The following is a 576,716-nucleotide window of genomic DNA, read 5'->3' as shown; positions in this document are numbered from 1 at the left end:
CAAGCTGCCCTCAGAAAGGGCACAGAGATTAGCACAAGTAGGAAGGTATGTGATAGAATTTAAACAGATTGAAATGGCAGTACTGAAATTTCACATAGGTAGGTCATTGCTAGGTATAAATGTTTGGTCATTCTCATACCACTGAACAGCACTCTCAGGAAGATTAGCACAATGCAGGGAAGCTAGAAGTCATTCCTAGCATATTATGCTCCTCAGATAAGAAAGAGGCACAGCTGCAGACTGTGGGCTCAGCCAACAGCACAGTCTGCTTTCAAGGTTGCCTGGCACCTCTGCATGCCAGACCTAAGCAGTAAATGCTAATAGCTGTACTGGGTTCTTGCTGAAATTTTCTGCAGGTTTTTTCTTTGGTTGGTTGGGGGGTTTTTTGTTTGATTTTCTTTGGGTTTTTTGGTTGGTTTTATTTGTTTGGTTGTTGTTGTTGCCGTTGTTTTATATTACAATGAACATTACTAAAATATCTAGCCCTGCTTAAAAATTCTGGTGATATTTATTCAGAGCAGCACTAGCTTACCTCTGATTTGAATTTCTTTTTTTCCAAAATCAGCAAAAAGCCTGTTGAATCCTAAGACTCTACTGGAGAAAACAGAACAACCCATGGGGTTCATATATGTTCTTTAGATACCTTTTAGTTTTTCAACTATCTGCCATCCCATTTTAGCTGATCATGCCTGAACATTTCTTGTGGCTTCTAACAGCTTCTTGGAGCATCTGAACTTGCTCTTAAGCCCTGCAGTGGCCTCTGCTGATTGCTTTAGGGTAGAGAGGAGTGGAACTGGGAGGGGGATGTCTCTTCTGAGGCTGAAGCAGAGTCCTGTGACATTGGGCCACTTCCTTTGAGTACAATACAGGTGACTCAAATTTGGTGGTGGTGGGCTGGCAAAGTGGGAGGAGTGGGGGGACACTCCACCGCCCACAGGCTACAGGAAAGTCCAAATGACTCCTCCTGTATCTTTCCATCCAGCTGAAACCTCACACGCATTTCTCATTTCTAAGTTCAGCCTTTTCAAACATATGGAACAGGACAGTAAATCAGGCAAGAAGGAATGTTGCCAAACAAACAGTGTACAGAAAAGGACATAGGAGAAAAAAAAAACAGAAAGGAAAAGCATAAGAAAATGCAGCAAAAAAAAAAAAAAAAAAAAGCCCAAAACCCTGATAAGAATCTCAGAGAAGAATTGAAATCATGTAGTCAGTAATGAGGCCAGATTAGAATAGGAGCCCAGGAACGAAATTAAAAGTGCAGGTGTTCTAACTCTGCTGTGAAAACATCCTTGAAACCCAAGCAGTCTCGTCCCTCCTGTAAGTTTCTGTAGAAGCTGGCATGCCTGTAGCAGTGGAGTTTGTGTAAATGGAGCCCTGCCTCCAAGTCAGCTAACAGATGACATGGCTGTCACGATTCCACGAGACAGCATTTCTGATTTATTGGCTGGGTTTACTTCTTTTCTAAATTCCACCCACACATAGTAGCTATCCTAAAACACACAACTGAAGCTGCAAAGTCCAGCTTACAGCTCCAGAGCAGTTGGTTCTGCAGCCATATTGCAGAATGTCTCATACTGACCCTGCAGTGCCTGACCCATTTCTGCTTTCTGACTCAGTCAGTGCATAAAACTGAACTGCTCTGGGAAAATGCCTTGTGAAAAAAGAGACCCAGGAGTAGAAGTTCAAGTTACAAGATTACCAGAGTAAAATCCATTGTGCACATGAGCCATAGAGCAGCAGGCCACTATCTCTGCCTGCAGGTTATCTTTGTTTTGCCAAAGATAGTTGGTGATAATTTCATCATGTCCTTATGGCATGACTGAGCAACAGCCCCAGAGCCTCCGTGCCTTCCTTCTCAAAGGCTGTCACCACGTGTCTGTGCAGTGGGACTGTCCCAGCTGGGACCACTGAGTGCTGCCACTCAATGGAGCACCATCCCCAGTTTGTGTCAGAGCTGTGTCACTTGGGCTGCCACCTCCTTCTGCTGCGTGCAGCTCCTGCAGCAAAGCAGGGAGATGCACAGTGACTGTGCTTGTGTAGCCCAGCTCCCCTGCAACAACTTCCCAGCCACACAGCTTGGCTTTAATTTTTACTTAGCAACTGCCTCCCACCCGGAGAAACCACCTTCTCCTGCTCTCAAATCAATGCTCTGAACATACTTCTTCATTTTGGTAAAGTAAATGATGCTGCTGCTAAAGAATATTTTCGTAAATCATGGAATGGGGCTCAAAGTTGCTGCACTCTCTGGCTGTGATGCCACAGCCCAGTTCAGCGAAACACTGCTGTAAATGACTTTTTTAAAAATAACCCAGTCAAACAAAATAAGAAACTCTGTGGGTGGCCTGAGTCACAAGGGTTGCTATATACAACATGCCTCAAAATGAAATATGGTCACTTTATTGTAAATAAAGTGCTTCTGCAATACCAAAATGAAGCAAAATCAAATTGTTCAATGTAAAAATTTGTGCCCTACCTACAGTTTCACTGAACTAATGGAAAACAGATTTGTCATTTTTTTGACAGGTTCTAGCTGCAACTGTATAATGTTGTTTTTTTCCAATTAAAGCTAAAACAGAATTTTCAGTAAAGAAATTAAATCACCAGCAGAGAAACTGCCTGGATTGCAGCTGGGCCCCAACATCCCTCCTCTTGCTGAAAAATGTGGTTTGTGTTTTTTACCAGAAGTGGTTATATTTTCATAATTTTTTTTTTCAGATTTCCCTGAAATAAACAAATTCTGTTTCCTAACATCATGACTGACCCCTGATTTAGCAATGACTCAGGAAGAAGAGTTCCCACTACTGACTCTCTGAATAAAGTCCTGCAACCCTGCATTGCAGTTGCCTATAAGCCTCCAGCCCTAACTCATCCTCACATTATTACAGTCCTGAGAGCTGAAATAAACCTGTCAGAAGGCAGCTGGGCACTGAATAAGTTTGCTGCCAATGCTGCTATTACAAACCAACATAATCTACATCTAAGCTCATAATCTTAGGAAATGTGTTTCTCTTTTAGGTCACTGATTGACAAGAGCTTTAAGAAATAAAGCTGCAAACATGATTTAGCTGTCTCTTAGCTAGAAATGCAGAGTATTTACCTCTGTATCTGATTCTTGGTGGTTATCCATTGACCTCTGAACAACTGTTTCAACTATCTGTGGGTATACAACTGAGACATTTTCTTGCTTTACCTTGTGTTTCCAGAGCTCTGCGGGGACAGAGAGAGAAAACAAAACAAGCAAACAAAAAAATCCGGAATAAAACCACACATCAGTGGGTATCACTGTCACAAGATATCGATCCTTCAGTAATCCCTGGGATTTGACACTGGGTATGCTTTATAGCTTAGTGCTTCTCAGCTTTCCTAAAACGTTTACAGCAAAAAGTAAATGTCATTGCAAACAGATTGCTAAGCCTGTGTTCAGCAGCAATATCAAATTCATTCTGGTTTCAAAGCCAAAATGCAATTTCATTACAGACCAGTTCTGTCAATAATGACCTGGCCCACAGTTGTATATTGGAGTTCTCTGTAAATATTGAGAAAAGAATATGGCTTTTGTTTGGAACTGAGCATTTATGTACACTAATGATTGCCTCCTGCAACCACAAGGAGTGACAGTAGGTCACATTTTTCATACCTTTTATTTCCTCTTTTTCTTTGTTTTACTATTTGTGTCCATGAATACTCAAATTGCCCACATGTGTGCAGTAATTGTACTAACATGACATACTTAAAATACTAAAAATTCTGACATTTAAATTGCTCTGCTAGGCCTAAAATATTAACACTCCAACACAAAGGAGGAGAGAAGTAATTTCCTATCAGTCCAATTCAGCCTGCCTGCAAACTCCAGTGGGGAGCTGAGAGCAAATGCATTGACAAACATGACAAGGCTTTGCTGCCTTTATGCAGCAAGGCTACTTTTCCCAAGAAAATTTATTGAGCTCCCATATTCTCCAGACAGGGCATCCTAATTTTCCTGACCAGAGGGGAGAGCTACTCTGGCTCTTTCAGATGCCACTAGAGTCATCTCCTCATTAATTTTCTTCTGCACATCATGGATCATGTGGAATTTGGGGCTTTCCAGAAGCTTTTGAAGCTAGAATCAAGTTTAATACTTAGCTTTTACTTTATCTCTATGCATTTTATACAGCAACTTGCTAGCAAAAAGTAGCAGACTAAGCCAAAGTAATTATCTTGCCATGCTTCTCTAAAATACAGAATTTTCCTGGAGAATATCAAGGTTGATGTTGTTTGTGGGTGACTGTATGCCTAGGGCTGTGCTACAAACTCTCTGGGCAGAGCCAGGTTTCACTGTCTGGGCTCTCCCAGGACACACACCTGGGGCCACATGACAGAGGTGACATTGCAGAGCCTCCAGAGTCACTCACATCTGCCAGACCTCCCCTCCTGACAGCCCCCAAGGGCCCCTGCTGAACTTCACTTTTCAAAACCTCCTCTTCATGCCTGTCTGACTGTGGCTTTCACGGCTGGGCACAGCACACCTGCACTAGAATCACTGAGACAGGGATATTTCACACATTCTCTCTCAAAATTACTTTGTTTGCATTTGCTGACCAAGGACTTTGACTTTCCTTTGTCTTCCCCTGCTCCTGTCCCCCATCCATGCAGAATGTGGTTAAAGTCTCAGCTCATTGCCTGAGCCCCACTCGACCTACAAGTGGGTCAGGATCGTCTGTCTCTTCTTTGCTGGTCCTGCCTTACCACACAGTTCAGTCTCTCCAAGTTTATAGTAACACAAAACTAAAAGCGAGGGGAAGAAACTAAGGGGTCAAGCACATAAAACATTTGGTCAGTGGTAAGGACATGTCTACCACTGCTCATCAAATAGACCAAGAAGCTCTGTCCAGCTCCCAACCCTGCTCTCCTTGGTATGTGATGGTGGCTTTGCTAAGAGCTTCTGAGTGCCAAGGCAGACAATCATTGTGCTCTTGGAAATGGAGGAGGCACTAGCAAGCCATATCCCTTGCTGCAGTTTATTGCTTTAATCAAGCAGCATTTTAAACACTTGGTGGCATGACACAAAGGTCAGCACAGAGCACAGAGAGGGAATTAGAGAGCTCTTATCTGTGAAAGGAGATGGGTGGGGATTTGGAGGAGGGAAACAGCTGGATTTTTGGATCCGGTACATTTAGCAGATTGCCTGCTGTGAAAGAGCATAACACTGCCCCAACATTGTTCCCTCTACACCTTGTGCTGGCACTCCTTGGCACCAGCCACGTAATGACCACCTCAGCCTCAGCAAAAGGCTGCTTTTGCTGCTTCACTTAGGGTTAGGGTTACGCTTAGGGGAAGGGTTGAAAAAAACCACAAAACTTAGAGCTCCAGGGACACTAGAACTACAAAAGGCATGCCAAGGTCAGCATGGCACTGCCCCAGTGTTTTTCCCTTCACACCTTGCTCCGTGGAACCACCCAGCTGCCGAGCACCTCGGCCTTTAGCAAAGGGCTCCACTTAGGGCTAGAGTTTAAAAATCCATAAAGCTTAGACCTTCAGGGAGACTGGAACTATAAGAGGCACACCAAGGGTAGCATGGCGCTACCCCAACATTTCTCTCTCCTGTCTTGGTTTAAAAGACAGGTGTCTGCCAAGGAAAGTGGGAACAGTCCTGAAATGGACCATATGGCCCCCTTTCCTCCAAATTATTACAATTACGAATTTCAGCCGAACATATAGGAGAAGGAATACCAGTCCTTTCCTAGTGTGTGTGTGTATAAGAAGGGAACAAGCAGCAGCAGCACACACAGAGTCACAGAGCCAGCCCCAGCGGCCGCGGGCGCGTCCCCGCCGCTGCAGTTCCGCTCGCGGCCAGCAGGGGCGCTGCTGGCTCCCGGCCGGGCAGCACGGCTGCAATGATTCCCCCGGGCCTGCAGGGGGCGCCGTGGGCCGAGCGCCGCCGCCTCACGCCAGGCGGTAATGGCGGCTCAGTCACAGGGGAGAAAGAGAACGAGCCGCCCTTCGCAAACTCCTGGGGAGCAGCCGGGTTCAGTGCCACTCCACGGGGTTAAAGAGACTGTAGCAGGAACTTCAGAGTGGCAGCTGGAGCAGCAGAGGTGAGCAGACCCCGGGGGGCTGCAGATTGGGTTGTAGCACTAACCCCGGATCAGAAGTAGCTGGGGGTCCTGGTGGACACAAGGCGTCAGGCTAAAGTACAAAAACCCCAAAGCAGTGTCACAGAACAGCGGGGCTGGGCAGGGAGCTGCTGCTTTGCACAGCTCACTGGCCATGGCTGGTCCCAGTGATGCTGTTTGGGTTTTTTTTCTTTTTTTCCTCTTGTATTTCCTCTGTATTCTTTGCACATATATTTATAGCTTTGTAGCCTATTGTATTAGTGGTTCGTTTCCCCAGTAATTTTCCATGGCCTTTCCCGAGGCAGAAAGACAAAATACATTCCAGAACTCCAAGTGCCACAGGGTACAAGGCCCCAGTGCTGTCTTGGCTCCTCCTGGGAGCCAAGGCTGAGAACAACTCTTCAAGATACATTTCATGGACAAAGGACGGCTGGTGCCAAAGGGGGGACTCCAGAGAAGGGGCTTGACCTGGGGGGGAATTACACCAGCACTTATCCTTCTAATTGGTACTTTTTATCTATTGTGTTAATTTCATGCAACCTGTAAAAATGTGCCCATCCCTGCAGGAGGGGCTTTTGTGGAACCTCTCTTCATAACTGCCCCTGAAGGCATTAAAATAAAGATCCGCTCTTACATTGCCTCCTTACTAAAAGCATCTTGAGTTTCATTTCCAGGTTGGGAAAAAGGCAATATCAGGGTCAGGCTGCCATGCAGAGGGAACAAAGGGAGGGACAAAGCTTTGGTCCTCTTGATTTTTAGGTAGAAATGAAAGTAAATGGAAACTAAGGGTCTTTTAGGTTAAATGTCACGTGTAATTAACCAAACCCAAGCCAGATATTTCTGAGTTTCTAAATTTTTTCCAGCCTACCAGATTGTATAGTATTTTCTCTGTCCCTGTGCACACTGAAAATTTTGGCTAGGCCCTTTTTGACCTCTTGACTTATCTCTGCAGAAATATGTAAGGCAGGGAACAGGAGGGATGTGGTACCTGCTTGGCCCTGGCATGTGGGAGCTGGGGGAAAGGACTATGGGGGAAGGCTGGCTGTGTCTGTTTGAGTAAATGTAAACACTGAAGAAAGTAGCTGTAAGACAAGCTGTTTCTTAACCAGAAGCAGTTTCTTAACCAGAAGCTGTGACACTAGATGGAATGGTGAACAGCTGGGAGCGATACCCAGAGCCTCAACAAAACCCCATGGCTGAATTTGCCCTGGAATCCCCAGTGCCATCCCAGCAAGGTTTTTATTTGGTCTCTGGGGGCAGCTGTGGCCCAAGGAGCAAAAATATTTGCTATTTTAGTGGGTGTACTTAGGGACAGTCATCTGAAAGGTTTTATTTGTGCCTTTATCTTGTCTTCAGGCTGCTCTCAGGGTTCCCCACCTAAGCCTAGAAATGGTGGATGCATTTTACCATGTGGTTTCATATATCCTGGCTTTTGCTCAATTAGGAAATTACCCAAACTGCTTTTGTGTCTTAAATCCAGAGCCTCTGACCCCAGCCTGGGGCATGACCAAGAGGACTGAAAAGTGACCCATACTGAGTGCTTAATCAGATGGTTCCAGGTGCAAAAGAGTGCAAAATGCTGATAGTGAGAAAGGGGAAAAAGGAGGACATTGATGTCAAGTGAAGAATAAAGTTAAGATGAAATTTCATCCTTTTTATTTTCTTTATCCTTCTGCGTTTACGTTGGAAGGCTGTTTTGTTTCCAGAGCATGCCCACAGCATCACAGATCTGCCATGATCTCACAGAAAAGCAATGCACCCGCCAGGCCTGGGGGGTCTGCTCCTGCAGGGAATAGAAAACATGGTCCAAAAATTGTTCTTCCACCTTTAGCAAGCACCTGTTAAACCATCTGATCAGCCTATGACGACTTTCTCTTCACCAGAAGATTTGAAATGGCAGGCTGGGGTTGCTATAGTAAATGTGTCATTTCCTTTCCTTTCCAAAGGGTGAAACAGCTGAGGTGTGTGTCATCCTGCATGGAGACAGATAGGACTGGTTTCCCTAAGAGCTTTGGCTTGCTATTCAAGTCAAACAACTGCAGGGCTGGGATTTGCCTGCCTTTCCTTTAGCAGTTAGCAGGGAGCTGGTGTGTAACTACCACACCTCACCACTGGTTTGGTACCTCTGCTGTCACTGGACACCTCTGCAGGACACTCTGATGAAGCAAGACACCTTCAGCCAAAATGTGTTCATTGTGAGTGAGATGAAAGTCCCTTTGGAGGTGCCTGAGATTGCAGGAGCCCAATTAAACTTGATGTATGATAATTAGGAAACCAAGGTCACGTCAGATAATCCTGTCCCAAGTACTGAAGTGCTCTTTTGGCATTTTGCTTTTCAGCCCCTGAAGTATTCTCACAGTATAATGAGCTGGAATTTCAAAACATGGCATTTTATGCACACCATCTTCTCTGTGGGTGTGAGTGCTGCGTGTCTGGACTGTTTTCCTGTCACTAGGAAATGCCCCTCTTCATATAGCTGTACATTTGGTGCTGCTCACAGGAGTAAAAAGTTTCTCTGCACAGCTTTCGTTTTGTCCTGGCATCTGTTACAAAATGAAAAATTTATCACAAGAATTTGATAAAAACAATTAATTCCTCAATAATTGCTTAAAATATATAAAAGACCAGCTTGGTCTTTTAATATCTCCAGATTTTATCCTTTATGTGTTTTTCTTTTTTACGTGAGTAAGATTTTTATTTTGAGTTCTGAATTTATCTTCCTGAATTTTCATTTTGGAAGGAAGAAAGGAGTCAGTGAATCATAAATACTTGTTACAGCTTTTATTTTACTACTGTGCTTATGAATGTTTGATGTTTGAAGTGGGTTTATGTTCTCTGACAAAAAGCCCTTCCTGTTCTGTGGTGTGTGCTCATTGTGCAATCAAGTGCATATCAGTAACTTCATTTGTATGTGACTGAGAAAGCTCACGTAAATTAGCATGTGTAATGAGCTTTGAAACAATCAAAAAGGCTGAGCTCAATGATCTGTGAGAAACCACATAACCAGATGTAGGAGGAATACATCTAATGTGTGCCTAGCTACTACACTTTTAAAACAGAAAATATGGGCAGTGCTCTGCTGTCTCTGTAACACATTTTGTACAGAGTTTTACTCCATTGCTCATAACCAAGAGATCGTTCTGGTTGCTGCTGCTGAGAAATAATTTCCCTCTCCTCCAAATCAGAGCATTTAAGTTCCCTGAATGATGGCAGGCCCTTCAGTCTGACAGAGAGAACATTGGGTTTCTGTAACAGGTAGTTCTGAGTTAAATCACTTCTGCCAGGGCTGTCTTGGGAGGCCGTCAAGCCCTGTGCGCGCACTTCCTGCGAGCACCAAGTAAGAGCAGGTGCTCTTCTAAGGATAATGACTTGCAGAGACCCATTGCTTTGAGAAGTTTTTCCTAAGCTTACAGGGAATAAAAAACTTCAGAGCCTCAGTAGGAAAATATTCTGCAGCTTGCAGGATTGAGCTGCAATAGTATTTAATTAAAAAACTGTTGGAAATGTTGTCCCTCTCATCCCTAATCAAGCAGTATCTAGTTTAGGTCTTTGGAGTAAGCAAAATGCCATCTCTGGACATGATTCTGCTTGTGTCTGACAAACCTAATCTTAACATGATAGTCAGGAGAATTTACCACTATCCTTGCTTGGATTTTATATTTAACTTTTTAATGGGAAAGGCCAATGAAAGAACCATTCTTTTGAGTTGTGTGCAACTTTCCATTACTATGCCTTTTCCTCCCTGACTTTACTGCATCTGCATAATTCTCTACCTGCCACAACCTCTATTCTTAAAACCTGTTTTTCTAATGTTGAGAGGGTTCTAAACAGATTCTTCTGCATCACAGAGGAGAATGAAAAATTGAGAAAGTCCTGAAGTACAAAACCGCTGGAGGGAAAATGAGTTTACAAAACTGACATATTTTTATGTGCAGTTTCTGACACCTTACCTGATAAATTTACTCTTCTTGAGATTGCAGGGACTGAACTGCAAGACGCACAGAAAATTCTTACAGCTTCCAGAATCCACTGGATCTCAGCAGAGTATCCCAGCTGTTAGCCATTTACAGAGAAGTGGTCTTTCTACAGTTTGATGCAGCAATCAGGAATCAGTTATGGTAGGAATTACGACTTGTTGGGGATGGGACTGGCACCTTTTTTGATAAAGAGGTGCTTTTTTCAGATGTTCACAAAGAAAGAAAAAATGTAGGAAAGCTGAATTTAAATTTTGTCCATGGTGTTTGTTCCAAGATCATGATATGTGCCTTGTAAGTGTAGACATATTTCTTTCACTTAAAAGCATTAATTTTATTAATTTAATTAATTAATTAATTAAAAGTGCTGAAGATCCTTACATGCCTCACTGAGGGAAATCTACACATCCTGTTGAGTACGGGTGTCCTATTACCTGAGCATTATATCACCTTTATGTTTAGATTCATAGTTTATTACATCAGGGATGTTGGTGGCTGCCACAGAGGTTTATTTATGAGTTAATATTTTTGTTTTTCTGTGGGATCTGTGTCCAATTTTATAATCTTCTCTATCAAAGTATGCTTCATAAGCAGGTAGAGAACTTATCTGCTTATACCAACTTCAAAATAAGAGACTACATAAAAAGGAGAATACTTGCTCAAAAAAATCAGAAGGCTTAGCTGGGGGAATTCAGTCCTTGCAGATGGCTTGGAGAACCTTTGGGGACATACGGGAAGCATTCAAGAAATGCATACCACATGTGAAGAAAGCCTTAAGAAAGGGTGAGAGGATGCTGGCATTGCTTAACAGCAGGATTAAACAGATTATTAAAACAAGAAGGCATACTTCAAAAAGTTGAAGTTTCTTTCAAAGGAAGAGTTCAGTGTGTTGGTAAAATGATGCCCCGGGGGGATAGAAACCAATCCCAATATATAAAATTACAGCCTCTGACTTGATCATTACGTGTCAATGCATTCACCGTGCAATACCAAAATCTCAGAATTACAACAGATAATTCTGTCAAAACTTCAGCTTAGTGGTGATAGAAAGAAAATAATTTGATAGAAAGAAAATCAATTAATTCCCTTTAGGTAAAAACAAAAAAAAATAGGAACACTGCCACTCTATAAATCTGTGTTGACAAGCCTACACAGTTCTGGTCCCACCTGAGGAAGGAGAGAGAGCTCTGAAAGGTTCCCAAAGGAGCCACATGGATGGTGAAAGGTTGCTGGGTGGAACAAGAGGTAGAACTGGGAGCCTTGTAAAATTGTCAGTCAAGGTGAGGGGATAAACAAGGAGTGTTTGCTCACAGCCTTTTCCAGTCTAAGGTGCAGAGGTGAAGAGCAGATAACCAGCTCTCAACAACAACAACAACAACAACAATAACAATAGCAAGGTGTTTCTTGAACATAGCCTGTAATTAGGCTGTGGGATTTCTTGCTGCGTTGTGTGGCAGGTGGTAAAAGTTCATAGGACTCGGAGGGAGCCTGCACAGGCTAGTGGAAGACAAATCTACCAAGATTAAACATTCAGCAATCGTGTCTGGCTGAGGAAATGCCTGAGGAGGCCGTGAGAACATCAGTGGGAAATGCCATCATATGCTTGTTCTGGAGATTTTTGTAATCTTCTCACGAGTCTGCTTTTGATCACTGTGGGAGGCAGGACTCTGAGCTGATGGACCTTTGCTCTGACCCAGTATGATCACGCTTGTGCTATCCAGTGGTGTTGCATGTAATTGTAGACTGAGGATTTTTCTGCAGATTTGCATGGAGATAAAACTGCCTAGTGCTTTTATTTCTATTTTTCCCTGCTGAAAGTACTACAAAGGCAATTAGTGAGGGAAGTGTTTTCCTCAAATAAGGAGTTGTGTGCTCACAGGAAGTAAGAAAGAATGCAAATATCGGATAACTCAGCTTTCTTCTTCCTTGTTGCCAGTGCAGTTTCCATTTTCTTCACACCAGGCTTAGTGAGACATTAAATCACATTTAACCTCATTTGAACTTCTCTGCCACGTTCAATCCCAGAAGCTGTTATTTGCCCCTGTAATTTTCTTGCTAGTCCTGAAACTGATATAAGCTCAAGGTCACTTTTAAAAGCACTTGTGTGTGTTTGACAAAAACAAAGAACAAGATCCTTGCCTCAGAATTGCCTTTCAAAGTAGGATGTGCAGCTACAGAAAACGTTGCAGTGTAGATTGCTTTTTATATTGCAAGAACTGATCAAACAGGGATTCTTTTTAAAAAAAGTGTGAGAATGAAGTACAGAAGGATTGAGAGTGACAAAGAGGCTGCAATGAAATGACAAAGTCATTTGATGACAAAGTCATGTCTAAGCTTGGTTGAGTAATATATTTACAAGATGCATATAGAGTGCAATAAAAGCTTTATGTGATTGCACAGCACAGTGCAATCCAAGCATGAGGAATCAGCTGGATCTTGGAAGTGCTTGTACAAATGTATTGGAAGAGCAGTTTAGATGGTTTAGGTGGGTACTGATGTCTCCTGCATTTTTGTGTGAGTCCAGGTCTCATGAAAATCAGTGTGGAGTGCCTCCTGCTGAACCTGGCTCTGGACTCCAACTCCAAGAATCCTGTCATTTAGTTTCCAAAGTTTCACAAGCACTTCTGAAAACTTTGGGAAGCTTTTGTGCCTCTCCCACTACATATAGGAAATTATCTTAATATCAGGAATAGGAGGCAGTAGGACTTCTGAATTATTATCCACTTAATTAGCTACAGTAACATTCCTCTCTGTGAGCATTCCTCTCAGACATATGTTTTTCTGTAAATGTCCCCAGTCAGAGGCACATTCAGATATGTATTTAGGTCACTAATATTTGTGCCTATTTGTTTTAATCAAGTGTGCCACTATCCCTTTTAGTTGCCACCACATTGGGTTAAAATGAAGTGCGGGTAATTTTGCTGTAGACCATTTGAGAATTTTGAAGTCACCTTACTTCTTTTAATACAAATATTTTGATTCCTTTTCTGAGAGAGATTTTAGTCCTCAGGGTATGTTTCAGCCTACCAGAGTGTTACAGACAGGGTGCAGCATGCACTGCCTCTATTGAGTAACTCTGTGATTCAGAGAGCATTTGCTTCACAGCTATGACTCCTACAGCTCTTGGATCCTCAAAGCTGCAGGGTGAGTAGAGCCTACCCTCAGAGGCACTCTTCCTTCCTCCATTTGCCTTGAGTTCCTCAGAGAACAATGTCCTCTGCACTGCTGACTCCTTCCCTAACATGGGGCACAGAACCTAACAACTAACAGCTAATTAAAAAAATTCCCATGATCACAGCTTATTAACTTGATTCTCCATCAGAAGTTCTAGAAAGTATTCTCTACAGAAGCTTATATAGAGAATAATAAAAATCTGAGACAGAATGTAATCACACTGATGCCACCAAAATGGAATTATTCTGCAAGACAGATATTGGTGTTTCTACTAACTTCCAATTTTGGTTAATTACCCTTCTGAGCTCTCTTACCACCTGGCAGCAGCTTTGATTGATCAACATGTCTGTCATGGTTGTGTACAAGACATTTAAGTGGAGTGGTTTTCTCAGATATAGCATCAAATGCAGTTATATAATGCCAAAATACACACCTATGTGCTTGAAGGCACCTTGAGTGACACTGGCAAAAAACCTGGTGTCTTGTTAGGGAAAGTAAAGATGAGTCTTGCTGACAATACTATATGTTCCAAGCTAATAGGCAGCTTTAAATAATCATTATCACTTCATGTTTCTTCATTTTAGTGCCATTCTGCTAAGTATCCAATGCTAGATACTATGATTTCACCTTTAATAATGCTTTTCCCAAACAGTGATTTATAGGAATACAATTTTCTGCCTTGATTTAGGTCAAATGACACATAGTACCTACTTAGCATAACTGAGAAACAGGATTTATACTGGCATGCAAAATCTGGACAGCTTTGATGAATAAGATGTCCTGATGCCTCTGAGGTAGGACCAACAATAAATAACTGACATCAGCTAGGTAAAGACATGGGAGCTATTCCATGGAAGCCGAAGTTGTCCAGCATCTTGGTAGGACAAATATTCTGGAATTAATTTTATTGGGATTTTTTTCCCAAGGATTGATAACAGATGCTTCTTTCTTTTCTCATATCTGGCCTACTTTTAAAGTCAGAGCATGGTGTACCACATGTCAAATATCAATGTGGCCTCTGAGTTGCCTTTTCCTCATCATATTCAATGGGAATCTCATAACTAATTGAATGTTATTCTTATTTACAAAAGTCCTCTCTATTTTTTTAGGCACACGTGCATTTTCCTTGGAGGATATTTCTAATGGTTGGAGGATTTTTTCCAACCACTATCAACAATGCAATTAATTTAAATTACAATATACAAGTATAGTGAGACAATTGCCTTGTACTTATGCCCAAAGACAAAAAGACAAGATGATTCTATCACACAGAAGGAAAGTAAGCTAGGACTATCTTTTTTTCCTGTCTTTGTTTTTTAAAGAACAGAAGTGAAAAAATCTCCCCCCTTTCTGTCCAAAAACCCTTTTTACCATTTGCATCACATCTGATCTTTCTTCAGGCAGAAAAGAGCATTTTTATTAGTAGTAAACCTACACCTAGCATTTTTCTAGTGTGTTAGAGCTAGACAATTTAATGCATGTGCATATGTGTTTTAGAACCATGGTGCTAAAAACTTGAAACTCATTTGTGTTTGTAACACAAAAGCCCATGTGCTGACCATCATGAGATTTGCTATTACTGGTGAAGCTCTGACAGCAGACCTTCAGAGACCCTGCCTTCCTCCCCAGCTGTGTCTGTGCAGCCTGAAGAGTTGCTCGTGCAGGGCTGGTGGTGATGTACTTTCTCCTGGAGGACGTCCTGCAGCCATGGCCATGCTGTGGAGGAGCACACTGACTGTCAGGCCTTGTTAGCTCCGAGCAGGCTGGTGTCTCTGACAGCTCAGTTTGTATGGGACTGTACAAATTCTGTGTGGGACTCCTCTTAATATTTGCAACCAAATCTCTGTGAACATAAGTGACCTAGATCTGAGTTGTGCCCTCACTTACTCCTGGCCAGCTGGTAAGAAGCAAAGGGAGCAGTGTTGTCTCATAAACCCTGAGTGGTCTCAAGAGAAGCCCCAGTGGCAGATGCCATTTGAGGACCTGCTGGTATCTCCAGACTTCTGGAGAAAGCAGAGACCCTGTACTCCACCAAAGGACCAGCTCTTCCTTGTCAAGAGCTACTTGGTACAAAGGGAAGAGGAACAGGCTGGTCACTGTCTAAAACCAAGTGAAGGAGTGGAAAGGTACTTCCAGGCTGTAGTTCACCAAGTACTTCCAGTCTGGATCTGTTTGTTAGGAATGGCTCCTAGGGGCACCTAATTCTACCAGAAACTACATAAAGATTTGGTTCAAGGAATGGGGAGAGATTCAAACTGTTTGTGATGGAAAACAAATGCTAGGATCAGTCTTTAAAGTAAAATGAGTGGCAAATTTCTGTAACAGCACTTTTCACAGCGACCAAGCAGAGACGCTGTTGATGCAATCCACTTGAGGAAAGCAGCAATAAAACAAAAGATTTAACTTCTGTTCAGTTTTGTCCCCATCTCTGCTGTGTGTGAGCTCTCACTGCAGTCAAAAAATAGGCTTTTTTCCTGTGCTGTGCCCTGAATAATCCTGGTGTAAGGCTGCAATTGCACAATAGCCTGTCGCATGTCTTGTCTCATTGCACATCTCATGAGATGATATTAAGCAAAGAAAACATTTCCTTGTGATTCCCAGCAGAATGTGGCAAAAATGCTTGACTCAAGTACTAGCTGGTTGCAGGATGGCTAAAAGGCATGCAAACATTTGCTGAGGGTTCATGATCTGGTTGTATCACTCAGCTTGCTGAGATCTTTTCTGATACTGTGGAAGCAACATTAAAGGCAGAATAGGGCTGACTGAAGCTGAGAACTGAGAGTATCAATACAGTTCTTGTCTACAAAGAATTTTGTGAGCAACAAGGATGCAAGAATATTCTAGAGTGACTGAAAAGATGAAAAATAAGAAAACCCTCTGCCTTGTCCATGCATTTTCCTCCTGTCCTCCTCTTTTACTTTCCTTTTAAAAAATATATTTCTGCCTTTCTTTATTTTTGCTTATTATTGGGTAAGTACTTTTGCTTTTCTCTAAAGGCTTGAGGGCTACCTTCTGCTTCAGTACAGTTGTTTTTTCCCCTCTTTCAATATCTGTTCAGCCTGTTTGCTGATGCTGTATTCCAAGTGCATTTTTCTCAGTCATGTGACCTGCCCCTGTAATTCAGGTTCCATAAACAATGTTAAATACAGTACTTTAATAAATGGAAAGTTGGGAAGCCCATTAGATGAATTGTAGCAGAATTCTTCTTAACCGTCCCACTTGGCTCAACTTTGAGCAGTCAAAAATAGACATTTGAAAGATTGCCATCAGAGAGGTCCTTCTGAAAGCAAAAAATGGAGCATTGCCTTTTAAAAAGCCTTGTCCCCAGAAACCATGAGAAAGGAAGTGAAAGTGCAAGATGACACAGTGAGGGTGAAATCTGTGCACGTAGGCACTGAAAAACACTGTTGTCATGCAGTGGGTCAGGGAAGAAAAAATGGCCAGTGGATATGTCCCTATCAAGCCAAGGCATTTTAAATTGACTTGTCTGAATCTGTCACAGAAAATGTGTGTGTTTGTGTAAAGAGCTCATATCAGATTTGTTCCATTCTGGTCTCCAGGTATCTGTATCCCAGCACTACCTCCCAGGATTACTACCAGAGTGGAAGACACCCAGTCCAATTCTGGGAGCCCATGGTCTTTCCCTCTAACTAAGTTATGAACTCTGTTGAGGGAACAGCTCCAGGACAGAGCAGGACTGGATTGCTGGAGGGCTGGAAGTCAGGAATGCAGTGGAATGAACAACAGCTTGTGTATCATCCTGGAACTGGACAGCTGTGGGAGAGCCCCGGCCTCAGAATGTCCCAATCCTACACACAAGAGATTTCTTGTGGTGATTCCTGACATTCAGCACAGCAGTTATTGCCTCCTGAGAGAAGTGAGGTCTGTGCCCCTGCCTTACCTTGCGCTGGCCATTGAGCATGATGAGTACCTGTAGAGGCAACTTCTGCTTTTAAAATTCCGGTATTCCTGGAGCTCTAGACTTTGTGGTTTTCTTAAAGCATAAATCAAACCCTAAAACCAAACCTAAGCATAACACTAACCCTAAGTGGAACAATAAAAGGAGCATGAGCTGAGGCTGAGGTGGCCAGCACATGGCTGATGCCAAGGAGAAAGGTGTGGAGGGAGCAATGTTGGGGCAGTGCCGTGCTGCTCTTGGCATGCATTTTGAAGTTCCAGTGTCCCTGGAGCTCTAGGCTTTGTGGGTTTCTTAGCCCTAAACCTAAGCATAACCCTAATCCTAATACAAGCAGTAAAAGCAGCCTTTGGTTGAGGCAGGTTCCAAACAGAAAGATGTAGAGGAAACAATGTTTGGGCAGTGCCGTGCTTCCCTTGGCATGGGGGTTGCAGTGTCTCTGGAGCTCTAGGTTTTTTTGGGTTTCTTAGCCCTAACCCTTAGTAGAGCAGTAAAAGCATCCTTTTACTGTGCCTGGTTCCAAGCAGAAAGGTGTGGAGGGAACAATGAGGGGCAGTGCCGTGCTTCTCTTGGCATGCCTATTGTGGTTCCAATGTCCCTGGAGTTCTAGGCTTTGTGGGTTTCTTAACCCTAACCCTAACCATAACCATAACCCTAAGCAGAGCAGTAAATGCAGCCTTGTTTCAGGCTGAGGTGGCCATGACCTGGCTGGTGCCACGGAGAAAGGTGTGGAGGGAGCTGTGTTAGAGCAGTGCTGTGCTTCCTTTGGCATGCCTTTCATAGCTGCATCAAAACCCTTCATCTGTGGCTCACGCTGACTGCATTCAGATTGTCACTGTAATTGTTTTTTCCCCATGTCCAGTTGCAAGCCATATTGTAATGCATGTGAAAAGCTGTGGATGGCTTAGTGCCTAGAACAAATTCTCTGTTAGCATTGACAAATACTGACCTTCTCTTGAAGTGTTTTGTACATGACCAGCACTTTCTTAGCGTGAGTCATTATCCACAAGTTAAGGAATGCGTGCCCATACTTAGACAGCAGAGCGTGTTTGAGGTTAGAAGGAGTTACTGCAAGGAGTTAGAATTGTATAGTGTTTTGAGGCTTCTTTGTGCCTGTCACTTCACAGAAGTTCTGTTTTTTTGGTTTTATTTTATTTAAACTTTTACTTGAACATAAGATTTGAAGCAAGTGTATTTTAGGCATAACATCATTTAGCTATGATGTGTAGAGTACAAGGTAAAGGTTAGATCTTCAAAACCTGCTGAATTTGAATGACATTTGGAAGAAACTTTCTTAAAGCATCCGATTTATAAAGCAAGTATGTGAGCTGCTGCACTGAGGGCATTCAGGGTCTCTTCCTTCAGGAATGTGCTTTTGCTGGCTGGGACTTGGGACAGGCAGGACAATGAAACTGACACACATTAAAAATCTGCATCATTATTTTAAAATATGATGCACAATTACTAGTAGGCAGCCCACTGTTTTGCCAGAAGAGGTGAAGAAAAACATTTATTACATGAAAAATGCATTGTCCTGTTTTTATATACAATATTCCATTGCTTGTCTTCATATAGATGTAGATGAAACACAGTATGCAGTTAGTACATTCTGAAATAAGAGACATCACTTAACCTGAGAGATTAAGTTCAGGTCTTTTTGAAGTGAGTTTTCCAGGGTTTTAATGTCTTCCTTTTTCTTTTACGCTGAAAAAAGAACAAAGTAAAATTGAATGCAAAAAATTAGACCTTTGATTTGGGTGGAAAGGAGTAATGAAAGGTTAAGTACTCTGTGTTGTAAGCACGGAAATTATGATTAGGCAGGGTTTGTTTAACCAGCTGTGACCTACTAACTTTTGCACAAGAATGATAAGCACAAACTGTACCTGAGGAAACCAGATCCTCTTCAGGGTGAGATTGGTATTCACACTCCCCATTTCCTCTGCTTTACATCACAACCCGTAAATGATACCAGCAGAGTGAGAGCAAGCAGGGCAAGCAGGGTTTCCTCCCAGGGCAGAAGCACATACAGTGTCCAGATATGTGTCATCTTCACTGATTTTGGTGGTCAAGGACTGTCACAGATGCTGTTCTTCTCCACCTCACTGCAGGACACTAAGGGTGACTTCTCTGTAGCCATGTTTGCAGAGGATTCCCAACACTTTGTCACTTTCCTATGATGCAGCACCTGACTTCTTCAGAAAGAAAAGAACGTCCCACTGCATCTAGATCAGCCCAGAAACGGATGAAAGACTCACAGTGCCATTTCCCAAGAAACAGCTAAAACACAGTTTAATCCCAAATAGAATGGATTTTCCACATTATGTGAAGAAAAAACCCCAAATCCTAGCCGCCCCCCGCCCCGCCCCCGCAACATGCTTTGTCATGCTCACAGAGTAACTAGTACTTCTAAAACATGTATGGCTAAGAGCTTTGACCTAGTTTCATATGCCAAATCTTGGAACAAAGGAAAAGTCTAGGGGAATGGAAGAACAGGATGTCACCACCACACTAAACTCACAGTTCTACATTGTCCTCTTTCATCCTGCTTCCAGCATCTACTTCTGAGACAGCAGTTGCTGTGGGAGTCCTTTCCTTCTTCTGTAAGGTAACATTTCTGCTGCACCCAGTGCTTCTGCCTTTCACTCAGAGACACTCAGGGCCTAGGTAAGCCAGTAAGGGTGGATGCAGACTACTATTCACAGTCTTTCCTTCATCCCGCTGCAGCTCAACTCTACGTAACATGAAGACAGCAAAGTCAGGAAAGTAAGAGGACTCACTTGACCAGATGCAGATCCCCTGAGTCCCTGGGGAGAGAAAGAGGTTCTTCCAGGACACAAAACAAGTCATCCCCATCTAGCACCTCTTGATGATCAGGGCAATCTTCTCAGATACAGGTGACTAGAGTGAGATGGGCTGTTCTCAAACAGTTCCCATTAACATTAATTAATTTTAGTCTTATGGAAATGCATATATGTATTTCCAGAAAGATCTACATTATAACTATATTTTGCTTCTCCCCCAGAAATAGTAGTCAGTAGCTCATTTGTTCATTCATTCACTCATTCATTTCATTTCATCCATCCATCCATCCATCCATCCATCCATCCATCCATCCATCCATCCATCCATCCACCTAGCTGCAGGTCCTTATCAGAGGGAAGAAGGGAGAGAGAGACAGGAAAGGCAGGGCGTGCTCACCCCAGAAGCACCTGGCAACCAGAAATGCACGTAGCAAGAATAGTTCAGAAGATAAGAAAGGAATTGAATTAACTCCTGCTCTAGCCCTCCAAATGCAGCCAGGCTGGAAGCTAAATTTCTGCTTTCATTATAACTAATTGGCAGTTGCTGTCTACAAGGTGCTTCCTGGCTTCAGTTAAACAAAACCAGAAAATGAAACATTAACTGGTAATAACTGATAAAGCAGGGATGAAAAAAGACCAGAGTAGTGGAAAGGGCAGGAGCAATTCTTAATGAAAGCCTTTTCTCCAGCAACTTGCAGCTGCGTTTCTGGCATGAATGCCAGTTTCTGTGGCAGCCTGTACAGGGCAGGTTGATGCAAGTGTGAAAGGTGTGCTGCTGTGGTCCCCATGCTGCAGTGATCCCCAGGCTGCAAGGGCCACTGAAACCCATATTGAAGCCATCCCCAATTCCCATACTGCAGCTGTCCCCACATTCACTGCTCCCTGGACACCCTCACATCTGCCTTCCTTCAGTAGGTGAGGTTTTGATCTCGGCTTCCTTTGTATCTGAAGCACAGAAAAGCAGCATATCCAGTGATAGGAAAATGAGTGTGGCTGGGCCACAAGCTGATGGAAAGACACAGGCAGGTTGTGAGAGCACAGGAGAAGAACAGGCAACTTAAAAGCAAAAAAAGTCAGTGCTATTAAAGAAATACAAGAGCATTCATATGTATACACACATTTTCTAGGATGTGTCCCTTTCTTGGATGTTTCATTTTAAAGTGTAAAAAGACAATGTGTAACATCTTTAAGTTACACATTAACTTCCTTGAAGAAGTGTAAGAGTAGAAATATACACAGTATTATAGGGTACTGAAATATTTTCTTGCTGCCAACAAGTTACAGGTTCAAGAGGCACAAACCAGTATCTGATCAGGGTGCACAGCATTAGGACTTGCAGATCTCTGTCTTGATCATCCCAGCAGATGAAGATGCCTTCTCTGCCACAAGATGGATGCTCCTGAAATGCACCATGGCTTTATTCTTTACTTGATGTCCTTGTGACTCCAAGAGTAGCTGGAAGTGCATGGCATGAACTGCAGGTGGATAGGTTTTACAGCTGAACTCAGTTCCTTGGTACAAATAAATCATGTTTGATTCAGTCCTTACTGATAAATCAGGATGGCTATCAAGAGTTACTATGGCAAGCCACTACTCTTGGTCCTAACTCACAAATGAGTTCAGGGTAGGAGAACACTGAGACTCTTGAAGCCACAGACTGAAACAATATGGGGTGAGGGCAGCAGGACCTTGAAACTTAAGTCTACTAAAATAATCTTCTCTAGGATTACTATTTTCTCTTATTGTGTCCAGAGAAAACTCTTTCTAAATCTAAGAGTAAATGTGCTATGAAGGGCCTGCATGCAACTTTTTTGTAATACGTAAAATACTATAAAGCTTAAAAGCTTCTCAGGGCAGTCTGAGACAAAATACAGCTGCTTAGACAACACCAACAAAACTAGGCAGATAAAGGAAGGAAAATAGCCTGTACAATAAGCCTATGATGGGTCTAATTTCCAGCAACTACCAGCCAGATAAGAGCTATCCCAAACTGGTGTAGCTCCACATGCCTGCAAGTGGTGTGCAGTTAAACAGCAGGGGAGGGCTGACGAGCACCTTCTCAACTTTCATAGCTTGCTGGGCTTGTAACTACAGCTTCCAGCCTTAACATAAACTTCTACCTAAACCTTACCACGTGTTTTCCTGTGTTTCCTGCTGAGCCCTTCTATTCCTGGGGAACAAGATGACCCAAAGCAGAACCAGTGTGCTGGGGTGCTGTTTCTAAGCCCATCTGCTAACAGAGTCACACAGGGAGTTGGCAGAAGGGCACGCCCTGCTAGACACAAGGTTTGAGGAAGGAGATCCTTGTGACACAGTAAAAAATTGTGCTTTGTCAAAGGAGCAGTTGATACAGGGTCATCTCCTAAGCTGCTGTGTGCTCTTTTTCTCTCCTTTCCTAACTTCCAACAAGTCACATGTCTGCAGCTTATTAACAGGTTTAATTTAAATCTTAAATAAATAAAATTTAAAGAGTAAACAAGCCCTACCACCTAAGATTAATCATTAAAGTGGATTTGCATCCTGAACATGAGATTATCTGTTTGCTTTTCCCTTACACATAGTGCAGGGATTAGAAGCAAGAACATTTTCAACATTTTCTTTCTCTGTGTGCTGGCTTTTGCAGGAGAATCTGTGCACATTCTCCATCCACCAAAAATTGCCTGAAGACTGGCAGAACACACAGCTCAAGGCACTTTCAGACTATCACTCCCTTTCCAGACATGTATTTACCTTTACTTAGCAACATGCACTGCCTGAGGACTCTGGCCCCAAGAACACTTTTGCAAATGTAATGCAAACCTGGCATTAGCTGCAGGGTTTTTCTCTGATGACAGGGATGTCATCTAAGAGGCTTCTGAGGCTAGTAGTGCCCAGTGAGCTGACCTCTCAGGGCATGCTGGGACATGATGCAGCCTAAGAAAAGTAGAATTTAAATATGCAATTTTGTGCAGAGCGTCAGATAAACCCAGATAAGCTCTACCTTTGTTGAATTTCTTTCTGTACGGACATTCTTGGCATCTTCCACAGCCAAATTTAAAAGCTGTGCTTCCTCTGTACTGTGATGACCAGCATGATAAAAATCGTGAAGGTGGCATTTAAGAACTAAAACAAATTTTAGATGTAATGCTTTTCATCTTGCATGTGTCTTTACAATGCTTTAGGAAAACCCACAGATTACCACAGTAGCCACTTAGTGGTAGCTGCTGAAACTGAAGTTACAATAAGGCAGCAGAGGCAGGAAGGAGCTAAGTGAGATGGTGAGTTAATTGCAGAACTGGGGATTCGACAGTGTGACCCTGAGTCAGATTTCATTGCATCATCAGCTGAAACTCTACTCCAACCCCAGGCTGAAGCTGCCTGGGGTCCCCTCGGTGTGTCCTTACCCACCCACTGTTAGCTGGGTTACAGGCAGGCTGTACCTGCAGCGTGACACAAACCCACACCTTTTGCAAACACAGCTCCCTGGAGCAGCTGTCCTGCTCACAGCGCTCTCCTTGCCGAGGTGTTTCCCAAGGCTGCTCAGATGCACCTTTCCATACCTGGGCATATGAAATGGCACCTGGAGGCTGCCCACATGCCGTGTTCTCTTGCCCAGCCTTTTGGCAAAGTGGAACATACACTTCTAGGTGGCTTCACAACAGGCTACACACCCAGCAGAAAGGACACACATAAACAAGGCTATGGGGTTATGCCAAGTGTGGTCTGTTTCTCAGTGAAAATAGACTAGAGAAAGTCCATTTCTGTTTTTAATTTCTTCTTTATTGCCATTTGTGCTCAATCTCAAGATGTTGTGTGCAAGAGAAAGGTCTTAGAAACATAAACTTATCTGGGAATAAAAACAATAAATACTGAACATTTACATATGAATAGAGTTAAAAAATTTAAATCAAGTCCAACTCTGTTTGAACTTATGCTTTCTCACAAATTGTTTTACAAGCTATATTGAATTCACAAGATAGCACATCCCACTCATTCATTCTCTGATCTAGTGCACATTATTTCCACTACAATTTATCACTCATATCAATGATATTTATCTGGTATTTCTGCTGAAGTACCAAAAAAGTGTTGGTGCCGTTGCTTAGCATCCCATCATCAATCCTTTCTCCTCATAAAGAAACCAAGGGACATATTTCCTACTCTTCATCATGGCTTGTACTACGTGTATGTTATACCACTAAACCACTGAAAATGTTCTTTTCCTCACCTTGCAAGATAGCTTACAGGCGTATTCACAATATTCTGAATAAAGAGTCTGTAAGTTCATACTATCCACATGAAAATGGTAACCTCAGAACAAGAGTTAGGTTTAAATTGTGGTGCATTTGTATGGAAATGGCTGTACTAGGTCTATATTAAACATTTATTAGACCTACAGTAAACATCTGTATCAGATATACTTACTTATGGCAATATTCAACAATAATTCTTCTTTTGATTTTCAGAACTTTACCCTATAAAGAAACAATATTTTCTTCTTACCAACATGTAGGACTTACATGCACTCTGAATCTAGCAAAGCCAAAACACTCGCAACATTCTCTATTCACATCATTTTAAAAACCCCTCTATGTACAGTATTACAAACATCTGAACTATGAAACTCCAAAATCTTAAGGAGGTTAAACATTAAAAAACGTTTCAACCAGTATGTCAGGAACTGTAGACAGCTAAAATTATTTTATTGAAGTCTGGTTCGTACAGTTTTGTTCACAAATTCTGTAGTACTTCTCCAAAAGAGCCTGCGGCTTGCAGATATTTCCTTGTACCCTCTCAAAGCTTACTGAGATGGCAAGAACCTTAGGAGTACATTAAACTTAATAATTCATGCTGGCTATTTTAAAAACAGAATAAGCATTAGGGAGTTGTGCAAAAGTTTGATTTCACTACCTGATAAATTCTTAAATCCTGTGCCTAACCTGTAATGCAGTCAGCCCAAGATTCAGAATCACAAGCAGTTTAATACAGGATCTATGTTCTCACCTTTAGACACTGGATAAATAAGAATTTGCAAAAGATAAAATCTATAGTCATAATTGTATGTTTACATTTATTATTTTAAAATAACTATCACATCTTCTTCTAAAATTAAAATATTTATAGAAATATTTATTAGAGGAACCTTTCTCACAAAGTGTCCCTCTCTAGCTAGGACCACTGTTGGACACTTCATATGCAACAGCCCAGAGCAGTTATGCACCCATCAGCAGAGCTACAGCCAGAATTTATGTCCACACCTAGGCTGAAATAGTTTAGGGGCAATGTTCTTTAGCATTCACAGCCTTAGACTGCCCTGTGCCTGTGGACTGCTGCTGTTTCCCATGCCCCTCTCCATCCATCATGAGCCTTGCAGTTGTGCCCATGGGAGACCAAGGGGAGACTGTGCAGCAGAAGAAGGAGCCAGGCCACTGTCTGGACACCTGGCCACATCCCAGCCTCCTCTCCTCTGCTGGAGTTTCCACTCCTGCCACTGGCTTACTCTTTCCCTTAAATAACCACTGAGAAAGTACAAATGCTAACTCAAAGCTGTCACTTCACTATGTGCCAAAACCCAACAGTCCCTCTCAAAGTAACTTGGGAGCATTGGGCTTTGCAGCCTGCTGCCCACTGCTTCTCTCTTTTGAGTGAAAGCATTCAGCATCCTGTCTCGGGGTCCCTGTTTGTCCAGCTAAGGGTAAATGAAAGCCTCTGGAAGCCTAAAGAGGGAAGAAAAGCATGAGAGCTGAGAAGAGTCACCTTTTGAAAGGTGAGCTGATAATCGTCTATTGAACCACTCAACTTCTTTAGGTAACTTCTCCAAAAGCATGCATTTTACTGATTCCTTATATATCACAGGTATAAATACACAGGGCCTTGTGGATCAGCTATCAGAGATGAGATGAATTCTGGAAAAGGTCACTCAGTTTATGTGTTTTTAATTTCAGTGCAAGCATAATGTACGGTAAAAGAAGTAATGACAAACCAAAAAAAAAATCAAAAATCAAAAACCTCTTCATACTGACATTAAAGTAGTAATAGGAACCATGAGTCTGCCTGGGCTAAACTAGACACATTGAATGCCCTTTTATTTATATCTTCAAACCAGGTGGTTCAATTAGCACACAGTGGTCTGTGGTCAATTTCCAGCTAATCAGCACTGAATAATATTTAAAAATATATCTATGTCTTGGCAGTACCTTGTTAGTACACAGTACCCCACATAAAAGCCAGGCAGTAGTAAGTGGGCATAAAATTATTGAGACCAAGCTCTGTTCTACAGGAGGAGAAAAATCATACTTAATGGTCTTATTCTGGCTCACTGATTGTTTGTCAAAATTTTGCAGTAGTTTCAGTTGTAAACTTGATGATGCTTAGAAACTCCTGAGAGGTATCTGGATTTTGTCCTTTAGTTAATGAAAGGTTTTCTCCAGGGATTTTAATGTGAAAACAGAGTCATATAGAACCATAGAATGGCTTTGGTTGGAAGGGCCCTTAGAGATTACACAGCCCTGCCATGCACAGGGACACTGTCCACTAAACAAGGTTGCCCAAAGCCCATAAACCTGGTCTTGAATGCCAATCCTCTATTTCACTCCCGGTATTTCCAAATTTCTTTCATCTGCTGAACTGCTCTGACTTGTTAGGCTTAACATGTCATTCCTAAAATATTGTGAACATCAATTCTGTGCTTGCTGTCATAAAGACTGGCGGCTCTTCCTACTAAACCATTGCAGATTTGAAATTCTGTGTATTTTCGTTTACTCTGGTTTTATGCTGTAATAATTCACTGGGGTTAGTGAAAGTCACTGAAGAAAAATATTTCTCATTGAGCACAGACATAATGAAACTGTAGCAGCAGCCAAATTAGAGGCAGCACCCTATTTATAAATCAAATTACATTCTCAACATTCAATCAACTGCAAATAAAATATTAATATTTACAGATAGTCACATTTTTCAAATACGTACAATAATTGTTTTTCTAGATTACTTGTCTGGAAAATCAGCTTGCCTCCCCACAAACACAAAAAACTGCACTTATCCCCTCACAACTCCTATGTAAGTCCCATTGGGTCTTGGTATGAAGGAGCCTCAGAAAGTTTTGCATATTTATACAAAAATAATCCTAATTTTCAAATAGGAACATGTGGTAGTTTTCCAAATAGTTTAAGTCATATTTTAAAAGTGTCACAGGCACTCTGAAGTCCAGGAGTGCTAAAAAAGCACACTAATTCCACTGCAGATCAAGGAGAATTATTGTTGCATGTATAGCAGGAAAGGGAAGGATCAAAGAGGGAAAAAAAGCCATGTTTTTGAGGATTAACTTCCTTATCTTAACTAAGTACTAACTTAACTTGGGTTGGTGGCAACTTGCACATAGATGTATCAAAGAACACTTTTGCTCTATTGTGGAAAATTGATTTATTGCCTAGAGAACAATTCTTCTGAGCACAAGGAATATAAAACATTAAAAATCAATGGTCTGCAATTGCCTTAGAAGTAAATGGGCAGACATGAGCAGTGTCTTCCTGAGAAATAGTTCAGCCTATAAACAGAGGCACTGAGGTTTCAAATACAGGGAATTTCATCATTCTGAGGTCCTAGACCACCATCAAACAGACTGGTCTGCACAAGGACTTATTGCACAGTGAGTTTGGCCAGGTTAAGCCTGTGCCCTTCATGGCACAGTCCATGGGTCTTGGCTATCAACCAGCCAGGCCATGGCAGGTGCTGCAGAGCACACAGCTCCCTTGGCGTTCTACAAACAGCTTTCCTTCACACAAGCTGAAGGGAATCACCACGAACCTTGCCCTATCTTGGGTGGGCAACCACACCACTCACAGCACCCGTGGGTCCCTCAGCGCAGACACAGCATGTGACATCCTGAATCCATCTCCTTTTCCTATGTAAGAAAGTTTTACAAGATTTGTTCCATTTTTACATATTACTCTGGAACAACAGATGCATGGACACCTTATCACTGCCTCTGTTGGTTGTATTGATTGTATCTTGTGTGTGAGTTTGATAAGTTAGCTAATACCTAGTGACAGTAAATCAGCAAAAACTGATTCAGAATGGATGCAGCAGCAGCTAAATGATTGACAGAGGAAAATGAAAAAGAGAGTTGTGGCCAGTCTGTGGCAAAGAAACTAATCCTCATTTAGATAGTAAACTAGCTCCAAATGTTTGGAAGATCAATTCTTTTCAACCAGTTACTCAGTTCCCCTTGAAGATTTTAGTGCTGCAGAATCTGATTAGAAATGGAGACATGTCTGTGACAGAGAATGGAAACCAGTCTGTTGGATGAAGCAGGCCCTGGCTGGCCCAAGGAGGCTGCACAGTGGGTCTCAATGCCTGGGTGCCCACCAAGTGGCTGCAGAGTGCAGCACCCTACAGGGACATGGGCTGTGTGCTGCCAAGTTGCATTTCAGTGCTGTGAAGGTTCCTGCTCAGCAGCGAGCAGGCAGCTCTGACCACACAGCACTAGGCTTTTTTTTTCTGGGGGATCATCAGTGTATCAATTTGTTTGGGCCAGTGGATCTCATCCATATCGTGCAGAATCACTGTCCTGGGACAGGATGCAAACCATGTAGTGGTGGAACAAATCTGTTCTGGTACAGTTGACAGTCTCTGGTGGCAATACTGACCCTAGAATTTCCTTTACAATCATCTCCAATTTAAGGAAAGATAGTGTGTAGGACACTGCTCTAGAAACAGCAGTTCATGCTCAGAAGCTTGCAAGTCACAGCTGCAGTGCATGTGGAGTCTTTCCCTCCCCTCCTTACACTACCCAAATGAGAATGACCCAAAATGAGACAATGGAGTGTCACGATAACATCTATTTTTCATTTTTAAACTCAGAAAAAAATTAGTGGTGTGTCACACAGGAAATAGTTTAGCCTCATTCCCTTAGCTGGTTCATTCTCCAACAACTTTTGAACCCTTTGACTAATTTTAAATACATTTGACGTAAGAACAGAGGTATCGAGGGTAAAAAGTTCCTTCCAGTTTTGCAAAATCAGCATTCAGCTAGTGAGGAGAACTCTCTGCTCAGGGAAAAGGCAAGGAGGGTTTGATCCCTGGCTGTTTTGTTTGGCTTGCTCAGCTCTCAGGAGGCAGCAGCCAGCTGGGTTCCCAGCATCACAGCCAGGCAGTGAGCGCGTGCACAGCCACAGAGCTGCTGCAAAACACAGTGTTTCTTGCCTGGCTAGACAGCAAACCACGGGCACTTCCTACACTCAGGAATGGGCTGAGGATACTCCCTGCTGGTGAGGGATTGAGCACAGGGTGCATCAGGGATGCAAGAGGGACGTGAGGGGAGATGGAAGAAGTGTACGAAGGAACATAGAAAGGGATGTCAATATAAGCACAGAGAAGGCACAACGAGCCCCAAAGAATCTCTCTTTGCTTGTGAATTCTATATTGCACATGAGATCACTTAGCTCACCACTGTAAGCTAAGATCACTTAGCTCACCAGCTGTCTCTGGAAGAGACACAACAGCTGTGTAAGATAATGCTGCATAGAGCCCTGCAAAAACTTAGCATGTATAAGTAAGGGCAGGTCCTGAACACCATTTATTAAATGCAGGATGTTTAAAAAAAAAAAGGAAAACCATATAAGAGGAAGAATAATGTTGGTAACCCTAGAAGGTATGAATGAACCAACATTATGGCATCAAGCTGGCATGGAGATTTCCCGTTGCAAATAGCATTGATCATACTTCTCGTTTGGGAAAACAGGAGAAATGAAAGTAGTGGGAATTCATGGTTTCAACACACCAGAAGAATGCATATTTCAAGGTCAGGTTGTGATTGCTAGCCTTTTGCATGCCACAGGCTTTAAGATTTCACTGTGCCTTTTGAACACAAATCATCTCCAACCTCCATCAGTTCTCTCTTGTGTATTTTTAGCTATGCTTCATCGCTAACCCAACTCATAGACTTTGAATAAATCACTGATGTGACACCATTTATTTTTATGTGATGTGCTAATACACACCTACTACAGTTCCTGCAGCCATCAGTGATGCTGTTCCAAGTATTGTGCTGGACTTCCACCCAACTGATTATAAACAGAATTAACAGATACACTCTGAGGGCTAAGTCTGACAAAGCCCATTATTACCAGGGCAGTGTGAGGAAGAAAATGTTGCTAACCTTTCTGTCCAGGATATGGGGAGGCTGGATCCAACAACACAAGGAGGCTTGCTGAATGTCAGCCAAATAGCATTTTTCTGAATGACCTGACAGGCCAGGATAAATTACATCTTCCTTATTCCAGATAGACACAAGAGCTAAGGAAAGGGAAAACAATGTGTTAGGCATTTCCTCTGCTGCTCACTTTACATAAATTGCTCTCTGTTTTGTAGTACTTCAGCAGCTTAATTAAAGAAAGGAGGAGTAAGGGAGGGCATTCTGTTATATTTGTATGCATTGTCATCATTGAAACATGACTAAATGTAGAGACTGAGAAAACATTTGATTCATTTGTGTTTAGTGAGTTTTATGCTCAGTTCTACTCGGTAGAGCAGAGTGTTAGAGACTGCAGCCAAGTGCATACAGGCTGGGAAAGGAATAGATACCAAATAAAGCCTATTTCTTTTTGCTTGGTAAATTTTTAATTGCATGCCACCATGCTGCAAAGTACAGGTCATAACTGAATTGGTGGCAAGAAAGAGACACTGTGGAAAGCTTTAAAGAAGAAAGGTCCATGGCATTTAAAGAAGAAATGTCCAATGTACAAAGAGGAAAGGATTAAGTATGTAAAAATAAATTGAAGACTAAAGTAATTTTCTTTCATAATACACATTTTTTTCTTATTCTGAAAATTAAATCATTCTCCAGCCTTATGATCACTTGTAGTGACACTAAACTTTCCAATATGATTGTCAATTTCTTGAATGCTTATTGGTAAGCTACATGGAAAATATCTGCAATGAAGCAAAACTATTTATCAACATGGAGTATGACAGAAAGAAGCCAAACTGAGAATAGAAGGAAAATTGTAATAAATTCAGAAACACTTTTTATTTCTTTCCCTCTTCAGATTTAGAACCATAATGGAATTGATCACTCCATTCCTTAATTTAGTGATCTTAGGATGATTCTTTAGTTTTCAAGGGAGTTTTGTAAGAAAAGTAATATGTTCTCTTGTTTTCTGGTTGACTTTAGAATGATTCATTAATGGACAAATGGAACTCCCCCAAACCTGCTTCCACTGCAAGTGCCTTATATAACCTAAAACCAAAACCACATGGATGCATTTGAAAAACTAACTTTCCTTCTGCTGTCAACAATCCACGTCTAGAAATCTGCCTCCATCATATTCACTTCAGTGAGATCCCTGCATTCAACTTAAAATATTTCTTGGCATCTGAAATGGTGCAATGGATCCAAAGCAAACAAGTGTTGTACCCAGATAGCTGATGGTGGCTCAGGATTGCCCGTTCAGTTGACACAGACAGCACTCACAAAGGGCAGCCAGCTGAAAGCCTGTAATGTCATAAGGGAAAACAAAGGGAAATAGGCTAACTGTTCTTATTTAGAAGGGATAGCCTTCAGCAGAGAGATTAATAACATTGTTTTAGACTAAAAATGGGCAGAGGACTGACTGCCAGAGAGGAAGCTTAAACACACAAGTAGAGCTCATACACGTTATTACCATTAAAACAGGGATTTCACAACTTAAGAAATATTTATTCTAGATAGCTGCAGTGTGACACAACCCTAACACAACCTCCCCCATCTAATGAATTATGAGAGGAGTCCATCAGCAGACAGTAAACACATAGTCTGGATGCAACCACTAGCTCAGGAAACTTCTAAAGCACCAAGTGTCAGAAGCTGGGCGCTGTTCTGCTTTTAGTATTCCCTCCCTAGAGATCCATCACTGCACTCCTTCAGACTCAAGACCACAGAAATATTGATCTGGTCTGTGATGCTTCATTTCAGTGTAAGAAGATGTCAGAAAAAAAGGCTTTGACTTTTTGGTACAGAGTACAAAGGAGTAAGATACTCCCTTGCTTCCACCTAACATCACATCAGGTGTTTTATCAGTCAAACAATCTGGTCACAGAGAATCTATGCTGTGAAAATGTGATAAAAACACAAAGAGGACCTAGAAAACATAGCTCTTAATCTTTTAAAATCAGTCATTCCCTGCTTATGAAGAAAGGAAAGAAAAGGGGAGGAGACAAAATAATACATGAAAGACACCAGGTGCATTAATAAAGAATCATATGGGACACAGCCAAAATCAACTCTGGGCTCTTAAAACAAAGAGCTCTGTGTTATTATTATAAATGTTACTCTCAATTAACCAGTACAGACATATAAAGAGCTTGTACAGAGCAGCCATTAGCACACATATCAGCTTTTGTTGTAATGTAAAGGAGAAAAATAGAGAATAATAAGATATATTAAAAAGGTGACTGTGTCGAACAAAACCAAAAAGAGGCAAAATTCAGACTAAAGCTGCACTGTCCAGCTCTAGTTTTCTGCCAATGGATGTCCCTTGTCATCAAATGGTAGAAGAGAAATACTGAGAAACTGAGAACTGGGGAAACACTGATGAACAAAGAGAAGCTATGGGGGTGAAAGGAACAGTACATATAATATAAATGTGTACTTTTAACTGTAAATGACCTTCCACTCCAGGAATGGAGAGACAATCAAATAATGGGAGTAATTCTGACAGGTCTGACAAAAGCTATTTTATGACATGGAGGAATCCATAAATTAGCTACATTTAAGACTGCATAACAGGAAAAGAGATCACTAACCTTTCTGATGTTTCAGTCTGAATCTGAGCCTCTACCAGTTCATGCTGTAATGAACTGTGAATTTCATCACATCAAAAGAAGATGTAAAAACCTCACCTCCAAGTACCACATTAAATAAGCTCTATAGGTTTATATTAATATTTAGACTGGCTTAACCATCTTCTCTAAAATGAAGATAATGTTATGCTTACTGGTCTTATATATGCAGTAAGATGTGAGATCTTACTTCATGCCATAACTTTCCACTCTGTTCTCATACTGGAAAATGACAATTTACTGCTATTTCTCAGGGATTTGTAAGTAAGCCTCTTAGATAAGTATGTCCTCTTAGTCCTCTCCCAAAAGAAATCAGCCAGGCAGTGATCTGGACTGCCCATCTGTCTGCTCTAGATGACTTCTGTAGCAATTGTGAGTATTAATGATGTCTGATACAGAGACAGAACTTTCAAGATACTAAGTTCTTATGGGTTTAATGAAAAAAAAAGGTAAGTGAAAAGTTTCAGTGTAACCTTACTCTCTATTAATTACCAGAAAATATTTGTGTTTGTATGTATGCATGTAAAAAATAGAAGGAAAAGCTCAACCAGCTGTAGCTTAACTAGAATTTCTATTTTATTAGAAAGCTGAGTATCTAAACAAGAAACAAGAACAGCCAAGACCTCCTTGCTTCATAGAATTTTTTGGCTGAAGTAGATTAACCTGTTTGTTAGTTTGGTCAAGAAAGTTCCACATGTCAGATTATAGTTCAAGAAGTTTTTATTTCATTGAAAAAGAGTTGTGACAGAAAATTAGATTTTCTACCAAACTAGGTTGAGTGATCGTGGCTCACATATCTTAAAGATGTCTAGGTTTTCAACTGCTGAAAATAAATGCTGCTGACTTTTTGATACAGACTCTGAATTTTTAAGAGGAAAGTTGGAGAAAGGGTTAAGACAAAAAAATTGCGACTGAAATGTCATCTATCCTACACACCTAACTTTGCTATTGTAAGCAATCACATCCCACAAATCCTTTCCATAAATGAATGAAGCTCTACTTTAAAACTGTTAGTTTTCTACTGTTTGCTCTTTCCCTTCCAGAATTTTGTTGTCTGATTCTTAGAAATCCCCTATTAATTTCAAGATTAAATTTATTCACAGTGATTAGATCCATTTGTTCTGCTGCCAAAATTGGCCTTTAGTTTAATAGCTTCCTTCCATTCTCGGTGCTTATCTTTCTGGTGTATTTATGGAGAAAAATCTTATCTTCTCTCAGCCTTCATTTTTGCTAGGATAAACAAGCCAATCTGTTTCATTTGCTTCTGCAAAAAGTGTCCTGTATTTTGCCCCAGCACGCTAGTATATCATCTTTGCCCCCATTCCAGGCTGAATTGATCTTACCTGAACACAAATCTCCAAATTATACATAATAATGCAGGTAAAGCCTTACCAGAACCACATACAGGCATCAATTTCCCCTCTATCTATAAACTCATTGCCTGACTCACAGTAAGGAACAATGGCTTTCCTGCCCATCACAGTTGTGATTTGTTGGCAGTTTACTATCTTCCCATGGTAAGCTCTACACCCAGTTCTTTCTCCTCCTCTGTTGTTTCCAAGTAATAAGCTCAAAGCCCACAGGAGAATTTTCTATTATTATTCATAACCTTAAGATTTGTGTTATTGATGCTTATCTCCTCTCTACTGCTCTAATCCTTAGAACTGTGAGTTCTTCCTGCAAGGTATTCCATTTATTTTCCATATCAGTTTTATCTGCCAGTGCTGCAATGTCCTGGATTTAATAACACTTCCTTATGTTTTCTACTGACATCATTAATAAAAGTGTCCAGCAGTATGGAGCTGAACAAGAAGAATTTTCACCAATAACCTGCCTCCAAGACAGCAGTTCAACATTTCCCTTTGTAGTCTCCCCATTACCTCAGTCTTTATCTTCTTTGTCTTCCTGTACAAATTGTCATCTCCTCCAGCTGATAACCCCATACATGACACTGACTTCCCTTGCCTAGCTTATTTCACTATCACTGTGAAGATCAGCAGAGCTAGAGCAACTTTGATGTTTTCCTACCTCTGGTGGTGAACAAAACTTGCACTTCCTGTGTCCCTTTTCTTATATTGCACTACCTTTCATTAAAAGGCTGTTAAAATATTTAAGTGTGTAAAACCTAGCAGAAGGATGTGTCTTCATATTTTTGATTAGTGAATTCCACCTGCTCCTTTTGACAAAATTTTGGTATTTTCATTGGAGAGAGTTTCTCCTGTCAAGGAGCTCCTCTTTGAGGAGCAGCATGGCCTTAACTTTTGGAACTAAACCTATTTCCCCATCTCCACATGTGGGCAAACATCTCCCACAATAAAAATGCAGGCACTCTCCTTCTCTCTGCATTTTTTTCCAACTATAGTAGGTGGCCTATTTAAAAGAAGCAATTTTTTTCCCTTACAAACCACATCACTCTGAAAGCACCTCAGCTAAAAGAGCACTAACCTAACTAACCATGCCTTCGTTGTTGCCACCTTCATCAGTCATTGGCAGAGTGTGACAAGTTCCAAGAGAGTGGAGAAGAAATCCAGGATAATGAACTGTTTTCCTCTGCCTGACTTTTTCTTTGTCTGCTTCCATCTCTAATAGTGACAAAGCAATTTCTTGCACCAACACAAGGTCTTCTATCAATACTTCAGCAAATAACTGCTAACAAAGGGATAATAAAAAGGAAACAGAAATAATTTGCATACAGATAACAAAGGCCTTTAAATACTTTAGAGAATAATTCAAAATTCAATCATAAATTGTGACTGGATTTGTTTCTGACTTGCCAGCTATGCACAGCCAGAATTGTGCTCACTCTGACCTATTCTGGCCCCTAGAAATATGCTGACATTTTGTCTTTTGCTTTGAAGGTAAAAGACACTGAATCTATAAACTTGGCTTTGCTCAAAGCTTATTTTATCCATAACAAATGTTATTTTATCTATTTTTATATCTAATGCAAGATATTTACCTTTTGAATCAAAATTCAGTAGGCTTTCCTCTGTATATACCTCTCTAAAGTATAAATACCTTTGTATCCTGGTTCACTTATTACCAGCTGAGGCCATTCCTCCTCCAAAGCCTGTGCAGATCCCAGCACATGCACCAGTCTACCTATCATGCTCTCAAAATGGGGACAATAAACACCTATGGTCTGCAGAGCTGGAGCCCTTTTTTACTGATAATACAAGCCTCCAAAAGAACAGAAACCCCAGAAAATAAAAATTTTCAAAATCTGCAGATTGGTCATGTGGAAGCTGAAAAGACTACGGTCCATCATCTGTTGTGCTGTGGAAGTGGTGTCAGGAATCCTGACTCTGTGCATAGAAAGATGCTCCTTCTCCCTGTCTGTCCCAGCCTGTACAACTGGGCCACCTGGCTCACAGCAGATGACAGATGTGGCCACTGCTATGGCTGAGTGGCTTCACACTTTGCAACTTGTGATCAGTGAATCACAGATCATAAGCAAATGTGAACACAGCCACGCAGTTATTAGTAAGAAATGTTTCAATTTCAACACCAGCCATTCCCCACATATTCCCCATTCACAGCTATACTGAAAAAAAGAGTTTGGAAAGACAGCACCCCAAAGTTCAGTGTCAGAAGCTGTGCAATTTTATTCTGTCCCCTCTACCCAGTCCTTTACAATGTGCTTTTGTAACTCTGTGACTCTGGATGGGTGGGACAGGAAACTCATCTTTACACACTTCTTCACAGAGCTGCTACAAGCAGAACAGCATCTTTCCTGTTTCCAGTGAGGACGAGAGAAGTAGCAAGCAACAACTAAGCTGAGTAATTAAAAAACCCCCAACCTGCTAGAGACATCCAACGTCTGTAATTTCATTCACAATAATTAGCATTTATCAAAATTATACCCAACCAAATTTGGAGTCCTACACCAGGAAATGGTAGATATTATAGTAATAATTTGCTTCAACTATAACAATATTTGCTTTAACGTCAAGTCTTTTTTTTTCTTTGCAGACTTTACACACACACAGAAAATCTGCAGACTAAATCATGACCTCACATCAGTATAAAACGTGTATTTTTCTTCTCATTAAGCTGATTGTTTCTACTTCCTGCCACAATGAGGTCAAGAGTTCTACCTTTCTGTGGTCATTTGCAGGAAAAAAAAAAACCCTTGTTTTAAGGGTGGATAGAATGTATATTCACCAATCTTAAGCAACAGATAAAAAAATTAAGGATCACATAGCTAGAATTTAACCAGGAAGTGTAATTGAACTAGCAAGATCACACTGGGGCGTTAGACTTGAAAGAGTTATTACTAACATAAGCAAAACGGAACTTATGTCCTTTGGAATCCAAGAACTCTAGAAAGTTTCTGGGTTTTCCATAGTTAGCCACTTACCAAATATTTGCTGCAGTACTTATTTTTTTAGATTACTTCCTTTGTGGTCTGTTTTTGGTCTGTAGGTGCTGTGGAGGTGTGTGGGTAGACACACTCAAGAGCTTTGGGGAATGAGTGCACCAAACTAAGAGAAGGGTGAAACACCAGCTAAAGAAATATTCTTCGAAGTAGAACTTAAACCCAACAAAAACAAAGAAAGAGCAAATAGGTCTCAAATAAGGCTGTTACAAATTTTCTATATAAGAAACCTTGCATCAGGTTAATTTGCAAGAATAAACTGCAATGCTTTAGTACACATCAGATATCAAACATCAAGTATGAAAATAGAACTGAAGCCGTAATAAACATAATTATATTGGAACACATCTAAGCAGTCTCATTTGCTAATGAAAACAGAAAATATTTAAAATTCTCTTTTGTTAGCTGTCATGGTTTATTACCCACATTGCACATCTACTATGATTATGCCTGCCCGTTAAAACTGCCTGCACTTGGAAATAAACCCTCAGATAACCAACACAAAATCACAAGGTCTGCGGACAGAGGAATATGGCAAGGGGTTCAAGAGAGAGGCAGGAATCCAGAAGGGACCTGAGGCTAGGAGCTCTTGGCTTTGGGTGTGTATCAGCTGCTCTGAGGCTGCTCTGCATAACCCACAGTGTTGCACAGCTGTGGGATCAGGAGCAAGAGGCAGGCCTGTACTGCAGGTGGTGTGTGGGTCCATATGTGAAATCACAGTGCACACACATCCAGCTGGGCAGCTGTACTCAGGAGGGTAAGGGGCTGTGGCCAAAGGACAGGGAAAGTTGTACCATCAGGTCAAAATACTGATGCAGTGATCCTGAGGCCAGGCAATCCTCAGTGATTACTTCCATCATTACTGTTTAATATTCTGTACCCATAGGAATACTAATGCCCCAGTGTACTGCAAGATGCAATTACCAAATCCATTGTCATGAAAGGACAGTATAAAGCTGGTGGGGGAGGAGTCACTTTTTCTCTTTTTTTTTTTTCTGGGTATCTAAACAGCATGAGACTTTTATCTATTTCTTGATTCACCATACGACTGCAATTTTTTCGAACAGTCTTACTTTTGGGTGTTGGATCCTAAATTTTTCACAATCAATGTGGTGGCTGGATGCCAAGTGCCCATGAAGCTGCTCTATCACTTCACTCCTCAGCAAGGCAGGAGAGAGACGATACAACACCATTCTCATAGGGAGAATGAGGCATAGGCACCAGGAGAGATCTCACCAGTTACTGTCATAGGCAAAACAGACCTGACTTGGGGAAAATTAATATATTGACATTAAAAATCAGAGTAGGGTAACGAAAAAACCACCAAATTTTAAAGCTGCTTCCTCCCACCCCTTCCTTTTTCCTAGGTTCTACTCCACTCCTACCTCCCCCTACAAGAGCTGCAATGAGTTCATCACATGTTGTCTTTGCCACTCCTTCCTCTTCAGTGACAGGACTCCCCATGCTCTTCACCTGCATGGGGTCCCTCCCACGGTAGACAGTCCTCCACAAATTTCTCCAAGGCAAGTCCTTTTCCCATGCTGCAGTTCTCTCAAACTGCTCCAGCATGGGTCCCCCCACAGTGTCACAAGTCCTGCCAGCAGACGCATTTCAGTGTGATCTCCTCTCTCCATGAGGTCATGGGTCTTGCCAGGAGCCTGCTGCAGCACAGGCTTCCAGCCTCTTTCAGGCATCAGCCTGCTCTGGTGTGTGGGATCCTGCAGGGGCTGCAGGTGGATCTGTGCTCCACCATGGACCTCCATGGGCTGCAGGGGCACAGCTGCCTTCCCATGGTCTGCACCAGGGGCTGTGGGGGAATCTCTGCTCTGGCACCTGGAGCACCTCCTGCCCCTCCTTCTCCACTCACCTTGGTGTCTGCAGGGCTGTTTCTTCTCGCTTCTTTCTCTGGCTGTAATTGCTGTTGCACAGGTTTTTTCCTCTCTTCCTAAATCTGTTATCCCAGAGGTGCTACCATTGTTACTGAGGGATTCAGCACTGACCAGCAATGTGTCCATCCTGGAGCTGCTTGACATTGGCTCTGTCAGACGTGTGGGAAGCTTCTAGAAGCAAACAAGTCCTGTGGATATGTTCCCTCTGGGCCTCTGCGTAAAACTTACCAATAAACACAGTGACAGTAGACCACAAAATTCGCATATAGCTAGAAATCAAGGCAAAAATCAACTATTCTTTATTTAAATGGAGGTTAGAAAAATTTCTATTTTAAATACATACACATTTATATATATATATATATATATACATATGTATATATAAGATTTCAAGTCAATTATCTGTGTACCCACTCTAGATGAATCATTCATACTAAAATTATTTTGAGTCTTTCATATTGTTTCAGAACAAAATTTGAGATCCAGTCATGCTGGCAACATTTCATTTTTATTGCTAGTAATGTGGAAGAACTGGTGGCAACAGCAGCACAACAGGTGCCTCTTGTACCAAACTTCTGTCTGTGGACTAAAAGCCATGTTACAAAAGTTAGCTAGTTAAGCTTCCCAACCTGCAGCCTCTGAAATCAAAGCCCAGAGAAAGGAAATACCTGTGACAGGATACAGCAGAAAGCTGAGGCAGATTTTTAGACCCAAATAAAACCAGGAGGATTTGAAATGCTGTGCTTTAATTATTAGCACAGGAATCCCCAGCTATCTGAAATTTTTCAAAGTGCACTACAAAGTACAGGCTTTGTTTATATTCTCTTTAAAGTCTCTTCTCTCTTACTCTAAACATGACTAGTTCCTTATCCACTGCATTACAGAAAAATATTAGATTATAATTTTATTTACCTTTCATGCCTCTCAAATACTATTTCTAGTTGTCTCAAACAGTAGCAGATGGGACTTTAACATGACATATGAAGCTCAGCAATCTTTCCAATGTTTTGTTTTTATGATGAGGAAATGATAGCTTACTGTTCTTGAGCTTCAGGCCTTCTATTTACAAAACGTCCATGGACTTCATTTTTAACTTAGTACTGACTCACCTCAACACTGTAAATCCATGCAGGCTTTAAACAAAGTTTCCCATTATGGATTTAATCTACTTGACCAAGATGGCTACTTTGTAAATTCAACCTAGTTGTTGGTTTGCTACTTCCCTCAGCTGGGGGACGTTGAAAACAAATGCATTCATCTTTGTAGGCATTAATGTACATCGAAGCTCAAGCTCAAACCCTGGATGTTTATGCATGATGTTAGTCATTGCTCAGGCCAAAGTGAATCTTTCCTCTGGGTCCGAAGCATTCTGATAAAACATCAAAGTAAACATTAAAAAGCTGAAGAGATACTCAGAAGCACGTTTTTAAATGTTTGTTTGCCCAAGTATTCATTCTTTTTTGGGAAGATATTTCTGAGCATGGAGGTTGCTGCCTGTATCAAACCACCAGTAACTTGGTGTAACATCACATTTATGGTATGGGATATTATTGAAGGCTTCATCAGAAGGCTCAAGACCAGAACATAGAATAAATGACTCATGGGAGAAATTTCTTCCAAATCTTGCAAAGTTAAATTTTGGGTTTTTTTCTACTGAAACATGAAGATTTTTATGATACACATTTTTCTTTTTAAAAAGTAACAGGCGGTGTACTGCTTTAAAAACACCTGCTTCTTTTGACAACTGCTTTAAAAACATCTGCTTCTTTTGACAACTAATCAATTTTCATATATTTGAAGAGCTTCATTTTCCTCAGCCTGAAACATGTTGACTCTTCCAAGACTTTCCATTACCACATTCGGCAATGACTGTCACTGTTACTTTCTATTTTTGGAGAAACTCCAAATTAAATGAAGGTGTAATTAAAGATGCACAAAGACTCAAGTCCTCTTTAGACTCCTCTACCAAGAATAGCTATTAAGTTCTTTTTAAATAAAAATTTTAATTACAAATGCCCACAGCTTAGGTCAGAAAAAGGAATGTTCCAAGAACAGCAGCATGTGCGAGCTCTTGAGATGACATTGTAATACTTTTTGGTGAAATGGTAATTAGGAGGTTGAAAAGATGAACTAGTGCTCTTCCTTCTGGACATGCCAGTAATGTCACTATGTAATGATCTACATCTGACTCTTTTGCATTAACACTTAAGTAGAAAAGCATTCACATTCCATACTGAGACCAAAGGATTCTGGAAAAGGAAGATGCAGAAAGGTAACCTGGAGGTAACCTTAGGAGGTAACCTGGTTGCTGAGAATGCAGATTTCAACACCCAGTTTCTCTGATTTAGACCTGCCTGACCTGAACTGTTTTGAGGAAGCTAAGAGAGTGCTTGAGCAATATACTGATAACAAGTTTTGTATTGGCTAAGCTAAGCTGCTGGACAAAGTGCTTTTGTTTCCTTATTCTTCTGCATGAACTCTGTCCCAGATGGAAAGAAAGCTAGCTAAAATTTCAGCTAAAAGCAAGACCTCCAGCAACAACCTATCTGTGAATTTAATCCTGCCTAGATAGCTGGGTTGTGGGAGCAATTCTGGAATATACCCTTTGATGCTTTTGGAAGAGAATTACTGTATTGTTGCTGTAGAGATTTCATTCTCTAGATGGAGTTTTTTCTTTATAAAATAAATAAAGTTTCCTTGCACAGAAGACCGATGATTAAATGAAAGGTAGATTCACAGAGGTAGCATGATCATACAGCAATGGAAAGTGAAGTCTGTTGGGATGAGGACAGAAGCTTAGTGAACTAGTCAATTAGACAGTCTTTTATACTTTTATATAGCTCTGTAGCACCCATGTAAATGGGATAGTGGACTTAGGAGATTTCCTAAACTACATACTTTTAGTTTTGAAAGGTTTTCTATTTAAAGGTTATTTCTATTTAAGCCTCCTCAAGGGTACCCAGGAGATTCCATAACACCCTCTACTATTCCTATTTTGAGAGCTGCCCTGTGTTGTTCCAGGACTGAGAACAAAACAGTTCAAGTGTGTGAAGATGACCTCAATTAGTGCCATTTCTCCCTGCTTCTGAAGTGGTTTATCTGCCCCTTTCCATGTCCTGACACTCACATCATTGTCCTTGAGACTGCTGTGCCCCGTAGGCAGAAATACTCTTGAAAGCTTCTCTAGGTCCATTCCTCTCAACTTGTCCAATCTTCACCTTTCAACACTGAAGTCTTTGGGCAGAAACCCTTTATGCTTCTGTGGGCCGTGGTAAAATACATCACATCTCTGGATTTACAGAGAGGAAGGGGAGAGCCCTCAGGATATGCAGCAGCCCTTGTGAATAACATTGCTTAATAAACATTTTAGTGTCAGTTTGTTCATTGTTTTTTGTAACTACATAATAAAGCATGGCACTTTTTTCTCAGATGAAATAACAATGAAAAAGATAAATTTATAGTAAATATAGAGTGATATTTATAGAATATATATAGTTGATGGCTCTAGCATCCATATGTATGCACAACAGGAAACACTGAAAGGGAATCTTCTGCAACCCAAAGCAAACTGATTGCAAATCACTGTTTTCAGACCAAAAATCATCTGTACCTGACTCTTTTTCCAGGAGAGCAGTTTCACAGGTCCAGAGGTCAAGCAGCAGAGCACATTGATCCACAGAGGCGTGTGCCCAGACAAGGATTGGCTTGATGCCACTGAATTGCTCCCAAATTACATTGCCTAAGACAAACCAAAAAAGGAGAAAACAAGCAGATGTCAGTATCACAGGGATTTCCACATGCCTACGGTCCCAGGGCTTGTGGTACTTTGGTTTATTTATAGCACAGGGTTGTGGTTTTTGCTTGCAGGGAACCCCAGACCAAGAAAAGATTTCAAGTTCCATAAGCTTTGGCGCACCCCAGAGTATTCTACAAGGAAAGGAGCAAGAGCACCAGCCATTTGGTGTAAACATATCTCTTCCATCATTGTTTCACAAATATTCTTTGTGAGGTTCAGCTTCAAAAGACACACATCAAGAAACACAAAGCCAGAGAAAACACAAGAAAACTAGGAGAGGAAAATGAAGAGAAGCTTAATTGTTCACAGACCAAATTCTGTTGGTATTATCTTCATCCCTTCACCTTCTCACTCAGATCAATGAAGAGCAGCACCAACTGCTCAAAGATAAATTTTACTAAGAGGTATAGTGACAGAGAGTGAATCAAGGGGGTAAACTTTCTTTCAAATAGCTTAGTATCAGAAAAGTCAGTCTTCATAATTTGAAAATTACTGTGAAAGGAGGAAAAAACAACACTACAAATGTTTCAATGCTATCAGTCCATGAGAAATCCTTGAAGAAGCGATGGTTTTGTTTTCTTGGTTGTATTGCTATCTAAATTAGAGCTATTTTTGACAATAAATTATAAATCAAGTAGAGTGTGTCTGAAAAGTTTAGAGCTGCAGAGTTAAAAATCAGCCACGGGGTTTCCAAGCTTCTTCCTCCTCACCTCTCTAGAAGTACAGCTGGTCTTATTTAGAAATCTGTAATAGTCTGACTTTACTCAGATCTTACTGTTTAAGAAAAAGGAAGTCTGGAACATCAAATAATTTGTGGATTTTAATTTTCAACTGAGAAAATTTTAAATGGTAGAAAGTTAAATATAGTTCTGTGGAAAAAGAAATTCAGTACATAAAGTAAAAGATATTCAGAAAAAATTAACATTTTTCTTTTCCAACTCACTGTGCCTAGAAGATGTGCTTGCTCATTATATTACTGAGCTACATCAGTAAATATCTCTTCTCTGTTATTATTTCCTCCAGGGTGACTTTGTTGTCTATGACCCTGAAAAAGTGCAAAACTGTGACATTAACAATATGTGATAACCAATTCCACATGTTCACTTAGGTCTTTGTGGAACATTCATCACCTAACTAACTAGAAGGATAAAGAAAGGTCCCAGAAATACAGTCAGCACATAGTCTTGCAGAAGTACAGCAACAATTCAAATCATGGGCTTGGCCTACTTTGAAAAGAGCAAACCTAACATAGGTCTTTTGGACCTGTGGATATCTTACACTTATCTTTTTTAATATACTGGCGGGTCACAAGCAGCAGCTGTTCCCAATCTCCTTTTGGTCCTCTATATTCACATAATATATTATGTAAAACCCTCACTGGTCCTGTGTGTGAATATATCCATCCTAACTAGTGCAAGAGTTGTCATGGTTTTCCACCTCTGCAAACTCCATGAACTGAGTGCTGTGGACCTGTGCCATGAAAAAAGAACTGAGTGCTGTGGACCTGTGCCATGAAAAAGAGACACCCAGGAAACAGCAGCCAGCTCTGCACAGACTTCACTTCTGTATAATCGACCTAAGAGTGGATCTGGCCTCAGAACATGGTGTTTTGTCACTAGCAGAAAACAACCAAATAAAATATCACCAAAATATAATTTTTTTACAGATAAGACCTACACCTGGGTTAATTTGTATTGCCACAGAGTAAGACATACTGTACAAATTTTTTATTGTGCCTAGTTTTTCCTTCAGTCATACAAATTCACAAAAAGCACCAAGAAGGCATTAAAAAGCAGGTAGAAGGTAGAATTTCTCTTCTTTTTTCTCATTTAGCTAAAGTTCGAGAAAAAAGTCTTAAATTCTGATATTCAGTGTCAACATATTTTAAAGCCTTCCTGGCTAAGTTTCACTTACAAGATTTGAAGATAAGCTCACACAACACAAGGACTTTAGCACTAATTAAAAGGAACACTCCTTGACTGGTGTCCCAAATTGCTGTGACATCAGAACTTGTTCAGTAGATTAGTTTAACAATGACTTTTTTTTTCTAAAAAATCCATCAGCATGTTTAAGAGAGAATTGTCTACCTTGGGAGTGAGTCATTAGTTAGGTTGGTAACACCCCAGGCAAGAATCCAGTACTGCAGTCAGCAGAAATGGTGTTCATTTTCAAGAGATTCTGTTTCTTGACCAGGAGTGTCACAAAGAGAATTACATACATACATCACTGGTGTATAATTACTGAAGTTAATCTTCCAGTGTAAACAAGCACTTGGTATAAGGGTATAACCATGGAAATTCTTTTAATGGTTCTCCATGTAAGAATCTAGCAAGCAAATGCAATGTCCTGGTTTTCCTCTGATTTTGCTATTTCCTGGTGTGTAATGCACCTTTATTCTCCCTTCAGTGCCAAATAATAATGCACAATGTACTGCAGACTTCTTTCCACTGCCTGTCCCAACATCTGCCTTGGCAGGATCTCCACTGCTTCCCAGATGTCTCCAATTCTATTCAAAGAAAGGATGGAGAAAAGGAAGAGCTATTTACCTTAGTACCTTAGTCATTGAAATCTTAATCAAATTTAAACGTGCTGGGAAGAACAGCTTGCCAGCATCACAGGCCTAGGCTGAATCAAAATTCATTTTTTACTACAAAGTTTATGAGGCACCCCTGAAAAATGTTCACCTCATTTGAACATCATGTTGGATAAGCCTGGTCAGATTCCCTTCCTTTTTCTGATGCAATTCTCTACGCTCTGTTCTTTCCTTATTCTTCTGAACACACTATCTCTTTCACTGCTCTTAATGATGGGGTGCAGAGTTTGCTAAAGGTTAAATCAAACCCCTTTATAGAAGAACTAAATGCACTTGACTGAGGTAAATAACTGAGCAAATTCTGGGCTGACTTTACCATAGCAGATAGAAGAGGGTTTTTGATTGTATTTTAAAACAACCTGATGGAGAACATTATTGAAATATCTCCATTTTCAAGATTCTTTCTCTTTTTTTTTTTTTTTCTGGAAACTCCTTCTCTTAGTCCAAAACATCTCAGTCAAGACTACTGCACTTTGGAAAAGGGGTATGTGACTACAAAACTAGAGACATTTTACTAAAAAAACAAAAGAAGAAATGAAAACTTCTCCCTGTTGTGCTTGTTTTGAGAGTCATATTTTAAAGAGACTACCCAAGCTTTTTAAGTACTATTTATGCCTATAAAAATGTTAATACCCAGTTATGTATCTTAGCAGCAAAGCAAGTAACTGGATATTTTTGTGATGGTTTTTTGCTGCAGGTTTTGGGTTTTCTCCTCTCGTTCTTCTCAGGCTTACTGGGCCATAATAAATATTTTTTGGGTTATAAAGCAACACTTACCCACCAACATATTTCTTATCTACTTTCTTTAAGCTGAATTTCAAAGTGGAACAGAAAATGGTTTAAACATAATGTTAAATTTATCAAGCGTAATTCCTTGGTTTGCAGGGCCTTTTTGCCAGTGTAACCCACACCTCTGATCATCCCAGCAGTCTAGGGAGGCTGCAATGCTGACTCAGTCTCAGTTTCAGACAGAATGTGTGCTGAGCTGTCACACTGGCTCACAGCTTACAGTGTGGAGGGATTCATAACACAGGTACTCCAATTGTGAGCACTGATTAAATGATAATGTATTTAAGAAACAATGCCATACATTTTGTGTACCTACACGCTAGGTAGGTCTCAGGTAGGTTGCCAGTAAATTGACTTTCTTGTTGTTCCAGTTCTTGAAAGACAGTCTGTGCAGTGTATTAAAAAAAACCCAAACAAACAAAACACTTTAGAAACTGTTGTTAAGGAAATACTGCTGCCTCTGCTTCTAAATTCACTGCCAAATAAACTGTAATCAGATTGGTAAATATTTATCTAGGCTTTAGTTAAAGTTCAAGAGCATATATCCATATCCATGTATTAGTCCAGGGGAAAGACAGGCCCCTGTGCAATAATGTCTCTCTCATTGCGAGGGCTCTCTGAAGTATTTCACATCTAATCTCCAGATCAGAGATTGCCTAATGGAAGGTCAGAACTGATCTTTGCATCATTTCTTCTGCCACTGGAAAAAAAGAGGAATGAAAACAAACTTATATTATCTAGAATTCAGGATATTTTTGTCCCAGTGCCTGCTCCCTGGAAAGCTGACACCTCCCATTGGAAAGAAAAAGTTTTCCAATTATTTTTTCTGACTTGAAAATTTGAAGATAGAGCACACTGTTCAACATTTCTTTAGTGGAAAAATACAATTTTCTAGTTCCAAGTAGCTTTCATTTAGGAATTTTACTGATTATATTTTTAAAGGATACATATAATCATATTAGAAATAAAAATAAACATGCTTTTAAACTATCACAAATTCCATGTCTGTTCCCTGCATTTTGTTTATTTTCAAAGAAGTTTAAGATTTTTCATGTTTCCAGATGAAGGTGGTGTGAAGTTTTTTGTGTTTGGTTAGTTTGATTTTGTTGTTGTTGTTGTTTTTTATTTGGGTTGTTGTTTGTTTTGTTTCATTTGTTTGTTTTGTTGGAGTTTTGTTTGTTTTGGGGGGATTGTTTTGTTTTGTTATTTTCTGGGGGGGTGGATGGAATGTTTGAAGTCTTACACAAGCAAAAAATGGGGGCTGGAAGCCTACTTCCTTTTGGGTTACAGCCACAGTTCTTCTGCATTTGTGTTTACTTCTATATGTTTCTGTGGAGAAAAACACACAAACAAGTTTCCAGTAAATAAGAAATAAATATGAGTTCAAAATGAGGAAAAAACTCCTTGTAGAATACTATTATGCTTCTTCAGGCTTTCTACATGAGAGTTTTGGGATGAGTGTTAAGTAGCAGAAATTCTACAGCTCAAAAGACAAAATACTATATATCTCACATCAAAGCACTAATATCCAGATGAGATACCAATTCTGTTTGGCATATTCCACAAAAAAATTTGGAAACTTTTTTGATAAGCCTTAGGAATTGTTTGTAGTTATTTTTTCAAATCTGTCAAGTAAATGTACAAATTATCTCACTTCAGCCACATGCCCTCACTCAAGATTAAAAACCAGTTAGTCTTAAGGTCCACCTAAATCTAATAACACATTTTAGAAGTCATTAGGAGTTACTTAAACAAGCATTTCAATAAATTGCAGAATGCCTTGGATTTTTCAGGAACATCTAGACTGTATGATAGTCCCACACTTAGAGAGGTTGTAGTTTAAGCACAGCCAGCAGCACCTACGTAAGTGAATGTTTATCTGGCACTCATTAGTGACATTGTACTTCTACATGCCTGAAGTTTCTCAGGTTTGTTACAGACCACTGGTAAATACAAGTTTTTGTTGATAAGGGGAAGACGTAGGTTCTGAGGAATGGGTTACCCTGAATCCCTCAGATCATTCAGCAATTGATCGGATCACAGCTGGCATGGAGGGATCCAGAGCATTGGATAGGGTACTCCTGGTGAAGAACAGCTTTGGAGGACTCAGGTGGTACATTACCTTGGTGTGTGCTGAACATGTTGCTGAGAACTCAGCCAAAAACCCCAGTGCCTCCTTTGGCAGCATCTTCCGTGCTGTGATTTAGGCAACCGGCCTTTAAGGAATGGCCAGCAGCACTGGTCCACTCCATGGACCTGAAATACTTAATGATCCTCAGGCACGTTTCCTGGAACGAGTGAAAAGGTGCATTTTCAGTTGGATGACCCTCTTGGAAAAATTAAGTCTGATCTCTGCAGATTTTATGTCAATTTTTAAAGCATTAGCTCACAGACTCCTCAGGAGACATAAGAAAAGATGGGACAAGTAGACTCTTCTCCTGACCACATGCTCCCTGTGGGCAGTAGCTGTGTCATCTTCTAGCCCAAGCAGCTGCAAGCTGCCTGTATAGCCATACCTTTTTCCTGACAGGAAAAATGTAATTGCATTTTTTACTATTCAAGGAGATTTCTGAACCTCTGCAAAGCAAATAGTTTGGCTATGTTTGTTGTCTAAAAGAAGACTGGTGCTGCCTACAGGACTAAAAGTCATGGAAATCTGCAATATGAATAATGAAAAAGGATGGCACTACTGCTTCTCTTAATATGTTGATATAATTGTTTTTCCTTCTTGTGGGCTTTATTAAGTATATATATACATAAACATTTTTATGCATAGACTTTATAATAATAAAAATAAAAGGGAAGGAAGTTCCATACTGGATGGAATTCATAATCCAGCTGGTAGTGAAATTATCACAGCATATAATTTTACAATTGATTCCTTTTTAGTCCTTAATGGTTTGTCCTTGGGCTGTATGAAAATGCTGTCCCTGTTTCAAAGACAAGACTGTGGCAAGGGACAGAAGAAGGGAATTTTCCAAAGAAATTCAGAACATCTGTTTCACTAAAACCTCAGCACAGCTATGGCTAGTGACATGTCTGACCTCCTCGTTCATCCTCTTTCCTCCAGACATAAAAGCAAAACGAATTTCTTGGCTCCAGCAGGCCACAGGAGCAGCATGGGGTAAAATCATAGTGTGGAACAAAGAAATAACATCCAACTAGGCTGTAGGAAAGTTTTGCTGTGACATTACACAACACCCCCTAAACAAGCTCATATTACATGTTCTATCAAACATTCTGTCAAATGAAATTAAATACTTGATTTGAGATTTTTTTCCTCACTTCTTTTGAGCACACTCAACACTGTAGTAAAAGAATAGCAGAAGAACAGCAAGCAAGAAAACAGCTACACCTGCCTTGGTATCAATTCCAAGGCCTTCTCACAAATATCAGGAATTACTCCACCAGTACCAGTGGAATTAAACTGGCATTAGTATCAGTGTATTCACTGTGAGTCATGCAGTATTTATTAATTGTGGGTCATTATGGACAGTGATTTACTTGACATTATCCATTTCATTGTCTCAGACAATCAAATACATAAAATAATTCTTATATCTTCTCTAGCCAGACTTATTTGAATACAATAAATTGGAATTCTTTTCAGTGTGCTAAAGGTTTAGCATTATTCTTGGCCTTGTTTTTTTTCTGATTCCAGAAAATCCTGTTAATGTATCTTTACAAATGGGTGCTTGTCAAATTTATCCTGCTCAACATGAGACATTCTAAGGAAGCTTCTAATAGAAGTGGCACAGATAAACTTAGGACTACGTTGGCAGTTCTGTAAATTTGCAAGTAGACATCTTGAGTGTATTGTCTCCAAGCATTCCTTCAAGCCAAGCAAGTCTTGATGACAAACTGTCAAACAATGAATTCTTTACATAATCCTTGCAATGACAGATTATCTGTGAACCAATTTTTCTATCTTACTTAGTGTGATCATCCTCACCCATCCTGTTCTCATTGACTCTAAAGGTCTAATTTCTTAAATCTGATAAACTCTAGGTCCTTCTATCTCTGTTATATAAAATAGCATGAGGTTAAATAGTATTAAAATATGTTTTCCCGAATCAATAGCATTGATTTTGTATCTCTGTTAAATACCATGGTAAGTATATGGACTAAGCATGGGATAAAGCATTTAAAATTTCCAATCCAAAACAGCAGACAATGCTGTCTGAAAAATGTGAGTGACATGAGGAAAAAAGTGATGGCACATTTTTGGCTAGCAGCTGAAGTTTTATTTTAAAAGAGAGAAACCTGGACAGCACCTTTTTTTTTTCTTTGTGGAGGATCTAATTCTAGTTCTTCAATAACCTTGATGACTAGACTGTTTTAACATTGAAATCAGTCACATTCCTTGCATTGCCTTCAATCAGCTACTCTTTCCCAACCCAGTTGTGGATTTAGTGACAAATGATGCACTGGACAAACCTGTTTTCTTTCCTTTTTTTATCTTTTTTTTTTCATCATTAATTTCATGGTGCTTACATGAGTCAACCCAATGTTTGGAGGTTCTTTTTTTTCTGAAGTTTTCATTTAGGAATTTAATATTTCCTGGTCTAGGTCAGCCTGAGGTAGGAAGACCTTCAATATATTTTGCAGGTGGGAAATTTTCCTGACAAAAAAATGTGGTTGTATTTTTTAACACAGAGTTGGTATCAAGCTTGGAACAGCAGGAAAGAGGGAATGTGTGAGACTAAATGCTCTCTCTCTTTCTCTGTTCCCTTTCCCTTGCTCCTGTATTACTGCCATGCTTGATGCTGGCCAAGCACATGGGCTCAAGACCTTCTCATTAATATTAGGGCTGCCTCAGCTCTGGGCAGAATGGAGCTTTCCTCTTCAAAAAACAGCAGCAAAGTGAGGAGATTTTTCATTTTTTTTCTTACCTTGCCACCAAGGCCCACTGGTGCAGGCATGCATAGAGTGAGCCAAATTGAACATTGGGCTGTAGATACAAAAACTTCTGGGATGTAACCCTTCTGTGCAAAATGCAGCAGCTGAGAAGGGCTTCTGAGTCCAAAGAACTATAAAGAAAGAAGGAATCAAAGCATCAAAGGCATAGCTTCACATCCAGAGGATTAGTCATAGAGCTTGCCACATACTGTAACTTCCCCAGATACCAAAGAAGTAGGACCTACTTTTCGTTCACAGTGAGGCCATTTGGGCTTTTTCTCCCCCTCCACAAAATGTGGAGATTTCTTGCAGCTTCTGAGCCTCTGTGAGTCAATGTCCACAGATGCCACTTCCTCCTTTAGAAGAGGAACTTGCTCCCACACCTGCCTCTGCACAAAGCAGGCGTTTGCTCTCAGGTCCCCAGGTGCTCAGCTGCTGGATGGCTTTTAGCAACCAGGTCATGCTGCCGTCCTTCCTCCCCTCCCCGCCATACACACACACTAACCCATTCCCTAAGACCATTACCCTTCAGTAAATACCAGGGCATGCTTGTCCTGGCCAAATCCACTCCTGAGCGCTGCTACAGGCACATCCTCATGTTGTTTTTACAGAGGTGCAGTTTCATGCTGCTTGTGCTGTATGCTGTACTGGAGCTGGTGAGCACAAGGAGCAGAGGACACCTTGGCACACCACCCTACACTGCAGCTGGGCAGCTCCTGCTTAGCAGCAGGAGCAGGAGACTGAGTTTTGAAAAAGGGGAAGGCTGGTGTCCAAAGAGAAATCTGTTACAGAAGCCCTCTATCAGAGCTGACAAATGCCTGCTAGGTGTGTTAATTGTCCATTATCCATATTTTCTATCCTTCTAAGTATCTGGTGGAACTTCTCCCAGACATGATCGTAGCTCTGCTGTCCAGTGGCATGAAAAGAAGTGGTAGAATTTGACCACACAGGATGTGTTTCAAACACTGCTGCTGTATGTTGCTGGGGATCGTCCTTCAGTCTCACACCAAATACAGACAAAAGATCCACAAGACCAATGAGTCAGCACACCAGACCCCATCCCGCAGTGAGTCAAGATCAATTTAGAGCATCTGGCCTCTGCAGCACTGCTCCTGACTGCTTCTCCTTTATTTGAGGAAGTTCTCTGCTGCCCCCTCTCCAAGGTGAAAATGTAGAATGGATTTGCCTGTTATAGCATACAGAGGAAGTACACCAGATTGCAAAGAATGCAAAAGTGGTTTTTTTCTAATATTTGTGGAGGAGAGGGATTACCTCTCTCATTTCCTGTTACCCCTCATCCTTAAGGAGCGATGATCAAAATCGAATATACCTATTTAGTGAGCAAATCACTGTAGAAAAAACAAAGAGAAAGATTTTTTTCATTGTCTCAGTGAGCAGCAAATCCAGTTTTACTTCTGTTAGTGATGATGGCTTGTACCCAAGCTTTCCAGAAAAACTACCTGCTGCAGCAAGATTTGAAAGAATGGTTTCTTTGTGAAGTATCTGGCATTGGAAAAAGAAAAGAGGGATCATAAAAGAAAGCTTATTTTTGTCCTAATTTTTTTAAAAGGCTGTAAACATGTAATCTTTCTAATAGTATCATCAAAATCATCCCATTAATTAGTTAAAATATTGTAAAGCCAAATTCAGCTGTAAAGTCTATATATCCAGTTTCTGAATTCTGCAATTTAAGACAAGTCCTCTCTCAAATGCTTTGTGAGACCCACAAAAGGAATAATGAATTTTAAATACGAACCAGTGAGAATATTAATATACACAGTACTGCCAAACCCTAGGTTAAATAAAATTAATAATAGTACAAAAGTAATTTTAAAAATACTCATCTCACAGGAGTTTTTTTAATTGCCACTTCCATCAGAAGTATAATATGAAGAACCTAGTCATGTTTTAGCAGTTATTAATATCCATACAATTTTCTTGATACAACTTCTAGCAAAGCATTATAGGAATTCCAAGGATATTAAGAACAGGAGTTTCATAAGACTCTTTGTCATCTGTTTTGAATGAGTGGAACCTTGCTTAACACAGGACGGAAAAAAATAAAAAGGAGAGGGCAGGGGACCTAGAAGCCTTTAATAAAAATGCAAATTAAATATCGAACTCTATGGAAATTACATTTCCATTAATTTCCCAACTATTTACTTTATTCACTTTCTTACTGGTTGGGAGTCAGCAATTTCTGATCCTTTACTGCTTCTCTACTAAACAGTTACCAGCCAACAAAGATCCCAAAGGAAAGCTTGCCCACAACTTGAACACAACCACAGCATCATCTGCTGCTCTTTGACTGGCCCACTACCCCCTTTCTAGACAGCAGGGATCTTCAAGCCTGAGCACAGAGATATTTGGATGGACTGCAGCAGTGGTTCTTTGGGAATAGAAAACTTAGGAGCTCAGCAACATTTCTAGGTTGAAACAGCCTCACATGAGCTGGAGACACCACAGGAGTAATAAAAGAAGAAAGAGTACACCAAGGACTTTCCATTTGTCAGGAATGTGTTTATTGATAGAAAGGGGCACATAGGGGCACAACTCCTCCACAGCTTCAGAGAAGGCATCTATTTTATGTAGAACTGGGAGATGGGCACAAGGTGTTTGTGCTTTCATAGTGCTTCAGGCTCACCCAGGGGATGAGAGGCAGTAACCTCATGCTCTGTCTGACACCGTATCAGTGTCACTGGATGAGATATTGATTCAGATCCAGTCTATAGTAGCAATTCACCATCTTAACTTAATTAGTTTTCCTCTTGTTTTGGAGGCAGAACGCTCCTGTTTTACCAGTTTTACAGATGGGGATACCAGACCTGCTCCAGTTTCACTGGGATAATGTGGCAAAACCCCAGCACAGCACACTTGACCAGCCTGTCATACCCCACATCTCCTTCAAGCATCCACAGCAGTGGAGAATGAAAAGCTCCTGCTGGCAGGTGCAGGTCAGCCCTGAAGGGTACACACAGTGAATAACATGCAATCAGGGCAAGTGAATGAGAGGTGTTAGAGGTGCCTCCTGCTCCCTGCAGATACAAAAGACACCTGATATCTGAAGACACATTGCCATTTTTCCAAGGAGGCTGGGTGGCAGGTAGCACATCCTCCAAATGTCCCAAAATGGCATTGTACCACCACAGTCAAGAGAACCAGGGAAGCCAGAACTAAAATAGAGACACTCAGTAGCCACTCCCTGGAACACATTGTGCCCCACCAACTTGTACCTTATTACTAGAGCATCTCTCCTTGTCTTTTGATCACAGGTCTGAACCTTGGTCACATAACAAAAAGAGCTGTTCTGAGCCTTTGACACCAATTCCAGGGCTGATTTTGACTTGGCTTGGGTGAACTTCAGAGCTTTTGAATATTTATGCAAGTGTTTGAGCTGCCTTTTGAAACTCCTGAACTCGGAAAGAGGCAGGGAAAAATACCTCTATAGCACCTTAGTAATAGATCTTTATGAATTCAAGCACATGATACATAAACCTGAGGCAACCTTTCTCTAGAGATTTCGATTTCCCTGGAACTGTCCAATAAATAAATTAAAATAGCTTCAAATGAAATCACTTTAATCACTTATATTGCCTCTATAGATTTAGAAGGAAGATCCATCAGTTTATCTCCTTTTTTCTACTGTTGCAGTTCCATCAAAAGCTTTTGCTGCCAGAGATCTACTTTAGGATTAATCTGTTGACATAAAAGTAACCACGAAACTTATGAATATTGCTACATGTTTTTATATAGGAGGCAATATATAGTAAAGCAAGAGCAACACAGTCTGTATTTTAAGCAGATATGAATAGGGCTTCTTGACTGCACAGAAGTATTGTAGTTTGATAAGGCCTGAATTATTCAAAAAATCATCCTTCCATTTGTCAAAATAAACATTTTAGACTTTAATCACTGAAATGTATCTTGGTGCATCCTGAAGACTAGTTAGGACTAACACAACTGAAAAAGGGAAGTTCCTCATTATTACCTCTAAGTAAGGAATCCTGTAGTTTCTCTTTTCCAAAGTCTTGGCAGCATCTAGCATGCCCCAGCTCTCTGACTGAGAAACCTCTGCATCATAAACTAGAAATGTTCTCATTGTCTGCTGTTTGCAGAAGATGCTTCTAAAGTTTTGCAGAACCTAAAGCACAAAAGGACATGGTACTGATATAAATTTCCTCAGCTGGATATGAAATCCTAGAGTAAAGCAATACTGCAAATTATCAGCCCAAAAAAAGAGAGATGAAAATAAGTTGAATGGTAAAGGGACAAAGGGGACATTCTGGTTCTGTGTTTCTTTTCTTTTCCAGCAGACACAATGAAACTCCCTGCTGTTAATTCTTGGACTTCTAGATAAAAAACCAGGATTTTCAAAACCACTGTCTTTCAACCAAAGTTAATAGCAAATTTCTTATCAATGGCTTTGGTAAGAATAGCATTGCCCCAGAACGTATACTTTGAAAGTCCTGTTCAAAACCTAAAACCACAAACTAAGCCAGTTGACAATGAAGGCGTACATCATTGTCTAGTTGGGTAAATGTGTCTGCCTGTGCTTATCTCTGATAGCTCAAATGCTAATTTGAGGAAAGTGTTACAGATCAGTTTATGCAATCAAACCTTTGTCCTTTTCAGCTGATCATCTGTGCTCATTCAAGGTGCAGTTTGTAAGGCAAGTCATGCATTTAAAAGCAGTCTGTTTTTTCTGTTTAACAACTACACAACTCTTTTGGACTCTGGGCACACGGTGGAGATTTTCTTTTGATTTTGTCTTTTGGATGACAATAAAAATGAAACTCATTCCTGCTGGTATTCCGAGAACTGTGGAGGCCGGCGAGTTTCTGGGTGATGGTGTGCTGCAGCCGACCTCTAGTGGAAGGACCACAGCTCAGGGAGACACCAAACAAAGGCAGGAAAACTCGAGAAAAAGCACAGAAAACGCTAGTGAGACCTGAGAGAACAAAGGCACAGCCTCAGAACCAAGATACTGAACATATTAATGTGAGCAGTTATTAAGCTTAGTGGGTGTGAGTTGAACCTTTCTGGTGCTTCCTGTCAAGAGAAAAAATAACACAAACTTATTTTCCATTATTCAAAACACTGACTCATAATAAAATTGAGCTTTCTTCCATGCTTTTAAAGACCTTTTAAACTTTTTTTTCTTTACAATTGGGAAGTATGTTTCAGTGTACCAGGGAAAGGAGGTCCAATCTCATCAGTGAGTTATTGAGATTCTTAAGGTTATAGTCAATATCAGAGTGAGAAAGCAGAAGCTGGAACTGAGGTTTCAGTTCCTTGGTTTCAGTCCTGTGCCAGGGCAGAATGAAACCATTTTCCTTGTGGTAAGACTCTGCAAAAAAACCCCATAATCAGACCAGTTGGAGAACATCAGCACTTCAGGCAACATGAGTGCAAGATGTCTGAAAGCAATGTTGTCCCTAAAGTGCCCTTTACTCTTCATCCACACCATGACTTAATTCCCTGGGTTTTTTATCCTGAAGCAGAAGTATGTCAGAGAATGGAATATTATGGCAGGGGAAACCCATGTGTGTGGATTTTTATTATTTTCATATTTCTTTAAAGAAAGGGCCTTCTGTCAGATCCCAAAAGACAAACAGTTGTTGGAGGTCAAGGCACCTCCACAGTCCTTGGAGAAGTGCCTATCCTCTAGGAAAGGACATCAGCTAACAAATCCTTCTGCTTGAACACAGTCCTGCTCAGGCGTGTACAACATTCTTCTCACACACACACCTCCCAAATCTTCACATGCCATGAGAACTTCAAGTATGTTACTATTTCAGAGTTATCACTCCTCTGGTATCTGATTCTGGCACCATGCTGCTATCGCCAGCTTCTGAAACAAGGGTGTCCAGGGCATGGCTGAGTCCAGCCTGGTATTAGTGTTGAAGAGTCTGTTGGCATCATAACAACCATATTTAGAAGAAAACACTTTTCTCCTTCTTTATATCATCTCAGGCTTGCTCGAGACTTTGAAGAATACCAGTATTAGTTTGTCCTTGAAGAGCCAAAACTACTGTGTTACTGTAAGTTTTGTCATATTTTCTTCCCTTTTCTCAGCTCTTTGATGGGTATATTTAACACTGGGAGTTTGGTTGGTTGGTTGGTTGCTTTTTGTCTTAGGCCAAACCATAATAAACAACAGCACTTCTTCTGTTACTAATTTTCCAGAGACCTTTGAAAGTCTACATAAGTATCAGCTGATTCTTCTTTATCCAGCATTGGTGAGTATTGCTTATGTGTGCAATGATCCCAACAGGTAAGATAGAATTTGCTAAAATTCAGCATAACTCTTGGAGTTTACTGGAACTACATGTAATATAATTTTTATCTCATTGTTTAATCAATACAGGACCATCTGTTTTTCTGTTCCATGCTTTATTTCAGATTTGTTTTTAATGTCTTGTCTAATCATTCTGTTGTTTCATCTATGATGCTCAGATCTAGATAGCAGATGAATGACACTTATGATGGTAAGATGAAACTGTTCCTCAAATATTAGATAACCAGATACTGGAGATCAAAATGATCCAGAGCACATCTGAGTTGCTTTTAATACTAATAAGGGGCTATTCCACAGAGTGGCTCAAGTGAACTTTGTGATGTTGTAGGTCTTACTCCCTTCTCTGTACATTATTAGCCCATTGTATCCAAGATCATGGATCATCTCTCCTTCTATCCTGCTCATACAAAAGAAATGTGGCAGTTTCAAGAGGCTGCATTTGGGACAAAGGGTTTAACCCTGCTCTTCCTGCCATACTCCTGGGGCAGTGCAGCTGTGTCTCCTCGTCATGGAACCCCTTTGGGTTAAGGAGTGAAAAATGGCTGCACCACCACCACCAGTTAAACCAGTCAGAGCCACTAACTAAATGCTACAGGCCCCTTCTCTGCCCCAGGTAAAGCTGTACTTTCCTTAACACTGTCCCAGTCAATTGTCACTGGTTGGACAGTCCCACTCGGGCCAAGGGCTGTGCCTTCCTCTCCTGTGCCAATGCACAGGTACATCCACTAGAGAATTTTGGTGGAGAAAGGAGACAGGGAGGACAAGTCCCAGCACCTTTTCCTTTTTTATCCTCCACCCTGGACAGCCCACTCCTCACCTGCAAGGATGAGGCACAGACCTGCCTAGCTCCCAGAAGGGAGGGGTTGTAATTTTCCAGAGACAATGCTCTGAACTGCTGCAGTTCCACAGTGTTCCTGCTCTGTAACAGCATGGGTTACATCCTAGGTTTTAAACACTCTGCTTTGCTTGCTAAGTACCACTCATTTGAGTAATTCTATGTAAACAATTCCCTCCCTTCCTTCAAAAGGAAAGAGAACTTTAGAATAACCACAAATAGATACCCTAGGTACCCAGTCCCGTAGTGAATCTTGCTGAGCAGCTAATTCTGATCATAAGCAGACAGTTTAGAGTGAAAATCTGGAGACACCTAGAGATACTTCAGCATAAGTCTTTAAACAAGAGCCTTCTTCTCTTAGTTTATCCAGAAACAGGCCACCCACAGAAATATTTTAAATAATATCACTGCAGAAGATTGGAGGGATGAGTTTCAGGGTTTGGCATAATTGAGACAATATCTTGGCTTCTCCATCAAGTTGATCCCACAACTATCCTTGTGAACTGCCCGTTTCTGCAGTCCAAGATACAATAAGTCCAGAAGAGCAACCACTGTGAATTTAGGGCTCCAGACTCTGGAATGTGAGCACCAGATTTCCAGGATTCCTGCTGACTTTAAAAGCCACACTCCAGATTTCTCAAGCATACAAACCAAGCATGGCAACGTTTGCAGTATTGACTTTTCTCAGAAAATACATATAAACAAATGCATTATATGTAGGACTGTGGTTTAAAGGAAAGCTGATAATTCTTCACAATTTCTTCTTAAAACTCTTGCACAGGGAAGCACATCAGGAAGTATTAAAAATATCTGAATTCCTCTCTGAAGCACTTCTTATTTTTTCCCAATTATTCTGAACCACATCAGGATATTTCTCTTCAATCACATTCATTCTATGAGAAATAGGCAAATTCTGGAGAATTGGAGTTACAAACATACCAATTATTTTTCTTAGTCATTTAGAAAGCATATAAACTGTTCAGTAGCAAATTTAGTAACAAAATGAAACACTAAAGAGAAAAACAAAACTCTAGCTGTCAATTATACATAATTCCAGAAGTTTATTCACTGTCAATGACACGTAGCACTGATAAAATAATATTATTGAAGAAATTGGATAAATAAGGAAGTATTCAAAACTATTTTCAAGAGGTGATGGTTAAACAAATACTCCCCAAGTCTGCAGGCCTCATTGAGATGTCTCAGTCCCCAACAGTGTCCTGCTCTATCTAAACATCATCACAGTGATAACATAGAAAAAAGTCTCTCCAAGCTTTCTCCTTCTCATCCCAGATCTCCTCAAATCCAAGCAGCTCAACACTACTTACATTGCATGCAGGGAGCTCATTAATTACCTAAATAATTTTTATCACTGCAACATTTCCTTTCCAGTAAAATCAATCTACTAAAAGAAATTGAAAGTCACATATACACAGCCTAGCTCACTATTTATAAACCTATAGATTTCTCACATTGAATTTGATCTTCCTCTGTTTACTTTTTTAAATGCTTCATAATTACACTTCACTGTTCCAAAGATGCTGATCTTACCTGGAGAAAACTACTTTCAGAGAGTGTAGGTGACATGTTATAACTGCTAGATGCAAATCTTCCTCCATCACTACATTCACTGGATTTTTCTTTCCTGTCAGGCACTTTTCATTGCCACTGAAATCCTTGCAGCCCTCTGAACTGCATTGCTGTGTTCCTCCTTGATGTGACTGAATTGCTTCTGCTTACATATATAAAAGAGAGACTGTTACTTTCACATTTCTGAATCTTCTTCCTGTGTTAGCTAGGAGGCCATTGCATTCCCATTGCAGGAACAATCCTAGCCTGAGAGTAATCTCAAAGGTTTATTTTCTTCCTAAGTGCTTACAAATGTTATTTCCAACCAAATGAAGAAAAGAGAATTTCAGTCCCAATAGTGAATCTTGCTGAGCAGCTAATTCTGATCATAAGTAGACAGCTGAGAATGAAAGTCTAGTGACAAATTATCCTCAATGTTAATAGCTTTTTATTTGGGTGGGAAAAAAGCCATTGCTGACACACTGTTTTTCATGAACAGCTGCTGTGCTAGATGCATGCATGATAGATCCTAGGTTTGGTTCCCTCCTGATAAAGGGGATAAAACTGTCCAAAAACACTTCCAGCCGTACAAAATCTCTTCCATCTTAGGATGTGCAAATATTTACTCTGGACTAGCTGAGTAATTCTGTCTGCAAGAAACTGGAATAAAATCAGAAATAACCAGCAACTCACACATTAAAAAACAATAGCATCTTGACATAATAAGAAACTTAAAGAGCATATATATCATCATTAGCATCAGTGAGTAACACCAAAACAACAGCTCATCAGCCATCAAAGACCACTGTGCTATTAGACTTAGTCATGAAGTGTACTTCCCTTAAGCTGACCCAGTGGAAGTATTACAGGTATTAAAAAACCAAAACAGTTCATACCAGGAAAATGGCAGAATTTAGATTACTGAATCTAGAGATTTCAAACCTACTTAAAAACTGAAAACAAAACTAACCTGCAACAGAGATGTCCTAGAACAGCACAAAAACTTCAGAGAATTAAGAGAACCCTGGCCCAGCCCATTTGGTCTGGCATAGATTCCCATCTTTTCAAGAAACAGAAGAAGAGAAAATTTACATCTCGTGCAATGGAACTGCAAATACTGGCATGTTCCTGCCTGTTTTCAGGAAGGAGTTTCATATTGGTTTTATTTTCAAATATGCACAGTGCAACCTGCAGGGCCAGGGAAAGCTCCTGGGTCCTTGTAGCCAGCGGAAGCCCGGCCTGGAGCAGCAGCAGCACTATCGTGTGCTCCCTTCTCCGGGCTATTTCCAGCTCTCTAACTCCCTCTGCATGACAGCAGCCTGAATAACAAGGACATTTGCTTCTGGAACATGCAAAAGGAGCGTACGTTGAGTTAAAAAAAAAAAAATATCTAAAGTGGTAAATACAGAAAGAGTTATTAGGCATTGAATTTAACTGGGAGTAGTCACATAAATAAATGCTGCAGAACCAGGTGCACAGTACTACTCAGATGAAAGAAGGGTTATGCTGTGTTACTATAGTGAAAACGGCATTATGACCCCTCCTATTCTGCCTTTACAGGCCCAGATTTCAAAAATCATATTGCTTTCTCTAGTTTTAATTTTCAGTTACTTCTTGGCAGATCTAAGAGGTATTTTTTAAACCACTGCACATCTACCTGCCTGTAAGCCTTTCTTCATTATTACCTCTCTTTCTTTTCTGAAACAAGAGGCATCCTTTGGAATTCCAACAAAACAATAGGGGAAAAAATGTTTAACAGGATGCTACACACAAGCTGACATAATCCAAACATTCATCAGGCTCAACACAGCTCAGATGGTGAATTTATGAGTAAGAAAGTTTAATGATATGAAAAGACTGTATTAAAACAGCAGAATTTATTTAATTAGAAGATTTTTGGCAAATTCTTGTCTTCCACCTCTTTTTTTTTTTTTTTTTGTGCAAGCCTTTAAAAAGTCCATCTGGATACTTGTCAATCCTATAAATACATATTACAATGTGCAGCTGTGCAGTAGAGTTCCTAGTTCCTTGACAAGCATCCTTCACAACTCTGTCACATTCCTAGTATGCCTGTGTCACAGAAGGGGGAGCTGAGAAAACTTTTGGAGGAGAACTGGTTTTTAATTCTCATGTATCGACTCTGGTCACTAGGAAAAGACTCTTCAGCCAGAGGGTGGTCTGTCCTTGGACCGAGCTCCCAGGGAAATGGTCATGGTGGCAAATCTGCCTGAGTTCAAGGAGCATCTGGATGACATTCTTGGCCATTTGGTTTAGCTTTAGGTAGTCCTGCAAGGAGCAGGGAATTAGAATGTTTGGTTCCTATGGTTCACTTCCATCCTGAGATATTCTATGATAAATATATTCACAAGAAGCATACACTACATAATTTTTATCTATTTGAGAAAAATGAATGCATGAAATTTAAAAGCACAGGTGAAAAACTGGACCATTAAAAAAGGCCCCCTAGATCTCACCCAAAGATTTCTGCAACATTTCCTTTCCAGTAAAATCAATCTACTAAAAGAAATTGAAAGTCACATATACACAGCCTAGCTCACTATTTATAAACCTATAGATTTCTCACATTGAATTTGATCTTCCTCTGTTTACTTTTTTAAATGCTTCATAATTACACTTCACTGTTCAAAGGATGCTGATCTTACCTGGAGAAAATGGCAAACTGCTGGAACACTTCAGAGCCCTAAAGAGGTAGGATTAGAATGGGTTTTATGATCCATCTAGTACTTTTCACCGCTCTTGGGCAGGAAAAAGTAAATCTCTTCCTTAAAGGTATTTGTTTATCCTGTTTTTGAAAATGGATGACCATTACAGATGGTCAACAACCTCCTAGCCTGCTGGTCAGTGTTGAGCTTACACTATCTTTGGAAAGCTTGATTTTTAGCCCACTATTATGTGTCCTATGCATAAATGCGAACAGAACTTTATTCCTTCCACCTTTACAGCAATGTCCCATGTTTCTTAAGATTTATAACCTAGAGAAAATAGAGTGGAGGCATAAATCCAGTTCCTTTCTTTTTTGTCTCAAGTGTCTTAGTCAAGTGTTCTTCACCTCTGTTTCAACTCCACATATTCTCCAAGTAGTCTACAGCTTCATTGAAGTGTAGTGCCAAACTTGGACACATCATCTTAGCTTTCATCTCATCATTGCCAAGGAAAGACTCCTAGGTAACCACTCTGTTTATACATTGCAGCATTCTGTTTGAAGCTGCTTCCTCTTCATTCTAAGAAGGACACCCTTGACCTGCCTGGGAGATAAAGAGTTTTGCTTACAATATACAACATGAAATTAATTCAGTTAATGTTTTGACATTCCATTCAATTTCAACCATAATTCTGTGGTAAACACACAATGAAAAAGCCAGTATTCCTGGCTCCCTTGCATGTATTCAGACCTCAAAATTGAGCAGTTGACACAATCATGACCCCCAAAAAAAAGCACTGGTGCAGGTAAAGTCGGGGCTGGGAAGCCCAAAATAAAGCAAGAAACACCAGCTAAATTAAAAATTGCTAAGGAAAATAAAGAGAAGGCAATTCTTCAGCTGTATAAATAAAAAGGAACCAAGAGAAAAGAAATTATGCCACTATGTGGGGTTCAGATAAAAATAACACAGATAATGGCTGTAAAACTAATGACCAGGCATTTGGAATAAGATTAATCTGACCTGTTTCAGCTGTTCCCTCAGAGTAACACTTTCAGAAGTCTCCTTCTCCTCTCATTAAGACAGATTGTAGCACTCACATGGGAGCCCATGGAGACTTTCAGGCAAGCACCAGAGCCACAACCCAAGCAACTTGCAGAAGCTTCAACAGGCCCCAGCAGGGGACACAGTAGAGGCATTTCAGTACAGGCAAGCAGAGGGAAACAGAACATGCTTCATCAAAAATAAGAGTGCTTGTTTTATTATCATAATTTCCTTGGCTTTTTTTTTCCTGCTATAAAATCATAATGTGTTTGTACAATATTCTTATTCTGGGAATGTATTTCAGTCCACATAAACATCTGCACTTAGTTATGTTAGCCAGTATCCAAATCCCAGCAAGATCCTGCCCTGATTATTTAGCTCTTGAGTGTTTTTGCCAGCTTCTATTCCCAGAACACATTGGATTTATAGCTATGTCCAATCTCCAGCTTTGCTAGTTAGAAAATTGTAACACACATGCTCAAAGTGAACATCTTTTGTACTAGGACAAAGTCTTTCCAGCAGGCTCAAGTAACGAGCCATTAAATTGTGCTAGCATACATTAGCAGCAGGAAAGTGAACTATTGTTGGATGAAATATGTTGGTCTGTATTTTTAATCACACTCTTTGACCTAAATCTTTTGTTTGCTTTCCTTGATATCTGACCATAAAATACAACCCTTGATTCAAATGCCAATAAAACCTGTTGTTGCAATTTTGCATAACTCAGTGCAAAAGAACCCAGAACTCAAGTAAATAACTGCTAAGTCTTTTTTTGGGATCACTGTGTGCTTTTGTCTGCTGCCTTGAAGAGCTAGATCCAAGCCATTAATAAAACAGAGATATATACAGTTTCATCTGAGAAGACAAACAAAAACATGCAGGATATAAATCAAAACAGAGATTTGAAAAAGAATAGAGTAAGCACTTACTAAGCCAAAAACATATTGTTCTTGTGAAGAAGCCTGCTCTGACCACTGTGCTTTCTCCAAATGTATGTTTATGGAGTTCTAGGCCAGAACATTTTTTGGAGCATAAAGACGTGAAGCATTCCATCCCAGCAAAATTCACTGTGATCTGCCTAATTCCCATGGAGCTGAAGTTCACCACAGTTGGCACAAGCTTACCTTCCCAATGCAGCTTCTAGACAATTATTCTCTGACAGATATTTCTTTGTAGACTTATTTTATATGACTGACAACTGCCTCAAACTGTGAATGTGCTAATAGATAAATACATAACCCGACCTCCTACCCTACCCCTCCCTCTCAAGATACAACCTGGAAACAAATTTTATGCCTTTCTTCAAGCAAGAAAACTGGTTTGGGATACAGTTTCTTTGTATCTGGTTTGGATCCCTCAGCTGATGCTGAAATGCATCTACTTTGCTTTGGTGTGTGAAAACACACACATTACAGAAATAAAAGCTTCAGAAAGAAAAAGCAGAAAAAAATTATTAACATGTATTTAAATCTTTTGAGTTGAAATACAAGTGATGTAACCAGTCAGACAATGTAAGATCAAGTATTATCCATTCCTATTTTCCCCTCTCAAATCCCAGCTCCTGGCTCTGAGCAAGACAGCTTTTTCAGCTCCTGGTCCCTCTCCAAAGCAGGCAGAGATGAAAAATGCCCAGTTGCCAGGTTCAACTGTTTGCCTTTCCCTCCAGCCACTCACCTCACAGAAGGGCAAACACAAATTTTTTTCTGTGACTGGACAGCCCCTGTCAGCACACACATTTTGAAGACTGACTATTCAATGCTGCCATTGTTTAAAGACTGCCTCATCCAGTACTTGGTTGACAGAACCAAGGCTGCAGCCCTCCATCACAGCTTCTGCCCAAGAGGGGAACCAGAGCCCTGCTTCTCCAGCTCCAAAATAACACCCTTTCCCCAGGATTCTGTAGTCAACAAAAATACCAGGTCAAGGTACAGGCGGAGCCAGAGAGATTTATATACCCTATTGGTACCAGCATCCAGACTCCAGCATGTAGAAGTGCATAAAACCATCTCAGAAATGCTATCTGCACCCTTAAAAAATACCATGCTTCGAATTTTGTCTAAGCAGCTTTAAGCATACAATATGCTTTTCTAAGCTAGAAATAATCCATAAATAAGAAGATTGGTAACAGGTACACAGCTGAAGGTCTCCTCTATGACAGTCTTTTCCTCAGTGACTGTATACTGTTCTAGGAGCAGGTTCTGTTAAAGAGAAGACAAGCACTCAAGTGTTTGGCAGTGGCCCCTTCCATGCACATATCAAGAACACTCCCATGCTCTCGTGGCTATACCAGGTCATGGGTTGTGCTTCTAGACCCCAGCTGTCCCTAATACTAAGACTGTCAATAGAGGTTCTAAAGTAATAATATTAATAATAATGAAAACATATATAAATAAAGAGACATTCTGCCTCATTCATAGTGATCTGAATCTTCAGTTATTAGAAAAAGGAACACCTCTGGTTTTATTTGTACAGAAGCACTAGCACAAGTCATTCTGGAAAAGCAAGCTCCAAATATCTCCTTGGCAGCTGGGGAAATAGGACATAAAAGATCACATGCTATCTTAAGTGTAAAAAAAGTATAAAATTTTATTTGACAAGTTAACAAATAATAATGTTTCATTAGTCCATGAAAACACTTTATTACAAGGAAATGCAGTTGAGTTATAGCTACACTACGTGAAAGTTAATTCTAAGGTGAAAAAACTGACCTACTGGAGAGTAGGCAGTTTAGAATGTACATGTCTACTGTACCCAGTTTATTTTTAAAAGATATTTTGTACCTGAAAATTTACTAGATGTCAGACAACTTCAAAAACTTCTAACACAACAAACTTCAGAACTATTATTCTCAGATGAGATCATCTTTTTTCAGAGAGAGCTGAAGTTGCCTCACAGCTTTTAGCAGCTGAAGAGAACTTCTGCTCTTCTGCCCAGGACAAGGTTTAGACATATTTTCCTTTACAGTGACTGCAATCTCATTTGCTTCCTTTTGTTCACCACACTTTAGTTTGACATAAGTTGCCCCTTGCTTCAATTTCTGAGTTTTTCTCTTTAATTTCTGCACCTGGGGAAAAAAAAATTACTAATCAGCATGTTACATACTCCAAGGACCCACAGCTGTAGAGGTGACTGTACTTCTACTGAACTCTAAACTACAGGTGACTAAGAGACATTAAAAAAAAAAAAGAAAAGTTTAAACTTAGTAACCTTGCTCAGTTGTCTCACTGTTACAGAAAACTGACCTTGCCCATAAAGAAACCACCACAGAAAACTGACCTCACCCACACTCAATTGGTTGTTGAATCCCATCGCTCCCTAACATGAAAATGTTTGCTTGAGACAGCTGGAAGATAATGTCTTAATAATCTACATTTACAACAATTTCTTTTCATTTCAGATTGTACTACTTTAATAAAAAAAACCAAACAACCAATAAACTTCTAAAATGTATACTGTTAATTATCAGTTACTGGATCTAAGCAGCTTATTTTGAAGCCTCCTTAACAAAAGTGGAAAACAGAATAAATAGGGTTAATTGCTAAAGAATGTCTTTTAAAATGTCAAATAATGAGTCTTGACTTGCACTTGGCATGAAAAGGTCACTTCCCAAAGATAAAATTAGGCTGGAAGCATTCCAAATGCCAATTTAGGCTTTAAGTCCAGTTCTAAAAATAATTAACTTTAATTGCATTCTAGAGCATATTATTAACTATGAAACACAGAGCTGAGCATGGCACTTTTAGTATGGCAGGTTCTAGAAAAATAAATATGCATTAGAAATATTAAGATTGGTCTGTGCAAAATATAAATGGAAATGTCTGTGTGCAAAAACATGGAAAAAAAATATATAGACCAAGGAGTTAGAGGAATGGCCTGTATTGATAACCAGGGCATGATGGACAGTAAGCATACAGACACTACTATTTACAGCAGGACCCTAAGGAGTGTGCTCTGACCAGGCTGTACCAGAGCACAGAGGACTTGCCAGAAGATCTGCACACTGGTAAGAGGCAAAGATGACAACAAGGTTGCACCACATTGTATGTGCTACTATTCATCATCCCAAAACAAAGGCAAACTGTGGCCATAAAGATATGCAAAAGAAAGAAACCAAGGTGCAGTTGTTGAACCTGTCTTAGGTTCCTGAGGACAAAGCAAAATTTTGAGGCAAGGAGTAACATCATATTTGTTGGGTCTTCAAGAATATGAGTTTTATCAAAAAACCAGCTGACATTGCCAAGAGAGGCAGTGAGGACTCAGCAGTCAATGCCCTTTGTCCATATTGCTGACATGCAAGTCTGACACATCTGCTATGATGTAAAGCACCTCTATGCTTACAATTACATGGACAATAAAAAGTTTAAGTGAGTAAAATCCATCAAAAATGAATACGAATAAAACTGGTCAGACTTAAATTAACTATATCCTCCTCTTTCCATAAGGTCTCATGCTGAGTTTTGTTTTGTTTCCTGTATAAGCAAAGTTCTCAGGTGAGTATTTATCTTGAAACATAAGATGAAAAAACAGAAACATTCAGACAGAGCTATGGATTGAATGTTTAATCATATGCCCAAACCAAATTGCTAAAAAAGAGTTAGGCTGTTCAACTACAGAAGAGGGATTTTATATGGGCATGTACGAAAAGTTGCTATCTATGGCTCTAAACTAAATACTGACAGAATGAGGGCAGTTTAAAGGTTAAACAAAACTGAAAGGCTTGCCCAGCTATGATTTTGGAGAAGCTTTTGTTAACAGACTAGTTAACAAAAAAAATCTTCAATGTTTCTGTAATATAAAAGACATTTAATCCAGTCTGTACAGGAATTACAGCTTCTATTTTCTTATTCCCCTGAGGGACAGGATATAAAGAAATGAAATTTCAACAGTTTGTCTTAACACAGTGAGCAGAAGTGACAGACAGTGCAACCCAGCTCTGTACTGCAGAACTGCCACAGGGCAGGAAGCTTTCCCACCAGCATACATTCCTAACTGCCAGTTTTAAGCACTTTTTCTTGATCCAATGAAGAAATTGGAGGTACTAAAATATGAGCCAGCAGTCTAATTATAATCACCCATACTGGAACATCTTGGCTGAAAACATTCCAGTGACATTCTAGCTGATGACAACAGGAGGCAGAGTTGTGGCAGCCTTTCAACAAAAGTGTTAGTAGCTAGAGAGTTTACATTTCATTCTTACAGTAGCCTGATGCTTTTTCAGCTTGGATATTTGTTTTCCTTTCATCTCCATTTGTTTTATGAGGCAATCCAGCTCCTGTTCCAGGTTTTCATGAGCCTGGGAGTCTTGAGTCTCCTGTATTTGCTTCAGAAGTTCTTGATGCTCACTATTAAAGACAAGAATGGCAATCTAAGTATTCATGATACAGTCTCTAGGATTTCTTCCTGCAGGAGTTCCTAGCCATTTTGTGTAGAGTACAGAAATTTAGCATTATTTTCACTCTCACACAATCCAGATTAATCTGGAATATATTAACAGGAGAAAGAGAAAAGGTTTTCCCATGAGTCTGATTTTCTCATTCCAAATTTTTAGCTGATGTCCACCTTACTTCTCCTTCTTCCCACAGGCATAGCAACTACATGTGTAATACTGTGCAAAATGAGATTTTTGAAAGTGAGCATCAGCTATGCAGTACAACATTTTCACTTCCTGCCAATTTAGCGCAGACTTTGAAGGCTTAGTGTAATACATGAAAGTATTTTTTAAACTAGTACATTCAAGTTACAATTTTTCTGACAAATTATTCAAAATAAAATATTACACTCTGAAAGACTTACAGCAAAGTGGGCTGCTTAATTAAAATAAGCAGATTAAGTAAAAGAAATCATGTAGATCTTGATACAGGTTGAAGATCTGAACAGGTTGAAGCCAGAGACCTCCTCTTAGGTAAATAATCCCTTTACAAAGGTCAGAGTTTTTCTGACTTCTGAGTAACTGCTTCTCCTTGACAGTTTAATTGAAGCAACTGGTTGTTGCTATTTAAAGAAAAGCCTGTCTCTGAACTGCCATGAGTAAGCTAGACATTGCTTTTTGAACATTAGATTGCTTGCCAGTTTAAATTGTACCACATCAAGGATTTCAAATCAGTGTCAACATCCTAACTGGTTTAATCAGCACACCCTCCCCTGTTCAAACCACAGCTCATCGTGTTGACGTGTCTGCTGTGACCAGCTACAGAGCTTTGGCCCACAGTCCCACAAGCCTGCATTAATAGGAAGATGCCTAAGAACACAACAGGCAGTAATCCACCTTTACTTGCATGGCTAGAAAGATACATACACTCCCATCTGAAGTGTTAGCTTCTTCCACACCCTGCCCGTTTTCTGGCAGGAGACCATCCCTCTTTCACAACCCCCTTACAGGACCAGCAAGTTCTCCTGCTATCAACAAGCAAAGGGTATGAGCACCAGACTGACTCAGCACAAGGACCCAGCAGGAACACGGGCAAGGAAAGAGCACGGAGTGAGTACAAAGGAACAGGAGAGATGTTGTGACAGGACTGTTCATGCCAGAGCTGTACTCATCCATTCCACCACCCAGACTGACTGCATCCTGCAGGCCTACTCAATATCAGCACCACCTTTGCAGCCTTCTCCAGGAGAAAAAATTTGGTTTGCTCTGTATATCTCAGAATATGTTTAAAATGTCTAAAAAGCACAGGTATGAAAGACTTTTCAATTGCTGCTTTTTTAAATACAGGATGTGGAAGCAGAAAAACAGGACCAGTGAAACACCAGGACAGAAATAATTTTTTGAATGAGAAAAATCCTACTAGTCAAGCCTGCTCAGGTCATTCTGTCAATAAGCAGTCCTGCAGCTAGAACAGGCTAGGCTTGAGTAAAGCACCCTGTTGCTTCTCAGGGCCACTGCTGAAGTCACGTTTACTGACAACGCCAGCGATGGGTACTCACGAGCTCATTTGGCCCAGCTCATCTTGAAAGGCCAACAGAAGGTCTGAGAAGCTCCTGGTGGCAGTGGGTGATGTGGAGCAAGAGGAAACAGATTTTGAAAGTGCACTGTGCCCTGAAATCCCAGCTGTAGCTCCTCCTTGTCCTCGCGATGAGATACATGGATTGCGGTGCTTCATAATGTGCAACACACTTTGTACGTTTGCACTGACAGAATGGCTGGAGCTGACAGACTTAAAGAAGAATGATCAGTGGCTTACAGAAGTAATCAACAACTACACAGCCTTACTCAAAATGTAGGTGTCACTTTAGTGACAACAGTGGTTTTCACCTACCTTCCCAGCCACAAAAGGTAGTTCACCAGCCTTTACATGTAACTGTGAAAGCTGCATTTTCTTCATTGTAGGATTTCTCTGGCATAAGAAAATATAAGAGAAGAAATTCCAATCTGCTGACTCAAGAGTACAATCTTAAACTCTTTTTAGTAAGTAAAACTCAAGTAAATACACAGAAATGCATCACCTCCATTTTCTTCTGGTTTAAAAAAAAATTTCCCTCCTATATGTGTAACAAATAAGACTTTCCAATAGCTGACACAAGTAAATTTTATTCCATATGCATGTAGGAGATTGTTTAACAATTAGGCTAACATTAAAGGAATTGAACCTTTTTTTACTTATGTTTTCAAAACCACAATTGAAAAATTTTGACTGATCTGTAACGTGTGTTGCAAAATAAATTCTCTTGATTTCAGTAATCCCCCCAAAACACACCACCTTAAGATGCTGAGCTAAAACTCCTTTGGAAACTAATTTTGCCAGATAAACTGAAAGGCAGCTAAGACAGAACATGGGAGATGGCAGCAAGACTTTAACAGAGATAATTGTCAAGCTGATAAAGGTTTTCCAGTGATGTCCTACCAGCCCCAGTACCATTTTAATTAATGAAGGAAAGAAAAAAAGAGGGAAAAAAAGAGTTATTTAGCACTGTTTGTCACTTTACAAGTGGAGTAAAGTGCAGCAGATTAATCAAGTGCCTCTTATATGACCATTTTTCACAAATTCCAGGCTCTGTGCGAGTCAGATGTTATCAGCAACAGTATGCTAATAAAAATTTCCACGTTACCTTCCTAGGTTTTTTGTTCTTCCCATTTTCCTTTTCAGGTTCATGTTGAGATGTTACAGAAGACACCAAAATTCTGTTCATATCAAATCCTGTTTGAAGCTGTGGCAATAAGCAAAAAAGAAAACAGACATTTAGTGTAATATTAGAAGCATGAAATAGCAAGTTTTAATTAATTCTCTTGTTCATTCATGGATAAGAACCAATTAAGGGCACTATTAATTGCCCTCCTTGGAAGGTATAAGTTACTCTTAAAACCTGAACAGATTACTAGGAAGGCAGGGTATCAGGCAGATCTTGCAGCTCTGTCTTAGTATTCCTCACTTTCATATTCAGTTGCAGCAGCAGCTGTATTTTTCCACTGTGACAGCCAGAAACTGAGATAAGCCAATCCTGCCACATGCTGAGGATGTGATCATAAAATCCAAATTATATGAACATTTGGCTCCTACAATCTGGGGACAGAGAGAACTAAGCCTGGTCTGTGTTACATTGAGGTCAAACCTGCTGGACAATCCTCATACTGCCTGGTGGTTCAAAGTTGCTATGAAGGCCCATGATAAACAGGATGATAATCATCCCCAATTAAACACAGGACAAGGGCTTTGGTTTGGCATGTGTTACAGCTCCAGCTGAACAACGCTGGAGGTCCACCACTAAAGTGAGAATATTCTGGCTTTTCTGTCATCAGGAGGAAGTGAACCACACCACACCCTGAGCTTCCCAGCTCAGACCCAACAGACCTAAATCCATCCTGCAGTATATTAAGATGGTACTAACAGTACTTTAGGACTCAGTTTACTGCATCTAAGTCCTTTCTTGACCAAATGTTTAGACTATCTGCTCTGGGAGAGTCATTCTTACCATGTTTCTCAGAAGATAAAATCTCTGTACTAGGCCTTTTGCTCTGCAGCAGCATGCAGTCTAAGCAAGAAACCAAAAAACCTACAAGTTTTCAACTTGTCATTCTGCTGGATTCTGGAGGTGGTCAGACATCTGGGCTACAAATTTGCATGTTATTTAAAGCTTCCTGGGTTGATGAAAACCTATCATCCTTGAATGAGGTATAAGAGCTGACAGCAGTGATGAATTAAATTAAGGCATCAGCTTTGCTTACATTATTCCAATATTACTCTTCATCACTGCAGCCCCCACTTCACCCCAGGGGAATTCCCCCACAATTGGTCTCTCTTTCAAGCTGGCTACTACTTAGGCACAAAGTGAGGTTTGGAATATGACTACCTTGCCCCTTTAACAAAAGGTTTCATAATTTTGCTCTCTTTGGCAAACACTCCTCTCTAGATGGATGCTGGCCCAACAAACTGATTATGGCTTCACAGAATAATGAATTATACAAGATCTCATTTGAATGAACAACATATCACTGAATAAGTGTTTTCCAAGCACAGCCCTATGTATTAAATTTCTACAGATCTTAACAAAGGGAGGAAAATAAACATAATAAGCAATCTCACTTGGTATATATGGTTTCCTATGTGACCACTTTTGAGTTACTGAAAATTAAGTTAACCTGATTCAGTTACAGATTTTCTAGAAATTAATTTTCTACCTGGGTCACTCAGTGCAGTGTTGAGGCTGATGAACTGTATCACTAATACAAACCAAGTAGAATCTTCATTGAAATATACAACACACCTGGCAAGCTTTCTAATATGTAGCTTATAACTGATCTAGGTAGTATTTCAGGAGTTCTGCCTGGGTAATAAACACAAGGAATTAAAACATAATAAAACAAGAAGGGCATTTTAAACAGAGGGAATAGCTTTCTTCAGTACTAAAAAAGAAGACAAAATAAAATCTTTTCAGTCTACCTGAGCAGTTTTATCTTGTATTAGCTTATGCTGATGCTCTTCTTTACACAGCTTTTCTTCTAAGTGTTTGATCTTCTCCTGAATTTGAAGGCAAGAATGATTAATCGCGCCTCAATTTGTCATGCTGAATCAGAAGTCTGGAGGAGCTCACAACTGTAATGTGGGGATAAAACTGGATTGTAGGAAATTCTAAAGCCCAGACTGAAAAAAGACTCATGCACACAAAGGTGAGGTGGCATTCGGTCAGGTATGCTTTAACAGAGGTAATTTTTGCAAAACTTAGTACTATTAATAGTATGCCTTCAAATTATACCAAATAACTTTCAGACTGTCATTCCATGCATGCTTACTTCAGCAATTCTCTGAGTAGCAGTAAGTTTAAGACACTCTTTTTCTAGCATTTCAAGCTTTTCAAGTTTTGCATGCAGTTCCAACCGGTTCTGATCTTCCTCTTTCTGAAGCTGAGCCTGGAAAAAATAAGCAAGAATGGAGTTGGCAACTGACTGAAATTGTTTCAGACAGCAAAAAAAACACCAAACCACCCCACACTAGAATAAAGGTATTTAATTAGTTTCAATTCCATATTTTTTAAATTGCAAAGTGATGAAAAATACCAGGCAGACAAAGACAACTTAAGCTTCCAGCAGCTTTTTTGTCTACCAAGTGTGCAAGTATTAGCATGGCTTTGCTCATTAGGAGTTCCACCCAGGGAGCTTTTCATGCACTTCATTGAATGGTTGTCATCAGCCATACACTAAATTGCTTCTGTTTGCTAGCAGCCTGAGCAGAGCTGAGGAAAAATACTGACCACAAAAAACTTCATGTCCTGCACATTTCTATACTTTTGAACTATGTCATACTTTGTTATTATGCTAAAGGGTGTTACCTGTTGTTCTAAAATAATTTTCTTTTCCAGTTCTGCACTGGAAACCATCTTTCTCATGTAATCCAGCTGTTTCTCCAGCAGGGAGCAGCGGGATTGTACTGCATTTGAATCTACAGAGAGAAACAAGACATTCAGTACAGCAAAGGGAGCTACACATTTAGCCGGACTGTCACATCATTGAGGAATTCTCTGTCTTCAAAACAGGCAAGAACAGTTTTGTTAGTCTGAACAAGTAATGAGGTTAAAATGTATTTTATTTAGAAGATGTGAGAATCAAAATGTTTTTTCAAAGCTAGTCTCTAATTTGAATTCCAAAGGCATGAGCACTGAAGTTATTTTGATTTGTATCAGCAGATACTTAACCAGAATCTGAGAGGGAAGAATCTTCTCTTCTCCTATCTTTTCTCAAGTTAGCAGTGTTATGTAAGCAGCTGCTTGCTTATAGTAGGAGTTAAACATACCACCTGAAACATGCTTAGTCTTTAAAATTGCTTTATGGCTTATGCAATACTGTGTTGATATATGTAAAAAATATCTCAACTTTATCCACAATTATCAAGCTCCTGTCCCTCCTCAGTTCTGAAGCAAAAAACAAAAAGGGGCAGCACTAATTAGCAGTTTTTCAAAACAAAACACTCCCTGGATTATACAATCTTAGTGTTGCTGTGGCTACACCTTATCACTCCAAAGAAATACCTTTCCTGTGTTGCATCAGCTCTCGATGTGCTGCGTCCTTCTCATAGGATTTGTGCTCTAAGACCTTCTTGTACTGAGCAGCTGCTCTGGAGAGGCTGCACAGTTTATCTTCAGCCTGTGACTTCTCCAGCTCTAGGTGCCGGATCTTTTCTTGCAGAGCTCTCAGGGCTGCCACTACAGCTAGCAAACAACACAACAGCTACACCTTAAGTAACAGTTCCTATTTTGATGATGATTATCATTATTAGAAAACACTTCACATTAAAATATACTACCTAAATTTTCTTCCTAGTATCACTCCCAAAATTAATTATATTTCCCAGCTGTACACTAACATATGCAGAACATATATGGGAAAAAATGGATGTGTTTCCTGCATAACTGGGGTATCAAGCTTTGGCCCTACAAGCAAAACTATTTTCACTCCAAATGGCAGCAAGCACAAAGAAATCATGGCAAATAGAATATAATAAACCCAGGGCCTTCTCTTTAAATAGAACCAGAGAACACAGGTATCCATGTGAGGTCATAAGTTTTGGTGTAAGGCAACTGGTCTGGAAAGATTAAAAAGAGGAAACATGCTCAGAACAGGGGGAATTAGATACAAAGGACAATTTATAAAAGGATACATTGTGAAATACTTTATTGTTTCAAAAGGTAATGTTTCAACATCTAATATCTTGTTTTTGATTATTCTTTAATCCGTGGAAACAAGTCTGGAAAATTTTGCTTTCAGCCTCAAATCAGTATGTGTCAAATTATACCAAAAATAAAAGCTGCAATTTCAGCTACAAGAAAAAGTCTGCTAGCTCTCCATAAAGCATACACACCTGTGGAAGCTTAAGACATGTCCTGCAACAAGTCAAGCTTATTTTCTGACATTTTATAATTGACAGTTTCTCTATTCCAAACTCTTTCATCAAAAGAATACCATCAGATATTGCTACCTCTATAACAACTTTCACCATATTATCACAGATCCATTTAAAAAACAAACAAACAAATAAAAACCAAACCAAACAAAACCACAAAACAGCAAAAACCAAAAAACATCAAACAAAAACTCAAACCAAAAAGCAAATACCAGAAAGCAGAAGGATGAAGTGGGACCACCCTTTCCATCTTTCTGTTGCTATGCCAAACATTTCCTTAACCACTTAGCTACATAGCACTAAACTGATCACTGTAATCCAAAAAAGCCCAAACTCTGTATGAAATAAGATTACTACAGAAATCACAGATTTTTCAGGTGAAGAACAATGATCACATGCACACTCATAGGTTATGTCTGTGCAAGTTAGCGAAGTTGTCCATGATAGTTAGTCCAAGTATGGGTATCCCTAATATTCCCCAGGCTCTCCAGATATGTTAAGCCACTGAGCATTTGCCTTGTGAGCTCCAGGGAGTAGTGACCCATTAAGGCACATGACAACCATATTTCATAGGGACTAACTTTGATGCTGCTGCTAACTTTCCTGGGAAGCTGAATTGTTCAAAAGTTCTCCTAAGGAAAAATACCACGCAATAAAAAAACAAAACAAAACAAAACAAAATCAAACAAACAACAACAAACCCCCCCCCAAAAAAAAAAAAAAAAACAAAACCAACAACAACTAAAAAAAAGAGACAAAAAACCCAAAACAAAACCAACAAAAAACCTAACAAAAACCCACAAACAAACAAACTAAACCTCCCCCCCAAAAAAACAAACAAAAAAACCCCCCTTAGAAGTGATTTAAACTGTAAGGAGTGAAATAGCACCATGCAAAGCCAATTTCAGGTCACTGTACCATGCTAATGATCTTTTTTTTTACTGTATTTGAAGTCATGAACTACTTCTACTGAGTTTGAAGCATTCTCCTTTGCTTTCAGAGGAAGTCTGACAATTTTAAGTTAAACAAATTTCAAAGCCAAAGTTTACAAGGATGTTAGAAGATTTGCAGAGGTTTCCATTCTAGACGTATGACTTCAGGGAGACTACTCCCTCAGGACACATATACATCCTGTCTTAATGTCAGACTGATAACTGCAGCAAGTCATTGAACTCAGTCAAATAGGATGGGGACTTTGCTCAAGAGATTTCACATGGAACAATTAAAAAGACTGTTTAAGGACATATTTTGGCTATACCTTGGTTATTTGGGAGAGAAGGCCTGTCACCAGCAGCAGCTGCCAACTTCTTTGATTCTATACAAACAAAGGCTGCAGGAAGCCTCCAATCTGGTGGCTGAAGAAAGCTTCCTATGAAACTGTTCTTTGATTCAGAATCCATAGCCTGTAGAAAGAGAGACATTTAATGACATTATTTCTTTAAAAGACTCTTTTTTCAGAAGTATGTCACTGGGCTGTTCCTGGCTCTGTTTATATCAACCAGATCATGTACACCAAAATAATAATAATAATAATAATAATAATAATAATAATAATAATAATAATAATAATAATAATAACAACAACAACAACGACAACAACAACAACACCCACACCCCACCAGAGGAATCCTGTCTTTTAATGCAATTCCAAAACAATGTCTTTCATAACACTAAAAAACATAGCTTCCTTTGACCGACCAAAATTTTCCAAGATTTTTCTAGGTGCTTTCTAAAAACTTATGCTGATTTTTGTCCTTTAAAAACCCGAGTATCAAGAGCATTTTCTACTAACTGTTTTACAGACTTCAATGTTTTGACTCTAAGTGCTCCCTGCAGAGCAAACATTCCAGGTTTTACAGCCTATTTCCATTTGCAGCCTCCTTAGTGCTCCTCTTCCCATCTTTTTGGATGTAAAACCAAATTACATATAGTAAATAATGTACCATTTTTCCATAATAAAGACACAGTTCTCCACATTTAGTGTTGAGATAACAGGATTTAATATGCAATTTCCCCACTATTATCTCCACTAGCAGGTGCATGTATTAAGTCCTGTTTCTTCACTCCCTTTCTGTTCCACCCTTTCACATTCTTTGTTTTATGAGAAGAACATTTGAAGACAGTTCACACCCTGTCAAACAGAAATTTTTCTTGATACTCAAGACATGAACAGTGAAATGTGCAAAAAGTGCTTTAGGCTAATATAACCTCTAGGAAATTAAAGCAAGTTTGAAATCACCCTAGAGTGACCTGTCAAAGTAGTATCAAGCATTTCTCTTGATACAGGGTAAGAAGAGAAGAGTCTATACAGGTTCAGCTAATAGAAAAACAGCTTATTTGAAGGTTCAGTGATAGAACAATTATGATTGTTGTATCACTTTTGTTTCAAATACAAGGCACACAACTGGAGCAGTCATCCTCCTTGGGTAAGGCTATTTACAGATGTTAGTCCCCAAGAAAATCACCCAAAGGAGGTATCTAGTAACAAGAGGAAGAAAGAGACCAAGACTAGGGCCTGCGGATGAAGCACACCCCAGGAGAAGCCTTTCATACTGGGTGGCAAACAAAGGAAAATTTTTCAATAACAAAAAATTTTCTAGGAGCACTTGCAGCTCTTACAGCCTGTTTCAAAGGCTGTATAAAAAAACAAACAAAAAAATAAATAAAAATCTCTCAGCTGCACTGCCACTTCAAGGTATGCACTAAACTGAAGGCAAGCAGAAATCCTTCTTTCTCTTCCTCATCACAAAGATGTCAACATGAGCACCTCTTCATCAGGGCTTGCTTGACCAGGGGCCTCCCAGCCAGCACCACTTTTGTGTGCTGACACCCCCGAGGTCACACCATTCAGGGCAGCCCCCCTGGTCCCAAAGAGGGAGTCTATCCAGGCTACCCTCATGCCACAGGTCTTTTCCAAATACTTCTCCATGGGGCCCTGCAGCCATCCTACTCAAGGCCAGGCCACCAACACTTGGCACTGGGTAGGCAGCAGCAGACAGCCAGGCACTCCACCATCACCTGGAAGAGGTTCCATCTGGTGATCCCACCACATTTATGGTCACAATAACTGTTTACAGGCCTCCCTACCTCTGTCCCGAAGGACTGGGAAAGATCATCCTGGGATACCTGGCCAGCTGGCCAGGTCTATCAACCAAGTCCAACAGCACAAGGGGGCAAAGGCACAAAGCAGGGAGCAGCAGAAACCTCAAAAGGTGGATGAGAAAGTCCTGTGGCCACAGAGGTGGTCAGGGCCAAGACAAGAGAGGAGATGGTCCTGGCATGGCACAGTGCATCAGCATGGAGTTCCAGAAAATAAGAGAGCAGCAAAACTTAAACATTTTCCTGCTGCTATTCAACCCCTTCACACTGGTGATAAAAAAGACCAGCAAAAAAAGTCCATAAAAATGAGCATATGGACAGGCAAGAAGTTTCCTTCCATTGCTGTGAATAAAAGGCAACTTTGGAAACAGCAGAGGAAGAAGGTGGTTTTTGCTTACACCATCCAACCTTCTGGCAGTCAGCATAAGTGGAGACTTGCTTTTCCAACATCCTCCAGTGGAACATGGCTCCCCTGCATGCCTGCACAGCTACACATCAATTACTTCCCTTATTACTTTCACATAAACAAGTTCTGCTGTTTCCAAGGAGATGGGTCTTTGGACAGTTGTAAGGAGGGCAGTGATCCGAAGCAAATAATGAAAAAGGGAGGGAATAAAGAAGCAGAATATTTGAGAGTTTGTGGACAAGCTCAGTAATACAAAGGTTGGGGTGGGGGGGCATGGAGAACACCTATTTGGCAGAAAGGGAAATAAAACCCCTTTAGTTCTGCAAGTGAAACCAAAGGGAAGTGAAAGAGAAGAGGCCAGCTCACCTGCCTGGTGGTGGTGATTCAGCTAATCCACTGTGGGCTTCAGCACAAAAACCCCAGAACTTAAATGTGAAAATAAACACCCTCCAGCTGGAGGGGGGAGCTCCCCAAGCTGCTCCTAAAAGCACAGGCTCAGCAAAGGGTGTGAAAGAAAACACCAGAGGACCGAGACACCTGTGTTTGCAGAAACTCTGCTGCAGCCACAGTTAGGGACGCCTTGCTTTACCACAGCTTCCTCAGATACAGAGCCTGTGTGGAGCAGCTGAGGACACGGTTGCTATAGTGCTTTGAGGCTGTGTCAGCATAATTACTCTGGTAGAGGTGCTCTGGTGTAGACAAGTCCTAATATCTCAGCAGGTAAATAGAGTTTATAGCAACCAAACTGAACAGGAGGAACTACAACATTGCAGACCTCAGGCAAGGAGATGAAGGCCAGGAAAAGGACCTGCTCAATCTACACCAGCAAGACATCACTAAACATCCTGGCCACTTCCAGCCCACTGCAACAAGAAAGAAACATATCAGGAAATAATTAAGTAGTTTGACGTCTGCTTGAACGTCAACTGTCCTACCACAACTTTTTCCCCCCCAAGTATTTAAGCTTCTATAAAACCATCACAACCAGCTTTGCTTTCTAAAAAGTCTTATACAGCAAGCTTAAACCACTCTCTTATTTCATGGTGCTGCTGCCATGGACACCTGGTACACAGCCCTAGAGAGGTGCTTTAAAGCAGATATTGCTTCCCAAACAGCAATGTTTGTACTAATGTAACTCCACAAGGCTTAGGGGGATTTAGCACTTGAACAACACTTGTTAAAGCAGCCAGAATATCGTTGTTTAGACAAGCCCTTGGTTGAGGAAAGCAGTGCACTCCTTTGAGTTTGGGCCAGAGCCAAGAGAGAAGTATGCATACTAAACAGAGGCTGACAAAATACCCCAGTTACATGCAGAGGGGAGGGGAAGAAGGAAGAAATGCCTCACTCCCACCTCAGCAGCCTACACTGCTGTGGTGAGCAGGGTGAAGCACTCGTGTTGCGCAGGTTATACCTGGAGTCAACAGTGGCCCTTTGGGTTTTTCAACAGGAAATGGCAGGGCCTGTGTTGGTGGATGCAGTAGTGATGCTCAGACACCCGGTGTTATTTTACCCAGAAAAACAGAGTAACTGGTTCCAACACTGCCTGCATCAAGCACGGGGTAACTTAGTTGCGCTCATGGGCTTACCATGGGTCCCTTCCAACTCAGAATATTCTGTGATTAAATATCAGCCTGGGCAAGCCAGCTATGTTTTTCTCCATTTCTGAGCTAGGAGGCTCACGGAGCTCTGTGCCACACAGTTGCAACCCTGTGCATGGAGCATGATGCCAGGCACAGCACATTAACTCTGTAACAGCACTGCATTAATGCAAATACTCTGCCCAGCTCTTGCTTTGCTGCAGCTGGAGTGCTCAGCCCTGGGGTTGTGAGCATGAGAAGGGCTGGTCCCTTCAGTGGGACCACTTCTGCCTCTTGGCTCAGCACCACATGCAGGCTGAGAGTGAGCTTGCACAAAGTACACTGGGGAGCAATCCCACCATCAGGTCCATCTCTGTATGTGTGACATTCATGCCTCAGAAAAGAGCAAGCAAACTGGAGTTTGGTACCTTAAACAGAGAGCTCCCCATTTCATCAGAGTCATCTAAGTACTAATACCATTTACCTTTATACCATTTATATTTACTTTTGCTGAATAGGGCCTGCAGTGAATGCCAGAGTACTGCATTGGGTTGCTGTAAAAATCAATTGACATTTTACTTACTGCTGTCTGGCCCAAGCAATTATACTAACAGTGGAGAATCATTGAATACAACTCACATCCCAAGTGTTACAGAAAGACCACTTATGATTTCTTCATCATCCTCCTCCCCTCCCCTCTGTTTCTCCCCTCCAATGCAAGCCACAGCATTACAAAGTTTCAAAAAAATGTCTCCTCAAGTGAAAAGTCCAGAAACATTTTTCCACACATGTCTCATGCTGTAAAGCAGCATATGGAAAAGCTTTTTCCACATGCAAACAATAGCAGACTTAGGTAATAATGCTGGCTTAAGAGTCTCCCAAAAGACACACTAAATGAATAATGTGATAATGGAAGGGAAACTTCCACTAAATTCTCTGATATTTGCTATCTCACAGGGACACTGGTTCATTCAAATTGCTGTGAGGGCAACCTTCTACAACCAAAGAAAGAGATGCTGTCAGAACACCTTCAAAGAGGAAAAAGAAAAAGCAGATCAAAGCATTTTTCAGAAAGAAATACAAAGATACCTATCTTCTGGCCTGACTTACCGGGCATGCACAATTTATAGTGGCTTTTTTGATAACTGAAAACAAAGTCTAACATGAGCCAAAGACTGATTCAGTCTTTATCTAACATAAGTTCTAAAGAACTGCCCCAACACAGGCAATACTGAGAAGCTCCCAAAATTCTGGCTGCTGCCTTGTCTACTTGAGCCAAGTTTTGCTAGCTAATGGTTATGTGAGAAGCCATTTTTGTGACACAATCCAAACTGGTGTATTTTTTCCCCTTTCACTTTCCTTTGAGAACTGGGAGAAAAGCTTGGTCAGCTGTACTAGCTATGCTGCAACACTCAGCCTTATTCCCAGCAGACAAAGAACAGCCCTTCCACAGAGGAAAAAAAAGAAATAAATAATGTTGTGGGCAAACGGCATTGTTGTTTTGGGAACACCCAGTCTCTAGCATCCTGACACAACCACTTTAATCAGCCTGAAACACATGACAATGCTCAGGACATATCTTAGCAGCTGATACTCCCATGTCTCTTCTAATATAAGTGGGTTAGACATGAAATGGTGGCAGCTGCAAAACTAATAAGAAGTGAAACCTCACTGAATCAATAAAGCATGTCAAAGTGTTTTTTAAGTTTTGTCAACTTCCACTTTAAGTAAGTTCAGAGCAAATGGCAAAAATTTATTAGAGAAATTAAGGAACCTGGGAGTGTTTTGAAAAACTGGCACAGCCAAATCCACTGGAGGCAGTTTGTTGTACAAACTGTGAGATACACACTGGCAGGCTCAGAACTGGATACATAAAGGTTAAATTTCCAGTCTCTTCTTTGATACTTTTGTAGCAAAGCCCATCCATTCCTGAGTATCAAGTCTTACGCAGAACTTTCATACAATCATTGTTTTTCATTCTTGGAAGAAAAGGAAAAGGCATTCTGTTTTCTCATGACACCATATGTACTGTCAAGTAGGATAAAACCTGGCATTTTAATAAAAACAACCCCAAACCACAAGCAACCCAACAAATGCCCAAAACTCCTAAGACTTTTCACTGTGTCAGCATTTCACTTCTAAGCATTCACACTAATATTTCTCTAGTTCCTGTTTGCTACAGAGAAAAGACAGAACAAAAAAACAAACAAAAAAAAAAAAGAGGAAGAAAGAAAGTGGAATGAGTTACACAAGTACTTTGTGAGCAAGGCAAAGAAACAAACTAGTGGAAAAAAAAGTGATTTTTAAACAATTTTTTAGGGAATAGATTCTAACCTGGCAGTGTATCAAGCATGCAAACTTGAGTCAAAATATTATTAAGAGTTTTGCTGTTTTCTTCAATGAATACAGCAGACCAAATTCCTCATCCAACTGGGCCTTCATCCAAAAGCACATGATACACTCACAATCAACCCTTGGTGGGGAAATCAACTTGGTGTAAATTGCTTTAACCTCTACGTGCAGATGATAACTGAACTTTAGAGGAGCAAGACTGCAAATTCCTACCTAGAAATAATTACTATCTTAGCATGAAAACATTTAGCCTGTAATATGGTGCTATCAAAATAATTACATTTCTATATCTTTAATCAGTTCAAAGTAATTAAACATAATCTTTTTGTAATGAGCATCAAACAAAACCCAAATACTATAAATGATCACTAATACACTTCCTCACTTCACCCATGTTCTGTTCCTCTTCTTTCATTTACCTTCTGTTACATTTGGGGTTTGTCCCTCATCTCCTCTCTCTTTATTGTATTACATGATCCTATAGCTTTGTTCCTTGCCCTTTGCCATTTGGGATTCTTTTTACCCTACTCCCTCTTCTAGCACAAAAAGCTAGGATTTTTTCAAAGTAAAAATACCCACTTCCCCCCCACCCCCCACCCAAGATTAACAATCAAGTTTATTCCTTTTATACTTAAAATCCAGAGATGCTTCTTGCCCTTGGTATACTGACTGATGTGGAAATTGAAGGTGCTCTCCTCATACTCTACATGAATGTAAAAGGCTGCTTTTTCTGTCCTCTGTTATTTCCTGCTGATGCCATCACAGTCTTCCATATGGAGTTTCTTTAGTTTGGTGTGTCTTGATAGATTGGAAGGCAGGAAGAAATTACTGGCTTTGGCTATATACCCTTGCAAAAAAAAAAAAAAAAGGAAGGTTTGCTGTTGTGTAAAGGGAAGGTTTTGAATGGTAACTGACTCCAGTATAAAAGACTGTATCTGTGCACAGGCAGATTAATTAGATATTAGAAAGGCAAATGCAAAAAGGAAAAGGCACATTAGGGTAGGGCAGGGCAAATATAAGGGTGGGTTGAAATGACAATCATAGTGAAGAAATATAAGAAGGTAGGGGATGATTATTGCAGGTGTTGACTCATTCACAGTAAACACTTTTACTGCATGATAATTTTCACCTTTTATGTCTCAAATATTTAATGGTATCACTGAAAGATGGTTTTGAACGTTGCAACTTGCCCTCTAGGCAGATGAAACACACAGATTGTGCCCCCACTGTTGCTTTGGAATTTATTTTTAAAGTAAACTTCTGTTTTTACCAATACTTTCTCAGGGAAAGTGTCAGTCTCTTCATCCACTATCCTTTAACCTAGCCTGAAGATGGAATGGGAGGTAGATTTTAGACAGATAACCACAAAAGCTTGACATGGATGAGCAGAGAAACACAAAGAGGGTGATTATTCATAGGATTTGTCTCTTTTTACCAACTACCACGCCTACATTTTTTTCATGTATTCCTGTGCTGCCGATAGCTAGGCACCTGGCAAGGAACAAAAACTCCATTCTGCATTTGTACGTCATGAAGCCTAAGAAACAGAATGAGGAAAAAAAAAAGTTAGCAAGGAAAAGAAAAAATTAGTTTCACTCCAGGCAAGAAATGATTCCCAAAATCCTATTTTGTCTGAAATAGTTGCCTTTTAATATACAGAAAAAATGGAAGCAACTCCTCGAGTAATTCTTCAATCTTATTTTGGAGACCTATTTTGCTGAAGAATGGTTTTTAAAAATATCACCTGTTTACATGACCCAGAATAATCACAGCAGTTCTAACATTCACGTTGCACATCCTGAACAGGCACAATATTCTAGGTATTAATGCCAAATAGTTTGTATTTCATATGGTATAATCAGTATTAAAAAATGTAGAAATAGTTTTATCACTACTTCTGCCCTGAGTTGTCTGGGGAAAGTTAAAACTGTCAAAGGCATTACTTGTTTCATATAATCTGTATATTTAAACTTGCATGGCTTTGGAGATACAGAAAAAGCAAATCTGAATAAGATGCTACAAAATCCTGTGCAACATTGCAGGCAGAAAACTAACTTCAATTGATTATAAAGTTTTTAATAGGCATTTCTTCCCTATTTATTATATTCAGTTTCTGAATGCAAATAGTTATGCATATATGAAGGAAATTTAGTGGGTCTCTAGGTTCTTGACTCCATTTCTTGTCATTCTGTGTGATTTTAATAAATCAGAGGGTTGGGACTAATAAGGGACTGATGTTTCAGGATACAAAAGCCTTTCAGCCTTGGGGCTGAGCGTGCTAACGACAGGCTTAGTTCCCTGCATGAAAAGAAATGCAGGTATAGATCCAAAACAAGCAGCACACTCAGTGAGGAGCTAACAAGAGCTTTGTTTCAGGGTGAGGAAACTCTATGAACATAGACGTGGGTGAAGTCCCACCCTGGTGCTTGGCACCTTTATCTTCTTTGGACTCAGAATTTGGAGTCCTCTTCTGGCAGGGAGTGCCAAAATCTGTTCTTTAAAACAATGAATAAAGAGTCCCTGTAGCTTTTCTGGTCTGTGACTTCAGTTCATGTGGCTGCTGGTCACAGCATTTTTCTTTGTGTTATTGCTGGAAAACAGCAAGGTCGGTGTTAACAGCCTGCCAAAGGCGCTTAAAGGGCCTTTTGGGCTGTCAGCAGATATGAAATTCCCAATAAGCAACATTCCTTTTCTTTTAAAGTGCAGCTGGAGGAAACAGTGTCCACCTTCTCTATGCTGCTACCCAGTGGTCAGAGCATTGGCCAGGAAGTGGGAGTTCCTGGGGAGCATTCATGCCTCATCCCTGACCACCATGCTAGACTGGGAGGAGGAAGAGCAGGAAGGAAACAGGGAGTCACCACCTTTTCGTTTGAAGTTATGACCCTGCTCCAAAAAGCATGTGAGCTCAAACAAGGACAAGCCAGCTGAGGCCAAAGAGCAAAATAAGGAGGTGTCTCTCTCGTCTAGTTCAATCATCAAAACAGGGTCCTGGGGTTAATTTATGCATTTCTGCAGTAACACTGGTCTGGGAAAAGTTATCAGAAGCCAGGAAAAAGTGCCTACAGATCCCTATGTCTCCTTCCTTTTAGCTCACACTAGTGCCACACATTTGCCATCCTTTCCAGTAGGGCACAAACTCACCTAGTGAGGTGATGAATGGTTCCCTTTCGTTTTGCAATCCTCCTGAGCAGCTGGGAGACTCTCCTGGTAGTTAGGAGGTGTTGATGTAAATGCCTTCGAGTTAAAAGGCAATTCTTCAATCCCTGGGTCACAGTACTGAAGGTAAGCACTCTACCAAATTCTGCTGTGCCTACAGCAGAAGACCCTGACTTGTTGGCTTGGAGAGGTTCCACTCAGCAGGACCTCTCTTAGAGCTGCTCCATCTACTTCCTAGACCACAAAGAGGACACAGGTTCCCAGGTGCCCAGTTTGGGGCAATTCTGAACACTTCTCTCCAGAAACAGATTAACAAGAGTTCAGGTGGCTGCTCAGAGGAGTTTTTCAGAACTGCATTTTTAGTTTACCCACACTATTTTCCTGGTTCTCAGTGTTTCAGGTTACATTTATACAGTTAAGTGTAGTTACAGAGTTGGCAACATCCAGCAGGACTTTAAGTGGCCATGGACTTTAAGTAGTTCTGGCCTAGTTCTAGTTCATAGCCCAGCTCTTCTCAAAGCAACCCACTCCCCAGCATAAACTATTCCACAGACTTTCTGCATGGAAGATTTGGTCTCCTAAGGAGAAGCTGGTGTATAATTTACCCATCCCTGCTGTATTTGTGACCTCTAAGGAGGGAGGGTGGTAGGGTTTGGTGCAAATGTATGCCTGCAGCACATAATAGAACAGAACACATTAGGTGTGCAAACACATGCTTAGAAGCAAATAAAGGCCACATCTCCTCCCAAACAGAATGGTTTGGACTTGACACCAAACTTGCTCCTGGGTTCAAAGGCAGTAGAGGAGCAGCCTCTGACTTTTTGGTGTCTCTTTGCAAAACAGGAGTCACAGAACTTTGTTTTCTCAGAGGGCAGCCGTGAAGAAAAATGCATTTTAATCCAGAGTGCCATTTATTGTGGCAACATGCCAAAACACAGATCTAAAAAGGGAGGGTGAACTTTTTGAAGAGTCATCCCATCCTAGGTATTTAGCAATTGGAATGAAGTAAGCCTTAAGAAAACCAGGTGTAAAGGAAAACAGTCAAAGGAATTTAATTTAAAAAGCAGTTCCTTCTAGACTGCACAAGCTTTAGTGTGTTCTTATTAGTGCTCCAGTATTTGACTAAATGCATTCTCTAGTAAAGTGCTCTTTTGTGACATAGAGAAACTGGAAACTTTTAAAAGTAAATATAATATATTTTAGATCTTATATACTAGAAAGAACATGAATACAATTACTAGATATTGTATTTTCAAAAATAATTCTGCTGGAGGATGTCATCTGCATATGGCTATAGAAGTCCTTATCTGGTTTAAAAAAAAAAAGGAAGTTGATAAATCATGAAGGAAGGAAATACTGAGGTTTAAAACAGCCACAAATTTGTTTTTCTTCAGCTTATCATTTTGAAAACTCAACTGCTGTAATTCTGGATGAGTTGCCAGATTGTTTCCTTCATAATTCTGCCTCTCTCTTATCCATTCTTTAGGGATCAAAAACAAGCATATTAACTTCGGGCTGTGAACACGCAAATCAAACAAACACATTCCCCTAACTTTGGGCTCTGATTAATTCCACTGGTAGCCTTTGACCTTGATTTCCACAATGTCTTGCAGTGCATAAAGAAGCCTGACCTGGTATCAGAAAACTGCAGAGATTTGGTTTGGAAAAAAAATAAAGCCATCCTCATCGCTATTCCCTAAGTACTACATTAAAATCTATAAAACAAAGGGCTGAAATCTGAAGTTTAGGCCTTGGAGCCAGTTTCACAATCTGTTTCCTGTAGCCAGAGTTCATTTGGAGCCAGTGGAAAAAACAGCTTCTAAAAGATAAAAGGCAGTGCTGTGACTTTCAATCAATCTTGGCATTCAGTGTGTGAACATAGCTGTACCAAAGTCTAAAACACCAAAGCTCCAGCTCTGATTCTGGTTCATTCTTCTGATCTTGGATGTATGTTGTCATTGTCAGAGACACCCTACAACTCATGATGGGAAAAATAAGATCTAGCCGACTTCAGGAGATCAAAATCTGGATAGAAATAAAGCAAACAGATGTGACATGCCCATTCATGGAAAAGTGGGAGACCATAACGAGTGACAACAGAATGGGATGGGAAGCTGAAGTGGCACCTAATGTAAAAAACAGAAGAAACAAACAACATAAAAAGCACAGACAGAACTATTTTCTTTGAACCCATCAGTTGTGGTGGGCGGAGGCCTGGAGTGCTTAGAGAAGTCAGGACTCCTGTTTATTACAGGTAGTGCTGATTTCAGCAGATGCATTGTTCACCAGGGTGCCAAAGGCCTGGAGGAAGCAGCTGCGCGAAGCAGCCCAGGCCTGTCCACCCCGCTGAACAATGGCAACGCAGCCTCCTTGCAGAAAGGGTTTTATGGGGAAAAACAGCCTGGTCTTCCTTCAAAGGTACAGGTAAATGCAAGTTTAAAGAAACTGTTCCAGAAAACAAAGGGATGGCAGATTTCTGTAAAGAAATCAGATTCTTTACAAAGAAGAGAGCTGGCGATGGATGGTGTTGGTGAGCCAGCCCAGGCTCTGTTCCTGGACTCAGAAGTGCTTTCTGTGCCTTTCTGGGGCGTAAGAGTAGCTCATTCTGCATTTACATTCAGTTCTGACATCTGAATTTTAGAGTGGGAAATGTGTTTGTGAGAAGCAAAAAATAATTATGCGAGACCTTATGTAGGCTCAATGTCCTGTTTCTAATTTACTCCCAAGTATTCTTTTGCCTTTCTGTGTACTCAAAATTTTAGTTTCATGATTGTTTCAATGTGACAGCTGCAAACACTTGTTTTCTTCTCCTCTTCTCTGCCAAGAGGTGAACTGGATCAAGGAACTGACTTGGCTGAAAATGAAAATTTATCGTTAAAAGCACCTTTTTTTTTTTCTTTTTTTTTTTTTCCTCACAGTAACAAATGTGCTTGCTGATGTTCAGCCCTCTAGGCACATATAAATGTCCGGATTTATGCGCGGGTAAGATTCCCCCCGAGTCTTCTCCAGCTTCATCAGCCCCTGCACAACTGGGATTAAAAAAAAAATCCCCTGGGATTAATCTGGATAAAAACACCGCGGAACTGCTGCTCAGTGTGAATATTCCGGGGATTTCCCCGCCCTCGCCCCCATCCCTCCTTTATCCCAAGTGATGACGAGACTGTGTTTCCTTAGCACCAACAGATCTTCCGCTCCCGCCGACGCCCTTACTTAGGATACACCCCAGGACTGCATCACCCCCGGCTGCCGCCAGCTGCCGGTGCTCCATAAAACCCCCCAAACTGCTATCAAACAGGATGACGGGAACACCGTGCGCCATCCCTGCCAGCGCTCCCCCTTCCCCGGCGGCATCCCGGCCGCGCGCCGCGCTGCCTGCCGGGACACGTAGTCTTCCCGCGGGAGGGCCGCAGGACCGCCCGTTGGCCGGACTACATATCCCAGCAGCCCCTCCCGGAACCGCCGCTCCCCGCCGCGATTGGGCCCCCCGGCTGCGGGCGCTGCAAGGCGATTGGCTGAGCGGCGCGTCTGTCGTGCGGGTCCCCGTGCTGGGCGGGGCTCTGTGCCCCCGACCCGGGTGCGGGCACTGCCGGGGGTCGGTGGCGGCCCCGGCGGGGAGGGCTGAGGGGCCGCCCCGGGAGAGGCAGGGCCGGGGCCGCCCCTTCCCTCCATGCCCGGGGCAGGGAGGAGGAGCCGCCGGCGCCGCGGGGTGGTGGCCGCCCCTCTCCCCGCCGGGAAAGGCGAAGCCGCAGCGGCGCCGCTCGCTCGGCAGCCCCGGCGCGGGAGGGCGGCGGCGGCTCTCGGGGGCACCGGCCCGCGCTGCCCCCCATGCGGCGCGGGCAGCGGTCTCTGCGCTCGCCGCGGCCGCGCTCGTCGTCGTCTGTGTGGGCGGGCTGGCGGCTGCCGGGAGCCCGCCATGGGGCGGCCGCGCCGGGGCTGCTGAGGAGGAGGAGGCGGCGGCGGGGGAGCAGCGGCCGGGCGGCCCCATGGAGGAGCGGGAGGGCGAGGTGCGCTGGGACGGGCTGTGCAGCCGGGACGCCGCCGCCCGCGCCGCCGCCCTGGACACCATCGGGCAAGCCGTGCTCCGCCGCGCGGAGAGCGTCGCCTCCGGGGCGGCCGCCGACGGGCTGCCGGTGCCCGCCGCCCGGGACGGGCTGGGCGAGGCGCTGGCCCGCCTGCTCATGCTGTCCAGGAGGTGCCCCTTCCCCGACGTGAGGGAGAAGAGCGAGGCGATCCTCGGCGGGGTGCAGGTGAGCGCGGCACGCGGCCATGCCTTGCCTTGGGACCGGGGGCTCTCCCGGCCCCGTCCCACGCAGGGCGCCTTCGGCTTTCGTCTGTGCGACGAGGCGGGCGTCTGAGCCACCCTGTCAGATTTATTCCTGCAATTAATACGTGTTAAGTGCTCCCCACCTCCATGGCTCTCTCCCTGAATAAACATTTGGAAAAGCGTGATTGAAAGACGGCGGGGGGCGGGTGGTTGAATATCTCACTGAAGACACTCAAAAAACACCTGGATGTGTTCCTGTGTCACCTGCTCTAGGTGACCCTGCCTTGGCAGTGAGGTTGGACTGGATGATCTCCAGAGGTCCCTTCCAACCCTAAGTATTCTGTAAAAAAGCACGAAGTCTTTCAGTGGAATCCACCAGAGAGGATTTGGCAATGAATGGCTGGAAAGTTGGGGCATCCCCAAGGAAGCACTAAAATGACAACTTTAACGCTCTAGTTTCAGTCTGTATGATCGGTGCTGTGGTATTACCCGGTTAACTTTAACAGAAACGCAGGAAGGATTTGGGTATTGATATTAGTGTTGCCAATTGAAAATATAAATGGCAAGTCTTGGAGCTTTTAAAAGCCGTGTGAGCTTGTTGTTAAGGCAGAGCCTGTCAGAATGCCCTTCTTCTTGTTTATTGGTAAATAGTTTTTCCACTGGCATCGATAGGATCCAAACTATTTTTTTTTTCATAGCTCATAGGCAGCCTAGCCAATAGAGGATTGCATTTACTGACCTAATGCTAACAAAAATAAATGTTACTTTGTACTCTTCCACTCTTACAGTCTAATTATAGTTACTTGCATTGCGATTGTCTTGCTCACCTCAGGTTTTTGCGCGGATCTTGGAATTCTTGTATCAACGGGTCCATCTTTAGCTACTAAAAGTAGCTAAAAATGCTACTTTTAGCTGCAGAGTGGGAAAAGGAAATTCGGGTGTTTCTTTTAATCACAAGTGAATACAGAGAGCTGTGCTTGGAGATAGCTGCCTGATTCTCACTACTGTGCTTGTTCTCCCTGAACTTTAACAGGTTGAATATAGGGAAATCCAGGGAAACATAATAATATATGAAAGTGCTAAAACATAATAATAATATGTGAAAGTAGATAAAATAATTTATACATTATATGCATAAATATGTATAAACATAAAAACATTATATGTTATCATATATATATAGAAACACATTTTTAATTTGGGTTATTGGAGCTGAAAGAGTCTCTGTTTATTTTGTCTAACTTCTCAGTAGTGTGCAATGTAATAAATACAGTGTGACTTATTTTACCCAGTTTAGGCTGTGTGTGGAGTTTTTCTCAAAGCTCATGGTTCAAGTGAATAGTTTGACAGCTCTTTAAAAACCGAAGCCAGTGAAACAAACAATCACCCCAAACTTGAATATTGAGTTGAAAACTTAATCTGGCTTTTTCCCTGTTAAAGGTTCATAAGGGAAGTGAGTCTGTTACCAGAGAGAATGATGAGTTACTGCAACAGATTGCTAAGGGAAGACTTGTTTTTGCCAGGTTCAAGATATCAGAGTCTATTCAAAGGCCAGACAGATGGTGATCTCTCACCTAAATTTTGGGGTGAGGTCAGAATACAGGAGTGGATGACTCCCTTTTAGTTTTTATGTATTTGTAGTTAGTGGCATGTTCAACTATTAGTGTGGTTTAGAAACTTTGTTACTAGCTTTTTTTTTTTTTTTTTTTTTTTTTTTTTTTTTTTTTTTTTTTTTTTTAACTAGACCAAAAATTCTGGCAGAAAATGTCCACCTTAATACAGCAAATGCGAGTTCAAATGCTGTGGTCCTTGCTGGTTTGATTAATAAACATAGGTGTGAAAGGTTTACTAACTGTGAAACCAGTTGTATACACACAAGGTGCAGTAAGTTTTCCAGCAAGTTAAGCAAAATAAAATAAAATAGAACATTATTTTAAGAAAAATTTTGAAAGCTGCTTTTGTAAATTTTCATTTTCAGAAGCAGAGATCTAAGAGAGAAGTATTCTCTATTTTATGAATTGAGAGTGGCAAATCTTAGTTCTTGTGTCTGTACTCATAAATGAAAATTTTCATTGGAATCTTTGGAGAATTGTTGGAAAAATAATCCAGTGCAAGTGTTCTGTTTTGGGTGCTGAGGACTATTGTCAGCCATGAAATGGTCTTCTGTTGATTAATGACCAAGAATAATATTATTCAGATCTTTGCAGTGAAGATGGCAGATAGAGCAAACTGTTAAATATTATCACCCCACAGAAGCTGTGGCTTTCAGCAGTGCTTCCAAAGGTTAGTAACATAAAAATGTGCAATCCCATTCAGGACAACATCAGCACTTGTATTACTTTATCTCCCTGTTTTGGGATCTGAAGCAATACTGAAGTCCACAGCAATATGTACAATTATGCTGTCCAAAGTTATTAAATGACACGGAACCCAAGGCAGGAGAGGCAACTTTGAACCCAGAAGTTCTTCTGTGAACTGGGGCTCCTCTCATTCTCTCTCCTGTGGAATAATCCATCCCAGACTAGAACTCTGAGCCTGGACTCATATTTCTTTTTATTCCTGCCCACCCCAGCTGCCTCAATATGGAGAGCTGCAAAATGTGCTTTATCCATCTTTCAGATTTGCTTCCAGCATAAATCAGCGAGGAAATCAAAGATTAGAATTTTCCATGTGGTCTGACTGGGATTTCTTTCTTTGAGTTAGTGCCCTCTTGCCTGTTGGGGCAGTCAGCAAATATTTAGGCGTGAGCAACTGGTGCTCCTGGTGATTTTGCAGCTTTGTGTCTGGAGCAGGTTGGTAGGATGCATTATATGGCTGGTGTAAGCTGCAGGCTTGAAGCAGTCTGTGTCAGCCTGGCGTCCCTCTAAGCCTGCCTTTATGTTTTGGGGTTTTTTTCCCCCTGGATAAAAAAATCCTCTGATATATGGTGGACTGCTAAGTATACAGCTTTCTTCTTTGCTATTAATAAGTAGCATTAATAATGAGATTATTAATAAATTATATTGCTTGTATCAGAATCTATAGAATTAATTACTGCTTAACATAAATTCCCATTGATTTGACTTATGTTCAGGATAATGAGTTTTCTCATTGTAGGCTATATTTCAGTATATGTATAATAACATATATTTTTTATCTGAGAGAATACATCTAGTTTCCCATTTAGAATGAGTTGTTTTTGTAAGGATTATTATAAAGATAATGTCAGCAAATGAGTCCCCTTTTTTCTAATTTTTGCTTTTATTAATAAAAGTAAGTTCCTAAAGCCACTTTGACCTCAATAAATAATTTAATAAATGTTTTAAGGATATTTCAATTGCAGTGCTTTAACCAAGTGAAAACAATTTCAATGTTTGCGTTTGAAAATGTTTGATGAACAGTTTTTGAGGTAAACCCCCGGTATGCATCATCATAGGTTCTTGGTAAACTCTTGCTCGTGGGGTGTTTTGGATGTATTTATAGCAGAGTGCCTATGACCTTGCAGAGCGGTGCGTCATCGCTCCCGGTGTGCTGGGTGTCCGCACACCAACACAAATATATTGGGAAAGAACAGCACTGGAATGTCTAAACACATGCTTGGTAAAAGTCTTCTGCCAGCCTCTGTTGGATCAATCAGTAATGTATGAGTGGAATATAAATGCAAGGTGGCTGTCCGTAGATGGAGAAGAATCACTGAAAGGATGAGATTTGATAATTAAAATCTCTTCTAACCATTCAGTGGAGAAAACTCAGCAGAACATACTGCTCGCCATGGGTGTGTAAATTCATTCTCTTCATAAACAAAGAGAATACAGAGATGGAGGGCAGGTTCTGCAGGTGCAACAGGATGCTAGCCTACATAGGATAAAAGATGACAGCAGAATAAAACCCATAAGTGTCAAAAAGCAGAGAATATGGCACGCAGCACTTGATTGGAGGCAAATATAAGGTAGAAAGAAACAATCTCTACCCCTTTGAGAAGTAGTCTAATGATATCAAACACTTGCATTGAAGGGGAAAATTAGTAATGAAAAAATAGCTCCGCTCTCTGTTGATCTTTTCATTGATGTAAGCAAAGGAAACATACAGAAAGCAAACAAAGATGTATGCGTAAAGCTAGGATGGTCAAAAACATAAGGAGGCATAGCTAAAACTAATATTGGAAGAAAGCAAGAAATAAAAGATCCACAGATCAGTGGATTAACAGGTAATGCTGAGGTGATGGAAATGTTTTCTGAAATGGTTAATCTGGCCTGTAGTCAATACCCATGATAAAAGCATAAGTAGTACCTTCCTAGGCTGGAGGGTGGAGGGAAAACCTGTAGGTTACTTGGATAAACAACAGATTTTAAATCTGGTAGGGCCTGGTGAAATTAATTCCAGGGTGCTTAAAAAAGCAACTAGCTGAAGTCATCTTGTGTAGTGGATTGCAATTTCAAGATAGTGGAGGGAAGTAGCTGGCTCAGATTAATTGGTGGATACCTCTTCAGTGTGGGCTAAATGGGATGGGATGGAGAGGAAGCTGACAGGTTTTAACTGTAGCTCAAAGAAAAAATGCTGGACCAGTGTTGGAACACATTTTTAGTGCCTAGGAAAAGAAGTTGAGCAACAGCCAAAGCAGACTTAGCCAGGATAAATTCTTTTAAATCCAGCATTGCTACTGCTTCTGTGATGGAGTAACAGGCCTTGTGGTGCAGAGAGATTCTGTTATATTAATGGATTGATAAACTGGAGTCTTCAGTGTTCACATGATAGCTTTATTAACCAGCTGGAAAATTGTGATCTATAAATTGCACTTTAGTGAGTAAAATTGGCTGGAAAACCATCCCCAGAAGGCAAGCGAGGTCAGGTAACAAGTACTTGGTACAGGCTCTACAGGGTCCTGTCCAGCAAAGTCTTGATTAACAAATTTTTATGCTTTGTTGAATAGATTACGAGCTGGGAGGGAGAGTAAGAATACTAGAGAGCAATCATATAATTTAAAATTACTTTAATATTTAATGTGAGCTTGTATCATACCTTCTCGTTCTTTGGAGTTCTTTTGTGAAGAAAGTTTGAAGTACTTTGTCATGGTGTGGTTGGCTAAAAGGAGGCTTAAGATAATATGTTTCCAAAGAAATGGGATGAAAAGGGATGAAAATCCTGCTGCAAAAACAGAGAAAACATGAGCTAGAGTAAATAAACAATGGATTTAAATTCCAGAATGACTTAGCTTGGGCATTTAGGGAAAATTTCAATATTAGGATAGACTTATCCAGACATGTTCATCTCCAGATCTGAACTGTTGTTAAACATCAGGCAGGAGTGAGGTGCTTATTTGATATCTCTATGGGAAAGTCAGAGCATTGCTAACTGGATGATTTTTCCTTCCAGCTTCTTTTTCTGTGTTTTGTATTGGTAACTGCTTAGAGGGACTTCAAGAACCATCTAAGTCGTTTCCCTTTGATCTTCAAGACTGTATTTACCTGACAAACAGTGCTCAAACCTGTGGTCTGAAACCTGTCTCATACATAAAAGCCTCAGGTGGGCTTGAAGGGGCAGTCATGACTACCTCTCTGTTTTCTCAGGCCTGCTGCTTTAGTGGATAAATGTGTCAGAATTCCAGTTTGGCAAGGGCTGTTGTGGCACAGAAGAGAGGAATTGTGTGGGCAGCCAAATACATCTTATTGTCTTAAAACCTTGAGGGACTGATTGGGATCTAGGCTTGCTTGGCAGAGGACATGGAAGGGAATATCCTTTCTTTCCAAATCCTGGCAAAATACTTGTATCATTTACATTAAATGAGCATCCAGAAAGGATGGGAAGACTTCTGGTCATAACCAAAGCAGACATTGTGTCCTCTGCCACTGTGGTAGGACAAATAAAGCCTCTGCCAGGAGAGGAGGTAGTAATCCCCCTGTGTGCATCCATAAAGGATAAAATAGGAGTTACTTTTCTGTTCCATTGCTGTATTTGTTCTATCAATGTGAATTCACAAGAGAATTCACTGTTTGCTTTGTGTTTGAGCTCTGTGGTGCACACTGGTTAAGAGTAATAAGGGTGAAAATTACACTCATTGCTCCCAAATGGTTTATCCTGATGAGTGGTGTTATGGAAGACTGCCTGACTTTCCAAATCTTTAATCTTCTTGCAGTTAATCTTTGAAAAATTACTTCATAACTTTGTCTAAAGTCTTCTTTAGCCTTCCTGTACAACACTAATAGTTTTCTTCAGTGAACTTTGAGATCTCTAGCTAGGCAGATCTGTTAGGTTTAGGATTTTTGTCCAAGTTAATTTGACTGTCCTGCTGTATGATAGGGATGTTCCCCTGTGATGCTTACTGTTAGTCAGACACCATAGAAAGGTGTCTCAATTGAAATTTATAGCCTATTCAAGCTTAAGAATTTAAATATGGTATCCTCACTGGTGGTGGTGAATCTGATCCATCTGGATGCTGACTAGTCCCTCTGCACAATGCCAATACCCAAATCAGTTCCTGTTTCTCATGGTGCTCTTATATACGGTGAATTAAAACATCCTTTTTTGTCAGTTCACTTCGCAGCAAGAGCATGTTCTGTCTCTTTCAGCCATTGGATGGAATGGATTTAATGATTCATTGTAGGGTGCTCCCTTCAAAATCCACAGGATGCTTTACCAGATCACTACTTTAGCAAACATCTGTCTGTTATGGGCTTTTTTGGTTGTGTTTAATACTCTTGCTTTTCTCAAACTGAGAGAGAATACTGAAGTAGTGACATGATGCTTTAAAATGATCAGTCTTATTTATGGCATCTGCTGCCTCTGCAGTATTTATTGTAAACATGTTCTGAAGATGGGTCTGTATCAAATGTATGGGGTGAGGCTGATGTTAATGGAGAAGAATTAATCTTGACGTGTCAAGGAATATTCTGAGCAGGTGTGTGAACATATTTCTTAAAGACTTAAATGCTCAGTAAAACTCAGATGGCCTTGTCTGACTCTTCCCTCCTTCGGCCTACTTGCCTTCTTTCTTAAGGCTTCGGCCTGTTGAGAGAGATGAAGGAAAATTTTCTCTTGCTGAGCTTGTCAACTCCAGAATTGCCTGACCTTGGGAATGTCTTTGGCTGGAATAAGGAGTTGCTTGAAGACAGTGGAGGTTCTCAAAGTGATGTGAAGTAGGGCACCTGGGGCACTTCTAATGCTGTTTCCGTGTTCGGAGCCTTCCCATAATTTTCCATGCTAATGGTATTCTGCTCTTCATGTATGGAAATGAGCTTTGCTTAGTCAACTTTTCCTTATAATTGTTGGAAATTACTTGATCTGTAAATTTATAAATATATGTGATTCTGCTGAATTCATTTTCAGGACATCATAACTAGAATTTTTATTTTCAAAATAAGTGTAGCATGATGCACACTTCTGGTAATGTCTTGGTTGATATTTATTTTTTTACTTCATTGAAGTGCTTTAAAACTGAAGAAATCAAACACAAACGTTTCCTTATCTCTTGCTGTTTGGTATTGAGGTAAGCAATTATAGGATATACATTGGTGACTTAGTTAAAAAATATTTGTTTCCTGTCTTTTTTGGTTTTTTATGATAGGAGCTAATACCTAGAGATCTGTAGGAGCCGGAGATGCTTCAGCTTGAATGCATTTTGTAAATAGCAGCATCTGTTCTCCTGATCTAGCACTCACTAAGTCACATGAATGCTTTTTTAGATTTTTTTTAAACTTTCTTTTGATTCTGCTTCTCTTTCTAGAGGTAAATTTAGAAGTTGGCTGTTCATTTCAGCTCCTAAATGGATATGATCCTTTCCAATCTACACTCACGTTCTAGTGTCCACTTAGGTCTCTATCTGAAATTGTTTTTCTTGCTCTCACTCTAATAGTGTATGGGTAGCAGTGATCCTTCCCTTCTCTGCATTGATTTTCCTAGAAGTTCTGCTCTACGTTTCCAAAAAGCCAATTTATTATTATTTGGGGGTTTTTAATAATGTAATTTGTTTGTGCTGTTTATTAGTAGGTAACTGTCTTCATTTTGGGCTCTTGGCATACATTTGGGTACTTTTTGCTCACAAATGGGGAAATTTTTTGTATCTTCAGGAGATGTTCAAGCAAAGGGAAAAGCTCTAAGATTTTGCAATGTTTTGTAAATTAGTGTACAATATTGAGTAAAAATAATAAGTATGGACTTCTAGCTTATGTAAAATAATGTATCTTCTGTTAGCCTGACCAAAGCATACTACTTTAAAGAAAATTACATTATCTTACTGTGACAAGTGCAAAGTGAGCACTGAAGAAATACTTGCTGTTTTGTCATCTTACTCTTGACTTTTTCTTCAGGTCAGGGTTTCTCCTTTTAAAATAAACACAGTGGAAAAGTACTGAATATACCATTGTGGGCCAGAAAAAAAGGTTTTGAAAGCTTGATTATATTTTCCTGTGGATACCGAGTGTTTAAATTTCCAAAAATATGGTTTGCTGTCAGTATGGTTTTCTATTCCAGTAAATTGTTTACAGTTTAAGAGGGATTGGAGGGTGGGAAAAACTTAGGTTTCTTTCCAGAAATCAGTGGAAGCATGGAAATCTTCACTTGAAGCTACATAAATTAATAAAACCCAAAAAGTTAAGTGTTGGCATTTTTTCCTGTTTACTGCCTTTCTGATGTTTTCAATGACTTTGACTTTTTTTCTTTCCCTTTGTCTTTTTTTTTCTTTTTTTTTTTTTTTCTGGAAAGCTTAAGTTAAATTGCTGCCAAAAGTTGGTTTGGGAAGGTGAGCTGGTTTAGTTCTATTTAAACCTGGTAAACAATTTACCATTTTTCTTTCTTCAGCTTTATGTAGAAACCAAGTTTGTTCTTTCATGTAATTTTGGGTTAAAAGTATCACCCAGTGCTGTGTTCTAGTGCAAGAATATTACCCAAAAATATACTGGGCTGGTATTTTAAAAATAGAGGTGATGCTACTTATGTAATCTGATAATGTGTCCCTTCTCTGCAACTGCGAGAAATTGTTTTCAATTCAGGCACTGTACTGTAGAAAAGCACTGAAAACTGCTTCTGAAAACACGTGAGGTTTTTTCCCCCCTGTAAATTAGTTTAAAATGGTTACATTTTTTTCACTGTCCTATGCCTTCTGGAGTCAGTAATGAAGTTTTCTTACTTGCAGGTCTTTGCTGGCAAATCCTTTGTCTGCCTAAATAGCTGACTGGCTTTTGTGGGCCTTAGCTTTGAGACTCAAGATGTAATCACCTCTTCACCAAATTTCTCTCCTTGGGATATTGTTGATTGCTATTGAATTGTTTTTAAATGGTTTTCTTCTGAGGAAAATATTTTTGTCAAGGATTTCTTAACTCCTAGAGAGTAAACATAGAGTAACATGACATTTATTCAAAGGAGGAACAAACTCGAAAATGCAAACTTATTTCAAGTTCTAAAGCCTTTCCTGTGTGCATTTGTGAGGGTTTTTTCCCTTTTTTTTTTTTTTTTGAGGGGAGAGGGGATGGGAGGAGGAGAATCTCTTTTCTGAAAGATTTTTTTCCATTGCAGCTTGTTGCTGAGCCTGTTGCTGGTGATCTGGTGCTACAAAACTTTTAGCTTTAAATGCAGCCTGTTTGCCAACAGCACATTCCACTCAGATTAAACTGTTTGTTTGGACTTTCCATTTATTTAAATTTTAGTTCTAAACTAGTTTCACACTGATACCCATGTAGAATAAAGACCGAGGAAAGGAAAAAGTTTAAGAAAAACTTTCTATTTCTGTGAATTTCAAGTCAGTGCTGAGTGCAAGCTTATGTGCCTTTAACAGTACTAAATATTTGGCAACTGTGGTGCACAAAACGTTTTCTGGAGCTCACCATGTTACGAGATAAGGCCTTACCAGGATATGCTTTTGCTATTTGCTGTAACTTCCTTTGTGTCCATTCTGTCCTTCCTACTTGTGTTACAGAAAAGGTTTTGGAAATCTTCTAACTTCACCTAGGTTACATTTTGTTTTTAAGAGTTATGTTTGTAATGGCTGCTTATATTTACCTAGAAATTGATCTGTAAATAGTATTCTGTAAGAGAAGCTTAATTCTGACATTTTTATTGCTGCTGTTCTGTTGCACGAGGCAGGAAAATAAGCCAAATGGAAATGTTTTTGTCTGGCTTTTAAAAGGCATATCGGTATCTTGGCTTGTAGTGTTCTGCTTTTCTAGCTATTCAGAACATGGCAGCTCTGCTTGTCTGATATTGTCTATAATCTGTCAGTATGTGTAAATTGGAAATGTCAAATGTTGCTGCTTTTTCTTTCATTATTTGGTGTCAGGCCTTTCTGTTAAAGGATTTAAGGTTTTGAGCAAAGTTTCACTAGGAATGAAAGCTGCTTTTTAATGCAGAAGATGCCATTTGTAGTGCACAATGTAAAAATCTTAATTTTAGGTTCTGAAAATAATAAAGGTAGTAGTTAACTCTTTGCAAGCTTATGCATTAAATGAATGCCTGAGATTGAAGCATAGACTGTTGTGTGTTCTTTGTGGAGTTTTCTGTATGTTTGTGTATAGTGATAGAAGACTTGGGAAAAGTGTTGGTTTTATACACTCTGAATTCTGTGTGCAGAACATTACTCCTAAGGACAGTGGAAAATGTTGCTGCTTCATGATTCAAAAATTAATTTTGTACTAGTAAGCTGTGGTGTGCTTCCCCATGTATGTGGCTTCCACCTGTGTTCCTCCTCCCAGAGCCCAGGGTCTGTGGTGCAGTGTCACACATCTGCCTGTTTTGGGGGGAGGTACAGTTCTTGGCTATCAGGTCTCTGGGGTAGGGTAGCCACGTGGCTCAAAAGTCATTTCCAGTAGCAATAAATCTTCATGCATGTGCATAACAACATGCTAAGGCGATTGCAAAGTTCTGATGGAAATCTCACATGGAAGCTAAATTAATTGCTGCCTGTTTCCTCAAAGAAACAGTTGCTAAAAAATACTTGGGGCGATGTCCTGAGGTCAAAAAAACTAATGCATTTTACGGAGAATAAAATGAGATTTTAATACTATCATCTAAACCTCTTCTTGGTTGTTTTGGAAAACTGAAAATTTCTCAGTTGCACACTCACTCAGACTTATAAATTCTCTGTTTAATGATGACTTCATGAATAAAAATGCCTTTTGAGGAATAAAATGTCTTCAAAGATATAATCTCAGAGTTTGTGTCAGGGATGCTGGTGTGGGAGGGCCAAAGCTTGAAGTTTTGTTTGAAGTCTGTGCCTTTAGTGCAAACTTATCCCAGGTTATCCTTTGCTAATATAACCTGTCTGGTTCTGTCCTGTGTGATGATCTGGTGTGAAATTTTTCTTTTTGTATGTAGCTGTTTTAGACAGCTGTAAGGTGACACCTTCTTGATTCTGTAACAGAAACAAATATACAAGTCTGTCATCATGTATTTTCAAAACTTCAGCAGAAAAATGAATACTAATCTTCTAAACATTTGCTCTATGTACTTGTGGAGGGTGCAGTGACAAGTCCTGAACCACGAGGTGCTGAAAGGAACCCCTTGCTTTCTAAACTCCTTCTCAGAGAGAGGTCCAGGTGTGGCTGGATCCAATCTTAGCCCTAGATTTCTTTCCTGCACAGTGTAAAAGCTAGAACTGCTAGCACTGTATATATAGGATGGTACAGTGCACTATTGCAAAGCAATTATACTAAAGCTCACAAGAAGGAATAGTTAAGTAGACATGGATGTAACTCACCCTACCAATCTGCTCGTGGGCAGATCTCTCTCTTAACCTTGAGGAGTGTCAAGAAGGAATATGCTAGAGAAAGAGGACTGGACTTCCATAGTATCAAGTGACTGACTGCCAGTTCCATGTCTGTCTGAGCAGCTTGTCTGCCAAACCTTTGCCTCCTTATCAGGATACTGAATTGGGGTCATTTAGCTGGACCAGACCGGTTTAGTGTGGTTCAACACCAAAACCAGCTCATGGCCTGAGCTCAGCCCACCACTGATAGCTATGCAAACAGGGCATTGTCCAGGTTGCTTGACCACATTCCGGGGTAGAGTATCTGCTACAGTACTACTTGAATATTTGTTCAAAAATAAGAGCGGCCAATCCAACTGGACAGGACTTGTAAAAAGCATTGAGCTCCTTTGTTGTCTAAAACTGCTAAGAAATGTAAGTGGAAATCAAACTGGAAAGAGCATGTGCTGTAAGTTTTTATTGTGGATATACAATATAAGAGGCAATCTAACAAAGAACTAACTCTAAATTCTTAAGCCAAGCATAATTAGTTTTGAAATAGAATGAAGTGATTTTCCTAGGGATAGTATCACGTGAAGTATCTTCTCTTTCTGTATGTAATAGAAGCCAGGAAAAATATAATTTAATTACAGAATTTGAGACTAGATTCCTTTATCTGGTGCAATGGTAGATTCTGATGCTCATTGAAATCAAGCTTTCCAACAGACCAGGACAGTCTTCATGTGGGTAATAAAGTCTGTAAACTACTTTATTTTCAAAATAGTGTGATACCTCTTGCATAGTTTGTGTTTCTGATTATTGAGCTCTCTGAGAAGTCTTGAGCCCTGAAACTTTGAAATGGCAAGGGGAAGCTTCTTCTAAGAAGTTGAGTTCTTAACAATTCTGAATATTATAGAATGATAAAGAATTGAAGCAGCATGCCATATAATATTCTGTTGCAACAATATTCAGCTACTATAAGAAAATATGGAAGAGAAGCTGCTATTATGTCCTTGTTGGCAGTTGCTTTGCTTCACATAACTAGATGGGATCATGACTCTTCACAGAATCTGATTTGGAAATCTGGCATCATCTGCAGGAGAGCATCCTAAAAGGAATGCTCTCAGTATTGATGCAAATTCCAAGTTTCTAGAAGGCTCTTATAGCGATCGTTTTTTATTTCTCTCTTGTAGTGGAGATGAAGTCCAGGAAATATGTGGGGCAGATTATTTAATAAAGAATGGATTTTATTTTTTTTACCCCCTTGGCTCTGTATTTCTATTGGGTTGGCATGGCAAGATTTTGGTTTCATAGCAGCTACAGGAGTGACTCCTGTGAGAAGCTGTTGAAAATTTCCCAAATGTCCAGTTGGCTCCAAGATGGGCCTGTCACTGGCCAAGGCCGAGCCCATCAGTGGCAGTGGTGGTACCTCTGGGATAGTGTCTTTTAAGAAAGGGGAAAAAGCCCTGGGTATTAGCAGCTGGAGTGAGAGAAGGGAGGGATGTATGAGGGGAACAGCTCTGCAGACAAGGGCAGTGAAGAAGGAGGGGGAAGTGGTGTTTTGGGGACCTGAGCTGAGATTCCATTGCAGCCCATGGCCCAGACTATGGTGAGGCGGGATGTCCCAGTGGAGGTCTGTGGTGGAGCAGATCTCCACCTACGGGCTGTGGAGGATCCCACACCAGAGCGGGTGGATGCCTGAGGAAGTCTGGGGGCCTGTGCTGTAGCAGGCTTCTGGCAGCACCTGTGGCCTGTGGAGAATGGAGCTGTGGAGGTTTTGCTGGCAGGATTTGTGACCCTGAGGGGGATCCATGCTGGAGCAGTCCATTCCTGAACGGCTCCACCCGCTGGAAGGGACCCAAGCTGGAGCAGTTCATGAAGAGCTGCAGCCCTGAGGAAGGATGCACTTTGGAGAAGTTCATGGAGAACTGCCTCCTGGGGGGAGGGATCTCTGGAGCAGGGGAGGAAGGAACAGCAGAGACAATGTATCTGACCACAACCCCCTTCCCTGTTCCCCTGCATTGCTAGGGAGAGGAAGTAGAAAAAGTTGTGAGGGAAGTTAGGGCCAGGAGGGAGGTGGGGTGGGGGCAGATAAGATGCTTGAAATTTTGGGTTTATTTCTCATTATCTTACTCTAATTTATTAATAATTTAAATTAAACTCCCCAATCAAGTATGTTTTGCATGTGATGGTAACTGGTGAGTGAGTGATCTCTCCCTGTCCTAACCTTGGCCTACGAGCTTCTTTTATTACGTTCTGTCTCCTTGTCTGGCTGAAGAAGGGAGGGATAGAGCAGCTTTGGTGGAGACCTGGTGTGCAGCCAGCATCAACCCACCACAATACTGGAACTAGTTCATCAGTGTGTTTTCTTGAGAGTAACATTTAGAATTTGCTAGAATACCAGTGTTTATTTGGTTGTTGCAAAGTTGATTGATGTCTCAAAAAACCCCCTCCTTTTTGTGAAAATGTGCTGCTTTTGACAAAGTGCTTGCAGGAAAAGGCTTCCTCAGTAATAACTGCAAGTCCCATGAAGAACAGCAAGAAAAATACCCTTAGAATAGCCAAAAAGTATGAACGTGAAGGTCTCACATTCCAGTCTCTGGTTTGCCTCTTTCAGGTAAGTGACTTGTGAAGGCAGTTGAACAGACAAAGCAGATCTTCTCAAGCATTAGGAGTTTCATGTTTTCATTTGAAGTTATAAAAATCTTAGAGCATTTGCCTTGGATGTATGAGTATCTCATTCAAGCATGAGTGGGATCTGTACTGAACTGGAGTTTGAAACTTACTCTGCCTCATCTCAAAACTTAACTTGGCCCTAAAGGTAATTTTTATTGACAAGATGTCACATTGAGAAATAAGTACCTGAGGTCTTAAAACTTCATCAAGTTAAGAAAAAAACACATTTTGTCCAGATGCTGTGAAATTTATTTACCTCAGTCCAATGTGCTTTATAGTAAAGCTGAAGTAGTGAGAAAGCTTTGAAGGCCCTGTAAGGTGGGTGAAGGATTTAACCTGAGTAGTGGTAATCCAGTTAGATTAATGAGGTGAGTTGAACAAGAATTTTGGTGAAGACTGAAATATGCTAAAATAATTTATCCAATCAAAATGCTAAGTATTTATCTTCTCTTTCTTTTTAGAACACTTCTAAATATGCTGACTTCAGAAAACTAGGATGAAATGCATGTTTGCATGGCTTTTTCAAAGTTCAGCTTCTGGGATCTTTTTTTGAAGAGGGTGAAAGAGTGTGTCATGCTACAGAAATAGGACAATTTTTTTTTGTACGAAAAGAGGAAAGCATTTTTTCTTTATTTAGATAAAACTTAGTATTATATTAAACACATATGTTTAATTAGATTGTTATGGTAGGAATTAGGGTTTTTTAATTGTTTTTTTTTTCTTTTATTTTCTTCTGAAGTATTTATTGTCTTAGCAGTAGTATTTTGGGCACTTACTGTCACATTTGGAGGGAACTGCTTTACTGAGAGTACTTACATTAATACCATCACATGATCTAAAAATTATAGATTAAAAATAATCCAGCAGGTACTTCATTAAAAGTACCTGGTGTAGTGGTGGTGTACTGTACCACAGACATTCTCTGGAAAAAAGTCCCATCTGCCTGTTATTCCTGGGAGCAGCCCTAATTTGCCAGAATGGCTTCTCCTGTGTGGTAGAGTGAAGCATGCATGTGCTTGCAGGGTTGAGGCCCCTGTGCTGGTTGGTCTGGTCAGAAGCATCTTGAAACATTGCTGCACAACAAGAGAGTTGTTTCAGAACTCTCTTAGTTATGAACAATCATGTGTCTCTTCTTACAGGTTTCAGGTTTCCTGGAGTTCCTGTGGCCATAAGTGTGATCACTGTGCCTAGCTGACACTCACACTTGTCTCTTAATCTGAGAAGTTACACTGGGAGTAGAGAGATGCAGGAAGCAAGTTTTGGATGGGCCATATGGAGCCTGGAAGCACAGTGTGTCTATTTATTGGTGTGGTGTACCTTTCAGCAGGGCCTGGGAGGTTAAAGGTAATGTCATATGAATGCAGCTGCAGTATTTTCAGGACTAAATTGGCTCAGTGTGGGCTACCAGGTGTGGCAGTTACCACAGCAGTAAATAGACATTCTTCACTTGTACCTGCTTCACAGAATTCCATGTGGAATGAACTTAAGCTGGTGCACCTGCTCCAGGAAGATGTAATGAATTTGAAGGAACACTTGGGGGAGACTTCATGTCTCATGTTTTGTTGCCAGTTTTTTGATTTGTTTGAAGTGACGTCAATATAAATGGAGATGTATTACTCTAAAACTCTTGAAAAATGAAACTTTTGTCCTTTTTGTCTCATGCTATTTCTGTTTGCAGAACAGTAACATGAAAACTTCTTGAGATGGGGCATATTTTTTAGTTATTTTTTTGTTGGTGATGATATCTTGCTAATTCTCTTTAGAAATAATGTAATTGTAAATGACTTAAAGCAGTGATGATTGACACAGTTATAGTAAAGGGAGAAGAAAAGCATTCATGAATAAGAAGTTTGTGGTAGTTGGTCAATCAGCACCTTATATATTAATTATGAATAATCACCACTATATTCAAGTTTCATGTCTATTTCTGTTTTGATTCATTATTGTCACAATTTCAGTTTTGTAAGGCATTTATGTCCAACTGAATCTTCCTTAATATTACCTCTGTATTGTTAATGAAGCCTTGGCATCAATATGTCTTTCAAAAAAACAAAACTGAAAGAAGGAAAAAGGCACTCACTGCACTAAGTCACCACGTCTGAACACAGGAGGCACGCACTCCCACAGATTAAAAAAACCCCAAAGCCAAAACAACAACGGAAAAAAAATCCCCTCCCCAACTACAGTGATGTTTTAATAACTGAAAGAGTTGGGGTCAAAAAGCTGAGGTTTGTGAAGGAAATCAGTCCTGAGTATGTAGGATGGTGTCTTCTGTTGCTGGCCGTGGTGTAGACTTTCCCCAACCTAACTAGAAAATACTGGTAGAGGTACTAAGTGAAAATAATAGCCATAATCAGTCTATTTTCTTTTTCTGAAGGATCTAGCAAGGGATCTATATGAAGGACTTTAAGGGAAATGAAGTTATTATTAAACTTTGGTGAATAACTCTTAACTTTAATTTTGAGCTTACCAACGAAGAATTTTAAACTAGCACATGGCACCTAACCAGTTTTTCTAAGAACAGATTCAACAAAAGAGTAGATTCTAGTTGGGTAGAGAGGGTTGATATTTAAGGTTTTAGGACTTTTTAGTTCCTGTTAAACAAAATTAACCAATAAACATGTTTAATCTATCTCTGGAATAAAATAATTTTTTTTTCTGCTGAACTGTATTATCTTAAGTAAAATAATGTGTTGTGTGGTAGTGTTGCTATTTGCTTTTTTTTCTTTACTCCAAGCAGAGTAAAATTACTGCATTATGAAAGGCTAAAAGGCCAAAATCTGTTTAAATACAGTTAATTGTCCACTATTATAAAGACAGATAGTGGAAAATAGAATTCTTTGGCAGTCCTCACTAGCTAGAAGAAACTATATTCTTTGCTATGTGACTGTGGTGCACAGGAGTTACTGGTGTGTGCTCAGAGGGACCCTGCCTGGTGAAACTTCCTGGCTGTGTTTTAGCTTTTATCCTGCTGTATGACGAGGCCTCATCTAGTGGGAAAGGTGCTCTACTTAATTCAACCCTGGCTGTAGCAGTGACCCAGCTTGTGTTCTCAGAGATTTACTACCAGTATCTAATGCATCAGAACATAGGTGGTGTTTTAAGTGAAAGAAGGGGGCTGGAGCTTGTGGCCTTGTAGATGCAAATAATCCTGAAATTCTTTGAACTGCCTTACTATATGTATGCAACTGAAAGAGTTAGCTTGTATCTTGGAGCTGTTTTCAGGTGCAGTGCTCTACTGTTTCTTACACTTTGTTACTTACTGTTTCTTGCAGCCTCCTACAGGAGAATGGCAGTTCAGCCACTTGGGATACATTTAGGTCATGATCGTGACAGAGCTTACTATGCAGTATTTTCATTGACAAGTTTGTCCCTGGTTTGTCATTGATACATTGTTCACAATAATAATAAAAAAGGTCAGGTTCTGCAACAGATGGAACTATAGGAAAAAGCAACCCTAACAGGAAAATGTTCTCCCTACAGTAGAACAAAAATTTAAAAATTAAAAGTTGAAATAATCTAGATCAACTCAGCTTCTGGTAGTTGCTAGCATCTGAATGCTTTGCATTTCAAACTTAATGTTTCATAGTACAGGTGGTGGGGGTTTTTTTTGCTTGGTTGAGTTTTGGGGGTTTGTTTTAAATGGAATAAGGTAACTTCAGGTTTCTGCACTTACAGCCAACATGGGTGTGTTATAATTATTTGTCAAGGCAAAGGTTCTGGTTTTCACTAAGTCACTGAAAGACAATTACGCAGTCTAAAGACAGGAGCTGAGTTCAGGAAGCTTGTGTTTATGAACCCAACTCAGAGCTTCAAAACTCAGGATCCTTGTAACCCTTTAGGCAAAGTCAGTGAGCATCTACCTAGATCTTCATCAGATGTTTAGCCGTGCTTAAGGCTGTTTCAGGTCTGGAAGTGGGTAGCAGTTCCACACCTATGCTCAAGTAAGCTCACTGTGGAGCCAGAGATTAAATGTTTCCTTCTATCTCCTCTCAGAGCTTGCAGAACATGGTGTTCTTGGAGCATGTTTACTGAAGACCTATCAGATGGGCTTTGCACAAAACAAATCAGAGCTACCCCTCCCACTCCTGAGAAATAGCTTAGTGGTTAGAGCATTTCTAAAGAGTGGGACTCTGCGTTCAGCACCTTTTCTCCCTGAGGTGGTTCAAAGTCATGCCCTTTACATGCCTGGGCTCCCAAGAGGAGAGAACTGAACTAGCTTTTGCTCTTATTTCCGGGCCTGTGAACAAGTTAAGAATTGCATGTAAAGCAGGACTGATGCAGTTGGAAGTGCTGGCTGTGTTGCCATCATTAAACAGCTTAACCTTATTTAGATAGGAGGTGAAATCACCTTGGGCCCATTAGTGACTGGGACTTGGCCTCTACCTTGTTTTAGTGATCTCAGTGCTGAGGTGAGAGCACCAGTCTCTCAGCTTGAGGTTGTGGTTGTGAATAGATGCAGTTGCCTTTTTGTGGTGGGCAGAAAGCTCTAGTACAGTGAGAGATGAGAGTGATAAGGTACTCCTGTCTTTGGTGCTTCCTGTTGGTTAACTTAGGTGACTTCCAACTTGACCTACAGGTTTTGTGAATGCTAGTTAAGGTGCATTACCCTCCTCAATTTCTGTATAACTGTAGAAAAGATAACTTTTGGGTAATAGAGTGAAGTGTGATCTTTGCTAAGAGATTCAGACACTTGAAGAAATGTTGTTGTCTTCAACATCATTGGACTTGTCTGCACAGTATTTATTGTATAAGTCAATTTGACCTTCCACTAAGGTGATACTTCCTTGAAATACTATTTAGAGGCTTCTACACTAGATAACTAAACTGCCTTTATTATGTTCCTGTAGTGGGAATGCTCATGAAACTTTCAGCTCACAAGCATCTGAAAAGGCAGCTGAAAGTGGAGACGTTTTGTCATCTGTTTCTTGCACATGTTTATAGTACCCAGTCTGTCCTAATGCATGAGGGCAATTATCCCCACGTGCTGGGAAGCACTGTTTTCTTCAGTGAGAGTCCTTCCTGAAGTCTTGAGAACTTTTCTCTCCCTTCCTATGTCTCCAGACTTCTTCTAGTTAATATCCCCTCACACGTGAGGGCACTGTAGGTTCATTATTCCTTTATAACTGACTGCCACCTCTTGGTGGAGGTTTGCACCAAAACTGGGTGTCTCTTGGTATTTTCTATGAGTTTTCTATTTTATCTTTAGTTTTGGAGAAAAATGTTTGCATCTAGAAGTTCCCATTAAGGGGAAAGAAGAACAGTTCTTTAAAATATCAATGGGTGTATAAGACTTCATAGAACAGTTTGGCACCTAGGAAGAAAATAATTCATCTCTGGTGGATTTGCAACTTGCTTTCAAAATCTAAGTGCAGCGAGATGTAACCTGCACTACTGCAGCTAAGTGGCTGAAACAGGGTTGCAGAACCAGCAGGACAGTCTGGAGGACGAGCAAAACACTGTCAGCAAGTATTGTACCCTGGGTTGAGTTTAATAGAGGCTGAAGCTGAAATTCTTCTTGAAGAGAACTCTGTATTCTTGTTGCTATTTAAGTTTTCCCATGTCAAGCTTTTTCATTTGACTGTATTATGCAGGAACTAGATCATTAGCATTAAAAGAACCTGAAGTTCTTCCAAGTTTATATTCAGGCCAAATGAAGTAAGCCTCAAGCAAACATGCAACTAGATGACATAATAGCATATATTAAATGTGCAGAGGCCTTTTTATTTCCCCATCTCCTAATTATATCAAACAATAGGAGATGAAATACATGTCTCTTTAGTGACACTGTGCTTCTACTTTGTTTAATAAACCTTTTTTCAAACATAGATATGTGTGCAGTTGAATCTTGCACATAGTGGATGGCCCTGGGCATTGTGAAGTGCCAGAGGTTTCATGAACAGTACCATGAAAACCTGCAACCTGAAGAGAAACCCTGAGTGTTTCTCTGTGACTGAACTTACAAGATACACGCTAACACTTCCCTTCACACTCAGGCCTTCTGATTTTAGGATAACTTCCCATGATTGCATGTGAACTAAATTGCCATTAACTTTGGAGTAGCTCATCTATAAAAACTTATTTGTCTGACTTGCTGTGTAAAACGCATCAAATGGGGAGCATGCTGTCAGTTGCTGTGGCTGAAGTGACAAGATTTAACTCACAAAATGGTGGTAAATTGATTGATTGCAGTTGTGTGAACTTATTGTGATAACAGCTCTTATAAATGTTTACTTTTCTGTCTGTGTTGAAGCACACTTGCATGCTAAAACATATATTCTAGCATCTTCAAAACTTTTTCTTAAAGGATTTTGGAAAGGAAGGAAATGTAGCAAATGCCAAACGTCAAATGGTGCTGTAGACAATTATTGGTTTAATCTATTGGCAGTAGATTAAAGAAGGTGGCTGATGATGGCCGGTTCTTCCCTTTTTTCCCACAAGACTGGGTTAATAGTTTTCTCCCCACCTTCCCCAAGTGACATGAATTAGTTATATGATACCTGGGGTGACTGTTTAGTGACCTCCTAGTTTTAAAAGCTTTTATGAACATCAGAAGCCTAGAGTTATAAATATGGAACTTCAAAATAGTCTGGGTTTTTTTGTTTGGTTCGTTGTTGTTTCTGGAATAGCTAGCATAAAACCCAACGCTGGCCCATTGTCAGGTTAGCAGACTTCCTTTTTGGCGATTCCTTCCCTCTTCTGTGAAGTTTTAATCTTCAAAATATCAAATAGAGAAACAAAAGGAAAACAAGACCCCCATAGTTTTCCTTTTAACATTAAATTATCAATGTCCTTGAAAAAACTGAATCAGCCCTTTTATTGTAGACCATTATACTTTGGGAGTGGAACCAGGGAAAATAGCAGTTTGTGCAAAATGGAAGCTGGAAAGGTTGTGCTTGTGTAATGGTCTGCTTGATTTCTCCCTGCTGGAAATCTGGGAATATCCCCAACCTAAATGACGGACATTTATTAATTTAATCTATCCCACAGTGACTTGCTTCTTGTGGACCCCTTATGCATTACTAGACCAGCTGGTTTGGAAAGGGGTGATTTATAGAGGTGTTAGTGAGTGTAGTTAGATCTGTACTTGGATCAGAGTTCAGGAATAGCATTGAGCACCTACAATTTACATTGTCCAAGTGCTGGTTTGTGAGTTTTACTTTTTACCTTTTGGAAGAACTGCTCTATAAGCTGAAGGGGAAAACAAGTGCTGAACTCTGGCATTAGGCTTTCATGGAGTGAGGACACAGTCCAAGCTCAAATACAACCATTTCTTCTGGTGATTTCTTTTCGTCCTTCTTGGAGTAGAAGAATTTGAGATGTGGGTTTCAGCAGATGACAGTGTAGCAAGTTGCACTTCTGGCTCAAGATATCAGCCTGTTGGAGGACAGAGGCTTTTGGACTTACTGCTTCAGGTGAGTTTGGAGCAGAGCTTTGTGCAGCAGTGCTGGGAGCAGTGCTCAGAGCTGAGCGGGGGTTGTAATGGGTGCTGCTTGCTTGCTTCTCTGCAGACAGAACTGAAACAAGAGAGGAAGTCTAGTTACCGTTTCTGGAGTGGGGAAGAGAGAAGTACAGGTTGGTGAGAGAGAGCAACACAGTAGCTCGTGAAATTAGGAAGAATTTTTTGGTGCTTGTTCAGTGTTGTCTCCCTTTTGCTGCTATGCTCTGGGAAAGGAAAATTCTGTGATCTATGAAGGTTGTGAGAACATAAAGCTTTGAGAATATTTTCAAAGTGAGCAGTATTTTTCAGTAAGGGCGTTGTGTGTGTGTTTATATGGGGCAGTAGAGAGAGGTATTAGTAGAAAGCGTAGCTAATAGTAACACAATAAATACTGCTTTGGAATTTATGCACCTCTGGCTGATTGTTTAGTGTTCTTGTCCTTGACAAGTGCCCTGTGAAATATGAAGATTTCTGTAGAAAAAAAGTTTTAGAAACACTTTTGCCCATTTTAACCTTTTGATAGTCTGATTATCAAATGCTAGGGAGATAGAAGTTCATTCAGCATTAGATTGTTGAGACAACCAAGTACTGAATCATAACCTTAATGCCTCTTTGGTGCCAACTGCCAAATAAAATCATGTTACTGGAACGAAGTGCCTATATCCTGCTAAGGCACAAGAATACTTGGCAGTTAGCAGCCAGTCACTTCACTAGGCTTTACAGCCAGGATTATAAGGAAAGAGTGGGACTTGCAAATATTAGATTAGCAGAATTTAAAAATGAAAGCAACATGAATGGTAAAATCCGTTTGATAAATGTCTTTAGTCCCAGGCTAATAAAGATTTTTGACTCTAGTGTTTTTGTGTAAATTCTCTATGTTCATGTTAATTAAATGTGCAGGGTATTATTGTTGTAGCTTTTTTTTGCACTTACTGTGCACTATCAAACTCATCAAAGTTTTTCCTATTAATTTTCTTTGAGGTAGACCATCTCTGGTCTCTGAATTTCAGATTCCATTTTCTGTCTCAGCTGTCTGGGCATAGATCATATTCATGTCTGATGACTCAATGACTACCTTAGTTAATGTATCCTAAACTGAACTCCTTTCAGCTTTTCCCTGCCCTCTTCTGTCATCGTCATCTCATTGCTCTTGATTCCTACTTTGCCATCTTACTATTTTCCTACAGTGTCACAGGATGCCAACTTTCATGTTGTGTCTTGAAATCAAAAATTTGTTTTTAAAGATCTGTTCATTTCCACTTGTGCTTACTACATAAAGAAATTGATTTCTGTATTGACTGTACAGACAGGATCTGCCCAACTTTGTGTGCCCATAAGGCACACACCTTGCTGGGACTGTATCAATAACAGCCCTTCCAGATTGCACATTCTTGCATCATGCAGCATGCGGGGCTGCAGAACGCATCCCGCTGACGCACGGGAGCATTGCAGAAGAAGGTACTGCTGAGGCAGGACATGGGGGTGGGGAGGTGAGGAAATAAAGCAAACGAAGTTCAGCTGTTTGAAATCCCAAATGAAAGAAAAACTGTCAGCCTGAGGGAGGTCACAATTTAGTGTTCCAGCTCCTTGACAGAGCGTGACAATTTAGGATTATGTGTGCTGAAAGCAGGTAAGTGAAGTAGAATCTTTCTGCTTTGTTCAGGGTTTTGTTTTGTTAATTTGACCTGGTTTTTTATGCTGGTTGTGCAGAGGCTTTTTGCACAATTTTTCCAGTCCTTACTGGTGAACCAAAAGAAAACACCTTGGTAGCATGACTTAACCATGTATTGTGTTACCATTAGAATAATATTCAAAATGTCTACTTTAGATCTGTCTAAATACAGAAAATTATAATTCCTTTCCTGAAATTCTTAAAGGTGCTAAGTGTGTCTAATAGCCTTAAAACTTATTTAAATATTAAAATCTTCTTTAAAATAAAACTCATGAAATAATAGAAACTGTACAGACAGTTCTCAAATAATTTTGATTTCTTCCTAAGAGATTAACACTGGGATTGTGGTTATTTTGTTGTTCAGTCATTGTATTTGCAAACTTATACATTGAATGTATAAACACGTCAGCTTCAAATTCTGCTAATCAAAAGATACTGTAGTTAGCCTTTAAGATCAAATCTTAATTTCTGAAGCCTTTGCCAGCTTGGTGTCACATTCACATTCGTGTGTCCTGCTGTTGAAAGGCACTTTCAACAAGTTGTCTTATTGCAAGGAGGGGACAGAAATATAATCGAGACTTTGATCTCTCAAGAACTTGGCACATGAGTGTTCTCTCTGACTCCTTACTAAGAAATCTTCCTCTGGCATTTCTCCCCAAAATGTACCTTGTCCTGCTTCAGCAATATTGAAATGGGCTTAACACTTCTAGGAATGACCTGGGAGATGAGTGCTATTCCTGGCCTTGCCACTCTCTGATTTGCTGTGTGATCTTGGACGAGTTATAGCCCCATTTCAGTTTGCTCATTTGTAAAATGTAAATAATGCTCATGGAACTTCACAATAGTTTTGAGTTATGTGAAAAGCTGATAGGATGTATTTATAGAAGTATATTTAGTCGAAGTTGAAATATTTTCTGCTAATTTTTGTATACCATTGCACTTTAGAAAAATTCTATAGCATGACATATTAATGTGAAAAAATGATCCATAGATACAGTATGGTGGAAATTACCTAAGAGATGTTATTTCTTGTGAGACTTTGAAAAGGCAACCTATAGTGCTGCTATTTGCAATTTCATTTTATTGCCATTTCACTTCATTTTTCATTTACTTTAATTCATAAGTGGCTAAACATATTCAAACTTTCAAAGAAACTGAATTGAAGGTGGGGGAAAGAAACAGTAATAGGAAAACAACTATGTTATAATCTAGCACATGTAGATACATGAGCTGGCATTCTCCTTCCTTAAAATCCTAAAACATTTCAATTTGGGGGTAGGGTAGATATTCTTATCAAGGCACTAAACTTTGTTTTGCTGGCATTTGAAATGTAGCTAGCTTTGAGAAGTGAGGAAGCTGTTTAGCAGAACACAGCAGTGCTGCACAGTGTTATGTCAGGAGACAAAGAACAACACAGTGAAAGTATAAGTGAAAGCAGCATTTGGCCACACTGGAATCTGACCAGTCAAGAATTGGTGTTTATAACCAAAGGAAAAAAACACCCAAACCCATGGCTTGTCTCAGTATGTTTACCAGTCTTTTTGGCTTAAAATCAGTAATGGGCTTTATTGAAAGCATTCCTTTTAAATGGTGACCTTTGGAGCCAGGCTGTATTGGCATACCTTACATTAGTATGACCTCAGCACAGTTACAAAATAAGTAAGGCTTACAAGTTAGGCTTTTGTGTATTTAAGTTGCATATTCTAATAAACATACTCTGTTTGTATATTACTTCTGTCATCTTACAAGTTGTATTGCAAAGTGGAGCTAGGCAGGAGGATGGGAGGTGGAGAACACCATCATTTTGAAACCAGCTATGGCTGCAAAGTAGACCGTGTAAAAACTGTAAAATTGAGCTATGATTATGCCATATCTTTTCTGGAAGACAGATACAAAATAATAGTAAATTTCTGCAACTGTTTGCAGAAGTTGCAGTGTTCAATTTGAGAAAGGTTTGTCCTCCCTAGGTCACTTATGGAAATGTTTTCTCTTATGAAATTCACATGTACTTAATGTAGGGTGCCAGGGTGATCACTGCAGCTGTTTAAAATAGAAAAGCAGATGGAACAAATAGGAAGATTTACCGCACAGCTTGATCTCTCCCCCTGAAGCAGCCATTCATCATCAGCGCCGCCGAGACAAACTGCAAAACGAGTTTCCCTTCATGGCTGTGATTGGGCTCTGAGAGGTGGCAGAGCTGCACAACAGCCTCGGGATTGGCTGGGCAGGAACACACCTCTGGAATCTGTTTATTTCCCAAAAAATAAGATGCAATCTTTTACATTTTGCCTAGAGATCTTTTATCTTGCATTTAATATCCAAAGAAACCAGAACAAACATAGTTAACTTCTTTGGAACAGATGTAGTACTTTAGATGGGTGGAATGAATTAAAGTTTTTGGTGTTTTATTTGGTGGTGGTTTTTTTGCTTTTTCCTCATTTTCTCCTGAGAAAATTGTGCCTGTGCAAGTTGGCTAGATCTGTTGTTTGCATTTTTCTGAGTGATTATATATCATATTCAAGAAGTTTGTTGCATCTTAGCTAGAGCTGAAAGTTGTTTTCACATTTTATAATGTATTGACCTCAGCTTATACTAAAGGCAGTTATTCTTCTAAAGCTGTTTTTATGTCTGCTCAGTGAAATGTTTACACCTGCAGTCCTATCTTTCATTATTTTGTAAATATCAAGTTGCTATTTCTGATCATGTTTTAGTGAGTTTCTCTTTCTATTATGTTAATAAATTTAAATAGATCTGGAATTTTCTTGGAATTTCTTTTTTTTTTTTAAGTTAAGGACTTAAACTATTTTGATGCCCTATGTAAAATAACTCCAGATTGCAACTGAATGAGTGATTTGATCATCTGCAGTGAATGTTCCAGCTGAGTAAGTATCTGGCATAACTGAATACATCAGAACTCATTAACCTACTTCCTCTCTCTCTCTCAAAAAAAAAGGTAGAAAATTATATGGAAAACACATATGACTTTTGTTGTGGTTCACATGGGATGCATACAGAAGCAGGCTAGTTTGTGAAGCAGGAACTTGTGGTTGTTATCAAGTAACAAGGATTTGGACCAGCACCAAACAGGAATATTGACTGTAGGAGTTATTGCCTTCAGAAGAAAAGGCAAAGATACAGAGGAGAATGAGAATGGGAATAGATGAGAGGGAAGATTGAAGGCAAGAGAGACTGACTACCAGAAAGCTCTTAAAACCCAAGTTCACTTTCGCCCCCTCTTCCCTGAATAATTGGATTTGCTTCTGTTATATTTAAATATGGATAAAGGCAGTAGTCAGCAATACTTAAATTGCAAATCAGCTTTTGGAAATGCATTTATTTTCCTGATCTATACAGAATTAACTGTTGAGATTTTTAAAAGACCAGCTGTGATACCTCATTGGTGTTGCTGAGTTAATATTAAACATTCCCTTCTTAAATCTTTGCACCCTCAGTGATGGTTTTATAAGCTTCCACATTATCCTATTAAAATTCCTTGCTCTTTGGAGCAAAATGGGGAGGAAATAACGTGCACATACGGAGGCATTACCAGCAAAAGATACTTTCAATTCCCTATTACACAAGTCTTTTTAATTGTTTGTTTAAAATCTTATCCCAGCAAAGTGACAGAGAAAAGCTTTTCTCAGAAACGTTAAAAAAAATTACGGAATTCCACAGCTGCAAATGGAGGAGTGGTATGGTGTTGTTGATTTCTAGGTTTTTTGGTTAATTATCAGCTAGATAACATGCAAAACTAACTTTTTCTCTAAAGAAAACTTTCTTCCTGTTGGATAGGAATGGAAGAGCTAGCAGCCTCATTCCTTTTATGCTCACTTTTTAGCTGTTAATTGGAACATTTTCAAATTAGGGTAATTAAGGGAGCTCTGTGAAGGAGGGAATCTTGTTCAGTGCTGCAGAGATTTCTGAAGACTTGCTTTGAGCAAGAGCTTCTCTGGCTGCTTCCCTTTTGTAAACTGTAGGAAGTCCTGAAAATAACCGTTTATATCTGTGCCTTAGGGCTGATACAACAATTTAGGGTTTCTTTGGTTTACCAGCATTGTTTGCATATGCTGAGACATAGTGAGACTGAAGGATGAACCTGTGCTTTCAGATCTAAATTTGAAAGGGAGTTTCATTATTGTATTACTATAGGCTTTTATATTGCATATGAAAATGTCCCCTTTACATAAATGTTGCTGCTATCTATTGACGTTTGTGGAAAAAAAGAAGATGCATCTCATCACTTACTCCATAGGCAAAAAATAGCTAGTGAAGCAATTTTTAGAGTTCTTGTTTTGTTATCTTAATTGACAGTCTCTTAACCTCCTTAAAATATTTGCTGATACTAAGTTGGTTAGTAAAATGGGAAGCTGGTAGCAGAGAGCTTCAAAAAGTGTGATTGGATAGCAGATGACATTTCAGACTGACAACTGCGAGATATGCATGTAAGGGGAGGCAAATTCTCATTTTACAGGCTGTGCTCTATATGCTTGCTTTTCAGAAAACAATGAAATTACAATAGAGCTGTCCGTTCATATTAGAAAATTTGAATTCCTATTAGAGAATGGGAACAGTGTTTTGCTGTTTCTGCCTTATATGAAAGAATAAAAGGCTTTCAATATCCTTGTTGGGTGGTAGTTCAAAAGCAAAATGAGATTACTTCTTTTTTTATTATTTTTCTTAAATAAGGCACAGCTAACCTGTGAAACTTTGTTTCTGTAGGCTAGTATGTCTCCTAGTAGCCTATAGTGGTTCAGACAACTGCACAGAATCTGGGAGAGGTTTTTGGAAGGGTGTTAAAATGTGCTGCCCAACTCTGGCTCTCTCTGAGGGGTTGCTGGAGGCAGGCAGTGCCTTAACAGGGCAAGTGGTCTGAGACATGTACCTTACCCTGTTTTCTGGGCCTCTGGTTGCTGTTGCTGTTAGCACTTACCTAGGGGATGATTGTGCCTTTGTCCCAAAAATAAGAGTATCCCTCCCTCAAAAACACAGTGATCCATGCTGCTGGGAGAGGACTGCACTTGCAAGTAGAAAGAAGAAGGCCAAGTGACAAAGATGCAAATGAGGAGACAGAGTGAAGGACCTGTTTCACAGGCTGCCCCTTGCTGAAGGTGTCCCAAGGAGGGTTGTTGGTGGCTGCATGCTTTATTTAGTCCTCCACTCAACATACATGAAATGAGAAAGGGGCAACAAAAAGCAAACCCCGGAGTTGCTGGGATAGCTGTGGCTGTTCAGGAGAACCGTTTCCCTCAGTGATTTGAGTCCTTCTCATGTACAGAGGTTTATAAATAAAAAGAGGAAGGGTGAAGTAAAAAAAAAATCAAAATTATATTTTAAGGAATTGTTAGGAGATTTGGCTTCTGTTCCCCTCTCAAACTCAAAAAGTCTGGACGAGTATTTATCTGCAGAGGTGATTATATTACTCAAATAATATTTTACAGTTCTTGGACAAATCAGTAAAGTAAGAAGTTGCTTTTAGCAATTTAGAAACAGTGGGTGATAGATATCTAGAGATGCTGATAAGAAAGAGTTTAGTGTTGGTGTGTTTATTGTTTATTCAGAGAGGCTGTCACCTCACAGTGACCTAAACTGTGTCACATCTCTGGTTTTAACAACTAAACTTTATAATATTTTTCTTTTCAATTTGTAGAGTAGTCCTGGATTTTGTCAGATCTCCAGTTGTTTCCAATACTTAAAAGAAGTAGAAGCCTTAGCATTGTTAAAGGAGTCCTTAGATGGCAAAAGACTCAAACCCCAAGACTGTGATTGAAAACATAGTGGAGACTTTGGAAGCATAGAGTTATTTATTTTGGAGGTGAGTGTTCCTAGATTATGAATTAAATGCCCATGGGGAAACAGGTATGTTCAAGGACATTCCCAACTATTCTTTTGCCCTGTAAGTGTAAAAAGAACACGTTAAGCTTACTGCTTCTAATATTAAAAATAAATCAAAAGTTAGAAGAAAATATTACATGTAGTACTCCTCTTCCTGGAAAAGGGTTAGAGAGGAATATGGATTCCTATTAACTAAATTTCATGATACTTTGCATACTGCTGTAAGGCACTGATGTGCTGGTAATGGCAAAAGAGGATCTTACAGAAAGCATAACTGAAAAATCTATGTAGAAATGGTTTTACATCATTGTGTGAGTCAAGGCAATATGGAATTAACTGTTGGCATGGGATTTACAGTTCCAGTTGCTCACACAGCATTCCAATAATAACAAAAAAATCCCAAGAAATGCACTTTGGAGTTTGCTCATTTATGTTAGTTGCCAGGATATCAGGAATTATTTAAATTTATTTTACTGTAGTTTAAGAAAATTCTTTTAGGTCTTTTATTTTAATGTAGATCAATATGATGGTTTGGTTTTGAAGCTGCTGAGTCTGCAGTTGGGAAAGTTCTGTTCCTCAGTCTGATCTGCTGATCCATTTCTGGCTGCTAGCAGCTCCCAAAACAGTGAGACTTACAGAAATAGGCTGTAGGTTTGGTTTACTGCCCTCAGGCTCTTCAGCCTGTAGGATTCACATACTACAGATTTGTCTTATTTTTCATTTAAAATTCTTGCATTTAGAGCTTTGTATAATCGGGACAACACATATGTGACAAAAATGTGTCATGAATTGACAACTTTGGCTCTTGTAGCATCTCATCACACTTACTTTATTAAATACAATGGAAATGGCCTATTGGGTAACACTGCACAGAGGCAAAACCAAGTAAATGTTTAACAATAGCTGCAGTGGTTTGTAGGAATGTGTTTGTGTTGCTTTTAAATGGCCTTCTTCCTAGTCTGCTTTAAAACAAGTGTTTATATATATATATATATGTAAGACCTTGCTCTTGGCTTGTCTTTGCATTTGTCTTAGTATTTTTGCATATCTTAATCTTGGACAAACTAGCATGGAGAGTTACTTAGAATAAAATGAACTAAATTTCTCTTTTAAAGCAAAGGAGATGAGCTTTTGCTAGTGGTGTTTCTTATCAGCTCAGGTTAGTGAAGGGGAAAGATGGAATGAAAAGACAGAAGGCAACCTCATTCAGGAGAGCACCAATCTATTGTTTAGTGAAACTGAAAAGGAAGTTGTTGCGATTGAGGTGGTAAACTACTCAACAACAAGAACAGCAGATGGGGGAAGGCAAGTGCAGATGTTTGGCTTGGCAAAGGGAAAAGCTCAGAGAAGAACTGATTAATTCCTTGTGCTGAGAGGATGCAGGAGTTTGCAAATAATAAAGTTAAATTTAAGAGGAAAAATTTCAAAATCCCCCTGTGTGTAACTTTCTTCTTCTAAATATTAAAGGCAAAGTGAAGTTTTGTGGTTTGTTTTTTTTTTTTTTTTTTTTTTTTTTTTTAATTGGATTTCTTTCAGATGATAAAGGTCAAAATGTTATTCTTGAATGCTGGAAATGTTTAACTTCAATTATGCTCACTTGTCCAGGATCTATCATGCAGCTCAGGGAATAGGCTGAGCACAAATATTTAATGAATTCTGGAATTTACTTTTATGTTTCCTGGAGGAAGTAGAAACATCTCTCTTATGTTGGCAAAAAAAATAATTTAAAAATCAATTTTTTAGTGACTTCAGACTTACTGTGAACTTTGTACCAATTTCAAAACTCAACTAAAGTAATAGCTCCATCAGCTGGTGCTAATTGTTCCTCACAATGAAGAATGTTAATCTAGAAATGAAGGTAAAAGTGTTCATTTTTTCAGGCTAGTTTTTGGAACAGCATGCACACACCTCTGAGAAGGTGAGACCTGACTGTAGAAATGTGGTGTTTTAATAGCATGGTGAGGAGTGTTTGTACATGTGTGCATAGGAATGGGTTTGTGTGCATATACAGCTGGTGGTAATCTCTGGTGTTACATGCCAGTTGTTCATAGTACTGTGGGCAGTCTAACTGGGGGCAATGAGCAGGGGGCAGTAATTCCTGAATACATCAGCAGTCTGGGCAATGCTCTGACTCAACAGGGATTAACAGTGCTTGCTTTGGTTAGGAGAATCTTCAGCATTAGAAACCTGTCTTGGTGGCTATTAGAATTGCATTCCCTTTACTGTGGGGCATTGCACTTCTGTGATATCCTTTTTGTGTTTCTTGTTAAAATAAATTATAAGCCTGCTGTGATAAATGGCTGAGCAGGAAACACCTTGGTACCCTCAGTGCATTAAAATAAAAGGTGAAAGAATTCTTTGCCAAAAGGAAGCTGATAAATAATTGCCTTCCACACAGAGGGATTGGACTCAGTTATACCATTCTGCTTCAAGTGGAAACTAAGGTAAAAATATATAAACAGTTTTTTCAATCATTGTAAAAGCTCCAGCTATTGTAGTTTAAACCCCCTCCTCTCTGTCTTTACTTCTGCAGACAGGTGTGTGTAACCTCTCTGTATTGAACAACTGAAGGAAAAGAATGAAATGCCACAAAGTAAATGTACGTAAGAGTGACTGATCTAATGTTTGAGGTACCAGATCAGAGCTGGATAAGACACTGAATATGGTTTGATTTGGGAGGAAGAAGTGCATGGGTCAATAGTTTTGGTTTGTTGGTTTATAGATCAAATAGATTTTGGAAATCACCCTATATCAAGATGAGTTTCAGTATTTTTATTTATTTACAGAGTTTTCAGTATTTATTTTTTTCTGCTTCATAATGCTATTACTAAGAAATATTTCTGTCAGTCTAAAATTTCCTCACTCTAAACTATTCTCCATTTTATCCACAGCTATAAACTGTAGCAATAGAAGTGCTTTTGTCTTGTCATTAATATGACTTAATTTGAGACTTTTATAGCTACCCATGTATCTTTCTAAACTAATGTTGGTTTGCATTACTGAGACATTGCCTTGTGCAAAACGTGCATAGATATACCCTGACTTTTCCTTGGAAAGAGTCATTATGACCTTTTCTTTGAGAGAGTCTACCCTTTTTTTTTTTTTTAAGCAGATCTTTTGATATTTGACAGGAGCACTTGAATTACACAAGAGGAATTTTCTTTTTCCCCATGGCTACCACTCAGATTTGTCAAACCTATAAGTGCTAAAAAGAAGGATTTGCCTTTGTGCTGTTAGGAGCCTCTAAAAACTTTGCAGCAGTTGCAGGCATTGCTTAGGAGTTGAAGGAAGCTGTCAGATTAGTAGTGACAGTGGAGGTGCAAGGGTAAAACTGGGCTCTGTCATGTGGGCTCTGTCTTCAAATTTGCAGTCTAGTCAAGTAAACATGGTAGATTTTTCCTTTCCTTGGATTTGTGGGGCGGGGTGGGGGGAATATTACAGATGGCCCATGCTATAACTCTTGTGATTCACTGGAATTTCTGGACTCTAACAGTCTGCTCAGTGTAAAGAAACTTCTACTTGGATATGAAGTTATCCCTGTACCCTAGGCACCAGCAGCAGCAGCATTATGCCGCAATGTCAAAGTTTGCAGGCTTGAAGCTTAGTGGGAGTTTATGCAGGTGCTGCTTGTGTTCAAAATCATTCATGCAACCTGAATTCTTCCCCGGAGTGTTGGCATTCTTTTCAATTGCATAGAAAATGCAATCCTCACCACAGTCATTGTCCAGTTAAATTCTGAGACTATAAACTCAAATTTCAGTGAAAGACAAATTCACCTCTTTCCCATGTCCAACTTTATATCATCTAAACTTTTTGATACAGGATATTCTCTGAATCAGGGACTACCAAGGGTTGAAAAAGGGAAGTTCCTGTGTTTGCACACATTGTCTCAGATCTCTGGTGGAGCTCTGTTTCATTGTTGTAGTCTATTTATGCTTTCCTCCATGTTCTGGAAATGCTGAAACTGCAGAAAGCAAGAGTGTGGTTCTGAGCAACTGCACAGCAACTTCTATTTTAATCACTTTCATCAACTTTATCCTACAGTGAAAGCTTTGTGCTGTATCTCTTCATCATGGGGGGAGGAGGGGGAATTTAATTTGTAATTAAGCCCTATTCTAATATCTGATTTACATATGGAAATCATAAAAATAAAGATGTTAAACATTTCCTAGGACTTTCAGAGCCTTATGAATCAATAAGTGGTTGACTGAATAGTTTTGTACCAGCAATTAAAATACAAACCTATTAGTACTGTTAGCCCATGGATTCGGGGCATGGAAAAAAAGATAGAAAATATTAGTTTGCTTCCCAGAATAACAGCATCACAACATGAATTTGATGTTAAGTAGAAAATTCAAACCTGATTCTGGGGGACTGAGTATTTAATCTCCCAGGAATTTTTCTGCTTGCTGGTTAAGGTAGTTTCACTAAGAAACAATTATACGCTGTTGGTATTGGTAAAAAAGAAACCTATACCCTGTGTGTTTTGCCAAGTTGAGAGTTGTTTTTCCTAGGTGGGTGCACATGTTCTTATCTTTCATGTGGAAATTAAGTATTGACTGAAAAAGGCAACTCCTTGTTTGCTTGTTCAGGTGACAGATGCTTTCCTTTAATACATGTACAGCCTTGCTCAGTAAGGAGGTACTGCTGCTAATGTGTCCCTTGGGTAATAAATAAGAAAGAATTTCAGTTTTCATTTCTGGCTTAAAACCAAACAAAAATGTTTATAACATTTAATTGGAGCTCAAAAAATAAGAAGTAATGTTAAATATCGGCATTAAATGCAGTTCTCCAAAATAGAGAATGCTTCTGTTTTAATGTAATGTCTGTACTGTCATTTAGGTTTTTGCTTTAGTGATACTGTATTGTTCTTTTGCATAGGAAGTACTGTTTATAAGATGTATGAAGTTTAATTCCATTGTTATGAGTATTTAAAATCATATTTTTAGATGTTTTGATAATCTTAGCCGTTTTAGAATATCATAATATTAACTGGCCAGATGTTTAAGCAGCTATAAAGTACCCAACATTGCAAAGAAGAGTCAAACCTACCTTACAATGCTGAAAAAAAAAAATCCCCCATCTCTTAAACAAACACTTTGTCTCAGTACACTTTGTGGAGCATTTTATCTCTCAGAATGTTTCCCGTGTTTGTTACATGGCTCAGCTCCAGAAGAGCTTTAACATAGCCAGCCTGCCCTTTTCTTGTATGCTTTGCTGATGATGTTTTCCTGCTCTTCATTACTGAGGTCTGTAATGAGTGCTATATTGTAATTGCTTCTTCCCTGCATATCCCTGATACATGTATATTTCTTCCTATATCTCAATTCTCACATGTTCTGTTGTTTCCATGTCCTGTAGAACAAGGTTTTATCTTTCTGTCCCAGGAACTCAAATTTTCATTCAGGCAGAAATAGGACTTCAGGACTGAGCTGCTCTAGAACTGTTTTTTAAAGGGTACCTTTCCATATCACCCTCTATTCCATGGGTGCCTGGACGTACTGTTCAATCAACCATTCATTGATTCATAATGGTCTGAAAGCCCTAGGAAATGTTTAACGTACTTATTTATCTAATATCCTGATCTGAGGATATAGAGTATGAGTGTATTCTGTATTTCTTTTAACATATTCTGTCATGTCTTCCAAAACAGAAGAAATGTCTTAAGGTTCTCATTTTCTGAGTAAATATCTAGTTTGGGTTCCTCTGGAATTCTGTATGTGTTGGTACATAATAAATCTTTCTCATTATTAAATTTCTAAGAATCCTTTCTACATTAATGTCTTAATTTTAAAAATAACCTAATTATATTTAATTTAGGTTCTGTTTTCCAACCACTTTATAATTTACTCTGACATACAAAATTTCATTATTACTATTTATTTGGGACAACATTGTGATGGAAATATTGAGACTTTAAGCCTGGGAGTTGAAAGTTATAAACATGTCAAATATGCTATTTTGCTGTCACAGAAAAGATCCTGCCTGAACTGGCAGTATTAAATTTTCTTTAGCAGACAGGTAGCATGAATTAGTTACATTGCTGAAGTCTTCTGCTGAGCATCCAGTAGCTGCCTTGACAGTAGTTTGGAGTGAGACTTGATGCATTGCTGGCCAGAGGGAGAATTTGTTCTAGCAGTGGTTGTTAAGATGGACTGGAGTTTAAATTGTTATGACAATTACCACACTTGGAAACATAATGTATTACTGGAAATTTTTTTTCCTGGTTGTTACTGTAGGGAAGGGAAATATTCCTTTGGAACAATTTGTACAGTAATAAAATGTAAACAAAGACTGTATGTAATGTACAGGGTAGGTTTAGACATGGATTAATCAGTACAGCAATAACAATAAAATGCTTGCTTTTTGTAATGTCCCTGACTTTGGAACTGCTTTGTCAGGCAAGTCTGAGCCTATGAAGGGACAGCAGAAAGCCTGAGGTACTATTAACTTGAAAGATGTCAGGCAGCCCAGGCTATGGGAGCAGATGAGTTTTATTTCTCTCACCCATATTTCAAGCCCAGAGCCTTTTCAAGAGGCAGCTCACCATTTCTTCCCTGATGGATAGCAGTCATCTTCCTTCTTATATGTTGATTTTTCTCCTTGCATCTTTCCTTTCCATAGAGTTCTTTGACTTTTCCACTTGCTGAGTCTTAAAGCTCCTTTCTTACTTTGTGGAATCTAAGGAGTTATTTTTATATGACTGTTGCCTTTGAGGTATGTGTTTTCAGCTACCTCAGTATTCTTTCTGTCTGTCTTTGTATCAGGGCACTTTTGTCTTGAGTCCCTTCTGCTGCAAAATGCACAGACTAGGAAGCATCTCATAGAAGCTGAGAGAAGTGTACAGACTTCTAGGCCAGGTTAGAGAATTGTGATGATCTAATTTAGTCTTGTGCATGTAGGTCAGAGTTTTGTTTCTCTCCCAGAAGCTGAATACAAGTTAAGTTTCTGAAAGGTATCTAAATTTACTTAAAATTTGAAGCAAATGATGTCCATTTCTTACAGGAAATGGACATCATCATCAAGTAAGAGCTTTCAGAGTAATTTTCTTGCTGCTAGAAAGTGGTACCTCTGTAAGACACATTTATGTAATATCAATTTCTATTCATTATGGTTTTCTGTGAGTTAATTTATGATTTAAAAAAAAAATTCCCCAATCTTTTTATAATTCTTAGACATCTTAATGAGTATTAAAGGTGTGTGTATATATAAAAATATTTATATGTGTATATGCAAAAATATCGAGTCATCTCTCAGCTTCCATTAATTTGCCTAGAGTGAGGTTCTTAAGGTGTGTACTGAGAAGCTCCCCTTTCTTTACCAAATCAACAGGAGCCTTAAAAATCCTTCCAGTATTTTCAAGTAAATTCTGACACCAGGAAAATCATCATAAACAATCTCCCTCTGGAGACAGTGCTTTCCAAATTACCTTCTCAAGTGTGCATGCTGATTATTTTCTTTGTCCTTATGTGTGGGATAGCTAAATTAAATGCATTTTCACAGAATCACAGAATGGGGAAGGTAGGGAAGGTGCTGAAGAGAGCTGTTAGGTCTGTTGAGATGCCCCAGGGAAGAAACAATTACTAATTTACTATATCTAGGCTGTGTATGAGAAGTTTATCTGACTGTTTTAAAGGCTACCAGCAGCATGTGTTGAACCTGTTATCTGTTGGGGAAGGCAAGCTAGAAAGGTTTCAGAATCTGTCCTCAGCATGTGTGTCAAACTGAATTTTGCCTTTTACCCTATCACATATTATTGCCTAGGCAGTTAGAAACTGCTTTGCCAATTATTTTTTTTTTTTTTTTTTTAGGAATTGAAATTCAGCTGGCTGAACTGGTTCCTTTTTTGTTTCCTTCTTTAAATAAAAGCATTGTTTCTTGTTTCTCTAGTTTTTGGTACTTTGCCCAACATCCATAAAATCTTGAAAACAATGCTAGCCATTTCAGTCAATTCTGTATATATTTAAGGTGAAATATAAGGTTTTTTTAAATTGGCTAAGCTTTTTTACTTCTGTCTGGACTGACTTTCTGTCTTCTGTGTTGATGTTGAGCTTTGAGGATTAAAGAAGGAAATTCAGATGGTTTTGTTATGTTGCCTTTTTGTTATTTTCCATTCACTTATTATCTCATCCCAGAATTTCAAAATTTTTGGTTTTAGTAGATGCTGAAATTCTGAGGTTTTGGCATTTTTTTTTCTTTCAGGGCCGTGAAAGTCTGTGTTCCATGATATAGCCATATGACCTTGTTTGCCTGTGTTACAACACCCTATTAGATCTTAATTGCATATGCTAGTGGAAATAGAAGCTGTACCAAATAATTCAAGTTATTTTTGACCATTACAATATAGACAAAATACAATAAGCAAGTAAGGATAATATTGTTTCTAAGCAGAATATGGACAGAAGATCCAGACATGTATTTCTAAGATATTATCAGATTACCTTTACCTTCATAGTTGAACTCTTTAATTGGATGTTAGATGGGTTTTCCTGGAGAAGCAGAAATCTCCACCCTTTTTTTTTATTTACCTTGAAATATCATTTAGGTCTAATGAAAGAGCAAAGAGCAGAAAGTCAGCCATAGCTTTTGTGGCCAGGTCTGGTTTCTTTGTCAGGAAAATCCTTTTATTTAAAAAATACATGTTGTGTTCACACATGCTCACAGATTTCATTATGGTTAACACAAAAACTTAAAAAACAGATTTCTGAAATACAGCCTTTTAGATACTTTTATGGAAGAAAGTCTTGTCAATTTATGACTAGCATTTAAATAGTGTAGTAGTCCCTATATTTATCACATAGCTTTGAATTGTTTACTAAAGCAATTTTACAATCAGATGAATTCCAGAAATCTTTCAAGATAATTAATGATTTAGATTTTTTTTGTTCATGCAGGCACATTTAAGGAGGTGAATCTTGAATTTTCAGGTTTTGAAAATCAGCTTTTCTTGGTAATAGATTTTGACAATTTTTGTCTGATTAAGTTGAAAATGAAAAGAGGAATGTTCAAAGTGAGTATAAAAGTTTTGAGATATTACTCTGTATTTTGCCTGTGATCTTTGCTATTTAGTAAGTAAAAAAGAACGTATCTTTTCTTAACAAAAGATGAGTGAAGCCTACCAGTGGTTCCTTCCTCACTTATTTTCTGTAAATCCCCTTCTCATCTAGAATTAGATCCTTTTGTAACCAGTCTTTATTGTAATTTTCTCATTTTGCTTGCCCAGATAAGTATTATTGTCTAATAGTGAAATCCTGTGGCCTAACACTGGAGCAGAGGACCAAAGAGTCTCGAGGAAAGTGCTCGTCAACAAGGCTGACACGTAAACTGGGGACACTTGACTCACATGCCTTTGACACTGGGCACATCAGGTCTTGGGGGGTGGGACCTGAGCAAAAACAAAAGCCTGGAATTCTACTTGTGATCATTAGGCAAGTGTGCAAAAAATATGATATTCCTGGAAACAGGCTGATGAGCAGGGCCTTTTAGATGTTAAAGCACAGTTGCAAAAGGAATGAGTCATGCCTGCTGGGCTGTATCCACTGTAATTTATGGCCAGAGCTGAACTTGCTGAAAATTGCAGTGTAGCTGTGCTAGTTCTCTAGAGTCTCGGGTAAACAAACCTAAATTTCTAAGCTTGTCAAATAAAACTTCCTTTACTTCTCCCATTTTTTCTTGAAGGGGGAAGAGCAGCACATCACACAGGCTTTCTTGGCTCCTTTAAAGACTATTGCAGATCTATTTAAACTTTTGTGCTAGACTCATTGAGCAATGTCTCTACTGGTTGTTTTGTACCGATTGTCTCCAACTAATGTTTTGAAAAAGTATATGGATTAAAGTATTTTTATTAAGTATTTATCATAGGACGTATGTGCAAAGATGAATTACAGAGTATACCAAAATTTACTGTTTTGAGCTCTTATCATACAGACTATACAACAAGCAGATTTCTTTGTTTTTGAGGTTTACAATTTGTCATATATATAACTTCCTCATTGTACCTGAAAATACTTGAAGCAGAGAGAGCCATTTCCTCTTCATGCTTTGATTACACATCTCTCTGAAACCATATTACTACAGTTCAGGTAAAAATTCTGGTTTAGAAGGTGTACTACCATATTTGAGAGATAAAGGAGGCTGTTTCGTCAATATATAGGCTTTTTGGATGTCCAGGTAATGGCTGAGTAAGTGATTCTTGGGACAGAACAAAAAAGAAACTCGTTTATACTTATTGTTTGAAATTAGCATTTCAGAAATAAATTGACATCAGTAATCCAGCAGACTCTTTGGAGTCCAGTTACACAGAACTGTATGCTAATTTTGAATTACAAGTAAACAACATGCAGATATTTGGATTACGCATATTTAAATTTTCTAGTTTGGAAGCTAAGCTTTTCATAAATTTCTTTTCTGAAGCTGAAAAGAAACAGAGTTTGAAGGCTTGCTTGACTCAGCTAGTAATGACAGATAGCATCAAATGCAGCTATTTGGCTTCATACCTGTAGTTTTCATGTTTAAAGCCCAGAATTACTTGCACCTATGTCATATGGGGCTTTTGTTACCCTAGTGAATTTATGAGGATGAAGAATTGGAACTGAAATTCTGTCTTTATTATAATACACTCCTACAGTGTCTCTTATCAGATCCTAAGGTGCTTACACTTTCACAAGGAAACCACAGCAGTAGCTGTTCCCAAGCTGACTTGACAGTACTACAAGAGCAATGTTTGCATAGTTTTGTCAGTAGTCTGTTTTGCAAATGCTGTTCCATACATAACCATAATTAAAGTTTAAGCTGGTTTGAGTCTTGATGTAGATAAATGTACACTGCGTTATAAAAGCTTCTTTTTCATTTGGTTTTATCTCTTTCTTGTTTAAGTAGTTTGTAAATGGTGTTTAAAAAGGTATGGACATAGCTTGTGGCAGTTTAACCAAACCCATTTTAAAGAATAAACAGTAGCAGTTTACGTGCAAATACTGCATATAGCTAAGGCCATGGAAAAATTTCTCAACAGATCTTGTCTCCTCTCACAGTACAGCTATCTGCTGAGCATATCTGCAGGAATGCTCACTGCTTTTGAATCTTGTTAGGTCAGTGAACCCCCCAGTAGAGTAGGAATGAATTGTCCAGGACTGAGCAGCATCAGCAAAGCCATTTTAGCTGCCTGAAATCAGATACCATTTCTAGTTTTGTATGGTCATTAATGACGTGAACGGAGTGAAATTACAGGTATGCATCTGGGATATAACTTGACCTTCATTATGGTTGAATGTCCTCCAGGAAGTATTAGACCTGTTTCTCATTTTAAGAGGCAGAGTTTATTAGCTCTGAAATGGTGAAAACAGTGTCAGAATTATATGGTTTCTGCACTGAAGCTGGCTTGTGTTCAGACACCTTCTTGCACTGACGGTCTGTAGAGGTGCACTTTAGACTTTTGGACCTGGATGAATTTGCAAGCTCAGCTGTACAACTGTAGAAAACTAATTTTAAAAAAGCTTTGTTTGTGGACTTAAATATATTTCCTATGGAATCATTCAGATACAGTGCAAGGGCAAACAAATAATGCAGATGGAGCCCAACTGCATTTTTAAGCAGAAGAGAACTCTTTTGGGATGTCAGCTGTAGGAAAAGAATTTCCTCTCTTGATGGTAAGGTAAGCTTTCAGTTGCAGAAAGTACAGTGCTTGAGTAAATAAGATCAATTATTTAAAGATGACAATAATAAATAATAAGCAGCAGATATTTGTAGACAGGGCTTTCACATTTACTTTGATCACATACGTAGCCTCTTTTTCCTTTATGGATTGCTATACCAATTTATATTATAATTCAATAAACAGCGTGGTTTAGTCTTTTTCCCCGGGTATTAATTTATTTTTATTATGTTGTGACAGTTCCCAGACATCGTAATCATTGACTGTGTTTCCACTGTGGTAACTGCTCTAGCATGATGTTTTCTTTTTGCTGCTCTCCAATGAGATTATAAGTTTTTTTTAAAGTAGGAAAAAGTGTCTCAGACTTTTCATAGGGAATTATTCCATACAGACTGAAGTGCCTGATCATTGCCTCAATAGTGAATAAGAAGCCAGTTTAACACAGAAGAAAACTTAGCACTGATTGACAAATAAAAGTGGAAATAGGGCTTGTGTGCATGACTACAGGCAAAATGTTTTTCTTTAAGGAGTCCTTGAAAGGAGACAGGGAGTCCTAGGTTAAATGTAGGATAAAAGAAAAGGGGCATGGGGTGTTAAGAGACCTACGGTTTTCCAGCCATCTTCTTTCCCTGTCTTTACTGTGCCATTCTATGAACACATGTGCAAATGTTCACAAGTTAGGGTAGCCCAAGGCTCCAGTGGAGGGAAAGGTCCTCCTGTCAGCTATACCACTGTCTTCCAGAGTTGCACTCAGCATTGTTTCCTCCTTTTTTTCCTCTAGGATTGATTTTTCTAGTCACATACATTTGAAATGTTCTTGAGTCCTTTTCCCTTCCACCCTGAATTTCCTTTGTAGTAGCATTAGAAACATCCTTTCACATTGACTAAGTAAAACTGCAAAAACCTACTGCTATCCAGCCATTACCTACATCTTACACTGGCTGGGTCTTGGACTTCCATTCTTCTGCTTCACCTCTATCTGTGAAAACTTGAAAAGAGTTTCCATGCATTCCTTCTTTTTATCACCTCTGACTCGTTTTTTAAAGTCTGACCATCATGCATTTGGGAGAAGTCTTGCATGGAGGCTCACTGGTCCTGCTTTTGTGTGAATTTTTGTAAGTATACCGAGGGTCCTCAACAAGACTTCTTAAATAGCTGTGTGTTTTTGTTTGCCTTTGTGTGTGCCTTGAGAGGCTTGCTGATAATCATCACTGTTCTTTGATGTGATGACATCTGTTGTGTGAGGAAAAAAATATATGGGCCTTCCAGGATGTAGGGCAGGATTGCTTTCTGTTGGCAGAGTTCGTGTGAGCAGGGAATGGGGATATAATTGCAGTAAATTACCAGTGAAGGAAACAATAGAGGAGAGCGCAGGTGGAAAGTTCCATCTGAACTTAAGCCACTGCTAAGGAAGCACAGAGAGAAACCTCTCCCTGGGCAAAGCAGGCAAGGGAGGGGGTTGTCCCACTTTACTCTGTGCTGGTGTGGCCTGTGTGCCCCTTGAGTCCTGTGTGCAGTTTTGGGCACCACAATACAAGAAGGATATATTATATATAATAGCAAGAAGCTGTTAGAGAGCATCCAGAGGAGGGCCATGAGGATGGTGAAGGGTCTGGAGAGGAAGCCTTATGGGGAGCTGAGATCACTTGGCTTGTTCAGTCTGAAGGAGACAACAGTACATCAGCCACTACTTGTTTTCTTCAGTAACAAGGGTTGCACAGAATAAATAGAACATTTTGTCCCAATCTTCTGAGGCAAAGATGAAGTAACAAACTTGCTGTCCAAGGTCATTACTTATCTGTCTCTGAAGAAGTAATCTCTCCCTGACAGAGTAACTAATAGTGGGGCTGCTGGAGAAGGACAAGAAATTCTCAAAAGTCAGCAAGAGCTGGTGCAAAAGTAGGGTTGAATAGAGATGGGATCTGAGCCTTTTGAACCACCCTTTGCTAATGGTGTACTGCAACCAGTTTTATGATAGAGTAGGAATAGACCTCTCTTAATCCCCCATCCCCTGCAAAGCATTGTTCTAAGGTGCAGGAAGATTGTGTACTGCTGCTCTTCCTAGGAGCTTCATTCCCCTGCTCTGAAAAGTTTATCACAAAACAATTGCTCCTTAGAAACTTAAAATCACCCTGTTTTTTATCCTTGTCCCTCTATTTCTCAGTCACAAATCCACTGAAGCCATAAAATAATTGAGAACAACAAAGAACAACAATGCTTTGAGCTACACTTAAGTTGAAATACCTGTTGTCATTTCCATTCTCTCATGCATTATATTTGATGCTCTTTGCGTCTAGATTTGAGTTTGTTTTGCTTTATATCTGAATGAAAAGACAATTGAGCAGCTGAGTCACACTGCCAGAACATAATAAAAGTCTTTCTTAGCAATATGTTCTTTGAGAACTGGTGGTGTGTTAAATTATTCAGCAGTAATAGAAGGTTTTTTTTAATAACTGAAGAATCTTTCTATGTTCACAGATTCATTCAGATAATGGTACCAGGTAAAATATAGTTCTTAATAAGGTTACTTAAGCACTCCTTTACTTAAGGATTCATGGCACTTCTTTCAGGTTAGGCAAACATCTGTCAGGATGACAAAGCTGCAGTTGATTCTGCTGAAACAGGAGGTTGGTCTCAAGTAGGTCTTTGGGGGCTTCATCTGTCCTTTTTCTACAGCTGGACTACTTTTGTAATTTCCTTTGACTGTTTCTGAAATACTCTGCATGGTGTGCTGTACAAATTTTAAGGTGTTTTTCTCTTGGTGGTTATGAAGATTAAATCATTGAAGAATATGTAATAATTTTCTGTCATTTGTCCATCAGTTTTTGCATCCATCAGGTAAGCCAGACACAGTTCAATAACTATATATTGAAAATAAATACCTGTTCATTTTACAAAGTTGCATCAAAAAAACTTGGGCTGTTTAGCCAAAGCTGTTGGGTAAACCTTCTTATCATATCATTTTTCTTTGAAATCCCACTTAATGCAGAGTATATATCTCTAAAATAAATTGTTTGACCACTGTTTCTTGTCCTGCTCTGGTATTTGTAGCAGTGGAGACTTTAAGGAAAGAATTATTTGCTGTTTTGATGGGGACGGAAAAAAACAAACTAAAAACATTTAGCAGACATTCTAAACTTGGTCTTTCTTTTTGAATAAAAATAGTGCTGTAGCTGTTATAACAGCAAATTAGACTTGTGGGGAGAGGTGCTTGCTTTTCTTAGATGAGCTCATACAATTGATAAAAGTAGATAAGCTTCTAAGCCTGATCTGAAGTAGAGCTTGCCCCCTGTAGTTTTCCAACTGCTTTAGTTGATATAATGAAATACATTATATAAAAACAAACTTTATTTTCTTACAGGATTCTTTAGTAAATATTTTGCAAACCAGAAATCTCATATAGAGTGATCTGCATATTTACTTAGATGGAATTTCTGTTCTTTAACACTGCCCCATAGGAAATAGAATTCTGTTTTTAAGTATTAATAATGGAAGATGTAGTATAGGGGAGATTAAATGGTGGTAAATAGGATTTACCCTCTTCTAATCGGGACAGAACTGGGTTTTATCTGCTTCTCCATGAGACCATGAGACAGTTGAATCTACCCATTCTTGGTTTTTAAAGGTAGACCTTGTGAATAACCAAAGACTATTTTCCTACCAGTCTGCCAACAAGTAAGTAATATCTATTGATTTAAGGAAGAAGGTAACAGATATTTATAGCTTCTTTCAACAGGTTTGGACTATATCTTTCAGAATTTAAATTCAGTTTCACTGTTGTGTCCTGGATGCTTTAAAAAGTACTTTTCCAAAATGCATTCATGGGGAGAAGTGGTCTTAATTTCAGCAGTGTGCATTTGTTCAAATAGGCCACTGGAAGTGCCATCAGTTCTTGGCTATAACAGCAGAATACTTCCTAATGGAAATAGATGTTCAGGAAGGAAGATTGCTGGATTTGGTAATGCTGTTTAGAAAAGTTAATCTTCTGAATATGGTATGCTAAATTAACACAGTAGGAAACTCCCCTTCTTTGAAAGAATTCTTGCTCTAAATTTTCTTCATGAAAAATTGGAGGGGAATCCCCAAAAGCCCTATTTATGTGTTTCCAAGGAACAGAATAAATACTCTTCATGGAATAACCTTAAGCATGCTCAGAAGCTTGTCATATTTCTGCGGCTGAGCAGTGTTTACACAAGCTGCCTAGGTGAGATCACTTGCTTTGCAGTGTGATTGGTACGTGCCATGTTATTAGCAGCTCATCTGCACGGAGATCTGGCTATCCATAAATGCCCAAATAACATCATGAGGTTACAGAAGGAGCCAAACTGCACGTTTTTAGATCATAATCCTCTGAGGTACGTGCATTGAGGCAGGGGAACTGTGACTGATACTCTTGATGTTTCAATGTTTCAATGTTTCAATGAGGCTACTTTCAGATACAAGGTGGTTTTTCAGTTTTTAAGGTTCACCTCATCTTTCACAGCCCTCACAGAATGGCAATCCAATCCTTTTTAGTGTCATACTAAGATGGTAGGAACCCTAAAAATAGGGAGTCCTGGCTATCTTACCTATGCTGACTTTGCAGCCCAAACAGAAGAAAGTACCAAGAAAACCTCCTTTTTTCAGTAGGAACTACATAAAAGGGTGATGAGCTTTTAGGAGGGATTGGTTTTGTTAAGTTTATTTCTATATCCTCAATGAGCACTACCTGGGTATGTCATCCAGAATAAGGACTGGACCATGAAAACATTGCTGCAAAATGAATAGTCACAAATGTGTTTTGAGTGACAATATACTTTTTATTCTGAAGGATAGAAAAACATACTTATTGAATGAAAAAATGTGTTTCCTACAGGATTTTTATACAGGTTTATACAAACACAGCTGATTGAATACAAGTTCATTAAATCTCCCTAGGGCAGTTGTATATTGATATTCTTCATTTCCACCCCAGATTTGCATGGAGGCAATGTACTCATAAGTATTTGTGGCTTATTTGTTTGTTTCTTAAATATTACTTCCCAGTGGAATAGCTTTCCCCTTCTGCAAGTAATATTCTGGTTATGTTTATGTAATGGTTTCTGCAATGCCTTGGAAAAAAACATAGGCTGATAAATGTCACAGATAAGTAATTGGAATATGTTTACATCATGTTTGTGGTGCAGCATTGGACACACCTGAACTAGCTGTGACAGGCTGGCACAATGAGCTGAAGGACTGTGCCAGGAGATAACCTGGGTCCCAGAAGCTGCCCAGCTGCGCTGCCAAGCACTGCACTCCTGTAAAGAGCCCTGCACTAAAAGGGCACTGCTGCTTCCAGAGCTGCCGTGTGGAGCAGCTCTCTTTGCTGCTGTGTCATGGCTAAATAGGCCTTGTTCAAATCAATGGCCCAGATTCTTACAGAGCTTTTTCATAAAGCTCTTATTGTATCCTGGACAAGACCAAAGGAAGCAAATCAAATGTTAGGCTATGTTACAGGCAAGGGAAACCAAGACAAGACGTGGCATTGTACATTTTCACCTTAAATGCTCTTTGGCTTTGGCCGTTTTACAAAAGGCACGTCAGAAATAGGCAACTTATGTTACCAGAATAGGCTGGATTTTGGATGGGATGAGAAGATGAGAAGATGAGAAAGGATAGGGGAGGGATTAAGGACTGAAAAGAGCTAGTTTTGTGTTCCTTTCTCTTGTCTTATTCTAGGAAGTGGTACATAAATTAAGAGCCATGGTAAGTCTTGAGTAAAGCAGAATATTACAGGATATTCTGAAGGCAAGAGGAAAAAAAACCCTTAAAAACAAGTTCTCATCTCCCTCCTCCTTCTTCCAGAAATCCCCACTTGCCAATCTCCATTGTCAATATTTACACTGGTTTATATTGAAAGTGTACAGTTATAAAAGTCTTAACAGAGAACAGCAAGATCATCAATTACATAAAGGAAGGAAAAACCTAATCATTACAGCATGCCTGGAAAGACTCTTGCAATTTGTGTGTCTCTTTGGTATCTGCTAAATGTAACTGGTGGAATGGCAAAAGATGATTTTGAGTGTACAGTTTGGAAAAACAGAGAGGGGGAGGGTGAAGGGACAGTAGAGCTCAAAGCACTGTACCAGCATGAAATAACCCTAATGCAAAGCCCACCTCACCAGCATAAGGCAGCCTGTTTTACCCCTGCTGAGTGCCAGGAGACAGAGATAAGGTTAATCACTATGTACAGAATTCAAGGGCACTGTTTCTTTTTGCTTTCTTATCTATATGGACTTTTCAATTGACTTTTAATCCTTCTTACACAGGCTGTTCAAATCCCATCAACACTGTTTATAAATGGAGATTTCTTTAATAACTCAGCCTTACCAAAGCAGACAGTTTTCAAGTTGCTGCTGAATGCTGTTGTATTCATTAAATCTCTTGCCAGCTGGCCACTATTTCCTGTCATCTGAAAGGCTTTGAATCCCTCTTTGCTTTAGGACTTGACTGGTTTTGTTAAATTGTGTTAAGAGGTACTCCTGCATCATTTGTCACTGGCCTGTAGTGTTAATTGCAAAGTCGATGATAATTTGATGTCTCTGAAAATCTCTGTGATAATTGGATGCTCTGTGGAATTCTGATTTATTTGTTCTGAAGATGAAAAATAAAAGCATCTCAATTTTCTTTTTCAGATGCTATAGATTTAATAACATACAAGGTTGTTGCTAATGCTGCAGATTTTAGAAGAAAATGGTAATAAAGTCCATAGAGTAATATGAAGGCTAGTTTTTGTCTGTAACTACTGCTGTATAAACTGCTGATGTAATCAGCTGGAATTGTCCCAAGTTTGGGTGAGTGTTTGTCCAAAGAGAGAAAACAAATACAGTAGCCACAGTGGAAGGAATAGATAGGCTACCACTTTATTTTCACATCAGATTTGTGTGTTTCTGTTTGCTAGCAGCTGTGCTTAATAATAAAACTTGCAAGTTCAATTCTACAGATTGAATCCATTTGAACAGATTATACAGCAAAGCTCTCAGACCATTGAGAAGGATTTAGTTGCATTTTGGTCACAGGCTCAGGTAAACCCATGTTTTCCATGAAGTCCCTGCCCTATCTTAAACTTCCACTGTTTGAAACTTCAATGAAGTTGAATCACACCAAATCTCACCTCCTAAAAGCTGATTTTAGTCTGAGAGAGATGGTTTCCACTAGTTCCTGATAGACTACACAGCAATTTACAAGGCTCCTGTCCTGGGTGAGTCCCCATACTAAGAAGGGGCTGGCTGTCCCTAAGCCCAACAAGTACAGAGATGCCTTTCCCTAGGAGTCCTTGGTTCTGGATGCTCATTCCTGCTCTCTCTGCCTAAGCCTCTGGTTTGCCATGCTTCATGTCCACAAACTGCCTTTTCTGGCTTTGCTCTCTCCCCTGTCCTTAATCACCAGTGGATCCAGCTGTCAGGCACTGGGGAGGAGTGCAGCCTGTTTTCTTCTGCTTTTACATACGTACGTGGAGAGTTTTCAACCTCTACCTTCCTGGTTCTTCCAAGGCAGAAGTAAGTTGTAGTGTAATACAACCACAGTTAGCTGAGACAAAGCCTGTATTTATTGAACTTGTGCAAGTTTCAGCTTCATAACAAGCTCAAATTTAATAATTTTTCCTGGACTTTGTTTTTCCTGGGGCAGACCAGATATTTTCAATCTTCAGGTGGCTTTGATACAGAGACATCAGCAAAGTAATAATGAGCTCTTGCAAAGCTAGATTTTTTTCTTTAATAGCAGCAACCTATAGCAGAGATGAGTCTCTTCCATAATGTGAAAGAAAGTCTTTGCAGGTGGAAGTTTAGAGGAGAACTGGGGGGCTGCTTTGGTTTTGGGGCGTTGTCCTGAAACCTTAGTACATTGCTCTAGCTCCTTCTAGTTCTCATGTCATTGAAAAGCTGAGCTAGTTTGGGAACCTCATGTTGAAAAGCTGAGCTAGTAGGGGCAGGAGAGACTGAAAACAATAAAGCAGCAGAAAACTAGCTTTTGTGTTCTAAATTTTGAGCCTCATTTTGTTGAAGGGGCCTCCTATCAGGGAAGAACGTGATGTACAAGCCTTGCTGGCACATCAGAGAGCCACACATTGGTCGATATCATCTCAATGTGAGGAGTTCTTATATCTACATTAGAATCATATTTAAGCATGTTTCCATTACACAAAATAGGTCATGAACCCAGGGTTCTTCTGAAATGTCTTTCACTGTGCATTCTTCTGAGTTGCCGAGCTGTGCTTGGCTGTACTAGTCAGTTTGGAAAAATACTGGGCAAAGGAAACAGTTGGAAAGCTATTTCACAGTATGGAACAGACGTGCTGATTCTTGGAAATGCCACTTGGAAGTTAATTGAAAACCTTTGAAGCTTTTTGTTCTGGGTCTTTCTCCACCTACTTTTCACATAATTGCAATGCTGCTTTAATAAGTTTTCAAATTGGTTCAAGGGCATCTAAGATGGGACACTTTGCTTGATGTAAACTGTTGTTTGTAAGCAGCAAACCGTGGAGGTCAAGCACCCTTCTACCACAGGAACCGTAGGCTTTCCAGGGTGATGTACAAATACACTTATGTAATGGTTGGGGTTGTTACCAGACTGAAAATATGTGCTGTCTCTTCAGGCACTTTGCTTAAAATCTTCAAATCATATTTGTTGACTCTAGTTCCCTTCATGTTCCTTTCACAATGTTCTGTTAGTTACAAGCTTTCTGAGCAACTGCCCACTCCCTTTGCCCCCTGAGGCTACTGGGAACATGGGCTAAAGGTTGTAGACACTCTGATGAGGAAGTTCATATTAGAGTCAAATGCAGCTGGGGAGCCTCTCCAACAGTTGGTGGAAGTTTTATATGGTGAGAGGAAGAAAACATTTAGGGAGACACTGGTATAAAACATATGGGAAAAATGGGTGCAGCTGTATTCCTTCAAATCTGATTGTGACCAAAATAGCAGGATAAATGCCAATAACATTTTGTTGATACTTTGCTAGTTAACAGAGAAAACATGAAATAAATTTGCTTTTAGAGGCTTTATTTACTGTCTGAAAACGATAATGTAAGTGCTGTTGCTCTAGTCTGTCAACAAGCTTAATGAAAAAAACAACTACTATAGTCTTATATTTTATAAAAAGGTTTTAACCATACTTAGTTAAGAATTCAATAGGCTACGCAAATGCAAAATTCAATTCCTTTAAAATGGACAACTTCCATCAAGGAAGTTTGTCTAAAAAGGAGTGGAAAAGGCATTTACTTGCCAAGTCCAGGCTTCTGTTTCTACTGCAGCTTTTTGATATTCCTGACTTTTAAATAGACTGCAGTCTTTCCCATGCTCTAGGTGCTTGGGATTGAATGTTTTTAGCTACTGTTGACTGAGAATCGTTAGCCAGTAACTCTCAATGTGAGGCTGATTGCTTTAAGACTGGCTTGGATACCTCTGTGTCCAATGTTCCTTAACATTGTACTTTTAGAAAAAAAGTTCTGCATAGTGACTTGTTTGTGGTTGTTCTCTCGTTTTTTAATAGCCACATAAATGTCAACAAGCTGGCATGCAAAGCAGCATAGCAGGGTTGTAGGATAACTGTGTCCAGTACTTTTCTGTCATTCTTGTACCCAGATACCTTTTTAACTTAAACTCTCTCTTGGCCAGTATTCTTGTGATTCCTCTATACTCAGACCTGGATTTGTGCCATCCGTCCCATACGTGCTGGTTACATATTACCGGGCAGGCCTGTCAGTGCCTGAGGATGTCCCTCTCTTGGGAAACTTGTGGCTGGTAAGGCTTTTTCAAAACAAAGGATCATTTGTTGATATGCAGAGCAACAATTCAGAGACAAGTATACTGAGCCAAAAATCTAAATGTGTGTTTTGTTTTATGTGAACGTCTGTCTTGTTATGAGGCAAAGCAGGCAGTTGTGGGTTGGTTTTTTTCATCAGTGAGTACCCATGCAGTGAGCTAGTCTGTTTTTAGGACTTCATAAATAGAGCTGCCATTACCCACACACATTCCTGTCCCTTCCACCCCTGCCACCCCCTCCCCTCTTGGAAGATGGCATAGACAAGGGGAAAAAGAAATTTGGTCATTTGGGGCTTCTGGTAGCTGGTTACAGTCTGTAAAATGATGGCTGCATGCATACACACAGGTGTCCTATGTTTTTGGAGCAGGTTACACAAACCACACTTGGGAGGTCACTGGCAGTACCCAGTGAACTAAAATGGTTCTGGATGCACTACGGTTACATTTCATGGTTTTTCAAAATTTGTTGATTTAGCATCATCTATGCTGCCCACCTGGGCTGTGCCCACATTGCCATGCAGAAACATTCTAACCCTATCCTGTCATTTCTTTTATAGAGTTTCTCCCTGCAAGTCAGCTTGCCTGCAGCTAATTTCTTCTTTCCTCTGCTTTCAGAGCAGCCTGTGTTGGAGGTTCAGAGCCGTTAGGAGAATTTGTCCAGTTGCTGTATCATGTGAAACTGGGCAAAGTCCTTCACTCCTAACATACTTGCTGTACAAGCTTATATGGGGGTTATCTTTCTTTCCTGTTCAGGTCAGCTTAGGCGTGGTCAGATGATTAATTTTGGTTGCTTGTACAAGACCATTTCCCTCAGCCAGGGCAATGTGTTGCCAGAAACAACCTGAAGTCTCAAGTGGCTCCAGTTTAAAACATTCCCTTCCAGCAATGTCTTGATTGTATTTCAACAAAATAATTAGAGCAGGATACCTATTAAGAAAGTGCCTGCCTGTTGTGTGTAATGCTGCATTATTGTTCTATATAGCCCTGAGAAAGAATTCATTGTAGAAAATGTAGCCCTTGCATGTAGAAGAAAGAATATAGATGATATTGCAGTGTGAAATCAGGTTCACGGGGTTTTATTTATTTATTCTTTAAGAGCAAAGAATCAGCCTCCTGTTATTACAAGAGGGGACTCAGGCAGCCCTCTCATTTGCCACATTTGGACCTCCCTTTCTGATTAGTACAAGTTCTACACTTCAGCTGCTGGCTGTGGACGTGCCATCAGTAAAATTACTCCCACTAGGCTTAAGTTTAAATCTAGAGAGATGATGCTAAGGAGTTGTCTCTCATTCCTTAGCCCAAAGCCTGAATTCTGCCCTGACAGTCAGTGGTGGTTCAAATCCTAATGCCAATCCTGACTCTGGTTTCTCTGTAAACCCCCGGTCTAGGCTCACCAAAGTGATTTCTCTAGAACTTGTCTCAGTCTTGTATGTTTTAGCCATTGTGCAGTGATCTTTGACATCTCCAGACCTATGCTTTGCCAAGTAATTCCTTATTTGCTGCAGCTCTAAAGAGTTGGCCTCTGGCCTTGTTTCTATAACCCAAATTTGGTTTAGTCTCACCCTACCAGCTTCAGAGGAGTGTGATGGGACAGATGATTTTATTTCAAGTCACATTTCACATTAAGTTATAATTTGTTACTTGAATGAAATTTACATTTACAAAAATAATGGAATGAATTATTTTTGTGGTAGTGTCTGTCAAGAGAAGGACATCTCAGGAAGATGAAAAACATGACAAACATACCCTAATAAAGAGAAGTCATCATCTCTGCTGTTGTTAGTAATATCGGCAAATTAGCAAATGAATCAGAGATTTTTGCTAACATTTTAGTTTACAGGCATCAGTGATCATTCATCAGTAGTGAAAATATGGTCCAGTTCTGCCTGAGTTTTCTGCTCTGTTTTGCTGGTTTGGAATCGCTGCTGCGTGTCCAGAGGGCAGATGTCATGCTGGTGAGGAGTAGAGGGTCAGGTATGGATTTGTAGCTTCACTGACAAAATGAGAAGGTGTTTAAATGGTTATAGCTTCATATGCAGATCTATCAGCTCCTCTTTTAATCCTAGTAAAACTGTGTATGTTTAGTACAGTATGTGTGCATTTTTATTTACTTACTTACTTTTTTAACTTACTTTACATTTGAAAATTGCTATTATTCAGGCTTCAATGGTAGCTTGATTACAAGATACTTGATTACAAGATCCTTCTGATAAGGAAATCTGAGAGCATTGTGTCTCCTACAGCACATCTACTGTATTTATTTTGTGTGTGGTTTCAGCATGTGTGAATCTGAGGGGCTACATAGTTGGTGCTGGCCTTTCCCAGGACTTTGACAGAATCTATCATGGGTTTAAAATGCTGTATAGAAAGTAGGGAGGTAGGCAGTGGTAGGTGGCCTTTCATCCCTCACAACATCAAGTGGTTGATTTAAAGTTATGATTGTGACAAACAGTGGATTTAAGGCTAAGTTCCAGTACTGTGGTTAACTTAAAAAAAAAAAAAAAAGAAGAAAAAAAGGTAAGAGTATTTGAACAGAAAGAACAGAAAGTGCTAGAATTGGTTTCAAGCCTGTTTTTGACTTAGTTGCCCAACAAATTATGCTTTTGAGAGGGTAGATGGGGGAAGGTATTAACAGTTGCATGGTTTAGATGACAGTATTGCAGACAGCAATGTTACAAAGTCCAGAAGAGTATGTGGGTTTATTCAAATCCTGAGCAGCTCAGTTGCAGAAACCTCCTGTGACTTTACAGTTGTCCTGCGGGGACCCAAAGCCTTTGTGGCCAGTGGAAAAACGCCAAGGTGGCAGTAGGAGGATGAGAGTCCCACAGGAGCTTGGTGCCAGGCCAGTTTGTCCCAGGGGCCTTGAGGGAGCTCTCCAAGCTCTGAAGTGATGCGGGATTTAGAAGGAAGCAGAAGTTGTGCTGTGTTAAACAGAGGCACGTGTACCGTGTCCTTGGAGCACGTGCTGGCAGAGGCGCTGCACTTTGCTGGGGCTCAGCAGAGCGGGTGTTGGCCGGCGCTGGTCACAGGGCAGGGGTTGGGAGCCTTCTGCTCCTGCTCTGCACCCCCAGCGAGGGTCAGTGACCTCTTCACTCGCTGTAAGAGCAAGAAATGACATAGTGCTGCAAGTGGCAACATAGCAAGACCCAGTGTAGGAAATGGTATGGATTCCTGAGTAGGAGACAGGCCAGATCTTTTAGGGTTTGTAGCAGCAGGAAAGCAGTGCTTTTGTCAGTTCTTCTGATTTAGAAAGCAAAGGCCAAAAATTATTTGTTTCAAAAATCTTAGCCATGTCTTCTGAAAATGGAAATAGTGAAGGTCACAGTGCGTCTGAATTTAAACAAAACACCAATAAAATTGCCAAAAATGACAAGAAATACATTATTCATCTGGGTATTTTTATTATTCTCCTCATGCAGAGGTCTTAAAGGGTGTGTCTCTGAGTACAAAAGCAAAAAGAAACAGATCTGATAAAAAAATGACAGATCTGCTGTTATCTCCTTAACTTATAACAATCAGTTGTTGAATAGTACCTAGAGGATGATCTGTCTTCTTAATGGCTATCATTAAGTCAGTGATGTGGGTTGCTCTTCTATGATGATGCTGTTTACTTTTGTACTTAACTTTTTGCCAAGATACTGTTCTAAAGGAGTTGATAAATCCTATATGATAGTATTGTACTTGGCTCCATATATTAGGTAAATAAGGAGAGAGATTCAGTAACCCTCCTGACAAGATAGGTCATTACAGACAGTGCAAGGGGAATATAGCTTTATGGTTATTTTATTTTATTATGGATTTTTTTCCCTAATAAAAATCTGTGATGTTTTTCCAGAATTGCCAGACTCAAAAAATAATTGATATTATGTGGGACACAGCTAGACTGTGAAAACTGAAAATAAAAGAACTGATTTTTCTTTTTTTCTTCCTGGCTGCTGCTCTTAGGCACTCTGAGCATGTGCCTGAAAGTGGCAAGTGTAAGAAGCCACAAAACAGTTCCCCAAAGTGCAGTTACTGACAGAAGGGTTCCTGAATCTCCAGCAGTAGTTGACATTATTAGTTTAGTACTATTTCACTTCATTTATCTCATTGTAAAATTAAGCTACAGATAAATAGCTGAGTCTTGAGGTACACTAAATGGCATGACATTTTGTCATATTCCATTTTTGTTGCTTGTGGTTTTGTGGGGAAAACATTGAGTTTATTAAAAAAAAAAAAACAAAAACCAAAACACACACACAAAGAAAACACACAAAAATATCTTAGTTTTTGAATGCAGTGTGAATATATATGACATTAAGTCTTGACTTGACTAATTGACAAAGCATTTTATAAATTTCTGGTTTGTTTCTTAGTGAAGGCTCTGCAAAAGTAAGGTTTTTGTATGTTGTACCTGCAGAATCAAAGCAGGCATGAGCCTTGGGTCACAGTATGAAGCAATTTTCTAGAAACACACTTGAACCCCTAGGAATAAAGATGGCAAAAAGCTTCTGGGAAGATGCACTTCTGGGTTGCATGTCTGTATGTTCCAGAATATGAGAGCAGGTTTTAGATGCAATTTCTTTGCAGGACACTTGCACAGCATTTCCTGCACGCTTGCTGGCGCCTCACAGCACTGCAGCTCTGGGTCACTTGCTGTCATGGTCTCAGCCAATTCCAGTAAGCCAAGTGTAACACTCCAGTACTCCTAAAGGCCTTTTCCTTCTTCCCATGTGCTTGCTGTTGTGTCTTGTTTCTGTCTGAAATGAGATGTATTTCACTGTCTTTTTCTTATATTTTCATATAAAGACTATTTCTAGTTAATTTCTAGTGACTGGTTAAATGCAGTTAAAAACAAAAACAAACAGAAGCCTTAAACTCATAGAGATGATTCAGCTTGCCTTCCCTTGCTTTGAAGACATATGTTTGCTTTGTATAAAGGGTTTGTTGGCAGTTGATTGCTCAGTGAGTGACAGGGACACTTCCATCCCTGCAGGACAGGCCTTCCAAGAGCATCTTCACGTGACAGTGGTGAGGCAGGGTCAGACAGCATTCCAGGCAGCTTAGCAAGTAAGGTACTGAATTGTCTCACTCAATCAGTCATGAGGATTAGGAGTTGCAGGAAGTTCCTAAGGGTGAATTTTCACTCAGTGGGCACATCATATTAATCTCTTTTCAGTATTCATCTTGGGGAGAAGGGACATCAGTATAAGATGGTAGAATGTACCCCAGCTTCAAGGAGCTGTGAAATACGTTTGGCATTGGTGTGACCCAGCAGTTTGCTACTAAAGGAAAGAGAGGTGACCTATTTAGGCCAAACCAGTTCTAAACAGCTGTGAGCTAAGTTTTATTTTTCTTGTCTGAACTCCAAATACACTCTCTTATTAAGGTTAAACTAGTTTTGTTTAACCTTAATGCTTATTTAGTACTGAGAGACTGCAGAGTGACTGGCAGCCCGTGGATGTTCCATTCCCCAGGGAGTGGTGACAATCTGCAGCTGGACATCCAATCCCCTCTCTGTACACTCTCTAGCCATCAAAGGTTCAGAAGTTACCTCTGAGATACCAAGGGCAGCTTTGAAACTAGCTGACACAGACTTTGATTTTGGGAGAGTTGGATCTGGGGGGAATTGTTAACCTGAATATTCTTATGTGGTGTGTGAGTCTGGGGCCACCTCAGAACAGCAGCAGCAGAACCCACAGCCAGCCAGGCAAACAACTTGGATAGGTCAGCTGCTCCCTGTCAGCCTAGGAAGAGCTGTGCACCCTCATAAAAAACGGGAAGGATAATCTGGTAAAACACTCTTTCAATCTTCTAAGCTTTAGATATGCATCTTTAATCTACCTATTTACAGTATCTTAGAAGCCATACTTCTGTTTTTGTGTCCTTGCCAAAGCATGAATAATCTCAAGATCTAAACTTCTTATAGCTCCCTAAATTAAACTTTGTACTTCTGCTACCTAATAGCTGCAGAACAGAATGTTAAATTTGGATAAGCCGTGCTGACATTAAAAACAAAACAACTTGTGGTTTAGAGGTGGGAGTGAGCTGTAGATATCTTAAAGGTAGAAATTACCAGAAGGACTCTTTGGGAGCAGTAAGAGTCCTAAGTGATGAACCAAATAGTTCAGGAAACAAATAAAACCACTGAAGTTCTTAAAGCTTGGTGAGTTCAAGTCAGTCAATTGTGATAACTGCTCAGGTGAAACAAAGGAGTCTCACAGCCTATTGCAGCTCTGAAAGAAAAGATGGTGTCTTTGGGAAATACAGTGGGCTAGGAATGAATGACCTGATTTATAATTGCTCACAAACCAGCATGATCATTTGCAAGTTGTTTGCCCATTAATGCTGAAGATGTGGCCATTAAGAAAGCAGCATTTAAGCAGAGTCTAGAAATAGAAAAACAGCATTTCAAGGACAGATAAGGTTTGAAGAAAAGACAATAAATCTAATATATGAATAGGGTAAAATGTTTGGTTTTAGCCAAACTTAATCCTAAAGACTACAAAAGGAAAGCTTCTGTATATTGGTCGAAACTTATCTCCTGATGTGGCCTATTATCAGCTCTCCATTCTAATAAACAACTTGTTTTTGTTGTTATTATTATAAAAGTATCAGGTATAGTGACATTCCTAAAGGGTTGATCCTTTTTGACACATACAGCAAGAATTTAGATTGTACAAATAATACAGTTTATTCTCCTCCCTAAACTGTGTACCTGTTCTAATAATATAATGATTTTTTTTTAAAAATCAGACTATCAGATTAAGGTTAAATAAAGATGAGTGCTTTCAAATACTGGCCATGGTTTTTTTTTTTTACTTGCATGCTACAATGGTACATTCTTCTATTTAATTTAAATTCTTTCATCACTGTAATGAATGGTTTGATTCCTGTGCCATATTGTTATCATGATAAAGATTTTTGCTGTTTGAGAAATAACAAATGTATAATCAAGGGATAGAAGAGATTAACAGACACATATGAAATTTGTTATGAAAAGGGTAGTGGCTGTGGACAGCAAAGAATGAGAGGAATCCACAGGGAAATGTTCATAGTGGCCAGTGTGGGGCTGCTTAGTCATTGCTGAAACACCTGGTGACTTCATCAAGGCACCATATTAGGTGGAGCTAAAACTAATACAAATCAGCTCATAGCCCCAAAAAATTACCTGGTTTACTTGTAAATATTCCAAAGGAAAGAATCATCTGATCATCCTCCAAGATACTAGTTTGATGTCCAGGGCATTGCAATAACTGGCATTTCAAATGCTCCTGCCTGCATGGCTTTTCTGTGGAAAGAATTTAAGATCTAGGTTTGCCAGTTCTTTGGAGTCATATGTTTGTGCTGAACTTGACTCAAAAAGTTGCCCTATTGGGCTGAAACAGAACTGTTTCAACTTAAAGCAGCCAAGTGCAGACATTTTTGTTTGCAGGATTAGGCTTTTCACACTGTAAGCTGGTTGGTCTCATTTTAGCTTCCCCAGGGCTTTTATTTAAAGGTAGCAATAAGGAAAAATTGCATTTCTGATAACTTAGAGCGCACAGATGGTAAATGCCAACCTCTATGGATATGCTTGCTATGAAGGAGTGTGCTTCCATGCTGTAGGTGGTGTTTGCTTTGACTATATCTCATGCACTCTTTCTGGGTGAAAGGAACCTGGTATCTATCGATATTTTCATGTTAAACATCTGTTGTGTTTTCCCGTAGGAGCATTTCACTAGATCTCTGTTTACTTGCACTGATACATGGTCAAACATACTGCTGTGTTTCCCCAGGGGAACGCTCCAGTTATGCAAACCAAACCATGGATCTGTCCCCCTGTTCCCCAGCTGCACTGCGGTTTGCACTCATCAGTGCCCAAGTGAGCTCTGTGCCATATTCTGTTATGAAATTGCTCATGTAATTGGTCATACTAGCTCACAAAGACAAATAATTGCAGTCCGATTTCTAGATGAGCAGGGGGCTCAGGTTTTTGTGGGCTCTTCAGTCTGGAGGAGTTGCACTTTGGAAATACTTGTATGAGGGCTGGTGTGGAGAAAGGCCTTGCAGCAAGCAGGGTGATGGGATTCTGCTAAGGCAGAGGTATACCTGGGGGCTGAGCAGGGCTTGTGTACTCTGGCCATATGGGAGAGCTTTTAAGTCCATTATTACTTGTTTGCTGTGGCTGTGCAACTTCCTTTTCCCCTTTGTACACAGTTTTTCTGACATGCTGTCACTGTCTCCATCTCTCCTAACAGAGAAAGCGGAGAACGCGATACAATTTCCTACCTTCTGTTGTTGAGTTGGTTGTTTAAAGAGAGAGAATTTCCCTTGGACCATGCCAGAAAAGAATCTGTATCTGCCAAGGTTCTTTGTATAGGAGCAACTGTTAATATAAACAGGCTTCCTCACAAATACCCAGGCAGTACAAATGACCACAGTGGGACAAAACTTTGGAAGTGAGGGAGTTCTGCCCCTCCTCCCCCGCCCCTTCTTCCAAGGGTATTAACAAATCCATTGAAGGGGATGACCATTTGTCTGTCATCCAGGGAGGCTTCTTATGGTGAGGCATCTTGCATTTCAGCTTTCAGGTAATTTCTCTCCCTTTCAATAGTTTTTCTGAGTGCAAGCCAGTTCTCTGCCTGTGTTGGAAGAGGAGCTCATGCCACCTTTTTGTTGTACCTTGGCCTGAAGTAAGGAAGCAAGCAGTAGGAATTAAACACTGTTCTTCATTAGTTTATTTTATTGGCTCACAAAATGTCATCTTCTCTGTCAGTATTGCTCCATGCTTCTGTTGAGCATTTTATAAAGTGCAAGTAGGTAAGGACACTCAGTTTCTTCTGGAGAAACTTAGCAGCTTCAAGCCAAAGCCCCAAATAAGGATGGAGCTGAGGTACTTTGGCATCTCTAGGTAATTTAACCTTATAACTGCTACTAAGCCTTCAGCAGCAGAGTATCCCTTGGTTCTCCAGCATTAATTGCATGACCCAGAGGTGTGGTGGTATTTGAAAACTGGCGAGGAAAGAAAGCCTTTGAGGCTCCAGAATTAGAGATGTGCAGAAGTGCTGCCTTGCGTCATGTTGCCATGTTCCCCTGACAGCACTGTCCTCAGTGTTTTCTGCATTTAGCTGCTCGGTTTGATAACAGGAACAGCTTGTGTGCAATTTTGCAGCGTTGAGTTTTACATTTAACAGAAGTGTAAAGTTCAGTGCCATGGAATTTCCCTGCTTGGTTGTTAAGATAACTTGGTACAGCTGAAAACCGCACAGCCTGAATTGTAGGCAGAAGCCTTCCTCCCCCAGGTGAGTATGTTTAGGGGTTCAGAGCTGTCCTGGCCCTTCTCCCATGAAAACTGCAATAGAAGATCTTCTCTTGGGGTCTACTATATTTTATTTTAATTCAAATTATTTGAAGTAAAACTATCTAACATAATGTAGCTTTATAGATCTTACAGTGTTGTGAAAGAAAAAAGAAGTAAAAATCACATGGGCCAGCTCAGGGACTTGTTTCTTTTGAAATAACTGATGACATAAAATCCCAGACCAAAAGAGGTGGGAGATGCGAGGCATCTGGCAGAGTTTGCAGTCCTGGGGGGTCGGCAGGCGCAGCACAGCCTGCTGCAAACAAAGGCCGAGTGTTTTGCTGATACGATTGCAAAACATATGTTTGCCCAGGACTGTTATGATCTTGGGAATAGGCAGGAGGCCAGATTTCTGCAGCAGCAGCGCACTTAGTAACACAAATATCTGCAAAATGTAAACCTCCTGCGATTTCTCGGTTTAAAAGCCGTAATTATTTTGTTGCTTAAAGAGAAGGTAGAAACTTGCATAAGGAACAGGAGAGGGGGGCGGAAAGCATCGTCCAAGGAGCGTCTCGGGGCCGGGGAGGAGAGCGGAACGGAGCCGAGGGGTCCGGGGCTCCAGGCTGTCCTGCCGGGCCGGGGTGGACTGGACGGGGCTGCCGCCTCTCGTGTCCCCGCCGGGACACTCGGTGCCACTGCCGGGCACAGGAGCAGCCGCGGGGCCGCAGCCAGCGCCGCTCCCGGCGGGGCAGGGCCGGCCGCCGCTCCGCCCTGCGCCGGGCGGGCGGGACGGGCAGGGCCCGCCCCGGCGGTGCTGGGGCAGAGCCCGGCCCGGCTGCCAGAGCGGCGAGCCCGGCCCAGCCCCGCAGCCCGGCCGGATGGTGGCGAGGCCGGGCCGGCAGCACCAGGTACGCGCGGGGGGCCGGGTGCCGCCGCTGTCCCCGCGGCGCTGAGGCCACACGGACGGGGGTATCTCTCCCCGGGCGCATCCCCAGAAAAATCCCTGCTGGAAGCGGGGACGGGGCTCGGGCAGCCCCCTGCGGATCCTCCGCGGGGCTGAGGAGGCAGCAGCGGCGCTTCCCTGCGGCTCCTCGCTCGGAGGGTGTCGCTCGGGGGTTCGCAGGTGCTGCTCAGGCGCGGGGTGAGGTGAGCAGCTCTGCCTGCGGTGACAGGGCAGAGCTGCCGCTGTGCTCCGCTGCTGTGCGCGGTAACCGGGTACCGCTGCACAGGTCTCGGGCTTGTCCAGGTGGTGTTGGCCTCGGAATTGCCCGGCGTTTCCGTCGTTCTTGCATAGATTTGGATTATCCTTTTGAAACAGTAAGGCTGGTCTTGTGTTTCTCAGGGGAAGAGCGGGCTGTAATTATAAAGAAATGCAAGTCAAGAGCATTATTTTGGGCAGGAACAAACCTGCTGATTTGGATCTCTTGTAAATGTCTTAGTGTCACCACGTTAAGATTCTTCTTTTAAAGGAAAATTTTAAGCTTTGCTTTGACATAATCCAGCAGTACAGTCTACGTGATGCAAACGGTTACTGTCACATTTAGACTGTTTCCTTCTGTGTCACCAATTTATTGGTATTTAAATAATGTTTACAGCAGGGGAATTGCAGTCATTCATTCGAAATCTTTCCCCTTTAATGCTTTCTGTTTCGCTACAGAAGTGCCGTATTAAAAAAGCTAGGCACTAATCATTGAAACTCAGCCTCAGTTTCAGTGAGCTCATATCAGAAGTAAATTGGGGGCAGTTGTGTCACAAAACCGCTTCAGGAAGAGCTGTTAATGCTGAGTAAGAGTAGGTAGCACAGAGGCGAGCACCTTGAGACTGCTGCAGCTGGACCTGCTTGTACCGCTCAGTCCTAGACAATGACCAGAGAAGAGGTGCTAAAGATGGAGACTGGAGTCTGGGATTTGCTTTCATGCCTGCCATTGTGAACAAGGTGTGTGATCTTGGACACACTCTCCCTTGCCTTGATTTCAGTCTTGAATCAAGTCACATAAACTAGATGGGGATGTTTTTAAAATCGGGTATTTCAAAGGACTTTGAGACATTCAGAAAAGTTATAATGAAATTAAAGTAACTTACGTCTTTAAATTCATGTAAGAATAACATTCTCTATATGAAAGAGGAACAGTTCAGCATTTGCCATGCTCTAATTCCAGTGAAGAGTGGTAGGTCTGTGTAACAAAGCGCTTTGTAACACAGGGGGAGTACTTGTTCCCAGTTCTTTAAATCCGTACAAGTGGAGACATGTCTGTTGCTTCAGCTGAATGAGTCTGAAATACCCAGCAAACAGAACCAGTGCAAAAATTTAAAGTACATGAGCATTTCTAGGATAATTTCTTTATGTCATTTTAATGTGAATCAAGATTTGTTTGGGAAAGCCACAACAATTGCAGCTATTTCCGGATTAAGTAAACAAATGAAATAGGAAAAATGGCCAGCTCTACATAGCCCCACATATAGAAAATAAGTAGGAAAAGAAATATATTTAATATTTCTCTTTGTTCTTAATTCCCTCCTTCCTAAAAGTTTTCTGACCAGTATGGAAACTACAGAAGGAGAACTCAAAATACAGTTTTTAAGCTGAGTATGTATCAGCTTGGGGACAGCTTGTCCTGTGGGGCCAGTTGTGCCTGTCCTTGTTGTTAAGGAGACTCCACTTGTAGCCTCAGTGTCACCGCCAGTGAGGTTTTGCTGTCGGTGGCCTTTAAAGGGGAAGTAGGAACCAGACAGCTCACAGTGAGCGCAGCAGCAGGAGCAGCATGAAGCCTCTGAGACTGGTAAGTGCCAAGTCTCCCTTGGAAATGGTGTACAGCCTTCTTGGACACTTAGGAGCATTTCATCCTCTAAGCTTATAAATACCCTAAATGGGTATTTTAAATGCCCGTGCTTCAAATGTTCATCATATTATGCTAAGTTGAATTTTCAGCACAGGCATGGTGGAGGAGTTCATTCTACCAGGAGATTGTGTTGAAGAGTTTTTAACTCACAGCTTATTGTGCCTTTCTTAACCTTAAGCTTGGGTAGGAAATCAGATTATGTAAAATGATGACTGGTTATCTAGAAATAAATGTTACCTCAAAAAAATTCACCTCAATCTCATTTCCCTTCTCTGGTTCCTTACATTAGATTGTTTTATATTGTATTATGGGGTGTGATTTTCATATAGTTTTGTTTGTATCTAGCAGGACTTAGTGCTTAATCATGACATAGATGATTTAGATAAAGATGTTAATTCAAATGTAGTTTAGTGAAGTAAATTTATAATTATAATTTTACTTTGCCTGTGGCTTGTCTGTGATAAAATGTTCCCGTTGCCATTTCGAGAAGGCCTAAGTAAGTACATAAATAAGTCTTTCTGGTAGATACAAATCTGGTAGACTTGATAGTGGTACTGACTGTACTTGAGGGGAGCAAAATGACTCACTGTGCTAACACCAGGGAAGCAGTCTGAGTGAGCATTGTGGATCATAGCTCATGAATGACTGAAAATTAGCAGTTTGGTAGCAGTCCCCAGATTCATTGGACAAAACTACCATAGAATTTTGGGAGAGGTTTTTGTGATAAGGGACAGAGCTCTAGCTGCAAGGAACCAGTAGTGAGGGACCAACAAGGATCTGGAAAAGCATTTTAGGCATACAATGGAGGAAGAACTGTAGCTTAGGTTAGATAGCTGTTCCTGTTCCAGAAGCTCTGTGACCTGGCTTGTAGCTTAGTTCTGTTTTCAGTGTTTCTAGGTGAAATTTCTGATACTGTGTGTCTGCTTAGACTGTGACTTCTCTTTTTTTAAGAGATTCAGAACAAAAGCAGATGATGTTCTATTACTAGCAGAGGTAATGTGTGTTGTACTCTTAGTGTTTACAAACCTCTTTTACACTATTGCAGTTCAATTTTTTATCTCAGGCTTTTACATAAATTTGACAGGAATGAGGTTCCTGTCAAGAAGCTTAAAAAAGCTACCTAAAAATTGGGCTGGATCAACAGCTGTAAGATACATAAAAGCTCTACATTGTGTGAATTCACGTTTGAGGCTTAAGCATGGTCTTCCCTGAGCATATATGTGCAGGCAGTACAGACTTTTTGGTCTAGTTGTCCTTGTGGAGTTGGATGTGCTAATTGAGCCAGACTGGTGAGAGTGAGTGGTGACTGGGAAGTATATAATTAAGCTTGCAGAGTTGTTCTCATTAACTTTTCTGTCTCAGCTCTGCAGTGCTGTTTCTTGGTGTAAATTTGCATAAAGCATTTCCTGGCTGAGAAGTCTCTGAACAGACACACAGTCTGATAGTTAGGGCATTAGCCTGTGACTTCAGAGATCTCAGCTCAAGCCACCAGTCTTCTGTAGCAGCCTCTCTAAAATGTGTAGCATTTCCATTTCTGAGGGATTTTTTTTTCTCCTAGATTGGAGATGATGTACTTGTCCTACCTCCCAGGAATCTTGCATTATCTAAATGCATGAGATGTGATGTTGGGCTGATATGGCAATGGTGAGGGATGTGTAGATTGAGAAATGATGGGTAGCTGGTGAGCATAGTTCCCATGGAAATCATAATAGCGGCTGTACAAAAATACAAGTTACATTACATAAGGGGGAAGAGGAGGCTTTTCTGTGTTTTCAAGGTTGTCTCTGTCAACGTAGCAATACAGAGATGCTACGGTGCTCAGTTTTGCAGCCACCTGAGTTTTATGTTCTGGCTTTGAAGATGGAGTGCGTCTGATGCATCAACATCATCATTATTGTTATTATTGTTATTATTTATTTGCACCTAAAGCCTCAGTTGTGGTTGGCTTTCTGCTGAGCTTTGAGCTGCATTCAGCTGCAGAGTTTCTAGACTGAATGAAAGTGGTGTGGTGAGGTTGGCAAACAGGAGGAAAGCAGCCAGGAGAAGTTGATGCAGAGAATGTATCACTAAGTAGGTCACTTTGGTGTGCAATTCCGTGGTCTGGAATTGCATGAAAGTTGCTTACACTTTTGGAGTAACCAAAAGGAATACAGGCTTTTTTCCAGCTGCTGCTTGTCCTAGACACAACTGCCTCACCAAGTGCTTGGTGGTGCTTTAAGAGAAAGGTGCAGGAGAGAGATGTAGTGGTGTGTCTGGTCAGGATGCAGGTCTTGCCTTTGAGAGGGAGAGTGTTGCTCTCTGACTTGAGTGTATTTGGAAGATGGAGGTTTAGTGAAGGGTATCATGAAGAATAGGAATACGTTCAGGACAAAGGAGAGATTCACTAGGACTGTTTGGAGAATTATTATTACTGTGTTATTGAGTATTTGAAATGCTGGGATGCTGGAAGCACACAGCTATTTCTGAAGTACTAAGAGAACTTGATTAAATGCTGCTTCCAAAAAAGAGAGAAAAACAGTTTTTGAAAAAAGGTCTGCCATAGCTTGTAACTGAAGAGCAAATTTTCAAAAGGCTTCTGATGGGTCAGGTTTTACACAGCTCTCATGACTGTGTTAAGCATGGCAAGTTAACCTCATGGCAAGTTGCTTCTGCAGATGGGACACAGGCTCATCTTCACAGCTCCTTTGTTACGTCTCTGTCACAACAGAGCCTTGACCTCAAGCTTCTCAAGTACTAGGCTGGTGCCATGGTATCAGGGGGATGATCCATCTCCTGATGGAAAACAAAACAACACATTTAATCGTTAGAAAACCTCTTAAGTCACTTTGCAGTGAGGATTTGGATGGTTGAGTAATATAACCTGTTACGTGCTGTGTAATTGTAAGTTTGACCTCTGTATGCTTTAATAAACAGAAGTGTATTGATCGTGATGTATTTCAGATTGTGAAGCAAAATACACTAGCAGTCTGCTGATCTCAGGTTCTTAAATCTGGGTTTGGGTTTTTTTTCTTCCTCTAACTGTTCTGGGAAAAGGAAAAACTGAAAAACAGTTGTTCAAGAATTAAACTCCAAGGTATTTGTCTTGGAGGGCTTGATCTGGCAAACTGCAGACATCTGCTAAATTAAATCCTGTTTACAATTTAAATTATCTCTCTTTTTGCTTGCTGTTGTTTGGCTCTGTTTCTCGAGTGTAGTTAAAGCCAAAATAAGAAGCTCTGCTGAAGTTTTAAAGAGAGATGTTGATAAATTCCATCCTACAAGTGCCATTGCTTGGCTGACAGGCAAAATTTGCTTGTGTGTATTGGGACCCATAGCAGGAAAAAGTGACACTGAAGGGAAAAAGCAAAAAGACTATTTGTAAGAGATGCCCTTTGATCTTATTTTATCCAAGTAAGACTTGAGAAAATGAAGGCATCTGACTTTGGGATTTAAGGAGACTGTCAGAGTCTAAAGAGTTTGGCAGTTGCCACTTAGGCCTGCACTCATTGTTTCCAGCTCTCTGAAGTTGTTATTTAATCTTAGGAGAAAGTTCAGGAAACAGTAACTGATTAATAAAATTGCTTCTCATACAGTGAAACATGTACAAACAGAAACCTCAGCTAAAGAGAAAAAAAGTGCAGTAGTGAGTGCAACCAGTATTTCATATTTATAACAGCCTTTACCTATGAGGGGAAAATGTGGCAAAGTTAGCAACTGCATTGGGCAGGCAGCTCTTGGGGCATTGTATGTGCTGAGGCCTGCACCAGTTGAAGGTGCCCCTCTGTCTGTGTGGCCTGAACTGGCTCACTCCTTGGTATTTATTCATCTAAACCTGCTTGAGAAGTTGGTATCATCACAAAATGAGTTGGTTTGGCTATGGAACAGAGGCGATGCATATGTTCTAAAAGATGATTGAGAAAGAGGGCACAGGTAACCATTAGTTTATATAATGCCTAGTTTTAGCACTCAGCTCCATCCTCAGCTTTAATCCCAGGTCTCCCTCCATCTGTAAGAGTGCCATGCCACCAGCTGGCAGGGCTCCCACCTTTCCTGGGGAAGCCAAGCTGCCCACTGGGGAGTAATGCCCTCAGGAGAGCTGGTGTGCAGCGGGTGCCATGCACACGGCAGCGATGGCATGGGGGGCATGTGTGAAAGTGTGAGGTGAGGCCATGGCCTGCTTTGGTAGCTGTCCCCTGGAACCTGCTGTGCCCTCAGCGGGCTGGTCTGTGCTAGAGAGGCTGCCCTGGAGCACACGGCTCCCCCCTTCCAAAGGGAACGGTGTTAATGGGCAGGACACAAATGCACCCAAGTCTTCCATGTATTTGCTCCTTGGGTGCAGGAAAGGCCCCGGCTGCCACAGGCCTGTCAGAAGGCTGAAGGAGAGGACAAGTAGTGAACTGCCAGGGTTATCCAGCCTCCACCTTCCCTGCAAGGCAACACATCCACACAAGTGGGTGCAAGGACGTGGGTGCCGCTGTTCTGATGAAGCAAATTCCCCTCCCTCCCTCCTTCCCTGTAAATGTGAATAGCTTTTTATACTATCTTGAAAAGAAAGCAGATGCAAATGTAGATCAGGTACTTTCAGCAGTTTAAGTGCTCTTTGAGGTTGGGAAGAAGAAATCTGATTAGGGTTACAGCTGTTTCATTTCCTGACAGATGCACAGGGTGTTGTGTGCTGGCGAGCTGCGGATGTACACACACAGCAGCCTCGTTTTGTGTCAGTGGCATAACCACACAGCAGCCGGCATGTTCGGAACTCCTTGTCCTGGACACCCTGCCAAAATATGCTTTATGCAGCATTTTCTGTGAACCAGCCTGTAGTGTGTTTGTGTGTGTGCATGCATATAAATTTGTGTGTGTTTTCTTTGGTTGACAGGGCCTTTGTTGTTGAACTTTTTTTGTCGCGGGAGTGGGGCAGTGTGCTGTAAACAAGCACAGCTAATTATAAAGCACTTGTATAAAAAATGATTTGCATTTGTACAAACAGTACTAGTAAAAGTGCCTGTGCAAAAGTACCACAAGTACCCAAATAAGCCCAGCTCTGAATGGAGAACTCTTTTCTTTCCTGCAACCACAGCTAAAAAGCTGTTTATAACTAAATGCTGAGGTGGTGTAATTTTCTTTTCTAGGAACTTGGAATAAGAATTCCTAGACCACTGGGACACGGACCAAGCAGATTCATCCCTGAGAAGGAGGTGTGGTAGTGTTTTCAAGTACATAGTGAACTTTATGCTTTTAAGGAACATCATTTTAATAGTAGCCCACATTGGTTTCAGGACAGCTGTTGATCTGCAAAACATTTTCAGGAGTGATCACATTCAGTCCTGAGACTTTGGCCTCAGTTCTAGTGTACAGAACAGTGAGAGCCTTGGGGAGCTTTGGAATAGTTATGACCCCTCCCATGCTGCTATCTAGTATGAGAGAAACCCAATTCTGTTTCCTTGTGAACATCCGGATGTAATTTCCTACTGGTCCACAAGGTACCTGCCCCTCTGCTCTGGGATTGCTTTTTCTTGAGCTGCCTCTGCCACTCTGAAGAATCTGAGAAGGTTCAGAGTGCTTTGGATGAGCTTTTCTGCTGCTTCTCTCCTGATTGTCTGGTAAGAGAATTTGGAGCAGAGGAAAAGTTAGTAATATGGCTGTGGTTTTCTAGGAATTTTAGTCTTTTTCAATTTCCTTTTTTTCTCTCTTGTCATCTTAGCCAGCTTTCTGCTTCTTTCCCTCTTTTTCCCTTAGTAAAAGTGATGATTCAATTAGCTTTTAGTTGTAATTAACTAAGATCACCCTGGGGTTTTCAAGAAAGTGAAGGTGAGACAGTTAAAAATGCTAAGTTAGCATTGTATTAGAGAAAGACTAAAGCCAAAAATCTCCTTTTGCTGATACAACCACTTGTGATCTCCTAAATGAGAGGTATTACAGGGATTTAATGTGCCTTGTGTGCACTGATTTAACGCCATTAATAGATTTATAGTATAATTCCTTTCACTTGGGGCCTCTGGGTGCTGTGGTAATGTATTTATTTGCTGTTTCATTGGTGGCACTTGGACCATATTGCTCATTGCTCCTTCTCTCCAATCAGACAATTCAGGTGGGAAAGGAGGACGCCACGATGCACACGCTGTTTGCAGAGTCTTTTGCCACGCTGGGCCGACTAGACAACGTCACCTTGGTGATGGTTTTCCACCCACAGTATCTGGAAAGCTTTCTCAAAACTCAGCACTATCTCCTGCAGATGGACGGCCCGCTCCCGCTCCATTACCGGCACTACATCGGGATAATGGTACGCCCCGGCTGAGAGCACTGCTGCTGTGCTTGGCAGTTTCTAGCTGGAAAGGCATTTCACCAGCAGCTAAGGGAAGAGCAGAGTAGGTTTGCTGGTGTCTGCTTTACAGATGGTTTCAGAAGATCAGCACTTTATGTTCATAGATTCAGTAGGACTGTGAAAAAAAGGGGGAAAGCGTGCTATAGAAATGAGATAATTGTTTGTTATTGGCTTCCTTAGTATCTCAGAAACTGTTTCTCAGTTTTTTATCAGTTTTTCTCTTTTTTTTATCTGTGTCCTGTCACATACACTTCTAACTCAATAGTTGGTTCCATTGTGCATTTATGAATATGTAAATTTTGAGCAAGTTTTCTGCCAAAAGTGGTTGATTTCTAATTTTTAATCTGCCAGTTAAATGGTCTTTGCTTGCTGAAGTTGAATTAAAGTTTTGGGCTGTGTCTTAATTTGATGTAGAAAGTGTTGGAGTAAACAATACTGGGCCTTTCTTTGCTGAGAAGGTGCCTGTAATCTCTTGTCATATGCAATCTAAAACCTGCTTTTGATTGTTGCTGGTAAAGATGCAGCTAGAGACAGCTTTTTCCCCTGGGGAGTAGGATGCAGTATGGATTACTTGCTTCAGGACATGCAATAAATCCATGCCTGTATTTCTCCCTGGGTATAGGCACGTTGCAGCTGTAGCCAGCATAAGGATGGTGTGTGTGAACAAGGGATATTTATGTTGCGAGAACAACAATCAAAATAAGCTGATGTGTTAATCTCAAATCTTTGTTTTCTTGAGTCTTTGATCAGTGCAAGTCTTATTCTTGGATGTTTTGAGGAAATGATGCCTTATGGTATTTGTCATAAAGTACTAACTTTCTGCAATTGTTTTCTGTATCACACTGTTTTCCTTTCTAGGCTGCAGCACGACATCAGTGCTCTTACCTTGTTAACCTCCACGTGAATGACTTCCTTCATGTTGGTGGAGATCCTAAATGGTTGAATGGTCTGGAAAATGCACCTCAAAAATTGCAAAATTTAGGAGAACTGAACAAAATGTTGGCTCACCGACCCTGGCTTATCACCAAGGAACATATTGAGGTAGGTCTTTCATGGAGTAATGCCAATGTCCACTTTTTTCAGTAAAGCAATCACAGATTCTTGGGGTTCAGAGCCAGACAGGGTGAAAGATGTTCTGTGGTAGACTCTGATTTCAGTGCTACATCACTGCATGATCTAGTACCACTTGTGCCCTGCTTTGTAAAACTAACAGGATCATAACTGCTTTTAAATGAGTAGCAAATTTAATTTACAGCACCCTGAAATTTCTGTCTTGTTGAAATTCTGTTGATGCTATGACAGTATGCTCAAGTGTGCACCTCCCTCCTCAAGCTGTGTGCTTTCAGTAGCCAGAACCCCTGGGTGTTTCTGAGATGCTGCCAGAGGTCAGGCAGAACACTGCCACCACATTTTTGTCTGGCTTGCTGCCAGTTCCAGTGCTGAGTTTCAGGTGGGATGGAGAGAGCAGGCTGGCAGCGCTGCCCAGGAGAGTGGTGGTGGTACAGCCAGCCAGGACTGCAGCACCAACAAACCACCAAGGGGCTGCTTCCTGCACCCTTTCTGCTCTCCTCTGTGCCCTAGCCAAGGAGCACGTGGGTGCTGGGACTTCCTCCGTGCCGCCTGGCCTGGTGAGAGCTGGTGGCAGGTCCAGCTGAGGCAGGACGCTGCGCCGTGGGGGAGGGCACACGCTGCCAGAAGGCCCCAACCCTCCCACACTTTCCTGCCTGAAGGGGAAGTTGGGGTTTGAAGCTTCTTGTAGAATCTAGAGCATTCCACCCACAGGGACAAGATGGAGGGAGCCTGTGCCAGGTTTTTACTTGCTGATCTGCAAGGAGTTGCCTGGGTTTTCCGATACTGTAAAGACCATTTGAACAAACATGCAACAGTTGTGGTTGCATCTTCATCAGAGGTGTGAAATTTCAGTGCAAGTCAGTAGGGCCTCGATAGAAACCACATGCTGCAAAAGAGAAACCCCAGCTTATTCAATTGCCCAGGGACAGAGAGGGGAGAGAAGTTGTGTCCTTTGTGGCATAACCACGCAGGGCTGTGTCTGGCAGGTCACTGAGCACTAATGGCAGCAGAGACTTAGGAAGCATGTTTGGATGACAGAAAAGTAATTTTACCTGACAAAGAAATATGTTGATAAACTGCACTAAGGTGGGGTCAAATTAATTACTTTAATACTTTTGTCTTGCATTATTTTTAAAGCAACTTCTGAAGACAGAAGAGAACAGCTGGTCCCTGGCAGAGCTGATCCATGCAGTCGTTCTCCTTACACACTACCACTCCCTTGCTTCCTTCACGTTTGGCTGTGGGATCAGCCCAGAGATCGACTGTGAAGGGGGTCACACCTTCAGGCCCCCCTCTGTCAGTAACTATTGCACATGTGATATAACAAATGGTTACCACGGGGTGGATGAAATCCATGCCAGCCCAGCTGGAAGTATTCCAGTAAGTGTCTGTCTGAACAATCTCTTCCAATAGTAGTAATTTCTTTGTAAACTTAATACATGGAGGGTGCCTGTCTCCTTTCATTTCTTTGAGAGTGGGATTGATGAGTCTAATCCAGATGTGAGTGTTGAAAAAATGCATTTCAGAGAAGCTGAAATGATATTGGGAAGCTGGGGAAAGCCAGCAAAGGGAGAAACAGACACAATCTCTGGTGTCTTTTTTTTCTGCCTGTCATTCATAAAGGTGAACTGAGATGAGTCCCAGCCTCAGCTAGTTCATGACACGTGTCCTGAGCAGCAGTGGCCAGGAATGTTTTTTTCATCGGTGCAGTGGAAAGTTGGCTCTTCCTTTGATTCCAGGCTCTGACTTTTTGCCGTGAGGTGTTTGTCATGCATCACACACCGGATCATTTTTAACAGATCATTCACAACTTTGTGACTCTCTTTAAAACACTCTCTCCTGCCTGCAGCAGTTATGCTGATCTGGACTTGTTTTCCCTTGGTGAAAAGAATGATGTGAACTAAGTGTTGGTTTAAGAACAGCCATGAGGGTGTTCTCACTGCAAGATCCTTGCCTGTGATGTTTTACTGCAGTGGTGTGGGTGGCATTTAAATGTTTGATGGAGCTTGCTGGCTCTCTGAAGGACCAAACTGCAAAAGGCAGGGAGGAAAGGGGCAGAACTGTATAAATTAAACACAATTTTACTCTACTTTGGTGCTGATGAATGTTTACAAGATCAATTACTGAATTCTTGTGGTGTTAAGACAACTGTTGTGAAAGACGATTATTTTGCACTAGCTTTCTTTTGAGGCTTCATTAAATCTGCATTTATACTCACCCTTCCTTTTTCCTTCAATGTTTCTTCTCTGTGAGCAGAGGAGGAGAAAAATACAGTTGGGTGGTAAATTGTGGTTACTTCCTCTATCAGAATTTCTGTTACAGCTCCTTGTTTTTCAGTTGCTGAACATTTAGACTAAGAGAAACTAATTTTAGTGTGAGAACAACTAGTTCCAAAATGCTGTGATTTTTAAATCATGCTAAAAATACCATGGGTCTAATTGAGAAAAGATGATGACTAAATGTAAACCATTGTGTCAGTACAGGTTTCTTTCAAAAACTGTGTTCCTTGGAAAATCTTTATTTAAAGATGTAAAGGACTTCAGTTGTTTTTAAACTTTCTGGCTTGGTAATTACTGCCATCATTGTCAGTTCCCGTTGCATGAAAATGAAATGTCTTTCTCTTCTTTTTAGTCTACAGAGTCTGTCTGTGAAGTTGAAGCTCTTATGGAGAAGATGAAGCAGCTGCAGGAGTGCAGAGATGAAGAGGAAGCCAGCCAAGAAGAGATGGCCACGCGTTTTGAGAGAGAGAAGAGAGAAAGCATGTTTGTGTGCTCTTCAGGTAGTGCAGCTGTAGTCTGTATATGAATTTATTAAGACTTTTCCAAATTATTTGAAGAAATACTCCTGCAAAATGGAAAGAAGTGCTATTAGATGTCACACAAACATTACAATTTCTTTGAAGGAATCAAGAATAGGGATGCCTTGTTTTCTTCCAGGAACACTTAAAAGCAAAGTAGTGCCAAGATTTGTGGCTGCTCACAGACACACCATAACACTCACCAAAATTGTGTTTAATGGAAATCTCCAGAAGAAATGGAATCTCTCTCTTGAGAGCTTTAGAAGTTTCACAGGAGATTTAAGCATCTTGTAAGATGCTCTAAAAACAAGACACTTGACATGCTTTGTTATTTAAGTGCACGAAACATTACTTTTCAGATGACTGAGAGACAATACTTAATCTATTACAATTTTAGGGTTGTAATGGGCTCTTCAGTACAATTTCCTCTAAGACACACTTGGCATGGGAGTCTCAGAAGTCTCTCATTTAATAAGCTCTCTGTTCCAAACCAGGTTTTGCCCCTGACATTCTTCCAAACCTCTTGAGTTAGGGGGAATACATCCCCTAGATTCAGGGGATAGGGTGAAGACTGCAGTACAACAGAAGGGAGAAAAAAATGTTTGTCTGTAAGAAAAAACCTGAGTGTTTTTCATGGAGTTGCCTCTGAACACCATAGCTGCAGTCACAGAACTATACCAGAAAATCTTAATACAGTGAAAATGTGTTTGATTAAAAAGCAGAGAGACCCATTCTTCTTCAGGAGTTCTGCTCCTACACTTCCAGTTTGTTTTTTCCAAATTGTGTAACATTCTGTTTGACATTACAGAAGATGAAGAATCTGCAGCAACAAGAGATGTGTCTCGGCACTTTGAGGATACCAGCTATGGGTACAAAGACTTCTCCAGACACGGAATGCACGTGCCCACCTTTCGTGTTCAGGTAAAAGGCTGGGGGCTGCCATCAGGAGGCTCAGGGAACAATCTGCTCATTGTGCCCCCTACCAAACCTGGAAATGGCTGTGTTCTCACTGCCCCGTGGGTGAGGCTTTAATGAAGCCAGCAAATGAACAACCCCCACCCCCAGTGGATTATCTGCCCTGGGATCTTTAACTATACTAAAGCTCTGGGTCTTCACAAGTTTATTTCTGATATGCTTCATTCTGCATTTTTACTTATTCTAAGGATTATTCCTGGGAAGACCATGGCTATTCCTTGGTTAATCGTCTTTATCCAGATGTGGGACAACTACTTGATGAGAAGTTCCATATTGCTTATAATCTGACTTACAACACAATGGCCATGCACAAAGATGTGGATACCTCAATGCTAAGACGAGCTATTTGGAACTATATTCATTGTATGTTTGGAATAAGGTCAGTTTTACTGTTTTGTTCTAAACACATTGGCTTTTCTTTCTCGGGTTGAACCAGAGCTATTTATTAAGCAAGCATGCATGTATTTTTAAACATAGTTCTGTTTATGGGGGAGGGCTACTAGTGCTACACTTACCCAGTAATTTGTTTTTCCATAGGAACTTAGAAACAATGCAAGTGAAATAACTGCTGCTTGAAAATGAAAGTGTTTTTCTTTCAATTCCAAACAGATACGATGATTATGACTATGGTGAAATTAATCAGTTGTTGGACCGCAGCTTTAAAGTTTATATCAAGACTGTGGTTTGCACTCCTGAAAAGACCACAAAAAGAATGTATGATAGCTTCTGGAGACAGTTTGAACACTCTGAGAAGGTACAGTTGGTGTGCATGCTGAGGGACAGCCAGGGGCCCCAGACCAGTGTCTCCCTGACAGCCACAGCCACACAGCTGAAGCTTTACCTGGTGCTCCTGGGGTCCTGCTCACAGTCCAGTCACTGGGAAGTGTCATGTTCCTGGGCTGAAATAATCTCCCCTTTCCTCCTGCCTTTGTGCTGGCTAACAGCTGACATGGACTGGGCAAGCTCTGAGCAGTACAGGGGGTTAGACACGAGAATGGCACAGCTTGATCTCAGCTGCAGTCAGTACTGCCTGCATCCCAGAGAGGCAGGAAAGTGGTGCACGATCCATCCAACCCTTGGCAGCAGACCTGGAACTGCTCTCTGGCTGGGCCAGGGTCTTTCCAGTCCCCTGGTCCTTCTGGTATGGATAGCCCTTAAAACAGGTTTTTTATCAAAGCCTAAAAGCTCTGCTGCTGAGTTACAGCCTGAATTACATCTCCCAGTCACATTTCATGCTGTTAACTCCCAGATATTGAATCCATTAAGTTTGTCCTTCAGTTTTTGTTTGGAAAGGTATTTCTTGGCCTCACTTAAAGTCAATGTAAAACATAAAGATGCAGAAATCATTTTTGCTCATATGATTAGAGGCTTGATAAACCCCTTAAGGCAGGGTCCTGTAACTACAATGATTTAAGATTGTTCAAGTAAAACACTGCCTATGTTTTGGTTAGACTAACTGTGATAGATGAGCTTTCCAAGCACACAATTCCTTCTTTCAAGCCCAAAACTTTGCATCTCCACAGCCATCAAAAGCCAAGGCTCATTCACATATGTGTCACTGAATGCAATAGCCATACATCCTCACAGAGATCATGCAAATGAAACCACACACAACCTTTACATGCCAGAGCAAACTCACAGCAACCTGCTGTCAGTGAGAAAATACTTTCACACCCTTCCCCCCACAAGTTTCTGATTTCATCCTCAAAGAAATGCAGTAAAGGCATTGAGGAGATGATGTGAGGAACTAAAATTCTTAGCTCCGATAGCTACTAACACCTGTATCACCTAATAGAGATAGAGGGTTTATGACACTTGAGAGTTTTTCTGGTGCTTCACCTTGGCCAACCACTCTGTGTCATTCAGGTGGAAGCTGCCTGTGTGTTTCTCTCTGAGTCCCCAGGGACAAATATCCTTATCACCTCTGCCTTTGCTAGCACCCCACTCTGCTCCACAGGACCTGTAATCATTAGCCTTGCTGAAACTGAACCAGCTGTGCATATTGTGCTGCTGAAGAAGGGCTTGTGTGCTTGAAAGCTTGTCTGTTTTTTCCAGCTAAACCAGCTGGTCTGCTAAAGGATGATTTCTCTTCCTGTGGCCCTGGCCCTATGTAAGCGTGCCCGTGAGCCAGTGCCACGCTGTGCCACGCTGTGCCACAGGGTGTGGCCCTGGTTCCTCTGCCCCTCAGTGAGCTCCACAGCAGGTGTGGCTGGTGACACAGGCAGTGCTCCCCTGCTGCTGCTGCACCAGCACACAGCCACAGCCCCCAGGCTTCCTCTGGCTGCAGCGCGTGGTGGTGAGCACGGTGCTAAAGGGGAACTTCTTCTCTCTCCTGCAGGTCCATGTCAATTTGCTTCTGGTAGAAGCTCGGATGCAAGCCGAACTACTTTATGCTCTGAGAGCTATTACTCGCTATATGACCTGATGTCTCTGGCTGCCTGTCGACGTTGGAATGTTCTGCAGCTGCAGTATGGCAGAGGAAGATATGAAGCCTCAGGACCAACAGTAGCTATAAGTTAAGATGCCCATTGTGCCATAACTCCTTTAGTTTCAGCTATTTCCATGTTTGGAATATCATTGCTGCCGCTGGGCAGCGAACGCTTGGCAGTTGACAGACAGGGTTGTGCAGAAGTGCTGCCTGCTCATGGTATTTTGGCTTTAGACAGCCCGGGACATTCTCTGAACTTGTGGCAATATAGCAAACCATAGATACGTAGATCTTGTGTTAAGGCAAATACTGCGGGAGTCGGAGTGCGAAAAGAACTGGGACTTGATGACATTTGCTTTCCCTACGAGAATAATTCTAGAAAATCTTGATGCTGCTATTTGTGCAGGTGGAGTGAACAGACCCAGGCTGTTCCAGTTGAGCTAGAAGTGAAAGTGAGCACTGCTATTGTCTGAGCCTTTATTGTGTGTGGTTTCAAAAAAGCCTTGTTATTTAGATTCCCTGTTTAATCAGAACTAAACCTCTCCTGTCCACACTGATAATTTGAAAGATAGCAGTCAATTTTCTCAACTAGTTTAGCCTTAAAAACAGGATGTTTGTTCAGCATTATTTCGTGAGCTCCAAAGTGCAATGGTCTTCCTATGGAAAGAAGGGGACTGGAGTCCTCAGAGGTTCTTAGAGATCTACCTAGACAAAGTGTTGAGTACCTTCTTGTCCTCCTTTTCATGGATGAACCAAGAAGGAGCTAGGAAAAGGTGTGGGAATGTTGTTCTAGACTGCCAAACAGTCCTACTGTATTACATGCCCAACGCTGGTCTTAATGATTTTTGCAGTTGCTTAAATAACTAGGCTAAAAAACATCTATTTTTAGTAAATCAAAACGTGATTAAAATGCTGACGTTTAATATACAGTGGTTTTGGAGAACACATGAATACTTTTGTATGAGTGTGAATTGCTTTTTAAATTTGTCAGTATTACTGGTATTTTTGAAATAAAGGTAACAACTTTTTCTCTTGGTGTTTCTGTGTGGTTTAACTTTAAGCTTCTGTTCTTACTGGTTGTAAGACATTTTAAATGTTTGAAACAGTAACGGAGCAAACAGTTAAAATCATGAGCCATGAATTTTTTAACTGAGTCTAAAACGGTGGGAGGAAAACTTTAAAACAGAGCTAGAGCTTCACTAACTGTAGCGGGAAGACTATCTGTACTGCTGATATTTTCACCCATTTGGACAAAGCTCTCAGACACAAAGTGTGATTCTTGGGGTGTCTGGTGCAGGGCCAGGAGTGGGACTCAACTATGCTGATGGGTCCTTTCCATCTCAGCTGATTCTATGATTTTCTGTGATTTTGTGAAATGGATTTTCCCAAGCCCATAAACAGTTTAATTTCTGTCCTCTGGCCTGAGTCTCAGCTCAGACTGGTTTCTTTTTCTACAGAACCTTCTGAGAACAATTTTAAGTTTACAGTCCAAGAAGCTAAAATATCTAAAAAGATCTAGGGGAGAAAGATTAATAAACTGTCAAAAATTGTGACTAACAGGAAGCATCTGGTGCTTCCTCTTAACTGAAAATACAGGATTTTTAATGTTCCAAAAACAGAGCAAAACTTTCCTGTCTTAAGGGCACTGTACAGCTGAGCTGTGCCTTTCCAGTCTGTGAACAGTTTCTGCAGCACTTGAGTCTCAGGTGCTTTCTGAGGTCAAAGGTAGGCATGAATTTTTCCAAGAAACCTAAACTGGCCATTTCCATCCTATGCTCTCCAGCCACATCCAAGTGCCCTCTCACATTTCAAGCAGTAAACAGTGCAGTGGATCTGTGTGTGAGTGGCTTCATCTGGTCACAGCTGCCATCAGAGCAGAAGCCACAACCTGCAGGCAATCCCAACTCCCTGCCCTGTACTCCCGGGCAGCTCCGGCAGAGCCCCAGCCCTGGCTGTGAAGTGCAGCAGCCTCCCCAAGGGAGAACAGGAATGGGCTCCTGGACACCAGAGAGCTGCTGCACTGAGGTCTGTGGCAGAGATACCCAAATGGTGAACGATGCCATAAGAACACACCTGAAATCCAGCATGCTGGGGCTGCTTCTTGCTGCTCACAGGTTTTTCTTCAGAGAAAGAGAGAGGCTGTACAGCTCAGCCGGAGAGGTGCTCAAGAGCCCTGTGCCACCCTCTCTTCTCCATCCAGCTCCTCTGAACGTGCCTCTTCCTGTACAAAGGCCAGAGCTCACACGTGGTGGTGGCTGCCCCAGGATGCCCAGCTCTGCCCAGCTGCAGACACAGTGCTTCAGGCTCTTGGTTACAGTTTGATCAGGAATAACTGACATAATCAGTGTTGTATTTGAACAAATCTTAATTGCCCAAGCACCACCTTGACTTGAGCCAGCCATCAGTATCAGCTGCCTTCTGACAGAGATTCAGCCCTTGTCAATTCTGGTTAGTCCTGCTAACAGGGCTTCGCCACAGGGGCCTTTTCCAGTGCCCCCACCCTGCCCTGCACAGCTGGGTGTTTGCCTGCCTTGCAGTGACACAAATGCCAGGAACAAATGCCTCCAGCTTCTTCCCCACAGGGACTACTTACCCATCATCCTTTCTTTAATACTCTCTCAAAGCAAATCCATTATTTTCTCCCAGAAACAAATAGGACATTGAAGCCATTTATCTTCCTTTCAGCTAAAATTAAAATGGCAAAAGAAGGGATGATAATTGAGATATTTTTGAGCAAAGCTGTTGTTGGAGCCAAACCACACTGAATGCCGAGCACTTCTCTCCTGTGGATCAGCCTCTGTGACAGAGGCTGTCCCCACACAAGCTCCCAAAGCAGGGCTGAGCCTTGCTGGGCACAAATAACACCTGAGCTGCTGAGACACAAAGAATGGAGCAAATTTTGTCACTTTTCACTGAAGTTTCCTTCTCACCACTCCCAAAACCTGGACCTCGACATCTCCCTTTCCCTGCTCCATGAAAGCAGGGATGTAAACTAGGAAAGAAGTCTCGCTGCCCTTCTACCATGGCTCTACTTCCCAGCCTCTGTCTACTCACCTGGAGGCAGAGGCCTGGGCACTACCTAAGGCAGAGAGAGCAGTGCCACTGAGGGAGCTATGAATTGCTGCCTCCCAACAAATTCCTCCAGCCTCTCCCCGGAGAGGAGCTGGAGCCGCTCCTGTGGCACACGGCCCAGCACGATGCTGCTGCCCCGGGGTGGCAGGAGCCCGGCAGCCCCTGCAGAGCCCCCCCCGTTTATTCTCAGTAATCTGAGCTCAGGAAAGAGAGAAATGGGTCAGGTCTGTAAAGCTCACTGTGGCCAACTGGGCTGGTAACACTCGAGGCTGGTGATGCGCCTGCTGCGCTAATCCATGGGCTGCAAGCGGGGACTTCTGCACGCTGGAAGGATGAAAACTGAGCAACAAACAAGGCAGCAACAGTCGGGGGAACAGGGAGAAAGAGGCCCCACAAATGGAGACACAGGTTCAGGGGAGACAGCTGGCTCAGAAATCTGAGAGTAGAGGCACACAGGTGGCTCCCAGGAGTGTGGGACCAACTGAAAAAAGGTAAAATCTTCTCTGACATCAGGGATATGGGTGTTTTGCCTAAAGATGGGAAGTCCCAATTCAAGAAAGACCAGCACAGCTGGACCTACATCCCACAAGCATCAAGGCAGCAGCTGGGTTAGCTAGGATACCACAGACCCCAGTCCCCAGTGTCAGAAGGAAAAGGGTGTGACATTCACTGACCACCAACAGCATTTGATCTGAAGAGTGAAGCTCATGAAGGAACACAGGACAATGCCTCAACAGCACCGGGTAACTGTCACAGGAGTTCCTTAAGGTAAAAGTGTGTCAAAGGATGTGGCTCCTGTCACACAACATTCATTTGCACAGCATTTTTGGTACCACAGAGGTCCAAGTACTCACTCATAACTTACCTTTTAAAAATTAGAAATTCAGCAAATATTTTTGTTTCATTTTTCCAGTCAAGAAACAATGCAATTACTAGATAAGTCACACTGAGCAGCTGCTTCATCAGCTCAGGTGTATTGTAAAAAGTAATTACACATGCAAAGATTTCATACAAGCTCTTCAGAAGATAGCATACAGTACATAAATGCCAGGCTTTTCTTTTTTTTTAAATAGTCATGCTCTCCACCAAGCTTACCACTGGCAATGTACAGGTATATTAGAAATATGCAATTTACCTGATAAAAACACTCCGACTGATTAAAATGGAGTGAGACTCAGCTGGAAGAGTGATGGCTTTGAATTCTGTCAAGAAGTTTTTCTGCCACGGGTTTGAACTCTCTTTCCCAATATACTCTTTGGCAGTCCTTTATATCTCTGTCAAGGCTGCCCTCCAACTCTACCTCTTCATCTGTAATCAAGGAAATACTGTCATCAGTTCCAAATAAAAAATATACTCAACTACATATTTTGTGACACATACAGCTTACCAGCTGTGTATGCTGATGGCTTAAAAACAACTGCACTTGAGATAAGTTAAGCATCACTGTCTGAGGGTCTTAGATTAATTGAAAATAAAGGATGGCAAGGTCAGTAGAACAGTGAAAATGGTACTGCAAGTTCTTCCATTCTCACACCTCATAGGTGTCTCTGAGAGAATGACTGTCAGTCTGGAAAGTACCCAGGGTTTAATATTGCCCACAGCAATTTTGCTGAATGGATTTCAAGCAATCTATTCATCTCACTGCAACTATGTTTTTCCTGTCCCAAATTGCTCTGCTAATCTGGAGACTTTCAAACTCTATCTACTCTCACACTGAAGGAACTTGAACCACACTGGTTACTGTATTTACTGATGCTCTCCCTTTCTCACAAATTTCAAAAATAGAATAACAGGACAGTCTTTATTAAAGACCATGTTAGGAATAAAAGGAAGTCATCAATCATTTTTCTCCCTCCATTTTGCTTAGCACTGGATGTGGCAAAGAGACAAACTCTTAGAGAAAATGCAAATCAGTCTGCATCCAGAAGCATTCTCCCGAATCAGGAATCCACGAACACAACTGCTACTGCTGAATGATTTCACACAGTTTAACAGAGATATTTTACAGGCTTTAGGCCATAAACAAACCTAAAATGAAGCTTGAATCCTGCTCCAAATGGGCAATACTTAACCCTTGGCCTACACTACGAAAAAGCACCAGATTCACAATGTGTTAAATAAATAACTGTAAGGGAGCTTATTGCACAGTCGCAGCAGGTAAAGGCAACTTGGGGCTGAGGAGGAATTTAAGTCACCCACACTTTGAATCAAACTTTATGCAGAAAAGATGCTCCAACAGCAGTTACTCCCATCCAAAAGCATGCCAAGGTGCCTGTGCAGATCAGATGGCCTGAGCTGAGACAGGTATGAAGGAGGAAATGACATTCCTGTGTGTGAGATGGGCTCCAGCTCACACAAAGTTACCAGCAACTGCAAACAGTACTTGGCTCCTGTGCCACTACACTGCAACTACCAAAATTAAAGAGGCTGATTGTGAGAAAGATTCCAAAATGGGTTCTGTGTAAGGAGATGACATTTAGAGTCTTTCTGTAACAAATAAAGAGGATAAGAACATCCATTCTTTCAAGAAGGAGGTCATATCTCTACAGGAAGAAAATTTGTAATCAGAGATAAAATCCAGCCTCTGACATCAAATCCATATTTGATGATGTCATAGGATAATTTAGGTTGGAAAAAACTTCTGGAGCAGAGTTACCATGAGTTACCAGAGTTTGCTGTAGTCTGTGTACTGTTGTGTACTTGAACACCTTTTAGGACAGCAGCCTGTTCCAATGTTTAACTTCTGCTACAATGGAAATCTCTTTTCCTAATGTTTAATTGGAATTTTGTCTTATTGCAGCCTGTGCCCATTAGCTCTTGTCCTGTCAATGGCACAGTAACCCAACATACCTAAAATCAATCTCAGCAGCAGAGAAGCCAGAGACCCTGAAGTGGAAAATAAGGGATTATGGGATTTGTTTTCAAGGAGAATTGCTTTGCCTGCTCCTGCTTTTTTCTACCCAAATTAACTCTGTTCAAACACAGAGCGAGAGCCATTTCTCCCTTTTATTAGACAGCTGTTCTCCCCAGAAGTCGACTGAATATTTATGGAATCACTGAGGTCGAGAATTCCAGCCTACAAGAACAAGGGTCAGAAGCAGTTCAAAGCTGAAGTGTTGAAGTGAAACAGTAAATTTCCCAAAGCAAAACGTGAGTAAGGCTGCGGATCAGCGAGGATCAGTGTTCCGCATGCAAGCTGTGCATCCTCAGATAATTTAATTTTCCCACGGCTCTCCTCAAAAACCAGCAATATTGGGTCCTGGCCAAAGAACATATGTGCTGGCTGCAAGCCCAGGAACAAGACAAACACAGCGGGCCTGCATAGTGTGGGGGAAACTGGAGACTGGAGTGCAGATTCCTGCAGTCTGCAAGGGCTGCCCATCCTTGAAGCACCGCAAGACAGGGGCTGGCAGCCCTGGAAGCTCTGTCATGTCATCTAAGAGTTCACATGGACTGAGATTCCCAAATAACCTCCTGGAATTGACAGTGGAGGTAAAAGTCTGCACAAGAAAAACTCTGGAGAGAGAGGGAGAAACTTTCTTTTCAGTGAATGGCCAAACAGAAGACTGTTCTCAAGACAGAAGCTCATCTCCACCACTGCTCGTGAGGGCCTGGGCCAAGGCATGCCAGGGCCTGGGAACAGCAGCCTCCAGAAGCTCTGAGCCAGCAGAGTGACATGAAAGTCAAGCAGCTGAAAGAAGGGGAATGAAAAGTGCCATTGGAAAGCAGGGCCACTGCATCCCAGGCTGCTGGGATCAGGCAGCGGAAAAGAAAAACAAATTGTGCCCTTTGTCCAGCCTTTCTCTTGGGCACAACATCTTTCCAGGCCACTTCCATTCCCTTTTGCTTCCTTGTATCTTTTATCATCCTGTGCCAGATGGGGGAGGGAAAAATAAAGGGGAGGAGGCCAAGCACAGCAGGTGAAGCGAGGTGTCTGCTGTGCCATGCTCCACTTTTTCCGCTTCCTGAGGGAGTGCTGACGCTCGAGTACAGCTCACTGGCTGTCAGCAGTTGCCTCCTGCTTCCTGAATGATAGAATCAGAGCAATGCCGGTTCAAGGCTGTTGCTGGACACAATGGGAGGAGGAAGATGTAGACAATATTAACCAGCTGCTATTACTAAGATTTGTTGGCTCTCTGCACACAGAGGAACCAGATCCAATGAATAAGATGTGCTTTTTCTACGGCTCCTCTTCTTACTACAGTGTGAAGAATGACTGGCCTTCTGATTTAATTCTAACCTCTTCCTAATTAATTACCTTCACAGCTGCATCACAATCCCAACTGTAACTGCAATTGCAATTGTACCAAACTTCCAGTTGACAAAAGTTATTCAATGAGAGTTACAGTTGCTATCCAGCCTGGAGTCTGCAGTCAAATCAACTGCTTCAATAAGCAGTGTTAAATGCAGAGGAAAACATAAGCATGTATTTTCTAAAACAAAGATATATACCTCTCGCTGTGTGCCAGAAAATTCCAGCATGATTGTGGCTGTAAAGTTTGCAGATCTCTTACAGAATGTTAAAAAGTGCAGTAATAACCTTGAAACACTGCTATTTTTGGATAAATAAATGGAATTACTGCACACATTAAGATAAAGTCCATCCTAGCAAGGAATGTAATACAAGGAACTATTACAGCAGTGAATAGCAGTAATTCTGCTGTAACTGGAAAAAAATCCTCACAAATCCACCCACTTTTCTGATTGTCTACAACAAAAGAGACCATGAGATCTCACATTCTGTCTGGGTCTGACAATAAGTATACATCTTTAATCAATTTCCAATTAAAAACCATATCAAATATAATTAAATTTCCTTCAATTTGATTTGTATTTTAAAGATTTTTTAAAATATAATTGCAAGTGACTTACCCAAAATAAAATCATAAGCAAAGCAGTGCACAAAAACTAAAGGAGAAAAATTACATATACCAACTACAGGACTACTACACAGCCACTGAACTTTGTAAAATTTGAGGCAAAAGTAAATGCCTGGATGAAAAGATCCCACTGGGTAAGCAAGTCAAGGTCCTTACATTAACCTTTCAGCCTTGTGAAGCAATGAGCACACCCTTCCTGGCTCTAGGGAGCAGATGAGAAATTGTGAGGATGTTGTCCTTGCCCACAAGGAGACCATGGAGAGACAAGAAAGGTGGCCAGGCAGCAAAGTCACCCTGCTGCACCCCAGAAATGCCACGATCCCCAGGGGCCCAGTGTGTCCACACCAGTCGGCCACTGAAAGCTGCAGGACAGACTTCCCACCCACACTGACCCTGCTTTGATTTTGCTCCTTGTGTCTCTTTCCTTGAGGCAAAGAGGCCAGGGCTAGGAGTCTCACCCAGAAGTGCAGTGAGCAGCGCCAGCAGCGCGCTGGTGTTGCCCCCGAAGCAGGAGGAGCTCGCCGTGTTCTCGCTGTAGTTCCACAGGGTCTTGCAGATCAAACACGAGAGCTGCCAGTCTGCCGGCCCAAAGTCTTGTAAGCAGTCAACCAACCTGTCAGTACCAAACAAAACCAGTGGTTTGTTCCATGGAATTTACTCCTGAGCACTTCAAAATCTGGCAGTCTAGAAATGTAAGCAAGTTCCATGGAAGTTTGCAGGACAATTCTACATTAATAAACTTCAGATGCTATTTTCTTCCTCAGTAATTTCCCCCTTTTCATTAAGTGTAGTTCCCCAAGGATGTGGACATACCTTTTGTCTACACATGTGTGTGCCTGCCTGCAGCTGCCCATCCTCTGTAACTTCCTAACCCAACTGACCCAATTTCACTCATATACTTGGCAAATGTAACCATGTCAAGGACACTAAAATTCCATCAAATTTCATTACAACATGTGACTGTCCCAAATCTGTGACTACCACTAAAGCAGAGATTGCAAACCAAGCCAAACTGTATCAGGCACCAATGATTCATCTGGAAAAGGTGGTGGGAATGCAGAAAAAGCTTCAGTCAGAATATCCATCTTACTACACATCAGATCATCTCACCAAAAAAAAAAAAAAACAACAAAAAACCACAACCAAATCCAAAGGAACTTGCTACTTCCATGATCAAAGAATTACCTTTCAGATTCAGTGAAGTCTCACAATTTTGGTGATCTCACCCATTCTTGCATTTCCTCTGCCTGTACTCCCTTGGGACTCCTCTCAGAAATGTCTGTTTTACTAAGGTGTCCCTGGTGACCTCTCTAACAGAAATCCTTCATTGCTGCTCTCTTCTTCAGCCTTAGGAACCCTTCCTTCCCTCACTTCTCCACTTCACAGAGATTTATAATCTGTTGATTAGTAAAGGATAACTACTATATTCAGGTATGGCTGAAAATATCAGTCATTGAAGACCACCCAAAAAGAGGTTTACTTTTTTCCTCCTCTCTGAAGGCAGTCATTGTGGAACAACAGGAGTCATCGAATGAAAAGCCAAAAGAACTTGCCCTAATTCTTTTAAAATGTAACTCTCTGAAAAGACTAATTCCCTGTTTTCTTTGGGCCACTATATATTAGTAAAATAACCTCAGCTCCAAAAAACCATAGAGCTGGTTTGGCAATGTCAGGATGATCTCCAATGATGATTCCAAATTCTCTAGATTCATTTCATGCTGTTACTGTTTTTTGTTCTTTCCTTCACAAATTTTCATACAGTATAGAAAATTCTGAATTTATATGGTTCTATAGGCTACAGAATACTCTATATAGTAGAAATTTCTCACATTTATTATTCAATTTTCCACCAACTTATTTTTATTCTCCTTTTTCAGCTTTATATTGTAAGTTAACTACAACATGGGAAGGAAGGACTATGCATTGTTTACAGTGTATAAAAAAGTAATTATATGATGTATGAACAGGAAAGCATTTCAAAGTGAGGCATATTGTTTCATAACTGTGGGCTGCACCAACTGCTTCACAAGCACAGGAACATGATCTTTCATGTTGCTCCAATTAAGCTGGATCCGCTATTATCTGAACATCAAAGCCATGAGTGCTGCATCCACGGTGGTTTTTCAAGGTCTAATATCCCTTACAATGTCACGGTGCCTTAGACTTGAAGTCCCAGAGAGAGAAGACCCAGGAGCTGTTCCCTGCTGAGCATGGCCACATCAGGAAGTTCTCCCTACAGAACCAAGTGGTTACAAAAACTGCAAGGGACCGTGTGGTTTATCAGCTCCTGCAGTGCCTGCACACTGACCGTGCTGCTCACTGCAGCCCACCGAGGATCCAGTTTAGCCAAGCTGCAAAGCCAGGCCTGAGCTGCTTTCTTCTATGGTATCCTCTGCTCTGTACATCACAGAGGGTCTTTGGGAGACTTTTCTGTGGGGTTTGGCTCTTATGAAAGGCTTGTTCTCAAAGAACTTTAGATACTAAGTATCCACTATGCTGGCATCTTTATTACAAGCTACTAGCCACAGTAAAAAGCAATCCAATTGAAACTTTTTGGCCAAACTACTCAAAATTACCTTTTCTCAAGCACAATCAGGAACTTACTTTCCAATTCCTCCTTCTTCCATGAGAAAAGCTCTTTTGTTCTCATCTACTGTGAGATTGAGCAGAACTCCACAGGCAGGAAAACAGACCTCTCGGTTCTTGGAATCCAGCAAAGCAATCACAAACTTGTATACTGGATTGTAAAAAGGAAATAATATTACTAGGAAGATTGATTTACCATATAAGTGGCACTACAACACACTTATTAGAAAGCAGTCAAATGCAGGATACCCTATCCAAAAATTCACCCTTGTAGCGTATTACTGTGACTTTTGTAGAGGAGACACTGACAGAGCAACATCATGCTGAACACCAGTTCCTTCCAAACAACAAACCAGAAATTCTAGTAATAAAAATACACCAAAGAAATGCGAAAATCCCATCAGAAGAAGCTAAGTTGACCAAACTGAACTGCAGCTTATTTCTTGAAAGTATGACCCCCCCTTTCCATCCCAGAGTCAGCAGAAACTGCAAGGATTTGGCATCTGGCACTCAGAGGGGGACACTCTTTCCTTTGACTGAGACTGTTCACCGGGAACCAGCTCCTAAGGGTCACTTCTCCCTTCACAGTGCATACTGTGACATGATCACCTCACTTTCAGCACCAAGAGGCAGAGAAAAAACAAATTACAATGAACTGCTGTCTAAGCTGATGACACACCTTCTGTGGATAGCAAGGAGTTGCCATTTCCCCCAAAGCTCTTTAGATACCCAAAGTAAAAGGACTTGAGAACACTTGTATCCTATTTCACCCCAAGGCAAATAGGAGGTCTTTGCTGAGGCAGTCAAATCCTAGCCACATGTTACAAAGTGCTAACAAGCTGTCAAATATCAAAATCAAAAAATTGAGATTATGAACCTGAGATTTTAATTGGATTTAAATTTTATATCATATCACTACTAACCTGCAGGATCTGAAAAGCTATTTGAGTAAAGGGAAATTTCAAATTTGAAACTTCAGGAAAAACAGAGTTTTTGTAATATTTACCTTTGTGAAAGTACCATGGCATATTTTTCCTACTCCAATATTTCCATTTTAATGAAACTGAAATAAAATGGTATTTATAATGCCTATTACAGGATTCTAATGTTTGCCTAATTTGCAAAACATCAGGGAAGATTGATTCTACCCTTTAACTGAGACAGCTTATTAACAACTTTTTCTTTTTAGAACCATGGACATTTAAAAATAGAACTCCTACAAACGCAAAAGTAACTCACTCTTTCTCTGCATGATGAAGTCACGGATCTCATGATGCTGGGAAAGATTGCCAAAGACTCTGACAGCCTCCACAACTGCATCCATATTGTCACTCATTAACAGCTTTAAAAGCACTGTTGGTTTGCAGAGAAATTAAATAAAAATTGTAAATCACAAATACATAGCTCTTTTTTATCAATGAATATCAGAATGCAAACAACAACAGTAATAAATGTAAAAAATGGGAGCAGTTGTTTGTCTGTCTGGTGGCAGCAAAGGGGATGAGCTGATGGTAGAACAAGAACAAAGTTGTGTACGGCTTTGAAGACAAAACAAAGAGCTCCAATATAGAACTAAATGCAAAGGAACAAACGAGGAGTTATGGAGACAGTCCATGGAGCACAGTTGTAATAAGGAGCCAGTTTGCTATGCGGTTTGAGTGGGATAATGTGAAAATCCAGGAAGACATAATTTAAAAAATGTTGTAATATATAAAAGAATTGATTTAGATCCTGAACAGATGGTCTTATGGTGGGATGTCTCCTAAAGCTCAAATTATTTTCTGAGATTAGCTGTTTTCTCTCATATATATAACAAGCAAACACATTTTTTTTTAACAGCTACTTAATATTGTCCCAATCTGAAGCATTCACTTCCTTGCTGCTTTTCTGCTTTTCACATATGATCAGTGTGTGCTTCAGCAGTAGGAATGAGACCTTCAGCACTTCCTAGGAAGAGCTACAATCATGGAGGATTTTGGTGCATGGCAGAGGAGTAATGTTTTAGAAGTTACATTTATCAGTCTCCTGTGAGTACAAAGCAAAACACTAAAATCAGTCCATCACACAGAGGACTCAAATAAGTCAACCCTTAGCTCTTAATATGACAGAAAGAGGAAAAATATAGAAGGGAAGTTGGCTTTGTCCTCATTACTTCTGCCTCTGGATGTTGCAATACTGAACACACCGTGAACTTGTCTTAAAAAGACATCTGAAGGGATTTTGTTCACCACTCATATCAAACAGCAAGTATTCTCAAAATGCCTGCAGGAGCAGGAAGCCTGCTGGTCTTGCATCAAAAGGTTTCCTCTTTCCTCAGTTCAGGAAGGCGATGGGACTAGCTCCACATGCCAACAAACAGGACAGAAGTAATTTGTTTCCAACCAGCAACAAGAGGCAGCTGGCTTATAGGTGATACAATAAGTTGTGACAGATAGCAGAGATGTCACCTACAGAAAATATGATGTCTACCAGTTCAGGCACTGAGCTGACAACCAGGATATTTTTTCCTATTCCTCATTCTACCTGTTGTGTGAACTTCAGGTTCTGTCTCTACCTAATGTTTGGTCTACTGAGACAGAGAGATGTGCAAGACACAGCCTCTCTACCTTTTGTACAACATTAACACATCAGTTCCAGAAGTCAGTGCAGCTCCTACACACTGTGTTGTCTTCAATATTGCCAATGGATTTACAACCCAGAAACAGACAGAAATCTGATTTTACAGGTATAAAAAGTAACAAGAAGAAAAAACCCTCTTGCCATACTGTGATTAAAAGGAAAAAGCAACATGATTATTTTGGCTCAGGTATATGGATTTTGAACAAATCTGGCAAAAATTGCTGAACAGAAAACAATATTGCAAATTCCTTTGCAGAAGAAAATAAGAGGTTTTGTGAACAACCCAACTATTTTCATATAAGTCATAGTGTTTTCAAAAAAAAAAAAGGGAAATCATTATTGAAAGAATTTAGCCCTATGAACTTTATACTCCTGCAATATAATACCAAAAAATGTTATGTGTCTTTCTGTTGTTTCAAAATGTTTCTGCTTTCTAAAAGCTGTACTAAAAGTATTCATTTAAAAGTCCTTACTTTCAGCAATGTGTAGCTTCTTGTCTTGAACTGCAGAATTCTCCACTAGGTAGTAGGACAAATTGTTGATTGTTGTTGCAGCATTGATGACCAACTCTTCACAGGCATCGACTGACTTGTATTCTGAGAGTAAAAAAACCCCAAAACATATGCATATGTAGATAAACACACACATATGTCTAATTTTGCAGTGCATTAGATCCCAGAAGCAAACTGAGTAATGGTTTACACAGCCATTACTACAGTCAAACCTTCTGCTGCTCAGTAACATGGCAGAAGCTAACAGGAACACCTGATCCAAAAATGGTAAACCAAAACCATTCTTCCCCATTATTAATTTAGAGAAATCATTGTGACTCAGGCAACATAATTTAAAATTTAGTAGTTAAGACATTTTACAAATCTCCTTTGCTGTTTTAAGATGGCACTGAGGAGAGTCCACATGCAGGAACAGGGCTGTGTGATTGACATGGAGAAATGCCAAGGACTATTACACTGAACTGTTAGGTATCTAGGAAAAAAAAAGGTAAAAAAACCCCTTCAACAATATTTGAAAGATTTTTCTCTTAGAGTTCCTGACAGAATGTTAACCTGTCTAAAAGTAAAAAGACTTACTTGTCCAAGGTCTCTGACCTCAGAAGCCAAGAGTGAAGGAAATAAAAGAGGGGTAGAGTTCATAGGGAGACAGAACATTTTGTAGTGAACTGACTGATAGAGTGCTCAAGAAGAGGAGAGGGTAGCAGAGTGAAGCTTTGAAGGTCAAAAGCACTTTCAAAATCATTAAGACATTAAGACAGTTTCAACCCATGAGACAGAACCAAGTTGTGAGTCTGACTTGTCTCATCCCTCATGACTGGTAAGACAGTGTACAATCAGGCTGATTACCTTAACATAATATTTAATGTTCTCATTACACAGTAAAATATCCTGAGCTGTTTAACATATATCTTGTCACAGTTAAACTCTATTATGGGCAGAGCAGACCAGCCCTAGTCTGTAATTAGATTTACAAGGGGATCAGTAAGTGGTAAAGGAACTGCAGTCCTAATTCTCCGTTTGGAGGGAGACACTCTTACATCTGAAAAGATAAAAGGTTGGAAGACTGAAAAAGAAGGAAAAAAGTAAGAGAAAATTCTTTGAAGAGGCTGAAAGTTATGGGTGCAGAGAACAGAAACAATACTTAATCCAAAACAGTCACAAAAAATGCAAACCTTTAAAAAAAACACATCACCACCAAACACATCTATATAGCACCTGATAAGAACAAACTTTCCTTATATATTAACTCTCAGTGAGATGTGTTTAAAATAAAATTTGTTTTCTTATCTTTAATGATACTATCTGCAAATCTGATCACTGAATTAAAGACTTCTACAACATCTTTCCCCAGATACTGAAAAGTCAGTACCAAAGTAGCAATGCTTCCACTATCTCAAACTGGCCTCCTACATAAAACAGTTTATGAACATCAGCCAATTGACTTTGGGGTTTTTTTGCAATGGAAAGTCTTAAACTCTGCTTACAGACTGAACAAAGGTAACAAACACAACATAAATTTTATTACCTAGTACTGTAACAAGTAATCCTACAACAGGATGGGCAGCTACCAGAGCTGCACCTACTCTAGGGTGAATGGAGAGATTGGCCAGCACTCTTATCAGTTTTATCAGAACATCTTCTGCTTCTGAAGGATACTTTTGTTGGTTTTTTCCTTTTCTATCATGGTGCCATGTCATTTCATTCAAATCAAGTTCATAGTAGGTTTGGAATAATGATGTCAAGGTGTTAACACTTTCTTTTTCTTTAAAAAATTGCTCCCGGGACTGGTCATTCCTTGCTGTTAAATTACCAAGAATGAAGATGATACGGATAACCAAATCCTGTAACAAAATAAATAAACAAACCATGTTACATGGAAAACATCAGAAGGTGACAGCTGCTTAAAAAGAAGATAATACTTGATTTGCTTCCCAATTCAGATAACAGCACATCCAGAACAACTGAAGGAATGCCAAACACAGCAGCTAGAAATAATTTTTTATGCTACCAATTTTCATAACCTGATTTATAGAAGAAATCAAGAACATCTGACAGAACTAGTATACCACTGGAGTAATTACTAATGTGATATACTTAGTAGAGGTCATCTATTTTTACCAAGCCCACAGTAATCTTAAAACATCTTAAAACCACACTTTATATAACTAGAATAATCATATGGGTCAGAATTTACTAATCTTTCAAGAAAGCAAGTGTCAACTGTGACAGGAAGAGACAACAACCTTTCCCTTTCTAGGCCTGGTAACCATTGTAGAGGTTAAACTCCTTCCCCTTGATTTGTTACTGTTAAATCCAAATTAGGTTTTATTCATTTCGTTGTTCATTCTAATTGCTTACAGATAGCTGAATTATTTGTTCCTGATTTCTATCAGAAATATAATTTAAATTGACTGGTCTGTCATTCCTTAGTTCCTTCTCTTTCTCCTTTTAAAAACAGGCATCCTACAATCTTGCAATTCTTCATAACTTTTCAAGAATCCCAGAGATTGGGTCCCCTTTCTGTCCTTTTGTAAACACCAAAAGGAAAATTTCATCAGCTGGTCTGATGACATTTAATATGCTTCAGCTTGTTTTTTAGTGACAAAAGAATCCAGGCTAAAGTAGGGATTATTCATTTGGTCACACATAACCCTTTCAGAAAAAGAAGCCAAAAAAAAAAAAAAGGCATTTCACATTTCACTATTCACAGTACCTGCCAGTAATGCTCAGCTTCTTCTGAACACCAGAGAAATTATTTCCTTGCTGTCTTCTCAATCTAGTATAAAAAGTTTTGTTTCTTGTTATGTCCCTTTGTAGTTGCACCTCACATTGTGCTCTGCTAGGGTTTTTTCTCCTGATTTTATATGCTCTTCCTACCCTTTTATCATTGCTGAATGAGACCTACTTTTTATTTTTGTAAGGTATCTTGAGATCTCATGATTTAACCAAGTTGCTCTCCTAAAGCACTTTCTAGCCTGACCTTGATTTTGCACATACTTGCACACTTTCAGTGGCAAGACTAGAGGATCCTAACTGAATGGCATTCAACTACTTCCCCATCTTTTTCTTACCCACCAGTATGTGACAAGAAAAAAAAATTCTGAAAGTCTGAAGTAACTCAAGTTTAAAGTATTTGAAACATTTCCCTCTGTCACTTGCATCAAAATCTACTAATTTTTTTAAAAGTCTGTAGCTTTGGCTTAATGGTGCAGGTAAAGCAACAGCATTTCTTCAAGTACATGAGAACCATCTTCCTTTAGCTGCCAACCTCCTGTACTTGCACTCACCTAGAATTTTACTGAACAATTATTCCGCCGTTTTTCTTCAAATATCATAATTGTATTTACACGTATTCTAACCCTCCCTGGTAATAGTAACATAAGTTAAGCAGGCACAGTCTAACTTGTTAAAGTACACAAGCTAACACTGAAGGAAAAAAGATGATTAGGCAGCAACCCCTCCTTTGATACCTGCCTTCATCAGTAAGCTTCAGGTCCTAAGCCTCTGCCACAAGACACTGGCAATAACATCCTCTCAGGAAGATGAGTGCTATGCTTGAACATGACAAGCAGCAGTCTCCTACGTGAGGAAATGTTTTTCACATTCATGTATTTAATAATATCACCCTGTAGGACACACTTCCACTTTTTTTTTTTAATTAGGCATCACATTTTTGTTACGATCTAAATGTCATCACGGCAAGTTTTTATTAATATTCTTAATGACTAACCACTAAGAGCTTTCACCTTTACTGGCACAACACCCAACTCACAAAGGCTGTAAAAATTTGAAACAAACAACTGATGAATCAGAAGAGAGAACTGAAAAAAGCAGGCAATCTAGTTTGACTCGTTTATATTGACTTTCTAATTTTGGTCAAAATGGTATCAGCCCAGCAACAGCTCTACCCAATCAGGAAAGAGACAAACAGGTACCACACAGCAATCAACTGATATTTTCAGAAGTGTGATCTCAGCTGTGCTTTCCACCTACAGCCCAGCAAAACAAACTTATAAAATACTTCTTTTTTAGCTAAGAACATCCGGCTTTAATAGAATAGTACCGAAGTTGCATTATCTTCCAGTGAAAATTTAACCAGCGAGGTCAAAGAGGAAAGCTGCACAACTTCTCCTGAGTAGTACAATGCTCAAGGATTTGTATTATTTTTGGCTATATTTCTTTAAATGCTCATGGGCAAGGACTACAAGAGTAAGAAACACCATCTTAGAACAGCTATGTAAAAAGATACATGCAAAGCTACATGATATTTTGAAAGTGCTTGCAAGACTAAACCTGTGCAAGGCCCATGGGCCTTTCTGTATGTAGCAAAAGACCAATATAATAAATGAGATTACTGTTCATTTCCACATGTTTGGAATGTTAACTGCATATGGAATTTCAGACATTGTTTCACACTTACAGAAAAATTACATTTATCAGATCAATTTACATCATATGGAAGTTTAAACATGTATTGCACTGAAGACAAACTAAATTAAATATAGGAATTACACTCAGTTATTTCATCTTTTTATAGTGATGCATTCACGTGAGACATGATGAACACAGATGCACTGAAACCTGAGTGGAAGTCTATGTACAAGAGCACACAGCTTCACCTACACAAATAAATTTGGACAAACATATCAAGAAAAGCTTTAGAAGGTCTTCTTTCTTGCTTCCTATCTGTGAAGAAACTGTGATATTTTGGGTTTTGAGGTGGTAATGGCACCACATACTCCATCAGCACTTAACTATTATTCTTCTGGCAACTGACACATAAACACTTGATCATCACGGAAATGGAAGTTTTTTTTTGTTTATCTACTTCTAAAACTCTCTTCCTTGCACTGCCCTAGTGGCAAAGGAGCCCCATGCCCTGCTGAGTCACAGAACCTGACAACAGTTTATCCTGGCAATTAAAGTACACCTGCCCCTCAGTGTAAGCACAATGAGCACAGGTACAGGCTGTGCAGGTGTCCTTATCAGTAAGGGAAGAAAGCAAATTAGGTCAGTAGTTTCCAACTAAAACAAGATCAACAAGGAAGGACAGTCTAATCTAGAACCTGTAAATGCTGGCCAAGTACCTGTTGTTACTTTATTTGGTGTCTGGGCCCTCAGAATGAGGGGGATAGTACAAAACAAAAGGTCAGACGCCAGCAGCTGAGTTCCTATTGAATCATCAGCTGTAAATGAAATCTGCTTTCCATGTACCCAAATTTCAGTGGAGTTAGTCAAAATTCTACCACCTGCCCTGCTTCTCATTCAAATCTAATTTACACTTCACTTCCAAATTTGTATTTCTGCTTTATTATGCACCTTGGAAAGAAAACTTGGGAGTTTTCTTTGCAGGGTTTAATAGTCTACTTATAGGCAAAATTACTGTAGTTATACTAAGCTGGAGCTAATCTGTTTGTGGACAGCTGGAGTCCTGGGAAAGGTAAAGAAGAAAAGCAAGCACACTGTCACCAGAACAATATTTGATGAAAAGCTGTGTAGGCTCTCTAAAAAAACCACAGTATTTCAGAAATTAAATTAATTGAAAAAAAAAGTTGAAAACTACATCCTTCATGGTATTGCTCCAATGACTGCTCATCTCTCTTGTTAAAATCTTTATTATTATTACTACTTTAAATTTGAACAACTATAGCCCCTATTTCTTATCAGCTCTTTTTTTTTTCTCTAGATTAAAGACTGGTCTTCTAACAGAAATGTCTTCCTTGTACAGATTCTATTAATAGGCAGCTTGCTCATGGTCTGACCTTTGTCATGGATATATTAATTTCCTTGGGGCATTTTAACTCTAGTAATTCTTTTAGCTTTTTTCTAAGGTGTTCCCAAGCTTTCAGCATCGTTTTGAGAAATTAAATTAAAAACTACAATAACATTTTTGTATAAATGTGTCTCACCAAGTAGCAATATCTTATTATTATTATTGATATTCTATTGTTTACCTATCTAGTAATTACATATGTTCACTTCCATCTTTTGATACACCAGAACAACAGGATTCTATATGATGCATGCTAACTGGTTCATTACAAACTTTGAATACTGCATTTCTGATAATTTTACACTCAATGTACAGATCAAACTTAACATTTTTGCTTTTTCTTTCAGCCAAAAAAAAGAAAAAAAGAGAAAAAAAAAATCGTAACTAAAGCTTTAGGAAGATGCACATACACTTTTCAGCTCAGCACACCATCAGAAATCATACTGTAGGGAAAGAGTGACCTTCTGTAGTTATTCACCTTTATCAGCAGGAAAATTCCTTCAGAGTTGTCAGAAGATCTATCCTAAAATTGCTACTTTCTTCTTCGAAAAGAAAAGCAAATTCAGAGAGAATGATTGATCAGTTTTGAATATGCAAGTACACACACAAAACACTGGAGAAAAATCTTGTATGTTTTGCTCTTTAATGGTAAATTACATTACTGATCAATTTCCTTTTTTAAATTGTCCTAGGCACTATTATAATGTTGGCCTACACTGAGGAGGAATACAACTGAAAATATGTACTAGTACAGGTAGGAGAAAAGAACCACATTATGAAGGCACATTCTTTGTAGGGTTACCTTGACAAGCATTTCAGCACAAGTAGAGGCATAAACAGCACTCAATCTCCTTTCCACACACAGTTTCCTTCCTCTCCCACATTGCTGCCTCAGTATTTGGGATCAAGGAAGCATTTGTATGGAAAGCAATGCAGATGATAACCAGGAAAGGATTGGAGTTCTTTTTTTTCAGTTTTAGGGTTATTGGAAGCTGGGTCAGTTCTCTGACATGATGTATCGTGCTGTCACACAAACAGCTGTCCTCAGCCCAAATGAGGGATGGCACAGAGGAAAAAAGTGAGCAACCAAAACACTAAGAACACTTGGGTCAGCAGTGGATAATCATTTATTCAGAAGCAAGCAGCAGACACAGGAACACATCATTGCCCCCAGTACAATGTTAATAAAAAACCCCTTTGGAATCTCAGAAGAGTGTGATGGCACTGAGCAGAATACCAATAACTCTCAAATATTTAAAAGGCAAATGTGTACCTGAACTAAAGACAGGTGCAGCACTACACTGTATAAGGAAGAGCCTGTGGTTGCTTTTGTTCTGTGTTGTTATGTTCTGTGACTGACTGAAGCAGACAGATGGTGGGCTCCTGGGAGCTCATCACAGAGTTATCCAAAAACCAGCCAAAGCACCAGCCAGAAAGACCAGCCATCACCACATGCAGAAAAGCCTTTACCTTATCAATAAAGCCAGAAACACAGTGGGAAAATTCCCTGCAGTCAGAGGCCTCACCTGTGACAACCTTCCCCACAGCAGTGCTCCCAAGAGCAAAAAGACATTTGACAGCCCTGAAACAAGGTTTTTTCTTTGGGGACACAAGAGCAAGTCTCACAAGCAAAAGCCTGCTTGCTCACAGAAGACAATAAGCTGATTTGGGAGCTCAAACCTGGTAGACACATTTGGGAAGGAAGCTGGGCAGACCCAGGCACAGTGAACCTGATAAATGTGGACAAGTCCTTACAGAGGATGACAAGGCAACATCTCTTCATTTAATAAATTGTTTCTGACAAACTGGTTGCTAAATCAACCAGGTAAAGCAGCGTGCAAATTACAATTGAAAATAAGTGCAGCTCTTCTAGCTGATGCAAGAGATGCAAAAATAATAACAAATCTTTCCAAATGTATCAGGACTGGGAAGTTTGCCAGAATCTGAAGAACTAACTGATGATCAGGATAAAACAGGAGCACTGAGAGAAGAAAATGTAATTGCAGAGAAGCTAAATGAGTTCTTTGCATTGATTCATGCCCACTCTAGAAGCAACTGGGAGATCTCAATGTGACAGCATTCTCCAGGGAAGGCTCATCAGAGCCATCTGTCCAAAACTGAAGTGATCACAAACAACTTTAAGGAACAAACTGACAAAATAAAGAGTAACCAATCACCAGGACTGGATAATTATCCAAAAGTTCTCAAATAACTAATTAATTAAATAGCTTAATTACTAACAGCACTATGCAACCTCCTAAAACTGTAACAAACATGAAAAGATTCCAAGTGAGAATCAATTCTGGTGTCTGGACCAGATAAATTAGAAGAGACCACAAAAAACAAAAAAAAAAAAAACCAAACAAACAAAAAAAATTGAGTAGACAGCCAGATAAACACAATCAGCTTTAAGACTTCTAATTTCTGACTTATGCATTTACTGAGTTCTTTGAAGGGATTAACAAACATGCATAAAAAAGATCCATCTGATATCACCCATGTGACTTTCCAGGAGACTTTAACAAAGTGACTCACCAAAATCCTAGTGAAACTAAGGAGTCATGCTGTAAGGCAGAATATCCTGATACAGATATATTATTAGAGGATGTAAAACAGAGTAAATTAGCAGTTTCTGCAATGGTGGAAGAGGACCAGTGGAATTCCCAAGGTTTTGTGCTGAAATCTGTTGTATTCAATTTGTCCATAAACACAGAAAATGGGCAGCAGCGATACGGAAGAATGTACTGACTGAACCATGATATTCAAAGTTCCTAAGATAAAGGTTGACTGAAGAGCTGAAAAAAAAATTATAGTCAGTTGATAATAAAATAGAAAATGAAATTTAAATGCATGAATATATATATTATATATATATATATATTCCATGGATCCATGGAAAAGAACAAAGCAAACATATCTTCATGTATAAAATTACAGCCTTTAAACCAACCATATCCACCTATAGAGCAATCCTGGAGTTAATGACAGAGTTTAATGACCACAGATCAAGAAAGCAAATAAATTATTTGGAATTATTGGGAAATAAATTTATGCAGGCATGTATATCTATGATATGGCCATATCTTAAGTGCTGTGTTCTGGTTTCCTCCTCTTAAAAAAAGACAGGAGTCAGGACTGGAAAATGCTATGAGAAAAGCAACATGGATACACCATGGCATGGAACAGTCTCTATCAGAAAGGGCTACATAAGCAAGGACTCCTCAGCATGGAAAAGAGGTAACTTGAAGAGAGTAGGATAAACACCTAGAAAATCAAGGGAAGTGTGAAATGAACAATGGGCTTCACCACATTTGCAATACAAGAATCAGAAGGCATCAAATAAAGACAGTAAAGGCAAAATTCAGAATAGGCAAAAGGAATTGCTTGCTATGCAACTCCTTGTCAGTGGATCTTTAACAGATTAAAACTTTATATGGGGTAGAAGAGAGACTGTAGAATTTCACAGAAAAGAAATCAGCTGAGGTTTACTTCACACACAGCTGGCTGAGGGTGTTTCCAAACTGGAAAGAGTTGGAGGTTTGGTAAGTACACACAAGAAGTATCACACAAGCCTGCTCCATTTTTTACTGCTCTCTAGACATCTGAATTTCACCATTGCAGAGTATCAAGAGCAGACTGCATGAACTGCTTATGTGATCCAATGTAATTATCATTTTGCTAAATAGGCAATTACTGCATCTAGTGATGTCAAGTGATGTCAGATTCTTAAACAAATGCTTCTCAATTTCAAAATTAGGATACACTAAAGTGTAAGGGGACCTTTCTATACAGCAAGCTTCTATATAAATTTTAGTATCACACACTGTGTTTTTGCTCTTACATTGAAAACAGACTCCAAACTGATAAAACATTACAGGGAAGCTGGAAGGGCCCCAAAATGCCAACTTAAGCTCAGGTAGTGCCTGACTTATTGACAGAAGCTACTGTCCTATTTAGGCAATGTCTCTGTTCCAAAAGCACGGCCTGCTTGTGACTTGTGACATTAACCACAGCATCAAGAAAGTCACTCTTGATGCAGTTTATCTGAAAAGCTGAGAGATTATAATGATGTGGGAAAGTGGAACACAACCCTTCCAGAAGATTTCTTGAGATGGGCAAAAGTCTACAATGCTGGCTAGAAACAGAATCCTGCAAAGCTTATCCTGCAAGACAGAGGCTCTACACAAACACTTCTGACAGTTTTGACAGCATGTGGCAACCAGCAAGGATTTTTTTTTGTTGCTCCACACAAGTAAGGTCCAAAGCCAACCATGAATACCTACTTCAGATGTGTGTAAAAGCCCAGTTGACTTTGCCAGTCCTGCCCTGAAGATTCAGCTTTTCCAGTCTTCTGTATTCCCCACCTAAGACTATGACACATGGTATTATCAAGTCTTGCCAACTCAATTTCCCCAAAAGTCTGCCTCATACAGTTGAATCATTACTCTTCCATTCCTTCTGACTCTTTCACCCAAGAGAGAAAATGAGCTGAGAAAAAAAGGGAAAAGAGCATTAACTGCAGTGTGGAGCAAAGAACAGAGCCTATTCAGGTTGCAACTGTGCAATTCAGTGTGTGGTGTGGGTGCAAGTCATTAAGCCTATTTCCAGTGCTCCCATTTTTACTTTTACAGTATTTAATAATTATCTTTAAAGTCACAATTATGACAGCCCTTGAGAAAGTCTGAATGCTGTTTTTCCTCTATTTCTTCCCCTATGTTTCTAGCTGCTATGACTGCCAGTAAAAAACCTGATCCCACAAACTCTGCAACCTGAAAACTCAGAAAAACACACGCACAGACAGACACACTTCCTTTCTTAACATACCAATTTTTAGTCCTGAAGATTTCTAATGCTTTAATAATGATGATTTTTCCTTCTCTTTGATTCTTCCCACAGCAAACAATTTTACTCACACTGCTGTTACTTCATTTATTTTCAACACATACCAACTCATACTGTAACTCATTAGCTGTCAGCATTTAAGAAAAAAAGATTAGCAGTGCCAACTACACCTCAGGAAAAACATTTGCACTCCACACAGCTAAAGTGTTTATTATATACTACAGAAAAAGTGGTGCATTACATTATCTATGTTCTTCTTTATGTTTCTGCAGGGCTTCACTAAGCTGACAACTGACAATTACATGCTTGTTTCAAAACTGCAGCAAGAAATACTTTTTTGGAAGACATTGCATATATAATCAACACAATGTAATAGCTAAGGTTTTTTCTAATACACAAGCTACTTCTTTACTCATTTGTATTTTGATAAACAACTGACAATTTAACACAAAATTCAATGCTAACCTTGTGAAGAAAGACGTATTTTAGGACCAAAATAATAATAATAGCCAAATAAGAAACTAAATTCTGAATACTAAATAATAACAAACAATTTGAAGTAGATATGAACCTACAATTCATTATGACACAAAGCTATTATCTCAGGAACCTAGAAAAGCTACCCTTAATATGACAGCTTAAGTTTGGGAGAAAGGTGATACTTAATTAAAGATCCCTAATCTCGGTTCCTTAATTTGTTGAGTTTTTATTACAATGGTCACAAGGAAGAACAACTATAAATCTAGGAAAATATAATGCCTTTGACATTTTTCATGTTATTTACATATTATTTACATCATATTTTACTAAAGTGTCTTTGAAGACTAAACGATGCAAGAGCAATCTGAACCTAGAAATACTCAGATATGCTACAGCAGATATTTAGAAGAGAAACAACTTAATCTTTGTTCCTCTTCCATGTGCATTATCACCGAAAACAGGGATGCTGGTAAACAGGAAAGGAACAAATTATTTTTGCATTTGGCAGGAGAAAGAACATTGTTCAGTATAGCCAATCCAGTTACCTTAATTAACTTCCTTTAATGACAGCAACCCCAAAGACCTCCTTCCAACAAATCCCCAAGAATTACTAACCCTGGGATAAATTGTATAGGATAACCAAACTATCTCAAACTAGTTTAGATTCTGGACCAGCCAAGAAAATTCCTTACTTTTAAGACTGATCTTAATGTAATTTAGTATTCCCTGTTTTGAAATCTTGTTCCACATTTGAACATGTATGCTTCAGAGAAAAATTTTGTTCTTCTTAAAACTTACCTGGCAATAGGGCTGAGTACTTTGCCCTACATAGGGCACTCCACTCTTACCAATGCATCAATCTGTAATACTGGGATCCTGCACCAAGCTCTGAGTTTTATCTTCAGTAAATGTAAGAAAGATCACTGTGATACAGCAGGACAATAGAGCAACACCCTTGGAATTCTAATAAAGTTGGCAGCAACTATACTCAGAATTTTACTTCATGATACAAGGCATTTTGACAAAGTCTAAACATTTATTTCTACATGAACATCCCAAATGCAGTACTCCAGGCATGTGGTTTTCTTTGGTAAAGGAGAGATACATTTTGATATTTTATTAGATATCAAAAGTTAGAGAGTATGGGAAGATGACTAAGCGTAAGAAGATAATGGTATGGAAGTCACAGGGAAAAACACAGTTGTACTCCCTGGATGAAACATGGTCAGCATATCTGACCTCCCACACACTGCAATCTAAGGGGGACCCAACAGAGGGTGGAGCAGAGTGGAGACACCATGGCCAGGCACTGTGTTGAAACCCTTGCAGAGGGGGGAACTCAGTGGTACTTCCTAGCTGATAAGCCCCACAGCAGCTGAAAACCAAGGGAGATAAAGGAAAATGTCCTGCACAACAACTGTTATGAAATCATTCTACTTGGACTAACTCCTGTCCCCATCCCAAGGTTATCTCGGGTACTATCCTGAGATATCCACCCCCTAGTACAACCACCCTTCACTGGTTAAGAGGTATGACCAAAGCCACTCAAGTTCCACCTAAACATAAAGAAATAGTATAAAAAAATGAGTTAAGAATGGGGAGAAATGGGGGAAGACTCCATTGTAACTTCAGGGATCAGTCGACAAGCTGAATCTGTCTTCTCCCTCTTAGGGGTGCCTGTGTAAGAAATGTGATCTCTGCATGCTGAATGATTGTCTCAGACCAGCTTTTACTGTGGATTAGAGCTTGTTAGTACATTGCCTTAAATTAGTATACTGCTTTGAATATACCTTTTGCAGCCTGATACTATCACTGGCAAGTCTCAAACCTTAACCTTTCACAATTCTATTAATAAAGAGTGTCAGTCTGCCAACTGTTAATGCGAGTCCTGCAAGGGCACTGCCCTCTGCCCATCGTGGGTAAAGGAGGAGGAGGTTCCTCTGTTAGGTGTGTGACCCTGAATAAGTCAATGGAACAGGTCCAGTGGGACTGCTCAGTGAAGGGTCCCATAATGGGACACTGACAGATTGGTTGGGCACAAGGGTCACAGCTTTCCTGGGGCTCTCACAGACTAGTTAAACACAAAGGGGTTGAGGAAATCTCCCCTTTTTACATGACAGCAATTGTCCTCTGTTTTCACATTGCTTAGCTCTAGAAAAGTCACACTTCTTTTGCAGGTGAGGAGGACAGGAGGAAGCCCAACAATTTCCAACAACTAAATATTCAAATAGCTTTTTGCTTTAAAAAATATTTCTTGAAACTAGAAAAAAAATAGGTACTCAAAGGACTGTTTCTACACATGGATAGACAAGTTAATCAACTGTCTGTTGTATTGTTTTGAATTTTTAATCTAAATTATTTCATTACAATTATTTACTACTTAGAAATGCTGTCAACCATTTAAAATTTTTATTTGGTAAATGCATAAAAGTAGGACACTGAAAACAAGCTTATACACAATAATACACAGACATATCAGAGGATTAATATATAAAAATCAAGAGATGAAAAACTGACCTGCTGCTTCTGGTATTTGTTTAGCAGGGCTAAAAATACAATGTAACATCTGGAGCACTCTGCTAATGCTGCACAGAAGTCATTGTAGGTAGAAAGTTTGCTATAAAGAAAATAAAAAAATATATAAATGAACGAAAGGACTTTATTCCACAAAACATTTTTTAGAAAGTCACTTTTGATTCTCAGAGCTGTATTTTCCAACAAATGAAGTGAATGCCAATACTCTTCTAGCAGAGGCATGTGCAGTTACGTAAGAGCACAACAGAAGAGCTTCCCAACCTGCCTGCCATATGGGCACAGTATGCTGACACCAGCCCTTCGTAGTGCTAAAGGGGAGAGCTGGAATTTCAAGATGACGTGGGAAGTCAGAGGAGAGGAAATAAGGAATCCCTTCCTAGTGTACATCTAGTAGAGCCCAGCAACAGCACTAAGAGAACACATCTCTCACCAGCAATACAGAGACTGTGCCTCTTTGCTGGCAGGTTTTATCTCTGCACATTTCCCAACAGCTGCTCCAGTCCTGCACTGCTCACCTTGCCCACTGCAGGGAAAAACAGGGAACTGGACATGCTTTGGTCACACCATAAAGATGCAGTAATAGAACAAGTTAGGATAACATCTCACTTGTTATGTAGTCAAAACCAAAAAAGATCTGTGTTGATGTTCAATTACAACTGATTACAGGAAGATTTACAGTCTTATTGAATGAATAATCTGAATAGATTGAATGTATTCTCTGCAAAGAAACTGCCTAAAGTTGATTGAGAGAATAATCATTCTGTATTACTAGAAGACAAAACAAAATTCAAATCTGAGCTCTTTACTGCATAGTATAAACTTGTATAGTATATATATATACATATACTTTTTTTTTTTTGCAACTGCAATTTCCAGGGAGCTAATTAAATTGATTTTTATGGCTAATTTGTATTCTTGGAGCATGTCATTCTAATCTTAAGGAAAAAAATTGAAGCAGTAGGAAACTTTTAAGTAAGGTAAGTTATTTTTTCTCTATATTGAGTTCTATACCAAGCAAATGTCCTTATCAGAATTACAGTGTAAGTATCAATTACAGTTAATTACAAACTCATTATCCCACTTTTCATGGCATTTTCCAAGTAAAAGAAATGCTCCCTCCTCAGAAGAAGTAAATATGCTCAAAGTGCTGTAATCATTGCTAGAGCTCGGTTTTAGGAACAAAACTAGAGACAGATGTGAAGAAGGTAGCATGGAACTGGGGAAGCCATTCACATGCTTCACAGGTAGCACAAACAGCAAAGGAGCAGATTTGCCTGGTTTCAGCTCTGGGGAGGAAGGAGTGCCAGCCCCTTATGTAGCCACTGTTCAAAGCACAACTCAACCTCATCCAGAGAGGAGAACATGATGGATAATTTGGAGCATCTGAACAGGAGGAGAAGTCCATACCAGGATCTCATTGAACACAGAGCCACAGGCAGCATGACTCAATGCAGTAACAAAGCAGCAATGGCAAATACTTCATCCAGCACATCATTCATAAATTGCACTTAATCCCATTATTCCTGAAATTACCAACAGCCAATTTCACAACTTCTTCCAAATCCTTACATTGTTTGCAAGTCTATCTAGCACTGAATATTGCAAGCTGATACTTGGTAACTGGAAGACTTTTGACTGAGAAACTATTCAGACTACAAAATGATCTTTGTGGTGACTAACCCATACTGATCTCCCTCTAAAAAGCACAACTTGGGAAGCAGCCGCTGGCTGCTCATAAAACTGAGATTCTTTCAGCACTTCCATCGGCACACTCAAGCCCTGATCCCAGGGCTTAATCTCCTCAAACACTCTGTAACAGCTCAAAACAATGAACACTGGTCACATTTTCCCTCTTGTGTACTTTATTTCACAATACACAGTTCCTTGTGTAATTTCTCTCATTAATTTTTTTTTCAAACATGGCCTAAACCAGGATGAATAAATACCTAACAACTTAGGCAGCTTTAAGATACAAGAAACGGTACTTTAAAAAACTCAGTCAGAATCGGTGGCATTAATACAACACAGTATTTTTCATGGGGATGGTGAATCCAAATCTGTATGGCTACAATTAAACTATTCTGTAAGCATTAATAGAGACACAATTAACATGCAACATCAGTACAAGCTACATATAGCTTTTTAAAAACAGAGTTCAATGTAAATCTTCCCATCTCAGTGCTCGGTCGTGCCTCCTTTGAGGCAGGGGAGCTGCTTGCACACAGAACCCCGTCCCCACGTACCTGAGCACGCTGACAATCCAGATGCACACGTCCTTGTCGCCGCTGCGCTGCTCCAGCGCCACGCAGAGCTCGGGGATGGCGGCGCCGGGGCTGAGCTGGCGGCGCGCCTGGGCGCAGTTGGCCAGGATCCGCAGGGTGGCTGCCAGCTGCGCACGGCAAGGGACAGGCATTAGCCACAGCTGCGCACGGCAAGGGACAGGCATTAGCCACAGCTGCTCACAGGTAAGGGACAGGCATTAGCCACAGCTGCTCACAGGTAAGGGACAGGCATTAGCCACAGCTGCTCACAGGTAAGGGACAGGCATTAGCCACAGCTGCGCACGGCAAGGGACAGGCATTAGCCACAGCTGCTCACGGTAAGGGACAGGCATTAGCCACAGCTCCTCATGGCAAGGGACAGGCATTAGCCACAGCTGCGCACGGCAAGGGACAGGCATTAGCCACAGCTGCTCACAGGTAAGGGACAGGCATTAGCCACAGCTGCTCATGGTAAGGGACAGGCATTAGCCACAGCTGCTCACAGGTAAGGGACAGGCATTAGCCACAGCTGCTCACGGCAAGGGACAGGCATTAGCCACAGCTGCTCACAGGTAAGGGACAGGCATTAGCCACAGCTGCTCACGGCAAGGGACAGGCATTAGCCACAGCTGCTCACGGCAGGGGACAGGCATTAGCCACAGCTGCTCATGGTAAGGGACAGGCATTAGCCACAGCTGCTCATGGCAAGGGACAGGCATTAGCCACAGCTGCACATGGCAAGGGACGGGCATTAGCCACAGCTGCTTACAGTAAGGGACAGCCATTAGCCACAGCTCCTCATGGCAAGGGACAGGCATTAGCCACAGCTGCACATGGCAAGGGACAGGCATTAGCCACAGCTCCTCACGGCAAGGGACAGGCATTAGCCACAGCTGCTTACAGTAAGGGACAGGCATTAGCCACAGCTGTGCACGGGTAAGGGACAGGCATTAGCCACAGCTGCTCATGGTAAGGGACAGGCATTAGCCACAGCTGCACATGGCAAGGGACAGGCATTAGCCACAGCTGCTCATGGGTAAGGGACAGCCATTAGCCACAGCTGCTCACAGGCAGGGGACAGGCATTAGCCACAGCTGCTCATGGTAAGGGACAGGCATTAGACACAGCTGCTCACGGTAAGGGACAGGCATTAGCCACAGCTGCTCACAGGCAGGGGACAGGCATTAGCCACAGCTGCTCATTGGTAAGGGACAGGCATTAGCCACAGCTGCTCACAGGTAAGGGACAGGCATTAGCCACAGCTGCTCACGGCAAGGGACAGGCATTAGCCACAGCTGCTCACAGGTAAGGGACAGGCATTAGCCACAGCTGCTCACGGCAAGGGACAGGCATTAGCCACAGCTGCTCACGGCAGGGGACAGGCATTAGCCACAGCTGCTCATGGTAAGGGACAGGCATTAGCCACAGCTGCTCATGGCAAGGGACAGGCATTAGCCACAGCTGCACATGGCAAGGGACGGGCATTAGCCACAGCTGCTTACAGTAAGGGACAGCCATTAGCCACAGCTCCTCATGGCAAGGGACAGGCATTAGCCACAGCTGCACATGGCAAGGGACAGGCATTAGCCACAGCTCCTCACGGCAAGGGACAGGCATTAGCCACAGCTGCTTACAGTAAGGGACAGGCATTAGCCACAGCTGTGCACGGGTAAGGGACAGGCATTAGCCACAGCTGCTCATGGTAAGGGACAGGCATTAGCCACAGCTGCACATGGCAAGGGACAGGCATTAGCCACAGCTGCTCATGGGTAAGGGACAGGCATTAGCCACAGCTGCTCACAGGTAAGGGACAGGCATTAGCCACAGCTGCGCACGGCAAGGGACAGGCATTAGCCACAGCTGCTCACGGTAAGGGACAGGCATTAGCCACAGCTGCTCACAGGCAGGGGACAGGCATTAGCCACAGCTGCTCATGGTAAGGGACAGGCATTAGACACAGCTGCTCACGGTAAGGGACAGGCATTAGCCACAGCTGCTCACAGGCAGGGGACAGGCATTAGCCACAGCTGCTCATTGGTAAGGGACAGGCATTAGCCACAGCTGCTCACAGGTAAGGGACAGGCATTAGCCACAGCTGCTCACAGGCAGGGGACAGGCATTAGCCACAGCTGCTCATTGGTAAGGGACAGGCATTAGCCACAGCTGCTCACAGGCAGGGGACAGGCATTAGCCACAGCTGCTCATTGGTAAGGGACAGGCATTAGCCACAGCTGCTCACAGGTAAGGGACAGGCATTAGCCACAGCTGCTCACAGGCAGGGGACAGGCATTAGCCACAGCTGCTCATTGGTAAGGGACAGGCATTAGCCACAGCTGCTCACAGGCAGGGGACAGGCATTAGCCACAGCTGCTCACAGGTAAGGGACAGGCATTAGCCACAGCTGCTCACGGCAAGGGACAGGCATTAGCCACAGCTGCTCACGGGTAAGGGACAGGCATTAGCCACAGCTGCTCACAGGTAAGGGACAGGCATTAGCCACAGCTGCTCACAGGCAGGGGACAGGCATTAGCCACAGCTGCACATGGCAAGGGACAGGCATTAGCCACAGCTGCACATGGCAAGGGACAGGCATTAGCCACAGCTGCTCACAGGTAAGGGACAGGCATTAGCCACAGCTGCTCACAGGTAAGGGACAGGCATTAGCCACAGCTTCCCACAGTGCAGCAAAGGCCAGCTCTCATCTACAGCACCCAAAGCTGTGCCCCTTAGCACTGCAGGTGGGTATAAACCAAGCCATAACAACAGCACACCTGCAGGCAGCAACATGGTGTGTTTGGGATAACTGCTTGAAAATGCAAGATTGACACTGGTCTTTGCCTGCATGTAACCTCCTTCTATGAGGGACACATGATCTTTCATATGCTTTAAAGTCTTGCACGCCTACAGCCATGTACCAAATTAGGTGTAATGCTGTGGATGGTTAAAGTAATTTCTTGCATAATACTTCAATAAATCTTAGTATTGCAAATTTATATTTAAATCTTGAAAATACTAATATATATTTTGATGGTAACTGCAAACTGCAAATTAAAATGAATTTATTTTAAAACACAATCAGATTTATTCCAATTTAAAAATTAAAGGTTAATCATGATAAAAGAAATCCACTGTTTGAACAATATAAAAATTAAAAGCTTAAGTGCTCAGGACTATTTGAAGAAACCAAAATATTTTCAGATGATACTGTTCTATTTCAAGGAGCTTAAAGCATAATCTAACTCTGGTAGATGTACAAATGCATCACCTATTGCATATTTTGAAATATTCTGGTTCTCTTCCAAGGCAAGAGTATTCAAATGACAAGGTCAGACAGGCAATGACATTTAAGTTAATTTTGATCTAATCCAGAACTTACTACAAAATGAATGTGAAGTCATTCAGTCTTAAGTGAATATGGGAATTCTTCAAAGTTTTCTTATTCAGAGTGAAGTTATTAACTTCAATTTGGCTTTGAATGTAGTTTGATAAGGCACAAAAACCATCTGTTCAAATTGTTTCTTATCACAGAAAATTCTGGAAATTAAGCATTTTATCGTTAAATTGGACTGCTTATTGAGTGATATGTAATTGCTAATTTTAAAGAAAAACTCTCAAAGAGCAGGTTAAGATGTTGTGTTTCAGCTTTAGCACATAGGACTCTATGCATATTCTGTCCATTCTCCAGTAGCTTTCAAATTTGCTGTCCTACTTCAAGAAATTTGACAGCAGAGTACAAATCTTCAGGAACCCCATAATGCTCTGTAATGGAGCAACAGGAGATGCAACATGTCAAAATGGAGAAGCAGGGCATAGAGGGGAAAAAATGTGATAATGTGATATGTGAATGGATTTAACTTCAGCACTAAAAATGCAATTTATACTATATTCATAATACAGAGCATCTGAACCTACAGAAGCCATTTGCTTCACATCATTTATATTTTAAGAAGACACCTGGGATTTTCTATTATTTTAACCGAACAACTGCAAAAAAAATTTCCAGATGCATATTCCTTCTCTAGTCATGATGCTTCAAAAATCAACACAATACTGGAGATACCTTTTAATAAATATATTCTGACCAAATACTTTGCTTTTCAAAAGTTTTAGTAGAAAAATTCCTGTCACACGGAATAGAGACAGGCACTCCATTCTGTGCTTACATACAAGATGTTCACAGTCAGCCTATCATTCAAAAAATGATATTTTTGAATACTAGATAAGCTTCAATAGACACAATAAAGGAAATGAAAGATAAGGCACATACTAGAAGTGTTGTTCAAACCCAGACAAGAGCTTTCACTGCAGCAAAGAGACTTACATGTTGGATAATGGAAAAAATATCAATAGATGATGGTACAGAGGTCTCCAAAAAGAGAGTAAAACTTTTCAATGCTTGATACAGTTAGATGGTTCAAAATCCTCAAGCAGTAAATTCTATCAAGAGCCACCCTCAGGCAAAGACAGGTTGGAAAGGAAAAGCAATGCAAAATAACATATACACTTAAATGTGTAAGAAAACAGCATTCAGCAGTTCACAGAAGTATATATCCATAAAACACAGTTAATGTACAACTGAAACCTGAAGAGAACAGTTTGAAAAATAACAGAAGCTAGCCAGACAGCAGCTGAATTCTAGAGATATTGTGATAGCTTCAAGCAGACCCTATGTTTCAGGGAGAAATGCATAACAATTATCTTTAGCAACCCCCACCAGTCCTAATCCTTATGTTGCCATATGAAAGATCAAATTCACCCAAACAGAAAATTTAACTGCTGACAAATGCTATTTTTAAAGGAGAAGACATTTAAGTGCTTTTCAATTAAGGAACAGGGAGTAGTTATTAAGTCTTGACAGTGACTTCAAAAATCTTGGTTTTTGAGTAAGCATTACTGTATTTTGTATAAATATTAACAGACTGTTAGGTTAAGCAACACTAAATTAATCAAAGTTGACCCTGGTTTCATGCCCTCTATTAAGGGAAAAAAATATTACAAAGATTTTTATTCTTGTATTGTATGACTTCTGCAAACAAAAAAAAAAACATTTTGGAAGAATGAAGAAATCAGATAGGGACTTTATTCCCATAAAAAGGATCAAGCAAGATTATGTATAACACTGCCATCTGGTGATTGTGCAATTATACAGTTAAAGGATGAAGAGTTGGTCCCAACTAAATGGGATATTTCAGTTACCAAGGATAACAGAGCTTCCAGAGACCACTGTGACTATTTAAAGTGTTTTTCTCCTCCAATATAGTTTGCTTTCTATAACTGAAGACATTATTTCTGTACATCACTGGCTATTTGATCTGTTGCTACAAGATGCAGTATGTTATGAAAACTTTATTCTGAAGACACCAATCACAGAAGAGACTTTCTCCAACCATCCCTAAACCAGAACTACTCGTTCATCTGTCTATGATGACTGATCAATTAACTCACATGTAGGAAGTAGTGCACATGGATTTGTTGAAGGAACCAATATGAGAAAGTCACAGAGGAATCCCATAGAAGTAGGAATCACTACTTTTCTCACAAGAAGAAGAGAACCGAAGTATCTGTACTATTATAGAAGAGAACACAAACAAGTGAAAGAGCAATCTCAACAGGAGACAGCTGTCAGTACTGACTTCTCCAGAAAACACTCAAGAACTTCTTAGAAACAGCCAGTCTATTCAAACAGTACAAAGCAGTTTTGCTACACTTCCATCTGTACTGAAAAAAGCAGAGATATGAGGAATTTTTTAAAGAAAGCATAAAATACAACATTTTCCTTTTATACATTTGCAAACTAAACCCTTGATTAAAAAAACCCTAAATTTATCCCAGGCACATAACGGAAGAAAAATATCCCTCCAAAGTTGTGAGGAATATCAGGCAGATAGTCAAAATCCTGGAAATAAACTGATTTATTAATTTTATTACTAAGATTTAAAAAATCAGACAAAAATAACCAATAGTAATGTGATGATGTAGGCTATCTGTTTTCTCATATAATTTCAAGCATTATAAAATCCTATGCTTATAAATTAGTAGAGAATTAAAGAAATCTGGCATAATTAGCTGACAAACCTAGTGCAAAATGTACCTCAGAAAATTGTCCAGTGTATTTTCCTATGATGTACCTGAAAGTTTACAATTCAACCATTCACTAAATATTACATCAGTAACTTCCAAACAAATGCCAGGAATATACCTGGCAAATCCTTGGTAAACACAATATCCATCCCACAGTGTTTCTAAAATACATGGATTTAAAAAGTTTTAGGGACAAAGATCAGTCTTCAGAGCCACCGCTTATCAAGGTGCTTTGTATGTGAAAACAGTTTTGAGCCTGCTGCCTTCAAAAGATTCAAAACATGTTTGCTCTTGCAACTACTTTTTCCTTATATTGCAGATCTTCAAAAACACTTTGTCAAAGAAACACAGCTATTTCCATATATATTTTTAAAATATATTATTCTTGTAATAAAAAGCCATTATTCTTGTAATAAAAAATATTTTTGCAATCTCCTAGAGTATTGCAGAACCAGTTTGTATTTATTATTTCCGTTTCAAGAATTTAGATAGAGAACACATTTTTATCTGTTTACTACAGTATCCAGAATATTGTCAGCACAATAAAGTAGTAATGAGAAACTGGTTTATTAGGTATAAAAATATTTCTATTAACTTCAGAATTTCTAAAGCCTTTAAAACTGACTACACACAAACATCTGTGGTAATTACATTAGGTCTGAACAACTTCATTTAATTTCTTAAAAATAAATCTATTGAAATATAGGTACAACTCTGTCAGTAGCACACAGGGTTAGCTTATCTCCTCTGATTAAATTTTTAATTTGCCCTTGAAGTACATACTTTTAGAAATAAAAGTAAATGCTAACCTGGACTAATAAGTGGCCCAACTTGGAGAAATATGTGTCATGTTCTTTTATGTTATTAATCTGCTTCATTAATTCCAGAAACATTTCAATAGCTCCTTTGCTGACCATTTTAAAACGGAGCACTTCCTTTTCAGACATGACTTTTATAGCTGCCATGCAATAGACGAGAGCTTCGTGGTTTGTTTGTAGATCTTCATTCCACAGAACCTGCAACAAATAATCTGAAAGGAAAATTATCATTCAGAATGTCTAATATTAAAATTTATATTTGCTACAATCCAGTCATTAAAGAGATTAACAACTGGAAAACACCCTCAGATTGAACTCTTACATTTCTAACAAGTGGGCTAGAAAAATTGGATATTTGGACTGAAACCAAGAAACAATTATTAATGAATAAGAGAATGGGCCCGACTTTTGTTCTTCTAGACTTCAAGAACCAGTGTAAGCTGTAAACACAAAGCAGGAATCATTGAAATTCTCAGTCAAGATTTGCAAAACGAATTGTGTGTGCCTGGAATTTTGTGTACTTCCCACTACTTCCTTAAAAATCAAATGTCTTCAAGCATCTCAAATGGAACACTAAAAGGCACAGGTGCCTAATTCAACTCTCACATTTGAAATCTGTTCATAGTCTTTTTAGATTTACTTTTTATGTAGGCAAAGTTGACATAGAAGTTTTGTTTTGTGCAACCACTGTCAGACATCTGAAATGTTAAAATTTACAGTTAATACATGGCCAAAGGTATCTTTTGCAGTCAAATTGAGACATTCTGAATTTAGTGGGGTATGTTAAATAAATGAGTAATCCTAGCCAACATTATACTTTTAAACTTCTAGTAACTGATTCAAAGAGATATTTATTTCTGCTTCCTATGTTCCATTCAGTTCCAGCTGAATAAAAACATTTTCCTATATCATTAAACTGAAGAGATTTAAATTTTTTTTCTGTCTCAACTGAAGCTGTGGGAAATGGTACATACATATATATATATGTATGAATGAAGTACACACTCTAGGTTCTTGTCCAAACTCCCACCCTCACCAATTAAATCACTTGGGTTGTGGCAATGTGAGAACTCGGGTTCCTGCTCTGCACAGTATCAAACAGGGTCTTGAACAGCAGTTGTCTATTCTGGGATGAAGGATTAATTTATTTCTTCTACTGGAGATGCTGCACTGCATATAAATAGTTCACAGGGACAGAAGAGGAAAAAGAAATTGAATCTATAACCCAGCAACTGTAACAGGGATCTGGGCAGTTGTGATGATAGGCCAGGGTCACATCTTCTTCTGGGACAAGGTGGATCCAAAACACAAAGAGTGAATAAACAAATAAAACAACACCTACCAATGCTCTTTCCGTCACTAGTTTTTAAAATACAGGGGAAGAAAGGCAAGTGAAAGAAAAGTAAATGAGGTCTCATGGAAATGAGACAAAAATGCGACTTATTCAAATGCTGTGTATGATGCTGATCTCTACAAAACTGTACTTTTCAGCATGCAAAGTCAACCCAGCTGCTCTGTTTCCTGTGAGTTCTTTCCTTACCACGTGAACAGCGTATCTTCATTTCTGACAACAGTTGTGTACTAAACAACTAAGACCATGAATACTCTCAACTATTTAAGCAAATATACACATATGCCTTAACCAATATAGATGCAATAACTGCTTGCAAGACCAAGGCCTACATTAATAAAACATACAAAAGTTTTAATGAAAGGAATGATTTCATTCAATACTGAGTATCATTTGCACACTTTCATTTTCTTCATATTTCTCATATTTGCAAGGGAGGGAATGCATGACACAAACACTGTTGCAAACACAAACGATCTTCAGAGCCATTGCTGACAGTTCTGCAAAATCACTGGCTCAATGTGAAGCAGCAGCTATAAAAATATTTAAAAAACAGTGACTATTCTCAAGATCCTCCCTGATGATGGCCAACACCACAGCCAGCATTATCTCATTTCTATAAAATTTGCTGCAGATACAGCTCGAATGGTACAGATAGTTTTGTTCCATAAATCTCAAGAAGGATCCACTGGAGTTTGAGAAGGTAGAGAAAAGGACTTATAAAGCAAATGAATGACACGATATCTGCTCAAAGAGCTAAGAGGCTGAGATGCCTCAGTGTTGAAAAGGAGAAGACAGAGATATGTGATAAGACTGCCTTTTAAAAAACCCTGAAGGTGAAGGGTAAACTGACTGTACAAACTCTTATAAATCCTGTAAAACTACAAGCAGGGGGATAAAGAAAAATATATAGATTTAAAACAGCACAAGAGAATTTCTGGAAATTGTTCTATGGCATAATAGAGGGAGACAGAATCAGAAAATCCAAAAAGGCAAATGAATGAACAAAAGACATATAAACAGAAACTAAAAAGGGATTAGGCAGGGATGCACCATCCAATGTCCCTAATAGAACAGAACAGTTCTGGATGCTGGAGTAGTGCTGGGGAAAGAAATCACAGAAAACACACAGGCTCCTGTGCTCCCCCTGAACAGCATTCCCCATCCCCATCACTACTTAGACAGAGAATACTGGACTAGACCAACCATTAGTTTGAACTAGGCAGGTAATTTTTAGTCTTTCTTCAGAATTTTTCATTACGAAAATGTTTCAAAGATGAACAACTTTAACTGTTGAATTTCAACATCTAACTTACAGACAAGAAAGAATACATACCCAATAATGTATCATTTTGAATGATGAAATAATTTTTTTCGTTCCTACAAATTTTAAATGCTAGCTTGCAAACACTAAGAAGATTTTTTCCATCTACTTTCATCTGCAAGAAATTAAAAGACATAAAATCACAACTAAAATCTGCATGCAAAAATGCACCTAACATTCTACAAGTTCAGACACCATGGCAAACTTGTATTCTCACACAACTATTAAATTACAGCTGAAATCCTAACAATACATTAAAACAAACTGAAGATGTATGCAGAATTAAAGGAAACTGAAATAACCTGAAACTCAGGTGTTTTAAACTCTATTTAGCAAACTGTGCTGTCTTTAAAATAAGTTTTTAACTTTTAATGTATTAATATAAACAGGTAGTATATCAATAACTTGCAGGATTTTTTCTCCAATTCCCTTACAAAGAAATTCTGTATGGAAGTCAGTGGTTTGGCATCTATGGCCCTACCACAAAGACTTCCAGTACAACAGTACAAGCCATAATGAAATTTACTCTCAGCTAGCAGAAAACATGATCTTACAATGAGAGATTGTGAAAGGGAAGGAAAGGTGGTAAAAATACAATGACATCTCTCTTCCTTTCCTCTGCATTTCAAGGGCAATTTCTTGTAGGTTCATGGTTTTTGAAAGATTACACAGAAAAACCTTTCTCTTTAATAAGTACCACTTAACATCTCTTTGGTATCTAAGTATGTAGGTGTATCTTCTCAATAGGTGTATCTTCTCAATAACATAATTTACACTACCTTATAGAGAACACCACTCCCTCAACACACGTACACATTACTCAGATGCCTACAACACAATGTTAGTGGGCATCCTTTCACCAGTGACTGTCCATACATGCTTTGTAGAACGTGAACAAAGAGGTTCTAAAGCACAAAACTTAAATGAGAGTTTTAACCAGAAATATTAAAGCAAAAGATTATTTACATTCACTCACCTTCCAAAAAAAAGCCCCAAAAACCTCCATTTTGGTATTCTCAGAACAAGATCAAGACATTGTTTAAAAACAAAGCTTCATTTCTATGTGTACATTTTATAACCATTGGGTTTTTAAAATCCCTGCATGTGTATCCCAGTATAGAACACTGCATCTTTTCCATGCCTATACAATATTCCTGCCACCATACACCAACTATTCTATTTTGTGCCCCTCCTTCCTCCCCCAGATGCAACTTCTCTGCAGAAAATAAGCTACAAGTGCTGATGTAGATGGACAGCAGACTAGTATCCCTGTGGCAGTAAATTGTACTTAGGAAAAGGGTTCATTTAGACACAGTTTACAAGTATGAAATGAAAAATTAAGTGCAAGTTGTAATTCATGATTTTGAGCTTCACACTCTACCAAAGAGCATTTCAAAACACTTACAGCCAGAATAATCTTTGCCAGCTTCAGGGAAAGTGGATCTGAATCAAGGTCTACAAGTCTATATAATGTCTTCAGAAGGATATTTCTTCTTTTAAATCTTTTTCCAAGCATATTTCCATCACCCAATGCTTGATGGAGCTTGGTACAAGCTAGACAAAGGTGTTCTATATTGTCTTCTCCTTGAAGGGCGTAGGAAAGGAGAGAAAAATAAAAACTAATTATCAGTGCCACTTTATGCAGAGCATCTCAATACATGAAGACACAGAAGAACAAAATGAAGAACAGTTTGCACAACAACAAAAATAAGACAGCAAATAAATGTCTTCACATGATAATGTGATCCCCAGAAATAATTTTATTCTGCTTTGTCAAAAAAAGAAGACTCAAGCTGAGAAATCATTGAGCCAAAATAATACCTCCAGCTAAAATTAAACTCACCTTTGATGCTTAATAACAGATTGACCAAATGTCTACCAGGAAACTGTGTCTCTGAAAACATTCTTTAAAGGACTCCACCAAACATTAGATGTGAAAAAGGGATAGTTAAGGAGCATTTTTCTCCCCATATATGTAACTTTATACATCAAAACTTGCTGGGATAAAAAAGTGAATGTAAAAACTTGCTAGAACTCTTCAATGTAGAGGTGTAAGACATATTTGAGTGGAATGTTGTCCTATTGACAAAAAAGTGATCTACTTCCTCACCCAAGTCCCTGAGACTCTTTTTAAAATATACAAAAATAAAATAGAATTGCAAAGAGTGCATCTCAACACAATGGAATCATGTAGATGTTTACTTTACAGAGAAAAGGAGAAGTCTTTTCTATTTTTAAAATTGAACAGTGAGATTTTCTAAAGATTTTCTTACATTTGCTTTTGTTCATAAGGTGACACTTACAAAGCCTACATAAATCCACATGAACTGGCAGTATAAACATTTACTCTGGGGGTACTTCACAGCTGAAATAAAGTCATATTCAAGGAGGCAAAGCACTTGTGATGGAACATATCTGAGGCCCCTACCTGTAGGCAGATTCAAGGATTGATCCCTCAGGCTGAGAAGTGCCTGGAAACTCTCAATTTGCAATCATCACCCTCAAGGAACAGCAATGACTATTCCATTTCTACTCCCATCATGACAGAAAATTCAACAAAATTTAGCATGATCCTGAATGCTCTGCTCCAGTAAGCTATTAAACAGGAGTGCCAAGGAACCAAAACCGGAAGTTCTTACACTCCATTTCATCAAAATTAACAACAAAAATTATTCATCACTCATCCCATGGGGCATTTTAAAGCTTAACCTCCTGAGTATTGGAATGTAACAAAATAAATTAATTGTTCCTCTAGAAAAAGTGACTTTAGGAGTCTTTTTTGGTCATATTACAAACAACTCAAGCACATAATATTCAGAAGAATTTAGGCAATAAGTTCCAGGTTAACTTCTGATTTGTTTTTACATGGAAAGGCTTCTGCAAATATTTTTGCATGAGGAAGGTGAAGAAAAAGGCTTCTCAATTAATATATGAAAAACTAAACGCAACCTAAGTTCATGTGCAGGGAATTAGGTAAAAGGTATGAAGCAAATGACTGCACCTGAAATTAAAAAATATTAAATTACCAACAGACCCACTCAAAGCATTTCAGTTATGGAATTCTAATATTCATAAGAATTATGCAGTAAATAGTCTAAAGAAAGCAATATATCACACAGTTGCAGGAGGCCGTGATGCAATTCAGTTACAATTTGTGTTAATATTCAGGTAGCAAAACTCAGGTCTTAAGGAATATGCAGTACTACATTCAGCCAACTGGTGAGAAAGTATCATTAGATAATGTCATCTATTATTAGAAAAACTAAGCCATAATCAGGTTTTTATAAAAGCTAGAAAAACCCCAATACACTAACCAAATCAAGTGAATACTGAGGAAAAGGGGCATGAAAACTGATTTTCCTTAGCTACATTCATGACAAGGGAAAGACATGATTAGATTTTACCTTTAAATTTTATTTTGCTTACAAATAAAGAACATCTCACCGTGCAAAACCGTAACTCAGTGGCTGATATTTGACAATCTTGGCATTAAGCAAGGAAAATGTGAAGTTACATAGCTGTTTTCAAATTTCCTGATCACAGTTTTCTATACATCAGTGACAGATGTGGGAATGAGAATCCTGTCTTTTTTAAACAATTACATATATTAGGAATCTCTTAGCACTGTACAGGTGTCTCATACTCACAAACATCTGCAAAACTATGCAAATAAAGTTCTAATCTGTACCATGATATCACAAACACTGCTAAAGATCCTGTCAAACAGAACTACTTTTAAAAACAAGCCTACTTTCTATATTCCCACCATTCAAATAAATACAGTGTCTACAGAAGGCAACTGAACAACTTCTTCAATGCAAAATGGATTCCAGAGTTTAACCTTTCAAGCTATACTTAATTTACTCAATTTTGCTTCAGTACTCTGAGTCATTACATACTTTTCTGGCACATCTAACACTTTAATCACAAGTAGAAATTTTCATTAAGATTTCCTTAGTTTTTCAAAATGGATTGAGACCTTCAATACAGTCTATGGTTAAAGCAGTGAATCTGTGCAGTACTTATTCTTAAAATTATTAGCTCAACATTGACTGCTAAGCTGGCAGAGCTCTGCTGTCTAAAATAAGGTAATTTAATCAGACAAGATCTTCTCCAAACCAGTTCTGGGTTTTTTTACAGGATCACAGAATGGGTAAGGTTGGAAGTGACCTCTGAATGTAATCTGGTACATCCCCTGTGCTCAAGCAGGGCCACCTAGACTGCCCAGGCCAGTTTTACACTGTGAAGTCACTGAACATATGGAAGCATAAAAGGCCACATATCTCAATTACTGTTACTGTTTTGTAGTAAACAAAAATGAGTCCCATGTTTCCTGCAAGAAACAGTACAGAAAATACACCCTTTCAGAGCTGTGTTACCCACTTTTTTCCAGGTCACGCAGAATTGGAAGAATCCTTGTATGCCAAAAGAAATCTTCCTCTTCCCATTCATTTATTCTTGTTTCATCCTTTAGGCCTTCAAAATACATTCAAAACAAAAGCACACATTCAGTGAAGGCTTCACTCTCTACAATAATAAATAGCTACAAATACTTTATTCATCAGTCAGAAAAAAATCTAAAACATCGCATTTTGCTATATTCTGGGTTATTCTATGAATTAATGATTTTATTTCTATTTACATGTTCTCAAAAACAAACATTTCAAACAAAACTAGATGGATAAGCGGTTTGATATGTAAAGCTGTATTGTAAAGCTTTTGTTTGCTGACATTAATGTTTCATTTGATCACTGAATTGGAAGGTAATGACTACTTAACCATCAAAGTCTCCTACTATTTCTCAACTCTGTGTTCACGAGATAGCTTATTATTTGTTTAAAAAAATGCATACTACAGACAACCCTCTAAGATTGTAGAATTTTATCTAGAACATATGTATGATATAACACTAAGCTTGATTAACTGACTGGTCAGTTAGGGAATAGTCCTGTTAGTTATTACATCCTGTTAGCAATTTTAACTACTTCACGCAATTAGTTTGCAAACTTCATGACTAAACTTTTATAAAATGTATGTTTATTCCTGTTCTTCATTGCATTCAGCAGTTTGACACATGACAACCTCTGAAATGAGTAAACTATAGATATGTGAAAGATATTTGCCTCCAAAAAACATATCAGAAATCTTGAAGACAACCAACTCCCACTGTTCTTGGCTGCCCTCAGCCAAATACCCCTGTGACTCAGAAAAACCTACTTTTCACTATCAGAAACCTTGTCCACTTCACAACGAGAGTTTTTAAAAATACTTAAGCTTTTTTATGCTTGGCTTCAAAAAGAAAATACAAAAAAAAGTATCACAGACATGAAGGCAAAAATTGGTAGACCTAAAAAGCAGTGGACTAGAATTTTTCTGGAAGCAAGACTGGGAGCATGGATCTGTTTTCAGATTGGACAAGGAAGTTGGTGAAAACACGGTTTATTAAAAAATGCAATCCAGGATTCACTTTCACATGGATGCAATATCACTGGGAATTATTCTGATGTGCTGAAAATTCTTTACACCTCCACCTAGTATTTCGTGAAGTGACAAACTCTGGCCTTGACCATTGGGCCACTACAGATGGAGAGCCAGAGCTTCTGCAAAAATCAAGATGTAAAGGATCTAACAGTTGCTTACAAGGTACATGTAGGCATGTGTTTGGAGTTCAAGACTGGGTTAAGCTCTTTATCTTGCAGGCAAGAAAAGTTGTTATAAAGACAGGATCTGGTTTGCTGATTTGCTTTTGTTTTGAGGTTTTTTTAATAGGGAAATAAAAGTCACACAACTCTACTAAATAAGAAAGCCATTAAGACTGGATTATACACATTTCTTTAAGTCACGGATTTGTCTGAAAATGTCTCCTGTTGTTCATTACTAGCTCTTGCATTTAAAGGACAATGTAAATTCCTAACACAAATGTGAAGGAACACAAAAACTACTACACCACCTGAGAACACCAATAATAAGAGGTTTGCATCACAAGGAAGTATCTCAGACCTTAAAACAGTGACTGTCTACTGGCATTACTTGGAACAGTAAAACAATTAAAAACTTCCTATTTAAAAAAACTTGCTCTTTAGAAAATAACCAAAAGACTCATTTTTTTGGTCTATATTAACTGTCTACCTACATCTTACACACAATTAATCTATCAAATATACCTATTTCAAAAGATTACTAAAAATGCTGTTATTTCATAAGTAATACACTATATTTTTAATATATATATTATATATAAGTACATGTTATTAGGAAATATTATTCTTACTATATTGCATGGCATTTTTATTTTGTAGATCAAATGAATTGACAGTCTTATTTAAATTGATGAGCAGCCTAATTAAGAAAACACTATGCAGTGCTTGCAATGAAGTGAAAATTCTGCTCCAGATAATGTAAATTCTGAAAATTAATGAAAATTCTGCTCTAGGATAATGTAAAAGTACAGCTGAAATGAGAACACTACAATAGCGTGCACACTTCCTTCCTGCCACAAAACCCACATATTGACTCAATTATTTCTTTTATTTTCTATCTGTAGCTACCTCTCTTAAACTGAAAGATGGAACTGACTTTTTAACTACACATATACTTAACTTCATTAGTCAAGAAATAGAAAACTTCAGGCATGCATTTACAGATAGAGCCAAACTTCTCACGTTAAAAAAAAATTACCAAATCCATTTAATTTTCAGTTCAGAATGAAAAAAACAATGCTTTTTTGTACTAGTCTGCTTCCCTTGTCTCATATTCATCAGAAGAATACAGCAAACTGAAAGTCATAATGGCATAATTTTTAAAAAAATGAATAATACCTTATATCTGAATAAGGTATACCTTATATCTAAATATAATTATCTCTTATACCTAAATAAAAAAGAAGATCATTAGCTTTTACTAAACAGTACTAAACCTAGCAGTAAGAATGACCAGACAATACACAAATATACAAGTAAAGCAACATTACTAAATTGTATGTGTCTCAGTACTGGGAGATTTTTTAAGCTGCTGATGAAAAGTTAGGGTACTAGCTATATTTAAAATATTGCAGAAGCTGTCCAGAACTTTCTAATAGAGCAAACCACAATTCAACAGAAAAAATACTGAAGGCAAAAGAATGCAGCAAGTTCAAATTGGCTGTCTCAGTTTTCAATAGGTCTTAACCGCAGCTTTGCATTCTGGTCAAAAAAAAATCACTAATCAGTCTACATTTATTGGTTGCTGTTTTTAGCATGTAAATACAAGAGCCTTAGCAACACTGAGCTTTCAAAAGCTGAGCACTGCCTGACTTATAATGTTTAGCCTTTTCACTGAATACTGAGTGGCCACGAATAGATCAATATTGAAACAGTCTACCTCCTTTCTAAAAGGTCAAGATAAACACAATTCATATCAGAAAACAGAAATAATTTGTAAATGAACACTCCACCCAGAATCCCATTGTAGAGAAGAAATGATGGAGAATTCCTAGTGCTATCCCCCTCTTTACTGTGGGATAAAAGATGAAGCATGCACAAACTAAGGAAGCTACAAAATGTTAAGAAAAGTAGACTTAAAAAGAAACAATCCTAAAAACACACTTCATCTTTTCAGTAACAATAATAAAATAGCAAAAACTAATTAAAAGGCTTGTAAGTGTACTAACTTGCATAACGTGCTAAATACACTCTGCTCCTCATAAAGAAATGAGAGCAGAGCACAGTGCAGCTTTTGCCACAATGATCTGGAATAACAGAATTTCTCAGTTCTAGAAAAATAGTAATAAAGCACAATAATAGCACAGTAGAAACTTCAGATTTCCATACCAGACTCTCAAATACACACTTGTGATGTATGAAATGTGCCAGCTATGAGGAAATATTATTAAAATATGTTATGTAAAATTAGCAAAATGCATCCCTACACAGCAATCCAAAATCTGTTTCTTCAGATAATGCAGGCTGGCATAATTTTATTAGTTTCTGTGCAACTGTGACAGATTACAAAAAGTGATGGACAAATAAGGTATTAATGGATTGGCAAATTCTTAAGCCTAGATATGGGAAAAGCAAGATAGAAAATACCAACAGATATTTAGAGTGAAGATCTCTTGAATATTGTTTCTCTTCACTAAAAACAGTAAGAAAACCCAATATATCTAGAAAACTAAAAAATATTGTTCAGTGAATAATAATAAACAATACTGTCAAATCACAGGAATTACATTATTTCTATTAGACTGTATTTCACACTTTTTGAATGGAGACTGAAATCCCTTGTACCTGTTACTCTTCTCTTCTGGCCTGAAGTCCTCAGCTGAGATGACTTTTTGCCAGGCTCCTCCATCTGGTCACTAAAAGATGCAGTATGAACACAAAAAAGCATTATCAGAAAACTGTGCTCAAAATGCTTGTTTTTTCACATGCATTGAGTTGTGCATATTAATAACTAATTGGAAAAGATGATGTTACTTTACTAAGTTAGTAAGTCAGCTGTTCATTAAAAGTTACATGTAAATACAACCTCCTCCCATATGTATTACAGGAAACTCCTTCAGAAATACTGACATATTCACACCACAAGAGGTCACCATTATGGAACACAAAAACTAAGCATTTCTGCTTGCTCAATAAAATGAAAGATGAACCAAACTAAATTCAGAAAGAGAGAATTTCTGTTTTACCATCAACTTCATTAAATGAATATAAAACTCAATTAGCTTAAAACTATAAGTTCACTCATTCACAAGGACAGCATTATTTTTCTGACAGGATTAACACTTTCATAATATTTAATGAGAAGATCTTTCAAAGAAACAAATACCTGAGTAACCTTTAAAGTACATATTAGAATTTCTGTGTCTGCCAGTGAATTATTGCTAACTGGTCACTAGTTCTGTCAGTACAACAGGTATGTTGCCATTTCTATTGTTTTACAAAGTAATGCCATAATTCCTGCTGATTTTATGGTCAGTTTTTCTTTGGACAGAGGAAACTACTACATACATCTATAATACATTTAGTTGTTTATTCTGTTTGCCTAGCTACACACTCAAGCAGCACTGGTCTAAAAGAAATATACAAGGTGTAGACTCTCTGCTATCAAACTGGAATCTTTTCTCCTGCACTAAAGAGGAAAGTCTTAATCTATGTTTAATTTAACACTTCTTATTCAATTTAAAGTTCATGTACCAATACAACCTAATCTCCTGAACTCTTCTAAAGATGATAGTAGTGTGTTGGCAATGCTATTTCAATTTTTTTTAACCAAGTAATTTAGTTACTCTAAGGCTTAAAGCTAAACTGTTGTTTAAGCAGTTTGTTGGATTGGTGCCTAAATCCTGTCTGTCAGTCCAGACAGAAGATGTAAGTCATCCTATCAACAGATGGGGACGGAATAAAAGACAAAGCTCTTGCAAGATCAGTTCCCTGCAAAAGGGACTGCATAGCTCACTGTGATCAGTGAGAAATTTCCCAAGCAATCACACTACAGAGGAACAGTTGTTTCATTATGGCTAACAGTGAATAATGTTTTATTTTACAGCATGAGGATTAAAGTGCTCCAAAATCCAAATGCTTACACAAACTACCTTGAAATTATTTCATCTCACATACAGTAATTTCTACAACTCTGGGGAAGCAATACTTTATAAAGTAAAAAAGACAAGTGTTTGCCTCTCTGAAATTGTCTGACATCTCTAAGAAAGAAGGGGTTTAGAGCACACATTACAGACAGTTCAATGTATTGGTAGATACAAAAATTTGATTCTGTTTCTGGTAATGCCTTTTCCTACAAACTTTAAAAGTTTCAGAAATGTTTCTACAAGTTTCAGCCATCTCTGAAATCAAGACAAGTTGAAAGTATACTGGATAAGCAAGAGAACAACTTCAGTCACCTTATACTAAACACAGCTATATTCAGAAATCAGTACCTTCAGAATTGTGTGTAGGCATGATGATACTACATGCCTATATGAATACAGATGTTTGAATTTGCTTTCCTCAGAGAAAGAGTTTTGTAACTGTATCCTGTCTGTGCCTCTTCCCTGAAAATGTAAATCCAGGATGAATCCAACAAACACAACAAAGACAATCCTATGAATTTTGTTGGAAGCAAAAGCAGATTAATATAAAAAGCCACTGAAACAAAGGATGAGTTAATTTACCAGAGAGAAACACCACATGTGTGAGATGCACAGTAAGACCATGTTAATTGTGCTCAAAAAGAAGTTGGGCTGGAATCTGTTGTTTTTTAAATAGATCAACACCAGATTGAACAGATTAAACCAGTATCAACACTAGTATCACCAGTTTAGAGACTCAAATTAGTAGGAAAGCAAATTGTTCTGTGAATACCAGCCATACAACCATCTATGCTTTTGGGAAACATCCTCGTAAGTCACCTGAACTTCCATTATTTTCAGAAAATGAATACACTGAATACCTATATAAATGGGAATGGTTCGTGGGCAGGCTTATCTTTAGGGAATATGTACAATTCAGGAATTCTGTGAGATTATAAAATCCCTTTATGTGTCTTTACCACTCTGCCAACTTCATTTTAGTTACACAGACTTGAGGCTTGTTATCTTTACATTCTCATTTAGGACTGAAATTTAAATAGAAGTATCTTATTAAGAACAATGCTGTTAAAATATAATCAACCTATTATAAAAAATAAGTCACCTACTATTGAAGGGAACTGGCTTGTCAAGAGAGTGGTTGCCTTGGAAACAAAGTCAATTGGCAGAAATCTGATCGTCTGATAAGGGCCTCATCAAGAAATCAACTGACAGTGGCTCTGATGATTTACAGAAGAAAAAAGAACTTGACAACTGGACCATTTTTGTCCTTCTCATATAAAAGAAATCATAGTAGCCTCAATGAAGAACATTGCTTTCTTGAATGTACATAGAGTGTGAGGACTTCCAAAAGGAAAGTGAGCTGGTACTGGAGTAATGTGGTGTGGTGGGTTGACCTTGGACAGATGTCGGGTGCCCAATCACACCACTCTTTTCACTCCCCCCCTTGGCAGGACCGAGGGTAGAAACAAGATGGAGAAAAACCCATGGGCCAAGACGAAAACAGTTTAATAAAGCAAAAGCAAAGGCCACTTGCACAAGCAAAGAAAAACAAAAGATTTATGCTCAACTTCCCACCAGTAGGCAATGTCCAGCCATTTCCAAAGAAGTAAGGCTTGAGTATGTAGTGATTGCTCTGGAGGACAAACCTCATAATAATAAATGCCCCCTCACTTCCTTTGTCTTAACTTTCATTGCTGAGCAGAGATCATACATTATGGAATCCCTTTGGTCAATCTTGTCCAGCTGTCCTGGTTATGTCCCCTCAAAACAACTTGCCCACCCTGAGCCTACCGGTGCCAGGCTGAAGTTGGAGAGACAGCACTGATGCTGTGGAGCGCTGCTCAGCAGCAGCCAACTGCTGGTGTGTTATCAACAACACCCTTCAGTGCAGAGCACAGCACTGTGAGGGCTGCTTCAGGGAAAATCAACTCGTCTCAGCCAGACCCAACACTGTTCTGTATTTTCCCCTGGTGAAAGAATGGATAATTAAGTGAAAGCTGCATTTATTAAGCAATTCTGCATGTTTAGAAATTTACTTGTTTGTTCTTGCCATGAGCGTATTGTTAATAGTAAACCTGCAAACTCTCAGCCTTCCATGGTATTCCAGGGAAAACTACATTTCTATGAACTATATCCCAGAGGCAAAGAATTGAACTAGTAATCTCCAAAGAAGCTGCACACAATAGCAAGGTTTGAATCACAAACGTGAAAGTAAGATCCCAGTGAAGGAGTGTATGGGCTCCTTCCTCATACTGCACCTTAAACATCTGAGAAGCTGACTATCTCCCTACCTGCTAAACAGAGTCTGGCAATGGGCCTGAATTTTGTCTCACACTGTCCCACAGATTTAGACCCTTAGCATCACTCCTGCTACAGTTTTGGCCCAGCAAAGGTGATATTTTCCTTGACAAATGCCTGAGTACAGAGCACAGATAAGCAGAGGTAGGAACATTCTCAGACACTACCTTGTGTGTATTAAAAATAGGGAGGTAATTAAAAATAGTTTCATTGTAATGATACCGCAGATAGCCACCAAGCCAGAGACTTACTCCTTTGTTTAATTTTATTAATTACTGGTAGATGTATGGCTGGTACCCCTGATTATTTAGTTACCAGTTAAGAGGGACATATGGTCTAATACTAACAAGTTAATTCTTCTCTGCAGAATTGTATCTATCAAGCACCTGTGGTCAGTGAGATAGCAAAGCTCAACTAGAACAAAAAGAGAACATGACCATCTTTTCTGAATTGTCCAGCTTCAAGGCATTCCCTCTTGGCATTCCCTCTCCTCACAGTAAGGATCCTGTAACATCTTCCATAACCTTACAGCTTTGGGAGGCAAAACTAGATAAAAAAGTGGGAGAAGAACAGATAAGCACAGTAATTGAGACAGTGTAAAAATATAACAGGTCACTTTTCAAAGGGAAGAGCAGGAATAAAGGGGAATTTGAAAAAGATGAGGGCAGTGGGGATGGAAAATGTCCTAAGTGCCATAGTATTTCCTTCTGCAAGTGCCAAGGCCTCACTCAGCTTTGCTCGTCCAGGTGTTACGAGCCTCTCCTTTTGCACCCTAGAACCACCATTCTTATCTTTAAGTTACTTCCTCAGAAACAAATCTAAGCTCCAGATAGTTTGTTTAACCTTACAGACTTTATATATTTGGTCTTTATTCTGGTAATGTAAACAAACCTTTTTTCTTCCATTTTCTTTCCTTCATCACCTTTATTTCTTCATTTCCTTCATCCCCTTCAGCTCCCACAAAATTCCTTTTTCTAGTTTATTTAAAACCCAAAAATGTGATTGAAATTCTTACAAATTTTATTTGGATCCATGATATATCAATGTTTTCAGGTCTGCAAAAGTCTAGGAGAGCAATTTCTAACTTTCACAAAGCTCTAAAAACAGTGTAGGCACTGCAGTAGATGCAGACTGTTTATACATAAATACAAGCATTGAACATCTGATTTTACCAACATACATTGTGTGCATTGGAAAGCCAGACATGGTGTATCTACACCCGAAGATCAAGACATTTCACTAAGTGTTAGGAAGAACAGATTTCAAGCAATGCTAAGCAGATTTTGGGAGCCAGATGTATCAAAATGATTACTAGGCACAAAGGTGTTCTTCCAGACTGGATCAGAGTCTGGTTCCCTTGACTGTGGATAATCCTTAAACAGACAGGCCATTTAGAAAGAATGTTATTTGAGATTTTACTCACCTGTATATTCAGAGTGTGACTACACACTTACATTGTAATCTGGGTTTATTTTTATTGCTATCACTGTCCAGGATGGCTTTATATTGGTAAGCACAATTTGGCTATTTAAGCAGCTGAGCGCTTTTCTTTCAACCCAAGATTCACAATTCTATATGGACTACAAAGGGAAAAGCTGCAAGGAGGTGCTGTGGAAGTATATATAACCAATAAATCCTTAAAAAGAACCATCACAGGTAAATAGTTTTTCCTGTTTTGAGTGCTTGCGATGGAGGAGAAGAGCTCTTGTCCCACAGTCAGTGATGGTGTCACAATGCACCGTCCCTCCAGGTATTGAATGACCTTGGTAAGAACCCCTGCCAATCCTTCTCTTCTTCACACTGAACAGCTCTAGATCTCCTAGCCTTTCCTTATACGAAGGATTCCTTCACAGTTTAGTAGCTGATTCCTTCCAGTAATTTCAATATTTCTAGTGCATTGAGGAGCATGGAGCTGGTCCCAGTAGCCCAGGTGTAGCAGAGGTTTTCAAGACACAAATGAACAGCGTGCTAGATAGTCTCATCTACTCTCTTTTCCACAAGATTGGGCCACGTGATCTTCTGAGGTCTCTCCCATCCTGAGCTGCCCTATGAACTTGGTGTACACTAGGACCTCCAGGTCTTTTTCTGCAAAGCTGCCTCTCAGCTGGATCGCCCGGGGTTGTTCCTGCCCAGATGCAGGACTTTGCACTTGTCTTTGTTAAACTGCATCACGTTCCTGTCAAACCATTTCTCCAGCCTGCTGAGGCTCCTCTGGACAACCCTCCACTGTATCAGCCAATGGGTTGTTTACCTACTGACTGTCAGCACTTTAAAAAAAAATTATTCAGAACTGTGGTCTCAAGAACAGCCCATCAGATCTCTTGGCAGGAGCACTGTGGAGCACTGTGCAAAGGTAAGTAGGGCTCTAGACCAAGTTTATCAGAGCACAGCCAAACTCAGCAGCTTTGTCTCAAAAAGAACAACAGTGGCTCCAGGGAAAGTTAAAGGAGCTAATGGTGATCCTGGGAATTAGGGCACTAAGGACAATGGAGCAAACGCTGAGTCAGCAGCAAGGGACAAAGTGGTGCAAGGGCCCTCAGGCAAAGAAGGGGAGGAGTCAGATGCGGAGCTGCAGCAAGTGAGAGAAACTGCAATGGATCTTCTCAGAGAAGGTTCATTTACACAATGCTTTTAGGAGCCAGTGCTTCAGAACACAATCCCCTGCTACCATGATTCCTCCACTCTGTTTAGTGATCAAGAAACAAGAGTTCTAACTCTAAACCAAAATTACTGATGTTAACAACAAGACATTGCCCTGTAGACTTTGAAAGGAAGTATAAACAACATTCCAGTATTTTTTCCAAAGCAACTAGTAGGAAGTGGTTTTAGCTTTTGGCAAAATGAGAAAAAATAGTATTTAGTTTTGTCATTTACTCTCACAGAAATTAATTTTTCCACATACCAATTAACATTTGCATTTCTCATTAATCCCTTTATTCCAATTTCATTATACTACCCAGATATTTCATGTTGCCAGAAGGACATCAGAATTAGCTTCTGGTATTGTCTTTCATTATTTGAATAGTAGGGAATATGTTTTTTATTACAAACCAATTGATTCCTTCCTGACCCATAACTTAGCACTTGAAAAGCACTCCTTTTAGACAAACAATTGACCTTCACTGAGCCACTTAAGAGAATCTGTCCCTATTTTGCTCAGCTACCACAGAATCTTCCATTCTGTGATGTCATCTGAGGGACAAACAAGACAGATAAACACAATCTGGAAATAAGCTTCAAAGAAAAAAAACAAACCAGTATAATAGCTCAATTTTTAAAGACTATTTTCCTTCTCAAAAAAACAATGGAGACAAAATTACTGGCAGACAGCTAAAATAGATATAAAGTATTAAGCCAATTACACACAATCTGAGTCAGTTTTATTTCTCATCTACAAAACTTCTCAAAAGCATGAAAATAATTTAAAAACTGGTAATGTAGATGTCCTGAAATTATTTCAGGAACTGCAGAGGATTGTAAGGAACATCATAAGAAGAGAAAAAAACAAAGGGATTGAAAACTATAATCAACTGTATAACTGATACCACTGATACGAGAAAATATAACTAGTAGAAAGACAACATAATTTGTAAAAATATATTGACAAATAGACCAACTCTCTGAGTCATCCTAAAGATGAGTAAATAACAATCCTGTAAACACAATCATGGGAATAGCTCACTCAGTTCTTATGACAACTGCAGAGACAAAAAATACAGTATTTCTTATTTATACAGGCTGTTGAAGGAGAACCTCATGCACATGTTAAACAGTATGACTTAAAATAATAATCAAGTTTGATGAAAAACCTCTATCCTTATCCTTTTTATTTTTCACAGTCTCTGCATATTCTGTCTAATACTGAAAATATTAATGGTATCTATTTGTGGCAGAGTATCTTTAGGCAACCAGACAATTGACAATCTAATTCTAACCATAAAAAATATCTAAAACATTAGCCTAAATATATTTGAGTCTGAAAACCACACCCTCATCATCTTCCTAACTTGAATCTTGAATAAACATTGCATTTCTAAACAGAAAATAAATTTAAATCCATTGTTACTACAGGTCTGCCTAGACTGAATTGACATTTCTTGTCTACCCTTTGGCACACTTTCCCATTCCAGAATTGCAATTCAGTTGGTATTAAGGACTCTCAAGACCTAGATCTCCCAGATTTGGAGACCAATTACATTGGCCTGAAACTAAGTGCTAGAGTGGAAAGACTCTTTAGAGTACAGGGTAAAAAATGAGCCGAAACTCCACTGTCGCTTTTGTGAGCTAAAAGACCAGAGATAAAAGTTAACTCTTACCCTTTTCTTCACCCTTTTCTTTAGAAGTCTGTAACAAGTTCTGAAAAAAAAGAATTCTTCTTTCACAGTGTTCTCTCAGTATCCCTTAACCCTATACCAAACCAGGCACCTTCTTTAAAGAGTAGGTGTCACAATCTGGAAAACACTGTAGAAAGCTCCTTCTATGAAGGATTTCCCACCACTCAATTATTTCTTTCTGAAATCAGTGATCCAAATAGCCAGTGGAACTGAAGCAGAAATAGATAAAGATTAGTTGGGAGCAGGTTAATTACCTGTTTCTCTGTCTTTATGAGAATTCCAAAAGTTGTCAATTTACATAATTAAAAAAAAGAAAAAGATAAAAATACGGAGAAAAGTCTGGAGAGTCAGCTACACCATACTTCAAACCAACAGCCACACCATACCACTAATTTCAAAAAAATCATCCAGAACAAAAGAGAATGGGTGTTCCCCTCAGGAAAAAAAATCTCTCTCCTCTGTGGGAATCCTTTTCTTTGAAGAGAAAAAGAATGTATATTTTGAGCACAGATGTGAAGGTAGTTTAAGGAACCAGAGAGAAGTAATTTCCAGCGGTTCCCTCCAACCCACCCTATTCTATGAATATATGATTCACTTTACCATTTCATCCTTTGCTTTTATCATTTTCTATTGAAATATTCCAAAATTCTAAAAAAGCATAAGAAAGAGAAACTACTCTCATGGAAGAATAGATTTCAAGGATACTGTAAAAGGCAATTAATAAAGTGAGCAATGGTGACAGAAAACAGGGCACAGTATATCTTCTTTACAGTACCTGCTAATCCTTTTGTAGCTCTTTATAAAACTCACTTATTAAAAAAGAAAGGCCACTTGGGAATGAACTGTTTGCCTCCAAACTCTTCCTCACTCAGGGCACCTCTGCTTTTAAGAAGTCCTGGAATGACATCTAAGCTTTCAGAATACTGAGAAATTGGAGTAGGAAAAAAAAAAATCATCATTCTTTCACACCCAGGAAACTGTTGCTCTTCATCAGCAAATCTGCCATCACTGTTGACACTTATATATGAATGCAGAAAACATTTTAGAAGTTTCACTTCTATAGCAATCACAATAGATGGCAAGGCACAATGGTTAGAGGAAGATGTAAACAAAACTGAGCTTCCTTATGATTGCCAGAAATTGTTCCTAGCTTTCCTGAGGCAACATGTCAACAAATTCAATCTGTTTCAATTAATATACCTATTCTATTACATCTAGAAGGTTATTTGCAGAACAGAATTGCAAACAAAATGGCAAATGGCTTTTCCCCTCAAAAGGTCATTTTCTTTTTTCCTCCAGTACCTTTACAAGGCAGCTGTGATTTCACTAGCACTGTTCATTCTTTTCTTCAGTCTTGGAGACAACAAAAGAATGTGAGACAGAAAGTGATCAAGTCTCTTGTTGGAATAGAACACCTCCCTTCTGTTGTCTTTAAAATAAATATAATAGCACCAATGGCAGGAATCTGCCATGCTATTTTGCCATGCTCTACTGTTTCCTCATTAGCAGAAAAACAGTTTCATTAGGGAAGTTATTTCAGTACATGTATAGGAACTGTAGGGAAAGGGGAGTAGGAAGTCCCACGCCCTCCCTTTATGGAGTGTACTATATCTACAACCCTCTTGCTTAATTCCTGCAAGGATTTTAAGTCATGGCGATACAGAATTGAGTCTGACACCTGCTTCATATAGGAAATGACAGGACACTAGATAATAAAAGATGTGACATTCCTTTAAGCTTTCATCCTATTACTCCTGAATGCAATGTACTTTAAATAGAAAATATCTTGTAACCCTATACAGATGCCTCAAGTATTTATGATACAGAACCAGATGCAATCTAACCTTAAAATCATCTAGTAAACATGTTCTACTGAGAAAGAATGCAAAATCTCCCACTGCAATGGCCCCTCTATGGTTCTGGAGCCATTCACATACAACTATCATGAAGACCAAACTCAACAAACTATATGGAAGGCTAGGTCTGTGGTACCTTTCAACTGCTGTGTCAGATGAAGAATGACATCACCCAAGCACACACAAGGTCTGCCTGACTTGTGTAGTACCATACACAAACACTGGACTGATGTGTTTGGTCTTAGCAAGAAGATAGAACCTGTGAGAGCAGCTGAGATGATCCACACCCATCACATGATGGCACAAACTGCCTGGGCTGATCTGTATAAGAGACCTTTGTCTGTGGCTAAAGGGGGAAGCATTTTGTATTACTCTTGTGCATCTTGCAGCACAGCAGATACCTGTGGTGTACTAAGCCATATGAGCACCTAAATGGTGTCAGGAAGCTTTGCTTCCTAAGCATTGGCAAAAATCAGCTCTGACTCGACCACACAGAAGAGGGCTCACAGGAGAGGTAAAAATGGGCCATTCAAAAATATAGATCTTGCATTCAACACAGAAGGATGGAGGAATGTTATATTTCTCTTCCATTTTGGAGAAAACTAGTCAGAACAATATTGGAAAGCAATCTTTTGTATTAAGACCGGTAATTTGAGATCTAATTTAACTGATGTATGAGATTCATGATTGCAAAAAGCACCAGTAATAAAAATGCAAACCCAAAAATTTGCAGAGCTCTTTTCTGATAAGGAGAAGTGTACAATTTTGAACAGACAGGAAGCATGCCTAATAGGTTAGCTGTTCAATTATACACGCAAGTCTTGAAATTAGGACTGAGAAGGAAGGTCATTCTTTTGAATTAGCAAAAATAACAACTGACCCTTTCCTGTTAGAGGCACTTGGACACCATCAACCAAAACAGCAACCCAAACAGAAAGCAGAACTGAACACAGCAGGATGCATATTCCACAAAAGAATCTATCCATTTCCACTGCAACACTGAAGTACTTCACACCACGCCTTTATTAAATAAAATTCAAACTACAGTAATTTATGCAGTATGATAATCCAACTAGTCTTTATCTACGAAGTTATTAGATCACTGATTTTAAAGAGAGAAAATTATATTGCAGTAAAGTATTCTTTGGTGCTTAACTTTTCTTTTTTCACCTACATTTTTCATCTCTGCTTTTATTTCTCATTCTTCCTCCACACTCATGGATTTTTTTCTTTTTTAGAAAAGAAAATTCTAAAAAATTTTTAGAATTTTTCATTCTTTTAGAATCTGTCTTTTTTAAAAGTCCTGCTTACTGTTTAATATAAAAGAGTCCTATGATAGCTCTGTTATGTATCATTTACTATAACAGCTTCAATGGACAATATTCTCTTAAACTATTAAGTGCTAGCAAGTTAGTAAACGAAAGGCCTTTCATTTTATAAAATTAAGAACATAATCTTTAATATCAAAGGTGCTTAAGAATATCCAGGGAAATAGCTTTTCCGTAAGTATACAAACATGCTAGAAAGAAGATATCTACAGCCAAATACATATTTTTAATAGTGAACAAGTTTTACAAGGATGTGTTTTGAAAATGAAGTGGTTTTCATTTATTTGTTGCTGAGATTGCCAGATCTGTCAATGTTATTACCACAAAACAGTTGTTCATCTGACTGCTAATGCAGCAACTGATACACCAACTATACACAGTGTCTCAGGACTATTCCTCCCTGTGCAAGAATTCACATCTGAATCAAAAGAAAAATTATTTGATTATTAATTAAAGAATGGATATGATATTCCAGGTCCAGTAAAAACAGACTACAGGCACGTGAGTCTCATTAATCTCTTATATCTATTTGGTCATGCAAAGAAAACCCCTAAGAATTTGAAGTCACAAAAAATTCTGCTTCTATTGCTGAAGAGTTTTAGCCTGGTTTTGGTGTATGATCACATACCAGAACTGAAAGCATGGCTCTACTCACCTGTCAAGCTAGGTGAAGATGGTATAGCACCTTAAAACAACAGGACTAAACTACAAAAGAAAGCACATTAAATTTAAACTTGAGGGTTTTACTTGAGGATTTCTTTGAGGACCTGGTTTTGAAATGTAAATGATCAAACAAAGCACATTGAACAAATTTCTACCAACAATATTTTAAAAATTTGTCTTTTGAATGTAGAAACTTCCTAAAAGAAGAAATGCAATTTTTTCTAATAATCTAAACACAGCTTCATTTTAAAGCATATGTAATGTTATCTTCAAATATCATTAATTTTAAGCATTTTGATACTTGCACAATTGAGTACCTAGGAAGAAGGTTGTATGGAAAATGCACATTACCATATTTGACCAATGCTGACCTTTCTCCTTGAAGCTGAAGTGAAAAGTTTCCTGGTGTTCCTTCCATGGAGTCTTCAATTCCTGATCTGCTGGTATGTTCATTACAAATTAATTGTCTACTCTCATCATTAAATGATGTGTACAACTTTTGTTCTGCTAAGCAGTTACTATTACTTCTGTCAAGACTATTCATCATCGTAGCTGGCTCTTCAAAATCAAGTTTCACTCCATCTGAAATAGTCAGAGAGAACACATTTTGTTCAAGTGTTATTAATTACTACTTGTCATGTTACATTATCAAAACGTGTATCAATTTAAAAGGTGAGAAAGCTTAAGACTATTAAGAGTAAGGTAGTCAAGGTCTTCTTATGAACAGTATCTCTTAAAGTCTTTTGGGGTTGTGTTTAAAGTTCTAATATTTCATCTTCTTTATTTCCCTTTTACAAATAGGTGGATTGTACCTGGAGAAAAAAAGTGATTGTATTTCAGGACCTGAATATTATGAAGGAACTCAGGAAAAAGGTTGCTGTTAATCCTGTAGCTTCTATGTACATACAAGAAGAACTTCGACAAATAAAACCTCTCACATAACATTTGCATGATCCCGAAATGGGAGAGAGACCAAGGCAGGTTACAAGTACACTGCCTTCTCAACTTCTTCGATTAGTAACACCAGCTTATTAAAGTTATATGAAATGACACATTATATAAAGATATATTTATAGAATAAATACATAAAAATGAAGTAAAGTTTAGTAGGTAAAAAGTGAGATATTCAGTTTATAATGTAAATAACAACCATGGACAATGTAAGAACTGTCATTATAAATGAGTCTTCTGAAATAAAGACAGTCCCAGCACTCTTTATTATGAGCCAACATGCAGGAAGCCAAGATGCCATTTCCCATCTTCAAGAAAATTACTTTTAAATCCCACATTTGGTGACCTTTATTAAATCACCACTAATGAAACTCTTAACAACAAATACGATGTAGTTGGAGGCCCATCAAGACATATAATTTCTTTTTATTCCACTTTTTAGGCTCAATAATCCGTCAGGGAATCTCCTTGGATGATGGCATCTCATTATCTCTTCAAGCATGTCAGCATTTAATTTTAATTTTACTCACTGATGACAACTTTCAGTAAGATTCCATTACTTGGAAACCTATAGGAAGAAGAGGCACCTGAGTAGTTTTTAACTCATTTTCAAGTGCAAGCCAGCATAATTTTGGGAAGCCACAGTTTCAAAACTGCCTTAAACCCATTTAAATACTTCCAGAATTCACACTGAAAGGACACACAAGTCCTTTAATGTATATTAATAATTCATGTAATTACCAATATTAAAACCCATCATGCAGTTATCTTTCTAGCAAATAATATGCATCAAAACATTCTTACTCTGATCCAGAGGAACCACCTTAGGAGAAAATAAATCTTTCAGAGAAGGTGTTCTAAATAAGCGTTTGCAAGCACTGCTGACTTTTCTAACCTCTGCAGCATCAGCAGGAGGTGTTGGATGGAAAACAGAAGAAGCTTCATCTTTTTTTTCAGAAATTATTACTACTGGTTTCTGTGACAAAAATAAAGAAGACTCTTAAACAAAAGCACAGATAATTTAATTTTCATTTAAGTAAAAAATAAAGAAAAAGAAACCCACATAACTTCTAACAAAGGACTAAGTTCAAAATAGAACAGAAGTTACACTGGCTTGCTTATTAAGAAATTTTCATATCCTGAATCTAATGATACCATTCCACCAAACAAACTAGATGTCTATACCATTATCACCATAGAAAGCCAAAACTCAGGGGTGCAGAAAACAAAACCTAGCTTGAGTAGAACTCAGAATTATTTATTCCTCATAAGTACTCATTTAACTACATCTGCAGCAAGCTTATTTATCAAAGAAAATATTGTGCCAATGACTATTGCTAACAATTCTAGATACATCTTTTATTTGCTTTTGAGCATTAAAGCAGTATTTCCAAAACACTCCAAATATGTTCACATCATATGTACTACTTTCTATCACACTGACACAAATCATGCAGATCCAGAGACATCAAAGTGCTAGTTTTATGTCAGTGTCTTGCACCTTAGAGGAGGTGAACAAGTCCCTGAATCTCTAGTGTCAAGCACTTGTTGTGCCCTTGACCTACATAAAAGCACTGACCTCTAAAATCAATACCAATCTCCTTAAAATAAAGAACCCACTAGAAAGTCTCCAGCCAATCCTTCAGAGCTCTCCACAGTATTAAGGAGTCAACAGGCGAGACTGACTACTTACAACCACCATAATTAATACAAACTCTTAATTTACAGGGTATTAACTTATAGCCATTGATAAAGCAAAAAAAAAAAAGGCACGTTTTGCATTGGTCAGTAGTTTTCTCTAATTTTTTTCCACTCTCACAAAATACATGAAAATTTAACACCAGTTCTTAAATCCAAATGTTGATATACTTAATCTAAATAGAAGCATGCTCAGAATTTTTAAACTCAATTCATATAAATACATTCCCTTATCCAAATTACCGAAGTATAAAATTTCTTGGATATTTCCCCTAATTTTCTAAAGAATTTCCTAAAGGTTCCTGTCTGGAAAAAGCAATGTATACAGCAAGCACATTTAATTGCTATAGCACACTCTGTTATCTTGGGTACTGAACAAACAGTCGTGACTTAATCTTATATTTAAAGACCAAATATAAAAAAAAAAACTGTGAAAGAGCAGATACACTTATAAATTGAAAACAATTCACAGCTTTCACAGAGGGAGAAAAGTGGTTCTTAAAGGACCTCTATCTGTTTTGAAATAAACTACAATCATGAAATTTTATAGAAATGTTAAGCCAAATAGAAAGCAACCTAGTTACCTTCAAGTTACTGTTCACAGAACCACAGAATAGATGAGGTTGGAAAGGACCTCTGCAGGTCCAAGCCCCATATTCAACTACAGCCACCTAAACTCAGTTGCCCAGGACCATGTCCAAGAAACTTCTGAAGATCTCTGGGCAAGCTGTGCCAAGGCCTCATCACCTCACAGCAGGAAAACTGTTTCCTGAGGTTCAGAGGAAACCTCCTGAGCCCCACTTTGTGCCCTCTGCCTCTGGTCTAGTTGCTGCAAAGAGGCTGGTCCTGTCCTCTTTGCATCTGCCTTTCAGGTATTTACATCCAGGGATAGGGTCCTCCCTTGGTCTTCTCCAGGCAGAACTTTCTCATCTCTCCCTGTCCCTTCATCACCTTTGAAGGATGTTCATCAGATTCCCTCCAGTAGATCCATGTCTTTCTTATACTGTGGAGCCCAGAACTGCATACAGAACTCCAGGTGTGGCCTTACCAGTGTCAAGCAGAGAGGAAGGATCATTTCCCTTAACCTGCTCCTCCTAATGCAGCCCCAGACACCATCAGCCACTTTCTTAACAGCCAGGGCATGCTGTTGGCACATATTCACACTCATGAACTTCACCTATTTTAGTAAACTTACACAAGAAAGCTGACTCAAGTATCAGTCTTCCAATTCTTGTTAATGTCACTTTGAATCACAAAGCAATACAGCAACAGTTAAGTAGTGTAAATTATTTTCGGGTTTCTTCTGGAGGAAAAATGACAAAACTGACTTTATAAGTCTCAGACTAATGTTACAACAAGCCTCCATTTTCCCCAAATGTCTATAAACCATTTATTTTCCTAACACTACCAAGACACATATTTTATATCAGTAGTGCATGAGTTATTTCCAGAGTACTTACGTGAGTCAGTGGACTTAGACGAACAGCAGAATTCGGTCTTGATTCAGACGAATCAGAACTGGAAGTATCAAGACTAACAAAGAAATTAAACATAGTTAGAATAAAGCAGATCCAGAGTTGTGTGATCAGCTGTTTTTTTTCAATTGCATGCTCCTTCGCTTTGCCAGTGAATATGGGGAAAGGGAAGAAAGGAAAAGTGACAAGAGCACATCATGGTAGCAAAACTCCACCTAGAAATAATTTTGAGGTAGTAAAAACTTTGCTTGAAAATGAGCATTTCAAACTGCAGGACCCAAAATTTCATATTTAAAAGATCTCAGAAGGTTCTGAAAAAAGATCTAGCACATACATTATAGGAAACAAGCAAGCTTTCACATGTTCTAGGAAAAAAGCTGAAGACTATCTCAGTTAAAAGCATTCAATTGTCTCAAGAAAAGGTAAGTAACAGACTACTTTCTTATACTATTCTACACATAAAAAACTAGTGACTGCCTCTGGTAGCTCTAATCCAGAGAAACTTCCTGGACATGTAGATTAACACCAATAGTAAAGATCATTAGAAGAAGGCAAAGGATGTGATTAGAAATACAGATTAACACAGGGAAAATAACCACCAGAAGCATAATTAGAGAATTAAATCTCTTGCTACTAAAGGATATTTGAAAACATCTGAAAGCCACAGTACCTATAAAGTAGAGGGCATCTATTTTGAGGACATCGTGAGGATTGAGACCCAAAAAGTTTCCTTTGTTCATCTGTAGGTGTGAATAGCCTTTGAGTTTTTACTGTTTGTAGAGCATCTCTGGCTTCATTTACAATCTCAGAACTGGTCTTAGGCTTTGCCACTGACAGCCAGTAGAATGGTTCTGCTTTTCTTCTATTTTCAGTCTTTGAAGCTTGCATTCCTCTGCAAAGTACTGCACAGGAAGAACACTGGAAAATATATGTGAATGGCACAAAGTATATGCTAGTTTTAAATTACAAACTATTAATTCAACACTGGTTATGCTACCACAGTAAATTCTAGACAGTGCTGAAATAGTGGGAAATAAGGTACACCGATAATGCATTTCCTCTCATTCTTCAGTTCTGTAGGAAAATACTCAAAACCAGAAAGCATCTGACATGGAGGATCTACCTTCAGTTTTTCTACAGGATACTAAAATCCATCACTGTGCTTCATGGGCCAAATGTGGTCCTCTACAATTCCATAGAAAATCTGTTTCTTGACACTCAGTTACTTAGGAAACACCACAGTCAAAACAGGAATTCAATAATACAGATGATACAGGTTTTTCCAACTTAGGAAAACCCCAATACATATTGACCTTACCAAGGGCAAGCACAGTTCTCAGAAACTGATAAGCAGAGATAAGGAAGAACAGGCAATCCATGTTTTTCCTTTTCCAATCCAACTCCCCAACCCATCCCCAAGCACAGGCAAAGAAAGATAACACCAATACAAGTTATAAACCCAAACTTCTAATTAGTATTCTGTCCTACTGTAGTTTCTGGGAAATGCAGTGGGCAGTGACAGACTTGCTCCATCACTCCCTGGACCCACAACCCATCACTATCATGGTGCAGTTCTCTGTAGATATCATCCCTGTCATTTTACAGCAAACTCATAATGAGTCTTACACCATGCAAAATTCCTCTTTTGCTTTCAAACTTACCTAAAAACAAAAATATGTTTCTGCACTGTGACTCAGACCATCTGGTAACTTCTATTCTCTCACACAGTTTATGACAATGAACTGACAGTAGATCAGACACCATCATCTGGGTTATTTCTAAACTATGGAGTAAAAAAAAAAATCTTATATCTTTAGTTTCTTAGTTCAATTATTCCTGTTCTGCAATCTAACTTTTCCAGGTGCTTCTTCTTTCTTTGAGAGCCAGCACATTCTGGCAGTGTCTGTCATTGCTGCACACCCAACATAAAACTGGATAAGGAGAACTGCACCAACTCTTCCACTAAATGATACATAATAAAAAAAAAAAACCTCATTAACAGATCAGGAGCCCAAGACTATCAGTGTTTTTAATATTTCCAACTACCATTAATATATTTCTTGTTTTCACTGTGACTGAATTTTGTTCTGTATGCTCCTTACTCTTCCCTCTATTACAATGTGGTTAAAAAACAGTAAGGAGTTCCACTGCAGCTGTCTGTTTAGAAAAAAAAAAATTATACAGTCAGTTCTCACTGAAAAAAGCAACACAGACTATAGTCCCTATTCCCCCAGCTACTGGGAGCCAGAATTTTGACCTTAAGTGGAAGGTTTTCTATGTAGGCCTTATGTCTGATACAGCTGGCAATGGTCCTGTGCAGGGCCAGGAGCTGGACTTCATGATCCTTGTTAGTTCCTTCCAACTCAGCATATTCTGTGATTCTGTAATTTTGCTCTCCAGTCCCAGCAGGAAATACATAGAGGGAAGACTGCAGTGTCAATGGGGACAGCATAACTGGTACACACAGATCTTGTCCCTCACTACTGTCACCATTTCCCAAGTGGCCTTTAACTTGCACAAGTTAAAAGCTCCTCCCTGACTCTCTGCTGTGAGGTAGAAGAGTATCACAGCAGTGCCTGAAAACCCATACTTGGGCTCTTGTCTTTATTCCCCAGTTGTTTACTCCAGAAATCTGTTCTTTGCTGTACAGAAGGATTTTAAAGCAGTAGATAACAGTACAGGATCCATACATTAGTCCAGCAATGTCCAGAAGTGAGACAGCTGTCTCACAGCTATTCCTAGTTCAGTCAAGATGAGAGAAGCATGGCTGGCTACATCAGATATGGCACCACACTGGCTCTGCCATCCTCTTTCCCATCTCAAGACTGGTGTAATTTAATTGCTAGGGTGCAGAGTGGGTGTATTTGCAATCACTAAGTACAGTGAGGAGAAGCCCTTTATTCAGGCTATGAACATTCTGCTCTCTGACATCCGAATCCATGTTCTGTCTGCCCTAGCAAATCTCTAGAACAGTTAGCACACAGGTAAGAATCCCAGAATCACTGAGGTTGGAAGAGACCTTTAAGATCATCTTAAGGTCACCCTGCACTGTCCCTGTACCCCCTAATCCACATCAACCAGTGCCAGATCCAGACGCCTCCTAAACACATCCAAGGCTGGTGACTCCATCACCTTCCTGGCTAACCTATTCCAGTGCACGGCCATCCTTACAGTGAATTTTGTTTTCTAATATCGAGTCTGCATCTCCCCCGTCTCAGCTTAAGGCCATTTCCTCTTGTCCTTCCACTGCGGACACGGTAGAAGAGATGGACCCCCACCTCACCACATCCTCCCTTCAGGAGTATGTAAACGACAGCTATTATTAGACATAATTCTGATTAACAGAAACTTACCAATCACAACTGATGCACTTTCACCCCGGTGAAATTTTGACGCAAAGAAATCACTATCAAAGAGAAACAAGAACGAAGTTAGGAGAGCTGGGTTCTCAGCACAGTTAGGTTTCCAGGTGAGCCGGGGGACAACACGTCCCAGGGGAAGCCCCCAGACAAGCGGCACCTGCGGAGCAAACGCTGTCCCAGCCACACCCGGCAATCACGCCTCTCTCCCGAGCACGGGGAAGCTGCCGGGAAGCGGCGCGGGGATTATCAGTCTCCGGCCGCTTTCCAAAGCCTCCCGCCCGACTTACCGCACAGTCCGGCCCTTCGCCCCCGCCCGGCCAGGCGGCACCCCCAGGGACGAGCACTACGGCCGGCGGGGGCACCGGGCGCTGCCCGGGGGACTCGGTCGGGACCCGCCAGCGCCTCCGCAGGGCCCCGGCCTGGCTCCGCCGCCCGCCGTTCCCATAGCAACCGCGCGCGCCGCGCCGCCGCCGCCGCCGGGCCCGAGCGGGGCCCCGGGCAGCCCCAGGCGCACGCGCGAGCACCTGCGGGCGCCTGCGCGGCGCGGCCGCTGCCTGGCCGGGATGGCAGTGCCCACATGTTGGGGATGGTGTGCCCAACATCCCGGGGATGGCAGTGTCCAACATCCCGGGGGTGGTGTGCCCAACATCCCGGGGATGGCAGTGCCCAAATCTCAGGGATGGCAGTGCCCAGATCCCGGGGGTGGTGTGCCCAACATCCCGGGGATGGTGTACCCAGATCCCGGGGATGGCAGTGCCCAGATCTCAGGGATGGCAGTGCCCAGATCCCGGGGGTGGCAGGCCCAGATCCCGGGGATGGCGTGCTCAGATCCCGATGTTGGCAGTGCCCAGATCCCGGGGATGGCAGTGTCCACATCCCGGGGATGACAGTGCTCAACATCCCAGGGATGGCAGTGCCCAGATCCCGGGGATGGCAGTGCTCAACATCCTGGGGATGGCAGTGCCCAACATCCCGGGGATGGCAGTGCCCACATGTTGGGGATGGCAGTGCCCACATCTTGGGGATGGTGTGCCCAACATCCCGGGGATGGCAGCGCCCAAATCTCAGGGATGGCAGTGCCCAGATCCCGGGGGTGGTGTGCCCAACATCCCGGGGATGGTGTACCCAGATCCCGGGGATGGCAGGCCCAGATCCCACGGATGGCATGCTCAGATCCCGATGTTGGCAGTGCCCAGATCCCGGGCATGGCAGTGCTCAACATCCTGGGGATGGCAGTGCCCACATTCCGGGCCGGCAGTGCCCACATCCTGGGGATGGTGTACCCAGATCCCGGGGATGGTGTAGCCAGATCCTGGGGATGGCAGTGCCCAGATCCCAGAGATGGCAGTGCCCACATCCCGGGGATGGCGTACCCAGATCCTGGGGATGGTGTGCCCAACATCCCGGGGATGGCAGTGCCCACATCCCGGGCTCCTGCCGCGGCACTGGCCCGCAGGTCGGTGGGTTCCTCGTGGAGAGCTCTCCTCCGTGGCCAGGCCTGGCCCACGTTCATGGACAGTGTGCTGGCGGCTGGCACACGGCCAGGGCACAGCTGGCAGAAGTTACTTGGGGTGACCTGCTGTTGTTGCCAATGTAGGGATGCTAAACACAGACACGGCCCGGTTTAGACAGGAGATGGTTTTTGTTCTGTGCAGGGTGCAGAGTGGAAATGTTGCACAAATCAACTCAGATTCCCAAAAATTTACAGAATCACAGAATTTATTAACTTCTGAGAAAAGACTTCTGAGATCATCGAGTCCAACCTATGACTGAACACCACCAGGTCAACTGGATCATGGCACTAAATGTCACATCCAGTCTTTCCTTAAACACCTCCAAGGGTCAGTGACTCCACCACCACCATGGGCAGTCCATTTAAATTACACTAAATGTACGTTTTAGCAAATAAATCACAATTCATTGGCGAAGTCTCCTATTAGTATTTAACCTTCTATTGGTTTAATGATTTTCTTGCTTCTCATGCTAATTAGTCCTCATGCTCAATCTTTCTCTTTTGGGCTGGTGGTCAGCGGTGGTTGAGTATCCATGGTGGCTGGGAACTGGAAGTGATTCCTTGCATTATAAAGGGCACAGCACCTGTGGCCAGACAGGTGACAAGAGACACAGCACGTGACAGTAGACAGACAGGTGACGCAGCAGGAGCTGAACACTCACTCAGGATGACCCCAGACTATTGGATAAAAGCCCAGGTGATGCCCTGTTCAGGGTCACTCCTTTAAAGCTATGATGCCTGTTTGACTGATAAGGCTACACTCTGTTTCCCTTCTCATTCTCGTGGATTGTTGGCTATTTCTGACTCTTCAGATGTCAGCATCATTGCAATACCTTCTCTCTCAGCTCAGATTTACAGGTTCAAAATGGAGACATTGAAAGTTTTCCAAAATAAAAACTGGGGGTCTCAGACACTGTAGCAGCAGCCACAAGCTCCTGTCCTGTGCCTGGGTCACTCTGGTGAGGCAGCGAAGGTTGGATTGCTCACGTTACTGGTTCCCTGGCAGGGCAGAAGCGCTGTCTCATCTCCCGCTTGCCTCCTGTTCTCTGGAAGGCCAAGAGATGGACATTTTCACACTGGCTGCAGCAGAACTTCACACACATGGGTCCCACAGGCCAGATGGCTTTGTTGGAGTGGCACAAAGGGGTCACTTGCAGTGACTTCCCCAGGCTGCCTCCTGGCAAGGTGTCACCAAAAATGCATCCACCTTCAGGTTTGGGTCCCGTTGGCCAGGTGAACCAGAACAGCTCCCTCGCGTACCTCCTGCTATTGCAGTGAGTAATGTGATCACAGCCTGTATCAGAAAATCTCCAGACATGTAGTAACAACAAAGACAGGTCTTTTGTGGGTTCTTTGTGACTGACTTTGTTCACTATCTCTGAGTGCGTCTTGAAATTTATCTAAAAACTGCTGTAGGAGGGTAGTTGTTACCTCTGTGAACAATAGAAAAACACAACAAATACAGCTCTGACCAAACTTCTTCCTTTGTTCCTTTATTGTGTACTTCAGATATATCTGAAAGCACTCCCCAAATAAATTCATCCTCTATATATGTTTATATGTAAATATATATAAATCTCTTACTAGCTTGAAGTTCCTTTTACTAATTGCTTGCTAGCATAACTTTTTCATGTTTGCTACATAAGAAGCTTGTGGATATTTTAAATTTCTTTGTCTTTCTGATTTTTATGATAAGCTTTGTTATGCCACTCTCTTCTAGAAAAATACCCTCTTCCAGTTCCTTTTTTGATTCTGACAGGCATTATGATAGCAGTAAAAAGATCTCCGTGTGTAACGCTACCTGGTTTACATAACACATGCCATTATCTCTGCTAGCTTCTACTTTATCTCTAATTATTAGACATCTAGTCCTCTTTCTTTGGCAGCCAAGTTCAATACCTCAGAAGTAATGAAAACCTTGTTATTATTGTACCCGCTTTTCTCTGTATATTCTTCTTTAAAAGCCAAAAGAATGTGTGTGCGTGCATGTATGTATGCTATTTTCAGATCATTCACAGTTAGCTCATTTTCTGTTACTTTCTTCTGAACCTTTCTTTTATTGAAATAATACAAGGGAAGTTTCACAGAAAAATGTGTAGATCTGTTTCCTGGTAAAGCCAGTTTGAATTTCTTTTTACTGTTATCATTCTTTAAACAATTTTTAAATCCACCCAGTTAAACCCACTAAGCCTCCTTTCTTGGATTCTTCTTTAATCCTTTTCATATGCACATTATTTCTCCTCTCTATTTTCTAGGTCATCAAATTGAAGAGTTAAATTTTATTCATTTTCTGAGCTTTGGCAATTATAGCAAATATTTCTTTTGTGATCTCTTTGCTGTGTCTCAACTGTCATAACTTTCTCACTTAAATCCTTTCTATCCCGTGCTTTTTATTGAAGGAACTCCCTCAGCACCTCTTTTAAATGCAGGCACATAATTAAATCTTGTTTGCAGTAACAATGCTTTAGGATGGAAATATCATCAAAACCTATAAATTAACTTGGTCTAGGTGAGCTAGTATTTGCTGAAGTGATTGCTAAGGTAAAAGCAGTGTGTTCTGAACATTTCTGCCTCACTAATGAAAAAAAAATGCAATGAAAAAGTATTCAATTATGTCATATTCATTCAAAGTGCTTTTTAAGAAAAATTTTGTTTGATTTGAAAATCTTGGAAGGGACTTTGTGCTGGTATCCAGTCTCAGGTTTTGGTCTGGCTAACTTAAATCTGTCTGGAGATGAAACTTACCTGATTATCCAAACATAGCAAGCCTATATTTCAGTGCAATTCAGAATTAGTTAACAGTGTTAAACACTACCCACCGAGTGTTCATTGACCACATTTGCTCCTTCTAGCTGCTGACCTGTAAAAGCAGTGCAATTTGAGCAACACAAGTGGCAATGCAGCCCCCATTTGTCTACATTTCTTTCCTCTTTTTCAAAGTAAAACAACAGTCCCACCCCCAATCTGGACAAAAATCTTCCTGTCATATTCAACCTTGCATAAACCATCTGGTATGTGCTGTTAAATAAGCTCAATGTTTTGTATCACTTGTAGATCATTACAAAGGCAGGTGGAGCTGTTCATTTCATAGCAGTTAGAAGCAATCCTGTATCAAGTGGTCTAATAAGTCTTAATAAAGCAAGTTTGTGAAGATCTCCATTACATGCAGCAGGAAAATCTGTCACAGGAAAGAGTGCTGGGTATATGATGAGGTAGTCACCTCATAGTTGGTGGATAAGCGTTCGCTGTTTATCTTAAGTAAGGCTTTTGATTGTCTCCCATTACCCCTGACAGACAAACTGATGAAGCATGGGCTATTAGGATGGATCTGGAGCTGCAGTTAAATTTGGCAGAACTGCAGAGCTCAGAGGGTTGAGATTGGCCACACAAAATGCAACTGGGGACCACTCATCCTCAGAGTGCGCCCTCAGCAAATTTACAGATGATATAAAACTGGGTGGAGTGCCTGGGACATCAGATGGTTGTGCTGCCATTCAGAGGGACCCAAAGAGGTTGGAACTGGGCCAAGGAGGGGATCTCAAGAAGCTCAGCAAAGGGAAATGTGAGTCCTGCACCTTGAGAGGAATAACCCCATGCACCAGAACATGCTGGGGGCCAACTGGCTGGAAAGGAGCTTGGCAGAAAAGGACCTGGGGATGCCAGCTGACATAGGTTGAACCAGCAATGTGCTGCTTGCTGCAGAGGTGGCCAGCAGCTTCTTGGGCTGCATTAGGAAAAGCACTGCCAGGAGGTAGACAAAGTGATCCTTTCATTCTGTGCAGCACCAGTGAGGCCACAGCTGCAGTGCTGGGTCCACTCATGGTGTCCCCAGTACAGCAGGGACACACTGGAATCTAGAGAAGGGCCACCAAGATGACTAATGGAATGAAGCATCTTTAGTATGAGGAAAGGCTGAGAGAGCTGGGACTGTTCAGCCTGGAGAAGAGGGAGCTCTGGTGGGAACTTATCCGTGTGTATCTGAAGGAAGGGTGCAAAGAAGATGGAGACAGATTTCTTGGTGATGCGCAGTGAATGAACAAGAGAAAGGAGGCACAAATACTCCATTTAATAATAAAACCAAATTTCTCTGATGAGAATGGTTATCTCTAAGCATCTCAAACACTAAAACAGGTTGTTCATAGAGCTTGTATGGTCTCCATCTTTGGTGATATTAAAAATTTGATTGAAAAAGTCTCTGAAGAACCTTCTCTAGTTAACTGCTTTGAGCAAGAGGGTTGGACTAGATGATCTCCAGAGATTTTTTCAAATCTTAAATATTCTTGGATATACATTTTAAAAAATGTCTTAAAACCTTTTTCAGATTTTGCTGAAATTTTAGATTTTGGAAATTGCCATGATCAATCTCTAGCTTGCATTACTTAGTGTGGTTTAACCACTGCATCCTACAAATTCTGCTGCTCTAACCAGCAACTGATTCCCTCCATGCTCAGTGCTCAATCCTCCAGCCAAAAGCTGATTTCCCAGTGAAGTTACACCAGCTTCCCAAGTGAAATAAGCTTCAGTTGTACCCATGTTTGTGCTGACACACAGCATGCAAAGACTTCTTGTACCAGCTAACTAAGCATTGTGAGCAATCTACCAGCTGCACAGTCACTATGCAATTGTCCCTACATCAATGATTGCTTTCACTGATTTCCTGATATTTCCTCTGCCTCTGCCAGTGACTGGAAACCCTTGGCATGTTAATGAAATGCTTGATTTTCCTCTACTCTGCGTTTTGAAACAGCTAGACAAACAGAACTCCCCATGACTTTGGTGCTCCTTGTCAATTTAAGACCCAAATTTTTTTGGGCCACGCAGGAAGAAATATTGGAGAAACAGCCTATCTTGAAGAATAAATAAATTTGGAAGAAAAATGTGAAGGTCATTGAAGGTTGCAATCCAACATAGAGCCTAAAGAGCAAGTTAAGAACCAGTCAAAGGTGAAAAAGAAAGGGCATTTTTTTTTCCTCAGAAGACCCAACCTTCAGTTTAGTGTTTCTTTTATGAGCCTTTTGTTGTGCACAACTTAGGATGGCTGTACATTCATTATGGGGCATACTGAGCTCAGACACTGCACTTAAAATTCACAGAAGCCTGTGGTGAAGCATACCAAGAACTGACTAAATTGGAAGGGATTTTTGGGTGCAGAAATGTGGATAAAGTCAAAACTGTTGAGACGCAAAAGCCATTAAGGAGCTAACTGAATAGAGCTGGTACATTAAAATGGTGATCTTACTTGCTTTCTCAAGATATCTACATCAGCATTCCTTGCCTTTCCTCCAAACAGATTCTCCTGTAAAATTGTATCTGGTGGGAGGGCATGTTAAGATTGCTGAAATATTAGTTTTCAGCCAAAGTTCAAAAAGTCATAGGATCATAGAATGGTTTGGGTTGGAAGGGACCTTAAACATCATGCAATGGGCAGGGACACCTTCCACTAGACCAGGTTGCTCCAAGCCCCATCCAACCTGGCCTTGAACACTCTCAGAGATGGGGCATCCACAGCTTCTCTGGGCAACCTGTTCCAGTGTCTCACCACACTCACAGCAAAGAATTTTTTCCTGATATTGAATCTGCCGTCTTCCAGTTTAAAGCCATTCCCCCTTATCTTGTCACTATATACCCTTGCAAAAAGACCCTCTCCAGATTTCTTGCAGCCCTCTTTAGGTACTGGAAAGTGCTATAAGGTCTCCCCAGAGCCTTCTCTTCTACTGCCTGAACAACTCAGCCTGTTTTCATGTACACAGAGGCTGCCTGCAGACCACAGGTCCATAACATGTCAGACTCATTGTTTGGAACTTGCACGTGTCGTTACGCACAAGCCCAGCAGGTTCCATGCCTACATACAGTCTCTAAGCTTTATGTGTTTTCCATCCATCTGTATATTCTACATGTATGATAGCTATTCTAAGGAATCTTCTTGTCTCTAATATCTGGAAATGTTATGAAAGAATACAAAGCACTGCCACTGCCTCTGTTGAATTCAGGAAACAGGATGAGACTCCACTGAAATTGAGGGACCCTATGAGAACCATCATGTGTTTTAAAGGAGACTGCTAAATTAAAGGTTTGTGGGTTGGTGTTATTTTTGTCCAGTTACAGAGTTTTTGTTTTCACAAACACCTTGCCAACCAGATCTGCCTTGTCTTTGCTGCCAGCGTTGGCTTTGTAGTTCTATTACTGACAACAATATAGATGGGAAGGAGAGCATGGGCTTTCTCACAAACAACATTGAAATAAAATAGTCTCCAGAGAGATCACCACTGAGAAGCACTGCTTTCATTTTATGTATTCAAAACAAGATGGGACCGAATTGGACATCAACCTTATTTACTGTTCCACCACAATCAGCAAAGCTCATTGTATCAAGTTCATCTCTGATTTCCAGTACATTACCCAGCATGAAAAGACCGTGCAGCAGGAAATACTTAATTTTGTGTATCTTACTGGAGTCTGAACACCTCAAATAATGCCAAAATGCCCAGATTGGCACAGCTTTCCAGAATGCTGGCACCACCTATTTCCCCACTGTCTTTGCTTTAAGCATCTCTTAACTCAGAGTGAATGTGCTGTGAGGATAACACAAACTTTACATCCAACTCTGAAATTTTCCCTCATCCAGTGTTTACAGTATGTCTCAAAACTACAATTTGCTCTTGTAGTTTAGCAGATACTTACTGCAAATAGTTAGCTATCATTCATTGTCTCTGTGTCCCACTTGCCCACAGTACCCAATATTTTAAGCTCCTCTCTGGATATTAAAGAATTCTTTCATCTGTCCTAAATGAGCAAGAAAGCTCTGCTGTTGGATACAGTCTGGGTTTATGGCAGTGAGAAACCTGCAATGTGGGGAAACAATACATATAAAAATAGGTTATTGTACAAGATAGAAATGCATTTTTAAATCTGACCCAATATGTACTCAGACTTTAGGATGGGACACTGTACCTCACAGTAAACAGTGCAGCTCCACAACATGCTGCAAAGAATTACCAGAAAGCAATCTACAAAGTGTGGCACAAGGTACTCTGGGTTAATCTCCCACAGCACCAGATTTCTCTTGCTGATAAAAAAGCGTGATGATCTGAGGACATACTGCATCTTTAAAAAACAGCCAAATGTGAACACATCCTGCCAAAACAGCTATGTCAGTGGCACATGCCAGCAGAACTTCTGCCACTAGAACTTTCTAGATTAAACCAGGCCAGCAGTAGCAGTGGTGTGCACAGACTAGGGATGCCTCCTGAGCACAAGTGTAGGGTTACACACAGCTGAGACAGGTGAGAGCTTCTGTTTGACTGTTCTAAGTGGGAATTTTCTCTAAAATTTTTGACAAAAGGTCATGTACTTCACTGAAAATCCCTTTGCAAATAAATACCAGCAGGAACAAAAGAAATATCACTGATAATTATCGAAAGATTTGCATTGATTTTGCTGACACTGAACTCCCCAGCTGGGAAAAAAAAAAAAAAGAAGATAAAAAGTACAGAAGGGCTAAGAAGGTCATGAATCTAGGTCCAGCATTTCCTGAAATAAGAATGGCATGGCTGCTGAAAATGGAAACATGAGGAAATTTGAAATTTCAGACCCACAGAGAAAAGGAATACATGGACAATGCCATCTCAAGTCTGGAGATCATCTTCTGCAGGGTAGTTGTGACTTGCAGGAATAGTATGAAGGTGATAAAAATTAAATATAAGGCTGGATAAACAGAAAAATTGGCTGCTAAGGCAATAATAGCTTTAAAACAATTGTTTTAACTATCAGAGTCAAATGCTTAGAAGCAACCAAAGGGACCACTGCATGATGAGTACAATTCTTATACTCCAAATTTTTATATATCTAAAGAGGTATGTACATGTATTTATGAAAATCCTTTTTCTATTATTTTAAGTAGGTGTTATTAATTTTTTTGGTAATTGCAGATATTAAATAGTTTCAGATTTTTGAAGATAACAGTTTGGAAAGTTTAGATCCACTAGGATCCAAAAATTAATTTTCATTGAGCTGAATTGTATTTCCAGTAAATGTGAAATTGGAGAATTCCAATTGGAGAATTGTGATAGCTGACTTTGAGTGGTATTTTACCAAGAGTTCCTCAAGGATACCTCTTCAGTCATATTTTTATTCATTACCTTAGAATAGGAAGACGGAGTTTGTTAATAAAATTTGCTGATGACACGGAAGTGGGAGACATAGTTAATAAGGAAAGGGATGGCAATATGATACAGGAAGACCTGAATAACCTTGAGAACTAGAATAATAAAAATGGACTGAAACTTAATAGTGCAAATTGCAAGCCTGTGCCCTTCTGTACTAATACAAATTTCTGTCATAAGCTGCAAGGTCATCAGTTCAGAAGCAGAAATATGTGAGTTATGCCTGGAAGTGCAAGTTAACCACTGGCTTCAAATGTTAAGGGGATGTGGAAAAAGCAAATTTGATCCTTAGGTCTGCTGGGTGAGATATTTCCAGGAGATGTGGTGAGTACATGTCAGGAGGAGGCAGTGTTGGGAGCTCCTCTGCAGCTCAGTGCCATCCAGAGCACCCACCTTCAGGAGAGAGACTGAGACTGGGATGAGTGTTCAGGAGGGTGGTGAGACTGATCCAGGGACAAGCCTATCATGCCATAAAGCTACAGTGGCACAGCTTGTTTATTCTGCCAAAGGGAAGGGTGAGAGACTCTGTTCATATCATCTCTTTAAAGAAGATAAAAAGCAATTTATACTTTATGCTCAGGAACAAATGAGCATTATATGACCTGGAAAAATCAGAATGCAAATTTTTATAAAGGTTTAAAGCTAGTAGAGAGATAAGATTCTGAAACAGCCTCCCAGGAAGACTGGAGAAGTCAAAACCAAACTATATTAAGACTTGTATTAAAGTTGCATTAAAAGAATGAGGTGGGGTAGTTGCTGGAAACAGCTGGAGCTGAAAGCCAGTTGTTTTATGCAGTGTTCCTCTGAAAAAATCTGAAGTGATTTAGTAGCCATTCATAAAAATACCCCACAAATGTGAATAGTCTTAATTTCTAAATGAGTACTGCATTTGCATGATGATTTTTTGACTGGTAAGCTAAATTTTTGTTTTTCTCGGTCATATAAACATCAGTACTGCTACCAAGGATGAGATTAATACCTGTGAAATTTTGTATTTTTAGCTACAAAACTGAAAGAGTAAATATTATTTCTCCTGTAGATAACACTGAAGTTCATAGGGCATTACCTTTCCCAGTAGATTGCTTGCTGCAAGGCCAGCTGCCTGCCTTTGTCAGAGAGAAAAACTCAGGGAACAGGCAGCATAGCACTCCAAGCCTTGAAAAGAAAACAACTGTTTGTTTGTATGTGTGTGTATGTGTTTGTGTGTTTCCTGTTATGGTTTGTTGTGCAACAGCAATAATCTCTATTGCTTTGTAGTATACTCACAATAAATGGCTTTTTAGATTGATTATATGCCTCAACTTTGCTTTGGCTATTAATCAATCTCAGCAGCTGTTTATTGCTTTGTACATTACAAAGCAATAAAGAGTATCCCTTAAAGAGCTGTTAATGCCTCGTGGAAAAGTTTGGAAACCATTATTTTTAGAAATACTACTGCTGATATATAATTTTCTGGCTACCATCTTTTTGCTTCTTTGGGTTCCTTTCTGATGGCATCACAGTTCTCTCCTAAACTGCTAATCACAGTGCTCCATTGCTGACACTGCTGTGTGTGATGGTCCAGATTTTGCATGCAAGGGCACCATCTCCAAAACACAGCAATATCAATATTGTTCCTGTTCTTCCTCAAAGGTTGGGGGGTTTTCCATCAAGTAATAGTTTTGAGACTTGACTCACTGAAAAAATGAACCACTAAAAATCTTGCAAGATAATTACGAATGTAAAGCTGCCTGTGTGGACACTTCTATTCCATGATAAATAAACTAATGAAAAAGGGCATTCTTTGTTATTTTGGAACACACACTTTCCTGTGGGGATTGATCCTATGTACAAAAATATATTTTTACCTGTAGAATTACACTGAAAGAAAAACCACTTTAATTTCTGGCAGCAGTTGCAGTTCAAATATTCATGGATACTTGAGTGGTATTTGCATGACCTTGTGACTGTGGCAGATTTACTCTTTTCATATTTGTTCTAAACCCACCTCAGTTTGCAACCTTGCTGACCTGCTCAGCACCACCTTTGAAGAAAGGCTGCTCAATATTTTTGCACCACTGTTTTTCATAATTTCTTGTATTCTACAACCTGCCTCTGAGCACAGAAAGGAAAGACTGGGTGAAAGACTTAATTTTTCTTCTGTCCTTGTTCCTATGCCCAGCAAGTCACAATTTGTCCCATTCTTTCTGTCTCAGTGCAGAGGACACTTATTGTCAATGTTAACCCAGGCTTAAATGTTAAGCCAATGTTACACCTAAAGCTTAGGTTTTGCAAGTTTTTCTGTGGTCTCCTGTCAGTGCAGTTTTCAGTCATGGTGTAAAGAACACCATTCTAGTGGTGAGAGGCTGTTAAATTCAGCCATCTACCTTTTCTACTTAAAGTATCAACAAAAGCTCAAAACATGAGCAAAATTTTATAATCATTACCCTCTCCTTCAAAATGTCATTGTTATCTGCTCATTTTTATCAGAAATACTAAGACCATTAATCAGCTATGGGTTGATGCTGAACTTGGTTCCAATCTCATTGTCATTAATAACAAAAATACAGAGAATGCCTGGAAATAAGTAGAAATATTTTCTCACACAGTAGTAGTGTAACCTGGTTTCAGCTGGGATAGAGTTGATTTTCTTCCTAGTAACCATCACAGTGCAGTGGCTTGGATTTAGGATGAGAATGATATTGATAACACAGGAATGTTTTGGATTTAGGATGAGAATGATATTGATAACACAGGAATGTTTTGGTTGTTGCTACAAGAAATCAGGGAAGGCCTTTTCTGCTTCTCACACCACCCTTACCAGCAAGCAGGCTGGAGGGCACAGGAGGCTGGGAGGAGACACAACTGCACAAGGTGACCTGAACTGGCAAAGGGAACACTCTACACCACATAGTGTCATGCTCAGTACATAAACTTGGGGGAGAGGTGGCCAGGGGCTGCTACTCAGGAACTGGCTGGGCATCAGTCAGTGAGTAGAGAACAATTGCATTGTGCAGCACTTGTTTTGCATAGTCTGTTTTTTAATTTTACTTTTCTTTTTCTGTCCTATGAAACTGTCTGTATCTCAGCCCATGAATTGTATTTTTCTTATGCAACTTCCTCCACCATCCTACTGAGTTGGGGAAAAGTGAGTGAGTGAGTGAGTGAGTGAGTGAGTGAGTGAGTGGCTGTCCAATGTTTAGCTGCCTGCCAGATTAAACCACAACAAAGATTCCAAAATAAAGAAGATAAAAGAAAATATATGCAAAATGGCAAAATTGATTTAGTGAACAAAAAGCTTATCTGAGGACAGATGCAATAAAAGGGAAACAACAGTGAAGAAGAGGAAATAAGCATGAAAAGGTGTATAGAATCCTTCCTCTTCCTTTTTCTTTTTAATTGACATGTATCCTAAAAAAATTTTAAATCATCAACATATTTCTGGAGGATACAGTTTCCCATTTAGCCCATTCATCTTATGACTCTTCAGTTTTGTAAAATTAGCTACAGAATTAGATCCTGCAGACTGACACATGTGAGAGGGCAAGGCTCACTCGTCTAAGAACAGCTATTTTTAGTAGGTGTATCAAGTGGAATGGATAAATAAAGTAGGTAACATGCCATGATGAATTTTCCTGGTGAACCTCATGTACAACATCTAGAGAACTCACTGTAGACAGAGGGTATGTAGTGGAAGATTACTTAGCTTTTGAGACATCACCTGTCATCATCCCTGTTTCTGAGGAAGTGATATAGAATATAGGCAGTGCCATGAATTGCTCTTAAATAATACAAAAATTCCCATTCAGCAAGGCTCAATAGAATCAGAATGGCCAGTTGTGACATGCTGTGAAATGTTAATAGCCAATGGAGCATAAAAGAAATCCATGAAAATAGCCCCACTGTAGATTTAGTGAAATTGTTCAGGTATGTTTAAGTCTAAATATGCTGGAAGCAGAGTAAGTAAAAGTTGATAAAACCAATGCTACAACATGATCTTATTTGCTTTAATTTCCTCAATATGAATACTTTAAAAAGTATATCCCTTATTTTGAAAGCTAGGTTATGCTTCTGATGGTAAGCCATGGACACAGATAATGTGTTTTCATCACGTGAGGTAGCATGGCTGTAGTTCTGCTGGCTGCTGCAGCATCACTCAACCTTGTCCAGGCAGGATGTACTGAGGAATCAGATTAGGCTATCAACAAAGATCTGCACAGATATGTTTTCTTTTGCTCTTCCCATAGTGGTTATGAATTTCTGTTCCTTTACTGCAAGAATCAAGCAGGCATCTTGGCATCAAACAACTGAATCTTGTTTGTATTACATCACCAGTTTAAAAGTGATCAAGTCCTTCACATATTAAAAGGATTTGGCACAGATTTAAGCAATAAAAATTTGCCCAAGATGTTTAATCTCTGTCAGGTACAGGAGGTCAATTTGTAACAAGACTATCATTAAGTGTACTCCAGAGTCATGCTAGAAAAATGACCTTTACAGTTTAGCATATGTTTAAATATAATCAACAGGAGACAGATAATCACAGCCTATGGGGTCTTGCAGCTGCTGCTACCTCCAGTCCAAAGCTGGGGCAAAGTTGAAAGGGAGGCATATTTGGTAGGATAGATAGTCTGATGAAACTGAAGGTTCAAGAAACAGCATTGCTAAGTGGGAGGGGGTTAAAAGCTCCAGTATTTCTCTTATCTGTCTTCTTTTATCACACAGCTTTTTTAGAGGGTTCTTTTCTACCTTTCAGCTCTCCACTTACTGCTCCTGGATCAAGCCCATGCAAGGGAAAAGCAGAAGGAGTTTTGTTCAGTAGGCTCCCAAATACTTTCTAACATTCTCCAGCTGTGATGCTGTGATGCAAGAACAACCTAATATTAATAAATGTAAGAAGCATATAAGGATCTGTTGTTGTACAGCTGCAACCCTAAGGCTGCAAATATGTGACAAAAGATAACTTTCTGCCAAGCTAAAGAGAGTCTGTTGTGTTTTATGGTAGTGTATTGACCAATAATCCTCTTCCTTTCTCAGGTTTGCAGTCATCTTTAGGATTATTTTCAACAACAATTGTCTCTGGGATAGAACAACATTTTGCTAAATGTGTTTATACATTATCTCACATTATTAAGACCCAGCTGGCCATGACTGGACACCAGGGTGTTATCAGTCTGCAAGTGATAGATGAACAAAAAAATTAAGCTGAACCACAGCGAAGTGGTTCAAAGTGAAAAGTATGGATGTATGGTCACTAAAAGAATATTTTCTAATTTTGTGATTTTTTAGAAAACAGCTTTTGGAAACTTCTGAGATATTGAGGTTTCCTGACATCAAAGGATGTGAAATGGAAGGCATTTATGAAGAACCGCTAAACTTCATTTTTGAAACAGCTCTGCCCTTCCCTTCAAAATCTAACCACTGGCTGATCAAAATGGAATTTTGGAGTCCTCGAGTTGATAGAGAAGTTCTCTCATCATACTTGGCCAGCAATGTCAAGTACTAATAGGAAAACACTTCACAGTGCAAGATACCATGAGTTGCACCCCACACTTCCATCACCAAGCCTGTGGGAAGCTCTTGACAGGATACTCAGAGATGGAACAGGAATGCTTACAGCAATAGACTGTTAGTTAGAGATGTGCCAAGAGACTCAGCACTTGCAAAAAGCTGGAGTTGGGGCAAATGTGAAAATTCTACCCAAAGAGTTCTCAGACTCAGCTGAGTTCTTCAGCCTCTCTTCTTTCTACTAGATCTTCTTTATAGTAGTTGAAAGCTCACTAAACTACCTCACCTTTTGTTCCAGCATTTCACTATTCAGAACAAACTCTGACCAAAATGTTACTTCAGGTCTGACCATTGATAGTTGTTGCACAGCAAACTGTATCATGCAGCTCTCCTGTATTTCCTGTAAAATCTGGGTTCATTTTAAAAATAAAAATAAGTGTATAATAATTGACTGGTGAGAGGCACCAGCCCTGAAGCAGGTCTTGAGGCCCTTGTGGAAGAGCAATTCTGGGCTGCATGGACAGATGTGGCTTTTGTGGATCTACTTTGCAACAACAAATGTCAAGTTATTGGTCAGTAAAATTCCAACTGACTGAAGTGAGATAACAGCCAGAAGGATCACAGTCTACAGCAGCAGACAGTAAATTATTACCTCAAGTTTTAAACATATGGGAATAGCTCTTTAAATAATTCGTATTTTGGGAGATTGCTCTACTCCTTTTTCTATTGTCCGTCCTAATCTTTCATATCCCTGACTCAAAAGTCATGATTTCATCCCCCAGATCATAACATCAGATCAAAAACTCTTCATGTGTAGTGTGTCTTTTGATGATTTTTTAAGTATCGTTCTGCTTCTTAAGCCCTTGCACATTTACATTTTTATCTTTTCTCCATAACCACAAGGCTAGGGACACATTTTTCTTCAAATGAAAAGTGAGATTCTCATGTGAGTCACTTGACCTTTTGAGCTGGTACATTAATAACTATGATAAATAAAGGAGTCAAATCCCTGATAATGGACTCAGTCACATTCTCCTAGCCCAGGCACATCCCTAACACAGAATTTCAGTGACACTCCCCACTTGACCTTTCACATTGCTCCACCATGAAGCAATGCAAGAAACTCCTGCTGAAAGGCCACCAGCAAGTGACAGACCTGGAACCTGGACTCACAGTGCTGCTACCATGCCCAGAGTAACTTCCCTAATACATGTTAATGTGAACCATTGAATAATGACCCAAATTTCCAATTTTCAATGCTGCTTATGTTTACTTTTCATATAGAACTTCTGACTTCCATTTTTCCTATGTGGAAATTAGAAGTCCACACTTACAGACAGGGATTTAATTTATATCAAAATGCAAACTGTTCCATAGTGGTAAATTAGGGGTATTTGAAAAGTCGTCTAACCTGGAACAATCCCAAATCAACACTGCAGAGCTGACATGCCTGTCCTTCAGGGTCCTTAGACTATATCACTTTGTAAGGTAAAGGTAAAAAAACCATCACAAGACAGGTTTTCTCTTTAAATAGAAGAAGTGAAGATCATTACTTTGTCTCATGTAACAGCATAAACTTACAAACTTTACAGTGGTACTTGTATTGGTGTTCATCAGGAGGGGATGAAGGTATACAACCAATACATAGTGTCTGCCTAAATTTTGCTCCACATTTAAGAAGGTAAGCAATACAATACAATATTGTAATTTATGGGTTGCTGTTATCTCTGAGATAGTACTGATGTGAGGAGTAATATGGAAAGCCTTGTATAAAGGAGACTTCTCCTGTAATTAAAGAAATTGCCTGTTTTTTCAAAAGTTCTGGGTTTTTAAAATTACCAGTGGACAATATACTGAAAATTAGTGTTTTTATTGTGTCCCATACTTTCTTTTTTCTTTTTTTTTTCTTTCCTGTATTTGAAGTATAGAAATCATCTGCGAACACTTTTCTGTTAAAATTTCTTATGATTTCACCTGGTCTTGAACAGTCTAAGGATCATTATTAAAGGGTGTGCTTCAAACTGGCTGGTGACCAGTCACCAGCAGTGTTCATCCAGGTTCAATTCTAGGGCCAGTCCTGTTTAATGCATTTATAATATGAGAAATATTTTCTTACACCAAGGTGTTGCTGCCCTAAAGTGGACAAGCAAATTTAGCCTTTTCAGATACTGTACAGTTTCACGGACACAACATCTCCCATAACCCAGATTTGTTATTTCTGCCATTTTTCTGCAGTTGGCCAGGTTCTTTTTCACCAGCTGGCCAGTTGTGTGAAATTCTGTAAAATTTTACAGTATCTGAAAATGCTAAATCTGCCTGTTTACTTCAGGACAGCAACATCTGTTGGCTCTGTGGGACAGTTTCTATATGGGTAAATTACTCATAGATGGCATTTAGTTTGGGTTCTGGCTTGCCACTATTCATTTTGTTAAACTTAGACTGATACCTGCCACGACTTTGGCTCAGACCCCAGCACTTAATCCAGAAGGATTCCCACTGGGCACCCTGGCAAGGTCTTACTGTAAAAAGCACAAAATGTTGCCATGCATCACAGTTACAGGGACATCCGTGGACAGAGATTACGAAACTAATCACCCAGTGCAATTTTTTTGGGGTGAGTTTTACTTCCTTTTACACCAAAATCTTTGGAGTGAAATTGTGACTTCACTCAGCTGAAAGACTTGTCAGGGATTTTGGTGAGACTGGGATTCAGCTGATAGACCTCAAGACATTTCAACCCATGGTTGCAACATACGCTGTGCTTCCCTTGTCTGCATCTCAGACACAACAAAAATTGTTCCTTCCATTCCTTTAACCTTTCTGCATTTCAGAGGAAGTTCTGATATTTTTCATTCCCTATCCCCAGAGGAATATGGTCTGCTGAGCAATGATTCCATTTTGGTAGCTCATCCTAGCAATTTCCAGTAGCAGCATTTCTTGTGTAGTCATATTTATAGCAAAGTAAAGAATTATCTAAATGCAACATATTTTAAATAATTTCAATTATGATGCTGTCACTTTTTATAATGGATGGTAGCACCGGAAAACAATAGTCCATCAGTGTACCAATGTAAAACATTAGTTTTGATAAGGTGAAAAATTGAGCATTTTTCTCTATGATTTAAGACGTTGGAGACAAGGGTTTTTCATATAAAAAGTAAAATTTCACCCATAAATCAGTACAAGTAGCTTTTAGACATGTGCTCTATGCGTTCATCAATATGCTTTTTTAGATTGGTTGAGTCTCTTTCTGTTTTGTAATTAACTTATCAAGGAGTAATGGTCTAATTTAAAAAATCCAACTGGATGACAGAAATACTATTTGTTTTAAATTGAAAATATTTCAGCATCTGCCAAGATAGATTTCTTTAAATTACCCTTTAAAAACATTGATTTCTAATACTGTATTTCCTTTTCTCAATAAAATAGAAATATGTGTTCAGAGGAAGCTGTTTTTAAGGAGGTATTGCTGAGAAACAAAGCTATTTCAGTAATATTAATCCGTCTACGATGAGCTGCCAAAAACACAGCCTCAATTTAATGCTCCAAGTTTGGTGGGTAGTCATTTTTTATTATCCACCAGACTGAAAATCTGAAATTAAATGTTTAGCAACATTTGTACAAATGAAGAAGCCCCCAGCTCTATACTTTGACATAACTAGGACACTCTAATGTAATAACTTTATAAAGATTAATTCTCCCCCAAATTAGTGCCTGATAAAAACATATGGCATGGTGTTTACCAGGAGAAAGTGCTCTGGTCTCATATAGAGGTCTGTTGCATCCATGGCATAAGACCAGTTCCACTTGAATGATGCTGAATAATGCCCTTTGGATATTTCATAGCTGTTAATCAAGGCAATATGGATGTAATATCTATGGATTTAGATGTAATTTCTAAAATATTGCCTACCTTGCTGACCTCACATTACGTGGCTGATATTAGAAGCCTCATTAAAGTAATTTACTGTGTTTGGAAAGTAGAGGTTAAAATGTCTGTACTTGGACAGACCAGAGGTCTTTGTAGTTCAGCTCCCTCTTCCCCACAGTGGCCAGTTGTGGGTGCTTATGAAAAGCTCATTAGACATACAAATCAATTCTTTCCAGGGTATATCCTGTAACTCCCAATAATTCCAAGCTGGAGATTTCTTTCTAGACCACTGCATAATAGTTTTCAATAGATTTCTCTCCAAGATGGCTCTGATTCCTTTTTTAACCCATTCTCATTTTTATTACCATAACAACAAGTTTATTCTACATTCATTTCTATTTTATGGAAAAAAAATTGCTTCCTTGTGTTTTGAACCTGCCAAATGACAATTTTATAGACTCCCATTCAATTCTCTTATTGTGAGAAGTTATATGTGGTTGCTCTCTATCTGCCCTAATACCAGTCACCATTTCATAGATTTCCTTCATAGTATCCCCTCAATTACCCTTTCTTCAAATAGAAACATCTTGGTCTGTTTACTTTTCATTTGCTGTCTCCTCAGATAGAAATGTTCCACACCTTTGATCATTCCTCTTGATCTTCCTTGTAACCTAGAAAAATACGAGATAGAGAAAAGTAGAGTGCTTTAACAATGTTTTCCTGCTCAATCTGTTTCTTTCCTTGTGGTTTACCTTTGAACTGTGACTATTTTAATCAAACTGGTCAAAATTATTTTATGGCTTCTTTCTTGAATGTTAGTGATTTTAGAAACCATTAGTCTGTATTGAAAAGTTAAGATTTGCTTACATTTACCTAATTTTGTTAGCTTTTTTTCTCATTCATGGTGTCCTCCTGCATCCCCTTATAGCTGGCTTTTGATTTTAGTATCCTAAAGAACTTAGTATCATCAGTAAACCTTACCATTATATAGTATTCTTTACCTTTTCACTGGGTAATGAAAAGCTAATAACAGTGAAATTGTAACAAATATTTATTGTGAAAACACTTGTATTCTTATCCATTGCTGCACAGCTTTTAAGCAGTTACTAACCAACAGATTTTGTTTCTTGCTTCATCAAAGTTATTTTTTTATGAGCTTTTACTGAGGGACCTGGTCAACAGTATTTTGAAAGCCTGGATCCCCTCTCAGCTCCTTGTTTACTTTCATACACTCAGCATAAAAGACTCTGATAGATTTTTGAAGTACAACTTCCCTGTGATAAAGCCATATTGACTCTTCATATTCTATCCACCTGCTGTATACACTAGTTCTAGTTTTGGTTACAATTTTTGTTTATTTTCTTGGTGCAGAAATCAGACATACTGGCTTATGCTTACCAAAAATATCTCAAACCCTTCACCTTCAAGTCCTGCACCCAATTCAAGTGGTACACCACAAAAAGCAATAGAGCAGTTTCATATTTTAACAATGCTGAAACTGAAGAATAGATACTGTCAAGTCCTGGCAATTTCTAAATTCATTTTTATCAGTCTGTTCTAATGCCTTTTCTAGTGGGAGATTTTACCAACTTAAATCATCTGCAAAGATACGGATAACGTTATGTCCTGCCCTTGTGCCCTGCCCCTGCCCCCTTGTTGTGTGTTGGTGCTGACTCTCACAGGGCTGTGTAGGGGCCAAGAGACCTGCCTCAGCAAAAAACAGACTCTCTCCTCTCCAAAATCAGCTGGCTTTGCCAAATAGGGTGGCTGATCAGTCTGTGTAATTGTAGGACCACTTTTGCTGCTGGCAGGTGTGGGGCACAGGGGAAGGATATGGCAAAATGGACTGAGAGCAGTGTAGGCGAATTGTGAAACTGCATCCTGATACTTCAGCTTGAGGCACTTTGCTGTCATCATCGTTCTACTCATTTATGTGCATGAGGGATTTCCACAGAAACCCATGCCAGCACACAATTTAATGGTACTGCTGAGAAAGGAGATGAAGGGATGGTGTCCAAGAGTACAGGAAGCCTCTCTGACCAGGAACACAACATTCAGAGAATGGATCCTTTGCTATCATGGGTACAAACAGAGCAGGACTCGGTCACTTGCAAATATTTAACTTTTGTTTCCTGCCCTGTTATTCCCACAGTACATCGAGAGATCTGTATCATGATTTTTGTCCATAGTACAGGAAGAATGGTGTTCCTGAGTTGGGGGAACAAAGGACAAACATTGTTCAAATTCCACATTCCCATCAGGTCTAGGGAGGAATGTCCCACAGTCTGCTTTCTCAGTTTTGTTGGTGCTCTTTCATCTTCAAAAACATTGTTAAATTTCTTGAATTGTGAAAATACATTCAACAGTTATGATTAAAAAACATCTTGCATTTTTTGGGAGGGGGAGGGCATACTTGGACTTTTGTGATGGTACAGACAGATGGTGTCCTTTAAGAATCTGGTGAGATTATACAGCTTAGAAAATCTATTACTTTAAGTATCTAAAAGAATACACAGTTGCTGAGCTTTTGAAACTGCTCTGTCCTAATATCACTGCATTCCCACAGTGAAGGTTGATCCAGTTTATGGTCTTGTGGTGAGAGTTCAGATAAACACTAAAAGTGTTTAATATTGGCTTTACAAACAAGGTAAAAAGAAGCACTTCATGGCAATTGGAGTGATAGAGGTATCATTTTATGGATAGAAGCCTGAATCACTGACATTTTGTATTTTCAGGAATATTCCACTCAAATATCCTAAAATAGTCCCTTAAAACACATGGTATTTTTGAATGAATACATAATTTAAATTTTTTAAAAAAATTTTTATTTCACTGCTTCCTAAGAATTCCAGTCATGAATGATAAGCCAATTATAATAGACATCTCTCTAAACAGAGAGCAACATGACAACGTTCTCAGTCACAAAGATTTTGCAATTTAATTATTAGGAAAAGGAGAGGTAGATGCAGAGGTAGAAAGAGATGGTATCTATGAAGTAGCTACTATGATGTCTTGGTTTGAAAAGACAGGTGTCTGCCAAAGAAGGCAGGAGCCTCTCTTGAAATAAAAAATGTAAATCCTCTGAATTATTATAATTTTGAAATTAAGGGACTCTCAGGCAAAGATATGGGAGTAGGAATAACAGTTCTGTATTAGGAAAAATAAAAATGCAGAAATACAAAACAACACTGACAGAAGGTGACTTGACACCTTGTTGGTCAGGGTGTTGGTAGCAGTCTGTTTAAAGAGTGGCTGCAGTCCTCCTGGAGTGACAGATGTAGTTCTGTTAAAGCAGTGATTCTGTAGAAGGGTGCAGTTTTCCTCTGAAGGTCCAGTGCTGGTGTAGATGGACCTGGTCTTCCTCTGGGAATGCAACAGAAAAAAGGCTGCTCCTTCTGGGAAGCCAGTGGAAAAGGATTCCCAGAGGAAATCCTTTGGATTTCCAAAGGAAATTCCAAAAGGTATTCCAAATCTCTGATTATATCCAGGTAGGGCTCCCCCCCCCGGGCGGAACATGTCACAGTGGGATGATGTAACTTTATCAGTCATGCAGTGACACTCAATGGCCCATTAACAGAAGATAGCTCCTTGGATGGAGGATGGGTTGTGGAGGAGAAAAAGAAAACTGCCCCACCCGGTTCTGACAGATGGCAATAGAATACACACCCCTGGCCACATCTTGCATTTGCAACCTAAGACTTTTGATGAGTGTAAATCCTGGTATGTCTGCAACTAAATTCCAGCCACGATAGGCCTATCATGACAGATAGCTTTGGAGAGTGACTGGAAGGATAATATTTAAAATGTCCTACATTACCTGTTTGTAAAGGACTATTCAGACTTCAAGACTAGTGAGGAAGAAAGGAATTTGAAGCATGAGTTGAAACTCAAATAGACAAGCCACTGTGGACGCATTCTGAGCAATGATAGGAACCAGCTTCCTTAAAAACCAGGAAAAAGAACAAAGAGCTTCTCCAAACACTGAAATTCATCTTTCATTAATAAAGCCCAGGTAACTTTCTATTGTTCAAGAAGACTGAACTATTTTAGGGATAACTTAGTGGGAAAATCATCCAGTTTTACACTCTGCATGGTTATGAGGACCCTGAGAAGACCAAAGGCAATACATGAATGAAAGATGATTAGTCATTTAAGTCAGTTTAACTAGCAGGAAACACATACAGCTGTGGTTTATTTATGCTGAGAGACAGTGGACATTATCCATGAGGTAGATACATCAACAAGATTTCAGTTTTGCTAGAAAACAGATCTGGAATGAAGAGGAAAATGTTTTATTCCATCAATGAACATTCAGTTAAACACGTAGATGTTGCACATTTAAAGTAGATGTAAATCCATACAAATGTAACCTCTACTTACACACAAAGGTGTAGAGGCAAAAGAGGCGAGTGTGTCCATCGGGGCTCTTTCCACCGAGCTATGGTCCTGATATAGCCAATAGCCACCACTGCCTGACCACCACTGCATTGAAAACAGATCTGAAAGGCAAGGGGCAGGAACTGGGTCAGGAGTTTGCAGAGAGCGTGCAGAAAATACCCACCATTAATTGATCCTGGTTTAGAAACCTATAAGACAGTCTTAAACTGACTCAAGAGACTTCAGCATCTTGTGGTTTAGGTCAGGATGGGCTGAATTGCACATTAATTATTGTGCAATAATTGGATATGTGGGAAGGAGTGTGACTATTCATTACCTTTATGAAATAGTGATTAATAATGCAAAGGACACTCCAAAGTTACAGAAGAGTGGCTATCTCTACTTCCCCTCTGCTTGCTGGCAGGATCAGCGATTGTCAATAGATGGGAGGAGCAGCATTAATTGTGCTGGTTCCAGCTACACAGGCTTGGTCCCAGATGTCCCTGAAGGAAGGGCTCTGTTCCTGCCCTTCAGGTTGAGGTAGATGAGTTTCATGAGGTGGAGAGCACCATTCAGGTTGGATGATTTTTACTGGTTGTAGGTTCATTCTTCATTCTAGTGTTGCTTGATGATGGGTACATTGAGTCACTGGGCAAGTGTTTTTGTATTAGGTCAGTTCTGCCACTGCTACCAGTCATGTTTTCTTAATAAGATGTGCCTGATCATGCTTTACCCAAGAAAAGTTAATCCCTGACAACTACACAGCAATATAATGAAGATTGAACTGTGAGCCTCTGACATCAGTTGTACTACTTGAGTGTGGTCAGCCCAGCAGGAGCAGCTGAGTCCTTGGCACAACCCAAGGACTGTGCCTTGGGATACAGAACCTCTGTTCTGGCCTAAATAATCCCCACTCAACTTTTGCCCCCTCTTTGCTCTGTAACAGGAGCCACACCAGCATCGCCTTCTTTTCAGCAGAGAATAATTAGAGGCTACAGCAAAGCCACGAAGAAGGCTTTTTCAAGGTACAATTGACTTGATAGAGGAGGACTGCTGTAGGGTGGGAAGTAGACAGTTGTGGGCTTCAGAGAAAAGCTCACATCTCCCAAGAACATGAGGAGCCACCCCTGAGGAGGAAAAGATGAGAACATACTGAGAGAAGGGAAAGAAACTGAGTGAAGCCTCCTCTTCATTGCAGGTCTACCACAGGCCCATGACATCCTGCTGGCTTCTCACAGATTTCCTCCCTATCCCTACAGGTATCTCCCAGGTGTCTCACAAATACCTTCTGAGATTTCCCTTACCACTCCCAGGAACCTGCTCCACTGCCACAAAAGCTGAAAAATGGCAACTGCTGCCAGAGAGATTTAAGCTGCAAATTCCTAACAGCATTGTAGCCTGGAGGTTTGCCCCAGGCAAGCAGGCCTGAAGAGTTTTAACCCAAGCTAACTCCAAACCAAGAAGCGCTACTGTTCGACAGCTGTAGCTGTTTGAACCATGGAACCAAGTGCACTATGACTCTTCTTTACTACACTGCCTCCTCTCCTGCTGGGCACATACCAGATTATGAGGGACCTCAGGCATCAGCATCTGGAGATCCAGCCGATGAATTGCCTTTATTGCTTATCTCCACATTGCAGTACAGCTTGCACATTACTTGTATTCTAGAAATACCACAGATAAAAGAATTAGACAAGCAGGTCTGCCATGCTAAGCAAAGAGCACTCTTCAGCTTCCCACAGGTCCAAGCAGCCCTAGGTAACATCTTAAACTACACCATCGTGGTAGATAATGGTACCTCTCTGTTCATTTTCTGCACTCCCTGCTTGTTCACTTTGGCTTCTTGCCATTGCCCTCTGCACTTCTCCTCCCCTGTGAATCCTCTTGCATCTTCCAGCAGCTGCTGGGTCCATTCCAGTGCCATATGCCATTCAGGCTCCCTTCTCCAGAGTCCTTCAAATAACCTCAAAATCACCATGAAACAGCACCATGTAGAATTACAAGCAGAAACTAGAGGTTAAGATGCTATCAAGTGTTCCAAACTGGGTTTTTTTGGCAATCACACAAAGCCAGAGACTGCCACAGCTCAGACTTTTCAGCATTTGAATTCGGCCTGATCAACAGCATGTGACACAAGTTTATATACGATACTTCAGCTGAAGCATCTCACAAGATGGTCCAGCAACACACTTCCCCACACACCCAACCAGCTTGTTTTGCTGTGCTTATTATTCCCACCCACACCTATAACCTGGTTATCCCTCTCCAGCATCTTATCATAGCTGATTTACTGATAAATTAAATTTACCTAAATTAATTTGAAGAGTAACACACACCCTCAGCTGTCTACAGCAGATCACAACTTCTTGGCTCTCATTTTTTAATGATACCATGTAGAGTTGCACCTCTTTCTTGAGCAGCAGCTCACTTGTCACTTGTTTAACAGTCGTTGTTTTTCTTGCCCTGGAAAAAATCATGTAAGATTCAGACAAATTATTAAGTGGAAACAGGTTTTTCCTTTCTGCCTCCTGCAGCCTAGACTGTCACATTTTTTAATGACATCTTTATAAATGCTGTGTGCTTTGGTGCTGTATGCTGTACAATCAGATATTGAATGCAACACAAGAGCAAGATACCAAAGCACTTGTGATACCAATGTGCCCATAATGACCTGTTTTCTCTTTGTTTCCCTTTTTTGATGTGGGTATTTGGATAACTTAGAAATTAAAATTATATCCTGCTCTGAGTGATCATTCTTATCAGGCAGAATGAAAAGGGTACTTCTTTCCCTTTTTTCTACTGCATGCTTTGCTGTCTCCTGAGCACATCTCATTTAATTTATCTGTTATAAATCCTGGTATGTGCATTCATTATGGACGAGGGATTGTTTGTGCAAATGAGTTATGATTCCTGTGGAAAAACAAAACCAAAACAACACACCAATCAAACGCATGGACACAGCTCATAGTTAAGTAATGCTGGATTCACTCCAGGGGCTTCTGCTCTGTGTTGGGTAGGACAAGTTAACCCAGTAGCTTGTCAGTGTTCTGTATTGCCCAGGACAAGAAGCCGTAAATGCTTTCTTGCCTTGTGAGTGACTGATGATTCCATTTGGGTTCTTAAATTTGATACACACTTCTCCCTCATGCTGAATTGAATGAATTGAAAAGCACTGTGTGCTTTAAAACTCCTAACAGAACACTTATTTAAAGGATGCAAGAGAAGTTGGTACCAGAGAACAGATATATATTTTTTATCTTAGAAATTAAAGACCTATGGAAATAGCACTAGAGATATTCTTCTCTATCTACTCAAGAGTCAGACACAATTTCAGTTCTTGTGTTAAAATTATCCCTTTCCTTACTACAAACCTCAAATTCCACAGAAACTAGAGAGGAATGGCATTTTAAGTGGTTATAGAAAGGAAAACAGTCCTGTGCAAGCATGGTAGAGACTATAAATCAACTCTGAAAACCATGGAAGAGGATGTGTCATGATTCCACTCATGCCACTAAGGTGAAATCTGTCATGTAATAAGTGGGAATTGTTGTCTGACGGTGCTGAAAGTCTGATTTCCTCACTAAGTCCTCTATCCTCTAAATATATGTCCATTAGGAAAGAAGTGGACAATAACCATCTCTGCTGTTTTGCATTCTTCACTGGAAATAGCTCTGTGCTGAGCTCAGTAATCTTCCATGTATGCTAAAAATGCAGCTGTCTTCATGAAGACATCCACATAGGATTAAAACAGTGTCACAAAAATGGTAGGTGTCTGCATATGCTCAGATGATGAAGAGGTGATGAGTAGTTTGTATGGCTTTGCTTTTTTGGAACATGGTGCTCAACCCCCAACTACATCATCCTCTAGTACCAATACATACATATGCATACCTATATGATCTAAGATTTATTGCAGATATTTTAGGCAAGAATTTATATTAAATGTCACACTGGTATTTACTGTAAGAGTCATCTCTGGACTTAAAATTTTATGCTAGTGATTGAATAATGTGTTTTTCAGGATTGTGATGAGAAGAAAGACCACAGTGAAATGTGACAGCTAACTCTTAAAAACAAAAATAATCCACATACTGGGCAAATCAGCTGACAAGCTTCCTCCTTCATTATAGGGGATTGTAAAAGGACATTTTTCTGAAGTTCCATACCCTTTATGGAAAATTATGCAGAGATTAATACTGCCCACTGACATGAGATCACACCACATTATCCTTCATCCCAAATCTAAAAGTATTTGCTCAAACAAGCCAATACTTAAAAACAGACTTTGTTGTACACATAGAGGTAAGTTTTGTGAAAGAATAAAGTAAAAGTTTTCGCTTCCTTAGGAACACTGTACCTAGGAAATACTACATGGAATTCCCCTTTTTGCTATTTTGAACGCATTCTTACAGCCTTCTTTGGTGTCCCATGTCTTTTGATATGTGGAGCCAGCCTGCTAACAAAGCATCAAATTGTAGTCGTTCAGCTTTATCACAACAGGAAAGCTCCGGTTCAACACCATTTTGGAAATGCTGATCAATAACATTCAAACAATCCTCTAAATCTCAGAGCTGCTAAATAACTCCTGCAGTCTTCATAAACAGATCGGTCCATTCTATTCTGCTCCCAGCTTTTCAGCACACAGGAGTTCACCATACTTGAATTGCAAATGAGCAGCATAAATGTTAAAAATGTTTCTGCCTGTTATTTTCATTGGCATCAGTCTTTGCAGTGTTTGGGAGACAGAAGAAAATGCGCAAGCTGCAGCAGGGCTGCAAGGAAACACTCATTTCCCCATCTGATTGCCAGAATGGAGAATTAGTTTTATCCAAGCCCTTGATTCTTCCCTGCAATCCTCATTTGCCGGACTAGGGACCTGGTCCTTAACAGACTACTGAGTACCACTGCACACATCCCCATTCTACTCCATGATGGTGTAGAAAGGGGATGTTTGTGTGTTCCAGCAAGCTGGAAGAGACTTTTCTAAAGGCTTCACAGGATGCTTGCTGCAAGTGCTAACCAGGCAAGTTAGTTAGTTAGTTTCCGTGGAGGAAACTGATGTGGGCAACATTCGTGACTGAGCCCCAGTGCGTGCAGAGACAGCGCGCACAGGTGACCACCTTCTGTATAACACAGCTTGCAAACCAAACTGGAGCAGCCAGCTAAGCAGTGCCTGTGAAATTAAGCACAGGTCTGCTTAGAGGCTTGAGCTATTGGTGCTGTACCAGAGGAGGAGACTAGGAAGTTAGCTGATACTCTTAGAGAACTTCTGTGTGTTGTAGGCACGTTTGGTTAATCAATGTTTGTCTGTGCTCTGTAATCCATAGCAATTCCTTCAGGCCGAGGAACCCACACCTGCATCTTCTGGCAGACTAAAGGCTCCCACAGACTGCCAGGAGGGCTGTTAGGTCCAACACACATAACAATTGAAGCATTTTTTTCCTTCAGAATGGTGCTGCCCATTGCAGTTCTAGGGATATAAAACTATCTCAGAATTCAAAGTTTGTTTTGAAGACAGAATGAAACAACTTCCTAGGAAAACAGATGTGCCAGTTAGCTCTCTGTCACACCAAGGCCTGCTGCTGTGACCTAACAGCAGCAAGATGTACAGAAATGCCCATGGCAAAGCCAGGGCCACACTTCTGGCACAACCTCCCATTCAAAGAACCTCAGGAACACAGAGCTGATCATCAAAATTACTGAAAAGGTGATCTCATGCTTCATTCCATTAAAAGAATCATTTGTAATGCCACTTCTAAGAGGAAAAGGTTAAATCTGAACAGCTTTTCATGCTGAATTCTTCCTTTTAAACACAATTAGTGCCCATTGGTACCTAAGACTAATTCATGCAACAGCAATGATTTTTTTTTCTGCCTGAGGAAAAGTTACACTAAAATGTGGAATAAGGCTATGTAAAAGGTAAAATAAACAAGCCATCCTAGCTAATGCCTGCCAAGAAAATAAGATCCAGCACTGGAATTCTCTGTACTGCTGAACCACTCAGTTTCTGGTTTTCACATTTACACTTTGTGCAGATTTTTTTTGGTAAACTGAAATGTCCACTGGGACTGGGAATAGAAGAAAAGGTATGGCTAAACCCTTTTCCTGCCCAGCTCCGCTCCTTGAGTAATTGGATGTAAAAGAAATAAGAAGAAATAAGAAGTCTCTCTCTTCCAGCAGCCAGAGTATTACAAAATAGATTGCAGTTAATCTATAGCAACAGAACTGTCCATTTCTTCCAGGCAGATGAAATATAAAATATGCAGTAATGCTCAGAGCACTTGCTAATTATTTAACAGAGGGATTTTCCACACAAAACACATTTAAAAATTGAAAAGCTTCACTAGTCCTGACCAGAACATTTAAAGTAAGATTTTTATCGGTGATGTTTTAAACCAGAGGACTGCAGTGACCCCATCTTGTAGCCTGAATTCAGCTGAATCCTACACTGTGTTATAGACCCTTCTGCAAAATGTGTTCTTAACAGGAAAAACGACAGTACTCTGTATCACTAGTGTGGAGCAGGAATGATTTCTAAAGATTGGCCAGGAAGAAGCAGTGTCGAGACTGGGAAAGGATTTCCAGATGAGTTCTGCCTCATCTGAGCTTCAGCTATTCACTTGCCTCCTGGTTTCTCCGTGTCTCTGTTTACCTAGCTCTAGCAGTGATCTTTGCACACCCTTCAAAACTCTGAAATTGAGCTGCTGCTACACACTGTAATGTCCAGTGAGTATCATTTACAATAGCATTTTATTGCTCATCATTCAGCATCCCTCTCCTTAAGCCTGCTAAAATTTGCAGGTTGGAGGGGTGGGTTTTTTTTCCCCTTTTTTCACTGGAGCTGCACCCAGCTGTCTCTACCTTTTTCTTTAGAGCTGATGTCATCACTTCATCACCATCCATCCATCTTCCCCTGCAGTGTGTGCTACTTTCCCCAGGGCTGCAAATTTCACCTGCCATTAATTTTGTTAATTCACCATGCTTGTTTAGGAAGAAAAAAAACCAAAAACCATGAGGAAATGTTGACATAACTACTGGCGTTTTTCTCCAGACCTTTCTTAAGCAGATGTGTGGAACTAAGTGAGGAAGAGTCAGAGACTGCCCTCTCTCAGGGTCATAAAAAGAGAACTAGACTGTCCTAAGCTAAGGAAAGCAGAGCACTCAAAGAGATGCATGGGGAGGTTATCAGGTTTCATCCCTAAAGATATTTGCATAATTTGGGTATTTACCAGGAAAGAGATAGGGAGGTTGGATCCTGCTTTATGGTAGTAAAATCATGGGATAGATGAGATGAGCTCTTCACATTCCTTTCCAACCCTGTAAGTTTTTGCCATAGCTGTGAAGTCCACAAATACCCATTTGTCTTCCACTTACATATATTAACCTCTTCCACTCCTATCCCCTGCCAACAAATTTAACATTTAGACTACTCTAGGATGATGGCTCTGTCCAAAGGTTCTTGTCCCCAAAATACCCAGATTTCTTTTACAAAATTAACCACATTCCGTCTTGCTGAGTGGGGTGGATTCTTCCCCCTTACCATTTTTTTTTTACCTCAAATGCAACTGGCCATATTAGAGAAAAATTTATTCTCAAGTCAGATCTCATCACTAGTTCTAAGCATTTGAGCAAGATGCATGTGTCAGGAGCAGGGCCACCATGAACACCTCTGCCCAGCTTTTCATCTCTTGCTAATTTGATATTTTAGAGGAAGGTAACACTTCCCCAAGTCACCCTGGAAGTAACAGAGCTGGGAACCAGGGGGCAAAAGTGCAGTCAAAATAATAAAAAGTGTTATTCCTGAACGTTGTTGGTAACTCACAGAAAATCTGGAGTATGGTGGCACTGATGGACAAATACAGTACATAAACAACACACTGAATGCAGTGAGTTAATCTTTATTTCAAGCAGCCTCCCAAATAGAGAAGACAAGGAAATGCCAATGGGACTGAAAAGGCACATGGAGTCAGTTCCTGAAAGAGGCTCTTGCATTTTTCCATCTGACTCACAGTGGAAGAATGTCCTAAAAAAAAAAAAAAAATCAGATTCATCTTGAGGACCCCAAGTTATGATATGCCATCCCTAACCTCTCAGAAGCCACCTCCATGATCAGCCTTCTGCTGTCCTCTACTTCTCTTGCCATACCCTCCCACAGCAAAGAAACAAACATGCTTTCAGTGACAGCCTCCTTCCTCATGGCTTTTGGTCCTAATTTCCTCATGATAAATCCTCTTTGGCATCAACAATATGCAGCTCAGTGACCTCCTCTGCATTCACCTTAACCATACCACAGAACTGCTTTTAGGGAACCACTTCTACATGTCACCTCTGCATATGTCCTTCTGCAGCCACAAAGCTTAACACACATTTTTCGGCAACCAAAATGCCTGTATATATGGGCCAAAAACTATGGTCACAGCACACATCCACCTACAAACTGAGAAAATCTTCCAGCTGTGTGCTCCCATCATGGGTGACACACCTTGGTGTAAGTAAGATGTCTGCATTTTGGTCACATCACGGGTAAGTTTCCATCACAATTCCAGGGGCAGTGATTCCACCATGTCCCTTGGCAGTCCATTTCAATGTCTAACCACCATCTCTGTGAATAAATTCATCACGCTGCCTGAACCTCTCCTGGCACAGCTTGAGGCTGTGCCCTCCTGTCTTGCCACTGGTTGCCTGGGAGAAGAGGCCAACCCCACCTGGCTAAAACCTCCTTTCAGGGAGTCACAGAGAGCAATAAGGTCAGCCCTGAGCCTCCTTTTCTCCAGGCTAAACGCCCCCAGCTCCCTCAGCTGCTCCTCACAGGACCTGTGCTCCAGACCCTTCACCAGCCTCACTGCCCTTCTCTGGACTCGCTCCAGCCCCTCAATGTCCCTCCTGAGTGGAGGGGCTCAGTGTCACCGAGAGGCACTGGGTGCAAATGAACTACAGCGAGGGTACCACCCCCGAACAGCTGGCACAAGCGCTTCCACCGCGGAGAGGGCCCTTCTGCTTTCTCCGCGAGAGAGGGCTTAGCGCAGCCAGAGAGCGCACCCAGCGCCCCGGGATGAACCCGCGGCAAGCGAGCGGGGAGGGCAGCGGGGCGCTGGCGGCTCCCGTGAGGCGGGGCGGGCCGCGCAGGTACCCGGGCCCCTCCCCGCGGAGGGGGCGGCGGCCGCGCGGCTCCTAACGCGGCCTGACAGCCACCGCCGCCCCCCCGCGCTGACATCACCGGCCGGGATTTAAATAGCTCCGCAGCCGCTGCCTCCCGGATACAGCGCGCCCCATTGGCCGCCGCCGCGGCCAATGGCCGCGCCGCGCCCCTGCGCTCCGCCAATGGCGGGGCCGCGGCCGGCGCGCGCCTCCCCTGTCGCTAAGGGAGGGAAATACAGCGCGCGCGGCGGGCTGTCAGGTGCGCCGGGCTGCGCCGGGAACGGGGAGCAGCCGGGGGGCTCGGGGCTGGCTGGGTGGGTGGGTGGGTGGGTTCTGCTGCCTTCGCCCCCCTTGGGTTTCAGCCCTGCTAGGCGAGCTCCCCTAGCCAGCCGCGTTACTCGGCGCGGGGAGGGAACAGTGTGGAAAGTGACTGTTCTCCGCTTTGTTTTAAGCGCTCCGGCGGCGGCGTCTCCCGGGCGGTGAAACGCAGGACGAGCGGCCCCGCCGTGCTGTTTCCTCCTCGGGGAGAGCTTGAAACGAGAGGGAAAGAGAGAGAGAGCGAGAGGGGAGAGCGATCGGTGGTGACTCGGGGGCTGGCCGGGCCGCCGCTGGGGCTCGGCGGCCGCAGACGGTGGATTTGTGGGAAGAGGACGGGATGAGAAATAAACGCGCCCGGCCAGCGGTGTTTAGGGGAGCGGGGGCCGGGTGCCGGAGCGCCCGGACTCCGGACGCGGAGCCGCCGAGCTGCAATGGACGCTGCCCGCCGCTGGCCGCAGAGCGGAGCACAGCCGCCGCCGCCGAGGAGCGAGAGCTGCCCGCCCGGAGCCGGCCCGCAGCCCGGAGCGGGAGCGGGAGCTTGCCCTTCGGCGTCGCTCCGGTGAGCGCGGGCCGGGCCGCCCGGATGGGCTGCGAGGCACGAGCGACTAGGTAAACGCCACTGTGTAGATGTGCTGTTTGGAGAGGAGGAAAAGAGAAAATAATTAAAGAATTAAAACATGCGAGGATGCGGTCATTGGGGATGGGGCTGCACGGGGCGATGATGGAATAGCCTCCTCTCCCGTGCCTGGCGCGGCGGCCAGCTGTAGGCGAGCGAAAATGAAGTCCTTACGTAAGGCGGGCTGGCCGGATGGCGGGGTACCTGCTGCGCCCTGCATCGCCAGCCGCTGCCCCGCCACAGTCACCTGGGCTTCTCCCTGCCGTGCCGCAGCCTGGCACTGCGGGGCCTGTCCTAAAAGCAGACTTCCATCCGCAGGAGCTCGCACATTTGAGAGCTGCGTAGCACCGTGGAAAAAACATAAATCAATTGCACTCCAAACTCAGAAAATTTAACCCGTTTCACTTGTTACCAGGCTTACTGGCTTGAAAGAGCATGGTATAAATCTACTTTGCTGCCAAGCCATGATGGCATTACGTAAAACATTTCTTCTTGGTTGCTGTTTACTGCTTCACACTCTACAAATATTTCTGACTTATTTCTTTCCCGTATCTACAGTGTGTTAATGCGTTGCCTGAATATCCTAAAGATGTCGGCCTGCACACTCAAAAGGCAAATGCATGTGTAAGAATTGTAGGAAAAACACGGAACAAGGCTGAGACCTTTTTATTTTTTTTTAATTTGATTTCGGTTTCTGGCTCTCCCTGCATTTTAGTGTAGGGTGATAAACTTTCTGCCTTGCTGCTTTTCTTCCCCATCCATCATCAAATTAAGAACACAGCTTAAGTTACAGTTTTGTTGGAGGGGGTTTTTTAATGTAATCAGAAATTCCTGTGCAACATAAAACATTAATTATTGCAGGAGAAGCTGCAAATTCTTGCTGTAGAGGCCCCGGTAAATGTAAAACTAAAAATCAAATTAATGCTTAATCTTCCCTGAAACAAACCCACCGAGTTATCAGAAATCTGAGGTGCCTACCTGTCTACATCTCTGTGATGTGATGAAGTTTTTGTCAAGGTTTCTTTCCCTTTGGAAAAGGGGAGCCTCTAAAATGAAATCGTTACCCCCGTCCTCCCCCATGTTTCTGTTTCCTCCTTCTCCTTACCTGTTATTCCTGTCAGTGAAAGATGAGGACTGTGAAGCCTTGTTTCCCCTTCTGTTGTTGCAGAACTCCTTGGATGTGTCAGAAGTGAGCGCCGAGAGGATTTTGTGGTCTTTGTGGGAGGAAGGCACAAGCCACCCAAGCCCCGTTCCCTCCATCTTGAGCCTTCTGTGGTGATTTGCAGCAGCAGCACAGGGAAGTATGAAGCACTGAGGGGCAGAAGTCAGTGTTTAAACCTGGCTTCACTTCAGCATTAACGACCACGCAAGTTTCACATAACAGCAGGACCAGAATAGCAGAAGTACTTAAGGTGCCTCATTTAAAAGTTCTCTTCTGCATATCTAAAGATTAGGCAGCTGTTCAGAAAAGATGATTATACAAGTGTTTTTATTTACTGTCCTAACAGAAGATGATGATCCGCATTACCTTACATGCATCTTGGATGCATCTGTATCACCATATAGATTTCAGGGGACCTGTATTGATTTAAGTTAGTAGAGAAACCCAGTGAAGTTTTAAATAATCGGAATAATATTCTCCCTCTCTTTCAGTCAGATTTGCCCTTCATGTTACTTGTGTTTCATAATCCTCCTAGCTCTCCATTTCGTCATTACAAGACCAGCATCTCTACTGTAAAAAAAAAAAAAAAAAAAATAGAGAGAGGATCGATCACCCCCCCCCCAGAAAAAAAAGTCTTTTTACAAACTGCTATTTATATCAATGTTTAAATAAATTTAGGGCATAAAGTGATCCTGGTTTTTAATAGGCCTATTTAGTTTCATTTACTTACGCAGGTATTTTTTTGGAACTAGAAGCTCTCAGAAAGAGAATGTGTTCGATGCACCAATACCCTTTAGGGTTTTGATAAAAGACATGATATCATGAGTATCATCACCACTTCTGTTATTCTTCTTATATAGTAGCGACGAGACTGAATCACCATTTTTAGCTATTCTTCAGCAGAACTCGTAATCTATCAATGTGTCAGCTCAACAGCAGTTTTCTCTTCACACTAATGTGAACCAGAGGGTCCAGCTATCACTGATTTTGACATTTTTATCTGAGATTGCATGTATTGCAGAAGTTTGAAGCAGATGAATTATAGGGCCTATTACATTTTCATAAAGATGTACAAAACATAGAATACGTCACCTAAAACGTTTCAAACTAATTTATACCGGATAGCATTCCTATGCTTGGTGTTTCATAAGCTTTCTGCTGGAAGCACTATTAAATATTTGTCTGATAAATAACAAGAATTAGATCAAGTGTGAGTCCTGTAGTTTTTTGAATGCCTCACATTGCCCTCTCTGTTGTTACATAATATATCATAAAGAAATACGTGCCTTCATTCTCTTTAAATCATTCCAGCATGGATAGTACTAAGCCTTCCTTCAAGTCCTCGTTATGCAAGTCCTTGCTACTGCTAATAGCTGTCAGCTCTGCATGGTTATTTAAAAAACAAGGTAACTGCAGACTTTTTGTGAAGCTCCTTGCATTTCTGGAATTTTCAGTGAGGTGATTCCAGGTGTGTTGCTCTCTTTCTCTCAGCTACAAACTAAGTTATTACAAACAAACAGGTTTTCCCCCATTAAAGTCCCGTTCATTCCAGAACATCATGTTTTTTTGTTTAGTTGCCTCTGTAAACACATAATGAGTATCTTAATGCACTTCAGTGTCAAAACAGTGGAATAGATCAGAATGCAGTAATATTTTGAACGTCTGTTGGAGAATGCAGGCATATAACTAAGTACTGAAAAAATACATAGCACAGTAAAAAATCCATGACCAACCTAGGAAAGCTATTAGGTAACAAAAAATCCATATGGGCATTAAGTACTATTATTTAAAGTAAAATCTGTGTTATAAGCAGCATTCAAGTGAAATTGATGAGATATCTATATAGAACAGAAAATACAATTTTTTAAAGCTATGATACAACGTTCTGTATTTCTTTACTTGGAAAGTGGAATTTTACTTGTCGTTCTGTAAAGGTATAAAATTAACAGCAAGCACTTCAGAGAATTAAGAATGCTGCCTGATTTGTGGAAATTTTTTCTCCCTCTGTAAAACACAGAGATCACTGGCGGCAAAAAATCAGGAAAAACCTGTCTGGGTTTTCCAATATCAAGTAGATCTTGTCGAGTATCCTCGCTTTTAAGATGGCCTTGCTTTTAAAGAGACTGAAATAGGAATACCTCAAAATTCATCATACTAACTATACTTTAAAATATTTTCTCTTCCTTTTTACTTGTATGATATGCAGGCAGTAACTCAGTGATGTGTCACCAGGAAAGGAGGATTTGTTTCATATTCCATTAGCAGGTCTATTAGTTTAACAATCCTTGATTGCATTTCTAAATTTCTTTACCTTTTTGTTACTTTTGTAAATTTGAGGTACCAGCTTATTTGTTTATTTCCATTTTCTCACTTCTAATTATTTGAAAGGTTCAACTATAATTTGTTCAGATTTTGGTATGACACATGGAAAATATTTTTTAAAATTCCTTTTGCAAGCAGTAGGTTGGTGGGAGGAGGTCTGCACTGTAAAATAGTGTACCTATGAAATTGTACTCCAGTGGGAGATTAAATAAGAAAGAACAGGATGACTGAGACAAGTCATTTGTCACAGATGTTCATGCAGTTCTGGTGTTTTATTTTAAGCTGGATTCATCAAACGTGCTAAGGAGTAATTTCTGTCTGATATGAAGTTCCCATCAAAGGAGACTAAGTGGTTTAAGTTTAAACTGTGGTTTGAAAATACATGGAAATGTTACTGGACCAGTGACAGTTTGATTCGGTAGCCAAAGTGGACGCAAGGAACTAAACTGAAGAATGCTATTTTTGGCCTAAAATACGTCAGGAAAATAGATCACTAATCTATTACTGTGGAGCAGTGACTTTACCTAGAAGATGGTTTTATCTATGAAGCACAAAGATTTTACCGCAGGGTGTCTGAATTATGTAGATTATAAAGGGTACCGATGCCGTTGGAAAGCAAGCATGAAATGGTGATATGTGAACCTCAGATATCTGAGCAGCATTTGCTGACCACTTTTACAGTATTTTGCAAGTTTATAATATAGGTTTAGTATTAGTTTTATTTAGTGAAAATGGAGGAGGTAAGGACTAGTGTAATACTGATTTTGGGTTTTTTAGATAGGGCAATTATCATATTTAGCAAAATACAATACGAATGAGAAGGCCTGGACTAAGATTACTTTAAAAGGCAGATTTTTTTAAAAAATCAGTATTTGACTTTTTTTAGTTTGTATTAGTTGCTCTCTCTTTTAATAAAATTTTCTCTTTTGTTAAGTTCATCTCTCTTCCTTCAGAAATACCGTGTCCCAGCCCTGAAAGGGAGAAATATAATGGCTATAGTTAGCTTCTGTTTACTGGAGCAAAATGATTTTTTCCCCAAACTGAAATACATGTATTAATTTGCTAGACTTCCAGCAATTTTTACGTATGGTATTTCTGAGAAAGAGATTGTAATGTCCATTCTAATGCAGCTTACCACAATGTAGCAGCCGTAATCAAGCGCTTTTCTCTTTGGTAGTCAGATATACAGTACCTGAAAACTGAATCAGAAAAAAGTATTTTTGACATGATAAATTTGGCTTTCAAGTCTGTACTTTCTTTTGAGTTTTCTAGGTAAATGCTGCGCAGATTGATTATCAGAAAAATTGAGGCTTACGTAATCGGGACATACATTTTTCTACTGCCTCCCTTCCCCCACTTAGCTTTCATTTTACTATCAAAAATGAAAAATGTTGAAAATAAAATTACTATGACATACTGATTATACACACATTTTCATGGAACTGCACAGCTAAGCTATTTGTATGTATTTAGTAAAAGAAATAGCAAGCAAAACATTAAAACCTTGAGACGGCTAAACTTTAAAATTATCGTTGTCATTCAATACAGCTTTATCTAATATGCTGTACCTAGCTGCATAGCAATAAGTCTTTTTACTTTGCATAGGGAATTAGAGCACTTCTATGTAGTCTTTATGCAGAATAAGAAAAATAAAAACGTCGTACCCCATTTTTTCACTCGTCATAAAGCTGGTGCTCCTTTGTAAGGGAGGTGGTTTAGTACCTAACTTTCAGAGCATGATTTTCAGTGATTGTTGTTGACAAAATATAAGCAAATTAATCAGAACTTTGTCCTGGTAGATAATTACAAACTGAACTAAAAAGAATAATATTAAAATTTTATCTAAATATGTTAACATGAGCTCTTACCCATAGGTGGCAGTCATCTTTCACTGTAGCAGGGATGCCAAACTTTTGGTTCGTGGTATTCACACTTATGCTGAAATAATTTTGATGAGGTATGCGTATGTACATAAGAATATACATGACTGCATTTTGGAAGAGGGGGAAGGAAGTGAAATTAACCATAAAATTAAGTAGTAATTAGAAGGAACCTAAATTGCTGTGTATAAGCAGTAAGATAAGAAATTGTTGTATTCTGGAGAAAAGGTAGAGGTATTTATAAAACCACAGAAACACATTTCTTTATCGATCCATTGCTGACAAAACAAAGTAGTGATAATTCAGAAACCAGTTAGCCCTACAAATTGAGCAGGAAGGTAGAGATCTTGCCAGCCTTAGTGAACACAACCCTGTATCATGCTCAGTCCTCCAAACCACATTTCTGTCACCCTTTATCTGTAAATTACAGAAGCACCACAGTGATGATGTTACCCTGGAAATCCCAGCAAAGAGGTATCTTAAAATTGAGCAAATACAGAAAAAGTGCTCTAGGTGAGGGTGTCCTTTCAGTGATGGAGAGCAAGCAGAACCTGCAGGCTGCTGTGCCATTCTCTGTCTCTTTGCAGGGCTGCGATCGACACCCGCGGCAGCGCTGCGCAAGGGGAGGACGCTGCCTGCCCGAGCACAGATCTGCTCGGTTTTGCCATCAGCTTTTTTTTAGGGATTTATGTGGTTTGTGGGGATTTCCTTTTGCAATACCACTAAGGAGGCGCTTGGGACCCCACCAAAACTGGAGGGGATAGAAGGAACTAATAAGGCCAGGTCATCTCAGGCTAAAACAAACAGAACTCATGAAACTACAAATGTGTCATAGTGAAACGATAACATTCTTCTGAGAAAAGAAGACCGAAACCCGAAATTCCTGGGTAGGTGAAGTCATATTCTTTTTTCTATTACAGCTGCACTGAAACTCTTTTCAGTTAAGATTAATCTAATATTGTGTCAAGGTAGGCCACTGTACGCATTCAGCAGAGGTCAGGAACTAGCATTTTACAAAATAGAGAATTGGAAAAATAGACAATTATGTGTTGCTGTTACGGTGTTTCACTGTGATGCAAGATTAAGGGCTCAGAATTGAGCAGAATGGTGCAGTATTATTAAAACAGAAGGACTAATTCTCCTTATGCAAGAGTCGCAGCAACACACATCATTGTATAAGCCAAAGCAGGCAGTATGATTTCATAGTCACACAGGGTATTTCCACAGACAGACAACCACAATGTGACTAATTAGATATTTGCATATGCATGGCCCCATTTGCTCCCCAACTGTAATAATTAGGAGTATTGCACTCCACATTAATTTACACTCTTGTGTAACACTATTGAATATAAGATAGTGGGTGGTGATAAACTGGCCGGTGACAAATGGGTAAATTTGATACGTGTTTTGAAAATCAGAGCTTTCATAGCCAGCTTTGTCCTTGACAAAGTGGGCAGGGCTGGAGAAGACCTCCTCTGCTGTGAGGCCTGATCCTCTCTATCGCAGGCAGTCGTGTTGCACTCTTCAACTTAACATGCAGAGACACTGGACTCCATCTTGAAGCTGCCCCTGCCATCAGCTTGCCTCTGTTTTTTTGTTCCTCTGCATGGTTAAAGATTTCAGCTCTTGTGTATCATGACCAGCTGAAGCTCTCACATTCTGCAAGGTCTTTGACTTTAGTTTAAAGGATATTTCCCTCACCCAACATAAAGTCCATTCCCATCTGTCCTCCCTTGAGTTTTTCACTTTACTGCCGAAACCTGCTCGGCCTGAGTTCAGCCAAACCAGCTGTGCCGTGCCTGTCACAGAAAAGGGTGCTTTTCACTGACTGTTCTTCTAACCCTCCTTCTTACCTCCACTTCCAGGAAATATCTTTTAATCTGTGGGGTTAGAAGTAAGCGCAGTGATCCAGATGAGATGTTGCCAGTGCCTCTTATGGTGGCATTAATATCTTCCTATGCCTCCTGGATACAAGGCAACTAATATTTTGATTTTTAATGTATTTATTTTAATATTGAAGATACCTGCTCTCAACACCTCAAAAGCTGTAAGGATTGACCAAAGGATTGACCAAAACACCCAATTTACCCTTTTTTTTATGACTACTGACAGCAGACATTCTTCATTCCTAGCTTGTGACCTTGACCTTTGCACTATCATACTGGTATTGCATGACAAGGCTGTCAAAAGGCTTTTTTATGAAAGGGTGTCATCACTTTCATACAAGCCACGGGCTTCCCCTGAATTTCCTGGCATGTCCAGATTTGTTTGGGAATCTCTGCACTTTGCACGACGATGGACGTGAGCTGGCACACGCACGCGATAGAGCACAGGGCACTGCAGGTGAGCTAGCTTGGCTCATGGCACAGAGCTGTCTCTAGGATTGGGTTACCTCCAGCACATCGTAGTGTGTTAGCTCAGGTAAGCCTTCCAGAGCTTGTACAGCACTTCTGACTCGCTGTCCTGCACTGGCTTCATCTGACAGCTCTGGGAGCACAACACCAGATTCTGAAATATTTTACAGGAACAACAGAGGAATGGACTTAGTGTCTCATTATATTGTTTCTATTGATCTTGTAGGTTAATCTCCAGTTTACAGGTGATGTCCGTACAGTTGAAGGAGGAATGGATTGTATGGCACTCTTGAATAACATCTAAAAATAAGAATTTTCTTTTTTGCTTTTTTTAATAGAAGAATCTGGAGGATTTCGTTGTTGTGTTTGTGGAAGTTAGCTAACATTATGACTGTCTGTAATTAAACAAGCAAAAATATGTTTCCTCTTTTTTTTTTTCTCCTTTTTTTTTTTTTTTTACTTCCCTTGGAACTGGCTGCATGGCCTTTTTATTGTGGCATTTTTATATAGCAATTTTATTTTATATATTTTACTTCTGTGCCTGCAGAACAACTAAGAAACTTGACCACTTGGTTTGTCTTTATAGTTAAAATACCATACTGAAGAACTTTTCCTAAGTTTGGCATAGGCAGAGTTGCAGGGTACTGAGTCAAGTTTATAATGTAAGATGACTCTCATGCCCATTATTATACAATATCCCAGCCCCACTTCGTGCAGGCAGTACCCCAGCTTTGAATCCTCAGTTGATCATTCCCAATTTAAAGTAGTCAGTGAAAATAACTAATAAGATGTGTCTGAGATCATTCTTTAAGGAAGTTTACTATAAACTTTCTGTTAGCTTGAGACTTTCCCTACCAAACTGCTTTGCAAGCTTTTATTCACATTAAGAGTTAATTTAGCAACTGCTATCTTCCTCAGTTTACTTTTTTTTCGAGTAGCATACTAACAAATGTTTTCCTGAAATCCAGTCAGATTAGGTCAGCTCACTTGCTTGATGTAGAAAATAGGGTTTGGTGCATTTTTGTAAATGTCTGGCTAGTGTGCCATAATCTATTATTAGGAAAGCTTTGTAGTGTTTTTCTGTTTTTCTATTTACCCAGTTTTATCCCACACATCCTTGCATCCAAGTTTTTGATGGGCGGTCCCAATTTTTCCTCCTGTTAAACTCTCATTACTTCTAAAATCTTAGTTGAGGTGACTGCTCTTGTGCTTGGATTCAAGGACCGAGTTTGCCCACCCAGAAATAAAGAAACCCAGAACAAAACTTCTTTTTTTTTTTCTTTTTTTTTTTTTGCCATTTCACCTCCATCTAAAGGATTCATGGAGAAGGTCACTCACAGAGACAGTAGTAAAACATGGGTTTTCTTGGAGTCTTCAGCATATAGCTGAGAAGACCATAGATATAAGAGTCTCTTAAGTCCTGCAATTTACTCCTCCAAGACTTTCACACTTCACTTCTACTCCAGCTCAGGGCTGATCATATATTGCAGGTCTATAAAGTCTTAAAAAGAATGTGAACATAGCTAACCAACTTGGTCAGGGTTGCTACAAGTTAAAAAGCATCCTTTAAAAACCTGAAGTTATGCCCAAATAGAGAAACCAGAAAAGAACATATAGCCAGCATGACACAGGGGAAGAAGCAGGCAGCTTTTGCAAAGGGTCGCGATGCCTCACAAATCCCTCTGTGGGGAGGGGAAATCTGGTCAACACACTTAAAAGGAATTAAAGAAAGACATTTAACACCATTTACTAGAGGCTCTCAAAAATCTTAAGGTGCACGGACAAAGAGACAGACTTGCATGTGGACAAACATCACACAAAAGAAAGGAAACAAAGGTCAGAAACAAATGGTCACTTTTTGTGGTTTTGGGAGTCCAATCAGAGCCCCTCCAACAGCGTGCCCAGAAATGTTCTGTGAAGGGGCAAGAATAAAAGTGCAGAAATTACTGTGAGGATGAGGAGAGGATGAGGGACGAGGCCACAAAGCAGAGTGACCGAGCAAGAAAATAGCAGATGAGCCTTGCTGTGGATAAATGCCCTGTGATACACAGAGGGGTCTTGGCTGGCTCCTACCCCTCCAGAGCAGCCTCGTGGGGCTCCAATAAATGCTGCCACAAAAACATCAATGAACAGCTTGGCAGTGGTTCAAAAAGCATGTAAAACATTATGAATTGCAGAGAAAGGGACAGGGAACAAAATCTAAAAAAAAAAATAAAATCTCATTATTATGGTACTGCGTGAAACTCTTTACCACTTTCTAAGTGCTGCACATGTTTCTTTGGTCTGTCTGCCTTTAGCAAAAAGACATGGCAATGCCTGTGTTTAAAAACATTGCAAAATCAAAGCTAGAAAGCCAATATCAGACAAACAAACTAAACCCACTGCACTAAAGGAAAACAACAGTTCGCTTCACAGACTTCTCCCCCACCTTCAGAAAAGCCAAAAAGAAAAAAATTAAACATGGAAGGAGATAGCTATGGCACTACTGGAAACATGATTAGGGTTGATGAAGGTGAGTATATAGAATAATCTGATAGTTTGACCCTCATTTGCACCTCTCTTCCCCTCTTTTATTCTCATTGATCAAATCTACTAATAAAGGTAAAGCAGTTCTTCAATGCTAAAAATCATTGATAAGCAAGAGACCATTGTATCTGTTGACCTGTAGATGGACAGGAAGGGCATATTTTTTGGGGGGAGCTTTTGTTCTCAGACTTCAACAGCCTTCCCTGTCACAGCTGCTCAGGAACACATGGAAAACTGTAGGTGAGGAGAAGCAGGACTGGATGCACTTGGCAGCTCCTCCACAAGGTTTGGAGGGTGGTTGCAGGAACTGGTGTTAAGCCAAAGGTTCTGCCATGTACATGATGAATAGTAACATTTTCACTGCTGTAAGGCAGCAGCAAATATTTTTAAGTGTGGTGATCAATTTTGTTCTCTAGCATCTAATTGAGCACCAGTAAATATGTTATTAAGATGCTTGACAGTGCTCTTTTGCAATCAAGGCCAAGATCTAGCCAGATACTCATCTTAATCTTTCGAGACACATTTCTAATGAATTTTTACACTGCCTAGAGCAGGTCCCTGTTCTGAAGTGGGACACCTGGATGATAAAAGCAAATTTTAATTAATAATATATTGTGTTTGTGATGTCAGAGTGTCATCTAAAGACAGTGGTAAAATGGTAAAACTTTGTATAGGCTACTGCCAGAACCCTATTAATAAAATTGCTTACTTTAAATCACTCCCTGGGCATAAGATATGATGTTCCTTTGTTGACAGTACCTTTTCCTGAATATTTATATTCATGGTTATCAAGGAACCACCCAATACTGAGAGAAGCAGTATTTTGAAATAACTCCATTGTATTGCAATGTCTTTGCTGTCATTCTGTCCTATGAAGATGTGGATAATCTTCCATTCTGCTTTCATATTTCATCAGAAATATGGAAGAAGATTGAGGCTCTATACCCACTGCAAAATGCAATTAGGGAGGTAAGCTAGACCTACTTAAGATAGGTATTACTGTCTTCTTGATTACTCAGTCCACTATGAGTAATCAGTCCTCACTTCTACAATGGCAACTTTGATCTTCTTTTTTCTGCTGTGCCAAAGGAACATTTAATTCAAAATTTTTAAAAATAAAATTTACAAATTTCACTCAAAAAGTCTGTAAAATTCTACCATGTACAAAAGCCCATCACTGCAGTGATTGCTACAGAAATGGATTCTAGTTCTGATTTAAATTCACATTTCTAGTCAACATAATTTAACTGCAAAAGGATTTTGTTTTACTTTCAGCCCTTGGTTTCCCTATTATTTTTGAATCATTGAGAGAGGAAGGATGGAATCCTAGACTCATTGCAGTGCTGGAAAATATGCAGAGAGCTACACTGAAATGAGAGCTCAAGGTGTCCAGAGCTCAAACAAAAGCCATTTGGCTATTGTAGTTGGTTTTGAGCAGTCTTCTCAACATTTTAGGTCCAAAACCTATGGAACCAATCTAAAAAATAAATAAATAAAAATCCATGTATCACGTTGTGCGGTAGCCACAAATTATTTCAATAATAGTAATAATAAAGACTGAACCATGAATTTTAGTGGCCTGCATTTATTTTTTTCAATTATATACTTTTTGCTGTTATTATTTGGCTCCTACATGCGTGAAAGCATATGCATGTTTTAGTTTGGGGTGTACTGTGATACTACTTCTGGACAAACAAATAGGTGTAACAGTTTTGCAGGCAATTATCTAGTATTTCACAATCTCCAAACTGCTCCTGGACAGCAGACCCAAATTAGAAAACATAAAAATTGCTTTCATTAAGGTATTTATCAGAAAACCTGAAGTGACATATTTTGGAGTAATTTGTAGCAAATCCTTATTACAAGATATGAAGTAAATTTCCCATTAATTAATTAATTAGTACAGTCTTTGGACATTCATCCTTGATCCATAGATTATTTCACCCTTTTTTAGGAGACAGCACAATGTGAAAACTTTACTATGGTGATAACATGTCAAAAAACCAAAAGGCAATAACATGGCAAAAACCCACCAGAGCTGTAATCAAGGGGGTAACAGGACAAGTCTATCTGAGCTGGGAACAGCCAGAAGAGCACAACTTCTGTGCCATTAATGCTGGCAGAGTTCAAATGCATAAAAGCAGCTGTTGAACTAAAGCACACAGGCCTCCTGAAAAAATGGGATTCCTGGGATGATTGAAGAAGACCTTAAAGAGTACCTAGTTCCAGCCTCCCTAGCTTCCAGGCTACACCACCATCCTTCCCAGAGGGCTCTCTCAGGACTTGTCCACTTGTCCAAGGAAGCCAGCAACAGAGCAGGACTCGGGTCCCCCCAGCCCTGTCCCACCAGCCGGGAGCAGATTGAGTGTCTGTCACTTTTGCCCAGGTGAAGGTGGGTGAATACAACTGAACTAGGCTGCAAGAAAAACACATGTGATGTTCCTGTTCTGTCAGCCTAATGAAACTCCCACTTCCACCTGCAAAATCTGGAGGCCTGGACTATTTGAATGTGGAGGATTTAAACCTTTTTAACCCTGGGGCATGGCCATAGAGATAAAAGCACAGAGTGGCAGAGTATAGTAATCTTCAGGATGTGTGGCATCATTATATTCAGACGCTGTGTAAGTCTGATACAATAGTTCCTATCACATCTGATTTGAAGTTGAACTATTCCTTATTTAGGGCAGAGAAACATTTTCAAAATTGCCTGGACATCACAGAATTTTTAAGAGGTATAATTTTCAGCTTTTCCATTGATCAATTTTTTTTTTTTCAAGTCACTAGTACACTTTCCCTCATCTATTTGACTTTATCATAGGGATAGCTGTATTTGCTTGTTAGCACGAAATGCTGGAGGGTCCTACATACTTTGTAGTTTCAGATTTTGGTTTATCTTGCCAAAAAATCTGGGTATGGGGATGAATACAGATGTATCTTGTTCATCATATTTGCCTTCTGCATAGGGATACAAGGAAGCTTTCACTGGATGCAGAACATACTGTATTAATTTCGTAGATTTGCTTTTGCATGTGGTACAAGTATTTGTTTTGCTGGATTCTCAAAACTTCTGGAGAAAAGAAAAGGATTGTTGCCATGTAAATGTCTTTCCAGAAAACAGCAAACAAACTGAAGAGCCAAGATCTCCATCGTGGCGCCGCTCAGCTGACCTCAGCCACTTTGCACAGGGCGGGAGCTGCCTGTATCTGCTGTAGTTGTTTCACTGCAGATGAAAAGCAAAGGCAAGGTTTCCTCCTACCAGGGTTTTGTCAGAAAGGGAAATCTGCTTTCTGTACACACATTAAAAGTGCCTGAGGGATGGGGCAAGTTTTACTTCCTGGTGGCATGTATGAAACACCATTTAGTTGTGAGAAAATCATTTAAGTTTTGAAGAAAGAAGACTAAGAGTAAAGCAGGGAGTATTAACTACAAATGAAGGGGACAGTCCTTAAGAGGATAATTTTCTGCTTTTAAATCTGGTGCCCGTATTAAATTTTCTCCCAGCAGCATGTGCATGACTGATACTTATTCAGCTGATAGCGCAAAGCAACAGTGACCCTGGCACCAATGCCGAGGCAATATTTACAAAAGGATGAACTATTTTCGAACAATGTCTTCAATGTACTAAGCACAAACAAGCTTTTCTTCAGCATCAGGCATGCATGTTGACTCGTTCCAACGATTTTGTTCATGTACAAATGTATTCATTGTGGACAATGCAAGGAAAATGTCATTCTCTATTTATATCCCAGTTTCCCTTTGTCCTCTTTACAGTATCTTGGGGCAGTGATGCAGAGCAGAATCTTGTTCTAAACTCCTGCTATTTTCCTCCCCATCTTCTTCCGAAGCGCTCACAGTAGCAGAGCCTCAGTGAGTTAAAAGGCTCCCTACAGCAGATTTTTTTTTTCTTTTGAGACACAAAGATCGGTCTCTCTCCCTCCGCTTCCCAGCAGAGAAGATCTAAGTCCTGCCTCTTGCCCCATCACTCGCAGCACATAATGGTCTTGGCAGCAGAGGATGTGGTGGTGGCAGCGTTTTGAGCCATGTAAGTGGATGCACCTGGCACAGCAGTGTGAATAAGCGATCTTAAGGCAATTCTCTCACAGCAATATATGAAACCATCCACTTCATGAACAGCCTCTCTGTGATAAAGGCTGCCTTTCTGTTGACTTGGATAAGTTCCCCAGTATGGTCAAAACAGAATAATGGAGGACTTTGAAAGAAGGGCCCTTGTACAGAAAATAATTAATCTTGCAGCAGAGGGGCAGGGAGAAAGATTTAGTGACACTTGAAAACAAAAAACAAATCCCCAAGTCCTAGGACTAAACTAAAAAGCACAAGTGCAGGCTCACACTGTGTTTTCATTGTAGAACAAATCATCTGTCCTGAAAGCATCATTCTTGGGCAGGTCGGCCACCATTTCAGGTAGGAATGATGAACATTATTTTAAAAGACATTTCAGGGAAATTCTATTTTGCCTTTCAAGCATCGTCTGATTTTCTTCAAGGTGGAAATGTCCCCTTCACTCAACTGTGGCATTCCACTCTGATAAGCTTCACCTTATTGGTAAAATTATATGCATTGTCTTAGTGCTATAATCATATCTTTACAAAAAATCAAGTGATAAAACTCCTTACTTCTACAATGAAAATAATTTAAATTGAAAGCTCAACATTAAATAGAGTTTGCCTTTAATAGATTTATGCACTCTTTCCAGCTATGTGTATACAAAGAAAATAGTCATGCATGCCTCAGATGCAACAGTGAAAGGAATATAACACATTCCACATGTTCTAAGAAATTGAAAAACTCACATTTCTGAAGGAAGAATATGTGGCTGTTTTCCACTGGGAGACTCCTGAGGCCTGTGCACTCACTTGAATGGATCTCCCAGTAAAGAACATCCCTTATACACAGGATTCACATCCAATTCAAGCATCAAAACATTTACTGATGATAATGGATTTTGTAAGAAAGTAACTCTTTCCCCAGATAAAATATCTCAATCAGGTTGAAGCAATTTTGTTCTCTGAAAGAAAAGTTTGAGACTTAATGAATATTACCAAATGAAAAAGTGTTAACCACATAATACATTTTAGATAAAGGGTAAGTAGAACACCAAATAAATGAACTCTTCTTGTAATTCATACTTCTAATAATGCATTATTTCATATGCTTTAGCACATAAAAGATTAGATAGCTTGAAAATTAGAGCAGTCAAACTTTTAGCACAGTGTGAGATGAAGATAAGGAGTATTTCAGTCACCGAAAACATCTTTCCTTCATCACCGTCTAACTCATCCTTAAGGAATTTTTTAAATTACAATTGAGCAATTCTTAACTACTGTACAAAAATAGCTTCTATTAGCTGGAAAACATTTTAAGATCTTTCAACTTTAGGGTATAGAGATAAACTGCCATGTGAAGGCTTGCCTTATCACTCCCATAAATTGAAGTTTGACAAAGGTTGGTAATTCTGACATTTGGAGAGATGATTAAACCCCCTACATGATTGAAAGCTAAGCATAACCTTCAAGATTAAATGAAGATTAAATGATCATCTATTATGGATGTATGCAATATATATGATTTCAACAGTTAGCTGGCAGCAATCATTCATTCTCATTTTTCATTAAATTTTTAGAAAGTAGCATCCCCCAGAGCTGATACTGGCATCTGCAACTAAGGATAGAATTGAAATACAAATAATTTGGTTGTAATCTAGTTTACTGTTTTATTTTTTTCAAAAAAATTCTATCACTGCTGCATTACCATATTGAAATTGCTCAGACAAATAACTGATCAGTCCCTGTTCAAATAATGAAAAACCTTTGGAAGTGTTTTAATATGATGTGAGTCTTTAGTGAGCAGCAGGAAAAATATGCTCTCTTCAGTAAAGTTTTAAAAAATGTTTTCTCAGTGTGCAATCTGTGTCAATACAGAAGACCTTTTCTGCCAAAATATAATTTTATCTAAGGGCAAGCCTTGGAAAATGCTACTTATCAGGTTCTTTTAATCAGATAATGTATAATGAATAACTGCAGCTAACAATATTTTATGCTTTTGTTAGTACTGAAGCAACTGGTATTACTGCTTTTTGTAATTTCACATTTCTTAGCAACAAAAAAGTTTAACTTCTGTTGTTGGAAGCTATGCTAGGATTATTTTCACAGTCTGCTCAATTTGCCTGCTCTTACATCTGACAATCCACCATAAGCAATTGAGAAATATTTTCTGCACAAGCTACGTTAAGCCTCATAACAATTATTGCTATCTTGGCTGATCCACTCAAAACTGTTTCTCCACTTAATCCAAAAACCTAAAGCTCTTTCTTTTCAGGCAGTATATCCTGCCTCATGGAAGGCATGTTACCACTACAGTCCTGGTCAGAATCTGGATACAGATGCAATGGGAGTTATTAAAGTTATATAGGCTCAGTGTTAGATAATAAATCCTCTGATTATTCCCCTTCAGTGCTGGGTCCCACCCCTGGACACTGTGCTTGGCCTACAGACTGAGCCCACAATAAAAGCATGTGGTCACCATTTTTAGACACAAAAACATTTGCATATGAGATGACTGTAGCAGCAGTTCTTCTGGTGTCACCACATCTAGTCTGGGCACATACTGAAAGTGGATCTTTTTACATTCAGTGATAGTTCAGTTTAGCAAAGAAATTTAGGATTCATTGGGTTTAAAGGTACAATATGAACATAAAGCCTGAAATGAGACACGGGTTTGGGAAATGAGAGACTTCAGCAGAAACATGTGAGGTTCAGCATCTGAGAAATCCTTTTGAAAGAGTGAGTACTCAGCACTTCTCACAGTAGTTGTGAGATCTTTGTTTTGCTCTGAACGGATTCAGTAATTTTCAGGCTGTGGTGTCACTTCAGTGTCTGAGCCAGTGCCTTGAACCTGGAGCCATCCCTGTTATTTCTATTTGGGGCAGGGTGCATCTCCAGGCAACACAAACACCCAGCACCTGGGAGACTCATTTGACACATCCACCCTTGCTGTAGGGACCCTTCCAGTGCTGTGGGGGCAGAGGAGCCCTCCTGACCCAGGTGGGAGCAGGCAGCCAGCACGGAAACCCAGCCCTGCATTCAGCCACCATATGCCCATGCTGTCCCTGCCCAGTGCAGTTAAATAGATGGATGTTCTTTATCTCCTGGCCTTCAGTGAATTGGACACACATCCTACAGCTGGCTGTGATTTGTATTTCCTTCAGCACCTGTAGTCTGTGGTATGCACTTGGCCACTGTGATGTGTGAGTGTTTTATAACAATTGGACTTTGTGGGGAACTCGAGCTCTTGGACAGGTGACATTTTTGATGCTGTGGAACAGATGCAACTTCCATAATACAAACTAAGTGGTTGTTTTTACTGAGGCCAAGAAGTGCAAACATTTTTAATTTATTTCATAATTCAGCTTGTATTTTACACTTCAAAGTCAGATAACCACAATAATTTTTCCAGAAAGAAATCGTTCTGAGCTGGCTGGTTCTACAGATGAATGCCACACAGCTGAATTCTCCATTCGTAAGCCAAAGGTTTTCTTCTACAACTGTAACACCAGAAGTGTTTGGGACCTGTGGGAGAGGCTGCGTGACCCCAAGCAGGGTCCATAGCTCAGAAGCCAGGGAGCTGGGAAGCTCTGACCAGGCTGGCTCTGCATGGGCATTGCCTACACACCTCAGTGCCACCGCTCAACAAGCACTACATCTGCTTGGGCTTTTGTCACCCTGACACAGATTCACAGTCCTGGGCCAAACGTTTCTGAGACACAGAGGGATTGAGAGGTGGGGCCTAACAGATCTCAGTCCTTCAACAATTTGGGAGCATGTTCATGGGGCTGAACAGAAACATCACACCCTACTTCTAGTCTGGCAGAAGCTGAACAGCATCACTGACTTGCTGCTCACATCCTCAGGTGAGCACTCCCACTCTCTCCAGGAAAAATGTTTTAAGTGATGGATAAATTTAAAGTGATATTTACACCAGAGAAGCTATTAAAAAGGAGTAGAGTTTAGTTTTCATTTCAATTTTAAGTGAAATTTCAAAGACTGTATAACATTTAAGAAGCAATAAACAAATGGCTAGAAGGGAGAATAAAATGCTGGTACAAACTTTGGAAGTTGGTAGTTTTCAGAAATTTGGCAACCATCTCTAATATTACCATATAGTATGGGTCAAATGTCTTCATGCTGATCTTTTTTTTTTCCCTGTAACAAGATGATTTGTTCATTCAATTGCTATTTATTTCAATGTATTCCTGGGAAATAAAGCCTTTAGTCTGTAACAGTGACAGGTCACTGAAAGGTGGCTTTCATGTACTCAAGCACTTCACACGTTCTAGGTCAGGCACCCTTGATGTGTGCCCTTGTGCAAAAGCTCCTGTAGGATGTTTTACTTCACTCCTTAGACAGAGGCATTAAATGTGACAGCAAAATTGCTTCCACCCTCTTTATATCAGTAACTACATAAAGGTAAGTTAGAGCACATGGTTTTAATTTAGCCTTTAGTGGTTTTATTTGGCAGGGGAAAAAAACTGTTGAGCACTAACCTTGAATTAGAAGCTGACCTCCGAATTAGTCAGCCTTTTTCTTGTAAATGCATTTTGTAGAGTATAAACATGAACCATCTATTTACATAACGTTAGTGACAGCCAAATGATTTCTTAGGAGCATTAATGCTGGGAATCCCAAACACTCCTTCCTTGCTGGAGGATGGTTTATAACTCCTGAGAATAATCTCTCCAGCAAGTAACTGCAAACAGAAAAGGCTGATCTTTTTCCAGCCAAATTTAGGATTTCTCTAGTATTTCACTAAGAAACCCCAGATAATAATTATAAGCTGCTGTTAAATGAAGTGCAGGTCACCTCCCAGGGTGCATGTGGAAAGCTCTGACAGTGCTGGTGGTGGTGCAGCCTGCTCCTCTACTACAGTGGTTTATAGGAGATGCTGTGAAAGGGCAAAGAACAGCCTGAATCCAGCCTGGCTCTGGGGAGCCGTGGTGCAGAGTACCAGTGGTGAGGGATGTCCAAGGACAGGAGCCCCGTGGTATGCCTAAGTTTCTCCACCTGTCCTGTTCCTGGGAGCCAAGGGCAGTGAGGAGCAAGGAATTTCAGGCTGCCTGAAGCTGAGATCCTACTTCAACCCAGCAGCAGATCTTCAGCCCCCCTCTGTTTCCCAGCAGGAGCAGCACAAGAAGCCAGCCTAGCAATGGGTGCTGCAGATGTGCTGCCTCTGACATGTATGCAAGCACTGCATCCTACCTGAGCTCACAGCAATGTCTTAGAGTTTTTAGGGTTTTTTCTCAAATTCAGGTAAAATGAAAGTCATGAAATGACACCAGGCTTTGAAGTTCCAGTGTTTCTTTGAGTGTGAGCTTTACTAGTTTTAAGAATAAAATTTTACAAAATGAATATATTAACATGATGGAAAACAAACCTGAAAAAGATCAGAATAATTTGTGGGAAATATTCTTCAGGCCAAGAGGGCATTAACAGGCTTTCAGAAGTAAAAAAGTGACTTGGCTCAATTTTAGTTTATTTTTACCTACTTTAAAGAGAGAGTATTTTGTGGATGTCATAGTTTTCCTATTTGTTGTTGAATAAACAGCAGAATGTCCGTTTATTTTTAACAGTATTTTCAGAAGGTGTTTTTATTACTATTATTATCATTATTCTTATTATTATTGCAATAAGAATACATACCCTAGCAAGCACTTCATAGCACGTTTGTGGGCATGCCCTGCCGTAATATGCCATAAAAAGTCTCTAAATTAAGATGGTATTTTTCATGCTTTCAGCAGCAGCAGCAAGGTACTCTGCTCTTTGCTGTGTGTTGTTATTATTAGCTCTCCCATGATCGAATTCCAGCCTCGGGCACTGGTGTGTGATGGGGCCGAGCTCTGATGGCAGGTTTCAGCCCGTGTTTTGTCTGGCTGTGTTTGCCCTCCCTAATTCATGAGAGGGAACACAAAGACTGGGCTGAGCAGAAGGGAAGTGCACAGCCATTTTAGGTATCCTCGAATTACTGCTTAGACTTGTCTCCAAACTGGAGTAAAGTGGCTTCTGTTTAACATAAAAGGTGGGAAGGGTTTCACTCCAGGCAGAGGTTTGTCAGTCCCAGTAGCCTCTCTAGTAAGAAAGGAAGCATCTGAAGGCTTCTCAGATAACCAGCAGAAGACCATTTCTCCTGCCCAGCAGTGTTTTGCTCACTGGCATCCTCCATGGGGTGCCTCCAGGCCCCTTGTGCTTGGCATTTGGGGGCCAGGTTGCAAGGGGCACAGACAGTGTTTCTTTGTTTGTTGGTGTTGTGAAACACTCAGGTCAGCAACCCTGCTGCCCTCTTGTGCAGTAGAGAGCCTTTCCCAAAGATTTGGCAGGAGTACTGTCACTCACTGCCAGTGAAACAAGGCAAACACCTTCCTCTCCCACTGAGAGCAGGAGCATTGACTCCTGCAGGTGTGGCTTGTCCTTTCTCAGGCTCCTTCCTCTGCTGGCCTGCATTGTGCAGCAGAAAGGGTGTCCTTGAATAGGCCAGCTCTCTCCAGCACTCAGGGGTGGCATGCATAATGAATTCATTCAATAGAACCACAGATCCACAGAATGGTTTGAGTTGGAAGGCACCTTAAAGGTCATTTAGTTCCAACCCCCTTGCTCTGGGCAGGAGCACCTTCCACCAGACCAAATTGCTTCCAGCTCCCTCCAACCTGCCCTTGAACACTTTGAGGAATGGGGCATCCACAGCTTCTCTGGGCAACCTGTTCCAGTGTTGTCACCCCCCTCACAATAAATAATTTCTTCCTAATACCTAACCTAAATTTATTCTCTTCAGTTAAAAGCCAATCCCCCTTATCCTGTACATTTACATTCTCTAGTAAATTGTCTCTCTCCATCTTCCCTGTAGGCTCCTTTTAGGTGATGGGTGGTCACAACTGGGTCATCCCAAAGCATTCTCTTTTCCAGGCTGAAAAATCCCAACTCTTCTAGCCTTTCCCCATAGGAGAGGTGCTCCATCCCTCCAATGACCTTGGTTGTACTCCTCTGGACACTCTCTAACAGGTTGATATCCTTCCAGTTGGTACTCATTTTGCTCATTTTACTTGCTGTGTTCAGACATTAAAGCAGTGTCCCTTCAAAAGTGGAAAAAGCAATTTTTCCGTCCCATTTTAGGATGACATTAGGGAATATAGCACTGTGTGGCTGAGGTATGTGTCCTGCTGAGGCAGGGGGATATTTCTTAACTTCAATAAAACCTGTAGAAGTTCTAAGTCTCCCCTCTGAACTGCCTGGTCCTGAGCTTGGACACACCTGGGAAATGAAATTTTGCTGCCTTTTTTTTCTTTAGCAGATCAGTCTTGAGCTATACAAGGAATTTCTGGCTGCATGCTCCTCTGATGCTGAAAGAGCTCCTTGTCCAAACAAAAAAGGATTGAATGAAAATTTTAGTGTGATTAAAACACACTTCTCATGGGAAAAGTCTTTGCCTGGCCAATGAAGGGACTTTCTTTCCAGAATAATTTAGAGATCATAGCAAAAAAAAAAACCACCCAAACTTTTCTAGTAGTCACCGATATAAATAAAGAACAGGAAATATTCTTGTCCTTTGCCTGGCTTGCTTTGTGTCCAAAATTGAAGAGTTCTGCTTGCTCTGCTTTCCAGTAAAATCTCTAGTGCTAGCAATTTTCCTATGTAGGAGGGAAAAAAGAAGTGTTGGCAAAAATCTCTCAATCTGTCTCATCAGCACCATCATTAATTGAGCATTTTTGGTAGTGGATCAGTTCTTCTGAGTGAAGGAAGTGAGGTGTCTTTATTGTGACCCACATGACAAGCAGGAGCATGGCACAGTGGGGCCCAGGTGAGCTGGAATTTCTGCTGCTGTGTTTCTCTCCATGGCTTTGGAGGGCAGCAGTTCCTCCCCAGGATCCCAGAGCCAGGCCACAGCTGCCACCAAGCTGTCCTTTGCTTTTCTTTTGCTCCTTCAGGTTGCAAAGCTTTGAATTTTCTTCCAGCTCTGTGGTGGGCGACATGGATGGCAACTTATTTATGCTCCTGTTGTCTCTAGAAACCTCCAATTGGGTTCCTCCTAGCATAGATTAACACGCCTACTGCCTGCCAAATATTTTTTTTTAATCCTAAAAGCCTTTCTGTTGCTAGGTTGAAATTTTTTCTGCCTTTCAGATATAAAGTGACTAATGGGATACATTTCATAATACATCAGCAAGCATAATACTTGTTATTATCATATTTTAGTGCCCTTTAAAAATTACTGTACTGCGAGGATGGGGTAGTATGTAAATTGTCACCATAAAGACAGTAGGGCAAATTCTTTGTTCCTTGATAATCACATTTTATAATTAGGGATTAGGGAGATGAAGTTAAAAAGTATTGGTGTGGGGTTTTTTAATCAATGTTTTTTAGGAGATGAACAAATGTCCAACAGTAGACATTAGGTGTTAGGACTTGTGTGGAATTTTGATGCTGTAAACGTCATCCTGGTCTGGTACAAATCTCTCTCAGGTTTCCATGTTCACAGGCTGGGAACACAAGTTCTCCTGTCCTGTCTGGACTGCTGCTAGTTTTTCTCCTCCTGCTGCTTCCTCCTCTGGTTTTGTATTTGTAGACAAGACAGAACCTCAACCCCTAGGAGAGCAAATGAAAGGAGAAGCCATGTGGACCAAAAGCAGTAGTGGACACTGACACTGGGTGACATCTTGGGGTAGAGTTGAATGTGCATTCAAAATAAAAGTGATGAGGCCATTTAATCAATAAATGTTATTGCAATTTTTGTCTCTTCATCTTTTGATAACAACTCTTTGTGCCTGAGACACAGAAACAGTCACTCTAAGTCATACTCAGTCACAGGTGGGGTAGTTATAGCTCCTGAAAACCCACAGGAGCCATACTAAAAGAAACAGGCTTGGAAGATTGATCTATAGCAAACAATTTCCACTTATGCAGGCTCATGGATTCTAGAATAAATAAGACTTGCCTCCTGCTTGACTCCTCTGGCGAATGTATACATGGAATGGTGCTTTCCCTAAGTGTGGGCAAAAGGGAGAGCCCAGCTGTGCACTGGGGAGCCCACCTCAACCTGCTGTGCCACACTTCTCCTCTTTCTGTACTCTTAAGTGTTCCACTGATTGATAATATCCAGAGAAAAACTCAAATTACAGAGATTTTTTCATGCAAGTAAGTTTAAAACATCAGGCAATTTCAGTTAGCTGCAGTGCAATGGTTTTGGGCAATAAAGACGTAAGGTTTTTGTTAGTGCATTGAAGCTGTTACAGAATAAAGCTTGGTTATAATATGATCCAGGACGTCTTGCTGGTTCTGTTATGCCTTCTTACACAGTAAGTGAATTAGCAAAACGCCTTGTGAAGATTCCTCTTGAGCATTTGTTCACTCTTCTTAAAGTGACACCAAGAGGTTGTTGTAATTTTAAATTATTTTCTAGCCCTCCAGTTGAAGGTAACAGATTTATTTATTGTAACTGATAATCAAGAAAAGATAAATGAGCTCTGAGCCTAGTTTTGATTTTTTTTTAAAAAGTGTTCAAATCTGGAAGAAGTCTAAATTCACGTTAGTCTAGAAAAAATAGAAATTGTGATGTTAAAATATTTTATTTTAGCAACATAAAATAATTTGGGTTGGAAGGGACCTCTGGAGCCCTCCTATGGTACAACCCCCTGCTCATAATTGGACCAGCTTTTACACTAGCTCAGGATCCACAGTGCCTTGTTCAAATGAGTTTGAATATAACTGAGTTGGGGGGTTTTTATGCTTTCTCTTACTTGAATAATTTGCAAAATAAAAATTCAGTCTTAATGTCTAAGACAAGGGTTGCCTGACAGTGTAGGAATTTTGCTTTCAATGGCAAAATTTTGTTTGCCTTTGAAATTCCTTGACACATCTCAATAGCAAAGAGCAATAAAAAATCACTGTTTATAATCCTGAAGAAATAAAAACATAGAAAAAGTCAAATCTCATCATTATTTTTAAAGCAAAATTGAAGTGATGATGACATTCTTAGCCTTGAAAAATATGTTTTGAGGTATAATTTTAGTTACATAGGAAAACTTCTATGCAAAGTCGTTGGGAAAAAACCTCAAACAAAAATCCCTAAAATATATTAAATGTACTGTGTACTTTCACAGGTTTTAATTTTCAGTCTCACATGTGCATGGCAAAACTGAGTGCCATTCACTGGACTCCTTATGACAACTCAAATCTGCATTAGGAAGAGGACTACACAGAAGAAATGTTTCTTTCTTTGTGTTTTTAACAATTTAGCCAAATTTATATTTTAAAAAAGTGTTGAAATTTTAAGGGTTTTTATAAGACACCAACCATGTCAGACCTCTCTTCAATGCTATTTAAAACAAAAAGATCTGAATTAGATTTTCCAGCCCTTTTATTTGTTTTTATTCAAGTTCTACAACTGTTAATATAAACATTTTTTCTCTTTTAATGAAAATATTTTCATTTTAGCTGAATGTCCTACTTCATCTCCAACACTCCAACACCATATGAATGAAAAAGATATTTATCAGCCAGCTTGCACATTCTGGTCAAGGACACATAAGCCTTATCCAATGCTCTGGTCCTACAACTATCACTCATGTTATTCCTTATACTTTCCTACCTACTCTTGTCTGTTATTTCTCCCACCTTTCATGACACAGAAAATGTAAAGTAAATATTGCTGCATTTTTTTCTGCACCATGTTGTCTTGCCCACACACATTTGGAAGGATGAAGAAGTAAAAAATGTTTCAACTGTCCAGGCTTCCCATCACGTGTACATTTATAGTACTGTCAAAAAGACATCTAACGTGTGTTTGACCTCTGAAAACCAGAATGTTGCAGCTTAAACCATCTTTCACAACATTTCTATACAGTTCACGTCTTACAAACACATCCTGCCCAGAAAACACAGAGGAATAAGTAAGTCTTGAACTGAAAAGCCATCTGAAACATATTCAAGGCTAGAAAGTGAGAAGCAAGGCATGGGATCAGGGCCATCTCATGTGAGAGCTGAGGCTCAGTGTTGGACCAAATCCATGTCTGCTACAAGCACAGCAGTTTCCACAGAGTGAGAGTGCCAGTCCCCAGCACTCTGGTTTGGGGTCTGCTAACCAAAATGCAGGCTCTGGACCGCATCATTTCAACAAACTCAGATGCACAGCTCTCTGTACAGTTGGGAAGGTCTACGTGCCCACCTCCTGTTGTTTCTGCACCTGTTTTGGCAGAAACAACAAAATGGGTTTTGTGTGTGTGCCTGTGTGTATTGCATAATTCACCACCCAAACTGAATCCAAAATATCTGGATGGCAGCCTGCCCCCCATGTGCTTGGTGGAGCTGGAGAGGCGTGCCAAGAGCAGCACCAACAGCTGGCAGCCCAGGATGCTCCGAGCCCCGGGCTGCAGACACAGTCCAGAGACTGGGCAAGTAAAAGGGTCCTGGCTTTTAAATCAGCTCTGTAGGCAGCTGAGGTTTGTGGTGGTGAAAGCAAAGCAAGGGGTCACTTTCAGCCCAGACACAGACTACCTCTCCCACCAAAGCTCTGCAGGTCATTCATTTCTTGCAGCATTGTATTTTGGTGGTGACTGGGAATAATGTCACAACTCACTGCTGTTGTAAAGGAGGAAGCTCAGCTCAACCACACCTGAGAGCAGCAAGGTAAGGACTGGTAGTGTTTTATGCACAACTGTAAATGTTCTTTTGCCTTTCAGTGCTGCTTGCAACCCAAGATTTCATTTGAGCTGGTATAATATACACTTGCATCATTAACAATTACCAGTCATTGTTCCATTTGGATTTCTCTTGCTAATTAGATTCACTCCGACAATCTGTATGGCCCATAAACACAAGCCCAAAAGGAGTATCTTCCCACAGTGAACAGAATGGAATATGAATAATCAGTTTAATAATTGTATTTGACTTAGCTTTTCAACACCAGAGTGTTAATCAAGAGCCTGCCAGAGCTCCCTGGTGGGTGAGTCCTGCTCTGCTCCCGACTGTTCTCACGAGAGGAACCAGAGCTTGCCTGACTGCTTTGCCAAGGCTGCAAATGCCGTGTGGGTCTGACACAAGCATCGGGAGCCACCACTTTTAATTCTTACAGTTTTGCCTGAGCACCCAGCTCTTCTCTCCCTCACTTACTCTTCTTTCATATTCTTGCCTTTCTCCCTCACCCCTCTCTTTAGAAACGCAGCAGTGATGGAGACAATATTGGCTCCTAGAGGAGCTGAAGGAATTCTGGAATGTAACTTTGCAGTCCCTCTGTGAAAGGCCCTGCAGCACCTCTGCTGACCTGAGTATTGGGCTGGAAACCATTTCTTGGCCACTTGCTGGGCCGTGTCTGGCAGCTCACTACAGCAGCCCTCTCCCAGTGCATCTCCAGCAAAGGCAGCAATGTAGCTTCCAGACCCAGGTTGCTCCATGTCTGACTGGCCTGAGGCATAGCCAGAGGGTCAGGTTCTGCTTCTACCTGTTTGGTTAGGCTTCACCTGGGGCCCTCCTGCAAATTCCCTTCTCCACAACACATGTATGAAAACTCTGGTAATTGCTAGGCAGAGCAAGATATAGTTGGTGGCTTTGGCTGTGAATCATGCAGACAGACAGTTGTTTTTATTCATTTTTTCATTGCTTTTCCAAGCTTTAAGGAAAAACATTAAAACAAATGCAATTGCACGCCACTGCAACTGCTCCTCACAGAATGCCAGTGCTGGAGCTGGACCCCTGATGCTACAGCTCAGCTGCCAGGGACTGGGGCTGGAAGAGCTGGCAGCTCCCAGGTCAGAGATGGAATGTGGCTCCCAGGTTCATTTGGTACCAAAGCACTGTGAGGCACCACTGAGCTTTTCTCTATCCCCCACCCTACCCCCAGTTATGCTTCTTGTTCCAGGGGCTGCTTTTGACCCTAATCCAGAGAAAATAGATGTGGGTATGCTAGTGGCTGGCAACAACTGGGGGCTGGCCTTAGGCTGGAGTGGGGAGCACTTGGATATTTGTGACAGCAGGAGGGTGCCTGTTTCATCAAACTCCATCCCCATCACCACATGCATGTGCTCCAGTAATTCCCCATGGCCTCCTGGGAAAGAGGCTCTCCAGACTCCTGGTCTCCCTTGCAGATCTTCTCTGCTGCTCTGTTGTTAATACATCTTTCCCAAAAAGAGGGGGAGGAAGGGGGGAGAGTTGATCTGGGCACTAATACTTTCTCTTCTTAGTTGGAAATAGGTGCAACATCAGAATCAAGGTGGAAGAACACAAATCCCCTGTGAGTATCTAATACTGATTTTTCTTTTTCCTCAGTTCTTTTCCCAACCCATTCACTCTCTGTTAATAGCAAAAGCCACCTCTGACATCAGTTTTCACCTGCAGGACTCTTTGTCTTTTACTGGAATGTCACCCTCCTTTTATTACAGCCATTCTCCAGGTGCCCTGCTCATCCTGCCTGGCCTGCAAACCACCTCCATGGCAGCAGTGCCTCATGGCTTTGTGCAGCATGTTCCATCAGCACAATACTCACATGGGCCAGGAGCATGCCATTAAGGCAAACAGTGAAACAAAATTGGTCCCAAAACTCCTGTTTGAAGAACTCTCACAGACAACTTCTCCTAACCTGAGATCTCCAGCCTCGGCACTCATTGTCTCCTCCTCTTACCAACAACACAATTTCTCTAATAATCTATTTTGTCTCCAGCAACATCAGTGGTTTCTCACTTGACATCATAGCGAATACATTAAAGTAGTCTAGATAAAGGAAATCTGGCAGATATCACCTGTCTGGAAAAATAATTGTTTTATCAAAGAGAACCATCAGGTTAGTCTGGCAGGATGTGCCTTTAGTTGCATTTCATCCCATTTTGATGTGCCTTTGCATTTTTAATTAACCTTCAAGGCATGTTCCAAGGCCCCGCATACCAGTGAGGTCAGAGCTACAAGGGCGCCGACGGGTGGCTGGATTATTTTTTAACCCTGCACAACTGAACACGTTGTAATGGATATCCTGAAGTCACAGGGTCCCGCTCTGACTTGGCAGATCTATACAAACAGTTGCTAGTAGACGTGCCTCCTCTCATGCTGGTCTTTCCAGAACTCCTGGACAGGCATGACCTGCCTTCCCGAGAGGAACGCCGCCTGCTCTTTGAGCACAGTAACAATTCTATTTCCATATCCCTATTCCCATTAACCAGCCTTCTTTTACCCCTAGGATTTGTCTTCCTTAAACCAGAGCAGAGGTAAAATACTCCTTTGATTGCAGGCCATGCCTAAATTATCTTAATCTCATTTACTGCACAACAGTCTGACTTTGTTTTTCTTCCTTTCTTACATTGAAGAAGTTTTTCCCTTTTTTTTTCTGGAATGCTTTGCAATTTTCAGTTCAGGTTTGCTTCTGATTCTTACACTTACTATTTTTTGGCCTCTAAACGATAAAGCCCTCTTTCTGTAGGGCTCTCCAGATTTAACCAGAGCATTGAGCATCCCAGTCATGTGGAGTGAGCAGGCAGGGTGCAGGATGCCTCAGGTCCACACCCCTGTCTGTGCCTGCCCTGCACAGGAGCCTCCACTTTCTCCACTCGAGTCAGCTTTGCTGAGGAACGTTGCCCCACTTGTCAGCTTGCCCGCTGGCAAACTGAGCCTCAGACACACACATATTTGTGTTTATTCTCCCCATTTGCTTCAAACAGTGAGAGCTACTTAGTTCAAAGCTCTGCTCTGTGACTAGATCTCTAGTAACTTAATTGCACATCAAAACAGCATCGCCTTGTATGACTTCACTGATGAAGATGTTTGTTGGCTGTCAAATCCAAGGGTATCTGGGCCCTACCATTGCTAATTTGAAGTATCATTGAGTAATGGAGGCTCCTCAGATTGCCAAAGCACTGGATGAAGATATGAATAATTTCCAGAAGAGTTCTTATCTCAGCCAAAAACATGAACAGCAGCTAAAGGAGTCAAGAGAAAGTGCACTTGTGACCCTGCAGCTTTGCTCCTGCTGAGTTTCAGGGGCCATGGGACCATCAGGAGTGCAAAAGCTACTCAGCAAAACATTGCCAGAAACTTCTTTGCTAGTAAATTTTTGCTTATCATCCTGAGGTGTTCTAAGGCATGTCAGAAAATTCCGTTTGCTACCTGAAGAACAGCAGCAGGACAAGTCCAAAGGGTATTGGAGAAGGTTTTGCATGACTGTTCTCTCCAGTGCAGATGTGTGTGTGTTTGCAGCCTCTGCACAAAGGACTGTCTGGCCTTGCCTGCATGAGGTTGGGATAAGTGTCAACAGTGATTCTTTCAAAATCTGCTCCTAATTTCATCTATCCTCGTCAAATACTTCTGTCCTCCAAATCCTGCTGGATGTGTCAGCCTAGCAGTAAAAGAAAACATCTTCGCCTCACGAGACACACCACAAGTACTGTCATGTAGAATTCCATAGAATCATGGAATGGTTTGGGCTGGAAGGGACCTTAGAGACCATCTGGTTCCAACCCCCTGCTCTGGACAGGGATGCCTTCCACTAGAGCAGACTGCTCACAGCCCCATCCAGCCAGTCTTGAAAACTTCCAGGAATGGGGTTTCCACAACTTCTCTGGGCAACCTGTGCCAGTGTCTCACCACCCTCATAGTGAAGAATTTCTTCCTGATATCTAATCTAAACCTGCCCTCTTCCAGTTCAAAGCCATTCCCCCTTGTCCTTTCACTTCATGTCCTTGAAAAAGATCTCTTGTAACCCCTTTTAGGCACGGGAAGGTTCTGTAAGGTCTCCCAGAGCCTTCACTTCTCCAGGCTGAACCACCCCAACTCTCTCAGCTTGTGTGCACAGGAGAGGTGCTCCAGCCCTCTGGTCATCAAACTGTACCAGGGCTGAAGAAGTGAAGTAGTCCATGCACCCTACAGCACACCCTATAGGGTGCCGTAGGACACCAGTCACATAAAACATCTGAGATGTTCCCATCTGAATCCAAGGCTTAGCAGAGACACCCTGGCATGGCCAGCTCCACGTCTCTCATTCCACACTCAGCAGCCGGATGCGAAACAACAATTACATTGTGAAATGTCATGGGTCTACTGGGAAGCACAAACACATCAATATTGTCTCCTGGTTGCATTGAGCCATGATGATTTTGCTTGACTGCATGCCTGGATGAAACAACAGAGAACACAAACAGAGATGGGGCCAGAGCTTGCATGTGCACTAGTTTATCTTCCTGCCTTTCCAGTGCACCCATCGCAGCAGCGTCTGGGTGATAAGTCTGTCTCTTTGCAAAACAGGAAGGCCGTGGGCTGGCTGGCTTCTCTGATGAGCTATAAATTACAGGGGTTTTACCTGGCTGCCAGCCTCGCTGTGCACTAGGTGAGGCAGGCGCTGCAGCGGCCGGCGATAGGATGGATAATTACTGTTATTGCATTAGGAGGGAATGGCCAGGACTCAAGAGCCCCAGGGAAAAAGAGTCCCAGAAATTGGAGCACCGAAGGCATTGCTAGCTCCGTGCACACAAAGGCGATCGACCTATAAATAATCTGACCTCTTTGTTCCAGGAAAATGGCACAAGAATTAAGACCCCGGTCCAGGAAGAAACTTAAAATGCATGACTAAGCTCGGCATAGCTGGGCAGACCTATTGACATGCCGGGGGCCCGGAGGCCTTTCTGCTCTGCGAGCCTTTGTGCTCACCTGGGAGCGGCTGCCAGAGGTGTCCCGCTGCCAGAGCTGCTTTCCAGAGGCTGGGGGGCAGCTTAGTTACTGCAGGTAAAGGAGCGAAAGCACCCTGCCAAACTCCGAGTGGGACTGCTCAATAGTCTCCACTCTTCCTCTGCTTCCTAAGTTACAGCTAAAGAAAGAGACCTCTGTTAACCTCAGTTACCTGATAGTAGCTGGCAATTTGAAAATTAAAAGCCGACATGTAGAGGAAAAATATGAAGTGTTAGAACATGAGCCTAACAAATGTAGCCCTGCAATTTTCCAGTAAAACAAACCCCCCCAAAAAAAGAGATTAGCCGGCAGCAGGGCAGGTCATCTCTAGGTTAGCTTCACCCTGCATGTATATAATCTCTCAACTTTTGGGAGGAAACCCACCCAAGACGTGCTTGTTCAAATTAAAAGGCTTGTCATTAGGCTCAGAAAGCCCTTGGAATCCTTGATAAAGCAAAACTAGAAGTACTTGTGAAAAGAAAGCTTTGATGGTTGCCTGAGGTTCAGAGTAGCACCATTTACAAATATTTTTCTCGTAGCTCTTGATCACAGAGACTTAGAAAAAGTATACCTGAAAATTATTAGTGAACATAAATATATAATAAACCCTTCCCTGCTCTTGCTTTTTATCTTTGCAGTAGAGAGAGAGTAAATAACTATTTTCCTCATGCACAAGGTGGGGAGTAAACACAGAGAAGGTGCAAGACTGAGTCAGCATCACCCACCACCAGCCCCTGGCCTGGCCCCCCAAGTCTGGGATCCACAACAAATACATGTCCCAGGGAAGACATGTGCAGGGTGGGCGTAGGGGCCATTCTGTTCCTTGGGAGGTGAGTAACAGGGTTTGGTAAGCAAACTCGGGTCAGGTGGGATGTCAGACTTCAGAACTGTGTGCTGCAGGTTCAGCAACTTAGCAGCTGGCTGGCAAAAGAGTAATCCAGCAGCCTTTTTCCCAGGTGAGAGGGAAACAATAGTGATCTGTCACATCACAAAAGTGATCTGCCAGAAAGTTTGCAGTGGACATTTGGACAAATGCAGGAAGTCCAGCCACTCTCATCTGTGCTGTGAACACGTGGACAACAGGGAGCTCTCAGGTGTCCCTTTTGCCTGCACTGTTTTTTGTTGCATCCAGGGACAGTAAGGGTGAGGAAAGAGCCACATTCTTCTCTTATGACTGCTTGTCCCAATCCACAGCACCTCTCCACCAGCCTTCCCCGTGCCCCACACGTATCCACAGCCCCTAAAGCAAGCACTTTAAAACTGGAAGTGGAATCCAAGTTTGCACTGTAATTCTTCCTAGGTAGCTCAGTCATTAGTTGCTGTAGAGCAATTAGGAGCTAACAGGTCTAGCAGAGAGACATGGTGTTTTCTGGTGGCTCTTTCCAAGCTCCCAGGACAATTTGGGCTGTTGTCCTGGGTGGCTCACAGGCCCATCACGGCGTTATCTGTCAGAAACTCAGGGGCCCAAAGCTCTGCAGCAGAGGCTGTATGTGCCCTGTGTTTGTACCTGTGTACAGGTTGTACCCTGGGTTTCCTGCTGGGATCCGTGGTGTTAGAGCTGTACTGCCCTCCTGTTTCTCACGCTCCTCCCGTGTGCCTGCCCCGGTGTCCCAAAGAGCCGCCAGGCTGCCAACAAAGCCAAGAGGCAAAGTTCATCCTTTTGTTCCGAGGCAGCGCCTGGCACAACTATTCCTGGCCCCTGACTCAGAGCACAACCATCTTTGAAATAAATAAAACAAAGAAGGAGAACATCTCTGGGCCTATATTTGACACTTGTATTCCCACACCACTTGGCTTTATATAAACATACGGATTGGTATGGCGGTTATTTTGACTCATCTGCTTAGCAATCATTTTATTTTAATCAATATTTATTTAACTCACCAGCTAGACAAAAGCTCCCTAATTTCTTCATCTGATTTAATTGATGTTCCCTGACAGAATGAAGCTAGACTGGGTAAGACAGTACAAGCTGTGCCAGTCTTCTTTGGTTTGCATCTCTTTTAACAAGTCCTGTGACTGTCGCAGAGCCAAGGCACATCTTACACCTGGCAGAGGAATTGGGACCATACGTGGCTGTGTGCCCTGGGACAAGGAGCAAGAAACACGCCAAAACAATAAGCGTTGACACAATAATTAGCATATTGGTTCTCCATGCAAATTACCTCTTCATGCATTGTGAAACACTTTGCACTGTCAGAGGACTTCAGAGGAGTTCCTTACGGGCACCACAATAATTAAATATGCGTCTTCAGTTGTAACATTAAAATACAATTCTGGGTGAAGGTTCATAGAAAGAAACATGCACATTGTGCAGATAAAAATGTATGGGATATGTCTACCTGACACCCCTACCCTGAAACGGGCACCATAAATTATATTCCTGAAGGAGCTTTCAGACCATGGATATTTCAGGCCTTCTTAGAAGAACATTTTGCTTTTTATTTGAAGGAAATGATCTGTACCTTATGTCACCTCAACCTCATGCCAAGGGTGAGGAGTGGCTGCAAGTTGAAGGATTGAATCACAAAGCTCAATCTTAGCCCAGTACTCCACTTGCCTGGAAGGAAAGGCTCACTTTAGCAAATGCTAAAACACACTGGCTTTCAGAGGAACTAATTTTTCAAGCTCAGTCACAAGCGCAGGGGGAAAAATGAACTCTCACATTTACATCAGTGGAATCATACAGTAACTATGATCCTGAAGTCAACACGTGGAAAAGCTTAAGTGAAGCAACCTGTAACTTGCTGCCCAGATTAGTTCATGCTGAGCTCTCTCTGCCAGCATTTAAAGTCTTTGTGAAATGCTAAAGTGTAAAGGGTAGCACCATCTCTCAAGGCCAAAGTCAACTGATATTAGGAATGGGTACAGTAATTTTACAACCATTAACAGCATTAATGACCCTGTGAGCCAAGACAGAAAGCTGCCAGAAAGACCCAGAACTGCCTCTGCAAGGAGGAAAAATTGCCTTGCCTCTATGGGCATACTGCACTGTTGTAAAAATCATGTAAATATCGACTGCAGGCTGAGAGGGCAGAGCTGTCTGCAGTGACAGAGACAGATCCCATCCAGAGACAAATGTGACACCATGGAGCACCCACCAGGACACCAGATTTGGATGTAGGCCGAGATACTTCAGAGCAGGGTGGTGAGTCCTACAAAGGGAGCTGCTTCCCCACTGCGAAGTTTTAGGAGCAGGTCACCACCCTCTAATGGAGGGTCCTGAGGTTCACTGAGAAGACCAGAGCTCACAGATGGTGTCCTTCCCTCTCCCCCTGGTAATGCCCTTTTTGTGTCCTCACCTGTGTTTCCACAAGCCCACACTACCACAGCCTCTTGATGGATAAACACCAGCTGCCAGCACCTTCAAGTGCTGCAGGTAAGGCTTTCAACGGGAAAGGTCATGGAAAGACCCAGACCCTAATCCTGAGGGCTCCAGGCAACAGGAGACAAATGAATAAATCTCATCTTCTCCAAAGGCACTCAGGCCTGCTCAAGATTTGTTCAGGCTTGGTTTTCTACACAAGAAAATGGTACAAGGTCAGACACTCCTACAGCAGCTCCTGAAACCATTGCCTGTTCTTGGTCAAGCACGGCAGGACTCAGGATCTCTGTAATCACCCAGTTCCTGAGAGTTTTCATGCAAACATTACCCTTCCCTGGTTTGCACAGGGGGCAGGACCAGAGGAGTTAGGGGTGCTGGCAGAGGACATGGAAGTGCATGGAAGTGCATATGGATTCACTGGGTACCTGTTCCCAGCAGAGGAGCTGATTGCAGCTGGAATCAAGGGACATGCCTGCTCCAAGGCCAAATCCTGGCTTCCAAGCCTGCACATCCAGAAATGAGGGGAGGTCCCAGCCCTGGAGGGTGGTGTGGCACCATTTGGAATAGCTTTCATTCTGGTCCAAGTGCAATCCAGCTCCTCCACTCTGTGCCCCAACAAGTCCTGGCTGTCAGCAAAAGCTGCCATCCTTGAAAACTGCCTGTAATTGCAGGAATTCTGGGCTCAGAGGGAAAGGGGAGGGACTGGATAAAAAAACACCTTGGGTCTCTGAAACACAGAGGCACAGAAATCGTGCCCGAGTCGGTTCAGTAGCCTTTCATGGACTCAATAAAAGATTAATCAAATCCTCCACAATGAAAACAAGTTTGGCACCCCTGTCCCTGGGCTAGTGGCAATGCAGAATCCTCACATGCAGTTTCTTGCAATTGATGCTATTATTTGAGAAAGGCTTCAAGTACTGTCCTGTGGGGGGTAATAAAAAACCCTCCCCAAACCCAAAAGGATGCATGGGCATCCTTTATAGTGATAGTGATAGAAATTTGCATTTTTCCTGCCTGTGAACAATAATTCATGCAGTTAGTGCTTTATCAGAACTAATTTAACCCAGTTTTTCATTTAAACTACAGGAAAGCAAGTTGAAATAGGTTTCTCTAACATGAAGGACACCTTTTAACCCAACTTTTTCTCCTGTACACCCCACCCCCACCCAATGCTATTAAATGGCTTGAAACATGACACAAAAATACATCTTATCATATCAGTTGGCTTCTCCCACTATAGCAGCCCTTATCAACATCCAGCAGCCCTATTATTGCAGTCCCCTTCAATCAATATGAAAAAGTAGAGCTCCACAGATCTGTGATCCATCCCTTCCCAGTATCATAGGCCATTTCTGGATCCAAGTAAAGATCAGGAGTTCTTTTAATGCCAGCAGTTTGCTCCTTTACATCTGGCCTGCATGCCCATGGCCCCCAGCCCTCAGAGCTTGCTCCACAGCAGATCCCTGAGCTGCCAGTGTCACATGGAGCTGTCCTTCCCTGGATGCAGCTGCTGGAGCCCTGTCCCTGTCCCACTGGGCTCCTTCCAGAGCCAAGGCTGTGCTTACACCTTTATCCAGCACATACCTTTAAGGGAAGGTTTACCTGGGTAAGTTTTACATGTATGGCACTGCTAAATGCAAACTGCTCTGAAAATATATCAGAGATTTGCCTTAATCCTACACTACATTCTTGAGAGGTGTGATGGAATAAAGTGCTAGGAAATCATTCCTCATGAACTGCCAGGATTTTTGTAGAAAAGAGCTGTGGAGACCCAAACCTACAGAGACTATTGCAAGAAGCAGAGCTTCAGGAGTCAAACAGTTCAGGAACTGGGAAGTGGACACCCTCAATGGGCACTAAATCTGAATTTGAGTAAATTTGAGTTGAATTAAATCCCACTTACAAACCAGAGAAACCCAGACTTTGGCATCTATACCTCTGTTCCTTTTAGTAGCAGCTTGTTTACCATGTTGTAGTCCTCACTGGATATATTGGCAAGCCCTTTACTAACATTTTCCCTTGGGTTATTTTCATTTCATGGGTGGTTGAATTTAATTTAAGGCTCCCAAAAACCTACAAAATAATGTAAACAAGTGTTTTCAAAAAGTGTTTGCATCTCTCCTATACCCCCCATGGAACTGGGGTGTCCTTGAGATGTTATACTGGATCTTAGCCAACAGACTGAGAAATAGGATTGGCAAAAACAGAGGAAGGATGTTGCAACACACCAGATGAATCTTTTCCCTTGGGGTTTTGAGTTTGGTCTGGCCAGAGAGGTTGGCAGGAGGTGAAGGGGACAACCTCTCCACTTTGCTCCACGTGAAGGCAGGTTTGCAAGGAGGAAGCCTGTTTTCTGCAAATGCCTCTTGGGCAGAGTTTACCCCAGGCTTGAGAGGTTATTTGGGGTCCACAGGACACCCCAGGGCCGTGTTTTTCCCCTGAGGCTTCATGGCCTTCTTTCAGGGCATGCAGGTCAGGTAGGGAGACACAATCTTTGCAGACAGCTTGTGTTGCAAGACAGAAACTGCAATGCATGGTTGCTAGCTATGAAAAACTATCCAGGGAGAAGGTTTCTCTCTTACGAAATGCACCTCCTGCTCGTCCTGTAGAAATATCCTTGCCCTTGCTGGTGCTGCCATCCCTCAGCTTTTCAGTTCTACCTTTGACTTCCTTACAAGCTTTTAAGAGTGTCTCCACCAAGGCTGCTGAGCAGTGGCAGCTTTGCTGCCTTTCCTAAAATGTGCACCTTCAGTTAGAGGAAAAGAAACCCCAACACACCTATCTCAGCTTCATACTACTGGTGCAAATGGTTTAAGCTTTACTGGGGCTTATCAGATAGAATTCTAGCTAATCTAAGGTCAGTTTCTATAGCTAGAGTGTTAGTTTATAATTTTAGTGCACTGTTTGGTGGTGTTATTGACACACTAAATGGTGAAATGAATGGTGAAATTATCTTCCCTTCAAGTATTTAGTCATGTGCACAAAAGCAGAGAAGTTTGTGCTTACCTGACCATTTTGTGTCTCTATTTCCAACATCGGTCTCCAGTATCTGGAGAATTATTACACACAAGAAAGAATCATTCCACAGTTAAATAAAAGTACATGTGCTTTTTGTAGGAAAGGAGGAAAAAGCGGGTATTTTTACATTGCCTTTAAGAACTGTTACCATTGTAGGAACGGACTAAATTTGGACCTAAAGCCCAAACACAAGTATTGCCAAATCGATGCCCTTTTTCTAGACTTCTAGTTTGCATTAGGCTGAACAAGAAAACAATTTCTTAATGTTCTTAACATTAACCCACACACTTGGTACAACTGCAACTCAAAAGGTGTAAATTGCTAACGTTTATGGAGAGACACTTATTTAGCTGTTAATCTAGGTAATCATAGGTTCTCAGTGCCCTCTACATGAAACTCTTCTGTTTCTTGCCATCTGCACACATCATCATCATCAGGGCAATTTGTGGTGATAAAGAAAACTGTAAGAGAAAACTTCTTTCAGAACTTTTGGCTTTGATGTTTACAAGGCACCCTGTCTGTCACGCGAGCATTCAGCCCACAGAACTTCATATTTATGTGAGGTGAACACCATTTTCTTGGGGAAAAGGAACAAACCCCTCTTGCCAGTCAATTTAGTAGGTTTTTGTCATTGTTTTGATGGAGTGATTTAGGCATGACTGGGGAGCAGGCTCTTCAGGAGCCATGGATTACACAACAGACAAAAAGCTTGATAGTGTCATTACCACACCTCTGTTTTTTTAAATACACTTCCTCCTGCTTTTAGGTTGGGTCCAGTTATTCATAGGGAACACCTGGCTCTGCACAAGGAAGCACTAAATCCTTTGCCTTCAAAGCACACAGACAGCAAGGAAGGTCAAGTATTACTCAGGGATTTCTCACCAGATCTTCTGATCAGATCTCTTATTTTCTCAGTAAAATGCTGCACATCATTTTTGTACGTTCAGCTCTGGAGCTCTTGATTAAACCAGTGAAGCTAAACCACCTCCCTGAATGTCGCTAAAACAGGGAAACATAAAAATCAGCATTTAAATGTACCATGGAGCAACTAATCCCACTTAATTCCACCAGCCCCTGGAAGTCCCTTACGGCACAGGACGGGCAGGGACCAGGCGTGTCCTGAGGCCATGGATCATGCCAACAGCTTCACAGCCAGGAATGGCACCTCCTCACCAGGAGCACGGGGTCTGCAGTGCCACAGCAAGCCAGGAGTCCCCAACACCAGTGGGACCAGGAGAGCAGCCAGCCACAGGGACGCTCAGGTTTGCTTGTTTGCTCCTTCACTCCAGAGACCCCGAGGCACCCACCCCTCAAAATACCACCAGCACAAGGGAGGCAGGGACTAATTTATCATTATTTGGAAGGAACTGCTCTAGTTTTACTCATAGGTAAGCTGTGGATGAAAGAGCAGCAAGGACAAGGACAGAGCCCTGGCAGGTTTCTCTCCAGGTCGGTGCCCTGGGCAGGGCGGGCAGATAGGATCTGCAGCACCATAAATCACCTCACGGCAGAGGGAGAGGAGAAACGGGTTGTGAAATGAACTGTAAAATAAACTCCTAATGTAAACATCGCACAGGCAGGGGGGTGTTTTTTCTGTCTGGGAGCCCGAGTCTGGCACAGTTTGCTGGCTCACTGTGCTGGGGCCTTGTTTGGTGAGGTTACTGCTGGGCATGGAGGCAGCCATCACTTGTTTGGCAGCAGCAGAGGAGGCTGGTGCTGCCATGAGCATCAACTTCTCGTCCTCTGGCAGAATTTGCTTGCTCAGGCACTGGAGCTTTGCCCACAGTTGCCATTATGGACTGTCTGGATCCTCCTGGCCCAGAAAGACACCCTCCCAGGCACCTGCCTTGGTGGCCTGGCAACAGTGATGGGGACACCCCAAAAGGCTTCAGCATCTTTCACCAGGGCCTGGGTTTTCTGATAAGTTGGGGCTCACCCAAAGCTGCCTCTCCCTGACATGTCCCTGCCCACTCCAGTCCTGCTGCTCACAGTCAGAGGGACTTTGCTGCTTGCACCTTTTCCTGCTCTGGCCCATTGTCCCTGCCAGGAGGGCCAACACGTGCCCTCAGCAGGGAGAGCAGGCCACCTCTGAAACAAACCCGACCCGCTGCAGGAATATCTATATTTTCACCTGTATTTCTACCTCTGGTCCAGAAGGAGTCAGGTGATGATCCTGGAGGGTCCCTTCCAACTCAGCAGATTCCGTGATTCCGTGATTGAGCTGCAGCAATGCCTCCCTGGGGTCGGGGGCACACCCTGCCTCGTGCGTCAGCACAGTGGCACAACATTACTCAATACCTGTTACAGGCAAACCAGCAGAGAAGATAACAGTTTGCTACTGTACATAGAGACCTGTGCTTAGGTAGGAAAGGACAGAAGCCTCTGTGCTTTTTAAATTTTTTTGTCTTATTTTAAAGCTGCTTTAAGTCCTTAAGGCTTAAGGAGCATGAGGTTAGAAGCAACCTCGGGAGATCATCCTCCTACTCTGAGGCAGGGCCATGGAAAATCCAGGCAAACATTTTGCTCCCAAAAAACACCCTTAATGAAGAAAAGTCCACACCTCTAGGAAATGTGTTAATTATCTTCATAGCTAAGAGAACATAACCTAAATTTCCTGCAGATGAAACACAGCTATGTCCTCTCCTTAGTGGGTATGAAGGGTGGGGGGGTTTAAGTAATTTCCTTCATGAAGTAATGCATGAATGTGTCCCCTCTCAACTTGTTCTAACAAATAACATCCGCCTTCTCCCACTGGTCCCCATCCTCACTGCCTCTGCTCATTCTTGCTCCTCTCCAGCCTGGCTTAAACACCCGAGGGGCCCCAGTGCCACACGTCCACAGCAGGAGCTCAGACAGTTTCTGCCTCATTGCTCCCACAACACCTTTTGTCCAGGGCTGCTCCTTGAGCCCCACTTGGCGTTTGCCAGCTGGTCTCTCTCATCAGCACAGCATCTTTGTCTGCTGAGTCTCACCTGGCTGATTTTCCCTCCCAGTTCCCCGTGCTGGCACGTGGTGGCAGTCCCCATTCTGCATGTGGCCCTTGCAGGGTGCTGGGCACGTGTCCCCAGCTGCTGGGCTGCCTCACCCTGCACCAGCACTCAGAGGCTGCTGCCAAATTTTGGGTTTCCAGGGCCCTGTGTCCATGGCATCCAGCCAAGGCTGGGTGGGGCAGGTGGCAGGAGGAGCAGGGGACAAGTGTGGCACAAGATTAGGCTCACAGGAGGAGGAGAGAAGGGACAGTTGGGAGGGGAGGTAGCACACAAATCCTATTTTTAGAAATGCACACAAGCAAGCCAGTAGGTATTGAAGTGTCTTGGTGAAAAAGCAGTTGCTATCTCCAAATTCCTCTTCTCTGGTCAAGCACCTGTGGTTTTCTTGCCAGGTGAAAGGTAGAGGGGCTGAAAACTGACAATTGGCCAAAAAGTTTGTGGGACAAGGTGGAGAAATCCCCAGAATGTAGGAACTGGACATGGTTTCTCAGCATAAGAGTCTGCATCCTATAATGGCCTACCCAAAATTTGGGAGTTAACTGCTTAGACACAAAGGGCTTCAGCAGTTTATCATAATTCAGGTTTCAGATAAGAGTGGTCAGAACAATGTAGTTTGGCACCATCTCTTTCTTCAAACATTCCTTTTGTCAGACTCTTGTGTTTCAGGTGCCAGATTCAACCCACATCTAACACTTCTAGTACAGCTTTATCCTGATACTCTGGCACATGGGTCATGTCAAGGCTAGACCAAAAAGAAATGAGTGTGACCTCTGAGTGTGTGTGTGTACAGATGTTGGACAAGTCACCTTTAGATGGTCTTTCCTCAACCATGAGCTCACCAGATCTGCCCGTATGGTAAATTTGACCTTTAAGTTACTCTTGAAATGCTGAACATGTGCCTACAGAGGGCTGTCAGTTATTGTGGAAAAGAAACAGATAAGCCCTTTGTTAGCTTATGGATGAGGTGATCAGCATTAAATGTTCAAATTCTGATAACCTTCAGCTGGAAAAGTTTGCAGATTCCTGACTCACTGAAATAGAGAGAATCAAAGGTTTTCAATCTTATTTTGCAGGTTATGGGCCAGGGAATTATTGCAGGTCACACGTGCCAGCACGGCCAGAGAGCAGACACCCCTGTCAACTCTGCAGCTGGTTGTTCTGGGCTGCACATAAACTGTATAAAGTTTCTTCACAATATTAATTTCTCACAGAAAAACTTGGCAGAGCATGAACAAAGAGAGACACTTTCTAAAAGAACAAGGCATTCATTTCTTTCCCATTTATTTGTCTGTAGGAGTTTTCTGTGAACTGGTGGGCTGCTGTCCCTTTAAGCTGCCATACCTGGTAAGAGGTCCACAAACCATTTGTACTCTTAGCTCTACCTCTCCTTACCTTAGCAGACCTGTGAATACAGCCACCAGGCTACACTGGCTGCAAACTTTACTGTTCCAAGTGAAGCAATGTCCAGGGTTTAGCCTGTGTTAGGAAAGGGTGGCTGATGCAGCTAGAGCAGCAAACTTTGACTTCAGACTCAGGTGTGGCTTGAAGCAGCAAAACAAGGAGTGTTTCTTCCTAGTGTAGCTGGAATGGTGTGACTTGTGCTAGCAGTGAGTTCTTACAGGTAACTGTGCTACCTGGGCTTCTTGCTTAAATCAAAGCCTCATTAAAAAATAACCATGTCCGCAATTTACATAATAGACCCAACAAACATTATAATAACTGGCCTTAGAAAAACAGAAAATGTAAAAAAAGTCATAGAATGAAAAAAAAAAAATTCCAAAAAAGGTTAATGAGGATTGAAAGATAGGAAGATCATTGCTGACAGCAATGAAAATCACTGGTGACTTTAGATATGGATTAAAGAATGACCAAAGGGAATGAAAAAGTGGTTCAGATGCCCCCATGGCATTGTATCATTTAAAGAGTAGTATTTTACTAAACCCTTTCCACTTGTCACCTTGTTTTTCACTCCCGTGGGCTCACATCTCTTGACATTTCTTCTGCACCCAAGGAGAAGCCCCCTTGGATGCATGGTCCATGAGATCCGTAAGGTGGGAGCTTCCCACCCCCCTGCTCCTTACACATCCCTTTGTGGGGGAAAACCAAACCTTGAGAGTCTCCTGCTAACAGCAACATCATCTTGTCATCCCAGAGGCCCTTTCTTAATAAGGGAACAAAGCTTTGGCAAGGAAAGGTGAAGGCATTGTGGAAAAGCAAAGATATTCTGGTAGGAAATTTAAGAGGCTGGAAATGCAGCCACGTCCCCCAGGACCCAGCAATTCAGGGCACTTTCTGCAGGCAACTTCTCACCTTGATGTCCTCTGGTGAAAAACCGAGTGAAATGGGCTCACCCTGAAGTGCTTGTTATGGCTGAGGAGAAGGGAAGAGAGGCTCTGCATTGGTGTGACTCCAGGGAAACTTCCCACGTGACCTCTCCTGTCTGTGTCACTTGGTTAGTGCTGGCCCTTTGGTGACAGCCACGTACCCAGGCTGCAGAGCAAACACAGCTCCCTGCACATCCCCTCTACATCCATGCCTGACCTCCCCTCTGCTGCCTTCCCCAGAGACAGAAGCTTCAGAGAAGACACCCAAAGGTACTGCCTCCCTCAGGAAGTGACTTTGATCCAGCTCTGAAAGCCACTATAATTTTATAACTGCTATGGCAGAGTAGAATTTTAACTTCAATTGTGGCTTTTCCATGGGAATCTGCTAGGCTGAGTGACAGCGCATGGCAAAAACTTCTGTATAAATGAGGCAGCCTTGCCATAAATTCTGACTAACAGATGCACACTGAGGTTGATAACACAATCTGATATTGCAAATATGACTCTCCAGAGAAGTGTGAATGACAATGGGTTTAATTTAATGAGTAAAAGGACTTTGGTTTTTTTATTGTATGTCTTTTATGAATTGCTTTATTGCTTGCTGAGCAGTGACTTTTCTCCAGGACATTCATCCATGAATTAGTTAATGGTGTACAAGCCTGGTTAACCTTAAGTAAGAGAAGCCTAAGAGACATTTAAGATAAAGTGCTGGTGAAGTATGAATTTTCTTCTGAAACAACAAATCCAAGACAAACACCAGGCCAGTCATTCACAGCAGAGGCTTGGAACACCTGGACCTCTCCCTCCTGGAGGGGAAGGTGTCAGGAGCAGCTTCCTCTGCTGCTCTCCAGGGAGCACCTCTGAGGTGACTCTGCCAATGCACACTTTGTCTCCATCTTTTGCTTTGGGGGTCAGAGGTAGAGTACACCTGTATTTCTTAACTAGCACTTTGCAACCACTGCCATCCTTCTCCAAGGTGGTTAGGAACAGCAGAAGGAACCACTGTCCATGCAGCAGGTGAATCTCAGAGAGGTTATCACACACCAGAGCAAGGTGCTGGTATCTGCTGTGTTTGCTCCCACTGATGTCCTTCCCGTCCTCCTGCACTGCACCTCGCTGCACCAGCCATGGGACAATTGAGGGTTCACAGTGGCCCTCAGAGCATGAAACAGAGCCAAACTCTGACATTCTGCAGTGCCAGGGTCCGCAGGTGCCAGCAGCAGCCTCAATGCCCATTGCACACAGCATTGCTGGAAGGCTGATCCCCAGGGAAAGGCAACATGTGGGAGTTGCTCTGTGCTTTAAGTTTCAGCAAAAACAAAGTTCTATGGTATTGCCTCAAAAAGAGTGAAAATTGAGGGAAAAGACTCCTGATCAGCATTGTATTTGTCTTGGAAATTGGCAATATTTTTGTGAGATGTCATGTATTTTTACAGTTTTCCCCCCATTTCACCATGTCACTCTTAGGACATAGGCACCTTTAAACCTGCATGGCATAATGTAATATTAAAAGAATGTTACAACAGTTAACCTCATTCATGCCAGCTGTTCCTACTGAACTGGGACATTTTATCTCATTTTCTAGATTAAATCAGGTCCTTGGTATGCCATCAAACCATCAAAAAATAAAAGCAGGAAACACTTTGTTCTAGTAAGTAAATGTTTTGACATATGCAAAACTGCTCATGTCATGAGTATGCAAAGAAAATCCAGGTGCAAAAATAAAAATTCCAATCCAGAGATTCTGATTTTTGTCAGACAATTCCAAAGTTTCTCAAAGATTTAAACCACAGTAAAAAATTTTTTTTTTAAAAGCTTACTTGGTTTTTTTTGTTGCTCTAGTGGAATTTTCTATGCTTTGTACTTATATGATAAATGTATTTTCATTTTTAAAAATTCCACAGGCAGACGCAGTGGGAAAAAAAAGCTCTGTGGGCTGGGTTGGGCAGAGAGAGATGCCATGAGACAGCACAGAAGCTGCTGGCAGTGGGATGAATGTGTGCACCAGCAAGAGCAGTATCTACTCCATCTGGCTTGGGCTCCACTTCATCCAGGAAGACTTCCTTTTGAAGGGGGAGATTCCAGCCATGATGGCTCCAACCAGTAAAAGAGGTAACCTCCCAGATTTACTTATCTCAGCCTTCCTGAAAGCACCCCTAACTTCCTTGGCAGCAGTAACCAAACAAGAGCTGTAAAATACTGTTTTCCCTGGCCTGGCTGAACTCACGACTCAGCATATGTGGCGGGGAGCTCCTAAAATAGCTCTCTGTTGCCTCACCAGCCTCAGCAGCAACTTGAAAAGTCTTTTGCCTTCTGGGATAACTTGGAGAAGTTTTAAAATGTTTGGACTTATTTTGAAAGTACTGTGAAAGATAAGAATGATCTATTCCAAGGCCGTGTGAACTGAAGGTCCCAGCTAAGGCATTGCACAATAGACCCAAGTAGGTTCAGCACAAAACTTGCTCAGGAGCTGATCTGCTCATCTTCGTTGCTGTGGCCACTCCTGCCTAAATTCAGGTTAAAGCTGAGTCCCTTTGACTTGGCACCTCACTAGGCCAAGGCACCTCACTAGGCCAAACAATCACAATATCAGTGTCCCAAATATCAGCGGAGCAATACCAAGGTAGAAAGCCTGAATCCTTCCCTGGCAGAGCCTTGTTGGAGAAGCCTTCTGAAAAAAACAAGGAAAACAGCCCTGTTTGTGAGGGGAAGCTGTAGTTGCTGCAGGACAAGTGTACTCTGCCAAGTTTAATGCACACTTTCTCCTGGTCAAAGGCTATTTACTCTTTGCTGCGTCTTGTCATGTTTCAGGCTATCTAGTTAGAGCAAAACCTGAACAGCTCTTGCTGTGTTTAACAAGGGATATCCCCAAGCTGCTCTTTATTGCTGCAGTACTTCAGAGTAATGTTCCTGCGGGCTCTGCATGGACAACATCACAGTTTGTTCCCTTGGAGTAATGAAAACCCCCTCCCTCCTGTGAGGAAAGGCTCCTCTTTCTTGAAAATATAATTTCCGGCTGAAAAACGACCACGTACATCTCTGGCTTCCCATCAGGGTGAGAGAAGAGTTTTTTTGTTGACATGTCTCTCATTTTTGAGCACGCTCTCCAGTGCCTCAGCCAGAGCCCTCAGTGTAACTTCCTGCTGAGTCAGGCTGCTGGTTTCATTATCCCAAATCCCAAACGGGTGGTTTCAAGTACTCCAGGCATTTTTCAAAGACAGTCTGAAACCCAGCCAAGCCATGGTGGGGGCTGTAACCCTTCTCTGGACAGGCCTGTGCTGGGACTGGCTCTCTCAGAGCTCAGGCGAGCTGGTCTGCAGCTGCAGCGCGCAGCTGCCACCCCTGGGGACAACCCCCTCTGCCCCAGATTCAAGAGAACGTTGTGATTTTTTAGCAGCAGTAAATGACCCCCCTGGGGGTTATTTGACCACCAAAACTACACAGGCTTAGCTGAAGGATTGAAGGGCCGAGATCCACATCAATATGGATTGATAAATGTTAGTGGATGCAGGCTGGGGACCCCTGCCCAGCCCCAAGCACCCCACCAGCCATTTTCACTTGCTGCTTGAAAGTCACCCCTTCTCCAGGTCCTGTGTGTGACACAATAAAACAGCAAAGGCAAATGTGCAATGTAGAGATCCATTATGCTTTATTTACATGCGTCACCATCTCTTTTACAAACTAGATTACAATTTAAAATGGAATACACAAGGCAATATCTACTAACACCAAGTGGAGTAAGCACTGCATCTCTACTTCATTTGGAAAGGGGCAGGTTTTGCTCCAAAACAAACTTCCTTCCAACCTCTGAGTAGTAAGGTAATATATTCCTCCAGGGCAGCATCTTTTTTCTTTGTTTCCTTTTTTTTAGTTTTTTTTTTTTAAATATAAAATCCTCAGTAAGACTGCAACGTGAGAGTGTCTGCTTTCAAATGAAAGTACAAGATAGCCCAAATGAAAAGTATAAACTGTTCAGCTCTTCGGTATGTAAAGACGGCCATGCGCGATAAGGCTGTGGATTTAATATTCTTCCAATTTACATGGCTTGAAACAGAAACAGATAAAACAGTTTTACAGATACTGTATACATATTTTTTCCAATCATGCAACTTTTTAAAAAAAAAGTTAAACATGTGAAGCCAAATGTACAATCCATTTTTTCCAACCCATAGTTACGAAATGTATCTGGTCCCCCTTCGCATCTGTTGGCAATTCCAAAGGTATATTGTGTACTTGAAACACTTACAGGACACCAATTGCCAAGCAATGATATAATTTTGGAGAAATACATGACCTAAAAGGTAACTTTTTTAAGCAGTGGCACAAAAATTTCTGGAGTTAAGCAGTGTTTTACTATCTGATTATTCTTAAGAGAAAATTTATTTTACAAAATCATTAAATCAAGCCCCAACCTGTGACTACAAACTGCATAAATAACACCTTTTTAGAGCTTTTGTTTAGACCAAGTGTTCAAAAGACAACCATGTAATTGTGACCTTGACCTTACATGATTTCACAAGGACAACTTCTAGGCATAAATATGTTGAAAGACTCAAAGGCCAAATTTTCCAAATGTAGGTTCCCCAAACTAACTATCCAAGGCTTAATTCTGACACCTAAATAACTGGCCCTTTGGATTCAGGGAGATTTATTCAGCACCTCTGGAGTAAACGGCCTTTGCTGGGCACCTCAGCAGGTGCAGAGGGCGACGACCTTCCCTTGGGCCAGGGGGGACCTGTCCCCTCCCCTTCCTTCAAGAAGCCACGAGAGCAGAGCAGCTTGTCCCCTGCGACCACGTTGGAGCCCCCGATGTCTGGTGCCTGACACCAGGCACTTCTGCTTGAAAATTCTGGCCCCAAAACTGAGCAATAAAAACCAAACCAAACTGAAGAGGCTGGCAAGTCCATCCCTCTTCAGTGAGTGCTGGGATGTTCTCCAAAGCAGGGGCCCAAGCTGTCCCAGCCATGCCAATGGAAATGCTCCCCTTGACTTTGCTGGGAGGCAGGTTAAGCCTTTCAGCCACTAATGCTTTTATTATTTCTTCTAAAAAAAAACTTCTCTGCCATTGATGGGCTGTCTCTAAACCAAGTGTTTTTTCTCCACTTTCTGAACAGAGCAAGCCATCATTTTGTCTCTCATTTCTGCCAGTGGAAAGCAGTTCCTCTGAACCCAAGCAGGCTAAGTTGCTGGAACAGAGCAGAATTTGCAGCCTTTTCATTTAAGTTTTCAACAGGCCTTCCTTTGCTTGGACAAGAACTGAATCTGAACCAAGAAAAAAAATAAATGATGGGGTTTGGTCACTTTGGCCACGCCATCGAGTCAGGCTTTACTGATCTGTCAGTGACAGTGGCTCTTTGGGCAGCACCACGAGTCTCACTGGAGGCTCATCTGTGTAGGGATCAAAAGCTGCACCTCAGCACGGGGAGCCACCGAGTGAGCTCTGCTGACAGCCAAAACTTGGGGCTGGGGCACAAGCCCAGCCACAGGGCAGCAACGCAGAGAAGCCTCAGTGAAAGAAACACCAGAGGGAAGTCCTTCAGCATACACTCACATTTTGGGGTGTCCCAGGAAGCCAAGAGCTAATGGCACACGCTCAGGGGAGGCCAGTGATGAACTCTTGACCGATTTCAGTAAAAGCTGCCTGCAACTGGACTCGGTTAAGCAGGGTGCCCAGCTGTGCCACACAAGCATCCCAGGATGCTGGCTGGTGACAGACATGGGCAATGTGCACCAGCCAGCTCCAATGAATGCAATAAACTAGGCCACGTGCTAACAAATAGAACCCCTCAGTGTAAAAAGAAAAGAGATTTTTTTTTTTTAAAGGCAAATGATAAACCCTTGGCTGCTTGAAAGAGTTGATATGCTACAGGGCTATGCTAACCACAACTGCACAGAGCCTACACAGTCGTAACTGGGGGGAGAAACCAAGAGGTGCATCTTTATGAGAGAACAGCATGGGGGCTACGGTACAAAACCAAAACTTCCATCACACTGGGAGCCGTTGTTTCACCAAAATCACCTCGGGGACCTGGAAAGTAAGGAGTGAGGAAGGGCCCACGAATGCGTGTGAGTGTTGGTGCATGACTGTGCATGTGTGGTGGCAGTGGCCAGAGGGAGTCACTCCACATTGCATGGGACACGGGTCGGTGGGAACTCATGCACTGAGACCTTGGGTTAAAATGCTAGTTTTGTTTTCCTAACATCCATGCATAATGATCCATTTCTGTACATAATAAAATATATTTATATATTTATATGCATAATGCTTTTATGCAAAGGAAAAAAAAACAACTTCATATATCGCTTTGGAGAATTATGTATACACTGTCCTATTCAGAACCTCTTCATACCAAATTCCTATGTACCACTGGTGTTTTCCCCTCTTTTTTTGTATCCCTCCCCCCCCAGATACTAATAAAAAGTAATCAAACTTTCCAGATTATAGAGAGGATCTATACAGCACCATACCTTTTATTCATTATTATTATTAATTATTATTCATTTTACAAAAGAAAATCTTAGAAGCAAAATATATAAAACTGCCTTGTCTTTCAGTGTCATTTATCCTGCTACAATCTACTCGTATGAAAAGCCATTTGTATGATATTGTGCCATTCCCACTCCTGCTTCTTCCTCCACAATGGATTATACATAATGAGAAGGAAAAAATAATCAAGGATATGTCCAAAACAACAACAACAACAAAAATAAACAGGATCACTAATGCCATAACACACCCTGCAGTGATCTGTGCCTCAGCTCCTGGCACTGTCACTGCAAGTCACCTGCCGATGCGCAGCCGCTCGGTTTCCTTTAATTTCTGTGCTTCCTAACACATCTCTACAGGTGACTGCATCCACCTCGTGTCTCAGCCCGTATCTCCTCAGCAGCTCCCCTGGGCAGTGAGGGCAGCTTTGCTAACCTAAGGCAGGAGGGCAGCCTGCTCCAGCGGGCAGGAAAGGGGCTCATGCCTCGGAGCTCGTCAGGGCAGTGGCACCCGCTGTCAGTCCGTCCTCGTGAGCCAAGAGGCAACACTCATCAGCTGCCCTTGCTTTGCAACCAGCTCTGGGTTGACCCTTACGGAAAACAGGGGTGTACCATTAAACTTAAGGAAAGAGTAAGAAAGAAACAAACCAACCAACCCAACAAACAAACAGGCCACGCACATCCCCTCTCTGGAATCCAGCTGGCTGATGGGACTAACAAACGCTGTGCCTTCAGAAAACCCTGACACCTGAGCAGTGCTGGGTCACAGTCATTTCCATGCATGTACACAGTGCCTCAGATTCCCCAGGGAGAGAAAGCAAAAATGGTTAAAAATCTACAGAAATCAAACTGGAGGCTGTAGGGGGGAGGGTGGGCAGATAGGGAAAACCTCCAAAAAGAAAAGCCAACTTAAAACATCCCATAAACCATTAATATATTGAAACACCACATACTCATTGACAAGTAACTAGTGTAAAGGCTACACAGTGTGTTCTCAACAGGATGGTGCTGAACATTGTCTCCACAGCAGGTGCTTGGCCATCCCAGAAAAGGAAGATTTTGCATACTTCAGAATGAGTTCAATTTTCAACAAAAAAAAAAAAAGGAAAAAAAAAAGAAAAAGAGGGAGAAAAAAAAAGTAGGTTCTTCACTCCAGTAAAGGGCCTATTAACAGTCTGCTTCATTAGGAAAATAATGCAGGGTTCACAAAGGTCGTAAGCTGTAAACAGTATCACTGTCCACTTGCTGACAGCAGATTTGGCAAAGGGTTCTCTCTCTCTACATCTCGTGTCAGTTTGAGGGCCTGGAGGAGAAAAAGAAGAAAAGACAGTGAGATTACTGCACAAAGGGGAAAAAAAAAAAAACAAAAACAACAGAACAAAAAAGGCAACCAAGCAAACATCCAAACAAAACAACAGCTTACACTGAAGAACATTTCAGGTACATGTTTGCACCCAGGAGCTTCAAACATATAGCAAGGAATAAGATGACCCTGCCTGAAAATACTTTTCTCTTGCCAAGGTTCATGTGTTTCTTTGATGGCTTAGCTGCTCCAAATAGGACAGAAAAAACCCTCTCTCCAATGAAAAATGACGGTCAAGTCTGATTTACAGAAACCCAGTGCACTGTCTATTTGTTAAATGTATTTCCAGGTAGAAGCAATGAAGGATCTTCCAGCTTTTCTCCATTTTTCATGATCACCTTTTCTCAGCATCACCAAAAAGCTGAATAAATCTGTAAGTGTTTGACATCCACCACCACCCTTGAAGGACAGATGAAGAGAATGCTTAAGACAAACAGTAAGGAGCCACGAATTTCAGTGTGGACTTTGGAGTTTTCCATTTTTCTGCTCACACACCAGCGACAGACAGGGTCCAGCTGGTTTTAAAAACTGGGTTAGGGTCTATCTTATTCCCCAGCCAAGAAACTTCTCTGAGGAGAGAGAAATGTGGGGAAGACACCTTGGATACAGCATGGAGATGACTATGAAGAAACATGGTAAGTAGGTAAAACACTGAAAACTGATGAACATTTCAACCAAGGGGGCCAAGGGGACAGAGTTTTAAAGGTACTCAGTGGCTTAGAGATATAGGCAGGCAGGACACAGGGTTTTGGAAAGTATGTGCATTTAGACTTTCTCATGAAATCCTCTCACTTTCCCAGAAAGCTCAGTTGGTAGACATCTGTATTGCTGGGCACGTAGCTTCTGGCTTTGAAATGGCTTCTGAAAACAGGGTTTAGTTCCCTCACACCTCACACTTACTACCTTTTGAGGATTTTCCCCAAGACAAAAGATTGATGATTTTTTTATACAGTGCAAGAACAAGGGGACACTGGCTGAAACCACAAAGCCACTGAGTTGATTACAGGAATGTCTTTACTTTCAAAAGACCCTGCTGGCAGGCACCCTCATGAAAAATGCTGGATTTAGTGGAACTGCTGCTTTAACCAGGACGGGCATCTCCTGCAAGGAGGATCACTCAAACTGTCTCCTGTCTAAGGTACAAGGCACTGATCCTATGATAACAATTTATTAAAATGATCTATTCTGATAATGCTGAATGATTGATGGAAATTTAATCATTTTGTCTCATGGTTATTAAAGCAACAGCGTGACAGCTGCTCCCTGTGCCATTAGGGGAGAACTTCATTCAGCACAGCTTAGGGAGCAGACAGATTGTGCATTTCACCCAAACAAAATTTGGCTTTAGCCTTAATTATGTGGAGGGGTTTGGGGTAGACTGTTTTGTGAATAAAGGGATTTCTGACTGGATCAACATATTGATTTGTTCATTTTCAAAGGGCAAATTAACGCTGGCTGTTGGTTAATGTGACTGCCTGCGATGACTCCATTTGCTGTGCCCCGATGGCCCTAACAAGGTCAGCAGAAGATACCCAGACAGGCCTGGCAGCCCCCAGTAAAACCTGGCTAGTGGCTCGTAAGCAGCTCAAGCAAGTGCAAGCCCATTTCTCTACTTCTTAAAGCCGGAGCACCAGAGGGGGCTGGAAATGAGTGACTTCCCAAAGCACAACATCCTCTGAAGGCAAGGCTCGTGTCCCAAATGCCACAGCCCAGCAAGTCAGCTCCCTCTCAGGCAGCTGCCAGCTATGTTAAGCATGGGCTTAACTGTGGCATGTGTGAGAAGCCTTGCTGACTTTGAATAAAGCTATTGATTTAAAGTAAAAGAGTACAGAAACTCCCAATAAAGCACCAGAGTATTGCTTAACATTTAAATCAAAAATCTATGTGCAGCATTATACTATGAAACCAAGTGATGAGAAAAAAACCCTGGAGGATGGGTTAAATTGACCATCTTTTGTGGAAGTGGCACCGCCAAATATTTTTTCTTGTGGGACCTGTACTTCAGACAGTGCCATCGTTTTGGAGACAGATGCACAGCTGAGGTGTGCATCACATAGCAGAACCAAACTATGTTCCATTTTCACAGCTCTGCTTACATGGACTTTGCAAATGGATTAAAAATGAAAAGAGCTAGATCAAAGTCTTAACCTGCCTGCCTTCAAATTACCCTGTTAAAGTCTGTAACAGACTCACACAGTCTTGCTTTCTGTCTCACCACAAAAAGCCTATTTACCCTGAGTTAGCAGCCAGCTACCCCACAGAGATGAAAACTGTAACAAGGCAGGGAAACGCGTGCGCCAGTTATATCTTCATTTATCACAGAATCATAGAATGGTTTGGGCTGGCAGGGACCTTATAAGATTGTCTAGTCCAATCCCCATGAAGTGAGCAAGAACATCTTCAACTAGATCAGGCTGCTCAGAGCCCACCCAACTTGGCTGGGAGCAGTTTCAGGGGTGGGTTACCCACCACCTCACTGGGCAACCTGTTGTGGTGTTTTAGCACCCTCATTGTAAAAAATGCTTTCCTTTTATTTTATCTAAATCTACCCTCTTCTGGTTTAAAACCATTACCCTTGTCCTGTTGCAACAGGCCCTGCTAAAAGCTTTGCAAACAGTCATGCAGGAGATGAGATGCCCCCTTCTTTTGTCCTATTCTCTGCCCTCCCATCCTCTACCTTGCTACTGACCAGTTACAAATGCTATTCTCATTTTACTCTGTGGTCAAGCTGACCAGTTCTAATTTCCCTCTAGCAACAACATTTCCTCACCTCTGCCTCACATCACCACGTAACTGGACTCCCAAGCCCCATGCCACCTTGTGCACCATCAGAGCAGCTCTGAAGAATCATTTGCCACCTGTTGCTTTCTCCCTTTGATTCCCAATGGTGCCAATTATGAAGCACTGGAAATTTCTTCAGAGCAGAAAGGTGACGTGGCAATGCTCCCCAAAGCAGGGCATAGATAACGTGCCCTGGTTTATCAGTGAGCCAACACAGCCACCAGCACATAAAGTCTTCTGTTGGAAGAAAAGCTGTGTGCTCCTTTACACAGTTATGGTATGAGAATCTGCACTGCCAACACACAGCTCCTCTGTATGGCAGCCTAACATGGATCTCCTCATTTGGCTTGTTGAGTGGATCTCATCTTGGAAAGTATCACCCTTTAGAGGTCTGTAAAACAAGTGGTCTCCCTGGGCACCACTTGGCAACAACTCTCCAGGGACAGGAAATCCCAGTAACTACTTTTACTGTCTAGACACTTGGGATGCAAACATTTTCAAGGAAACTTGTGTCCTTTAGTGACAGATGTGCATTCGTTCTGGTGCCTCTGCCCTTTGATTTGTCATCACTTCTTGCAACAGAGCTTCTACTCCAAAGTGGGGGTAGGCTCAAAAAGCAAGACGTGATTACGTGTGGTTACAAGTTAATATTCTGCCTCAGGTTTCACAGCTGAAGACTGAAAAATACACAGAATTTGCTTGAAAACAACTAAGAAAGATAACTACTGTGGCCAGTCTTTCTGTAATGACAAAATTACAGCACGAGATTTATATTTCAAGCACAATAAAAATTGCAAATCCCAATGCCACAGCAGGTGTGCCACAGTGACACCCTACAGGCTGCACAAGGATGCCACAGGATGGCCTGGTGCTGAGGGACAACACTGAGGTCAGGGGACACAGCACAAGGACAAAAAAAAGAGTTGGCAACTTAATGTGGCTTTATTTCCTGAACTTTCAGGCATGTTGCAAATTTGCTTTTTTTATTTAAATTCTGCTCATAAAAATAGATTTTTCCCAGCTCAGAACTGGGGGCAGAGAATAAGGGTTGAAGGATGGAAAGAGGAAGAATGCCAGCACAGAACCAGGACTTATGGGAGCTAAAATGTTGCAGTGCTTGTAGCTGCATAAGCATGTAAGGCACAAAGGTGTCTCTTTTCCTTCTGTTGCTGCTCTTCTTCCAAGGAACACTGCAAACCATAGGAGACAACCATTTTGGAAGTAAATGTAATTTAAGACAGCAGATCATTCTCTCATCCTGTACCAGTGCCCTGGGAAAGGCCAGAACTGTAGTGAGGTGCCACAACTATTTTTTTGGCTGGCATCAACACAAGACCTGCACCTCTCCAGCTGTCAGTTCATCACCTGGGCCGAGTGCCCAATTGATATGAAAAAAAGATCCTGACCTTTCCCCAGCTGCATGACGCTATGTTTCTAAAAAGGAGCTCTTATTACGCACTTCTTCAAGAAAACATGCTTTCATGGGGGCTATTTAAAAGTCTGGCTCAAAGGAAGGAATGAACAAAGAAAAGCCACCTGTAACCAGCCGAGTTATCAGGCAAACCACATACCGAGGGACCAACACTGATCTGCAGCTCTAAACAATCATTATGGCTCATTCACATGAGACAGACGATTTGCAAAGACTCATTCTGGAACAAAACCTGAACACTGCTGATCCAAGGAGGAAAGCACTGGGGAGACCAGTTGATGCGGGCTGTTCTAAAAATATCAGTTTGTGCTGTCATCTGGTGAGAGTATGTCATCCTGTAATCTTAGCATCTGCAGGGACAGCAAGTTTCTGCCTAATTATTGCTGCTGAATCACATGACAAAGCATGAGGTTCTAAAAAATACATCTATATAAAACACCAACAGAAGAACACCCAAACCACAGGATAAGACCACTGTCTTGGCTTCAGCTGCTTTACACTCACAACACAAGCCTGTGGAGCCAATCCTAGTTTTTACAGATCTCTTCCCTGGGTTAATAAAACCCCAAACAATAAACCCAGATTAAAAACATACCAGAACAAAAAAGCCCTACTCCCAGAAAGAGTGAGCAATTCATTTGTGTGTCAGCTCCTGCTGTCTTCACACAGCAAAAGTCACAGCATCCCTGCAAGCCCAGGACTGGCCTCTGTATGCAAGGGGCTTTGATCAGCTTCAGTGGGACCTCATGGGGGGCAGTCCCAAGGAGGTTTGCCCTGATTTCCCCTCTCCTCCTCCCCAGCAGCCATGAGCACAAAGTTTGTTCCTGTGCCACTGATGTCCCCAGCCACTGAGGAGTCTGCTCAGGGCAGGCCCTCCTTGGAGTTGAAGGGATCCCTGCTCCCCACAAAATACATTTTCTACATAGATATTTTTGTTCAAAGACTAAACTTGGCATGTGTGGAGTTCAGCTAGTCACAAAACCACCTTTCAAAACTTGGGCTGGCAGAAACAACATTTAAATGTTACAAGTGCCACCACCTTAACCACTAGCCTACTAGAAATGGAGCAGAAGAATGTGCTGCTCTTGAACTTCCTTTAGATTTTTTGAAGGCAGGCAGCCCCACCTTAGCTCTGTGTAAGAAACCTGGCAGCCCTATCCCTAAGACCTCATTTTTGAAAATAAGAAAGAAGGAAGTGCAGCTATGATCCTGAGGCAGTCACAGGTTATCACGTAAGAAGTCCAGTAATTCAGCTTTCGTGGGCAGATGTTTTCTGGCAGAAAACAAAAATCATTTTCTTTGTGGCAAACTGTACAGAACTCTCTGATTCAAAACACCACCCAAATGGAGATCTCTGACTACCTATTTTCACTTTTAGATGGTGTTGTAAACATGAAGCCATCTTCAGACCAATTTGTCTTAAGTATGAATTGTACACAGAAACAGGCAGAACACCAATTAACAAACTGGCAAGTAGTCCAAGCTGATATGGGCTAATGAAAGACATTTTGTTAGGTTTCCTAGGATTTTTTTTCACCAGAGATGTTAGTCACCAAGTGTGAACATTACACGACGTTGTATTTGCAGCTTGTGTATTCCGCAATAAGAAGATGTGGGACCTAGATGATACTAGTGGAAGATGAGTGACTTTAACTCACCTGTCAGGTATTTTACATGTAATTTTCAAATAAGTCAACGTGAGTCCAGCACAGCTCTGTTACAGAGCCCACAGGCACCCTGATAAATGACACATTGAAACCTCCTTCAGAAGATGCAGCTTAGATGAGTTTTTCAGCTTATGACACCAACTCATGAAGTTCCTGCCCTGCTCCTGCTCAGCCTTTCTCCACCCCATGCCTAACCCTGACAGCACTGCTGCCTACATGATGCCATTGTAAACTGGATTGATCACTGAACATCACTGAAACAATCCAGGTAAAAGCAACTTCTTGGATGGGTTTTGGTGCTAGAGAAAATGTTTGCCCATGCAGCAACTGCTCACCAGCTCCTGACCTTCCAGGCAGCAGCACATATCCTGAATAGTCTTCCCTGATGCTCTCTTTGGGGATTATTCTTTGGCAAAAGCCAAAGAACTTTGAACTTGCCAGGTGAGACAGACCCCGGAGCAAAGTGCAGAGTTGTGGGAATCCCAGACTAAGAGAAGGACCCATTAATTTCAAAATAAAAGGTATTATAGAGGCAAGTGAGGGAATACTGATGTCTATTTATTGCTAAAGCCTCTGAAATACCAAGGTGATGATTATCTGAGTGGGTGGAGGGCATTATCCAGGCTTTTGGAAAGCAGGTAGAGAGAGAGGAACAGAGGCCCCAGGCAGAGTAAGAGGGAAAAATTATGACTGAGTGAATAAAGCAAGAAAAAAATTTGATTTTCTCTATTCCTTTTTGTAAGAGAAAAAAACCCAAACCAAACCCAAATTCATTTATATGGCTCAATGAGGGCCCTCTGAAAGGCTGGGCCTGGGCAGCCTCATGGGCACACGTTGGTGGGGTGGGATTGGCCAATGTTCTTTGCAGGGACCATGCACAGGCTTGTGTGCAGCAAACATGCACAGCCACTAAACCTGCAACAGTGGCATCTCCTGCAGGGTTTTTTAATTTCCCTGTGAAGAAACTGTAGTTGATTTTCTTCCAAAGTAAACCTCTCTCTATACCTAAGTATGTATAAATTAAATACCTGTGTATTTGCCTTCTTTCTTTTCTTCCTGAAAACTGACTCCAACGTTTCTCTTATTTTTAACAGAACACAGCACTCACTATTCCTAGGTATACCAGTAATCCATTGTAACCATTTTTGCCTGCCTGTAAAACACACCTGGCTACCCTCGTGAAATGGATTTAGTGTAAGCAATTGCCAGGCTGTTCTGCCAAAAGCATTCCTCAATCTTTGGGCTTGCAAAGATTCATTACTGGGGTCATGAACATTGCTGAGAGAAGATTTTAATTCAGGGATCCCTATTGGAGAAGTAACCAAGAAAAGCAATTCAGAACAATGGCATCTGATGTCATGCAAGAAGCCCCTATCAAAACACGAGATGCTCACAGGGAGGCAAACTCTCAAACAGCGCTGCTTAACAGATGAGGAAGGGTGCATGATGAACCAGCTCAGCAGAAATCATCTTGCTTGCACCTGATACCAGAGACACCCCACAGCAGCTGGTCCACTTGTCAGGGAGAGGGAGAGAGGCTTCCACAGATGACTGGACAGCAATCGGCCGAGGAGAGCTGTCTCCTTAATAAATCTGTCCTCTGCAATGAGACTCTGCTCACACAGATGTGTCAGTTCCTTTATTCGGAGGGAGCAGCCTGAAGAAGATCATGGCAGCTATGCTTTCCACGGATGCCAGAGGCCGGGGTGAAGAGGCAGCAGGGAGCATCAGTGAGGAGGTGGGGTGCTGTGTCTCCTCCACGCTGCCCACACAAGTCCCCCTCGGTGGCCGCTACCTACATGCAGCACACGAAGCTATGGAAGCAAGAGGCTGCCCTATTTGCCTGTGTCAAGCAAAACCACCAATAACATCTATTTTCCAGGCCCTATTTGACAGACTGTACTGCTGGATGTTGCAAAGCAATGAAGTCCCTACAGCCTTTTTTTTTCACTTTGGGCAAAGAAGGTTTTTAAATCCAAACAGCTCACGCACCTGAAGGAAGAGAGAACTGGTCAGCAAGCATGACCAGCTGCAAACTTTTGCTTCTTCAACTTTGAATCAAGTCTCTTTTCCCCCCCCTTTCGTTTCCTAAATTCTCCACTACCAGAACTGAAGAAACCCCAAAATTCATGTGTGGCCCTGGCATTGCCAAGTTGCTGCCTTGCTCAGGGTCTGTGGGACACAGTGTCCTCTACAGCCCTTCTCCACAGCCCGTCTCCTGGCTGTGCATTGCAATGCTCTTGCTTAGAGTGAGAAGATGTGCAAGAACCAGAGGAAATCCTTGCACTGACAGAGAAAGGACTGTGCACACCAACAACTCCATCAGAGCACAGCAGCTTTGCAGATTGACTGAAAGGAGGCTGCCTGGGCAGCCTTGCTGTCCCTCACAGACAGCAGATCACAGCACGTGTCCTGAGGTGCTCTGTACACACAGGAAACAGGAGAACATTCTCCAGGTTCACCACTGCTGCTCACCTACCACAAAGCTTCCTCTTGAACATCTAACTGTGAAACAGTGAATGAAAATGCAATTAAAGATGAAAGGGTCAAATTAGGCAAGTGTAAAGTCAAAGGACACTGACTCCTTCTTTCTGTCCTTCACCTGGAAAGTAAGAAAGCTGGAAGTAAGCTGTAAACTGAATGAATGCCTCATTTAACCTCACCACTGAGATGCTCTACATACTATTCTGAAGTTAATAGAACACTTTCAATAATTTATAGCTAACCTTTTATCCTACTACATTTTGAAATTTACTCCCTTATACTAATAAATAAACAAAGGAGAAAGGGCCCTTTGTGTGGCACCTGCCCTATGAGTCAGGGAATATGTATGTGTGAGCAGGCAGAGGTATGGGCAGGATCCCGAAGAATCACAAAAGAATGACAGAAACAGTGATTACAAGTCCCCAGCTGTGGAAAATAAGCAACGGAAAAAAACACATCAATCTCAAAAAAAAATTAATCTGAAGAAGCTAACATTTGAAAAACACCTATGTCAGAACTCAAATCTACAGATATTCTCTTGGAGGAGTCCAAAAGAAAAAGATAACTACCCCATTCAGGGAGGGGGGGAGGAGGCAACAGTTATTGCATACTTAAAACATTAAGTAGGCCAGGATGTTCCTGAAATCAGGATCCCACCAATATATAACTCCTCCATTCGATACCATTTTTTAGCCAAGAAATACAATTTTACGAAAAAACAAACCCAAACAACTTTGCTAGTGCTGCTATGCCACAGCAGCAGCACGACCCTGATTCTGTCCAGATCTGTCCCACACACCTGATCCCAAGTGAGTGCTCTGATCTTGCAAAGACACTCTTCCTCCTCCCCCACAGCAACACTGCTCCACTGACTGCACAGCCCCTCGCCCATCCCTGTGTAACACAGCTTGGCTACACGTGGCATCGGCTGCAAGAGGGAATCCATCTGTTGCGACTTCAAAGAAGACGAGTTAGAGCTCTGTGATTCCTAAAAACCACAAATATTCCACCTTGGTTTGCCTGATTTGTCATTAACATTTTGCATGCCTAAATTAAGAAGGGCGCTGAACACCAGATGCGTGCTGACAGTGTTGCAGTCGAGCAGCTTTTATAGCTTAGCCTCGTTTCCCTCCACACCTCCACGTTTCTTGGTTGTGCCTGTTGCATACCAACACACAGCAAGCCATCACAAGCCAAATTACTATTATTAGTGTGCGCTAACTATTAAGGGTTTGGTGCAAACTCCAATAAAACTAAGGAACCAATTATTTTACCATGTCTATGGGGCACTGACCTGTTTGCCCGTTTTCCCTGTTCTCAAAGATCCTTCAGCCTGGTACCCAACTCTGTGATGAAGCCTGTTTAGCACCAGTGAAGTTCCCCACATTCAGACTGACAACGTTCTGAGCTGAGATGAGGGAATCAAAGTTAAAATCCAGCCCATCGGCATCCATGAGTTCACTGCGGATAATGGACTCCATGTCACACTCCAGGCTCCCATTGAAAATATCCAGGTCCAAGTCACTCGGGAACTTCTCATGTCCCATGACCGGGAGGTTCACGCTAGAGGAGTACAAAGAGGAGCCTGACAGCGGGTCAGAAAGTGTTTGCATAGACTGATTGACAGGTGACTGCTGATGTTTGGTGGATCCCAAGCTGTTGGAGTCACTCAAGCCTATGTTACTGATGGAATTGGACAAGGCACGGCTGCCACTAAGAGAGGAGTTGTGGGACTGGTGCTGGTGATGGGACAGGTTCTGATTGACCAGACCACCCTGGCTGGACTGCGCGGCGAACGACATCATGGGGTCGTTGCGGAGCATTATATTCCTGCGGGAATTCTGGGCGGACACAGCTGTGCTGGCTTGGGACATGAGTGGGTCAGACTGTGTCATCATGACATCGCTGTGACTAAGAGCATCAGAGGTGAGGAGATCCTGCAGCGTCTGGTTGTTGTAATGAGAAATGGAAGAGAAGGTGGCCTGCTTGTTCTCCTGAATTGTCTGCATGGGTGACTGGCGGAGGGAGTTCAGGGACGACGGCCCGAACACAGCGTTGTTGAAACTACTTGACGGGGAGCCCAGCCCTGAACCTTTGGAACCATAAGGAAAACTCGAGCTTCTCTGCATTATCCCTCCTGTGGGTGACTGCTGGGAGGGAGGGAGTGTTATATTGTCCAAGAGATCATCCATGAGGTTATCAGTCAGTCCATCATTCAAGTTCATTGTCCCAGCCATATCAGTCAACCTAGGCAACTCCACAGTACACGGTTTGTTTACCGACGGGGACAAGCTCGATGGACTGCTGTACAGCATGGGAGAAAGTGGAGCATCATCATCTTGAACATCATCGAGCTCGGTGCTTGCCAAAATTGGTGACAAGCGGCCACTGATCGTACTGGCGTTTGAATTTGTACGGGAGCGAAAATCTGTCCACGCATCCAGCTCGTCGCTGCTGCGGGAGGTGGGACTCCCAGGCCACTTGGAGAGCTGGGAAGGGCTGTCCTCACTCGTCTCCTGGGCTGTCTGCAGGGCTGCCTTTTTCTTTGCCGCCCGCCCTCTGCTCTTGGTGTACTTGTTGCTGTTGTCCATTGACACGGCGCGTCTCCGGGGCGCCTTGCCGCCTTTTCCGCCATCTGGATTGATCATCCACCAAGAGCTTTTCCCGGTGCCTTCATTCTGCACCCTGACGAATCGGCTGTGGAGTGACAAGTTGTGCCGGATTGAATTCTGCAGGAAAGGAAGAAAATAAAGCATCAAGACCAGCACTCCACTTCTTTTACAACCCAAATCTCAATCATTAAACCAACATCCCATGATAACACCAACATGAATAAAATCATTGGACCCTCCTGGACAACTCAGTCAATTTCTCAGGTGCTGGATATAGGAGGGCTAGAGTGTGACAGTGGCACGGTAGCATCCTGCTGTAAAGCAAGCCCCAAATTGCACTAGCTGTGCATTCCTTGTGCTCATCTCCACACTCCTAAAATCTTCATCCTAACAAAAGGTGACATTCCTGCTAGAAAGGAGCTAGATGTTTATCCCTTACTTTTTACTCAGGACAAACTATTATTATCAGTAATCTTGCCATCAGTTCCTTGAAATAAAAAGTGCGAAGGCACAGCAAAAATCTGGCTGGAGGGGTAGTCACACTCATCACAGCCTCTGCAAATGTCTTTTTAATTCTTCATGGGCACGTGTGCCGTGTATTTGTTATAATAATTCCTGAGAAAACTGCAAGTGCTGTTGCTCCTCTCCCACAGGCACTCTGTGCATGACTAAGCCGTACTTTCTCTCTTGATTAGAGGCACCAGAATTATGCCCATACGGCAGTAGCTGGCCAGCTGTCCCCTCGCTATAGTATCCTCACCGTCTTCAAAACATGATGTGACACAGTATGCAATGATATCCCTGTCCCCGTAAGCTGCTGGATACAGAGCTGGATGAAGCTGCTGTGCACAGCCGGATACTCCGTGCTGTACAGGATGCTATGGAACACAGGGCTCCCAGGGGAGCCTGCACACAGCCTGCTCTTGCATTGTACCTGCTTGCACCAGTCAGCAGTATCAAACTGCCCAAACACCACACTGGCTCAAACCAATGATAATCATCCCAGAATCAGAAAGAGCCTGAGAAACCAGTCCACGGTACTTCCTGAGAAACAGCACTGGATTTAAGCCACAATAACTGAGATGAAAATCCCACTCCACTCATCCTGCTGATCTTGTGCTTAAAATATGGATCAAAGAAAGGAAATAGTATTTGTTAGTGTGAATGCTTCCAGGTTTGGTAAACCATCTTTTTTTTTTTTCTCATGTGGAAATCCGAAAGATTTTTGGAGCTATCAAATATTTCTTTGAGAAACCCCTTGTGCTATTCCTGTAAGCTTAAAGAGTGTAGAGTTCTTTTTTCTTAAATTTTGGCAATTACCGGGTGTATCTATGACAAGGATAAAATCACATTTGTCCTATCAACTTTTAAAAACTCACAGTCAGCAAGACTATAACACAATCACACTATTCAGAACAAGTGCCCTTCATTTACAAAACACTGAAGAAACTCCAGATTTAAATGGGCAAAGAATGAATCAGTCAACAAATCATTCACCAGCACCTCAATATTTGCATCTTTAGGAAACACGGATGCTTGGCATAAATAAACTCGAGATACATGTAAAGAAGCACAGCCCAGCTTTTTTAAAAAACAATTCTTTTCAGTATAAAATGCCTTTCTTTTCCCACTGTTTTGTGGTTTTTGTCAGATTGTGAAATGGAAAACATGCCTGAAGTTCTCGCACGCAGACAGCAGACGTGGTTGTGATTATCACTTAATGAAAAGAGAAATCATATGGACCACGCTTCAGAACAGCAACTGTTATGTTTTAAACAATTTACACAAAGCAACGGATCAGACTTTGCTGAAATGCTCAAGAGAAGTTTGGGTCAGTGCCTCAGCTATAAACATGTCCATTTCTGAGGGACTACCATGCCATCAAAATATGGTGGATTGAGCTGCATCATAATAATTCTTCAGTTTAAGGAGGGAAAAAGCTTTTTATTGTTTAACTGATGGCATTTTAACAATATTTTGAGTCTGGCAACAGTCTAGCTTCTAATAACTAGGTACCACTCCTTACTTTCTCAGGTTTCTCCCTGTAAAACCGGCTGGAGAACCAATGTTTTTTTAGAAAATAACTTTTCTTGATACTCCAGCTTGTTCTGCATCTCTGCAGGTAGCTCTCACTCTCGCTCCCTGTAACTTCCATGGACAACCACTCGTGGGAACATCTGCACAGGGATTTCTCCATGCAAACTCCATGTCAGGCTTCAAAAGCCATACAAACCATGCTGTTCCCCACCTAAAAATGCTGGGTATAAGAATACAAGGCATCGTGACTCTTGCTAACGAAAAATAAATCTTAAGAGAGGAGAAACACCTGAAGTGGCATAAGCAGCGTGCCATGCACAGCTTCAGATATAAAACCACTCAGCCAAAGTGCCAGCAGCTAACAGGTTTTTGCCTATAGTATTCTCATAAAAGGGCTTATTTCTGCTGCTGGTATCCGTAGTATGAAAGCATTTGGCGGAAAACCATGAAAAATCCTAAATGGTAAAATTGTGAGACTGAGGCACCTTTCAGGATGAGGACTCCTTCATGTGTGGATAGGTATATGCACATGTGTAATTTTCTTACTATATCTTTTTGCTCAGTGTCGGTTTTACACAAATAATAAAAGAATGTAATAATCCTTCTGCACTGGAAATTGCTAGCTATAAAAAATCCAAGCAGTTTGTTTTCCTTTACATTAAGCACTATGCCACTTACAATCCTGCTTCTGTTTTTCTTTGCTTTTCTTCTGCAGGAAGATTTTCTTAAGCATAATTGTGGGCTAATTTATTTTTGTGTACCCCATCTCCACCCTCTGTTCAAACACTGCCTTAAAACCCACTTCTTTCACGTAACCTCCCACACTAACCTCTTCAGCAACAGTATCTGAGTTTTTTGGTTTCTCCTTCTGTTGGGTGCCCTGCCAAATCAAATCAGGGCTGGATCCTATTATCCTTTCTCATGCAAGTTTTGCTACAGAAGCCACCAGGATTGACAACTCACATCAGTGAAGGCTGTTGCACTGTGTTACCAGGTGGCAATCTGAATGGAAATAACTGTATTTTCTACCTGTTTTCTGAGCTGTCAGAAAATATTCCCATCTGCTTAAGAGACAGGAAAATATATGGGACAATTGCTGCTCACAACTACGGGCATTACTAATATATGACCATGCAACAAACCACAAAGGAGGTGCGGAAGCAAAGAAAATACAGTTTCTCATTTAAACCCACTGCTGATGAAATTAATGGGGATTTGTCTTTGACTTATGTGGGAGATGAATTAGGCCTTGATGATGGAAACTTAACACATTTTTCCATGCCAAAATGCAATGAGAAACTTTAAAAAAATCCATAAAGGAAGTTCCATCATCTGTCCTGGAGACCATATGTAGATGGGAGAGATGCTAGCCAGGCTGCAGACAGCTCGGATACCACCGATGGGTACAACATATGGACTGCACTCGAGCAGAGCAAAAAAGAAATATGATGAGCTCCTCCCTTTATTAGTGTTACTATTTATACTGGACTTGAAGAATGTCGTGCGCTCTACTGAAAGCCAGAAGACTGAGGCTCCTGCAGATAACATCTAGAGCATCATGTACTGCCCTGAGGGCAGACCAGCTGGGTTGAAGTCCCCTTTGAAAGTGGTCCTGCAAGAAGAGGGACTGTCCCTGGAAACAAGGAGGACTCAGGGCAGAGGAACACAGAGAGCAGGCAGAACTGGTGTGAGCAGAGGCTGGTGCAGTGCCAGAGGCAAGCAGTGCTGCTGTCCTCCCTTGGCTTAGGCTGATGGCACCAGGAGAAGGGGTGAGCTGGGGGCCAGAACAGCCAGGGCAGCCACACCAGGGCTTACACCACTTTCCCCAAACTTAGGGACATGTTCTCAACTTCAACAAATGTTGATCCACTGCACTGTGTTTTATTTGGTTAATACTCATCGAGGGATCCAGCTACATTTTACTTGCAAGAAAATCCCCCCAGATCAGCTAGCATGTCCTAATTACACGAGCCTCTCTCAATATTTTGATAAGACTGCAAACAGGCAAGCTGACAGAGACGACACTTAAGCAGTTCCAAAGTGCCCTGTCCCTAATCTGATACAAACAACTGAATGAGTCTCCCAAGGAGGCTGGGACTGTGTATTATTTCAACACTCAGACTCAGTCAGACAACAGCAGCAAACGCTTGAGCTTTTAAAATGGAGAAAATTCCCCCTCCCTGTGCCCATTTCAGCCTCTTCCAAGCAGTGTTTACCTTGTGGAGCCTGTCCACTAACTCAGACACCAGCTGCAAGTGCTTCCACTGCAGTACAGAGTCTTTTTTGTCTGGAAGCAACATGTGGTATCAATTTATCATCCTCGACAACGCAACAAGGAATCCACTTGCTTTAAAAATAAAATGAGTTGTGTAACTTAACTCTTAAAAGTCCCTGCTTTTTTTTTTTTTTTTTTTTTTTTTTTAAGCCTGAAGATCAGCAAGATGAGGTGCAGCTGCAGCTGGTGGCTGATGAGTCCAAGTTACACACTGGTCTGTTTTTCCTTCAATGTTTTGTAGTGAGAGGCAAATTTCAGATAGGGGCTCCTAAACTGTAGATTTAGGGCTAAGAATCAAAAGCAGTAGTTTAACAAGTGGGATATTAAGACATGGTGGGAGAAAAACAAACACTATCTGCAGACCCATAAATGCTGCTAATGCTCACTCGGGAGAATTACACTTTATTTTATCCTGTATTAACATATATAATGTTTTCACTTCACCATATGAAGTTGTCTGGTAGCCATGCAGCAGAGAAAGGCATCAGATCTAATACCACTGAAAAGAAGCCATGAAAATAACTCCAGCTTATCAGCCTCCAGCTGAACAGAGGGAGTCCAGCTTCTCCATGGTTCTGCCTGCTCACTTGAATTTCAGTTTTCAGCTTATGTAATCTTGTTCAAAATGCTGTCACACAAGTCTCATTTGGGGTGAACACCCCTAGAGACAGCTTTCACAAAAGAATTATTTTCTTTAAGCAAAGCCTACTTTTTTTGCATTCAGTGGTTGATGAAACTGGAGTCTGTTAATAATCCAACATATTTTGCCCACCTGTCCAGACCAGCGTCTGTGCCTTCTCATGAAATAACTCAAAACTTGCTTCAACTACCAGTTTTCACAGAATCACAGAAACACAGAATCACAGAATAAGCTGAGTTGAAAGGGAAACATGAGAATCATCAAGTCCAACACCCAGCCCTGCACAGGACACCCCAAGGTCACACCATGTGCCTGAGAGCATTGTCCAAACACTTGAACTCAGACGAGTGATGCTGTGACCACTTAGCTGCGGAGCCCAACCACCCTCAGGGTGAAAAACCTGTTCCTGATATCCAACCTAACCCTCCCCTGGAACTGCTTCATGCCATTCTCTGCCACTGGTCACTACAAAGAAGAGATCAGTGTCTGCCCCTCCTTTCATAAGGAAGTTGCAGACTGCAATGAGGTCTCCCCCTGTTTCTCCAGGCTGAACAGACCAAGTGACCTCAGTGCTCCTCATATGGCTTCTCCTCACGGCCCTTCCCCATCCCTGTGGCCCTCCTTTGGACACTCTCCAATAGCTCAATGTCTTTTTTATCCTGTGGTGCCCAAAACTGCACACAGGACTAAAGGGGATGCTGCATCAGTGCAGAGCACAGTGGGACAATCACATTTTACATTTCACATATTTTACATTTTGTTTGCTTTCAAGTCCCCAAGGAGATTCAGTTGCAAGTAAACAAGAAAACAGATGCAGTGGCTAAACTGTGTGCCAACTGTGTGCATGCACATAGGAATTCCAGGTGAAAGGGATTTGCAAGCCTAGGGAAGTTGATCTTTAGGAAGTACCAATCTATTGGTTCCATACAGTCCCTTGTTGCCTAGCTGCATAAGGCTGCAGGGCTACACTTCTCAAAGAACCCTGAAGTCCCAAAGTGGCCTCAGAATTTCTTCCTCTTTCCCATGAGTTTTTTCAAACCAGAAAAAAGTATATAATTTAATAAAGTAGTGAGGGTGCTCTGCAGATACAGAAAAATCAAGAACTAAAATATAAAGAGAGTTCTCCCACAATATCTCTCCAGCCATGTTGTCCTGATATGCCTCTTTTCCATACTAGAACAAGTATTATGTGTTTCAGATTGTTATTTTTTGCCCTAAAGTATGGAAGCTGCAAGGACAAAAAAAGCATTAAGAAATTACACACAGAAAAAGAAATCTTTCCTGACACCCAAAGTGGTTTTGATGCCTGATGCTTGGTATCATCTGCATGCTCCCAAGGCAGCTCTCAAAAATCCCACCAGCTGTTCAGCAGGAACAGGCAGCCAGAGCACAGCAGGGCCCTGCAGGGTACAGCCCTTCACACCCAGCTGGCAAAGGCACCATCCTCACACTCCTGCGTATGTGGGGTGACACAGGCTCAGCCCTACCCACGCACGCCCTCCTTCAGGAAAACGGAAAAAAAATATTCCACAGATTTAAGAAAGTCAGCTCCACATCTGAAGGGTGGTTCTGTGGTTTCCCCTCCTCATCCTCTCTTCAGAGGAGTTTTCTGACCTTGGTGGTAGGGGAAGAACACCAGAAGAGGCCTCCACTCTGCCCACTGTCCCCCACCCCAGAAGAGTAGAGCCTTGAGGGATTTAAGCTCCTTGGGAGAACAGCAAGTCCAGAAAAGGTTTATCCCCTGAAACGTGCTCAGACAGGAGAGCAGTACATGGATCTGCCTCCTGTGTCCCGCACACGGGGCACAGCGCTGTGCCAAATTCCAACAGGAGAAAGTGATTAGCACAGGGAAAACAAACCCTCCCCGACACGCACACCACGCTGCCCCAGCTGCGCTGGCCACGAGGGCAGGCAGCGAGCCACCTGCCCACCAAGGGGCTTTGTGCCCTCCTCTTTCAAAAGGAAAGCATCTCAAAGCATGGACCTATGGGAATTGAGTCATGACTTAAAAGTTTTTCCTAAAAAAAAAAAAAGTAAGAAAAGTAAAAAAAAATTAATTCTAGTTAAAACAACCTCTGCCTCACTCTTTGCAAACAGTGATATTGCAAATTGCTACGCTGACGTAAATAAAACTTAGCTGAAAATATACACTGCCTGGAAATTGCCTCAGAGCACCACGCTTCCAGTTAGCAGAAAAATCTCCAGTTATTTTACAGTCAGACATGCTCTGACCACATGAGGACTCTAATAAATAACATTTGTTTTGCTGTGAGTAGAGCATGCTGGTTGTCATTTACACTGGGTGTTGGGAGACGGGAAGCAGAGTGCAAGGAAAACGCTGATACTTTAATGCAGCTGCGGACCAGGAAGGTCAAGCTCTCCAGCAACCCCCAGCAGTGTCAGGAGCCAGGTATCTCAGCCCCCTTTGCTATAGGAAATCCCCTAAAAACCAAAGTGTAATCCTCTGCATGCTGTGGCAATGCTACTCCACATTAGAATAAGATTTGGGAATCAGGAGGCGGGCACTGTCACTGAGGTTACTAGGGCACCTTGTCAAGAAGCACCTTTTTCAGTCCCTTCCACCTACTTCATATTGTGGCTGCCCAAAACTCAAAACCACAGTTGATTTAAATAAAAGGATTTAACTTAATTAAGAGCAAGAATTTACTGAGAGGTATTGCTCTTGTAAAGTGAAATCCCAAGGGAACTCATAACAGGCTTGACTGGGACATGAACAGAGTCAGCAAGAAAATGGGAGATGTTGCCCTTATTGAACTTAAAGCCAAGGAGTTGCATACAAAAAGGCTGCAATGGACACACAGGGCTGGGTCTTTGCAGAGCCAGAGCAAAACATTTGTAATTTCTGTTCAGGAGTGGTATCACCAGCAGATAACATCTTTCTTTTCTCCTATTGTTTCTCAATGGCAAGCCCCAGCATTTGAAGTGTTTCCACTGTAGGAACTTTGGAAATAACACCATGCTTTATTTGTGGAGCTCCTTCAGCACAGCATTGCTGCATTTCTCCTCCACACCACAGAGCCCCCAGAGAAGTGCAAGCACACGCGAGTAATCTACCTGAACACTGTACATAACAGTAACACCCACAAAAACACCTACTCCTGTCAGCACAGCCCCAGTCCATCAGCTGCTGAAGCTACTGGAAGAGTCCTCCCAAACCTCAGTGGTCACCCAGACCACTCACCTTAATGAAAACAATGCAATTTTCACAGAATCACAGAATAATGAGGTTGGAAGAGACCTCTAAGATCATCGAGTCCAACCTATGCCCTAGCACCTCAACTAGATTATAGCAACCAAGTGCCATGTCCAGTCTTTTTTAAACACATGCAAAGATAGTGATGCTACCACCTCCCTGGGAAGAGCACTCCAGTACTTCATTATACTTTTGGTGAAAAATTTTTTCCTAATATCCAACCTATACCTTCCCTGACGTACCTTAAGACTGTGTCCTCTATCCTAAATTTTAGTGCAAGGCAGACTTTCACCATGAAGGTGTTGGGTTTGTATTGCTAGAAAGAAGATCTAGGGAGGAAAAAAAAAGCCTCTGTTTTTCATTTCTTAGATGCAAAGATCCCAGCACAACTCTCACGCATCATTGTGGAAGCCAGAGTGCTCAATTCTATTTTTACTCATTCTCAGCATATGGCTGTTACTATACATTGACTATTTAGAAACACGTATGGGCGTTCTTTCATGCCTTTATAAATAAATGTGAGTGATGCTACTGCTTATAATAATTCACTAAAAATAGTAGCTTCCCTTGGAAGATCACAAAAGCCTCTCACTGCTGAATCACCTATTATAAATCTTCATTTTTTGAAATCTTTTGCAGTCATGGGTTGATTTTTTTAACACTTTCTATGAAATGCAACTAAACCAGCAACAACTCCCACCACACAGTGGCAGGGGAAGAACAAAATCTCTGTGCATGGAGACAGCATTCCAGGGCTCCTGGAAGCCAAGCTCAAGGCTGCCCTGCACACAGCCCTGCGAAGCTCTAGCTCTGAAATGATAGATTGTTGAACACCCGGCCTGGATTAATTGGAAGTGTTGAGCTGCACACACTAAATTGTGAATCTGGTGACAGTTACAGCAAACATGTGACTGATGAGAGGAATAGATCTGATACACTGTCGCCTGACTGAGTTTGATCAGGCCGCAGCAAGCCCTTCAGAAGCCAGCACAGGCACCTGAGACCCTCTCATGAGAAAGCAGCCTCCAAACCAGCCCCCAGCATTTCTGCTCTGTCAGCTAATCTGAAACAGGACCCCTCTCCTGTGCTATTTTAAGCACATAATTACTTTATTATTGAACCAGAAGATACTCTCTGATTTTTAAAAAAACCAACAGCATTTTAAAACATGATGTGCTTCAGTTGGTAGCTGAGGTGGCAAAGGGAATGGTCCTGCTCCACAGACCTGAGCTCTGGGGGAAGCTGGGAATGCACCTAAGCGTGGCTCTCAGTGGGTCTGACCCACTGACTTTTACAGGCAAAAAACCCTTGGGAGCCTCCCAAAGGGCAGCTGGTGTGGGAACACGCAGCTGTGACTCCAGATATCCACCGAGCTACTGCAGCACTGCTGTGGACAGGGTGTCAATTAGGAGACAAGGGATAAGTGAACAGAACAACTTGAAAAACAGGTATCTCCTTCATGACTCCAGACTGGATAGCTACCAGTAAATACCTGAGCACTCTTCAAAACGTAATGGCAGCTGTAAAATATTAATGCCTTTTGAAAGTAGAAAGTGATCAGTTTTCCTTCTGATGTATTCTGATGTGTATTCTGCTTTCGTCCTGAGAATAACACGTGTCCTCCCTAGCCTCTTGGTTACATAGACTTCTGTATTTTCCTTCAGCATTGGGGAACATACTTTAAACACTGCACTTAGGAGTATATTTGAAGAATCCTACAGATTTGCTTTCTGTATACATAAACACAGCTCATGCTGTGCCAGATGACATGGGTGGACAAAAATATCCATCTCCACACCGTTTTTACAAGAACAGCAGCAAAGTGGGTTTACTCCAGCAGTCTTTTCCAGCCCATTCTTTGATCTGGCTTCCACTGATACACTGCATCAGGGCACTCAGTCCCAAAACCAGGTCTGCCCAGAAACTCACCACCAAGGCATGTGGCGTTAGTTCCCATGCTGTGATGCCCTGGATGCAATCTCCAAGCTGACAGCACTTGATTCTTTTTCCCCCCTTCCTATGGAAAAAGCCTTTCTGCAGACTTAAAATCTGGGCAGCTCCAGGTCAGACCTGGAGCTAGCGACACCAGCCACCCTCGGGAGTCCTGGGGAGAAAGGGGCACCTCCACCAAACAGGCCCACCAGCCTGTCCTCCTGTTCTCATCTGAGAGCGCCTGACCCTCTCTGCTGATGGGGGTAGATCTCATCCTCTGGCAGGCAGATTTTGGGATGGTGACTCCCAGGGCATGGCAGCTTCAGAGAGCTCCTCTGGATGCAAACCAAACTCTGCATCTCTGCATTCATCCCAGCCTCACCTAACCCCACTTATGATTATGAACTGTTTTAGTTTTCATTGAACCTCACCTCACTCAGATGACTTGTATGTTACTGGTTCTACTGGATTTTTTAAATTTATTTTCTGTTTACTGCAAGGGCAAAATATACCCGAGGAGCTGACAAAAGGGAATATGACACCTATTACAATGCCAATGAATCAGCCCTTTGCTGCAGCAAGCAGGACATTCCTGTTTCGCACGTAACTGGCAGCAGCACCATCCCAGAAACCTCACGATCCAGGTAAATGCACAAGTATGAAAGTCATCTTTTTTTTTTTTTTAAGCTGTTTACCTAATTTGAGAAAATAAGACCACCATCATCGACACAATCATAATCCCCAAGTGCTGAATGTTGAGCCTAAAGCTAGACTGCGTCAAAATGCTTCAGCACTCCATGCTTTGTTCAAGCCCCACCCCAACACCAGAGCCTGAATAGCAGAATGATGAGTGGAGGAGCCTTTTCATGTTCTGGATTTGAACCTGTACACATGAGTAATCCCTCCTGAGGCCAATACTCGGGCCACAATGGGGTCTTTGTATTGCTCCATACATGCCTTTTTCAGAGGCAGCTGTGGAGCCACAGGACAATGGGTTTTAGGACCTTGACTGTGTCAACAGCAAGAGTACTTACTAGGTAATATGACAAGAATTATCTACCCTACAGGATGCAGTCTGGTTGAGCTCCAAGCGAGGGAAGGACTGCACCAGTAGAAGACACTTGCATGTAAAAGTTTACAGCCTCAACCAACAAAGAAGCACTAACTCCATAAAGATTCTACAGAAAATAAAATCAAGAGACTTGTTTTGCTTTCATTTGCTAGCACACGCCAGCCTTGCCTTCCCTGCCCTTTGAGCCACCTTCACAGACACCATCTTATACCCCAGAAAATTCAAAGTTTTGACTTGCTGAATCATAATCTATGCATTTTGAGGTTGCAGTAGCTGTATGCACTCTGAGATGCCCCTACAATTCCTCCAGATATATTCTCTCTCAGATAACTTTCTGCTTCTTAGAGAAACTAACCCAGATCTCACATGGGTTGTGTGGACACAGGCCACATCTGGTTTTTAGGGGAAAACTGATGAGTTTTATTAGTGGAACTACACTGCTTGAAGTAAGCTCTTTTTCAACACCTACATGTCCAAGACACAGGGTAAATTTTAAAGGACAATGCTAAGAATGATGATGCCTTTGTACATCATCTTTTTCTTATGACACTGTTCACAGCATTCACAGCTCAAGAATGCAAGGCCTCCTAAGTATGCCAGGTATCATTTTCATAAGCAAAGTACACAAGAAACAAGCACCTTCAAGTTGCAGTTGAAGAGATGAGGGCAAAAAGAATGAGCAATGGCAAATACTTCTGGGGATATTTTCCTCCTTTGGAAAGGGAAAGAACCCACTACACCAAGAACCCTGAGATGTTCTTACATTATGACAAGTCTGCTAATACTTTTGCAATATGAGACAATATGCAAAATATAAAATGGGCTTACTAAGCTTTGTGCTTTTTCTTTCCTTCTTCTTCCCCCACCCCACCATGATTGAAGTTTAGAAGAGATGGGATATCTAGAAAAAAAGAAATGAACCAGCCACTTTCTGATCAAAGTCAGGAAAAGGGGAATGAAAAAAATAAAGAGGTGGAAGAGTCCACACTCATCTCCAGTTTGACTTTTTTCAGAGCTAGTGGAAATTAATTCTCTTTACGAGGATCTGCTCATGTGCCTGTTGCAAAGTGAGATTCTCACCTGCAAAGGCTTTTTTGCATGTCTAAATGCATATTAACTACTTTGTGTGCTTGAACAGGAATGCCCTCAATGTGTAGGGTAAATGTGCACCAGCCTTTGCCGGACTCTACCTTGTTGACAAGGATAAACACAAGGAGACACACAGAAATTTCCAATCTTGTTCCAGGCAAGCTTCAAAGCTTGAAAAAGTTAATGAAAACCTTCTAGTAGTTTTGTAACAGGCTCTTTTTGAGGTGAAAATGCACCATATTAATTATTTTCAGCAGAAATGGGTTTTTGGTGCCATCCAATCACAGCTATGACACCAGCAGCCCTTCCGCAGGAGAGTGACAGCTGAGTCACTAGTGCTAAAATAGGGATAAGAAAAGGAAAATGAAAAAGAATCTAGGCTACTTCCCCTGAGGAGCTAAATACAGTATTTAATGGCATATTTTTATAAGGTTAACAAATCAAATGCTTCAGCTGTGAATTGTTGCCATCATTGTGACTACAACAGGATGACCCCAAACACCCTATCACCATCTAGGTTTTTTCCTCCTGTGACACATAAATAAGGAGGAAGAGGCTGGGAGCAGCCTGGCCTTTCTCTGGTCTTTGGGGAGACAGGTTGTGATAGCCACCCAAGGATTCACCAGGACAAACAGCTATGCTGTCAGCACAGGGGGAAGGCGCAGGAGGGAGCAGCTGCCATCTCCATCAGCTGCTGCCCCATGGCACTCTGCCTGCATGAGCTGCAGCAGGCAGCACTTGGGGTCCTCTTGTTTAACTCCCACTGAAGTGTTGTGTCCCCTCCCTGCCCCACTGCCCTTAAATGAGTGTGTCAAATGCAATTAAAGTCAGGATGGCAAGAAACCTTAAGGCTCTGTGTACAGAGGAGGATCTTTTCACCAACACCACAGAAGTGTTGGGCACTTTGGACTCCATGTCGCAAGCTGCATTTTAGTAATATGCATTTTAGTGAAGTAGTTAAGAAATATATGCATACTCTAGAAAATATCTGTTCAGCAGAAAAGTAAGAACTGAAACTAATTCTGCACAAAATCAACTGACAAGGCCTTCTGTGTTAGGAGACCCTATATACAGTCATAAGGTTTTAGAGCACAACAGGATGAAATTTTTGCTTGCTTATCCAAGGTCATGTTTGCCAGCAATAGCCCTGGATCAGGGCTGCACCAGCAGAGCTGCTTTTGCACCTTCAGGCCCCAACGAATGGTTCCCACTGCAAGAGCCAACAATGTAATCACGAATGCAACATGATCATGGGGTGGTTCAGAACGCTGCCTCCTGATCTGATAGCCAAACACAGGAGTGCACAAGATACTGGCATGCAAGGAACTGGGCCACCTGGGCAGATAATTCCTGGAAAGATCATGTGCTAACCTTCCTTCTTGAGGGCAATGCCAGAGAGCACACACTGGACACTTGTGGCACTGCATTTATATATTCTTTTTAGGGAGGCACTTTCTCTGAGTCCTAGAGTTTAGCCAAACCCAGCCACGCTTGCCAAACACACAAAATTTCTATTTAATTAATCCCATGCATGTCTTCAGCAGACTCCCTGTTGAGCTGGCTCAAAGCACCCCCTCCACGCCTTATCACAAACTCTGACCGTGTTTTTTTGACTACTTTAAGCATAATTCGAGCATGATGCCAAATAGCAAATAAGTCGCTGTTCGTGCAGAATGTCTGGCTGACCTCTGCAGGACTCTTCACATGAGAAAAAGTTTGCAGGATTAGGACCAAAGCCTGGAAGCAGGGTCATCTCTTCCCTCTGCCCACACTCCCTCTCCCTTGGCTCCAGTATCCAGTACATGCTGTCCTCTTCATTACTTCAACACAGTCCTTAAGGGCTTAGACCTCAATGAAGAAAACGAGCAAGCTCTGTGATTCAGGATATTTAAAAGTGGAAAAAAAGGGCAACTGTTAGGCAGAATCTGCTAGGAGGAGGAGAAGGAATCGGCAGAGTGCCAAGAGACAAGAGTCCACAGTCTTCAAATTTCAAAGGTTTTCAGGATAGATGACCTCAAGATACATTCACAAGCTAGTCTGAACAAGTCACAGTTTGGTAGTCTGCTGTTTTTTTCCTCCTCTTTTTTTTTCCACCTGGATAACTCTGGATTTTTTCACTTGGTGAAAGACAAAATAACTTTAATAACGTCAAATAACTTTACTCCCCCGTGGCGCTTACATGTCAATTAGCTCTGGATTGCTGCTATATACAGGGACAGTGTACATGCTTGGGAAAGAGTCCCTGGGAATTGTGACACCATAAAATGCCTCAGTGCTTCAACCCTACCCCATCATTCTGGTACACCAGTCATCGAACACAGAATGCTTTCTTTTGCCGTGCCCCTCTCTGTCCCCCACTTCATCCATGGAATTAGGACATTGCTGGAATTCAGCACAATGCTATTTGCAGCCATGTAAATTGTACCAGGATTTGTCCAGGATTGTACCTCAGGCTGCCTGAGATTCAGCCCCCTTCTGCTGCCCAAAACCACAAAGACAGTGTTTGCATGTTTAGATATCAACTAAAGTAAAATGAAGACTAAAACTACAAGCACCCCCTTTTAAATGCAGACAGGGCAGGGAGTGAATGCCAAGACGCACTGGCACTAACCAGATGGAGCCTTATGAACATTTGACTTGTTTTTACTTCCAGGTTTCCACCCTGAGTCCCAGGTGCATGGAAGTCATCTGGGGACACAGTTCGGTTTGTTATCAAAGAACTCCTGGACCCCCATGTGTCAAATGACAATGAGCTCTGCTCTTCTGGTGAGGTATTTTTAACTTCAGGAAGTACCTAGAAAAAAGCTGGGGGACGAGTCCCATGAGCCAAGAGTCGGGGAAACTACTGAGAAAAAGAAGATAAATGTCTGGGAAATGTCATGGTGTCATGTCATTGTCCTTTCAGATGGATTTTTGGATATTGCCACACATGCTTCAGCAAGATTTCCACCCCACAGCCCAAGCACTGCAATACAGGCACTTAACGGGTTAAATCACATCAGTCCTCCAGATTTGCAGTGGTTGATAGAAACAGTCTTCTTCAGGAACAGGAAAAATCCCAAGCATCCTGCAGGACACGATCCACACTTCTCCATGTCTGTCCCAACATATAAGGGTAAAATGAAAAGCCTGGAACAGACGTCAGCAGCTCCCAGAGGTCTGACAAGCACTGGAAAGGAGAGCTTTCCAGCACCAAGAAAAGGCTGGGAGTATCACCTTCCCCTGGGTACATAGCAACAGTTGCTACTTTTGGCAGGCAGAGAGATGCAGTGCAAGACGTGAGGGTGACATCATTTGATTATCACCTCGCTTCCCTCAGATTCAATTGGATTCCAATAAGAAATTATTTTTAGAATTGCTACAGACAAAAGCCTTGAAAACTAATTTATTACAGATTTGGGTAGAGGAGGCTGGGGACTATATTAATAGCAGACAAAGCCTTAAAAAGGCCCAAGTATTTGGAACCCAAAACCACAGCAGGAATAGTGTGTACATATTAACAGCAAAGGTAATTAACCTTCTCAAAAACACACTAGAAGATAGGGTGGATTCTCCGTTGCCTTAAGCTTTTGCATTTAAGGCTGGATATTCTTCCAAAAAGTGGGATGAAGTTGAAACTGAATTTGGGATTTGTTGTTGAAAGATCTGATGGGAGCTCTGATACTTTTACTCAGAAGTCCTGTCCTTAAAAAAAACCTAGAAGCCTGCTTGTTGCCTGTGTTTGGGAAGTTAAGTCCTAGTTTGCTGATACAGGCATTTGTAGTTCCAAAGGAAGCTAAGAATTACTAGAAGATATAATGACACATGAAGTTAACTCTCCAGAGAAAGCAATACAGAGGGAAAAAAAAAAGAGCTCTCCAAAATGTTAAGCCTGAGGTTCATTGCTTTTGCCCTGGACACAAGAAATGAGTAACATCATTTCTTGCTACTCCATGACACTGAGAGCTTGGAAGTAATTGATCTTGCCTCCAATTTCAAGTCAGCCAAGGTGTCTGTTTAGGAGAAGAGGCTCACATGACAGGCTGGATCTTCTGAAGGAGACCTTTCCCTGAAGTGGTAGCAGCTCTCTGGAAATAAATAACTACAGGGATTCCCAGGCAGTTGTGGAATTGTCAGCAGCAGTCCACTGCTTGGGTGTGGCACAGCACTTCTTTATGTTTATGCAACTACAGGTATTAGTATTTACAGCAAGAGGCTTCTTTTTACATCCCTTACTTTGAATATTTGATATCCTATATGAATTTTAATGGACTGTTGTACTGTCTTCTGTTTTTCAGTTTGTCATTTAGTATGCTTGTACAGTGACAGACTAACGAATTACTGAGTGATGTGAGGAACCACGTAGTATGCCACAACTTGTTTTGTAAAATAACAGGGCAGAGCTTTCTCTACTTTTATAGCAAGGAAATAGTCTCTGCTCTGCTTGCCCCAAACAACAGTGAGAAAAATCTTTTGAGAAAGAAGGAAGGAAAACTAAAAAGCAGAACAGAAGTGAAACTGCACTGTCAGGTTTTCACTCTGTAGATCCCTTGCAATCAAACCCAGGAAGGCTACCCAGTGAAGGGAGGGCCCTGGGCTATCACATCATCCCCACCACAAAACTTCTGACTGACGTAAGCAATTGACTTGTCTGCTAATTTGATTTCTACAACTCACTGCATCAGGACGTGACTGATAAGAGCTGACTAGGAATTCCCACAGATAGGGACTTTGCGGAGCCTTGCACGCCGCGCAGTGCGGCCGACTCCACCCATTTCTTTCTGCACATGCCAGTGTCGCCCACAAATCTGAGGCAGACACACACGACTCTATCAGCAGGACCATATGTGTCTGCAGAGATAGCAAAAGCCAGAGACTGCCATAATTTAGCCAAATAAACAACTCCACATACAAGAAATGACATGTGGCAGAAGAGATCCAGGAAAGGACACGGTTTAAGCCTCCTAAATTCAGAGGCTTTTTGCTTCAAGAGAGCAGAGGCAACAGGCAACCCAATAGCCACAGATTTCTCTGCAACACCAATTTCTATCAGGGAGAAGTCAAGAAGGACAAACCGTACGCAAAGCAGAGAATACAGACTTCTTCAAAACTGATGCATCTAAACTGAGGATTTTTTGTGTGTATGAAGGGCATTGGATAAACATTTGGGTAAGAATGGGGAAATGGATAGGAAAATCAGACCAGTAACAGGAGTAATGTGAAAATATTTGGTGGGGCAAAGTGGGCAATAAATTATGAACCATCTGGCCCACAGAGATTTATGAGAGACTGTCTGCCAGGGAGCTCAAGCAACTCCTTCTTCTGGAGTACGATAGGAGAGGAAGCACAAGGGCAAAGACTGAGACTCTTGTCCACTGGAAAAGCAGATTTTTAAAACCCTCAGAAGAAGGCAGGAGTGACTTCAAAGTAGACTCCAAAAGCTCAGGTCTCCTGAAGCTACCTGCCTTCAGCTGAAGGCTGCGCAGGTACCTGTCACTGCCTCAAATAAAAGATGCAGCACTGCTGCTGGAGGGCTGGGAGGTGCCTGACCTTATCTGTGCAAGTATCATTGCACCCTCCTTCTCAAAGGCCTGCAAGGATTTACTGCTTCCCCTGGGGTATGCAGGGGTCATAGAATCACAGAATCCTAAAGGTTGAAAAAGACCTAAGATCATCAAGTTCAACCACAAACCTAAACCCAGCATGTTCAGCTCTAAACCAAGTCCTGCATCCACACATTTTTTAAACGCTTCCAGGGATGGTGATTCCACCACTTTCCTGGGCAGCCTGACCAACCTTTCAGTGAACAAAAAGGGTCAGTGTGCAACAGAGCATCAAGCTGCAACAGACACACTCTCCAGTGAGGCTGCATCCTTTCTCCCTGTCCAAAGTGCCCACTGAGGGACTGTGACCACAGCTCTGAGGAGCAGCACTCAGAGACCCTGAGTCCTGTTGGCTGCTCATGACAGTGACCCCATGAAACAGCTTTCTCAAATCAATATATGATTTACTACTAACAGAAGGTAGGCAGTGTAATGCTTTCTAAAACTGACTCAAAAGAGGGTATTTGTCTCTCCTAGCTTGGTCCCATGCCAATACATGTCCCAGGAGCTGCTGAGAAGCTGAGATTCCTGCAAACTTACAAGCAAGGTGTCTGATCCTGGCGAGTGGCTCTCGAACAACTGCCTATTTTCTGCCTGAAGAGTTTTTTTTAACTCTTGGCAGTTCCTTTGATCTGCTCCTCCTTAACACTGGCAAAAAACCCCTGAAGCTGAGGAGGTAGCATTTTCCCAGTTAATAGGTTCAGCATTGTATCTTAATCCCTCCTGAGGCACCTTCCCAAAGTTATTTTACCAGCAGCTGCTGTCTTGCCTACCTGGTTGTTCTTAAAACTACTTTGACACCAAACCAACAATACACACATCCCTGAAGCAGCCATCCCAGTAGTGAGGCATACACCCTCTCCATCCCAGGTGGAGATGCATGCCATGCTGGGGATAGAGGGCAAGGAAAAGAGGGACAAGCCACAGCACACCTTTAGGGATTCCTGGATGTCCAAGCTGGGAGCTGAGACTAGTGAGGCATCCTGACACTTGAGGTTTCTTTCAGAAGCCCCAAGATCAGAACTGCCCTGCTGCTCATGTGAGGCACAGAGACATCTGAAGCTGGACCATGGTGATTTTCTCCTATTCTCTCTTCTCAAAAAACACCTGAAGATATTTTGAGTTTCTCCCTTTTCATTGCAGGGATTATAATGTCTGTGCAAGTTGTTCTCATCGTTGCATACCCAGAGAAATAAACCAAATCATAATAATAGCATATGGAAAAGCAGAAATTTATCTCAAGATCATGGTGTTTTTATTAAGGTGAATGGAGGCAAACACTTATACCGCAATTGACAGGGAAGGCAGGCAGGCAGAAAGGTATGGGAAAAGGAATTAGTAATAGAAACAATCTGATAATTCATCTCTACCAACAAAAAGGTGCTACAGACTTTCTTCTTGCCCTTCTCAAATAAATTACTTCTAACAAACAACAAAAGTTTGTCTAGCAATAAAACAGACAAAGCACTTAATATCTGTAATTTCAGCCTCAGAGAATAAACTATTTAATCCTTCATTTTTAAAATTTCTTTTACTTCTAAAAAAGACCGCTAGCTCCTCACTCTGGTGCTTCCACAGCAATTTAGCAGGCATAAAATGACGAGATAAGAAAATGATAAATCTCAGTCCAAAGGAGAAATCTGTCTACCCTGACTCAGAGGAGAAACCTTCCTATTCGGCTCCTTCTTGAGAAAAGCTGGCATAAATAAATACAGTGCTTTCCTACCTTCCTCATTTAGGAAAAAAACACCATCACCACCATGTGATACAGCCTCAAGACCACAGCTTTCTAGAAAGAAAGGTCAAATGAAACAGTTCTTCCTAAAGAGCTTTCCTGACTGCAGAAACAGGATCATACCAAGCAATGAACAGCAGGGCAAGTGCCTTAAATCACACATCACAGGTCCTGCTCCATCCTCCATGATGCCAGCATCATAGAGGACAGCAAAGGAGTGGGGAGGTGGGGAGGAAATACAGGGCTGCTCTCACAGTTTTTACATTGACCATACATTTGCCCGACAGTTCCTGGAAAAGGCAGGGCCAGCTGGCCACCAACAACCACCAGGCATTGGACCAGGCCAACAGAAGCCCTCAATCTCCATTCCACTGAGGTGGAGGCATGACCAGGCAGAAGAGAAGGCAGGAAGCAGTGATCAACTGGAAAACTACCATGAAAAAAAACCAAGGACTACCACAAAAACATGAAAACCCAGGGAAAAAAAATCCTAACAAAATACTGCAATAGGTTACCTTTATGTGAATGACTCTTCACGCTCGCCTAGACTGAGTCACTCTGGGAACTGCCTCGCGGTCCATCTGGCTGCCAACTCCTGGCTAAACTTGAACATCCTGTGACTGAAATGAATGCATCAAAGGCTAAGGCACCGCAAGGTAACAAGGTTTTCTTTGTCCAGCACTTCCAGATGCACCAGCATTCCCCTTCTGCTAACTCTCACATATCCTCTGGGTCTGTGTTTGGTATATTTCTGACTTTCAGCGGCTGTAAAGAAAGGGTAGACTTGAACTTTGCCTCTCACTCTGATTTCATGGACCTCCTCAATCCATCTCTGGCCATGTATCAGTGATAGTATAGTTCTGGATGTAAAACTGTTTACGATTTTTCATTGCTCTGGACATAAAATTTTGCTACCACCTATGTAAACAACTTTCAAATACTGGAGGATGCAGTTGCTGAAGATGAATGTAGGCATAGAAACCACTCTGACACGATCTTACAGAAAGTGAGACTGCACTGCTGGATACTGCACTTCCACAGACTTTCAACCCACTTAGTTGTAGTGGAAGGGGGAAGGGAAAAAAATATATTAAAAAAGTATTCTTTACATTCCCAGCTTTCCTCCCTAAATCAGGAACATACTCCTATCTCTTAGGTGGCAATATAAACTTAAATAATCTTTCCTGCCCTCACTAAAACTATTTTTAAACCAGTAGTCAGGTAACAAAACAAATGTCCCATCTAATGCAATGGGTATTACTCAGTGATGATAAACACTATACACCCACCTAGACTTTTCACTTGATGTGGTTGGAAACTGCTATGTAAGGTGGAAAAAGTAAGGCAGGCTGCTTTATTTTTGGCATTTACTTTAGAGTTTAGGCTTACAGCAAGAGTACATTTACTCTGGCTCCGTGTGCTGCTTACAGCCAACTGTGTAAAGATATTTAGTGGCTATTTTTTTGTCAGGAAGAAAGACACCCCCCACCTCCCTTGTGTCTCCTACTCCACCACACTGCCAGGCTGCAAGAAGGGAGCGTGCTGGGAGGGGACCTTCTCCTTCTCGTCTGACAGAGCAGAGCTCAGCAAGGTAAAGCTCTGTCTAGCCAACAAAGCTCTTTACCACGAATATCCTTATTAAACACAGCCTTATCAGAGACCAGTTTCTGCAGTCTGAAGCAGTCAGGAATTAACTCTGTCAATATAAAATTTCAAGCCAGGATTAGAGCCCAGACCCAAGGGGATGTGAGCAAGCGTTCAAGCCACAGCAGAGCCACCTGACCACGCTCACACCATGGCAGGGGGGCTGCCCAAGGGGCCAGGGCTCAGACTGTGCACCCACCACCATGGTGCTACCCCAGCCCCCCGAAGGGCTCACTCCCCAGGCTGCTGCAGCAGGGGAAGGGGGATGCTGAAACTTGTCTGCCTAGCAGGATGGAAGGGAAAGGCTCTGCCAGTGCTTCCAAAAGAAGAAGGGCTGAAGGAAGACCCTGGTACAGCAGCATCACCTGTATGCAGAGGGCATGAAAAGCCAGCCTGAAAGGGGCAGACAGCACTCCACAAGTGTAGCCCAGGACTGCTGGCATGGGAGGTTCACCAGCACCTCCCAAAAGGGTGCCACCATCCAGCAAGGTGCATGGCCAAGATACAGATTCATTCAATGTGCTCCTTTGTCAGCCTCTGGCTCTAATCCCCACCCACAGGATCAGGCTGTGCCTCTTGCCTTATCCACAAGACGAAGCTGTCTATCCCCGACACAGCCCTCAGGGCTGTGGCACCAGTGCTGCCTCTGCCTTCGCTCCAGGGCGAGCCTCCTCCACTGGCACGGCACGGCACAGCATGGCACGGCATGGCTGCCTGCCTGGCCTGCAGAAGGTGTGAGCTTTGCCCACAACTCCATGAGTCAAGGCCTTAATGGTGACCTTGCTTCTCTTACATATTGAAAGCTGCCAATGCTATTGATGGGGACTCTGTGAAACACGTTTGTAATACCGAGCTAATAAGGCAGCAGTGAGGCTCTAGTGCCCTGTCATTAGCAATCCCAGTGAAAAAGCCTTCATGCTGCCTTTCCCTATAAAATACCTGTCCACCTCCAAGTAAGGCAGAAGTACATTTCAGTGCATGCCTAAACTACAGCAATTTTAAACTCTTTCCCTGAGCTTATTTTACAGCAGCTACTAAACGGTTAAGCTCATTACTGAGTCCAAATATGAACGTAGGGAACATACTTCCATTGCTTTTGGCACAAAGTAAGTGCAAAAGTTGCCTTTCTGCTTGACTAAAAGCCTGAAAAGCAAACAACGCACACAGCATACATTGTTCAAGAAGGGAGTGCAAACAAGTCTAAAAGCAGATTAACTTTGAAGGTGTTGTGCAGGAGCAAAGCAGGCAGCACCTGCTGTTCCCAGCCCAGCACCCGAGGCAGCGGGTGCAGAACCCAGCACCAACTGGGATCCTGACCATTAATCTCCTCGTCAACACTGGGAAAACCAAAGCTGCACTTCAGAAAACATGCAGCTATTAAAAGAAATTAAAATTAAAAAAAAAAAAAAAAAAAAAAAAGAGGTACAATCCTAAGAGCTTTAACAACACAAGGCCTTCACTCCCAAAGAGCAAGAGCACACACTCCTTATTTTAAGACTTATTCATCCTTTTCTAAACAAAATGAAGAAGCTTTCAGCTAGCCAAAACCTTTGGGGAAATTTTTAGTCACCAGAGGCAGTAGCACATGCCTTGATTCCTACTCAAGTCTGCAGAAATCAGGTGCCCAACCCATCTGTGCCTCTGAAATCCCCTCAGTAACAGCTTAATGCTACAAAAGGGAGAAACAAACGAGTTTTGTCTATAGGCTGCTTCTCAAACAAAGAATACAAATTGCATGTGACATGCTGCTGCACAAGTTTGACTGCATGTGTCTATGTGCAAGTGGAAGGGCTAATGGAGAAGTATGCCAGCTTCAGAAGGGCATATTGCTGCCAGTCATTTTTAATAAAAAAATGAAATAAAGTAAAATAAGATAAAGTAAAGTATAATAAGTAAGATAAAATAAAATGAAATAAAATGAAATAAAATGGCATCCCAGAGATTCTCTATGCCCCATTATGCAAGACCATTGATTTGAGCAACCTGCAATTTGGAAGTAGCATGCACCACTGCCTGCCCATGGCCATGGGCCCCACGGGCCACACAGCTCAACCATCAGAACTGGACTTGCCAGGCACAGAGCACCAACAAGACTTCAGCCTACTGTCCTAAGAGCTAACCCCAGCCAAGTCCAAATCTTCCTCCTTTTCTTTAAAGGCATTTACCTCCCTGTCACAATGCATCTGTTTAGAGCAGCACAGCAACTCCATGGCTACAGCTGTGCAACAGACCCGCTGCCCAGGCCTGCCCCTGGACTGTCCCCCTGGATTTTCTGGAGATGATTAGGCGGTTGCACAAGTGTATTGTTTTCCACCTGTAGCAGTTCCTTTGTCTAGGAAGCTGCCTACCTGCACACAGCTTCACCACCAAGATGAGAGTGCAGGCTCATGTTGGGTGGCACTGCTCCAAACAGGGTTCCCAGAGTCCACTTGTCTCTTTTTTATTCTTCACTCCTCTCTGTGCTCTGTATCGTGCCTCAGTGAGCATGAGACCACCCTGGGAATTCACAGCCACGGCTTCAGATGAAACCAACCAAGCACTGCAAATTCTAGTATTTTATTAAAAAGTCTTGGTTCATCTTTCAAAAGCAGAGAAAGAGCACAATTCAAAATTTAGATCTAATCTTCCTAGGTAGGATGCCAGGACTGAGGTGGGGAGCCAAGTCAGGCACCTATGAATTCAAGCTCTCACCGGACCTGCTAGCTTCCAAAAGGTTCTTCTGCTCATCACTTCACAGCACAGCAATTTAACTATCATCTCCCCCACCCTTTATCTTCTGCAAATCTCCCTGGGTGATAAACAGTGAAGTTTGTAAACACACTGGCATTTTGATGTGGATTTTCAGTTCAAAAATATTCAAAGTGGCGCACACTTGGCCGTACTGGAGAAATCATATGCAGAAGGTTCCATCCTCACATTGAGCATCTGGGGAGAAACATCCAGCAAGGCGTTGGATGTGAAATCAGTTTGTAAGGGCCAGCACCTCCCTCAGTTGTTAGCATTTAAAAGAGGCCACGACTTTCAGAGGGACCCAAGACAGACTCAGAGAATTTCAATTAGTTCTTCTAAATCAAGGCTCTTCTAAAATCAACCCAGTGCTTACACCTATAATCATACCTAGGTTTTGAAATACATTTCTCCTTTTGTATGCGTGCAAGTCGTTATTGAGGTAAATCTTTTATGTGGATGGTTAACTACAATACTTAAGTATTTCTTGAAGTAAACACAACTTAAGCTCATTTAGATTTAAGTAGGTGCTTGCCTGCTTTCTTTTCTGAAGGCAGATGAACTTAATTACATATGTACCTATTCTTCTAAACAAGGGCCCTTCGGACATCTAGCATTGCTTTTTGCCATTTATTTTTTTTTAATCAAGATGTTCACACCACACTACAAGTTTATAAACACAGTTATATTTATATCCTTATAATATTCTCAGACTGGAATATGTGAGTACAGAATATACTTACTTAGAATACATTAATTTTCATCTGAAGAAAACCATTTACACATACCCAGTTTCACTACAAATTCAGGCAGTATACGATTAGCACTAATTGTTGGAAATGCTTTACTGTGTAACACACTGATCTTCTAAAACTTTGAATTGTAATGTTTAATAATCTTTCCCTAAACAGGGGTCTAAACTTGGCTTCTCCACATGTTTTGTCTGACTGTATTTGACTTGTTAATTATCTGCCCAAAAGCAGCACTCAAAGGAAACTAAAATGTAAAGATCCATGTTAAGATAGGCATATTTGGATTCATCTCGTTGGAAATCAGTAATGCTAACTTTCACATTCTAAGTAATGCTTAGATGAAAGACAGGCACTAAGTACTTTCCATTGGAATGTGTAGAAGTCCTTGACAGTACCTTGTATAAGATTTTTTTTAAAAAGGCACAAGCACAGCAGACAATGAATGACCACTCTCCTACACATCTGTGTCTAACTTCTCAGGAACTTGTACCTTGAACTCAGTACAAGCTTGTCCAGAGGACTGTTGGGAGAACCCAGGACAGGTCAAGGCAGGGACAGTGACTGAGGTCAGCTCACTGGCTGTAACACACTCTGTTAAAATTGCAGCTGTGCCAGAGTGGAGGTTTTATGCAGAAAAGGAAGTGGCTCTGCCCTTTTGCACATCTGCGATGCAATGCACTATTAAGCAAAATTAACTGATTATGTAGCAAACATGGCAAAATGAAGCCCTGACTCCTCTGACAGCGCTATCTCCTTTTTAATGAGGCACAGAACAATCTGTTACCAGGGTTAGTGCTGCAGACAGTCTTTATGGTAATAGGTCCCAGCTCATCTATTTTTTTTATAGTTCAGTAGGTACTGCAGATGCCAGAGGTACCATACATTCACTGCTGAGCCTACAGGGGCACAATGTTTGGCCATGTCACTGGATATTAACAAACTTGTACAAAGGGCCTCCAACAGTTTAATATGTTTCATGACATCTATTCTACTCATCCCAATCTGTTCCTCCAGCTTGCCTCACTAACACTCGGTCCAGTGCATTCACACCTGTATGGCTCATCCTCCTCCATTACCTGGAACTTTCCTTGCCTCAAGTATGTTGTGCTGGCCATGCCTAACTCATCAGGCTTTTGTAAGCCAAGGAGCAGCTGAAGAACATTGCTAGGAAACCCTACAGGCAACTCCAGAATCAGCTGAACTGTGCACAAAATAGGTCACTTCTGCATTATCAAATGCATTTAGTGCAATTACAATCATCAGAGAAATTTAAAAAATACAGTAAAGAACAGAGAAGGAGGGCAGGCCATCAGCAGCAAGTGTGAAGTCCTGTTTCTTCACAAGAGAATGCCATCATCAGGTCACCCTCTCTGGTAAAAGAACAGACTTTAAATTGGACACAGTTTTTATCACATAATTAAAGGCTGCAAGAGGCCATATTTAGGTTTTTCAGTACTGTGATAAAGCTTCAGAAGCAAGAGCATGGAATAAAACATTAAAAATCTGTAACAGCAGTTTCTGGAAAGGAACCTGATAGGAGCTGCTACCTGTGAAAGAAACTAACTGCCTTTCCACAAAGCCTCCTCATCCCTTGCAACTTCTCAGAGGAGCACGTTGCAATGGGGAAAAATGTACTTTGCAGGGGTTTTAGCCCATGGGATAAGAGTAAAAAAGCAGTTTTCAATTCTCAGTTCTTGAGAGGCCATGCATCTCTGAAAGACTTCTCCAGAATTTTCTCCCCAGTGACCATCAACACCAGCTCTTCTGCCTGGATATCCTGCTTAAAATTCACATCCTGCTTAAAATTTGCACCCAACTGACGCTAATAAACAGCTCTTACTGAAGTGAGGCTGTTCCCCTAAGGAGCCAGAAAGCCTTGCATTTAACATACCCTGACACGTGAATGTCCTGCATTAACAGAGCAGGTTGACACAGGACACGAAGATGACAAGTGCCTCAGTGAAGCTCCTTTCCTGCACAAAGCAGTCCACAGGCTGTGCTTCTTCAGAATCACCTGAAATCCATTACAGCCTTGAGCGTTTTCATTATTTGAAATCACAAATGTAATTTAACACCTTTAAAAGCAATAAGGGCTCACCTTGGCAGCTGGGATTCAAACCATTTTGAGTAACACGGTGTGCCATGATGAGTACAACTCTTGCTGTGTACTCTGCAGACTGACAGGATAGAATCACAAGGTAGGGGGTATTCCATGTCACCCAATTTTTTTCATGTCAGTTATCAAATTACTTCATGGCAGTCAAAATCACTCTCCTCTCTGTTCTTAGGACACACTCCAGACAGGCCATAAGCACCATATTTGTCAAGTGAAGTACTGAAAACAAGACACCCGTTTTGTTTGCTGCATGGTTTCTTGTGCAAGGTGAACACTTTCATCACCTAAACACATGGGTTTCATAAATGAAAAAAAAACCCTAAAGTGAAAATAAAACTATTCTGATTGCTTGGTTGTTCTCCACACTTCACTTGAGAAATACAGATGGAAAGATTACATACAAGACAGCACTGATGCAGAGGGATTGTGACACCACACCAAACCATAACAAGACTAAATCCTCCATCTCCTCCTAATCCCTCTGAGAATGCAGGATATTTACTTCTGTTATAACCATCACTCCACTTCCCAGCCCAGACTGCTGGTTACTGTAGTACAGTATGTACTCTTCATAGTTGCTGAGTCAAAGAAAAAACAGCCCAAGTAATTAGAAAACAAACAAACAAAAATAGACTTTTCCTTCTGCCCCTCCCTTCCTCCTTAAATAAAGCAACATCACAGACTGTGAATCACATTGTGGCCATCATATGACCATATCAAAAGCCTTGTATTTGTTATTTCTTTTGCTGTGCACGCAGACAAGATAAAAATGTTTTACTGAGGGCTAGTCATCATAAAGTACCCACTGAGACAATCATTTATCTTTGCATGCAAGGGATCTCAAGATGTAGATTGCTGTTTACAGACTACAGATTTTTTGGAGGAGGGAATATTAACTAGGGAGAAGTCATGTCATATGTTTGATCCTAATATTTGTTGGCTTTGGAGCAGCATGGTTGTGTGGGATTTGTTCAATTTTAAAACGGACCTGCTAATACTAAAAGTAAATATCTTTTCACAAGAAAATCAACAAATACAATGTGCTATGTATATATTACGCAATATACTCTCTCTCTTTGTGCCTCAGTTTGGACCTAACACATAAACTGGACCCCTTAAAGCTTCATTTGCACTGAAACTTAAAATTAACAATGTGTAAGCATGCCAAGCAGTACATGAGCAATAGTCACCATTTAAATAACACCAGAAAAACTGGAATCAATTTACAGTAAGTTTTCAAAACCAGCATTTAACACAGCCCTGAAGTCTCTAAGTGACACAAGAAGGCCTACTTCCAGGTAGAGCTATGCTAAGGTTGTGCTGAAAGGTATGGGCAGAACAGAAAATGCACTCACTTCAGCCAACCACTGCCATTTATTTCTCTCTAAAGAAAGCAAATGACTGAATTATCAACTGTAAATGACTTCTGGGTCACAAAAGGAGGTGTAAGGGTTGAAACCTTGAACTACAGCTGCTGATGCCTAGTGTCTTTATCTCCCTGCTCCCTATGGCGTGTAGTTGCCGGTTATCTCAAAGGATGAACGACCTGCCTGCAATGAATTATGCCTGCTTATCTTCCAGACGGGCAATACACCAAGTCATTAAGTCATCTAAGAGTATAACCCCAAGGGAATTACCAAATGAATGTGAAATCCTGTTCTGCTCTTAGCCCTTGTGACAGACTTCTCCCTGCTTCTGGTTCAGGCACCACAGGGAGCAAGAATGGGACTCGAACATCTCTCACTGTTGGCGTGGCTACTTGTTTTCTGATATTAACATTTTCTGCTTCAAAGGCTGCAAAGTTAGGTGATGTCAGAATAGTAACAACAGTCATTTCCTTCAGAGGAAGGGGAAACACAGCTCTTCTCTGACCACCAGTATTTCCAAACCTCCAATGTAACAGCTGAGACAAGCAGCCAACATGAAACTAGCAGAGAGCTTACGGCTATCACATTTGTGTTGGGATATAATGGATTTTATCCAGATGAAAGGGTGCACTTCTCCTGAAGAGCAGCACATTTTTTTAATTAAAAGAAATTGATTTAGTGACAGGATTTACAACTGGTTATCTGACAAGCCCACTGACCTTCACACACATATAGAAACAACTGAGGCTTGATGCATTCAGATAAATGAATTCTCACTTGAAACCACAAAACATTGAGAATGTTTTCTGACTCCTACAGAACCCATGGAACCCACTAAAGCAGAGTGTACCAAAGGAGACTTAGGGTAAAGATTGATCTGCACAGCGAACCCTTCCAGATAACACTTCATGAAGTCAGGGGAATAAATAACATCTTTAAGCAGAGACAGAAAAGCATGTCTGACAAAGGCTCACCCATGCTTTATTACAGCCTGACAAAGCTTTAGCTCACCATTTGCCTGGGATGCTGTGTTTACTGTCCCGACTCCCATTGCTCCTTGTACTGAGTAAGTTGTGCAGTAGTTAAATATCTCCTTTCAAGTATTCTCGGCGCCCACACAAAAGACAGAGGCTCAGCAGCACCCTTAATGAGAAGAGACACACTAGCACCTCCAGACAGCGCTAAACAGTTTGGCACCCAGCCTCTAAAACTGTTTTCAAGGGGCTGTTGCTCAGGTTTGTTTTTAGTTTCCTATTATCTGCAGCCAGGCTAATGAACACCCTAGGAGGTGTTTCCTTGAAAGTGGTGGTACCACAGCCTCTGTGTTCCACCCCGGCTGAACAGCAACCAAACCTGAGTTTTACTGGGAAGGAATATAAGCAGGATCCTCCACGAAAGAACGAGCCTGTTGTAATGGAAATCTGCACTTTCAGAAAAGGGCAATGACAATCTCTAACCTTCTGCCTGGTGATACCAACAAAACACATGAACAAATGATGCTCACCACCATTTCAGGATCTCCTTCTAAATTTAAAATTATAGATTAAAATAATAATAATTTTTTTAAGGCTTGGTTTTCTTTATTTACAAGCTTTACTGAATGAAAACCCCTCCCAGCCTGGTCAACCTGACAGGTTTCTCTGAATGCTACAATATAAAAAACAAAACCTAATCCTTGCTTGAATGTTCCTGGGACAGGGCCAGGATATTTATATCTTTCCAGGGCAAAACTCAAACTAGGCCTTGTGCTGTGCCAAGAAAAGTCCTGCTAGGACAAGGAAAGAGGAAATTGCTCCCGTTTCCATGTGGACATCAGAAAATGTTGTCTGGAAAACAGAAGATGCCACACAGATGGTCAGAGAGCAACCAGACTTCCTTCAGAAAGCTACACACAACACTCCTCCCAAAACTTTTTTTTTTTTGGAGGATGGCTCAGGCTTGTTCTTCTATGTGTGTTTTGGTTTGCCTTTTTTTTTTTTTTAATCAGAACATTCTACACGAATAAAAAGTAATCTAAGTAATCTAAGTTTCTTTTTCAATCAGTACCAGAGACATACCAGGCACCTGCACAAGTGTGATTTTAATCTTATCTTCCTATGCATAGTGGTTTATATAAGGACTTAGGGTTTTTTCTCTTATATAAAACCTATTTTTTCACACTGTACCTCCAGCCACTGCCATAAACAAGGAATTAAATTGCATGATGGTGAAAAGTTTTCACTAATAGACCAGCTTATAAGCCTGCAAGCAGTCTACTAAAGGAAAAATAAAAGCAACAGATTTTCAGTTTTAGTGGACAAGGACAGCAAGGGCTCCCTTGTTAGCTTCTATTTATGGTCCCACAGCAGATGACCTGAATCTCCTCCATACTCATCCCCCTCTACAGAGCCTATAGCTTAGATTATTCACTTCTTAATGAAAACACCACCTGCCAGATGGACAAGAGAATAATTACATTACACTTACATTATTAAAATACATACGAGTCTCATTTGCTGTGCACAGAGCAGTGCTATACATCTGGGTCTCTGTACAGTAGAAAGACTTTCAGAAATGGGATTTTCCTTGCTGTATTTTATGGTAATAAAGATCAGCATCTGATTCAAGCAGTTGCCTGATGCAGATCTACCTGATGTGGGAAAGGCAGCTCTTGGAGTAATAAGCTGCCTTTCCTTATCATCTGAGCTGGCTGGATTTTGTAGGCCTGGGTTCAACTACTGTATCCACAACACACTGGCATTCCCACCTGAAACCCCAAACAGAATAGAGGAGACACCACCAGGAACTACACAGAAGGGCAGAGTTCTAATGGGAGTCATATAGAGGTAGGGACCTTATCTGAACTCGATAAAAAAGCTTTGGATTTAAGTCTAGGGGTGAGCAGAAGTTCAAGCCAATTATGCTCCCGTATCCCTAATACCATCCATGGCATCAGCCAGCAGCACGTCCTGCCCTGGTGGTGTGTCTCAGGGAGCATTTCCACACCTCTGGTAAAAGCATCATTATTCATATTTCTGGGAGCCAGGAGTAGAGAATTAGAAACCAAAATGCCTCAATGGGCAGTGCAGCACATAATAGTTTCATCATTAAAAAGATGGCCACAGAGTGAGTCACCTACTGTATGGCCACAGCTGCATCTGCATTGAACTGAAGAGTGCAGAAAATTGATTTCCCCTCCCGAGAAACATCCTGAACCTTTAATAGTGTTTATCCAGGAGGGCGAGGAGACCAGGGAATGCTTTCTGCTTGTTGAACCCATTTCTCTCTTCCCCCAAGAGAAGGTACATATTTAACAAAAAAGGCCATGTTTTGTTAAAAACATGTTTTAAAGTTTAACATCCATAAATTGTGCTAACATAGAAATTTTGGTAAGACCATTTCTTTCTGCTGTCCCACTACTGCAAATACCACTCAGAAATACTACTGTGGGGCTAATGAGACTTTTCCAGCCTATTCCTACTTTCTTGGCTCTTGTCCTTCAGACGGAGCAGAGCTGTAAAAGACCCTTTGGGGACTTATCAATACATATTTGCAGACACTCGAAGAAACTACTGGTTGGTTTGGCTGAATGCATAAATTCTGCCATTCAGCTCAGTGGTATCAGAAATGCTGGATGGCTGTTGTCCTCACAGGGTGAAACAACAGGAGTACAACGTTCAGTGTACACTCACTTCACTGCCTCTGCTACTGGGAAAAACAGTAAAGTTTCTCCTTAGAAGGATGATCATGTTTTGGGTAAGTAAATAGGATGGAAGAAGTCCAGAGCTCACACTAAGCAATGCTACAAAAACCTTGTACACAAGCCATCCTGTCTTTCTGGCTGACAACTAAACACATATTTCCTTGAGGGAAGAAAACATCTCAATCAGTTTTCCTGAGACCCAAACTTCAGTCCTAGCCAGACAGCAGTCCTAATTTCACCAGGAGCCAGACTCCAGCCCTGGATGGTTTCCATCAGGATTCCATTAAGCCTGTGCATGTGCAGCTCTCATAATTTGCAAGAGCCACGTGTGTATTCAAGAGCAGATTTGGATGTTGTGTTTGTTTCTGGCTTCATAATGGTTCTCATGCCCCTTAAGTAACAGTCTGTTTTCTGGAAACTTAGTAATTTCTTAAATATGTTCACAAGTTTATCCCTCTTATCTGGCAAACAAGACTGAAATTATCAAATGTCTGTAGCTTTTGTTGTTACTTTTGAAGACAAAAGACTGTTTCTCTGAAGCAAGATGTTGGTTAGACTGCATAGTTTCCTTCTCAGGAATCTTTTTCCCTTACCAATACCAATGTCTGCAGAGGTCCTGCCACACACAGCTCCTAGTTTGTCTCCTAGACTCCACTGAGTCAGTCTAAGGTGTCATAGAACTGGACTAACAACTACTTTATGAAACCAGAAATTACCCCAGAACACAGAATACCCAAAGAAAAGAACAACTTTGCCCAAGAAATAGTTCAGGTAGCCTGTGATCCCAAGCAATTCCCATTGTTCTTGGCAAGAGCAGGGTATAGATCTAAATTCCCAAACGCAGCAATGTTTATTGCACTAGCTTGGTGATTCACTAAGTACAGGATGTGCCCAATTATTCTGTGTATTTTTCCAATCCTATTTCATAAACTTCAGTTGCACAAGTACAGGAATACATTCTTTCTTTCTTGTCCATTAAAACTAATTTAAAGAAAGGCCATCTGACTTGAACAATAAAATCACCAACTGGCTATATGTGTGAGGCTTTTTTGTTTTGTTGGTAACCATGGAATCAAAAACCTTGGCTGTTAAATGCATATATTCTGTGATACAATCGCTTTATTTTTTTGTCTCAACCTGCTGAGAAAGGTTTTGCTTTTAACTTAGGATGCTGGGTTTGTTCCAAATCCAAAAATTAAAAACAGCAGTTCTGAAGGACATGGATATCTAAGCCAACAACATTTGACTGTCTAACATAAAAATTAGCAGAACTGTTATTACTAAAAACAAACTATTAGATCTTTCCAAGATAAATAAAAACTTAGAATTCTGACTATCAGTCCACAAACAAAGCTTCTAATTTAGCTTGTTTGAACACAACACCATGGATAAAAGAGATACAACTTCAATTTTTGTATTTCTAAGTTAATTTCACTACCTTAAGCAAGCTGGCTGTAAACTGAAGCTTTGCCTCATTTTCCTTCCAAGATGTCATATTACACGTAAATACAAGTCTGAGTTATCATCAAGGTGACAACCATGCTCCATTGCTACACATTCAAGATTACTTTATGAATGAAGCGTGGGGTTTGCTGCAAAAGCAGCAAAGGCAACAACTTGCAAGACGAATGCAGTGCAAGGTCCCCAACTCCCAGCACAAGGCACACGCAGTGCTTATGAGAACCCCAGCAGGCAGGATGTGTCTGTCCAGCTGGGATGAAGCACGTTTCACCTGGAGAGCTCACATCACCCACCTGAAGCAGATGGGGCAGCCTGAGGTGCAGTGGCTTCCCATAAGCCACATGGCTCCCTTTGGTACCACAGATGCAAAGGAAACCTGGGTTTCTTAAACCTGCAGCTAGGATCACCCTGGCTGTGTCCACACACGTGGGTGGTCCGAAGCAGTTCTGAAGAACCCCCATAGCCATCCCTCCCATTGCAAGCTGGCTTTCTTCAAAGGGTGGCTCTGCTGGGCCCAAATGAAATTCCTTTCAGAAAAAAACTGAAAAGGAAATTCAGCTCCAGGGATGTATCAAATGCCTTCACATCTTTGAATTAAGATTGAAGTATATGAAACAAGTAGTGCTTTGGGCAGATTCAACCCACACATGCAGTGGGGACATTTAGTCCGAAGGACCAGACAAAAATCTAGTCTGGAATAAAATGTTCTGTTTGAATATCCTGTAGATACAGGAGCCTCTGTACCTGCTGCTTTGATCTACTCATCCTCTCCCACTGTGCCACACAGCAGGTAAAGCTCCTGTCTGTCTAGCATAGCGAGCTGACAGGCCAGCCAGTGCCTCTTGCCATGTGTGCAGGACAGACATCCAACATATTTTTCATGGACAGCCAAGTATTGTACTAACAAATCATTTTATGCTCTAAATGTGAGGATGAAGGTACAGCCTTCACACTCCAGGTCACAAATTCACAAGGCAGGTCAGAGTTCTGATCCAGCTTGTATGAACTCCTCTCTGACAGGACCTGCACATCTGTTGAACCCCATCATAGAAAGTGCACCAGAAGCAGCTGCCCGCTACAAACCTGAGGCATCTGCACCCTGCACAAGGCCAAGCAACACCTGAATCATCACTGATGTGAGCCATGAATGAGATCACCCACTCTTGCCAGCAGCGCTCAGACAGCTGAGCCCAAGCTGCCCTGAGACACTCGCATCTGGCAAAGCCATGCCATCCAAACCAGGTCAGCCAGTTTGAAGCAGGCTCACCCAAGCTCCTGGCAGCAGAGGTTTACCTCCAGCAGCTGCCCAGCACTTCAAGGAAGTAAGTGTCACCTCGCCACTCTGTGCACACAGTCGCAGTCACTGGTCAGGCTTTGCAACCTCACTGGCAAGAGACACGAGAGTAAGATAGGCCAAATTAAAACCCTAAGCCCATTAATCACACCCTCATGACTTCAGATAATGCAACGTGCAATGTGCACCATATGCTTATGTAGGTCTTGCCCTTGGCCATAATCTAGATTATGGAATACACTCGGAGCAGGGTGAAAAAATGAAACAACACAAGGCAGGAGGGACGGGCAAGAGTCACGTGAATTCACTCCCTCGATGGAAGGCACTTATGCAAAGAGTTCATACCTGAACTCAAATGGCTCAATTAACATTCCTGAAATGAAACTCATCGATTCTTCACATAAAATGAGACCAAAAGTGATGGCATGTACCCACTCTTCGACACCCTCAGTGCTTGAAGTGGAGCCCAAATGGATCATTGCTGCTTTGCTAAGTCCTCTGTGAAGAACTGCCAAAAGAACAAAGTTATGTGAAATATCACTTTATCATTCCTACAGTGGAAGCAAGCACAGAAATGGCAGTGGAAGAATGCAGCTGAAGGAGTGTCCTCTGGCCTGCTGCAAGGCACTGAGAAAGCTCTTCAGCCTCACTGGAGAATTGCAGGGATCTCTGCACCACAGTGATTTCATGCCTCTATTTGCAGACAGTGTTGCATGATGTTTGTAGAGTTGCATTAATAGAAATCCTTTAAATAAACAACGCAAGTGAAAATTGGACATACTCAAATTGTGTGATCTCCATGCTATGCTAAATATTAATGCTGTTTGGTATAACTGTAGACTACTTCACATGGAAAAAAACCCATTACTTTTGAGAGGGAAATGATCCATGTGGAGATATACAAAGATTTAAAATCAAACACATCAGAAAATGAGTATTCCTATTTAGACCAATTGCTTAAAGTCATTTTTTTTCCTATAAAACTGCTATATTTCCAACACACACACATCTGATATAGCAGGATTACAGTGGGTAGATGACAAGTCCCAGAGGAAGCTGTCCCTGCAATCCTTTAACACTTAACATGTTACACAGAATCACAAAATCTAATAGGTTGTAAAATACTTTTGAGATCATTGAGGACAACCTGTGACCTGACACCACCCCTTGTCAGCCACACCATGGCACTAAATGCCACATCCAGTCTTTCCCTGAACAGCTCCAGGGGTGGTGACTCCATCACCTCCTTGGGCAGCCCATTCCAATATCTAACCACCATTTCTGTGAAGAAATTCCTCCTGATGTCCAAACTAATTCTCCCCTGGCACAGCTTGAGGCCATTTTCTCTCATCCTGTCACTGGTTGCCTGGGAGAAGAGACCGACCCCACCTGGCTAAAACCTCCTTTCAGGGAGTCATGGAGAACAATAAGGTCAGCCCTGAGCCTCCTTTTCTCCAGGCTAAACACCCCAGCTCCCTCAGCTGCTCCTCACAGGACGTGTGCTCCAGACCCTTCACCAGCTTCACCGCCCTTCTCTGGACTCGCTCCAGCCCCTCAATGTCCTTCGTGTAGTGAGGGGCCCAGAATCAAACACAGGATTTGAGGTGTGCCCTCAGCAGTGCAGAGTACAGAGGAAAAACAGTCTATCAACAGCCCTATTCTCCAGATACAACTCACCTGATTTTTCATTCTATCTCCCAGTGTATTTTTTTGCTTGCAGATAGTGAAAGATTGCTTCTAAGTGATAAAACTGTTAATTCCTGCAACTCCACCTGGCAGAAACAGCAGGACACTTCAAACAATGTATTCTGCATGTAAGACATTTACCTTACAGGTGACTTTTAATGCACACAATAGAAAATGTCCTTCTAGCTTCATCAGAAGTTGCTGTCAGCTCAAAATCCAATTAACTTAATAAAATAAAAGGAGGGGAAAAAGGGGGGAAAAAAGACAGAGCGAGGTTGGCAAGAATAAGGGTAGGACAGAACCACCCAGAACTTCTTTTATATCTGAAATCCCCTTCAGCCCACCTGAAAGGGTTTGTTTATACCTAGGTAGAAAGCCTAGACTGATGCTAGGATTGGGAAAGTGTCTTTTTCTGACCTAAAGAGACCAAATTTAGGTACCTGTGGTACCTAAGTGCTATAATGGAAATATGGGGAGTAGAGCGTGTTTCCTAAAGAGAACGAGTCAACACAGCAGGTGTGAGCTGTGTTGTGAGCTCTCCTTGCCTGCAGAGAGCACCTTGGACACACAGGGCCATTGCAGTAACACCTGCAGGAGCTGGTGGGGGGAGGCAGCCCCAGGTAACACTGCTTCACCCTGAAAGGAGCCTGGAGTGCAGCAGACACAGTAAGAAACACTGCAGAGGCAACTATTTTGCCTGAGCTTTTCAGTTTGAGTAATCTTAGATAATATGAGTGATAATAGTAGGTAATAAAAAACCACATAAATATACAACCTTAAGCCTCCTGAACTCCTTTGATCTCAACAAACCATGCTGTCAAACACTTGCAATGCTGTAAACCTTGCCAGGATGGTGGGGGGAAGACACCAAAAACACACCACCAAGAATACCACGCCTCTGAGAACAGATCAGTGCTATCTGCTCTGCTGAAAAGGAAGCCACAGAGCAGGGGAAAGGAGAGCATGCCCTCCACAGCCAGGGCTCTGCCTGAGGACAAACACCAGCTGGCATTCCCATTCCATGCACCCCCCAGCTGCCACTGCACAGCGTGGGTGGGCACCCTGCCTGCCCAGAGGGCAGGGAAAGCCATGTTCTCTTGTACTTGGGGTAAGCAGACTTAAAAATCAAACACCCTTCTTGGACAGGAACTACAGGCACAAAAGTACAAGGCATGACTCTTATTAGCAATCCCTGTGCTGGAGCAAATGCTTTCTTCTAAACATGTCGACATGCACCATTGGAAGTGGACAATGCTTCCACCCCCCCCCAACCATTCTTGTTGATTAAAACACAAAAGCATTCTCTTTAGTGACCTTCCTCTTTTAACTCCCCCTCAAGCCAACAGTAGCCAACCTCTAAAAATAAAGGTAAAAGCTGCTCCGTGAAGGTTCTAAAGACAACAGCAGTGCTGCATGCCTCGAAGGAATCATTTGTCCTCTAATATTTCAGGCATTCAGACAGAGATGGACAGAGAGACACTTGGCTTAATGCTCTTTCCCCTCTCCCCTCCCCTCCTTCTTGGAAATGGTATTCTGTTTGAACAGTTTGCTCCGAGTATCCGTAGCCATTCTTGGCTTTAAATGCCTCCTTCCTCCAGGAATCATTTCAATGTAGGCCATTCTATTTATGCTGCTCTTCTGTAATCGGGGGATGAAAGAATATCGCTTGCAAGACATGCCTGCCTGGTTCACAACCTATCTCCAGGCAGTGCCAACAATAGGACTGCTTACAGCTAATCCATTTACTTGGCTTACCTGTTATATTCCCATCCCCTTATTAAGCACTACACAGCAGCTTCACCAAACTTGGAAACTGCTAAATGACCCGTAGTAACCTCCCCTGTGCCACATACTTGGAAAGCTGTGGGTTTGGATTTACACAGAAGCAAACCAAAATTGTCATGGAGCTTCTAGCGGCCTGCCATTGAGAGAAGACTCCTGTGCCCTAGCCTGTGTGGAGACAGTGCTGGAACCATTCGTGGATACAAGCACCTCCTCTCCATGGCTCACCTTCAGGGAACAGAAGCCATGTACAACACAAAGAGCAGTTCCCTTTTCAATGTCTGGGGAAAAAAAAAAATCACATGATACTACCTTTTTCTACACCCTCATGCAGGCAGAAAAGGTTCCCAAAATGCTGCTGACTTCTGTGGTAAAAGGGCATTTAGCCTCCTGCAAGTGGCTCTGAGATGCTGGAACTCACAGTTTCCATTCTTCCTTTCAAGAAGTAGCAGCTTCAGTGCTGCTTCTCCCTGCAAATTGCTGTGCAAGGTGACAGGCAAACAAAAAGCAGCAGAAAACGGAGACTGGAGCTCCAGTAGCTTCAGAAGAGCTGCAGGTCCTGCAGCTACAAAAGCCCAAATTCTTCATCACATGCAGAACAAAATAGCGAAATGGATCAAGAATACAGAATGGAAGACCCACATTATTTTTACTTAAAACAAAACACTTAAACCTATTTGGGTAGGTAAAGAAAGCTGTCTTTCCCAACACAGAGGTCTAGAGAGGGAAGTGGGGATTTTGGAACTCTGGCATCAGAAATGTATTCAATTACAAGGCTAAACAAACAAAAATCCACAAACTAAATTCAATTAAAAAAAGGGAAAAAATAATCAAAATCCCCACAAACCCTGATATTGATTAAAAAATTTATTAGTAGAAGAAAGCTTCTAATAGAACTGAACTTTAATGGAGACTCCAGCTAGAAGCTGCAGAGCAAATGAAGAGATTCATATACTATGAAGTGTGTTTGCAAGCACATTTCAGGATGCACTGAAGTAGCAATACTCACATAAATTTTATTAAGAAAAGTAAAGGACTACCAGAGTAAAGCCCTAAAAGATACAACTTTCAGGAGGAGCAGGAAGAGTCCAAGGATACAGGTTATCTAAGAGAACACCTGGTCATTTGTACCTTCCCTGTGCAAAGTTCTCTGGTATCAGACATCAGCTGATGTTAGCACACTAAAGTGGAATATCAAAAAACCCAAACAGTGGCTTGACAAGTTCGGAAAAGAAAAGAAGTACCAAACTTCTTATTAAAAAAGGGGGGAAAAATGAAGGTAATTAACCACTGGGAAAAAGAATTCCAAAAGCTTCATCATCTTAAGTCTTTAAATCACAACTGGATGCATTAAGAGTAACCTCAAGCTCAGACAGAATTCACATCCTTTATACAGGAAGTATTAGATGAAATTTGATGTCCTGTATGTCACACAGACATCAGATCGTGAGCATAATTGGTCCCTCCAGCTTCAAAATCTATTCATTCTATTCTATATGTGCTAGGAACTCAATTAGATTTTGCAACCATCAAAACCTATATAAATATTATCACATTGCTGCAAAAGACAAGCTAAAGAAGAAACAGTTCATAAATCACAAAGCATTGCAAAATGAGGCTTCTTATCATGATGAAAGTGTATTAATAAATCAAATTTTTTTTAAAAGGTGCTTTATAAAACTCATCTAGACCTACGCCAATTCCTCCTCACACTGTCCTACTGTTAAAACCCATTTTTAGTAAAATTTCATGGTAAACAAACAGTATCAATAATCATAACAAAATGTGTTCACATATTTTCTGCTGCTTGACTGGAAAAAAAACCCCAAAAACAAAAAACAAGGCTAAAGGGAGGAAAAGTCTCTTTTCAAATCAAACACCTGGACCCTAGTTGATAAGAAGTGCTCTCTTTACAGATGCTTCATTCCAGAATGGAGAAAAAATTCTTAGAGAATAAAAAATACTTTGAGTTGGAATAGCAATTTCCATTATTAGCACTAGAACACATTAGCAGCTAATGTCTTTCTCATAGGGCTGCATCCTCCCTTGTGGCTGCCGTGGATGAGAGACAGACTCACAGTGCTGGGTGCTACCTGAACACAGAGTACCAAGAAATGTCTGCTCTTTCAAACAGCTTGTTTAGAGCAAGCTGCCTTTTCCCCATATCTCAAGGAAATGCAGAAGGCAGGTGAGAGAACCATACTTTTTGGAAACTGCAGCTGTACTTTGTATCACTCCAACATCTCTCTCTTCCCTGTAGTGCCATCACCTCCCTTACCCTCTTGCTAAGGTTGAACAGTACATGCTTACTTAGACCTGTGAGTAGATTAATCACAGCTCCTAATACATTAAATGAAATAGATGAGGCTCTATCATATTTCTACATTAATGCCACTTTACTTAATCCAGTCTCTTTATTTCACTCAAACATTAGGCACAGTTTTCAAATTTGCATTTTATTATTAATAGAAAGAATTTTATGGTGATTTTTTCCCCTCCCTAACAAAACAGAAAAAAAAGAAAGAGGTCTAGTCCATTTTTTTGAGAACAGGCTTTTTCTTAGTAATAGAAAGGATCATATGACAACAGTTTTGCAGTGTATCGTGCAAGCTCTGCTGGAGTCAATCCAATTTCTATACAAGTGCTGCCATTTGGACAACAAAGCCGCCTTATTGAAACGGGCAGGCTTCATCTTAATTCTGGCACTACTGAATGGAGAATACACACTAGCTGGGGAACAATGAACCAAGAAAAGAGTTACAAATCTCTCGTGACAACTGCACGCCAAGGAAGAGAAGACGCATTATGATAGTGTTGTTTGCTCTGCTTCTTCCCAAGACCACTTTCAAACAAAGGTGGCTTTTTTGCGCTCAAAGCTGAAGGCTCTTTCCAGATTTTACACGTGTACTTTCCAACCCTCATCACACATCCACTGAGACCCTCCACTACTGCACGACTCCTTGGACAAAGGTGAGGAAAAAGAGGCTCCCACCTTCCCACTCCCCTTCTTCTCCAGCCTGCTTTGTCACCCCTCCTATTTGGAGCCTCCCCTCCTATTTTCTCATTTAAAGCACATACAGCTGGACTGTTGTATTGTTCTGGGGAAAGAAGTATTTGCTCTTTATTATATTTACTTAACTTACTTCTCAGTGAAATTTAACTTCTGAATTCCTGAGATTTGCTGAAGTTAGGCTTAGTTCACAAGTGCCTGCCTTGACCTCAGCTCCTGAAATGAGTTTTGCTCACACTGGTCCCCAACTCACCTCGTGACACAAGCAGAAATTCCCCTCAACATGATGCATTTTGATGAACCATTAAATAAATGCTAAAGTGTGTATGTGATATGATATATTGTGCAAGTGTGCACTACAACTCTTACAGAACAGTGTGCATAAAATCCCTTACAGAACAGGTCAGAAAATGCTGTGACCTTCCTAGTGTTTTCTCCCAACATGCATTTTTAAGTGGGAATGTAAGAAACCAATATAACCCCACACAGGGGAAAAAAATAAAATTAAATCAAAAGGTACCAGAAGATCACATGCACATCACTTAGTCCTGCCAGTGATTCTCAGGTGACAGCACGTGACACTACCAGGGGAACACACACATCTGGGCAGAAAGGTGTGTGACTCCAAGCCTGGCTCTCATTTGTAGTGAAGTTTTCCATTTCTCTTTAGTTTGCAGGGAAGAAACTGAGATTGCATCCATAGGAGCAGACCAAACCCTTTCCTGCAATTCAAGGCAATTTCACCAGTGTTTGCAGGAGTTGTAGAAAACTTGGCAATGGGTATTTCTCCTCACCACAGATGACTACGGCTCTTCAGGCTGCTAGCTTTTTGGTAGGGTAAACACAAGGACGTATATACACCCATATAGACATGCACACACATAGGGAGATAGGACAAAACCTTGTGAAACCTGTGAAACAGGCCAGCTCAGTCCATGAGCTTCACTGTAATGAGGTTCTTAAAACCTTTCAGGTATTTACTCTGGCAAATACAACCTGATAATACAGGTATTTGTAATATAAATCAAATGCAAGTAGGTGCATGTTTTTTTTTAATTAAAGCAATTACAATCTTTTAAAGATTTGAATATAAAGCTTTGCCTGGTAATTCTGGTAAGAAGGATCCAGGAAAATACCAGCTTCAAAGACTCCTGGAGAGAAACACCAACTCATCACAAAATGCTAGACATTTACAAAGAGATCTTTCAAGGACAACAGCACAACTTTCTCTTCATATCCCACCAGTAAAAGCCAACAGGAGTTGAGAGACTAATTCTTCTGGTATACCTGAAAATATCCTCATTACTCTTCAAATTGAAAACTGGAAAGCATGAATGACTTTAAATTAAAACGCATTTAAACTAAAGCCTTTTCTGTCACACCTGGTTTCAGAAACTTGATGATTCTAACGCTGATTTGTACAAAATGTCCCATGTAAAGGAGGAATGGAGGGTCAAAAGCAGGTTGAGTACCTTTCCCATGCCCACACATACAAGATGAGAAGGAGAAAGATCTGGCACTTTCTTTTCCTTATTAATAAATAGCTTTGCATTCTCACTCAGCAAAAAGGAATTAATTTTATCTCCAGTGGATTGCAGCATCTTGGCAGGAAACACAGAACACGAGTTTAATCTTTCTAGACCAAGTCCTCAAGCTTGGCTGATGTGAACGAAAATATGCAATGGGAGTTTTTCTCTCTGCAAATAATTGTATGGGAGGGAGATGAAGCAAGTCACAGACCTAATGAGCAGAATTGCTCAGCTCAGCCATTTTGCTGTCCTGCAAGAGAAGCACACCTTTTGTTTTCTTTGACAAATGAGAATCTTTTGAGACTAGGAGCCTGGGTCCACAGTCCACAACAACCACTTACCTCTAATATGGATTAATGAAAGATGGGGGGAAAAATAAAAGCCCAGGAAGCCAGGAAATCTTGAGAACATCAGAAAAAGGTAAAACAGTAAGAAGTCCAGTCACTGAAAGTACCTGGAGAAGACCTTGGAGCTAGAAGGAATGTGGCTTGGAGCACGTAGTTCAGGCTGGGGCTGTCCTCCCCAGCTAGATGCAAAGGGTACAGAGAGACAATGACAGAGCTGGGCCATGCCTAACACATCCTTCTACCAAAGTAAATTACAAAACACAACCTGAAAGGTACCATAAGGAGATAACTACTAACCTGCTAATAAAGGCAAAGGTTGACTGTGTTCAAAAAGCTGCTACACTAGCTACAAGGAGATCTCAGCTATCCATGGAACACTTCCCTTGAAGACCACAGCTAAAGCTGGCTTATACAAATCAGTCAAGAGTTCACCTTTCTGTCCATCAGAGCTGGGGCTCACAGCGCCTACAAACCTGTAAATATGGGTACAACACACTGCATGGGGCATGCACATCACAAAGACAGCTGAGGTCTCCAGCAGCTGCCAGGGATCCTGAAAGCCTCACAGCACTCTTTGGCTCCCAGGAAATACATCCATATCAAGATGATTTGTGTCCAAGGGCTTGGACTCCTCTGGGGAAAAAAAAACCTCCAAGTTGTCATCTCCACTGTGTCAATCTTGCTGGAGAAAAAAATGCAATTATCCAATCCACCACAAATTCTAACTGAGAAAAATTGCTGATGTGAAAAGATACCTGGTTACACATGAAGGATACAATGTGCTTTTGTTAAGAAAAATCTACTAACTTGCTCCCTAAAACTTTTGATCAAGGCTTTGGAGAGGCAACTGAGTGGTGAACAAAAGAACCTCCTTCAACACTGTTTAACACATTTAAATCCACAGGTAATAACTCTGATAAAATAAATGAGATCTTGGACTCAGTTCTACTTCCCTGCTTGCAATTTCAAAAGAAGAAAAAACAACCCTAGAAAATGAAGAGCACCTTGCAAATCTATCATAACAAGTCCCTAGAGAAGATTCAGCATACAAGGTTACAGCTGCCACCCATCCTTCATGCAAAGGAAGACGGAAGGTGCCTGCTCTGGTGTCTGCTCTTTTGTCCTCATTCAGGTGCCAGTGATTGAGAAATGCAATGCAATTTTAAAAATCCAACCAAGTGAGTTTGTGTATTCTATCTGATTATCAGGTGTTTTAAGATTACACTTGAGTAATTAGATTAACAATGCAATAGGAAAGAAATACAGCTTTGACGTAGGGTGCTTTTTGGCAATCCTTTCTGTTAAAGGATTGTGGAAAGCACAGATAAATTTCAAGCATTTTCTAGCACAGTAATACTGGAAACGTCCTTCATCTGAGTCAGGAATTCCAAAAAGGAAAATAGGGGAAAAAAAAAAAAGAGAAACCAACTGTAAATAAGGAGACATTTAGAAGTGCCCATTCTATTCAAGGGAACTTTTAAAGTTCACGAACAAGTGCTTTAAATCTTCTGCATTTGTCTTTGTTTCCAGCATTACAAATTCAGCCTAACCAAGGGGAAATTAACACAGACTCAGAAAGAAGTGCTGGGGAAATAAGATGAGCTCCTTTATGTTTCCCAAGTGAGGAAAGGTCACTCTGTAAAACAATGTAAAATATGGTATTAATTTCACTTGGCTTGTCATAACTCATTGAAGGTCTGAGCCACTTTTCAGCAGCCCGCCAAGCCAGACTGAGAACTATCATAATAGAAGACCAACTCCCAAGTGACATTCTTTTTGAGCCCAGAGGCTCCCAACACAGAGTGGCAAGTGGCAGAGCCTTCTGACACCAAATAAGCCAGCTTTTGTGTTGCCTTAACACAAACATTGGCCGCACACAGACATGTCCGGCTCGGTTGCAAAAGTGCCCCATGTCCCAGTGATGTCCTCTCATCTTGCTCCTTCCTGTCTCAAGAAGAGGAGGCTTTTGGTATTTAACATCCTTAAAGCACAGCCTAAACCACTCCCCATCCCCAGCCACGTTGACTCTGAAGGAGCAATCATCATGCTAAAGCAAGAGTTTGTAAAATGATGCCTAAGTGCGGTAAATGAAAAATCTCAGTATGTACTTTTATTGTCTGGGAAAGTTGTTCACAGTGTTCCTTAAGAACTTTTCACTCTTCTGTGAAAAAACAGAGTTGTAGTCCAAAACTGATGTCACATTATGACATTAAGTCAACTTTCATTCCCTCCTTTCTGAGTCAGAAGACACAGAAGAACATCTTGCATTAAAGCAAAAATATATTAAATATTAGCTACATATAAGACTTCTCTGGCATAATCCTGCAGCTGTATTCAGATAAAATAAAAATGACAAGTATGAAATTTCAAATTAATTTTCTTTTTTTCCTGCTTAGAATCCAAGTAACTGCTGTTGGGTATCAAACTATTGCCACCACACACACTGGGCTAATAAAACAACCTCCCACAAAAATAATCTCTGAAGACAAAGAAAAGAGAGAGGCTACTGGAAGGTAAATAAACCTAACCACTGAGAAGTACATAAAATAATCAAAGGATTACAAAACTGTATGAATTCTCAAATTATTTTTGTTGAGCAGGAATTAGTTCACCTAGTATATTATGCACCAATATAATTATCAATACATCTTCATCCTGGTACGGAGAAGCAGCTGAAAAGTATCCTGACAAAAACAGTGATCCCATGATAACTGCAACCCTCTAATATTTGCTACAGGAAAACAACACAGAAAACGCCCAGTCTGTAGTTTGTTTGCTCTGAGTACACCTAACTGCCTACAACAGAATGAAATTTTTAAGATCTTGCAAAGGAAGCATTCAGGTTTTTGAGTTACCTGCCTGCACTCTGCAACGAACAGAGCCTTTGGGTCACAGGGCTTTGATTGTGCCTGGTACCCCCCACCTGAGGGAGGACAGCCGTAAATCACACCCCACCAGGCCATGTCACCATCCTCCACCTTCAAACAGCCTGGTAGGATCATCCCATACCTGGCAACACTTCCAGCAGCACATAGGCAGTTGCCTCACAACCTTCAGGATTAAAATTTTGCTGGCCCAACATGCAAGGAAGACAGAAAAGCTCCCGAAACGTGCAGCCTCTTCTGAGCGAAACCACTTGCACAATGTGGAAGAGAGGGGAACATCTTTGGATTTTGCTCATCTTGCAAAATACTGAACAACCTTAATTGCTTCACGTATTATAGATAATAACAAAGGATCTGAGTTGACTCTATGTGGAAACACAGCACTAATTTGAAATGAACACTCGGCCTGAAAAGAATAAACACAACTCCCTCAGTAAAGTACTGACTGGAGGCGGCAAAGATAGGAAGGCTGGACAACCATGTCCCAGCACTGTAAAGAACTATTTATTCCTAAAGAAAGAGGCTTGCTTTCCCCAGGTGGTTGGGGAAGAAAAGGCAGAAGATTCCTAAAGACAGGTTGCCTCTGATCCTCTTAATACACTAGATTAAAACAATTTCATTTCTTTTTGCCAGAGGTCTTGGAAACATCTATATCTTGGCTAGCTTTAAGATACTTAAAAAACAATTCAGTCCCATCTCTTGCTATTTATTTCTTTAAATGACAGCATGAGGTATGAAAGACAAGTTCTTGCAGCCAAAATGTATTTAAACACAGACATGCTATCAGATTGAAATATCACATGCATTTACGCTCTTCCCTTTCTGGCTCTCTAGTTCCTGACTCAGACATCTCCTCACAGGATAATGGGAGTCCTGAGGATGATGGGGAAGTCTCCACCAATGGATCCACCAAATGTCTACAGAAGTCCTGGTGGACACAGCACCCATGGCCTAAGAAACCACCCTAACTCCAGCATAGCAGCACTGATATGTTTCACACAGGGGGCCAGGCTCTCCTGGCAGCTCAGGGTGGGGCACCCCTGCCCATGAAAAGGAAAGAGATAGCAGACACCAGTTATCATTTTGCCATCTTAAACATTCTGCCATTGATTTGGCCAATTTTAACACTAATTCAAGTTTTAAACAGGGAAGGATTCAAGTTCACCATGGTGAGCAGTAAGAAGTATTTTCTTGGCTTTGAAGAAGAAACTTGGCCTCACAAGAACTGCATAGGGAGTGTGCCAGCCCAAGATGCCTCTCTCCTCACACCCTAAAGACTGACCATCATCTCCTCCTTAAAATTCAACCCCACTGTAGCAAGAGACAGACAGATTCTTAGCCTGAGTGCCCCCCATAACCTTGCTGAACCTACACCTGTATGAGAGGGTTAGCCAGCAAGGGAAGGAAGTGCCTATGGAACTGGTAATGGGGGTGGATATTTAATACACCACCACAATGGAGCACTACATAGGGCCCTCTCTATGCCCCTATTTGTGTTTGCAACAGCACACTGGGAGTACAGATCCTTTTCTTTTGCTTCTCCCTAGCAGAAGTGGGGAGACCCCAGCAGAGGAGATGGAAAGTTGGCAGCATCCCAACTTAAAGCTGCTCTGCCTGGCAGCAGCCTCCCCAACAGCCACGGGCAGCAGGGTCACCCCCAAGGTACCACAGCTGCTCCAAAGCAGCAGAGCAGTCTCCGACCTGGCACAGCCCTGCCTCGGCAGCGGGGCCTGCAAGAGCCTTGTATTAAAAACAGGGTGGTAACTGCAAATCCTCAGGATCTTTCTGGCTCTGCAGAGCCCTTTCAGAGGCATTAGGCAGGGAAAGGCTGCTGCCTCAAGGGACCTGGAACCACACATGGGCTGATAACCACACAAGTGCACACACACAAATGGGTGCACAGCTAGAAAAGCCAGGGGTGAAAGGGAATCATGCTTAACATTAAAACCAGCAACAAAAATGAAAAACTTTCCTTCCTCCCCACTAAATCATTAGAGGGCTTTGAATTCTTTCAGACATAGCATTTTCACACAGATTCTATTTAGGTAAACAAACTGCTTTTAATGAATTTTTTTAGCCCTCACAAGACATTCATTAAATGCACAGAAACTGCAGGATGCAGAGGTGACAGTCTTACCTAGAACCCTTTTTGTCTAGGAAGCTATTTCGCTTGCTGCTGAAAATCAATTTGCACTTTGGATCAAGACCACCACTAAAAACACTTCCTTCTTTTGGGATAAAAAGATCACAAGCTCCAAATCATGCCTTTTTCAGAACTGAAGTTCAAAAACACAGAATACTAAAACTTGCTGGTTAACAACCAAAAGGGTTTCTATTCATCACCAAGATAACCACAGCTGCTTTTCCTAACCAAATTCACCCTCTGCAGCACCACCTCAGCCCCTCTGCCTCCTGACGGGCAGACAAGCTTTAGCCTTCATATGCAGCATCAACCTGTCCTGAAACCCATGGAAAACACAGAGGCTCTCAGAAGTTCTTAAAAATGTTGTGAACAGCTGTTTCAATTCCCCCTCCCCTTACACTTACTGGAAAGAGGGGAAAACCACCACCCTGTGCGGCACAGCCTTGCAGAGCCACAGCACCCTGAGGCACACAGCGATGTCTCAGGTGAGCTGGGAAGGTGCCAGGTTAAACAAAGGCAAGCACGGGACTGTGCAGGGGCCGAGCCCAGGTTGCTGTGCTGACCTGGCACACACCTATCTGCACACCCTGGCAGCTGAGTGGAGCTCAGATCATCTGGGCATTGTGCAGGGAGTAGACAGCAAAAACCTTCAGGCAAGCAGTCTGTGCATCTTAACACCAAATTTCTTCAGATACACAAGTAAAAAAAATCACATTCACTGAACAAATAAAAGCTACACCTGCAGCAAGCTTGGCTTCACGTGGCAGATCATCCGTCTTCAGCCTTTCGGAAGACCTCAAACACCAGGGGAAATGTTTGGGTTGGGTTTGATTTTGTCAGAAACCACCCACAAAGTGTGGCAATGGACCAGTGATGGGGAAGGCCCTTTCATTTCCCCAGCATCAGACCAAAATCCTACCAAGGTCAGCTTCTGTCTGACAGCTGTTAAAAAACCTCTGTGAAACAAGTTGACTGTTTTAATCCAGTTTCAAGTGGACTGTGCACAGATCCTAAGGTGGTTGAAACTTTAGCAATGCAGTGGACAGGAACATGCCCTTCACATAAAGCTCAATACAACAAGTACTAATCATGAGCAGCCATGCAGGAGAGGAGCCAAGGACAGAGAGGAGGCTGGAAATCCAGTTACCCACTCCATTCCTAGAAATGATTCAGCTAGATTGGACTTACAGCAAATGGGCAGAAGCACAACAAGTAGCTTGTCTTTGCTCCCTACATTTTATGAATAAGTATTTCAGCTCCTGAACCCTTGATCTTTCTTCCCATAAAATGCTACTGCAAAAGCCAACTCATATTTTCCACACACATGGAAAAGTATTTGCTACCCATTCAATTCCTTAACCAAACACACACACACTTAATATACCAGCAGCTTTCTTCCTCACCCCTTTTGCATTTTTTCTTTAAAAAATGCTTAAATTTCTTCTTTTTGGATCTTTCCTTTCAATATTACAATATTCTTTTTTGATTGTGCCATCACTAACTTTTGGGGGCAGCAGAAATCTTCAGGACGATGCAGTAAACATTAATACCAAGATTTCTGCTGTTTACAGTCTTTCAGAGCATAGTGTTTTCCTGTGAGATTTTCAGTCTTTTAGAGCAGTCTAAAAGTGAATGAAAAATTAGTAAATGTCTTGACTGCGCTGCAATAAAATAAATTTAGGAAAAAAGTCTAAAACCCCCTAAAGCACAGAATATAGGAGGGGCAAAAGGGAGTGTTTTGGAAATTGAACATGTGCAGTCACGGTGTGTTACTTCCAAAAACATACTTCCAGCTGTTGTGTATAAATATTGGCTTGAAAATGAAGCCCTAGACGACGTGCTGGCACTTGGTTGGATCTGTTGGCTGGTGGGGCACTCTCGGGTGACACCATGTACATGCTGTGCTGTCACAGAACGTGCTGGCCCCTCCCGTCCTGGTGTGTCACCGGCATTGCATCACTGCCAGTGAAATAACGCAGCTGCCTCACTGCTTTTTTTTTTTCCCTTTTTTTTAAGTGACAGCAAATTTCAGTGCAATAAATCCCTGAGCCTGTGCCCAGCTTCTCTACTTTGTAGGATCTTTCTTTCTCCTTCAGCATGGCCTTATTTGAGGAAAATAACATTCTCACCAGCCGAAAGATGTCGTGATTAAGCTTAAACTTTGGCAGCCACGTTATTGCCTGTCGTTGTCCCTTAGGCTCCTGGGATTACTGCTTTCACTGGCCATTATCGTTGCCCTCCCTGAAGCAAGTGAGTTAGATAGTCTATCCAATAACATCTACAATTCTCCACAAACCTGAACACTGCTAAAAGGCCCCAGAAGTCACTGACAAATCTCGGCAGCAAAATACACAAAACTTTCCTGGAGTAAACACAGCAGCAGCAATAGCTGTGGTAAGTACTCTCACCAGGCTGCTGGCCTTCATTACTGTTCAGCAGCCAGGTTGCCCACATGGCTTTCAAAGAGCACCTCAATGCCATAACCAATATGCAGAAAAGTTCATTTATCCAGCTTTATCCACTACTTACCCACAGCAAACCTGCCCAAGTGTCACACTGTATAATGGCACAGCTATCTGTAGCCACTATTTGTCATTTTAGTAGGACACCACAGTCCATCAAAACATCCTACCATATAGTTCAACCGCAATTTTACAAAATCTACTCAGTTACCAGCAAAAAAAATTTAAAAAACCAAAAAACCCACCACCATAAAATAAAAATTCCTTTTTTCTGTATTTTGACAGTGTAGGAAAAACCCACTTCGTGTGGGTCTCACTTTGTGTGAGCTTTCAAAAGGGTTCCCAAACGATGGGCGTATAGAAAACACTGCTGATCCCTCCAGAGCACCCTCTTTTCATTTTGACAATTAAACGCATGAGCACAGGGTTCAGCCTCGTCTGCAGCTGCAAACACTCTAGCTGAAACCTGCAAGCTACGTACTTGTTCAACCAGATTCATGTTATTATCTTTTCCCTTTCCTTTCGTTGTGGCAAGAGTAACAATTTAATTAGACAGGGGAAGAAAAAAAAAAAAGCCCGTATTATTTATAACTATAGCGCAATACATTATTTTTAGCTAAAGGACTCTTAGGAAAGAAATAGTGCCCAGACCAATTTTCATGTACAACTTCCTGAATTTGTGATCCACAGCCAAATTTCAGGGACAAGTTTAATTTAGGTTTTGATCCTTTTGACCTTGGCACATTAGCAAGAGCTCTAGTTTTAGTGCCTGCAGCTTTGCTTCTTCTGAGCTCTATAGATTTAAAGCTCAACAGGTCCAATGGCTGCAAAACCAGCAACACTTCGGAAAAGACAGCCTTTGGAGAAACAAAGCTGTCATCCAACTGTGGCTCTTGGGGAGATTTGGGAAGTGGGGAGCAATCACCCAGGCACAATACCACACTGATAGGAGTGGGACGTATCCCATTACGGGAACTGCGCGTCCACAAACAAGTGCCAGAGTCACAGGCTGTTCTGTGCCACGCGGCAGAGATAACACCGACAGGCTTCACGCTGCAAATCCACCCTCCCCAGCCAATTTTTTTTTTTTAAACCTAAACTATATTTGACTTCACTGTCAAGTATTTCAGCACAGCTGCTATTCTCAGGTTCTCCTAAAATACACACAGTAGGTACTGTACTATTGCACATACAAACATCTACCTTCCTACCACAGCTATTTATGATTAAAATAACTTTTCTCCATTTCTGATTTCATTTCCTTTCCCTGGGCCCTGTTTTACATTGCACAGGAGGTGCTTTCAAAACCAGAGCTAGCCTCTAGCATGCAATAAAGAAGTAAAATGTTAGCCTGGTTAGAAGTTTAGAATTTAATGTCCAGTTTCCCTTGTGGGTGATCTATAAGCAGGACTTATCTCTGATGCCTCACAGATTAGGGAAAAGAAAGGACTGAAAGTCAGCAATTAGCTAGGGGGTGGTGGTAAAGAGGAGCTGCTTGTCATCTGCTGGTCCCTCAGATACCACCACTGCCCATTCCAGTCTCTGCTGGGTTTGTAACATACGTTCCTAGGGCTTGCACAGCCCAAGTCCCCTCTAAAGATCTGCCCCAAGTGCAGCCATCACTGTCAAAAATTGTGCAGGTGCACAAGAGCAGCACTTAGCAATGGTGGATCTTACTCTGTCTAAAAACAAACTTTTTGGGTAAAGAACACCACACATGCTTTTCAGTTGCACTGAAATAGGATGAAATGGAGGCATGCAATTTAGCACACTTTTCTACCCTTCTGGGACACTTCTGTGGTTCAGGGTTTGTCTGCTGATATGATACAAGAAAAAGCGCCAGTGGTTCCTCTGCATCTGGAAGAGGAGCATTGAAATCCACAGCATCACCTTCTAAACTCGCCCACATGGATTGGAAAAGCAAACATACCTTGTTTTCATCCCCCCTTGCACCAGGCAAGAGGGGAGGTAAAGCATTAGCACTGCAGTTACAGTGCAGAGGAGGCTGTACACAGGAGCAGACGAAGTTTTTACTGTGCTCCAAGCAGAAGCTCTGTAAGTGGCTGGGATGTTCCAACAGATGTTCTCAGCACCTGGCTCTTATCCAAATCCTTTCTTAGAGGCATGTGTTCCACTCAAGAGGACCTTGCTTTCAGTGCATGTAGTCTTCCATTATTTAATGAGTTGAAGCCCAAAACTTCTTTACCTCCCAAAGCTTTTGCATGATTAGTAACTTAAGCATGACATTAGCTCTGATGCTTCTGGAGGGCCAAGCAAAACCCCTCCTACTCCCTGAAATGTTACTCTGGACATAGTTGACCAGCCTCATTCCTTGTCCATGATCATCCTGCCTACTCAGCTGACTATTAAAGAATTAACCCACACTGAGGCAAAGGCTCCTTTCTGCCTTATGGAATGGGGCCTCAAGTTTTCAGTGTGAAGCTCCTTTGTACTGAACCCAGTACGTCCTAGAAATCTTTCTGTGGGCAGCTGTACTCTGTATAAACAGCAACATAAACAACAGAGATTAAAGGGGTTCATCTCTCGCTGTTAAAGACAAACAAATATAACTGTTACAAATCATTTTGAGGTGATAAGGGATTTGGGGTGAGCAAAGCTGAACCCTGACTCCATGACCCTGTGGCATGTATCCAAGTGCAGTATAAGGAAGCTCCCAGTGGTCCTGAAGCTGGGCCTACAAGCCATGCCAAAAGGCACTAGTGCTGCAAGGCTGCACTTCAAGGCTGCACTGCACTCCACTCTGCCTCCTGTTTGGAGGCACCTCCCCTCACTTGCCTGTGCTTAAAGTTGGCTGCACCAACTGAACCTTAATCCCAGGTTTTAGCACAACCCAAGGAGTTGGATACCTTCATACATGCACACACTCTGAATCTGTCCTTTCCTTACACAATTTGGTCGTTTCCCTAAACAGCTGCTGCTTCCAAAGATCCTTAGCCCTCCTTCTCTTTGCTTTTATAGTCCCTTTTATTTAGAATTCAGGTATTTACAATTCTAGGATGGGAAAAGGACATTTGTGACCAGATGTTCAAGACACTCCTATACATCAGAAATCAGGGGACAGGAGTTTAAACTGAAATACCTCACTACTACTGGTCTGTGCTGCCCATTCTTCCTGCTCCAAAGCCCATTGCTGGAGGAGTGAAGCTGCTGCTCTCCCTGGTCCGGCACTGTCAGATCCCCAAGGCAGAGCAGGGTACTCTTCTTGACACCTGCCCATTTAAAACAACTGCTGGACTTGCAGTCAGAGAAAACCCCCTTTCTTTGTCCTGCCCTCAAGATCAGACTGACAAGGAAGGCTGTTGGAAGATTTTTTTTTGTCTTGACTTCTCAGCAGCAAAATACACAAAACTTTCCTGGAATCTCAGTGGGATCCTCTGGATATTTCATTTAACAGACATGCTGTACCTGCAAGGCCTTCAGTTTTTCCTGGTATCTGCATGCAATGCATCACTGTTGTGGTCTCTGTCTTGTAACTACAGGACTTTGGTTTGTCATAAGGTGCCAGAAAAATGCTTTATGTTATGTGCTGTGGGCCAGATCTCTGAGAGACTTTGGAAAAAGATGCTCATTGGCACGGGTGATGACCAGGCACATCCACTTCAGGGCCATTGTAGGCCAAAAAGGTGCACATTTCTTTTGCAAAGAAGAAAATTACCACAATGTCAGAAACCAAAGTAACATGGTTTTCTTTGAATTTTTTTACCTACTTTTCATGTCTTTCTACTGAAACAAGAGGTTTACAGCACAGAGAGTTGCATCAAACAAAACTCTGCTCAACACCCTTATCTCAAACCCACAAAATGTTAATTCAAGGTTGTTACTTCTTCCATCTCCTTTCCTTGCACACTAGCAAACAAACAAAATACACAAAGGGCACATGGAGAAGCCTCAGTGCAGTACAGACAGGACAGATTTTCTGATTCAACTTCAGTCTTTTCACAGACACTAAGAAATATGTACAATTCTTGTAGCTACATTAATTTCCCATTTCTAACTGATGCAGATTTCAAGAGATGACCAGCAGCATGGAAAACAGAAGTTACTTAAACTCCTCTACTCTCCATAAATGCAAAGGAAAACCTCAGCTGGCAGCCAGGATGCTGCAGTACTGAAGCTGTCGCTGAACCTACAAACCAGTCCTCAGCATGTGCTGCTGCAGACACTTACCTGCACTTTAAATGTGTGCATTTGAATGTTTCTGAATGTGCAGAAACCAGGCAAAGTAAATAGCAAGCAGTTTTAACATGGCACAGAGACACAGGGTAACACTCCCTCTGCATTACGCAGCTAAAGCTTCAGCCGACAGCACGGGCTACATGACAGAAGTGCTCCACTGAGCCACAGCTACAGCTCTGCAAAACTGTAAATGATTACAGAATAATGCCCTGCAATCAAAGAACAAAATGTGTGCTGCAGATTAATCACTTTCCAAGATGGGAAAGGAAAGATAGGCTTGAGAGATAAATCTGGCTGGGGTGTTTATGCAAGCGTATCATGCTCCTTAGTACTGAATGTCCCAGAACTTACAGAGGAAGTAAACAATGTGCTGGGGGGGCGTGCGGGGGGTGTGCGAGGGGTGTGCGTGTGCCCGCGCTCACAACCCCAAAGAAGACAGCTTGTGAAAAATGCTGAACTTTCAGTTATGAAACACCGGCGGCAGGAGTCACTTTATTGCCAGCTGTGCTGCTCCTGCCTGGGAAAATCTAAAACAAGGAGCCCTTCAGACACAGCCAACGCTTCCCTCTGGCATTTCAAGCTTCCCTACAAAACTCCACGAAGATGCCCACGGACTCCTGAGCCCTCTCCCCCATACTGCTTCAGCAGCTACAGCAGATGGGCAGTGCATTTGAAGGCAGGGACTGCGAGCGCTTCTGGTTGGGATTTACTTCTGGAAGCACACACCGGCAACCTACATTTTCAGTGTCCCTCTAGCATAAAATCACACTGCTTTTGGCTGTCTAGGCAATGCCAGCTTTCATGCATTCCTCTTTTCTCTGTAAACATATTTACATTTGTAACTCCTAACTGGCTTAACACTACACAGGCATTTCGAGGAAAACTCTACCAGCCCTTGAATTAAATGCAGCACTTTGACAATCAATTACAAACACAGTAAACTGACAGCAATGGGTGCAAGAGAGGCTGGTGATATGGATTTCGTTCAAGGGCTGCACAGGCTCACTGGGAAGGCTTTCTGCAAAAGCTCACCAGGGGCCCACGCCACAGTAGACTGGGTCACCAAAGCGACACATTACAAAAAAGTTAGAAAATATTCATGCTGAGAGTTTTAGTTGTCATCAATGGCTTTGGAAGAGGTAGGGACACCATGCTGCAATTCTTCACCTGATGATGACGGTCTTATACCAAATTTATTTCCACACAGGAGCAAATAAAAATCTAAAAACTAAAGTGAGAAAGAGTGCTGAGGTATACACTGCAACAGTGCTGCATATAGGGAAAATACTTCACAGAAACCAACTACTGAGGTTCCTTCTCCCTGCAAATATCTGGCTCTGCATTAAAACAAATTAACAATATGCTACTAATAACAAGACTGTGATATAGCTGTGAGGTTCCCCTAAAGCAAAATCCTACCAATGCTAGTAATTGATTCAGCAATGTGCACTAGTGCAATGGCACAGGCGCCTCCAATTCTTGGGAACATTACATCCACTCTAATTCTCCCCCCAAGGTCACCACAACCATCAGAAAATCCCCAGACGTCATGATCCAGAGAGCTGTGTCTAAACAGCCATTATCAATAGCCTGGGAAACTGAAGCACTGCACCTGAAAGGCATCAGCCACCACAAGTAAATCCCTCAGCCAACCACCCTGCCAGAGTGGCTCGGGGAGCAGTGGCAGAGAACAAACTGCAGGGGAAAAAGCAGGGCGTGCTAGATTTGCCTTTGCACTGTTTGTTGCAATGTGTGCTTGCGTACACTTTATTGCTATGGAAAGAGGACAGGACACCCTGTTAACCTGATTAAAGTTTTGAACTTTTATCATGAAGGAGCAAGAGACTCATGGATGACACACGCCATGCCCAAGCTCTTTAACAGGTCAATACAGGGTTATTCACACCAATAAATGACTTGCTCTAGCTAGCACCACAATTCAGTATGAGTTTCTCAATCTAATTCTGATAACAAAACCACTGCCATCAGCTTCCCTAGATGTAAAGACATTTTACCAGAACCATTAAAGACCAGGCATGAAGTCAGCATCAGAGGCAGAAGGTACAAGAAACCATGAAGCGCTATTAGAAAAGGTCAGCTATATCATTATATTTTCAAGTCTGTATCTATTCATCAACTCAGAGGGTCCTTACTGGAGGACACAGAATATGCTATGACTATGGACTGTACACTTTCAAGGCTTCTGTTTTTCCAATGTGAACTTGAATGTCTCCTCTCTTTTCACAGGTAAGGAAGGAAAAAGGAACACCCCTCACCATGGAAATAAGAACAATTACTACCTATACCATGGAATACTTTAGGGACAGCTCAGTAGCCCTGTGAACTACAGAATCTCAGATGCTGTTTGTTGTCTAGGTCAGGCCAGAGAGAAGTAAGACATCCAAGTCTCTCTGAGACAGGACCCTCCATCTCTTACACAAATGAGCAACCTCTCAGTACCCAGTATCGGCAGAAGGAACAGGATTATCCCAATGACTAAGGATTTGCACATTGACAGCACCAGGACTGCTTACCTAAGGGTGGATCAGTTAAAAATATAAACAGTGTTCTAAATTATAGGTGGTGCTGTGAGCCCCACCTACACCTTGTATTGTCCAACACTTCCTACTATAAAACCCTGTTTGTTCCTCAGCACTAATAACTTTGCAAACCTGAACTGAAACTGGAATTAGAAACAGGATAAGTGGTCCAGGATAGGCAAGCAAGATACAGGAAATACACACTCCTGAGGCAAGGGGGAAATGTGGAATGGGGAGCTGGACAAAAAACCCCAGACAAGCTTGTCAAGCAGAACAGATATGAAAACCAGTGGTGGTGGGCAGAGGTGGGGAAGGTCACAGGAAAAGGAAGGAGGGATGCATGGAGCAAGACAGGGAATCACAGAAAAAGAGACTGGGATGAGAGAACATAGCAAGGAGCCTGGGGAGGGGAGAACATCTGGTGCTGGGACAGTGCTCGTCAGGGAAGGCTATGGATACTGAGGAGGCAAAAGAGACAGACAAGTACAGCCGGAAGGGCGTAGTTCTTTACTCAGAGCCAAGTGCAACAGCAATGGCACAGGGCCCACCCAGAGAGCACAGGGGATGAGCTGAAACCCTGAGCACCCCTTGAAGGATCCAGCCCACCAAGGAGAGCGGGGGTGGATAGAGCCCGTGAGCTCCTTACTAATAACAGCGTCATAGCCGGCATGAGAAGTAATTTCAAGTGTTAGAGGCAACTTTATTTCTGACATTTCGTACTTCCCAAGCACTTGACTTTTATATTGATACTTTTTTCAGTGTAGATTTTTGGGTAAATAAAGAATGCTCTTATATGGTACTTCTGCTTGGCCCTTTACTGAACAGTGAGAACTATCCACAGAGATACTCCAGTGATCTACAGTGTGTGGTCAAACCATGCAAAAGCTCCCTGGCAGCTCCTAGAAAATAGGGAGAACCCACCACTGGCATTGCTCAAACCCACCCACTCACTTCTAGGGAGAAAGCTGCTGACCCACACAAGTCTGTAATCACCTAGAAGACTTTGTAGTCTGATACCTGATACAATTTCTTGCAAAAAATAAGGAAAATACCACCTCTGTGCAATGAAAAGTTTTTAATTTTTTTTTTTATTTTTAAAAAACTAAACATAACCAACAGCCACCAACAAAAATGTAAAACCAGAAAGCAGGCACTCAAAGCTGGATAAATTTAGTAAGATGTCATGATTCAACTACAATTGAAGGAAATCCATACTTAATTTCTCAAACAACTGCTATCATACAATTCAAGCAGTGTTTTTCCTTCAGGCTGAGAAGATACCAAATATACACTATTTCCCAATTTACTACTTTTTTCCTCTTTTCTTACTTTCAATTAGAGAACATTGTCATTCGACATGCTTAGTACAAGCCTGAACAGAAATGACACGTGAGAAGCTTTTGCCAGGGTTAAGTCCTGACACAGCTGTTGGAAAAACCCAAAATGAACATTTCATCCTGGCCAAATCAGTGTTCTTTTCACTATTTATACTCTTGGATCCAGCAGCTCCAAGTGACACTACAGGTCATGTTGTCCAAAATGGACACGGAATCTGAAGATTCTCTCAAGTTATGGAGGCTTCTACTTTTGGAGTTCCTACTTCTGTTCTCCCTCTCAGTGCTTCACAGCACCGCTACAGCAATACTAATTTGCTGCAAGTTTTAGGTAGAATACCAAACTCTGGTCAGAACAGACTTTCAGCTAAAATTTCCATTCTTCATAAAAAAGTGCCTTTTTCCTGCTTTGCTTTCATTTTTCAGCACCATAGGATCAACACTGGCTGCTCAGCTGATAATGCCCCTCTTTATTTGAAATTATTTTTCTCCTTTCACCACCCACATTCATCTGGGACTTATTCAGTATTATTCTGCCTGACACTGGTCCAAAACAGCAAATAATTTCTGTAACTGCACAATAAGCTGAGAAGACCCTAACAGAGCTGCTTCATTGTCTAAGAACCCCCTTACATACTGAAAATAAGGCTGAAAAACTAATAAGGAGGCTAGATACAACTGTGCCTTTAACAGCACAACCTCTCTGGTATTTTACATTTGGCATCTGGCATTTTACAAGCAGGGAAACATTTCTGCTGTACTTTGGCCTTCTGTCATCAGAGAGAGGTGGAGATTTATGCCCTTTCTCCTTCTAAATTAGACTACTTCAGTGCCCTATTTTATATTCCTCCTGACAGGTCCCTATTTTGTATAAAACAAAAAGTACTACTGTTGCTGTGTTGCATGGCAAAAGCCCTTTCCAGCTAGAAGAGAAAACTCCTGCCACAAAATTAAACAGCAAGATGTAACTTTGCAGTTAAAACTGTGAGGATGAAATAACTTTGCCCAGCAACATATTAATTTCCAGGAGGATTTGATAAAATTATAATTCACTGTCCAGAAAAAGACTAAAACATTAAACAGATTACACTGAGAAAGTCAAAATAGGTCATTCAATCGGCGTTATTCCCCCTTCATTCCACACATAATACAAAGCAGTTAAGTAGTTTCTCTTGCAATTAGCATCATCTTTGTCTCCTTGGTGTCTAAAATACACTGGAGAGATGAAGCTGCTCTGACTGTAGTGCAGCCCAGGCCCTGCTTCCCACCATCACCGACTCCTCAACAAATACAAAGGTAAAATCCTGTCTTCAATTATTTCAACACTGATAATTTTCTTTTGTTATTCCAATTTCCTGGTCTATCATCTCAAACAATAGGCCTTTTCCCTCTGATTAAAAAGGAGTACAGGTGCACTCGGGGAAGAACCCCAGCATCCTCCAGCTGCTAATGCACATCCCACTCCACCTTCCAACCAAGAGCACTTGTTACCTGGCAGAGCCCTGCAGAATGTGGGCTAGAAACAGCCTCCATGAGGAACAATGGGGCTTTAAGAGATCTTTCCTGGATGTGAGAAGTCTGACATATGCTTCAAATGCATTTTAATTTAGAAGAATGTTGGAAAGATTTTATTTATGTTTCTAATTAGGTAAACAATATGCTTCTTCCACCTGCTTTGAGCTACCCCACTAGGCCCAGTAGACATCAGATGTCTATGAACATCCATCAGGTTGATTTACATCCTACTGCTAGCTCAGAGAATCCTTCCTCCTCCCAGTCCCGTATGCCACTTCCTTATGGACTACACGCTTCCCCTCTTCTTTTTATGGAAAATGGCCTCAGTATTGATTTTCAAATACCTTCCTAAGCACTATAGCTCCCTTCCCCACAGCTTTACATAGTACAGTTCCTCATAAAAGATTTCTCTCCTACCCCAAGCATGCAAACCTTCTAGCACATTTAATGAGAAGTATTTTTGCCGTGCATGAATCAGGATGCAAGAGCATTGGGGCAAGAAATAAATCTCAACATGCCATGGGAAGTGAAAATCACACTGTCAACATCATGATGAACCTAATACGAGGTCGGAGCTTTTGGCTGCTGCACAAACTAGGCTGGAAACCTCTGGCCCAGTCCATGCAGAGCTCTGACATGACTTCCATTTGCAAATCGAAGGTTTTAGATGTAGCCCACTTATACTAGGCTGAGGCTTCGAATTCAAAAAATGCTTCAGAGTTTTTACAGCTCCTCAGTGGCAGCATCATTATCAGTGCCAATGTTCTTGTCCTACAAAGGCATAGAAGGGTCAGCAGCCTCCCATTGTAGGTCTTGATGCATACTTAAAGAAGCACCATTCACTCTGAAACCTGACATCTCACACAAACGGTTTTGAGTTCCCCCATACAGTGAAACTCTCAGGCACAATAGATCATGTTGCACAAAAACAGAGACAGCAGCTCCACATGTCTCAGCTTACAAGCATCTCAGGACACGACTTGAACTGGCGTCACCTTCTTGTACAAATTCCTGAAAAAAACATTCTCTGAAAATTAGTCAAGGTCCAGAGCAGTTGTGCAGAACAAACAGTAAGTTATAGGCTTTCAGGAAACCACACCACTGCTCTCTGCACAAAACCAGTCAGCAAAAGTGGTGATAATGTGAGAGCCTGTGAAACACTCACAATAAGACATTCTTTCTTGAGCACTGTTCTCACTTGTCAGATGCCAAATTTTATTTACTAAAGCATATCTAGAACTTAATACGTGAAACTGGTAAATCCTCCATGAAGTATTAGCAAATATATTTACACAAGATTGGGGTTCACACAAAGTCGGAAACTTTTGATCTGGATTAAGCCTCACATTTAAAGGTATGTTTACACTGCAAATTTCAAGTAAGAAAGTGGGGTTAACCTTGGTCACAATGTGTCTTTGGAGAGCTGCAATAGGTGTTTGAAGAGATAGCATAAAGAGAAAAAATCCCAGATAAAGCAGGATTTAAATGCACTGCTATGTGAGTACATATCAAGGCAATTCAGTGCACATTCTAGACAAAACAAATATGGCCCTGGAGTTTGGCCCATGTCCTAAAATTATATCTTTAGAATAATACATTTATTCTTCTGCATCCTATTTTGGAAAAAGCATATAAACCAACATGATACAGCATGAGAAAACACTAAGTTATAAGGGCAAATGGTCTCCACAGTCAGAGGTGCTGCCTGTCTAGACTAGGAAAAGAGCTTGTATTAGATATTTCTTGGTAATTAATACATTCTTAAACAAAGCTTTGTTTACTTAAGCACAACACTGTTACTAATGCTCCCTGGTCATACTCAGTCCTCACAAGAGCTCAGGCTCAGCCTCAACCAGGATTTTGGCACTGGTGGCTTGAGTCTGTCTAGCACTAATGCAAATGGGTGCTCCTGCCTTGACACAGCCTTCAGCAGGGATGAGACTCAGACCTGCCCTCTTTACTTCATCTACCCATGAAAGTTGCACTGCCATAAACCTAAATCCATGAAAACTCTTCTTCATTCCCACTCCCCACCGAGCGGTCGCAGCAGCCAGGACGCAGAGCAAAGCCCCAGCAGACACATCCTGATGTTTTTGGGTGTTCCTCTATCTATAATCCCACAGCAGTCTGTCCTCATCAGTCTTCCGACTTATCTGCTGTCTCCCACTCCTCTAGGGCTGGGATAAGCAGATGTTACCTCCCAGTTCAAGTCCTGGCAAGCAGCCCAGACCTGCCCTTTTCTGCTCACATGGCTCAGGAGCCAGCAAACCTGCTGGAAACTCTTTCCTAGCACTGAGTCCCACCCACTGATCACAGTCCTGGGAGTGCCATGGCCTCCGCTGCTCCCTAGAGAGAGACAAAGAACTGGAAGGCCAGGGCTGGGGAGTCAGGCTGGCCTGAAGACACTGCAAGGCTGAGGGCTGGCTTATGACGAGCCCCCAGGCAGACCCTCAGCACAACAGTGAGCATGAAGGCAGCCTGAGAGGTAGGTGTCAAAGGACAAAAATGGCTTCTTTGGCAGCACTCCTCCCTCCTGCCCTCATTCCAGAGCTCTCAACTGGGTTTTGGCGTGGAGACGTCAGCACGGACCCACCCTTCACGTCGGCACGGGCAGTGGGTGAAGGGACGCAGCAGTGGCGTGATGCAGTGACTCACCCCATGGAAATGCACCTGACCACGGGCAGCACGCAGGTGCACAGCAGCCCCAGGCTGCACAGCCTGCGCCCACAGCCTCCTGACCCCCAAAACTGGAGGCACACGCTGCAAGGGCCCTAACAACAAGATGTCAGCGCCACACGGCATCGTCCTTTCTTCCAGTGGTCCTTCCTCCACCAGTTCCTCCAACAGTGGTTTGTGGGCTGCCTCTACCCTTCTGTACCAGCATGCACCATCCTCACACCTCTCTTTACACGCAGTGAGTGGAAACTTCACCATTGGGGAAAAATTATAAAGAAAAGCAAAATAATACCCTGCCAAATACACATTTTCATGTGAAACCCAGCATTCTATAATTCAGGTCTAAACTAAGTAGCATGTTGTGATAGAGCAAGCAATCCATTTAATTTGTTAGCACAAATCTGTTATAAGAGCTAATTTTTACAAGGCATTTCTTTACTAGCACAAATACACAGAAGGGCATTTCTCTGTCTGTGAAATCTTAAGAAGGTATTTGAAAAAGTATTTAAATAGCCTTTATTTTTAATAGGTACCAGCATACAGATAAAGAGAATTGCCCCAGTAAGCAAAGTCCAGGTAGGACACACACAGTTATTAACACATATCAGGGCTACTAACTCCCAAAATCCCTCAAATTCCCTGCAAAACAATATCAATCCTTGAGCAAATGCGCAAGGTGGGTGGCCTAAAGAAAGGACTCTGGCTTTGCAGGGCAAGAGGGGCTCCTCCTGGACCTCACAGCCAAGCACACCAGCAGGAGAAACCACTCTGGCACAATGCAGTGCTCTTCTCTAGCCCTACTGGAAGGCAGCTCCCTTGCTCTCTCACACCAGGGATGAGGCAGAGCACTGATGCAATCGCTCACTTGTTCCCAACTCCTCACACTGCGCTGGCATTGCTTTTCACCAGTCCTGTAGACTACTCAACTCCTCACTGTATCCCCAACCAAAACTGCCAGCTACAAGCCAGCCCTCCACCTCCCACGGAAGCGCAACACACAAGCCTCCTGCTGGTGTTACAAGTGGGAAGGATGGAGAAGGTGAAGTAGGACGTAATGTCCCTGGAGTCTCCCAAGACAGGAATGAGATATGGGGAATTGAGGCACAGGGGTTTTTGGGTTTTTTTTTTAAATATTGGTATTTGGAAATCGAACAAGTCCTCTCTGGTTCTTAATCCCCTCACAGGTTCTAGATCAATGATCTGTGACAAGCCTTACCCAACACACTGCCCAGGAGATAACTTGGGTAATGTAGTTGAAGAATACAGCAAGACTCCTGCTGTTGTTGGAGATTATGCTCCACTCCAGCACAGGCCTGCTCTCAAAGGCTGCAGGAGCCCTAAGGTCCATCATCCTCCTCCACACAGAGCAGAAGATGACCTCCCTGCAAGGCACCATGGTGTGCCCCAGAAACTCCTACATCCCCTCTCCAGCCTGGCATACATGAGCTTTTCCTACTCCTTCACCCCAAAGGGGCTGAGATCACATCACCACAGGGCTCCAGATACCCCTGCAGTTCCTAGCAGGCTGAGACGCACAGCTCCTTCTCTGCTGCCTCAAGCAGACGAGCAAGAGCTGTACCCACCACTAGCAGAAAATGCTTGAAAATATGCTAGTTTGCATGGGAAACTAAGCTGTTGTCAAATAAATGCCAAATACACACGGGTAAGGAGCTGGTGCCTATCAGTGGTACAACTGTATCCCACACACACACAACTACAACATCAGGAAGCTGGTACAGCCACAGGATACCCCAACCTGACTTCATCTGAAGCAAGTTAGAACAAAACATCTCACTCTGAAGGAAAATCCCCTTCTGTAGACAAGCCACTTTTTAATAATAAGTGCTAAATGGACTATTCAAGCAGGTAATTAATGTTAATTAACATATGTCAGGCCATAAATTGGCTAAATGCACCTCATTTTCCAAGCTTGGTGTGTGGCAATGCTCAGGAAATTGTAACAGAACAGCCTAAGTTTGTAGAAGCACAAAAAGAAGAGCAAATAAAAGGTTAAGCATAATCTTCACTTAACTCATGGTGTGCTGAGCCAGCAGTACAGAAAACTGCGTGACTATGCACATTACTCGAACACTTCATTTTGCTCCTGAACCGCTGTGCTATGCACATATTGTCAGTCCCAAGAAAAGCCACATCAAAAAAACCCTGCAGCTCCCTGAGTGCTGCTATCGGCCAGGCCTCTATCGGGATTGTCACTATGTGCAGGACCTGGACGCACCTTCTGTTCCAGGGCCTGGCCAAGCTGTGCCCCTTTCCAGAGCCAATTTGAGAACCGCAGTTTTCCATGGCAAGGGGAACGAATGGATGTTCGGAGCTTGCCCTTCTCCAGACACAGTACCTCCAAACGAGGAGGGCCCCTTGCCTCCAATGCAAACTAATATTGCCATTTTGTAACGCTGCCCTTGGGCACATTTTCTGTGACAGACAAAGTAGTAAGGCTTTCTTAAAAAGTGGGAGAGAAGTAAGAACATGCTGAGACTTTAGTCTAAGTAGCAACTTGCATTAGGAAACACTTTCAGTTTCTCCTTTGGCAATTCGCCACTACACGAAGACTGACTTTAATTGCATTGCAAATAAGAAACAATCCTCACAAAAGATTTTCCATACTTCCACGCAAAATAGCTGGCTGCCAAAATCTAGCAGGGCACCGTTAGGAGGCTGCCACCTAGAGAAATGCTTTGGCTGCTTATCCTCAGTTTTCCCTATCTCCAAGGCAATCCTCTCGGCTCCCTTTGAAACCAGCACACCCACCGCAGTTTTCCGGGGTGGTTTCACAGCTGTTCATCCCGTCCACTCCAGGCGAGCTGGCAGAAACCCACCCAGCCGCTGCAGGAGGGTGCAGGGGGGCTGCCCCGGAGCTGCCCACCTTCCACTCCAGGCTGCTACTTTGTCCACATCAGCACAAAGAGCTTTCACAAAACCACACAGCTAACCCTAATCACTCGCCTTTCTAAATGCACCAGCACGTGCCCAGCCTCCCCTAATCTCCCAGGATTACAGCAAAGTAGTGTAGCACCACCAAAATGACCCGAATACAAAATGGCCTCGAGTGTAAAACACTGCTCACTTCACCAGGACAACACCAAGCAGAGGCAGGATGTCCCAGGGCAGAACTGCCAGGACATTTCTCCTTCCCAGCCTCACAGTCTCAAGCAGTGTTTGTTCAAGCCAGTACAATACATCAGATATAGCTGCCACTAAGGTGATTTAATTTTCACTGGCATTAACTGTGTACTTTCAAACACACAGGTAAGAGTAGAAGCCAACCTCTGACTCTCAAGCTTCTTATTTTAAATATGCTCAAATTTTAAATATGTACAAATATTGACACTAATAAATCTATTATAGGCAATGACAATAGCTGCATGACTGTTTTAGGTAACCTTCTCACTCTGAACAATGGAGGGACATTGATTACAGCTTTTATCATACAGGTCTACCTGGCAGTGATAACTATCCAGCAATACCATATCACCATTGATTGGAAGTTTCCCATTCACATCAAAAGTTGAGTTTAGCAGAGCCTGTGATTCTTACCAGCTGAAGACATTCACCAAGGTGATGTGTTTATGTCTGCATTTAACAAGTCCTTCAGCAGAGGTGCTCCTCACTGTCATACTGGGGACCCAACAATCTGAGTGATTCTGAGAGAGCTACTTACTTGGTCTGTCTCTGCTCTAACAGCTGTCACCTGCCTGCATGAGCTGGGGAAAAGTGAGATCTCTAATGTACATTACAGATATGAAATAACAATATGTGCTAATATCTGCACATGGTTTCTACTGGAAAGTTTAAAAAGTCATTTGTTATTGTGCTACTCCAGTATACTCCTCTTTGATGCAAGACATTTGTTATCTAGTGGTTTCAACCACTGGAACCACGCATCTCTTTACACTGCTCAGCACAAAAGTCACTTACAAATGTTTCTGAGTATTTTGTTAAAGCACAACATAGTAAGGCTTTGATCAGGTAAGATGCTTAAGCAGCAAGTTTAAGCACACAAGTAATCCCAGTGAAGTCCCAAGGATCCATTCACGTGCTTAAATCCATGCTCTCCTTGGTAGGTCAAAACTTAAAATAATCAGGCTGCAGCTTGTAACTCGAACCCTTCTGCAGAGATGAATAAGGCAACACAAAAATATATTATAAAAAATATAATAGAAGGCTGAAAAAATATTCCTACTAGCAGTTAATTGGGAAACAGAACCTTTAAAGAAATAAAAAAGAAAATAAGTTTATAGGTCAATAGTGGAAAAAAAAGAAACTGACACAGACTCCAGTTCTACGTTGCCACTCCTGATAAAGACATTGTGTGTCAATCCGAGGAAGGAGAAGTAAGAAGAAAGAGAGTAGTGTTACTTCCTCCTCACATCTTTGCAAGAAGATGATAAAAAGAGTCCGACACATCTTGCGTTATCAGCATCTGGCTAACAGATTTAGACATCTGTCTACATCACTGGCAAATTTCTCAAGCCTTTTCAAGTCTCAGTAATTAGAGAAGAAACTCATGCATTTGCTACACTGAAGGGACTGCAGCCCTTTGGTACATACTGGCCAATGAGACGTGCTAAGAAATGTACAAAGTTTACAAAAACCTCCCCATCAAAGTAAATACCCCAGCAGCTAGTGTTTATCTTCTATGAGGAAGATGAATACAACAGGTGGAAAACAGAATAGGCTTCTGATATGAAAAACAATTCAAAGCAAATCAGCTATATTTAAATTTGGGATTTGCTGGTATCTCTGTATAAAGGACGAGATTCATAGTCTTGCCATATCACTTAACAAAGAGGAAAATAGTCCCCCTAGTGTACTTTCCATGTAGAAAAGACTGTTTCACAAGATAGTGCTGCAAGAAATTACAAAATAACATTGTGGGAAGAGGTATGGAATTACTTAAGCTGTAGCGAAACTGGGCACCTCTACTACATACACGAATCAAAAGGTTTTCCAGTTTCCTATTTCAAGATTATTGAGGGAAGTGAGTGCTTCACCTTAAATACCTGCGAGATAAAACTTGGTTTTTAAGTCAGCACAGTAGTTTTGTGACTGCAGGACTTCGATTGGGTAACAGATACCTGAATGAGGAAAGATCTAGTCATCACGGAGCTCTGTGGAAGTACCTGGAACAGTTGCCTGGCACAGTGAATTTCACAAGGGCGAAACCAGCTCACCCTCGGATCTGTTCCCCCCTCCGGTGATGACGAACATAATACCGACCTTTCCTAAGTATTCAAGACAGAAGCCAATACCGGAACATGCATGGAAAAGCTCTCCAGTGGTTTGGAAGTGTATGGGATTGCACCAACCGGGGCAGCCCGTGGCACACAGGAGTGTCTGGAGCGTGGCACCTCTGCAGCACTGCACTGTACACTGCTGCCCTAGTCAGCTCCAGGCACTATTAGGTTAGCCAATGTCCCACCAGGGCCAGGGGGTGGGGGAAGCAAAGGAGATTGTTGGGGGGTGTATTGGGCAAACCTTATCCGAATTACCGGAAACGTAATATATGCCTTGCTAACCACATCTGAAATATTCACTTCTGCTTTAATGCCCTAGGCAGGGGAAAAAAAAAAAAAGTGATAGTTGTAACTTTAATTTATAGCTCTTAAAATAATTGTTTGAGGAGAATAATCCTGGCTATGTTTACGGATTATGGTGTTCGGCACATCTCACTGGAAACCATATTAATATTTCATATATAATAATACATAAGGTAATAAAACCAAGGTATCTTTTTCCCTTTGTTTAAAATAACAATTTTCTCACTCAGTGGCAGAGCAGAACATTGTTAAATGGGTTTACTGCCCTCAACAATTAATTTAGCTGTGTAAAAATATTCTAAATTATGATGAAAGCCTTCTAACACAGAAGTATCTTCTGTTCATTTAAAGTCTCGGTGTAACTAGCAATCTGAAGAAGTCTAATGTGAAAAGCTGACATTAGTTCCTGAAGAGTTGTATTCATTACCTGTGAAGGAAACAAAGATGACAATTAAGATATAATGTGTTTTAACATCAGGAGACTAAGATGGAGTCCCCGTGTAAGAGTGTTGCCTCTGCACAAACTAAGCTACTCTTCAGCCAAGAAACTGAAGTAGTCATCTTCTGAATATACACGCACTTGAAAAAGAAATCCTAGCCTTGCTAAGGAATTATATTTTCCAGTTTTAGATGCCTGGCAGATTATTAGCTCCCCTCTGCTCCTTCCAGTATGCCCCTACATCCATACACAACTGCACCCACCGTTAACACGGCCGAACGCCTTACCCGAACTTCAGAGAGCGCTCACAATCATTAGAGGCAGAATTTGCTGCTACCAGTGTGCCTGCATCTCCTGAGAAAGGTCATCCTAAAGGCTTGTGAGAAACTTCTGAACTAAATTAAAACAGAAGAATCTCAAGGGATCCAAGTTTTTAACATTTTAATTAGCTCCAAGCACCAGTTAATGCTGCTCAGCAAAGGAATCAATATCAAATTAACAGTATAAATTGTCAGAAAAACGGTGACGGTATTAAGGATACTAATCAATGTAAGCACTTCATATTATGGCCCAGATTCTGCTTCTGCAAAAGTGAAAAGGAGTTTTGCCACCAAATTCAAAACAGTGTCAGCCCCATTGTTAGGTAAATCTTTGTTTGAATCAGATACTGAGAATTTACTGAAAATTCGAAGTACCAGATAAAAATGCTGGATTTGTCATAACAGCTGACATCTAAAGCCACTGCTTCTGTGTGAAACCAAACAACTCACGAAGGCACAGGCTGTCACTGGAAGATGTAACCCTTTATCACACTCTGCGTCACACTTGTAAAGTCTGATCAAAATTCAACACCTAATACAGACACAAATGTTGTAAAAAGAATGTGTGGTTTTAAAAGCCTTGTCTTCAACTAGCTACGCCAGAGATAAACTTTGTGTTTGTATTTTCCCCAGCCTGAGACAAGTCTGTCAACTAAATGCTTCCTCTCCTGTTTCATTTGGAAGGTAAAAATCATACAGCCGCACTTCAATTCCCAGCAGCAAGTCCTGCTCAGGCACCAAAATACAAGACAGGGCTGCTAGCACAGAAACTGCCAGAAATGTTTCATCTATACAGTATTTCTGACCAATCTGTATACTGAAAGTTATCACCTGGTCCAAACCTAGGTAGATTCAAAGAGAAAATTTAATTTCTCTGTAAAAGCATTGAACTTGCTGGCAAATTCACCTTCAGCCATCCATACAGAAACTCAGTGTCAGATGCCGCTAGTATCGGCCCCCAGCAGCAACTGAACCTTGCCGGGATTTCCTTCTGCAAACAGCGTCGGCGTCAGGCAGCACCTGCATTTCTGTACAGCTGCAAGTACGTGACATTCTGGCGTCCAACAGACGCTGACAGATGAACAGGGAAAAGAGAAGAAAAAAAAAAAAAAAAAAGCAGTTCTGGAAATCACTTCAAATGTGCTTTCCGTGCAGTTCTGGCTCCTGGTAGGCCTTATAAGACTCTTTCTCGAGGGTAAAACCCTGCCTGCCTGCAACGTGCTTTTGCACGCGCTGAGTAAACAAGCCACAAAACCAGATTTTTTTTTCCCCCCTGACTTATTAAAACGGTAGTACTCTTAGCTGCTCACTGTCGCAGTGCTGGACAGAAAATGCTGGGCTATCAGTAGACGGTGCTCTCATACACTGGAAACGCAGGAATCACAAACCAAGCATTCCAGGGGCTGAACAGCCAGTAACTCCATGCTTTGATTAACTTTATGAAGAAATGTCAAAACCCTAATTTCCCTCTACTGCCTTTGAGGAACACATGAGCAAAAAACTGGGGGTTTCCTTGACAAAAATAATAAAGCCATTCTGTATTTGAGCTTTGAGACGCAGACTGACCATACATGAAAGCAATTCTGCTCGTTTCCAACATGAGTTACCTCTGGTGTTACCATAACTTTAAAAAAAAAAAAGGCAAAACAAAACCCACACACCTTATAAATATTCTTCTTTTTGCTTTCTCTCCCTCCCTCTCTCTTTCCCTGCTTATATGCTGGTGCATCACAAAAGCCAACTCCGCTCCAGCGTGTACTCTGCCCCCAGAGTCAATAGCCCTCACCGACCGTACACAGCAACAGGAAAGACACAAAACTTTCCTTAATCCCTCTCTTTAAAAAAAAGCAAAGCCGACAGGGCGACCACCATCACCAGGACCAGCACCAGCGCCCGGCGGGCAGCTGTCGGGGCGAGCCGCCCGCACCCCGCTCCGCGGCCGCATCCTCCGCGGGCAGCCCGCCCGTCGGGGCGGCGCGGCGGGAGCGCCGCGGCCCCGGGATCCCGCCTCACCTTCCAGCCGGCCGAGCTGTTGCTGTCGCCCTTGTCCTTGAAGTAGGGCACGCAGCGGACCATCCAGTCGTAGATCTGGGAGAGAGTGAGGCGCTTCTCCGGGGAGCTCTCGATGGCGCGGGTGATGAGGTCGGCGTAGGAGAGGTTGCCCCACGCGTTGCGCCGCGACGAGCACTTCCTCGGCGCCGCCGCCGGGCCCCCGCTCAGCCCCCCGCCGCCTGCCGCCGCCGCCGCCGCTCCCCCCGGCGAGAGGCTCGGCCCCTCCGGGCCGCCGCCGGGCAGCGGGGCCAGCAGCCGCGCCGCCTCCTCCGGCACGGCGGTGGTCGCCGCCGCCGCCGCTTCTCCGCCCGCAGGGGCCGCGCTGCCGACGGTCATGGCCGAGCCGGCCCCCTCCTCCTCGTCGTCCTCCTCCTCGGGGATCATGGAGGCGGCGTCGGCGGTCGACTCGCCGGCGGGCTTGGCTGGGCTGGCCTGCAGCTCGGGCCTCTGCAGGGGCCAGGTGCAGGAGCGGGGGCGGCTCTGCGGCTCGAACTCGGGGTCCAGCTCCACGTCCAGGGGCGAGAGCGGGGCGGGGGGCGACGCCTCTGCCATCTTGGCCTCCCCCGCGGGCGGCTGCGGGGCGCTGCGACGGGGCGGGCGGGCGGCCGCCGACCCCGCTCCTCCTCCGCCGCCTCCTCGGTGCCGACGGGAGCCTAGCAGGCGGGGGGCTGCCGGGCGGGCATGCCGCGCTCCGCTAAGGGCTGGCCGGCTCTCCGCTGCGCCCCGAGCTCCGCTCCCCGCGGGCGATGCGCACGCCGGAGCTGGGAGGCGGGGGGAGAAGGGGAGGGAGGGGAAAAAAAAAAAATCAGATTAGGAGCCGGAGCGGCCGCGCAGGGCGGCAGCACGGGCCGGGCGGTGCCGGAGGTGCCCGCGGCGCTGCCCTCCGCGCCGGCGGAGCGGCGGCCGCTCCCGCGGTGCGTGTGTGCGTTTGTTTATGTTTCACTCCATGCGGATGCAGAAGTAGCTCCAGCGGGAACCGCGCTGTATCCAGCCGGGAGACGACCCCCTCACGCCCCCGGCGCCTCCGAGCTCGCTCCTCGCCGCTTCCGCAGATAGCTTGCCTTTTGGGGGGGTGGTCCTTCGCGCCCTCCGTCGGCAGGAGGGCAGGGAGAGCGGTCCTTTGGGTTACGCCGAAGACTTTTTCCTTCTTCAAAACGCCCTAAAGGGAGCCGAAGTCTTAGCATACATCCAACTGCACACTAGCGTAAACCTGTCACTTTGCGGTGCCCCAAGCCACGCGCAAGCAACCCCCCAAAATCTCACAGCTGACGGACCAGGGGGCAGGAGAAGGCCACCCCGGGGGCTGGTCGGTTAAAAAAAAAATAGTGATAAATCCTCCTTCTTGCAGGGAAAAAAAAGCAAACACAACGGGAACAAATCAAATCGCCAGTCTTCCAACAGGTCCAGTAGCTTTAAGCCCTCCCTAGGGCTGCCAAAGAGAATAGGTTTTGTTCCAGCATCAACACCACATTCATAACCTCCTTGCTCCTGCTGCTGCCATCTTGACAGTTTTTCCCCCCTTCACTTAAGTCATTTAAAAAGCGCAGGCAGACGAGGCAGGGAAAGCCACACCGGGAGGGGCGGGAGGCGGCGGGGGGGTGCTGGATCGAGAGCCACCTCCACAACCGGCAGCAATCGAGATCCGAATTCACGGGAGGAAGAAGCAGCGCTGCTGCATGGTTCCTGCTGCTCCTGCGCCTTCAGCTCCAGAGAGCCTTCCCTTTAAAGGCGAAGGATGGGAAAACGGCAGAGCGCCCGCTCCCCCTGCGAGCAGCCGGCGAGAGGCAAGCGATCCGCCCGCGCCCAGCCCGTCCGCCGCCGCAGCCCGCCCGAGCAGCCTGTCACCCTGCTCGCCGCCGACTTCCACATCCCTCCTCCTAACAACCACCGGCAGCAACACAAAGTTATAGACACACGCAGGGAGACTCAACCAAACCGCACGGCTCGGCACGGCCCGCCCACGGGCGGGCGGAGGGCGGGCGGTGCCGCGCAGGAGCCGCCCCAACGGGGCGGGAGCGCCGGGATGGGGGGAGCTGGAGCTGGAGTTGGAGCCGGAGCTGGGCGGGCTGGAGGAGCTGCCGGCACCTGGCGAGGGCAGCGCTTCCCTGCGGCTCCAGAGCCCTGTCCGGCCGGCGCGGAAAGCGCTCAAGCCTCTCCAAGTACCCGGTAAATCTTTCCAAGGATTGTATTAGCCCTGTTTCTTTTCTGAACTTGTTTTCATTGGTCATAAATTAGTGGTGGACGAGCTATTCTGGTAAACTTTAAAATATAGAGTTTAATTTAGTAATTCTTTGAAAACTTTGACTCTGCCTGTGGGTGATGCCAGGAACATGTTCAGACATGTCCACACGTGAATACAGTCCCACTGTACCTCCTTGAAGGCCATGCCCCAGCAGAAAGCTCTCCAAAGTAGCTCACTTGAAGAAGTTGATAATTATGGGTTGAATAAAGGGGTGACCCACAAAACCAAAGAACATAAAAACTATTAATATGGATGTAGTTATAAATACTTCACATGGCAACTTCTATGTATCCGTTCTCACCTGGCTTGATACCGACCTAGACCATGGACTAGGTTTAGTCCAACAGTAGCACCGGCTCTGAGACAAGATACAGACAATAGCATGGACTGAGAAGCAGCGTGCTTCTGAAGCTTTGCTGGATATAATTAGCAGATAAATTAAACTATTCCTGATGTATTGGATGTATTGCATTATAGACAAGTAGAGAGATTTGAAAAAAATTCAGTTTTATTAGAAAACATCAAGGCCTGATCCTACATGACTTATGCTGCTGCTAAGTAGGGCCTAAGGCCCTAAGGGTCTAGTTAGGTTTTGAATTCAAACGCCACTGAAGTTAGGAATAATTTAGTGTGATTCTATTACAAGGGACAGCATTTCAGCATGCATACAATTAACCCCTGGTTATCTAAATATACCAGGAGACACTGAATTAATCAGAATGAATGCAGGTTCAAGTGATGGAAATCATTTTCACTGCAACTCCATTTTGGGTCACAATGTTGAGTGCCTTGCCATGGCTTTTGTTGTAACTTGGTCCCTACAGGAATGCAAGACAGCTCAAAAAGACACCAGCCACTCTGCAATTGTGACACTGGCATTCATGTATACGATTTAGCAATTAGTAGGGAGGAAAACCACAGTGGCATTGCAGAGCCAGCCACCAAGTTCAGACAAAAAGGCACGGTGAGAAGACACTTAGTCCAACACCACACCTCCAAGGAGGCTTTCCTTGTGGCTTTCAGCAGTTAGCCATAGAAGGCCGCCTGCAAAACTGTGACTGGTGCTCAGCCCTTTCCCAAAACCAGCTACTGCTTGGGGCTGGTTTTGATCACTGCAGAAACCTCCACGTGGAGCGCATCCTGAGGTTCCAGGGAAGCATAACACTTTGACCTTGGGCTGGGTTGCAAGCAGCAAATCTAGCCCTAAATGATATTATCATCTTCATTTATTTATTTAATTGGCATTGCATTACTCTACAGGCACTGCTATTAGGTCTCATTGTACTGGATGAAGGCCCTGCACGTGGTAAGAAATGCTCCACTCCCTGGCAGAATTGCAGTCTAAGTGAGGCAGAAGAGGGCGGGAGAAAGGAAATAAGTAAGTAGCAACCCTATTAAAAAGATGATGGACTGAGGCACTGAACAATTACATGACTGTACTGAGGTCATACAGGAAGCCCATGCCAGAACTGAGAAATAAAACTGGATCACCTGAGTGCGAGCGTTGAGCAGGATTATCTGTCCTCTTCAGACTTCACTGGTATATCAGTCGCACGACCTTTATCACATGTCATGGTACCAGTTTTTCACAGCTCCATGCACCACGTGTGTGCCCATGATAATGCAGTTCAGGGGCGTAATTAAAACCACAGTATAATTTTTCCTACACATTTTGCTTATGAAAAGTGTATGAGCAAAACAGAAAGACACAGGAGCTCTGCTTATTGTGGTTCCATGGCTGGGCCCTCTGAAATACATACAAAAACTGATCAAAATTGAATCTAAAGCCTCCACAAGTTTCAGTCTCTTCCTTTAAGTACTTTCATGCCCCAAGGGTGGGATTTTCCAAAAGGCTCCATTTATGGGAGTTTTATCACTGACTTCAACAGGAATAAAGTTAGGCCAGCCCTCAGGCCATTTGAAAGCCAGCTCACTTACTTTGCCTACTTAGACTGTGAGTGTTTTAGAGCAGGGCTGTGTCTTCCTCTGCCTCTCCTTTTATCTACTATGGCTGCTCAAGCTGATGTGGGGAACCTGTGCCTATCACGGTCTCTGGATTGTATGGATCTGGCAGGGTCACAGTCACATGGCAGCTAGAGAAGTGCAGGTGACATTTCTGCCTTCACCTCTCACACAAATATCTTAACTGCAGAAGCAGGGTTGGAGATAAAGTTGCATGGGGGGCGGGAGACCTGGAATTTCTTGTCAGTACAGCACTGTGGACATCTCCTGTGAAGTGTACTGCCCCTCAATAAATGAATGTTATATTGCACTTACGTTAAACAACGGCTGCATTGTCTACGGGGACCTCACACAAACAAGCGTATCATGGGTTGTTTTGCAAGGCACCTGCAGCCTGGTCTCTGAGCAGTTTGTCCCCTGCAATAACCCTGTGCACCCCTCCCATTCACACCGTGAGAGAGTGGCTCCCTTAGTGTGTTTTTGTTCTTCCCACAGCTCCCTACTGTGTCCTTTAAACACAGACTGGGCAAGGCTTTGTGGCTGATTCAGAGCAACCTGGATGCTGATGATCAGAAAGAAATGCCATTTATACACCAGCCAAATTCATGCCCCGAAAGTTTAACTTTTTGGCTAAAACTGGCTAATGGGTCTTGCAGTTGTTATGGAAAGATGGGCTGACTGGCAGAGACAGAACAAGGGTCCAAATTGTGCCATGGAAACTTGATGGGTTTGCCAAAGATGGCCACAGATTTCTAACTATAAAATTTTCCCTGAAGTGATGAACAGCAATTTAAAGATCACTTCAAGCTGGCTTTAAGTTGGACTCCCAGCATTATTTATGAGGCCTGCAATAGTGGTATTTCCCTGATATCCCCCTTCTTAATGTCCCATTGAAGGAGCATCTCAGCTTCCACTTCAAACCAATAGCCCAAATCTTGATGTGCCGTGGATGTGACCCAATTATGCTTTGAGGGCCAGGAAGAAAGGTAAGAGATGGGGAAAAAGCAAAATCTAACTGCATATTTTAACCTGCTCTTTAGGCTGACATTGCTCAAAAGCTTGCTTCATAATTTTTAAATACTTGGGGGTACATGAGTTCATGCCTTTAGGGTGCAGTCAAAATTGCTGAGATACAGAAAAAAATCCACTTTTTTATTATTATTAAGCTTGGATTATATGAAAGAATTTTGACTTGTAAAGATAGAGTTCTCTCCTTTAGCTTGGGCTGGTCCGAGTGACCAAACGCCGTTGTGCAACGCAGCCGTGTCCACTTAAGCCCGTCTCGGTTACCCCACGTGGGTTAATTATACCACTTATCGCTTAATTGCTCCATCATTATAACTTAACACCTTCCTGCTCCCACACGGCGCGGGGAGGGGGAGCGGCCCCGCTGGCCCCGCCCCCGGCCCGACCCCGCCCCCGGCCCGACCCCGCCCCCGGCCCGGCCCCGCCCCCGGCCCGCCCCCGGCCCGGCCCCGCCCCCATCAAGCTAGGCTGCGCCGTGCGAACTGAATGATGTCATGCTCCGGGGCCGCGCGTGACCGCCGGGGCCCGCCCTCGCCGCCCATTGGCCGCCGCCCGTCGCCCGTCAGGCCAGCGACGCCTCCCATTGGCCGGCGCCCCCGCCCCGCCGCCGCCCCTCGGAAAATAATAAACAATCGAGTAAAATGCGGCGCGGGGCGGGGCGGGGCGGGGGTCCGGGCGGGCTCCGCGGCCTCGCTCCGAGCCCCGCCGCCAGAAAAGCCCTTCCTGGAGGTGCCGCACGGAAAGTGCCTTCAGCCAGAAGCTACTGCTGCACCGAGGACCAAGCAAAGCCGTCTCTCGGCTGTCCCCGATCCCCTTGTCTCAAAGCTAAGTTGTGCCAGGCTGCAGGTGCCCTCCAGATGCGGTGGGACGGGAGGGGACTGGGTGGGGACGTGTCTGGCAGCCAGCTGTGCCATTCCCGTGTGCCAAATGCCCAGAGGCAGGGCACCGACAGGGAGACCTGGAAGCCACACCTCAGGAACAGTGTCAGTGTCGGCTGTCTCCGCGGGACAAAAGCGGCCCCGAGGTGGCTGTCCTGTCCGCATGGTGCTGTGCGGAGATGCAGCCTCGGTCCTCGCTTCGTTGCGGCGGTGCCTACACAGCAGAGCCCTAAAACAACGACCTCTCACAGCCCCGCTTCCCTCTCCCTGCAGGCAGAAGGCGCGCCTGTGCAGCAGGGGATTTAATCGGGGATCAGGCGACGAGAATGACCTGAATGGCTGCGGGAGAGGATTCACCTTTTCTCGGGCTCGCAGCCTGGCCTCTCCTTCTGACAGCAGGTGCCCAATACGGCCTATTTCGCTTCCTCCAAAGAATTAATTATTTTCTCCCGTACGTGGCCCCTGGAGGAAGAAGTCTAAGCACCTCCCTCATGCTGTCATCCTGTATTTCCAGTGATCAGAGCACTTGTTCAGGAGCTGAAGATGTGGCTCCTGGTCCTCTTCCCAGGACTTTGTGTTTCTTTCTCTGACAGATGTTTGATGTAAAGTACATAGAGCACACTTTCAAAAGGGGACTGAAATCCAAGGCTGCTCCCCTCCCTTCCCCATGGCACTGTTATTATTGCTGGGTCATGGCCTCTCCTGGATTGCTCCCGTGAATCCCGAAGCCCCACCCTCTCCCCCAAGCAGCAATACGGGTTCAACAGGCTGCCTGGAAATGGAGTGCGTGTCAGGCTCGCCTGCCTCCCTGGTAAAACACTCTTCGGGAAGGTCAGAGCCACGCATCTGACCCCCCGCGGGCAGAAGGAGGAGAAAATGACCTCGTGTTCCTGCTGTGAGGGGCACTGAAGGCACACGGGGGGAAGGAAATCTCCCCCGGGGAGTTGAGGAAGGGTTCAAAGGGGCCGGTGCAGTGTTAAGCAAAAGCAGTCCGCGGCTTAGCACATGGCGGAGAAGTCGCCTATAAGCATTTGCAGCTGGTTCTCTCTCCTGCCTCGGAGGAACTGGGAACTGCTGACTCAGCAGCTGCATCGAGTCGCAGGAATGGGAAGGGGCTCGTGTTTCCCGAGTGCCTGTGTGCCCTCGGAGCGATGGGATAGCGCCGGGCACCTCCTAGCCGCTGTCCCCTCTCGGAAAAGCCATGCCAGCAGCGTGCTGTAAGGCAGAGCCTGTTGGTGTGTGTTGGATGTGCTCCGAGCAGGCTGCGCAGCCGGGGCCCTGGGTCTCGGCTTGCATGGAAACGTGTCCGAGGCACGAATTCCAGCGCTGGGTCCGCGGGAAGACAGGCACAGAGCTGCCCAGCGTGGGGTGGTTGTGTGTATGTGAGAGGCAGAATATCCTGTAGCTTGAGATGCTGGCAACCTAAAAATAGGACTTTATTGCCTCCAGGATTAGGCATCTAATTAGGAGCAGGGGATTTTGGGAGGGCAGTTCTGAACTTTAATGCCTCGGTTCTGCCCTGGTACTGTTCTGCTATTAAAGACTTTACATTCCTTGCAGCTCATGTGAACGTCACTCAAACATGCCCAGGGCGTGCAGTTATAGCAACTGCCCTGAAAAATCTTCCTGGAATCTGAAAAGTTGAATTCTTCCATTTGCACACACCCTTGCCTGCCTTGCAAAATAATTTCCTTCAGTTTAGCAAACCAAAACTTCAACTGAAGTAATTCACTGCCAGTTTACCCTATGAAGAGGCAATGACAACAAGAGCGAGACCTGGTTTTGTTGGTTTTTAAATTCTTTTTGGGGGGTGCCATTTCAGTGAGCCTGTTTAATTGAATACATGCTCTGCTGAAGAGCTTGCTGCTTCTAAATACAGCAGCTACTCTTCATAATAGGCATATCTAGTTTAAAACATAGATAGAGGTATGATAAACCTTGTTTAGCCAAAATGGACTTTTTTCCTTGGAAGTAAGCAGAGAAAACTGGGAGAGGAACTCTAGCTGAGGTCTGACAGATGTTCAAGTATGTGAAGCTTCAAGAGGAACGTGTGCTATTCAGTTTGCTCACAGAGCCTTTGTGACCTGTGTCTTCGCAGAAATGATGACACAAGCTTTTTTGAATAAAAGGAAGAAATTAACAGCCGTGGCTAATTGCACCCTTGCTAGCTTGCTAACCAAGGACACCATTTGACTGTGAAAATTGTTGGTGTACCCAAATCTCTCAGCTGGAGAGAATATCCAAAGTGAGAGTGTTCCCATATCTGTGGGTTAGAAGGGCTATTTAAAAAACTTCCTTTAATTGGAAAATTCAACACAATTGCTTTAAAACAGTGTGCACTGCTTTGAAAAATTAAGATCATATGGAATCATTTATTGCTTTTCAATATGTATTCAGTCTCTGGTGCAATTTTATGTACTCACTAATGCATAAAGTCTCTTGGAGCAGGAATAAAGCACCACAAAGCATGATTTAATGCTATAGGGTCACCAGATCTGTTTCACATTACTGGATGTTTCAATCTGCTGAAAAGAAGGGGCTGTCCCCAAACCAATGAAACAATGATGGGGAAGGGGGGGGAAGCCCATAAATCTGGAACACTTTGGAAATATAGTGCACATATCAAGAAAAACTTTCAAAGGATTCAGTAGGGATTTGGCTGCATAAGAGATTAAAATTATGTAAATTTATATTAAGAAGAGGAAAGTTAAAAAAAAGTATTAATAGTACAATACTTGGTTGCAGTTTAAAGCGTCTTAATAAATCATGTTTTCAAACAGTACAGGCCTACATAAGCATGTGACTGTAAGAGAAAATAAGAGCAAGTAATCTGGGAGTGCACAAAAGTGCTTTTGTTTTTAGTTCTGTGGTCACTGGAAGTGCCTATTCTTGTGCTTATTCACAAACACCTCTGGCTCCTTCTTCCAGAAATCCTATCCAAACGTTTTTGTTCTGACTTCGTTAGAGGACTTTGTGCTTTGGTTCTTTTCATATGACTTGTTCAGGGTTCAGTCTTACAATGCCTTTCCTCTGGCAAGGGACTGAGATGGGTCCGATGCCTTTGCTGGTTTGGTTTTTTTTTGTTGTTGTTTTTTTGGGGTTTTTTTTTTCCTTCTTTTTCCCCCCAGAATGACAAGCTGTGGGGCAATTTTTGCTCTCAGGGCCTGGGCATTTCCCTTTCACTGGTTCAGCAGGGATCAACAAGAAGAGGCCAAGTCTGACAAGTAAACCATGCATGGTCTGAGCCACCTGGAAATGAACTCGGCAGGCATGGGAGGCAACCTTTCTGCTTTTATCATGAACCTGAGAGCAGTATAACTGTCTGGGTAGTTATAATTTAACAGAAACCCCATTTTTCATCTTGCTGTGGTGGTATGCTTTCTTTTAAATGTCATCTGTAGAGTCTCCCAGTGAGTGGGAGCTTCAGTTTTGCTTTGTATTTCCTACAGATACTGACAAAAACTAGTCCACCACGTTACTGAATAAGAGCCATATTCCTTCTTAGAGGCCTAAGCACACTAAAAAGGGTTTGCAGTAACTTTAATACTTCAATCAAAATATTTTTCACTACATATTTGTCATTTATAACCAATAGAATAATTGACTGGGTTTTTTATTAATTTTGAAATCTTATATTTTCAGCTTTATTAAGCAAGTAAATTAATCTTCAGTTTTCCTGTAGCACTGGAGCTTGTTCATCATGGCTGTGCCTTCCATCACTCTTTGGTAATAGATAGTAGTAATTTCAAGTAAGTTCAGATTGTTTGTTCAAAATAAACAGAGTATGCATGTGTCTTCTGGATCAGCCCCTTAATGTGACCTCTTCTGTCTGCTCAAATTATAGTATCAAAATAAAAATCTTCAGAAAAATTGGAGCCAGTTGAATGAATACATCATCAATATTAAAACAAACACCATGAGGAGTTATTGCTGTCTTCAATTGACTTTTGCCCAGATCCTGTATCTTAGCCATTGGAAAATCTTAAATAAAGTCCTCTTTAAAGTCCTGTCAAGCTTTTTCAAAAACAGTTATCAGTTTAGGCATATATTCCTATTTTAACTTGTATGTGTGTTTGTTAAGACTATTGCTTGTCTGTAGATGGCAATAGCATTACAGTGCTGAAGTAGCCCCCAGCCTGTAAAATAAGGCTGTGATGCTGGTGAGCATTAACTTTGAGAATGAAGAGAAAAAAATACCTTGCCTTTTTCTTTTCTTTTCTGTTTGTTTGTTTGTTTAATGTCTGCAGCAGTGGCAATGGGGACTGTTCTACTTGCAGGAATGTTGAGACTAATCATGTGAGAAAAGATCCTGGAGTGATGAGGCAGCATATTTCCCATGTCTGAGGTCAGGATTTGTTCTGTGAAGCTGACCTTTAAAACAGCCTGAAAATGAGGAACGTGGCACCAGAGAGCTGAGCAGGAAGCCTGAAATTATGTAAGATACGTTTCTTCTGCATATGAAATACCTTTTTTTTTTTAACTCCAGGTTTGTGATTCAGCATTTTCTGCCCCTGAGAGATACAAGAAAGGGGAAAAATCTGTAGCAAAAAAAGAAAGTCCCTATTGTTCTAATCAAAACCTAATAAAATATTAGCCATCAGGTATTTTTGTTTCCTTCTGATGAACTGGGGTTGAGATTATATTTTCTCAAAATCACTCTCCTCAGCCTCCTGATCTGAGAACTCTGGAACTGAAGACAAAGTTTTATTTAGGCACAGCCTGGGCACCTTTTCTATGTGTAATGTGTGTGAAGTGCCTCCAGCTTTGTTGGCTTTGGATTCCTGGGTGACTGCTGTTTCAGCTCTGCCAAGCAGCTGCAGGACACGCCTGTGATGAGGAAGCTGCAGGGTGCTGGTGCCCACTGGATGTTTGGTACAGGACAGGCAGGTCAGGGGCCCCCCAGGGCTAAAGCATCAGCTTGGGTGATGTTGCCAGCCTGGGTTTGATCCCAGCTGCATGGTGATGCAAGCCCTAGACACAAGCTCTCCTCTCTGAGCTTATGCAAAAGTGCCTTCACTGCCTTTTTCTCCTTCTTGCCTTTTCGCCCTGTGCCCCTTCCCCTGCTGAGATGCACGAGGTTGCATTGAGGGGTTTGATGCAGCTGCTGGATGCCCCAGCCTGTTGCTGCCTCCCTGGTCTTAGAAACGCTGCTCACCTGTTTGGAAGGAGAAAATGAGGGAGCCATTTCATCCTTCTCCCTCCTTGGAGACTGATTCTGAGTTAAGATGGCATTTACCTCACTTGATAAAGGAGGTGGCAGTGGTGGGGAGTGGGAGCACTCCAGATAGTGGAGCTCAGCTGGGTTCCTGGCACAGTGTTGGCCTCAGGATATTAGGATTTTCCCAAACAATTCCCAGGTATGGGCATAAAAAGTCTGCAGTCACTACCCTTGGATGGGTAGGAGGGTTTAACAGCCTGTACACAGCTGGTCTGTGCCCACTGGCTCTTTTATCCCTATGGATGTGGTCTGGGTGTGCCTGGGGAGATCTGTGCTCAGAGCAGAACCCTGCACAGGGGCAGCCTTGCTGTCCAGTATTGAATTATGTCACAGGGAAGAAGGAAGACAGCCTTGTCATGCTTTCCCTTTACCTGCTGAGATGGCAGCAGCAGCAGCAGAGGTGACTGATGGCTCTTTTTTGGTTGCTCCAAATGCCAGACAGAAGGAAGCAGGCTTGTATCTGCCTCAGACTCTGAATAGATTTTTTTTTTTTTAAGAGTCCTGAGGGAGAAGCAAATGGATATAAGCACATACTGTATTTGTGAGACCAGCACTGGGATGGCCTGCATGTTATAAATTGATGTTGAAAAATGGGTTGTGGAACATTAGAGCCACACAAAATGATTCAGAGCCTGAAGAAAATGCTTTGCAATGGGAGACATGAAGCACTTTGTCTCTTTAGTTTATCAAAAAAGGCTGAGCAGAGAATTGATTATGATGGTGAAGGAACTTCCTTGGAAGAAAAATATCAGGTACTGAAAGGCTCTTTAATCTAGTAAATTATGGGAATGTGTTTCAGCAAGCTGAAATCAGATACATTCATGTGAAAAACTGGGCACAAATTTATTGGAATGAAGGTGGTTAATCACCATAACAAGCTGTCAGGGTAGTTGGAACATTTTCCAGATGTGCCCAAGCCAAGACAGGCCTGTTCCTGAAGGGTGTGCACTAACCACAGTTAAAAGCATGAGGGACACTGCAGTCAAGGCTCAGGCAAGGTAAACAGGTGAGGTTTGAAGGACTGTGATGTGTGACAGGCTTGACTAACAGCTCCCAAAGGAGCTGTGAAGATCTAATGGCTCCCATCTGTCCTTAACCTCCCAGAGACTGAGAAAAACAGCACTTAGCAGAAAGTGGAAGGCAGGAATCAGAATGACAGCCTCATCGCTGGCACACTCCTGTGACCTCTGTTTCTGGAAGGACTGAGTCTTTCACCTACTTGGGGCTTTGCTAATGTTTGCTTTGCTGCCAACAGAAGAACAACCTTTCTCCAGTCCACAGGCTCTCTGTACAGATTGGCATCAGCAGCTTTCATTTTAGGAGAGCATGAGTAAAAATTTGTGATCTCAGCAGCTCAGTGGTAGCTGGGATAGTTTCCTTTTTAATTTTTTTTTTTTAATTCCGTCTTCATAAGCTTTGGTCTTGCTTGTTCTTCACACCTCCTAGTTTCCCTAGTATCCATTTCCTTGTATTGCCTTTGCCACCAGGCTCAGTGTATTTTCCTGCACTGGTAATCTGTGGTACAGGATGTCTTGGAGGGTGCTTCCTACCTCTAATTTGACAAAATAAACCCTGTCTTTCTTGCACAGATTTACACGGGATGGGTATGTCAGTGATGTGCTGTGTAGACAAGAGCTTGTTAGGAACTTTTAAATGAAGTACCTTTCATCCAGAAGTACAAGTTTGTATCTGCTGTAGCTATTGACAGAAACACACCAAGGTATCTTCGCAAAATACCTGCAGTCTGTACCTTGAGAAGTGCCCTAATCTAATTTTAAAAACAAGGCTCCTTTTCCAGAAAACCAGTTGGTGGTGGAAATCAGGAATTTCTTATCTCCTGTTGCCTTTTCTGTGGTCCCAGTACTTTCATGCTTATTGCCCATCTGCCAGGGGTGATGCAAGTATTTTATACTCTCAAGCCCTAAGACAAGGTTGCTCACTTTTCCTTGTTCCAAAGGGCAAGGTACAAAGTCAGAGCTGAAACAAGGCAAGCGATTTCCACACAGCATCCCTATCTCCAAATTGGAGAGGCACAGATTTGAAAGGTGAACTGTTTGGTAGATAAGGCATTGACTGGATGGATGCAGCTAGAGAGCTGAGGTCAAAGATTCTATGCCTAGGTAGAGGCTGGTGCCGAGCGGTGTCCCTCGAGGCTCTGTCTCTTTAGTATCTTTGCTCATGACAGTAGGACCAAGTGCACCCTCAGCAAGTTTGCAGATGGCATAAAGCTGAGCGATGCAGTTGGCACAACAGAGGGAAGGGATGCCATCTAGAGGAGGCTGGACAAACCGGAGAAGTGGGTGCATGAGAACCTCCTGAGGTTCAACAAGTGCAAGGAGCTGCAGCTGCGTCAGGGCCACCCCAGACAGTACAGACTGGCAGAAGAACTCGTGTAGATCAGCCCTGTGGAGAAGGACTTTGGGTTCTCGTGGATGAAAAGCTGGACAGGAGCCAACAGTGTACGCCTGCAGCTCAGAAAGCCAAACACATCCTGGGCTGCATCAAGAGGTGTGGCCAGCAGGTCAAGGGGGGTGATTCTGCCCCTTTGCTCTCTGAGTCCCCTCCTGGAGTGCTGCATCCAGCTCTGGGGTTCCCAGCAAAAGTGTGAACCTGTGAGAGTGAGCCCAGAGGAGGCCATGAAGATGATCAGAGGGATGGAGCACCTCTCCTGCCCAGACAGGCTGAGGGAGCTGGGAATGCTCCTCTCTTGATGGAGAAGAGGAGGCTACAGGAAGACCTCATTGCAGACTTCCAGTACTTAAAATGGCTTATAAAAATGAAGGAGAGAGGCTTTTTACACGTAGTGATAAGGCAAGGGGAATCAGTTTTAAGCTTAAAGAGGATAGATGTAGATTAGATGTTAGGGAGAAATTCTTTACTGTGAGGGTGGTGAGACACTGGAACAGAGAAGGATGAGCACTGGAACAAAGAGGATGCCCCATCCCTGGAAGTGTTCAAGGTCAGGATGGAGCCTGAAGCAATCTGATCTAGTGAAAGGTGTTCTGGCCCCTGGCAGGAGGACAGGAACTAGATGATCTTTAAGGTCCCTTCCAACCCAAACCAGTCTATGATTCTATGAATGAAGGGGTGGAGTTGTCATGCAGTTGTCATGCAGTTGTTGGCAATACCCACAATCCATTAACCTGGCTAATGGAGTCTCTAAACACAGAAGTTAGAGGTAGAGCAGGGTTTTGAACTGACATCTCCAAATAGTGAGAGTCCTGAACTTACTTTTATGTGGGGAAAAAAACCCCTTTGAAGAATAAGAAATGTTGGGAGGCAAGGGAGGGTCCTGTTTGTTTTAGATTTGGGCTTTTTTTCGGAGAACACACAAGAAGTTTCCCAAGCAGTTTTCCTGAAGCCCCAATACCTCTGTAAAGTAGCAGAAGTATCTGCATGAGCAAAGAGCTCCAGCACAGGAAAGTACAGAGGATGTAAGAAGAACAGGGGTTTGGCTGGAGAGATGGAAGTGGTGAAGTCCTGCAGCCACTGGTAGGCTTTTCTGCAAAGACTGCAGTTGCAAACAGAGCCAGGCAGGAGCTCACCCAGACTTTAAGAAACATTTTGTTTTAGACCTTAAGAACCCATGTTTTAGTCTGAACTGAACTCATGAGTGTAAAACTTCTTTAAATTCTGGATGAATGTTGCTTTTAATCTTACCCTGTAGCTTGGATCCATTTGTTTAGTCATTGGCCAGATGAAGGTTATTCTTTGTCTCAGAGAAAAGATTTACCTTTGCTGTCTGTCTCAGATTAGCTTACTGTTGTCCCCACAGTTCATCTGCTTTTATATGCATATCCTGCTGCTAAATGTGGATAAAATTAGCAGATAGTCCTTTCACTCTCTTTCCTTTCAGCTTGTTGATCCAGGACTCAGTCATATGCATGGTAATGTGTAACTAAAGGATGTAGGCCCTGCCCAGCTGGCTTAGATCTCACCTCTAAGCCAGTACTCAAAAAAACCTACCTATTCTGAGCAGCATGGGAAGCTCTCCAGGGCCCAGAATGTGAAAATTAATCAATTCTTGTAGAAATGTTTCTGTAATGCTGTGGAATCCAGCCAAGAGACACGATGAATGTGAAAACTGTTTTCTAGGACACCCAGTTTCATTTAATTTTGTCAAGCCCAGAGAACTTTTCAGCAAATGTCTGTATCCTTCCATCCTGCATCCTTTTGTGATGTGGTTACCCTGGCAATCCAGCTGACTTTCCAGAAAAGCCAGCTCCATCAAAGTTCATTGACTTGCTACATTAAAGGCCTTCAGTAGGCTTCAGCACCTATTGATGCCAGTTCTTTCATGGGCTTGGACTCTTATGAGAAGAGCTCTGCAGAGAGGGTTATGCTCTAGCATGCTTGATTGGAGCTGGTTTTTTTTCCTTGTTTCTTCTTCACTCTACATGGACCAATAATTTTGAACACTGAGGTAATTTTTCTGCATATCATCAGATTTCTGTTCCAGCAGATTCTCTATAGGGGTAAAGTGTTCCAGTAAAGGTCTCTTCTTATGTACCTCCCTTCAGTGTGTTTGTGCAATAGTTTGACTTGAAAAAATGTCAATATAATTTCTTCCTTTAGGCAAGCCACAGAGGGACCAATGTTTAACAAGTTCGTCTATATTTTCCACTTGAATTTAGCATTTTTTAACACTTGAGATTAAGAAATAGCGCCTAAAAGGTACTTAAGTATGCAAGAACACTGAGCATTGAAATGCCTGACTCCCTGAGTGCCACATGGAGTGCTTGCACTTTATGAGGGGAAAGTTTGGTGCCTCAGAAGAACAGAACCTGACGCACAAGGAGCTGCTTGCACCAATCAATAAAGGTATGAGCCTGGAAGGGGAAATCACATGGGGAAGACCAAGCAGACAAGAGCTGCTCTCATGATAAAAAACAAACAACAAAATAATTTTTAAAAACCAAAAGTGAACAACAACCCATGAAATGTTGACCCATCCCCTCTAGTACCTTCTAGTTTGGAGGAGGAGGAGGAGAGACACTGATGATGAAGAGGTGGAAGAACAGGACTAAGAGAGCTTATTGAAGCTCTTAACCATAGTAAACCCAAGCAAGGGCCATCTTTTTTTATAAAGGCCTAGTCCTGGGGGTATTTTTGAGGAACCTGGCATAAGCTAAATCCTACAAGTGCCCCAGATTTCAGAGCATTGGGGTTTCAGGCTTGTTCAAAATCCTTTAAGTCTGTTACAGATATTGTGATTTTCGGAGAACAGGAACCAGCAGAAGACAACCACAATAGAGAGATTTCTTCACTGAAATACAGAGATACAACTCATCAACACAGCCGCCCCTGAAGTTGTGTGAGACACCATTTCTCATAAGACCACCTGTATGTGCAACAAGCATCCCAGAATTACTTCAATCCCAGGAACAGGTGGCACTTCCAGCTCCATTTGCCAAAAGGTCCCCACATGCAGGGGCAGCAATGACCCCCACCAAGAACTTCTGCATTCCAGGGTGGAGAAAGTGTTCCATCACCCAGGCAACACACTGCCAAATATATACTAAAAATGATGAGTTGGAGACAGGGATCCAGGTGGATCCCTGTAACAAGGTAGCCATGCAGAAGCTTTCCAAAGGTTTATTGGAGGCCTGCCTGTAGCTTTGCTCAGGAGCACACATACCCTGTACCCTGCATCAAAGGATCCTGCTGGTGCTGTGACTGGGAGGATTCACCTTGAACCACTGCAAGGCAGCATCTGGCCATGGGGAGAAGGCTGGGATAGGATTAAGCAACATGAAAGGGGTCACAGCACCAAGAGAGTTCAGGAAGTTTGGACAGTACTCTCAGACACATGGTGGGACTCCTGGGGATGATCCTGTGCAGGGCCAGGAGCTGGACTCGATGATCTCTGTGGGTCCCTTCCAACTTAGATTATTCTGTGATATAAGGCAGCCCCAATTTCACGGGAGCCCTTGCTTCCCAAAATCAAGTTATAGTTGACTGGTTGTATATTAAAAATACATCTGTTTAAAAACATAAATCATGGTGAAGGTTGGGTCATCCCTGTCCTGTGGAAGGCTCTGCTGCCCACCTGCCCCACACTTGCCCGTCCAGCAGCCACCCTGCAGTCCCTCACCACCCCTCTGCTCCCCATTTTTGTGTCCAGCCTGCCTGACATGGGACACAGGGCTGGATCTCATGCTGGGAATGTGGGTGTTTGATGCCTTTTTTTTTCAGTACTTCACAGACATTTTTGGGTTGGAAGGTGCCTCTGGAGATCATCCAGTCTGAACCCTCTGCCAAAGCGGGGTCACCTACAGCAGGTGACACAGGGACACGTCCAGGTGGATTCCGAGTCTCTCCAGAGAAGGACTCTCCACAACCTCCACGGGCAGCCTGTTGCAGTAACATAAAGAAGTTTAACCCCATGTTGAGGTGGAACTTACTGTGGCTTTGGTTCATGTCCATTGCTCCTCATCCCGTCACTGGCCAGCACGGAAAGTAGCCGGCATCATCCTCTTGCTTTTGAGACAGATACCAAACGGAACTTCCTCAAAGGGATCTCAGCCCAGGCTAGTACGGGATATTTGCCTGATTTCGTTCTCAGCCTGTTGGTGTATTTCTCACACTCTTCGTTCCACACTCTGGGGTGTATTTTTACCCGCTCCTTGCCAGGCCGCCCCCCCCCCCCCCGCGCCGCCGCCGCCGGCCGCGGAGCGCGCCCGCCATCTTGTGGGCTCTGCCCGCCTTGCAGGCCGCCCTCAGCCCAACCCCGCGGCGCTCCCGCTTCAGCGGGAGTTTTCCCCAGCAGATTTAAAAAATGGAAGATAACAGGGACTGGAACAGGTTGCTCAGAGAAGTTGCGGATGCCCCATCCCTGGAAGTGCTCAAGGCCATGTTGGGTGGGGCTCTAAACAACTTGGTCTAGTGAAAGGTGTCCCTGCCCATGGCAGGGGTTTGGGAACTTTAAGGTCCCTTCTATCCCAAGCTATTGTATGATTCTGATTCTGTGATTTTGCAAACAAGGGTAGGAGAAAGCCGAAAGCAGTGTCCTAAGACAGGCATTCCCAGACAGGCATTCCCTTTTCCCACAGGGAAGATTGCAGAGTGAGTGGATGTGTTTCCAGAGCCCCAGCAGGTGCGAGTCCTGTGGGGAACCTGGGCTATCTGGATGACTCCTGTTAGCCTAAAAACAGGTATCCCCACAAATCCTTGCCAGTCTAGGGTTTAACAGGCCCACCCTGCTAATGTTTTACCATCAGAGAGGTCAGCATGTGCAGATTCTGGGGAAGATGGGCGAAGAAGAGGGAATGTGTTTTGACTGGAAGTGCCGCTGAATCGCAGAAGCAATGAGTGTGGTTGATGAGAAATTGCCTTCCTGGCACTGCTACAACAGCCTGCTGAAGAGAATGATGCAACTGCATGCACACTCCTCTAGGAAAGAGTGAGGAACAAATTTTTCCTCCCCTGAGGCAAGAGAAGAGATCCCAAAACACAGTGGAGCCAGATGATGGCAGATGATGCACCCAAGTACAAAAGTATTCCTACAGAACTAGGGGCTGGCTTTCCTTTCTCAGTCAGTCTTTCATGATAATTTACTGTTTATCCTGCCTTAGCCTGGACTCTCTGCTTTGCCTGGATAATGGAACAATGGTGCCTTAATTCACTTAAAATGCCTCCTTGAACTTGTCTGTTATCACTGATGGTAGATGCACCAAATTTAGGGGAGAGGGACCCACAAATCCTGACAGCTTCCCTAACATCTCCCTTCAACAGGAGCATCTCAATGCAAGTGAAACAGTAAAATCTCCCCACAACCTGTAGCACAACAGAGCTTTGTACACCCACCCCATGCAAGGGGGGGATCTCCCCTTCCATGGGAGAGCTGTGGAGTGAAGTTAATACGAAGATGGAAGCTTGTGTCTGTTTTAAGTCAAGAAATTAGAAGCTCTGCCAAAAATCACTTTGCCCTGCTTTTACCCTCAGCTTACCCTGTTAATATGCTAAAAATATTCAATCATCTTTCTGTTTGAAAGACAGGAGGTGTTAGGGTCCAGCTTCTCTTTTGTAAGGACCCATCTTCCACCCTAGTAAAGTACCTAAATACATTGGATGATTTTGACCCAAAGGCTGAGACTTCTGAAGCTATTTAACCTTCAGCCTCCTGCCTTATAAAGCACCTCTGGGGCAGTGGGTAAAGCTGTTAATTATTAAGGTCAACCCTAGCAGACAGAGGTGTCCTCAAGTATGGGTCGTTGTGATACACTCAGATAATTTCTCCATTATGTCAATAACTAATTTCCTGAATTGTTCAAGAATTGACAGATTAGCATCCATTAACCAAGTCTTAACTCATGGCTACAGGAGCAGTTACAGGCCACAAGGACAGCAGAACCCATTTGTAACTCCTTGAGCACATGTAACAGATACACACAGACAGTACTGCAGCAGCTTGGTGTTAGTAAAACAAATAACCACGGTGTGTAAAAAGGCTGGGCAGGCAGTGACAGGCACTGGCTTGAACAGATGTCCTGATGTTTGTCCTCAGGTGCTCTGAGAGCACAGGATGAAGTCACTCTGACTTTTAAAGAACTGTGTACTGAGGAACTGTAAATGAGCAGAATCACAACTAAACCAAAATACCCATTTTATTCACTACCAAAAGGGCTTTTTCCTTTTTTTTTTTTTTTCTGGGGAAAAAAAAGCCACACAGCAAACATTTCATAGATTTGATAAGTGTGACTTTTTACATTGCTCACCCTTATGCTGCAAGACAAATCTCATTGCTTTTATTTATGCAGGCCATATAATTTTGTGTGCCTAAATGCAAACTTTTTTTTTCAAGCAGAGGCTAAGAAGAACCTTTGGAAACTGCAATACAGGTAGGTAAGAAATTCCTTTGCTTCACAAAGTGGTTTTATTGTCTAAAATAAAACCTCTAAGCCAAACACAACTGGAAAAGCAGCTGTCCTAAGTGGAGCTGTTGTGAAGGGACACAGGGGGCACAGTGCTGAGGCTGCCTGAGCCTGGCACACCGACTGCACCCAGCTCCTGGAGGAGGAGGGAATGGCTGTGACTGCACCACAGCGTTACCTGTGTCTGCACTTACCTGCCTGAGACTCTTCTGGCTGACTGCCTGGAGGCTGAGGAGAGACAGGAAAGAGAAGGAAATGAAACTATGATGGTGATAAAACCTACTAATACCAACATTTCTTTAGGGGATCGGTGGGGAGCGAGGCACTGGAATAACTGCTGCCAGCCTGCTGCCAGAGGGGTGATGAGCTGCTTTTCCAAGGCCAGCAGTGAACACAAAAATATGTTAAACCCTCCCACAGCACAGATGAAAGAGCTGGAGACTGGGGGTATGGAAAAGAGGTCAGAGCAGCTTCTTAAGAAGAAACATTACTGACTTGCAGCTGCACCTGGGTGTCCCACCAAAGCTGGGGACGATGGGCTGTGGGAGGGGATTTCAGGGGCTTGTCTGCTGCTGAAAAGGTGGAAAAGGGGAAGTTCCAAGCAGCAACACTTCTCTCAGACTTAGGCTTGTCTCCTCTTTGTGGCAAGCTTTTGGCTGTACTGCCAGCTGTTCTGCCCCAAAGGGAGAGTTTCAGCTGTCTACTGCAGGCTGTTTGGAGGGGAAGGGATTGGCAGGCAATGTTCAAAGACAGCAGTCCTGTTTAAATGCCAACACAGGGAGTAGGGCAGGCGAGACAGGCAGGGGCTGCCAGCCAGTCACAGGGTGGTGAGCATGGCAGCAGTCTCATGGGGAGAAATGCCTGGGGAGAAATGTCAAAGCTGGAGTGGGTGGGGACACTGCTCCCTTACCTGGAATGATATCTGGCTTTCCCCCCTCCACAAGACATCCTTTACTAGACCAGTCACTACCACCTTTCCCCACAAGCCTCAACTCCCTTGTATTCCTTAGGCTGCCATGGCCGCAGCATCACTGCAGTACCTTTGTGCAAGGGGCAGGTGGCCGTGGGAGAGGCCACAGGGGGAGAGCAAGCCCAGGTGCACCACAGGCTGGAGCTGTCTGCCCACCGAAACCGCCCAGGCGGCTGTGACTGAAATTTAATTTGCCTGGTGCATTCCGTGGACATTTTAATCAGCATTTCCTACAATCTGCTTGGCAAAGAGGCTCGATTGGCAGCTGCCTGACTGAATGGGCTTTGCACCCAGTCTAACCTTCTCCATTCGCAATTTCCAGTGCTGGAAAACCTCTCTGTCTCACTTTCAGAAGTTTCTATAGCAATCACAGCCATCCAAGTGAAGCACTGGAAATGGCAGCCCATTCAGATTGTAATTTTGCTGGACAGTAATTGCTCCTCTCTCCACTGGCCTCTGAAATGTTACTTTTTGGGAGATATCAACTGCAACTGGAGGAGACTGGTCCTCTGCCTGTGTTTCCAACCAGCTTTGCTCCCCCTGTCCCCTGAGGAACTTTGTTAGCTGTTGACAGTGTGTGAACCTCGATTAGCAGGGAAGCATTGCTGGGCACATCATACCTCAGCTACAGGAAAGACCTGACATGAGCGATGCTCTTAACAGGCCTGCAGGAACAAACCTCACCACCCAACACAGCATGTTGTGACCTGAACATTATCCATCACTGCATATAGAAGAAGTTACACAAGTGTGTTTGCCTTTGCTAATTGTAAAAGACCAGAGCACTCCAAGGTTTTTCCTTCATGTCAGTGAGCTTACTTTTCCTAGATTCGTTGACTTCAGCTTAAACACTCACTTGATCTTTTGTTCTATGCTTCATTTTTCAGTGGCTGTGATTGCTCTTAATTACTTTGACACTGAAGAACCTTGAACTGAAAATACATTAAGTAACTTCTTGCAATAAGAGAATGTGGTAGAATTATCCCACAGCTTGTGAAGAAATCAGTTAACCATTTCTTAAGCTCTTGTCATAATCTTCCCCTATACTTTTATGGCTATTGTTGCCTGCTGGAAAAATTAGCTTAAAGCTGAGTAAGGGGAATTGTGGATAAGTGTTTGCAATTTGGCTTTGGACTGACATAGTGTGGTTGCACTCAGAGAATTTGAAGTCTTTGCTCTGGCAGCAGTACTCAAATCTGGAAATATAGGATTCACATTGGAAAAGAGTGGATTTTTATAACTATTTAAATGAACAATTTCAGCTAGAGAGTGGATTAACAGAGCCAACTAAACCCTTCACCCTGACAAAGAACTGGCGGGAGGACTATAGAAACACATCCAAAATTTTACCAACATGAATGCAGAGTACTAGGTCAGTGAGAAGCATTTCTGTATTTTAATGGCTCTCTTAGAAATCAATTCAATTTAAAACAAAAGTTGTTTTACAAATATGTGGAGAATGCAGAAGGCTGGAGAGGGAGCAAGTGGCCTGCATCCTCCATCTGCTCCATCCTCCCTCTCCTCTCGCTCTAGGAGCTGCTACTGCAAGTCCCCCTTCTGGGCAGACACAGAGAAAAAAGCAGGCAGTGCCCCAAACCCAAGGGTCAGAAATGTCTCCCATTCTGCAGGTGCGTGGGGTGCACCCCCAGACCCCACACCCTGTATTTTATATGTGCCAGAGCTCCTGAGGCCCACAGCCAAGCAGCAGGAAAGTCTAAGCCCAGGGGTCTTGGGGAAGCTGAGACACAGAAACCTGTGCTTCTCCATCAGAAATGAGGTTACAAAACGAGAGAATATTAAGTATCCCAGGATGAGAAGCAATCTTCACTGACATGGATCTGGCAATCTGACACTGAGATGGACACGTTGAGGATTGCTCATCTCTGAGAGAAAATGGATCAGGACGACACAAGAGAAGCATCCACTGGAAGAACAAAACTGCAAAGGCAGATTGGCAAAACCTGTTCTTGAAGAATTTCAGAAGAGGCAGCAAAGCCTAGGGAATTTTTTTGAGCAAAACTTCTAATTAAACATTGAGAGCTTACTGCTGCAGGATGTTTGAAGGGAAAACAGGATCTTAAATTGATCTGGGGAAGGGTCCAATGTTTCCATGAGTGACGAGGCACATCTTGAACAGTAAGAATCCCAAATTATGGGGGGGGGGGAAGCACTTTAATTGTGGTTTGCATACAGCTATTTTGTCTCATCCTCAAGTTGCTGGAGGAAAGGTGGGAAAAACGGTTCTAAATGCAAAAATTATGGCTGCTGGAAGCTGTAACTGAGGGAGACAAGTTTAAACTACTTCTGGAGGAGGACCTTTCTGACAAGCCCTGGATATTTCAACCCAAAAGCTGAACCATCTCTAGGGCAATGGCTACTGCTTGTGCAGGCAACCACACGCCCAGAAACTGGCACTGCTGCCAGTCCAGGTTTGCCCCCTGGATACAGAGACCCAAGAAAAAGCAATCACACTAAGTCATGAAGACCAAAGGGCTGGAGCACCTCTCCTGTGGAGACAGGCTGACAGAGGTGAGATTGCTCAGCCTGCAGAAGGCTCCAGGGAGACCTTACAGCACCTTCCAGTCCCTAAAGGGCACTGCAAGAGACCTGGAGAGGGACTTTTCACAAGGGTGTGCAGTTACAGGACAAGGGGGAAAGGCTTTAAACTGAAAGAGGGAGGGCTTAGAGTGGCTATTAGGAATAAATTCTTTACTGTGAGGGTGGTGAGGCACTGGAATAGGTTTCCCAGAGGAGCTGTGGATGCCCCATCCCTGGCAGTGTTCCCAGACAGGTTGGATATGGCCTTGAGCAACCTGGTCTAGTGGGAGGTGTTCCTGCCCATGGCAGGGGAGATTGGGATTAGATGATCTTAAAGGTCCATTCCAACTCCCTAATATTCATTATTCTAATTAACAGTGAGTCTGTCTATCCAGAACACATATCTAAAATTATCATGAGTGACAAGTTTATAAAATCTGGATTTATTAATTTTTCTTTATTACAAGATAAATTCTTCTCAAGTTACAGATGGATTTGACAGTGTTCAGTTTGTAATATACTAGATTCAAAATGATGTATTTAAAAAATATTCTCTGTATACAAGGAAAATCCCAACAGAATTTACAAAGCCACTGTATTTCAAATGTATAGGATCTGAGGTTGTTATGAATCTTATAGGAAATTTGTTATTACAAGTAAAAGAAAAACTACACAAATGGTTCACAGTTTTAATAACAAATCTCAAATTTTTTTCTTTACATTCTTAAAATAGATGCATTAATTAAAACAGAATCACTACGAAGAGGCACATGGTGTTTAGTGGATGACATTAATTCTGTAACCCAAACAAGGAGACTAATCCACTCTGAGTAGCTAAATTATTTTTTTGCACTATTTACATACTTTACTGAAGTATTTTCATCCCAGAGCCTCAGCAAGCATTTCAGAATATTAATGAGGGAAGCCTGGCAGCACGCCAGAATTAGCAAGTAAGAAAGTAACATCATTCCCATTTTATCCACAGGGAAACTGAGGCACCAGGCATATTCAGACCCAGGAAAGTGCAGGAAGAAAAATCCTGAATCTTAATTCTGTTAGCTGCATTATGATGGAAAGACTGTTCTTTCTCCCTCTTATGTGGCTGGTGATCCTGCTGGGCACTGTTTGAAACCTGGTCAGTTGCTTTTTTTTTCATGTTTAGATTGCTGCAAAATAGGTGACATCTATCCAGCTGTGTTGTCATCACAAACACCTTTACTAAAAGAAAAGCCATTAATGGTTTTCCTAGTCAGATCAAAAACCAGCAACAGCAAAAAGTACATCTTCAATCCCTCCAAAGCCTTTGGAAGGCTGTCTTGTTCTACCCAAAATACTGCAATTGTTCCCTCAATCTGCACAGTAACAAATACTAAAACCAGTAACTCTGAAAGACAGAATTGCACTGTTTATTATTAAACAAAAAAGAAGTTAAATTTTTGGGCATTGTGAACATTCTTTGGTCAATCAAGTATTTGAAAGAAGTTAGTTGAGAGATTCTCAGCCAGGATGTAACCTTTAGAAAACATGAAGTGTTTCACATGGTCCATAATCCCCAGGGTTTTACTTCCTATGACAGCAAAATATTATACCACATCAATAAAGGTCACTTGAAAAGACCTTTAAAAATAACTTGTCAATAATGTTTGCTGAACGACTAAAGAAAATAAAAACTTGTTGCAGATCTGAGATGACATGAATTCACAAGTTAAGGAAAACCTAAAAAGCCATGACTTAAAACTCTGGATAGAGGCATCCAGCACAAATCCAGCAATTTTTAAGGCTATTATGGAGCATGCATAATTTAGCACAGGCATCTCATTGTTTATTTTTTGGCAAATACATCATCTTCATGTGGGAATAAGTCATGGACTGTTGCTGTCTCACAGCAGCAGGAGCAGGCCAGGCAGCAGGGGACAGGACAGCTGGGAGCACAGGTGGCCCAGCACCCTGGGCACAACAAAACCACTCTTGTCCATGGTGCCCAGTGAGATTCTGGCCAGCACAAGTTGCCTGGAAGGTGTCTGACCCCAGAAGCAGCACGCCCAACTCAGCACTGGAAGAAGGCTTTATACATGCTACAGCACCCTAAAATAAGCAAATAGGGCCTCACTTTCTTCAGGGAGGTAGATGGGCATAAATGTGCTGCTTCTGTGGTTACTGGGGCACCCTCTGCCCTGGCATCTGGGCTGGCTGAGAAACCAGTCCAATAAATTTCCCCTTGTGGACCTGACCCAAAAGTGGCAAACCTCCCTCTGCAGCACAATCACAAATACAGCACACTGATTCAGGCAACTTTTCTTGTTTTCAGCCTCAAAACACTTTTGGACTCTTCCCCATTTCTTTTCCTTGATTATTGTTGGTACCTTCCAGGGACTCCCAAGAGACAAATTCCTTGCTGGCCAAGGAAAGACTGCACTGTGGTTTTATTTAGCAATATGTGCCGGAAGCAGTGCTGGCTCTGGAAGCTTCTGGGGGACTTCCCTCCTGCGTTTTCACAGAGCTCACCTATATCCTTAGAGTGGTACATCAGTCCCACTGCATTCAGGAGCTTCCAAAATCCTGGGGTATCTGAATTTGGGGTGTGCATTCAGACTGCAGAAAAGCCTCAAATACCAATGGGCAAAGCAGCAGCGGTTTGAACACAAACAGGGATCCTGTGCTTGAAGGAGCTTTGTCATCACCCACAGACGGTGGAGAAATACCTCACTTCCCTGGCCTGAGCCAGTCCCTGTGGGAATGAAGAACCTGCCAGGACCTCCTCTCCCACATGTCCCAGACATGTCATCTGTGTTCTGCAAGATTACACACCTCCCCTATACCACCTGACAGAGAAGGACATATAGGCTAAACATATAAACAGTTTTTAAGTGAATGTAAATAAATATCCAGATGCAAAGTGCCTTAGGTTATCTACCACCATCTCCCATTTTCCTACAACACATTCTGGTTCAAGGCAGGAGGCATTTGAATGCTACTCAAAAAAAAGCCAAGGCTGAAGCTTCAGGAGAGTTATCAGTGCAGTCCCAGGCTGATAAGTATAGAGTGCCACATATAAATACAGAAACACACACATTTAAATTATATATATTAGTTTTATCTAGGTTTATATGTACATGTATAAATTAAATATACATATGTGTTTGTATATACAGACACACATGCATGAATGTCAATAGTCCCTCAGGTGAGACACCTAATCTAAATCTCTGAAAGCATACAACAATTATTTGGATATTCTTAAGTATAAACAATGTAATTCTGATTGGAGTTTTCATAAATATGCATTAAAATTCTCCATGGTAGTCACCCTTGTGGGAATAATAATACAGTTCCATTAGTTGCAAACTATAAATATAGACTTTAAAAATTATTTGAGAGCAGGTATAGCCAGAGTAAGTAACTTCCGGGACAAGGAGAAGGGATCAGAACAGAAAACCAGACCTGAGCATGGGCTCCCTTACAAAATAAAGTGCATAGGACCTCTCCAGCCCTCCCTGCTGCCCAAAAGGCCCTTTTAGAAACTTTTTGTAATTGTGATGGGAGACAATTTGGTAACAGACAGAAAAAGGTCATGTTGCAAAATCCAACAAAACTTCTCAAAGTTGGGGACATATGTTACATATCTCCTCCCTAGGACATGAGAGCAGTCTTTTCAGTCCATCTACATGGTTTTTTCCTACTCAAAGTTTCTAAACATGCTCTTAATATTACTTTATAAAAATACACAATAAGCCAATACATACAATACCATGTTTTGTTTCAGTTAGATTAAAATCAAGAATGACATCACTGCATCTTCAACTAAAATAGAGTTCCCAACTACAAACATGAGGATGGGTGATGTGTCTTGAAGTATCAGTTACTATCCTGTCTTTTCCATAAAACACATTCCTGTGGTAACGTGATGAATTGCCTCAGTAGCACTGAGTACTGCTCCCCTCAGATCAGGGCAGGTGTGTCAGCAGCAGTGGAAGGTTTGGTGTAGAAGAAGCATAAGAAAATGCAGGGTAGAGATGTCACTGGTGTAGAGGCAGCCTATCCAGGCTTGCAAGAACCACAAAATTTAGGAAAAATATGAACTTGCACTTATTTGTTACAGCATACCCTGTCTTATCAAGGTCTCTTTTCTCATGCATTATTTAGATCTTAATCCTGTGCAGCTTCAAGTATGTTAAGGCTCCTCCTCAGGGTTCTCTCTTGGTTAAAACCATTAGCTTTCAATGAACCAGACTGATCAACAGTATGATTTAAAAAAAAACTCCTGGAGCCTGAATGTCAACACATAGCTAGACTCAGACAATAGGAAAAAAAAAAAAAAACCACAAACAAAACCAAAACACACTACAGAGGAGTTCCAGGATTCTAACGTGGACAATATCAGGAGTTTCTTAAAGAAGCATTTGATTTTTCTTTTGTGCAAGCAGCATTGTACATGACAGAAGCATAATCATTCAAAGTGCCCACTTCATGTGACATGATAAAAGGACTCTGCATAGCCCATTAACTTTGTCTGTAGACCAATTCTCCAGAAACATTCTAATCCCATCAAACTTTCTGAAAGGTATATTTTAGAGAATCATTAGGGCTGGAAAAAAACTCCAAGATCATTGAGTCCAACTTTTGTCCAAACCTCACCCTATCAAGTAAACTACAGCTCTAAGTGCCATGTCCAGCAATTTCTAAACGCTTCCAGGGACGGTGACTCCACCACCTCCCTGGGCAGCCTGTTCCAATACTAGACAACACTTTCAGTGAAGAAATGCTTCATCATGTCCAACCTGAATCTCCCCTGGAGCAGCTTGAGGCTCTGTCCTCTCATCCTGTCACTGGCTGCCTGGGAGAAGGGTCCAACCTTCACCTCATTACACCCTCCTTTCAGGCAGTTGTAGAGAGCAATAAGGCCTCCCTGAGCCTCCTTTTCTCCAGGTCAAACACCCTCAGCTGCTCCTCACAGGACCTGTGCTCCAGACCCTTCACCAGCCTCACTGCCCTTCTCTGGACTCGCTCCAGCCCTTCAATGTCCTTCTTGTACTGAGGGGCCCAGACTGGACACAGCACTCAAAGAGAGGCCTGACCAGTGCCAAGTACAGGGAACAATTGCTGCCCAGGTCCTGCTGGCCACATTTACTGATACAGGCTGAGGTTCCATTGCCTTCTTGGCCACCTGGGCACACCTGGCTCATGTTCTGTTTACCAGCACCCCCAGGTCCTTTTCCCCTGGCAACTTTCCAGCCCCTCTGCCGCAGCCTGTGGTGCTGTCTAGGGCTGTTGTGACCCAAGGGCACACCTGGCACTTGGCCTATGTAGGACCTCATACAACTGGTCTCAGCCCATTGATCCAGCCTGTCCAGATCCCTTTGCAGAGCTTTCCTACCCTCCTGCAGGTCAACATGCCCACCCAACTTGGCATCATCTGTGAACTTACTGAGGGTGCACTTTGATCCCCTTGTCCATATACCATGCATAAAGACACTGAAGAGGGCTGGGCCCAATACTGAGCCCTGGGGAACACCACTGGTGACCGGCCACCAGCTGGAGGTAATTCCATTCACCACCACTGTATGGAGCCAGACATCCAGACAGGTTTGAAGAAGAACAAATGAAGGCAAAATTTCACATATCCACACACTGGTGGTACAGACAAATAACTGAGACCTCATGTCTTAAACTCAAAAAACTATTGATGAAAGAAAACATGGTCCATATGATAAAGTGCAATTATTATTCAAGTTGTGCTAAAAAGCTTTCCAGTGCTTTTCTGAAGCTGTTCCAATTTTTCTTCTTGGTGATTTCATGCTGTAGTTTTACTTCTTGGTGATTTCATACAACTTTCAATTATGTTTTTTTGCTTCTGTCCCCATCATTCCAGTACTGTTCGGTCTGCATTTCTGTGAGCCGTGAGAGAGTACGCTGAAAGGCAAAGATTTCCTCTTCTCCTGTAAACATGGAGAGTCCTTTGGCAGAATCCTACATCAGTACACAAGAACAGTAGCACACACCTGTGAGACTCATGGCTGTACTGAAGTGCATCCTGTCTAACTCAGTGCTTTACAGGCTTTGACAAAACAAGACAGTAGCATGGCACCAAAAAATTAAAACTGATGTCTAAAAATTAAAGAAAAGCACCTATTTCAGCTACATAATCCCCGGAAGGAATACAGCAAAAAGAATAATTTGGTTTTAAAACAACACAATAACCATCTATTTTTTTGTTGACTAATGGTACGCCGATTAAAAACATTATTTAAAAAGTCATTAGCAATAACTGGGCTGCAGAGAAAAAGAAAAACAGAATAAGGAACATGTAAAGTAGTACTGTTTGTGAGGAGTCATGAGGCTGTCCTGTAGTCGAGGAACAGGTAGAACAAACTATCTTTTATTTTTGTATTTTAATGTAGGTGCTAAACTTAAATCAGCATTTTCATATATGACTGAACAGCTACAATTATTGATATTCAAAATGACCCTAAAACTTACACAAAATGGTTCTACATATAGTGACATTTTCTTTGACTATGAATAAGTAGCACAACATGTAATTATCAGAGTGACAGAGACACTGCAAAGAAGCAGCATATCAAGAGTTAAATGTTTTCTTGATTCCCCCTCTTAAAATGCTGCTGCAATTATGAGACTAAACCCAATTTTGTTACAAAAGGGAGACGATGTTAAAATCATGTACCTGGCTCAAGTCCAAATCATCCATCAACACTCTGCTGTCCTGCAGTTCACCACTGTCCTGTTTCACCTGGAACAAGCTTTGGAGAGGAGCTGCTGCAGAACAGATAATGCGCACCTGAGAGGAGAGCAGGCAACAGCATCATCCCTTGGGCTTTACAGGAACAGGTAAAATACAGCATCTATGCACAAACTTCAAGTTCAATCACCTGTGGTTTTCCCCAATGATCTTCCTTTCTCTTATTAGCACTGCTGTTACAGATTTACCTGACTCAGATGAAGTATTAATCTTACATGATCTTCTTCTCAGTAACAACTGATGTAACTTTTACTCAGAGAACAAAAGAACTGTGCTATCAAATACTCAGAATATCTGCTACACAGGCAATGAACTCACTGTAAAGTTTACTTTTAAAATAACATCTGTATAGCAAGCAATGCTTAGTTTTCACCCACAGTGAGAATCCTCTCAGTGGGTAGATACACCGCACTATTTAAAGAATACTTAAATTCCAAATTTCCCAGAAGACTGAGTGAAGCCTTTCTAGCCTTCATCTGTGCTACTCCAGTGAGTTATTTGCTAGTAAAAATAATGAAGCTGTTTTCATGTCTGCTGGGAAGGGGTGCAACATGCAGTGAGAGATGGGGGCTGCAATGAAGACAGACCAAAATAATACTATAGAAGAAGACTCTTGTTGAGAGCACACAGGCAAGAAGTTTGTGTTGTGGACAGGCATCCACAAATATACGCAGGTATTTTTCCCAACTACTTTTGATGGGAGTTTAACCTTGTGTTTTTCCTATGGAGGAAGTAATAGCAAGTGACTGCTTGCAAATCTTAATGACAGCCCAAACACAGAGCAGACCATCCCCCTATTTCTAACACATTAGTTTAATATTAGCATATTGTCTTAGCAAATATCCACTTCCCAGCCATAAAGAATAAAGAATCTGGCTAATGTGAATGATGCTGATTTGAATCTGGCTGATTTGAATGAGATTACTCATACACTGAGTTAGTTCAACACCTTGCTGAGTTGGGGCCTTTCTGATGAACAACCCATACCAGAACATTCTTGATAAGAACCAGCCTCAACTGACACTTCCCAACTGCATAAATATTTAAATGTGTGCAAATATAATCATATACCATGAAGTATTTCAAACCTTGCATCACTTAAAAAAAATCCCCTTAAATAGGAACTTCCCTTTTAGTTATGCTGACTTTGCTTCCATGATTGAAATCTCTGTAAATCCCTACAAAGTGCTGCATTTATCATTATTATTCCATGAGCAATTCTGCAATCTAATGTAAAGCCTACAGTGACTGTTTCCTTTAAACTTTATGATGTTATTGTGCTATTCCTGGTCAAAAAGGCACTGATTCCTGTGCCTCCTTCCTGATCAAAAAGGCACTGATTCCTGACCAACTGCCCATACAGATTAAAATCTAAAAAAACTCCATTTCACTCCAGCACAGTTGGCAGCACAATCTTTCATTATTAAAATAATGACATGGCTTCTGTTGTTTTCCTGGGTTAGGAAAGAACATCCCCATTCAAAAAAGGCAAATGAGCTCAGGCTTATATTTATGCTCATACTTAATACTCACAGAAACAAAAAAAAAAAAATCTGTTAATTTGCCTTTATTGCCTTTATTGAAATGGGGCCCTTATTTTTGTGTGTGAAGCTGGAATGATGTTTCTTTGCAGTGCTACTTCATATTGCTTATGTTTTCCAAACCATTATTACAGAAAGCCTTACTTCAAACCAATAGTAACAGTCAGTTTTAGGACTCCCAATATTATTTCTATGCATATTTCTATTTCTATGAAGGGCTTGGTTCTCACCTTATGCTCATAAAAGGTATCAATAAGAGTAATGAAACGACGAGATTGTGTCCTTTTTGCTGTTGTAAGAAGTGGTATGTCACGAACAAACACTGTGTCAAAATGCTTTGATATTTCCAAATAGTCGCTGGCTCCAAGAGGCTGAAACAAAACAAACCATAAGCAATGGAAACCCATGACACAATGACACATAAACTCTGTCTTGACATACTATAGTAACACAAGAGAGCTGTAAAGTCCTCATCATAATTTCTTTTTTTCCTTTCTATCTCACTTGAGAAATGCTCAGTTGCCCTTAGGGACACAGGTACCTGTGGATGTTCACACTCCTGGCTTTACATGAACAGTGAAGTGAAAAAGGTGGTTTTTCTGCACTCAGACAACATCATGATCTCTCTCTGACAACCTCAAATAAAATAATCACTATAAACCATAATCTACAGAAGACATGTGATTTCAACTTAAAGCATAAATAATTTGAATAGCTGTTAGGATGCTTTCTAGCAGCAAGGTTTTAAAATGCAGATTTATAGGCTAGTTACTAAATCCTAACTAGACCTGCATTTAGTTCACCTAGGACTAACCCAGACCAAATAAATAGCTTATTTTTTAAGTATGGAAAACAAGAGGAAACAGACAAAAATACGATTTTGCAGCAGTTCCTTTGTTCATGGTTTCTCCTGTAATGATGAAATAAAAATCTTCAAGAAGAACTCATTAGTTTCTCTTTCTGTATCTAAACCATCAACAGAAAATATGCACAAACAGTAGTAGCTCATTCAAGTACATTCCTCTAAAATTACTTTTTCATTACATGAAAGGTATTTTTTTCTGTAAGATCTGTCCTATCAGTACCACAGGCAGTACTTTATCATGAGCTATTAAAATTTGTACTCCTGAACTCCTTCCATCAGTTTTACTTATACAAATACTTTAGAATCTTGTCTGCAGCTACTGCAGAGAACAAGTTCAGCACCATTTTGCATGGTCACAACTCCCTTCCCAAGTATAACACTGTTATAAAGCACTGCAATATTGTTATTATCTTAAAATCAGTAAATATATTTTCTTTGACTGAAATTGTGAGACTGATTTGTTGCAGGCCACACATAACTTCTTAACTAGAACACTTCTGCAAAAAGTTATTTTAAGCAATTATCAATATCTGCTCATGAACAGGACTTTGGGTTTTCTTTAGATGCTAGAATTTAAAAAAAAGTGTAGAAATGGTCTCTACACAAGCACAGGAGAGAGAAGCCCTGATGGCATTCCAAAAATCCTTCTGAAAATTAATGGGAATAAGCTAACCTTCCAGGCAGGTACTAAAACCTGCCACTCTCCACCAGCTCTCCCACTTGCAGTCTCATGAATCACCCTGCTTTCCCATTCCCAAGCACTCAACTTCGCTGTAGCATCTATGGAAAAGAATTATTACAAAACCTTTTGATTCTTTTGAGCAGTGTTTAAGAGTAGTATATGCTGTATTCTCCCCTTAGAATTATATTTAATGCTTATTTTCTCCCTCCATTTCAGTCCCCTAGTTACTACTATGGACTTAGTCATCAGAAACCAAAAACTCATCATCATGAGGGCCACAAGCAAAGCTTCATGCCACACCTCTGGAAAAAACAAAATCCTGTCTGGATAAACCAGAGTAGCTGAACTCAAAATGTTCTGATGAAATAAAGCAGAAAAAGGTTCAAGAAAGTGGAAGGAACTGATGGATGGAAACAACACAGAGCAAACTCACTGGACACTTTGCCACCAGACACAAGTGATACATCTGGACAGCAAGAGTATCAAGTGCAAAAGAAAAACAACGGGAGCACTAAAAGCAACAGAAGCAGGATGCTGCTGGAGATTTTAAGATTAGTGATAAGCAAATCGTTTTGGTACTGGTAATTTTATTCCATACTTAGAACTGAAGTACTGTTAAACAGAGAGAAGATCAAGTATGCCTGTGTGATGAGTACCTCTGAGGGAGAACAGCAGTGATCTCACTGTACATGAGAAAGGTAAGAATTTCTCATGTCTCCCCTTAGGTAAGAAATTACAGACATCACTGCTATGCTGATTCATTATTTTATCACATGAAGAGCCCAAGCAGTCTTCTGCTGAAACCCAAAACCCTGAGGAATTATTCTGCCCTGTCCCAATGTGACACACTTTCTCACACAAATCATACCAATACACCCTCCTCATCTCAAAGTACCAGATATTAAAAGTTGATTTCTGAAACAAATAAATATGTAACTAAAAGTTAAAGTGTACAAATTTTTGAAAGTGGGCAAACTGAAGTGCCCAACTAACGGGCTATACAGCTAAGAACTTGGTGGGTACCTTGTTTGGTGAATATCCAAATAGGAGAATAAAATCCTGGGTAGTCAGAGGGAAGAAACAGGTGGAAGACAAAAATAAGGCTAATGCATTTCAATGGGAAGAATGGAAGATGTAATACTTATACTGCTTTTCATATAGACATAAAATCATGGTTCACAGAAGGTTACAATATGCATCTTTATCAGTCAAACAGGAATTCAATCTACTTCAGCAGTGCAAAAAGCAAGCAATTCCAGAATTGCTCTAATTAAGGGCATAAAAGGCAGAACATTTCAAGCTTTCACAAGAACTTCTGAAACATCTACACCAACACTAAGTGATAATATTCTGTGAATGTTGGCAGAAACGTGCCTTTGGAGTCTCCAAAATCCTACACTCAGAAAGATCTGAGTCTGGCAGCACGAGTACTTTACTAGAGTAAATTTGGTACCTCCCTGACAAGATTCAAGTCTAGTGAGACACAACTGAAATGCCAAGTCAGCCATTCTGCTGTTACATATGGCTCAGCTGCTATCAGCTGTAGTCCCTTACACAGAGGAGTTGTCAAAACTCCCTGCTTTTGGAGTTTAGAGACAGTCCTGGAGATGAAAGACAAAGCTTTTAATCTTGTTCCTAAAATTACTTACTTTAGTCTTGGGAAGTCCTGTAGTTTCCTTCTGTCTTACTCAGTATAAAAAGAAGGAACCACCAGCCAGTTTGCAAATGATCTGGTGACAGATTAGAGCCCTTTTTTGTGTACCTCTGTCCTTGCTATTGGCCCAGTTTCCATGCTCCCTGTAACTGCTTCAAAGCTGGTCTAACCCACCAGCTAACTCAAAGTGCTCCAAATGCAAGAGACCATGATGCAGGGGCACCCTGACAGCTCCTCAGCTCCCATTCTCACTGGCCTGTGCCCCCCAGACCTGGCATGAGGCTGGCACAAGCACCCACGTACCACCTCTGCCACACAGGAACAGAAACAGGGAAATGGGTTCAACTGCACCATTGCTAGAGGCTCTGGCTGTACAGTCCATATACAGAAGCTCCACCAAGGAGCAAATTTCTGCTGTTCCAGCAGCCCAGAGCCCTCCCCTACCTTCACAGCACTGCCTTACTGCCTTCAGGCCCTTCTTCCCTCACCTTGCAGCAAGCACTCCTGATTGCCAGCACCACCAGCTCAGACTAGGTTACAAGACTAGAGGCACATGATTTTAGACACATAGCACTGTCCTCTGTATAACCCTCTGTATAACCCTCCAGGCTGAAATTTATTTTGTGAATCCCAACCAATGACAGAAAGCACTTCACTTTAGTTAGCAGCATACGTGAAGGTATTTCTTCCTCCAAAGTTGCTAATGAAGCCACAAATCCTCCTAATACTGATACATATATATGTAATCCTCTTACTAAAAGTTTAGCCTGATTAATCTCATCCTCTGAATAACATGTAAAAATAACTTCATTTGGTGTGTGTTTCTGGTACTGTCTGATCTATTTTGTTTCATCAATTATTGATCAAAACTCAACAGCAGAACAATAAGACATCTATGTAATGACCATCACTTACCATTTGTTACCAGTTCTTTCACATGCTATAATATTATTTTAAAAACTCAAAACACTAACAGATAAGAATCTTTCTTATGGTATTATTGTTCCTGCATGTGTATATACTGTGAAACTGTTGTGGATTTTTGTCATTAGCTCTGATGTCAAGAGTCAGTATTTCACAGGCATCATACTAATGCAAAACACATTAGCCCTGACATGGGCTGCACTCCTGACAAAGCATTTACTCCACTTCAACCTGCTTGACTGAGTTCTCACCTTTATTTGTTTCTGTTTCTTTGTCTCCTTAATGCATTTTCAGCTACCATCATCTCAGTTCAAGTAGGATGTTTATTATTTGGAGCTCTCTGTGTGCTGTTTTAGAGTTAGTCAACTCCTGTTTCTCTTATATAGTTCATTTAATTATAGTATAAAGCATCTTTTTTTTTTTTGTTGACTCATCAGTGGCCCAGTATATCACCTTTAAGAGATTGTCTGAAGAATACAGAATGTTTTACCTATGATAGAAGAGGATATGTCACCTCAATATGTATTTTTTGTTGATGCTGCAAGATATTCCAGGACCAGTTCCAGCCAATCCTGAAGACCTGTGATTGACAGTAACTACAATTTTGTGCAGACACTCTTAACACTCCAAAACTTCCTATAGACAACACCCAGTTTAAGACCAGATAATATTTACAACTTAATCAAGAAGTATAAACAAACAAAAGAACGCTCTGTTGTTTCCAAATGAACAACACACTATCACTAGGTAAGGCTCATAAAACAGAGCACTGAGATAATGTGTCAAGATCATAATTCCAAGAAAGGAACAGAAAAACCCAAAGCATGATATATGATGCCACAGCATGCTAAAGTTTAAATAAAAATGGGAAGAGGTAGGGCATGGCTAACTTGGTTAAAAAATTTAAAGCTACTGATGGCAGTGCAAATCATAGAATCATAGAATACTCTGGGTTGCAAGATCCCTCAAACATCATCTAGTTCCAGCTAGGAGAGCAGGATCTGTAAACCCTGGAGTGAAAGATATTTTCTGTACCAAGCACAGCCCCTTGCTGGCTCTGGTTATCTCACCACAGAATCCTGCTAAGAAGTAATTTTCCTTGCTCTTACAACAAAAGTTTTATAGTCACATTTTTCACAGTGGAAAGTTGTTTCAGATCTTTGCTTTTCTGCTTAAGAAGATGCTTGTAATTTCTTGTTCTTTTATTTATTTACGTATTTATTTGAACAATGCTCAAAGTTGGCTGAATACTGGAAGCATGGAAAAGGCATGTTTCTGCTCTAAAAGCTCTCACTGCTAAACTTCCAGTTCCAACTCCAAAGTACAGCATTATCAATGAAATGGGCTCCAAAAACAGTTAAGGCTTAAAAAATATCGGTCTATTTAAATATTTACACTTACTGTTAAGATTTCAAAACCATGATCAAAAAAGCTTTGAAAAAGAGAGATAACTACATTCAAGAATTTAAGAAACAAAAAAATTAAATTGAAAAGGCAAACCCCTAAAAAGTCAAGCTTCAAAAAGCTTGTATTACCTGGTCTATAAAGTAGAGGATCTAAACCCTCAAGGTTTATGCAGCTTTCATTGAAAGGAGTGCACTATAAAAAATTACACATAAATATAAACCAGAAAGGTGGTTTGACTAGCAATATAACTGTATTGCAATATTTCCACCTGAAATAAGTTTCTTGAGTTTATTTTACAAAAAATGCTCATGAATAAGACAATAAGAAATGCTCGTGATAAGCCAAATTTTGCAGGGGGTAGAGAAGCTAATTAAATCTTTAAAGGAAATGTAGCTAATAAAAGACAGACTCTCAGTCTAGAGCTTAAGCTGCAAAAGCCAATCTCCTAGGAATAAAACGAATATCACAAACTAAGGAAAACTACGATTTTAAAAGGTTACTGGAAATAGTGCTTATCTATGGTATGTTTATTTACACCTATACCTGACAATCCTACAATCCTAAAGATGACACCAAATTATACTGTGGATACATTCAGCAACTTTTAATGATGATAGTTCCCTCAAAATTACTCAGAATCATTAAACCACAAATGCAGCTGAGTTATGTCATCATTTAGAACAGACGTTCAGCTTACTCAAAAACAGACACTTGCATTTCTAAATTGCTCGATGCATTTGAAAATGGTGAGGTTTTTCTTTTCTTTTTTTAAAGGTTAGTTACATCTTTTCCTTTGAAGTGCAAGATATTCAAGTTAAGAACTAAGAACTGCATCTTTTTCCTGGTTTATACAATGTGCCTATTGCAATGGAACAACAACCTAATAGAAACTGTTCACCACTTATTTGTGGTGTTAACCTACACAAAAAATTTATTTTGCCAGTTTCAGAAACATTGAATAACTACTAGGAAAAAAATTCACAGTCCGATAACCTTTTACAACATAAATACTGATACTAAATTTACTTTCAGAGTTTTAACGCTATCATATGTTAGCTGATGGTTAGTGTCATGTTAAAGCACTGCATCGCTCGGTACTGGGCAGCGGGATGAAAGGACAGATTGGATTCCCTAGGGAAAGCCCACAGGATGCATGGCCCAAGGCAGCAGAGCCCGCCAGGAGCAGCTGCCCCGGCTGCGCACGGCAGGGCAGCGCCGCGGCTCCGGCAAATCACACCCCATCAAACCCTCACCAGCTCTCAAGGACAATTTTTAAAGGGAAGTGAAGAAAGGGAACTGGTAGAGAGTGATTTTTTCTACGGTGTAATGAACACTGTTCTTCATGTGTGAACACACTAAAATGGGTAAGACTTACATTTGCACAACCGCATATATACATATATATATATGTATGTATATATATATATAGGGATTTTAAAATCAAGTTAATATATACATTTTATTTTTAAAGGCATCTGGTGATCTTTCATTCATACATTTAACTCAATTAACTAATTATGTTTTGCAAGAATCTAACAGCACTGGTAGTGTTTCCCTCATTCTTTCCTCATGGAAGAAAGGAATTTAAGGCCCCAAAGAATGGGAGAAGTCAACATCAGCATTAAAATTCGGGAACCGTGAGTCCCTATTCTGCCTGGTGCCTGTCCCAGCCTCCTGTGGCTACATTTTATTTTATGAAAACCAAGCAGGGTCCTCCTGTCTGATGACACGGGAGAAGCACATTCTCAGGGCTCCATTCTAGTACTGGGTAACCTCTTCATGCCCATGACAAAGGCCACCACGTGTCATTCTGCCACATAAACCCTGGTGTGTCAGGGCTGAGAAACTGCTTCTCCCTTGCTTTAAAGCAACCAAAATAGATCAGTATCCTCTCATCCGTTTTTTTGTTGGCTTTCCACATGTTCACATAGCTAGTAAAGAAAAAAAGCCAAGTGTATGAATTTTATATTAACTAAGTTAGCTAAAATTTAGGATTGTCCTCATCTGGGAAACCAGGATTTACAAAATGAGGCACACAATAGCTTAACAAGTCAACTGCATGTCATATCAGCATTGCATACAATATACTCTATTTTATTTTTATGAACATTAGTGGACAACCAGTAATTATGAGTATCTGATGCATTATTTTAGATAGAAATAACTCTTTATACTCTTGACATGAAAAAGTTGAATGCTAATATATGAAACAAGAATGAAATATTGTAATACCAGAAAGGTATCAACTCTTAACTCCCAAGGTCCCAGGTATTAATTAAAAAGCAGCTATTATAAAAAATTCTACTTAAGCTAGGAGATGTTATAAATAGTATCAAGTTACCAATTGCTGATGTGCTATTTTCATCTATTAGCTAACATCTCATGAATTGTGTGATATCAAAATGTTTCAATATTTTCCCTTAAAACGGATTTTTTATTTAATTTTAAAGGAAACTTCAGTGAAAATAAAGAAGTTTTACAGGCTGTTCATATGAAATATTGTATTGCCAAAATCACTATGTAAATTTCAAACACATCTCCTTAATCCTACACCAGCAAATGTAGATGTTTAGGTCTGGATTTCTATCCCTTGGAATGCATTGTGACAGTCACCCAAGACCAGACCAGAATTGCAGCAATGAAGTGAAAGCAGAGTCACTTGAGTGAGAGAGAGTAAGAGCTATTTGGCCAACACAACAAAAGCATCTATCGTTTCACATGCTGATTCTTGCAAAACTTACTCTTTTTTCTGGAACCCTTCAGGGTAACAGATAGCCAAAGGAATCAATTAACCAAGTTTTGAGTACGACGTTGTTCACTGATGCTGCAATGATTACTGACACCCACATGAGCAGCAGTATACAACAGTTTCAGAAAACTCAAAAAATACTTCTGCAACTCCAAGATAATACTGTAACTTGTAAGTGTTTACATGATGCAGATCAGATATGTCAAATTTGGAAGAAAGGTTGCTTGGTAAGAGGGAAATGTCCTATACACTTCCTGTGAAACCCCCTCCAACCCAGGGAAGTTATAAGCCTTGGAAGAACTTAGTCTGATTTGGCTGCACAGACTGATTGTAGAATAAGAAGCACTGCCTACCCACAGAAGTATGAGGGGGATAAGAGCTGGTTATTCCCTCAAGATGGACTGGGCACCTTCCCCTGCTGGCTGCTGAACTTTTCACTGCACGTGCAGGCAGTGAGAGCTGCCAACAGGCAGCAGGGACCCTGGCTCCCTCACATCCCTACTTTCAGGCACTTTAAAACCAGGAAAGATCATGGGTTACTTCAAGTTCCTGCATTTTAGAGATGGCTAAGCCTAAAAACTAGTATGTAGCTCAAACACAAAAGCCTCCTCCTAAAATAGCATCCAATTTTGACCCAATACACAGAAAAGGAGGCTGTGTCTGCTTAGATTCAAAAAAACCCCACCAAAACGAAACAAACTCTCAAAAAAAAAAATCCACCAAAACCCCAACCTTTCCCCCAAAATATCAGTTCTGATAAGAAATAAACTGCACACAGCATTCTTGTCTTCATTGCTCCTCCCCCATACACACAGTACTCTGTATCTACAGCAAGTTTGTATTAGCATTTATGTTATATTTAAAACTCCTGGGGAAAATACGAACAGCATCTTCAAAATTCAACCCTTCCTATAAAGTCAGGGAGACTGGAGAATTAATTTCATTTCCATTCTTTAGTCATCCGTTGTATGCATCCAGAACCAGCTTCTCCATTACCCTTCTGGAACTAAAATCTCACCAACAGCCTGCAGTCCCACCCATCATCACAGGCACGGGTGAATTTTACTTGTTTGTTTTTTAATACTGACACATAGAACATTCTTATAGCAACATGGAATTTCTCTTGCACTTTAACATTTATCAAAAAAAAAAAAATCTAGTCAGAGATTTCAGCCTAGTTTTACAGGATTCCAATGATACAAAATGTATTTGCAGGCTATTTTTAACACATGTTAACTACTTAGAGACTGAAAATTATTTCACTATCCTTTAATACAACTAGTATTTCACTCTACTTCACCTAGAACACTTATCTTTTGCCAAACACTTCCCTTTTTCCCTATTGTTATTAAAAGTTCATCCATCTCCAGCTAAGAATAAGCCAGTAACATTCAGATAAAACAAAACATCAAAACTCCAATTTTACTTAAGTCTTTTATCTGACTGGACAGGTTTACCCATGACCTTTATTTTATAATTTTCCTGCACTTCATAACTAGTTGCCATTCATTCTGTATTATTTGATTCTGTCTCAACAGTGACACAGGAAATACTTTTACTATCTTCCTCCTCAGTGCTCCTTGGGTTTGTGTTGCTCTTTTTGTTGTTGTTGTTTATACTTCACTTTCCAGTCAGTCACACCTTTTGCTTTTCAAAATTACTCTTCCTGAACACTCAAATATGCAACTTCACTGTTTGGAGTATCTTTTGGTTACATTAAACATTAGAATATTAAATTATTCCTATGTAACAGAAATTTCTAGATTAATTCATCACTGTAAACACCATCCACCAGTACTGGATGTAGTACATTTTATGCTAGAAAATTATAATTTGCTGTTTTCTGGCTAATTACATTTCACCTTTTCCTGTGTTTCATCTACAGTGTAGCATACAATAGTGTATTTTCTTTATATGCTTCTTATAGCCAAGTGCTCAAGGAGCAATCCACCTCATGTTCCATTTGCAACAGATCCCTACAAGTACCTTCCTTCCAGATGTGTTAATTAGTAGACTGATACGTACTCAAGAACCTTGCATTAATTAACTTCAAGGCAGGTACCAGTACCTTCAATGTTGCACACTGTTCTCCACCTCTTTTAGCCACTCTGTCTTTAAGCAGGCTGTAAGCACCCATTTTGCATTATTATTTTATGAATTGTCCCAGAAGGTTTCAATAATAGCAATTATCTCTCATTTTCCCCCATTAATGAGAATTTCCCATTTATCATGCTTGTCACCACATCTTAAAACTGTTACAAAACCAACTGCAAATCTTGTTTTCAATTCTGTTACAAGTTTAATGAGCTCCTACAACACCAACTTTAGATTTCATTTATCTACCTGGAGGCTCTGCCTGAGCTGAATTAAGCTTCACCATGGTTGCAACAGGCTCCAGCAAGGAACATTTCCTGCCCCATGTCCCTTTGTACAATCTGCCTTCCCATGGGATTTTGTCCCCATGTCCTGCACAAAGAAATCTGTAGATTTGCTCCCCACAAATCCAAAAAATTCCCCTCCAGTATTTTCTTTTGTCAATCTTGCTTTCCATTACATCTTTTTCAGCTTTCTACTTTACTTGTTTTAATGGCAGCACTTATGATGCCCATCAACCTGTCTACCATTTGGCTTCACAAGAAGTAGCAAATACCTTGTTGCTATGTCCCCTACAGATTTCTGCTTCATCCCTCCACAAATCACTCCCACTATTAGCAAGCTTACTGGAATATATACAGAAGACTTTATACTTCCTGTCATGTTGAATGTCTCCTCATTTTGGGCAATTTTTTGCTATAAACCACCAGTGCACTCTTTGGGATGCTCCCTATGTCTTCTGTGACATGTGTGGGAGCGATTTTCCTCTCTGACTGTTTAAAAAAGACACTGCATGTTTAAGGTTTTCCACCAAAAATGTAAAAGAATTCATGAAAAAAAAAGAAGAGGGTTTCATGGGTTGACAGCTGCCTTTTTCCTTTTTTGAAGTATTCCTTTTAGCAGATTTTAATGGCAGCAGGTCAGGCAAACAGAGCAATGGGGCAGTCAAGGTCCTAAATGTAGCTTATACTGAGTGAAATTTTCTATCATTGCTCTGAATCATTTGCAAAAGTTTACAGCGATGAAAAAAAAATCACAGTGGAGGCAACTCAGGCCATTAATCTAAATTTAATAAACAATCCTGAAGTTCATGACTATACTTTTCTGCTATGAAGGGAGCACACTGATACCCCTTACCAATATACTGATGTAATATTTATGAAGATACATCAGTGATCTGAAGAGAAAATCAGTGATAACTGAGGAAGTTGTCAAAAGAAAACCATTTACTGTCTGCCATGCTGTTTTAGTTTTAAGCATGTGATTTTGCTGTAAGAGACTACCATAACCCATCTGCAGAAGGCATCTGAATTGAGACAACAAGATTTCCTAAGTCCTGGGTGATCCATGTAAGAATGATCTGAACCTCAAATAATTCTTGAAACAGGATGAGAACCTTCAGACCACTAACATGTGAATTAATCAGAGCACTTCTACTTAAATGGGATAGTAAGTTGCTTCTAAGTACATAAGGCATTTACTGGACTAAAGAATTGTACTAGTATTTGCTGACAGCATAGCTTCCCCGTGCTTTAAGAGGCACAAGGCAGAAAAACTCTCAAAACCTTTAGTGAAAAGCAAACTATTCTACCCCTGACACACCTCTACTCTTACAAATGGCTTATTGGTTTTGTCTGAAACTGAAAACCAACAGTCTAAAACTTGCAGTCTGAAACACAATCAGTGACATTTCTGTCCAAATAGTTATCAACTCCGTAGCTGCAAGGAAGTGAAGGCAAAATGCTATCACCAAAGACTGGTCACCATCCTGAATCAAAAGTGCTATTGGCTCAGTTTAGGGTTGTGATCATTTAACAGCAACTTCAGACATCAGTACAGAGATCACTGAAGTGCAGTGCAACTCCTGGGAAATTGTCTTCCAACCCACTGGAGGTCAAATACAAGGAGAACTTTTCAAGATTCACATCTCACATGTTTAAGCAGAAATGTGCCAGTATTTAGTAAAATCTGGCATATTTTGAGAAGGCCTAGGATTAAACATTTCTTGTACATGCAGCTGAAACCAAAGCATGGAACAGGGTGTTACTCTAGTGGTGCCAGGATCACTGCTCCTTTGCCTGAGTATCAAACTGAAACCCCAGATTAAAAAAACAGCATTTGATTACTATTTACATATTGAGAAGTTACCACCACTCATATACCAGCAGTGATGTTAGGCCAGGCATATATTGCAGTAGGATTTTTAAAGATAATCTGTGATACACCTAAGAGTGAATTTACTATATCATTAAAAAGAAAATTAGTATGGTTCTTTTGAAGAAAGGGGCTTTTTCCTGTTAAATTAAAAATATTTCTGTTAATCAACTTTTTTAAAAAGCCTTTTTAATTCAGTGCATCTTGGGAAAATAGCAAGTTTGCGTGGTTTGAATTTTTTTTAACTGTGAAAAGCCCGAGCATTAACTGATCTAGATTGGACTGGGTACTCACTCTGTCGCACAGCTCTTCAAACGTGAAGTCTGCAATGGTTCCACATGCTTTATTCAGCCTCAGCTCTCTGCCTTGCACTTTTAGAATCCTTGGTCTAGTTACTATGGGAACATGAACAAAGACTCAATCTTCTCTGGATAATTACTATAAAATTCATCTCTTACAGATAGGAAATGCATAGCTTCATGAATAATAGCACATGATTCAACACATAAATTAGACAAAATGCTGATACAATGACTGCCACTTGAGTGTGGCATCAACCCATATACAGCAATGGAACTTATTAATTGGTCAGTGGAGATTGGGCATTGTGTTCTAAATGTATTCTCTTTCAAGAGAAATTAACTTACGTACAATCATTTTGTTTCTGAGCCAGCTCATCAAACAACTTATCCATGACAGCCTCCACATCAGCTTCACTTGTGCTACAGTGAAAAGAATAATAGAATATGAAATTAATAACACTTGAAGCCAACATCAAACAGCTGCCTGAGCCTGCTTAGCTTTTTGCCCATAAAAAAAAAGAGAACAGGATGTTATGCTCTAAATACAAACATTACATTTAGAATACACTTAAAAGTAGAGAATATTAACTCTCAGGTAGATGATTCTGCCTTATTTGCATACACTGAAAGACTTCTGTGTTTTGAGCTGTTTCCAGTAATGAGGCAATACAGGCAGAGCAGACCCATTAACACTATGTGTACACAATGAGAAAAAAGCTTCTGGCTCTATCTTGCATGCAAAATAAGAGCAAATAGACAAGGCAAGGCAAGGCAGTCAAGCACCTAAAGAAGTATCCTTTGAAATTTCTGAGAGGGGACTTTGTGAAATTAAATGTTGAAACAGATTTTTCTTTTTTTTTTTCTTTTTTTTTTTTTCCAGGGGGGTGGGGGGTAGTGCTGTGTCAAGTCAACCGATTATATTGATCAAACAATTTGCAATATTAAACTGTGAAATTAAAAATACCACTATCATCTCTGTATTAGCAGTTTTAGCAGTTCCCAACCTCTGTTCCTAACACTGCTTGGGAAAAGATCAACCACAAATGGTGAAATGCAAAATATCTGTGCTGATAGCTGAAGTAAAGTTTACATTCTTCTTCTGGGCCACAAGAATTAAAAAAATCAGTCCAGTCAGAGAATAGGGTAGAAAGCCAACCTTTTCATGTCTTATTCTTAAAGATTAATAGACAGATAGATAGATAGACAGATAGATAAACAGACAGATAAGATTTCTAGCTGAGAATAGTAAATTAGTGATACGGTAGACAACAAACTAGAACTAGGATATGTAATGTCTCACTGAAGTTTGTGTAAACTCTTCTGGTGTGAAATCTTATTTTATAGATCTTGATGCACTGAAATCACACTGCTGCACACAATTCTAGACATCCTCTTAACTGACAAATGAATATCAGCTTGTTAAACACTCTCCTGCTCATTAGGCCTTAGCACCTTAAAAATGTTAACAGCAGAACTGAAGAAACTACTTTTCAGCTAAAGCTTAATAATGACAAACATTGTAGATAAAAAGAATTTGGGGGAAAAAAAATTAAAACTCACAAACTTATACAAGTGCCATTTTGAAGACGTTAAAAACCTTTTCTGACTAGGAGGTTACATAAAATTCCAGAAGTTTCTCTCAACATTGATACTGAGGTGATGCCGTCCTCTGACAAAATGATAACAAACAGACAACACCAGAAAAAAGAAGGCCATAAAAGGGAGTAAAGAATGTGTGCATGTGTGTATAAATATATATCCATTTATCTGTATCTATGTCAGAGAGTATGTGCATGTGCATGCATATCAGTAACAGAAATTTCAACTGAAAGGCTACCAGCAGAAACAGGTGACTACGATGCTAAGGTGGATATTTGTACCTAACTGCCAAGAAAGTTTGTTTTGAAAATAGACACCTGAGACTGAGATCGATGAAGTTGCTTTGATCAGGCATCTTGTAATTGTGTTACACTGACTGCTCTCAGATGAGCAGGAAACAGCTTTAAATAACCCTCAGTTACACGTTTTAAATGAAGACAGGACTAGATAACATATGAAGCATCAAGAGGGTTCTTAAAAAATGTGACAATGATACTACAGCCATTAATAGAAGAACAGATACGTGTTGAACAAGAACATTTTCTTTGGGGGACAAGACTGCTAATTGAATTTTAGAAATCTGTAGCAAAATACTGTACACAGTACCTAATTTTAAAACAAACCAAACAAAAGGAATCCCCACATACTAAGCTAGTTCTACAGGGTTGAAAGCTCCAATGAACCAGTTTGAATAGAAGAATGAATGAAGAAGAAAGGACAAAGAAATAAGTACCTAATTCCACTGGCAGCTATGAGGTTTTTTTAATAATTTTTCACCCCACTGCTTCCTAATGATTTACACATCAAGTTCTGAAGGCAACCAATATCTTCCAGTAAGAGAACATAAGACAAAATTATTGCCAACCTCTGCCATCCACTTGATCAGAACTTTTACAGCAGAACACAATGAGATATTTTGGGTGGGTTCTACTCCTGGAACTTGTTTATATTGCTTCTCCTCTGAGAGCTGACACCACAGGCACAGTGTTTGGCCTATTACCTGCTAGAAACCACAAACATCCTTTTCCTTTCTTCGGAGTATGGACAGTGAGAAAACAAATGTGGCAGGTGCTTCCCAGAGTGTCCAACAGTCACAGAGTGCAGCAGGCCAAGGGAGCAGCACCAGGGCAGGGACAGCAGCACTCAGGAGGGCCGTGATGAGCACGGCCATCAGCGGCGCCTTCAGGAAGAACTTCTGAGCAGGCGTGACAGAGCACTGAGCAAGTGCAGCCAGGCAAGAGTGCAGGACAAGAGCTACTTTTCTCAAGTTCATATAGCCACAGTTTAAGGATACAGAACTTGCACTGGACCTGTTTTCCATATGAAATTCTGTCACTTCCTTTCAAAAGCAGGAAGAGTTACCAGCTGTAGTTCTACCAAGCAGTATTCCTCCTTCCAGACAAACAGCTACCACATCTAACTTCATTAAAAAGTAGCATGGACATGCTTGGTTTCAAACACCCGTCACAGTGATGAAAATACCCCATGTTTCTTATTGGAAACAGGATTTTTAAATCAGTATTTTAAAGATATAACTGTTTTAAATTTAATATTAAGCTATTGTAGTCTGCTTTGTTCAGGTTGTCACTGATTAAATAATATTACAAGAGAAAATACAAGACAGAAAAATGTTTGCATTGCAAAGATTTCAAAGTATTTAAGAGGATGTTCCTATATAGGCAGGTTCATGCTGCAAGCAGAAACACAACTGTGAATATATTTTAAAATATATTTATTTGCAAATATAAAGTGCTAAAGAAATTTTGTCATGATGAACAGAAACAATCTGTCAAAACAGAAGGGTGTTGGGTTTTTTAATCCACAGCATTGGCAACACCCAAAATTAAATAAATCCTTGTCATTGGATTTCTATAAATACTTAATTACTTAAATACAATAAGGATGTTCTTCTATTATAAGAGAATTGTGCAATCTCTTACAAGAGGATATTCATTACTTTCTAACCATCTGTCACTTCAGTTCTTCAAACACCACACCTCCCCAAAAAATCTAATTAGTTTTTATTCAGTCACACATTATAAATGATGCTAGTGTGGTTACCAAAAATGTAGTTTAATGAAGTTAATATCAAGGCATAATGGAAGGCAGTTTGTTGAACAAAATGGACCAGAAGGCAAAGAAAGGAAAAGTCACACCCTGCTAATTCTACCATACATTTTTCTTTTCCCATTGAATAGGAAAATTTTTGGCTAATAAGAAGGAAGAAGAAAGCTAATTCAATATCACAGATAAACTTACAGGTAGTAAAGTTTTCCAGCAGCTGGAAGCACTCGTTTCCTGTAGTCTATTCCAGAATCAAGCTGGACTGTGCTGCAGTATTTCTACAGAGACAAAAAAAAAAAAAAAAAGGAAGAAAGAATAGCTTTCCTTGAGCCAAAGCTGTATTTACTATTGTCTGTGATACAGAGAAGACACACTGCTGTGATAAACCATCAGCATGAATATCATCTGCAACACTGAAATCCAAGATCTAAAAGCTGAAATCTCATTTGCAATTATCGAAGCAAAGAAATAAGCTGAAAATCTCTCACATATGCAAAACAAAAAGGCCTATCACAAGTCCATCAACTAAAAAATTAATATAGATTAGAAGCACATGGGATGAAATGAGGGTGGATATTACTTATTCTCTCTAGGCACTACTTTGTTGCAAAAATTATTTTCACAATAAAATATATACCTTTTGAAATACAAAATTAGAAGCACTAGAAGTTTAACAAACACAAACAAATTCTATCAACAAATGAAACTACTTCTATTTTATAACCTAAAAATAATTTTATCTTTTTCTTCTACTACAAAGAGTAAAGATTTTATAATAGAAAGATCAAACGTATGAACCACACCAAGTTTTGCTGCAAAATGGACAAGGGGGGAATAAACAAAGCTGTATATCTAAAAGATTTTATTTCATTTTAGCAATGTCTGAATTAACTCAGAAAAGGATTTTTTTGCTCTCCTTTAAACAACCTGTAGGATTCTAAGTGTGATACAGCTGTCCCTGAGAAGTTAGAATAATTGCTTCTTAGAAAACTTAAACCCAGCTGTACTAAAGGGTGTTTTTTTTATTCAAGGCCTGAGGCTGAGAGCAAAATTCTCACTGCTATTAGCAAGATCAAGATTTTACCCCCAATCCTGACAAAGGGAATAGCTCTGCTTATCTGTTATGACTACTTCCAACACACATAACTTCTGGGTGTATATATAGCAAGAAGCAAAAGAAGCTATAGAAGAAAGAGAGGAGAAGCTTAAGCATTTTAGAAAATATAGCTCTATCAACAATTTAATTAAAGCAATAAAACTTTTTTAATGTAATTCAACACCTATAAAATTCTTCCATTTGCTAGAATCCACTAAATCAGTCTGCTTCTTCACTGCACCATAAACTATTGGTTTATCTTTAATATTCTTGTTAAGTGTTTCATATTCTGCATGTTTGAATTTTCAAGGCCTTCTTGAGGCTATTGAAATAACAAAATTGGAAATTTCAAACCTCAGTCACAGCAACTACATTGCAGGAAAAACATTTACAAGAACTACCATCAGTGATTTAAGGAACAAAGGCCCTTCTGAACAAATGCATTGCATAGAACACAGATCACAAATATCTGCAGGAATTACTGTGATGACTCATTGCACTGATTTTTTGCCCTTGGCTATTAGTGAAGGCCCTATACCTACTTTAAACTTCCAATTTCTCTGCAGAGAGATACAGCTGAAGAAAGAAGGTAAAAAAAAATCATCCTGAAAGCACAGAATCCCAGGAAAATCCATGTATTTTTAATTCCAGTAAGTGAAAAAGCCATGCTAATCAAATCATTATCTCGGACTAAGGCTACTGCAAACACAATAGCATTGGTGCTACAATATTATTATAATCTATTCCCTTTCTTTTCCTGAGAGCTCACAAAGAAAGAGAATAACAGAGCAGAAGAAAAAAGTTCCAGAGGCATGTAATAAATAATATGCACAGGGGAGGGAGGATGTCTAAGCTTTTCTTCAGCATCCGTCTGGCAGCCAAGGCCAGAAGGAAGATTACTGAAATTGCACAGCAAAGCTAGTTCACTTAGCTTTTCTTTGCCAGCATCTTTCCACCTAATGGTTTATTTTTCCAAAGTAGTAGATTAACTGAAGTACTATTTTCTTTATGTTAGTAGGGGGAAACCCCCACAGATTACTACTACAGCTTCGAGGACTATGAGATTGCTTAGATTAACTTTAGATACTTGCAAATGTAGTAATGCTGTTAATCATTATGGTTTGTTTTTTCCTGGAAAAAAAGAGATGGGACTTTTACATTAATTCTTCGCCATCTCTGGCCTTCAAGTCAGATTTATGAACTCTACTGCTCCCTCAGCGTGTTGTGTTGCACACAGTGAAAAGTGAACATAGACCCACATGCACTTGACAGTACTCCATGGTTATGGTAGGGCTGAAAGAACAAAAGCACACCTGAACGCTGTGGCTGGTGTAAATTTGTTCCCTGATGTTTACAGTGGTGCTGGAGGCTCAGCTGCTAATGACAAGCAGGTGTCCTGTGATACAGACTTGTACTGGGCTGTACCATGCAGGTCTGTGCAGCTTGATGAAACAGAAATGGGTGCCCAGTGCTACCTTGTTTTAGTCCACCTGTGTTCCACTTAACAATTTGTCACTCCTTACATGCACCGACAGCTTTTATGACTCCATCACATTACACTGAATGAGTTTTGGAGGTAAGAACCATGAAACTGAAGATGTAAATATCACCAATACAGCTAAAGAGAAGGTACCTTTTTCTTTTTCCTTCCTTCTCTTTTCTCTGTCTTTGAAATAATTAGTATTATCACTCTTCAGAAAAAAAAAAACCACTATCATTAGTGACTCTAGTTAAAAAGAACTTGTGTATTCAAAAAATTATTTGTTTTTGGACCCCTTTTAAGATTCAAACATTGCCTAACAGAGATATTTCCTTCCCTATTAGCTTTGTTTGTATGTCTGTAATGATGTACTATTTTTGATTCTAATATGATACAACATGATGTAGTTTATTTCAAAAAAACCTGTTAGATGTAAGACCTTTCAGCCAAAAATGCAATAGCAGAATCCAGTTCAGAGATCTATAAAATACAGTTAATATAGTCCTAGTGATTTTTTGCTTCCTTAGGAGGCAAAGGTCAACTGAACCAAATGTAAACAAAATGAAAAAACACAGTTCTGATGTACAGCAGTTTTCTGTAATACACAGTGCAAGCATAAAAGCAGAGGACAGCTAACAGGAACTGAGAAATATTTTGTCCTTTTGAAAATATTTGGCATTTTACTCCTGGGAAGTTCCTAATTAATTGATGTGTTTGGTCTCTCCAGACTGATGATCAGTTCAGGAAGGCACTATGGCCATTTAGATATCACAGTCTAAATACAAATAACAGAGCCTCAGGAATTTCCTAACCTTTCTACAGGTTCAGGTGTCTATCCATACTCATTGCTAATTATTTGCACTGAGACACTTCAAAGCTCACCCACACCTATTGTGTTAAGACACTCTGTGAATACACAGAAAATGAACGGCTCCTGCCATTCGACTCAAACATCATAATCTGAATCACAACAGCTCTCAGAAAACATGATTCCTGCAGTTAGATTATAAACTTTGCAGGGTAGGAACAACCTTTCCTTATGTGAATATATGATGAGTACAGATCCATAGGTACTAATGGAAAATAACATAACAAAAAAAAAAAAATCCCAAACACCAAACAGAAGTGGGAAATGTTATTTACACAAACTGAGCTCGGCACAGCAGAGGAGAGGAAAGGTGGGACAGCAACAGCAGCAGCGAACTGAAGGGCAGTAGGAGGAGGATTGCTCACACAGCCAGACAATAACAACACCCTCTCTTCTCCGAGTTAAGAATGCACCCTTGGAGATAGTTCCAAAGGGAGATGCAGCACGTGGTCACCTTTGCTCAGTCAGAAAGGTCACAGAGAAGTTATGTGCTGAGTAGAGATTCAAAGGTTTTCTTTTTGGGGTTTGTCAACAAGGGTACACACCATGGTTGTTTCTGCACCCATAAACATTCACTTACCTGTTTCACAGGAAGGCCAAAGGAAAAATATTTATAAATAATTTTTTTAGGATACATGCTTTAAATGTTAAAAGACAGCGTACAATCAGAACATATAACAAAAGAAAATAAAGCACACCAAAATAATGTAAATGTCCAAGCAAAACACTTAAAATACTAGATCTAGAAAAAAGAACACCAAACACATGGTTGCATGATATGGAAAAACAAATCCTGCTCACAGGTGTAAGAATGAAACACTAAACATCAGAGATGGTGCCTGTGTGAGCATCACCATGCATCTTGTCTACTCTTCACAGGTATCAGCAACGTTGTTCTCCTGCATCATGGTACTAAAAAATCACTATTATAATTTAAAAACCCTGGAAGTTTGGAGAGGAGTGAAAAGATAGGCTTCTCTACTTTTAACCGTTCAGCTTCTTACAGCATGGGGAAAACCCCTCTAAGATTACATATAGAAGTTCTACTTTCTCCACCTTTGGACTTCCTCATCCAGCACAAGATTGATTACACCTAGGGATGTGATTGCATTCTCACACTTACTAATCACCATGGAATCCTAATCAACAGCCAAAGAACTAACTGGAGTGCTCAGGTTGTTAGCACTTCATTGTCAAACCCCATAACTATAACAATTGGTTTCCATTTCTTAAGATGGAATTTTAAATTATCAAACTTCATTTTGGGCTAAACTCCTTTTGAAATAAATACTTAATATTGAAGCTACAGTCAGTCTAGTGGAACCATCCTCAGTTCCATTAGATTTTCTATTCTATTGAGATATTTAAAGTCTGACTTACCCTATTCAATTCAAATGCATAAAATTAATTCGTTATACAATTTATTTTGAAGTCATTTATGTATTTATGTATACAAAGTGCAAATACAATTACAGAATTGAAAATGCAATTACTAAGATAGAAATGCAGTGTAAGCATGGACTCATTCCCACTGAGTGGCTCAAAAAATTTTATTTCAAAAGGGAAAAAAAAGGTAAAGCCTCATGGCTCAACAACTCAACAACCACCTCTAGACAGAATAGATAAAATTAGATTGTCAATAGACCTACTCTAGAAAGGTATTAAATAAAGACTAACAAATACTTTTTTTTCCAGTAAGCACTTCTGATTTTCCTTTATTGCTGCAATCAAGAATGGTAGCTATTAAAATGTTTAACTGCTCAAGAAATTATAAGCACACGACAGGATAGATTATTATGAAGAAAGAAACTTCAGAAAATTTCAAAAGGCAATCCAGGTTAGCTGGATAGCCTGCAAGTTCTCAAGACATGTGTCACACGTGTGTGCCCTGTGTCACAAAAAGCCCTGAAATGCTATAGATGGCCTTGCAGTCCACAGTAAACACTGCACTAAGCACCATGTGCCCTCGGAGCTCACTTATTGTGAGCAGCTTGTAACACTTCATAATGCAGGTGAGTAGATACTTCTGAACCTTGAAGATCACCTTAAATTAACCCAATTATTATTCTCTGCTCTGAATTTTAATGGTATTAAAACAAAAAGCCAAAAAAAAACCCCAACATATAAATCATCCTATTAGACCACAAGAATAGACAAACTAATCATCCCACAATTCTCATCAGCAGCCAAAGAACTAACTGGAGTGCTCAGATTAGCACTTAGCTGTCAAACCCACTCATCTGAGGACCTCCAAAGAAGGTGCAGGGCAGCAGAGATACAAGAGTTTTTCAATTTAGGAGGATCATCACCTTAATTCCCACACGTGCTGAGTTTCCACAGCCTTTCAGGCCTGGGTCAAACCAGACACTTGGAAAATGCAGCAGCAGCAGTGCAGTATGAAATGCTCATTTTCCATATGAGCAAGGAAGAGTATAGTTCTATCCCCAAGCAGATAAAGCTGCACAATTCATACTCTTGGCCTCTGAACAAGCCCATTAGAACACCTACTATTAGTAACCATGCCTATCTAAGAAGTGCAACTTCCAGCCACTCTTTCTGAGGAAAAGGAACCACAACTTTCACATAGATCTCACCCTCCTTTTCAAATGCATCCTCTGATTTGGTCTCCTTTTACAATACAATACAATACTCCTTTCCTCCAGCAAATCAGAAAATAATTCAATTGTTCATTTGCAAACATTCTTCTCATACATTTACATTCAGCCTAAGATGTTCTCTTCACTTCACACAACATGCAGATGTGATGAGAGTCACCAGCTTACACAGAAAGTGTTCCTCAGGTAAAGAAAGCTCACTAGACTTAAGCTTTTTTTATTTTTCAATAGTTGACTCCATAAAGTGTTAAATTATCAACTAGAATATTGTTTCTTCTTTGTTAATATTCTTCCTCAAGCAATTTAAAGAAAAGGTTTCTCCATCCAAAGGATACCATTACAACTGGCATTTTCTGTAACTATGGTAGAACAAGAATCATCTTAAGCAAAACTGTAGTATGTAACAAAAAAAAATATTGCTGATATACAAAGCATACCCACAGGTTTTTAATTCAGTGTACTCTCAAAGTCACCAGCATGTGACAGTTAGCAGAATGTGAAATTTCAGAACATGAAATTTCAGAATGTGAATCTGGTCCAGCTCATTAGCTGGACAGGTCTGTCCACAGCCTGCTGAGAGAAGTGTACAAGGGTAAGTGCAGTTTCCTCTCTGGTGCAGCTCTACAAGGAGTTGAACCAGCCTTAGTCAGGAGCATGCATGGTACAGGTGAGGCACCTTCAAAGGGCTGCTTCTTTTCTCCTTTTGCCTTACTTGAAAACAAAAAAGGCACACACACACACCCAAAAAAAAAAAAGGGAAATTAATCAAGTTTGTAGTACTCCTAACTTTCTGCTCCACTAATCCATGGGATTGAGATGTCCTCAGGGAGAGGGGGAAGGAGAAAGGAAACACCAGGTATTTGGTGGTGAAGAAAAACTTGGTCCAAGCATTGTTGGATATACATATAGTTTTTGTCTCCTTGTTCAGATGTTGTTGAAACAGTAGACTTTAAAGAAAATGTCAATGAATCCTCATAAGCACTATACATGACCTCTGGGGTAATTAGCAATCATTCAAAAGCAACAAGACTAAAGTGTTCTATTCTTTATTACTGTCAGCTCTTTTCTTGATCAGCATTTTAATAAAGATGGTTCATTGCTAAGACAGTTTCATGAATCAGTCATAATTACATTCTGACATGCAGTGAATAGTAAAGCAAAACTAAGTATCACTTCATCAACCTTTCTAACCTTTGTGCAAGTATTAACTGTAAATAATTTTTACACAATCTTACAACAGAAAATCTGCATATTTCTTAGCTTTGTACATACTCTACCCTAACTGAATTTCCTGTGACCTATACCTGAAAAAAACCCCAACATTACAATCAGGAATAATTACTTATCTGGCATGGTATTCAGGTACTGCCTTTCACAGATCAAATTAACTTCAAGCAGAAAAGGCTATTTGCTCTACAAAATAGTGCAATGCTTTACAGGGTTAACTAAGGGGTTTTTACAGTCTATTCCCCTATATTCTTCTGCAATAATGAAATATGGGAAATTGTTGCAATAGCCTCAGATACTCCATGTTTATCCCAATTGCAAACACGGCTACAAAACTAAAAAAAAAAAAAACAAGAAACCAAACAAAACAAAACAAAAACAAAACAAAAAAAAAACACATGAACAAATTTTGAAGAAAACTTTCTAAATGTCATCCAAGAATCCTGTACAATATCAGGGAAAGTAATCAATCACTTTCAAGCTCTCAGGTTGATTTGGGATAATAAACATTTTGCTTGTGAATTATTTTTCCATGGATTTAGAGCAAAAATAGCTGGGAAAATAAATATTGCCAAATATAACTTTTTCAATCAATCTTTTTCTTACACTTGTGACAAGAACATTTAAACTTTAAATTGAAGAGTTTAGCAGAGATAAATTGAGAGGCAAAATTCATTCAGTGGAAGTTGCACAAGTTTACATTACAGCCTTCAAAACTTTAACAACTAAGAAAGCCCACCATTCTTGCTACCACAAGGAACATACGATCTATTGTACAACTTTTCACTAACTTATTTTAATGTCTAGCTACAAATCAGCTACCCCCTAAGAAGAGGAAAAATAGACAATTAACTTGTAAAATAATGGTGCATGAATAAAAAGAGAGACTCTTAAAATGTACTGTTCTGTGAATAGTATTTCAGATATTCAAACAAAAGTGAAAGAATTCAGGAGGTACAGATGTGGCTGTGCCGGCTCAGAGACAAGTAGCCTCTCCTTTTTCCAGTCAGGGAACAGAAGAATGGCAGAGTAAACTTCCATGCACTAAGAATTACATTGAACAGTGCTCCCCATTTCCCATCACTTCAGAAAAAAAATCTTCCTTGCAGAATAAGAATAAATACAAAAGAAAAAAAAAACCCACCTGCAAATCACAAATCACTGCGTAACACCCAGTTTTGCTAAAGGACCAGTAATGACTGTAACTTTCAATCTCCTAATAAGCAAGCTGTGGCGTTCTGTGAGAAACAAACGCCAACAGTTCACGCTGAATTTATAACATGATGTTTCGTAAGCTAAGGGTCAAATTCATCCCAATACATGTACTTCACTGGAATTATACCCTGGACAAAGTTATTTGTCTAGATTTCTTTTATGCTGTTGTTTTTCTTTTTAACATTTGATTTGTATTTCTTTTCCCCAGTATTAGCCTTTGCTCCTGCCAGAACTGTTGGCAGGCAGGAAAAAAAAAAAGGAAAGAAAAAAAAGTAGTCATGATTTACAAAACTGAATTTCCCAGAATAATAATTAAAAAAAAAGCTATTAAGATCTAAACAAAGGCTAAAGATGGCTTACGCTTCGCTCTGATGAGGTCCACTACCTCATTACCCACAACTGAAAACTTCTGATGCATTTTGTTTCAAGGGAATCCAAAAGTCCTTGCTGTAAAGCAGGCTGGGGGGTGCAGGGTCCATTCACTCTTTCTGTATCACAACCATTATGTAAGAAGTATAAAACACTGCCTTTATGCTGCCAAACCACAATGACTCTTCTTACATCAAAGGGTTTTTGCCACTAGGGTTTTTTTTTTCTCTGAAATTTATTCAAGGCAAGGGCAGGGAGACAACAATTCATACACGCTAATTACACCTAATTATCTATTCCTTTTTTTCCCTCTTTCCACCAGCTTCGGCCAGTGTTATTTGCTATCTGGGTTTCTCACAACCTCCCCTTGCCCTGTCCATCCAACTCAACAGCAAAGTCTTTGAAGAAAACAGTTGTGGCTTCTTAGAATTTTAACAATATAAGGTTCAACTCAAATTAAATTATTCTATTATTAGTTTTGACACATTTATGTGTTAAATATGAAGGCCTCTTGGTTAATTTGGCAAATTCCTCACATCTCTTCACAACTAGAATTGCTGGTAACACCCTCTCTTGTAGGAGCTTCTCCTCATGCTTTCTTTTCATGATCTAAATGAAATGTTTATTGGATTAAAGTTCTTCTCTGCAGACCTCCACGGTGGCCTGTGACAAAGAGCTTAAAAGCTTTATTAATTGGCTCGGGCTTTTCAGGGGGAGGCAGGACCTCATTTCACATTACATCACAAGCAAACAGAACTGCCACGTGTAATTAGACTAATTTACCCTGATACAGCAGGAATCAACTATTCCATATCTATGATATGCTTTCATTTACTCATTTTAATCAAGGAGCAAACAAACCAAGCAAGAGCTCAGGAAATCCTAACAATTTAAGAAAGAGAGAAGGCAGGAAGCCTGGCACAGAGTTACTGTAGCAGCTATTTAATCCTAAAATAAAGTTTTGATCTGCACCTAAATAAACCATCTAGAAGAAAGTGTCTAAGACAGATATAAAAGGTAAACAAACTGAACAGTTCATCCCTTGAGAACACAATAAAGCAATAGGTACATTACAGAATATTCTAACAGTTACGTGCTCTGAACTAGAGAATTCAAATAACCCTTGTGTTTAAATTTAACACACACACACAGAGGCTTAGAAGGCTGAATGCAGAAGGGATTGGTAGCTTCTAATCTGACACCCTGCTTTCTATGTACAACATTTTATTACTTGATAGTCTCACAAATTTATCAGACTAAGATTTCCCAGAAATTATGCTGAGGTTCAAAAATACTTGCAGCACAAAATACTTGCAATCCTGCTGTATTTCCTATTTTTATTTTTTCTATGTTTAATTAGGTACACTTCACAAAAGATGAGCACTTCTATTACTTGCACAGAGAGAGAACAAGAACAAATGCTCCTTCTACTTAGGAGTTTGCTTGGTTACATACTAAGAAGGGAAACAAAAGGCCCAACATCTTCAGTAATGAAAAAGTCAATTGATAGGCGAAGCCATCACAATATCAAAGGCCTAATCCCTGCAATTCTGACTCAGGTGACAGTTCACAGGGGTCAGAGTGGCTGACACTGACCTCAAAAGCAGGTTTTAACTATTCAACATACTGAAAGCTGCTGGGCTATCACACCATTAGACTGGAACAAACTGACAAATCAATTTCATCAAGGAGATGACTTTTTTGGGAGAGGGGGGAGGAGAGAGGCAGATCCGCCACTCAACAAATCCCTGCATTTCTCACACAGGTGGTTGGACAAAAGCTGACTGCACCATCAAAGACATTTTATATCTACCAAATGCCTTTGTACAAAACTAACTCCCACAATTTCCTTAGGGGCAGCTCTAAATGTTGTTAAAACAAGTATTTTTCACGTCCTCATACTAAGCTATTGAAAACTGAAAATGCTTTTAAATTCCTGTTTCTCGCTTTGTAGGAAAGAGTGCACTTTAATTAAAACCACAGCCAGCAACATTCTAAATAAATAATCATCAACTGATTTCAAGAAAGACAGGGAAATATAGTGTATAAATAATGCATTGCTTTCTATTTGAGACGAGTGTACAATGCTTACTTACGGTTAAAAGTCATTTAAACCAGTTTTAAAATAAAAAATTATTTGGTCCCTAATAGCAGAAGAAAAACAAGAAGGGAAAAAAAAGATGCTGAAAGAAATTTAATGTCCTACTGAGAATAGATTTCTAGCTGATTCCTCCCCTTTACTCAAAGCAAAATGCAGGTAGCCAAAGCCAAAGATTTTTTCCTAAAATTGGGCCTTTTAAAGTTATACTCAGACTATGAAGTGCCCTAAAATTTTTTTGACTTTTAGTTAAAATTTAGTGTAGTGCAAGTCTGTTGCATGAAGAAAACCTGACAAAACACAGAAGTTACTTGGTACTTCAACACAGCTTGACATTTTGATGCTTCATGCTACACTTCCAGGAAACCTTTGGAATTGCAAGAACTGCTCCCTCAACTTACAGACTCTACACAACAAATTATTTGAACAGCTTTCTTTCCTGATTTTCAGAGAATGAAACATTAAACTAGCCACTGAATTAGAGTTAGGATTTCAGTGTAGGGTTAAGGGTTGAAGTAAATCTCTTCATTAAATGTCTGCCAAAATTAAAATGTTGCCAAAATTACTGCCAAAACAGTAAATTACAGCATGCTTTTTTTTTTCCTTTTTTTTTTTTTCCAAGAGCCTCACATATTGTCTTACATCAAGTTGTTAAAGATTAGCAGAGTGTTGATCTGCCTGGGGGCAGGAAGGCTCTGCAGAGGGATCTGTACAGGCTCAATCCATGGGCCAAGGCCAGTGGTGTGAGCTTCAACAAGGCCAAGTGCTGCGTCCTGCCCTTGGCTCCCAACAACCCAGGCAGCACTACAGGCTGGGGACAGAATGGCTGGAAAGCTCCACAGCAAAAAAGGACCTGGGGTTAAAATTTCTTCACCAAAAGGGTTTGTCAAGTATTGGAACAGACTGCCCAAGGAAGCGAGACACCATCCCCAGAGGAAAGACATGCAGATGTGGCACCTGGGGACATGGTTTAGTGGTGGACTTGGCAGCGATGCGTTAACAGTTGGACTCAACAGTCTTCAAGGACTTTGCCAATCTCAACAATTCTGTGATACATAGCTTTGTTTGTAAATCAGCTTTAAAACATTTAGAAACTTTGTCTACTTCTTTTAGGTTGAGAGTAACAATTTTTGGAGTATTTCTGCTCTCTGCAATTGAACAAAGTAACTGTGAGCAAGCAATCAATGGTTTTCTCAAGAACTGTCTTTTAAAAAAAAATCACATAAGAATTCCACACACTTTAAAATGCTCAGCAAGAGATCCTATGAGATTAAAAGCTCAATCAGAAGAGACTGAATCAAATTACAATTATAGAATTAAAATATTTTTCTTCCTAATGCTTCTTTTTGTTGTAAAGCTCTTTGTAAAATTTCATGGATTGAAGAAGCACTCTTATCTGTTCCAGAAACTAAACTCTTTCATAAGGAATATGGTGTTCCAAAGAAACATAGCCACAACAATGAACTCATCATTCAGAATCTTCCCCTGTTTATAAAGCTTTGAGTTACAGGATTAAAGAATTGCTGAAAAAATAAATCTCAAACTATTTAATATTTCAAAAGAAGAGAACACTGGGATAAGATCAGCATTGAACAGGGAGCACACACAGGGCAAAAAAAGCTGCCAGTGGTGTTAATGACCTGCCCAGTGACACAGACCTGGGGCTTTTATGTGGCTACCAGTTGTAAGGACCTGAAGCTTTCACGTGGCTCTAAAAATTGGAAATTTTCACTTGCAACTTCACAAAACAGTCACTTGCCCCAGTAATCTACCACCTAGAAAGAAAATATGGGCAAACTCTGGAAGATAACTGTATCTTTCCTTGAGTGCTATTTCACCTTTTTGCTTATTCCACAGAAACTGCTTTACAGCTATCTTTATAAGAAATAGAACGCAAACACAGATACTGGAATTACATAGACTGTAGAAAATAAAAACAAAATTCAGGATGAACATGGGTAACTCTAGATCTCAGGAAGAAACCATTACTTTTGATCATTTGAAGCAATAAATGATATTTGTGTAACAGTTACCCAGGTATCTAGAAACTATGTGTTCCACTGACAAGGAATGAAAAGAGCCTGAAATCTATTTCAAGTGAAGCATCTCTTCACATAAATATACTGCCAACAGTTTCCATTCATTCCACCTCCCCAAGAACATTTAAAGGAATTTGAAACTCCTGCGCTGAACTTGAACTACTTTTAGTGCTCAAGTCTTATTTTAAGGTTTATGATCATAAGAGTTAATTACTGAAAAAAAACCAAACAAAACCAACCCACCTATTCACTCCCACTAAACCCCAAACAAAAGCCCTCTGGGTGGCTCTGGATCCAGAGAAAACGACGACAGGAGTTAGTCCCAGCTGTCAAAGCCAGTACCAGGGGACAGGTCAGATGAGACTGACATTACCACAGACACACGTGGCTTGCAGAGAGGGAGAGGTTGAGAAGACAGTAAATCAAACATTTGAGAGCAACCAATGCAGTGTTTTCCTTCATATTTTCACAAAAATCCTAGAAGAAATCATATTTACATTTTCTAGTTATGGAATTAGGCACAGTTGAGGCAGAAGCTACTTTATCCATTCACACCAATGCCATCACACAGATTCTACACACATCAGGGAGGCCTAAATCTGCTTTTTTCAAACCACCAAAGCCACAGTACCAGTGTTTTATCCACACCTTTGTAACGTAAAGATCAATAGTTAAAATCTTATCTAGAATACATTCCAGTGTGATTTTTAAATGCTGACTTCTGTTATATTGAATTTAAAATGTAGATTTTGATTTTTTTTATTAATAATTTTAATACCATGCCCTTATCCTTCCACTTTCCAACCAGGGTCAGAGAAGCGTTTTGTGAATAAACTTCCTTGGATCCAACTTTTGGTCATTGTATCTTTGGGAAGGAATAATGCTACACTGGTGATATTTATTAACGTGACATTGAAGGCACATAAATTTAGAGAAGTGTTAAAACACAAAGGTGCTGGAAAAAAGAACAACAACAGAAAATCCAGTATTTTAGAAAGGCCCTTGTGAATTACGTTAACACTTGTTTCTCCCTTCATTCATTCAGATGATAATATTCATCTGCCTCTAGTCTGGGTTGTGCTACTTGTTTCTTTTTGCAGTACTCCATTCTTTAGACTAAACCATCTATACTGCTTCTTTCAGCATTCCATCTGTTCCCTACTAAAAAAATTTTATTACCTTCACAGTCCTGATGAGGTGTTCTGATGCATAAACTACATTTCATATTTTTTAATTAAGCTAGGTAAAAAGACAAAACAGGAAACTATAAATAAGCATACATTATAGGTATTCTTAAAGCCTGATGATCACTGAAATGAAAGAGACTTATGTTTATCAGGGAGAAAATTAGGAGTCAATAAAGAAAGACATATAAGAAAAGAATTATTTGCCATGGTTGCTGCTTTTCAAAAAGCAAATGCATATGAAACTACTTCTATGCTTGAAAATACTCTGTGACTGGGAATTCTCATCCAATGTAGTCAGCTACAAAATAAACCCTTTTCAAGAACCTGAAACAGAAGTGGTTGTTCATTTATTTTTATGCTCCTTACTTCTTTCTAAAGCTATCCAGGTAAGAACCACTCTCACTGGTAACCTCCCTGACTTCATATACAGCCATTCTGAGATGCACCAGAGTGCCATAACCATGTCAATGGCATATTAACTTTTAAATCTGGTAATTGTACAAATGTCAACATTAGATGGGATTTTCAAAGGTTCTTAGGCAATTAAGCAATCTTGTAATTCTTAAAGGGCCCACTGGAACTGCTAGGCATGGTCAGCTGCTTTACTGCTGACCACCTGAGCAGAAACATCCAGTCAATGCATCATTTCAGCAATTCCAAATCTCCTATCACAAAGCCAAACCTACCTAAACTCTACCTTACAATTCTTTTATCCTAGATACCAACATAGTTTGTATTATTTATGTGTTTATGCTAGCAATACTTCTGTGAAGTAGGGAAATGCTGATATTTCCATTTTACATGTCATGTCAATCCAGAGCAGGATAGGAGACCTGTATGTTAGCCCCAATAACACAACAATACAATTGTAGCTTGTGAATAAAAATATCTGCAACTTGTCCAGAACTTCTAAGTGTCATTTCAGCTTATATTCTTTTTAACAGCAAAATAAGCACCAATTGTGTTATTCACAGAGGAAGGATCCTCCATTTTTTAATTTAAATGAAGCTATTACAGTTTTTGACCTCCCACAACACAGCATGCAGACTGAAGGAAGCTTGCTTCAGAGTTGCTGCTTGTTGAACATTACGTGAAGCCTCACAAACAGCCATTGAAAACACCACTTACACATGAGAAAGACCCAGAAACAAGGCAATTGAGGGGTACAGAACAAACCCTACTTTCCTTATATCAAAGCAACAGCAAGCTGTTCTAGCATTATAAATGTAAGATATCCACAAGTACAACACAGTATAAATGTGTAGAGGGACACTATGTTACACAGCATACCTGCACCAGCAGGAAAGTCTTATCCAAACAAACACTTTCTGCTGCCTTAGACAAAACGGCAGATTTTTTGTCATGCTAAAAAAGTACAGCTTTAAAAATATGTTAATTCCAGAAGGAAAAAGTCCCTTCTTACCTTATCTGCAATTAGTTTTGCTCCAAACAGTTAAAGCAGATATATAAAATGTGGAAATTTGCATCAAAGCAATCCTCTACAAATCTTCTACAAATTGATTAATAAAGCAGGCAAAACTGAAAAGCACTGAACAAGTGGCTCTCCTTACCTTCAGCACAGCAATGAATGGTACAAAATTAGCCCTCTGAAGACCATTTTTATAGAGATCTGAAAGAAAGGAAATCAGTACCATTTTGCTACTTAGTCTTAATAATGTCAGCTTGTCTTCTAGTCTAGCAAATAAAACTCAGTGTTACTAGAGACAGGAGGAGGAACAAAAGGCAGAAAAAGAGAGCTAAAATCCATTTCTCTTATTTTACTATATGAAAATTCATACAATCTTAAGGAAGAATGGAACGCCCTGCGAAGTGTGAAAACAGCAGGGAGCAAAAAATTACTTACATCTCTAATGACATATAACTAATTATTGCAGAAGAAATTAGAGCAGCATCTGTTTTAAAGTAAGGGTATAAAAAATATTTGTAATGCTGGGTATACATTGATATAGATTGTAAGGCCAAACTATGCAACTGCTAAACCCAAGTATTTGGCAGAGGACAAAAGCCCCACATAAACTAAAAATACACAATTTGTCTTCACTAAGTTACAACCATTCTTATTTGATATACTGTGGTACATTTTATCTTCTAGCAATTCTGTCAGGTACACCCCCTCCTCAAAAGCATGAAAAAGGATAACCCCTAAGGCCCAAAACCTGAAAATTAAATTAATATGTACACTTGGGAAAAGTTGCTAAGAATACAACTGAATAAAGGAAGAAAAAATAGTATGTTATGTACCAAAATGCAGATCTGCATCATCAAACAAAATACAAATTAACAAAAACTGCAAAGCAGCATTTTTCATCTTGCTTATCTCTAGCTATTTGTACAACACAAACTTTTCTTCTCTGGAAATTAACCAACTGCCCAACAAGCTCATAACAGAATGACTTCTTTGAAAACACAATCACTTAAAACTGTATCATGATCTGCTCTGTTCCATTAATATTCGGAAGCCTTATAAAAAGGCAGCTTAGCACCTATAACTGACAAAAGGAATGAATAAGAGAATACAGACAGCTGGCAGACATATCACCAAAATTCCACACAAAGCACGTGCCAGGTTATGATTATCCTTCATATTGCCCATAAGGCCTGAAGGCTACAGCTACACTAAAGTTTTTATGCTTTACCAACACCTCATGGTGGACAGAAGATGCTGCATCCCTGAGACAGCCACAGGGCACCTACAGAATGGTTTTCACAAAATTGGATATGTATGTGGAAACATTTAGAAAAATTATCAGTAAAGGCAATTCCATTATCCTAATTACTAACAAAGTTCTAGGAAGCCGTGTATCATGTTCATTCCCAACTCAGCAAATCAGGATAGTCATACATTTGTTCAAATGTATAGCAATCAATTGCTTCTTTACTTGCAAAAATTAGTGAACATGCAACAATAGTGTAAGACAGCTACTCCCAGTAGCTCTTCTAGCTAATAGGACTGTAAGTTGTGTATTATGTCTCTGTTTCATGAGATCAGAAAAATAAACAGTAATTTTGGTGGAGAAAAGAAGCCAGGACTCCTCAAATACAATCTCAGTATGTCCCCTCACAGTCTCCAGGGGCAGGAGTTCAACAAAGTTACATGTATCACTAATACAGCAGCTGGGCACATCTGCTCTCTAATGAAAAAGCCATTTCTCCCCCTTGTATCCACAAACAAATCTCTCCATTCCGTCTTAAACCTTGGTGTAGCATACTACACTAACCTAATTCCCCTTCCTGCAGCAGATGTCAGACACACCCTGAGCATTCCCAAACAGTGACCAAAGAGGGGCATCAGCCAACACCCAGACTGCAACACAGCTCAGCTCTGGAAATGTTGTTCTTGCCATTCTCTGGGGTACTTAATACAGGTGGATGCATTTCAGGCTGCTACGGTGACTTTATATATGTGAAAAACACCCATACACCACTAAAGGTCATGAAACAACAATCTTGATTTAAAACACTGGCTACAATCCTCAAGTTATGGTAAAAAATTATCCTGGACTTTAAAGAGTAGTGCTTAAAAAAAACCCCAAGGATGGCTCTCAAGTGAGTAAAGCACCAGCATTCAGTCTATCTGTAGTCAACACAACTACAGTAGTTACACTTCCATCTTGTTTGTGCAAAAAAGGAAAATAAGCCAATGGGAAATAATTTTCTCCCCTAATAAAAACATTTGGGTGGGGATTTTTGATTGGTTTGTTTTTGGTTTTTGCTAAGATAAAGTTGATTGTAGAATTGCCCATCATTAGTGATTGTCTTCTACTCAATTAATTTGGGTAGGAAAATTAATGGTCATTACAGTTAACAAATAAGGTAACTCTTCAGTATTTGAAATTGATCAGTCTGAAATGTCATTAAAGTTTATGCATTATGCTAACTGCTAATGCTCTACAACACAAACATTTTTCTCCTTTACAAAAAATTACAATTACTGTGTGGTTAAAATCCATACAGATTTGGGAACTTTGTAGAAGGATCTACTTAGCTAATCACTAGAAATGACAGTCACTGTAAAGAAGAGGTAGAAATTTAAACAACTCTCCACTCAATTCTCTCAGAGCAGCATATAAGAAGGTAAGAATGGCATCTTGATAAGTGGGTCTCCTTCAAGCTGGGGAACCACATCTGCAAGTTTCTGAGTTAGGAACCGGGAAGGAGTGTGATATCATTTCCCTTCTTTTGCAGGATCTGATCTTTTCCTATCCTTAAACAGATTCAATACAGGCAATATTTTACCCCTCCTCAACTGCCCTGTGACCAAACACCCTCTCACTGGTTTGGATAACGTAGAGGAGATCAGAAAAGAGAAGGTTTTGAGAGTGGTGGAGGAAGGAACACTCTGAGTTTGAGATACAGGAGGGGTAAGATTAAGTGGAAAAACTTTCCTTCTTTAAGAACAAGAAAAAGCAGGGGACAAGCTGGACTATCTGGATTTGGGTAACACTGATAGAATGTTTGTTTTTACCTTCTGGCGGCCTGTTGGATGTTGCCACAACGACAACCCCATTTTGGAAGAGATTTTCAAAAAGCTGCTTCAGAATCATGGCATCAGCAATGTCAGTGACCTGAGAAGACAACACATTTGTTATATCTTGCTTTCAGCTTCTGCTGCAATAGATCTGCAAGTGGCTTTGTAGCTAGGAAAATGCTTGTTAGTGAAAGCCATGGAAAAAGATTCTAATTATTGCTTGGTGAGAAAAAATAAAAGGGATAATTAATAAGCAGTGAATGTACCGCAGTCTTTCAAAACTTGCCCACTCTTTATTGCAGAACTCCACCATTTCTTTACCAATTGCTAAATGATTCCATGTTAACTTCTATTATAAAACTACAGGTGGGAGACACAGAAAACAGACCTAAACATTTAAGAGCCTACTTAATTAGGAACAACATGAAAAAAAAACCAGAAAATAAAAAGAGATACACACCGGCTGTTTTACATTTCTATTACCTTTGAGGCAAAGGTTTGCAGAGGTGAATTTAAAATGGTCATGGGACTTCAGAAATAAAGACAAGTAGCCAACTATACATAATCAGCTGCTGTTGAAAATAGAATGATATGACATAGATACTATTGTGTGATTGTTGCAAAAAACAATTCAACAGATGGCCCATCACAAAAATAAGCAATTTCATTGTTCTTTTTAAGTGCCTTCTATTACTGTCCATGAATAATCAAAAGGCAGGCAGTCACTTCCAGCACAGTCAGCCTCTTCTAACCTTCAGGCACAAAACACGAATGAAAAATAAAAATGGGTAGGACAAGTGATACTGGGGAGGGGTAAGGAAGAAAAAATTACTACAAGATAAGCCATTAAGTAAAATTTCTATAAGTATCTTAATTTTAGCTTAACAAATTTGCTTTATGGTACCAAGAAATAAAAGGATACAGGAACAATGCTGTAAAGAAATATATCAAGTTTTTCTGAAAAACCAGCAATTCATCTTTTACAGGACTTCACCATCTTAATACATAAACCATCTTTATGATCATTACACTTGATTTTCCTGCAGACCCTGTGGTTATTATAAAGACACTTGTTGCATTTTGGCTTGCCAAAACAGACCCCAGTTCTGAGGAAATAAACCAGTGGTGGCATGCTGGGAGTTATATATTCCCATTACACAAGAGACAGACAGATTGCTGTGCTTTCACCACCTTAGATGTGTATGCTGTGATAACAACACATGTGCCATCACAGAAAGCTTTACCCAGCACAATGTTTTCTTCTACTCCACTCCCCATAATTCTCCCATTTCTAAATTACATTTCAGTAGGAAAAAAAAAAAAATTCTGCACTAGAAACTTAGGTAAAAGACTTAGGTTACATTTCTGGTAGCTAGTTTTGAAGCAATAATGTTCTTAATGAACGATACATAAACACTAGTTTCCTTCTTCCAAAGATTTTTTTCCATTTTCTTTTGTGAATGCCTTAATAGGGATTTTTTTTTCCTTTATAAAAAACAAATTTTACACTATTATACATGCCTCAGATTTGCATATCTCTGTTCCCTAAAAGCTGATATTAAAAAAAATAGTAATTCACTATTATACCATATGTTTTACACACTTATTTATATTTCACTTATCAATAATTTATTTCTTTTGGCTACAAAAATTTACTAATTTCTCCCCTTCCTAAGAACACAAGACACACAAGGAATCACTACAGATGTGCATCTTCAGGGTAACTGAATTTCTTGTACCACAAAGCACACGTAAAAGCCAAATTTTAAAATTCTATTACAGAAACAATTTTGTTACAAACCTTTTTGTTTAATACTACTACAAAGCAAGCATGCTGCATTTAGCAAACAGGGAATGAAAGAGTAATAATGCTCACATTAAAAAAAAACCAATAACATTCTCCTATTAATGAGAACTGTTTTTTGATGCAGAATTCTGAGCTCCATTACAAAAACAGGAAAAGAAAAACACAAAAAAACCCCAACAATAACACACTAAAAAAAAAAACAAGCAACCAACCAACCAAAAAAACCCCAACAAACCTCTTGCAAGTTCTGTCAAAAAGCAAGAGCCATTTTGAGGACCAGAAAGCAAATGTGAGCTCTTTTTATCTAATACACTTTAGGAAAGATAAACAATTTCTACAAGGTAAAGCAGGTAGAAAACAGTAACTAAAGGATTTTAAGTTCTCATGTTTTTTACTGTATCCAGCATTTATTGCAAATGATAACAAAAGCAAACTCTACAAATTACCAATAAGGAGAGCCTGCTAGAAGAGAGAATGGAGAAATTTCATTAGCATTTAAGAGAAAAAAGAAAAAAAAAGCAAAGACACTAGACTAATAGTTAATTTACATGTTTAAGTGCCTGAGACTCAGTCAGCCACTGATTGGTACAGTTCCACGTAATGAATGACAAACATAAGCATGTATTATCAGCAATTAGTATTAGCACAAAAATAAGAGCCTAATTTTTATTAGAGGCTTTTAATAGAATGCAGGTTAGTAAAAACTCCCTAAATTGTTAGTTCACTTTTGTAGTCCAAATGATACTATTGGTACCTTAAGGTTAACACTGGGTTAATCTCTCAGCTTCTCAAGAAGGCGGGACTCTGGTTTTATTATCAATACTAGCAAAGGTTACAGCCCCGTGCCAAAATGAGAGCTTCTAACCACCTGTGTATAGTTCTTTGGTCACTGCTAGCCACCTCTGTGCTCTGAAATCTCATAATTACTTAATTTTAGGGTTTTTCTTCAAAATGAAGGCATTTTCAGAATGGTTTAAGAGTTTTGTGATTAAAAAAAGACTTGAATATTTCCAGTAAACTGTATGACAAAGATCAGTAAGACATAGCAATGCTTTAATAACCTGACAGCCTGGGGCTCAGGCAACTGCTGACAAAATCTTGCTTCAAAATGGACAAACACAGAAGCATAGTGCTATCACTGAGGTCCTGGCCATCAAACAGTATTTTCACAAAGATACATTAAAACTTTTTTTTTTTTTTTTAATACAACAATACTTTGGAACACAGAAAATTACTTTTACAAGGAGTACTGAAATATTTTTGTAGATCAATTAGTCAATTCTCCACTTGCTTAACAGTTCTCTGGATTTTACAGGAAGATTTATTTCAGAATACTTCTGGTTTGCTTTAGCCTATTGTCAATGAGGAAAATGCAACCTCAACAATGCTTTTGTCTTCTGAAGTTCTGCATTTGGTTTCCTCTGCAAAATGAGCATTAACAATATGTTCTGCTGTCCCTGTTTAAAATACCACTCATCCATGTTTCTGTTCTTAAGATAAATGAATAATTAATTTCAACTTATTTCCTTTTTTTTGTTCAGCAGGCATCTGAAAGCAACTTGAAGTGTTTAAAGCAAATCTCAATAGTTTTCTGATGTTGTCTCCACACACTATTATTTTGCCAAAACAACCTCACTTTTCATCTGTCAAAACAGAGAGTTGCTTTGTCCACAAGTCAGAGCAGTGTATATTCTAAGCCTGCAGTGCTTTCCAGCTTCATTTTAATCTAGCAGTTCTTTAAATACTAGTAAATCAGACTGCAGGGAAATAAAGCCATGATCTCCACTGCAGAAATGAGCTGCAAACATCACCAAATTAAACATGGCTCCTTATTATTAATGTTAATTGTCTCACCATGTGAGCTCCTCTTCCAGTCACTGCACTACTTTATGACTATTCAAGCAGAAGATTCCTTATCCCAAATTTGCCTTCTGCAAAATTTCAGAAAGCTGGAACTCCTCTTATCATGCAAAACCTGTGTAGAGTTCCATGTCACAGAAAATCAGGCAAGAAATCCAGCCATTCAGAAATCTGTGAATTTAACAAATTAGTATATCCAAACCAAGTAGATTTTAAAAATTCACTTATTAATGCAAGATCTTGGAAACACATTTTAAATGTATAGTTCTTGTATTAATTTCCCAGCTGCAAAAGTTCAACAGAACAGGTGCTTTTTACAGTTGAAGTCATTGGTGTACCTCAAGCAAGTCAGCAGGGGGAGCAGGCAATCAACTTGGCAACAAACTATACCACAGTCTCTCCCTTTACAATATGGAAATATAACAGACAGTCTGTAAACACCACAATACTGCAACATGAAAGCAGTGAGCATTTATACAGAAAAGCAGGTATTTACACTAATACATGGTACAGCCATTTTCTACCATTTGAGCATTTAATGTTGTGACAGTCAACACTTCCCTCTCCAAACCTTCTCATTTCTTCATAGTCTAAGCACAATTGTCTCTCTATTTATATTTTACACTCAAGTTTTGGACGCCCAGCATAATCATATTCACTGGACAGAGCACAAATTAAATTATCAAACAGCAGCAATTGCAATGACCCCACACATTCTGAAACCACCCCTGCTTGAAAAATGCAACAGAAACTTAAAACAACAACAACTGTTACCTGACCACAATTCCTTCATGGGAGCTGACCATAGAACTGTTACTTCCTCAAGTGTGCAGGTTTGCAAAATAACAGCTAGGAGATATAAACTGCTCCACCCATTTCAGAAAATGGTATTAATTTAACACCATAACAGACAATTTCACTTAACAGATTCTTTTATTATTAGTGATTCAAGAACTAACATAGATATGTTCGTATCTTGCTCTGCATTTTCCCTCTGAATTAAAAAGTATCTCAGCTGGTTAAAGCTGCCAAGTACATCTAGTTTTTTATTAAACATTTTTATAAACAATTTAAAAGTTTGTGACATACCCTTAATATTCACAAGCTGTGTAAAACAAATTAAATAATCAAGCTAGCTTGGGCAAAGATCATTTCATACATTTATTTTTAATTTTCACATTTAATTCAGTAGAAGTTTCTTAAAATAGTTAATCACATTGAGAGTGTTTGTTGCATTATATGAACTACAAAAGCAAAGATCAATGGCAAGCAAGCATCAGGTGGCACTGTACAGACTCAGTACAGGATGATGGTCCCTGTCCTGAAGAATTCAAGAGCCTCTAGACAAACTCTAATACCTCCTTGCAAGATCAATGACCAGACAGGCTAACAAAAGCACTGCAAGGTGACTTACACTGCTAACTTGCATCTTGAATGCTGTGAAAAAAAACCCAAACCTTACCATCTTCAAAACTGTGAAGTGACTTCTAGTCCTTAACTTCTACCAGTCACTACTGGCCAGTGATTCAAATACTGTATTATCAGTATCAAGTATCATATTTTAAGATCTAAAGTAATTTTATGAAGTTTCCTTTGAAATGAAGTAGTAATCTATGACTTCTTACCTGAAACTCATCAAAACACAGGAGAGCAGCCTCTCTGCTTATTTCCTCTGCCACAGGTGCAATTGGGTCGTATGATTTGGCCATAAATCCTGCTTTTCTCTTTGGTAAGTTCTGCTTAAGGCGATGTATTCCTTAGGTGATAAAATGGAAAAGAACACATATTTCTTATTTCTTTTTCTAAGACAGGAAGAAGAAATTATTTAGCTAACAAATAAAAAGTAAACTGGTCCAGTAAAAATAAGAAAGCTTCAAACTTAATCCAGAGTCAAGAGGCTAAAACACTTTACAACCACATCCACACAACAGTAAAAAGCTCACAGATGTTGTGATTCTTATTTTGTTTAGAAGGCTGTAAAACAAATGTCAAAAACATCTTGAATGCTATGCACCTATACTCTATCTTCTACAAAATGATATAAATTGGAGTTTTATCTTGCTCTGAAGATATTCTTAGAATGCATTTAGCTAAAAGAAGGTAGACGTAGCAATACAGTGATACAGCAACACGTGAAGATGATGACAATGGTGTAAGGTAAGATTATTAAAACCATACTTTACTGTCTCATGGACTGTATTGCATCTGACTATAGACAAAGATTGAGGAAAAAAAGGATCCTGCAGAAGGAAGCTACCTTTGCTAAGATTAAACACAAATGACAAGAAATGGAAACAAAATCTCAAGTGACCCAGCAATGATTGAAAAGTGGGCACTAAAAAGTGGCTCGAGTTATTGACACCAGTGAAAGCTTCCCAAGAAAAATGCAGCTGTCACAACACTTGTAAAATACAGCAATAGTTAACAATTTGATAGTATTATACGGTCATAGAATTTAGAAACAGAAGCAAGTTTTAAAATATCTAGAACAGCATTCCTGTCAAAAAAGTGCCTTATTCAGCTGATCAGAAAATTTTCAGAAACTTAGGATGTACTTCTTTCTCCTGCTTTTTTCCTCTAAATTACTGGCAGTTATTACTGAGTTACTCAACCAGAATATTTTCCCTTCTCCTTGGCATTTATATCTGATTTAGTTATTGCTTATTCAAAATACAGAGTGAGCTTAACCTTTACATTTTCAGTTTTAGCAGTTGCCTTCTTCAGATTTCAGGTAAGCTAATTGGCACCTGGAAAACATTTAGTTAAGGATTTCAATCTAAGCAATACACTCAAGTTATATATACAACCAGGTATGTATATTTTTCTTTCAGAAAAGATACTTGAGAAATAATAAGCAATTAATATCTATGCTGGTATGATACACAATGCTAACATGCTTTAACTTTTCTTGTATTTTTTTTTTTACTTTTCTTTATGCTTAAATATTTAAATAACATTACAGTGATTAATATGAAAATGAGACAGACTTTTTAATAGATACTGTATTATATAAAATTCTTGTCAATACCTGTGTCTGCACTTACTCTGGTGTACATCCAACATGAAGCCATGAAAATGGACTCTCTTTTTCCTTTCTACTTCCAAGTGAGAATAGAACATGTCCATCACCATTGTCTTTCCTGTGCCTTCAAGTAAGAACAATAAAAAACACTCAACAGGTAGTTAATTTAAGAGCAGTCTGCACTGATTACAGTAATGATTGTTTGTTAGCTTGGCCCTAATGAAACTCTAATTTTCCACAGGGTAAGTACCAGTCCAGACTGCTGTGAGGAACAGTTATGTTTTCTGTTCAAAAACTTGAAAGAACTACATTTTTATTTTTCTGCTTTGAAACACAGATGTGGCCCAAAGGTTGCACAAATTACTCCCTGTACACCTATAAAACATGTTAGTATTTCATTTGGAAAGCAAGTATGTTTTCATGCTGCACTGTTACAATTAGAATATATGAATTCTCTCCCACAATTAGTTCCCATATTCTTAAATTGCATTCTTAAATATTAGAGAATGGGTAACACTGAAAACAACTACACATAGTAATGTGGTCCAATCAAACAGCTTCCAGCATTCAGAGTGTAATTATACTAAATAACATCATAATGTTACATCCACTAAAATTCATTAAACTAATAAAGCTACGTAAACATACAGCTTTCAGACACTTCAGAATTTGAATAGACATGAATTTAGAAATAATTCTATTGGATGCAAATGACACTTACCAACATCTCCATAGACATAAAGACCTTTTGGGGGGTTGGTTTTGGCAAAGAGCTGCAAGTCAAGAGAAAAAAGAGTAAATGTAGATAGGAGGTAAAATAAAAGCAAGCACACGGCTGTGATATAGTAAGAAAGCAGCTTAACCTTAAGCTACACTTAACCACAACAGTAGCACTAGGCAGCAAAGTGTAACCTTGACTAGATCATTAGCTCAAAATTCATAAGTAACGTTATCATTGTGCAAATTCTATTTAAGAAGCAAAACACACGTGCAGGGCTTGAGATTTGGGGTTTTTCAGATCATTGTGAAAATATCTCCATCCCTGGCCATAGCACATGTGAACAGAACACATAAAATGATTCAATGTTTCCAAATCCACCATCATCAAAACAAATCCTTTGCCTCATTAAGCCATTTGAGCAAATAGTCCTAGGAAAGAAGGATATAAAGTTAAGCAGTATTGTACTATTCATAGATATATGCACTAAATACCTATTAGAGCAGGTCTGCTAAAGAGATAAACTATTAGGACTTAGAAAATCAGTACTGCAGAGGCCATGAACATTGTACATCCTATACTCTCAGCTTTGAATATTAAACCCAAAATTATCTCTGGTTTAAACATGATTAAAATCAATACAGTCACAGTAAAAATATGTATCTATATACACATGCATGTGTCTGTATATGTATAAATATATAAACATATAAAAATACACTTTTAAAGTATGCCTTTTATTAACCATTTTTTCAAGTGAGTTTCTTTCATCTGGAATCAATATTGCTTAGAAATTTTTAATTTCTAAATATTATTCAGAACATATGACACCTGATATCTATATTACTCAAGTATATATTTTTATGCAAAAACTTCCAGTAGTGCTAAGACTTTCAATTTGAAACAGTCCTCTTTCCCTTTCCCCCAGTACTGTGCACAGCCACTTCCAAGTATAATTCAAAAAAGAAACGGTTTCTAAAAAACTGGAAATCTTAAAAAAATTCAATCAAATCCAGGAAACTGAATTGGCATCCACAAAACACACTGCAGAAGAGTATTTGCTTATTTTAAAGTGCTCCACTTTCAGAGCTCTATTGGCTGAGCCAAGACAGAAGAAAATTAAAATTGCAACCCTGTGGTCTCATTTGGAACTGGGTAATTGCTAAACAACTTGAATCTAAAGCACTTTTTCAAAATACAGTACCATGGTAAAGAAATAGAGGAGTCAGTACAAAACACTAATTAAATATAAAAGAAAATGCATGACCAAAAAGTAGAAGGGTAATATCTCGGGTCTACAGTACCAGCTCACTCAGAAAATATGCAAGCATGGCTCTTACACAAGAGCCCTTTTTGGATTTAATTTAGATCTCTGTTAATAGGGTAATCAAAAATTTGTATCATCAATCTGTGGCTGGAAAGGGTTTCAAATGTTTGGAAACTATTCCATTAATTGACAGGGCTGCAACTGTCTGCTAATGCTTTGAAAGCATTGTAAGACAATTTAATTGTTGAATATTTTTCAGCGTGTACGTTTTAAAGAGCTTGTGCTCAATAAAACTCCTGATGCTCAAAGTTACAAGAGAAAAGGAGAAACAGACAAAAATCCAAATGAGACATTTTCAAAATAATTTATTTGGGTTTAGATTTAGATTACCAACAATCATTTTAACAATATAATAGACTATCATATTCAATTTATTACACAGAAAGGCTGTATTAACGTGATTTGCAGTTTCACAAGAAGCAGCACAAAGCTAAAAAAACAAATCAATGTGTAGAGTACAGCTTCACCTGTTTTTGCAAAGGTTATACAACCAGAACAAATAATAATGCCTACATTTTTATACCAGTATTTTCATTGTAAAACTTTTATTAATTACATTTAACTACTTTACTATTTGTCTTTTTAGGCATACTTATTTCCAGATAACATGTTACAGACAAAGGAACTTTTGTTTTGACTAAAGGAAACAGATATAATGGCCTGGGCTCCATAAAAGTTGTTTTTAAAATTTAAATTTGTTTCCCTTTGAAGACAGCAATATTTGAGCGATATCTGACTGCTAAAAAGGATGGATACTGTGGCAGATCCAAACATATTTGTTGATCATCTCTAAAAACAAGTCAAATATCAGAAAACCATTTTTCCTGTTTCAGCAATTAAAGAAGTTTGCAGGAAATATTTTACATATAATTCTAAACATCACACTATTGGTAGCTTTAGGATAATGACTTTGTCATTCCTGTCAGATATTGTATAACTCTAAGAATTTGTTTTTATATTCTTTGGTTGTTTTGGTTTGGTTTTTTTCTTAATATACTTTTTATTTCAAAAAAGTAAAACTTAATCAGTAATTTTTTTTAATACTGAAAACTCAGATATCCTACCAGTCTCAAGCTATTTTGCATGATCATAAAATGGATTTTTTTTCTTTTTGTTTTAGTTATTCTAATGCATCTTCTGAAGCCTGAAAGTTGTCTAAGAAAAAGGGAAACTTCCACTAGGATTGCTGATAAAATCCCATCAACACTGGATTCAATTTAAATCACAGCAAGCAGTCAATCAATGGTATGGGGGGCAAAGAAAGCAGAATACTGATCTTGTTTCTATGCAAACCTACTCTCTGCAAGAAGCAGGGAGGAGATCTAATGCAGAAGATCCTCCAGTCACCCTAAAATAAGGAGATTCTTCTTTATTTCAGGCAGAAAAGGGAGAAAAGTAGGAAATCTAGGAAGACAAACTAAATTAATGATTTCTCCTTGCTCATTTCCATATTATCCTGAGGTACCCTTGGGGTGTCAGCATAACAACATTAAGTTTGTTGACAATACGTTTTCTTTGGCAACAGTGGTAAGATTTAAGTATGTTAAAGTTAATATCTAAAAGGTACTAACCCAAAGATATTAAGTGATACACAAAACTTGAGTTTGAAGGGGAGAATACCTTTAGTAACATGCAACGTCTTCCCACCTTCTCCCCTGCTCAGACACCAGAAGCAAGCAACTCATTTCCTGGCAGTATTTACACCCTGACTGAAAAACTCTTAAGTGCAAATGAATGCCAATACTAAGATGGTTAATTAAAATATGCAAAATTCAAGACAAGTCTCCCAACAGCAGAATTTTTTTTTTTAAATCCTAACAAAACTGCCTTTTTCTCCCACTCTTTCAAGACTCCTTTTTGGCTGTTGTAGCTGAAGACATTTTCAAGGTCTTGAATGGTGTTTACTATTGTTCATACCTCTTTTCAAAACATGACCTCACTTATAATTGAGCTTATTTCAAGTCATTAGTACAGCAACTCAACAACTCTTAAGATGCCCCAATTGGTATTATTTTGAAAAGCTGGAGATCTGAAATGTCTATGCAAACTCTTATGGCCTTGAACTTCAATTCAGAGGATCTCAAAATATCAACACACAAGGCCATGCTTTCACCAAGTTGAAGATCAAAGTCCTTGTTCAAATTTGAGGAGTAATTTTAAAAAACAGAAGCCTACTTGGTTGGCAGCAAGACTAAATGTTTTTTCCCCCGAGATTCATTCTAAGCTGATGCCCCAAAAAACTTACATAATAACAAAATAGAATTTTATTATCATGAAGAAAATGGCACCTGGTGTGTCTATGTGCCCCAGACTACTCGTTTCAAAAAGGTTTGGCCTGTGAGGTAACACAAGTGTTCTGGGTAAAAAAAAAACCCTGAAAGGCCTCTATTGTGTCTGATATAAATATTTGCTCCCTAATCCTACTTTTACCACAATTCAGTGAATAAAACTATTTAGAGAAAAAGTGACAAAAGAAGAACCCAGCTAAAACCAAAGCAGACCATTCTTGTAATGGTTCAGAAGTTTCTATTTCTGGAATAGTTTCTGCTGTTTTGGAAGAGGCTTCTGTAATTCTATCACAGAAGAAATCAAGCAATAAAATAAAGAATATCAGACAATAGAAGAGGCTGGTAGAGAGAGGTTTCTCTTCCACTGTCCCTTTTTCCCTCACTGCAATCTCTCAACCACATTCTCTTCAATAACAGAGCCAGGAAAAATGAGCACACTTGAAATGCCAGGCACCACTATTTTTTTTTTATTTTGTAAAAGCTGCCAGTAGATTAATTTATTCTTAGTACAGGAGATTTCATACTAAAAGTGGGCTATTCAAGTTGCTAGAAACCTCCTGAAAAAGCTTACAAAATACTAAGTATAACTGAGAAAGTATTTTAACTTTTCAAAATATATCCTTAATTAGTTTAAAATACATAAATTTGTTTCATTTACATCTATTAAAACTCACCAAGTACAAAACAGAAAGGAAATCCAATGGTTTTATTACAAAAACATGACAGTGTTCAAAGCTACAAAGTACCTAGCCTCCATGAGAGGAGACTGCCAACAAGCTATTCACAAACACAGGATTACCTGCATCATTAATATTTTCCTGGAGAAGCCTTCTACTGCTCAGAATGAATTCCACCCATAAACCTACACAAATCCTATTCAACCCAGGCCAGCTCCAGGCAGCAATACTCAGCACCAGCTCTTCTTGGCATGAAAAGCCTTAGCTCTAACTGAACCTGCAACAGCATCACAACACTAAAGTCCACAACAAAAAACCAAGTATATTGCTTACTTAGGAAACCCCTCAACAGATGCAAACATATGGTAAGCATATGATTTTATCAACTATCTAGTCACATTTGTGACTTATTCTGGAGAAACCTTCATTAAGATGTTGATTACAACTTTGTTGAAGCAAAACCTGGCCTGCATTAGAATTTAAACTATCATCTGTTTGCCTTCATTTTATCTCATAAGGAGCTCTGTTTGAACTGGCAAATTGCTTCCTCAAATACAGCAGAAGAGGAACAAAGCTGTTGTGACTTCTTCTCCCTGAATCATGATTTCATTTAATTACATAAGCTAGCAGACTTTGACAGATTTATGCAGAAGTCACTGTTCTCCTCCTTTTCTAGGGTTTTGATGTATGCATGGCACTATATTGCTCAACCTGTTACCAATCTTAAGATTTCCACAAAAATACCAAATTCTAGTAGAAAAACCTCAAACTGCAGTAACACTCCTGTAGCAAGCAGTTCTTCAGCTGCTTCTCACTGACTCATTAGTTTATCAGTGAGCCATGCAACAATTTTCAAAAGTTGTTAAAATTAAAGCAATGTTAAATGAAGAAGTAGAATGCTTTAAAGGAAGTAGTGAAAAACACATTCTCAAGTGAGAAATGGCATTTAAGTAAGAAAGTGTCAGTCTGGCTTTACTGCAATTAGCTCTGTTACACAGGGACATAGCAGCATCATATTTCCTAAATAGAGTAAGGTTGGTATTTGTTCTCTGCAATACAAGCTTCCTTCCACTTACCAATCAAAGAATCAGTAAATAGCAAACCCACATAATTCTTGATCTACAAAGCCATGACACCCGCTCTAACAATGATTTGGAGCACTCCAGTTAACACAAGTCAGCTCTCAAAATTATTCTCCAGGGCAGTGCTTTTAGAACTTAATATCCAAATGTCCACAACTTCTTGCCAGAAAAGATCAAAATATTCTAGCCTACTGATCCTCAGGTTTGGCAGTAAAGGCAATGCCTCCATCATAACATTTTTGTCTCAGGCTGTGGCTCCCCTTATCTTGTGCTACATCATTTAGTCTTGCCCTGCAACCTGCAAACATGACAGTATTTGTGCCAGGAAAGAGAACGATCTGGTATGGTTAGGTAACAAGTTTAATAGTAGCATATTTAGATTTATGCTCATGAGATGAGGAGAGTTATGCAATGAATGCTTAAACAGGCTGACATGGAGATTTGTTAGCAAGGACTGCAAAAGACATTTATTGACCATAAATGTTCAAGTTACTCTCATGAAAAAAACCCCTAAAGTGGTGCAAGAGAAGAGTGAAATCAAAAGAAAAACTCAGGGTCTAACTGGGGAAAACACTGACAGATTCCCTTCTCCCAGGAACAAGGAGGTCTTTCCTGTTCTGGCTGTGAAAGTGCAGGTGAGACAGCAATGTATATTTTGCCACACTTTTCCCCCAGCACTATACTTTTATCATCAGGCTAGTCAAAGATCCAATTCTTGTTGTTTCATCCTACCACAGCTTACAACTGTGCTGACTGAAATATATTAATCAGATGCAAATGAAGCACATTCACTGGGCATTCAACTTTTGTGCACATCTATGCCCAATATTTAGAGACAAATTAAATGTCTTATCTGGTTTGCTGGGTGCTACATTTGGTTTTCTGGGATATAAACTCAGATCTATAAAACAAGAGGCAAGGAAAGCTGAAGAGGGAATTCCCACATCAGTTCTAGTTGCTTCCCATGAGAATGTGCCATGCCAGTGCTATCAGTATTTGCAGGTGCAAGGCCACCAGAGCAGCAATCTGAGAATAACAGCATGAAAACAAGACACATGGAAAATACTGTCAAAGAGAGTCTAGAAAACATTGTGTCAAGAGCTTCAGGGAAACATTCCAGAGATGCAACACCTGGCTAACAGCACTATGACTGTTAAGGCAATGTGCAACAGGGACATGTCTAAAATTTGTAAATCCTTTGAAAAGAAACTGTGATGCCCCCAAAATCACAAGGGTGCAGATTATACCAAGGCCTTCTTCCCTTACCTCACCTGGAAACTGGCGACATGGAGAAGAATTGTTTTTAGAAGTTATGTCTGATACATATTATAATGTGGAATTACTTGTGGGATATCTGTTAGAACACAAAACATCAGTGTTCAGTTTATGTAATCCAAACACACAAGTACAATACCAGTGCTTGAGAATTAAAACCTGGTTTAGGCCCCTCTCTCCTATAGCCAAATGACGTTTTTGGAAAAGTAGGCAGTGGACATAACTAAAACCACATTAGATTTTCTTACGGAATTATTTCAATAATATCTAATCTGGCTACTTCTGGAGTGCCACTGGACTTTACAAACCAAAAAAGAAAGAGAGAAACATGAAGACTGATCTATCTGCAAAGATGCATTTGCAAAAATAAAATTTGTGCTCTTGACAGAAATTTACGCATTTTAAGTGCATTCTTACAAGCAAATATAAATGTAAAAAATATTTTTATCATTGTAAACCTCACCTTTGAAAGAACATTTTTTGAATCAATACTGTAGCCTTTAAGGCTCTCATGCAATTTCTGCAGGTGCTGCACAACTCTTCTTTGCTGCTCATCATTCTTCAGCTCTTTATGCTTAATCAAAAAGTCATAATGTTCCAAAGGTCCATTGCAAACCAGTAAGGCTCTGGCGTGAGCATCTGTAGGAGTAGCAGGGCCTGTCTTCTCATCTGCCTGAGCTGTGTAGGCTGTAAAAATAAAAGTAGCCAATTAACAGAGAAGTTCTTAAAAGCATCTCCTTACAAACAACACATATTCCTAACAGTTTACACAAAGACATATATGCACAACTTACCTATGTAACCACTGGTTACCCCTTCATTTTCCATTAACTCAATTTCTAACTTTTTACTAACTCTAGTAGTATGTTTTAACATCCCTTTATTTTATTAACAAGCACACTTATTACCAGCTAGAGAGTTGGTAAGATTTGGCTGAGTTGTTGCAAGGGAAACTTTGACCCTTTTTTTTTTCCAAATTGGGATAAAACCATTTAAAATTTCCAAAGTACATTTCTCTAAATGGATAATCCTTTAGGTAAAACTTCAGAAAATACTTAGAAGTCAACAAACAAGAGACCAAACCAGGAGTTCTGTAAGGATGTTAAAACAACTTGTCAAACACCACACTAAGCAAGGCAGCAGCTGTGAAGCCCTGCAATGCCACAGCCTGATCTGCTGGCATTATCTTCTGCCTGGAAGAGACAGGGACAAGCCCAGATAGGAATACTGTCAGAAACAAAGTCAGAGTTGCAAGTGAAAGTACCTTTAAGCAAGTACAAACCAGCTGGAAAAAGGATATGTAATAAATAATTACTACACTTAAACTAGGTGTATATCTGCAGTAGAGTTTCACAGAGGGCTCAAGATCTCATCTCGGTGCAACCCTGAATTTCCATCCATGCCATATACAGCAAAATAAAGTAGACTGGGAAAGCAAATAACAGAAAATCAGGAGAGAGCTGCAGACACTCTGGAAGGCAAGTAAATTCTGACAAATTAGACAAATAATTTAGTAAAATTAGGATGTAATTCAACAGGGACAAAGCATGATATTTAGAGGAAATAACTAACTCAGGAGATGGGGAATGACCAGCTAAAGAGTACCTCTGCAAAAAAAGGATCCAACAGCTACACTGGATCAATAAAAATGCCAGTGAGACAATATCATAATACTATTAGAGAACAAAATAAACTAAAATAAAATAAACACAAGTCCTCCAATATAGATACACACAGAGAAAAAAACCCTACTCTATTCAATGCTGGTATAGTCTGCCCAGGAAAACACTTTTCAATTTTTACATCATATGTTATGAGAAGTATGAACCAAATGACAGAGTAAATGAGATTTTTAATTTTTTTAAAATATGAGTCATAACCCACAAAGATGCCACAAAAGGCACAAAAAGAGTTTTAAATGGCTATAAGAAAGAATATCAGAAAACAATAAAACTGAACTAGTAGATCAAATTATGTTTATTTATTGCAAGTAACAGTTTCTCCATAAAGACAGTCACTGTTTATATCTGCAGCCAATAACTGCAGCAAATTCTCTTGTTCCTGGAGGAACTGAGTTGCTGCTTTGAATTAAGAGTAATTAACTCATCCCTATCCAAAGAGATCACATAAAGTTGAGTTCAAAGTCTGTTACTGCAAAAATGTGAGTAAAACCTGTAGAGAAGAAAAGCATATAGCTGACTCCAAATACATACAGCATATTGAGAAAATGAAAGGATGTAGTATTGATACAGAAAATTTAATAACTGTAATTAAGGTAGTGAAATAGATCAAAAGTCTAGAAGCTGTAAAACTTCCAACGATTTGGGGTGAAAGTTTGACAAAAATCTGTCAGGAACAGGTCAGCAAACCCTGACCTGCCTCTGAAGGGAAGGGGAAAAGGAAAGATCACACAACTATAGAATGGTTTGGGTTGGAAAGGAGCTGAAGTATCATCTAGATCCAACACTCCTGCCGTGGGCAGGGACACCTTCCACCAGACCAGGTTGCTCAGATGATCTCAAAACTTTTTCATCTTGTTTTCTACTATTCCACTCCCAAAAAAGTTATCCTCAGTCCTGTGATCCATACCTCTGTGCCTTTGCAATACGTAGAAGTTGATGGCCCCAAGAGAGAGCTCCAGTGTGCCCCCTTATACCTATAAATTCTTGAGGTCTTACTGCTTACAAAGAAAAAAAAAAAAAGCTGATTTAGGGGTAAGAAAGGGTTTGTGGCTCATGACCTTCCTGGCCATGGACAAAGCACACCAGCAGGACTGCTCAGAGGCATGGGATTTGTCTCAGATTACATGTTCTCACTGCTAACCATCCTGGGAGTGGGAGAAAGCACTCTGTCATTAACATGTGACAGAGGTGGAGACTATGCCCAAATGGCCATAGAGGGTGTCCTGGCACAAATCATTCACTGTTCTAATATAATACTGAACACTGGGATTTAAACATCATGGGAGTACCCTATAGTCCACTACCAGGAGACACCCAGCAACTGCTGAAGTGATAAACTCACACCTGTAGCTGCAAAAAAAAGGCAGATGCTACTGAAGAGCATGTGGGGTTTTAGATGTAAGTCAACAGAAGGTAGCTGTACGAGTGATACAATATTCTAAAAGACAGAAAAAATGTGCACCTTCCATTCTAACCTGCATTTTGTGGAACAGAGTGCAAAATCTATCACTCAACTATAGGAATCACCTATGATTCAGTGTTCTAACTGTAGTCCTACAGCCCTCTTCTCCACATTGCAAAATAGGGGTTTTCATTTATTCCTTCCTGTTTCATTATCCAATCTTTGTATTACAGAAACTGCAACGCAATTATTTATTATTTTCACTTCTGAAGTCTTCAAATGTCACACACAGGAAAAGGTCCTCTACACCTATGGAGTGTTCTGGATACAACTATAGAAAAGCACAACATCAATTCACTGTTCACACTGTTTTACACAGAACAGTGTAAAACTAGACATGGTTATCCATAACCTACCTTTTTCTTCAGGGTGAGGACAGGGTTGGATGTTACCACATTTAACCTGATGTTGCCTGCTTCTTTAAATTTGACACCAAGCTGCAACTTTTTCCCTAAATTCCTCTTCCCAAAACATACATATGTCAGTAAAATCTCACTTTATTTCATACCATATAATTAAATCTTTGCATGTGCCTTTCTGCTTACACATATAAGGATGATAGACACAGCTGCAGTGAAGATCTACCATGACACACCCAAAAAAAGAAAGAAATCAGAGGGGAAAATCTCACCAAGGCAAATAAAACTTATTTTTAAAAATGCCGATCTGCAATTATAAAAAAATATTCTTTCAAGAATAAGACATATTTGATAAACTGACATTAATTTACCACTGCAAAGATAATTAATGCCTACATAAAATTATAAAAAGTGTTCTTAACACCAGGGACTTTCTGCTCTGGAAAAAAGCAGAAAATGTGAAAAAAAATGCAGAAAGTTGGAAAACTGATCAATGTGTTGTTGAGTTTTTCTACTGCTACTTAGAACTGATGTCTGAGATTACACAGAAAAAGGCATGTGAGCTTCAATGACAACACAGCTTATAAAAGCAACAGTCACTTCTGAGGCAGGCACTAGTTATTTATGCAAGAAGACAAACTCTAATGGAAGTTGAGTTGTGGCATACCAAAACTGATCCTGACAGCAGCCAAGAGGTCGAGAGCACAGAAGGGTAAAACAAGCTACAAGGTAGAGAATTAACACTTCCCCCTTCCTTCTTTGCTGTAATGGTTAATTACTGTTTGTCTTAAAAACAGAGAACATTTCCAATTACAAAGAAATGCAGAACTGTGAAGAGTTATGAGAACTGCATCCAAACCAAACTCATGTAGGTTACAACTGCACCAAAATTCAGCAGCCCAAAATCACCCGAGTGCCACCTTTGCTGACAGTCATGATCAAGAAGCTGGAATAGCTTCTACTAAATCAGTGCTAATGCAAGGTACAAGGATCACATCTGTTTCATTACTGCTCTGCCAGCACAGTCTGCCTTGAGAGCTTTGCACAAACCCTGGAATTTGTGTGGAGAGAGGGAAAAAATAGAAACCAACTTTGAAAAACTGTCATGCTTTCAGTAATCCAAGCTGAAGTTGGGAATATCAGTTTGGGTCACAATGAAATGAAACTGCTTCAAACCTTGAAGCTCTTAGTGTAAAGCTGTTAAAACTGCCTATGAACACAACTGCCACGTCAGAAAAAGAGGACTTGGAAGGCAGAGAGCACTTTCATCAACAGGCAGATGGTGGTATCAGAGACCTAAACTAAAGATTAAGCTGGCATCAGAACAGCTGCAAAATGTTTCCTTCTTAGATGACACCACAGTGACAAGGAAGGGCAATGGTAGAGTCTTGTAGCTCCAAAGGTTATTTTCCTGCATAAAAATAGGAGCAAAGGTAGCAAAATATCATAAAGTTTTTTTTTTATGCTAGTAACAGTAAACAATAATCATGTTCTCTTGTCTCATCTTTTATTAAATATATATGCAAGTTTTGCAGAATCAGTCTCAAACAGGTAAATTTCCCCAAGATGTACAAGGATTTGGATAAATTAAATGTGTGTTAAAGTTAAGCACATGAATAAACCTGCAGAAGAACAAAGACTTGTCATGTAAGCTTCTTGGGAAAGAGATCATGTGCTAAGAATAAAGCTAAAAATACATTTATAGTCCTACAATACACAAATGCTCCATTCAAAATATTGCACTATGATTAATGACAAGAATGTAAGAGAAGGTGATCTGAAAAAAAAAAATTACTTTCTAGTGCTTAATAGAAAGCTTAAAAAAATCAAAATCCAACCAACCATATTGGCGGGGGGGGCATACACACTAAGTTATCTGCATGAATTGAAGATGTTAGGCCAATATCATGTCAAATTCATAAAAGCCGTCTGCATGCTGAAATTAGTGATTCAAACCAGAGGAAGCAGCTTGCAACTAAGACATAAGGACAAGGATTTGCATTTTTGTCTCGTGATGTGACATCAGATGAATCACTGAAGGCCATTCATTTGGGCAGCATATGACACACTATTTAAACTTCTAGAGAAACCTCTAGAGAAACATGAGTTGGAACTAGAATTCTACTTTTTGCATACGTGCCCAATACATTATTCTGCTAGAAGATTACTTGTATTTTTTCCATGCACACCTCATTTCACAACCTGACCTATAGATGAAAGTAGGGAAAGAGAAGAGAAGCACACCAGTGAAAGTGGGACTTTACACAGATAATACTTGTCATGTCTTTAGTTAATTAAAGAAAAGGTACACAACTGTGAAATCACAAAATCAAAGGAAGTACTATAAACCAGTGATCGTAAAACCAAGATTATAAATCAATTCCATGATGGCAGCCCATCCCTGCAGTCTGATGTCCTCAAACAACATGTGCAAGGACTGCCTTTTCTTTAACACGGAAGCTGACAAACTGCCTGAAGCCCCTGGATTTGCTCAGACAACTTTTTCTAAATGCTAGTATGTTGGTTATAAAAAACAACCTACACAGAGTCCAAGTGTTAGACCAGTATAAAATAAAACACATGCAACTACAGTACTACCTGCAGCGCTTGTCTGTTTTTCTTAGGATGTATAAATATTCTACAATCACAACACAATGTGTGGATGTGGACATTTACCAATCCCGGGACCCACCAGTCACCAGCTGAATTCTCACACCTTGGCCAGACTGGCAGAGCACGAAGAGCTCTCATCGAAGAAAGAAGATCTCTGCTCCTAACCTAAGCCTCAAGTTAACAAAACTCCATACATTTTTGTACTGAAGAGGCTTTCAAAGCAGGGCTGTGAAGGCAGAGCACAGCTGTCCTTCGTTCTACACCGGAGGGTCCCTGAGGGAGAGCAGCCCCCAGACACGCCAAGGCCCGGCCACAGCGCCGGTGCAGCCGCAGGGCTCTCAGGGGAAAAGCGGCATCACCAGCTCGGGAAGCCACGGGTCACCCAGGTGACCGGGGCCGACTCTCGGTGCCACCCCGGCAGGCGGGTCCCCTCCGGGGCTGGGTCGCGGACAAGCCCAGGCCGGGAATGCGAGGACAGCGGCAGGTCACGGCAGAGCGGCGAGGCCCGTGCGTGTCCCGGCGGCTGCCGCGCGCCCCGCCCGGCACCGCCACTCGCCTCCCCTCCGCCGGGGACAGACCCGCGGCACGACGGGGAGGGAAGGCACGCACCGGCTCCTGCCACCGCTCCTCGGTGCCCTTCCTGCGCGGTGCCCCGGCGGCCTGTCGCCCGCCCGGGCCTGGCGAGCCCCGGAGAGCCGCGGCGGCGGCACTGACCTCTGTGCGGCGGGAGCAGGCGGCCGCGGCCCCCCAGAGCCCGCAGCAGGCAGCGCGCAGCAGCCAAGGCCGACACCAGGGCTGCCATCTTCCCGGCGCGGCGGCGGCGGCGAGGGCGCGGGGCGCGCTGGGAAATGGAGTCCCGCGGGGCTGTGGGGGGGCCCGTGCGCGGCCGGTGCTGGGCGAAGCGCTCCCGTCTGGGTCGCGGAATCACAGGGTCGATTAGGTCGGAAAAACCCTCTGAGATCATCGAGTCCAACCTATGACCTAGCATCACAATGTCAACTAGACCATGGCACTAAGCGCCACATCCAAGTCTTTCTTAACCTGCAGGGACGGTGACTCCACCACCTCCCCGGGCAGCACATTTCAATATCTAATCACCATTTCTGTGGAGAAATTCCTCCTCATGTGCAACCCAAACCGCTCGTGGCGCAGCTTGAGGCGGTGTCCTCTCATCCTGTCACTGGTTGCCTGGGAGAAGAGGCCAACCCCACCTGGCTAAAACCTTTCAGGGAGTTGTAGAGAGCAATAAGGTCAGCCCTGAGCCTCCTTTCCTCCAGGCTAAACAACCCCAGCTCCATCAGCTGCTCCTCACAGGACCTGTGCTCCAGACCCTTCACCAGCCTCACTGCCCTTCTCTGGACTCGCTCCAGCCCCTCAATGTCCTTCTTGTAGTGAGAAGTACAGAGCCCAACACAGGATTTGAGGCACAGCATTGCCAGTGATGAGTACAGGGAAACAATCACTGCCCTGCTGCTGCTGGCCACACTGTTGCTGATCCAGGCCAGCATGCCAGTGTCCTTCTTTGCCACCTGGGCACACCCCGGCTCATGCTGAGCCACTGTCAACCAGCACCCCCAAGTCCTTTGCTGGTCCCTGGCTCCTTCCCCCTCTTTTCCCCCCAAACTGTGCCACAGGCAATGTGGGAGCCCTCGAGGAGCCCACCTGCCTGGCTGCCCCAGGGGTGCACTCCCTACACAGCCATTTCAACCACTTGCTACAAATCCACTTTCCAAGCCCACCAGGAGCTCCACCTTACAACACCTTACTGCCCTACCCATGCACTCCACTTTCCAAACTGAACTTCCTCGTCCTCCTCAACACATAGAAAAGCTTCTTTACACTGAGGGTGGCAGAGCACTGGAACAGGCTCCCCAGCAAGGTCATGGGCTCTCCCTCTCTGGAGACATTCAAACCCACCTAGATGTGTTTCTCTGTCACCAGCTCTAGGTGACCTTGCCATGGACTAGATGATCTCCATAGGTCTCTTCCAACCCTAACTATTCTGTGAGTAATTTGTATTTTACCGCACCATGTCTGTATTGGGTGCCACAGCTGTCATCAGGGAGTTTTGGCAACTGAATTTGTATTTGTGGGTAATTTCTGTCTTGTACTATTTGCTTTTATCTCTAAAAACATGAACCATAAAATACTAAGGACAGATATTCATAAAATATTAAGGACAAATATCCCTGGCCAGAGTTACAACCTATCTGCACATCAGCAATATCAGTTTTACATCTGTCGGTATAATTTTTATGCCTATGAACATGTATTTAAAATGCAACAACAAGATATGTTAGATATAAAAGCAGATTTCTCTGGAGATAATTCAAACCCTAGAGGCTGATTTAGTCTCAGTGTCTGCTTGGCATACAGTAAACCTTGTCTTGGGAATCAGTTCAAATACTCATGTGGATTTCTGAGAACTCCTCGGGAGAATGCTGACCACCTTCCTCCTTTGGTAGGTACCTGATTGCCTTATCCAAGCACCTCCACTGCAACTACAATGTTCTTCTGACAGAAAGGCACAATGAAAAAAAGCCTGCACCCCAAGAGAAGGGCTCTGGCACTCAGGAATCACTAATCATAACATTGGCCAGCCTGTCATTCCTGACAGAAATGCACCCAAAGGCCAGGATGGGGCTTCAGGAGATGTTGCCTGCAGAGTGCATTGTGCAAGAAATAGTTTACAAAGAGTCTGTTCTTGGTAAAGCACGAAGGAAGTGCTTAAAATGACTTTTGTTTTTGCAACATCAGAATTCCTATATGTCATTCTAGCGTTTAATGTCTGTGCAACATGAGAAAGTGAGCAAATAGTTTTCACAGAATATCAATGAACTTTTTTTTAACAAAAGTATTGAAAAATGTTGCTTTAGGAACTATAGAACAGCTTGCAGACAAAGGTTGATTATATCCTGAATAGTATTGCTAATTCTAAAAATAATGTTTATGATCTTGAAAATATTAGCAGTGATTGAAGTTACACTCTAACATGTTCAGCTGTTTAAAATACGTAGTTGCTCCAGACACATCTTCAGCACTATATACCTAATTAAGTAGTGAATTAAAGTGCCTATTTATCACATCCTAAAAGAGCTGTTTTCAGTGCATTTTCTTTCATCTTTCCTCTATTGGGCATTTATTGGTTTTGACTCATTCTAGCATATTATAGCTATCAACACCTGTGCCCATTTAGGAATGAATTCCAGTACAAATCATAGTGAATTGAATAGGCATCTCAAAGATGCATCACAATTGTTGCAATATATTTAGAAACTCAAACAAGGAAACAAACAAATTCTGTAAAAGTGATTTAAATAACAAATAAGTTATCTTTATAAACAGCTTATCTCCTTGAGAACAAAGAATAAACAAGGCAACAAGAGCTGGGTTTTCTTCCATTATTAACTCAGATCACAATATGAATGGGTGAAATGTCAAGAATAATTGGAGAAAATGACAGTATAATCTTCAGCAAAAACATCTGATTTATTTAAATTGTCACTGTTTTTTTCTTAACCTTGCTATGCAAGGCAGCATAGAAAAACTTCTCATTTGGATCTATTTGGACATCTTCTACTTAAATGAATAAACCCTATTCACGCAATGCTATGGACCTTCTATACACTGGCCAACTGAAATGCCACCATGCACATCACAGGAACTTACTGTCCTTTAGCTGTAAGCACTTGGCAAAAGCAAGTTTTGGTGTTAACCTAAACAAACAGGACTTTCAAGTACATTTCTGTAGATTAGTCTGGTTTATGTCCTGTAACAGGTACAGATCCATTCTGTGGTGCATTTGTACCCTTCATTTCCTGTACCTGTGTCTTTGCCCACATTCAAAAATGTGGCATTGAAACTGTGTAGAAATTAAATTGGCACTTTTTCAACCCTGCTCCATTATTACTCTGCCAGCTAGCCAAAAGTGGCCTGTAACAGGAATAAAAAGGAATAAAAATGAGGGGTAAAATCAAACCACTCCAGGTGTCTTCTCTGGCCTCTGGGGGTATAACTGCACTGCTTTTAGAAATTTGGATGTGCTGAACCCCATGGGGATGGATGTGTCCAAGAGTCTTTGGGTCTCTTCCAGAGAGTTTCTGCAGAAGGAGGGCTGGGTTTACCTGACTGCAAGGCTCCAAGGTATTCCCACCATGGGAAACTTCTTTGGTTCCCAAATACAAAGACACTTTTGATATAGAACTGACCATTCAGCCTACTCTGTGAAGATGGATTTGTGGGTAGTTTTCATCAACACAGTTTCCATCAAAAGTCATTTTTCTGGGACTATGTCAAGACACTTGGGGGTAGACTTGATATTAACCTCATCTATTTTGAGACAGTCAAATACGCTGTTAAAAGTCTACATTGCTTATAAAGCCTCAGGTTAATAAAGCCATAAAAACATTCCCAAAATTATGGACTTGCATGCCTTTTCACTGTTTACTATTTGCATCTCAGTCAGCTCAAATAGCTCAATGCTTTAGAAATTCACTGCAGTATTTCAGCTACACAGCATCTCTCAGAACAGGAGTTCACAGTAAATGGATGTATATATAAATGGAGATATTACAAATTATGTTTAGAAGCTTAATATTACTATTTTGCAGGCAGGAGCACAATGCAGACATTCAAACATCATGTTTCAAAGCACTGGCAGCTTCTGCAGGGATCAGGAAGTCATTTTTCCACACAAGGCATTTCACAATTAGTTCAATGCCTTGTGGGTTTTGCCTTATCCTGAGTCAGCATTCCCCACAAGTTCTAACAAAATATGCCTATGCTGTGTAAAATGTGCTAACCTGGACACTTGTCAGAAAGGCTGAAGAGTCTTAACTGGATAATGGAGAGATTTGGTTCCCTTTCCTTTTAAAAGTGACTCTTCCTTTCAAAAAACAAAGAAAGAAACGAAAATCTGGTGGAGAAGTATTACTATCCAAAATTCCAGAAGTAATCATCCATTAATATTGCTTGTATCGGTTTGTGCTGTGAGACTCTGATATCCATTTTGCCACTTGAAATTATGCCAGAAAATCTTGGTGTCATGGTTGAATAATCAAGGTGTAATAACAAATCATTGAGTACCCGATTGTTAAAGAATTTAGGTTCACTAGGATTTTCACTGATAGGACAGACTACACTGACTTGGAAGGGACCCAGAAAGATTGAGTCCAATTCCAAATGCTTGACCTAATCTTTGGACCTACAAACACAGCTGACCTCTCTCCCCTCAGATTTGAAATTTGGTCTATAATGCATGTCAGAAACAGAATTAAAACTTCATTTGCTGAGTTCATGCTCACCTTTATGCTGAGAAATGAACCTTTCTACCATGAAGAAACAACGACATATAGCATAACACTAGTCTCATGATCACAAAAAAAAAAACAAAACAACCAAACATGGAACATGATTCAATGCAAACAAATGCATTTTCTGAGGATTGGAAGGAAACAGAGGCTCAAAGGACTCTGCTTTTCCCCTACCTTTATTCCTTCTCCTGGCCTTATTAGCCAGTGTGGCATTTATGCTTTCTTGTGATGTAAAGGAGGCTCTAGTCATGAAGCTGGGCATCTTCCCCTTTGTCTCCCAGGTTAGAGGAGTTGTATTTGACTTCAGTGGGAAAAACAGAGACGGGACACCTCATCAAATCACTGCAACCCTTTATATATCCATGCTGTTGACAAGTGGGGACTAAAACAGTCACTCCCTGTAGCCTCCACAAGGCTCTCCACCACCAGTCATCCCTGACAGGAAAAGCAGACAGAACAGTGTGCTGAGAAGGTGTGCTGTGAGAAAAGCATTCAGCTTGAGCTCACTCTTAATAGGTACCCAACATGAGAACAAATTCTTTATTCATCACAGACACATCAACTTCCCAAACCCACAGGACTGGCCACTTTTTTGTTGCTTTGAACAGACAACAAAACCAGGCTTGGTCAGGAGGCAGACAACGTATTACAGTTAAGACAACACCAGTGCTCTGTTTCTCTTTCACATTTGCAGTCAGATGTGGCAGCATAGGTTGTGTAACAAGCAAAACCTTTCCAGATGCATACGTCATCTCAGCAGAATTAATGAGTTTTTTCTTGCCTTGCAGCATGACCAGTTTAATAACTAGTATAACTCAGGTAAATGTCCCCTTCATTCCTGCTTTGTAAAACACGTGTTAGCCTCATTTCTGTTTATAATTATAAAGTGAATAGTTGGCAGCTATTAGTGGAAGTAAGGAAGGTGCTCTAGTACGTGGGAGAAATAACACTGAAGGACTGATGACAAGGAAATTCACGAAAAAGTTACCAAGCTAATCACCCATGGTATACTGGTTATGGGGATGAACTATTTTGAACTTTGGGATCATCTCTGTTTTCTGATTACCTTTTTATTAACACAGACAACAGCTAACTAAACTTGCCATATGTTAATTTTGTGTCTCTCAGATGTGATTTGTGGGCAGCCTGCCATTTTACCTACTGCCTACACAGACTTTTGGAAAAAATAACACTAGTTTTCATACAGTCTCATTCAACCTGGATAGTAAAGGAACATTACTAGCACTCCTTCATAAGAAAAGGTAAAAGGAAAATTATATATGCTTTTAATTATTGGAGGGGTACTTCTAATAGGTATTAAAAGGTATTAAAAAAGTCTGAAGTCCTCCAAGATGATAGAAAAATTTAGAAGTAATAGCAGATTGATATAAATTCAATTCATTGATGTCCTAAGTAAACACTGCACTACATTCAGAAATACTTCTATCATAACATACTACGTACTTAATCAGATAATGAGAAATAATGACCTTATGTCTTGGAAGGGGACAATTCTGTCAGCTCTGCTTCTCCCTTTCTCTCCCTCTCTCTTGCTCTCTCAAATATTTTAATAACTTACTCTCTAAACACTATCTTCCTTTCCTATCCTTTAAGAACTCTTCAGCTTTGCAAAGCTAAAATCCGACCCCGTTAGTAATGCTATTATTAAATGTGTATCATTTGTTAAAATTGCAGTAAGTTTCAAAAGGTTTAATGCTACTACAAACAACAGCGTCACCTCGACTGCAGCTTGGGTTAATGACTTAAGACTTCGGTTTCAACACAAAGCTTTTGGTGGGCATCTCCATCAGCCTACGTTTGCAGCGGGCTGACTCCTTTTGCACAACACCTTGCATATAAAGCATTTCGCTCCCAGTCTTTTCAATCCCCGAGGAATGAGGATGTGCGGGAAGCGCAGAGCCACCCCCAACCCCACCGCCTCCGCCACCCGCACCGGCCGAAGGAGCGGGCGGGCCTGGCAAATCAGCGCTCTCGGCAAGCGCGGCGCGCTCCCAGCGCCCGCCGGGACGTGTAGTTCAGAAGGCGGGAGGCTGCGCCAGACATGAGCACACGGGGCGGCCCCCGAGAACTACGTTACCCAGCGTGCCTTACGGGCGGCGGGTGCGCGTTGTCGGTCGGTCAGTCAGCTGGGCGCAGGGCGGGCGGCCGGGCGGCGCGGGCGGCAGCGGCAGCGGCGCTCGGGGCTCGGTCGCTGGCTCACGGGAGAAGGAGCCCGCTCCGCCATGGCCGAGACGATCGCAGACACCCGGCGGCTGATCAGCAAGCCGCAGAACCTCAACGACGCCTACGGGCCGCCCAGCAACTTCCTGGAGATCGACGTGGGCAACCCGCAGACGGTGGGGGTGGGCCGCGGCCGCTTCACCACCTACGAGATCCGCGTCAAGGTGAGGCAGCGCCGCGCCGGCCCGCGAGCCGGGCTGGCCGTGCCGGGCTCTCGTGTCGCCCGGGGTGGCCGTGAGGGCTCCCGCCGCCGTGTCCTTCAGGAGCAGTGTCACGGCTGCTGGGGGCGGTGGCAGAGCCGCAGTGCACTCTCCATCCTCGGCCTGGGGTTGATAACTCTGTGACGGGCTCCTGGTGGCTGAGGCGGTGCGGCTCGTTCCAGATAACCAGAGCACAAGTGCTCTTTCGGCTCTGCCGTGTACAGCTTGTCCTCAGGCTGAAATCTCGCTGTACTGTGGGCAGTTCCTTGTCTGTCTCCAGGTAAATAGAGGAGAGCAAACTCTCCACTTTCTGAGATGGAGTAATGTGGGTGGATCTGCCCTGAGGAGGAGGTCAAGTTCAGGCTTCCAGCGGCCTCAGAAAGTACATAGAGAAGGTGTAAATAAGTAGTGGGCACATGCACTTAGATCAGAGCCAGCTGAAGTGATAAGGTGTGTGTGGATGGAGGAGAGCTTCCTGGTTTTTTTGTACCTGAAATAAAATTGTAGTGCCTAATAAATAGGGCTGTTCCTCACCATGTGCTGGTGTCAAATACTTCTTCCTAGTAACACTAGAATCCTTCCTAGCTGGAAGGGCTGTGTTCAGTGACTTGCCCCAAAGGCTAGTAGTCTTTAAGCTTGAGAAAAGCCATGTGAAGTCATTACTGTGTTCCCTGGCCTTTCTAGTTTCATAGTAGGGGCCAGAGGAATGATCAAAAAATGCAGTTTCTACAGCACAGTCCTTGCCTGTGTCTGGTAGGGCCTTGAGGCAGGGAACCCTTTTTGGTCTACATTGCTAGAAATAAGCTGGGTTGAAAATGTTGGACACTTACAGGTGAGGTTTTTCATAGTTTGTGGTTGAGTCTGCTACCTTGCATAGCTTTGCTCTGTTACAATTGAGCTCTGTTATAATTTTGTTATGTTATAGATGATTGAACCCGGTCAGTTGTTACAGTCAGTAATAAAGTGAAGGTGAAGCTTCATTGATTCCCTGCACAGATTCTCTGTAATATGTGTTCTTCACAGCAAGGAAGGATACAGCTTAGGGCAGCTGCCTTGGTCGCTAAAATTCACCAGACAAGACTTAACCTTGTGTGAATTTGCTGGTTTTAAAGGTCTAAGTCCCCAGCTTGGTGTGACTTTACTTGAAAAAGAAAAATCACCTGAAATCTAAAGCTACCAGGAAGGATACTTCTTTATTTCTGATGCTTATAAGTTGTCACGTTCAGTAGCTATTTCTGTGTTTCAGGATGTGTCTATGGGGCAGGAAGAATATACTAAAATGCTTGTAGCCTATGTTTGGCCTCAGTGTGAAGTCAAACTAGAATTTGCAGATTTGTGTTGCATTGCACTGCCCTTATCAGAACCTTAGCAATCCACTTAGAAGAAAGATGTAATTCTATCTTGCTGGAAAGTATTTGCACCTTAAGTTCCTGATGACGTTTCTTTCCATGAGACTGAGCATTTGGAATGGTTGGATCCAGGGAAGATGATCCAAAAGGGATGGGGCCATGATATAGCCTTGGGAATTATGTCAAACTTCCTGTGATTAAAAAAATAACAATTTTTTAAAATACTCAGCTGAAGTTCTTCATCAGAAAGGGACGCAGAAAAACAGGTTTTGGGACACGTTAGTCTTAGCCCACCTGGTGTTTGGGGTAGAAAATTCTGGATTCCCGTTGTAATGAAGACCAAGAATGATTTGAACAAATGTACACTGTGATAGTACTGTGACCTTGCTCTGTTCTTCCTCCCAGACTGACTGCTATGTAAACATTGCATCCTCCACCCTCCTTGCTCACATCTGTGCATGCCAGTATACAGGACTGTCTCTTGGATCATTCCCTTTCCAGCTGTGCACTGCCATACACAGTTCATAGCTACCATGAACTGTAAATTTGAGTTTCATGTCTCTGTGTGCTGGAAGGCTACAGAGCAGGTAATACAAGTCATGCAGAATTATGTTCACTGTCTAAACTTGCATCAATTAACTACTTCTCAGCAGAACATGGACCGTGTTGCTAATACATGAGTTTCAGCACAGAGGAATTCAAACATGGATTGCTGTGGTATTGTATTTGTGAAGGATGGGCCTAGTACCGTAAGCTGCTCGTAGGAGTGTGGCTGACAATAGTCACCAGTGGCCTCTGTGGTTTGACAAGTGCCTGTGGTCACAGAAAGAGAGAAAGTAGCAGCTCATGTGCAGTTTCCTTCAACTGTGCTGGTAGCAGCAGCAGAGCAAACCTGAGAAGATGGTGTGAGTTACCTGTGTCATATCTGGAGAGCTGTGTCTTCAAGTAACACCAGCAGTAAAATGTTAAATGTGCAGAAAATGATGGCTTAACTGCTGCCAAATTCTGGTGAAAGCTAAAGGACTGCAGCCTCATGTTACAGCTGGAGAGCATTCTAAGCCAGAAGCATTGTCAGAGGGGACGCTGAAATTCAAGTTTGTGTTGAGACAATTACACTTGTACCATTGTCATGGTGTTTACAGACTGTGTAATTCTATCTTTGTCTGAATCTCAGAGCTTCACTTTTGGGATTTTTTGGAAAGACTGAACTTGCCAGCTGACTCTTGAAGTGATATCTGATAACAAGTATCTTGCAAAACATATGTGTGTGAAATACTGCAGAGTTTCCCCAAAACTTGTATTGGCAAGCTTTCTGCTGGTACTGCAGTTGAAGCACATCTGTTGTCTGGAAAGCAGCGAGTGGAACAGCTTCATGCTTTAGTTCTTGTAATGTTGTACTCATCAAGTTCTGGTGAAGTCGGAATGCCTTAATGGGGAACTCTAAAGTTTTGGGTAGTCTGCTCAGCAGTACACTACTGCATAAGCAAGGCAGTTGTGTTTTGGACCTTAGGAAGCTTTGCCACAGGGAGTGTCTCTGTGCAGGGTGGCTGTGTGTTGGGGTGGTTGCATGGTGCTTTGACAAGCTTTTGAGGAGTCTTGAGGGGAGTGCTGCAAGTAGAGCCTATGCAGCACTTCCAGCCGGGCAGCTTACTTCACAGATGGACACTTGGCCAAAGTATTGACTTTCTGAGCCTGAGCCTGTGCATTAAATAACAGTCTGTTCTTGGCAAGCTGGACAAGGTGATGACAGAAAGCTTTCCACTGTAGCAACCACTATAAGGCACACAGTGTGGCAACGTGCCACTACAGTGCAGCCTAGCAATGAAAGTCAAATATCTTGTTCAGAAATAAGTGATAGAAAATGCCATTCTGCTGGGCTAAAACAGCAAATTTGCGTGGGTCATGTTTTTGACAGGGTACTTGAGAATTTGCTTTCCATCAGCAGCAGCAGGCAGAGCATTTATACCGTTCTGAGGTGTCCTTTTTGTGTGAAGGCTTAGGGTGAGCTAGACTGGGAATAATGCAGCAGGGTATAAAGCTCTAAGTGCTTTGTCTAGCAAAATAAAACTTGGTAAAGTACTTATCTCACCTGAAGGTATCTAGATGATCACAGTATGGTGATTGTGCAGCATTTAAAACTAACATAATCAACTAGACTGTCTGCTAAAGGAATACTGTAAACTACTTAATTGCCCTTTCCTCTTGAGGAAAAATGTGAACCAAAAGTCAGGTTCTCAGTGTAAATACCCCTGCATGCTGTTTCTCATAAGTCTTTATTAGCTCTTCTCTTCTTATTATTAAACTTTTCACAGTGGGCTTGTTCAAGTCAACATTCTTGGATGACAGCATGGGAATACCATTACTATTTATGGACTAAAAGCCAGTTCTCTCTCTGAATTCCAGGAAGCAAACAGAACAAATTACAATTATCATATTAGCATCCTACAGCATGTATTTAGTCCTCAGTCCAGTTCCAGGTATCTTTTGTCTTCTACTGTAGTTGAGACATAGTTTTCTTGATAAGTGGGTCAAAAGGAAGGTCTTTGCTCAAGCAGATTCTGTTCTCCTTAAATCCTTTAAGGAGACAAGACTTAAGCTTTACAAGCTGACTGATCCAGTGGCTGATGTCACATGTCACAGCCATACACCCATTGTAAAGGCAGTGCCATAGGAGATAAGCACTTTGGTTAGAATACTGTCAACAAAGCATATGGGTATCCAGGAACTTGCTGCATTTTGGGAAGTATCCCTTTAGCAACTCTGAGAATAGTTCAGTTGGTTAGAGTATGGTGCTAAATGACACCAGGCTTGTGGATTCAATCCCCTTTCACTTAAGAGTTGGACTTCATGATTTTCGTGGATCCCTTCAAACTCAGAATATTCAGTGATCTGGAAATAAACTGTTAACACTATTTCATCTGGTTTTGTTTCTGTAGAAGTGACTTCTGTGCTGCCCATTTTGGTTGGGTTTGTTACCTGGACTGAAGGGTTAAATCATCTGTTCATGGTTAGTGAGAACTTGCAGAGAAGTTATTGATATTCAAACTGACAGTTAGAAGTACAATAAAATGCCTGTTACAGGTGCTATTAGTCCAAATAGTTAAAGAATTCTTTTTTTGTCAAACCAAAGCCAAACTAAAAGCCTTTTTCATCTTAGCTCTGTTCTTTAATGTTCAGTGGCCTCTTGCCTCTAATCAGTATTACTAAATCTGGCCCTAAGGTAAACCATAGTGATATTCCATAGTTGTTTGTCTTGTGGTGTAGAAAGGGAATGTCTTGCTGTGCTTCCATTCTGAAATGCAATAGTTGGGTGCTACTAGTGCTCTTTAGGGCACCAGTCAGGTTTCCTGTATCTTCTGCAGAAAGACTTCTGTAGACCTGCAGAGGTGCTCAATGTGTAGGTGCAGTGTGGGGAAGGAAATGAATACACAGGCTGTGAAGTGCCTGCAGTATTTAGTATTGGTTTCAAGGGATTGGGGAAGTTTAGCTGGGTACTGCTGAACTCAAGTTGCTGTTGAAATCCTGTTCTCTCCTTAACCATTTTCAAGACCTAGTTTGGATACAATATTTACATTTCAGCATGTTTATAGTGGTCTGGCTTGTGATTAACTGATTGAAGTCTGACTGCTGTCATCACGTCAGTGTAAGGCAGAAAATGAACCGAAAGTCAAACTTGCTCAGAAAGCACTTATCTTGTGCCATATTTTGCAAAGTGGTGCTCTTGAATGTGTTTTTGAAATGTTTTGTCCTTGAACAGTTCCAAATGTCCTGTCCTTCATGTTTGGCAGGGTTTGAAGCTGCAAATTCTTCCCCCACCACAAAAATAATCAAATCAGCCATTCCTGCTGAAGTTGACTTCAGCATTGTACAGTTCAGTAGTTGAAGCTTGTGGTGGAGTCATGACTAAACACTGACTCACTGGGGATGTGTTTATGGATGCATAATCAGCAATAATTCTCTATTTCTCTGCTACTACAAATCTTGCATAACACTGCAAGTCTGTGCTAACTGTAGTAAATTATGCTGTTAAAACCCATTCTAGACACTGCTACCAGTTAGGTATTCTCAGACTCCTTTACAAAGAATAAAAATGCAGTGATTCAGGTGATTGTTTTTCTGTTCTGCAGCCTGGGTACTGCATCCTCACAAACATTAACTGTTCCTTCAAGCAGTAATTCAGAAAAAGATAACAGGAAGGCTAAGAATTTCCAAGGACACTGATTAGGGGGACAGAGAAGTAGAATGGCTTGGATGAGAGAAACTTCCAAAGCAAAGAAAGTGGATTTACTCTTGAGCAGCTTTTTTTTCTTTTTCTGTAGAGGTTTGTAATTAAACTAAGTTCAAGAGGTTCAATACTAGGCTGGTCCAAAGGTACTGGACTAGTTTGGCATTGGTATCTGTTACTGTGTAAGTAAAAAAAACCCCAAGTTTCTGAATAGTGCTTCTTATTAATATATTAGTTTAACTGGTGACTTGCACTCCTTTTGTTTTAGTGCATACAGTGCAGCCCTTGATTGTCATGTTTTAGGGTTGCACTCTAGTACAGTGCAGAACAGACCAAATCAAATGGAACGATGACTAATCTTTATAGGACAGATGGCTGTAGTCCAGGTAGGCATGTGATGCCAGGGAGTTTTGATACATGTTTATTTTTAGATGGCTTGCTGAAAAAGTGTCAGCTTGAACTTTAGAGCGGTCTGGTCTCTGCTGCTTTTCATCTGGGGAAGTAAATGATGCAGCAGAGGTTTATGTCTTCTAACAGTAAGGGAAGTATTTTATTTAAAGCTTTTTCACTTGGTAAAGCAATGCAAGTTGCAGTTCTGGAGGCTGTTTTAACAAGTGCATAATCCAAATACCCCATGGAGCTGTAACACTGAGTAAAGGATCTGAAGTTGCTGAAGTTGCTCTAACTTAAAAGGATGGAGAAGTACTAACCTTCTAGTCAGGGTATAAAAACAAGTGTTTTACCAACTGAATACAGGTCCATGGAATGTTCTTTCTGTGGTTATTTCTTTATAATCCAGTTAAAAATCTGTGTTATACCCCAGAAGATTCTCCCATATGACAGTATAGTTTGTGGTGGCCACAAAGCCTATTTGAGAGTATAACTATAAGCTAGCATATAGCAGCTTTATTCTAAAATCCAGAAGAAAATTAAGCTATATATTAAGTGGTTTAGAGCCACCTCTAGACCTGGAAATAAAGCATTAGAGATTATTTCTACAGGCCTAAGCTGTAGACCCTCTAAGTGTTAAGATATGCTGCAGATTAATGAATAGGAGTTGTAAGCCTTTCTATAGCTTTTAGTGCCTACTTAGGAGTGTTGTGTTACTGCTACAGTAAAACTGGAAATATGAAGAGAATTTTTTGCTACTTAGTAGACTCACTTTTAAGCTAGTTAACTTACTAATTTTTTTCTTGTGTATTTGAATTATAGGTATGCTAGGCAGTCTCTAGCTCACAAAGCATATTAAAAGTTTAATTTCTGATAAAAAATTAGCAACTTCAGCAATTCACTGATTTTTTTAATCCCCATTTGACTGTAGCTGATAGATGTCAGTAATGATGCTGAAGCATCAACCAAATGGGATGCCTTTTCAGTCATTCCTAATGAGGAATGAATAAGAACATTATAGTAGGTCAAATCAGAACCATATGGCTGTTATACCTTGAATTGTGTAAAAGTAGCAATCCCTTCTCTTTCAAATGGATATTTGGTATTTCACAGGAGGCTTTGACTTGCTAACCCCAATCTAGTTACTGGTTCTGTCTAGGTGTTGTAAAAGTCTTTGTCCAAATGTGTCCTCAAAGCTGGCTCCAGTTTTTATTTTTGGCTTCTGAGCATGGAGCCTGAAGAATAAAGAATCACTCAGCAATCTCTTATTCTTTTCTCACCCTATTTAGAGTCTTTTAACCATGGCATACCATAATTCAGCTGTTTATGGTTTTGTTGGACTTGTTCAGGTGATGATAGATGCTTTTTGGCAAAAATACGGGCATCCCTATGCTCATTTTTCAGAGAGCAACTGTGGACTCAGAGCACTGGATTTGGAAAAGGTTATGATAGTCTCTGTCATTATATTGCTATTAGGATTTCACTGTCTTCAAGGTAGAAAACATCCTGGCTCCATAGCTCCAGAACTGCAGAGTAGGAAGCTCAAAAGTTCTTGGTATAGTTTAAGTCAGCATGGTCAGATTTTTCAGTGTTCTCTTAACTTTTTTTTTTTTTTTTAATATGATGTACCTTCAGTAGATCTGGACATCAAATGGAGAAAAGGGGAGATAGAACTCTGTTTTGATGAAAAGGACTGAAACTTAGAAAAATAACAGTCTCTAGTCTGACATTTTGCAGTGGGGAAGGAGCTTTCCTTCAGTAATATACCCAGCAAAAATCTAAACTTCTAGAAACTGAAGTTTAAAGCATGTTTTCCTTCATTCTTGCTTTTTATAATTGTAGGAAATTGAGAGGTGGCTGCTTATGTAGAGTCGGGAAGGAAACAAACCACTGGCAAGGTTTCTGCAATAACAGCAGGCTGCTGGAGCCAGTTTCTCATGTTAAGAAAATTATAATGCTTTTTTTTATCCACCCTGAATGCTATTTACTGTGATACCCCAGAGCTCCCTTTGACTGTAAATGTAGTCAAAGGGTGTAGGCTCTTGACAAAGATTACAGCTTGCATGAGATAGTCAAGATGCTTGAATTTAGCTTCTAAGAGTCAAAGCCACAAACTTTTATCAAAAGTGAGCTGTGTGCTTTCTTTCACTCTATTTTAATGGAAATAGAGTTCTCTCAAGGTTACCATAATTTACTTGAAAAGATGACATCAAAGTAGGTGCTGTGGCAGCAGTGCAGCTTTATTCTCAGTCTTTTAGGAGTGGGAGACACGAGCAATGCAGTGCTGCTGCTGAGTGTTGTGGTGGCAGATGAAGAAATTAACCAAATTTATCTCAAACTCTGCTGAATAACATCTGGGGAGCTCGCTGTTGTAGGGATGGACTGGGTTGCAGTGTCATACATCTTGTGGAGTGTCAGCATGGTCTTTGAAGGAACCCAAATGCTATCTGCATTTGATTTCTGTCTAGAAACAAATTTTTAGAAGCAAGTCTGACTATTTGCAAGACTTTTCCACTCAGTGGATAAACTAGTCTAAAAACTAAGACTTAAAAATACTTAGTCTAAATTAATAAAATAATTCTAATTATAAACAAATAAATTGGTGTAGTTTTCTTCCTGCATTTGGGGTAATTTGTTTACCGGAATGGCTGCATTGATGGCTGTATCTGAAGCTGAATGGACAGTAATGACTAATACTCAAACTGCTTGCATTCTGCTTGTGAAATTCTCTTCACTTGCATACAGAAACAATTTTTCAGCTCCTAACTGGGCATAGCTTGGGGAGTGACTGTATTAAGAGCTGGAAGACTGTTACCTGGTTATCTAAGCCACTGTTTTAGGATTATCATTTGCTTCTGAGGTGAACTAGGAATCTCCTGAATTTAGAGTCAGGCTCAAAGTTGAATATGTTATGGTGACATAAATGAAGCTGAAGAAACATGCTTACTGGGAACACAGGTTTTGCCCTGAAGTATGTTAGTAAGGAACCACTGCTTCCCATTTCTAGTTTGTCAAGCACTAGCCAAATGACTGTAGAAAGTTTGTTTGGCCTCTTAAGTGTAGAAATGCAGGAGTGACTTAAGGGTCTGAGTTTGTCACCTGTTGTTTAATTATGTAATGTAACTTAGCACCAATTTTGACAATATTTATTCTGGTGTACTGGCTGGCCATTAACTTCCCCAGCAGAATACAGGCTGTTTGACAGTTGTCAGAGAAAGCCTAATGGTGTCACATACATTCTAATAAAGAGACAGTGCTGCACAAAATCTGTCCTGACTTTCTACGGGTTTGGATTTTGGGCTGTGTGTGACTTCTGCAGAACTGGTTTGTTTGTCCTTCTGCAACAATGCTCTATCTGCAATTCTGACTAGTGATTTACAGTTGTCTAACATCTTGGGTGATGCAGAATCCTTTCAGGTTGGGTGATGCAGAATCCCTTCAGCTTGCATTCAAACTGCTAAGCAGCATGATTTTGGACTAACAAGCTGTTGATTTTTTTTTTCAGTAAATGGTATAATTATTACATAGCTGAAGAAAGAATTGCTGCAGAAGTTGTGCTGAAATTATTACAGGAATGAGCAGTGCTCCAGGGGCTGTTCCATGTTTCATGCTGTCATGAGTTTTGTGATAGTAGACTTGGCAGCTCAGCAGGCCAAAAAGTTGACATTGTACTGCTGAATGAGCATGGGCAGAGATGCTCATAAAAATGAAACCAGCCTGACTTCAAGTTTTGGGCCAAGTTTTAGTCCCTGTTCTAGCAGACAACCAAAGCACTGGCAGCGCTCAGAATAACTGGTGGCACCTTAGTGACTGAACAAAAATAACTTGAATAACATAAAATGTCAAGCAGAGAAAAACATTTTTGTAGCCTGCATGGTCTTGAAATGACAATTTAACAGAAAATAAAAGTTTCTGTTGGCTCTTCAGGATTGTCTCCTTCTACTAAATTCTTGTCCATTGAAAGCCCATGCTTCAGGAGGGGTCTGGCTTGCTTAATGAAAACTGTCTTTCCATGGGAGATGGAGGTGGTAGGGCATGCACAAGCCCATCCTACTGAAGCAAAGAGTGGTCTGCTCAAACAGGGCAATAATCCTTAGTGACAAAGGCCCATACAGTAACTTCAGATGTGAGTATAGCCTGAGTTAAAAATAGGGACCTAAGGTGTAAATAGGTTAAGCACTATAAAACAGGACTCTCAAACTGCATTTTTAAATAGATCCTTCCTAACAGGTGCTTACCTTAGGAACACTGCTGTTTCAGTACTTACTTCTAGAGGAGGGAGAATTGCTGCAGTTTCTGGATTTAAAGATACTTGAGGTTTAGAAATTGATCTCAGTAGATAGCTCTAGTTCATATCCAGACCAGGCAAACCTGTACTTTGTTTTAGAATATCGTTGTCAAGTTGTGGCTTGCAAGACACTTAATTTGGTTGATGCGTTTTGGCATACTTTTCAGTCTGAATATTTATGGTACTTATGATCAAAATTAGAGAAGATTTTTCAGCTCACAGGGAAAGCAAAGAACTCTGTCCTTTTCTCCAACTTGCTAGCTGTGCTAGCATGTCAAAAGTTGAAAAGGGACTGTAGAAGGTAAAGTGAGCTCAATTGGCACTTCTACCTCCACATTGTACTTGTAAGCCTGATATGTTGTTTAGAGATTAACTTTATAGACTTCATGCCCAGAAGCATGAAAAGAGTTCCTAAAGACCTGGGAGCTTATGTTTTTAGCTGCTTTTATCCAGTTCTAATCCCTTTTTTTAGTAACTTGAGAGGAGAAATGAGTATTTTCTGCCGGTGAGAACCTATATGTTAAATATTTTAAAGGACTTTCCACCTGAGACACTGACAAAGAGTTGATGTTGTACTGTGTAATGGTGAACTTGGTTAAAAAAACAATAGCTGAAATCAGAGGAGAATAATCCAGTACTTAACTTCTGGGAATCTCCTTCATGCATTCTGGGGAACTTAGCTGTATTCACTATTGAGGAGAGTATTCTTACCATCAAGACAAGAGTGTTTATTTAGAAAGCCTGACATCTGGCATAAGTCTTAAATGCAATTTTATTATTAGTCACTAGCACAGTCAACAATATTTTACCTGGGAAAGAGAGCTTGAATGCTTTTAAACATTTAGCAATAAGATACTATAACAAAATATTGTTCTAAACTTTATCACATGTAAATTATGAACTAATAATTTACATAATGATTATGATTACTAATGATTACTAATAATTATGAAATAGTAATATACATAACTAATAATTGCATAATGTGAAAGTACACAACTAACTTATCAAGTACTATTGTGTGACAGCCAGTACTGGCTGGCAGCAATACAATGACCCACAGTCATGGACCTGCCTAGTGCAGGAAAATATATCTGCAATTAAACCTGTTTTGAGCAGCCAAAAGTATTCCCTAGTGATAGCTTAAGCATAACATGCTACAAATGATATTGCACAGGAGTGTCTACTCAAACAGTGACCAGATCCTGAGTTAGGTGGCCTACAAGATAAAAACCAGAACAACAAAAAGTAAAAGGCAATAGCTGAGAATGACTACTGTGCATCTGCCATCAGGAATGCTGGAGGTGAGTGTAGTCCCAAGTGAACATCAGCTTCCTGGGGTGCTCCTCAAGAGGCTTCTTTAAAAGTATACGAAGACTGTTAGTGAATTTGTAGTCTGACAAGAGTAGGCATTATTCTGTGACTTCTGGTTGTGTATGGTAATTACAGGCTCATGCTCTCGCTTTTAGGAGATCATAACTCCTAGAAACACTTGTAGTGTTCTAGCCAGGATGTCATTAGGACAGGATTCTCTCAGTGTCTACTTTTAAAATAATGTGCGAGTTGGATTGCAAAAGTGGGATAACACTGCATCCCAAGAATGAACAGAAGTAATGCAGGCTCTCACACAGGTTAGTATAAGGACTTGTAGTAGAGTGCCTGTGTATTTAATATGGTCTTTTGCAGGATTATAACCTTGTTCCCATGTGATGTCCCTTTCAAGGGTGCTAGGTTTGGGTGCTGCCTCCTAGCCTTGTTCAGCAAATCTCTCCCTAGTCATGCTCTGCTTGGTTTAACTCTGTAGTCAAACAGTCTGATCTCCTCAGCACTGAATGCTGTAATGCATCTCAGCCTTGTTGGTTTCTCCGTAGCTACCCAAAGTTGGCAGCTTGTGCTATCAAATCTTCATCAGTCCTGAATGGATTCCCTGTAAGACTTACAGGTTTTGCTTTTGAAGGTGCTGGAGGCCAAGTTGTATCAGGGAGTAGAAAAGTACAGGAAGTTTGGTTAAAGTCCTATGCTGATATCTGAAACATTCCTTTGGGTGCAGTAAGAGAAACTTGTGTGGAATAAGAATTTCTTCCCCCTTCCCACCTCCAATTTTGTATATATTGGGAATCCAGCTCCTGAGACAGTGAGAACAGCAGATGCTTCTGCAACCTTAGAAACACCTCAAGTGGCCAGCAGATCAGATATTCTGCTTGGTGACACCATGACAAAATACCAGTAATTTGGATACCATATAAATGAGGCTCATAGCTGTGCAGTTCGAGGCACAGCTTACTCATCTAGCTTAGAGCCTTATCTCTATTTCTGTATTTTGAATATTTCTCAGTACTGCTATTGTTGCTTAAATGAACTCCTGAGTAACTTAACAGCTTGGTTCTTCCTTCTTCTTATCAAACCTTCTAATCTGCTTGTGTTCTTGTTTTCAGACAAATCTACCTATCTTCAAACTGAAAGAATCTACAGTCAGAAGAAGATATAGTGACTTTGAATGGCTAAGGAATGAGCTAGAAAGAGAAAGCAAGGTGAGTGAAGTGAAAAGTAAATACAAGTCTTCATAGAAATACAAAGAGTTACGATGCTGAAATGTTTTCATTGTGTTATAAAGCATGTATCATGTAAAGCAGATACTGTGGTTGAAAATGCCCAGAAATAAACCAGTATACCAGTCTTTTATCAAGCCTCAGTGCTGCAATGCCTGAGGCTTTTTGTTTTAATAGTTTTGAGTTTTTAATTCAGAGATAAGCTACTTGATTTCAGCTTGCCTGTATGGGCAAGTACTGTTCTTCTCTGCTCATGTTTTATTACTTCACTAGGAGTGTGACTGGTGAGTTGGGTCTTCTAGGAGGAAGAGGTGGATGAACCTGCCTACAGGCTGCACTTAAGGACACTTCTGTAAATCTTTCAGGTTGTGGTACCACCTCTACCAGGAAAAGCTCTTCTCCGCCAGCTCCCCTTCCGAGGAGATGATGGTATATTTGATGATTCCTTTATAGAGGAAAGGAAGCAGGCTCTTGAACAATTCATAAACAAGTAAGTGTTGGATCTAGTTATTTAGAGACAAACCTGGAGCTCAGCCCTGGAAAACTGAATTGAAGCTACTAATGCTCCTAAGGATGGTAACTGCACTAGGTTCAGAATATTAATTTTCACGTAATCTTGTAGTAGGACGTACTAACGTTACTTATCCCGTGTTAGGTTTGAGTATCTTAGTGCTTACCTGAACAGCTGAAATGATTGTTAGTGTTGTTAATTTATGCAAATTGCTACTAAAATTATAGTGTTCAGAATAATTCTACTTCATAATTTCTGGAAAGATATCTTCCAACTGGGTGCACAGTAGAGTTTACAGTGGACTTACAGCAGTTTACTTTGATTGCAGATGTGAGGTATTATCACTTTGTGTGATGATGCATATTTTCTCTAATCATCTTGAGAATCTTTCTGAAGATTCTGAAGTAAAAACACTACTTGAAATATGCACACATATACTTTGAAATAGTCACTGTAGATCTTGTCCCTGCCTTTCAAAGGGTGAACAGAAATTATAGTAACAAAGTCTTATGATTCTTTTTCCACCATCTGACACTACTAACCACTGTCTGTACACTGACCTGAGTAGCTGGTTTTATCTCTTTAACAGTGTAGATCCAAACAGTGGGTAAGCAATGTTATCAATTAACCAGCTCTTCTGGTTAATGCTGTTCAGACCAACTGGATTTGGGACTGCTCCCTCAGGGAGTTCAAGCCTGTCAGTTTCCCTGGCATTCTAACCTTGTTCAAGCAGTAATGCAGTTTAACAGGAACAGAGAATGCCTGTGAGTTGTGCCAGAACTTAGGAAAATGTACTTGTCAGTTACTGTTAGTTCAGGCATGTGTCTTGGAGGTGCAAGTGATGAGTTCACTAAAACTGTACAAATTGTCCTGTATAAGTAAGTGTGACCATATGAAATCTATGCAATTTTTCTTCACATAGTTGCTTCTTAACTCATTTTAGAATGGTTCTGAACTGGTAAAATGCTTCAGACTGCTCTTTTTGCGGTTCAAAGACAAGTGGAGTGAACTTCCAAGGCATCCAGTAGTAAAATGGAATACGTTTGGGTTTGCTGTAAAATCAAGGCAGTCATTGCTGTAAAGTACAACTTTACCCATGCAGACATGGAACTCTGTCTTAAATGGAGCAAAAGTGCACTTGCTGAAAGTTTTGTATGCTGAGTCTAACAATATGCGTGGAAGAGGATATTGGTGTTCTGAAGCAGCTGATGTGAAACAGTCATCCTACCCTGTCGCTCTGAAAAACTCTGTATAGCTGACAGAAATGGAATGGCCAGTTTATCAGTATTCATTTTTCAGTCCTGCTGCAAGTAATAGATTGATTTTGTGGAAGTGTAAAACTTCTTGGTTAATTTTTCCTTCTTGAAACATAAACGGAGATTAATGTAGATACTGATGTAATGGCAGAGTTGAGTACATCTGGAATAAAGCTTTCCAGGCACAAATCATAGCAATTAAACTCATCCATGTATTCCTATGGCATGATCAACTCATTAAGTAAATACTACCGAAGTTTTGAACCATATAGAAGCTTTAAGGCTTCTGCCAAGTACTCTGGGCAGTAGTGAACTTATACCTGAAGGTCCTTTGCATAGTACATTGACATTATTGCATAATCAAAGCTGATCTTTGCTTTGGGAATTAGAGTCCCTCAGATAACTGATACCACTGGAACAAAAAAAAAATCTTGGTACACCAATGCTAGTTCTTAATATTTAGGAGTGTGAGATGGATCTTGTTGAGAAGCTTTCTCCATCTAGATGTAAAATCTGAATCACAACAGTGCAAGTTGAGTCAGTTCTCTTGTGCCAATTTGCTGGCACCACCATCAGTATTACATACAGTGACATTCACAAGGGTGGTTATGTCTCAACACTCTTGTCTGCCTTAACCTGACTGAGATATAGAAAAATTCTTGAAGTAGCAGCTGCTACATATAAGGATCACCTTAGTGAAAACTATTGAGGGAAAGCCAATGCAGAGTGAGGCATTCCTGTGAAATCGAGAGCTGAATCAGGGATCAGATCTAGTCTTGCAATTCAGCCACCAATTTTCAAGCCTTCCTGAAAGGAAGAAGAAATTTGCTGCTGCCTCATCCTCTCCTATATATCTTTTCCTTCAAGTTTAACATCAGTAACTTCATTCTGATGGGGTAAGAAACTCAAACTAGTTACTCTAAGCTGTCATCCTTATGAACTAGTTCTTGAGACTGCTGGCCTTTTTCTAGAACCTGCCAAGATGGATACATTTTTATAACTGCTCTTGAAATAATCCATCAATACTGAATAGGAGAGCTTAGCTTCCTCATTATAGGTTGCCCTCAATGACAAGTGAGTCGTGAGAATGGAGTATGTGCTGTTGTGAAATAAACAGTAATAGATAAATTTGGAGAAGATGCACAGAACTGCTTGGAAGTGGTGCTGAGCCACTGGAGCTGAATACGTTTTGCATGTGTTCAACAGATGCCTTCCATTATGGGTAGAAATGTTCTGACAGATACACAGGCCACAAGGCTTACACAGGCTGCCCTTGGGACAGTGAGGAGAGGACTTAGCAGTGGACTTTCTCTCCTAAGAAAGAAGTCTGTCTTGATTGACCAACTGGATGTAGTTTTTTTCAAACCAACCTGCATTAGGCGTTTGTGTCCATAAATTATGAACTTTCAGCTATCTGATTCTTTTGGATTTTTACCTGCACAGAAGTCTACATGGTATTTTAAGGGTTCAAGTGCAGTCCCTTTGATTTTCTTCGAGGTTTGTGAGTGTCTCCTAATTCAATTTCAGCTCCTTTACTGCTAAAAGGATGTTTTTTCAGCTTAAATTAAATCTACAGTGGAGATGCTGGTGTCCCCTAGAACAGGCAAGCTCTGTCTCCTGTGTTTGCATGCTACGACATGTGCAATGAGCAGAAGAGCCAGCAGCCCCTGGCTGAGTGCAGTGCTGCCCATACAGGCCAGGACATTGGTTAGGGTCCAGTCTCTGTCTGGAGCAGTGGGAAAGCCTTTGCACCCCCTGCTGGAGCCAGGCTTCAGCTCTGCTGCAGGCAGCTGCTGCTCAGGGGCACTGAAAACAGAGGGGATAAGTGGCCTTTAGAAGGGTGTCCCCTTTTTTAAAAAAAAATCCTCTTGCCTTTCTTAGCTCTAGATTTCCTAATGCTGGAATGAGCATTTACTGGGTTAGTCCCATCGATTGCAGGTGACAGATGATGTAACATGCTTCCAGGGGATCAGAGGTAGCACAGGGTTGCCATGGACTGACTTCATCTGGGGAAGCGTGATAAATCTTGCAACTGGACAGCATTCTAGTTGTCAACAGTGAAGTGAAAATGGGATCTTTGCCTAAGTGCAGAACACAGGTTATTGATACAAAACCTTGATCTGCAGGATAACTGCAATTAGGCTCAATTGGGTCACACTAATGCTTGGTTTTTTTTCTCTCCAGGGTTGCAGGCCACCCACTGGCACAGAATGAGCGTTGTCTTCACATGTTCTTACAAGATGAAGTAATAGATAAAAACTACACACCATCCAAAATAAGACATACTTGAATTTTAAGAGCATCTCCTCAAATATTAGTGGTTCTTATGCTTGGTTTTAAGAGGTTGTAGTTTGTCTTAGCATGCTGAGGATGAACAGGCACGAAGTCTCCACTAACACCAGTACACTGCTTGGTCTTTGCATATGCTTTATAGCATTTACGAACTCACTTGTCTTCTAGCTAAATCCCTCTGAATCCTTGATTTAAGAGTATTATACTATGAAACCATCCACCCCTTGCAATGTCTCACAGACCTTTCCACTATTATTTGCAATGAATTAACAATGTTTACTGACTTGGCCTTACTTGAACTTTCACAACTGTAGTGTCACGTGTTCACTTGTATTTGACTAAACTGCTATGCTGTTTCTGAGGTAGTCACCTGTCTGAATGTCTGTAGAAAGACTGCTTTATTTCTGATATCCTGTATGAGAAACACTTATGCAATTGTCTTCAAGCTTGTAAAACACTTTATACTGAAGTAATGAGGGAATTATCTTTATATTCTGTAAGAGGGAAAAATCGAATTTATATACTAAAGTAACTTGTCTAAAGTTTTGAAATAAAAGTGAAAATGCACTTCAAATGTTTTGTCAGTCTTGACCTTGAGTGTGGAGTGTCTCATGCTTTCTGAGGAGGAGGGGCTTGACTATGCAAGTGAATTGGTGTTACAGCCTCACTGTGATGCTCTTCCACAATGTAGTTGTGTATCACTAACAGCCAGCACTAAATACCCCTAGATGCTGGCACTCACTCTGGAAGGGTTAAAGAGTACATAAAGCTATAAAATGCTGTTCCTGTGTTGTGGAACCAAAGCTTGAATACCACTCATGAGAGGCAATCAACAGATCTGTGACTTTAATAACTTTGAGAAAATGGTACCTTTCTACTTGGCATGAGAAGCATCAATCCAGCTTCAAATAGGTAGTGAAAATTATGCCATCCTATAGAGAAAGGAATGTTTACATAACTTATATTATGACATTATTCCTAGATTAAAATAGCTCTGTTCTACAAATAGAATTAGGAACTTGAAATCATACAAGTCTGCTGTAAGGTGTGATCACAGACCACTTCCCTGAACACTGAAGGAGGGGTGAGCTGCAGCATTGTGCTGGTTTGACCACTGGTGCAGTGCAGGTGCTGGGTGGCTGAACTGCAATTCACAGGCAGCACTGCTGAAGTTGTCTTTTATACAGGAGGGAAGTGAGCTAGAGAAGCTTCCTTAGTCTTCCAAATGTGACATGGAAGTTGCCTATCCAGATGCTCTTGTCAGCAGATTCCAGAGTATTCTAGTAGCAATCTGCTCTAGTGTGTTGTGCTATTTGGTAGCTATGTGTTGGCTTAGACTCAGCTCTGCTGCTTTTTTCTTTCTTATGACACCTCTGTAAAGAGCATCCTACAAACTTCCTGGCAAAATTAGTAGCTTCTTTTAAGTTAACCTCATTTATGGAAATCTGAATGTAAAAGACTGAACTGACAAGGCAGTGGTGGCTGGCTGGATTACACATAGTACTAATGATTAGCTGCACTGAATAGATAGATGTTTGAGTAATTGCTCTGCATAATTTAAATTTAGGTGGAAACCTCATACTTAACTGAGACTATGCTGATTCTCTCTAACTGTTCTATTCATGAAACCAAGGACCAAACCCAGCAGTCCATTTGCAGCCCAGGGCTGTTGCTTTTCAAGATGTTTTTGATAATGTAAATAATTTCCAAATTTCCCTCTCCTTGTTGAATCACCCCTAAAAGTTGAGTTACTCTTGAAAAGGGGGAAGGAAGGATTAAATATATTGAAGTTTCATTATGTAGATTTAGATACAGAGTAAGTTATTTTTCTTTTCTCAAATGTTATTTTCTGAGAGAAGCTTCTTTCGGAAATCAAAGTAAATGCCACATCTTAAACCTGAAAGATGATGACACAATCTCTGTCATTTGCCATTAAAAAACTAAAATATTTAAGCTGAAGAGGGGAAAGCTGCATGCTTGATGTCAATGTATTCCTATTTCCAAAGTGAGGACTTTGGAGCATTAGTCTCTTAGAGTGACAGGGCATTTGCGTAGCACTCTGGGATCCCACCTAGCCTTGAGTCCTTCAAGGCTAGCTAGAGACCCTAATTCTGCTGTGGTGTAACTGGCTGTGCTTCAGTGCAACGTGCAGCAGTGGGAGCAAGAGGTAGTCTGACATTAGCTGTGCCTAAACCATAGGGATCTGGGCATTGTTCCCAGCTTGTGAGTCTGCTCTGCAGCTGGGCCAGGTCTTGCAGGTAAGAGGATGAGATATGGGTGTGGTGCCATTGTCCTGCCTGCTTTGCCAGTACGCTCTGCTTTGTCCTCTAGCCTGGGCAACATAGGGACTACAGCAAACTGCAGGCTGTGATTGTCTGGTTGTCTAGCAGGGTGGATGTAGTTCATGTTTATTGCTGCTCTGGGAGAGCAGCATGAATCTTACTGAAATGAATGTTCTGTGATGGATTCTGTGCAGCACTGGGTTTTACTTCTCTAGTTCATAGGCTGAATTGTCACAGAGTTGGAGAACTGCAATTGATTTTTCTACCCTATTATATTCTTTTTAGTGTAGAGAGCAGAAAATAGTTGAAGATTATTACAGGTGCAGGAAGAATGGATTATAAACAGTTTGTTGATGTCTATCTAAGAATGTGCTCTGCCTGTGGTAAGTGCATTTTTAAGTGCTCCAAGCTAGTTTGTATAGAAGATACTTTGAGGTCCCATAGCCTGTGACTCATCTTGTATATTTATGGTCTGTCTTGGAAAAGATAGAATGTGAGACCCAGCAGACTGCAAATGGAAGAGAGCCTGGGTTAAAACTTTGACCTCTGAAACATGTGAGATTTTTGAGCTTGGAAGTCAGCAGAGCTAGGATTTCACTTGTGACCTGTATTCCTTGACACTGCAAACCAGTGAGCTGTCAATGCACACAGTGTATTTCTACCTGTCATTTTAGCAAGCGTGGTTCTTCAGTTACTCATTGCCATATGAACAATGCATTTCCCTCCTACTATTGCCAAGTTGTTGTGTTCATTAGGAGTTGTTTCCCTCTTTCTTTGGTGTGATTATACAGTTAGACACCTTAATAACACCTCAGTCTTTTTAACTGAAGCAGTACTTTTGTACTCATCACCTTTTGTTAGCTGCACAGTTCACTGGTACTAAAAATTGCAATAACGTGCAACAGAAGGCACATACTGGGGTAGGCCTCTGATGCACTTAATGTTGTATCCTAGAAAAAGCTACCTGACACCTTCTTGAGAAAGAAACCTTGCAGCTGGTATTTATTTGAATTACAGAAAATAGCTCCATGTAGGATCTCACAAGGCAGGATCACCTAAGCTATTCCTTTAATGTTTGTCTAATCTGTTTTTAAATACCTCTGATGATGGAAACCACAGGATCTAGGGCAATTCATTTTAGTAAGGAATACTTCTGTTCCCTGGTAAGTAGGAGACAGTGAAAGAAGCAGATTAAGGACAACAGTTGAAAGAACAATGGAAATTAATTTAAATTCAATATATTTTTATTCTTTGTAAATACAATGAGTACAACTTTTTAACTTCACAAATCGGTTAATCCACTTTGTACAGGAAAAGTTTTACTCATTCTATGATAGTTCAAGTGCTGATCTTTCTCAGTGCTAGTTCCTAATAACAAATCAAATTTTGAAAAGTACAGCAGCTATCTTTAAATGTTTTTTTTTTCTACATTATTCATACATCAAATAAGCAGCTTGTAACGTTTTTGTGTGTGAGAGGATGTAGGCAAACAAGGCTTCAAAATTAGAACCTGGAGTTTTCTAAAAAGGCATTGGAGACTTTTGGAAATTGTTAGCATTGTATCAGTCAACAACCTTTATTTCTTTGAAATAAAATTCCTTCCATTGATTTTTTTATAGTCATTTCATTTCTCTGCACATCTCATTGACAAAGAGTTTGGCCACCGTTGCCTTTGGTTTCAGCACTGTGCCAACGGGACAGCCAGCAGATCACTGAAGCGGTCATCTCCATTGTATTTGGTTTTGCTGTTTTAGTCTTCCTTTCTTGTGTTGTCTCTTTTCAGGTGTGGGTGTGTGTGTGTGTTTGAATTATGTCTGTGTGTGGAAGAAGAAGGAGGGAAGGTCAGGGAGGAAATGTATAAAGCTCTTCTGTCTTTGAGATGTTAACCGAACAAATTGTGGTGACATCTGCGTCAAAGATCACCAGTTCATTTTGTAGGAAGAATGGAGCTGCCGTCATAAGCTACCTTTTAATCAGTTCTGAAGGCCACTTCATGATGCTTTATAGCAGAAGCAATGTTTTGGTAACTTGGTCTCAAATGTTGCCTATCATATTAAAAACATTTTCCCAACATAGGCTACTTTTAAAACAATTCTGAAGGCCACCACATCTTGTGTTACAACAGAAGCCAAGTTTGGTCACCCGGTTCCAAATACTGAACAAGCTAAAGTACCTTCTTTTACATTTTGTCTCAGATCTGCCAGTTGAATGAGAGAATAGCAGAGTCTTTGTTAACTATGACTGGCATCTGAATTGCCTCCATCCTGTAGTAACAGGAATAGCAGCCAAATTCCAACCACTTTTCACTTTTTCTGTAGAACAAAGCATTCTCTCCATGATCTAAATCACTCTGTTCAGAGCAGCAGAATCATATCTACTGGGGTATTTTTTGTCAATGAGTTTAAGGACTAAACATTCCCAGGCTTATGCTTCCTGTAGATTTTGTTAGTTGAGGCTTATTCTCCATAGATAAAAGTTCTTCTCAAACTGTCCATCCTGATTGTTTATTTGAAGGTAATTTATATGTCACTGGATTTGTACATATCTGAAAGCAGTCTTGTAATTGGTACATTCCCAATGGTCTTTTTGAAAAACACTTCTTCTATTGTAGATGGACTAATTGAACGTAAAGCTGGTAAAAGCAATAGAAGTTTTCCAAAACGACAGGGTTGTGTGGGATACCTAGGAGACAGAGAGAAAAAGAATTTTGTTGAAGTTTTACAGAATTTTTTAAATTAAGGACTTTATTTTATAGAAAAAGACCAATATTTACTAAATTGCACAGGTGGTGCTACCTATGTGTCCCAGTTTGAGACAAATTTGGGAGGAAACCCCAAAATCTCAACCTAAGTGCAGTCTGCATGGTCTAGAATGACTCAGAATCTAGTGGGATACTGTCACCCCAGGACACTGCCAAAACCCTGTGTTTTGTACTTGTGTGAGGAACGTGGTTGACTCCAAGGAAAACTCTCCATGGCAGTCAGCAGAACATAGGACAAGGTTTCTGAGTTTTGTTTAGCTCCTTTGTTCATTCCCCTAGAGCAGCAGGAATGCAAAAACTGGAGCTGCTCTGGTGTGTCCCTCATACAGCAATGTTCTCAATGCAGTACAGGAAAGAGCTTGACTTGTAGTAACTGCCCTGTCATTTGAAGTAGTTTAGAACTAGCTGGATTGTCATGGTAATCACTTTGCCCCCTTTTGGTTGGCAGATATATTCAATACCAATTGAAAGGTATTAAGGAAAGTTTTTGATAACGAAGCTGCGCTTTTTCCTAGGTAATGTGTTTGTGTATAGGATGTTTTCCATCCTTTCTCCCAGCTTTTGAAGCCAGCACAGCATAGGATGTGCATTTTTAGCTGTGCTTACGCTGTCTTCACAACAGTGATTCTCAAACTTCTGCTTACTGTAGTTTCCCTAAAGGGAAGTGTAGGTTGTTTGGAGAAACATGCTGCTTCCCCAGACTGCCCTCCCTTGCATCCTCTTGAGAGCATCTCCACTGGGATAAAGGGCTGATGCTGCAGTGACATTGGCAGCAGGATAAATTCAAGCCTGAGGATGAAACACACAGGCTGAAGCCCTCTCACCATGGAGTCTGAGTGAGAGTCCTGTCAGTGGACTGCCTTTTCCCTTGTAAGAGGATATTGTTTACAACATACACTGGGTAGCACAGTATCTAAATAGTTCCAGCAACACAGAAATGCTGTGGAAAAGTTGTTCCCTTGGAAGGGAAGATGTGGCTATGTATTCCTCCCTGGCTTCTCTCTCCAACAGGCCCTGTTTCATTTAAAGTCTCCAAGGAGCAATCTTCATAGAAAAGGCCTTCCTTAAGAACAGGAAGAGACTGCTATGCAGCAATTGCTCAGTTACTCTTTTTGCTCTGAAGCAGCCATACCTGGATGGAATTTGCATTTTCACTTCCATCCCCAGTGCAGGCCATTCCCTGTAGATAACAGAAGTGCTTCAGAGACTGCTACCATCTAATCTGTGGTACTGATGGGACTTCTGCCTGACAGAGCTACTATGATAGCAAATAAAAGCTTCAGAGGGAAAAAATTGTATAAAAGTTCCTCTTCCACTGTTCCATCTCCAACTGTTTTAGTCTCATGGACTTCGACTGCAGCTAAAGGACTTGGCTGCAGCACCACAATGGGATTCACAAATTCTGGCATTTTCATTTGAACCTGATCACAAATTCCAGGCAGCATCTTGGAAGAGCCACTTAAGCTCCTTGTGTCCTTCTTTCTGTGTCTGCAAAATGGAGGAGGTTATATGGGAGCTGGAGATCGTGTGTGAAAGGCACTCATACTGTCTGAGATGCAATGTTTTGAGCATTACTTTTAGTGGTATCTGATTGAATAAAATATAGAGGAAAATGTAGCCCTCTGAACGAAATGCAAAGTGTTGCACAGCCATTATTACTTCCCAGAGCAAGAGTGCTCCTTTTAACACCTTTCTGTTTGTTTAACACCTTTCTGTTTGTTTAAAAACACCGATGTGCTGGAGCACACTTGAAGAGGAGCAACAAAGATGGTTAAGGGTCTAGAGCACAAGTCCTGGTTAAGGGTCTAGAGCAACAGCTAAGGCAGTTGCAGTTGTTTAGTCTGAAGAAAAGGAGGCTAGGAGGAGGCTTTATCACTCTCTACCTGAAAGGAAATTGTAGTGACGTGGGTTTTGATCCCTGCTCCCAGTCACAAAAAATAGGACAAGAGGAAATGGCCTCAAGTTGCACCAATGGAGGTTTAATTTGGATATTTGGAAAAATTTATTTCCCAAGGTTGTCAAGCATTGGAACAGTCTGCCCAGGGAAATGGTGGAGTCATCATCCATTAAAACGTGTAGATGTGGCACTTGGGAACATGATTTATTGATGGACTTGGCAGCATTGATGGTTGAACTGGATGATTTTAAGGATCCTTTCCAACATTTTCTATGGTTCTATTTCAGAAATCCCAGCAGGCTGACAGCCAATGTATACTCTCTGTAGCAGCCTGGTCCCCATTTCAGTCAGTGCAAATGCCACCTTCCGTGCAATGAGAGCAGGATTTTACCCCTACACTTGCCAGAAGACGGCACTGACCTGGTGTGAATGTAGCTGTTCAGGGTGAGCTGGGCTTCATCTTGAAGGGCTGCTATGGCGGCAGCATTTCGGAAACTCCTCAGTTCAGAACCACTGTGTGTGGGCACTGGAAAGCAGATCAGTTACTAGTTCAGCTTGACTCTTGGGTGGATCAAAACAGTTCAGCTAGTGCTATCAATGGAAATTAAACGTTCCCATTAGTTCCCCAGCACTCCACTGTCAGCCCTTTCAAAATGCAGCAATGACTAATGGAATTCAATATGGGCAAACCTACTGGGTGATTCAAAGCTATTCCTGGCTGAAAACATCACTTTAAAGCAGCAACCTCATAGTTATCAGACCAGACAAGTGAGAGATCCTTTCTGCTTACCAGCTTTGAAAGTGACAATGCATTTGAGACAGGCAAATTCAGTAGCATCTAGCCGAAGTTGTCTAAATCTAGCCACAACCTCCTGTAAGGCCTGTATTTCTGAAATAATTTTATTCAGCTTCTGAGAATCTGTATTGTCACCGTTCATGCCTGAAACAGAAACAGATGAAATAAATAATATTAAAAGCATTTGCTTTATTTCATATTGATTTCTGACAAAATCCTCTGTATCAATGTCCTCTCTATTGTCACACTTGTCTATCTGGTTCCATGTAAACTGACTATATTGTATGAAAGTTAATATAAAATCTTCTCTTGGATGATAACAAACACAGTAATTTGCATTTAAATGACAATGCAAGCAGTCATGAATACAACAAAACAACATTATTTGCATTTAAATATAGATTTATAAATGACAGGTATGCTCTATTGTTCAGTAGGAATTTGTTATTCTTTACATGTTGTTCTTTTTTCAGTAATGTATTTTTATGGTAATTTTTGTAACAAAGTCATTAAATTGTGCAATTCTTACCAGATACAGCCAGTAGAGTGTTAGCATCAACTGGAATGGCCCATTGTGCTATTCCTAGAACAAACAGTTCTCTCCAAGCATCTTCCAAAAGCATCAGCTGTCATACAATAGATGTACAATATAACATAGTGTATAATTTATAGATTTATAAACAATTTAAATATGTAAATTTCTGTTATTTTAAAAACTACTTTAAATGCCTGTCATGGTATTTCCCCCACAGCATTCATTAGCTCTTCTCTTAGCCTTTTGAGAAGATGTCTAGAAATAAGTCTATGCATTGTAGAAAAACACTGAGGGCTGGCTCACTGTGCACCATGTTGTGGACTAAAAGGGAAGAGAAAGAAAGAGAGAACTCTTTCCCCAGAGCATTTGCTCACAACATGAACACACCTGCTTTCTCAGCGTGGTGTGGGTTCTCTTCTCGTCCCCCTCAGCACTTATACAGCTGTTCTAGGACAGGTCTTTCCTCTTGCTCTCTGGGGATTACACTCCTTTCCCTCGGGAAGGCACAATTTTGTGAAGAAAAGCCTGGATAATATCCTGGATCAGTGTAGGGATCAGTGCTTTAGAGCACACATCCAACTTATAAACCCTTCCTTACTAACCAGTTTCTGTATCTGTCAAGCACAGCATCTGAACACACAAACAATTTCTCAGTGTCACCTGTTTTTCTGCTTTTTTGCTTAAAATCACTCAGAAATTCCAGGCATTAAGAGCTGTTTCCTTTCAGAGATGTGAATATCCAGGCACCTATGCTGACAGCATTGCTAGTTCTCTGCAGTTTTTGCACATTGTATGTCTGTATGGAGGATGTGTTTTTCTCTGTTTTTTCTGAGGCAATGCTTGTGATTTCCCTGAAGAGGCAGTGGCGCATGTGAAGAGGAGACAAGACTTCTGCAAATGCAGACTGGCAAAGCCAGAATGGACATGTTTAGTCTTGAGGGCATCTGTGGATTGTTGGCCCAGACCAGCTTTTAAGAGAGGATTGGAGGACCTCTGGTTCAGCTGAAGTGCATGGCCAAAGGACAGGCACGTGGTGGTGTGGTGTGTACATGTTGCCGGGACCATGTGTGACAAAATAGTGTGACAAAATAGGGTGAGAGAGATTGGAAGGGGTGAGAACTGTAGTGGGCTCAGAAGGTATCTTCTAGCAGCTCCATGCAGTGAAAGCAGATTGCCCAAAACTCAAGCAGTAAAGAAAATGAAGCCACCAAACCAAAACCCTAAAACTTGCAATTGTTGCTATGGTCCCTGAAACTATCAGCAGCTTAGCATATTAGGAAAAGAGGAAGGAGGGTTTGTAAAGAGTCTGTAAAGAAGAATTAAGTAAAAAAAGATGCTGTGCCAAATTAATGATGATATCCTTGGAATCAGATATGTGAAAGTAGTAGGTGATACAGAAAGCATCAGGAAAAGCAAATCCTTCATCTATGTGCAAACTCTTAATAATGCTGCTATTCAGGACAGTGTTACTTCTTGCCAGGCACTAGGACACCAGGCAATGGGCAGAAACTGCACAGGAAATTCTACCTGAATATGAGGAAAAACTTCTTTACTGTGCACCAAGCACTGGAACAAGTGACCCAAAGTGGTTGTAGAGTCTCTCTCTCCAGAGATATTTAAGAACTGCCTGGACACAGTCCTATGCCATGTGCTATGTGATGACCCTGCCTGAGCAGGGAGATTGGATCACATGTAATCCCTTCCAAGCTGACCCCACCTGTGATTCCATGATTACATGGAAGGGTATTGGATGGTATTAAACCATCCTGTTCCAATCTGAATTCTCAGAGTCTCTGCTCTCAAATTGTCACTGCAGGGTTATGTCCATTTCATGCCTTTTTACCCTGTGTGCTTTGCAGAACTTCTCCATAACCTAAAGAAATTGTGACATGATGATACTCGTGTCTCTGCATACAGTTGTGGTTTGAAACACTTATATTGGATTTTACAGTATCAAAAACTGCCCAGATTATTGCCTGAAATGGAGACAGGGAGGGAGTGCTGTGTCTGGAGTGTGGTGCCCATCTCAGCTTTCTTCTGAGAGCAGATGAATCTAGTCTTAAGTTTCCTAACATCTAGTCCTAAGTTTGCAGCCTGCAAACCCAGTCCCTCCTCTGGATAATCCCACCTGATGGTTGTGCAGGTGTCTGTAAGACATAGGAAATGATTCGCCAGCCTTTCATTTGCTTTTGTCATTTGCTTTCATTTGCTCTTTTTTTGTCATTCATTCATGCAGATACAATGGCAATAAATGGTGGTTCCTGGAAGATATCAATTTCATATTTTGTTTCCCGCTAAGCCTTTAAAGTCAGAAGACTTTAGAAATAAGAGACTATTCCAATAGCTAAAGCTTTCTTCATGCCTATGCATAAGTCTGTAAAACCACCAATTAAAATAATTCATGCTGAAGTCATACTCAGCCCTCCTTCTTCAAAGAAACAACAAATACCAGGCTTTTTGAACAACTGGTTTTGCTTCTTAATCATCCCCATCCTTGGTGTGACCTTTTCTTGGGGACCTGCATTGGGTCCAACCTGTCTCACAGATAACGTGGGCAGGTGTGCAGGCCAGCAGCACTAGAAGCACGACATTTTTTGTTGCGTGGTTTCCAGTTCAAGATGGACTTATCTGTATGAATCTAGGGAAGGGACACAGCCTCTGTTTTATCAGAGGTAAGAATGCAACAATACTCAGACTTGTGTTTTATCAGTAAATTTGTTTCTATTTATTTCCCTGCCTTCAAGATAAAACTGCCCCAGAGTCCTGAAATTACAGTGCACTTGCCTTTTTAGAAGAGCAGAAAAAAAAAGAGGAAAATTCAGGAAAATATTTTAGTCTCTCCTCAGCCAGATGTCAGGAACACCAAAAGAGAAATGCAGACATTTACAGCTGGGCCATTGTCAAATTAAATAAAGCAATTGCAATGTTATAAAAATCATCTGTATGATTATTCACAAAATAAGGTGATTAAAATCAGAATTATTTCTTCTCCAGCTCTCCTGACAGGGGAATCATGCAGGAAGAGGCCCAAATCAAAGCTTTTGAGCTGAGCAGCTCAGAGTTTTGAGGAAGCTGACTTGCAAGGAGCTACAGCAAGTGAGAGTGATGTTAAGGAAAGGCTGGGTTTTTAATATGCTATTCACTAAGATTAGTCCCTGCTATGACAGTGAAAGAGGTAGTGAGTTATTTAATGGGAGCACTGTGGTGCCTATGGTAAATAAGCAGGCTGTGCTGTTTGAGGTGTGCTTGGTCACACACCATGGAGATGTCCCCTTCCAGATCCTGCTGCCTCCTCCTCTGCACACTAACAGAGATGATGGTGTGGGAAATGCCTCCCTATTATGTCAGATAAACCCTTTGCCTAGGGAGCCTCCTGTGGACATCCCTGGTCCAGAGATGGACCCAGTCTGCTCCTGCGTGCCGGAGCTGCTGCTGGAGCAGCGCACCTGCTTCTTGTCCCTGACACTTGAGCCTGTTTCTTTGGTTGCTCGCTGTGACAGACCCAGTGCTCCACAGGATTAGTGGCAGCAGAAGACACCATTAGAGAGCAGCAGGATGCCACACTAGGATTGTTGTTTTCCTGCTGGTAAGTGTGACCTTCCAGGCCCCATCTCATCTCTCCCCTCATCCTCACTGCATAGCAGGACTGCAGGTAAAGCTGAGCAGCATTCCTCTTTGACTAATTTCACAATGAGGATTTCAAGATGTGGGTTTGGTGCTAGAAAATGAACATTTTTATATACCTTAGCTTTATAACACATTGTGACCATCATTATTTACCTTTAGATTGAAAGCATTCTTGGTTTTCTAGGAAGCTCTTTTCTTGTAGCTCAAAATACATATTTGCATATCAACTGCAGCACTTGTAATGTGCTTCTGGGGAGAGGAACTAGTTCCTCTGACGATTGCTATGTAACATCTATGACACAGTTTTTGTAGTTACCATTTTGGTAAATTAGCTCAATCATATCAAAGTAATAGATGTCTTTTATGATTGGAGCTTTGTGCAGATTTCCACCCTTCCATTTTACAATTATCTGATTACTTTTTTTAAAATTGGTGCATTATACAATGCACACTGAGTCCTCATCAAGAATCAAGTCATTAAGAAATTGTTTCATCTTGTGTGGTTCACCTATGATTTACTTGAGGCAAAGGGAAATTATCATAGAGGAAAATAAAACATATTAAGGAATATTTTAATTAATGGTAAAAAATATTGGGGGCTGGCCAAATACTGCTTCCACTATATTGATATAATTGTAAGCCAAGGTGAATAAGGAAAAAATGTGTAAACAGTTGAGAGGAGAAGAGGAGGAGGAGAAGGAGGACGAGGAGAGGAGGGGGAGGAGGAAGAGGAAGAACTGGTAGAGGAGGAGGGGAGAATTGGTCTTCAGAAACCTCAGTCGTATCCTGAGACCATGAACTTAGCTAAGCATTTCTCATCCCTAAATAGCAAAGATGCTAATCCCCATTTTATGGAAGGAAAAGTTGTCCTACAAGTAGAACAGCAGTTTGGACATACTAAGGTTGGTCTGCAGCCTGGTGATTTCTCCTCTAGCACTTGTCATTCCATAACACTAGTTTTATGTTAGATTCCTTTTTCCTGGCTTGGTTTTTCACTTGCTTCATGAGATAAAAGTTGGAGGAAAGCAGTTTCTAAATCACTGCCTGGTTTTCAGGGACAGACTGAAACGCTGCACTGAACTTCAGAGCTGCTGGAGTCCATTACAGATATCAAAGTCTAGGGCTGGAAGTCCAGGACCCAACTGAAGTGTGAGCCTTCTTTAACAGGCAGGCCAGGCCGTTGCCACTCCCACTGCCATTGCCTTACCTGGTCTTGTAAGGACAAGGTGGAGAAGGCTGGGACACTTTTGGCCCACTTGATGCTCATGAACAGAAGTCTGGCTGCTGACTCGCAGACGGATTCAGTGGCCACTTCGTAGAGATACATAGGGGTGCCGTTGACTTCATGTGGGTACTAATGTCAAAGAGAAAATAAAGCCATTTCATCCAGTGCCACCAAGGCAGCCTGCTCTTCCTCTCCCCTACATTCAGTGCTCCTGCTCATGCCCGGTACAGAGTGTGCACTCTCGTGTTCTGCAAGCAGAGGGCATTGCTTGCAGTGGGCTCACTCCAAACTGCTCCCTGCTGCTTATCCATGTGGATGAGCTGTACTAAAGAAACTGTTCAGAGCAGGAGGTTGAAAGGAGAATGAAATTATTGCATCAAAGGGAAAAAGTGTACCAAAATGATGTGTCATGCTTTACTCTGTTACACAATAGAACACCTCTGATAGCAGAGTTAGAAGAATAGAAGTTTGATTGACAACACGTAGTTTGTAACCTTGCTTCAGAAGCTGATTTAGCATTCCAGCCCTGCTCAGCAAAGCAGTAAATATTCATTTAGCCTAAACCTTCATCTTGCTCCCTGACTGCAACAGGTTGTAAGTAGATGCACAGAACCAAGCACAACTATCTAGAGGCTGTGTAGGGTTTGAATGGAGTTATGTTTTCAGTGTGTGCTACATTTTCTTGCCAAATAAATTCTGATTCAGCATTTTTCAAAATTACCACATAAAACTATGTGCTGTGATCACGTTTATGATGGGTTCTGCCAAGCTATGTACCAGCTCTGAAAATGCAGAACTATTTAAGCAGCTGCTTCTGTGATTTTCTGCATGCTGTGAAGACACAAACTGCCATTGCAAATGGGCTAATGAAAAACATCACCTTTCAGCTAATTCCTGTGCAGTTGAGGCCACAGCAGTGCTTCCACTGGGCTGCTCAGGAAATGTCACAACCAAGAAGTGCAGAGAGCCAGCTTAGCCAAGTTTGGGTTTTGTGTCTGTGGGGACAAGCTGCAGGCTTTGGTCAGTACACAAAGTACTTTCTGAACTACACCACCATGGAGATTGGCATTTCTCTGAAGAAAACTCATTCACAGGGATTGCATTCCTTGTGAAACAAGGTTTAAAACTGACTTGTGGATGGGCTCCAGGCAGGAGGAGCATTTCTGCATCCGTGAAGGTATCAGAATGCATGAGACAGGGTTTGTATGGAGCAGGTTCTCAGTTGCTCCTGCTGCATAGCACTTCTCCAGAGGGTGTTGCACCTCATCCCCTCACAGCCTTTAGGGGTGTAACAGAAGTCCCCACCACAACCCACAAAGCTTCAAGCCTTGCTGTTTGCCATGTCCACCCCAGCGGCAGGAAGGAGCCGACAGGTTGCAGGCACCTCAGCAGCAAGGTTTGCAGCCCGCCGGGGGCCGGGGCAGTGGCTGACCTTTGGGGTGGGCTGTGCCAGGCCCACCAGAGCCTGTCTCTCCGGGGTGCCAGTGACAGCGGCCAGCTCCAGGCCATGGGGCTCCAGCTGGGAGACGGCGGTGAAGAAGGCGGGTGCCGGCAGGGCGGCAGCGGGGAAGTGCGGGGCTCCGCCGCTCTCCTCCTTGTGCCCGCGGAAGTAGAGAGCCACCTGCTTCCGTATGGTCGACGTGCGGGGGCCCCGCTCGTGCTGCACGGCTGTGGGCATCAGAGAGAGGCGAGGGAGTCACCTCGGGGCTCCGCGCTGGGTGCCCCGCCCCGCTCGGCCGGGCTTCCCTCCCTCCCTGCAACCTCCCGAGGCCAGCCCTGTGCCCCCCGCCGCCCGAGGGCTGTCTGGGGAGCAGTGTCTGAGCCTGCCGCGGGATGGCCGGGCCAAGGAGACACGGGAGTGACAGAGCGCTCCTCAGGTCGGAGCAGCTCCCTCCTGCTGCCCCGCCACCCCAGCCCCGGGAGAGGGGGAGCAGGTACCATCTTTGTTCATGTTGACCTCCAGGCACTTCTTCAGCCGGCAGGCTCGGCACTGGTTCCTGTGCGTCTTGTCCACCGGGCAACCTCCCTGCAACACAGCCAGCCGTCGGGCCGGGGGCAGCAGCGCGCCCACCCCGCCGGCCCCGCGTGCCGAGCCGGGCCGTGCCAGGTGCTCGGCCCCGGGACAGGGCGGGCCGTGCCAGGTGCTCGGCCCCGGGACAGGGCGGGCCGTGCCAGGTGCTCGGCCCCGGGACAGGGCGGGCCGGGCCGCCTTCAGCACCCGAGACAGCGACGGCGGCGCCGCCCCCTCGGGGCCCCGCGCATCCCTCCGCGATGCCAGCCTCACATCCCCGCGGGGACGCCCTGGCAGTGGGAAGGAGCCCGGCCGGAGCAGAAGGGGGAAAGCGGGGCTGCCTCCGCCTGGGCACGGGCACGACACGCCGGCGTGTAGACCCATGGCTGTCCATCGCCTGGCTGTGCTGAGGCTTACCGGGAGGCTGCCCCTCTCTGTCCTCCCATAGCCGGGCGATGGGCTGGCTGTGCCTGCCGCTGCCCGCATCCCTCCTTCTCCCTGCGCATCTCCCCCGTCCTCTCCGCTGGGCTGGGGCGGGGGGCGTGCAGGGGGAGGCGGGCTGGGGCACCCGGCCTCGGCCCGGGACCCCTGGCAGGGGAGGGCGAGGCTGCGCGGCTGCTGCACCTTGCTGCGGGAGTCTCTGTTGGTGGGGCAAGGGCAGTGCGGGCCCTGGGGACATGCAGGGTAGGGGGTGCAGGCGGTGAGGGGGCCAGGCTGCTGCTGGTACCTGATTTCCTGATTTGCAAACATAGGTCCTATTCCTCCTGATGCTCCTCTTGAAAAATCCCGAGCACCCATCGCAGGCATAAACCCCATAGTGCTTTCCGGAGCTGCGGTCCCCACACACTTTGCAAGGGATGTCTAAAATACGACCTGAAAGCAGAGAAGGGAAAGAGGGAGAGAGAGAGCTCTCAGCAATCTGACCTCCGGAGGGATTAGCCCCAGAGCCGCAGTACAAGCAAATAATGAAGTGATTTTATAGCCAACTTTCTTTTCCTTGAGCAAGTGTCAGTTTTCTACAATGAGCATTATTCATGCCCCGCTACGTTTATTTGGATCTTCTATAATCGCCAAGACCCATTTTGGAAGGGAAGATTACAGCAGCGGGAGCAGCAGTCTTGCCTGCAAGAAGTGAGGTTGAGGGGGGAGGGGAGGGAATTCGGGGGGTTTGCTGAGGGGGAGTGTGTTTCTCTGGCTTTCTGGCGCTCGGCAAACAGGACGGCACTTTCCCTGGGCAGGAGAGCAGTCAGGATACCGATACACAGAATAAACCAAACCAAAACAAAATCAAATGATCGGGAAGCCAAGCAACCTCCTCTCCCCGCTAGCAACCCTAGCGAAAGGGGGCTGATTTCCACGGCAGAGAAGGCGTGCCATTTTCTTCACCCCGAAACCCGCAGCAAAACTTTCCGTCTGCGTTTTGTGCGCGGAGGAGCCCGCGGACCTGTGCGCCTGGCGGGCGGGCAGGCTCCCTCCGGCCCGCTCCGCTCCGCTCCGCTCCGCGCGGCGCTGCTTTCGCACCGGCTTCGGCTGGAATTGCAAATACTCTCAGGGAGATGCAAAAACTCGTACAGAGACGATTGCAGCCCGGTTTAAGAAACCCGCCAAAACCCCGCTCGGCTTCTGCCTTTTCTCCGTTTGTTTTTTTTTTGGGTGGGATTTTTTTTTTGGTGGTTTTTTTTTGGTTTTTGGTTGTGTTTTTTTGGGGGGGTTTGGATTTTTTCCCTCTCTTCTGCTGTTTCTTTTTCTTTTTTTCCTTTTTTTCTTTTTCTCTTTCCTTTTCTTTTCTTTTTTCATTTATTTTAATTTTTCTATTTCCTTTAATTTTTCTCTTTTAATTTCTTTTCACTTTCATGTTTCTTTTCATTTTCCTTGCTCTCCTTTCCTTTAATTTTTTCTTTTCTTTTTATTTCATTTTCCTTTCATTTTCTCTTCCTTTTCCTTGTTTACTTTTTTCCTTTAATATTTTTCTTTCTCTTCTCTTCTCTTCTCTTCTCTTCTCTTCTCTTCTCTTCTCTTCTCTTCTCTTCTCTTCTCTTCTCTTCTCTTCTCTTCTCTTCTCTTCTCTTCTCTTCTCTTCTCTTCTCTTCTCTTCTCTTCTCTTCTCTTCTCTTCTCTTCTCTTCTCTTCTCTTTTTTTCCTCTGCCTCAAACAGTCTTCTTCCCTCTTACCAAATCTTAAATTAGAAAATCAGTCCCTCTCACCAAACCTTGGTCTCCAAACTCCAACGGAGAGCTCTCGGGGCCGCTATATTTATTTGGAAGTAGTTCAGGGATAGCGGCTGGATGAGGATGGAGGGGGAAAAGCGGCAGCGTGGGGAGCAGTGCTGGGGGGCGGGAGGGGGCAATGGAAACAGGCCGCAGGGGCTCCTCTCGCTCCCTAGAGAATTTAGGAGCCGAGATACTTTCAGACATGTCTGCGCTAAGGTTCTAAGACAATGCCTGCTGGCAGACAATAGGGACATTAGATAAAGTGTTAACTTAATGATTTTGCCCATTGAAACTCGTTTGACTGCCTCCAATGAGCACAAGCTGCCAGCTTCTCCCCTAAATGAAACCCGACAGCTGCTATACACAACACGGCGAGAGGGACGGGGATTAGGTTAGGGACTGCGAGAGGGAGGGGTGGCGGAGGGAGGGAAGGTGGGAGGGGGGGAGAGAGGTTAAAGAATAGAAAACTTTTGCGCAATTAATAAGGAGCGCAGCTGAAGGATGCCCCCCCCGCACACCACTGCCTGCGAGCAAACCGCGCCTTTGGAGCTGCAGGTAGGCGCCCGTGAGGAGGGCTGAGGCCAAGGCACGGTTTCTGGGAGTGTGTAATTACAAGCCCTCCTTGCCACCTGCCTATTGGGGCACCAGTGACCCGTCAAAAAGTGTAGCATGGGAATTCGGATATCGCACAATGCAAACGGGGGAAAGCGCCCGACTTCCCTCTCCAGTCCTTAGCATCCACGGGGAGGGAGAGGATCCATCCACACGCACGCACACAAAGGAGGAGGAGGAGGAGGGGCAGGCTGGGGGTGGGGGCACAGACACTGAAGCGGTACGTGCAGCGGTGCTGCAGCCCGGTGCCGAGCCCGGCGCTGCCCCCGCGCCCCCGTCCCACGGCCGCTCCCTTCCCTTCCCTTCCCTTCCCGCGGCACGGCCCCGGCTCCGGCTGCGCCCCGGGCCCGCCGTGTGACCGCCACCCCCGGGCACCGGGCAGCCGCCGGGGCCCCGCTTCCCCGGCCGGCCGGCTCCTCTGCCGGCCCTTAAGTCGGCCAGCGGAGACGGAAGAAACTCGTGTTAGTTTTACCCACACAGATTTTAAGTTTGGGAGCCGATTTGGGGGAAAAAAATATCCTATGCACTATGTATGTACATATCCACACCATGCATATAGGCGTGCGGCCCATATATTCCTTACACGTCGCCGTATTCCCGCCGTAGCACCTGGAGCACCTCACCAAACCCATATAAGCAGGTTTCCAGCCGCCGGAGCAGCGTGGCCGGTCTGCTCAGCTCCGTGGCCCCCGGCGAGGCGGTGTTCGGGCTGGGGGGCACGGCGGAGGGAGCGGCTGGAGCCCCCCGCGTCCGCCTGTGCGGGGCCGCCCCGTCCCGCCGCCCACCCCCTCCACCCCTGCCCCGCGGGGGCTGTTATGAGAAAACTTTCTTGCTGGGCAAAATATGAAATAAATAGACGGGTAAGAGGCAGGGCGGGGGGTGGGAAGGGAAAAATGTAAGCTTGACACGGGGGTCATGCGATAACTGATTAACTCTGTTTAAAAGCGCTCCGGTTCCCCGAGGTACCGCTTCGTCTCAGAAGTTTTAGCGCTAAGAAAATGGGATTTCTGTTCAGCAGGGAAACCGTTTTGAACATCCCACGACAGGGGGTCCTTGGGGGCTTTTTTTGTGTGTCATAATTGCTTAAAGGATATATGGCAGCCCCGATTACTGTAATTACCATCAGAGGCTGTTGAAAGAAGTTAGTCTGGGCTCGGGGGACGGCGGGATGGGGTCTTGTTACCACCCAGGCAGACATCGCAGTTGACATCGCCGGGCGCCCACCGGCGGGCAGAAAAGCCAAGACGCAGCCCCCTGGCCCGGGAGCCCCTCAGGACCCCCGGGACGATGGCCCAGGCCCCGGGACAGCTGGTCAGGATTTGCATGCGCTGCCGAGGCCGGCTGGGCTCGGGCCCCGGCGCTGAGGAGAGCCAGCGTGTCCCCATCCCCGTGGGGTTTGACTGAGCCGGTCCTCGGGGTCCCTTTCGGGAGGTCCCCGGGGTCAGGGGGTCATCAGTGAAAGCGGCGGCGGTGGCCGGGGGCTCGCCCAGCGCCGCGGGGCCGGAGGAGCGATCCAGCCTGGCGCGTTTTCACCTCCGCAAAATGTCTCCGGCAGAAGCTCCGCCGCCCTTTGGGGACAAGACTCCCCGGTGCTTCCTGCCCCTTCCTCATCACTCAGAAACCCGTCAGGAGCGCCGATAGCCCCGACAGCAGGGCCCGATCCCGCTGCGGCTGCCTCGCACCACCCGGGCAGCCTGCGGAACGCAGTGGGCCGAAGCAGCCCCGGCCGCCGCAGGTTTTTTAGCCCCCGTCCCCTTCCCCTTTTAGCAGTACCTTGGTACCTCGACTACAATTTTATTTCCTTCCTCGCGGGGCCGGGGCAAACAGATGCAGCCCTCAGCTCCGCGGAGGAAGAGGACGAGCCAGCGCCGCCGAGGCGGCCGCAGCTCGGCCGCAGCGCCGGGGGCTCCGCGCCGCGGCCCCCGCCGCCCCCGGCCCCGCCGCCGCGCCCCCTCCCTCCTCCCCGGCTTCCCGGCCCCCGCGGACAAAGGGCGGACTCGGGTCAAAATAATGGAGGGCAGCGGCGAGGAGAAGGCCGCGGGGCTGGCGGGGGGCGGCCGTGGCAGGTACCGCGGCGGGAGGGAGATTTGCCTCCCTTGGCCGCCACTCCGCAACCCCGGGAGCCTGTCGGAGCGCAGAGGAAATAGCTGTCCGATCCATCACTTGTCAGACATTAAATTGGATTGGGTATTTTTCCCCCCTTTGTTACTGACTCCATCCATATTACAAACTCCGAAAGTCCCGTTGGGATTATACGAATTGAGCCATTCTGTAAGAGCGGTTAGTCATGCTTTAAATTCCCCAGTTATGAGGTGCATGGATTTAGGATTAAGGAAAATGTGACTTTTAAGTTGTTTCTGCTTTCCTCGTTGCAGGATTATTTGTTGTAACTGGGAATGGTGTGCAAAGTATTGCATTTAAATCCTCCTTCGACTGAGTTGCTTACGCGATTCCGTGTAATTGAGTGACCGGAGTTTCAAACTCTTAAAAAGAAATCATTATGTCGCAGAAGATTGCATAAAGTCCGTGAGAAAACCAGCACGTTTAAACGCCGAAACGCCTTTTAAACCCAAACCTTCCGCCTTCACCCCTGTGCCGGAGACCCGCACGTACCCGGCCGCGTCCCGGCGGGACCAGCCCCCTCCCCGCCGTCGGCGGAGTCGCCTTCCCGGGTGCTCGCTGCCCACGGGCTTCTGCCCTGTTCCCAGCCCGGAAAGCCGGGCCACGCAGATGGAAAACGGCTTTTTGCAAGCCCCAGGCCCAAACTCCATCGGGGCAACCCCGAGCCTATATATTCGTTGCCACTCCGGTTGGAAATATACACTTCTTTTTCAATTGGGCGCGGGGTGTGGGGGGGTGCAAACCCAAGCCACAACCCCCCCTCCCCTTCCTCTCCCTCCCCTCCACCTCCCGCCCCCCAGGCCAGGCTGCAGCCGGCCTCGGAAAGGCTGCTCGAAGCCTCCACCGCGTTATTACCCACTTGTTGATCCCGCCGGCTTGCTCATGCTCGAAGCCCCCGTGAGTCGCTAAACTCGGGGCGAAGTGTCGGCGCCGGGGCGAGGCGGTGCGGCCCCCCCGGGGCCCCCCTGCTCCGCGGGGCAGGTGCCTCCCTTGGGTGCTCACTGCTGGCTCCGCCGCGGGGGCCGGCACATCCTCGCCGCAGCCCCGCTCCCCCGGCGATGTCCTCCCGAGGGAAGGGGACACGCTGCGGGGACGCGGAAAGGGGGTGGGGGGCGCGGAGAGAAAAGTGGAGCAAAATGAAAAAAAAAAAAAAAGAGAAAAAAAGGAAAAAAAAAAAAGAACAACGAAGTGACCCAAAGTCGGCGGCCGCTGGCTGCCCCTCTCCGAGCAGATGCTCTCGGGACCCTGGGAGGGTGCTGGGGGTGCGACTGTGCTCGCCACCGCGCTCCTGGAAGGCAAGCGAGAGCCACAGCAGCCAGGACAACAATGAGGCGAAGGAGAAGGTAGGATAGGGAGCGGGGCTCTGCGCCGAGCGCCTCGGTGCAGCAAGCAGGGAGATCAGAGCCTGGAAAAATAATGGAAGGGGGGAAAAGGCGTCAGAGGAGGCAGTCTCTGCCTCTCAGAAACTGAATGGTATAAAAAGGGAAAGGTTTCCAGAAGTTCATTACACTGGCTGACTTCGCGCTTTGAGCTCCAGGCTTCGGCCCCTATAATATCAGCAGAGAGGCTGTGACAGGCAGCGGCGGGGAGGGGAGAGGGACGCCCCTTGCCCACTGAGCTTCCCTCGCTTTCCCCCAACTCCTGCCGCCGCGTGACGTCACCCCGCGCTGCCAAGGGGAGGGGGCAGGGAGGGGGTTAAATGCTAATGATATTAATGAACCCCCGAGCGGCTTCCACACAAAATGCAGCGGCTGCCGAGACGATTCCGCCTCCTCACTCGCCTTGTGCCCTCGCTGTCATAAAAAGCGACAACTCCCCACCCCCCCCGCAAAAAAACCCCAAAAAACAACAAAAAACCGCAGAAAAAAACACAACAGAAGAAAAAAAGAAAGCAGAATGAACGGATCAAGATGCCGTTTCTTTTGCGTTTTCCCGTGCTGAGGTGGAGCCCGCCCGCCGTTCGCCCCTGCCCTTGCCCTTGCCCCGGCCCGGGCCGCGGCTGTGCCGGCAGCCGGCGGGGAGCGGGCCGGGGCTGTGAGCCGGGCCGGGCCGAGCCGGGCCAGCCTCCAGCCTTCCCTCAGGGCAGCCGGACCGCCGTCCTGCCGCGGGAGCCGGAGGCTGGCCCGGGGGGAGCGGGCAGGGCCGGCCGGCTCCCGGAGGCGCTCGGCGGGCTGTGCTCCCGCTGCCCGGCGCCGGGACTTGTTGCACGGCGGCCGTGAGAGGGGATCGCCCGTGCCCGGTGCGGCTGCCCCGACCCCGGCACCGCCGCCCTCGCTGCCCCTCAGCAGCCCGCCGGCCCCGAGCGTCCCAGGAGCGCTGCCCGAGCCGCGGAGTAGCGGCGGCGAGGGGCCGGGGTGGGACCCTTTCTGAACTCTGCTTTCACCGGGAGGCTGCCGAGCTCTCCCACTCCCGCTGGGAACTGAGAGGTGAGAGAGGCTAGAGCAGCCGAAGGATGGTGAGAGGTGCGCATCTGGGGAGGAAGGGAAGACTATTTCTCCTGCCGATGCAAGCTGGGCCGGGCAACAGCAGAGCAGGGGCGGCAGGTGCTGTCCCTCGGTCCCTTCTTTCTCATCCCTGTCACTCGTGTGAGGAGGTGTTGATGCACCACAACTGACTTGCCCCTTATGGCTGTGGTCCTGGGAGAATGTGGTGTTCAGCCCAGTCCCAAACGCACTGTCCCCGTCCTCCTGCACTTCATATTTCATCCTTGCATCTTTCAGGTTATGGGTGACTCCTCTTGTGCTGGCACTGTAACTGTGTCGCAGGGCTGCATGACTCTGGGCAGCGCTGAAATCCCAGTGACTTTCTGCTCTTTGCTCCCCACGAGACCAGAGCATCCATGACACAGAAGGAAGCCTTGAACCAGGACAAGCCTGGTCCTGCCTAACACTGAGGGACACGGTCCAGAGGACTGGGAAGTTGCTCAGGGAGATCTCAGAAAGCAAAGAAACTGGTGGATCAGAGAATGCAGACAAATTCGCTCCAAATCTGCTTCCAGGGAGGCAGGGAAAAGTTCACCTCCTTGAGCAATGTGAAAAGCAACAGGGAAGGAGATGCTGCATTAGCAAGGTCTGAAGGCCAAAAGAAAGAGGATTAAATGGCAGCAGGGGCCAAATCTGGCCCCAGGCATCCCCTGATCTAGAGAGACAGATCTCTGGCCTTATAGAAGCCACGGTTGTTTGTGTTGTAACTCGAAGCCACCTCAAAAACACTGCAAAGGCTGATCAGACCATGTCCACAGGTTTCAGATGCACCTGAGAGAGTCTGCTCTGAACGCAGACAGGGCTTTCCCTCCCATGTACAGCATCAGGCTCTGCCAAGAGAAAAAAAGAAGAGCTCAAACATCCCACCTCTCCACCCAAAACTCCGCTAACATAACCCAGACGCCCAAAGATGGCTCTGCATGTGGGCTGGAGCTGCTGTTGCTGTGCAGAGAGCAAACAATCAGCCCTTCCCTGTTCCCTGGGCTGTGCCTGGCATTGCTCTGTAAACCTGTACCAGCTGAGGTTTGTCCTTTTTCTCTTCAGAGCCTTTCCTATGGTTCCTGTGGTGGACAGAGATATCTCAGCCCTGAAAAAGAAAGCAAGAGTCCTTCCAAAAGTAGAGGGAAGAGCTCTCTCCCACCTCCAGCTTTTTGCTGCAGGTTCTATCAAAGCTGTTTCCAGGGCCATTTGGACAAAAAGTATTTCAGTTTCCAAAAGGTGAGAAATTGCAGTTAATATTTAGTACTTGTAATGATTACCATTATTGCTATTTAACATTTACCGTATTATCCTGGTTTTTGATGGAGTAGTAGTTAATTTTCTTCATAGTAGCTGGCATAGTGCTGTGTTTGGGATTTGGGTGAGAATAATGTTGATAACACACTGATGTTTTAGTTATTGCTGAGCGGTGCTTATACAAAGTCAAGGATTTTTCAGCTTCTCATGCTGCCCTGCCAGAGAGTAGGCTGGGATGTGCAAAAAGATGGGAGGGTATGCTGCTGGGACAACTGCCCCAAACTGGCCATAGGTATATCCTATGCCATACAGCATCCTGCTGAACAAAAAAGCTGGGGGGAGATGGCAAGAGGAGTGGCTGGGCAGCAGTCAGTTGGTGGTGAGCAATTGTCCATCACTTTCACTGTATATCCCTTTACCATTATATTATTTTCCCTTCCTTTTCTGTTTCTTTAAGCTGCCTTTATCTGAGCCCTCAAGTTTTACCTTTTATTTTGATTCTCTTCCTCACCCCACTGTGCTGGCAGTAAATGAACATCTGTGTAGTGTTTAGCTGTCTGTTGGCTTAAACAGATTTTGTTTATTAAGCAGGCCTACATATACAGAAGCTACTAACACAGCAGTGAAATTTACTGTCTCCTTGTACTGCCTTGGAAGTACAAATACTTGTCAATCCTGCAGCAGGAAATGGCATGTGTTCCCTTCCAAGTGTATCTCCTTCAGGACACTGGACTCTACTGTTACGTGGTGATATTTCTCAGCATAGTGCCATGGTCTCTTGCCAGGTATATTTTATTTTCTTGGAGTATTAGCAGCAATAAAAATCCAATGCATGACCCATCTTCAAGTACAGTACTCCTTCTGCCTTTATCTTGCTTTTCTCCTCTGATCTTTGGGTGGGGAGCCAAAAGGTCTTCAGTGAATAAAAGCAAAAAAGGAAAAAGTGAAGAAGGTCAGGTGAGGAAAAAATTTAAAATGCCAGAGGTGTGTGGATATAGCAGCAGAATATATGGAAGTGCAGTTTTCAACAGCAACCAGGTTGGTAAGATAAGGCAAATCTTACATACCTGTTTTCTTGGAAAGGTGATAAGGAGGATAGAGCTATTTTCTCCAGGGAGGAGGAGCTGCTCTTGCTTTGGGATACTTGAGAAGCTATCTCCACTCCCCTCCTTTGGTGCATGTGCTGGGTGATATCCAGAGATGTCCTTTGGTGCCCTAGGCAGCCCTGTGCAGGGAGCTGAGAACAGCAGCAGCCTTGCAGCATAAATACCTTCAGGGTTTAGTTCTTTCAAATCACCCCAGAAATCTAAGGTGCCTTCCCTTCTTTGTAGGTTGCAGTCTGTGTTTTGTGGCACCACCACAAATCCTTTCTCTGTATCCCCCTGCATGCAGATGGATGGCAGCATCACTGTGAAAGCTGCTGAAGAGACCATGCTTCTCCTTGGCTGTCCCATCACAGTCCTGGTCTGTAAAATGGCTTTGCTTTTTGCCCAGCTCGGGCTGCTCCCTGTGTGGAAATGCACTTAACAAACTCTTTTGCAGCATTGCAATTTTTAAAATTTTCTTTGCAAAGCCCCTGCCCCACAGATGCATTCCTGGGAGGGCCCTGCACTGTACAACCAGCAGTGGTGGCATTGGCCCCCTTGTCCTTCCTGGGCCATCTCACTGTGCTGGTTTTGGCCAAGGTAGGTTGATTTTCCTCATGGGAGCTGGCATAAATCTGTGTTTTGGATTTGTGCTGGAAACAGTGTTGATAACACAGCAATGTTTTCATTACTGCCGAGCAGCTTTTACACAAAGTCAAGGCCTTTTCAGCCTCTCCCCGCATCCCACTATAGAGGGGGTGGGAGTGTGTCAGGAGCTGGGAGAGGATGAAGTACTCCAACAAACTAAAGGATATTCCAGACTCTATGGCATCATATAAAGCTGGGAAGGAAGGAGAAAGGGGAGGATGCTTGGAGTGATGGCATTTGCCTTCCCAAGTCACTGTTATGTGTGATGCAGCCCTGCTTTCCTGGGGATGGCTGAACACCTGCCTGCCCATAGGAAGGAGTGAATGAGTCCCTTGTTTTGCTTTGCTCACATGGATGGCTTTTGCTTCACCTATTAAACTGTCCTTATCTCAGCCCATGAATTTTTTCAGTTTTACTCTTCCCATTCTCTCCCCTGTTCCACTGTGAGAGTGGACAAGTGGCTGCGTGGGGCTGAGATGCCACCTGGGGCTAAGCCTCACCACACACCCAACGTAGCTGATTCTGATGGCTAAGGATGCTGTGTGGCAGCTGCCCTGGCAGCCACCATGGGTGCCCTGGGGCCAGGTTAGCATGCTGAGAGCCCCAGCTAACTAACAAAATCTACAACAAAACAAAAGTACATCACAGTCTGGTCCTGTGAATTTTCTCCAGCTGAATCAAGAAAAGTCTTTTTTCCCAAAATGTGAAAATACAAGGCACAGAAAGATGACCTGGTGAAGTCTGTCCTGTGAGCACTCCCTCTCTCCTGGTGCAAGAGGGATTTCCCTGTGCTCATGTACCCTCTGTAAAACAAAACTGCCTTCTGGCTGCAGCTGGGATGACTTTCCCTGAGCTGGTGGCACCATATGTTCCATCTCTGCATGCTGAGGTGTCCCACAGTGAATATATCAGTTACCTCTGGTGGGTTTGGGCTTGAACAGATCCCAGCCCATCCTCCAAGTGGGGTAATTTATCCAGCAATGCCTGTGTCCCTGCAGATGCCAGTGAAAAGTGGCAAGTTTCTCCCTTGTGCGTGTGCGTGCTCAGTTAAGATAGATAATGGCTGCGAGCAACAGCGACTGTACAGCTCAGTTTCCACATGTGCATCTGGAGTGCACACCAGCATCGTGCAGAACAGCAGGGAAATTTATACCTACGAAAGATAACTGGGGAAAGAGTATCGCTGTAAGTCATGGCACTTCTCCTCAATACTTGTATTCAGGGGTGGAACAAGCCTGAGTTCACTTGCAGCAATGAAATGCCCCATTAATCACGTATGCCTTTGAAAGGGATATGTCAGGCTTGGCTTATACGCCTACATTGGTACCTGATCCCATCTAGACAATGCCAGACAAGCGCTTAACAAAGCGGCTCTAGTTAGTAACTTGACTTATTTGTTAGTTTGCTAGTTAGATATAAATCAAAGTGTCGTAATAAGCCAATGATGTAGCAACAGCTGCAATCTAATTTAGCGAGAAACGGCCTCATTTTAGTTTTCCTGACATGAACACAAAAGACAGTATCAATACTGAAGCTGGCAGAGACACAGCTGTATAAAAGAAGTGAAAGGTCCAAATAAGAGGGCAAAAAAATATACTATAAACCAAATAAAAGAAAACTTAAAATTAGATTGGTCTTTAATAGTTTTAATTTGTCAGCAAAAGAAGTCTGACTACAAAGAATAAATACATCTTGGAGCTATGCTGTAACATTTAAAAATCATTTTATCAGTGTAGCAAACAAATAGCTCTGGCTATATCTTAAGTACTTGTTTGTGCATAGGAAAGACTTGCCTCAGCTATCACTCTGATTGGTTGTCCTTTCAATGTAATAATTTCTGTGGTAGACTGGCCTCCCAAATTTTGCTGTAGAAGCCTATTTACAAGCTGACCTTTGAGGCAATTGCAAAAAATACTGTCAGTGGCAGCAAAGAATGCTCTTAGGAAGGGCTGTATTTCTGGCTGTAATGCAATGGCTCAGCTCCATTGATTTCAATTTATCTATATCTCTTGATTTTGGCTGGAGACCAGATCTGTGGTATCTATTTTGGGAAATGAATTTAAAAACAACAACGGTAAATACTTCCAGATGCAGCATTGAATCAGCATATCATATTCAGCACTGCTTGAAACTATCGAGTCAGTTCTTGCGGGGAGATTTTTGAGAATATATGTATAGTTTAATAACTGACTAAGAAATTTATAGACAGGCTTGCTTTATCTCTTGCTTCATAAAATATAGGTCACAGAAGTATCCTTGCAGGTAGAGCAATCAGTAGCAAGTCCGAGCAGAGGAGAGCACAATATGCATCACTTAGCAATTAGCTAAATGTGTTATGAGGTTTGTTGGGGTTTTCTGCCTTTTGAGGTTTCAGACACTGATGAGAGCATGATGGTGAGCTTGCAAAGCCAATGGCCTGAGCCTGTATAACAATATCTAGCACTTTTACCTCTAAGAAAAGTGGAAAGCAGAGGTCTGCCATATTCCTCTGTAAAGTGAAATAATCCTGGTGCTGTTTACACTTATTCTGCCTGAACAGAAAATGTAGTCCAGTGAAAACACACCGCTGAGGCAGATTCTGATCCCACAGTCTTCCCTTGTAAACATGAAATAAGTAGTATTTTAACCAAATTCAGCAAGATTGCTGGGGTGCACGAGAGCTGAAAATGTGACGTGAACAGTCAAAGTTTTAGGCAGCCTATAAAAGCTTTTCCAGCCTGACTGGAAGAGCCCTGTCAGTCCTCAACCAAGATTTCACCATTAAAATTCAATGCATATCCTTGAACTTGCGGTGTATTTTGGTGGTTCACAAACCCCAGTGCATGGAGTGCTTTCTTCAGTGTGGGGCATTCAGGTGCTACCAACCCAGGGATTCTGAGCTCTAAGTGGTCTTAAAAGAGACTCTAGATATTTTTACTCATGCCCTCACATGATTTTTCCAGATACATTTCTGCTGCAATTGTCATAAAAATTTTTTATCACTATAAATATCAGAGAATTACAGGTGCGTGTATATAGGAGATGCTATCTCTCTGGTGGGGTGTGATCCACTATCTCTATGTCCCTCTTTTTTATGAAGCATGGATCTATTAAACAAATATAAATCAGGGGAATGTTTTATGAGAATGCCAGGACAGGGTTTTACCTTGTGAAGGCCATCAAATAAACAACAGTGGGCTGGGCTATGCTCAAACAATAAGGTTCTTTGAGTAACACAGATAAACCCCATTTTAGATACAGTGAGACAAAATACTCTGACAGAAGTGCTGGACTGTCCGGCACCCAGCAATGGAGTTTCCAGAGTTTGTTTCAAATTTTTAGGGCTATATAACTGCCTTGCATCGATTTCTCATGCCCTCTTTTAGGTCAGATGATTGCAGCAGATCTACTTGAGCAAACTGGATTTCTTCAGATTAGTTTGGGCAGCCAGACTGCCAGAGTGGCAGCAGATAAGCACTAAGACTGCAGCAGAACCACTTGTTCTCCCATGAATTTGGCTCGTTTGCCATGCAGAGACCTCTGGGGAAGAGCAGGCTGTACTTTCTGAGTAGGTGATTAGATGATGGTTTCTCATATGCAAAAGGCAATTCATGTCAGGCTGAACAACTTTTCCCAACCGTTCCTAGGGAAAAACAGGGCTCTAGATTTCAGCACCATGGTGCTCACAGGAATGTGCTAGCCCCTCACCTCCCCACCTGCTCAGTGGCTGTAATTGAAGGTGGAGTCACAGGTGAGAGTAGGCATAGTTTTTCAATTTTTTCCAAGATTTGTGCTATTAGAGACATTGGGAACTTCCCAGTTGCTGCTCTCCAGTGCAAGAGCAAGGCTGGAAGAGTCTGTCTGTACGTGGATGTGGATCTGCTGGAAAACACACTGTGGAGAGAGTTTCCTGCACATTTTCCTGTTCTGGTTTTCGAGTATGGGAGGAAGTTTTGTGGGGAAGAGCAGGTTCCATGTGTAAGCCAGGGATATTGGGCAGTGCTATGCTCTGAGGGTGGGAGCAAGAGCAAGTGAATAGCTGCAGTTTGCAACAGAGCAGGTTTGACTCTGTCCATGTGAGCAGACCTTGAAGAATAAATGGTGTACCCATAAGGAGCGCAGCAGCAGCAGTGTGGGAAACACACACGTGTTTGTTTCCCTTTTTGCCTGCCTGGATTTTGAGCCCCACTGCACTGTGTATAGGAAAAGGTACACCAGCCTGTTTGCAAAAAAATTCTTGCATTGGCTTAAATGCAGTTTTTGGTGGCAAGACCATAGAGAACGAGGCCAGCACCTCTCAGCGTTGAGCTGCTGTTGGAGTATTTGAGGCTGAGAAACCCTGGCCAGCCTAGCACATTGCTGTGTAGCAGGCATGACAATGCCATGTAAAAGAAGTTCCTGAAAGGCTTTCAGAAGTCAGAGCTGCTATACAACAGCCTGGGAGCTTGTTAGCTCCCTTGCTACATCTGCCTTGAGACGAACAAGAGCCCCCATCAATGCCATTTCGCCCTTCTGTACCTCAGGCCTGGCACCCACCCCACCTGCTCAGGACAGGCTTCCAGACAGACAGACAGACAGACGGACAAGGATGCACTTGCTCTTCCCTTCACACTTCTTTTTCTCCCCTTTTTCCTCCATGGCTTTTTGCTTTTAAAGGTTGCTGCTGACAAATCTATCTATTTGGGGCAAATTGTCAGTGAGAAACTTCCGCTCGAACTCTTTGGGACAAAACTGCCTCTTTGAAAGGGTAAATCCCGTTGCATGAAGGTCTGAACAATGGCCAAATGTGTTGCTGCTACTGCTGCCGCTGCTGCTGGGGCCGGGGCTGTGACAAAGAGCGGATTAATTGGTGCCGCGGCTGACTGGTTCGAGATGGCTCCACTCAGCCCGCGCCGCGGGGAGCCCCATTGACTGGGCCCCGAGTCCCACTTTTCACAAACTCCAAACAAAAGTCAATTTCTTTTTTATAAGGCGAGGGAAGAAAAAAAAAATCAGTTCATGTTTGAGCTCGGGAAGTTGACTTGTTGGATTATAGGGCGTCATGCTCTCTCTGTCTGTCTCTCCCATGCTTTAAAGTTGCTTCTCCCACTAAGAGAAGAGTGAAGAGGGGAAAATGGAAGCAAAAGGGAGACGTTCTCATCAGTGTGAGCATGGGAGTGGGCTCTGGGAATAGAAAGCTACCAAGGACCCTGGACTATGCAACTGTGCTGGAAACCAAGCAGGGGCTCTTCTTTGGGGGGTTAAACTTCTTCAGCCATCTGATGCTGTTCTGAAAGGTGTCTGCAGGACATTCAGTCCTTAGGCAGATAGTCCTGTCAGGGAATGAAACTGAGTCAACATGTTCAAAGTCATCATATCATGTGGGACTTCGTGACCAGCAGGGTCTCCTGGCTTTTTCCATCAGGGAAGGTTTTCTCACATGGGAGTGGGCAGCACAAATAGATGTCTTGTGTGCTTCTTGACTAACCTTTGACCTCCTCTGACTCTAAGCAGGTCAAACGAGGAAATGTAGAATGAGATTCCCAGTGGGTATATTGCATGCACTCAGAAAAACTACAAAATATATAGGAGCAATCAGAGAGAGAGGAAAAAAGAAAGAAAACCAGGGGATTACTCTTGTGCATACAGATGTTAATAGCCATTACGAAGTTGGCACAGTTTCTGCAGCTGAGGTTATACTGGAGCATTTTGGGGAGTTAATCCCTGTAATTGCTTTGATAATCTTGTGGTATTTAAGGTATCGCATAATCAATATTTAGCTTCTCTTTTAGAAAATAATGATCCCCAATAAAAGACAGAGGCTATTATCAGGTGTAACTGCTGACCCTCTCCTCCTGGAGGTGGTATAGTATCAGATCTCCAGGTTACCTGCAATTTATTTGCATACATTCTGGTTTTGCAAGGGAATATGTCACACTGGATTCTATTTCTCCTCTTTCTGCAGAGTGGATCCTTTGATCTAACTCTCACTAATTTTTTTGACACACAGGGGAGGGAGTAGGGCATCCAACAGTTAAAGTTAATTCCCTTGATTTTTTAAACACCATTTTCTGCAACTTATTCTGACTCTAATGGAAAACACAGTGTGATTTATCATCTACAGCTTTGCTGCAGACTATAAGGAGAAAAACAGCTTGAAGTTACAGTAGAAGAGTACAAGAGTGCAGCATTTTTATCTGAAGTCAATGACAATTCTTGTGTGTTATATCTCTGTGCACTTTGCTCATGAACTTTTGGTATTTTAAGGTCCACATAAGGTGATTACAGGTTACATTCTGTTTATGTTTTAAGTAGAGCTATCTTTGTAAAATGGGTACAGCAAGAGCCAAACAGTGGGAACATCTGTTCACATTATCCATATAACTCTGCAAGTATAGCTTAACTTGAAAAGAGCCTCTTGCTTCACTACTGAGCTGGGGGATTTAACACCACACCACACACCCCCCTCCCCCAAACCTTTGACTGTGACCTTCGCTACGCCACTGCATTTGCTTTTGCCCTCTGGATGTTCTTTGACTTTTGGCTAACCTGACACTGGAAAGACTCAGCTATCTTCCCAGGCTGATCCTCTTTTAGTCAGTTTTATATATCTGTTATAGTTCTGAATTAATCCATCTCTGATTTTATCAGTGAACAGAGAGAAACGAGAATCAACAGATCTGTTGAAAGGTGAAATTATCAGTTTCATTTATTTTCATTTTTCTTCCTCCTTACAAAACTCCATCAAGGAAACTCCAAAGATATGAAAGTGAAATTTCCTTTATTATACACTAAGTCTGGTATAGAGGTCTATAGGAAGCAAAGAGATCCTATGCTGGAGTTTTCCCTACTGTTGGGTATGCCCTTAAAATTTTCATGGTTTCCTAAGAGGAGCTTCATTAGTGTACAGAAGACAATACAAAGAATTATCGTTTTCATTGTGCCCCTATTCTGGCTGTCAGCTACCAAGCTCTTAAATGAAAGGAGGCAATTTTCAGCACAGCAGCTGAGTTGTGGGGAACTCCAAGGGAAGGAATGGTCTGATACGTCAAAGGTGTTGGAAAAATCAAAGGGAAAGGGACTGGAGAAGAGGTGGTTAGAATTGACTAGAAGGACATCATTAGTGATTTTAGAGAGAGCAATTCCTGCAGAGTGAAGTGGCTGGAAACCAGACTGCTGAGTGTCAGAGAGGTGAGTTCAAGAGAATGGGAGTAAACTGGTCATTTGAAAGGATAAGAGGTAAGGAGATGAGAAAGGCATAATGGTATGTAGAGGAGGGTTGTTTTTGCAGAGACTTCAGAGGCTTTTTTGAAAACAGACGAAGAGGGTGATCCATAGAAAGAGTCTGCTGGTGAGTCTGGAGAAAGAAAGTGCTAATGAAAGAAGAGTAGCAATGGGGGAGGCTGAAGGGACTGTAGCAGGGAGTGGGTGAAGAAAGGATTTTTTTCCAAGCATAAAAGCAAAGATGCAGAGGACAAACACAAGGGTCTAGAGAAATTCACCAGACCACATGCCTGGATGAAATAAGGCAGGATAGAGGCTGGAAGAGTTAGCAGTTAGTGCATGGGGAAGGGCAGTGATGGAAGCAAAGAGAAGAGCTGGGGCTAACTATCACCAGGAGTGACAAAAATGAGGGGAAAAAAAGATAATCAGAGTATCCAAAAAGTAACTGGACAGTGCACAAGGTCTTTCTGCAAATGGCAGAAACAGATATGCAGAGAGGTCAGTGCTCTCTGTTGAACTAGGAGTTGAAACTAGAGTTCTAAATATAGGACTTAAGCTGCAAAAATCAGCAAGAGAAACCAAATCAGTGACAGTGAGGATGAAAAGGAATGGTTACCAGGATCACCCTGTAAGGCAGCAGATAAAAGAAGAGGAGAAAGGAACTAGCACCACAGCTGGCAGACATAATGGAGGCCACAGCGAGGCAAGGAGGACGGGGGACACAACAGTGCCATTATGTACAAGGGATTTTGACATATTAATCCAGTTTGAGGAGTGGCCATAAAGGTTTCCAAAGTCGATGGTCCTGATTCAGTTGGTATAGTTGGGAAATATAAAGGACACTCTTAAAATGAAACAATGGTATACTGGGAAGAATCTATGGATTCCCTTTTATATTTTTCATCCATATAAATCCCTTGGAACCCTCAGAACTTGTCAGGTGTTTGGATTTGGATCTTGGACAGATGGATCTGTCTTCTGAGACTGCATTTTTGCTTCCTATCTAGAGAGTCTAGTGCTCAGCAATGGCTCTTGCACTAGTACTGAACAAAGTGCTTTCCTTTCACTCCACATTTTCTCTTCAGTGCCAAGATCAACATACAGGTGCCTATATCAACCAGGAGGCACTTTAAAAACCATTATTTTGGGGATAAAGTATTTACTTTTCCTCCTGTCTACTATGGGACAATGCTGAGCAGCTCAGTCACCCTGCCTGTGTCTCAGACTGTCAGTCTGGTGCAGCTCGTGGACAAAGTTCTGACACTGTACAGGGGACTGTAGAGAAATAAAAAGGAGACTTGTGCTTTCTTCTGTCTTTAGAGCTGTATAGGCAGTTTTGGGCTTCTAAGAGAAGCAGACCTATTATATTGAAACTTTACAAGGGTGGTCTGTGCATGGGCACTATGTTTGCTGGCATCAGTTAGTCATCAAGGTAGCCTTGATTTTTCATACATTTTTCAAACCTTCTGCCTCTCAGAGTCCAGGCTGCTTCTGCCAGAGCACCAAGCAGGGAAAGAAACACTATATTTTTCCTGCAAATGAAACATATTTGGTATGAAAACTACCAAGAAGCAGCAAATGTGCAGCCTTGCTGTGCTTTGTGTCACAGCAAAGGTCACGTTTGAGAGTTGAGGTCACTCTAAAGTTGCAAAGGACAAGGACTGACATTTCTCTTTCTGTTGAGTCCATGAGCTTCTCACCCACAGAAAAGTTCAGAGGATGGAGAAAGCCCATACAGACCTTCTGGGCTGGGAAGGCAGCTCATCACACCCCTCAGGGCTGAGAAGAGGGCAAGGTGGAATTTCTATTTCAGGCAATAGTACTGGAGTTGGAACATTTATAGTATCTCAGGTCCAACTCCAGTCTTGCCAAGGCAGTGCATTCAATGAGCTGGGTTGGACCTCACTCGAGTTTGACTAAAAAGGATCATGTTTCTGTTGTGACAAGATAAATTATATGCATTTTAGGTGCCCTGGTTTACATTCTCTGTCCATAAATCCTTTTTATGGTTATTTGTATGGCATTGTTATATCTAGATGACATCTGAACATAATTTAATTTAGCTGCACATTACCAGGATCTACACTATCTGGTAAAAATAATTTATTTCCCCTGGAAAATGAACTGCAAGGAGGCATCTTCCACAAACTGTGAAAAAGCACTTTAATGTCAGAGTCAGACAGGTAATTCCAGTTCTGGGTACACACAACCCAGTATGTTGTGTCAAGAAGGTAAATGAGTGTTCCAGCTGCTGTGAAATATTTCCACTGATCATCTATTTAGTTTGAAATAACAAGTCTTAAATTGTTATGTTCATTACTGAGTGTCCTGGTTTTGGCTGTTAGAGAGTTAAATTCTCTTCCCAGTAGCTGGTACAGCTCTGTGTTTTGGATTCGGTTTGAGAATAATGTCGATAACACACTGATGTTTTAGTTGTTGCTAAGTAGTGTTTACCCAAAGTCAAGGACTTTCCAGTTTCTCATGCTCTGCCAAGAGGAGATGCACTAAAAGCCAGGAGGGAGCACAGCCAGGACAGGGGACTTGAACCAGCCAAAGGGATATTCCATGTCATAGAACGTCATGCTCAGTATACAAACCAGGAGGAATTGTCTGGGAGGGGCTGGTAGTAGTTCCAGAATGGGCTGGGATTTGGTCAACAGGAGTAAACAATTGTATTGTACATCACTTGTCTTTCTTGGGTTTTATCTTTTTCTCTCTTTTCATTGTCTCCCTTTTCTTTACAACTATTATCACAGTGTTATTATTATATTTTATTTCAACCATTAAACTGCTCTTACCTCAACCTATGGGTTTTAACTTCTTTCTGATTCTGCTTCCCAACCCCACTGGTGGGAGGTGCGTGTGTGTGTGTGTGAAAGCAGCTGTGTGGTTGTCAGCTGGGATTAAACTATGACACTGAGAAAAATGTTTTACATTTTATTCTGCTGAGTATTAACTAGGTTTTCCCAATTAATTAGGCATTGCATTACTTATGATGTAAAGAGCAGTTAAATGAGTATTACAAGACATTGAAACTATTTTTATCAGAGCCCTCTGTTGCGATTGGTACTGTATAAACAAACAGAAGAGATTAATTTTACTTGACTTTAAAAAATCCAAATTGAAGACTTGGTTATGTTCACCTCCTTTGTGCTGAGAAAAAAATATGTATTGTGACGCACTTTTCAGATCTATTTTAGATTTTGAATTTGGATGAAATTAATTACTTCATAAACATGCCAATTTAATAGTCTGCTTCCTGTCAGGTGAATTCTAGACAGGTCATTGAGGGTCTGACGGCTTAGGAGGGAAAAAAGATCAGAATGGAAAAATCATCATCTCCTTACAAATGGGAAACCAAGGTGTAGAGGGAATGAAGGTGGGATTCATCTGCCCTCAGACAGGCTTTTGCATTGCTAGCTGCACATGTTCAAGTTTTGTTTGTGGATTTTTCATAGTCAATCATGGGAAAAGTGTCCTGGAGCACAGTTCATTCTTGGTGTTCCAGACATTCAATATAAGCACGCCTTGGTTAGTAGTTGTATGATGTCTTACCTTCCATTGGCTCTCAAGGCATTCAGTCTCACAAGGCTCAGGTGCAGAAAACATCACACGGCTATTAAAGGTCAGGTGACATGAATCCCCCTGGCTCCATATCCCATGGGAGATTTGTCTTGTGTCTGAGGATGAGCCCAGTTTTCCTGAGAATTTAACAGGGACCCCCTTCTCTGAAGACCCTGGCTTTAGTAGCAATACCCTTCTGAGGGAGAGCCTGATGCTGGGCATCCTGGAATTTTTCATAAGCTATAAAGCCATAACCACTGATGTGGGATTGCTTGTCTCTCCTCTGAATGATCAAGAAAATCATTGCCTGGTTGTGGTGTTCCGTGGGGGCAAGGTAGAGCCCTCCAGCAGTCCAGAGATGGGACTTCCAGAGTGAGGGAGAGTGAATTGCTTCTTTTCTCTATACAGATCCTATACCAATAACTTGATTGCTTTTCCCCATCAATCAGTCCCACATGATGCCAAACATCCCTCAGGACATTGCAGGCAGAAACATACAAGGCGTGTCCAGCTGAGGATATTTTTGATAGGTGGCATGATTCAAATCTCCTCATCCACAACCAAGACATTTCTAGGGCAATCAAGGGACCCTTGGGAGGATCATTAATATACTTTGTGCCACTTCTTTGGAGAGTAAAGAGACAGAGATGCCAATGTACTTACCAATTATTCTACTAGAGAATATGTACATGGCGGCAGAACCAAACCATCAAAATAAGAATTCCAAGAACTCTGACTCTTGGTCAGGCATGTTGCATTTTGCCTGACTGCAGCTTTCACATCTGATTAGTTCAAGGCCTTTTGGGTTTTTTTTAATGCTACTTCACTGACACATAACTTCTCTAAAGAGGGAGAAACTGCATCAAGGTCAAAGCTGACATATTCCACTGTGAACCAATGGCAGTGAAGGATAAGACTGGAGATACCCTGATTTTCAGGCCTGTTTTCATCACTATATCAAACTTCTTCCTCAGTTAACCAAGAAAATTCTCCAAACCGTACTGTTTCAGGCTTTTTTCCAATGTAAATTTTAAGCTCATTTAATTTTGTCCAAGAATATGGGTTGCATAGACAGATATTTGTGCAGGGACGTACATTTGTATGTTTATATTGGGGAACAATTATGACTCTCTTCTACTCCCCTCTGTTGTTCTCTGTTGAGTAGAAAAGACTCGGAACAATTAATTTCATGTCTCTTCTCTAAGCCAAAGAAGCACTCTAAATCTTTACTTTCAAGAAGCAATTAACTTCAGGTTTATTAGTCAAGTTATGCTATGAGGTTTCAGTCTTTCATTGTACACTGTGAATTTTAATTACAATTTATTAAAATAATTTAATTGACTTCAGTCAATGGGCGTGAATGAGGGCAGAATTTCCCTGAGAAAGCTGTAGACAGAAGAAAAGGCCACCCATCCTAAATGCCTTCTGCCTGCCCTTTTTTGGGTTGCATCAGACTGTTTGAAAGAGGGCTGCATTTATCATCTTTGATGCCTCCAGCTCAATGGTCAATTCATATTAGATTCCACAAAAGGCAGTGAACCAAATTCATCTCTGATACAATTCCATTGACTTCAATGGTCTCACCACAGGGATTAATCTGGCCTAATATTATAGAGTTAGAATGTGTGTGTGTGTACTATCAGCCCAGGCTCTTTGCTGGAGATCATGCCGTGTAAAAGCTGGTGGCTGTTGCAGTTGCAATTTGTTCAAGCAATCCAATTCCTTTTGTTGACCCACTGGAGTTCTCATTCCAAAAAAAAAAAAAAAAGACAACCAAAAACCCCTCCAAATCTCTAATCAATTTGGAACTGCAGCTGAATTTAGATGTATATTTGCTAATTTGGTGTATTATGCATGCAAATATTGGCATAAAAGGTGTTTCAATTATTTTCTAAGGCAGGGACCTATGCATTCTGCGCAGTCACAAAGAGTTTAAATGGAGTTATTTTTCCCTGCCTATAATCGTTCTCCCTTTTAAGTACCCAGGCAGAAAAAGTAAGTTTACTGCTTCTAGCACAATGGCTCTCTTCACTTTTAGGTTTGGGAGACCTGGGTGACCTACGAAAGTTAATTAGAAGGTTAACAAAGACTAAGGCAGAGTAGAATACAGCGCCTCTCCTCCAGCCAAAGATGTCATCCATTAATTAGGGAAATCGTTAAGGTGGCCTTCATTGAATCCATAGAAAATTGTCAGTTTGCCGTCGACAGTTTTGATCAGATTTTCCTGTCCCAATAACACCACCCTTAATGGCAGGAGGCGCGGAGGGCTGGGGCCGGGCCGGGAGGGGCGCGGGGGAAGTGTGCGCGCAGGGGGAGTGTGTGCTTCAGCCGCAGTACAGTTAAACAGCCGCCGATTGTGACGGCTTTGATTCTCAGGCTTACACGGCATACTTATTCCATGATGTAATCTTTATTGAACCTGGAGGCTTGGGGGTGGGGGGCAGGGGGCAAGTGGAACTCGCTGCTGCCGCCGCTGCCTCCCAGCCGCAGGAAGCGCCGGGAGTTAATATCGCAGTCACCATCGGCAGGGCTCGCTGCTTTGGCATGGTAATACGCTATCTGACTCCCCTCTCCTCCTCGCTGAAAAGTGTCTGCTCCCAGCGACAGAGCAAACAGCCATCTGCACAGCAGACCCTTCACTCCTCCAAGAATACGTTCGCTTTAAAGTTGAAGGGCCTTTTTTGTAGATCTTGGATTTATTTTTTTTTTTATACTCTCTTTTGCGACTACAGTACCAAATTGGTGTTGCTATGGAGAATTTCAAGTGAAATGTTGGACAGTCCTGGAGTTTTAACATGTACATTTTTTAACCTGCTGGGAGAACTGGTTAGCTGGAGTTTTTACTGGTTTGGTTGTGACCACTTTCCCTACAGGTTGGAGGAAGCTGTGTCAAGGACAGCGGCTGCAGCGAGTCCAGCCTGCTCAGTGTTGAGACCAAGAAAGTGACCTAGCACTGAAGAAGTGTTTTGTTTGAACATGGGAAGCCATCACTTCCCAGGGGAGGAAGGCAAAGACAAGGGCTACTGCAATCTGGGGTGTTTACATTTAAACAATGCTGTCCTAGCTCTAATGTGCTGGAAACTATTGCCTGGAGCCATTGGTTTGAGGGTCTTAAACACGAGGAACCAAGAGCTGTTTGGATATCTAGAGGCCTATATCCTATGCAGCATGTGGCACATGATGTCTGAGAAAGATTTTAAAAATAAAACAATGATATTAAATGTTATTAATTATATTAAAGAATAATACTTTAACTGACTGGTGTTCAGGCTAAATTAAGCACAATTCTGGACCATTAAAGACCAACATGCTATTAAAAATATCTTGCACTTATTCTTGCACCTCAAATTCTGGTAAAAATCTTCTTCATGTTAGCATGAATCTCTCTACCCAAAAGAATTTACATGCAAAATACCAAGAAAAAGCAAGTTTTTATATTTACAAGGCACACATCTGCCTCATTGCTTATATTCTGTACAATGTATTGTTCATAGGTATATATAATATATGTATATTAGAATTCAAGCTCTCTTATAACATAATTCAAGTTTGTGTCTTTAGAATGCAGAAGATGTCATAAGTATCAGCACAGAAACAGTAGCAAAAAAATGCTGAGCTGCTTCTGGTATGCTCTGTGCAACCCTCAGATTTTCTGCATCCTCCCTGTGCCTAAAGGGACAGGCTTAAGCTGGGACAGAGTTAGTTTTCTTCCTAGTATCTTGTACAGCGCTGTGGTTTGCATTCAGCCTGAGAGCAATGTTGGTATCACACTGATGTTTTAGTTGTTGCTAAGTAGTGCTTACCCAAAATCAAGGACTTTCCAGTTTCTCATGCTCTGCCAGCAAGGAGGCACAGAAGAAGCCAGGAGGGATCATAGCCAGGACAGCTGACCCAAACTAGCCAAAGGGATATTGCATGCCATAAAACATCATGCTCAGTATATAAGCTGGGGGAGTAGTCTGGGAGGGGCTGATTGTGCTTTGGGGATGGACTGGGCATCGGTCAGTGCATGGTGAGCATTGTGTTGAGTATAATGTGCCTCTCTTGGGCTTTATCTCTCTCTTTTTGTTGTCTTCCTTTTCATTACTACTACTTTCTTAATTATTACTATTATTTTTATCGCTGGGGGCTGTGCACAAATCACAAACGGGATGGGACTGCTAGGAACGTGCCTTGAGCTGTTTTATTTTCCAGCATCAGTCTCATTACATGGTTACGACAATGGGAAGATGCCATCAGCTCCCATCCCAGGCAGCAGACCAAGAACTAAATGTTACAACTTACTTCATAAGTTTTTTGACCAATCACACACAGCAAAAGCATATTGACAGTAGCTCTACCCAACCACTATAAGCACACATACCTTCAGTTAAAACAATGTTTGCTTATTTCAAATACAATACCTGTTTGCAAGCCTTAAAACACAATGCACAGAGCTCCATTATTAAGCTTAGAACTTCCTAATATCTCACTAGATATACTTTTCTGCAAATTAGGGAGTTATTCTAAACAAGTGTTAATACACAGACCATTGTTCCATTTGTCCTTATTTTTCTACTTTTTGCATAGTTTTTCTGCTGACTTATTTTACGGCTACTGCTTAGCTTTAATCACAGTTCTGCAGCTTTCCCAAACCCCTTTGATTTTATGGATTCCCACAATTATTATTATTTTATTTTCAGTAGTGAGCTGCTCTTGTCTCAATTCATGGGTTTTATCTTTATTTCCTATTCTCCTCCCTGTGCCATTGGGGTGGGTGTGTGTGTGAGTGAGTGGCTGCCTGGTACTGGTTGCCAGCTGGAGCTAAACCATGTCATGGAGATGGAACAAGGTATATTCCATGAGCAAGGCTTTCTCCATGTGTTGAAGGGCTCCCAGAGACTTGTGATTTGAACTGGAGAGGCACCACGTTCCCACAGCTCTGTTTTGGACATTTTTCTGGTTTAGGCTAAGAGAAAAACAAACTCACCCATTGTGTAACCACTGAGACCCCCAGATAAAGTGCTGTAAGAGAGCCACACACTATTATTCTTTTTCTATGGAGCGGCAGAGGCTGTACAAGAGTTACATTGGATTTTTATATGTTTTCCTACGTCCTTTTGTCTTCTAGTAGCACTCCTGTGGCTTTGAGAGCAACTAGAGGCAGGTTCCTAAATTTAAGGTGGCATCCCTGGGAGGCTTTGGAAATCATTCTGGATAGGACAACACAGGGTCTCTGTTGCTTAGACATGTTTTCTACATCTTAGACATGCAACTACATCCTCCCTATGGAGAGCTCATGTCAGTGTTGACTTTGGCACTCCTGCAATGAATTTTCTGGAACTATGGAAAAGCATTTGTACAAAACCCCTGGTAATCAGTGCATTACTAACGAAGGTGTATGATCAGGATCAAATCTCAAGTGTGGGAGAAGCTTATTGTACCTACAGCTATAAGAAACATACCAAACAAGAGAATATGATGTCTTAGAGATGATTTTTTCTCAGCTGATGGTCCTGGAGTTGCAGGCCAAATTTGTATACTTGGTATGGAATATTACTGCATTTTTCATGTATTTTTTTTTCCCCTTGAGAGCTGTGACTGGGAGCAAAGCAAACAAAAGTCACTGCAAGCACAATTTTACAGTGATTTCAGTTAATACAGCTTTGAGAAGGCTGGTAAAAGACGAGCACTAATACTGCTTTTTAACTGTGCTCTATATAGCAGCACTTAAAAGTGACAGACAAGTCACTGGCTTTGAGGTTTTTAAACTAAAATTTCTTAAAATGGCACAGGAAGGAACTAGTTACAGGAGACAAGTCAACAGAAGGCCAGTCAAAACTGATGGAAGTTCTCTGGAGCCTGGTTTTGGCTTCTTGCGCAGTTTCTCCCCCTGCCATCTTTAAAAGCATCATGGAAGGTATTTCAGGGAAAGTCTGAGTATCTAGAAAGTAGATAATTCCACTTAACTGCAGTAATCTGATCCTGTTTTCATGTCCTGAGTGTCTTTTTCTATTCACAGTGAGCAGGGGACCACTTGTAAATCTCACTATTTTGACCTATTTCAGCCTCCCATGTCAAGATAAGATGAACTGTGCCCTGAAAATGCCTACTTCCCTCCTTGGAGTATAAAAAGGATCTGGAGAATTCATCTGAGTTAGGCTCATTCTTGAAACTGAGTGCTTCATCTAAAGCAGAAGCATTTTCTTGTCAAGGGACTCCCGAATATAACAACTTGTGGGAGGAACGAAGGACTACAGCAGAGCTATGAGGTGGAAAAGGAGCTGGCTAGAGAAGAGAAGGCAGTTGGTTATGCTGGGACTATGCTGGAAGGGAATTTCACTCCTGGAATACCTCAAGATGATTTATATTTTAAATAGATGGATGGATGCAAAATAGAGCAGCATCCACTATAAAGAGTAGGACTGGACTATTCAGGAGCAGATGTTGGCCTTTATAAATAAAATGGAAATGGTTTGTAATTGTGCAAAATGCTTTTAAAGGTGAATCGGAAGTATCTCTGCTTGGAGCCAGAAGTTCATTACATAGAAATGCAAAAAGGAGAAAAAAAGTACCTCCTTCTCTTACTCACCACACTCTGACCATGAGACTCCAAAGTTATAGGGTTGCCAAGTAGGCAAATGCAATTCCAGTTTATATCAAATGAGCTGTTTCCAGTAGAGAAAGGAAAACAGGAATGCTGTGCTCTGCCATGCACTGAGACTTCCTGTGGAATTCTATGAACAAAACCTGCAGAAATGGAGGCTATCACAAGTGACTAAAATAAGGTCTAAAGACCCAAGAAAAGAGCATGAGACCTTGCAGAAGGGATTAAAGCAACATCTGAAGGCTTTGCTGAAAGGCTTAGGAGATGGCCTGAGACTGGAGGTAAAATTTTTTAGGGGCAGCAGAAGCTGGAACAAGTTCAAAATAAATGAATAAGGAACCAGTAACCAGATGGCTGAGGACCAGAAGCTTTTCCGGGGACAGAGGAGGCCAAGGAATCTTTGGCAAGCTTGGAGGTTACTAACAGAGCAGGACAGCAATGAGGATTTAAAAAGCTAAAAATACCAACAGCACAAGGAAATCAAAAAGTTGCAAAAGTCAGAAACCTGATGTGGAATTAAGTTTGTCGGAGGACTTCTACTGCCTAGCTTTATAACACTGTCACAACTGCAGAAATAGGAAAGAAATAAGTCAAGCTGTACCAATACATAAGAAACTGGCTAAAAAATTGCAGTGAATGATCTAAGAAGGCATGCCCAGAACCCTTGTGTCAGAAAAGATGGACAGCAACAGTGTTTCCCAGGAACCAAACAGATCTGAAACATTACCTGCAGAAAAAAAGGGGGAAAAAGGAAAAAAAAAAAAAAGAAAAACTTTGTTTCCAAACTGGGGCACACATTCCAAAGCCAGAAACCATCCCAGTAGACTGGGGCTCACTGGGGTCTTGGGTCTCAGGGAAGAGAAGGGGAATATCTACCCAAGCTAGGAAGAACCTGAGGAACCTTCCCTCCTGGCACACCTCCAGCAAAGTCTGCCAAGATGCTTTGGCAATGGACCAGTTTAGAGGGACTCAGCTGGACTTGGCCTGGCCTGCAAAGACCAGCAAAAGGAGGCCAGAGCCATTCTGAAAGGTGCTGGAATTTGTCACGGGGCTCAGCTGCAGCTGTGTGCTGAAAGGGGACATTGCTGAGGGGCAGAGAGAGAGGAGCTCAGTGCTGCAGACACCAGGAGTACGGGCAAGAGTCTGCACACAGGATGGGGATCCCCCTTGTGCCACTTCTGAGTGATTAGAAGGAAGGATAAAGTTGGTTTGTGCGAAGGGGAAAATGTTTGCTAAGCCCTGTTAACTACCTATTTAAGGGGAGCAGGTAGAGAAATACCACAACAGCTACAGCCTGGAGTGCGGCCAAATGGAGCAACTGGTGGTACCCAGTGAAACCCCTTGCCCAGCTTTGCAGGGGAAAAGGTGCAGCTCTGAAAGTACAAGGAAGCAGAAGGGTCAGAGATAGCAAAAGAAAGCTGAGGAGGATCCAAGATGCACCTGGAGATCTGGGAAACCCTGGCAGTGAATGCCGCAGTGCGTCAGGGCTGGTGCCTGCACAGGCGGGTTGCTTTGGAGCAGGAGTGCAGCTTTGAAGCTAATGCTGTGATGACCCTCACTTCCCGCAGGCTGGCTCTGCCACAGAGCCCCTGAAGTGCTCCCAAGCTCATCTCCTGTCAGAGAACACCACTTGGGCAGCAGCACTTGCGTGGTGGGCTGTTTAGGCCAGAGAGAAGCTGGCTAAAGGTTGTATGAAGGAAACTCCCCCAGGCTGCAGGCGGTGCAGATTTGGAGGCCAATAATTGTTGCAGTCCTCTGTTGAGCCAAAATTCTTGCTAACACCAACGGAGCCAGACCATATGGTGATTGTGCAGTTGTGAGTTATGGGCAGCAAACAGAGAGAGTGTGAGTGCTGGGTCGGATGTCTTTTTAATGACTCTAGTTAATGAAAAAAACTGTGAAGCTCTGCCTCTGGTAAGGGATCAAGGATAGCTCCTCTGAGTCCTGAAGTCACTTGTTCTACTTCATAATGAAGACTCAAGGCTCATCTTTAGAGGCAATGACCCATTAAACTGCCCCACACTGTCAGGGGAGAAGGCATTGTACAGACCACTGAAGACCTAAAGGTGCCTGCAGCAGTGACTTGGACGTCATCCACAGGTCCGGAGAGGGGAGGTGGTACTGCGTGCCCTGGGACAAAGTAGAGCCTGCTGAAAGAAGTCACGCCATTGTAGGTGCAGCCACTGCCGTGAGAGAATAACACCTTGGGTATTGCAGTCTGCTTTCCATACTTAGTTTTAAGAAGAGTTGGCAAGTGGCAGTGGAAGCAAAGAGCAGGGGTGGAGGGCAGGAGACAGCATTTCTACTGCGTCAGTAAGCAGCACTTGAAAGTGCCGGCTTCTGGCTGACGCTGAGGGATCTTGGAAGCAGTCACTGCAAAATAGGTCCCTCTCAGCCTGTCTGCTCTGCTGAGATGGCTCAGGGCACACTCAGAGACTGCTGGTAAGAAAGGCTGCATTTACAACCAGCCTGGGATCAGATCAAGGCTACCACTGAGCTTGAGCTTCCTGAAATGAGAGCAGCTCTGAAAAGGGGCTCCTTCTCATGGACACACAACCTGGCAAGAGAGAGTTTTCTCTAGCAAAAGGAAAAATATGGCTGTGCACAGGACTGGGCAATTTCCCAGGCAGTCACAGATGTGTAGAGTTTTGTGGGGCTCTGAATTTACTACGAAGACCTTATTTGTGGGTTTGCCAATATTGCAGACTCACTTTATAAACTGGGTAAGAAAGCACCAACTGCAGTGGGATGAGAAATTTAACCACATCAGAATTAGGGTTTCCCTTTTCTTGGCCGATCCAATTTTAAAACCCCACAGGGGGTTTGTAGCCCCTCTGGACCCAGATGCAGGTCCCTGCAGATGGGAAGCTGCTCTGAAAAAAAGAACAGATAGGTTATATCAATGTGAAGATTTAGCATTTAATTTATAAAGCTAAAAATCTAATATCAACAATGGTCTAAGTAATCAAGAGCCTTAATAAAGAGGAGTTCAGAGGGGCAGGTTGCTTACAAGTGGGAGAAGTAGTAGCATACATAGTTACACCCACTCCCTGGAACAAGTAAGGTATTACAGACAACTTGTCCCAGCTGCCTGCTGGAAGTCCATTTCAAATGTTTCCCTGAGCCAGATTGCTCAAGAGGGGCACTCTAGAAGAGAAGACAGTCCCTTGAATTCTGTAACATGGTTCAAAGTTTTCCAGTGTGTGTCCTGAAAACTACTCTAGGACCAGATATGCTGGAGAAATGTAGATACTTCCCAAAGACTCTTTCCTCTGCTAACATGTTGAGGAACTAGCAAATTTATTGGCAAATGCTGTCTTCTCTGAATACTGGAGTATTGTCACTGTCAAAACTGTCATAGTCTCGTTAAAGAGGAAAGTATGTAAAAGGTGGGAAAACCTATCCAGAAATGGTTCTGGTACAAGCTGACGATCCTAAATACCTCACAGCTCAGTAATTAATACATTAATTTTGAAACTGCCAGACATTTGGAGAATGCAAAAAAAATTTGGACAAACTATTAGAGGATTTGTGAACAGTAAAACAGTAAAAGGCATAAGAAATTGGGTAAGAAATGAACCCCTTGCAATCATTAGGCTGTTGGGATGGAATAGACATACAGAGTAAGGAAGAAGCTGGCTGACAATTTATTAGAGAAGGGATGCAGAAAGAGAACCCATGACAGTTTCAGTCTCCTGAACTCCTCCTCAAACAGGAACATCCCCAATGAGGAAGACAGTCTGTTACATGTTATACATGGCATGTATTGTACAGCTGAGGACTGTAGGTCACATCATCAGCTGGAAGAGAGAAGCACAGCTTCATTTACTTTCATGGAACAGCACTCGCTCCCCCCAGCTGCAGATTCACCTCCTCTGTCCTCTTCTGCTCCATTAAGGCAGCAGTTTTTCCCAGCAACTTTGTTTTCTGGGTGTTGCTTTTTTGCTGTGAGCATTGGAAGAAGACTTAAGTGTGTCCTCCAAGGGTGGACCTTGGAAACAGTTGAAAAGATAACTCCTTACACAGCCACCCTTCGCCAGCTTCTCCTGCACCTGAGGTGAACCCAGCATCTTTGGTTGGGGTAGTTCTCTTACTCTGCTTCAGAGAGGGATCTACCTTCATGGCTCCTGCCAGCTCTGCAGTGGCTGTAAGACCTTCATATCAGTCTTGGGAAGAGGAAAATTTTGTTTGCTTTTCCAGCGAGTGAAAAATAAAAGCTGAGATGCATCCTCAAAATTTACCTTGTTCTTATCAATCTAAGTCCCTGTCTAAACTTCCGGAACACAAAGACAAACTACACTTATGAACAGAGTGAATAAAATGTAACCCCACCTACTGCAGTGGGAATGGATAAGAGGAAAGACAGGGAGGGGAAGGATAAACTGAGAACATGACGTAGGAGACAAAGAAAGGCAGATACCAGTTTGTCCCCTGCATCCTCTACAGCATCTTGCCCAATAACTCTGACTGCTGAGAGACTGTGAGGCTTTTCTGTGGCATCTGAAACTATGGAGGGTGTTTTGATAGGCCCAAAGATATGGTACTGTGTCCTTTGGGTTGGGGGAATTTGGGAGGGGCAGAGGCACCCACAGGGAAGGGAACAGAAGTTGGTAGGTACAGACTGAGGCAGGATGGGAGGCAGGAAGGCAATGAGGTTATGTCAGGTTTGCAGCAGTAAGAGACAATTCTAGGGATGGCAGGGGCCCAGCTGGTGTGGGAAGGAGAAAGCTCTGCTTGGAAGGAACATCTGCAGGAACACCAATGTCTTTCCACTCTGAGTCTGTTCAGCAATGTCTTCTGGTACACCAGGGTGAGGGAAGTAGTACCATTGGGAAACCTTCTCCTTACCTAGTCCTGCAGGACTTACTGCCTCAGCTCTCAGTCCTTGACCTGGAGTTCCTGGAGGTCCTAGGGGAGCTGGGACCCCTCAAATGTACGGAGGAGAGGGGAGAGTGCTGCATACCTGGGAGGGCTGTCCTGCTCCAGGGAGGCCCAAAGGACATGGAGGCTTGCACTGAGAACACGCTGCTTCTTAACCAACAGACCTCTCTTGAACAGCCCGTGGAACAAGCGCCACTTCCTGCCGTGCCATATTGCTTACAGTGTTGCCACACAGCAGATAAACTGGAATTCTGAACTTCCCAGGTCATGAACTCCAGGCTGTCTCGGGCTGTGCCAGAGCACGCCGGAGCTCAGGGCACAGCAATCCTCCCCGAGCAGTGATCACACCCACAGCCCATGAAGGTGCCTTGCTGCTCCTGCACCAGGGCTGTTATCCAGGGAAGCTGAGGAGGATGTGCTCTTTAACTCCGGTGGGCTGGGGATCGGGTTCATATTCCTTTTGAAATCCTTGCCACATGTGCAAACAAGTTGCACTGGGTGGTGTAATTTGAGAACGAAATGAAATGAAGAGGTGACGTGCCAACAGCATACACAAAACAAGGGAAGCGTTTCCAAATCACAAGCTGCCACGGAGCAACGAGTTTTTACATAATAGCAAAATTAGGGTTTGGATGACTGGTATTCTTCAACAAACTTTTCAGAAATATTTCCTGGAGCAAACCCAAAGAGAGAATCCTCATTTACCCTACTCCTTTCATAAGTAATTGAATTCACTTGTTTAGGGTTTCTGCCTCCTCCACCTTTCATTCAGTGGCAATGTGAATTCTGCTAATCTCTCTACAAAACAGTCAATCTCCTCTAGTCTCACTAACCATCATTCAGCCACCCAGTAATGAAAAATTGCTTTGATCCTCTCTGTTTGCTTCATCTCCAAAAAATATCTCCATAAAAAAAAATCTTTAATAAACTGTTCCACCCAAAGGAATATGTATGATTAGTTCAGTTGATTTTTTTCCCCCCCTTGCAGTGGGTTGTTTGAGAAACTCAGAGAGTGAAGAAGATTGTAAAAGTGGCTCAAAGCTTCAGGAATGGGTATACAGCATTAACATGAGTGTCCAACGGTTACGCAAGCCACAGAAAATTACATAGAGGAGAAGAAGGAAAATGCAGGGAGTGGATTAGTAGGCACACTTTCTTTCTGGATACCATACTTATGAGTAAATGTGGGTTACAGATTTTTTCAGACTGCAGCCGTCCTGCTGCATGCAGCTACCCAGTGCTGTATTCACAACGTATTAACTTGGATAAGCAGGATGGTGCTTTCGCCATCTATTCGGGGAGGAGATCTGAAAACCATCTCCCCAGGAGATTACATTACTTGTCAATCATCTCTCTACAAGACAGAAAACTTTCCCCACATTTTGGGATGGGGGGGAAGGGGGCAGCTTACTGCAGCCTGTCCACCTTCATTGAATGTATACATTTCTACTGGTTCATTTTCCAATATGAATTTTCACAGCAATCAGCAAAAATTAAAACCTGCTCAGAAAAAAACACACCCACAATCCTTCTTCTTTGTTCTCCTTGGGGAAAGTAGAGAATTGCAAAAAAAGACTGAAAAATATTGCACTTCTGCCTGAGAAGAGATAAATAAAAATTAATGCCTCCCAGTCCTCTCTTTCTCTGGTTCTGTGGAAGCCACAAACACAATCATTTCTTCACTGGTGAAAGTAGGTGGTTTTTTCTCATTCATCTTCCTCCCTTGGAAGAGAGTATAGCCAGCCTTGTACAGCACAAATCTGTTAATTTCCGTGATGAATTTACAGGCTGATTTCCTCCTGCCTACAGTTCTGAGCCATCAGATCATGAGATCTGCTGCTGTCAAATACTCTGTAACACCTGGAAAAAAGTTACTGCGCTTTGAAGTCATGTAGCACTCTTCAGGAGAGGATTGGAGGCACACTGTAAACACTTGGAGCCAGATCAAGGGAACACTGCTAGTGAGTCATTTTACTTGAATGAAACACACTTCCATTCCCCACACAAATATGTGTCTATATGTGTGCTTTTATTTTCCTAGACACATTAGTTTTAGTTATTTACCCATTTGTGCTCCAGATAATTACATGCTGCGGATTCAATTGGATGCAGATTTATTCTTCACTTCCTGTCCTAAATTCTCTGCAATTAAACAGCTGCTGTGTGCTTGGTGTAATAAATTTACACAAAATCTGGGATGGTTTGGCATAGCAGAAAGGTTGTTTGGCACAGGCTTAGGACGGCTACATTACGTACAACTGGCAACCCCTGTGCAGGTTATGCTTTCTCTCCCAAGTGAGAATTGCCCTACTGCAACCAGAACAGGCCATTTGCATGACAGAAATGTTTACAAATTTATAACTTGTTTTGCTTGACTACATAGAATATTATGTCCCAACCTGAAAACCAAAATTTCCTTAGCTTTCCTGAGATTTCCTAAGTCTTTCAAAAGACCTAGTTGAAAAGGAACAAGGAGAATAGATTCTCTGGGAAACCTCTGCCTGCAGAAATACCTCCACTTAATTTTGTCAGGTGGAGCTTGGATGTTGAGAAGGATGGGAAATAGAGGAGGAGCCTTTTTTACCTATTTGTGTGTATGCTACAGTATTTTGCAGCATTTTGCACTGTCATTCACCAAACACACAGATCAGAGGGTGATCTCATCCTTTGCCAAGGCACTCACTGACCTCCATCCTGTGCTGATCCACCTCCCTCAGGAGCAGTTCTCACACCCCCAAAACAGGCATCTCCCCTTTGATGTGTGCCCATCATGCACACAGCATCCCCATCTCCTGTGGCACTTGTGGCCTCAGATGACTGTGGTCTGTGTGCCAGCATGAGCAGCTCACTGTTCTTTTGGGGGAGCAGATGCAAAGTCTGCTCTAGTGGGGCCTGCAGACTGGAATTAGAGATGTGCTTCTGTTTATGAGTTAGCACACGTGTCTTTTTGTTTCCTGATACCTTCTGCATAATGAAGTCAATGAGAGTTAAACTCCTCAGCTGTGATTCACATATTCATTAATCTCCTGCAGTAACAAGTACAAATTTTACAGCACATACAGTGAGCTTATTACCAGTGTAAACAACTTGCTGCATCCAAAAAAAGTGTTGCGGGAATTAGGTCCCATTGTACTGAACTGAAGGAAGGAAGGGTTAGAAAAAAATGCTGTGCACTGCTACCTAGGCTCAGATGGCTCCAATCTTGTTATTGTGTGGCAGTAATTCTGGATCATGGAGTGAGAGCTGCCCACATAATTCCCACAAATGTCATTGGGGTTTGGTGGGGCCCCACGGGAATTAACAGGGATTTAGCCAAGCATGGGAGTCACTAAAAAATGCCTAGAGAAACAACATATCTGAATGCAAGAAGGATTATTTATTTAATTTATTGGTTTGGGGGTGAAATGATGCCGAGACAAAAGTGGAGAGCAGATAATGTTTCTTGAGCAGGAATTCCCAAGGTAGACTGCTTTTCAGGGATCGCCCCACAGGCTGACTTTTGGAGTCACATGCAGAGGTATATCCTTTCTCAAAGGGCTCTGATGGCATTTTTGTGCTGTGTCTGCTCCCAACCCATCTCCAGAGTTGAGCTATTGTGGCTCCCTTCACAAGCCCACACATGGTACCCGTGCAGCTGCAGGACTGCAGATGCCTCTGGGATTAAAGAGAATGTGACATGCCCAGGAAAATCTTCCATAGGAAAGGCAGAAGAAATACTCTTCTTTTCAAGAAGAAGCAATAATTTCATTATTCCTACTCCTTCCAGAGCCTGTGACTGTGTCTGTCTCTTCCCTGACAATATCCAAGTTGCTTCGACTTAAATAGATAAGCCAAGCACCCCTTGGCCATTTGAGAAAGGATAATTTTCCATTTTCCAAACCACTTTGACTCAGGTCCTCCACAGGTTATGGAGGATTTTCCCTTTTTTTCATCTCTCCATCCACTGAGTTGAAGAGGAACAGGATCAGGCCCATGATGTGATAAATTTTTTCTTGCATTTTATGCTTCTTAAAGGTTCAACTCTAATCCACATTCTCTTCCTCCTGTGAAATGCTTCAGATTCAGCTTTGAGGGAGCTCTGAACAAAATAAAAATACTGAGTGGATGGGAGCAGGTAGCAGGTTATAACCTTGAGGCTGCCCATAAAGATGTGTGCGGAGGACCATCTCTGCAAAGGGGGCTGGCATGTTTAGTGACATAAAGTGGCTTGACTGTTAGCTTCTTTTTTTTTTCCTTGCTAAATGACAAGACAAAGCCACCTCTGCTCTCCTCCAACTCCCCTCACCCTCCCAAGCCATCCCCTTCCCCCTAGATGCTTGGTGTTTCTTCTTTTAGAGGGGAAAAGAAAAAAAAAAAAAGAAAAGAAAGGGAGAGAGACATTTTCTTTCACACAAGCCCTCAGAATTACAGTTCATGAACTATTCAGTAAACTGACCGGCATGAACCTCCCTTCAACGGCCTAATCTAAGGGGTGGATCTATGTGTTTTGTTGCTTGTCAAAAACAATCACTGCTCGGCCCATTACATTTACAGCACGTCGTCCTTTAATTGGTGTAACACACTGAGGGCTGAAAGGAAGAAAGTCCTACAAAAGCCCCCGAGTGAATGAACCCTGACTCACACAAAAATACTCTTCAGAAGTTCAGAGCTGGGCACTAACAAGGGAGGTAGAGAGTTAGTTTGAAAAGGGGTTAAGTTCAGAAATGTGCCACCTTGAAGACCCTCCCATCAAAGCCATGATAGCATTGACAAGATGCAGGGGGAAAAAAGTTAATATTCCAGCCTTTGGGGTTTGAAGGGAATGCGGGAAAGGACTGGAGACTCCTCCCGGCTCCCCTTCCCGGCCTTACCCTTTTCACTTCGGAGCCGTTCTCATTGTGTCCTTCGACTGCTTAAGAAAAATACGACAGGAAAAAAAAAAAAAAAAAGAAAAAAAAAATCCCCGCGACAAGTGAAATGCAGCCGGGCCGGGCCGGGCCGGCCGAGCGCTGACCCGGCCCGGGACAAAGCCCGCGCCCCTCGCAGATGCCGCCTCCAGCCCGGTCCCCTCGCCAGGCGCTGTCCCCGACCCCTAATGATTAGACTAATTAACAAAATCGATGTTTAAACGCCCGAAGGCACACTTCAGGGGAGGGGCACCGAGGGTGCGGGGTCCCGGGGCCCTGCGCTGCCGCCCAAAGCCCCGCAGCGGGACCGGCCCGGGACAGCGGCGGGGCAGGGGGGCTCGGCCGGGCCGGGCTGTCCCGCCCTGGCACCTTCTCTGCTCACACCACCTCCTTCTTCTCCTTCTTCCTTATTTTCCTTTCCTTTCCTTTCCTTTCCTTTCCTTTCCTTTCCTTTCCTTTCCTTTCCTTTCCTTTCCTTTCCTTTCCTTTCCTTTCCTTTCCTTTCCTTTCCTCTTTCCTCTTTCCTCTTTCCTCTTTCCTCTTTCCTCTTTCCTCTTTCCTCTTTCCTCTTTCCTCTTTCCTCTTTCCTCTTTCCTCATTTTTCCTTTCCTTCACCTTTTTCACGGACTGTTGCTGCAGAGGGATTTTTTTTTAAATCTCTCTAAAGATACAATAACTATTTTTATGTAAATGACGAGGCTTGGGTGGGTCCCTGGGGTAGAGAGTTAATGATTCTTCTTACACCGGGCTGTTCTTTCACTTTTCCTGCGCGCACCATGTTAATAAATTAATGCACCTTTCATTACTCCTACACGCATCAAACCTCAGCTTTGTATTTTGCGGCCTGACCCTCGTTCCTACACTTTTGTGAGCAAGTTGCCCTCATGCTAAAGCTAGGGCAGTTTTAAATGCAGCCCCATAGTCCTACCCAGGTTTGTAATCCGTCAAAAAGCCGTTGATTGCTGCAAGCGTTACTTTTCATTAAGAAAACTTAGAAGCAATTTGGAAGAACCCTTCTCAATGAATACATTTACCCCCAAATGCTTTTTATTCTTCGCCTATACTTGATGAGTTTCTCTGGCACAAATCAGTTCTTACAGGCACAGAATGGGCAATCCCCTGATCCCCATCAATTGTCATCCAGAGTTTGGGCCACTTTGACCGCCAATAGTGGGGAAGTCAGAGCTAATCCTCAGAAGGAATCACGGGAAAAGAAAAGCAACAATAACCAAGTCAAGCGTAAAAAATGAAAGAGAAATCTCTATTATCACTCACTACATTTCCCAGCGATGTACTGAAAAAATCAGCTCGTTTGTCATTCGAGTCAGACACCCAGAGAAGAATATGGGGTCGTGGTGGGTTGGTAGACTCACACGACGTAAGGAACAATATTTTAGAGCAAAAGGCCTCTTCATTTGCCAAATCCTCCTCACATCCGCCATAACCATTAAATACAGACTGACTTTATTCTCTATGGGAAGAACAAGGCGAAAGGAGCCTTCAGCCACATAGCCAGACAAAAGTCCAAAGAGCCGGGACCGGGAGGCGAGGCGGGAGGAGCGCGGCCACCCTCCTCCGCCGGGCCCGGGGCTGCGGGGGGACGGGGTGTCGGGGCGGGGGGGTTGTGAAGCGGGGTGTCCGCCTGTCCGTCTGTCTGTGGGCGTGTGAGCTTGCAGGGAAGGTGGGGGGCATGTGGGTACGAGCGTGCTGGGGTGCCGAGAGGCGCACGTGGGCCAGAAGGGATTTTGGGAGTGCGAGGAACCCGCGCGCCGTGGGAGGGGGCGGGTGCGGGCGCTGGCTCCCAAGTGTGGCGGAACGGAGCGGGAGAGGGGTTTTCCCCATGGAATGCCAGGGCGTGGATGGCGGGAGTGCTCGGGAGGGTGGGGAGGGACACGCGTGGAGAGAGCAAGGTGTGAGTGCGGCAGAGAGCGGGAGGAGGCTGCGAGGGCAGCCGGGACACCTGGTCCTGCTCGGCGGGGCCGGCCGGGAGCTGCTGGGGGCTGAGAGACACACTGGGACTTTTGAGAGGCGGCAAACACTGCCGCTTTGCACGCTGACACCTACAATTAGCCCAAAGAAGGCCGTGAATCCTTTACTCCCCGGCCAAGCGAGGGGCAAAGTTAGCGCTGACAGCCAGCTGCCAAGCCTCCCGCGGCTGATACCTTTCGGGCAAGTAAACAACTCCACAGCCACCAGCCTGCTGCTGGCCCCCGGCTTTTGCGGGGAGCCTCCCCAAAGCCCCAGGGGTGAGGTGTCCTTCCTCCGCGGAGGGATGCCCGAAGCCGAGGGGCTTTGCTGGGGTTTGGGTCTGTCTGTGCCATCGCAGAGGGAGCGAGACAAGAGGGGGACAAGGAGGGTCTGGAGAAAGGAGGGGGCCGTGGCCCCACTGGTGCTCCGTGGGGAAGGAGGTGTCCGGGAGCCGCGGGCAGCGGGAGGGAGCGGCTGACCCCCAGCTGGTCTCTCGGAAGGTGGGGGGCGGCGGGCGCTCCCCATTCCCCGCGGAGATGAGGGCTCTGCTCGCAGCTGGCCGCCAAGCTCTCTCCCTAGTTTTAGCAACCCTCAGGCTCACGGGTACCTTAGTGCAGACTTCTTATTTTTCATTGGTGTGAGCCTTATTTTTTTTTCACTCTTTTTTTTTTTTTTCCCAGTCAACGAATATACCTTTCAGCAAAGGGTTTGGTTTTGTTTTAATTTTTCCTCTTTTTTTTTTTCTTCTCTTCTTGTCCTGTTCCCCCACCCCGCAGATTTCAGTGCAAGCCCTCCACTCGCTGCGGCCGTGTTTCCCCGAGCTCCCCGGGCTGCTCGGTGCTGCGGCGGCCGCGCACGCCGGAGCCCGGAGCGGCCCCGGGACCCGACCCGTCCCCGCTCGGCAATCCCTGCCGGGGAGCAGCACCCCGGTCGCGGTGTCCTAGCCCGAATTTACATAAAAGTGCGGTCGCTTTGCATCATCCCTCATCTCTAAAGGGTGCTTGAAGAACTCGAGACACTCTGCAGTCCTAATTAGTGATTTTTGTCCTCTTGTTACGGGGCTCAGCATCTCATGCAAATGAACTCTTCATCGCCGGCACCATTACCCCTGCGCCAGAATTAACTGACTCTTATCTTTAATGATATGCCGCTGAACTTCTCGGAGCCCGGCTAGCTTTTTATCTTGATTACTCTAATCAATAAGAAATGATAGAGTAAAATTATAAACTCTATTGGCTTTTGAATGTTGCCGACAAGCCCTCTAGATGCGCTCCTCTTTCATTGTTATTTATTAAAATGATCTTCAGCTAACTGCGGATGCAAATAGGGAAATGAAGCGGCGAGGGGGCCCTGCACGGAGGGATCCCCCCCGCTCCTTGATGGAGCCCCGCCGGGTGGGCTCAGATGGGGGCAGTGGGGCTTTGTAAACAAATAGCTCTTTTCTTTTTTTTTTTTTTTTTTTTTTTTAACCAGAAGCACGAGAAGAAAAAAAAAAAAAAAAAAAAAAAAACCAAAAAACCACCAAACCCAGCACCCAAACCAAAACAACAACAAACGAAACCACAACCCCCCAAGCTCTCCCCTTCACAACAAACTAGGACATAAACTTCCCCCTCCTCCCCGCGGCCCGACGCCCTCGGGAGCAGCCTCGGGGCGGGGGCACGGCTGGGAAACGGGAGGGTGGCCCCGGCCCGCGGCTTCCCGTGGAGGGAGGACACCAAGGGCCCGATGCCGGCCCCCCACAGGAGCCAGGAGCAGCGTGCAGGACCGGCCCTAACCCCCTCGGCCCCGCAAGGCCAGCAAACACCCCTCCTGGCTGGCGCTAACGGGGGGTCGATGTTCAACCTGCGGCAGCCCAAGTCGAGACTTTTCCACAGCCTGATCCGTGCAGGGCTGGCCGGGAATGCGCCCCGTACTCCGCCGCCCCCTCGGTGCGCCAGAAAACGTCTTTTCTTATCTGTCAGCAATAATTAGATATCCTTGCAGTGACAGAGGGATGCGCGGCAGCAGCACTTTGTCTCAGGGGAAGGAATACGTGGGTATGCGCGCACGCACGCAGGCACAAAAAACAGAGAGCGCCAATTTTGCTGCTGCCTTTTCCTCCCCGTGTTTCCTTCCCCCCCTCCCCCCTTCTTTCCTCCCCCTCCCCTTTTTGGATCCCAAGGAGGGCGCTGCTCGGGCCCGGCGCCTGCCCGCGGGTTCCCAGCGCTCCCAGAGCCGCTCCCCGCCCGCGGCGGGCGCAGCCCCTGCGAAGGAATTCGGGCTCATCCCGGGCTGGCAGCTCCGCAGCCGCTCCTCTGTTCCGCCCCGCTCCTTTCCTTCCTTCTCTCCTTCCAGCCAGGAGTCGGTTTGCTGTCAGTGCCCGAGATTTTAGCGAAATTGTTAGGTGCGTGCGAGGAGAGGCTTTTAGGGGACAATTTTCAAGGCTGTCGAACAGAAAAGGGTACATTTAGTTTCCCGCATGAAAATGAAACCTCTCTTAAATCAATTTTTAGGGCAGAAACACGCTGGATCTAATGAGTGGTCTGGGGGCCGTGGTTTCGTCCCTCTCTGCGAGGTGGATTTCACGGCATTTCCGAACCCCGGGGCTGAAGTTAACAAATCCCCGGCTCTTTGCGATCACCCATGGGAGAAACTACCCGTATTTATTTATTCCAGCCCGTAGTCTTTAAGCATGTAGAATACCGACGCCTGCAGAAAATGTTTTCCCCCCTGAGGAGTTTAATTACTTCGAATATTTTCAGTATAAACCTGTTCTTATCTCTTAGGGAGGTAATTAATCAGAGCGAAGGAAGAGTTGCAATACCCAAGATGGGTTGGATGGAAAAAAATAAAATTAGAGATACATGAGGGACAAAATTATTTTTGTTTTTTTGGGTTTTTTTTCTTATATCGGACACATGGTGTTTTTTTCCTAAATATTCAGACGACACACAGGCACATAAAATATGTAATTGGCGTATAATGGAGCAGTACACAGGGGAAGACTAACAAAGTAGTCGTAGGCATGAAAATTGAAGTTGTGTGCCACAAAGACAGACCCTTCCATGGGGGAAGGGCTGAATGTGGCAAAATCATGTAAAATCTCCGTTCTCAGTAACATCTCGTTATTAGGAATGATGACTAAACCTCCAGGATTATTCTGGACTGTAAGTTATCAAGAGCCCACTAATTTCACATTAAAACCCATTGACTGCAACAGCGTGATTGAAGGGTTTTTAACAATTAACATAATCAGAAAATGAGCGGAGATAATTTTTATTCAACTCATTACTTTTTAATCATGTATTTCTTTTAATTAATATCTTCTCCGTGAAAATAACAAAAAGCCGAGTCCCAGAGCGGCCCCGGGCAGGGGAGGCGACCCCGGCGGGGCGGGCCGGGGGGCCGGGGGCGGCAGGGCCGGGACAACGGGGCGGGAGGGCGGCATCGCTCCCAAGGCACCGCCGGGGCTGCAGCCACGGCCGCCACCCAAACAACCCCTTCCCCATGCCAAAAAAACCCGGTTTGGATCGGACTCTCGCACCCGCGTCCCCCCCAGGCCCCCTCCCCAAGGGACAGCCTGGGCAAATCCCGGGATCATTCCGCAGCACGGAGCGAGCTTTCCCAGGCGGCTGCCCGCAGCCCTACCCTGCCCAGGAGGAAAGGGTGGGAGGTTTTGGGGGGAGCGGGAGGCCGCCCGGCCCCGGGAGTGTTGCTGTCCGGTCGCTGGTGCCAACAGGTCGCTGCTGCCGCTCAGCCCCACTCACCTTGGCAGGGGCTCCCGCGGGCGTGAGGATGAGGAGGGGTCCCGTGTGCCCCCGGGTGTGTGCTGGCTTTCACCGCCTCTCGTCCTTTCCTCTGTGTCAGCCTGCCCTACGGCCACTTCAGGAGTTGTGAGTAAGGGAGCACCTGGCTTGGGAAAAAAAAGCCCCAAATCTGCTCTCCGTGTTCCTGCGCTCCGAAGGAGGGAAAAAAAAAATTAAAAATCACAGCTGCTCTCCGGAGGTCTGCGTGGGCGTGAGCTCCGGGGGCTGCCCCAGCCCTGTCCTCGCCGAGGCAGAGCCGTGGGCGAGTGGAAGGGCGCACCTGAAGTCTGTCCGTCCGTCTGTCCGCCCGTCCGGACACTCACGCATCCTCCCCCCCCGCTGCCCCACGGTGCCCCCAAGTGCTGCGGCGGGAGAGCCCCGGGGCGGGGGTCCCCGGGCCACGCCGGGGCCCGGCAGCTCGCCACAAGGAGCGGGGCAGAGAGAGCTCCTGCCCGGGTGCGGGACGGAGCTCAGAGCGCGGGGCCGGCCCCGCTCGGTGCCGGGCACTCTCCGGACTCTGTGTGTGTTTGTGTCTGTGTGTGTGTGTGTCCCCGCTTCCACCGCGAGGGAAAAAAATCCCGTGGGAAATTCCCGGGGTCACCCGTTCCTTATTTTCTTAAAATGGTTTGTGGACAAAGGTATGCAGGCTCTGAATAGCTGGGAGACGGTGAGACATGGGCTCGCGTAAGACAGCCCCAGCCATGCACAAACCCGGGCTGCTCAGAAAGGCTTGGCTGAAGAAGTGACGGGCTCGTGTTGAATAGTTAACTCCTCTCTTTCAAACACTTCAATTAATACAGTGTGGAAAGGTAAGAAAGTAAAATTCTATTATTTTATAGATTCTCACAGCCTAAGTTCTCCTCTGCCACTGAAACTTCCCTTCTTGAAAATATACTTGGGGTCCCTTGAAGGACTTTACTTGGTGTCTTCTGGAAGGAGCTGGTGTAATGTCCCCTTGAATATGGACTGGAGCTAAATTCTGCCAGGCAGAGACTTCATGGTCATGGTGTGGCCAGGATGGCCAGGCTGCCTGCACTGTCCCTGCAGCGAGGTTTGCACAGTCCCTCCTCGCAGAAAAAGGTTGAGTACACAGTATTAGATCAGTTTTAAGACTGGAAACAGGTTGTGAGGTTATTGTTGTTGTTGGTTAGTTGTTTAGGTGTTTTTTGGGGGGAGGGGGAAGGGGGTGGAATGACCATATTTTAAAATAAAACCACTCCAAATGGACAAAAGAATTTTGAAAAGAAGGTATTGCAAATAAAACATCCATAAATATCCTTGCAACACTTGAAGTTGTATTCACTACCTGTGATATTTACAACTGTGACAGTATTTGTTGGTTTGGTTTTTTTTTTTTTCGTTTTCTTTCATATAAATTCTGTGTGAATCCTTGGAAGAAGGGAAGCGACCTTCAGGTCACAGCACCAAACTGGAAGTGAAACATGGTGATGAACACTGCAAGGTGTGAAGGCAACTGTTTCCAAAATTTCATCCAGTCTTCAGCTGCCTGTAGCCTTCTGGAAGTGCCTGCTGGTGCCTGCCATCCATCTGGTACTCAGCATTATGTTTACACCCCTTGACCAAAGCACGCTCCCTTCCTCACAGGCATGCAGCCCCGGTGAACTTTGTTGAGCAGACTTGAAAATTCACAAATGAGAATATTTGGCCCTTTATGGAAACCACTATGGACCAATGCTGGTGACACACGCCAGGTGGGACAGTGCTTGGCTCAGGTTCCTAAGTTCCTCACATCTCACAGCACTGTGGCTGTAGCTGGCTGAGGCCTGGTGGGATGCAGCCACAGTGGATTTTCCCTCCACAGGTGTCTCTGCCAACCCTCTGCCAGAAGCCACCTTGTTGTTCCAATAACCTAAAACTGTGCTGAATACTCTTTTTATTCCCCCACCCCCTTTCTCAGAATTAACATAGATGGGGAGTACTTCAGGTAAGGGTGCAACTCTGTAGGATAACAAATGCTTACATTTGATACATTACTGAAATAACCTGCCATGTTTATGCCATCTTCTGTTAGTGCTCATCTTGCTGTGATACTTTACCCAGAGAAGAAAGGGAAACCTTTTCTAGAAAATTATATTAGTGAAGAGATAACTTTCTACTACCATGTGTGATAGGAAGTACCTAGGTACAATTCAAAGAAGAGATGTAAAGCAAAAAACTCACCAGGACAAAGGTATATGGAGACACTTGTAAAAATATTCTTTCTCCCTTAGTTGATTAGTCCAGATGTTCATGTCAGCTCCTGCAGCACTGCTTCAATTTTGGCACACAGGTATGGGAAGGAAGGACTCCAGCTTCTGGGGGTGTCCTCCACTGGCTCATCCCAGAAGGGCTGAAACACAAGGAGTGAAACTTGATGGGTGTACGAGCAGATCCAATGTCTGCCAAAGCCCAGCCACTTTCCCTTATGAGGCATGTTTTAGGCTTGTTCTTTGGGAACTTGATGAAATTCAGTGGAGATATACGAGTAGCAGGAAACAATTTGCGCAAAGGGGAAGAACATTTTTGGTTTGCTTCCTGCTGGAGAAGAGAGTGGGATGATACCACAGTGACCCCAGGGTAATTAAGAGCAAAACTTGGCTCACTGGTGTCTCTGGGCATGGACAGTCATCCACACTGCAGTGAGCTATAAAAGGGATGTAGCTTTCATATAATTTGTGTTGATCAAGAAGTTATTTGTGGTAATTTTGCTGTTATGCCGCTTCTAATCTTTCTGCTGGCTTTTAAACATTGTCTTCAGATGTCTTTTTTCATACTTAATTTTTCTATACGTTAGCTATTTCATGGTTATCATCCTGTTTTACTGACATTAAAAATATCCAGTCTAGCAGCTCTTCTTTCATTTCATAACGAACCACACAATTAAGACTTAATTAGATGCATATGAGTAAGAAAATGGCAATCCCACACAGGACCTTAAATGTGATATCATTCAGTTGCTCAAGTGCAGAATCCTGGAAAAAAAATCCAAACAAAAAAAATCCCATCAACTTAGTTCTAGCTGCATCTTTACAGGCTGGCATGATTGCCACTGACAATTATTGTTTTTCTAGTCATTATTCTAAAAATACAATGTACCTAATTTTTTTTTCCTTTTCCACAGTAAAAACTCTGACAGGTGCATGGAAATGACATTTCTCTGCGCACTGGATTCATAGAGAGGATTATATGCAAACATTTGAGGTCTAAGCAAAGATCACACAGCACTACATACGATTTCTGAAGCTATTATGCTGTTATATGCCTACAGAAAAAAAAAAAGCCCTCATACAAAGAGGTGGGGTAGTTTTCTCTCTTCAGAAGTGTGCTGGTGCTAAATAGGGAAGAGGGATAGCTGATGGATGGCCTGTCTTGGTGTTTTCTCTGTATTTGTTAGGAAATGGGAAAACTACTGCTGGCTTTCTGGCTTACCATCACAGGTCACTTCAGTGCCTTCCAGTGCCCCAGCCCCGGGGACAGGACAGTGTCCAGGGCTCCTCCACCCAGCTAGTTCCAGCTGAAGGTGGCTTGAGTATCCACCCGAGGCTACAGCAAGAGGCTTCAGGAGCAGGTGGATATGGAAAATGGGTCCTGGGCAGGTCCCTGAGGACAGTGATAGTCAGAAAATAACTGTTGATCCTTTGAGGATGTCAAGTGCAGGTCCAGCTTCTCCCCAGGTGAACAGTTAGCAAAAAGGAGGGATAACTATGATGCAGCATCTAACCCTAAACCTTACTCTGGCATGGAGGAGATTCGTGATTCTCCAAAATGAGAATGTGGTGGTTTGGCTAAGGTGAGCTAAGAGCCTGCTTCCCAATTTTCCGTAGAATTGCCCAAGACAAACCCATTGCAGTTGAGTTGACAGCCTGGCACTGTAGACCTAGCCACAGCTCTTTGCAAAACTGTGGTGCTAGGAGTGTTCCCTTGTTTCATTTGGCAATTCAGAGAATAAAACAATTTGCAGAACATTCCTAAAAATGCATTCCACATGAGGCACTGATACACATTTTCTGTAAGTATAACTTTGAAGAAATAGTTGGTGATAGTTTCTTGTCCTTACCCAGAGAATGATGTTCCTGATTGGGTCTTCACTTTTCCAGCACCTGAATTTCCCTGGCTTCCAAGTGGCTGATGCAACAGTCTTGGTCCCAAAAGCTCCAGGCAGGATTTGGCATCTGATTTGCAAAGACATGGATAGATTTTGGGAGTTTTTGAATTAAGGACTGAAACGATTGTGAATCAAGTGCTTTTTGTTCTCCTGGCTTTTGAGTCCTTTTGCTCATTCTTCGTGGTTTAATGCAGGTGTGACTTGTTGCCCTGAGTGAGATGTTTTTCATATTCTTTGCCATCCACATAGGAAAATAATGCTCCAAATGGACGATGTTAGCAAGCACAGTGGCTCAGGCTGGTCAGAAATAGTGCAGCTAGAAAAGTCTTTGTCAATCTCTTTTAAACAAAGCTCACCCAATCTTTTGGAAATAGGAATTGGCTCTGACCAACTCTATGGTATTGCCAGGGTGATTTTGACTTGCAACTAACCAAAAAATGCCTCAACATGCTGACAGTTCATGTAACATATTTATTTCCTCACAAGTTCATTGGCAAGGGTGTGATGAGGATGTGTTTGTGCCCTTTATTAATTACATATGTGTTACTGTTTCCTGATCTCTTCTTTCTCGTTCACTTTCTGATTCTCTGTAGAATCTGGAAAACAGGAACTTAATCAAGTGGCCTACAGCTTTGGCATCAGCCACAGTCAGGACATGAAGGAGTCAACAATGGCCCCATGAATCAGGAGGGATGTGCAGGACTGTGATGGACAGCAGGAGTAAATGCTTTCTGTAGGCAGGGAATAGATACAATATACTGGTCCTGTTTTCATGCTGGGCTTTGTAACCTTTGCAATAAAATCAGTCAAGATTAAAAAATATTTCCATTTCCACAATGCCAGAAACACCTCTCTGTGGACAACCCTCACACCTCCCTGCTCTTACCAGCCCCTCTTTCAGGTGGTGGGTAGTCTTTCTCCCGTGCAGCAGTTTTGGCCCAGGAGGCAAAGCCCTTTCCCCCCTTTCTTCCTGCCCTCTGAGCTGCTGCCTGTCCCAGTCTCCCTTACCATTGCACTCCCCAAGCACCCATCCTTCCAGTCACCCCTGACTCCTTTCACTCTTAGTCATCACTTAATTTTCTGGCACTGCCTTGACATTTATGGCCTGTCCCTTTTTTCCCAGCCCTCTAGTGTAAAGATTTTATCCAAGCCATCATCCTTCAAAGATAACAATAAAACTTGAAAAGAGAGTTTGTTTTTCAGCTCACTGTGGCATAACTCAGGAGAAAGAGCACTGAAGGAAACAGGGAGACTGACAATCAGAGGGGAAAAAGAGGTTCATACCTTCAAACTGTTCATTTTGCCTGGCTCACACAGATCCAGCAAGATGGCATAGGAAATCAATGCTCATTTTCTGTGTTCTGATTCTGCACTTTAAAGGTAAGATTTTTTTCCTTCTGTGGAATAATGCTGTTGTCTGTAGTCAGGACAGGTATTGAAACACAGGTATTGGATGTGTTTTCAAGAATAATTGGGTGTACCCACAGAAGATTTCTGATATTCTTGAATATTTCTGAGATTTGATGGCCAAGGCCAAATCCTGCTTGTGAGTACAACCCCTTTGATGAGGTCAAGCAGAAAGCTAATGGCATCAAGTCTACAACAAAATTAACTGAGTGAGCTTGACAGCCGAGTTCTCAGTGCAAATGTCTGTTTCTGCTCGGTAACCAAATTTATCTATTATTAGAGAAAGGGACCACACCTTCTTCAAGTCCTGTTCTGAACCACAGATGAAAAAGTTAGTGACTTTTTTATTTTTTGCTTTGTAGTGTCATGTTTATTTCGGATAAAAAGGAGAAGCACCTAGCGACCGCACATCTTCCTTATTGGTCTGTAGCAACTGGTTACACCTCAGAGATCTCATCTGAAACTCCTGAGCCTTTTTTTTTCTTTATTCTCCCCACTTCCCTTTTTGTGTTTTAAAATTTTCTTTTTCTCCCTTTTTTTTTTTTTTTTTCTTTTTTTTTCCCCTCTCCACACCCCCGCGGCCCCTCGGTGGGGCGATGTGCGGGAGTGCTGCTGCCCTCTCCCGGGGGATGCGGACAGCCCGGCCCGGGCAGGCACCCCGCCCTGCGGGAACAGCCCCTCTGGGGGACACCACCCCTGCGGGGACACCACCCCTGCGGGGACAGCACCCCTGCGGGGACACCACCCCTGCGGGGACACCACCCCTGCGGGGACATCACCCCTGCGGGGACATCACCCCTGCGGGGACACCACCCCTGCGGGGACATCACCCCTGCGGGGACACCACCCCTGCGGGGACATCACCCCTGCGGGGACACCACCCCTGCGGGGACATCACCCCTGCGGGGACATCACCCCTGCGGGGACATCACCCCTGCGCCGCCGCCCCAGGGCTGCTCGGTGCTTGGGCTGCAGCTCTGCTCGGGAGCCACGGGAGGTGACAATCTTCTGGCTCCCGGGCACACGCGTCCTGCTCAGCAGCCTCAGGGTTCCCCTCGCCAGATGCGGCCCCCAAAGCAGCAGGCGCCGTGCGGGAAGGAATTGCCCGGCC

The 576,716-nt window shown here is 41.8% G+C and overlaps 7 protein-coding genes and 10 long non-coding RNA genes across 46 annotated transcripts; 10 read left to right on the top strand and 7 right to left on the bottom strand.

Annotated features, from left to right (window-relative positions):
* Positions 1-5,911: 5,911 nt before the first annotated feature.
* LOC135296486 (uncharacterized) lies at positions 5,912-89,331 on the top strand. Of its 3 annotated transcripts, none has more exons than XR_010358584.1 (7): positions 5,912-6,077; positions 10,076-10,213; positions 57,076-57,143; positions 57,289-57,341; positions 73,438-73,613; positions 74,354-74,476; positions 81,880-89,331. It is a non-coding gene; the product is annotated as an uncharacterized LOC135296486 (long non-coding RNA). The 3 variants fall into 3 exon arrangements; XR_010358583.1 differs by having other exon boundaries at positions 74,351-74,476; XR_010358585.1 differs by lacking the exon at positions 81,880-89,331 and adding an exon at positions 73,848-73,945 and having other exon boundaries at positions 74,303-74,991.
* On the top strand, positions 60,985-64,493 carry LOC135296487 (uncharacterized). The gene is made up of 3 exons (XR_010358586.1): positions 60,985-62,084; positions 62,454-62,513; positions 63,547-64,493. It is a non-coding gene; the product is annotated as an uncharacterized LOC135296487 (long non-coding RNA).
* On the bottom strand, positions 66,136-84,136 carry CEP57L1 (centrosomal protein 57 like 1). The gene is made up of 11 exons (XM_064412886.1): positions 83,945-84,136; positions 77,099-77,243; positions 74,969-75,148; positions 74,273-74,382; positions 73,737-73,853; positions 73,387-73,464; positions 71,558-71,656; positions 70,768-70,845; positions 70,436-70,665; positions 68,706-68,850; positions 66,136-66,572 (listed from the first exon to the last, which is right to left on the bottom strand). The coding sequence occupies exons 1-11, from the start codon at positions 83,972-83,974 to the stop codon at positions 66,357-66,359; spliced, it is 1,428 nt and encodes a 475-aa protein (XP_064268956.1). The 5' UTR covers positions 83,975-84,136; the 3' UTR covers positions 66,136-66,356.
* Positions 89,332-90,005: 674 nt separating the features above from the next.
* SESN1 (sestrin 1) lies at positions 90,006-168,102 on the top strand. 6 transcript variants are annotated; one of them, XM_064412880.1, is made up of 10 exons: positions 90,006-90,677; positions 158,611-158,676; positions 159,561-159,761; positions 160,662-160,844; positions 162,012-162,254; positions 163,506-163,653; positions 164,480-164,592; positions 164,835-165,025; positions 165,256-165,400; positions 166,985-168,102. In XM_064412880.1, the coding sequence occupies exons 1-10, from the start codon at positions 90,414-90,416 to the stop codon at positions 167,069-167,071; spliced, it is 1,641 nt and encodes a 546-aa protein (XP_064268950.1). In that variant the 5' UTR covers positions 90,006-90,413; the 3' UTR covers positions 167,072-168,102. The 6 variants fall into 6 exon arrangements, with proteins under 6 accessions (XP_064268950.1, XP_064268953.1, XP_064268951.1 ...); XM_064412883.1 differs by lacking the exon at positions 90,006-90,677 and adding an exon at positions 114,073-114,091; XM_064412881.1 differs by lacking the exon at positions 90,006-90,677 and adding an exon at positions 151,434-151,570.
* ARMC2 (armadillo repeat containing 2) lies at positions 163,359-234,236 on the bottom strand. Of its 18 annotated transcripts, none has more exons than XR_010358582.1 (23): positions 234,026-234,235; positions 233,730-233,782; positions 232,038-232,159; positions 231,047-231,278; positions 230,362-230,434; positions 228,008-228,179; positions 226,624-226,834; positions 214,473-214,543; positions 210,592-210,684; positions 207,614-207,792; positions 206,221-206,323; positions 203,525-203,745; positions 196,617-196,795; positions 194,356-194,455; positions 182,269-182,584; positions 180,705-180,827; positions 178,852-178,965; positions 177,631-177,763; positions 175,419-175,639; positions 171,282-171,454; positions 169,668-169,759; positions 169,148-169,357; positions 163,359-163,718 (listed from the first exon to the last, which is right to left on the bottom strand). XR_010358582.1 is itself a non-coding variant. In XM_064412864.1 (21 exons), the coding sequence occupies exons 3-20, from the start codon at positions 232,141-232,143 to the stop codon at positions 171,321-171,323; spliced, it is 2,778 nt and encodes a 925-aa protein (XP_064268934.1). In that variant the 5' UTR covers positions 232,144-232,159; positions 233,730-233,782; positions 234,026-234,235; the 3' UTR covers positions 163,359-163,718; positions 171,282-171,320. The 18 variants fall into 18 exon arrangements, 15 of the variants coding, with proteins under 15 accessions (XP_064268934.1, XP_064268933.1, XP_064268935.1 ...); XR_010358581.1 differs by having other exon boundaries at positions 169,148-169,295; XR_010358580.1 differs by having other exon boundaries at positions 169,148-169,759.
* Positions 234,237-266,038: 31,802 nt separating this feature from the next.
* LOC135296482 (uncharacterized) lies at positions 266,039-269,003 on the top strand. Of its 2 annotated transcripts, none has more exons than XR_010358578.1 (3): positions 266,039-266,545; positions 266,739-267,213; positions 268,389-269,003. It is a non-coding gene; the product is annotated as an uncharacterized LOC135296482 (long non-coding RNA). The 2 variants fall into 2 exon arrangements; XR_010358579.1 differs by lacking the exon at positions 266,039-266,545 and adding an exon at positions 266,586-266,600.
* A 44,445-nt stretch (positions 269,004-313,448) lies between these two features.
* On the bottom strand, positions 313,449-401,679 carry FOXO3 (forkhead box O3). The gene is made up of 3 exons (XM_064412861.1): positions 399,704-401,679; positions 327,331-328,765; positions 313,449-317,612 (listed from the first exon to the last, which is right to left on the bottom strand). The coding sequence occupies exons 1-2, from the start codon at positions 400,292-400,294 to the stop codon at positions 327,365-327,367; spliced, it is 1,992 nt and encodes a 663-aa protein (XP_064268931.1). The 5' UTR covers positions 400,295-401,679; the 3' UTR covers positions 313,449-317,612; positions 327,331-327,364.
* A 166-nt stretch (positions 401,680-401,845) lies between these two features.
* LOC135296481 (uncharacterized) lies at positions 401,846-403,764 on the top strand. The gene is made up of 2 exons (XR_010358577.1): positions 401,846-401,908; positions 403,245-403,764. It is a non-coding gene; the product is annotated as an uncharacterized LOC135296481 (long non-coding RNA).
* Positions 403,765-409,447: 5,683 nt separating this feature from the next.
* On the bottom strand, positions 409,448-417,712 carry LOC135296478 (uncharacterized). 2 transcript variants are annotated; one of them, XR_010358575.1, is made up of 2 exons: positions 411,440-417,712; positions 409,448-411,005 (listed from the first exon to the last, which is right to left on the bottom strand). It is a non-coding gene; the product is annotated as an uncharacterized LOC135296478 (long non-coding RNA). The 2 variants fall into 2 exon arrangements; XR_010358576.1 differs by having other exon boundaries at positions 409,448-410,361.
* Positions 417,713-419,173: 1,461 nt separating this feature from the next.
* Positions 419,174-424,979, top strand: LOC135296476 (uncharacterized). Its single transcript, XR_010358573.1, has 2 exons — positions 419,174-423,440; positions 424,435-424,979. It is a non-coding gene; the product is annotated as an uncharacterized LOC135296476 (long non-coding RNA).
* A 4,169-nt stretch (positions 424,980-429,148) lies between these two features.
* AFG1L (AFG1 like ATPase) lies at positions 429,149-487,914 on the bottom strand. Of its 2 annotated transcripts, none has more exons than XM_064412859.1 (13): positions 487,811-487,914; positions 481,444-481,667; positions 474,335-474,386; positions 473,636-473,737; positions 472,217-472,347; positions 466,922-467,021; positions 464,007-464,065; positions 448,437-448,519; positions 444,928-444,998; positions 444,571-444,671; positions 431,978-432,118; positions 430,132-430,245; positions 429,149-429,416 (listed from the first exon to the last, which is right to left on the bottom strand). In XM_064412859.1, the coding sequence occupies exons 1-13, from the start codon at positions 487,896-487,898 to the stop codon at positions 429,285-429,287; spliced, it is 1,398 nt and encodes a 465-aa protein (XP_064268929.1). In that variant the 5' UTR covers positions 487,899-487,914; the 3' UTR covers positions 429,149-429,284. The 2 variants fall into 2 exon arrangements, with proteins under 2 accessions (XP_064268929.1, XP_064268930.1); XM_064412860.1 differs by lacking the exon at positions 487,811-487,914 and adding an exon at positions 487,198-487,413.
* On the top strand, positions 430,176-437,936 carry LOC135296477 (uncharacterized). Its single transcript, XR_010358574.1, has 2 exons — positions 430,176-430,295; positions 433,511-437,936. It is a non-coding gene; the product is annotated as an uncharacterized LOC135296477 (long non-coding RNA).
* A 6,622-nt stretch (positions 487,915-494,536) lies between the features above and the next one.
* SNX3 (sorting nexin 3) lies at positions 494,537-512,283 on the top strand. Its single transcript, XM_064412858.1, has 4 exons — positions 494,537-494,813; positions 507,537-507,632; positions 508,016-508,140; positions 511,602-512,283. Exons 1-4 carry the CDS (start codon positions 494,652-494,654, stop codon positions 511,705-511,707), a joined length of 489 nt encoding a protein of 162 aa, XP_064268928.1. The 5' UTR covers positions 494,537-494,651; the 3' UTR covers positions 511,708-512,283.
* Positions 512,284-515,213: 2,930 nt separating this feature from the next.
* NR2E1 (nuclear receptor subfamily 2 group E member 1) lies at positions 515,214-533,407 on the bottom strand. Of its 2 annotated transcripts, none has more exons than XM_064412857.1 (9): positions 532,646-533,407; positions 527,571-527,716; positions 526,771-526,858; positions 526,265-526,500; positions 524,815-524,961; positions 519,975-520,071; positions 519,440-519,589; positions 519,070-519,175; positions 515,214-516,673 (listed from the first exon to the last, which is right to left on the bottom strand). In XM_064412857.1, exons 1-9 carry the CDS (start codon positions 532,668-532,670, stop codon positions 516,511-516,513), a joined length of 1,158 nt encoding a protein of 385 aa, XP_064268927.1. In that variant the 5' UTR covers positions 532,671-533,407; the 3' UTR covers positions 515,214-516,510. The 2 variants fall into 2 exon arrangements, with proteins under 2 accessions (XP_064268927.1, XP_064268926.1); XM_064412856.1 differs by lacking the exon at positions 532,646-533,407 and adding an exon at positions 530,249-530,412.
* A 316-nt stretch (positions 533,408-533,723) lies between these two features.
* LOC135296472 (uncharacterized) lies at positions 533,724-554,114 on the top strand. The gene is made up of 3 exons (XR_010358572.1): positions 533,724-534,212; positions 535,314-535,487; positions 554,032-554,114. It is a non-coding gene; the product is annotated as an uncharacterized LOC135296472 (long non-coding RNA).
* LOC135296471 (uncharacterized) lies at positions 550,422-551,210 on the top strand. The gene is made up of 2 exons (XR_010358571.1): positions 550,422-550,531; positions 550,858-551,210. It is a non-coding gene; the product is annotated as an uncharacterized LOC135296471 (long non-coding RNA).
* An 18,179-nt stretch (positions 554,115-572,293) lies between the features above and the next one.
* Positions 572,294-575,513, bottom strand: LOC135296470 (uncharacterized). Of its 2 annotated transcripts, none has more exons than XR_010358569.1 (3): positions 575,483-575,513; positions 574,151-574,265; positions 572,294-572,443 (listed from the first exon to the last, which is right to left on the bottom strand). It is a non-coding gene; the product is annotated as an uncharacterized LOC135296470 (long non-coding RNA). The 2 variants fall into 2 exon arrangements; XR_010358570.1 differs by lacking the exon at positions 572,294-572,443 and adding an exon at positions 573,624-573,693.
* Positions 575,514-576,716: the final 1,203 nt, after the last annotated feature.

This window comes from Passer domesticus, chromosome 3, assembly GCF_036417665.1.
Source record: "Passer domesticus isolate bPasDom1 chromosome 3, bPasDom1.hap1, whole genome shotgun sequence".
Classification (NCBI taxonomy): Eukaryota; Metazoa; Chordata; class Aves; order Passeriformes; family Passeridae; genus Passer; species Passer domesticus.
This window is presented reverse-complemented; position numbering and strand designations above follow the sequence as displayed.

Excerpts from the sequence above, each read along its gene's own strand:
- CEP57L1 (XM_064412886.1), bottom strand. The coding sequence starts at position 83,974 with ATGAGGAGAGCACCTTCAATTTCCACATCA. Across the intron at positions 74,383-74,968 it reads GCTGATGCAACACAGGAAAG|ATTCAAATGCAGTACAATCC; the intron begins GTATTTCTTTGG and ends TTCTCTCTGTAG. Across the intron at positions 73,854-74,272 it reads AAATTATTTTAGAACAACAG|GCTCAGCTTCAGAAAGAGGA; the intron begins GTAACACCCTTT and ends TATTTTTTCCAG.
- SESN1 (XM_064412880.1), top strand. The coding sequence starts at position 90,414 with ATGGAGGAGCGGGAGGGCGAGGTGCGCTGGGACGGGCTGTGCAGCCGG. Across the intron at positions 90,678-158,610 it reads CGATCCTCGGCGGGGTGCAG|GAACTTGGAATAAGAATTCC; the intron begins GTGAGCGCGGCA and ends TTTCTTTTCTAG. Across the intron at positions 163,654-164,479 it reads CATGTTTGTGTGCTCTTCAG|AAGATGAAGAATCTGCAGCA; the intron begins GTAGTGCAGCTG and ends TTGACATTACAG.
- ARMC2 (XM_064412863.1), bottom strand. The coding sequence starts at position 232,143 with ATGATGGTGTCTGATCTACTGTCAGTTCATTGTCATAAACTGTGTGAG. Across the intron at positions 231,279-232,037 it reads AAACATATTTTTGTTTTTAG|TACTTTGCAGAGGAATGCAA; the intron begins GTAAGTTTGAAA and ends CTTCCTGTGCAG. Across the intron at positions 210,685-214,472 it reads CCAGAAGAGAAGAGTAACAG|GCCTAAAGGATGAAACAAGA; the intron begins GTACAAGGGATT and ends TGTATTTTGAAG.
- FOXO3 (XM_064412861.1), bottom strand. The coding sequence starts at position 400,294 with ATGGCAGAGGCGTCGCCCCCCGCCCCGCTCTCGCCCCTGGACGTGGAG. Across the intron at positions 328,766-399,703 it reads ACAGCTCGGCCGGCTGGAAG|AATTCAATCCGGCACAACTT; the intron begins GTGAGGCGGGAT and ends CCTTTCCTGCAG.
- AFG1L (XM_064412859.1), bottom strand. The coding sequence starts at position 487,898 with ATGGCAGCCCTGGTGTCGGCCTTGGCTGCTGCGCGCTGCCTGCTGCGG. Across the intron at positions 474,387-481,443 it reads CAAAAAATGTTCTTTCAAAG|CTCTTTGCCAAAACCAACCC; the intron begins GTGAGGTTTACA and ends CTTGACTTGCAG. Across the intron at positions 467,022-472,216 it reads TGTGTTTTGATGAGTTTCAG|GTCACTGACATTGCTGATGC; the intron begins GTAAGAAGTCAT and ends TTGTCTTCTCAG.
- SNX3 (XM_064412858.1), top strand. The coding sequence starts at position 494,652 with ATGGCCGAGACGATCGCAGACACCCGGCGGCTGATCAGCAAGCCGCAG. Across the intron at positions 494,814-507,536 it reads CCTACGAGATCCGCGTCAAG|ACAAATCTACCTATCTTCAA; the intron begins GTGAGGCAGCGC and ends TCTTGTTTTCAG. Across the intron at positions 507,633-508,015 it reads AGCTAGAAAGAGAAAGCAAG|GTTGTGGTACCACCTCTACC; the intron begins GTGAGTGAAGTG and ends TAAATCTTTCAG.
- NR2E1 (XM_064412856.1), bottom strand. The coding sequence starts at position 530,297 with ATGGGTTTGGTGAGGTGCTCCAGGTGCTACGGCGGGAATACGGCGACG. Across the intron at positions 526,859-527,570 it reads TTTGCAAATCAGGAAATCAG|GGAGGTTGCCCGGTGGACAA; the intron begins GTACCAGCAGCA and ends GCTGTGTTGCAG. Across the intron at positions 519,590-519,974 it reads CACTCTACTGGCTGTATCTG|GCATGAACGGTGACAATACA; the intron begins GTAAGAATTGCA and ends TTTCTGTTTCAG.